The following is a 422,677-nucleotide window of genomic DNA, read 5'->3' on the forward strand; positions in this document are numbered from 1 at the left end:
TTTAAGTAATTGGCTCTTGCAATTCTAGGGTCTGGCAAATCCAAAATCTGCAGGGCAGGTCAGCAGGTTGGAGACCCAGGCAAGAGTTAATATTGCAGTCTTGAGTCTAAAGGCTGTCTGGAGATAGAATTCCTTCCTCCTCGGGAGGCCTCATTCTTTCCTCTTAAGTCCTTAGACTGGCTGGATGAGGCTTGCCCACATTATTGAGGGTGATCTGCTTTTATTCAAAGTCTACTGATGATTTAACATTGATCACATGTGAAAAATACTGTCGCAGCCAACATCTAGACAGGTGTTATACCAAACATCTGTGCACCACAGCTTAGCCAAACTGGTACATAGAATTAACCATCACAGGATCTAATACGAGTATTCTTTTCCAATTTGGATCTGACAGAGAGGGTGAATAAAGTTGGCAAAGAGAACTCAGATCTCCCACTCAGGCTGCAAAAGTCCCAGAGAGTAGGATTCCAGGCTACTTCCAATACTGAGGGACATCTGAACACCTAAATGCTCACTTGGGGACCAGTCAATCCAATTCTTAGGTTGGATTCCTCAGAAACAGATGCCAGTTTTCATCAAAGATTTTTGTTAGAAAGGTTCCCAGGAGAAACTGGCAGGGGTGGAGAGGGGGAAAGGGAGGAGCAGGAGGCCACACAAAGGGGCAGGACAGAGCAGAGTTCCACGAAAGGTGACCTTGGCTCAATCCCATAGATCTCAAGAGACAACTGAGACAACTGGCGGGGGGCACTGGAGTGTTTATACGCTTGCACACAGTAGCCACTTTAAAAATGCTGCCTCCAGGGAACTGGGGGGTGGGAGCGGGATGTGGATTCCCAGACACTCTGGCTCTCACTGAGCAGCTTGGGGAAATGCAAGAGAGTTTTGCAGGGCTTTGGGGGCAACAAGTAGACTTATGAGAATGTAAATTCACACTCCTCATGTGCTGTAGGATTTCCTAAGACATTAACACTAAATTGGTGTGGAGCAAATATACAAGATACCTGCCAGAAAAAAAAGAAACAACTCTGAAGGGACATTTCTACAATCTGACGTTTAGCGTTTTCTTGGAGAAAAATCCCCACTGAAGATAAGCCCTCAATCCAAAATTACTTGCATGTTCCAAACAATGTTGCAATGAACATATAATTTTGCAAACTTGTAGGGGTATTTCTAGAGGATAAACTATTACACATGAAAATGCTGGGTCAAGAGCATTCCTGTAAGAGAGAATCCTCCCAGACATGTGGATGGTTTGCTCTCTCATTTCATTCAAGTCTCTATAAAATGCTTCCTCCCAAACAAAACAATAAGAAAGCAATATAAGGAATAAACATAAAGCAAATACTTATAAAACTACTATCTAGACGGAGGCATGACTGCTGGGCTTGGCGCTGCCACAGCGCAGCCAGCTTGACCTTGAGTGCACAGTTCTGCATTTCCAGCTGCTCCACGGCAGAGAGGTTGTTGAGGCCCTGCAGTTGCTCCTTCTAGTTAGTGTGGAAGAACCTGTACTCTTACATGTGCACCACCGCCTGACTCAGGTCCAGCACATCGAATGCTGGGGACGAGCAGTAGGCCAGGCCCAGGCAGAGCTAGGAGGCCGAGAAGCATGCAGCTGAGGAGGCCACATTGCAGCAGGACAGTGACTGCGAGTGGAAGGTACTCACGCCGGAGGCCCCAGAGAGGCCCAAGTACAGGTGCAAGCTGTCTCTGAACACCTTGCAATAGGAGGAGGCAGCGCACAGGTAGTCCTCAGAGCTAAAGCTCATGATGCCTGGACCAGGGCCAGGAGAGCGCTGTGGCTGGGAGAAGAGAACTAACTCAAGAATGGTGTCTACATCAATCTGCGAGATCTCTCCCAGAGATCTCAATCTCAATGCTAAGACTCAGCTCCACTCAATGACCAGCAAGCTCCAGTGCTGGATACCCCATGCCAAACAACCAACAAGACAGGAACACAACTCCACCCATTAGCAGAGAGGCTGCCTAAAATCATAATAAGGTCACAGACACCCCAAAACACACCACCAGATGCAATCCAGCCCACCAGAAAGACAAGATCCAGTCTCATCCGCCAGAACACAGGCACCAGTCCCCTCTATCAGGAAGACTACACAACCCACTGAACCAACCTTAACCACTTGGGGGAGACATCAAAACCAATGGGAACTACAAATCAGTAGCCTGCAAAAATGAGACCCCAAACATAGTAAGTTAAGCAAAATGAAAAGACAGAGAAACACACAGCAGATGAAGGACTAAGGTAAAAACCCACCAGACCAAACAATTGAAGAGGAAATAGGCACTCTACCTGAAAAAGAATTCAGAGTGATGATAGTAAAGATGATCCAAAATCATGGAAATAGAATGGAGAAAATACAAGAAATGTTTAACAAGGATGTAGAAGAACTAAAGATGAAACAAACAATGATGATCAACACAATAAATGAAATTAAAAATTGTCTAGAAGAGATCAGTAGCAAAATAACTGAGGCAGAAGAATGGATAAGTGACCTGGAAGATAAAATAGTGGAAATAACTACTGCAGAGCAGAATAAAGAAAAAAGAATGAAAAGAACTGAGGACAGTCTCAGAGACCTCTGGGACAACATTAAACACAACAACATTTGAATTATAGGGGTCCCAGAAGAAGAAGAGAAAAAGAAAGGGACTGAGAAAATACTTGAAGAGATTATAGTTGAAAACTTCCCTAATATGGGAAAGGAAATAGTTAATCAAGTCAAGGAAGCACAGAAAATCCCACACAGGATAAATCCAAGGAGAAACATGCCAGGCCACATATTAAACAAACTATCAAAAATTAAATACAAAAAAAATGAAAAGCAGCAAGGGAAAAGCAACAAATAACATACAAGGGAATCCCATTAAGATTAACAGATGATCTTACCGCAGAAACTCTGTAAGCCAGATGGGAGTGGCAGGACATATTTAAAGTGAAGAGACGGAAAAACCTACAACCAAGATTACTCTACCCAGTAAGGATCTCATTCAGATTCACCGGAGAAATTAAAACCCTTACAGACAAGCAAAATCTAAGAGAACTCAGCACCACCAAACCAGTTTAAAACAAATAGTAAAGGAACTTCTCTAGGCAGGAAACACAAGAGAAGGAAAAGACCTACAATAACAAACACAGACCAATTAAGAAATGGTAATAGGAACATACATATCGATAATTACCTTAAATGTAAATGGATTAAATGCTCCAACCAAAACACAGACTGGCTGAATGGATACAAAAACAAGCCCTGTATATATGCTGTCTATAGGAGACCCACTTCAGACCTAGGGACACATACACACTGAAAATGAGGGGATGGAAAAAGATATTCCTTGTAAATGGAAATCCAAACAAAGCTGGAGTGGCAATTCTCATATCAGACAAAATAGACTTTAAATAAAGACTATACAAGAGACAAAGAAGGGCACTACATAATGATCAAGGGATCAATCCAAGAAGATAAAACAATTATAAATATTTATGGAGCCAACATAGGAGCACCTCAATTCATAAGGCAAATACTAACAGCCATAAAAGGGGAAATCGACAGTAACACATACATAGTAGGGGACTCTAACACCCCACTTTCACCAATGGACAGATCATCCAAAATGAAAATAATTAAGAAAACACAAGCTTTAAATGATACATTAAACAAGATGGACTTAATTGATATTTATAGGACATTCCATCCAAAATCAGCAGAATACACTTTCTTTTCAAGTGCTCATGGAACATTCTCTAGGATAGATCATACCTTGGGTTACAAATCTAGCCTAGGTAAATTTAGAAAATTGAAATCGTATCAAGTATCTTTTCTGACCACAACGCTATGAGACTAGATATCAATTACAGGAAAAAATCTGTAAAAAATACAAACACATGGAGGTTAAACAATACACTACTTAATAACCAAGAGATCACTGAAGAAATCAAAGAGGAAATCAAAAAATACCTAGAAGCAAATGACAATGAAAACATGACAACCCAAAACCTATGGGATGCAGTAAAATCACTTCTAAGAGGGAAGTTTATAGCAACACAATGCTACCTTAAGAAACAAGAAACAACTCAAATAAACAAACTAAACTTACATCTAAAGCAATTAGAGAAAGAAGAAGAAAAAATATCCCAAAGATAGCAGAAGGAAAGAAATCATAGAGATCAGATCAGAAATAAACGAAAAAGAAATGAAGGAAATAATAGCAAAGATCAATAAAACTAAAAGCTGATTCATTGAGAAGATAACAAAGTTGATAAACCATTAGCCAAACTTATCAAGATGAAAAGGGAGAAGACTCAAATCAGTAGAATTAGGAATGAAAAAGGAGAGGTAACAACTGACACTGCGGAAATACAAAGGATCATTAGAGATTACTACAAGAAACTCTATGCCAATAAAATGGACAACCTGGAAGAAATGGACAAATTCTTGGAAAAGCACAACCTGCCAAGACTCAACCAGGAAGAAATAGAAAATATGAACAGACCAATTATAAGCACTGAAATTGAAACTGTGATTAAAAATCTTCCAACAGGGCTTCCCTGGTGGCGCAGTGGTTGAGAGTCCACCTGCCGATACAGGGGACACGGGTTCGTGCCCCAGTCCGGGAAGATCCCACATGCTGCGGAGCGGCTGCGCCCATGAGCCACGGCCACTGAGCCTGCGCGTCCGGAGCCTGTTGCTCCGCAACGGGAGAGGCCACGACAGTGAGAGGCCCATGTACTGCAAAAAAAAACCCAAAAAATCTTCCAACAAAAAAAAGCCCAGGACCACATGGCTTCACAGGCGAATTCTATCAAACATTTAGAGAAGAGCTAACACCTGTCCTTCTGAAACTCTTCCAAAATATAGCAGAGGGAGGAACACTCCCAAACTCATTCTATGAGGCCACCATCATGACCCTGATGCCAAAAGCAGACAAAGAAATCACAAAGAAAGAAAACTACAGGCCAATATCACTGATGAACATAGATGCAAAAATCCTCAACAAAATACTAGAAAACAGAATCCAAAAGCACATTAAAAGGATCGTTCACCATGACCAAGTGGGGTTTATCCCAGGAATGCAAGGATTCTTCAATATATGCAAATCAATCAATCTGATACACCATATTAACAAACTGAAGAATAAAAACCATATGATCATCTCAATAGATGCAGAAAAAGCTTTTGACACAATTCAACACCCATTTATGACAACAATCCTTCAGAAAGTAGGCATAGAGGGACCTTAGCTAGACATAATAAAGGCCATATATGACAAACCCAAAGCCAACACCGTCCTCAATGGTGAAAAACTGAAACCGTTTCCACTAAGATCAGGAACAAGACAAGGTTGCCCACTGTCACCACTATTATTCAACATTGTTTTGGAAGTTTTAGCCACAGCAATCAGAGAAGAAAAATAAATAAATGGAATCCAAATTGGAAAAGAAGAAGTAAAGCTGTCACTCTTTGCAGATGACATGGTACTATACATAGAGAATCCTAATATGCTACCATAAAATTACAGAGCTAATCAATGAATTTGGTAAAGTAGCAGGATACAAAATTAATGCACAGACATCTCTTGCATTCCTAAACCCTAATGATGAAAAATCTGAAAGTGAAATTAAGGAAACACTCCCATTTACCATTGCAATAAAAAGAATAAAATGCCTAGGTATAAACCTACCTAAGGAGACAAAAGATCTGTATGCAGAAAACTATAAGACACTGATGAAAGAAATTAAAGATGATACATACACATGGAGAGGTATACCACGTTCTTGGATTGGAAGAATCAATATTGTGAAAATTACTATACTATCCAAAGCAATCTACAGATTCAATGCAATCCCTATCAAACTACTTTTGGCATTTTTCACAGAATTAGAACAAAAAATTGCACAATTTGTATGGAAACACAAAAGACCACAAATAGCCAATGCAATTTTGAGAAAGAAAAATGGAGCTGAAGGAACAGGCTCCCTGACTTCAGCCTATATTACACAGCTATGGTAATCAAGACAGTATGATACTGGCACAAGAACAGAAATATAGACCAATGGAACAGGTTAGAAAGCCCAGAGATCAACCCATGCACATATGGTCACCTTATCTTAGCTAAAGGAGGCAAGAATATACAATGGAGAGAAGACAGCCTATTCAACAATTGATGCTGGGAAAACTGGACAGCTACCTGTAAAAGAATGAAATTAGGACACTGCCTAACACCATACACAAAAATAAACTCAAAATGGATTAAAGACCTAAATGTGAAGACAGACACTATAAAACTCTTAGAGGAAAACATAGGCAGAACACTCTATAACATAAATCACAGCAAGATCCTTTTCGACCCACCTCCTAGAGAAATGGAAATAAAAATAATCAAATGGGACCTAATGAAACTTAAAAGCCTTTGCACAGCAAAGGAAAGCATAAACAGGATGAAAGGACAACACTCAGAATGGGAGATAATATTGCAAACGAAGAAACTGACAAAGGATTAGTCTCCAAAATTTACAAGCAGCTCATGTAGCTCAATATCAAAAAAAACAAACAACCCAATCCAAAAATAGGCAGAACACCTAAATAGACATTTCTCCAAAGAAGATATACAGATTGCCAACAAACACATGAAAGGATGGTCTACATCACTAATCATTAGAGAAATGCAAATCAAAACTACAATGAGGTATCACCTCACACCAGTATGAATGTCCATCATCAAAAACTCTACAAACAGTAAATGCTGGAGAGGGCGTGGAGAAAAGGGAACCCTCCTGCACTGTTGGTGGGAATGTAAATTGAGCCAGCCACTATGGAGAACAGTATGGAGGTTTCTTAAAAAACTAAACATAGAACTACCATACAACCCAGGAATCCCGCTACTGGGCATATACCCTGAGAAAACCATAATTCAAAAAGAGTCATGTACCACAGTTTTCATTCCCGAACTACTTACAATAGCCAAGACATGGAAGCAACCTAAGCGTCCATCTACAGATGAATGGATAAAGAAGATGTGGCACATATATACAGTGGAATATTACTCAGCCATAAAAAGAAACAAAATTGAGTTATTTGTAGTGAGGTGGTCTGTCATACAGAGTGAAGTAAGTCAGAAAGAGAAAAACAAATACCGTATTCTAACACATATATATGGAATCTAAAAAAAAAAAAGAAGAAAACGTTCTCAAGAAACTAGGGGCAGGACAGGAATAAAGACGCAGACATAGAGTATGGACTTCAGGAAACAGGGAGGGGGAAGGGTAAGCTGGCACAAAGTAAGAGAGTGGCATTGACCTATATACACTACCAAATGTAAAATAGATAGCTAGTGGGAAGCAGCCACATAGCATCAGCTCCATGCTTTGTGACCACCTAGGGGGGTGGTATAGGTAGGGTGGGAGGGAGATGCAAGAGGGAGGCAATATAGGGATATATGTATACATACAGCTGATTCACTTTGTTATACAGGAGAAACTAACACAACATTGTAAAGCAATTGTACTCCAATAAAGATGTTTAAAAAAAAGAAAGAATTGTGTCTACTTCTACACTGAATTTTTAAATAAATGTTTTAATTAGATGACAAAAAAAATACTATCTAGCTCAAGAAATTTAGAATTAATCATTGCCCCCGAAATACCACTCACATTCATATATTCCATATCCCTTCCTGGTTATGACACTGTTCTTTACCTTAGAAATAACCAAATATTTTTACTTTTATGGTAAACACTTCCTTGATTTCCTTTAGTTTCTAAACTTTACATAATTCTTAAATGATATAGTCTGATGTGTCTGGTTTTGATGGTTATGAAAAAAGAATTATAGTTCAGGGATTCTCTTGGGTTTTGCTCCTTTTATGTTTACAAGATTTATGTGTGTTGTTCCAAACATTTAAAGTCCGTTTACTTTTATTGTTGTATAGGATCCTATTGTACACAATATACTACAATTTTATTTGTTATACTATTAATAAACATTTGCATTGTTTCTAATTTGGGGCTATTACAGCATTCTTGTGAATGTCCCAGTGTACAAATGCATATAGATTTCCAAGTAAGAGCCCCAGGAATGAAATTGCCGAGCCATACAGTGTGCACATTTTCATCTTTATTAGATGATGCAGAGCTATTTTTCAAAGAAGAAGCACCAATTGACACTCCAGTAATGGAAGTGTTATTTGTCCTTGCAGTTTCACATCCTTGAGAACACTTGGTATTGTCAAACTTTAAATTTTTGTCCATCTGAGTAGTATGTAGTGGTATCTCAGAGTGGATTTGAGTTTTCATTTCCTGATTTACTCTGTATGGAATTGTAAGTTGGAAGTTATTTTCTTTCAGTACACTGAAGATGCCAATGACTTATGCTTTCCTTTATTGCTATTAAATCAGCAGTTAGTTAACTGTCATCCCTTGAAGATATTTCCTTTTTATATCCCTCTGGACTCTGAATATCTGAACCTTTGGTTGTCTGAGATTTTAATATAATGTATCAAGCTGTAGATTTCTTTTTGTTTTCCTACTTGGCATTGGTGGATCTCTTGAATCTATTGAATAATTTCTATCATGAATTCTGGAAAATTCTCACCTATTATCTTTGTTTACATTTCTTTCTGAAACTCCAAGTAAATGATTTGAGATCTCACTCTATACTCCATGACTTTCACCCTTTCTTCCGTAATTTCCATGTTTTGTCTCTCCATGTTATAAGGTCTCCAACTTCTCTTTCCATTCTTTAATTTCTGCTTTAGCTGTGTCTAATCTACTATTTATTTAACACCTTTATTGGAGTATAATTGCTTTACAAAGGTGTGTTAGTTTCTGCTTTATAACAAAGTGAATCAGTTATACATATACATATATTCCCATATCTCTTCCCTCTTGCGTCTCCCTCCCTCCCACCCCTCCAGGCAGTCACAAAGCACTGAGCTGATCTCCCTGTGCCATACAGCTGCTTCCCACCAGCTATCTATTTTATGTTTGGAAGTGTATATATGTCCATGTCACTCTCTCACTTTACCACAGCTTACCCTTCCCCCTCCCCATATCCGCAAGTCCATTCTCTGGTAGGTCTGTGTCTTTATTCCCGTCTTATCGCTAGGTGCTTCATGACACTTTTTTTCCTTAGATTCCATATGTATGTGTTGGCACATGCTATTTCTTTTTCTCTTGCTGACTTACTTCACTCTGTATGACAGACTCTAGGTCCATCAACCTCACTACAAATAACTCAATTTTTATTTTTATGGCTGAGTAATATTCCATTGTATATATGTGCCACATCTTCTTTATCCATTCATCCGATGATGGACACTTATGTTGCTTCCATATCCTGGCTATTGTAAATAGAGCTTCAATAAACATTTTGGTACATGACTCTTTTTGAATTATGGTTTTCTCAGGGTATATGCCCAGTAGTGGGATTGCTGGGTCGTATGGTAGTTCTATTTGTAGTTTTTTAAGGAACCTCCATACTGTTTGCCATAGTGGCTGTATCAATTTACATTCCCACAAGCAGAGCAAGAGTGTTCCGTTTTCTCCACACCCTCTCCAGCATTTATTGTTTCTAGATTTTTTGATGATGGCCATTCTGACCAGTGTGAGAGGATATCTCATTGTAGTTTTGAGTTGCATTTCTCTAATGATTAATGATGTTGAGCATTCTTTCATGTGTTTGTTGGCAATCTGTATATCTTCTTTGGAGAAATGTCTATTTAGGTCTTCTGCCCATTTTTGGACTGGGTTGTTTGTTTTTTGTTATTGAGCTGCATATGTTACTTGTAAATTTTGGAGATTAATCCTTTGTCAGTTGCTTCATTTGCAAATATTTTCTCCCATTCTGAGGGTTGTCTTTTGGTCTTCTTTATGTTTTCCCTTGCTATGTAAAAGATTTTAAGTTTCATTAGGTCCCATTTTTTAATTTTTATTTCCATTTCTCTAGGAGGTGGGTCAAAAAGGATCTTGCTGTGATTTATGTTATAGAGTGTTCTGCCTACGTTTTCCTCTAAGAATTTGATAGTTTCTGGCCTTACATTTGGGTCTTTAATCCATTTTGATCTTATTTTTGTGTATGGTGTTAGGGATTGTTCTAATCTCATACTTTTACATGTACCTGTCCAGTTTTCCCAGCACCATTTATTGAAGAGGCTGTCCTTTCTCCACTGTATATTCCTGCCTCCTTTATCAAAGATAAGGTTACCATGTGTGCATGGGTTTATCTCTGGGCTTTCTATCTTATTCCATTGATCTATATTTTTCTTTTTGTGCCAGTACAATATTGCCTTGATTACTGTAGCTTGGTAGTATAGTCTGAAGTCAGGGAGCCTGATTCCTCCAGCTCCATTTTTCATTCTCAAGATTGCTTTGGCTATTCAGGGTCTTTTTTGTTTCCATACAAATTGTGAAATTTTTTGTTCTACTTCTGTGAAAACTGCCAGTGGTAGTTTGATAGGGATTGCATTGAATCTGTAGATTGCTTTGGGTAGTAGAGTCATTTTCACAATGTTGATTCTTCCAATCAAAGAACATGGTATACTCTCCATCTCTTTGTATCATCTTTAATTTCTTTCATCATTGTCTTATAATTTTCTGCATACAGGTCTTTTGTCTCCTTAGTTACATTTATTCCTAGATATTTTATTCTGTTTATTGCAATGGTAAATGGGAGTGTTTTCTTAATTTCACTTTCAGATTCTTCATCATTAGTGTATAGGTATGCCAGAGATTTCTGTGCATTAATTTTGTATCCTGCTACTTTACCATATTCATTGATTAGTTCTCGTAGTTTTCTGGTAGCATCTTTAGGATTCTCTATTTATAGTATCATGTCATCTGCAAACAGTGACAGCTTTACTATTTCTTTACCAATTTGGATTCCTTTTATTTCTTTTTCTTCTCTGATTGCTGTGGCTAAAACTTCCAAAACTATGTTGAATAAGAGTGCGGACAGTGGACAACCTTCTCTTGCTCCTGATCTTAGTGGAAATGTTTTCAGTTTTTCACCATTGAAGATGATGTTGGCTGTAGGTTTGTCATATATGGCCTTTATTATTTTGAGGAAATAACCCTCTATGACTACTTTCTGCAGGTTTTTATCATAAATGGGTGTTGAATTTTGTCAAAAGCTTTCTCTGCATCTTTTGAGATGATCATATGGTTTTTCTCCTTCAGTTTTTTAATATGGTGTATCACGTTGATTGATTTGCATATATTGAAGAATCCTTGCATTCCTGGAATAAACCCAACTTGATCATGGTGTATGATCCTTTTAATGTGCTGTTGGATTCTGTTTGCTAGTATTTTGTTGAGGAGTTTTGCATCTATTTTCTTCAGTGATATTGGCCTGTAGTTTTCTTTCTTTGTGATATCTTTGTCTGCTTTTGGTATCAGGGTGATGGTGGCCTCGTAGAATGAGTTTGGGAGTGTTCCTCCCTCTGTTATATTTTGGAAGAGTTTGAGGACAGGTGTTAGCTCTTCTCTAAATGTTTGATAGAATTCGCCTGTGAAGCCATGTGGTCCTGGTCTTTTGTTTGTTGGAAGATTTTAAATCACAGTTTCAATTTCAGTGCTTGTGATTGGTCTCTTCTTATTTTTTATTTCTTCCTGGTTCAGTCTTGGCAGGTTGTGCATTTCCAAGAATTTGTCCATTTCTTCCAGGCTGTCCATTTTATTGGCATAGAGTTGTTTGTAGTAATCTCTCATGATCTTTTGTATTTCTGCAGTGTCAGTTGTTACTTCTCCTTTTTCATTTCTAATTCTATTGATTTGAGTCTTCTCCCTTTTTTTTCTTGATGAGTCTGGCTAATGGTTTGTCAATTTTGTTTATCTTCTCAAAGAACCAGCTTTTAGTTTTATTGATCTTTGCTATCATTTCCTTCATTTCTTTTTCATTGATTTCTGATCTGATCTTAATGATTTCTCTCCTTCTGCTAACTTTGGGGTCTTTTTCTTCTTCTTTCTCTAATTGCTTTAGGTGCAAACTCATTCATTGAGTTCTTAATCTCAGTGTATTGTAGTTTTCATTTTTATAAGTTCTATTTGGTTCCTTTACCAAAAGGCTATATGGTGTTTATAGTTTCTTTTTTTATTATTATTTTTTTTACATCTTTTTTGGAGTATAATTGCTTTACAATGGTGTGTTAGTTTCTGCTCTATAACAAAGTGAATCAGTTGTACATATACATATGTTCCCATATCTCTTCTTTCTTGCATCTCCCTCCTTCCCACCCTCCCTATCCCACCCCTCTATAGTTTCTTATTTCCTGCAAATATGTTCAAGGTTATTTACACATAGGAAGCATCATTATTTTATAGACTATGTCAGATAATTCCAGTATCTTAAGTCTTTTGGGGTATATGATATATATATATATGTCTAGTCTAGTGAACACTGGGTACTACCAAGCCTGCATCATCAGTAGCAGAACTCCATTGTGTTTTATATTCATATTTTATTTTTATTTGTGTTTTAAAATTTATTTTCTAACTTCTGTTCTAGAATGTTACATTCTGTGACTTACATTTTTAAGCCACTGTATCCTAAACATCTAGAATATTACTTTGCACATAATTTTTAAATTGTTAAATAAAAATATTAATTCTTTAAAAATACTATATAGGGCATCCTTGGTGGTGCAGTGGTTGAGAGTCCGCCTGCCAATGCAGGGGACACGGGTTCATGTCCTGGTCCGGGAAAATCCCACATGCCATGGAGCGGCTAGGCCCACGAGCCATGGCCACTGAGCCTGCAAGTCCAGAGCCTGTGCTCCACAACGGGAGAGGCCACAACAGTGAGAGGCCCGTGTACCGCAAAAAAAAAAAAAAAAAAATATATATATATATATATAAAATATAATATTTCTTCAGAACTGTTATGCCATGTTACTAACAATGTATTTTTAAAATCCTGTTTTTTCCTCACACTTTTACTAACACTGTATATTCTCAGTCTTGTAAATCTTTGCCTGTTTCACAAATAGTGACATTATTGTTTTAATTTTTATTTATTTAATAGTTAATGAGGTGGAATCCCTCTTATTAGCCATTTGTGGCAGGACTTCATGAAATTGGTAATTTCCCTTGCTCATTTTTCTTTTTTTATTTAAGTATAGTTGATTTACAGTATTGCGTTAGTTTCAGATGTGCAGCAAAGTGATTCATTTATACATTATATATATATTTTTTCAGATTATTTTCCATTATAGGTTATTACAAGATACTAAATATTGTTCCCTTTGTTATACAGTAAATTCTTGTTGCTTATCTATTTTATATACAGCAGTTTGTTAATCCCAGATCCCTAATTTATACCCCCTCCTTTTCCCTTTGGTAATCATAAGTTTGTTTTCTATGTCTATGAGTTTATTTCTGTTTTGTATATAGATTCATTTGTATCATATTTTCGATTCCACATATAAGTGATATCATATAATATTTATCTTTCTCTGACATACTTCAATTAGTATGATATTCTCTAGGTCCATCCATGTTGCTGCAAATGGCAATATTTCATTCTTTTTTATGGCTGGGTTAAGATTCCATTGTATATATACACCACATCTTCTTAAACCAATCATCTGTTGATGGGCATTTGGGTTGTTTCCATGTCTTAGCTATTGTAAATAGTGCTGCTATGAAAATTGGGGTGCATACATTGTTTCAAGTTAGAGTTTTTGTCTTTTCTGGATATATGCCTAGGAGTGGGATTGCTGGATCATACAGTAGCTCTTTTTAGTTTTTTAAGGAACCTCCATACTGTTCTCCAGACAATACTACAATTGGGAGGGTTATGCCTCCAGCTTTGTTCTTTTTCCTCAGGATTGCTTTGATAATTCTGGGTCTTTTCTGGTTCCATATATATTTTAGGATTATTTATTCTAGTTTTGTGGAAAATGTCATGGGTAATTTGATAGGGATTGCATTAAATTTGCAGATAACTTTTAACGATATTAATTCTTCCAGTCCAAGAGCATGGGATATATTTCCATTTCTTTGCATCATTTTCAATTTCCTTTATCAACACTTTATAGTTTTCAGTGTATCGTTCTTTCAGCTCCTTGGTTATGTTTATTCCTAGTTATTTTTTGACACCATTTTAAATGGGAATTTTTTAAAATTTCTATTTCTGACTTTTCATTGTTAATGTAAAGAAATGTAACAGATTTCTGTATATTAATCTTGTATCCTGCTACCTTGCTGAATTCATTTATTAGTTCTAATAGTTTTTGTGTGGAGTCTTTAGGGTTTTCTATATAGAGGATCATGTCACCTGCATATAATGACAATTTTACCTCTTCCCTTCTGATTTAGATAACTTTTCTTTTTCTTGTCTGATTGCTGTGACTAGGATACCCAGTATTACATTGAATAGAAGTGGTGAGAGTGGGCATCCTTGCTTGTCCCAGAATTTGGTGGGAGGGCTTTTAGCTTTTTACCATTGAGTATAATGTTGGCTGTGGGTTTGTCATAAATAGCCTTTATTATGTTGAGATATGTTCTCTCTATGCCCAGTTTGGTGAAGAGATTTTATCATGAATGGATGTTGAATTTTATCAAATGCTTTTTCTGCATCTATTGAGATGATCATGTGGTTTCTGTCTTTTCTTTTGTTGATGTGGTGTATCACATTGATTGATTTGCATCTGTTGAGCCATTCTTGCAATCCTGGAATGAATTCAACTTGATCATGATGTGGTGTATGATCCTTTTTATGTATTGTTGGATTTGGTTTACTAATATTTTACTGAGGATTTTGCATTTATATCCATCAAATATATTGGCCTGTAATGTTCTCTTTTTTGTAATGTCTTTGTCTGTATTTGATATCAGGGTGATAGTGGCTTCATAGAGTGACTTTGGGAGTGTTTCCTTCCTCTTCAATCTTTTGCAATAGTTTGGGAAGGATAGGTATAAGTTCTTTGTATGTTTGGTAGAATTCCCCAGTGAAGCCATCCAGTCCTGGACTTTTTTTGCAGGGAGTTGGGTTTTGTTTCGTTTTTTTGTCAGCAGTGCCACATTACTTGTGGGATGGGTTCTCAGTTCCCTGACCAGGGACTGAACCTGGGTCATAGTAGTGAAGATTCAGAATCCTAACTACTAGGCCACCAGTGAACTCCCTTGCAGGGAGTTTTATTATTATTATTATTACAGTTTCTATTTTACTTCTAGTGATAGGTCTATTCAAATGATCTTTTTCTTCTTGACTCAATTTTGGTGGGCTGTATGTTTCTTGAAACTTGTCCATTCATTCTAGATTGTCCAATTTGTTGGCATATAACTGTTCAGAGTATTTTCTTATGATTTTTAAAATTTCTGTGGTATCAGTTGTTATTTCTCTTCTTTCATTTCTTATTTTGTTTATTTGTCTTTTCTTCTTGGTGAACCTGGCTAGAGATTTGTTGATTTTGTTTATCCTTTCAAAAACCAGCTCTTGGTTTTATTGATCCTTTCTATTTTTTATCTCTATTTTATTTATTTTCTCTTTGATCTTTATTATTTCCTTCCTTCTGCTGACTTTGTTCTTCTTTTTCTAATTCTTTTAGGTGGTAGGTTAGGTTGTGTATTTGAGGATCTTTTCTTGCTTCTTGAGGAGGGCCTGTCTTGCTATGAACTTCCCTCTTAGAACCGCTTTTGCTGCATTCCATAGATTTTATAAGGTTGTGTTTTCTTTGTCATTTGTCTCTGAGTATTTTCTGCTTTCCTCTTTGATTTCACTGTTGACCCATTGGTTTTTAGTAGCATGTTATTTAGTCTCCATGTGATCTTTTATTTCCCGTTTTTCTTTCTGTGGTTGATTTCTAGTTTCATACTGTTATGGTCAGAAAAGATGCTTGAAATAATTTTTATCCTCTTAAATTTGCTGAGGATTGTATTGTGTCCTAATATGTGGTCTATCCTAGAGAATATTCCATGCATGCTTGAAAAGAACGTGTATTCTGGTTTTTTGGACATGGTGTCCTATAGATATCAAGTCCAACTGTTCTAATGTGTCATTTAGGATCTCTGTTACCTTATTGATTTTCTGTCTGGAATATCTGTCCATTGATGTCAGTGCAGTGTGAAAGTCTCCTACTATTATTGTATTCCTGTCAATTACTCCCTGTTTGTCTGTTAGTATTTTTTTTATATATTTAGGTGCTCCTACCTTGCTCATTTTTCTACTGGGTTATTTTTCCTTTTCTTAGTGATTTATGAATTAAAATATAGATAGATATCATGTATATTTTATATATTATAGATTGTGAATTTTATAAGAATTATAAATATTTCTTAATTTATTTCTCATTTGTCTTTTAATTTTGTTTATTATGGCTTTTGCTATATAGACGTTTTTGTGTTTTTATATAGGCAAATCTGTATGTCTTTTATGCTTTCTGGGTTTATTTCATAATTATCAGAAATGTCTTACTCTAATATTATGAAATTATTCTCCAATATTTTCTTCTTTGATTAATGTTTTATATTTTTAAAATTTTAATCCATTATAATTTATTTTTGTGTTGTATAAGGCAGGAATCTAATTTTGTTATCAAACATGCAATTGTTTCAAGACCACTTATTTAAATATATTTTTCTTCACTAAATAAAGCAATGCCATTTTCATATACTAAATTCACATAATTTCAACTTACAAAGGGCCTTCAATATATTACCACACATAATAGTCACCATATGAAACATGTGTTTCCATTCATTCATTAAGAAAATGTTTACTAAGCACACTTTACACATGCAGGGAAACACTTACATTTACCAGTTTATTGTAAAAGGATATGAAAAATGACAGAGATGAACATCCAGATGGAAGAGATTGTAGGGCAGTCTCATAGGAAGGGACATGGAGCTTCCACGCCCTCTCTGGGAACCCCACTCTCCAAGAACCTCTGTGTGTTCACCAACTCAGAAGCTCTCTGAACCCCATACTTTTGGGACTTTCGGTGGAGGGGGGAATAACTCTACTTCCAGCCCCCTTTCCCCTCTGGACAATGAAGGGTGGGGCTGAAAGTTCTAAGCTACTAATCATGGCTTGGTCTTTCTTGTGATCAGCCCCCATGCAAGAGACCACCAAGAGTCACATAATTAGAACAAAAGACATTCCTATCTGCCAAGAAATTCCAAGGGATTTAGGAACTCTGTGTCAAGAACTAGAGTCAAAGAACAAATATTAGAACAAAAGATGCTCCTAGTGCTCTTTCACTTAGGAAATTACAAGGGTTTTAGGAACTCTGTGCCAGAAATCAATCCATATATTCTATTCTTTGTGTTTATCACATAAAAACAAAGTTGAGAGGGTGCATCCAATTGAATGGTCCTAGGTAGGATGAAATTTTCTTAGAGAAATAAAAAGGGAAAATGTATTTTGTAAATCATTGTGGTCTCTCCTATGTAATCAGTTGTAAATGTACATTTAAATCATAAGCAAAATTCACACTTAAAATTGTACGATAATTATTACCAAAATCTTTAACTAGAAAAGACAATTTATACAAGTTTTACAAATGCAAATAGCGTGAATATTATATTGCTTCACTCAATAAAATGAAAATGATTATTTTAAACAATGGGGAAGGGGAAAAATGATCAGTGTTAAAGTGAAAAAAATGTTATACATTTCTGACTTAGATATGAATTAACAGGGCTTTTCCTACTGAAAAGCCCCAAGGAAACTTATAGGATCTAATAAATCTTGTCAATGGTTGAGGTGCATACATGGAAATACAAATTTGGACCCAACAGTGATTTTGCTGTTTATTCAACTAGAAAACTAAAATTGTATTTATTCCATCAGTACATTAGGTACCTTTGGCAAATGCACCTAATTTTTCACAGGCCATTCAACTAAAAATAAATTTATATCTTCCTGAGAGAAAATAAAACAAAATAGGAATATATTCATTTAAGAATATAGCTAGATAAACTAAAACAGAGATTGCTATATGTATACTTTACCAATGATGACATAGAAAAATCCATCAAAAGACATGCTGTAAAATCCCATGCCACTAGAGAAAGAGCACATTTCACTGTCACCATAACTCCCAGTGTCTGAAGGTTTTATCTCCATGACAATGAGAGCTAGAAATCAACCTGCTCTAAAGCATTGATTGCATGTGCTGATGCTACAGCTCTCCAAGGACAATTTTTCCAAAAAGTTGAAGAGTAACACAAAATAATTTATTAGACAATTTGCATTGTATTTGGGATTCCTCAGTAATGAAAAACTGCTCACCGAGCAAATGCTGGAGCCCAGAGTTTGGGTGATTGGTTTAGAAACTCCCAGACTCTTTGGAGGAAATATGTAGTATGTGAGTGTGCTGCAGCGCACAATTAACCCTGCAGGAGGCCCAGCAGACAGTTTCAAGATCTTGCATCCTGTTAGCACATAAAATGATGTCGATTAAAGCATAAAGGTGCATCATCTCAGTAAGACTGCAGATTTTTATGACCATTACGATAACACTGGCAACATTACTTCTGCTTTTTAATGATTTCACACCCATGAAATTCAAATAGAGTAGGGTTTTTACGTTAGAGCACCCTATTCATGAAAAGGGCCCCTGCTGCTTCATTGTCTTTTTTCTAGTTTATTAAAAATTTATTTAACAGGGCAGTACAAATGGAGAAATTATTCATGAGATCCAGGAATATTTAATGCTCACTCTTTCAGTGTCTTCCTTTATGCCCAGAGGAACAATTCTCACAAATGTGGTCCAGCAACACTGGGAGCCCCTGACACCCTTTCAAGGGATTCCAAAGCTAACTTCATAACAATACCAAGACGTTATTTTCCTTTTTCACACTCATCCACTCAGGTGTACACAGTGGAGTTTTCCAGACACTGCGTGACATGTAATATCACGATAGTCTAAATGCAAAGCATATATGAGAATCCAGCTGCCTCCTATTAAGCCAGTTACTTTTTTAAAATTATGAAAATGTAAACCAATGTTGCCCTTCTCAATAATTCTTTTTGGAAATTATAGTTAATTTTCATAATATGTGACAACATGGATAAACCTTGAGGACATTATGCTAGGTGAAATAAGCCAGTCACAGAAGGATGAATACCATATGACTCCACTTATTTGAGGTTTCTAAAATACTCAAATTCATAGAATCAGAGAAAGAAATGGTGATTGCCAAAGGCTGGGGACAGGAGGATATGGGGAGCTACTAATAAATGCGTCCAGAGTTTTAGTTCAGCAAGATGAATAAGTTCTAGAGATCTGTTGTATGACACTATCTATGATCTACATTAGTATACTGTACACTGAAAACTGTGTTAAGACGCTAGATCTCCTGTTAATTGTTCTTCCCATAATAAAATAAAATTTAAATAATTAAGATAAAAATAGAATAAACACTAATAAACAAACAAATCAATAACTAAAAGCAATTAAGGAGTGTAGGTCCTACCAAATATTTAAACATATCATGACACTACAATCATAACAGATTTTTAGTGAGGGAATCAAGCCCCATATTAATGTAAATATACAAGCAGGAATTTGGTGTACAAAACTGGTGTATATTTCAATTATATGTGGAGAAATAATCACTTATCAAGCAAAAATAATTTTAAGAATAAATACACTATTTTTGTTAACATGGTTTATTATTGCTATTTTTAAATGGCTATTGTTTAAATTCTCATAGGTATAACCACATAAACAAAAGCTCTTTGGTGTTCCGAATAATTTTTAAGAGTGTAAATATGTCTTGAGATCAAAAACTTTGAAAACTGCTAGCCTAGGATTTATTAAAATATCTGGCTCTGGGCTGCGTCTGTTATTTTGTTCATCATCACTGAGAACAAATTCCCAAAACAGGTGGTGGGAAGAAACTAGGCTTCTGCGTCAGGTAAAACTAATGTCAAATTCTGGTTTTGGTATTACTGGCTGACTTCATGCGAATCATTTAACCTCTCTGAACCATAGTCACTTCATCTAAAACAGAGGTGATATTATCAAACTATTTCCCACAAGAAATTTGCCAATTACAAAGAAAAAAAAAGGTACGTTTACAGGAGACACCACCTTCTTCAAGGAAGACGCCACCTCATCCAAGTGATCAAGGGTGACACATCAACATCACATACTCTACCCGACGTGATACACTGAGGACATGTCACTTCTATGTTAGTTTTGTCCAGAATGTGCAACCTCAATCTAACTGAGAAAACGTCAGACAAACCCACAGTAAGAGATATGCTACAAAGTAAGTGACCATTACTTATCAAAAGTACCAAGGTCAGGAAAGAGGCTGATAAACTGAGGGCTGTCACAGATTGAGGGAGTTGAAGGAGACACAACAATAAATACTTTTGGGGAGGAAGGGACTGGCAAAACTGGAATAAGATTAATATTTAGTTAACAGTATTGTTACTTTTCCGGGTTTTTATTACTGTACTTTGGCTAAGTAAGATGTTACCTTTAGGGGAGCTGAGTGAAGGGGATACAGAAACTCACGGTACTATTTTTTGCAAGTTTTCTGTATGTCTAAAATTATTTCAGAATAAACAGTTAAAAAGTAAAGTAATCAAACGGAAGCAATCATGTCTTCCATATAACACTGTATGGGTTTAGAGGTAACCAGTGTAAAATGTTTTCCACCGCACCTTGCCTACAAATGGAGGTTTTTATTTTCATTCTTCTTTTTTGTTCAGTAGTGATATGCTTTATTTTTTTCCCCTGTGACAATTCATCTTTATTTTTTGTTTTTAGCATTTGTTGCAAAGCTGGTCTGGTGGTACTGAATTCTCTTAGCTTTTGCTTGTCTGTAAAGCTTTTGATTTCTCTGTCAACTCTGAATGAGAGCCTTGCTGGGTTGAGTATTCTTGGTTGTAGGTTCTTCCCTTTCATCACTTTTAATATAACATGCCACTCCCTTCTAGCCTGCAGAGTTTCTGCTGAAAAATCAGCTGATAGCCTTATGGGAGTTCCCTTATATGTTATTTGTTGTTTTTCCCTTGCTGCTTTTAATATTTTTTCTTTGCCTTTATATATTTTTTAATTTATTTATTTTTGTTTTTTTGGCTGTGCTGGGTCTTCATTGCCATGCACAGGCTTTTGCTACCTGCGGCAAGTGGGGGCTACTCTTTGTTGTGGTGCGCGGGCTTCTCATTTCAGTGGCTTCTCTCGTTGTGGAGCATGGGCTCTAGGCATGCGGGCTTCAATAGTTGTGGCTCACAGGCTGTAGAGCACAGGCTCAGTAGTTGTGGCTCATGGGCTTATTTGCTCTGCAGCACAGGTATCTTCCCAGACCAGGGCTTGAACCCATGTCCCCTGCATTGGCAGGTGGATTCTTAACCACTGTGCCACCAGGGAAACCCTGTCTTTAATTTTTGTCAATTTGATTACTATGTGTCTTGGCATGATCTTCTTTGGGTTTATCCTGCCTGGGACTCTCTGCACTTCCTGGATATGGGTGACTGTTTCCTTTCCCATGTTAGGGAAGTTTTCAGCTATTACCTCTTCACATATTTTCTCAGGTCCTTTCTCTCTCTCTTCTCCTTCTGGGACCCCTATAATGCAATGTTGTCCCAGATATCTCTTAGATTGTCTTTATTTCTTTTCATTCTTTTTTCTTTATTCTGTTCCGTGGCAGTGATTTCCACTATTCTCTCTTCCAGGTCAATTATTTGTTCATATGCCTCAGTCATTCTGATACAGCTTCCTTCTAGTGTATTTTTCATTTCAGTTATTGTATTGTTCATCTCTGTTTGTTTGTTCTTTAGTTCTTCTAGGTCTTTGTTAAACATTTCTTGTGTCTTTTCAATCCTTGCCTCTATACTTTTGCTGAGATCTTCGGGATCATCTTCACAGTCATTATTCTAAATTCTTTTTCCAGTAGGTTGCCTATCTCCACATTACTTAGTTGTTCTTCTGGGGTTTTACCTTGTTCCTTCATCTGAGACATATTCCTCTGCCATATCATTTTGTCTAACTTTCTGTGATTGTGGTTTCCATTCTGCAGGCTGCAGGACTGTAGTTCTTCTTGCTTCTGCTGTCTGACTTCTAGTGGATGAGGCTAAGAGGCTTGTGCAAGTTTCCTGATGGGAGGGACTAGTTCCTGCCCACTGGTGGGTAAAGCTGAGTCTTGTCCCTCTGATGGGCAGGGCTGTGCTCAGGAAGACTTTTACCAGCTTGTCTGCTAATGGGTGGGGCTGTGTTCCAGCCTTGTTGGTTTTCTGGCCTGAGGCATCCCAGCACTGTAGCCTACAGGTTATAGGGTGGGGCTAATGGCAGCCTCTGGGAGGGCTCACGCCAATGAGTACTCCCCATACCTGCTGCTGCCAGTGTCTGTTCCTGCCATGAGCCACAGCTGCCTCCTTGCCTCTGCAGGAGACCCTCAAATACTAACAGGTAGGTCTGACCCAGTCTCTTATGAGGTCACTGCTTTTATCCCCTGGGTCCTGGTGTGCATGGAACCTTGTGTGTGCCCTAGAAGAATGGAGCTTCTGCTTCTCCCAGCTTTCAAAGCCAGATTCTCTGGGGGCTCCTCCTCCCATTGCCATACCCCCAGGCTGGGAAGGTTGACGTGGGGCTCAGGACTTTCACTCCTGAAAAGTGTTGGAACTTTTGTGGCATAATTATTTTCCAGTTTGTGGGTTACCCCACAAACTGGAAGGATTTGATTTTATCACGATTGCGACCCTCCTACTGTCTTGTGGCCTCTTCTTGCCTTTGGATGTAGGGTATCCTTTTTGGTAGGTTCCAGTGTTTGTTCGTCGAGGCTGTTCAGCAGTTGGTTGTGATTTTGGTGTCTACCTAAGAAGGGGTGAGCTCAAGTCCTTCTACTCTGCCATCTTGAGCTAATCCCCTTTACTTTTAAAATTTTTATTTTATATTGAGTATAGTTAATTTACAATGTTGTGTTAGTTTCAGGTGTACAGCAAAGTGATTTAGTTATACATATGCACATATCAATTATTTTTCAGATTCTTTTCCCATATAGGTTATTACAGAGTATTGAGTAGAGTTCTCTGTGCTCTACAGTAGGTCCTTGTTGATTATCTATTTTATATATAGTAGTGTGTATACGTTAATCCCAACCTCCTAATTTACCCCTCCCCCCCCCACCCTTCCACTTTGGTAAGCAGAAGTTTGTTTTCTAAGTCTGTGAGTCTGTTTCTGTTTTGTAAATAAGTTCATTTGTATCATTTTTTTAGATTCCACATATAAGTGATATCAAATGGTATTTATCTTTCTCTTTCTGACTTACTTTACTTAGTATGATAATCTCTAGGTCCATCCATGTTGCTGCAAATGGCATCATTTCATTCTTTTTCATGGCTGAGTAATGTTCCATCATATATATGTACCACATCTTCTTTATCCATTCATCTGTTGATAGATATTTAGGTTGCTTCCATATCTTGGCTATTGTGAATAATGAGTGCTGCAATGAACATTGGGGTACACATATCTCTTCAAAGTATGGTTTTCTCTGGATATATGCCCAGGAGTGGGACTGCTGGATCATATGGTAGCTCTACTTTTAGTTTTTTAAGGAACTTCCACACTGTTCTCCATAGTGGCTGCACCAATTTACATTCCCACCAACAGTGTAGGAGGGTTCCCTTTTCTCCACAACATTTATTGTTCATAGACTTTTTGATGGTGGCCATTCTGACTGGAGTGAGGTGATGCCTCATTGTAGTTTTGATTTGCATTTCTCTAATAATTAGCAATGTTGAGCATTTTTTCACGTGATCTTTGGCCATCTGGATGTCTTCTTTGGAGAAATGTCTATTTAGGTCTTCTGCCCATTTTTTGATTGTTTTTCTGATATTGAGCTGCATGAGCTTTTTGTGTATTTATTTTCATTCTTCTGCTCAAAACCTTTCAGTGGACTTCTATCCTTTTGTGAGAAAAGTTTCTATTTCTTAGACTAACATACTCAAGATTCGACATAGCCTGACTCCAAATTATATTTATAATTTTAACTAGTTTTTTATTGTGGTAAACTAACATAAAGTTTACATTTGGTAAACTTTATTGTATGAAGTACATTCACGCTGTTGTGCAAACCATCACCACCATCTACCTCCAGAGCTTTTTAATCTTCCCAAACTGAAACTCTCTATGCTTTAAACAATAACTCCCTATCCCCCTCTACCCCAGCCCTTGGCAACCACCATCTACTTTCTGTCTCTATGAATCTGACTGCTCTAGGTCACTCATATAAGTGGAATCATGCAATTTTTGTCCTTTTGTGTCTGGCTCATTTACTTAGCATGTCTAACCCTGTATGACCGTGTATCCCATAATCTGACTTCATCCCCCTCTGCCCCACTCCTCACAACCTCCCTCCAGCCCACTGGCCCTGCTGCTCCTTGAAGACGCCTGGCAGACTCTTGCCTTGGACTTTGCACTTGATGCCTCCTCTACCAGAAACACTCATGCCCAAGACGCCGAATGGCCCACTCACCCACTTTCTTCAAGTCTTTATTCAAAACTCAACATTGTGGCCCATCTAAAATGTCAACCCCTCCCTGAAGCTTCCTTTCCCCCTTCTTGCATCATTTGTCCTCTTGAGTACTCATCACTTTCCCACGTGCTATCTGTTTTACATATTTATCTTATTTACTGTCCATGCCGCACACACCCCATTGCATATAGGGTTCCACAAATGCCAGAATATAATGGTACCTATGAAGGTACAAAGATAATGGCAATGGGAAATTCCTAAAAGGAGGAATTCCAGAATTCCTAAAAGAAAGCCCAGAAAGAAGGGAGGAAAAGTAGTTTTGAAGTTATTTTTTCAGGATAGATAAGGCAACAGCTTTTGAAGCTCAGGGAAGCAAACTGCCACTTAAGAAAATAAAGTCTATATAATAAATCTTTCAGGGGAAAAGAAGCACTACTGGCTAGTTTTTTGATCACTGTAAAAAACAAAATCTCAGTCACATAGGAACTGAAATAAAATGGATATTGTTTAGGCCACACAAGCACCTTGGAGACAGTAACTCACAAAGCACACTTCTACATTCCAGGCTATGTATCGATAATAAACAGACCATCACTCAGCAACACATAAGAAACACACCTACCGTGGTGGCATCCCAGGCCAGCTCTCTGCTGGCCGCACCATCAAGCCTCTATCTGCCTATCGAGGCCTCATGAACTCAGGTTTTGGTGACTTGCTCCACAGATGTCACTAATGACTCTTAACGATTTCACCTGACCCTTCATCTCTAATTAAATCCTATTTCTTCTTTAGTCTTGTGTAATCTGCTGTTGGAACACTCCTGATTCATTGATATGACCCACTGGTTGGGAGGGAATTATTAGATAAAGTCTGAAAGACATCCGGGGCCTTCGCTTGCCATACATTTCATCTGAGGCAAGATAACAGTCTCTCAGACCTGGGCCCTGATGTGATCTGGAGATGATACCATCACCAAACACCTGTAATAACATTGTCTCCTTAGTGGAAAGCTGTCACAACACAGAGGAGAAACCTCTGGAGTGAAAGAGTTATGGGCTTGGGGCTGGATCCCAGTTCAAGTTCAAAACTTCTTCTATCTTTACCTCTTTGCATTTCAGTGTCCTCAGCTATAAAAAAGGGTCATTAATAGGTGTTGTCAGTATTTGAGAATTTCAGCAAACTGATCCTTCCTCCCTAGTAAGAACTAGAAAATGGGCAATAGAGAATTTTTTGTGAGTTTGATTTTTAGAGAACTGAAATATAAGATCAACATTTAATAACTGTAGTGATCACTGAACCAGGCTTCTCACCAGAATTACCTGTGGAACTTTAAAAACAATATAGGTGCACAGCTTTCATCCTCGGGCAGTGCTGTCCAATGGGACTTTCTGTAATGACGAAACAGTCTAGAAATGTGCGGTCCAGCACAGGAGCCACTAACCTCATGGGACTCTTAAAGCACCACCCCCCCTCCGTTTTATTGAGATATAAAAGACATATAATATTATATTAGTTTAAGCAGTTGAAGTGTGACTAATGTGATTGAGGAGCAGATTTTAAATTTTTATTTACTTCTAATTATCAAAATTTAAATAACCACATGGGCTAGTGGTTATCAAACTGGACAGCATAGTTTTAGACAAATTCTTCTGAGTGTGCACTCCTCAAACCAGCAACAGCCGTGTCACCAGGGAACTTGTTAGAAATGCAGACTCTTGGGCCCTGTCCCAGACCTGCTGAATCAGAAGCTCGGGGGTGGGGTCCCACCTTGGTGTGCTGGTGAGGGTTTAATGAAAGAGAAGCACTGATTAGTAGCATTTGCCAATGCTCCTGGTGTAAATATTCAGCATAGCAGATTTCAGGCGATCACTGGACACGAGATTGGCTGGAGAGGTACCCATGAGCTCTGAGAGCCCACGCAGGCTAGCTCCTGCATGCCACCAAGCTAGCAATCTGCATTTTAGCAAGCTCTCCAGGTGGTTCTGATGTTCGGTTGAGAACCACTGATGTAAACCAGAGCCTAAGAAGACAGAGACCATGGCGTTTGTGTTTTACATTTTTCATGAGGGATTTCAGTGAGCAGCCTGTTTGGAAAGCCTGACTCAGAATACATACGAGCAAGGGCACTTGACTTAAGGAGCCAGGTGGCCTCCTCAGCCTCCTGTGCGTGAGGCAGCCTGACACAGACTACTAAGACCTGCTCCCTCCTGAGCGTGGAGAAGCCTGAGCCTCGGCCCCTCAGATGGAGGGTCACAGCCAGCCTGCCTTCCCTTCCCTTCAAGTGGCCATTCCAAACCCCCCACCTTCTGATATGATGAGCGACATCACAGGCATAGCCCACTCTAGGGGCAGACCCAAGGTGTAAGCAACCCTGGCCTCTAACCACAGCTTCTGCTTTACTCTCCCACTTAAAAAGAGGATTGAGAATTGAGAATCATATTATTACTAGGATAATCTAGAATTATTACTTTAAGAAAATATCTTACAAATTTCAGAAAATATCTGAAGATAACTTATAGTTGTTTACATATCTGAAGATACCTTATAGTTGTTTGGACATAAAATAGTCCAAAAACACTGTTTTGAACAAGCTACTATGTCACGTCTAGGACATACATGCCCTTCTTTAAAATAAATATGGCCTGCCTATCTCACCAGATTTGTGGTAAGAATTAAATGATTTAACTATGCACATAAAATCATATCTGGAATATTCTAATTCCATGTGCAGCCAGCCCTAGGGAGGCAAAATCATACATTCATTAGAAATGAGCACAGGCTCTTCCCTAGTTTAGCAATCTATGATATGGAAAAGCAGACTGCTGAAATTCCTTTATATTCTAACTAAAAGAGAAAATAATAGAAAGAATTCAGAGCAACTTGTCTAAAACCAGGAGGTCACTCATACATACAACCTCCGCGGTAGAGTACAGAACAAATCCCTGTGATTCAGAAAAGCTCCCTCATTTCATTACAAACCCAGAGCAGAGAGTTCCATTAAAATAACTGCATGTGGGCTTCCCCGGTGGCGCAGTGGTTGAGAGTCCGCCTGCCGATGCAGGGGACACAGGTTCGTGCCCCGGTACGGAAGTATCCCACATGCCGCAGAGCGGCTGGGCCCGTGAGCCATGGCTGCTGAGCCTGCACGACTGGAGCCTGTGCTCTGCAACGGGAGAGGCCACAACAGTGAGAGGCCCGCGTACCACAAAAAAGTAAAATTAAATTAAAAAATAACTGCATGCGTTACTTGAATATTTCATTGTAAAAGTCATATAGTTATGCCTACCAAGCTCTTTATTTTGATCTACTGAGTTTGGCCTAAATCCCAAATGAGACTACAGTGGAAAAAAGAATGTATATTCTTGTCCTTATTATGCTCCTTAGCACAAAATATTTTTACATTTATAATGTTTTTAGAGAAAATAGCTAGAAATTTTAGCTGCCAGTTTACAGGCTCAAGATGGCTGGCAAAGGAGCATCTTTTAAAGCAGTAACTTTGTCCTAGGTTCTCTTTCCTGGTATAACAACGGCACTCCTGACCCGTGAACAGGAGAACACACATATCTGTAGAGACTCAGCTTTGGCTCTGAGGGCTGCCTATGGTCTTGACAAAGAAGCTAATTTTTCTTGGTGCTAAACTAACTGGTCCAGATGGACATAATTAAGGCCATAATTTGACAGGGGGAACTGGGCCTGAGTCATTTTACATTTCCCATATGCAAAAACTAGAGCAAAAAAAGTATTGTATTCCAAATCATACTTAATTCATAGAGTGAAGGTGCTTATAAACTATAATCAGAAGTTCTCCTGGGTGGTTAAAAACTGAATTATCTCATCACCAATTGCAAAGGTTTTATGTGGAACTTGAGAAAATACTGCAACTTGCTTTGACGTGGTATGTTTTCAGTAAGAGATTGTTGTGCGCTTTCTATGTTTCATGTACTATGCTAAGTTCTTTATGTATCATCTAATTTATTCCTCACTTAACCCCCAAAGATTGGGTATTACTGTTACTCCCATTATATGGATGAGAAAACTGAGGCTTGGAAATATAAATTTTTTGCCCAAGTTCATACAGCTGGTAAATGACACAAGCGGGGAAAAGATAAAGTCTGGCTCCAAACCTCTTTCAATACACTCATGGCTTCCAGTCCAGTGGAGTTTTGTGAAATATCTGTGGTTATTCCAGAAGTTTCAGTCACTCTTACTTTGAACATATTGGAGGTAAGGTTACTTGAAGTTAGAGAAAAGTATTGAATTATAGGCTGTTTATCCAAATACTATTTTTTGTCATCTCAAGCATATGGATGACTCAGATGAACTACTGCTGTGGCATCTACGGGGAGTGTCTCTCAGTTCTCCTCCCACAAACTTGCTGCTTAGCTGCAGCACATGCAGTGGGCTGCCAGACTCCACCTGCAGCATCTTGGGGTCCTGCTGAGTGCTGGAGCTAGTGGCGATGGTAAGGCACAACATTTCTGCCCAACACAAGATTCCTCTATGGGAAATCTTTGATCTAGAAGCTCCCCATCTGGCTGATGGAGGCTGTCTCAGAACTTTAATGAAGTCTGAAGCTCTTTCTACCCCTCTCCCTCCTTCCTGCTCACCTTTCCCAGGTGTCAGACCTGCATCACAGACTCTCTCTGCCTACTCCTGATCCCCTTCCATTTTTCTTCCGGCAGACGTTACCCTCAATACACCTCTTGTACTTCTACCTCAGTCTTGGGGTCTGTTTCCCAGAGGACCCAACCCACCAACCATGAAAAGTATTTTCGTATGGGGGCCCGACCAAACCTGCTATTAAAAAAGAAAGAGTAATCCACCAACAAATGTCTACTCACACTGTCACACATAAAGTTTGCCATGGATTCCATGGGGAGACTAAGCGGATGCAAACAAGAGATGTGTGCCCCTGTGACACAGACTATGCTTCCCAAATACCCGTCATTCCCGTTAATGGGAATACACTCAGCAAATATGTTAAGGAGTCTGGGAGGATTACCTTATGGTGATGTGACCACTTTTATTAAACTAAATACTGATCTATTATTATTGCAGAAGAAGAAAACATATTTTTGGCACTTTGGTGGCTTCCGTGAGAGATTATTTAAATGTAGGAGTATCTATAAAGAAAGAGGAAAAGGCTAGGCTACTTAAAAAGCAGACATGGAGGATTTCTATTCCCAGGTCTCCAAAACGCCTCCTTTATTTTTCATCTTTCCAGTATCCATCTGGGAAAATTAGACTGCAATCTCCCTTAAGAAGAAGGAGACAAAAATTATAGGTGAACACCAATGCACACAAATTAGCCTCTTCTGGTAACTTGTTATTCTACTGTTTGCCCAATTGAATTAATCTGTGCAAGAAATGTATGCTGTTTATGACAAAAAGCATTAGTGTTCTTATAGGATTTTCCCCCTAGATTTAGTCATTCATTCAACAAATATTTACCAAGCATCATCTCAGAGCCAGTCAGCATGTCTGCAAGTGAGAATAAAAAGATAAATCATATAGCACAGGGAACTATATTCAATATCTTGTAACAAACTACAATGGAAATGAATCTGAAAAAGAGTATATATGTATACATACACACACACACACTCACACACACTTGTAACTGCATCACTTTGCTGTATACCTGAAACATTGTAAATCAACTACAGTTTTTTTAAAAGTCATGGAAATACAAAAAAAACTGAAAGATGAACCAGGAGCCATGGTCCACACGCTCACTGAACTTACAGCCTAGCCCAGTGCTCTTCAAACTTTAATGTGCAGACAAATTACTGGGATTTTGCATCTTCTGATCCAGCAAGTCTAGGATGTGGTCTAAGATTCTGCATTTCTTACAGGTCCTCAGGACGGCAGTGATATGAGTGCAGAGACCATGGTTTAAGTAGCAAGGGACCGGCTTACTAGCTCTCAGCTGCGGGGCTGTGACACACTCCTGTATGTGAATGCCTTTCAGGGGTATCATCAAATGTGAATCAATAAATATTGTCAATACAATAGAAAACATATATTCTCACCAGGATACCTACTGGGTGGAATTTTGAGCTGAGATCAACAAAATGTAGGTGTATGATTTACGGAATAAAAAGTAGGAGGCAAGGTAGGGAATGACATCAGGATGGTGCCAAAGAACACTGGCATTCCCAGGAGCAGGTGCGAACATGGCCTATGAACACGACGGCACAGCCAGGGCACTGGCCCATGTTCTTCATCAACAGCACAAAGCTCAATTTAAAGCATTTAACTTTTTTCCCCAAACCTGCTTTTTCTTAACCAGTAGTCACTTTCTAGCCCTCTCAAGTACACCACTAAAATTTCTCATCCAGGACACCATAAACACACAAAGGTTAGCCTTGTCCAAAATGTGTAATCTCACAAATAAAAGGAGACCAAATGTATAATTAGAGGCCACATGTCATAAGCAACTGCTTGTGCAAACTGTCAAATTATATCTTAAAATGGGGTTGTGGGAAGGTGGAAGGTAGAGGGAAAGAGGGGAGTTAATTTAATTCTAAGCTGTTTGAAGCCAGGAAAACAGGCCACATGGAGTTAAGCTGGGGAGAGGAGCTGGGTTTGCCCATTTTTCCTAGATTCGAAAATTAATCTGAGATATAAAAAGAGTAAAGTCACTTTGATCTCTACAACCCCAAACGTCCAGGTGCCAAATGTAGTGAAAGATAGCAGGCATCTTAAACTCATCTACAACTCTGTACTTAGCCGGCTCATCTTTAATAGTAAGAGGAAACTCCCATTAATAATTTAAAGGAGCCATGCCAGAAAAAGTAACCCAAACAAGTCCAGAGTTAGCAGGAAAGGATGGTCAAGGTCAGCTGTGAAGTGGGGTGTGTAGGGTCACACTACACATTCATGATTTGTATGACATGCATTCTGACACTTGGATGCCAATGCACAGAACGGCAAGGGGAATTTACAAAGACCCCATCCTGCAACCTCAGAAATGAAACGAGTCCAGCTGAGGAGCTCTAAATGCTGACAACATCACAAACATTCTGAAGACAAACATGGAAAAATGGGTTTTTTAAGAGTAAGTCAAATTCATATTACTGCTCACACACAGACATACTACTTTGAAACATGACAATCATTTTAGATATTTTTGTAGGTTTCCTATTTTTCTATTTTGAAATTTCTTTTTTAGAAGCAAGAGAAAAAGAGAAGTCAATGGAAAATGCTGCTAGTCATGAGTGACAAAAGGAATTAGATACTGCTGTAGTTCCTTGCCAGAAAGGTTTTGTTATTGTTTTTTTTTTTTTCTGGATATATGTTATTTCACTTGAAAAAAATGAAAGTTTGACAAGCGAATCTAGAGCTGATAGTGAGGAGGCCCTCACTGCCACAAAACAGAACAGAAAGCCCCTTTACAAAGATCGGAGAGGACAAATTTAAATGCCTATTACAAATAGCTAAATTAAAGTCTGGCCTTAACACCAAAGCAGAATATTTCAATCACTTAAACAAAAACTTGGCATATGAGTCAAAGACACTCATGTGACTGGAAGTAGGCACTGTCCAGTATTGCTGTGTTCGTTTCCTATGGCCTCTTAGCTTCCCTTGGGCATTATGACAATACTCTCCAGGGTGATGTGCAGGAGCCCTGAGCACAACTGTGTTAATTGCATGCATGGAAAACAATTTCAATGACTAAAGGAAAACCACACCATGGTATGTCCAAAATGCTGTCTGAAGCACATATTATAGGAGGTTTTAGCCTATTATATTTTGTGTCTATCTTACCTTAAAGCCATGATGGATGCTTATTTAATTTTCTGCTTAATTGATTCATTCTAAACCTGAACCATGATAGGGCAGGGCAAAAAGAAACAAAAACAGATGCTCTATGCTCTACCAGCAGAACCCTTAGGTTAATAACTACTGTCTAATTTATGTTTAGCTAAGGGGTGGATCATGGAATCCACATACAGCTTTCCCAGGTGAGAACATTATTTTGAGAATGTTATTTTGAGAGGTCCATGTTGTGGGGACTGATTTTCCTCTTATTTCTATTATGCCTGCTTAGGACACAACAGTGAAGTAGCTGATTGGGCAGGTGTTATTCTGCATCCACTTCAATTTTTCAATTGGTGTATAATCATTCAAATTTCAACCAGAGGTACCTACCCAGCTTATCATGCAGAAGAAGCACTCTGAATTATTAAATATGCCTCAGGGTGGGGAATCAGCACATCTTCATTCGATATTAGCTTCATTCTAATTATCCTCTAGAGCTCAGAAAATTAGGGAGTGACTGCAAGGGCCTATTCCTGGGAGTAAATGTGAGAGTCAGTAGGAAACACAAATGTAACTCAGTGGAATACATGACAAATATGAAACAAACCACCATCAATTTATATTCATCAATCAAGTCTCTAAGATGGTTAGAGCTCTGGAAGTGATGGGACATCTGGAAACATGGACATGGCCTCCAGAACGTGGTCGTCTTTTCCAAGGGCTGACAAGGCAAGCAGACCCAGCAGCGTCTCTGTCTTGGGTGGGTTTGGAGTCTGGGCGTTATGTTTTGTTCTGTTATCTCAGGCTGCTTTTGTGGGTCCTAGGTCTTCTTAGACCTATTGGTATGGGTCCCCAACCACACCAACATAAGCCCTCCAACCAAAAAGACTGAGAGAGTAGCCAAGGGATTCCAGCCCCTCATCTTCTCACTTCCTGAGAGAAGACCCCAAACTCTATTAACACTCCTTGTGGAAGACAATGCTGCTCGGTTGACATTAGAAGAAAACCCCATCATCATTTTCTGGACTAAGGACTCTGTGTCCCAGATAACATCTAGAGATCCTCCTGATTGCCTTCTAGCTCCACAACTTCAGGCCAGTCTCTCTCAGCCATTCATTAGCTAAAATGTAGGCTAATAGGCATTACTCATGCTTCCTTTTTCCTTTTTTTTTCTGGATATTTTATCAATATATTTTTTTAATTCATCAACCTTACTGAGGTATAATTTATGGAAAATAAAATGTACTCATTTAAAGTATAGAGTTCAATAAGTTTTGACAAATATATACATCTGGGTAACCAGCACCACAAGAGGCTCCTTGTGCACTTTTGGAGTCGATTTCCAACACCACAATCCCCAGGCAACCATTGGCCTCATTTCTATCACTAGAGATAAGTGCTGCTAGTTCTAGAACTTCATAGAAATACATAGATAAACACATATCCACATATATAAAAATATTCCCATGCATCCTCTCTTGTACAATATTTATATGTAAACATATCCCATAGGAATTCTTTTGTTTGTGGCTTCTGTCTCTCAGCACAGTGTTTTGATATTTACCCACACTTGTGTGTATTGATAGTTTGCTTCTTTTCATTGCTCAGTATTACACTGTATGGATAAACTACAAGTTTGTTTATCCGCTCACCTGTTGATTGACACGACTTGTTTATACTTTTTGGTACTATAAATACAACTGCTAAGAACATTTGTGTCCAGATCTTCTTGTAGACATGTTTTCTTTTCTCTTGGTGACTATCTAGAAGTGGAATTGCAGTAAGTAAACATTTTCTTTTTTTAAATTAAAACAATAAAAATATATCATTGTCTGACAGAGTTAAATCACCTTAACATTTAAAGGGAAGAGATGGCACCATAAGTCATAGGCCAGACTACAACTAAAAAAGGGCATGTGGGCTTCCTACGAGCAAGCAAATTACGACCCCCTTGAGGTCTAAGCTTTCTCTGAGCACAGTGAGGGGCTCAGGACTTGCTCAAGGAGTGGCTTAAAAGGAAATTAAGTGACAGCTGGCCAGGATCTGGGTGGGCAGCCAAGACCGACACCAGTGCAGCCTCTGCATTATGAGAGCCATGCTCTAGGTGGGTCTGGGGCCTCTGAGTCCCAGGCTATTATTCCAGCTTTGCAAGAAATGCTATTCTGAAACTCAGCTGTGAGCTGCTAAAAATAAGGCTAGAGTGTAATGAAGCTCCTGGCAAAAATTAATGTGCAAGTAACCATCAACATTACATATAAGGAGTTAAATAGGAATAATTTCTTTAACATTCCAGTCATGCTTTCTCATTTGATTATAATGGTTATCCATGACTTCAGCTAGATTAAATCAGCTGTTGTCAACTAAATGCATATCACATGTAGATGTAAATAATGCCTCACCCTGTCTTGTTTCTCTGCAACTAACTCCTCAATCCCAGAGGGAATTTCCCAATTCAGCATCTAAAACTGATTAAACATTTGCTGCAGGAGCTTAAAAAAAATGATTGTGTAATTTTATTTTACATATACAAGCTAGATAAAAATAAATTACAACCTCCTCTGGGTGCTGAAAGTTTGGAGTCAAATCTTGTATAAGGCAAAGAAAATGGGGGTAATAATTAACCACTTCAGAGTTCATCAACAAATTAAAGTTTCCTGTCTCAAAGTTTCATGATTAAGCTATGAGGTCACTAACCATCTTGCAATTACCCACCATCTAACCAATCATCAACCCAAAGGCTACATTTCATAGTTCTTCATAGTCTCCCTTTTCAATTTAATATTTAAGAAAGAATAGAAATTAGAAAATATGAATTTACAGAGAGGAAAAAATAAGGGAAATGTTTAAAGTATTTTACAAGGCATTTGGCCCACCTAAAACTACTATGTGTTTTTGGCTCTCACAGCTTATAATGGGCGTCTAAGTAGTTTCCTTACAGTGTGAACAAGGTGGGCAAAGGAGTGGATTGGCCCACTTCCAGTTTGGCTGGTAACTCAACACACGGTCTGTCATACCAAAACCTCCTGACAGAAGACAAAGGGCAAGGTAAGGAGGATGCCAGCCTGAGAATCCCGGCAGCTCTGTGGTCAGAGATAGCTTAGGAGTAACTTGCACTAGAAAGCAGGAACTTTGGAGTCCTTGAGCAAATTACCTACTGTCTTTGGCTTCTCGTCTGTGAAATAAGTACCCTTTCCTATCTGAAATCTGGAGGCTGGGCCCAGGCCTCTTGATCCTAGGCCACCCACTAAATGCCCTGTTCTGGGGCTTCCTCTTTCTAGATGGCGATGGCCCTCCAGCAGTGCACAGGCCGTCCATATCGGTGCTACTCAAAGGCCTGCCTAGCCCTTGGTTTTATAGCCTTGGAAAGAAAGGCCCAGGGGACAGTTCTACATTTCCAAATTTTACCTTTGGAAAATAACAAATAATGTATTAAAGAAATACCTGGGGACTTCCCTGGTGGTCCAGTGGTTGGGAGTCCACCTTCCAATGCAGGGGATGCAGGTTCTATCCCTAGTCAGGGAACTAGGATCCCACATGCCATGGGGAAACTGGGTCCACGTACCACAACTACTGAGCCTGTGTGTTCTAGAGCCCAAGCACCACAACTAGAGAGAAGCCTGCACCCTGCAATGAAGAGCCCGCGTGCCTCAACGAAAAGATTCTGCATGCCACAACTAAGATCCTACGTGCTGCAACTAAGACCCAATGCATACAAATAAATAAATAAATAAAAGAAATACCTGAAAAGAATCTAAATGCAAATCCATCTGATACACATATTTGTCTGCCAGTAACACCCGTTACCAGATGGCTTCCAAAACACCATTTCAAAAGTTGGCAAATGGCAACCTGAAGAGCATCAGGTCCTAGTCTCCTCACAGCTGAAGAAGGCAGCACGAGCTCTAACAGCTCCATCAGGAAGACATCGAAAGCAAATTTGGACTGAGATGACCAGCCAAATCCAAGTTTCACTACCTCCATTCTTTGGAAAGAGAACTCAGCTGCTGCCAAAGAGAGTTCCAGCCACGAGGATGCACCTCAAGACATTCACCCACAAGGAGAGTGAGGCTACCACACCCCTCCGTCATCCCCACCCCAGGCCCACCGCAGCAGGGACATGCAGCCTCTGACAGCTGAGTCTCCTGAAGCACTTTCTGACGTCCTGGCTGCCTCTGACTGCCTCACAGACTAGGGCTCATCCAGCGAACCTCTCTCTTCACTTGGAATGAGACTCGAATTGCGGTCTGACAGTTCTCTCAGCCTTTCCTAGCTCCTTTCCTAACTCCTTTTATGCAGACATTTCCCCTAATAATATCCTTGCACTTCTAGTCCCGTCTTGGCATCTGCTTCTCAGAGGTCGAGACAACATGTCATTCATCCACACATTCATTCACTCAGAGAATGTTCACTGAGTGCCTATGATGTTCCTGACACTTGTCAGCGTCCCTACAGGACTTCAAGGTCTCACGTTCCCAGCCCTGCCCCTCAGAGTCATGAACTGCTTCCCTCTCTTTGGTTTTTACCATGTGCTGGGCATGGAGCTGAGAGCACGTCACAGGCCTTAGCTAACTTGCTTTATTCTTGTTTCATGGTAAAGGAAACTGAGACCTAGACAGATTGTTGCCAGGGTCTTCCCTGATAGGGCCAGCTTTTTTATTCTAAAACTCATGTTTGATACCATTAGGCTATGACGTATCTCCCCAGTTTGGCTGACAGCTCTGAGCACTTTTTTTCTGGTTCATGAGGGCCAGGGAAATAATTTACTTCAGAGCATTCACAGTCTTACACATGTTAGTAGTGATGCTGTTTAACTCATGTAGAAGCGGAGGTCCCTCATCCAGTGTGAGTTTCCAGCTCATCTTCGCTATGACAAAGAAGACAAGAAAGGATGGACAAAGCCCTCGGCTTCTCTGCTTTTCACCACCACAGCCCAGCTCTGGCAAACTGATGGAAGGTGGCCACATACACCCAAGGCTTCTCCCAGAGGCCGGCCAGGCTCGCTGGAGGGTCAGCCTCACCAACGCACATGTCATCCAAGAGCAGCCTTCTGCAGGCTAATGCAAACTTATACCGTGATCTCCAAGGTCAGCTACGGTGTCCTCTACACTTGACCCAAGTGTGCCAAGGTCCAGGGAAGGAATGGGCTGAGACTCAGGCAGGTTCTCTGAAGCTGAGTCATCAAATTCCTTGCAGAAGGTAATGAACAATTCATGAGAAGCTGATCAGAGGAAACAGCATTACCACAAATGAAACAATATTCTTGTTTAGAAGATGACTTAGAAACAAAAGCCCACCTAATCCTTTCCCTTAAACATGATAACATTTTCAAATCTCAAGAAGGCAGCTTGGAATGAGAGGAACAGCTCTGAATTAACTCGGCAGGTGACCTTGGGTAAATCATATAACCTCCCTTGGCCTGAGTGTCAGGGTCATGGTGAGGGTGAGGCGGGCAGGATGTCCAGCCCTACTCAGCTTCCTCATCTCAAGACTAGAGGTGCTGGCTTCAATAATGTCTTTTAAAGCTCTCCTCCAGCTTTAAAAGCTCTGTGATTCTATGAATTTCAATTTCCTGAAAGAAAGACATCTAAGAGGTGACATGAAAGAGTTTCCACTTCAAAAAAATAAAAGTTAAACTTCTCAAATGTTTCAATAGGCATGTCAACTAATCACTCTGTGTGTGTGTGTGCATGTGCGTGTGCGTGTGTGTGTGTGTGTGTGTGTGTGTGTGTGTGTGTGTGTGTGTACTTGCCACCCAGAGCTAATGCTGAATTGACCTGTTTTCCTGGGTAAATGGCTTTCATGGAGAACTATTCCAAGAGCATCTTCATATCAAAAGGAGAAAGTTCAAACTAATCTTAAATGAATAAGTAAAACATAGCTGTGCTACACCGTGATGTGGCCTCTGTGGAAATACAGTCATAAAATATTTTTAAGAAGTCCATTTTTTGTACTGTATAATAATTGTTGCAGGAGGTGAAACTGGCTCCAAATTTCAAAGGGTCACTGATAGTGCAAAAAGCAGAGACTGCACGAAATGTGCCTCTGTGTGCACTTCAGAAATTATTTGACAACAAGTATTTAGACTCTCAGTTGACTTTGATTTTCTGAGATTCTCTTTGAAGAGAACAGAATTGTTATAATTGCTTCTCTTAGAAGGAGCAAGACTTGATCTGCTCTTTGATCCCCAGGACTGTTTCACATTTGGAGGCCTGATCTGCTACACAATTTTCACAGAAACCATCACACCTGCATACACCCCAGGATAAAAGAAAGACTGGGCTTAGTGTGTGCATCGTGGTATCTAGTTGTTTTAAGCTACCATCCTTTAAAGAAATGGTGCCAACATGATTCCACAGTCAACTACGCTTCAAGATTTCAAAGCCCAAATTCAGTGGAGCAGAAAATGCCTTCCAGTGTAAAAGGCCCCATCAGTCAGGTTCTGAAAAACAAAGCAAGCCACTCTCCTAAACGCCTCAAAGAATTGTTAAAACATTTAAGAGGTGACACAGCCAGCCTGTCTCTCCCCTAACTGTGTTTCTATCTCCTACAACTGCTTTTGAAATATAATGAGGTTTGCTTCAGCCAGACAGACAGAAGGAAGAGGACTAAAGAACAGAGCCCCAGCGAGAGGAGGAAGAAATTCAACCACAAATGTGCATCTGGGCAGACGGGAATGTGTGCCTCTTCCTTCTTTCCTTCTTAATCATGTTTTTCTTTAGCCTCTTGCATCCAATTAATCCATCTTATTTCTCACATTGTATTTCATCCTTTTCAGCTCACTGATGCCTTTCCATGAGATGTCTAGACCCTTCAGTCCATCTGCAAAGTATCAGCTCCCCCTCCTTGGTTCTCTGAATATATTACGCCTGCCTCACTCTTGTGCCTGTGAATGTGATCAGACTGGTCTCCTCTCTGCCTGGCCTCTTCTCTCCAACCTCCTCCAGGGGTAACAAGAAAGCCTTCCCTCAGGTTGCCCCTCCTTTTCTTCAATTCCCATTAAATGCTCTTTTTTCCTAAAGAGATTATAGGAAGGTCCGCTCATCATGGCTTTTCCAGATCCTCCTTCATCTGAAGCTGCTTTCAAGAATCCCAATTTCTGTCCATTACTAATCAGTGTGCGGTTCTGGCCCAGCAGCATAGGAATCACCAGGGAGTTTGTTAGAAATGCAGCATCCCAGGACCCACCCCAGACCAGCCAAATCAGAATCTACATTTCAACAAGACCAAGAGGTGATTCAGGTACATTTTGAAGTTTGAGAAGCATTGCTAGAAAACATAAGAATTTGGAGAAGGGCTAGTAGACTGAGGTCAAAGACGGTTCTCCTGAAGAGGCAGTGACATTTGAAAGAGAGAAAGTGGGATGCTACTGATGGGTCAGAGGGAAATGGCTGATGTAACTGCACAAAGGAGGGCGAGAGACCTGTGGTGCTGAACAACGCGGCGCACTGGGCAGAATCAGCCCAGGGAGGGTCTTCTCTTCAAGAGCCAGGGGCTGTCTGGAGCACTTCCTGCCTACATCAATATGCAACTTAGGAAACTTGCTTCTGGAAAGCTCAGAACCAAAGATGTTGGTGATACTGAATCTTACACGACCAAAGAATGAACCACCATCTCTGGTCAAGACAGCGGCAGGCACCTCCCTCCTGCCTTTGCTCCTTGCTGATGGACGGGGGTGGAATTGGGAGAAAATAGGCAGACACTGTGGAGGTTATGAGTTTGGACTTCATAAAATCTCTGTGAAATCTTCACTTTCCTCATTTGAACTGGGCCAAGATCTGGACTCCCATGTTCTGTAGGATAATATAGAGCTAATAAAACCTTAAGTGACTTTAGGATCCCCCAAGGGCCCTAATTTATAGAAGGAACAAGACCTCATACAGTGTTGTTGCTTCACGCTAATAGTAATCATATTGGAAATGAAAAAGAACACAGAAATGATTACTTTTAAGGCCAATGAAGAAAAGCAAAGAAGTTAAGTAAGTTATCAGACATTAAAATGTAAGATCGTACTTGAAACTACATTTTTATTTGCCATATGCTAACTTTACGAATAAAGTTATTTAGGCTTTATAAAACAAAATATTATCATGTCTGTACTTCTCAATTTCCAATCTCTGGGGGTAAAATCCCTTAGAAGCAGGGGACCCTGAGCATTCCAGAAAAATGTCCTGGTTTTTATCAGCTGATTAAACAAGTATTTTACATATATTAACAAATGCAGAATTCTTATCATCATGCCAGACTCTTGTTGGGGATGTGTGGGAATCTGCAGTCTCAATCCTGAGGGGAAGATGACCTACCTCCACAAGTCATCACTTCAGGGCCTTGAAAGTATCTGGGGAGCTGAAGGAGGGTGCTCAGTGTTTGCAGGGGGCTTGGTGGTGTCAAGACCCTTCCCTGAGTAGGGGTCTGACACTGCTGCCCCTCAGCTGGCAACTTCTCCACCCTAAGGTTCTGTGAGCAGGAACCATCCCACCCCTACACCTCTGAGGCCAGCCTCCCTGGGAGTAAGAGATGGTGGAGAACAGGGGTTGGGATGGAGCAGCGTCAGCACCCACATACTGTCTGCTAAAGGGCCTGATGGACAGAGACTCCTAAGGTCAATGTAGGCTGGGCCCCCATCTGCTCCAACTTTGGGTTTTCAGAACTCTAAAGCACTCCCAACCACTAAGTAATTGAGAAAAGTGGATCACCAATCAGAGGGAGGCAGAAAACAACGTTCGCACGCTCTGCCTTGTCTGCGAGTGAGCTCTGCCCAGGGCTCCGGCACACCCCAGGGTGCAGAGCCCCGTGATTACTGAGCTACAGTAGAATGAGCATCCCCAGACCTCAGGGATCATCCCCACAGCCTCAGGGGCTTGGTTCTTCCTGCTAAAGGAAAGAATCTCCCTCAGATACAGGGATGACCAATGAACAAATAACCAGAATTTGAGACAATAAAGTTTTCCATAAAAAGGACTCCTTCCCAAATTGTTTTTACCAAAGAGCTAGGAGGTTGGTGTTGATGTCTATTATCCAAATACAACCCTGAAGAAAGACTACCTTAAGTATCAAAGTCCACACCAAGGTCACTGAAGATATTTTTAACCATTAGGGGATGGTATTCAGAGGCTTGGGATGCAGAGGACATGAATTTGGGGTGCATTTCATGTGAGTTTGCAACCCTATTATTGGATATGTATGATAATTCTCCAAAGTTTGAAAGGGGTTATTAACACAACGCACGATGATATGGATGGGAGACAGAAAATAAAGAGGGAAAGAACGAAAAGACAGAAAAAGAACAGTGGACTAAAGAAGTAAAGCAACAATAGCACGGCTGAAATTCAAAATTAGATAGACACACATTTGTTCTGAAAAGTCATACTTTTAACTCTTCAGTTTTTCATTCAATGCAGATTAAGTCATCCTTACACAGCAGGCACTTGGTACAGCTGCTTTGAATTAGTGCCATCACTAATTGTTGGCCTACGTTCTAAAACAAATCCCAGTCCAGCCTGGAATTGGGCAGAGTTGGTCTGGATGCTTTTTTTCCCTACCTTATCCCTTTTACTACCCAACTGGCCCCATGAATCTGAAGAATCTGAGGCAAGAACAGGTCTTTTGTAAAATTTAAAACAGAAGCGCACTCACGTGGAGCACATCCACAGTCAGCTGCTGCAAGTTCCGAGATCTCAGTTCTTGCATTTGTTTGTTGTTTTCTTCATATTTTTCTTCCAAAAGCTTTCTGCATAAAGTGAACATAGAAAAAGAGCTGCAATTTGCTAAAACCACATCTACCTTACACAAGTGTGATCCCTGTTTCAAAAGGCAGACTGGGGTGTAGGGCAGCCAGGCCTGTGGTCTCTCCCTCATCACGTGAGTGCGGTGCAGCCCCACTCGATTTTCCTTTAAAGCACGCAGGATGCTGGCTCTTTGTTCACCCTCAAGAACCCAGAACTCAGGGGAAGAGGGTGGTGCCATTCCTGTGTGCTCTCGGCCTGTGCTGACAAAGGACAGGAGTGTGTCTCTTATGCTCAGGAGAGAGCCCAACACATATGAATAACTGGGTAACAAACCCATAGATGTGGAAAACAGACCTGCATTTCAAAGAATTTATGGAAAAGAATATGAGAGCCACTGTGAAGGGGAATTTTTCTCAGACATTTTCTGTTTCCTCTACAATAGAAGAGTTGAATTTAATAGACCTGCTATTAAACTGAAGGAAAGATTTGAGTTCTTGTGATTACTTGTATGCTAATTTATACTTAGATTTCTTGAAAAATCACTGAATATCCCTGTAGTCAAATTTTCTTGTCTATAACGTGGGTACATTATAACCCTCATGACAATGGAGTCATTTTCTACCTAAAACACATGACCTTTCTCAAATCCTAGAAATGATAATCAAAACCACTCCAATGCAATTCATTCATAAAATCAAGAACAAACTTATTTAAAAATCATTGCCTTTAATAACAAAAATATTAAATGCCATGAGGTAGATCTATGACTTTTTTGCATATTAAAAATAGTTTTAATTTGAAAAATAAATTGTAATGTGCAAGTTGTTAAATTGCCTTTTTAATCTGTTCCTGTCAGAGATTTAATTTTCCTTTCACCCTCAACCAATGACATGAACCATGGTACCCTGGAAATATCGCCATTCCTGAGGTGTTAGAAATAGATCTGGGACTGTGAGTTGATGCAACAGTCCAAACAACTTCCTTGACTATATTTCTTCAGCAAAATCCACACTTAGTGGTGTACTGGTTTGCACATATCTTCCAACTGAACACTGAATGATATCACATTGGACAGATTTGAGTTTCAGGTCTTTTTTTGTCCCTCTAATTCTTTGTTGGGGCTTCTAAGCCACCAAAAAATTGGCAGAGGAAGAAAGAAGAAGAAAAATTAGGCAATTGGGTCACATACCAGCTGAAAAATCAGTCTTTGAGAAATTGGGAGTTTTGGGCTCTTTGGAACCCCCTTTTCATGTGTAAACTCTAAACACTTGTGATCTCTCACACCAGCAGCATGCCCAGAGCAGACTGTGAAGGGCTTTACCTGACAAAACAGAGTTGTTTCCAGGCTCCTTCTTAAAGCCAGCAATTTCCTGCAGGTACACAGCAGCCAGGGCTCTGAGCAGAGGGGTTTAGCAGACACCTGGGGAGTGTGGACAGAATAGTGAGGCCACCTTATCACCCCCTCACGGTGCTGTGTACAGAAGGTGTCAACAACAAAGAGGCTTCGTCTGGAGGCTGACCTTATATTTTCATTCCTAATAACCTCCCTGATATTCAATCCTTCTTTTCACACAAGACTGAAAGCCTGCTATTAATAGTGCCTGGCATCCAATAACCATCTATGGCTCAATAACCATCTTTTGAGGGAATGAGTGAATGAATAAACTGATAAATATGTGCATTTTCTTGTTGTGGTTTTTGCTTTTCTTCAGCAAGTTCCTCTAGAGCCCTGGGAAGCAGCCCAGGGCCCAGGGCACTAAGGGAAGGTCACTTACTTTAGCTTCCTGGCCTCCTCATCAGCTGCCTGGACCTTCCTCAGCCGCATCCTCTCTCGGTGTCATTTTCTGTACCTCAGACAGTGCCCGCAGGGTCTGCAGGTGGATTTTTTCTGCCTATAGATAATAAATATTCCCATGTGCAACCCATCCCAAACATGCTCAGAAAATTTAACAAGTATTTTACAGAAGTATCATTACACTACTGAGAAGGGAAAAGCATCTCAAGACATGCCAAGTGAAAACTAATAAACTCTGGGTGGGTAATTAGCCAAGAAGGACTGTGGTTAATTGGCAATATTTTTTAAACTAGATTTTTGTTTAAAAGCAAATTATGTACTTTGCAAATTTCTGCTCATTTCATTGCCTATGACTGCTTTTCATAGTGCAAGACAAATTAGGATCTTGGCCATTAAGGAGTAAATAGACTGGCAGACTAATTCAACCATGTGGATAAGACACAATTTTGGAATTAGGCAGGGTTTGAATCCCATCTCTACCACTCATTAGCTCTGTAGCCTTGGGCAAGTTACTGAATTTTTCTGAACCCCAGTTTTCTCATCCATAAAGAATGGGCTATCCTGAGTATTATATGAGATAATGTATGTACAGTGCCTGACATATAAAAGTATCCCAAAATGGTAGTATTATAATAGCTAAAAGTTATTGAATATGCCTTATCTTCTAGGCTTCATACGGTAGGTATTTTTATGGCAGCATGGCATAGTGATTAATTGCACAGTTAAGAACATTCTCTAGGTTCAAATCCTAGCTCCCAGGCTACATGCTGTATGCCTTTGGGCAAGTTACTTGACCTCTCTATGATTGTTTAAATAATAGTACCTACTTTGTAGGGTTGTTGTGAGTTTAAATGAGTTAATTCATGCAAAGAGCTTATAACAGAGCAAAGCATATGGTCATTACCCCTGAAAATGTTAGCCAATATTATTCGAGAGCCTCTTTCTTCAGTTAAAGAAATGTGCTTACATTAACCATGTATTGAAAGGTCTGCAACCACATTCTCAATGGCATTTGCTTCTGTGCCTGGCTTGGTTAGGGCCCAATAGCGGAATGCCTTTTGCACTCAACTCCCTCCTTAAGAAACACTATGAGGCGGGGACAGGGAGGGAGGATAAAAATCCCCAAGCACAAGTAAAACAATTTTGTGATAAAAATCAACTTATATGTAATCCACTGATAAATATTATAAACATGTATGTGGTAGATATGGGTGTATGTTTACACTTGTGTGAATACCTAAAGGAATAGACTTAACTAGTCACCAAAATGGGGATCATCTCAGTGTGGCAAGATTTCAGTTGCTTTTTAACTATTTCTTTCATCTTTGGTATTGTCTGAATATTTTACATTAAAAATAGTATTGTTTCTTTAAGCAGAAATAAAGCTATTTTCATCTTTATATTTAGTGTACATAGGAGGGGACAATATGAAAAGTCTGGGGTATATTCATATACTTAGATTGAATAATTGTCAAAATACATATATTTGTTAAAAAACATTCAAGTTTTAAAATGTGTAAGATAACCCCACTTACATTAAAATATATGTACACAGGAAAAAAAAAAAAAAAGAAACACTATGAGGGCTTCCCTGGTGGCGCAGTGGTTGAGAGTCCTCCTGCCGATGCAGGGGACACGGGTTCATGCCCCGGTCCTGGAAGACCCCACATGCCGCGGCGCAGCTGGGCCCGTGAGCCATGGCCACTGAGCCTGTACATCCGGATCCTGCGCTCCTCAACAGAAGAGGCCACAACAGTGAGAGGCCTGCGTACCACAAAAAAAAAGAAAGAAAGAAAAAAAAAGAAAAAAAGAAAGAAAGAAACACTATGAGGAAACTGTAATGACCTCTGTAGGCAGTTCTCATCCCTCTGGAATATAGTTCAGACCAGAGCCTCCAGGGGCCATGCAGTTTTCAGGAATACACATGCTTTATTTTGTAAAACCAGATAGAGCCCCTCAAAACAGTCATAGATCTTGAAAATAACAGTGACTATTTGAAATCAATATCTCACAATGTGAAAGATCACCTGAAGAACTGGATTCAAGCACACTATAATTGTAAGCACAGTCAGGCAAACTGTTTCAAAACTGCAGTGCAAAATGATAGCTAAAGTTAGTCCAGTATTTTAAAAATAAGATACCTACTACTCTCACATATCTTGTTAATAAAATAAAATGAGAAGTTCCAGGCATTCCTGAAAAAAATAGGTAGTAACCCAAGAAAACTAGGTTTTAGGGGCATGCCTAAAGATGTATCTCCTGAGTTGCAGGGTATTTTAACTGTAGATCATGCATTAAACAAAGACTGAATACCTTTGATGGACCAGTTCCCTCAGTTTGAATGTGGGGATGGAAAACAAACACGGCACAGTTGAGAAACCACTGGACTGGGGGTTAGAGAAGCATATTTGTGTAATTTGGCCTTGAAGATCAAGCTGATGAGGGCTACCATTCTCACTTCACTGCCTTGCACAGCTCTGGGAGGGACTGTCATTCTCATTGGAACAAAATTAAATAACATTTCTTCAGCAAAATTATAGATTTGGTCTTATCAGTGGTGCCCCCTGGAGTTGTGCAGTACACAGCCTGCACAGCTGTACATGGCTGTTCTGACATAACCTAGTATTCTGGGCTCTTGTAAGTTATGGCATAGAAATTTTGAATAGGTAGGAGAGACAAATGAGATCAGGAAAAAATTATGGCTTTTTGTGAAACACATTCTCTAATTCTTATGTATATCTCAAGAAAGTAAATTTTGGCTTATTTTCAATTGTCCCAGGACTCTACAGTGTCAGCTTTTCAATAGATACTCTGCCAGTTCCTGTTAAACAACCAACGTGTGAAAGCCATTTATGCTTAATCTGAATGTTCATTAGCATAAATATCACTAAACGTTTGAGAGATGAATTTCTCTATATACTTACAATGCAACTGCAGAGCTACCCTGCAGATCTGTAAGCTGTGCAGAGGTTTAAACTTTTATGATTTCAATTTACTACCGCCTGGGGCAAAGGACTTTGGCACGTCAAGTTACTGAAGCTCCTTAATTTCTTGGCAAGACTTAAGTGAATTCTAGGATACTCCATGCTGTCAGCTTAGCACTAATATTTTTTAAGACAAATGTATTTAACATTTACACTCAGTGGGCTTTTTAAAAACAAAACAATTACTTACACAGCATTAATTATATAAGCTGCCTCCTTCTGACGATTCAAATTCTTGTCTTCAGGGTCATTTTCGAATATTGGCACATCAGGTGCTGAAAAAAAGAACAGCCGTAACATACCTTAAAGACTCTTCAGGGATGAAGAGGCATAAAATGACCAGTAGCCTTTTCTGATGTGTAGTACTACTGACCCGTGTCTGAGGCTTGAAATCAAACCCACTGGTAACTATTTTTCCTTCTGTAACAGGTCTAAAACATTACACAGCAGCTCCTGTGGGGTCAGGCTCCTGTCCATCTTTCCAACTTCATATTTCTCTGCCTGCTCTCTTGCTCCCGGTCACCCAGCCACAGGCAGGCCTTCCCTCAGCTCCAAGAACACACAGTTCTCTCCCACCTCAGGGACTGTAGTGGACGATGTCTCTGCTCCCAGTGAAACCGAACAGGACCCTGTGAGGCTCCTGGGCACGAAAGCCTTTCTGTGTCCCCTATTTGTAGGGAATAGGCTTCAGCCTCCATGACTTTCCCTGAGTTCCAAAGGGCAGGTTCAAACAGTTGCTAATCAATGAAGGGAGGGAATGCAGAGAGAAGGGAGGAGCAGTTAAGAAACAATAGTGCAGCCTTGGGACAGGGTCCTGGTTCTGCCTCAAGGGATACACATAACAATACCTTTGAGTTCTTCTACAGAACTAAAACCCCCAACAAATGGAAGCTGTTAACTACTTGATGAAGTGTTCTTCATTCTAGAGAGAAAGTCAGAGTTTGATAACCTGGAGAACCACAGAAGCTCATCAGGAGACCACCTGAGGCCAGATTAAAGGAGTGCAGGCCCTGCACACACTCTGATCCTTAACAGCAACCCTGCCCTTGAACCACTGCTATAAAACTCCTCACCAAATCCCCCTGAGTTGGAACACACAGCTTTGAGGGCATGTGTCTTCTGTGTCCCCCTTTACCTGACAAAGCAATAAGCTATTCTTTTCTACTTCACCCAAAACTTTGTCTCCAAGATTTGATTCATCACTGGTGCACAGAGGCTGAGTTTCGGCATCACCAAGTCCAGGACTAGGGTGAGACAAGCAAGGCACTCACCTCAGGTACAAATTTAAGGGGCATAAAAAACTCAGTAACCAAGATAAATAATATTTTAATGCAGTATTATAAAAAAATCAACATTAATGACAAAAAGGCTTGGAGAATACAATAGCAAAAGTTTAAAAAGCGACAAGACCCGGTCCTGAACTTGCACCATTCTACCTCAGTTTCTAACCGAGCTGAACTTAGGTCTGCTCGTCAGCAGAGCCAATTTAATGATACCAGGTTGTGGTGAAGGAAAGTACAGCGTTTATTACAGGGAACCAAGCAAGGAGAATGGGTAGCTAATGTTCAAAAGACCAGAACTCCCTGATAACTTTCAGGGAAGGGTCTTTAAAAGCAACATTTGGGGTGAGGGTTGCAGCTCATGGACTTTCTTCAGATTGGTTGGTGCTGAGGTAACAAGGTGGTGTTTTGGGAAGCTTAATTATCAATCTCTGGTTCCAACCAGTCTGGGGTCTACATGCTGGTTGTCATCATATAGTCACCACCTGGGTAGGGGTCCTAGTTTCTGCAGAACAACTCAAACATATGAATTAGGTTATTATATATATCCCTTGGGGAGGAACTAGCATTCTGTTTTATCACTGAACTGTTGTTTAGGCTATTATTACTTTTCTTGCTTGATTGCTTTTCTTTTGTTTCTACATTCCCTCAATTCTCTAATTAGTAACTACCTGAGTCTGTTTCTTGGAACTCAGGAAAGTCTTAGGAGACTAAAGCCTTTTTCTACAAACAGTGGACACTGTTTCAAGAAACAGTGGACATGGAGGGACTTTTATACCTGAGACGGCCCTGCAGGGTCCTGCTTGGTTTTAGCTCCACTTTCATCCTAGCCCCATTGGATCCTGTCCTTGAACGTTTGATATTTTGTTACTATGGACTTCTTTTTAGCATTACTTTTGATTTTTTTAAAAAACACTACATTGCAACATTATTTATCTGGATTACTGAGTTTTTGCTGTCCTCTTTAATTTTGCACCAGGGAAAATGCCTCATTTGTCTCACCCTAGTCCCAGGGGATCTATTGGATGCCTTTTGACTTTTTTGTTTGTTTTTTTGCTCACACACCCTTCATTGTGGTTTTGATCCCAACAACCAGCCTCTTTTCAGAAGTCTGCCCTCAGGCAAGTAGAGAGCTATACTCTGGGAGAGCTGAAAGCACCAGGGAGCTCCCACCACTTCCTCCTCTTGTCCTGCTTATCCCACATCTTTAGTGCTTCCCCCTCCAGGGGACATCACCTAAGTCAGAGTTTTGTACGAGCCACTCCCTGTGACCACAACACTCTCCCTCAGGCTCTTTGTAGGGCACGCTGCTTCTCACCATCTCACTGATGTCACAATGTCACCTGCTCCTTCTCTGACCACCAAAGCCCTTCCCTTCCCTTATTTCACAGCATGCTATATTTCTTCCTAGTTCTTCTGGTAGTTTACAATTATTTTATTTACTTGCTTACATTTTCTTTGTTACTGGGTCCTCTTACTAGCAGCCAAGCTTCAAAAAGACAGGAGCCATATCTGTTCCTATCATTTTGGCACCCCCAATGTCAGTACAGTGCCAGAGCTCAACTAATGACTGCACATCAAGTCAGCATCCCTCTTTCCTGTGCCTGAGAACTGGACACTGATGAAAAGGTGTGCCCATTTGTGAAGGTGAATGACTGCTCTGTGGGTCCACTTAAAACTATTCATAAAAATTAAAGGAAATCTGCCCAAGGGATTTGTATTGTAAAAGCCTACAAAGTCTAAAAACAAGGAAACAAACAAACAAATAAACATCCTGAGAGGACACCATTTGCTTTTTGCTTACCATTAAAGGCAGATTCTCTGCATCGAAATTTTTAATCTACAGGAAAACAAAATAAACTTAGCTAATCAATAAAAAGTATTAGTAGGATACAAAATAAGGAATGGAATAATAAAGGCCCAATGAAACCCCCAGATTTAGTATCATTAGTAGTACATTCTTGCACTAGCAGGGATACACGTACAAAGTGTAGAGGTAAGATTTGTAAGCCAAGAGCTCTAAGGGTGGATGCTGCAGTTAGGCAAAAAATCACAATCCAAACTTCTCACATCTGGGGCACCAGGGAGCTGGAGTTCACACACCTTCCTTGACCGAGATTGCCTACTAATAATTTCCCCCAGCTTTTAAAAAAAACCTTGTTTCTCCTTTCTGACTGATTATTACTGCATCTTATTCCTACATCACATCTACAAGTCCTAGAAGGTATATAAATGCTAATATGTGCTTCCAGGTATCCCTTTCATTTTAAATACCTGTAGTTGTTCAGCAATGTAAGGAATTTTTAAAATTTCTATAGCAAATGGTCTCAATGAAGGACTCTTATTCAACATGCTGTAATGTTTAAAAAGAAAATTATTGTTCAAATGAACTAAAATATAAGTACAATTTAAAATTGCTTCTGCAGCAATACATTTCTTTCCATACCTTTCCATGATGGCATTCAGCTGTCTTGGGTATCTCTCAGGGAGAGAAGGAATGTCGCCTTCAACAATTTTTAAAACGATGGATAAGAAATTGGAGCCAGTGAATGCATGATTCATACAGCACATCTCATACAAAATGCACGCCAGAGACCTGAAGACACAAAGAATTTGAATGAAGAATAAATGTCCTCTTTTAAATTTGATCATCATACAAAACCTCAGATGTGTTAGGGCATTGGTTGTGAGGCACTAACATACACTTTGTTTTCTATTTAAATACATGTTTACTAAAAAAAAAGGAAAAAGTGAAAAAAGAAAGCACAAAATGTAAGTCTGAATGAACACTTTTTGTCAGAGGAGAGCAAACAATCCAACAGGAATATGCCTACACATAGTAGGGACTCAATAAATATTTGATGAAGGTAGTAAGAAGTTTTTGAATCAACCTCTTTGAAGGAAAAGTAAAATGCAGGTAAATATTGTCTTCCTAAGGCAGTTCAATTAATGTTATATATGCAAAATAAGTTAAATTTATTAGCCTAGCCTTCCCTCTAATGTGTATCCAAGCATTCTGAAAAGGAAGCTGGCATCTTTATTAGTTTTCTAAATAGAATCCATTTGCAAGTAGGGTGGGAGACTGGCTGCCTGCAGCACTCATTAATGTGTATAATTCTCCCTTCAGGAGTATGAAACAATATTAAAGTTCTAGATCAGTCCAACACTAATTTGTGTTAACTATGCAAATCAGGCATCTCTAAACTAGCAGAAAAATCTTTTAAATAATCTACATCATTAAGAAAACCAAGGAGAAATTTCTGCCTGAACTGAGTGTTAAGAAAGAACTTTTCTCCTGAATAATGGGTTATTTTTATCTTCTAGCTATTCTGAATTATGTAACTAGCCAGGTCTCCCTTTTCTTATTATTTGCTTGAAAGATCAGAAATAAATTTGCCGTTGACCTTGTGTAAGCTGTGTTTTATGTAACTTCAAACACTGTCTTGCTTTCTCATGAAAGGCAAGATATATATCAATACATACATACATGAATACCATCATTTTAACCATTTTGTGGGTGTTCAAGAAAATTCTGGATATATACACTGAAAACGTTTCTGTTCCAGTAAATAATAATAACACTAAAAATTTCAAACGGATTGGTACCTTACATATTACAAACCACTTTCATATATATCTCAACAGAGCATCATAACTTCCCAGTGTAATGGAGCCAATATTATATTTTTCCCATTTTATACATGATGAAACTGGCTCAGAGAAGTTAAGTGACTTGGCCAAGGTCACACAAGTGGCCCTGATTGACTCTTGAGTTATGTATTTTTCTTTCCAAATCCGAGACTATTTCCATTATAGAATGCTAGAAAGAGGCAGACATTAGGAGAAATCTCACGATATTGACTAGAACACCAAGATCAATGTCAACCTTATAAATTATGAAAATTATTTGAAGCTCAATAAATTTTCATCCATCCGTAAGACTATTAAATGGTATTTGGTATAGTAGCACATATTTAGATTTCTATACCCAGAAAAACAATTTCCTTCAAATAAAGGTGAAATAAAGACATTTTTAGACCAAGAAAAACTGAGAGAATTCATGCCAGCAGGAAAGCACTAAAATCCTAAAAAGGAATTCTTCCAAAAGAAGAAAGATGATCCCAGACAGAAACAAGGAATGAAAGAAGGAATGAAGAGCACTGGAAAAAGTAATTTTCTGAATATGTTTAAATCAACATTAACTCTATAAAACTTAACTATCTTATGGGATTTAAAATTATGTGGAATAACATTTCATGACAAAAATAATGCAAAAGACAGAAGAGGGTAAATGGAGTTAAAGTATCATAAGGTCCTAATATTACTGGGAAAGTGGTAAAAGCAGTAATTTTTACTAGACTGTAATAAGTCAAGAATGCATGTTATAACTGCTAGGATTACCACCAAAAAAATAGTACAATAATGTATAAATGAAAAGAATAAAGCTAACAAGTTACTAGAGGGAAAAAATATCAAATAACAAAATTCAAATTAAAAAAAAGCAAGAGGGACTTCCCTGGGGGCGAGTGGTTAAGAATCCAACTGCCAATGCAGGGGACATGGATTCAAGCCCTAGTCCAGGAAGATTCTAATGCCTGTGCACCACAACTACTGAGCCTGTGCTCTAGAGCCTGTGAGCCACAACTACTGAGCCTGTGTACCACAGCTACTGAAGTCCATGTGCCTAGAGCCTGTGCTCTACAACAAGTGAAACCACCGTAATGAGAAGCCTGCGCACCACAACAAAGAGTAGCCCCCGCTCGCCACAACTAGAGAAGGCCCGCGAGCAGCGATGAAGACCCAACACAGCCAAAAATAAATAAATAAATTTATTTTAAAAATAAAAAAAATTTAAAAAGCAAGAAAGGGCAGAAAAAGGAACATAAAACAAGTGGTATGTGAAGACTAAAAAAGAAGACAAACTGTCATTAAGCATTTCAACATGATTGTATACATTAAAAAGGTCAAAAGACACTACAAGCTATTAGAATTCACAATTGAATTTAGCAAGTTGTTGGATACAAAGGTCGTTTCTATAAGCCTGCAGTAAACACATTTTAAAAACAAAATTAAAAATGTCATTAACATCACAAAATGTCAAATATGTAGGAATAAATCAAACGTAAGATGTGCAAGACCCTACACTGTAACCTCAGTACATTGCCGAGAGAAACTAAAGAAGATCTAAAAAAAAGAAAAAAAAATAGGGAGGGATAGATCCAAACTCTTGGATTGGAAGGTTCAGTTTATGAAGATGTCCATTTTTCCAAGAATGACCTAGTGCAATATTGATTCAAATCCTAGCACACTTTTTTGTGGGAGTTGACAAGCTGATTCTAAAGTTTACATGGAAATGCAAAGAGACAAGGGTAGCCAAGGCAACTGAAGAAGAACAAATTTGGAGGTCTTGTATTACCAAACAGCAAGATTTATTATGAAGTTTCACTTCTTATGAAAGTATGATATTGGCGAGGAAGAAAAAATAGACCAGTGGAACAAAATAGAGGGCTCAAAAACAGATCTGCATGTATTCAATCACTTGACTAATGCAAAGATGAACTGCACTGTGGTAGAGGAAAAGATGATCTTTTTAATAAATTATGCTAGGCCAATTGAATAACCATATGGAAAATATTGTATATTGACTCCTGTCTCACATCATACACATGCACAAAAATCAATTATAGGTGGATCTAACTGAAAGATAAAATCATAAAATTTTTAAGAGAAAACAGGTACATGTCTTCCTGATCTTGGCATAAGCAAAGATTTTTTAAATAAAATGCAAAAAGCACTAACAATAAAGTTAGGGACTGATAAGATGGACTTCATTAAAATTATAAACTTCTGTTCACAAAAAAACACCATTTGGAAAGTAAAAATGAAGATACAGAGTGGGAAAAGATATTTGCAATTCAAATATCCATCTAAGACTGGTATCCAAAAAATTCCATAAATCAAACAATCAATCTTCTACAAATCAATAAGAAAAAGGAGAGAATCCAAGAGAAAAATGGCCAAAAAATTTGAAGAGACACTAAATGGCCCCAAGTCATGAGATGTTTAACATTTTTAGTCATTAGAGAAATGGAAATTAAAACCACAGTGCACAGTCATCAGAATGGCTAAAATGAAAAAGGCAATTATCAAGTCAGTACCTGTTAGGTTTTGAAAAAGTTTTCTTGAAAAGAAGAAAGGGTAGAGCTATACACTAATATGATCATCAGATTGAACCAAATACTTTTACCTGTGTGGGTATGTGTAAAATATTTGTGTGCTGTGAACTGCCCCAATATACTTCTTATTTCCCCAGAGAAGAGTCTAATTCTAACTTCAAGAAGTTTTCTTATACTGACACAATATAGAGCTACAAAGGACTATCAAGATTTGCTAATTCCAAATTCTCACTGTTTTGATGAGAAACCAAAGTTCAGAGAGAGGGAAGGACTTTGCCTGGAAAGGTGCCATGTTAGATCAGCTTGTTTGATACTGGTACTAGTTCTCATTCAATAGTTCTTAAAAATGTTTTCTAAAAAATTTATATTGACTACCCCCTGCTATATAATCTATTGTATAGGTAATAGTTTGAACACTGAAAAAAAAATATATTAAATTCATAGGTCCAAGAGGTAGAGGCTATCCAGGCACCCACACATACTCTTCTGAGCCTTGTGGGCTCTTAGTCTTCTTCAGGACTTGAGCTGAAGCAGAACAAAGCCAGACAATCTCTCCTGGCTCTGACAGGTCTGAACAGTTAGATGGGAGCAATGATCCCTGACCCAGGACACTTTGAGCTGTCTTGGGAGCAGACTTTTATATTGTTTCCACCCATAATACAAATGGCAACAATAACAACGATAATAATAATGAAAATGACAGATGAAATTTTAATGATGGTGTTTATTATAAGCCAGGCACCCTGTTCTATGTTCCTTACATACTCAAACTAATTTAATCATCCTCACAACAGTCCTAATGAAGTATGAACTATTATTATCATTGCCATTTTCCAGATGAGAAAACCCTAAAACTGGGTAAATTGTTCAAGGTTCCATACTGAGTGGGTGGTAGGGCTAGTACCGCAACACAGGCTGTCTGGCTCTAGAGACAGAAACTCTATGCTATCCTGCCTCTCAGTGCTGTACCAATCAGAGCATTTCAGGTCCTTAAGGATGTCCTTCAATAGGAAATCTTGGCTAGCCCTGAGAGAAGCCTTTCAGGCAGAGGTTGACTTCCCTGATTTCAGGTCCCATCTGGAACCATAATCCACCATCAAAGATCCCTGGGGCTTTAGACAAGCCATGCAGTGTATCAGACCCTGGCAAATATAGAAAACACAGACAACTAGATGTTCTGGGGCAGAAGGAAAGGAAGGCAGGAAAGTTTGGCCTTTGCTTTTCTGTTGCTTGGCAGGGAAAGAGGGTTAGTGGTCTATTAAGCACAGTGAGTTGATCACAAAGTCAAACCCTAGTTTTATGGAGACATAATTCTACCTGAGTCATACTTGATGAATGTATTGAGGATTATAAAAAGATGTGGAATTATCTGGCTAGACAGACTACAGAACAATTAGATCTAGAGAACAACTCAGTAATCAATTTTGATGCAAAACTATTCTTTTTTGGAAATCCTCTCAGCTACACTGAAGGCACGCTGCTTTCCATTTACCTATTTTATTTTGATCTACTGATATTTGCTGGGCTGGAGCACATGGAAAAGATTTCATTTATTACCCAGTAACTTGTGGAAAGGGACCTGCTATGGTCCCAGTGCACATGCCTGGCATGGGAGCCAGTAACTGAAATATGAGACAATCTGGTTGTAGAAACTACCATGACACTTGGAGCAAAAGATTTTTTGATGATCCTGTACCAGTTTTACAATCTATTTTCTATGTATACTTTTTATTCTAATAACTATATGTCTGTGTATCTGTATGTCTATGTTTTAATTTTCTCCAGTTTCTAACCAGGCATTTCTACATGGGAATAATTACATTATCTCAAGCTCATCACTTCTATCCTTTTTGAAGACTTTTCTCTTATTTGACTCCCAGGTCTTAAATATGGCAATGCAAGAGCAGGGAAGGGTGGGGGGCCGGGAGACTAATTGAAAAAAACAAGAGGTATATTTAACTTAGAAGTCTGTAATTTGCATTCCTTTCTTTTTCCAAAATAGAGCCAACTGTGAAGAAGTAAGCAAATAAATCCCTGAGGGGGGTGAATGTGGCAGTGAAAGGGAAAGCTGGGATCAGGTGAGAGTGAAGCAAATTATTCCTGAATTCCATGAACTTGCCATCTGTCCAAGTTCAACAGAACTGCCCAGTGGATTTCTGAAGCACAGATTGATAATAAATTGCAAATTTAACTCTGACTTTGTCTTGTCTCAAGGTAATTAAATTTACCCTTTGAAACCTGCCCTGACTCTGCAAAGAGAAACCTACCACACAGTGGTGCATGACTCTGGTTAGGGAAATTTTATTGATCTTCTAGATAATATTTTTACTTGATGTAATCCTAACATATCCATCTAGAAAAGAGTATACATAATTCATGCAGGCGAATAAATAGAGTAATAGAAATTTAATACAAGAGTAGCAGGTTTTGCTTTAGTGTGTGTTACCCTAAATAAAAGTCTTTACCGTGGTATTGTTGAATATCAACAAAAACTCAGTCTAGATATGATAAACAACACTGAGCTGCTTGAACAAATTTTAAGAAGCATATTATGTTAATAACTAATGTTTATTAAGGCCCATCACATCCCAGAACCTCTATTAGTTCTTCCCAAGCTTTCATATGCATACAACAAATCTACCAAGGAATTTGTTAGAATGCTGATTTTGAGTATTTGGGGGGAAATGGTGGTTACACTGGAGCATAGTTTCTGTATCTTCCTTGAATCCCCATGTAAAACAGAACAGCTAGATAGAAAAACTATAATCCAGGGCCAACATTTTCAACAAAGTTAGGTGACAATGTGTCTCCTTGAAACTCAAGGTACAAGTACATGGAAATAAACCACAATTACCACATGACCTGCACAATATCAGCATCTGTGTGAGAAGAAGCAGAGAGAGTCAATGGAGTGATTGAAGGACCCAACAGTAGAAGACCCTCAAAACAGTCAACAGGTACTCACTGAAAAGCACAGGGGGCCAATCTAAGAACAGCAGCTAAAACTCATAGGAGTTCTGCCCAATCCAAAAGCAGGGTGAATGCAAGAAAACCTTACGGTAAGGCCTGAAGGGGCTGGAGCAGAATAGCTCAGGACTATCCAGTAGAACTTTCTGCAATGATGGAAATGTTCTGAATTTCTGACTACAATAACCACTAGCCACATGTGGCTATTGACCACTTAAAACATGGCTAATGTGTCTGAGGAATGGAATTTTTAAAAAAATATTTAAAAGGAAAAGTGAATGCAGGTGCGCTCACCCCTTTTTACAAGAACACTGGAATCACAACTAACTGCTGAACAACCATTGAAAACGCTGGAACCTACCGTAAAAGACACCCAACATCCAAAGACAAAGAAACAGCCACAACAAGATGGTAGGAGGGGCACAATCGCAATAAAATCAAATCCCATACCCGCCGGGTGGGTTACCCACAAACTGGAAAACAATTATGCCCCAGCTCTCCCACTGGCGTGAAAGTTCTGAGCCCTATGTCAGGCTTCCCAGCCTGTGGGCCCGGCAATGGGAGGAGAAGTTCCAGAGAATCTGGCTTTGAAGGCCCGTGGGATTTGACTGCGGCACTTCCACAGGACTGGGGGAAACAGAAACTCCACTCTTGGAGGGCACACACAAGGTCTTGTATGCACCAGGACCAAGGGAAAAAACAGTGACCCCATAAGAGACTTGGCCTACCTGCTCAGCAGACCTACCTGCTAGTATTAGATGGTCTTCTGCAGAGGCAAGGGGTGGCTGTAGCTCACAGCAGGGACAAATACATTGGCAGCAGCAGTTCTGGGAAGTATTCATTGGTGTGAGCCCTCCTGGAGGCTGCCATTAGCCCCAAAAAACAGCCTGTAGTCTCCAGTGCTGGGACACCTCAGGCCAAACAAGAAACAGGGAGGGAACACAGCCCCACCCATAAACAGACAGGGGATTAAAGTTTTATTGCGCACAGCCCTGCCCACCAGGGACAAGACCCAGCTCTACCCACCACCAGTCCCTCCCATCAGGAAGCTTGCATAAGCCTCTTGGATAGCCTCATCCACCAGAGGGCAGACAGCAGAAGCAAGAAGAACTACAATCCTGTAGCCTGTGGAACAGAAACCACAATCACAGAAAGTTAGAAAGAATCAAATGGCAGAAGAATATGTCCCAGATGAAGGAACAAGCTAAAACCCCAGAAAAACAACTAAGTGAAGTGGAGATAGGCAACCTTCCAGAAAAAGAATTCAGAATAATGATAGTGAAGATGATCCAGGATCTTGGAAAAAGAATGGAAGCAAGGATTGAGAAGGTGTAAGGAATGTTTAACAAAGACCTAGAAAACTACAGAACAAACAAACAGAGATGAACAATACAATAACTGAAATTAAAAATACACTAGAAGGAATCAATAGTAGAATAACTGAAGCAGAGTAATGAATAAGGGACCTGGAAGACAGAATGGTGGAAATCACTGCCATGGAACAGAATAAAGAAAAAAGAATGAAAAGAAATGAAGACAGTCTAAGAGATTTCTGGGACAACATTAAATGCACCAACATTTGCGTTATAGGCATCCCAGAAGGAGAAGAGAGAGAGAATGGACCTGAGAAAATATGTGAAGAGATAATAGCTGAAAACTTCCCTAACATGGGAAAGGAAACAGTCAATCAAGTCCAGGAGTGCAGAGAGTCCCAGGCAGCATAAACCCAAGGAGGAACACACCGAGACACATAGTAATCAAATTGACAAAAATCAAAGACAAGGAAAAAATATTAAAAGCAACAAGAGAAAAATGGCAAGTAACATACAAGGGAACTCCCATAAGGTTATCAGCTGATTTCTCAGCAGAAATTCTGCAGGCCAGAAGGGAGTGGCATGTTATACTTAAAGTGATGAAAGGGAAGTCTCTACCCAGCAAGGCTCTCATTCAGATTTGACAGAAAAACCAAAAGCTTTACAGACAAACAAAAGCTAAGAGAATTCAGCACCACCAAACAATGTCTAATGTCTAAAGGAAGTTCTCTAGGCAGGGAAAGAGACCAGCAACTTAAAACAACCTTGCACATATATAGACTGTTATATCGAAACCTCATGGGAACAGCAAACCCAAAAACTACAATAGATACAGACACAAAAAAGAAAAAGCAACCCGAAAACCATACTAAAGATGCTCTTCAAACCACAAGAGAAGAGAACAAAAGAGAAAGGGAAGAAAAAAGACTTACAAAACCAAACCCAAAACAATTAAAAAAATGGCAATAGGAACATACATATCAATAATTACCTTAAATGTATATGGATTAAATACTCCAACCAAAAGACATAGACTGGCTGAATGGATACAAAAACAAGACCCATATATATGATACCTACAAGAGACCAACGTCAGACCTAGAGACACACACAGACTGAAAGTGAGGGGATGGAGGAAGATATTCCATGCAAATAGAAATCAAAGGAAAGCTGGAGTAGCACTACTCATATCAGACAAAATAGACTTTAAAATAAAGCCTGTTACAAGAGACAAGGAAGGACACTACATAATGAGCAAGGGATCAATCCAAGAAGAAGATATAACAATTGTAAATATATATGTACCCGACATAGGAACACCTCAATATATAAGACAAATACTAACAGCCACAAAGGGAGAAATCAACAGTAACACAGTAATAGTAGGGGACTTTAACAGCACACTTTCATCAATGGACAGATCATCCAGAGAGAAAATCAATAAGGAAACACAGAACTTAAATGACACATTAGATCAGATGAACTTAATTGATATTTATACAGCAATCCATCCAAAAGCAGCAGAATACACATTCTTCTCATTTGCACATGGAACAATCTCCAGTATTGACCACATGCTGGGCCAAAAAGCAAGCCTCAGTAAATTTAAGAAAATTGAAATCATATCAAGCATCTTTTCTGACCACAATGCCATGAGATTAGAAACAAACTACAAGGAAAAAAACTGTAAAAAAAAAAAGAAAACACAAACACGTGGAGGCTAAACAATATGCTACTAAACAACCAATGGATCATTGAAGAAACCAAAGAGGAAATCAAAAAATACCTAGAGACAAATGAAAATGAAAGCACAATGATTCAAAACCTGTGGGATGCAGCAAAAGCAGTTCTAAGAGGGAAGTTTATAGAAATACAATATTACCTCAGGAAATAAGAAAATGTCAAATAAACTACCTAACTTTACACCTAAAACAACTAGAGAAAGAAGAACAAACAAAACCAAAAGTTAGCAGAAGGAAAGAAATCATAAAGGTCAGAGCAGAAATAAGTGAAAAAGAGGCAAAACAATAGCAAAGATCAATGAAACTAAAAGCTGGTTCTCTGAAGAGATAAACAAAGTTGATAAACCTTTAGCCAGACACATCAAGAAAAATGGGAGAGAGCTTAAATCAGCAAAATTAGAAATGAAAAAGGAGGTGTTACAACTGACACCATAGAAATACAAAGGATCATAAGAGACTACTAAAAGCAACTGTATGCCAATAAAAGGGACAACCTGGAAGAATGGACAAATTCTTACAAAGGTACAATCTCCCAAGACTGAACTAGGAAGAAATAGAAAATATGAACAGATCAATCACAAGCACTGAAACTGTGATTAAAAAACTCCCAACAAACAAAAGGCCAGGACCTGATGGCTTCATAGGCAAATTCTATCAAACATTTAGAGAAGAGTAAACATCTATCCTTCTGAAACTGTTCCAAAAAATTGCAGAGGAAGGAAAACTCCCAAACTCATTCTGTGAGGCCACCAACACATTTGGTATTCTATGAGGATACCAAAACCAGACAAAGATACTACAAAAAAAGAAAATTAGAGACCAATATCACTGATGAATAGAGATGAAAAAATCCTCAGCAAAATACTAGCAATCCAAATCAACAATATATTAAAAGGATCATATACCATGATCAAGTGGGATTTATCCCAGAGATGCAAGGATTTTTTGATACCTGCAAATCAATCACTGTGATACACCACACCAACAAACTGAAAAATAAAAACCATATGACCATCTCAATAGATGCAGAAAAAGCTTTTGACAAAATTCACACCCATTTATGATAAAAATTCTCCAGAAAGTAGGTATAAAGGAAACCTACCTCAACATAATAAAGGCCATATATGACAAACCTACAGCTAACATCATACTCAATGGTGAAAAGCTGAAAGAATTTCCTCTAAGATCAGGAACAAACAAAGATGTCCAGTCTCACCACTTTTATTCAACATAGTTTTGGAAGTCCTAGCTATGGCAAACAGAGAAGAAAAAGAAATAAAAGGAATGCAAATTGGAAAAGAAGAAGTAAAACTGTCACTGTTTGCAGATGACATGATACTACACATAGAAAATCCTAAAGACACTACCAGAAAACTACTAGAACTCATCAATGAATTTGGTCAAGTTGCAGGTTACAAAATTAATACACAGAAGTCTGTTGCATTTCTATACACTAACAATGAAAGATCAGAAAGAGAAATTCAAGAAACAATCCCATTTACCATCACATCAAAAAGAATAAAATACCTAAGAATAAACCTACCTAAGGAGACAAAATCCTGTAATCCAAAAACTATAAGACGCTGATGAAAGAAATTGAAGACAACACAAACAGATGGAAAGATATACCATGTTCTTGGACTGGAAGAATCAATATTGTCAAAATGACTATACTACCCAAGGAAACCTACAGATTCAATGCAATACTTATCAAATTACGAATGGTATTTTTCACAGAACAAAATATCTTAAAATTTGTGTAGAGGGGCTTCCCTGGTGGCGCAGTGGTTGAGAGTCTTCCTGCCGATGCAGGGGACATGGGTTCATGCCCCGGTCCGGGAAGATCCCACATGCCATGGAGCAGCTGGGCCTGTGAGCCATGGCCGCTGAGCCTGCGCATCCTGAGCCTGTGCTCTGCAACAGGAGAGGCCACAACAGTGAGAGGCCCGCGTACCACAAAAAAATAAATAAATAAAATAAAATTTGTATAGGGACACAACAGACCCCGAGTAGCCAAAACAATCCTGAGAAATAAAAATGGAGCTGAAGGAATCAGGCTCCCTGGCTTCAGACTGTACTACCAAGCTACAGTCATCAAAATAGTATGGTACTGGCCCAAAAATAGAAATACAGATCAGTGGAACAGGATAGAAAGCTCAGAAATAAACCCATGTTCCTATGGTCAACTAATTTACGACAAAGGAGGCAAGAGTAAACAATGGTGGAAAGACAGTCTCTTCAATAAATGGTGCTGGGAAAACTGGACAGGTATGTGTAAAAAAATGAAATTAGAAGATTCGTTAGCACCATACACAAAAATAAGTTCAAAATGGATTAAAGACCTAAATGTCAGACCAGATACTATAAAACTCTTAGAGGAAAACATAGGCAGAACACTCTGACATAAATTGCAGCAATATCTTTTTTGACCCACCTCCCAGAGTAATGGAAATAAAAACAAAAATAAACAAATGGGACCTAATTATACTTAAAAGTTTTGCACAGCAAAGGAAACCATAAACAAAATGAAAAGAAGAGAAAATATTTGCAAATGATGTGGCCAACAAGGGATTAGTCTCCAAAATTTACAAACAGCTCATGTGGCTTAATATCCTCAAATCAAACAACCCAATCAAAATATGGGCAGAAGACCTGAATAGATATTTCTCTAAAGAAGACATACAGATGACCAAGAGGCAAATGAAAAGATGTTCAACATCACTAATTATTAGAAAAATGTAAATCAAAACTACAGTGAGATATCACCTCACACCAGTCAAAATGGCTATCATCAAAAAATCCACAAACAGTAAATGCTGGAGAGGGTGTGGAGAGAAGAGAACCCTCCTACACTGTTGGTGGGAATATAAATTTGTACAGCCACTATGGAGAACAGTATGGGGGTCCCTTAAAAAACTAAAAATAGAGCTACCATATGATCCTGCAATCCCACTCCTGGGCATATATCCAGAGAAAAACATGGTTCGAAAGGATACATGCACCCCAATGTTCATTGCAGCACTGCTTACAATAGTCAGGACATGGAAGCAACCTAAATGTCCATCTACAGAGGAATGGATAAAGAAGATGTGGTACATACATACAATGGAATATTACTCAGCCATTAAAAAGAGTGAAATAATGCCTTTTGCAGCAACATAGATGGACCTAGAGACTGTCATACTGAGTGAAGTAAGTCAGACAGAGAAATATTGTATGTTACTGCTCATATGTGGAATCTTAAAAAAAGATACAAATGAACTTATTTACAAAACAGAAACAGACTCACAGACTTACAGAATGAACTCATGTTTCCCAGGGGAGAAGTTGGGGGGAGAGATAGTTAAAGAGTTTGGCATTGATTTGTACACACTGCTATATTTAAAATGGATAACCAACAAGAACCTACCGTATAGCACAGGGAACTCTGCTGAATATTATGTAACAAGCTAAATAGGAAAATAATTTGAAAAAGAGTAGATACATGTATATGTATAACTGAATCACTTTGCTGTATACCTGAAACTAACACAACATTGTTAATTGGCTATACTCCAATTTAAAATAAAAAGTTTAAAAAAATCCAAACTGAAAAAAAAAAAGTAAATGCAATCCTTCTGCTATATCATCCCAACATTCTATCATGTTTTGGGGGAGAGTCATAAAATTTTAGAAACAAAGTTTGGGTGAATTTCAGATCCTGCTCATATCAGCTCTTTCTAATTACTTTCTTCCCCAATTGAGCTTTACAACGTCTGAAGGAAGGTCAGCTCTTCTCCCTTCCCCATGGTGGTCCCATGCCCTCCACACCCTAAGCATCTGGCCACAGAAGAACTGAGGACAAGACCAACAGCAGGGGGAGAGAGAAGGCAAGGAAGATCACAAGGGGGCAGAGGGTAAATAAAAGGGAAAGATTTTTTGCGTCTTTAGCTATCCTTGGGGACATGGTCATAGACTCCATACAAACCATAAAGTCTGGGAAATAAACATGGACAGTGTTCAAAGCTGGGTCGAGAAGCGGGTTGGCAACAATGATGAAAGCATCTTTCCACCACCAACTGTTACTAACTCAGCCCCCCACTGAACAGAGGCTGGATGTGGCAACAGCATGCGTTGCTCATGTGGCATAAGAGACTTCACACTTTGGAATCTAAAAAGAAAGGTACAAATGAACTTATTTACAAAGAAACAGAGTTTCAGATATAGAAAACAAATTTATGGTTACCAGAGGGTAAGTGGGGGGAGGGATAAATTGGGAGATTGGGATTGACATATACACACTACTATATATAAAATAGATAATAAGAACCTGCTGTATAGCACAGGGAACTCTACTTAATACTCTGTAATGGCCTATATGGAAAAAATAATCTAAAAAAGAGCATATATATATATATATATATATATATATATATATATATATATATAGCTGATTCACTTTGCTGTACACTTGAAACTAACACAACATTGTAAATCAACTATAGTCCAATAAAATTTTTTTTTAAAGATACTTTACACTTTGAGTGAACAGCTTTCATCATCTTTGATAGTCTCCGGAGGCTCTTTTAAGATGGACAGAGCCTCAGAAGTAGCAGAATACCCCAAATTAACAGAAGGCCTGCCTTTCTCCCATTTTTCTCCACCAGACTTCTCCCCATTCCCGTCTGTTTTCTGTCGCAGAGTTTGGTATCACTATAAGACAATCTTTCCTGGTAGATTGCCTACTCTTTGCAAATACCCCTTCCCCTTCCTTCTCCTGGTGGGTGGGCTTCATTCCTTGTTGATATTGGGGTTGGCCACATGACCTCCCCAGTCTCTGGTGTGAGATATGAAGGGGAAGCTTCACATGCAGGTGCAGATATAGCACAGCCCCTGCTCTCTGTCTTAGCACTAGGCAGGCTCATTCCAGACCAGGACACAGCCTGAGTCCTGGACCTGGGGCACTGGAGCAGGAGCAGAGCAGACTTGCAACGTGGAACAGAGGCTCAGGTAACCTGCAGTCCTCATGTAATGTGAAAATGAAATACATTTTATAAGTACCTGAGATTTTTGGAGCTCTTTGTTATTTCAGCAAAGCTGACTTATATACCATCCCCTTGTTTAACAGCTATCAGCAGCTTCTCATCCCACAGAAGGTAAAGTCCAAGCTCCTTTGCATGGCTCCATGGGTCATTCACCACGTGAACACTGACTGCCTCCTTAGCCTCGTGTATTTATTGCCACACCTGCTCTGCCACACACACACACACACACACACACAAACACACACATACACACACACACACACACACATACACACACACACTTCGTCCTCAGCTAGTTGGAGGACACTGAGCATTACTACACTTCCATGTCATTACAGTGCTCCCAGGGGCTTTCAGGAGTCAGAGAAGGCCCAGGTCACTTGCAACTACTTTCAAATTCTCAGTATATTTTCTAAAATGAAAAAATACCAAAACAGAGTTTCAAAAATTATGATATATTATGAAAATTTTACATTTACTAGATTAACACCTTTAACATATATAAACTCATTTGGATATAACTGCAAACACATACATTTGAGGCCCATTATGAGGGAGAAGGCTGAGGGGAAATGGCTCTTTGGGCCAGCCTTTTTCCCTGCACAGTCCACCCCTCCCCCCACAGTGAGCATCCCCTACCTTCAGTCATGGGCACTGGATCTTTCTTCCTGAAAGGCGTTTTGTCAAACTTTTCTCCATCCTTCCCCATCCTAAGCAGCATTATCCACACTCTGAGACTGTAGCTGATGCTCTGCACCCTCACCCTAGCAGTGAATCACTCACTCCTGTACACTCTGTGTACAGAGCCATGTACACACTCCTTGTATTGCACTATAACAACATATGGCAATTTGTTTATGTCTGCCAATATTTTGAGGACAAAGACCAGAACTTACACGTCTTTTTTTTTTTAATTGGAGTATAATTTCTTTACAATGTTGTGTTAGTTTCTGCTGTACAGTGAAGTGAAGCAGCTATATGTATACATATATCCCCTCCCTCTTGGACCTCCCCCACCCCATCCCACCCATCTAGGTCATCACAGAGCACCGAGGTGAGATCCCTGGTGCTCTACAGCAGGTTTCCACTAGCTATCTATTTTACACATGGTAGTGTATATATGTCAAACCTAATCCCCCAATTCGTCCCACCCTCCCCTTCCCCCCCAGGTTCACATGTCCATTCTCTATGTTTGTGAAGAACTTACACGTCTTGATGTTTCTTTCTTTCTGTGAACAACCCACAGGCAAGAGGTAAACTGGCTTTCTGGGTGAAAAGGTACACCCTGATTTGTAGCATTTATTGATTTCTGTGGGGTTGAGAAGAGATGTGGATAGCAGAGCCTTGCGAGCTGGTCTGAGCTGGCTGCCACATGCTGCTGAGTTATGTGAGTGATGGAGAGATGGTGCTGGAGTCAGAAGGTGGTCCAGGGCTGGGATGAGCGGGAGAAGGGAAGCCAGGAGGAGTGGAGGGAGAGTCTGAGGCACATGGAAAAGCTGCTGGTCCAGTCTCTCAACTGAGGCCCAGGTTTTTGGGATCCATCCATCAAATGCACCTGCAAGGAGACTACCAGACTGCTTTCCTGGCACAAGCAGTGTGGCCTCCTTTCCAGCCATTTCTTGAACTTCTTAAGACAAAGAAAATGAACAGTGCCAGCTTGTCATAATGGAGATCCAGACTACAGGCTGTGTCTCAACTCTGCTTATTGTCCTCCTGACAAAGCCCTGTTCTACTCACCGCTATAAATAATGAAGCACCTCAAAACTTAGTGCCTTAAAACAACAATAGTCAATAATTTTGCTCATGAATCTATTCTCTCAGAAATTGACAAGGAGGCCTTGAATCTTCTCCCCATGGCATTTGCTGGGCAACCTCAGCTGAAGCTGGAAGATCCGTTTCCAAGTCACTCACATGATTGGCTGATTGGTGCTGGCCCTTATGCAGAAGCTCAGCCAGGGCTAAAGCCCAGAGGTCTCGATTCCTTCCACACTGTACACCCAGTGTGCTACACAGACTTCCTCACAACACCATAGTTGAATTCCAAGAGCAAGGATCTCAAGGGAATCAGACAGAAGCATTGTCAACCTTTTATGACCTAGACTCAGAAGGCACATAGTAATAATTTTGCCATAATCACAGTCTTACCCAGATTAAAGGGGTTTATTCACTAGGTGAATAAACAAACAAATAATAACAAGCCCCAGAGAGATGGGGGAGTGGGGAGAGTAAGTGTCCAGAGTTGCTCCAATATATAATCTAAAATGTCCAGTTTTCACCAATTATGAGACATGCAAAGAAACAGGAAAGAATGATCCATACGTGGGGAAAAACAGCAGGCAACATAAACTAATTGAGAGAGCTCAGATGTCAGATTTAACAGAAAAGGATTTCCAAGCAGTCATTTTAAATATGTTCAATGAACTAAAGGAAACTATTTAAAGAAGTGAAGTATGATAAAATGTCACATCAAATGGAGAATATCTGTAAACAGAGAGAAATTATTTTAAAAATCAAGTAGAAATTCTGGAGTTGAAAAGTACAATAACTAAAACAAAAAATTCCCCAGAGGGGTCAACAGTAGATTTTAACTAGCAGAAGAAAGAATCAGTGAACTTGAAGACAGACTGACAGATATTATGCAATCTGAAGAACAGAGAGAAAAATGAAGAAAAATGATCATTGCATCAGAGCATGTGGGAAACCAGAAAACACACCAGCATACACACAGTGGGAAGACCAGAAAGATAGGAAAGAGGGAAAAGAGGAGAAAAAAATACTCAAAAAAAGAAGGGCTGAAAGCCTCCCAAGTCTGATCAAGTTTGATGAAATATGTTAATTTACATGTCCCAGAATCTCAACTAACCCCAGGTAGGATAAATGTAAATCCACACCTAGATACATCAGGTAAAAATGCTGAAAGACAAAGAGAAAATCTTCAGAGAAAACATTAAGGTCTTGGTTGAATAAACTATTGTGTCCAGGAATAGAATACTATGCAAACATTTAGATGATATGTATATATATTTTGTTGCTACAGAGCAATGTTCTATTTTGCTAAATGTAAAAGAAACAGGTTATAAAATTATACACAGTGTGTTTTTTTTTTGGAGTAACAAATAAACTTAGATAGGTACATGAAGAATTTAGCACATTAAATGTCAATCATGGAGTAAGGGCTCCACAGAGGGTAGCTATTCCTGGTTCTTTTGCTGCTGTTGTATTATGCCTTTTAAAAATCCACCAGGCCAGACTAACATTATCTGTAGAGTTTGTATCAATCATTTCATGCTCATCATTGAAAAAATATATTAATACTCAAATTTACTGCCGCTGACTTAAGTGTTTCCCTACCTCAGCTTCTGCTGAGTGAAAATAATGATGCCAGTGCTCACTCCCCAAGAAGGTTCACTCCCCAGGAAGTTGAAGCTGTCCAACAGCTTGCTCTGAACCCACACAGGAAATGCCCAGAACATGGGCAGGTGAGAGCTTGCTTCACCGAGAGGCAGCTGATGGGGCTGCTGGCTGCCAGCTACTTGAGGTCCCACATTAGCTACAGAACCTGCTGTCAGGTTGGCCTGTTTCTCCCTTTTCCTAAATCCTTCACCAGAAAACAAGCTTGTTTTCCTCTCTACCCCTTACCCTGTCAACCCTGGGAATGCTCTTCTGTGAGGATACTTTCTTAGTCCTGGCAGACCAGGCAGGTGCTGGTTCCTCTTTGTTTTCTTCCACCTGAAGCTAAGCCTTGTCTAACATTTCCATCCAAGGTCACTACACCCTGACTCCAATGCTGGGTGTGAACTAGACTCCTCCAGTGTCCCCTACCCAGGCAATTACCATACCAGACCCCTGAACAAAACTTTGAGAGCATCCCATTATACTTTCCCCACCACCATTAACTCCACTTAAATCACCCAAAGAATGTATGGCCATCTGGTGACCTCTCACAACATGACAAATAAGGCCAACAATGAATAGTCTGTTTCCTTTCTGCTTACAGTACCATTATTCCAATAATATTGTCATTGTCCTTTATTTGTTTCTCCTACAAAAATAATAAGTTCTAACTATTCATAGTTTAAACCAATTTAAAGAACTAGTCTAGGAACCCAACTCATATATTATATTTTTCCTGTGGGGGGAAAAAGGTGTTCAGCAATAGCTTATACAAATCAGCCATGTTCAAAGTATTGTCCTCAGTGAACCTAATTATCCTAACTTTCCAAATAATTGTTTATAAACTTTTAGAACCTAACCCAGTTTTAAGAAAGGGACTTCCTGTACTTGATTGCTGTAAATAAATGAATCCCAAAAGTTTTAAGCAGGTTGAAGAAGGAGGACAAAGTTACATATGGGCGAGCATTAACAGATGAAAATATAGTTAGTATTATAACAATTCTTCTTCTTTAAGCATTATAAATAAATATGTACAGCCATTAATGCTAAAGCAAAACACCTGTCAATTATTCATAAGTGTTTCCAATCCTAAGACAATATTCCACAGTAAACAGATGTTACACGCTGAGATTCAGTGGAAAAATTCTCAACCCCATTCAATCTAAATTTTCTAAGAGTGTCTCCGAAAGATGATGCACTACACTTATATATCTGCCACTATAATTTATATTTCCCTGTTATTCTTTCCACTTTAGGTTCAACAGTAGACATTTCATTACCAGATAAGCCCATTTTCATTTGGATACAACTAAGGTAATTACTAAATTCACAATAAGGTGGTTATTTGGGGTCATGATGATGATAAATCCTTGCCTAGAACTTTCTGAGTAGTTGGTAATCTCTGCAAGGAGAGCTGACCTAACGCTTGCAAAACACAACTGAAAGAAAAGACTCTATGCCCTCCTCTCTGTGGGCTCCTTTGCCTTTGTTTTCTAGGTGACGTCCATCCGATTTGGCAAGCAAATATAGACACCTGTCAAAAGGAGTCAGCTTTCTTGCTATACATAATTCCAGACTTAAATGATGAGCTTCATAAAATTAATTTACTCTTCATTCAAATGACATGATGTAACATCTTCCTGAGATACCATGTAAACTTAATCATGAAGAAATTTTATATTTAAATCTATTTTTAAATGTCCATAATAATAATAAAAATAAGTGTGAAGAGAGATTTAGGTATGTTACCTCAAATTCAATCCAAAGCCCAAGACTAGTTTTTCTCTAACTGGAGAAAGGTACACCAAAAAGAGCAAGAAGATTTTTACTGAGGGTCAGGAATCCTATCACTTTTGATTTTATACGCTAAGGGTTATTGAACAGCCATGGGCAAATAGTAGATGTTCAATGAAGCAAAGTTTAAAGAAACTCATTCATCTGAACATACCTTGAGGGTTTTGTCTGGTTTTTGTTTTTGTTTTTGGAGGGAATCAGGGAACGTCATGATTGAGAAAAGATGATAGGTGAATTGGAAAAGACCACCAGAGAAGAAACTAGTTAACAATGAAAAAAACCACTGAAGAACCTAGAAATGTATAATCCCAAGAGTGATTGAAGGCGCAGGATGGATAGGGATCTGCCCTAGCCAGACCTAATCGTGACAGTGTTCTCTCCCACTTGGGAGGAACCAGAGCAAGAACAGGAGTAATGACCTTGTTGAAAATCCCAAGGCATAACCCCTGCTGTGCTTATTTTTCCCTAACCAGAGAAAAAGTAATTTTCTACTTTATCTTCTTTAGAACAATGAAGCAGACACAATATTTCACACTGCTTATCTTTGAAAGCTCAGAACTACTTAAGTTGATTTGCATACAATAATTATTTACTTAATTAACAAGTTCTCAGCTAAATTGTCCTTTCAACCCTTAACAAGTTGAAAATTATATAAGATTCTCCTTCAAAGGAAAGGAAAATTTCCCCAATTAGGATCTATTGCTATCAACAGAATACAATTTTCCACATGGCTTTTTGCACTGAGATTTAAACTGATTCCCCAATGAGGAAGGAGAAATTCCTTTGGAAAAGAGCTCCAAGAAGCTGAGAAATCTCAAATGTATCTATCACCGAGAACCCAGAATTTTTTTAAATTTAAGTTGATCCTTAAAGCTAATATCTTTAGTAAAAATTCTTAAAAGCAACAAGAAGACAAAAAATAAAGGTAAGCTATATATTTCCCACAGAGGTAGAAGTTAACCTTAAAAAAAAATAAAGCACAGTGTTTAGAATTACAAATGCTTTATGTAATAGACTAGCAGAAACATATCAAAATTTAATGTTTATGATACATTAGGAACTTTCCTTCATGGTTCAAGAAGAAAAAATCCAAACCAAGCATTTAATCTATGAATAAAGAGAATTTTTGAAATCAATTTAATGGAATATATCAAGTTTCTAATCCAAAAGACCTTCTTTTACACTACTTACAGAATAACTAATATTTAAAAAGGATAAAGTGAGTGGATATAATAAGTAAATGAGCCTAAAAACAAAATGCACCGTCTCTCAGGGTAGCAAATGAATAAGGAGCCTGGACCAGCCCATGCCCACTTACCAGATATCCGACTTTGTGTCATAGCCTTTGTGTTTCAGAGCCTCTGGGCTCATATAATGGGGAGTTCCAGTTAAAGTGGTGGCTAGATCACAGGATCCCATTAAGAGTCAAGAAACTCCAAAATCCCCTTGAAATAATAATTAATTTTTATGAATACTTAAAATCACAAAAATCAGTACTGTACTAGAAATTAACAACTGTCGAATTTGACAATTTTAATATGCAATGATTCATACCATTTTAAAGGGAAAGAAAAGTCACACATTTTAAATTATACAATACTGGTGAATAGCTTTAAAAATAAAAGCCTTATAGGAGAAAGAAGACTTTGAAGACAGGAAAGTGAATTATGTAAGCTAAAACTTTATTTCCTGGAATTATGGAAAACCAGCAACTTGAAACAAAAAGCTATTTCAAGTCTGAATAACAACAAACAGAATGATTCTGGAAGCACTGAATATTATGACTTGCAATTTTATCTGAGGGGGGGAGAGTTTGTTCTTCATTTACAATAAAGAAATTTCAAACAAAAAACCTGAGACTTTTCAAGAACATGACTATAAAAATTTGAATCTATCAGCTTCAGTATACTTGTCTAATTAGTTGCATGCTTTTATGATTCCCCCTCTAAGAACACCTACATAAGATCAAACAATCCAGTAACTGTTGTGAGTGTAGGTACAGTTCTAAAGGAGAACTAACTACATCAACATTTCAATTATCTGTGATAACTGTTAATTGCTTGTGATAAAATAAGTAGGGGAGTGGGAAAACTGTAGTAATCAAACTAGTAAAACAAGTCTAATCATTTATTAATGGTTAGCGCATGGCATGGAATAGGAACTCGAAAGATATTTGTTGAATCTATCTAATATGTAGCAAATGTTTTATACCTCAGTTTATATCAGATAATCAGAAACAAAATAATTGGTTTTTTTGTTGTTGGGCACAACCAATCAAGAACAAAAATTTAGTAAGTTTGAATAAACCAATGATTATTCTAACACTTTTAGGTACTTTATACTCCAATTTGATATATTAATAACATCTAGAATATACTCTCTCATAGAATACATATTCTTAAAATCTTACCAATTTTAAGTAGATTATTTTTCAGAAATATATTCTTTGATTTCAAGTCTCGATGGAAGTACCCTCCTACAAAAGGAAAAAAAGGATATACAATTTCATGCAAATACAAAATTTTAAAATCCAAATATAAATAATATATATGAGTGAATGTGAAGTGATTCACACATAAATATACACTCCCAGAGATATATCTTTAAATGTTTAAAAGCTTCAAAGCCACAACATTTTCCAATTTCACTGAGAAAATCAGAGTTTTAAAACAAAGGTTTTAAAGACAGAGAAACATGTAGTTGAGAGAAGGGTGATGTACTTCCAGCTATTTCAATAGGCCAGATTTTATTGTTTTAGTAGCATGATCTACATTGTACTATATCCAGTAACCATACACCCAGTTCACAGAGGAGTTATCACAAAGCTTTATAATCTATTATATACTATATATAATCTATTACATGCATATATATTTTTATATTTATAATATAATATATATATTATAATCCAAATATTCACATTTTATATATATGTGGAAATAATGTTGATGATGATATTTAATAATAGATAACACTTAAGTTTTACTGTAACCCAGCAATGTAAATTATGTCAGTTAAGACTTTCATTTCTGAAATTATGAAAAATCAGACAACTTGAAAACCTTTGCCTAAAAAACACCCAGAAATGTTGAATAAAGTATGTAAGTCTCTTCACATATAACACAACTGAACCCCCAAGAAAATGAGGCAAATCCTTTGGGATTATACAAAAAGAAAACTGAAAATCAGAGGGAGCAATAGGTGCTGATGTCTCAGCAGCCCGAGGAACTCAGAACTCACAGCAGCCAAGACCTTGAGGCCATGTAATGTGGAGAGTTGGAACTAATATAAACACCTAAAGTCAGAATCTTATATGCAGTCCATATCTTAAGTGAAAATACGACCCAAGAAACATTCACTCACAAGTAAACAAAATGGAGAAAAAAAATCTCTCCCTTCATATTTTGCAACCATGTCTCTCTGCTCACTTACATTTGGAATTCAAATATGTGGTAGCTGTATGGCTTAAGACATCTCAAACAAAGAAATTAACATAAAAATTGGTTCTCAGCTGTTAATACCCTCTTGAGGCATCTGGCAGAAGCAAATGCAAACTGAATCAGCAGATAATATATAATAAAACTATACTTCAAAGCTAATCAAGACAGTATGATACTGGCCCAAAAACAGAAATATAGATCAATGGTACAGGATAGAAAGCCCAGAGATAAACCCACACACATATGGTCACCTAATTTATGACAAAGGAAGCAAGAACATACAGTGGAGAAAAGACAGCCTCTTCAATAAGTGGTGCTGGTAAAACTAGACAGCTACATGTAAAAGAATGAAATTAGAACACTACCTAACTCCATACACAAAAATAAACTCCAAATGGATTAAAGACCTAAATATAAGACCGAACACTATAAAACTCTGAGAGGAAAACACACTTTGACATAAACCACAGCAATATCTTTTTTGACCCACCTCCTAGAGTAATGGAAATAAAAACAAAAATAAACAAATGGGACCTAGCTAAACTTAAAAACTTTTGTAGAGCAAGGGAAACCATAAACAAGATGAAAAGACAACCCTCAGAATGGGAGAAAATATTTGCAAATGAAGCAATGGACAAAGGATTAATCTCCAAAATATACAAACAGCTCATGGAGCTCAATATCAAAAAAAACAAACAACCCAATTAAAAAATGGGCAGAAGACCTAAATAGACATTTTACCAAAGAAGACATACAGATGGCCAAGAGGCACATGAAAAGCTGCTCAACATCACTGATTATTAGAGAAATGCAAATCAAAACTACGAGGTATCACCTCACACTGGTCAGAATAGCCATCAACAAAATCTCTACAAACAGTAAATGCTGGAGAGGGTGTGGAGAAACAGGAACACTTTTGCACTGTTGGTGGGAATGTAAATTGATACAGCCACTATGGAGAACAGTATAGAGGTTCCTTAAAAAACTAAAAATAGAACTACCATATGACCCAGAAATCCCACTACTGGGCATATACCCTGAGAAAACCATAATTCAAAAAGAGACATGTACCTCAATGTTCATTGCAGCACTATTTACAATAGCCAGGACATGGAAACAACTTAATATCCAACAATAGGTGAATGGATAAAGAGGATGTGGATGTGGAATTCAAATATGCAGTAGCTGTATGGATGTGGAATTACTCAGCCATAAAAAGGAACGAAATTGGGTCATTTGTAGAGATGTGGATGGACCTAGAGTCTGTCATACAGAGTGAAGTAAGCCAGAAAGAGAAAAATAAATATCATATATATGTGGAATCTAGAAAATGATATAGAGGAACCTATTTGTAGGACAGGAATAGAGACGTAGACGTAGAGAATGAACATGTGGACAAAGGGGGAAAGGGGAGGGTGGGATGAATTGGGAGATTAGGTTTGACATAAATACACTACCATGTATTTAGTGTATTTATGTCAAATAGTTAGGGGGAACCTACTGTAGAGCACAGGGAGCTCAGCTCAGTGTTCTGTGGCACCCTAGATGGGTGGCATGGGGGGTGAGGGGTGGGAGGGAGGTCCAAGAGGGAGAGGATATAGGTATACATATAGCTGATTCACTTCGTTGTGCAGCAGAAACTAACACAACATTGTAAAGCAATTTTACTCCAATAAAATAAATAAATAAACCCCTGAGAATTTCAAATAACTTAATAGGATATAAACTATAAAATAAGTATATTTCAAATGATTAAAATAATAAAGAATAGAAAACACGAGATAGAAACAGAATATTATCAAAAAAAAAAAAAGATGATGCTGATTTGAGAAACAACCAAATAGAATATCTCAGGGGAAAATGTGACCATTGAAATAAAAAACTCAAGATTAAGACCTCAGCTTCCAACTATGATGAAGTAAGCTTATATCACACTAAATCGCCCACCTTCCACAGTTGTATCGAGACTACTACAAAATTTAAACAACGTAAAATTTGGGTAAATTTTTTTAACAGCTCTTTGAAGATATCAGAGATCAGTCAAGGTGAACAAAGGCAGGCAGCACTTGAGGGGCCAAAACCTAAAAGAAAAGAGATGCACTGAGATGAGCAAGCACTTCCCACTGTGTTTTCGTCTCGGGCATTTGGCAGAAGCAGAGTGTCGTGGCCCAGAGCTTGCAGCAGTTTCACTGGGGATGGAAAACAAAATCTGTAGTTCAGAGATCCAAAAGGCAACCAGGACTCAAGGGGCAAATTTTCCAGAGAAAAGGGAACAGAAGTAAGTCTGACATTCTGAATAGATTTTATCCTGAGGCATTTGCTTAATCCTAAGCTGTTCTGGGGCAAGACATTCAGGAGAAAGCAGCTGCTAAGAGGTAAAAAACTAAGCAGAGTTTTCAGTAGATTCACAAAGCTGAGGAGGGGTCTTGGTAAATAACTAAAGCCTTCAGCTGAAAACCCTGAACACTGGAAATAAAGGCAAACTGGAAATAGACCAGCCCTCACAAACCTAGCCTTAAACTATCTCAGTCCTAAATGGATCAAGGTGATCTGCATCTACTACCAGCCAGCAAAAAAAATCAAATCCTCTCCAGAGGAAGATAATATCATCCAACATCTCTACACTATTTTACATATATTGTCCAACATTCACTCAAAAACTACAGGCATGCCAAGAGACAAGACCAAATGACCAAAAACAAAACAAACAAAAACAAACAAATAAAAAAGAAACAAATCCTTATGTGATCCACCTACTGGAATTATTGGACAAGGATTTTAAAGTAACTATGATATGTTCAAGGAAATAAATGACACAATGAGAAAACTAGATTCTATAAACAATTTTTTAAAAGAACTGAATGGAAATTCTAGAATTGAAACAAATATAATTAAAATTAAGAATTCATTAGATATGTTTGAAAGCAGATAAGATGCAGCAGAAACAAAGATTTAGAAATTGGAATAATGGTTAGTGAAAATTATTCAGTCCAAGTAATGAAAAATAATATTGATACTTAGACTAGGCAAGTAGAAGATGAGTTATAGATATAATACATTAACAGTCCCCACATATATAAATATGTAAATAAGTAAATCACCACTAGGTATTTTAAGAACAAGGCAAACAGTATGTTAGAAAGCAGTTATGGGAAGTAATTGGCTGGTGCTGTGGTAATAGAACAATAAAATGTATGCAACAGACCAGATATCAAGCTACCTGGTAAATTTTTTAAGTATAATTTGACTTTGTGGCTACAGTAAGCAAAAATGGTTCCAGAAAGAAAGTCCTTTCATGTGCTTTGTTAATATTTTTTCCTTTGAAGTATTTAGAAATCAAGTCCAAGAAATAACAAGGTGACTAGCAAACAGTTGACATAAAATCTTTCTTCTAAAAAATTCAAGTAGCTCTCCACCTATTTCCCCATAATTTCTATTTTCATGATGCCCAAGAGAGTTAAGTGCCCTGATTAAGAATGGATGACAGTGGTGGTCAAACCCATGGTCGAGTTCCTGCCTCCAACTCCCCATCAGGCCATTGTCCAAACCCTCACCCTCCAGGACCACAGCAGAGTGAGGTCTGTGGAGGCAGCCACAGCAAGTGTTTCTCAGGCCCCGAGCCAGAGTAGGACTGTGGAGACAGTATGGACAGTTTAACCTTCATTTCCCCTTAAGCCCTTATCTGAATAGTTTCTGAAACCTCAGCTCCCTCCCCACAGGTCTGTATTTGTCCAGCAGGGTCTCAGTGTGGCCTGCAGACTCTTCCTGCTGAAGGTGCTGGCATGAGCAATGGCTCCGTGGTGATGCACAGCCCAGGCAGCTCCTGTTGCTGGTCTCTGCTATGTGGCCTTCGTCCTAGACTCTGAGGCGGCTCCTGCCTGGCTTCCTCATTGGTGTCCTGGGACCCCAGGACCATGATAAGCCCTCTGTGCTATAAGCCAGGAGTGATGCCAGGTCCTTCTCAAATGTAGCTACACAGTAGGAGTTTCCGACACCTGGTACTGGAGTGGGGTCTCCTTGAAAAAGTGACCTCAGGACATCCCAAGAAGTGGGAGCCAGGAGAAAGCAAGAATCTCCCACAACACCACAGACAGAACTTCTCTCTGCTTTTCCATCTCCAGACCTGGGGGAGCACACCTCCATCCCCTGTCACATTTAGTAGGTCCTTTCCCTGGGAGCCTCACTATGTTAAAAATGAATTCCTCATACCACCTTTTGGGAAATGTTTAGCCATTCTAGCACAATACCTCACCAAGTGGCTGGGGAAAGGTGTGGGTTGCTAGGTGACAAGGCACTCATCTTAGGGAAAGGGCCCCAGCCCTGTTCTCTCCTCCACTGTGAAAGCACCAAGAACACCAGCAAATGAGATCCCTGCAGAGAAGCTGCTCTGTGCTTCATTGTAAAAAATCTAGAACCCCTTCAACAGAAGTGAGTTGGGGGTGTGTGTTTGTTTTGTATTGTGTTTTCTGTGTTAGCACTGGGGGCAAAAAAGGAGGAGACTTTTTGCCCCCAGAGCCTTCTTTTCTCTGCCCCTAAGAAGTTCCCTCATGCCCAGTTCTGCTGTGGCATCCAGAGACATTTCAAAGATTAGCTAATTAATTGGACCAAAAAGAAGAAAGGCTCTAAGTCACTCAAATACTGGCCCAGTTTATGGAGGCTTGGGGGACTTGGTGATGAGCCTCTGGACACAAACAGCTTTAACAAACTTAGCTCTGTCTACTTGCCAGAGGTTCAGGCCCAGGGGGGAGGAAGGAGTCTTAGAGCTACATTCTCGAGACAGCTTTCAGTGAACTGTGAAAATTCTCAGCTTTTAACAACATTATTTATAAGTGTGTATGCCATATGCCATAGTTTTAGAATATTACAAATGTATAAATAAACCAAATTAAAATAAGTACAGGAAAGCTCCAAAGGAGTAAACAAAATCTTCATTTCTTCTGTAACTTCATTCTGCTTAGTTTTTCCAAGGTCTTCTTTATCTCCTCTGCTGCTGCACTGTATTAGTCAGGGTTCTCCAGAGAAACAGAACCAAATAGAAGATACAGATATGGATATAGATACAAATGGAGATTTATTATAAGGAACTGGCTCAAGAAATTATGGAGGCTGAGAAGTCCCAAGATCTGCTGTATGCAAGCTGAAGACCCAGGAAAACTGGTGGTATAATTCAGTCCTAGTCTGAAGGCCTGAGACCAGGTGAGTCAATGATCTAGGTCCTTCAGTCCAAGGGCAGAAGAAGATGGGATGAGACATCCCAGCTCCCCAGTGAGGCAGGAAAAAGGGGGCAAATTCCTCCTTCCTCTGTCTTTTGTTTTTTTCAGACCTTCAAGGGATGGATGTGTCCAACCACACTGGAGGGGGCAATCTACAGAGTCTACCGATCCAAATTCTAATCCTGTTACGGAGTCCAAGCTCACTCTGCTCACTGCCAACAGGCCAATAAATCAGGAGACGAGGTATTGAGGTAAGGAATAGTGACTTTATTCGGAAAGCCAGCAGACTGAGAAGATGGCAGACTAGGGTCCTCCCAGAACACTATCTTATCGGGGTCTGGATGCCAATTTCTTTTATAGAATTAGAGGGGGAAGTAAAGTAAAAAGGCAGAATAGAGAGGGAGAGTAAAAAGGGCCAACAGCCTTGCAAAACATCTCCTGGAATGGCCAGCCTCAGGGAGGGGATGTGTAATTTCTTCTTTCTTGCAGCCATTCACACGTGGGTAGGGTTCCTGAGGCAGGCCATTATGTGTGATTACAGTAACAAAAGCAACAAAAAGCAAAGGCTGAAGTCAAAGAAACAGATCCAACATGGAGTCAAAATTGGCTCTTCCCTGTTACAATCCCATCTGTAAACACCCTCACAGACACACCCAGAAGCAATATTTAATCTGGGCAACTCATGGCCCACTCAAATTGACCCATAAAATTAACCACCACATGCACTAAAAAAATTTTCAAGGAAATTTGCAACAGAAGAGCCAAATCCATCTTCTTCTTTATTCCAAAGTAATTTCCTAACTCATTTGTAAGCAGTCTATGTAATTTTCAAAATGCATTTGAATATATACTCTAGACCAGCGGTCCCCAACCTTTTTGGCACCAGGGACCGGTTTCGTGGAAGACAATATTTCCACGGATGAGAGGGGTAATGGTTCTGGCAGTAATGCGAGCAATGGGGAGCGCTGGGGAGCAGCAGATGAAGATTTGCTTGCTCGCCCGCTACTCACCTCCTGCTGTGTGGCCTGGTTCCTAACAGTCCACAGACAAGTACAGGTCCATGGCCCAGGGATTGGGGACCCCTGCTCTAGAGCATAAGAGGAAAAGGCTGGAATAATCCTTCATAGACAGATCTATTTTATTGGTTATAGTTTGACAGATTTAAGTAGAAAGCTGAGGGAAGCACTGTGGTAGGCTGTATTCTTGTTCCCAAATATTTGCACCTCTTGTGCCTGGCAGCAGGTGTCTGCCTTGGGAGGAAGAGGCACCTCCACTGGGCTTGGTCACGTGACTTGCTTGGGTCAATGGCATGCAAACAGACCAGGCAACTGTCATGTCTGAGCAGAATCTTTAAGAACCATTGAGTGTTTCCCCTAACTCTCTTGCTTTTCCCTCTTCCAGGAGAAAGCATGTCCCAGACAAGAGCTGCTCCTTTAGAGTAGGCAGTGGGATGGGAAGACTCGCAGCTGATCCGCAGCCAAAGCAAGAAATGACCATCCTAAGTCACCGAGGTTGGGGTTTTGTGTTAACACAGCATGAGGAAGGAGTTTTAGTGCTACAGTCTCAAGGTAGTTTTGAGTGAACTGTGAATACTCTTAGCTTTATACATTATTATTTATGTGTCCATGCCATATGCTAAAAGAACAACTCATGGACCACTCAGATTGACATAAAATTAACCATCACATGCACAATGACGATTCTTTCTGTTTCCCCAAGATCTAGGCCCTCACTTCTAATGTTTTCTTCTCCTTCTCCTTGCCCTTCCCCTTCCTCTGCTTTCCCTCCCTCTGTCTCCTCCTCCTCCATCTCCTTCTTTTCCTCCTTCTGTATCTCTTTCTCTCCATATTCCACTCAGCATATTCGTAATTAAACACAGCACTACTGCTTCAAACCTGTCTTTCCAACTTCTTGCTCACCCTCAGGTGATGAACAGGTTCATCTTTGACCTTCTCCTAGCACATCTCACAATCTGCTTAATGTCAAGTTTGGTCATTTCAGCTTGTCGAGTTCACTCTCACCCTTCCATGCTGCCCAGTGCTGTCACCTTGGCTCAGGTCTTACAACCTCAGGCATGGATTTTATAAAGTTTCCAGGTTGATAACCCAAGTCCCCCTCTCTCCCCTCTATAATTTATCATCTAATCCTCCCAAAGGTCTGGTCACACTACAGCTCCATTCAGAAGACTTCTGTGGTATCAATGTCTATGCTACAAAACAAAGCCCTCTACAATCTCATCTACTTTGATCATATCTGCAATCTGATCTACCTTGACTCACAGCTCCATTCATGTACTCCAAGAGCCTTTCTGATGGGACCACTCATCACTTACCCTAAAAGTACCATGTTTTCCCAGCTCTGTGACTTTGCTCACTCTGTTCCCTAAGCCTGGAAAGTTCTGACCCATCTTCTACCATATTCAAAATGTACCATGGTTCAAATATCACTCCTTCCAAGAAGCCTTCATTGATTCTCCCAAGTAAAAGCATTATTCCCTCTTCTGAGCTCCTATAGCAGGGATCCCCAATCCCCGGGCCACGGACCAGTACCAGCCCGTGACCTGTTAGGAACTGGGCTGCACAGCAGGAGGTGAGCGGCAGGCAAGCGAGCGAAGATTCATCTGCACTCCCCATCACTCACATTACAGCCTGAACCATCCCCACACACCCCCACACACCCCTGATCCGTGGAAAAACTGTCTTCCACAAAACCGGTCCCTGATACCAAAAAGGTTGGGGACTGCTGTCCTATAGCACTTTTCTTGGCACTCTTATCACGTGTTTTAAATTAAGAGTATAATTTACATTAAAGTATATGAATCTTAGGCTTGATGAACTTTTACATACACATCACACTTGTAATCCTCCACCCAGATCAAGATGTAGAACATTTCCAGCATCCCAGGAGGCTTCTTTGTTCCCCTTCCAGTTGAAATTCCCTTCCAAACGTAACCTCTATTCTGATTCACCCCGACATTGGTTTTGCCTGTTTTTGAACGTCATACAAACGGAGCCATATAGTACCCACTCTTTTGTATCTGTTTTCTCTCACCCAACATCACATCTCTGAGATTCATCAGATTGTGCATATCAATCATGTGGGTTTTTTTTTTTTTTTTTTTGGTACGCGGGCCTCTCACTGCTGTGGCCTCTCCCGTTGCGGAGCACAGGCTCCGGACACGCAGGCTCAGCGGCCATGGCTCACGGGCCCAGCCGCTCCGCGGCATGTGGGATCTTCCCGGACCGGGGCACGAACCCGCGTCCCCTGCATCGGCAGGCGGACTCTCAACCACTGCGCCACCAGGGAAGCCCAATCATGTGTTCTTTTTTATTGCGGAGTACCCCATTGTATGACTATACCATAATTTATTTAACAATTGTACTGTAAATGGACATTTTTCTGTGTTTTGGCTATTACAAATAAGGCTTCTATGGTTATTTTTGTACATGTCTTTTGTTGGATACAGGTACTCATATTTCACCTCACAAATAGAATTACTGGGTCATAAGGTATTTAAATGTTTGGCTTTGGAGGTATCAATACTACCAAACATTTTTCCCAAGTGGTTATACTAATTCACACCCTAACAGCAATGTAAGAGAATTCCAATAGCTCCACCTCCTTGCCAATACTCCTTATTGTCAGAGATTTTTAACCCTTTCTGGTGGCTAGGTCCTCATTCTATATTGAATTACAACCACAAATGATAACACTTACCCAGGGCTTGACAGTTTGCAAATTTTCTAAGTGTGTAATATCTTAAAGCATATTCCCCACAGCTCTATAAAGTAAGCAAGGAGAGTCCCATTATGATCCCTATTTTATAAGATGAGGAAACAAAGGCTCAGAAAGGTTAAGCAGATCGCCCAAGGCCATAAGTCACACGCAGTAGAGACCATGAACTCTGTATATCCATCATGCTATACGGTTTACAGTTATTGGGGGACATGTTTTATCTCTGCTAGTTTACTAACAGCTCTTCGAGGTTAGGCTTTATTTTAACTTAACGCTATTTAATAAATGAATGAATGAACTTAAATATAAAATTGAAATTTCTCCATCTATAGAGAAAAACTTCACAATAATTGATTACAATAACATAATGAGAGACTTCCCTGGTGACGCAGTGGTGAAGAACCTGCCTGCCAATGCAGGGGACACAGGTTCAAGTCCTGGTCCAGGAAGATCCCACATGCCATGGAGCAACTAAGCCCGTGTACCACAACTACTGAACCTGCACTCTAGAGCCCGTGAGCCACAACTACTGAGCCCATGTGCCACAACTACTGAAGCACACCTGCCACAACTACTGAAGCCTGTGTGCCTAGAGCCTGTGCTCCACAATGAGAAGCCACTGCAATGAGAAGCCCCCACACCGCAACGAAGAGGAGCCCCCGCTCGCCACAAACTAGACAAAGACCACAGGCAGCAAGGAAGACCCAACGCAGCCAAAATTAAATAAATACATTTATTTAAAAAATAATAATAGGCGCTTCCCTGGTGGCGCAGTGGTTGAGAGTCCACCTGCTGATGCAGGGGACGTGGGTTCGTTCCCCGGTCCGGGAGGATGCCACATGTCACGGAGCGGCTGGGCCCGTGGGCCATGGCCGCTGAGACTGCGCGTCCGGAGCCTGTGCTCCGCGGCGGGAGGGGCCGCAGCGGTGGGAGGCCCGCGTGCCGCAAAAAAAATAAAAATAATAAATAATAAAAATAAAAAAAATAATAATATAATGAAAGAAGCATCATCATTTGTTATCTGAATCACAAAGGGTGGTATTTCAGATCCACAGATCCACAAATACCGAAACATTTAGCCCTATTTAATGACTTTCTTAGAATGCTGAAGGATTCAAAACAAATTTAAATCCTCTCTTTGAAGGATTTTTTTTAAACACTTTTTTCTTCTTTTTTAAATTCACCCAATTACTTTGCACACAGCACAGTGGAGCTCAGCTTTTTCCCCTCCTGTCAGTGGTTACTGAGGAAACTCTGTTTTCAGTGCTTTAACTATTGTCCGGCTGTGTTTATCTTTGGCACCAAGCAAGAACAAAATCCTTCTAAAGGGCCTTAACTTTTATTACATTACCTAAATTCTACCTAAAAATTGTCTTTATTATACTACATTACATATTTATATGTACTTGCATAAACTAGGAATAATTCTCCTTATGCTTAGAGTTTTATATAACTATAGAACCCTAACATGTATACAAATTAAAAACACAAAGCCAATAAAATTCAAATTAGTGAAGTTAATTTAGTATCAAGTGGTGATGTTTTGGTGCTTACATTGTGCATATGGTGCTGGTGCTGGAGTATCGATTCTTTTCAGTTTGTCAAGCCCTGACTCTTGTGTCCTAGAGATGGCCTATCTCTCCTCTTCTCTATTTAACTACAGCAGGTCTCCGGAATACAGCACCTGCTGATTGCTGCGGGGCCCACACACATCATTTAAGCATTAGCAGTCTCTGTCCTACTACTCACTGCTGTTCAGTTAAGGAATAACACTTGGTGTCAAAAACTAATCCAGATCACAAATGACAGACACCTAAAATTGCCTGGCAGTGTCTCATACAAGACTCTTTCTCATTATGCTGATATTAATGTATGTAAACTACCACAGAAATGAAGACATAAAATATTAAATCCTCTTAGAGAACTGCTATACCTTATCCCTTTTACCTTAAAACACTGAAAAATTAGAGACAATTCAAAAAGCTTTCCTCTGAAGAAAAGGATGGGTTAAATGCGACTGTGTTTGGTCTTTGGAGGATGCCAACAACACAGGCCCACAAAGAGAAGAAGTACTTGCTCCATCCATAAGGAGCATCAGATCCAAATATTAAGCTACTCAGACTATTCCTGACAGAGTCGTCATCATTAGATGCAAAGGAAAAGCATTCATCGGCAATAAAACAATCAAAGAAAAATAACTTCTAATTGAACAACATCAGTTAAACTGACTAACTCATGTGTAATGCATTTTTATTTCCCTTCAGTGCAATGTACAAATATTTGCCTAGCATTTTCTCTCCTTCTACACAGGGCATGATGAGTCAAAAGTGGCATATTAAACAACTCGCATCCTCACTCAAACTCAATATCTGGCTGGATTTTCTGGGCCAAGGCGATCAAAGTTTAAGGAATGAATTGAATATTCGACTCCTTGTCAAAAAGAACTGCATTCCCTTCTCATTCTCCAAACCTGCCTTTATAGCTTCTCTTTTTAATCCTAGAGTTTATCAAAATTCTGTTGGATCATACAATTTGTAGTGTCATAATGTTTCTAGAAGTTGCACAGAACATTTTTTGACATCAGATTATTATAGCATCCTGTGAAGTAGACATTGAAAAGTTCTTCAGATGAAAGATGAGCTGTAAATGTATGTATTTTTCCAAACCCAGATTTCCTTTTCTACCCAAGAGGACTCTCACACAAAAAAAGAAAAAAAAATTTAATAAAAAAACAAGATCTCTTTTCAATATCCCATTTACATTCTCAGAATATGATAAAAGAACTTCAGTGGCAAAAAGATAATTATCTACACGTTGCCATCCCCTTCCTGAATAGCTTGAGATAAGAAGTGACAGAAAGAAAACCAAGAAAGCAGGAAGGAGGCAGAAAAAGAAGGAAGGAAGGAAGGAAGGAAGGTAAAAAGGAAAGGGGGAAGAAGGTAGAGAGGGAGGGAGGAAGGAAGGTTGGAAGGAAGGAAGGCCAGAAGGGAGGGAGGAAGGAAGGAAGAGGGAGGGAAGAAAGAAATGAAAAAAAAAAAAAAGAAGAAAAGCTTGCCTTAAAGAAATATCAATGAAGCTGACAGCTTCAACCCAATGTTTTCTACTTTAGGAAGGTCATACATAAGTACAGTCACCCCTGTGAAAATGGCCTTTGTGACATAATTGTCTGCCTCAATAATACTGAAATTTGGATAAATTTGTCTGTACATTCAAATAACATTTCTTTCAGGAATTTGTCTCCAAACCTCGATGCTGCTTTTCATTTCCTACGGTCATTTTAAAACTATATTAGTTAAAGAAATACAAATTCCTACCGCATTTGTATCAGCTTCGGTATTGTTTTCCTTGTGAGTGAGCAGAATTACGTTCCCTGTGAATCGTCTTGCCATAGACGGGCACACTCCCTGGGTGACATTCATTGTTAGTCTGACTATCACCTCCTTATGCTCCCCCCTCAAGTAGTGAGTAGAGGTTGCTTATCTGTTTCCTGAATTGATGTTAAGTGTGTGCACATTTCCTGTGACTAAAGAAATATATACTTAGACTACTGGGGGAAAAAAAGGAACAGGGCCTTCAATACTAGGCCTCAAAGTGAAATGTCAAAAGAGGGTACACAAACACCCCCTTCTCAGGTAGAACCATAAGAAGAAATGTACTAGTTCTTAGCGTTAAGCAAGGGACATGTTCTATTGACAAGAGGACAGAATGCCAAAAGATCAAATTAATTGGAGAGCTGGGTCTTATCCTCCTCAAGTTACTCCCCCTGCAGTTTTCATTCTGCATGTTTATCTGCAAGAAAAACTATTTGTTTTGTATTTACTTTGTTCTTTAATAAACACTCTGTAGATTTTCGTAGGATTTAATTAAGGTAGTCAAGTCACTCACAAATTAAGACACAACAAATTTCATATAAAAGCAACAATTTTTTGTGAAGCAGTCTGATTTTAATTCAGCAATATGAAAAGCATTTATTTCTTTTGCCAACCCATCATAAAAGTAAAAAACGTTTTGGATGAAATGACACACCTTGGTTTAAGAAGTTCTTATTACAATATCTGTAGGCTCATTCTGTTTCCTTGACTTTGAGAAATATTTAATGATGACTTTTATTGCTAAGGCAACTCTAATGAAAATGGTATTGACTTTAATTTGAACCAATATTAATATTGCCCTAAATCTATACTGCTGACAGAAAATGCTTTCCTTTACTAATATCACCCCTCGAAAATTTCAATAAAAGCCTTGATGTTAACTTCTAAGGTTTCAAAAATCTGTAACCCAAAATGTGCCATTTGATGGATTAATGGTCTTGCTTCCTGCCATCCAAGTTAGCCAACATCAGATTGACTTTGAAACACCAAGACCTTGAAGAAATGAAGAGCAACTCAAATACAGTGTCTGAACTCCATCTTTAATTGACATTAAAATGTTTTAAAACCTAAAAGTATTTGATTTTAAAAATTAATCCGTGTTTTTTAAGTCATCAATAGAAGCACGTACATCCAGTTTAAAAGACACAGGAGAGGTGGAGGGGAAGAAGGTGGAAGAATAAGACGTGGAGATCACCTTCCTCACCACAGATACACCAGAAACACATCTACACGTGGAACAACTCCTACAGAACACCTACTGAACGCTGGCAGAAGACCTCATACCTCCCAAAAGGCAAGAAACTCCCCCACGTACCTGGGTAGGGCAAAAGAAAAAAGAATAAACAGAGACAAAAGGATAGGGACGGGACCTGCACCCATGGCAGGGAGCTGTGAAGGAGGAAAGGTTTCCACATACTAGAAAAATCCTTCGCGGGTGGAGACCGCGGATGGCCGAGAGGCGGAGCTTCGGAGCCACGGAGAAGAGGGCATCCACAGGGGTGCGGAGGGAAAAGCAAAGAGATTTCCGCAAAGAGGATCGGTGCTGACCGGCACTCACCAGCCCGAGAGGCTTGTCTGCTCACCCGCCGGGTTGGGGGGGTCTGGGAGCTGAGGCTTGGGCTTCGGTCAGAGCACAGGGAGAGGACTGGCAGCGTGAACACAGCCTGAAGGGGTTAGTGCACCACGGCTAGCTGGGAGGGAGTCCGGGGGAAAGTCTGGACCTGCTGAAGAGGAAAGGGACGTTTTCCTTCCCTCTTTGTTTCCTGGTGTGCGAGGAGAGGGGATTAAGAGCGCCGCTTAAAGGAGCTCCAGAGATGGGCGCGAGCCGCGGCTAACAGCGCGGACCCCAGAGACGGGCATGAGACGCTAACGCTGCTGCTGCCACCACCAAGAAGCCTGTGTGTGAGCACAGGTCACTATCCACAGCCCCCTTCTGGGGAGCCTGTGCAGCCCGCCACTGCCAGGGTTCCGGGATCCAGGGACAACTTCCCCCAGAGAACGCACAGCACACCTCAGGCTGGTGCAACGTCACGCCGGCCTCTGCCGTCACAGACAGGCCCCACACTCCGTGCCCCTCCCTCCCCCACGGCCTGAGTGAGCCAGAGCCCCCGAATCAGTGGCCCCTTTAACCCCGTCCTGTCTGAGCAAAGAACAGACGCCCTCTGGCGACCTACACGCAGAGGCGGGGACAAATCCAAAGCTGAGCCCCTGGGAACTGTGAGAACAAAGAAGAGAAAGGAAAATTTCTCCCAGCAGCCTCAGAAGCAGCGGATTAAAGCTCCACAATCAACTTTATGTACCCTGCATCTGTGGAATACATGAATAGACAACGAATCATCCTAAATTGAGGAGGTGGAATTTGAGAACAAGATTTATGATTTTTTCCCCTTTCCTCTTTTTGTGAGTGTGTATGTGTATGCTTCTGTGTGAGATTTTGTCTGCATAGCTTTGCTTCCACCATTTGTCCTAGGGTTCTATCTGTCCGTTTTTTGCTTGTTTGTTTGTTTAATTTTTTCTTAATAATTATTTTTTAAATAACTTTATTTTATTTTACTTTATCTTCTTTCTTTCTTTCTTTCTTTCTTTCTTTCTTTCTTTCTTTCTTTCTTTCCTTCCTTCCTTCCTTCCTTCCTTCCTTCCTTCCCTCCTTCCTTCCTTCCTTCCTTCCCTCCTTTAGACAATGAAACATCCCAAATTGAGGAGGTGGACTTTGAGAGCAAGATTTATGATTTTTCCCCCTTTTTCTCTTTTTGTGAGTGTGCATGTGTATGCTTCTGTGTGAGATTCTGTCTGTATAGCTTTGCTTCCACCATTTGTCCTAGGGTTCTATCTGTCCGTTTTTTGCTTGTTTGTTTGTTTTTGGTTTAATTTTTTTCTTAATAATTATTTTTTATTTTAATCACCTTATTTTATTTACTTTATCTTCTTTCTTTCTTTCTTTTTATCCTTCCTTCCCTCCTTTCCTTCCTTCCTCCCTCCCTCCCTGCTTCCTTTCTTTCTTTCTTTCCTTCTTTCTTTCTTTGTACTTCTACTAATTCTTTCTTTCTACTTTTTCTCCCTTTTATTCTGAGCCGTGTGGATGAAAGGCTCCTGGTGCTGCAGCCATGAGTCAGTGCTGTGCCTCTGAGGTGGGAGAGCCAAGTTCAGGACACTGATCCACAAGAGACCTCCCAGTTCCACATAATATCAAATGGCGAAAATCTGCCAGAGATCTCCATCTCAACACCAGCACCCAGCTTCACTCAACGACCAGCAAGCTACAGTGCTGGACATCCTATGCCAAACAACTAGCAAGAAAGGAACACAACCCCACCCATTAGCAGAGAGGCTGCCTAAAATCATAATAAGTCCACAGACACCCCAAAACACACCACCAGACGTGGACCTGCCCACTAGAAAGACAAGATCCAGCCTCATCCACCAGAACACAGACACTACACAACCCACTGAACCAACCTTAGCCACTGGGGACAGACACCAAAAACAACGGGAACTATGAACCTGCAGCCTGCAAAAAGGAACCCCAAACACAGGAAGATAAGCAAAATGAGAAGACAGAAAAACACACAGCAGATGAAGGAGCAAGATAAAAACCCACCAGACCTAACAAATGAAGAGGAAATAGGCAATCTACCTGAAAAAAAATTCAGAATAATGATAGTAAAGATGATCCAAAATCTTGGAAATAGAATAGACAAAATGCAAGAAATATTTAACAGGGACCTAGAAGAACTAAAGATGAAACAAACACGATGAACAACACAATAAATGAAATGAAAAATACTCTAGATGGGATCAATAGCAGAATAACTGAGGCAGAAAAACGGATAAGTGACCTGGAAGATAAAAGAGTGGAAATAACTACTGCAGATTAGAATAAGGAAAAAACAATGAAAAGAACTGAGGACAGTCTCAGAGACTTCTGGGACAACATTAAATGCACCAACATTCGAATTATAGGTGTTCCAGAAAAAGAAGAGAAAAGAGGGGGACTGAGAAAATATTTGAAGAGATTATAGTTGAAAACTTCCCTAATATGGGAAAGGAAATAGTTAATCAAGTCCAGGAAGCACAAAGAGTCCCATACAAGATAAATCCAAGCAGAAATACGCCAAGACACATATTAATCAAACTGTCAAAAATTAAATACAAAGAAAACACATTAAAAGCAGCAAGGGAAAAACAACAAATAACACACAAGGGAATCCCCATAAGGTTAACAGCTGATCTTTCAGCAGAAACTCTGCGAGCCAGAAGGGACTGGTAGGACATATTTAAAGTGATGAAGGAGAAAAACCTGCAACCAAGACTACTCTACCCAGCAAGGATCTCATTCAGATTTGATGGAGAAATTAAAACCTTTACAGACAAGCAGAAGTTGAGAAGGTTCAGCACCACCAAGCCAGCTTTACAACAAATGCTAAAGGAACTTCTCTAGGCAAGAAACACAAGAGAAGGAAAAGACCTACAATAATGTACCCCAAAAAATTAAGAAAATGGGAATAGGAAAAAACATATGGATAATTACCTTAAATGTAAATGGACTAAATGCTCCCACCAAAAGACACAGATTGGCTGAATGCATACAAAAACAAGACCCGTATATATGCTGTCTACAAGAGACCCACTTCAGACCTAGAGACACATACAGACTGAAAGTAAGGGGATGAAACAAGATACTCCATGCAAATGGAAACCAAAAGAAAGCTGGAGTAACAATTTTCACATCAGACATAATCGACATTAAAATGAAGAGACAAAATAGAAGAGACAAAAAAGGAAATTACATAATGATCAAGGGATCGATCCAAGAAAAAGATATAACAATTGTAAATATTTATGCACCCAACATAGGAGCACCTCAATACATAAGGCAAATACTAAAAGCCATAAAAGGGGAAATCGATAGTAACATGTTCATAGTAGGGAACTTTAACACCCCACTTTCACCAATGGACAGATCATCCAAAATGAAAATAATTAAGAAAACACAAGCTTTAAATGATACATTAAACAAGATGGGCTTAATTGATATATATAGGACATTCCATCCCAAAACAACAGAATACACATTTTTCTCAAGTGCTCATGGAACATTCTCCAGGATAGATCATATCTTGGGTCACAAATCAAGCCTAGGTAAATTTAAGAAAATTGAAATTGTATCAAGTATCTTTTCTGACCACAACGCTATGAGACTAGATATCACTTACAGAAAAAAATACGAACACATGGAGGCTAAACAATACACTACTTAATAACGAAGAGATCACTGAAGAAATCAAAGAGGAAATAAAAAAATACCTAGGAACAAATGACAATGGAGACATGACAACCCAAAACCTATGAGATGCAGCAAAAGCAGTTCTAAGAGGGAAGTTTATAGCAATACAATCCTATCTTAAGAAACAGGAAACATCTCGAATAAACAACCTAACCTTGCACCTAAAGCAATTAGAGAAATAAGAACAAAAAAACCCCCAAAGTTAGCAGAAGGAAAGAAATCATAAACATCAGATCAGAAATAAATGAAAAAGAAATGAAGGAAACGATAGCAAAGATCAATAAAACTAAAAGCTGGTTCTTTGAGAAGGTAAACAAAATTGATAAACCATTACCCACACACATCAAGAAGAAAAGGGAGAAGACTCAAATCAATAGAATTAGAAATGAAAAAGGATAAGTAACAACTGACACTGCAGAGATAAAAAAGATCACGAGAGATTACTACAAGCAACTCTATGCCAATAAAATGGACAACCTGGAAGAAATGGACAAATTCTTAGAAAGGCACAACCTGCCAAGACTGAATCAGGAAGAAATAGAAAACATGAACAGGCCAATCACAAGCACTGAAATTGAAACTGCGATTAAAAATATTCCAACAAACAAAAGCCCAGGACCAGATGGCTTCACAGGAGAATTCTATCAAACATTTAGAGAAGAGCTAACACCCATCCTTCTCAAACTCCTCCAACATATAGCAGAGGGAGTAACACTCCCAAACTCATTCTACGAGGCCACCATCACCTTGATATCAAAACCAGACAATATGTCACAAAGAAAGAAAACTGCAGGCCAATATCACTGATGAACATAGATGCAAAATCCTCAACAAAATACTAGCAAACAGAATCCAACAGCACATTAAAAGGATCATACAGCATGATCAAGTGGGGTTTACCTCAGGAATGCAAGGATTCTTCAATATATGCAAATCAATCAATGTGATACACCATGTTAACAAATTGAGGGATAAAAACCATGTGATCATCTCAATAGATGCAGAGAAAGCTTTCAACAAAAGTCAACACCATTTATGATAAAAATCCTGCAGAAAGTAGGCATAGAGGGAACTTTCCTCAACATAATAAAGGCCATATATTACAAACCCACAGCCAACAACATCCTCAATGGTGAAAAACTGAAATCATTTCCACTAAGATCAGGAAAACGACAAGGTTGCCCACTCTCACCACTCTTATTCAACATAGTTTTGGAAGTTATAGCCACAGCAATCAGAGAAGAAAAGGAAATAAAAGGAATCCAAATCAGAAAGAAGAAGTAAAGCTGTCACTGTTTGCAGATGACATGATACTATACATAGAGAATCCTAAACATGCTACCAGTAAACTACTAAAGCTAATCAATGAATTTGGTAAAGTAGCAGGATACAAAATGAATGCACAGAAATCTCTGGCATTCCTACATACTAATGATGAAAAATCTGAAAGTGAATTCAAGAAAACACTCCCATTTACAATTGCAATAAAAAGAATAAAATATCTAGGAATAAACCTCCCTAAGGAGACAAAAGACCTGTATGCAGAAAATTATAAGACACTGATGAAAGAAATTAAAGATGATACAAATAGATGGAGAGATACACCATGTTCTTGGCTTGGAAGAATCAACATTCTGAAAATGACTCTACTACCCAAAGCCATCTACAGATTCAATGCAATCCCTATCAAACTACCACTGGCATTTTTCACAGAACTAGAACAAAAATTTCACGGTTTGTATGGAAACACAAAAGACCCCGAATAGCCAAAGCAATCTTGAGAACGAAAAATGGAGCTGGAGGAATCAGGCTCCCTGACTTCAGACTATACTACAAAGCTACAATAATCAAGACAGTATGGTACTGGCACAAAAACAGAAAGATTGATCATGGAACAGGATAGAAATCCCAGAGATAAACCCACACACATATGGTCACCTTATCTTTGATAAAGGAGGCAGGAATGTACAGTGGAGAAAAGATGGCCTCTTTAATAAGTGGTGCTGGGAAAACTGGACAGGTACATGTAAAAGTATGAGGTTAGATCACTCCCTAACACCATACACAAAAATAAGCTCAAAATGGATTAAAGACCTAAATGTAAGGCCAGAAACTATCAAACTCTTAGAGAAAAACATAGGCAGAACACTCTATGACGTAAATCACAGCAAGATCCTATTTGACCCAACTCCTAGAAAAATGGAAATAAAAACAAAAATAAACAAATGGGACTTAATGAAACTTCAAAGCTTTTACACAGCAAAGGAAACCATAAACAAGACCAAAAGACAACCCTCAGAATGGGAGAAAATATTTGCAAATGAAGCAACTGACAAAGGATTAATCTCCAAAATTTATAAGCAGCTCATGCAGCTCAATAACAAAAAAACAAACAACCCAATCCAAAATGGGCAGAAGACCTAAATAGACATTTCTCCAAAGAAGATATACCGATTGCCAACAAACACATGAAAGAATGCTCAACATCACTAATCATTAGAGAAAAGGAAATCAAAACTACAATGAGATATCATCTCACACCGGTCAGAATGGCCATCATCAAAAAATCTAGAAACAATAAATGCTGAAGAGGGTATGGAGAAAAGAGAACACTCTTGCACTGCTGGTGGGAATGTGAATTGGTACAGCCACTATGGAGAACAGTATGGAGGTTCCTTTAAAAACTACAAATAGAACAACCATATGATCCAGCAATCTCGCTACTGGGCATATACCCTGAGAAAAACATAATTCAAAAAGAGTCATGTACCAAAATGTTCATTGCAGCTCTATTTACAATAGCCAGGACATGGAAGCAACCTAAGTGGCCATCATCGGATGAATGGATAAAGAAGATGTGGCACATATATACAACGGAATATTCCTCAGCCATAAAAAGAAACGAAATTGAGCTATTTGTAATGAGGTGGATAGACCTAGAGTCTGTCATACATAGTGAAGTAAGTCAGAAAGAGATAGACTAATGCCGTATGCTAACACATATATATGGAATTTAAGAAAAAAAAATGTCTTGAAGAACCTAAGCATAAGACAGGAATAAAGACACAGACCTACTAGAGAATGGACTTGAGGATATGGGGATGGGGAAGGGTAACTGTGACAAAGCGAGAGAGTGGCATGGACAGATATACACTACCAAACGTAAGGTAGATAGCTAGTAGGAAGCAGCTGCATAGCACAGGGAGATCAGCTCATTGCTTTGTGACCGCCCGGAGGGGTGGGTTAGGGAGCGTGGGAGGGAGGGAGATGCAAGAGGGAAGAGATATGGGAACATATGTATATGTATAACTGATTCATTTTGTTATAAAGCAGAAACTAACACACCATTGTAAAGGAATTATACTCCAATAAAGAAAAAAAAAAAAAAGAAGTTAGATGAAAAAAGCATCCCTATGAGTCCATCTTATAATGTTAGATCTAACATTCCATGAGGAAAGCATAGGGGACATTCCATTTTATTACATATTTTTTAACAAAAATTAAACTACAGTAGAGTCTATCTTAAAAATCAGACTCCACTTGGGCTTCCCTGGTGGCGCAGTGGTTGAGAGTCTGCCTGCCAATGCAGGGGACACGGTTTCGTGCCCCGTCTGGGAGGATCCCACATGCCGCGGAGCAGCTGGGCCCGTGAGCCATGGCCGCTGAGCCTGCGCGTCCGGAGCCTGTGCTCCGCAACGGGAGAGGCCACAGAAGTGAGAGGCCGGCATACCGCAAAAAAAAGAAAAGAAAAGAAAAGAAAAGAAAAAAAACAGACTCCACTTAACCCACTTGCTGTGTTACTCATTACTGTACGTTCTGTCTGTGAACTGTACTCACTGTTGCCACAAAGGATACAACTGGCACTACTGGCAAACTTTGAATATGGAAACTTTATTAGAAAATAGCATTGTATCAATGTTAAATTTTCTTAATTTGAAAATTGAATCATAGTTATGAAGAGAATGTTCTTGTTCTTAGGAATAGCCACTGAAGTATTTCGGGGTAAGATGCATGATTATATAACTTTTAAATACTTAGGCGGGGAAAGAGGTGGGGAGAGAATAAAACAAATGAAGTGAAATGTTAACATCCCCCTTGAGTTAAGTCGAGTATACTTTCTGGCCCTCTGTTCCTTCTACTAGGAGAGGGAGACTGGGCTGAACTCTTTCAATATTATTCACACTGTGAGCCATGAAATTCAATGAGGAGTGGAGCCTGGCATCAGAAAATGTTAACCAGTGAATCTGAATGAAGTGTTTGCAAGAGTTCTTTGTATTTAAAATAAATAAATAAATAAATAAATAAAATAAAAGACAGAGGAGAGCCTTCTCAGAGCCTGAATACAGTGAGACTGCAATGTTCAGAGGATACACAAAGGGCAAAACAATCTCAGGATTTCAGGGCTGGAAGGAGCTTGAAAAAATTGTTCTCCCTACTTCTTCATTTTAAAATGAAAGCGCTTCCCCTGATTAATTCTCTGGGCTGACACCTTCAGATACAGTTCCCTCACACTCTTCATCTCCTTTAACTAAGGTTCTGAGACATCCTTCCAGTGGACCTCAAAATTTTGCATGTATCAGGCACATTCAAGTTGCTTGTTTAAAATGCATATTCCTGGGCTGTATCAACAGAGACTCTGATTCAGTAAATTAGGAGAGGACCAAGGAATCTGTATTTTTTAAATAAATAAATAAATTTATTTATTTATTTTCTTTTTTGGCTGCATTGGGTCTTCGTTACTGCGTGCGGGTGTTCTCTAGTTTCCGCGAGCGGGGGCTACTCTTCCTTGCGGTGCGTGGGCTTCTCATTGCAGCGGCTTCTCTTGTTGCAGAGCACAGGCTCTAGGCGTGCGGGCTTCAGTAGTTGTGGCACGCAGGCTCAGTAGTTGTGGCACACGGGCTTAGTTGCTCCACAGCATGTGAGATCTTCCTGGACCAGGGCTCGAACCCATGTCCCCTGAATTGGCAGGCGGATTCTTAACCACTGTGCCACCAGGGAAGCCCGGAATTTGTATTTTTTAACAAGCATCGTAAGTGACTCTGGGACAGGCCATAGACTGCACCTGAAAAAAGTGCTGCTAGATAATAACACAAATGGGCCAAATATTTACTATCTCACCTATTAATGGGAACATTTTGTCCAATAGCTTGAAAAATTCCAAAGGCAAAAGATGTATTTGAGAAAGTCCGGGTTGAATAAAAATTATTTTATAATATATTTTTAAATTTGTAAATGGAGTTCATAAAAAGTGGGGGAAATGTCAAACCACGTTATGCTCTTAAAAGCAAAATAAGAAGATCCAGTTTTTAAATAGTTACTAAAGAATGCCATGTAGTATTGTGACATTTATGTCTTGAAAATATAACTGAGCACACTTGGGTTTAGTTGCTAATTTTCTTTCAAATTCTTTTAGAGTAAGTTTTCTTCCTCCTGAGGTAAATGTACATAAATAAGAATAAAGAGGTAGAATTTATTTTTTTTTAAGAAGTGACATGAAATAATGCTTTCACCTATAAATCACTGGACTGTTTTTTTAAAATAAACTATTTGGAGTGTTTTATTCTGATTCTATTTTTGATCACATATTTATAGAAAGTCATATATCATAGCTAAAGCCACACTCCAAATGCCAGAAGTTCTACTGGGCTTATGAATTGCTTGATATTAGTGCATTCATACATTTCTCTTAAATGCAACTAGTTTTGTTTTTCAATTTTTACATCAACAACTTTAAATAAAAATCAGTGGCCTTATTTTTAAACTTTTTTTTGTGAAAAGCTTAAAATATTTCATAGTTTAAAGAAAGAAAGTAAATGGAACAAGTCAAATGATTTTACTTATGGTACTTACAAAGATCATGAACAGATAAGTTTAGGTGTATAAAAACACAAGATACATACTATTTACCATCTTCTTTAGCTGAATAAAGTCTAGACCCATAGAACTGGCACAGTGAATTCAGGGAGGCCTACATAGCCAGGCAGGAGCTGCCCAGGAAAACCAGATAGCTCTGATGCGATGCACCTCTCTGAAGATATCTCTAGTTCCCTTAATCAGCAGCAATCCCAGCAATGCAGACCACTGAAGACAGCCCTGATGTGTGGACACCTGGAGCTCACACTGGGAAGGATAATGCTATAGACAATGTTTGTGTCCCCAAAAATGCATATGTTGAAATCCTAACCCCACAGTGTGATGGTATTAAGAGGTGAGGCCTTTGGGAGGTGAATAGATCATGAGGGTAGAGCCCTCATGAATAGGATTAGTGCCTTTATGAAAGAGACCCCAGAGATTTCCCTCCCAGCTTCTGCCATGTGAGGACACAGCAAGAAGACGGCCATCTACAAACCAGGAATTGGGTTCTCACCAGACACTGAATCTGCCAGAACCTTGATCTTAGACTTCCTAGCCTCCAGAACCGTGAGAAATAAATGTATGTTGTTTATAAGGCACACAGTCTACGGTATTTTGTTATAGCAGCCTGAACGGACTAAGACCGAAGGTCACTAATCAATGCCACAAAGATCAATATACCAGGAGTGTCTCTCATTCGTGGCCTCAGACAGAGCTTCAGCAGTGGCTTTGAAGGACAACAAAGGGTTTGTCTCTAACAGTAGACCCAAGACATCCAGCATGAAGTTGTAAGGACCCTCTGAGAACCAATAAGCCTGGTGGTGCATGTCATTGCCAAATTCACTTGCAAGAGACTACAGAGACTCACTAGAATTTCAACATTATAAAACTCAACCCACTTACTTGGTTTATTTAAACAATTTGCATAAATGAGAAACATAAGAGGAGATTTAAAATGTTCTTTTTATATTACAAACAGATCCTTAGAAAGTATTTGCTTGAATGTTGCTATTGGACCCATTAGTGTTTAAAATTTTCCATGTTTCCTCCTTCTGGCATGAATCCTCACACTAAAGGCTGCAAGCCAAAAACTCAGAGGTAAAAATTAGCTCGCCTTCTAGAAAACAACCTGGGGGGAGAGTGAGGTCACACTGAAATAATGAACTATATAAAGACAGCTTCCATTGTTGACAGTGTATTAGGAGGAAAGGTCTGATAGTCCCTTTTTTAACTTTATTTTAACTCATAAAGTTAACAAATTAACTTTATTATTTCAAATACCTATAAAAGCCTAATAATATACTAAGTGTTGTTTACTCTATCTTAAAATTAGGACAGGGGTCAGAAAAATGAAATAACTTGTTCAAGGAAATGGACCAAGATTTGAACAGAAGTCAGTGTGATGCCAGAGTCCACACACTTTCTACTGTTTCAAACCCTATCTAGTTTACTATTGATAGAAAATAAAATAATTAATTATATTATCATTACATTAAGACATATGTGTGTGTACAAATTGATATACATGTGGTTTTGTGTCTATGTATATGTATGTATTATATAGAGATAGATAAAGATACAGAACATAAGCGAGAATAAGCCAAGGGAAGGTGCGGGTTTCCCATAAAACAGGATGATCTGGTGGACATGTGCACTGTGAGATGTTTACCACAGTCAAGCTGATTGACACATCCAATATCTCACATGATTTCTGTGTGCGTGTGTGTGCATGCGCATGCACGTGTGTGTTGAGAGCACTTGAGATCTACTCTCTTGACAAATGTGAAGTGTCTAAGTGCAGTATTGTGAACCATGGTCACCATGTTGTACATCAGATTCCCCAGAACCTGTTCATCTTGTAAACGAAAGTGTTAGCTTTATATTTTGCATAATTCACACAGACAGGCTTGATTAATGTAGCTGTGTTAAAATCTATGTTTAGTTTAGTGCCACCATCTGAAACATGTTTGGTTAACGTTGATATGAACAATAAAACAATTAATCTCTATTGATTCATGTCCAGGTAGAAGTAGATAATTTCATGCTTGGGAAGGTAGGCACCATGAACTATTTGGTTGACTCTATTAAGTATATATATATATTTATTTATTTATTTATTTATTTGCGCTACGCGGGCCTCTCACTGTTGTGGCCTCTGCCGTTGTGGAGCACAGGCTCCGGACGCGCAGGCTCAGTGGCCATGGCTCACGGGCCCAGCCGCTCCGCGGCATGCGGGATCTTCCTGGACCGGGGCACGAACCTGTGTCCCCTGCATCGGCAGGCGGACTCTGAACCACTGCGCCACCAGGGAAGCCCTGACTCTGTTAAATATTAAGGGAGGAATAGGAGCAATCCAAGTAAAAGAAAAACAGGAGCAGCTTTCCCTATACCCCTGTGATCCTGGTCCTGGTCCTGGATGAAATCCAACATTCCAGCCATGTGATTGCTAGAAAATCACCTCTCTGGGTTCCCATTTCCTCATCTACAAAATATAGTTTATAGATAAGAATCCACTTCTTCAAAAAGGATGGGGGCATGTTTAGAGGACACAGGAGCCAATCTGAAGGAGCCCCACTAGCCGAAGCTGGACCAATTTGAGAAAGAAAATTAATAATGACAGCATTGGGCTATAACCCATAGAATAAAATAAATATCCCTGAGTCCATACTGATATAAATAATTGAATAAAGACATCAATGGAGGAGAAGGAACAGTGGAATAGCTCTTTCTAACAGGACAGCCCTAATTAATAAATGTAGAAAGAATGAGGGAAATACATAATCACCATTAGGCAAATATCACAGTAAAAACTGCTCAAGGCAACTACCACTGAAAAAATGCTAAAATCAGGGCATGAAAGTTTGAGGAGAAACAGGATAGAAGGTTGCTCAGGGAGCCCAGAGAATGAGGCAGGTAATTTTCATGAATAACAGCACCCAGCTGGTGGCCTGAGCAGAAAACCACACCCACCAGCAGAGCCAGTCAGACTCCCCTGTTCTCAGCTGAGCCTCATCTTTGCTCAGTGCTCCATAAACACTGACATGGTTTTCTTCTATGACTATATTTTTCTGTTTCCACCCTGGCCATTCTCCCTTTTTTTGCAGTTCTCCACCCTGGCTGCCCATTAGAATCACCTGGAGAGCTTTCAAAAATCCTGATGCCTGGGTCATTCCCCAGGCCAATTAAATCAGACTTTCTGAAGGAGGGCCTCAGCCCTCATTAGTTCTGAAAGCTTTTCAGGTGATTCCAGTGTGCAGCCAAGGTTAAGCACTACAACTATATTGATACAATTTTTATTTAGCTATGTTAATATCACAGTGCAGGAAACAGACAAGTCCAACCTTCCCTGCTTTCTGACAAAGTGCTTTCAACATATATGACAGATAGAAGGATCCAAAATTTTACCACCGGCTTTTGACAGAAATAAGGTGAGAGGCAGCTGGAAGCAAGTGGTAAAGAATTCGTCAAAAGGAAAGAAATTTCCTGAGTACTAATTTTTTGTGGCTCATTACATGGGTTCATGATGCGATACAAAAATGAATCAGAAAAAGATCAATCCCACATGCTGAGAGTCTGATCTGAGACGGATGATACTACGTATAATGTGCTGTGTGTCACCAAGCTGAAATGCGATGAGAGTCGGGGATCGGGTGAGGAGGATTTCCAGCCAGGAGATTATAGGAATCTTTGTAGAGTGGGTGACATTTCAGCGGGCCTCGGAGGATGGGTGGGAACTGAAAACATGGGGCCAGGAGGAAGGACATTCTGAAAGGGCACAGATGAAGAGGTGGGAAACTGTGGAGGAGGGACAGGGGACAGCAAGTTGCCCCATTTCCCTGGCTGGAGGAGAATGGAAGGCACCAATACCTGAAACATTCTGTCACTTTGGTAGCTTGGGTACTATTCCCCATCAAAGATTTGGTTAGATCTTGACAAGAAGTTGTGAGAATGGGGTAATTTGCTTTTTACACTCATAATCTGATGTGATGTGTCCAAAGGGTTGGGTGGTGGACATAGCAGCCTCGTGAATGCATTTATATGTGTGTATTTCAATCTTGCAAGTCTCCAAATTAAATTACAGAAGAGGAAACTTGGGGATCAAAAAACCCAGCTATTTCAATGGTGATAACATTTTTCTGTGAGGTGCAAGTCTGGCCATCTGCCATTTCCAATATTATTATTTTACCTCAGTAAGAAGAGGATAATGCCAGGTTTGTGTGAGCTAAGCTCATGAAGATGAGAAATATCTCGGTTAGCAAGGAAAACTAGCGACCCACACACGTCATTCCTCGGGGAAGCGCGTCCTGACAGCTCAGCAGGTGGAACAGGGAAGCCCAGCAGCTGCTCCCCGGCCAGCGGCCGTCACCATGGCAACGCCCCGGGGTGGGAGGAGCAGCTCAGCCCTTGGAAACCGCCAGCATTTAAAAAGTAATGCAGATGATCCTGGATTGGATCCTAAGCGAGAAAAAGACATTCTTATAGAAATGTCCTTTGTAAAGACATAACTGGGACAAATGGGCTCAATTGGAGTGTGAACTGTGGATTAGATGTGTGGTTCTCAAACTGCAGTGTGCTTCAGCCTCACCTGGTGGGCTTGTCAAAACACAGATAGCCAGATCCCACCCCCAGAATTTCTAATTCGCTGTGGCTGTGGTGGAAGCTAACAATCTGTATCTCTAAGTAAAGATCCCAAATGATGCTGATGCTGCTGGTCTGGGATCACACACTGACAACCACTGGATTACATACCAGCATTGCATCGATGTTAATTTCCTGATTTTGATCTTCGTACTGTAGTTATGTTAAGGAAATGTCCTTGGCCTTAGAAAACACTCATAGGAGGATTTAGGACAAAGGGGCATCATGTCTGCAACTTACTCTCAAGTGGTTCAGGAAAAAATAGATAGACAGATGATAGATAGGTAGGTGATAGATAGATAGATAGAAAGGGTAGAATAATAAAGCAAATGTGAAAAAATAACAATTGGTAAATCTGAGCGAAGTGTATATGGGAGTTCACTGTGTTCTGTAACTTTTCTAGTAGATTAAAATTACATGAAAATTAATAATTAAAACTTAATATAAGGAGAGAAAATTATAGCTTATCATCTAGCTCTGTTCAATATGGTAGCCACCAGCTACACATGGTTATTTACATTTAAAGTAATTAAAATTAAATAAAGTTTAACATCCAGCTCCTCAATCATACTAGCCATATTTCATCAGGTACTAAAGGGTTGTATGTGACCAGCAACTACCATATTGGACAGTACAAATATAGAGTATTACCATCATCACACAAAGTTCCACTGGACAGTCCGCACTACAGTGAAAAATATTTTAAGATCATGAGAGTCTCTTTGGAAAATTCAGTGTGCCGAGAGCAGCAGCAGAGGTAGCAGTAATAGGCATAAGCAATAGGAGTCAGTTGCTTCCCACATAAGATAGTTTATTAACTGAATGGGGCAAAAAGAAGAAAATGATTAAATTATAGCTGATGGATCATAGTGTAGCTATATTTGTAAATCCCTGGGTTTTGCATAGATCAGTGACATATTTGCCAGAGCAGCTGTTCTTACCCATGCTCTGCGCACCTCATCATTTTACTGATTTTCTTAAAAATCTGTTGGATAAAGGAGAAGTAAACACCCAAATGTCCTGATTCTTTTTCTTTTCTTCCCCTGCTTCTCCTTCAAGCAGAGGAGGGGCAAGACTGGTTGGGGAAACTCCCAGCAAGGCTGTGCCAGGGAGACCGTCCCGAAGGGGAACAGCCAAGACCTGGATGATATCAAATTTTCAGATATTCTAACTTTGCTACTGGTTTCATTTTGGATGACACAGCAGCTACTATATAAAGTACAGCGAGGCTGGGTTTTGTTGCTATCTTTACTCCTTCCGATTTGCTTCTCCTCCTTCCTCTTCTTTTCCGCACCTCAGACACCCAGCACCCTCTGACCCAAACAGGCCTGCCTCCCCCTCTAAAGAGCATCTTCTTTCTTCCCAGCGTCATTTCTCTTGGGCCCCAGCAACACCCAGGTGATGAACTGAATACATTCTAAAGTATGAATAGAACCAGGTTCTCCCAAGGTACATTTGGCTAACACTAGCTCTCAGAATGTTCTGGAAGATACTGTCTGAGCAAGGGCATGTTTGGGTATTCTCTTTCTGACCCAACCCCTGTAACTCCCCTCTCCCTAGCCTCTCAGGAGTGACCACCCAGACCCACATATGCTGCACCTTGTCAGCCCCAAGCCCCCTCCACCTGGCACCTTTCTCAGCAGCTTCATGTTCACTTGGGCTCAGTAAAATGCACAGCTATTATCACTTGGGGAGAACATGGAATGGCAGGGAAAACTGCAAATACCTGAAGCCATAAATCATAAATCAGTTAATATGAAGGATTTTCATGGGTAAAATGAGCCATATTCCCATTTCCAAGTTTCCATTGGGGAAAATGAACCACAGAGCTAGAACCCAGGACTCAGGAGGTGTCCCTCTGCTCTATCCAGGCCTCTGTTACGGCATTTAAATGTCCATCTAATAATCGAACCGTTGTCGGAGGCTTGGAGAATGCACCCACACACACACGCACACACACACACACACACCAAAAATAAATATGCTGGATTGTTTTTCTGCAGCAGTTCCTCCCTAAAATACATTGACTCTGAGTTTTCCAAGAAAGAGAAACCCTTCATCAGAAACAAGTTTGTCAATTACATAGACATGATCACTCTTAGCAGCAAGACACAACATCCCAGGTATTTATAGTTCACCTTGTGGTTGGCTAGTTAAACTTCTGAGATGTCTCTTTACAGCTTTTTACTATGAAATATATATATATTTTTTAATTTATTTATTTTATTTATCTTTGGCTGCATTGGGTCTTCATTGCTGCACGCGGGCTTTCTCTAGTTGCGGCGAATGGGGGCTACACTTGGTTGCAGTGCGCAGGCTTCTCATTACAGTGGCTTCTCTTGTTGTGGAGCACAGGCTCTAGGCACACGGGCTTCAGTAGTTGTGGCACACGGGCTCAGTAGTTGTGGCGCACGGGCTTAGTTGCTCCGGGGCATGTGGGATCTTCACGGACCAGGGCTCGAATCCATGTCCCCTGCTTTGGCAGGCGGATTCTTAACCACTGCGCCACCAGGGAAGCCCTATGAAATATATTTTTATTAAGATTTCAAAAAGTGAAGGAGAGTCTCACCTCACAGTACTCTGTGAAAATGCAGAAATCATCTTGCTCCGCAAAGCTTGCATGGAACTTGACGATGGCTAGATGGTCCAGCTTGGAAAGGAGCTGGGCCTCCAAAGTGGCCTGAAGAGTCTCATCTGGATTGAGTTCTCCAGTAGAGATTTCCTTCAGGACCTTTCTGCAGCCAAAAAAAGAAAAAAAATTTTAATACATTTAGAACTCAAAAACATGTTTAATAGATGTGAACAGCGGTGCAGGGCCATCTAATTAATGCCCAGGCTGTGACCTACTCAGAGTTCTGCTATCACTGGTGACTCCTGGGCACCCTGGGTCTGCCTCTGTCCTGGCAGTGCCCTCCACACCTGCGGCCCTAGTTTGGTCACACAGGGCAGAGACAGGGCTAATCTTGAGTGGCGTGGCTGAAGCGGCTCTTCCTCAGCCTCTAAGTGTCTCTGTTTCTGTCTTTTTCTGTCTCTTTGTGTGTTTTCTGTCTCTACTTATCTGTTTTCCTGTTTCTGTCTGCTTTTCTATTTCTCTCACTATTCCTATCTTGGTATCTCTCTGTCTCTCTCTCTCTCTCTCTCTATATATATATATATATGTGTGTGTGTGTGTGTGTGTGTGTGTGTGTGTGTGTGTGAATATAATATAATTATAAAATCTGTCTCTCTGCATCTGTCTTATTCTTTTTGACTCTCTTTTCCTCTCTGACTCTCTCTTTGCCTCCGCATGTGTGTATAAATATACATGCTTCTCTCTGTCTCTCAGCTCTAAAATTTTCCAAATCTATCAACTTAATATCAGCAGAATCAATATCTACCTATTTTCTTTTTAAAATTATCCTTGGCATATCATACTTTATTGCTACCAGTATTTAGGAAAAGAAAAAAATCTAAAAACATTGACAGAGGTATTCAAACATGTATAAATGGAACAAGAGCTCATTACATCTCCAAATTATTAACTTAAAAATTGTGGTAACTAATGAGGAGTGGACCAAAACATTATCTCTTCCCATCTACAGAAAGAAACAGACTGATGACCAAACCAATTACAGTGCCACAGTGTAAACAGATTGCCTGGAGAAGCACTTTAGAGCACCAATTATGTATGCAGACAGATTCCACTGATTATAAGTGAGCCTTAGCTGTTCATTAAGCTCTGCAGGACCTGTACTAGAAGACATTTTGCAGTAATGTTATTTAAGAGTAACTATCTATGCATATTAATGAAAATGTATTTATAGTAGAAGCTCTCTTAATTAAAGGCCCTTTAACCAAATCCTAGATTAACCAGAGCTCTGCAGTCCTTTCTAACAGATGCCAATGGCCACCTTTTTGTTGGGGACGCGGTGGCCAGCAGGTGCTCTCTGGACCACCTTCCAGTTAAGCTGTTTACCCAAGTCGTAGCGTCTATTCCCAAACCTGTTTATGCCACTCGTGCCCAGTATTGTAAATCTGTGACTTAAATATGACAAACTGATGAAGGATGGGTGAGTGTTGTCTCTGCTAGAAAAACTAAGTCAAATGCTTACCACAAAGCTTAATAATGACAAGTTGCAAAAAAAAAAAAATGCTGTTAAAGAAGTAATTGATAAGACAGTTCTAAAACGTTGGTTTAAAAATGTAAAAATCTAGAATTCTGAACTGAGATTGCTAAATTCTCATTCTACTTTAAAGAAGGTAAACTTGGAAAACTTAATCAACTTAACATGGGTAAGTTTATGCAAAAAAGATGAAGCGACCTCTCATCAGAGGACATCAGATGTTGGCTGCACAACAAAAATGAGAGAAAATGTACAACAATATGTTTTAAGTTGATATAAACGTTTTAGTTATGTCATTTCATTTTAAAATTGTTCCCTTATGTAACTAAGGACCAGCCCCAATAACACTGGACAGGGGCCATCACATTGGTTTTGTTAGGTCTTGAACGCCCTACCAGGCCCCTACTTGATAATGGAGTGGATTCTGGAGAAATTCTTGCTTGGTAACATGTTCTATAGAGAGACTGTTCTAGCAAGAATTTGGTTCAAAATGACCTCATGTTATTAAGAGTGGCATCTCAAACTGTTTGGTATAATAAAGGAACTTGAAATGACAGACGCGGTTGTTTTCCTGTAACTTCTAAAAATGATAAAGCCGTAAGCCAAATGACATATTCATGGTACTTTTCCAGTATTTACTGCGCCCCAGCCAACTGCAGTTGTAAAAGTCACAGTGGTTAATTTATATAGCACGGCAATATAAAGCCTCACTCAAACTTGCAATATTCTCTTGCTGTGAAGGAACAAATGCTATCGGAAGTTTTAAGATACTTATTTTTTCTTGCAAACATCAACTATTGTGCAACAGGGCATGGGATTTTACATATAGTTACCTGAGCCCCATCTGGCAGCCTGATGATAAGGCATAAAATCTCATTTGCCCACAGCTTAGCAGATGAAGGTAGGGCTATCAAGACAGGTGATATCTAATATAATCACCTCTGGCAGATGCGGAGATATTCCACCTCCCTTACCTAGAACTGCTAGAGGAAACTCTCATTGCGTGTCACATAATGTGAGAGCCTTATCAGCCAAGCAGAGTGCAGAAACTGACCAAGTCAAGGAAGCTTGGCCCTGGCTCAGTGACACTCAGCCTGTCACCCTCTCCTAAGTAACAGGACAGATATTTATTTTCTCAGAACTTCAGCTGTTCAGGAGAAACTTTTTAGCAGCTGCAAAACAGGCACCCCTTCAGACTCACTCATTTTGCAAACTTTCTGTTCTCTTCCCTAAGTGGCACATTTCTTTCTAGAATCAGTAGTGAACTGACAAACTTTGGAGAGTGACTGCAAATTTGGGATAACTATAGCTAATTTCATTCCCTTCAAATTTGGCCCACCTTCCATACAAATGGGGCAGATGATATCTTTGAGAAGTTCAGGGTTATTTCCCCCAAATTTCCCTATAGTCTTTCACATATTTCAAATTGAACAAGCAGCATAGCCTGCCTCAGGAAAAAGATGACATCACAAACTACAGAGAATATGAGTAAAATCCCTGGCTTTTGATTTTCCAAAGGAGAAACCAAGGCCAAAGAGAAAAGATCTGAAGGAGCACCTGACCAGTGGCATGAGTGTCCTCCCTGTCCGACGTGAGAGAGACCCTCGGGACCAGATGGAGGGGAGACAAGAACATTAGGCACTGCTGAGCCCTTGAAAATAGTTCATGTTCCCCAGGCCGTGTCCTGGGGGACAGAACTCCCAGATGGGGAGAAGAGCCCCAGAGCAGAAGCCCTGCTATATTTCCAAAGCAGGAACCTCACATTTCCTTGTGTCCAGCAAGGGGTAGGAGTGAAAGAAAGGTCTTCAAGGGGCAAGTAAACCAAGGGGCCTAAGAGTTCTGGAATCTCAGTGAGGAGTGCTGTGTGTGCAGTGGTGTAGTGGGCTCTGAGAATTCGTCACCCCTGCCCTTGGGTCTCCTGAGGAAGACAGATAGTAAGCAGATCAGTGTGCATAAATGTGTGTATGTGACTATGTTTGTATTTTCTAAAACTTCAAATCGAGCTGGGTGCTACACAGTTAGGGTAAGTGATGTCTGAGGCCCTCCCGATTTAAGCTGCCGTGACTCTCTAATTTGATCAGCAGCTACTGTACCCACTGAGGGCAAATCCACAGGAAACAGATTTTAACTGCAGCTTAAATAAGACAGTAATATTTTTTGTTTTTTAAAAAATTCAATATTCACCTGTTCAACAGATTATTAAATCTGCTCAGGACTTTCAAGGTAAGAGTTTTCATCCATCTAGAAAGGCTGCAATTATTTTAACTAATCCTTTCTTAAATGGTCAGTTCTCATTATTTTTCTAATTTACAAGGAAATATAGTGTTGTTACAGAAAAATTTGAAAACAAAACATAGTCCACAATCCACTACAGAGATCATCAGCAGTAACAATTTTGTGTACTTCCTTCACATCTTTTTGCTACACAATTTTTTAACACTAGAGGCCAGTTTAGACAATTTGCCTGCTATTTTCATGAGACAGTATCATAGCAGAAATCTATCATTTGTGGCTGCCCAGTGTCTTTAGACAGCCTCCCTACATTGTAGTAGACCCCTGGGCTGTGGGTCCTGCCTTCCCTAGATAAAAACAAACAGACAGACAACAACAATTCCTCATCTCCCACCTGCCTTGAGTTGGGGTGCCAGTGTGGGACCTAGGTTCTGCCAGTCAGCTGGACCAAGCCGGGACCTTGCCTTGGGTGTGAGCTGTGTGGTGGGACAGGGCAGGCACAGGACCTCCCTTCACTCATACAGGTGTCCTAAGAAAGAGCGTTGGTCTGGGGGCAGTGGCAGTGGGCCAATTCCAGGCTGACATTCCTGGAAATTTAGCCTCCCCTGCCCTGCAGCCTCCCGCAGCTGTGAGAGCCATCTGTGTTCAGTATCAATCCCCTTCTGCCTCAACCGTGCAGAGGGCGGCTACTCATATCTGCGTCTAGAGCCCTGACCCACGCGATTATGCGTCACAGAGCACTGTGAGGTGTTCCCATGAAGCACTCACTTTGGGATAATGAAAACTGAACCTCTGAAAATTTGACTCATTTAGGTTAATTTTTATTCATTTATTTGAGTCTTAAAACTTAGGATCTTCTGAGGGATTTAGGGCCTTTTATGGGTAGAAGTATCATGAGAGTGGAAAAACACCCTTTTAAAAGTAACTTAACCCCCTTTAATATGACATATAACTTTAAAGCGTAAAGGGACATGAAAAAATGGCAGTGATATTTGTTCCAAAAAGTGGCACATTAATAAAAGATGGGAAAGCCGGGAACTAAAGGTACCTAAAGGAGTAGCTGAAAAAACATTGTAGGTGTTAGTGGAGAGTATACAACAGATGGGATTTTATTTTATTTCAGTTGTTTTTCCTTCTTTCAGCAATTCAGAAACATTTTTAAGGTCTGTGGCCAGAGAAAAGGATAATATTATTTTATGGATCATCATATGCCATAATCTATGAGCTGCCTTTGTTTCTAACAATTAAATCCCTGATCCCAGCTTGTTTCAGGGTAAAAACTCTGATTCATCTGATCTTTTCCTCTCCACCCCTGATCATAGGCATGTTGCAGTTTTTGGACACAAACGGAGCTCAGATGACATCACCATACAGTGCAGGGACAGCAAGACTCAGGTGCCCATGGCAGACACCAGCAACTAAGGACCAAAATCCTTCCGCTGAGCCTGACTTCAGACTCCACACAAGGTGCCAGGCAGCCACTGCCAAATACCTTCACATCGAAAGTTCCACATTTCTGTTATTTCACCATCTACTGACTGCCCTGGGTATGCCAAACACAGTATCATGTTCTGGGGATAGAAAGATGAAAAAGATAAAACTCCTGCCCTCCAAGAAAGCTCAGTCTCATGGGGAAGGCCAACAAGTACAAAAATAGTTGAACAACTTCACGATAAATGCAATAATAGAGCTGGGGATGGGGTGAGGACCCCTAACTCTCCTTTGAGAAGAGAAAAAACGTAAAATCTATAGACTAGAGCCCCAGGACATTCACTTTTGCACACAGAAACTACTTTGTAGTAAGCTGAATTGCCTTCTCCCCAGGTGGATTCCAAGCAGCAAAAGAAATGAATTTATCATTCTTTACAATTTGCCCTGTATAAACCAATAGCCAGTAGAGGGACAGCTATATTTGCATTACCTGAATAGGCTACGAAAGTTAATAAGCAGGTGACTTTTCAAAAAAAGAAAACTGCTTGAGAATTCCAATATCTATATATCCTTCTTTAGAGTAAATCATGCAGACACACACACAACCACAGTATACATTATGGAACGAAGAATGAAAATGTTACAGGGAGGGGTATTTCTTAAAATACCTAAAAACCTGGCAGGTTCACAAAACACTCCTTCCTTCCTTCCACCCCCTGCATCCCCCCCTGCCCTCCGCCATTTATCTATCCCAATTTTTAATCAGAAAAAAAGCATTTGCGCTATATATAACTACATTTTAAAAGATAATGTATCGAGCCATGCTCTGCTCTACAGGACTCTCTTAGTTTGGGGTCCCCAGGAAGCAAACCCTGAGACAGGATTTGAGGCAGGTGATCAATTTGGGCAGTAAGAAGAGGGGTAGGAAAGTGAGGTGAAGGGAGGGGAGCCATTCAAGGGCCTGTTATCAAGCCAGTTACCCCTGTGGGCAACTGGGGCTTAACTGTGGAGGAACCCTAGGGGCAGGCATAGAACACACCTCTGGGCTCCTCTGCCCGAGGGGCGGGGACCAACTCCCTCATCCACTGACTCAGGCTGCTCCTGGGAGTATCAACTCCCCCACTCTCCGCCTCACTGGAGCACAGAGGCCCTGACAGCCAGGGAGGCCTCAGGCAGAACTGCCCCTGCTGCAGGTGGAGGCTGGGTCCACGTACAGGAAATGCTAATTGGCCAGGGGACATGGGTGGGGCCCCAACACCATCTGTCACAGGGATGAAAATAAAGGCAACTTTTCTCCACTTTAAATTCTGCTCTATTTTACCTTTACTCCTGAAGATAGCTAGGATATAGTGATTCTGAGACACAGTGTCTGTAACACTGAATAATGAAACTGCAAATCAGTTATAACCTATAGATAAATTCTATCTCCTATGCTTCTCGAGACTTCGTTTACAAACACATTAGCAGCATATGGGAGTATTATGTACAAATAATAAGCAAAAATAACTAGTAATACAGGTAAAAAACAAAGAACAAAGAACAGTAGAAGTATTTCAGACATTATTGTTTGGCAAATATGTTATTCCTGGCTCCTGTTTAGATTATATTTTCATTTGTGGTAACAAGTTCCATGCAGTGTTTCAATGCTGGTAACATAACAAATTAGGCAGGTTGCCTTTTATTTTTAAGGAACAGAAAAGAGTAAACAGAAATTTCAGGAGCAGGAGTTTTGAAGATAAATATTGCCTGAATAAAAAGTATCTAATAATCATGTGAATTCAATGACTCTTCCCATCTGTATAAACTTAAAAAACAGAAATGGCTTGAACACACGTCTCAAGGCTGGAAACGGTGCTGGTGCTCAGTGGAGGTTCTCCGCAGGGTATCTCTGGTGTCAGTGCAAGAACAGAACTGGCTTCAGGATGGACCCCAACCAGCCCTTTCCCAGGGGGGCTCCCTGGAGGTGACAGAGAAGACACAAAGTGTCTAACTGCTCTGCTGTGCAAAGCTCTCCTCCCAGGGCTTGACAGAGACTCCACAGCCGAGCCCAGGAATCCATGAGTGAGTGTGAATTGGTCGGCGGGGGCGGTAACAGAGGGCAGACTGGGTATCTGTGCCTTCATGGCCAGGCAGCCATCTCCTCCCTGTGTCTAAGTCACAGCCTCTACCAAAGCTTCTGGGACTGTCTCATGAGAGCTCACTGAGAACAAACTGCACTCTCCTCTCCTTTCAGCCAAAAAAATGAGTGGGTTCCCTTCACGGTGAGCTCCCTTCCTGGAGCTCCTTTCCACAGCCTTGGAAAGTTCTCTTTACCACCAGAGATGTAACGGAGCCAACTCTAGCTCCCCTGAGAACCAGTGAGGGCTCTTCCCCCACCCTCCTTCTCCCACACACCTCCAGACAAGTGGTCAGGCAGTTCTGTCTTTCTTATTTATACAGACGAGCACAGTCATTAAATATTGTGGCTTAATTATTTTAAGAGAGGGTGGCTGTCTCCCCCTCTCCCCAGCCCCTGGGGTGAATCATAACTGATCTAAGCCCACCATGTAATCCTAGTCTCCTTGCCAGTGATCAGTCTAGACACGTGGTGTAATTCTGGCCTGGGAGATGTGGGGAGGGCTTGTGATGGTTTTCTAGGAAAGATGCTCCTCACTGATAAAAAAAGGGAAGCATAGGAGGAGAGTCCCCTTCCTCCAACTCTGCAACGCTATCACTCGCCTGTGACTCCTTTGACCTCGGCAGCCAGCTGGCGTCCTGAAGGAACTGTCCTGAGACGACAGGCTGGGTGAAAGGAAGGCACCAAGGCCCCTTACGACTTCATCACGGGGTCTGCTCTCCCTCTGGACTTTTTGTTAGGGAGATGAATCTTTCTTATTGTTTAAGCCATCTTGGTGGCCAAAGATATCCTGATACCAATACTTTGCTACAGGAAGAAAGAGGAGGTTTTTAAAGAAGAGATTAGAAGCAGAGGTGGAGGATGTGGTGAACACTCCACACATTTGTACGTGCTTCAGGCTGTGAAAACCCAAAGGAAGGGAGTTAGGTTTAGCTGTGCAGTACATAAAGATTAGAACAGAGATAAGCCCCTTGAGAACAGGGGCTATGTCTTATTTCCTTAGAAAGTGCTAAGTCTCCTATTTTAAACTGGAAAAGATAAATTGGTTCTTTTCTACTTGGACATTGATACGAATCTTCAAAAAATTATAACAAAGTAAACTACAATGAACTATACAAAAATGGATGTATAGTGAGAAAAAACTATTTGAATAAAGGACTAGAAATTATCTGTTGTTAGTGAATCTGGAAACTAAGATAACATGGGATTTCTTTAAATAATTTGAAAACAATTTTATTCGTTGATTCAAAATTCTCATGTGTCAAAAATTTTAGCAGTTATCAAAAAGTATCAAGATTCAGAAAGATTAAAATTCCACCACTGTTCCCTTCCTTCGCTTGGGTAGAGATATTGGAGTTGTGATAGCAAACAGGAGGTTTCTAAAATGAGGGACAATGAGGAAAAGATGGAAGTAAAGGGCACAGATAATACAGCAATCAAAAATAAGATAAAATATACAAATAAAAAAATACTTCCCACCCCTTCTCTCTCCTCCAGTCAGTAACTCTTCTTGCCTGCTCACTTGATACCAGCCCCCGTATGCCAGCTGTTGTACTGTACTACTGTACTTTTCAAGGTACTGTACTGTAAGATTAAAAATGTTTTCTTTAAAAAATATATATACTGAGATGAAAATGACCAAGAAAAAAAGAACTTCTAAAAGATTTGTTCTCTCTCCTCTCCTGCTCCCCCCCAATTAAGAAAACATACTTTAATAAATAATAATAAATATACATTTTTCTATAATTCTCTGGAGATAGAAAAAATTGCTAATATAAGGAATTACTTTGTTTTACATAGTCTGAAGCTTCAAACTTAAGAAATTAAAGATGAGGTCATTAGGTATTAGAGGCACAAGGTTGATCATTATAATTTTTAGAAGGTAAAACAAAGTTCCAAGAACTGGAGGTGATGTTTATTCACATGCGGCCTTGTAAGAAGCCTCCATCCAAGAGTAGTCTCTCTTGACCTCTCAGGGATAGGCTAGGGGCCCCTCCTCCAGGCTCCCATTGCCCCCTGTGATGTCTATTCACATAGAAGGTCCTGTACTGGCCTGTAGCCACCCAGAGCCAGCTCACAGTCCATTCACTGTGGGATTCCCAGCACCTGGCAGTATGTCTGAATGGAACCAAGCTTGCACACTCATCACTGTTCAAAATTCAGTTCATTCACTACCTTCACCATAGGAACTCTGACAATTATGTCTTTTCATAGTTATTTCTTTGTCTCCATCCCCAGACTGAGAGCAATTACATTTTGTTCCTTTCTGTATCCTCGGTGTCTAGCACAAGTCTTAGCACACAGTGGATGCACCATCAACGTTTATTGACTATTACATGATCAAAATTAACACCCCACCAAGCACTGTGGTACAGGTGGTGAGAGACACAATCCCTATGTGTGATTCTTCCCCTTATGGAAGCACATCAGCCTACATGCTGGGCATCCATCAGAAAATGAAAGTTTATAAAAATTGCTTCCTAACATCCTTGCTGGAATTGCCCTTATCTGGAAGTGACTTATCCATGGGAGCTGACAGTAACACTTGCATAGATAGAGAAAAATGGCAAAAAGATATTTCATCCTGGAAAATGGTTCTGCTCAGAGGTTTCTTAACATCTCAGAGATGATAACTCCCACTGGATGATCTGGTCCATAAGAAGCACAAAGCTGCCCAGTTTCTGATCCTGTCCCCTCGCTCGACCTCTTCCCCAATATTGGGATGGATTTTATGTATTTATAGAATTTTAAAGCTAAACAAGACCCTCAAGAGTAGATCCATCAAAGCAGCCCAACCTATTAAGGTCCTGAGGATTGAGTAATTTTTTTTGGCTGTCATTTTTTAAAAAAATTTATTGGAGTATAGCTGATTTACAATTTTGTGCTAGTTTCAGTTGTACAGTAAAGTGAATCAGTTGTACATATACATCTATCCACTCTTTTGTAGATTCTTTTCCCATACAGGTCATTACAGAGTATTGAACAGAGTTCCCTATGCTAGACAGTAGGTCCTTATTAGCTACCTAATTTATATATAGTAGTGTGTACATGTTAATCTCAATCTCCCAATTTATCCCTCCCCACTTACCCCCTGTAACCATAAGTTTGTATTCTACATCTGTAACTCTATTTCTGTTTTGTAGATAAGTTCACTTGTACCATTTTTTTTAGATTCCACATATAAGCGATATCATATGGTATTTGTCTTTCTCTGACTTACTTCACTCAGTATGACAATCTCTAGGTCCATCCATGTTGCTGCAAATGGCATTATTTCATTCTCTTTTATGGCTGAGTAATATTCCACTGTATATATGCATCACATCTTCTTATCCATTCCTCTGTCGATGGACATTTGGATTGCTTCCATGTCTTGGCTATTGTAAATACTGCTGCAATGAACACTGGGGTGCATGTTTCGAATTATGGTTTTCTCCGGATATATGCCCAGGAGTGGGATTGCCAGATCTATGGTAGTTCTATATTTAGATTTTAAGAAACCTCCATACTGTTCTCCATAATGATTGAACCAATTTACATTCTCACCAACAGTGTAGGAGGGTTCCCTTTTCTCCACACCCTTTCCAGAATTTATTGTTTGTAGATTTTTTTTTGATGATGGCCATTCTGACCGGTGTGAGGTGATACCTCATTGTAGTTTTGATTTGCATTTCTCTAATAATTAGTGATGTTGAGCATCTTTTCATGTGATTTTTGGCCATCTGTATGTCTTCTTTGGTGAAATGTCTATTTAGATCTTCCATCCATTTTTTGATTGGGTTGTTTGTTTTTTTGATATTGAGATAGCTGCATGAGCTGTTTGAATATTTTTGAGATTAATCCCGAGTTGGTCGCTTTGTTTGCAAATATTTCCTCTCATTCTGTGGGGTGTCTTTTCACTTTGTTTATGGTTCCCTTTGCTGTGCAAAAGCTTTTAAGTTTAATTAGACCCCATTTGTTTATTTTTGTTTTTATTTTCATTACTCTAGGAGGTGGATCGAAAAATATATTGCTGCGATTTATGTCAGAGATGTCCTGCCTGTTTTCTTCTAAGAGTTTTATAGACTGACTAATGTATCCAAGGTCATAGAGAAGTTAACAGCAGAGCCGCCATTCACCTCTTGAAGGAGGAAACAGACCACAACTCCAAAGAAGAGAATTCCGTCTCAAAGTTTAACAGTTTCCCCTCTTTCATTTGTGTATAGGATCTGCAGTGTCTAGCAGCTAAGACAGCCCAAAACTTTCTCATTTTTCAAACCATTTTTCAAAGAACAAAAACACCTGTCACCTGCTCTACTCATCCCCTCCTTAGCATCAAAGAAGAGAAAACGAAATGACTAGAATAATGGTCTTGCTCCTGATGAGGCACTGGTGAAGCTATGTCTGTTTTTATTAATTATCATTTGAGTGTTATGGAAAATATTACCGATAATCAAGAGTTTGTGCCAGTTACAGAGCCCCAGATTTGGAGGTTTGGAATGAGACCACACAGAAGGGGAAGACAATGTTTCCCAAGACTTACCTTTCCTAGCATTAGATTACATTTCTGAGGTTGTCCTGGGTACCACAACCCTGCAGGTGTGACTGTGTGTGTGTGAGGGCCAGTTTTCAAAAAGCTGAATTGTGCAAAACTCACTTGATTCAAAATTGTTCAACAATGCAGTAACATGCCTTGAGAACAAAAATATTGATAACATAAGATTCAATGCAATCAATCACTCATTCACTCTATCACACTTTGAAAGGTACTGAGCTTAAAGCAAACCAAGGTCCTGTTTGTGTCATCAAGGAAGTTAAGGAGCATGACAATGTCAGTAAGGATGTGAAAGAATAATTTACCATAGATAATAGGTTAGCTCTTGTTATGACTGTTCTATGCTTCAAATTTACAATTACTGTTAGATTAATATTCAAAATGCAAAATTCTGATACATAATTCATGTCATGTTTTTATTTTGAACATTACAGAAAAAACCTAGAATTGCGGATTGCAATGAGATAATCAGATGTGACGCAAAGTCTACCATGAAATCAAGACAGGAACAAATTGAGTTTTAAGAAGCAACAAAAATTGGTTAGCTCCATTTCCCTGACTAGGTAAAGCCAACAAAGGATAAACCCTGTGTAAAGTAAAATTAAATTAAGATCCAGGCAAGAAGAAAGTTGGTGCTCCAAAAATAAAACAAAAAAACAATCTAGGGTTTCAGTGAAATAGTCTCCCGATCTTATCTGTAGCAGGTGTTGGTTGGCCTCAAATTAACATGAAGACAGCCAAAATGGAAAAAGGTTTGTATTTCCAGATTTCAGTCTCTATTTCATCATCACAGTAATTATAACATAGGGATTTGAGCTACAACTCTCTCTTTAACTATAGCACAAAGCAGTTGTTACTGTATTTAACTTTGAGATAGAAAGGGAGGGAATCAAAGCTCTGGATTAGCATACTCCCATTAGAGGGTTTAAGCAACTGATTCTGGGTCTTATATTTTTGCTGACTTGTGCTGAGGCTGAAAAAAATCTGTTTTTATGACCATAAAGCCAGGGCTTAACCTACTGACAGAGCTCAAATTAGAATTCTACCAGTAGGAAGGATCCAGTTTCCCTGAATGACAGCTTACGGGTTTAGTCAATGATTTGTCACACACGAAAAAGTCACAGGGGGCTGTGTAAGGGGAGGAAGGGATGGGGGACACGGGGCTGGCCTGCCTCTGATCACACAAGGCTTCACTTCCTAGAGTCAGGAGGCTGAGGGGAGCCTGGCTAAGCCAAGTGCTCTGCAAACGTCACGGCTGCTGCTTCTCCCAGCGGTGACTGTGCCGGGCTGTCCCACTTGCCCAAGGAGTCCGCAGGAGCTCGGCAGGGAGGCCAGCTCCTCAGGAAACCATGCTGAGCAAAGGACACTGCAAAAGAGTCTTGAGCGCAGTTTTCCACCAGCACTGTTTCAGGAGAGTCTGGAACTTATTTGAGGATAAAGCAAAGTGTTCTCATGTTCATATAATGAAAGGAAAAAGAACTGTTAGACTCATAAAGTATGATATCTGAGGAAGCCTCAAAGGAGGACACAGCATCTGAGAGCAGTCCTTCTCAAATTGCACTGTGCACACAAATCACAGGCATCTATCCCAATACAGTCCAGGGTGGGCCCAAGACACATCTCTAACTAGGTCCCAGGCAGCACCCTGAGCGGCTTAGTCCAGGGAGCACACTTTGAATAGCGAGCTTGGGAGTGGGGAGGGGTCAGAGGGCTGCTGGCGCTGCGAAAGCTGAAGGGCCCCAGCGCTCTCGAGAGGCTGGGGGTTTGGAGGGGGCTTTGAAGAGCAGCCCAAGCGAGAGGGCCTGTGTGCCCCTCCCATTACAGGAAACATGAGAGCTCCTCTGGCAGCAAAGGTTTGGGACCCGCTGCTGGCCCAGCCCCTCATTTTCCAGATAAGTCCACTAGAAGCCAGAGAGGCTGTGAGACTTGACCACATGCCCTCCTGAGACCATTCTGCAGCCAACACCCACAGGACCCAGAAACTCCAGTCAGGGTTAAAACACCATGAGGAAAATCACCCTTACACTTTTGGCTCACGTCCTAAAACCTGTGGTTTGTGTGGGTTACCTCTTGTTCTGTTCCCAGAAGTGATAAAGTACAGCTGCCCACTGACCCTCTGAACATGTCCTGCTACATAGTTTACTACTTGAATGGATTTGTACTCAGCCTCATTCCACAGAGGATTTGACATAACTTATATAATAAAATAGAAAACTGAGACCAGCAAGGGTAGGTGGAAATAAGAATGAGGAAAAGAAGAACACAGATGTACTGGCCAAAACTTGTTGCTATGGTTGAGCTTCAAATTCAATTCCCAACTTCTTGGAATGTATGATGATGATTATTACTATTACTATTGTTGCTGTCATTGGTGGTTATGTCGTAGACGTAAGTCTTTCCTATTACAAGGGGGGATCTCAATCTCTGGATCCTTTGTGACATAAAGCAGTTTTCACTTTAGTCACATAGCAGTGGAGGTGTCCCCAAGGAGACATCAGTAATTCTTTTAAATAGAGCTCATTCAGAAACAGAATTTCAACTTACAACAACACTTTGATGTTGAACTTATGAGGAAACCTTCTCAACTCTTACTTCAATTCTAGTCTCTAAACTCGGGACCTGTGTACAGAGCACCTGAGCTGTGCAAGACACTCTCCTTGTCCAAGGCACAGCCTCTGTCCATGCAGGCTTTGCAATCCAGAGGGAGCGCAGAGACAAAGCATAACAAGCTATCAGAAAGTGTCATGTACCTTAAAGGGATGAAATGAATATCCTAAAAACAGAACCAAAACCAAGATATGAGCCAATCCTGAGAAAACATCCAGCCACTAAAACAGTGACACTGGTGTTAACTGTGACAGCAGCAGGTGCCATATGAGGAGCAGTTACTTGGCACCACAGCCACTGTGCTAAGAGATTGTTACAATCCTCATTTTTGAAATGAAGAGACTGAGATACAGACAGGCTAAGACCCTCTCTTAAAGGCACATAGTTGATTGAGTGACCACACCTGGTAATAATGAAACTGAGAGCCCCCACTTCTGAACTCTGGGCCCCTCACCACCCTGGGATCCTGCCTTCTGAGTTTATGGAGTCAGACCCAGGTGAGCTGCATGCCAAGAAAACAACTTAAAGATACATTCTCTGCACCAAGGTTGATAATCTGAATAATCAGGAAAAAAGGGAGAGGCGCTCTCCTGCCTCCCCCTACCAAAAAAGTACTGTTCTGATTTTCAAGAAAAGTGTCTTTCACAAATTGTAGAGCAGTAAGCCTGACACCAATCTCTGGCCAAGTCGAAGAACTGACAAACAGACTGCTTGTAAGCATTTAGAACATGAAGCAGTGTTCAACAGAGGCTTATGTGGGCTTACAGAGAACAAGCCATACTAAATTAACCTAATTCCTTTCTGTGAGAGGGTTATTTGATTGGAAGATCAGAGAGAAGCAATTAGTCTTGGGATATCATGATTCCTGCCCATGTGATGAAGTCATGTTAACAGCTGTAAATGAGAAGAGTCTTGTGACATCCTTTAACATGGGAGAGATGCAGACTCCCTGTGGACCCATGGCCAGCTGAACAAGCAACCCGAACATCGTGGAGTCTTGGGTCTCAGGCCGTTTTGCAGGTACGCCCTCTTGTAATGCCCTCGGTTCCATCCCTAACGGTATCTTCACCAACCTTTTACTAATGACTAAGATGAAGATTCCCAAAAGACATATTTACCAAGTTCGCAGAAGACGCAAAGCCAGGCAGCAGCATCAATAAACACAGGCTGAGTCAGTTTTCCAAAATGATGAAAGAAGCTGAAATATGACCTGGAAACCACCCAGGTTGGACTTGCAAGGCTAAACCTGAAGTTCTCCAGTCATAGTGGGAAAATCAAAACCGCAAATCAAAGATGAGTGAAATGTGGCTGAAGAGTAGACTATCTCATCTATAAACATTCTGATGGTAGTGTGTGGGGAGGAGAGTAGTTGCCCCCCAAAGTTCAATACGAGACCATAATATGATGTGACCGCTAAAAGAGGTCCTGAGACTCTAAGATCATTTTGAAATGTATGAAAGGTTTTAGCATCAATATACTTGGTTCCATCCAGCCCCTTGTGTTCAGGCCTGGGAACCTCATTTCAAGGGGTATATTGTCACCAAAGAATGACAATTACAATGTTCAGGGTTCTTAAATCAGGTTACCCAAGGAATAGAGGAATGAGAGGGAACAGAGCTAATATATTTTGAGCAGTAACTTATGAGAATGTGCTAGGGATATTTCCTGTGTCATTCGCTTAATACTTATAACCATACAGAGTAGTTATTACTTTCCCCATTTTACAGATGAGAAAACTGAGAGTTTAGGTTACTGTCCAAATTATGTGGAGAGACTGAGATATGAATGGAGGGGAATCTGACTTTAAGGCCAAGGCTCTTTCCACTTCAGGACTAATGTAACCTCCAAGCAGCAGTTGAAATATTGATAATATTGAGAAATTAGAGTAAGATAACTATATCATACAGTCCCTGTATATGCCAGGGTTCCATGCTATTTCCTTTGCCTGGGACACCCTCTCTTTACCATTTTTCTGGCAGATTCATATTCGTCCTGTAAGACTTGGCTCCTACGCGCCCTTCTGCAATGTCTTCTCCACCCTATAAAAATAGGGTAAGTGCACCGGCGTCTAGCAGGCCCTGCAAGGGGTTGAAAGTGCCTATTTACAACCTGGTTGGCCTGCTTGGTCTGTAAGCTCTTTAAAGGCAAGAGCCGTGTCCAATTTGGTTTTTATTTTTCCTTCCTAATAGCTTAATTGAGATATAAGTCAGGTACCATAAAATCTATTCTTTTGAAGTGTACAGTTCACTGGTTTTTAGTATACTCTCAGAGGTTTGAAACTATCACTGTGTAGTTTCAGAACACTTTCATCATCCCTCTTATGGACTGAATTATGCGCCCCCCCCCCCACCAAAATTCACAGGTTGAAGTCCCAACTCCCAATATCTCAGAAGTTCTTTAAAGAGATGATCAAGCTAAAATGAGGCCATTAGGGTGGGGCCCTAATCCAATATGACTAATGTCCTTATAGGAGAGAGAAAGAGACACCAGGGGCGGTAGCACGCAGAGGAAAGTCCACATGAAGACGATGAGGAAGCTGCCATCTACAAGCCAAGGAGGGAGGTCTAAGAAGAAACCAATCCCACTAGCACCTCAACCTTGGACTTACAGCCTCTAGAACTGTGAGAGATACATTTCTATTGTTTAAGCCACCCAGTCTGTGATATACTGTTACAGCAGCCCTCGAAAACTAATTCAATCCCCAAAGAAACCCTTCACCCATTAGCAGTCGCTCCCATCCCCATGCCCCATGGTTCCTGGCCACCACTGATCTGTGATTTCTGTCTATATGGATTTGCCTATTCTGGACATTTCATATACATGGAATCATACGACATGTGGTATTTTGCGACTGGCTTCTTTCACTAATAGTTTCAAGGTTCATCCATGTTGTTTTGGTACTTCATTCCTTTTTATGGCTGAGTAGTTTTCCATTCTATGGATAGACCACATTTTGTTTACCCATTTGTCAGTTGATGGACACTTAGATTACTTCCACTTTTTGGCTATTATGAATAATGCTGCTATAAACATTCATGTACTAGTTTTGCTGTGGAGATATGTTTTTCTTTTGGAAAACATATTCTAGGAGTAGAATTGCTGGGTCATGTGGTAATTCTATGTCTAACATTTTGAGGAGTGGGCAGATTGGTTTGCAAAGTGGTTGCACCATTTTACATTCCCGTCAGCTGTGTATGAGGTTTACAATTTCTCCACACCCTCATGGACACTTTTATTCTAGCCATCCTAGTGGATATGAAGTTATCTCTCATTGTGGTTTTGATTTGCATATCTTTGATGGATAATGATGTCGAGTATTTTTTCATATGCTTTATTGGCCATTTGTGGATCTTCTTTGGAAAAATGTATATTCCTATTTGTCTTTACTCCAGCCCCTGGTCCAAACTGGGCATACAGTGGGGGCTTAATAAATAGAAGTCACAAACCACTTATAGCAGAATCACCCAGGGCTCCTAGGTCCCAACTGAGACCTATTGGGTCAAACTTTCTGGCCTCAGAATCCACATGTAAACAATGTCCTGGGGAGGTTTCCACCACACACTGAAGTTTGATAACTACTATCTTAACTGAACTAAAGATTCTTTAAACATCTGAAGAGCTGTGATGTATTCAGAGGTAAACATGAGATCTATGCTGTTCTAGATTGCAGGCGTGGGGCTGGTGGACAACAGTCACAGGCAGGAGGACGTCACTTCATTACGTGACATCGACTGAGCTTGGCATTTGGCTGGTCTATTTGCTATGAAAGTTGCAGAAGGGAGTCGCAGTTGGCTGAGATGTAGAACAGTGTGTGGTCCTTGTAGGGAAAGTACCAGGTAGATTCCATTAATTTTAAAATATTCTGCCTTATGATAACATATCCTGGTATGTGCTATATCTAAAATGGACTGAGTCTCTACTAAAGAAGAATCTGTATGTTTTTCCTCCTTCTGGATGTTTTTTCTATGTCTTGCTTTTCTCTGATTCCCCCAGGCCCACACAAGCTATCTCACTCTAGAGACCATAATACATGTGTACTTATCTTCCTGTTGTCTGCCAGGTTTCTCGGTTCCAAGCAACAAAATAAGACTTGGCTGAGTGAAACCCAGAAGGAATTTATTACAAACTTAGTGGGTGGGTCACAGAGTCACCAGGAATTTCAGGAGGACCAGAACAGGGACAACCTCCCTGCTGACATCACCAGCCCTGGGAACTCCATCTTGCTGCCACTGCCACCAACAGAGTGGCCTTCCTGGGCCCCTGATTCTTGATGTCATCGGTGCCTAGTCCCAAGTCCAGGGCATCAGGTTGTAGAGCACACAATATTCAATCGATGGATGACTGAGTTGATAATGCGTGAATTTAATGGGCACTGGCAACACTGGCTGCCATGGGGCATGTAAAAAAACCTCAAGAGCCCAATTCATGTCTTCTAGGAGCTTAGATTTTAGGTGAAGAGCTCCAGTGTACAAAAATTGTTGCTAGGAAATTACAAGGTTCTCCATAACTACGGAGCACAATTTAAGGTGACAGTATATATGTGAAACAGTGTAACTGCAGTGCTGTGGGGTAATCTGTACATCGCTGTATAACCAAGGAATAGATGGTACCTGGCAGCTCACCATCAGTCTTGGGGCACTCTAGTCACCAAAAAGGACATTTTATAACCTTGTGATCTGAACCAGAAAACCTTCCAGGTTAAAGGCTAAAATGCCTTTGCACACTCTCTCCTAGGAGTGTGGGGAGGGGAGGTGGACTGGTCATGTTGAAGAATAATGACTAATACAGTTCAGACAGAGAGAGAGGGTCCAGTTGACAGAATGCCTTGAATATGAGGCTTAATTTAAATTTTGTCTGACAGGAGAGATTCAAGAGCTGTAAGATCTTTAGCAAGAGAGTGACAATATAAAAACAGCATTTTGAAAAAATGGTTATCCTTGAGCTTGAGGAAAGAGTAGAGTCGCCCACCAGCCAGGAAGCTACCACAGATGTAAAATTATAAAGGCTTATAGTAAGGTGACAGTGGAGAATAAAGGTAAATTTTGAAGATTCACCAGCCAGGTGACTGGCCATGTGGTGGGCAGAGAAGGCAGTCACATGTGATGCTATTTACCAGTCTTCAGAATTGGGAGTGGTAACTACCAGAAATAAAAGGATGCTTTCCATTTCATTTGCTAAATTTCAGACATTGCCTAGATATTCAAAGGGAGATTTCCTTTAGACCCTAGAAATATGAAACTGCATAACAGGTGAAGGAGCAAAGCTAGAGGTGTAGGCTTTAGGGCCATTTGCTCTCAGGTAACAGGGAAAACAAGGAAAGTAAATGGAGCGAATGTGAAACACCACCTACGCTTAATCTATCATCCTTCACCCCAGAGAACACTGTACCAGATAAACTTCAGCTTAGTTAATCATCAGAAGGCTAGATAAATTGCCTCAATGAGGAAAGCAATGAAAGCCAGTTAACAAGGCTAAGACAAAGAATATTTTCTCTCATTTGAAAATGGCCTCCCAGGTCTTTATGTCTAAGATTTCATGTGAGGTTATAAAGATACGTTCAAACAAGATGATTTCACCCTTGCTAATTATCTATAGACCCCTGGAACCAAAATAGTAACTATTGTGAAGCTATTAAACTATGCCACGGGGTCTGTCATAAGGGGGAGACTCTATTTGCTGCTCCTCCCACATGGCAATCTCCATGCTATCCTGTGCTCAAGGCTGGCTTCCTGGGCATAGGGTCTGTGCAGGCACACAAGGCGCGAAGATCGGAAGGGCCCTACACTTGGCTTAATGCTCTTTTATCACAGGCTTGAAATTCTTAATAATTTCTTAACAAGGGGCTCTGCATTTTCATTTTGTACTGGGCGCCACAAAGTTTGTAGCCAGTCCCACCTATAATATTCAAACATAAAAGCTATTTATAATTGACTCATGCTAAACTAACCAATCTCATTCTTGGTCACTGGATCAATTTTGCTTTTACACATTTGATAAAGTGAGGCAGGGCTCAAATCTGTCAATTCCCTACGTGTCCATCGCTGCTGTGAATGTTCTTAACATGGAAGGGCTGTGAGACCATGGTCACAGATAAGGAAGTCAGGAAGCCATAGGAATATCTACGGGAACTGAAACATCTTTATCTGCCGATGCAAATCAGGTACTCGGAGCAACACTACCACCAGTGGGCTCACATAAAAATTGACTTTCTAAAGTCTGTAGAAAAGGCCAATCAAACAGGAACCAACTATGTGCACACTTTGATACAAGCGCTATTAAACACATATAACTCATACCATGTGGATAGATCTTAAGTTGGTTCAGGTCCTAAAGGGACTATATGGAAGGGTTAAATGCACATTGACAGAGCTCCCATGAATGACGAGACTCTGATGGGATTTTTATTACACGTCAAGATCAGGTTTTATTTCTTGTGGGTTGCACTTCTAAAAGTCTAACTTATGTCAGGGAAATATGACTATTAAGTTAGAATAGTTTTACCCTAACTCTAAGAATATAGGTAAAAAGCAAAATTAATGTATATAATAAAATTTCCTCTTGTATATGAATCTCCAGCTTCAGAAAAAGTACCTTGAAATAAAATTGAAGCAATTCATAGTAGTTTCAATGAGGTAAAATCTATTTTCATGAGGACCAAGAATAATAATGCTTCTCCTTAAAATAATCTGAAAATGTATTTTTAGTATTAAGGGTTCTCCTGAACAAGAGATCAGTAATACCTTGTAGTTTACCTAGAATTTTTTTTAAAAAACTTTTTATTTGAAGCATCCTCATTGAACTACTGAAAATTCAAATGAAATGATATTGTTGAAGTACTTTGTTTTTTTTCAAAGGAAAAAGTAACACTATAATTAATGGGAAACAATATAGAAAGACAAATTTCTGTGATTTTCGGGATCAACTTTGATCAATTTTATATTCATAGAAAGTTATGACAAAAGAAAATCAAATACTTCATCCGTTATCGATTACAGAGTTTGTTTTCAAAATGTAATGGTTAAATCCTCAGTTACAATATTCTCGGCTCTCTAGCACACCCTAGAGATATGCCCATCACCTCTCCTCAGTGACCTCAGCTGTAGTAAGGGAACTGTGATGGAGGCTTTGGGATATTAGGAGATGAGTCCATGTGTTTCATTTATATAGAATAAAACAACAAGCAATATCCACACATTATATCAGCAGCTTTCAACCCTCAGCCTGAAGTGGAGATTCGTCAGTGTCTAAAAAGCCCTGACCCACAGTTGGTTTGGCTTTCCCTGAGACTGGGGACAGAGGACAGAAGGAGGTGCCCACCTGTGGAAGGCATCAGCTCTGACGCCCTTGGCTATCCTTTTTCAAGTCAGAGATGGGGGCCCACGTCTGGAAGCACAGCAGCGAGGCCAGCACCATGGACAGCACCCTGGCCAGCTTTCCCACTGCGAGGGGCTTTGCTCCAAGGAAGCATCAAATGCTGCATGCTTTTCTCACTGCAGGGCACAGCCCATCTTCCGGGAGGGAGGCACCCATATCTCGGGATGACACTTAAAAATAAAAAACAGTAGTCACTGAGCATTAGACCCATGTGCTCCCCAAGAGAAACCATTAATGCAAGTGTCTGGAGACTTTCAGGCCCCACATGGAGGACTTGCTGAGGGCCTCCATCACTGTCCCCGATCATGGGAAAACCCACGGCATACTGGCTGTTGCTGGAGGCACTGCATGAAGCTGAATGCCCCTCTGAAAACACCCACCTCTTAACATACCCCCTCCCTACCCAAGGATGGGGCGGTGGGATATCTCCTTCGAGATCTCTCCCAACCCAACACCACAGCACCATTCATCCATGTGAAATCTCTTCAGCAGAGAAGGAAACACAACAAGGCAGAGACGGTGCAAACCAGCCAGAGATTCCATAGACATCTCCACTGAACCTCAAGACAGTGGAATGAGGTTAAAGCCCTTCAGAGGAAAACTCAAGGGCTATTTCCCCCACCCACAGACATCTTTCTTCCCCTGTAACATGGCTCCAACCTCCAGAAAAAGGAACTGAATAACACGGTCTCTCTGTGCTATTGCCCAGACTTAGAAAAACAAACATATGCAAAAATGTTGTATCCCTCTGCTACTGGGAAAACAAGAGCTTTGGTGACAGGTTTTGCTCCAAAATTCCTTCTGATGGTCTTTTATGTTGACTTTTTTTTTGTCAGAGTCACTATTGATTACCATTCTAATACCAAACATAATATGAACCATGGACGAGCACACCCAGCACTCCCATTCTCTTTCCCCATTTTATTCTTTCTATAGCACTTAATCACATTCTCGTGCATTATATAACTTGATTATCCACTGCCTCTCTCTCCTTAGCTCCACCAGAATGTACCCCCCTGAGAACAGACTTTGCTGTGTTCACTGCTGTATCCCAGGCCTAGAAGAGCACCTGACACAGTGAGCAACCCACCCACTCACACTGCGGGTTACTTAAGGTACACACCGCTTCCTAACTGCACTGAATGAATGACTCTGTGGCATCAAGCATTTGGCTGATGTAAACTGGATCACTGTACTTTTTCCTGTGGGACTCGGCGAGATACATCCTCGAATCAAGAGAGCGACCCCCCCTCCTCACCCGGGAACAGCAAGGCTTCACTGCCTTCCTGTCCCCGGGAGGGACACAGTCCAGGCAGTTAAAGAAGACATGAGCCCTGCTCTGCTACATCTGGAAAAAGAGGCAAAGCCTTGAAGCGAGGAGGATGGAGGGACAGGGTGGAAAGGCTGCCCAACTGCGCCTCTGAAGGGTCATCAGACTGGTCCCATGTATCAGCAGACACCCGTCAACCTAAGCTATATCCTTTCCCTAGGCCATCTCAGCAATTCCACACCCAACAGGTGGTCCAGGTGCCCTTCCCTGGAAGAGCCTCTCCTCCCTGCAGCTCCTCTGGGTTTATCATTTGCATCAACGCTTCTCATCAAAATGACCAAAATGGCCTTCTGCTCACGACTGGAGATTCCTCAAGGGCTTTGAATGTTGACTCTTGACCAGAGCTCCAAGACAGATTGTACCCTCTGTCACAGAGACACACTGACAGCTCTGAAAGATGTCCTCACCCAACTTTAAATGTATTTCCCATTTCTGGGCCACTCCAGCTATAACACACTAGGAATTAGAATTTATAGTAATTCTATAATTATCTTGTGAGTATAGTCACATTGCATTGCACTTTTGCATGTTAAATTTTTTGTGTTTAAATTTCAATTTAAAACATATCCCATTTTTGTTGCCCTGTTTTACAAAGTCTCATATTTATTAGACCTCAAAAGAATGAAATGGCCCAGATCTCTCTCAACCTCTAAGAGACCCTGATCCCTCTCACCCCATGGCCCTTCTAATAGAGCTATTTGCACTCAAATCCTATTTTCAGCCCAATACCAGTTCCTGGAATACCAGTACAGCTTTTTATATTTACAGTGGCCATAGCGGCTTCATCTCCTTGATAGCCACCAGCTGGATGCTTGTTGAATGAAGCTGCTCTTGGCCATTCTCAAGGACAGTAGAGGGTGACATTTAGTTAAATTTATGGCTTTTTCTTTCGATATAGAGCATGCATACATCTTCGTGTACACCGCTAGGAAATGTCCACCTAATACATAGATGGCAAGAAAAAACAAACCTATTTCATGCCAGTTAAAACAGTCTGTGAAGATAAAAAGATTTTTCCAAATTTATTTCTCAGCTGACTTGTGCTTTTCCTATGAAGAAATTAAAAATGCGTTAGTGACCTATTCTCTGCCTTTTATTCATTTAACCAGTGAAATCAAAATATTGGTAGACTGTAACCAAATGAAGATGACTTTATGGACCTGAGTTAATCCTGCAGGTAGAGACGCTGCCCCCTCGGGAGTTGGTCTGCATGTCACTTTAGCACCACCTGCTGGTCATGATGGTCAGTGTTAAAACAGTGACTTTCATTCCAATTCCTCTTACTGAATCTCTTGTAAATTTAAATACCACGTATGCTTGTGACCAATAATTTCAACATGGTGGCACGGTGTCCAACATGGGTAGTAACTCCTAAGTCGGGCTCCTCAGAACACTAGTGCTAATCAGAGGGGCCTGGGGAAGGGAGTTCAGTGGCTGAACACACTTGGGAAAAGCTCCTGAAGGGTCACAATTTAGCCAGCAGATTTCAGGCTCTGAAGAGTTCCTCAGCAAACAAACTGGTTTAATTTTGTGGAGCCAAGTGTTTTCCAAACTCATTTAATCATGGAACTCCTTTTTACACAGAATATCTATTAACATTTTCAGGTACTCTAGGGCTTAAGGTCAGAGGGCACTGAGGCTGTCCCAAAATATCACAGCTGTAAATGTTTCATTGTATCAACTGCCTGCCTACCCACAAACTAGACAATTTTACAATATGATTTTTGCTTATAAATAACTTGCCAACAGATTTACACCCTTTACCTCCAAGACACACAGGATGGCAAAGTGACATTGTCATCACTATCACTTCACAGCCAGGTTATTTCAAAAAGTGAAAAATCATCCCACCACGAGGCCTCAATAACAAGTTTCCAGCAGCGCTTCTCAAACTTTTCCAGCAAAACACCCCTAGTAGCAAAGAAGGAAAAACTCATACCCTGGAATAGGACTTCCAAAAGCAGAACATGTCTCTGAAATCTCAAGCTTTATTTTAAAAATTCATGCAAGAAATAGTGACATGTTTGTGAAAGGACAAATGTTCAGGGTTATACACTGCAGCAGTATTTTTAATAACAAAAGATTAAAAACAACCCAAATATATATCAACAGGAAAGTAGCAGACGTACAATAGAATGTACTATATAGTTGTTAAAACAAAGAATGGGAACATTCTCTTCATACTGACATGGAAAGCTCTCCCAGATATTTTGGCATATGAAAAAAACATGAAACAAAAGTGTGTAATATGCTAGTTTTTATCAGAAGGAGACAAAAATAATCTATATTCCAGAGTCGCTTATAGATGCACAGAGCAACTCTGGAAGGATCCACGGGAAACAAACTGCTTACGTCTTGGGGAAGAGAATGGGAATTCAGAAAAAGGGGGACAAGGATGAGAGAGACTTTTAACAGTACAGCTTTTTATATTTACTGAGCCATATAAATATGTAACCTATTAAAATTATAGTAAAAATTCAAAAATTATGCAATTTTTAAATTTTACTCCATGACATTCACACTTGTCCTAAATTTTTTTAATTACTCATATATTTTCACAATAGTAAAACTAAATCCATATTTAAACTCCTGCTTGATTGGTTATCTGGGACACCATATGTATGGTCCAGTGTGAAAGGTATGGGTTCAGGCCATTTAAATCTTGCATAAATATTTAGACTTCATTTCATTTGGAGAACCAACATCAACACAAAAAAATCTGGAAATGCTACTAAAAAATGCTTGCTCAACAGTTTGGGATTTTTATCTACAGGCTGGGGTTTTTAACCAGGGAAAGGTTAACCCCAGCATCTTAGAACTCTTATGCTCAAAATCAGTACTAACCTACCTAAATAAGAAAGTGACACCACACTGAGATGGTGCCCAGAGTGTGAAGCTCACAGGCTTCTGCCCATTCTTCAATGACAGTGAGTCCAGGGGCAGCCAAACCCCAAAGGCAAACCTCTGCTTTACAGCCAAAGTAACTGGAATTTCAAACTCTCCAACTATTTTCAACACATTTTTAAAAGCTTGGTAATTATTTTTTAAATTAATCAGTCTGGCTTAAGTCAAACAATTTCCTATTATATTTCCTTAATAGAAAAAATAATTAGGCTTCTGTTGGTTACACTTTCACAACACTTTTTTAAAATTTATTTATTTTTAATTAATTTATTTTTGGCTGCATTGGGTCTTTGTTGCTGCGTGGGTTTTCTCTAGTTGCAGCGAGCAGGGGCTGCTCTTCCTTGCGGTGTGCGGGCTTCTCATTGTGGTGGCTTCTCTTGTTGCGGAGCACGGGCTCTAGGTGCACAGGCTTCAGTAGATGTGGCACACGGGCTTCAGTAGTTTTGGCTCGCGGGCTCTACAGTGCAGGCTCAGTAGTTGCGACACACAGGCTTAGTTGCTCCGCGGCATGTGGGATCTTCCCGGACCAGGGCTCGAACCGGTGTCCCCTGCACTGGCAGGCAGATTCTTAACCACTGCACCACCAGGGAAGTCCCACAACACTTTTATTAAAATGCTTTTTATATACCATATGTGAAAAACATATGGCATTTCTTTATATGAAAGATATGGGCTAAAAAATAAATAAAACACAACTCAGATATAACTCTGATGCAACAAGCAAACGTAGCATGACTAATGTCAATAAAATGTACTATAGGTACCTAGTGCATTTTATCCCAGAAAAGATATTCTAAGGACAAGTTTTGCATCCTTGTTTACCTCCTAGGAGTGGTTTAATAAACCAAAAGTGCTATAAATGTCTCCTAAATTATCTCAAACTGAAATTTTATTTCTAGGTGTAAATAAGGCCAGAATTAAAAAGACAAACAGCGTGAAGAGATGAAGCAGTGCAGCACAACCAGCAGGGAGTCATCTGCTACTGCTTTCATCCACCCTGGTTCCATTTCAGAAGGCTGTTCTCTGTGGGATCCCTTCAGAGAAACAAACAGGCAGTGGGGACCATGAGGACTTAAAACTCTACTGCAATCTCCTGATGATCTGTTGGATATTCATGAGGTGCAGAATGATTCCACCTTTAGGTTTTATTTCAGCTGTAATAATGAGTTATGAATAATTGATCTCTAGGTAATAAATTATTCAGGTAGGCACACAGTTTCCAAGGAATCCTGGAGAGAGTCTAGCTAATGGCATAAGATGGGTCAGAGGCAGCTGCCGAGGGGACATCCCACAATCACCCCACACAGCAGAGGCAGGGTAGTCAGGGCCTCCCAGCGGGGACTTTTCAATAAGTGGGCCATATTAATGCCTTTTGAATTAGTATAAAGTGGAAGTCCCCACAGGGCACTCCACTGTCTCTCCAATGTATGAAACACTGAGCCCTGATGGCTTCATTCATCAGACCAGGATATTTGTTATCAGCTGAGTACAACCTCTGCTGCTGAAACTAGTGCTGAAAAACTGTGTATGTGTGTGAACACACACACACATACATATATATACACTTGTGTGTTTATGTGTATATATACACATATACATAGTTTTTGTGTTGATGTACATATATACAAAGACATACATACACACAGGAAGTTTTTATGATTGTGCAGGGCTAGCAAAATAATGCTAAAATAAACTTTACCTGGAGGAAATTATCTACTGTTCTTGGTCCTCAAAACCTGTTGAATATACCTTACCCCTTCTGAGCTCAAAACTCAACCTCTTTAAAGATAGTAAGGCTTACTTCAGGTTTGTGTCAAGTCCCATCCTTATCAAATATCCAAATGCTTTACTTCCTAAGTAATGTTAAACTGCCTTGCAAATAACATCTGTCATTGGACCTTCTTATAATTTTCATTTCTAAAACAATTCTAAAAATAACAGAAATTATTAAGTTAGAGCTCAATAATCATTGTACTGAAATATCTTTCAAAGAGCACATGAAATAAAAGCAGCTGATCAACAAACTGCAAATCTAATTACTGTAAAAACTGCATTGGCTGATCTTGCCCCCAAACCCACAATATCTGTACTTGTGTGAGGCCCATGAGATGCAAGACGTAGGGAGACAAGGGAGAGAAGAAATGAAGGGCTGCCAATCTTCCTCAAATCTCTCCTGAGGGAAGGCAGATGTAGCTACATTAGGTTTTTAGAGGTTTCTCCAAACTCAAACTAATAGAGAAGTGGAAACATCAATCAAACTTTAATTAAAATGCTGAGTGCCAACTGCATATAGGAAGTTGAGCAAACTAACACCTGAACACATTCTAATCAAAGTTGCAATATTCCAAATTTTCTACTCTTAGAAATTTGGAAACCTAAATATATGAATTTAACCTTCCTTCCTCACTTGCTCAATAAAGGTCATGAAAAAACAAAGCCTATGATTTTTCTCTGATCTGAAAACAAGAAGATTGATTGGTCTGAACCCAAAGATTAAAAAGCAACATTAAGCTTAAGCTACCAAATTTCCTATTGATTATCACGAGCAGCTACAAAATCAACCAGTTTAACAACCTTAGAGGTTTCATACATCACGGTCCAAGGTTCATATTCCCTAAACACATTTATTAAGGTGTAATTGGCACTGATACACTGCACATATTTAAGGTATATAATCTGATAAATTTTGACATACGGATATGTCCAGGAAACCATCTCCACAATCATGACAATGAGCATGCACATCAGCTCCAAAAGTTTCCTCATGCCCAGGGTTTGCTTTTTCAATAACTAAAATTTGGGGTGGATTTTTCACATGATTACTAAATAGTAGCACTGCTATCCTATTAAGTATGTTCTACAACATGTCAAAGGTTTCATAACTGTTCATTCATACTTACAATTATCAGGTAACAGGGGCTATGAAAGCAGCTGAGAAATAAAATGTGATTGTATCCCTGTTAAACTATGGAACAGAAATTCAATTTCACAGTATTTTAAAGCAATGAGGTCACATAATATTAACTGCTTATTTTTAATACTACATGAAATTATACAATGCAATATAAATTGTATTATTTATACAATTTATACAATTGTAGTGTAGTACACAAGCTACTTTTAGAAATCTTTGGTATTAACTATATCTATTGATATTTCCCATATAAATTTACAAATCACTAGTTCTAGAAATGAAGCTTAGGAATAACTGACCAAGAAGCTAATAGTAACATAAGCGTTATTGTTTTTCTCCCTTGTTGACTTTTAAGTCACCTACGTCATGCTAAGTTCACTATTTAGATATGGATGTCATGGCAACCAAACTTTTTTTTTTTTTTCTTTTTTTGCGGTACACGGTCCTCTCACTGCTGTGGCCTCTCCCGCTGCGGAGTACAGGCTCTGGACGCACAGGCTCAACGGCCATGGCTCACGGGCCTAGCCGCTCCATGGCATGTGGGATCTTCCTGGAATGGGGCACGAACCCATGTCCCCTGCATCGGCAGGCGGACTCTCAACCACCACTCCACCAGGGAAGCCCAACCAAACTTTTTCCCCAGGAAAATCTGCTCAAAAGTAACAAAGTAAGCCAGAAACTAATTTTAACCTGAGAGTTTTCTGCCTTCTCATTTCTTTGACGATTAACTTATAGATGAATCTCATTTTCCAAGTTATTTAAAGGTGGATGGTATCACAACTCAAATTTTCGCCTCAAAATATTAGAAAGGTGGGTACTAGCCAAAACTGCCCATACCTCCTCCCAGGTCAATGCATGTGTCAAAAAAGGAAGTGGACCAGTTCAGAAGGGAAAGGACTGGGAAAAGAAGATGCCCCTCAGATGGTCCTGCAGGAACAAGTGACAGTACAGGGAACTGCCCACTGTGTGGCAGGGCCAGCACTGGTTGGCTTGTCCCGCCAAAAGCTGTTGGAGGAAAGGATCTCCCAAGAAGGCCACTTGAATAGAACCAAGAACAAGAAGGGCTAGTTACAAATTATACTCAACGGTGTCATGCTTGCTTTAGCATCAGGAAACTAAAGTTAGCCCGGAAAATATTGGATTTGGTCATCGAGGTTCCTGTGGAATCTATCAAAAATCACCTCAGTCTTTGCTATAACACATCTTGCCAGAAAAAAAGTCCTTTGTTAGAGGATAAAAACTTGAACTGTCCTATGCCCATAAAGTTTTGTTCTTGCATTTTGTACATTCATCCTTAAAGTATTTTGTTTTATTTATTGAATAAATGAGACAAAAATCACATTTAAAGTAATAGGCTTACACAAATCTTTTGTTTTTAAAACTTGGGGTAGTCAACAATGACAATGTTGAAGGACCAGCATATCCAATTACATTTAAAAATTATTATTTACTAAAATCACTTAGATATTCCTCCCCCCATCTCATACACTTATGAAGAATAACATTCCTTATTTCCTGGGGGTATTATTCAGTGTTAGCAAAACCATTAGCTTCCCTACTCACAAATCCACCAAAACAATACATTGGAAGAATAGAGTGGGATAAGGAAAGAATTTAAACAACCAGTCTGAAAATCTAATAAATATACTATAGTAATTTATCTACACTCTTTTCTTGTCAACAGTTGTATTTTAAATAAATCACTTTTGTTTTCTTTCAAACAATAGTAATGTAAGAAAAAAGCATTTTAAAAAAGGATTTTTGTGTGCTGTTGTCTTCCTTCTAAATGCTTCTTGGTGATTCAGTCTTCAAGCAGGCTTGTTTGGCCCCCTGCCCAAGACAAAATGAAATGGAGGGTTTCCCTGCATCCTACTCATCCTAAAATATTTTATTTATTAGTCATCTCTCATCCGTAAATATTAAAAACTAGATAAAAAGCTCATTGATTCTTTTATGCTAATACATGCAGCAAAGCAGCCTCAGGAAGATGTAAATCATTTACCCCAGAACGTCAACCTCATTACCATGATTGAGGTAAGTCAGTGTGCAACCTGCCTTCTCTTCTCTCCTTTTCCCTTCCAGCTCCCAACCCTTACATGTTGCAAAACTGCCAGAAGCTCAGAGGCTTGAGTTACTGCAGACCAAGAACTGGCAAAGCCCAAAGTGAAGTCTAAGTTCAAACTTACCCTGTCCAGATTTACCTAGGTGGAACCTACACACAATATCCTCCAGAACATGAACTACTTTAAAAGAGATTTTAAGATGCACTCATAAGCTCTATTAAAAGACTGAAGATTTTAAGGGGGAAAAAGACATGATCACTACAATTAAAAAAATGAAGAAAACTGTATTTTCTGGTAGGGAAAAATAGAAAGAAATCATTAGTTTCCTCCAAATTGTCTTCATAACTCTCCACTGCATAAACCACTGAATCCTATTAAATTAACTCAGCCCACTCAATAACCCAATTCTACCATCACAGATGCCCACTGGGGAGAACTCCTGTTAATACTATAGAAATAACAGCTTTAATAAGAGTGCAGAGAACAGGCTCAAAGCTGGACTCATTAAATCTACTGTTTTATTTAGAATGACTCAAAACTGAAAGTAAGGATATGTTAAAATAATTAAGTAAATCAGACAGAAAATCCATAAATAGGTGTTAGTAGGTGCATTGGTGTTAGCAGGTGCAAAATATAAACAGTAGCTTTACTGAAGGCTATCTGCTATTAAATAGCAGAAATTACTGTCACATTCTGAGTCACTGAAAGCTGTTTCAAATATTATAAAAATCTATGCATTCTAGTTAAGAACTATTACTCATTTTTAATTATTTTTGACACTGGCAGGCTACTATAATCAATTTATTAATTCTCTAAGAGGAAATAATGTCCTTTTTTGTAAACAGTGAAAACCTATACACAGAAAGGGAGGCTTTTTAGTTTATTCCTTATAATATGAAAACTGACTTCTCCATTTCTCAATGTGTCAGAAATAAACTTGAAAATGGAGGAAGTCCTTTTTCTCTAATTACAACTGAGCATCTGAGCAAATGTGCCCATAATCCATAACTGGCTCAAATATTCTTCAACTGAATGCACAGAATGCCCATCACTTCTCAGTGATCGAAGCTCAGTTACTCATTAGTTTTCCAGACTTAAACCATTGACAGAAAGGATATGATGAAACAATCATTACATCAAATCTCTGAGGATGCAAAAAGGCACAATAGTATTTTACTTCTACTTCAAAGAGAGTACCAGAATCTACCTAGCCAACAAGAAGGAGCTAAATGATATTAAAGCCATATGGTGGACTATTATGCAGGCATATTATATGATGCTTTTAAGAATATTCGATAAGATGGGAAAATACTTATATTTTAGTGTTTCAAAAAAAAGATGCAAAATTATATATACACTGAATGGAAATGTTCTCCCATCCTTTTGCCTAGTTCAGTGGTCCTCAAACTGCAGTTCTCAGGCCAACAGCAACAGCTGTTAGAAATGCAAATTCTCAGACCCCACCGAGACTTGCTAAACCAGGAAGTTTGGGAGTAGAGCCCAGCAATCTGTGTTTTAACCTGCCTTCCAGTTCTGATGCCCAATAACGCGTGAAAACCACTGGCTAGTTCTTAATCATTCTTGAGGTCTCAGCTGAAACGGCATGTTCTCAGGGAGGCCTTGCCTCACCAAAGCTCATCCTGCCATCTTAGGTCTGTTGTACCTATAGCAACCAAGACTTTTCTTTCACAATACTTAATGGCAGTTTGTAATTATTTACTTTTATGATCATACAATACGTGATTTTCTCTCCCACTAAAGCAGATACTCTCAAGCCTAGCTATACATTCAAATCACCTGGAAGCTCTCAAAAATCCAGATGCCTGGGGTGTGGCCCAGTTAAAACAACGTATTGGGGTGTGACTCAAAGGTGTATTTTTAATATTGTTATTTTACTGTTCAGCCACAATTGAGAACCACCCAAATCAAGCTCCTTAGAGAGCAAGTGACCAGAAAATGGGGACCAGATTCGTTGAATGAATATGTGAAGTTTCTTCTACTTTTATTATGTGGATTTTTTTCAAGCTTGCACATGGTATAAAATTCCAAATGTACAAAAAGTGTTCAATGAAAAGCAAGTCTCCTTCACTCCTCATCTTCAATCTCTGAGGCAACCACCATGACCAATGCCATATGTTTCCTTGAAGATTAAATAAATGTCTGTCAGTGCTTACAGAAAAGACCAGAAGTTGGGTGGCAGGATTACAGATCATTTTCCTGCTTTATGCACACCTGCACTTTTTGTAAAACATGCGCACATTACCTCCAATATTGGAAAAGGAGGTAGCCTAGGGTTACCTGTATGTACGTGCCTCTGGAGCTGTTCAGCAGACACACACTGGCGCTGAGGGTCCCCAGGAAAACAGTCACTTGGAACGATATTCTCTGCTATGAAGAAGAGACCCTTTATCTGGCTAATCAAATAACTGTCTAAATTGTTCCACCTATTTTTAGTTATATTTTCACTTCTGATTAGATATTCAGCTTCTCCAGACTCACACCAGAAAACAGTAGAAAGGTACATGAAAGGAGATACTCACTCATTCTAGGCCCAGAATTAAGAAGTGGCATCATGATTTATAGATTCATCTTAACTGAATTTGGTTAATATAAGCCCCTCACCAAGACTGACCATCTCGAAGTATATTAAGATGAAAAGCTGAGGAATGGATCCTAATGTGGTGGCTTAACCATGGTTCTGTCCTTCAAAAGCCCTGACTCCCACCGCCCCACCCCTGTTGGTGGCTACTGCTCAACACAACACTTTGGAAATGGGCCGTAGGCCTGAGGTGTCCTCAGAAGGGACTGGGCTAAGGAGAGCCATTTCACTTTACAATAAAGGACCCAGACTGTTGTGGGGTTTTTTATTACCTCTTTATAACTTTTCACCTCCTTCACTCTTAAGGTCTAAGGCCACTCCTCTCTTGCTGTCAGTGTGATTAATTCTATCAGCAGCCCCCAAACCCCTCTCCTCCATATTGTCTCCATGGCTGGGTGGGAAATCTGCTTGTTAGGACTTTTGAAAATCCACTCTAATACAGGCCCAAGAGCTCTCCTGGGACGCAGGGTCCTAGGTCTCAGTGTGTGGGCTTGAGGACACTTCTCTAAGGAATTGATAGCCTTTCCTATTTAAGATCCTCATGCTGGGAAGAAATGTCCTGTGGAGAGAGAAAGCATTTCCATGTTAACCATGTTGACTATATGTAGGCAAAGACCAAAGTGTAGGTGCACAGTTAAGGGGGGAAATATTTAGATATTACATGGACAGAACCAAGGGGGGAAAGAATGAAAGCTCTTACATAATGTACAGATACCAGTAAGATAACGACTGTATGTAGCTAAAAGAGAGCTGGGCAGTGGCCATTCCAACACCTCTAAGAGCAACCTGCCACACAGATGCTAAAGCACTGCACTGGCTGCTGGTTGTTTTATGTATGTTAATTCTGCCTCTCTTCTAGACTGGAAGTTCCTAAGGGCCAAGCCTTGTATCCTATTGCTTCAGTTTCCTCTCTGGTACTCAGTCCAAAGCAAAGGTTTATTACATAAATTGTATTAAATACTTGAGTTGACAAACTAAAAGACTAGAGCAGAAAATCAACTTCACATAATAATGTCACTGTATCTTAAGTGTGATGAAATATTTTTAAAACCAGCATCCTATGCTGATAAGATTCATGTTGAAGTTCACCAACTATGGCCATGATTAATTGTGTATTTTAATCACGTACAAATAATCATATAATTCAGGGTAAGCCTATTTCCTTAACATCTCTTTTCTATTAAATTACACACAGTATCTAAGGGCCAAAGTAACTTACTAGCTTATCAAAATCTTGTAGGTTTGCTTAATAAAAAATTGACAGCTTACATATATATGGAATCTAAAAAAACCCAAAAAATGGTCATGAAGAACCTAGGGGCAAGACAGGAATAAAGACGCAGACCTACTAGAGAATGGACTTGAGGACACAGGGAGGGGGTAGGGTAAGCTGGGTCAAAGAGAGAGTGATAGTGTATATATGGACATGTGTACACTACCAAATGTAAAACAGATAGCTAGTGGGAAGCAGTCGCATAGCACAGGGAGATCAGCTCAGTGCTTTGTGACCACCTAGAAGGGTGGGATAGGGAGGGTGGGAGGGAGGGAGATGCAACAGGGAAGAGATATGGGGATATATGTATATGTATAACTGATACACTTTGTTATAAAGTAGAAACTAACACACCACTGTAAAGCAATTATATGCCAATAAAAATGTTTAAAAAAAACCTGACAGCTTAACAAAAATATAAAATTATGAGCTAGAATTAAAATAATCTTTAGGAATATGAGTTAACATTATCACACCTTCAACATCCATTAGTCCAGAGTTTCCATAATTATGAAAGAAAATATTCCCAAATACTGTTTTATGAATTTCATGACACAGAATATAATAAAGTAAAAACCTCTATCTCATTCACTAATCATTTTAAGCTTAATTTTATTCTACTGTGATAACTAAAAAAAGAATACCAGATATATATATATTTTTTTAATTAATTAATTTATTTATTTATTTATGGCTGTGTTGGGTCTTCATTTCTGTGCGAGGGCTTTCTCTAGTTGCGGCGAGCGGGGGCCACTCTTCATCGCGGTGCGCAGGCCTCTCATTATCGCGGCCTCCGTTGTTGTGGAGCACAGGCTCCAGACGCGCAGGCTCAGCAGTTGTGGCTCACGGGCCCAGTTGCTTCACGGCATGTGGGATCTTCCCAGACCAGGGCTCGAACCTGTGTCCCCTGCATTGGCAAGCAGATTCTCAACCACTGTGCCACCAGGGAAGCCCCAGATATTTTTATGCCAAAAAAAAAAAACCCCTCTCGAAACATACATTAATCAAGTGTAATGCCTGTGGCCTTCTTTTTTTAATTCCATAGCGAATGCAGAAAGTCAATAAAAATGCAAAGGAATATGGTATTTACATTGTAATTAAAATTCACAACATCATAGTATATGAAAAATGTCGATGGTAGAGTGGTGCCCTCAAGTGGCACAGTGATAAATTGCACTGTCTAACGGGAAAGTTCTTTGATTAATTAAATCTAAAGTGCATATCGCCTGGACCTAGAGTTCACAGAGGCTGGTAACAAGTGTCCTACAGACCAGCTGGGGCTCACGGTCTACCTAAGTCCCTCCTTTAACAAGGGTACCACGGGGTAGTCTGGCATGTAAAGGTACCATACACTTTCCTTATTATCTCAGAAGGTTAGGGGTGTGTCTGCAAAACGTGAAGAGAATCAGATCTACTCTGATCTGTTAAGGGAACAGCATTCATAACATTACAGAAATCTTTTTAGAAGGTATTTTCTATCCAGCCCTTAAAGAATTTCCTATGTTTATGGTCTAGTATGTAAAGCAGAATTTAAAACCTTATCTAACCAAATTGCTTGAAGAAAGGGTGGTACTTGTTGATGTGCTTTGATCACAAACCAAAGGTTCACCTGTCAACACTCTCAGGAAAGGATCCTAAAAATATGAGTTTAGTTTCCTGCCTCTGTATATGCATTAAACACAACAATCGCTGATGAGCTGCTGCCTTACACAGCTAAAAGGTCAACATTCTGAGGACCAGTTTCCTTCCGACAGCCATTGAGATATGAAAGAAGAGATATGAAAGAAGAGATGGCAACAGAAGCGTTACAATCTCAAGAAAGATCCTAGAAGAAGGTTTTAAAATCACATACCTGACACCACATTGCTTTGCTTGGGAGACTTACCTCTCTTAAAAGTGTAATGTAAAAAGAAAAGCTTCCATTTAGTAGAGAGTTCCAGTTGCAGTTATTGGGTGGTGTCTAAGAAAACTGAAGCTCAGATTAGGAACCTGCATAACCTTAATCTCAGTTAAGAACAAGACTGGCTTTACTTCCTGACCTGTTCACTTCAAAGCCTGTGGTCTTAACCCGTGACACTGTACTGCCTTCCTTTGAGCATTCTAAGATTTTGTGAGCAGCCATATCCATGATTCTTCATGATTTCAGCAGTTCTAAAAGTCAAACGTCTACAAAAGTAGGCAGGTAGTGGAAAGGTGTAAGAAACGGTAAGGAGTGGCGGGAACGTGGTGAATCGGAGCAGAGTCCAGGGTCTGCCTAAAGAGGGCCGCTGCCTGCAGCTCCAGTCCACACTGGCTACACAGGTGGCAGTGTTAGCAAATATTTTGATTTTTTTCAAGAGAAGATGAAAAGCTCAATTTTATGAAAGCGACCCATTTTTAAATACTGGCAACTAATTTAGATTTAAAAAGAAACAACTCTGCAAGCCAAACAAAAGACATCTGAAAGTTGAATGTGACCAGTACGTAATATGTTGTAGAGATTCTGATGATGAATGATTCCTGTCCAAGAGATTTTAGACTAGACCTTTGGTATCAAATGATTTGTCAATTATCCTCACTATTGAATTTACTCTACACACCTAGGCTTCGTCTGCCATCTTCAGCTCAAGTCATACATCCTAAGATGAGTTCAGGTACAGTGAAGGTCACTAACAAATCACTTCCCATTCAACAGGCCCCAGCCCCCTCATCTCTCTCATTCTCCTCCCGCCTCCCTACACACACACACACACACACACACACACACACACACACACACACACACACACACACACACTCATCACCTCAAGTCTGAAACTTTCAAGTTTGGTCTTCGACATCTTATGTCACATCCCTTTAATCAACTTTTTTTTCCTATTCTCTTAAATTCTTCACATTCCTCATTAGTTGAAGAAACCAAAATTGGATACATTCTTTACATTATGATTTTTATAACTCTTGGGTCAGATTTAGGTCTTACTCTTAATGTTTCCATAAAGGGTCTCTAGTAATTTTCATAAATTTATCATCCTGTTCTAAACAGCTGGAAGAGTATACCTCTAGGATTTAAGGTAAAAATTTATTTTTTGGTAGAAGTCATAAAGCATGTTCAGGACACCAGAAAAGTGCCCAGCATTATTCCCATTCTTCACATAGGAATTTATCAAAAATTATGAAGTCTAGATAACTACTTTTTAAAATTCTGGACACAGAGACCATTTAAAAGGCTGATTTTTAAATAAAATAGTAGCATCAGTAACATTTGCTTTTATAGTTCCTATGACATATTAAGAAATAGAAAAGTTTATCACACTGATTTTAAGTCCACAGTCCTATGGGCAAAAGCTGGAACAATTTAGAGTAGCCTCAAAACCTCTGAATGAAAGAGTAGATTATGGGATGGAAATCTGTTCTTCTCAAGGGCTGATTTCTTGTATCACTCTTCCTTCTCCCTTCTCTTCCTCCTGTGTTTGACGTACAAGTTTCTTATCCTAACTTCAGTTCCAACTAACTTTTCACTGCAGCACATTCAAACAACTTTAAGCTAAAAATGAAGATTCATCCTTATTTGTAAGAGATGTACTGTCCAACAACATTAGAGTTTTTCTCTACCATGGAAGTTTATAGGGTTTGATTAAAATCAAAGGAAAGGAAGTAACAAGAGGGTCATCAATATAAGATAATTTTAGATGGGAGCCCCTGTGTGGTTTAAATGTCTAATTTGAGGGCTGTATGACTACAGACTTTGAAAACCTCCTCCATGGGAAAAAGCAATGCAAAGTCAATACCGTATTTCCTTCAGTACACTCTATTCACCTCAAATGTGAATTACCATCGATTTGTATTTCCTAACATTTCTAAAAATGCAGTCATTATAAAACAATTCTTATTTTCTCATTCAAGTCCCAATCAAGTTAAGTGGAAGCAAGGCTGTAATTGAGACTTTGGTATGCATAAAAATCTTACTTTCACATAATTTACCCCATTTCCCTACTCTAGGTCACTTGGGTACTTCACTCACCTTCTGAAATGCCTTTAAAAATCTCATCTGAAGACATCATTCAAGGAGATTTTCTATCTCTTACTAAATTCTTACTTTAATGCAAAAAGCAAAGTAAACAGTACTCCGTGTTTTTAATCAGCTAAGAGCTGCACACACACAGCAGCCAACTCAAGATTTGCATTAAGTATTTTTTACTTACAATTCCTCTCCTTGTTTGGCTTTCTTGTCTGACACTAGATAGACAGTTCCAAAAGTTCCACTGCCAAGTTTCTGTTGAAGCGTGTATCTTCTTGCGATCAAAGGCTTTGGACATGTGGAAACAGCTATTGATCCACTCACACACTTAGCAGCCTCTCGGAATTTCAGCATTGATCCAAACAAGAGAGAACTGTTTGTTTGCTTATCGAAACTCAACATGCAAGTCTCCTAGGAGATGGTCAAATGCATCCGAGTAGTGTCGGTCAATGCCTTAAAGAGGAAAAATCCAGTGGTGAGGTCTAATGCGTGCTGAATTATTCCTAACAAAAAGTGTAAGTTTCTGACACTGATACCTGTACCTTGATTAGTGGACTGAACAACCCAATATTGGTTAACCTTAATTGAGAAAATGTTAAAAGGTAGAGATACTGCAGATTCCAATAGAAGGCAGTCTTTCACAAAAACAGAGACTTCCCTCAGGCATCTAAATTTGGCAAAACTGAGTAACAGTCAAATTTCCCCAAGTTCTGAGATGTATATATGTTTTCCAATCAATAATCTGTTTAAGACTTTATACTCCCTACCTACTTTTTAAAAAACATCCAAGTACAAGAACTTTATAATTTCCTAAAATCTACATATCTGCATCAAGCTTTATGTATTCTTTCTTCCCACCTTATGTCTATTTTGATTAATAAATGGTGAGTTAGGATTAAACCAGAAATTAGCATGTTGCTGGTTTCTTTCGATTTTTTTTTCTGTGGACTTTAAACCATGATATTTGAATTTATTAGATGTGAAGAGGGATATGGATTCGAAATGAATTTTTTCCCATCCTAAGCAAATTCTGATCCAATGTCTGAAGTTTTTTTATTATGCACACTGTGTATAGAGTAATCTCCCTGGATTGGAAACAAGAAGTGTCACAAATGCAGTTCAAATCTAAAATTGTATTTTAATGTTAGCTGAACATAAATTTGTTATAGGTAAATCTGTAATTCCTCAAAAAGCTATAAATGTACAGCGGAATTATGAAAGGCAGGACTGTTTCATATGAGTATGTGTATGGTAAAATCACTTTTATTTCATCAAAATGTAAAATGTTTTGTTAGTAATTATGAAAAGTGGGTTTTATTTTAAATCTATAAGAAAAACATGATTTTAATAACTAATGAGAACAGACTGTGTAGTACAGGGAACTCTATTCAATGCTCTGTGGTGGCCTAAATGGGAAGGAAGAGGGGATATATGTACACGTGTGGCTGATTCACTTTGCTGTACAGCAGAAACTAACACAACATTGTAAAGCAACTATACTGCAATGAAAAAAACAAGGAAAGAAAACATGATTTTAAATTGAAGACTGTGCTCTGGAGTCAGGTCAGTCCATATTCAACAATTCCAAAGCTGTAAGACAAAAACCTATTGTGCATAATGACAAAACAAGATGCTATCTGTGTACTTTGGGGTACATGGCCAGTGGACTTCATCATGGTGGTGGCCAATTACAAATATCCTTGGAACAGAACATAAACAAGGAAATGTCTATTTACAGCATTTCCCTTCTTGAAATAATGTATTAATCAGTTAAGTTTCACCTAATGCCAGTGAGAAGGAAAACTAGTAATCAGAGAAGGAAGGAAAGGAAGGAGGGAGGGAAAAACCAAATCACCTAAGTGGCTATGTGATCACGACAATACTAAAACATCAGCATTGGGTTGGAACTTCAGAGCTGGGGCCCATACCTCAAAATGCCTGAATTATGTGGGATTATCAATATTACAGAAATTAGTGAAATCTACTGCTGAAAAAACAACTGGAGAGCAGGGCTCCCAATGTGTCTTTGTGTGCTTCCTCCGATCACATAAAAGTGATGCTTTCTGGCCAAATTAAGCTGTTAAAAAAAATGTATGGACTCATGGCCTTTTCAACTGTAAAGGACACTTTCAGTAATCCTTCTTACTGGAGATAAAGGTCCCTGTCTAGGGAAAGTCAGAATAGTTCTGAGAAGTCCAATTTTCCAGGGGCTCTCATTTGTAAATGAGCGTTTAAGCCCAGCAGTGTCTAAGCAATGTGGCAAGGCTACAGAGTACCTCGGGATTAGGCTCCCTCTGGCCCAGCCTCCCAGTAGCAGCCCGGCCGCCCCCTCCCCAGACCACTCAGTCTCCTCTGTGCGACCACAGAGCCACCCGAGAACTGGTAAGCGTCCACTCGCCCCCACCTCACGGAGGTTGTAAAGGAACCTGAGCGCAAGGAACACGCCTTCTTTATCTCTGGGTCCTCGGTGCCTGGCACACAGTAGGTTTTCAGTAAACTCTGTTAAGGCAGATAAGCGTCCAGCAGACCAGCTTGCTGCCCAAGGGGGGCGGGGGGGGGGGTATGTGGTGGGAAAGGGAGAGACGGTTCACAAAGCTGCACGTTGACCCTTAGTGGGGGAACTGTGGGGCTGGGGGCACAGACAGGGAAGGGCAATGTTTACCAGTCTCCTCCTAGGTAACAACAAGAGGAAGCAGATCTGACACCGGATTCTGCTAAAGTAGGAATCTAACCTTAAAGGTAAACCTTAACCCTAAGGTTAAAAGAATAATTCCTTGCCTCAAGTATTTTAAATTTACATTTTCGCAAAGCGGGTTAACACAAACGGAGGAGGCACAAGCCACACATCCTCCCGGGACCGGAGCAGGTCCGGGAGGTAAGAGCCGAGGGAAGTGAGGAGGCGTGGGCTCGGAGGCCCGGAGAGGCGGCCCTGAAACCATGACCTTCCCGGCGCCAGGAGCCCGCGAGCCCCGAGGAGCCTCCGCGTACCTTTTCGGGTGAAGGCCGAGGGGTGGTAGCGCCGCGCGCGCCCAAGGGCCAGCCAGTAACCCGGATGCCGGAAGAGGCGCCTCACATTCTTGCAGCGGGGCCAGCGAAACTCGGGACCTAGGTTGCCAGGGAGACGGCGCGGGGCGTGCCGGGAAGTCGAGCGCGGCCGCTGGGCGCCGTTGCCAGGGAGACGGCGCGGGGCACGCCGGGAAGTCGGGGAGGTGGCCCTTAGCGGGTCACGAATGCGGAAGTGTACGCTGACCAAGGTGGGCGGGGAAAAGGAGGCCGGCCCAGCAGGCCTCGCTGCCCTAACCTAAGAGCAGCCATTCGGAGCGTGCTTTCCAGCCTTCCTGGGCGACCTTGCGGCAGGCCCGGGGGCACCTCACCTCTCCGCGAAGTCGGCGCCGCTAGCTTCCTGGAATCGGGCTCCCCGTGACGTCATACGCGGAAACTTCCGGCTCCGCTCGGGAGGTCGGGATCACGTGCCGGGAGCTCCTGGTCTCCCCCGGCTCCTGCTGGCTTGTGGTGGAGAGGCTGGTCTTCTGGGAGGACGGAGCAGGTGGGCGCTGCTGCTGCGGGCCCGGGGGGCGCGGTTTGAAGGCCTGTATTTGAGGACTTGGAGCAAACGTTTTGCGCGCCTTCCTCCTGTCTAGCGCGCATTTGTTGAACATCTTCTGTAACTAGCTTTGGCTGAGTTGACGCAGTCTCTGCTCACATTTGCTGTACAAGACAGACTTGAGAGAAGTAGGTACCCTACAGGGTAAGGTACTGAGACAGGGCCAAGCCTGGGGTGAAGTGAGTTGGGCACTAAATGCAAGGGGAAGCCCAAAAACTCTGATCAAGATAAATAAATTTTAACACAATATCTTTAAAAAAAACTCAAAACTAATGCAAAAAATATACATGCTTGACAAAACCTCACGATTTTAAATAAAGACAGGATCAGTAACTGTGCCATGCTGAGCCATATTGGAGCCTGAGGCCAAAGGAGAAACCAGTAATACTTATCCTGTGACTTAGCCAGTTGGGGAAGGATATCTTCAGTTCCTGGGACGTATATGCCAAGACAGATGAGAAGAACCTCTGGTTAGCGTGAAACTGGAGAGTTAAGTTCCTCCAGGCTTGAAACTCGGAGCTGTGCTAATTAAGACGGGCCCATAAGCCAAGGCCTCAAAGAAATTCCCAGACTCTGATAATCAAAATAGAAAAACTGGATCCATATCATTGACCCTACACACTTTAGTTAACTGAAGCCTAATGCTTTCTGATCTATTAATTATGTTATTGAGGTTATCATTTTTATAGCTTAGGATCTTTTACGCTGACCCCACAAAACAAATATTCTGTGTTGTAGGATGGTGACTGTCTCAGTATCAAAGTCCGCAGAAGTTCTGTACGTCAGCAGCCTCCGTCCCTGTCCAAAGAGCAGACTCCGTGAAGCCATTGAGTTTGTGCCTTGTAACATAAGGGGAAAGCGAGAGAGAATGAAAAAGCACTCAGCTAGGTGGTATTGCCTGAGAATCTAGGTAAGGACTAAGATGTTGACACCTAATGTGTTCTATTTAAAGAGCTCTTCACAACATTTGCTGTTGATTTGATGGTGCTAGAAACAGTAGCTTGGTCCCCCATAAGCAACATCAATTAAAAGTGTGTTCTCTTGTTTTAAACAGGCAATTCTTCAGACAGTCATGGGTATCCGAGGACTAATGAGTTTTGTGGAAGATCATATTAATGAGTTCTTCACGGATTTGAAGTTGCGAGACACAAAAATTATCATCGACGGCTATGCCCTCTTCCACCGGCTTTGCTTCAGTTCAAACTTGGAGCTCCGGTATGGAGGGGACTATGATTCTTTTACAGATGTTGTAGAAAAATTCTTTGAATCACTTTTTGCTTGTAAAATCTGCCCATATGTTGTTTTAGATGGAGGATGTGACATTTCAGATAAAAAGCTTAACACTTTAAAGGATCGAGCTAGGGAGAAGATCCAGATGGCCCATTCCCTTTCTGTTGGCGGGGGTGGGTATGTGTGTCCCTTACTCATTCGGGAAGTATTCATACAGGTTCTGATCAAGCTGCGGGTACGTTTTGTCCAGTGCTTTTCGGAAGCAGATCGGGACATTATGACCCTTGCTAATCACTGGAATTGCCCCGTGTTATCGTCTGATAGTGACTTTTGCATTTTTGACCTGAAAAGTGGGTTTTGCCCATTGAATAGCTTTCAGTGGAGAAACATGAACACTATCAAGGGCACACAAGACTGCTATATCCCTGCCAAGTGCTTTTCCCTTGATGCACTCTGCTGTCACTTCGGCAATATGAACAAAGTTCTGCTGCCTCTCTTCGCGGTGCTGTGTGGAAATGACCACGTTAATCTGCCCGTCGTGGAGACGTTCTTAAGTAAAGTATGTTTTCCTCTTGGGGCTCCCAGTTCTAAGGGGAGGAGACACCACCGGGTGCTGGGACTTCTGAATTGGTTGTCTCGTTTTGCTGACCCTACCGAAGCGTTAGACAACGTTCTGAAACATCTCCCCAGAAAGAGTCGAGGAACCGTGAAGAAGCTTCTCTGTGGCTCCATGGGGGAGTACCTGCAGTCCCAGGAGAGGCTGCAGGACTTCTTCCAGCATGGTGCTTACGCCTGCCCAGACACCTGGAATCCGGGTTTACCGCCTTGGGTGCTCGCGGCCTTGGCCAGAGGCCAGCTGTCCCCTTTCATCAGCGATGCTCTGGTGCTGAGACGGACCATTCTCCACACACAGGTAGAAAACATGCAGCGACCAAACGCCCACAGAATCTCTCTGCCCATCCGGCAAGTCATCTATGGGCTCCTTGTGAATACTCCTCCACATCCGGGAAATGTGGCCTGGGATGCGCTGCCTCCTCAGCCGCCAGCTTTCAGCGAAGTGGAAAGAATTAATAAAAATATCAAAACATCAATTGTTGGTGCAGTAGAACTGCCCAAGGATCATTCTGACTTAAGCAAATTGACTGAGGTAAGTATTTGTAATACCACTGCAATTTCTGTAAAGCATTTTACAGGTTACAAAGTGCTTTCATGTGTATTATCTCTCTTAACATAACAAACTGAGGTTGGTTGCTATATTGCCCCTATTTCATAGCTGAGAAAACTAAGACTCAGCTAAATCCTTAGCCAGGGAATTATCCGTGCTACGACTCAAACCTACATCTTTTAGCTCCAAATCTGCCATTTCCACTGTACTTCAGTAGCATGTGTTAATCTTTGTGGTTATTACTACTACTCTTGTTGTTAACTAGCTATCAGTAGAATGGGGTTAGTGACTAAAAATAAAGGAAAGGGAAAAAAATTCTGAGCTACAGAAAAAAGAAAGCTTGCCTTTAGGCCTTGATCAAAGGTACAACTAACATCTCAGACTGCATTGGATTGCAATTAACAGGATTAATACTGATGCTTAGGCCTAATTTTTCATTTTTATTGATGAGGACTTTTTTTTAGACTTGAGATTTATGACATCATGTTGATTTGCTTAGTTTGATACTGAAAACTTGACTCTTAGCCTAACTCAGTGTTGATTAAACCTGAGTAACAGACCAACCCCCTTTTCAAGGTAAAAGAAATTCTCATGGATCCCAGTGTTTATTTAGTTTTTTTAATAATATTACATAAATATATTAAAAATTACAAATAGATGTGAAGCTGCTTATGCAAACACAATTAAATTTACAAATTAAATGCAGATAAACTCACAATTCCAATTGCAATGGTTATTGGGGGGTTTTTTGTTTTTGTTTTTAAATTTATTTATTTTTGGCTACGTTGCATCTTTGTTGCTGCACACAGGCTTTCTCTAGTTGCAGCGAGCGGGGGCTACTCTTTACTGCAGTGCATGGGCTTCTCATTGCAGTGGCTTCTCTTGTTGCACAGCATGGGCTTTAGGCGCGCGGGCTTCAGTAGTTGTGCTGCGCCCGCTCAGTAGTTGTGGCACACGGACTCAGTAGTTGTGGCTCAAGGGCTCTAGAGTGCAGGCTCAGTAGTTGTGGCGCACGGGCTTAGTTGCTCTGTGTCATGTGGGATCTTCCTGGACCAGGGATTGAACCCATGTCCCCTGCATTGGCAGGCAGATTCTTAACCACTGTGCCACCAGGGAAGTCCCGGGGGGGTTTTGGATCCAACTCAATATTCAGACTCAGGAGACTCTCTCAGGCCACTCAGGGTGCCAGTCTCCTCCGGGATATAGGGCCGCATAACAGCATCCGTGAAGCTTTGAATCAGGAGCAGGAGTCCTCCCAACAGTCTACACCATTGATTCTCCTGGGGGTGATTTTGCCACCCAGGAGACACTTGGCAGTGTCTGGAGACACTTTTGATTGGCAATACTTGGGGAGGGGTGGCTGTTGCTACTGGCATATAGTCAGGAGAAGCCAAGTATGTTGCTAAACATCTTACAGTTGACAGGACAGCGCCCCCAGCCAAGAGTTATGCAGCCCAGAATGCCCACACAGGTGACCAGGAACTAGCCCTTTTAGCCTCCCCATTGGTGACAGCTCAGGCAGGAGGAACAAGATTCACATCATTGGGTCCAGGAGCCTCCTTGGCAATGGGGAATGACTGCTATTAGGAACAGGTTTCTTTCTGGGGTGATGAAATGTTCTGGAATTAGAGATGGTTGCACAGGCTTATAAAGAAACTAAAACTACTTTAAAAGGGTGAATTTTATGACATGGAAATTATATCTCAATTAAAGAAGGAAAAAGTCCCACTGGACTCCTTCCCCACGGGATCTAATCTTTCTTGTAACAATTCCATAGACATAGCTTCTGAGGTCCCTGCAAGGGACATGCCTGATTACAAGTCACTGTACTCAGGGAAGCCCCAAGATGGGGCGTCCCCATCTGGTTTGTACAGTTCATTTATTGTGTAAGTCTAGATACAGTTTTACAAGAGTCATTCTTATCATGCTAAGTAGCACAGCTGACTAACTTTATCATGTTTCCAGGTTTAAAGAACTGGAGAGTTGAGCATAGGTCATATTCCAAACAAGGAATTTATTAAAACTTTACCCACACCAGAAAAATTGAAATTAGCAACAGTGTGGCTGTTAGCACAACTGACGCTGTCCCGAGCCCTTACCGCTCTTCCTATCCTTTCACTGACCCTACCCAGGACTGTACTGTGCCATCAGTCACTCCTCTGCATCAAGGGCTTTGTGGTTAATAGAGACTGTTTAATAATCATTAGGACCAGGTGGCCTCTATGCTCTGTTAGTCCCCAAACAATGAAAACCTTTTCTGACGTACTCACTGCGCTCCTGAGACCGGCTAGCTACTCATTCATGAATCTTGACTTAGGAATGCACGCCCTGTTTCCAAACACCCCCCCACCAAAGGTTAACTATAAATTGTCCCAGTGGACCCGCAGCCGTGCGCAGCGCAGTTGCACATGCTTCCGATTAATCGTTGTCCACCAGATCCCGATCCCACCCTGACTACGTTACCCGCTGATAAACTGATCCAGTGACTACGTGGAGCCGCCTGCCTCGTTTTTCAGTCTCAGGATGCCCTCTCAGTTTGGTGGGCACTTCTCATTGCCTCCACCCTCCAACAGCAACATTCTGAAGGAGGTTTTGCTGAAATTACATTTCTCCTCACAACATAAATGGTGCTATGTTGGAGGGCTTTTTTTTTTTTTTTTACTTTTTTTATGGCTTTATTGAGAAGTGTCTTTAATGTGCATACTCTGATGAGTTTTGACGTACATTTACATCCATGAATCCATCCTACAGTTAAGATAATGACTATCCATCAGCCCTAAACATTTCATTTGCCTCTCTGCCCTTCATCCTTCCCTCAGTGTGTACACATAGCAAAGTGCACAGATAATTTACACCTTGATGAGTTCGAACCAGCTCAGCAGTTCCATGTAAAGGGCACCCAGATGAAGATTCATTATCAGCACCCCTGCTTTCCCCAGTGTGGTTACAGTCACTCCCTCCCTTACCCCTTGTACTCACTGTTCTGATCTCTAACAACCTTGAATACTTTGTTTTTACACTTTATAAATCGTCTCGCTTCTTTTATTCAACATGGTGTTCATGAGATTCATTCATATCACTGTGCATAGTTGTAGATCTTTCATTTCTCATTGTTGGTGTATTTTTACCTTGTGGGACTGTACCACAATTGATTGTTGATTTTATAGCTGATGGGCATTTGTGCAGTTTGCAGTTTGGGCTATTATGAATAGTGCTATGAACATCCGAGTGCACAGCATTTAGTAAAAATACGGTCACATTTCTGTTGCACATATAACTAGGAGTGAAGTTGCTGGGACATAAGACACAAGTATGTTCAGCTTAGAAGACACATTGCCAAGTGCACAGTGGTTTTTACCAATAAATATTCCAACCAGCAGTTTATGAGAGTTCTTCTTACTTTATACCCTTGCCCTTACTTGGAATCTTCTATCCTTTTAAAAAATTTTAGCTGTTCTGTTTTTTTATTATTTAAACAGATTTTTGTTAGCTGTATTCTTTTTTTTGAATTTTATTTTATTTTATTTATTTTTTTATATGGCAGGTTCTTATTAGTTATCCATTTTATACATATTAGTGTATATATGTCAATCCCAATTGCCCAATACATACACCACCACCACCCCCCGACCACTTTCCCCACTTGGTGTCCATACGTTCTCTACATCTGTGTCTTAATTTCTGCCCTGCAAACCAGTTCATCTGTACCATTTTCCTAGGTTCCACATATATGCGTTAATATACGATATTTGTTTTTCTCTTTCTGACTTACTTCACTCTGTATGACAGTCTCTAGATTCATCCACATCTCTACAGATGACCCAATTTCGTTTGGTTTTATGGCTGAGTAATATTCCATAGTATATATATACCACATCTTTATCCATTCATCTGTTGATGGGCATTTAGGTTGCTTCCATGACCTGGCTATTGTAAATACTGCTAAAGTGAACAGTGGGGTGCATGTGTCTTTTTGAATTATGGTTTTCTCTGGATATATGCCCAGTAGTGGGATTCCTGGGTCATATGGTAATTCTATTTTTACTTTTTTAAGGAACCTCCATACTGTTCTCCATAGTGACAGTATCAATTTACATCCCACCAACAGTGCAACGGAGTTCCCTTTTCTCCACACCCTCTCCAGCATTTGTTGTTTGTAGATTTTCCTGTGATGCCCATTCTAACTGGTGTGAGGTGATACCTCATTGTAGTTTTTTTTTTTGTTTTTTTTTCGTTTTTGTTTTTTATTAACATCTTTATTGGAGTATAATTGCTTTACAATGGTGTGTTAGTTTCTGCTTTATAACAAAGTGAATCAGTTATACATATACATATGTTCCCATATCTCTTCCCACTTGCGTCTCCCTCCCTCCGACCCTCCCTATCCCACCCCTCCAGGCGGTCACAAAGCACGGAGCTGATCTCCGTGTGCTATGCGGCTGCTTCCCACTAGCTATCTACCGTACGTTTGGTAGTGTACATATGTCCATGCCTCTCTCTCGCTTTGTCACAGCTTACCATTCCCCCTCCCCATATCCTCAAGTCCATTCTCTAGTAGGTCTGTGTCTTTATTCCTGTTTTACCCTTAGGTTCTTCGTGACATTTTTTTCCCCTTAAATTCCATATATATGTGTTAGCATACGGTATTAGTCTCTCTCTTTCTGACTTACTTCACTCTGTATGACAGACTCTAGGTCTATCCACCTCATTACAAATAGCTCAATTTTGTTTCTTTTTATGGCTGAGTAATATTCCGTTGTATATATGTACTACATGTTCTTTATCCATTCATCCAATGATGGACACTTAGGTTGTTTCCATCTCCGGGCTATTGTAAATAGAGCTGCAATGAACATTTTGGTACATGACTCTTTGAATTATGGTTTTCTCAGGGTATATGCCCAGTAGTGAGATTGCTGGGTCATATGGTAGTTCTATTTGTAGTTTTTTAAGGAACCTCCATACTGTTCTCCACAGTGGCTGTATCAATTTACATTCCCACCAACAGTGCAAGAGGGTTTGCTTTTCTCCACACCCTCTCCAGCATTTATTGTTTCCAGATTTTTTGATGATGGCCATTCTGACCGGTGTGAGATGATATCTCATTGTAGTTTTGATTTGCATTTCTCTAATGATTAGTGATGTTGAGCATTCTTTCATATGTTTTTTGGCAGTCTGTAAATCTTCTTTGGAGAAATGTCTATTTAGGTCTTTTGTTTTTTTGTTATTAAGCTGCATGAGCTGCTTACAAATTTTGGAGATTAATCCTTTGTCAGTTGCTTCATTTGCAAATATTTTCTCCCATTCTGAAGGTTGTCTTTTCGTCTTGTTTATGCTTTCCTTTGCTGTGCAAGAGCTTTGACGTTTCATTGGGTCCCATTTGTTTATTTTTGTTTTTATTTCCATTTCTCTAGGAGGTGGGTCAAAAAGGACCTTGCTGTGATTTATGCCATAGAGCGTCCTGCCTATGTTTTCCTCTAAGAGTTTGATAGTTTCTTGCCTTACATTTAGGTCTTTAATCCATTTTGAGCTTATTTTTGTGTATGGTGTTAGGGAGTGATCTAATCTCACTTTTCCATGTAGCTGTCCAATTTTCCCAGCACCACTTATTGAAGAGGCTGTCCTTTCTCCACTGTACATTGCTGCCTCCTTTATCAAAGATAAGGTGACCATATGTGCGTGGGTTTATCTCTGGGCTTTCTATCCTGTTCCATTGATTTATATTTCTGTTTTTGTGCCAGTACCATACTGTCTTGATTACTGTAGCTTTGTAGTATAGTCTGAAGTCAAGAAGCCTGATTTCTCCAGCTCTGTTTTTCGTTCTCAAGATTGCTTTGGCTATTCAGGGTCTTTTGTGTTTCCATACAAATTGTAAAATTTTTTGTTCTACTTCTGTGAAAAATGCCAGTGGTAGTTTGATAGGGATTGCATTGAATCTGTAGATTGCTTTGGGTAGTAGAGTCATTTTCACAATGTTGATTCTTCCAATCCAAGAACATGGTATATCTCTCCATCTATTTGTATCATCTTTAATTTCTTTCATCAGTGTCTTATAATTTTCTGCATACAGGTCTTTTGTCTCCTTAGGTAGGTTTATTCCTAGATATTTTATTCTTTTTGTTGCAGTTGTAAATGGGAGTGTTTTCTTGATTTCACTTTCAGATTTTTCATCATTAGTGTTTAGGAATGCCAGAGATGTCTGTGCATTAATTTTGTATCCTGCTACTTTACCAAATTCATTGATTAGCTCTAGTAGTTTTCTGGTAGCGTCTTTAGGATTCTCTATGTATAGTATCATGTCATCTGCAAACAGTGACAGCTTTACTTCTTCTTTTCCGATTTGGATTCCTTTTATTTCCTTTTCTTCTCTGATTGCTGTGACTAAAACTTCCAAAACTATGTTGAATAAGAGTGGTGAGAGTGGGCAACCTTGTCTTGTTCCTGATCTTAGTGGAAATGCTTTCAGTTTTTCACCATTGAGGACGATGTTGGCTGTGGGTTTGTGATATATGGCTTTTATTATGTTGAGGAAAGTTCCCTCTATGCCTACTTTCTGCAGGGTTTTTTATCATAAATGGGTGTTGAATTTTGTCAAAAGCTTTCTCTGCATCTATTGAGATGATCATATAGTTTTTCTCCTTCAATTTGTTAATATGGTGTATCACGTTCATTGATTTGCATATATTGAAGAATCCTTGCATTCCTGGAATAAACCCCACTTGATCATGGTGTATGATCCGTTTAATGTGCTGTTGGATTCTGTTTGCTAGTATTTTGTTGAGGATTTTTGCATCTATGTTCATCAGTGATATTAGCCTGTAGTGTTCTTTGTGACATCTTTGTCTGGTTTTGGTATCAGGGTGATGGTGGCCTCGTAGAATGAGTTTGGGAGTGTTCTTCCCTCTGCTATATTTTGGAAGAGTTTGAGAAGGATAGGTGTTAGTTCTTCTCTAAATGTTTGATAGAATTCGCCTGTGAAGCCATCTGGTCCTGGGCTTTTGTTTGTTGGAAGATTTTTAATCACAGTTTCAATTTCAGTGCTTGTGATTGGTCTGTTCATATTTTCCATTTCTTCCTGATACATTCTTGGCAGGTTGTGCCTTTCTAAGAATTTGTCCATTTCTTCCAGGTTGTCCATTTTATTGGCATAGAGTTGCTTGTAGTAATCTCTCATGATCTTTTGTATTTCTGCAGTGTCAGTTGTTACTTCTCCTTTTGCATTTCTAATTCTGTTGATTTGAGTCTTCTCCCTTTTTTTCTTGATGAGTCTGACTAATGGTTTATCAATTTTGTTTATCTTCTCAAAGAACCAGCTTTTAGTTTTATTGATCTTTGCTATCATTTCCTTCATTTCTTTTTCATTTATTTCTGATCTGATTTTTATGATTTCTTTCCTTCTGCTAACTTTGGGGTTTTTTTGTTCTTCTTTCTCTTATTGATTTAGGTGCAAGGTTAGGTTGTTTATTCGAGATGTTTCCTGTTTCTTAAGATAGGATTGTATTGCTATAAACTTCCCTCTTAGAACTGCTTTTGGTGCATCCCATAGTTTTTGGGTCGTCGTGTCTCCATTGTCATTTGTTTCTGGGTAATTTTTACTTCCTCTTTGATTTCTTCAGTGATCACTTCGTTATTAAGTAGTGTATTGTTTAGCCTCCATGTGTTTGTATTTTTTCCTGTAATTGATATCTAGTCTCACAGCGTTGTGGTCGGAAAAGATACTTGATACAATTTCAATTTTATTAAATTTACCAAGGCTTGATTTGTGACCCAACATATGATCTATCCTGGAGAATGTTCCATGAACACTAGAGAAAAATGTGTATTCTGTTTTTATTGCATGGAATGTCCTATATATATCAATTAAGTCCATCTTGTTTAATGTATCATTTAAAGCTTGGGTTTCCTTATTTATTTTCATTTTGGATGATCTGTCCATTGGTGAAAGTGGGGTGTTAAAGTCCCCTACTATGAATGTGTTACTGTCGATTTCCCCTTTTATGGCTGTTAGTATTTGCCTTATGTATTGAGGTGCTCCTATGTTGGGTGCATAAATATTTACAATTGTTATATCTTCTTCTTGGATCGATCCCTTGATCATTATGTAGTGTCCTTCTCTGTCTCTTCTAGTACTCTTTATTTTAAAGTCTATTTTGTCTGATATGAGAATTGCTACTCCAGCTTTCTTTTGGTTTCCATTTGCATGAAATATCTTTTTCAACCCCTTACTTTCAGTCTGTATGTGTCTCTAGGTCTGAAGTGGGTCTCTTGTAGAAAGCAAATATATGGGTCTTGTTTTTGTATCCATTCAGCCAATCTGTGTCTTTTGGTGGGAGCACTTAGTCCATTTACATTTAAGGTAATTATCAATATGTATGTTCCTATTTCCATTTTCTTACTTGTTTTGGGTTCGTTATTGTAGGTCTTTTCCTTCTCTTGTGTTTCTTGCCTAGAGAAGTTCCTTTAGCAGTTGTTGTAGAGCTGGTTTGGTGGTGCTGAACTCTCTCAGCTTTTGCTTGTCTGTAATGGTTTTAATTTCTCCATCAAATCTGAATGAGATCCTTGCTGGGTAGAGTAATCTTGGTTGCAGGTTTTTCTCTTTCATCACTTTCAATATGTCCTGCCACTCCCTTCTGGCTTGCAGAGTTTCTGCTGAAAGATCAGCTGTTAACCTTATGGGGATTCCCTTGTGTGTTATTTGTTGTTTTTCCCTTGCTGCTTTTAATGTTTTCTTTGTATTTAATTTTTGACAGTTTGATTAATATGTGTCTTGGCGTATTTCTCCTTGGATTTATCCTGTATGGGACTCTCTGTGCTTCCTGGACTTGATTAACTATTTCTTTTCCCATATTAGGGAAGTTTTCAACTATAATCTCTTGAAATATTTTCTCAGTCCCTTTCTTTTTCTCTTCTTCTTCTGGGACCCCTATAATGCGAATGTTGGTGCATTTAATGTTCTCCCAGGGGTCTCTGAGACTGTCCTCAGTTCTTTTTATTCTTTTTTCTTTATTCTGCTCTGCAGTAGTTATTTCCACTATTTTATCTTCCAGGGCACTTATCCGTTCTTCTGTTTCAGTAATTCTGCTATTGATCCCATCTAGAGTATTTTTCATTTCATTTTGTGTTGTTCATCGTGTTTGTTTTATCTTTAGTTTTTCTAGGTCCTTGTTAAATGTTTCTTGCATTTTGTCTATTCTATTTCCAAGATTTTGGATCATCTTTACTATCATTATTCTGCCTTCTTTTTCAGGTAGACTGCCTATTTCCTCTTCATTTGTTAGGTCTGGTGGGTTTTTGTCTTGCTCCTTCATCTGCGGTTTGTTTTTCTGTCTTCTCATTTTGCTTATCTTACTGTGTTTCGGGTCTCCTTTTTGCAGGCTGCAGGTTCGTAGTTCCCGTTGTTTTTGGTGTCTGTCCCCAGTGGCTAAGGTTGGTTCAGTGGGTTGTGTAGGCTTCCTAGTGGAGGGGACTAGTGCCTGTGTTCTGGTGGATGAGGCTGGATCTTGTCTTTCTGGTTGGCAGGTCTACGTCTGGTGGTGTGTTTTGGGGTGTCGACTTATTATGATTTGGGGAAGCCTCTCTGCTAATGGGTGTGGTTGTGTTCCTGTCTTGCTAGTTGTTTGGCATAGGATGTCCAGCACTGTAGCTTGCTGGTCGTTGAGTGAAGCTGGGTGCTGGTGTTGAGATGGAGATCTCTGGGAGATTTTCGCCGTTTGATATTATGTGCAGTTGGGAGGTCTGTTTTGGACCAGTGTCCTGAAGTTGGCTCTCCCACCTCAGAGGCCCAGCCCTAACTCCTGACTGCAGCACCAAGAGGCTTTCATCCACACGGCTCAGAAGAAAAGGGAGAAAGGTAGAATGAAAGAAGTAGTAGTAGAAGAAGAAGGAGGAGGAGGAGGAGGGGGAGGAGGGGAGGAGGAAGAAGAAGAAGAAAGAAAGGGAGGGAGGGAGGGAAGGAGGAAGGAGGGAAGGAAGAAAAAAAAGAAAGAAGATAAAGTAAAATAAAATAAAGTAAGATAAGATATAATAAAGTTATTAAAATAAAAAAGTAATTATTAAGAGGAAACAAAAAAATGGATGGATAGAACCCTGGGACAAATGGGGGAAGCAAAGCTATACAGACAAAATCTCACACAGAAGCATACACATACACACTCACAAAAAGAGGAAAAGGGAAAAAAATCATAAATCCTGCTCTCAAAGTCTACCTCCTCAATTTGGGATGATTTGTTGTCTAAAGGAGGGAAGGAAGGAAAGAAAGAACAAAGATAAAGTAAAATAAAGTGATTAAATTAAAAAGTAATTATTAAGAAAAAAGTTAAAAAAAAAAACAAAACAATGGATGGATAGAACCCTCAGACAAATGGTGGAAGCAAAGCTATACAGAGAATATCTCACACAGAAGGATACACATACACACTCACAAAAAGAGAAGGGGAAAAAATAATCTTGCTCTCAAAGTCCACCTCCTTAATTTGGGATGATTCGTTGTCTATTCATGTATTCCACAGATGCAGGGTACATGAAGTTGATTGTGGAGCTTTAATCCGCTGCTTCTGAGGCTGCTGGGAGAGATTTCCCTTTCTCTTCTTTGTTCTCACAGCTCCCAGGGGCTCAGCTTTGGATTTGGCCCCGCCTGTGTGTGTAGGTCCCCGGAGGGCGTCTGTTCTTTGCTCAGACAGGACGGGGTTAAAGGAGCCGCTGATTTCGGGGGGCTCTGGTTCACGCAGGCCGGGTGTAGGGAGGGTCACGGAGTGCAGGGCGAGCCTGCGGCGGCAGAGGCCAGCATAATGTTGCACCAGCCTGAGGCGCGCCTTGTGTTCTCCTGCAGGAGTTGTCCCTGGATCACAGGACCCTGGCAGTGGCGGGCTGCACAGGCTCCCTGGAAGCGGGGTGTGGATAGTGACCTGTGCTTGCACACAGGCTTCTTGATGGCGGCAGCAGCAGCCTTAACGTCTCATGTCTGTCTCTGGGATCCGCACTTTTAGCCATGGCTCGCGCCCATTTCTGGATCTCCTTTAAGCTGCGTTCTTAATCCCCTCTCCTCGCGCACCTGGAAACAAAGAGGGAAGAAAAAGTCTCTTGCCTCTTCAGCAGGTCCAGACTTTTCCCCGGACTCCCTCCTGGCCAGTTGTGGCACACTAACTCCCTGCAGGCTGTGTTCACGCCGCCAACCCCAGTTCTCTCCCTGCCGACCGAAGCCCGAGCCTCAGCTCCCAGTCCCGCCCGCTCCGGCGGGGGAGCACACAAGCCTCTCGGGCTGGTGAGTGCCAGTCGGCACCGATCCTCTATGTGGGAATCTCTCCGCTTTGCCCTCCGCACCCCTGTTACTGTGCTCTGCGGCTCCGAAGCTACCCCGCTCTGCCACCCACAGTCTCCGCCCGTGAAGGGGCTTCCTAGTGTGTGGAAACCTTTCCTCCTTCACAGCTCTCTCCCACTGGTGCAGGTCCCATCCCTATCCTTTTGTCTCTGTTTATTCTTTTTTCTTTTGCCCTACCCAGGTACGTGGGGGGTTTCTTGCCTTTTGGGAGGTCTGAGGTCTTCTGCCAGCGTTCAGTAGGTGTTCTGTAGGAGTTGTTCCACGTGTAGATGTATTTCTGGTGTATCTGTGGGGAGGAAGGTGATCTCCTCGTCTTACTCTTCCGCCATCTTCCCGGAAGTCCCTTCTCATTGTAGTTTTGATTTGCATTTCTCTAATACTTAGTGATGTTGAGCAGCTTTTCATGTGCTTCTTGGTCATCTGTATGTCTTCTTTGGAGAAATGTCTATTTAGGTCTTCTGCCCATTTTTGGATTGGGTTGTTTGTTTTTTTAATATTGAGCTGCATGAGCTGTTTATACATTTTGGAGATTAACCCTTTGTCTTTTGATTCGTTTGCAAATATTTTCTTCCATTCTGAGGTGAGTGTTGTCTTTTCATCTTGTTTATGGTTTCCTTTGCTGTGCAAAAACTTTTTAAGTTTCATTAAGTCCCATTTGTTTATTTTTGTTTTTATTTCCATTACTCTAGGAGGTGGATCAAAAAAGATCTTGCTGTGATTTATGTCAAAGAGTTTTCTTCCTATGTTTTCCTCTGAGAGTTTTATAATGTTCGGTCTTACATTTAGGTCTCTAATCCATTTTGAGTTTATTTTTGTGTATGGTGTTAGAAGAGTTCTAATTTTATTCTTTTCCATGTAACTTTCCAGTTTTCCCAGCACCACTTATTGAAGAGACTGTCTTCTCTCCATTGTATATCCTTGCCTCCTTTGTCATAGATTAGTTGACCATAGGTGTGTGGGTTTATCTCTGGGCTTTCTATCCTGTTCCATTGATCTGTATTTCTGTTTCTGTTTCAGTACCATATTGTCTTGATAACTGTAGCTTTGTAGTATAGTCTGAAGTCAGGGAGTCTGATTCCTCCAGCTCCTTTTTTTTCGCTCAAGACTGCTTTGACTATTCAGGGTCTTTTATGTCTCCATACAACTTTTAAGATTTTTTGTTCTAGTTCTGTAAAAAATGCCATTAGTAATTTGATAGGGATTGCATTGAATCTGTAGATTGCTTTGGGTAGTAGAGTCATTTTCACAATATTGATTCTTCCAATCTAAGAACATGGTATATCTCTCCATCTGTTTGTATCATCTTTAATTTCTTTCATTAGTGTCTTATAGTCTTCTGCATACAGGTCTTTTATTTCCCTAGGTAGGTTTATTCTTAGGTATTTTATTCTTTTTGTTGCAGTCGTAAATGGAGTGTTTCCTTAATTTCTCTCTCAGGTTTTTCGTCATTAGTGTTTAGGAATGCAAGAGATGTCTGTGCATTAATTTTGTGTCCTGCAACTTTACCAAATTCATTGAGTAGCTGTAGTAGTTTTTTGGTGGCATCTTTAGGATTCTCTATGTATAGTATCATGTCATCTGCAAACAGTGACAGTTTTACTTCTTCTTTTCCAATTTATATTCCTTTTATTTCTTTTTCTTTTCTTACTGCCGTGGCTAGGACTTCCAAAACTATGTTGAATAATAGTGGCGAGAGTGGACATCCTTGTCTTGTTCCTGATCTTAGACAAAATGCTTTCTGGTTTTCACCATTGAGAATGATGTTTGCTGTGGGTTTGTCATATATGGCCTTTATTGTGTTGAGGTAGGTTCCCTCTATGCCCACTCTCTGGAGAGTTTTTATCATAAATGGGTGTTGAATTTTGTTGAATGATTTTTCTGCATCTACTGAGATGATCATATGGTTTTTCTTTTTCTATTTGTTAATACGGTGTATCACATTGATTGATTAGCATATATTGAAGAATCCTTGCATCCCTGGGATAAATCCCACTTGATCATGGTGTATGATTCTTTTAATGTGTTGTTGGTTTCTGTTTCCTAGTATTTTCTTGAGGATTTTTGAATCTATATTCATCAGTGATACTGGTCTGTAATTTTCTTTTTTTGCGGTATCTTTGTCTGGTTTTGGTATCAGTGTGATGGTGGCCTCATAGAATGAGTTTGGGAGTGTTCCTTCCTCTGCAAATTTTTGGAAGAGTTTGAGAAGGATGGGTGTTATCTCTTCTCTAAATGTTTGATAGAATTCACCTGTGAAGCCATCTGGTCCTGGCCTTCTGTTTGTTGGAAGATTTTTAATCACAGTTTCAATTTCATTACTTGTGATTGGTCTATTCATATTTTCTGTTTCTTCCTGGTTCAGTCTTGGAAGGTTATACCTTCCTAAAAATTTGTCCATTTCTTCCAGGTTGTCCATTTTATTGGCATAGAGTTGCTTGTAGTAGTCTCTTAGGATGTTTTGTAGTTCTGTCATGTCTGTTGTAACTTCTCCTTTTTCTTTTCTAATTTTATTGATTTGAGTCATCTCCCTCTTGATGAGTCTGGTTAATGGTTTATCAATTTTATGTATCTTCTCAAAGAACCAGCTTTTAGTTTTATTGATCTTTGCTATTGTTTTCTTTGTTTCTGTTTCATTTATTTCTGCCCTGATCTTTATGATTTCTTTGCTTCTGCTAACTTTGTGTTTTGTTTGTTCTTCTTTCTCTAGTTCCTTTAGGTGTAAGGTTAGATTGTCTATTTGAGATTTTTTTGTTTCTTGAGGTAGGCTTGTATAGCTATAAACTTCCCTCTTAGAACTGCTTTTGCCGTATACTATAGGTTTTGGATCGTTGTGTTTTCATTGTCACTTTTCTCTAGGTATATTTTGATTTCCTCTTTGATTTTTTCAGTGTTCTCTTGGTTATTTAGTTGGTTATTGTTTAGCCTCCATGTGTTTGTGTTTTTTATGTTTTTTTCCCAGTAATTGATTTCTAATCTCATACCGTTGTGGTCAGAAAAGATGCTTGATATGATTTCAATTTTCTTAAATTTACTGAGGCTTGATTTGTGACCCAAGATGTGATCTATCCTGGAGAATGTTCCGTGTGCACTTGAGAAGAAAGTGTAATCTGCTGTTTTTGGATGGAATGTCCTATAAATATCAATTAAATCTATCTGGTCTATTGTGTCATTTAAAGTTTGTGTTTCCTTATTAATCTTCTGTTTGGATGGTCTGGCCATTGGTGTAAGAGAGGTGTTAAAGTCCCCCACTATTATTGTGTTACTGTCTATTTCCTATTTTATAGCTGTTAGCAGTTGCCTTATGTATTGAGGTGCTCCTGTGTTGGGTGCGTATATATTTATAATTGTTGTATTTTCTTCTTGGATTGATCCCTTGATCATTATGTAGTGTCCTTCCTTGTCTTTTGTAACATTCTTTATTTTAAAGTCTATTTTATCTGATATGAGTATTGCTCCTCTAGCTTTCTTTTGATTTCTATTTGCATGGAGTATCTTTTTCCATCCCCTCACTTTCAGTCTATATGTGTCCCTAGGTCTGAAGTGGGTCTTGCTTTTGTATCCATTCAACGAGCCTGTGTCTTTTGGTTGGAGCATTTAATCCATTCACGTTGAAGGTAATTATCAATATGTATGTTCCTATGACCATTTTCTTAATTGTTTTGGGTTTGTTTTTGTAGGTCCTTTTCTTCTCTTGTGCTTCCCCCTTAGAGAAGTTCCTTTAGCATTTGTTGTAGAGCTGGTTTGGTGGTGCTGATTTCTCTTAGCTTTTGCTTGTTTGTAAAGCTTTTGATTTCTCCATCGAATCTGAATGAGATCCTTGCCGGGTAAAGTAATCTTGGTTGTAGGTTCTTCCCTTTCATCACTTTAAGTGTATCATACCACTCCCTACTGGCTTGTAGAGTTTCTGCCAAGAAATCAGCTGTTAACCTTATGGGAGTTCCCTTGTATGTTATTTTTCCCTTGCTGCTTTCAATAATTTTTCTTTAATTTTTGCCAGTTTGATTACTATGTGTCTTGGTGTGTATCTTCTTGGGTTTATCCTGTATGGGACTCTCTGCACTTCCTGGACTTGGGTGGCTATTTCCTTTCCCATGTTAGGGAAGTTTTCTAGTATAATCTCTTCAAATATTTTCTCAGGTCCTTTCTCTCTCTCCTCCTCCTCTGGGACCCCTATAATATGAATGTTGTTGCGTTTAATGTTGTCCCAGAGGTCTCTTGGGCTGTCTTCATTTCTTTTCATTCTTCTTTCTTTATTCTGTTCTGCAGCAGTGAATTCCACCATTCTGTCTTCTAGGTCACTTATCTGTTCTTCTGCCTCAGTTATTCTGTTATTGATTCCTTCTAGGGTGTTTTTCATTTCACTTATTGTATTGTTCATCTCTGTTTGTTTGTTCTTTAATTCTTCTAGGTCTTTGTTAAACATTTCTTGCATCTTCTCAATCTTTGCCTCCATTCTTTTTCCGAGGTCCTGGATCATCTTCACTATCATTATTCTGAATTCTTTTTCTGAAAGGTTACCTATCTCCACTTCATTTAGTTGTTTTTCTGGGGTTTTATCTTGTTCCTTCATCTGGTACATAGCCCTCTGCCTTTTCATCTTGTCTATCTTTCTGTGAATGTGGTTTTTGTTCCACAGGCTGCAGGGTTGTAGTTCTTGCTTCTGCTGTCTGCCCTCTGGTGGATTAGGCTATATGTGAGGCTTGTGCAAGTTTCCTGATGGGAGGGCCTGGTTGGTGGTGAGTAGAGCTGGCTGTTGCTCAGGTGGGAAGAGCTCAGTAAAACTTTAATCTGCTTGTCTGCTGATGGGTAGGGCTGGGTTCCCTCCCTGTTGGTTGTTTGGCTAGAGGTGACCCAACACTGGAGCCTACCTAGGCGCTTTGGTGGGGCTAATGACAGACTCTGGGAGGGCTCACGCCAAGGAGTACTTCCCAGAACTTCTGCTGCCAGTGTCCTTGTCCTCACGATGAGACACAGCCACCCCCCACCTCTGCAGGAGACCATCCAACACTAGCAGGTAGGTCTGGTTCAGTCTCCTATGGGGTCACTGCTCCTTCCCCTGGGTACCGATGCGCATACTACTTTGTGTGTGCCCTCCAAGAGTAGAGTCTCTGTTTCTCCCAGTCCTGTTGAAGTCCTGCAATCAAATCCCGCTAGCCTTCAAAGTCTGATTCTCTAGGAATTCCTTCTCCCGTTGCCGGACTCCCAGGTTGGGAAGCCTGACGTGGGGCTCAGAACCTTCACTCCAGTGGGTGGACTTCTGTGGTATAAGAGTTCTCCAGTCTGTGAGTCACCCACCCAGCAGTTATGGGATTTGATTTTATTGTGATTTCGCCCCTCCTACCGTCTCATTGTGGCCTCTCCTTTGTCTTTGGATGTGGGGTATCTTTTTTGGTGAGTTCCAGTGTCTTCCTGTCGATGATTGTTCAGCAGTTAGTTGTGATTCTGGTGCTCTCACAAGAGGGAGTGAGAACACGTCCTACTCCACCCAATTTTAGCTGTTCTTATGGTTGCCATCATTTTAGCCAATTTGGTGGGTGTTAGTTTGCATTTCTCTGATGAATTATTTGAACACCTTTGCATGTGTTCACTGGCCATTTGCATATTCTGTTAAGTTTCTATTCAAAGCCTTTTGCCCATTTTCGTGTGTTTTGGTTTATTTCTATATACAGGTCCTTTGTCAGATAACATTGTGGGAGCATACTGTGGGTTGTCTTTTCACTCAAGTATGTTTTGCTGAACAAAAGTTCTTAATACACTCTAATCTAAAATTTTATTTATGCCTTTCACTTTTGTGACCTACTTAAGAAATTATTGCCTGCTCCAAGGTCATGAAAAATATTTTTGCCTTTTACACTTAGATCTGAAATCTATCTAGAATTGATTTGTTTGTGTGTGTGGTGTGACATAGGGGTCAGGACACTTTTCCCCCACATGAAAATCCAATTGAGTCAATGAGTACAGCAGGTGGATTATACTCCTGGCTCAGTGGAGGTGACAAGTGTTCTCATCACATACTTGTATTCAAAGTGGGGTGAGATTTTAGTTCAGTGTCTGTGCGGTGACATCATTTGGCTTTCCCTTGGCACCCTCAGTTCTGCATTTTAGCTCAATGTTGTTAGCTCTAATTAGCCCATGATATTTCTAAAGGGAATCAGGTGCAAATATTATTCCAAAGGTGTGCAGGTACAAGTACGGAGACTTTGTGATAATATCTTCATTTTTTATGCTTAACGTGATGTGACAGTAATACTTCATCTGCTCTGTGCCAGCTCTTGTAATAGAAAATGTATACAATCTCTCATTTATTTCCCACAGTAACCAGGTAGGGTAGAGTTTCCATTTTGGCTGTGTCACTTGCAGTGGACAGAGCACCATTCAAGTTAACTCGTGAGAGGCTAACCGTAAGGAGAGATGGAAGGGATCATTCTTGGGGAGTAAGTCAGTGCCAAGCCCAGCCTCTCTCCGGGTGCCTCTGCCTCTGAGGCAGCTTCCTCTGCAGACTTGTCACATGGGATGGACCCTAACTAGATTTAAGGGCTGTGAGAAGAGTAGTCCCCCTTGGGGAAGGGAACAAGGACTAGTGGGTTCCATGAAACATCTGTGTAACTCATTCTAGTGTCCATTTTACAGATGATCAGACCTGACTGTAGAAAAGCTCAGAAACTCGCTCAAGGCTGCAGAGTTAGTGAGGGCAGAACCTCTCTGAAGTCAAAGCCCAGACTCTGCTTGGTTCATAGAAGTTGTAACTTGGATAGAGAATTCAATAATTTAAGCATCATATGTCAGAAAAGAATTCATGTATTTTCTTAGCTTTGCATGATAGGTCTTTCTATTAGTTTAGATTATGAGGAATATATTTAAATTTAAGTAGTTAATGCTACTTCCCATAGGGGTGATTGACTGTACTGTAAACCACTTTGCATATTTCTATTTTTTAAATTTTTATCACAGTATCAAATTATTAAAACCAGTACCTATAAATCATTATATTAAAGTTGTCATACATTGATGATGAACCTATTTTGTCAGTTACAACGTGTTTTACTTCAAGTTAACATCTCTGTTTTCAGCTATCAACACACTTACTTACTGACTAGGTGTTAGGTGCCAAGAAATGTGCCAGACTGTCTCATCCTTCCAGAAAATTAAGAAGGAAATCTTTTCTGGGTGTGTGCAGACACCAGTAATACAAACTATTTTTTTTCCTCTTAGAGTTTGATTGTGAAGTCGCCCAGAGATGCTCTTTTAATAGTCCTAATTTCCTTATCTGTAAAAGTGTGTGACCTGCAAGGTCCCTTATGGTTCTTAAATCTTAAGATTCATAGTAAATCAACTATACTTCAGTTTTTTAAAAAAATGGCATAAAAATCAACAAAAAAAAAGAAGGAAAAAAGATTCATTAAGGCAAAATTATGTCAACCAGAAGCCTGAAGCCCTCATAGCTGTTTACTTCCTTTTATTTGAAGCCTGGAGTGAAAGTTGGTGTGGTATGTTATTACAAGGACAATGCAGACAGCCCTTAAATATTCCTATTTGCTGGAATATACCTGCCACTAGAAGCGGCCACCTTGGGACAATCCCCGTGTGGGAGAAAACAGACAATAAGACATTCAGCTGGGTTGGTACATGAGGCAGGAGCCAGACAAGCAGAAGGCCGCATGGGATGCTGCAGAGGGTGCATGTGGTTAAAGTCTGCCTTCCGGAGGTGATTGGTGATGGTGTCACAGAGGACGGGGGCTTGAACAGTCACTGGCAGGTGAGGGTAGGGTTGAGTATAGATCTTTGTTTCTTAAAGCAGAAGAGTTAAAATGCAGCTTCCTGGGCTCCCCTCATTTACTGAATCAGTTTAAGGGGTGGGGCCTGAGGATTGTTTTAACAAGCTTCCCAGGTGATATGCACACTGCAGATGCCCAACAGCCTGCATGGGGGATGGACTGACGGGAGCAAGGGCTGTGCAGTGGGAAGAGACAGCACGTCCAGCCAGTCACCACATTTATTACGCCCCTTATGAAGGTTCTAATTTTGAGTGTGGCTGATTTTTTTCCATAGGAAGATAAAAAACCGACCTAGAGAATGAAGAAGAAAGACATTCTCCAAAGTAACTTACAGAACGTTTGGTGTATATTTTCAGCTCTCCTTGGCTAGACGGCAGATACTTCTGTTAGAAACGCTGAAAGTGAAACAGAGCATCCTGGACCCAATCCCTGCTGCGTTGAAGTTGCCCATCGCCGTCAGCTGCTACTGGGTGCAGCACACGGAGGCCAAGGCAAAGCTGCATCATCTGCAGGCCTTACTGCTGGGGATGCTGATGGGACCCTTGCATGCCATGATCAACAGCCCTGGTAGGTATCTGGAAGTCCCAAGAGTATGTTTTTGCATGTTACTTGCATGTAATCAAACGTTTAAACAAACAAACAAAAATTCTCGGATTATTTACTTCCATCAGTTGTATCAGAACTTAGAAGTGGGGCACCACAATGTCACTCATTCCTTGTAGATCTTTCTGAGTGCTCCGTGTACCAGGTCAGTGCTGGAGGGCTTGACCTCAAGGGCACAGCAGTGAAGGTGCGCTGATGCTGCCTCACCCACCTGTTCTGTGGCACCTGACGCTCAGTCTGTAAAGCATGACCGTGATGTACATTTTGTGCTCCGTGTTCCTTGTCCTTCTCTTCAGTGCAGCAGCAGCATCTCCCCTGGAGACTTAAGTAAAATTGCCCATTGGTGAAACTTAAGAATACCTACAATTACTGTAAACATTCATGCTTGTGCTGTTTTGTGTTGTTTATTTTTTTACTTTCTTTTTTCCCCACTGTAAGTTTCAATTAGTATATGAGTTGTGATGGTAGAACTGGTAACTTCTCTTTCTATTAGAGAAATACACTTTGAGGCAGTTTCATCTTTATTTAAACATCAGGTGAAATAAATGATGCATTGGAGCACTTCAATCCTGTAATGGGATTATTATCTTTACAAAATTATGAATGCTTTATCCAAACATGTATAATAGTTGTCACACTCTAGAACAGTACTAATGTGATAGCTACTAGCCACAGGTGGCTATTTAAAATTTAAAATTCAGCTTCTCAATGCACTTGCCACATTCTAAGTGCCCAGCAGCCACAGGTGGCTAGAGGCTGCTGTACTGGACAGCACAGATGTAGAACATTCCCATCACTGCAGAAAGTTCTGGACAGCACTACTCTGGCATTTACTGTTTAAAATAAGTTCATGAAAGGATGAGCCAGCACAGACTCCAGGACACCCCAAAGTGGGAGAGCAGCTGTCAGAAGGGACTGTTGCACAGCAAGTTAAGTTCTGGCCCACTGCTGGTTAGCATACAAGTTTAGGGTGTTTCCTCTCATTGAACATAAATATAGTTTAAGAAAATTCTCAGAGCACCAGTCTATTAAGTTTTTACCTGAGTCCAACAGAAGGGGCATGTCAAGGGTCTGTTTCTTTTCTTTTAGGAATGTGGACCCCACACCCAGGCAGGCTCAGTGCCTTGCTGCTCGCTCATTGGTAAAAGGTGGGCCTCCTTTTCCTTCCTTCCAGGTTGGTCCGGAAGGCAGGCTGCACGTGGAGCCGGGAACAGGCAGGTTTCCTGGGGTGGCTGCTGCTTGTCCTCCACCACTGAGGAAGTGGCTGATTTGCCCCATTCTCTATGAGTCGTACTCTCATTCTCTTCCCATAAAACAGAAGTTAAAGCGTGTTTTGAACACACGGCTGTTTCTTTAAGGAAATGTAGTGAAAGAGAACAGTAAAGAGAAGGGGATTTTTCATAGAGACACATTTAGGGTTTGGAGAGTTCAGATGCAGATGTGTTTAAAGTCAGGTAGTAGATTAGAGGAAGAGATACTATTTTAAGGAAAAAGATAAAGAATTTGGGGTTGAATAAAGTTAGGTTGTCATTAAAAGGGCATCTCAGTATAAATATTTCAGTTTATACATTGAAGGGCTTTTACATTGACATGAAAATAGTAAAGAGCCAAAAAAGAAAAGCATTTTGGTTATTCACTTTTTTCTTTATGGAATTTGAAGTTTTATATATGGATAAAATTACAAGGTGATACAGTGTTTTTGGAAATACTGCCCTTGGGTCGTGTCTTTATCTAGATGAGGAAGCTCCGCAGGGTGGTGGTGCTGAGATGCTGTATAAAGAGCTGCAGAGAGTGAAGGCACAGCCGGGCCTGAGGCTGGACTTAGACACAGCTCATGTCTTCTGTCAGTGGCAGTGCTGTCTGCAGATGGGGCTGTATCTCAACCAGCTGCTGTCCACGCCTCTCCCAGAGCCAGACCTTACTCGGTAAGCACCCAGGAAACTAGTGCAGGTGGCTGCATGTAAAAGTAAATACTTCAGTTTTCATTTAACGCAAAGAAGTTTTTTTAAAAACAATCAAACTTAGTATATAACTGGTCTTGGATCACTGTTAGAGCTGAAGAGCTGTAATATTAAATTTTTAAAATATTAAATTACTTCCATATTTCCAAAGAAAGTTTCCATGATTTTTTAAAGTTTTCCAAATTTAAAAAAATCGGTTCATTAAAATAAAAATAAGAGGCAGTTGTTGGTAGAGTATAGCTCTTTCCCTCATTTCTTTCAGATCTTTATTCAAATATCACGTTATAAAGTCTTTTTCTGATCATCCTACTGAAATATTATTCAAGGGAGTGAGTGAGGAAGATAAAAGGGAGATGGTTAGAAAATGGAGTTGAGATTACATATGTGCTTTGTCTCTCCACTTGAAGATAAGCTCTGGGTGTGTGCTGGGACTTGCCTGTTTTGTTTACTGTTGTAGCCCCAGTGCCTAGCATTAAATACTCAAATACTTGTTGAATTAATGAGTGCTATACGGAGACCTATCATATATGCTGGTTTGACTTGAAATATTTCAAGTTGAAAGCTTCCTAGCAGTACATAGTGTTGTTAATGTTACTGAACTCAAGTCTGTGTGTCTGACGCACAGTGAGGCCAAACAGTACCAAAACATTGGAGTTTGGAGCAGAGAAAGGTTTATTGCAGGGCCCTGGAAGGAGATAGGTGGCTCATGCCTTAAAAATCCCAACTCCCTGAGAGCTTTCAGCAAAGCCCTTTTATAGGAAGGGTGAGGGAGGCACATGGTTAGTTGTTGCAGACTTCCTGGTGTCAGATCCTTTGTTCTTGAGGTCAGGTCACCATGTTCCTATAAACCTCTAACAAAACAAATGTTATCCTCTTTTCTAAAGAGAAAGGGAAAGGGAGGCATTTAATTCTGTCTCCATGCCTCCTTGTGGCTTTTAACACTTAACAAATCCCAGAAGCGAAGGGACATCATTACCCTTCATTTTACCTGTTCAAAGTCCCAAGGACCGACTTTCGCCCTCCTAGGTCCAGGCCCTGGCTAAGTGGAGGGGGTCCCTGCGGGGGCTGGTTACCCTGCCCCGGAGCGTTCGTTTGTCTGGCACCCAGTCTGGGTCCTCATGCCAGTGCCCAGGCCAAACGGGAGAGGCAGATCTCAGCTGGCGGCGCCCTCAGGGCCTGGCCCCCCAGACCTTGCCCAGCCAGCATCACTGAGGGAGCCAGGTGCCCAGGACCCCGCCGGCCCTCAAACTGGACCCCAGTTCCCCCTGCTCACCCACCGGCCCCAAGGCCAGCGGACCTAGTAGCCAGGGAGAAGGCTGTGATCCGCCTCTCATCGCATTCGCTGTCCCAGCATGGCTGCGAGTTGACTGCTGCTGGAGGGGGACCGCTGTCCCGGCTGCCAGTCCTGGCTAAGGGCTGCGTGCCCACCCCGCCCCCTGTACTGAGCGTGGCGCCCCCCACACACACACGTCTGCCCGCCGGGCCTGCCAGCTGGACACTCAGCAGCACGAGGGCCTCAGCTGCCCCGAGGCCCCCCGCCGGCTACTTGGGAGCCGCCTCCACACGCAAGTTCCCAGGAACGAGCCGCAGCCACAGGGCGACGTGGTGTTCGCGGGCTGAACCGGTGCTGAACCGGTGCTGCAACCTGGGGTGGCCACGCAAACCTGCTGGCCCGGCCCACTGAGCATGCCCGGCCCCTATTACATTCCCACACCCTAGACCTCTCTACCAAATAAGATTCATTGGTGTTTGACCTATGGATTCCTTATTCCTTTCCTTTACTAATTTTGTTCATCCTTGACTGGATCCTCTCTAGTGACCACGGATCCCTATAAAACAAGACAGCGGAAACAGTTCCCTCAATAATGATTTCAGCAGGAGAGTTGTTCCTGCATCTCAGCATCACCAAGGCTCTTTAAATGATGATTTTACACTGAGTAAATGATGGTTCTCCATCAGTTGCTAAGGTACCAGTCAGTCAACCCTGGCAGTAAGTTAATATGTTAAATCTGTGGCTTCCAGTTCATTCCAGCTTATATTTGTGGAGTTGGTTTTTAATCCAAGTGAATGAATGACCTCGCAAATGATACGATTAAATGTTCTCATATTTCAACAGACTGCCTGTTTGTCCTATCAGAGGCATTTTTAACTCCTTGTCTTTGAAGTGTTAAGAGGCCTGCTCAACTTTGGGCTAGTTGGAGAACCAGCAAGCATCCATCATTTACTTTGTTGATAAAAAGTTCTAAGTATCATTAGCCAAGAAGTAGTCTCTGTAACAATTCAGTTCCTTCTTTCAAGAAACAGATTATTCTTGAGTAACTTTAATAATGATTTTATAGAAGCAGCGCTCACAGTGTTTGATGGGTCTGTTGAAGCCACATTAGTGAGTTGTCTCAGTGCAGGAACCTCTGCTGTAATGACACCCTCTTCTCTCCCCTGAGCAGACTGTACAGCGGGAGCCTGGTGCACGGGCTCTGCCAACAACTGCTGACGTCAGCCTCAGTGGAGAGCCTCCTGCACGTGTGTCCTGAGGCCCAGCAACTCTATGAGCATATGTTCAGTGCCACTAGGTCATGTGCCCCTGCTGAACTAGTCCTACCAAAGGGTAAATCAAAAAAAAGAAGGCAAAAGAAACGACGTACCCCCTGGTCAGAGAACAGAGTGGGGACCACCTTGAACGCTAGGAGTTGGCATGAGGGAGGCAATCGGTTTGAGCTGTTGATGGTGGGGACCTTGGAGGAGCACATGGAGGCCGCAGAGCTTGAATAAACTCAGTTGCAACCAGGTTGGGATTCTTACCGAAAATTTGTATTACCTCCCTTGAAGTGACTGACTTTTTTTTAGAATTAAATCTGTTAAGGATAAACACTGCAGTATTTTGAATTCCAAAGTACTTTGTATTCTGCTTTTAATAAATATGTGGTTTAAGTAAACTTTTTATTTTTTCAACACGTGAAAGAAAACATGTTTGCACTTGCCATGTTCCACTTTAGTAAGTTAATAATAGTCTATAACCTTCAAATTGTGGCAACTCAGCCAAGCTATGTTTTCAGAAAGAACAGAAGTCCTACATTATTTACTTCCTATAAGCTGAAGCTGGGTTATCATCATTTAACACAACTTTTTTACAACTATCTCCTCTTCATCCTTTACTATGAAAGGTCTGGGCCCCAGAAGATAGACGTGAGGAAGCCAGACAGAAAAGGAGACCTTTAAGTACTTTGTCAAAGAGCCCATGGCAGGGCTGATGAGCATTTTAGATGTGCTTCAGTTTTTATTTTACTTATTTTTAATTTCTTTTATTTATTTATTTTTTTAGTTTATTCATTTTGGGCTGTGTTGGGTCTTCATTGCTGCGCGCGGGCGCTCTCTAGTTGCAGTGAGCAGGGGCTACTCTTCGTTGTGGTACGCGGGCTTCTTATCGTGGTGACTTCTCTTGTTGTGGAGCACTGGCTTTAGGTGCATGGGCTTCAGTAGTTGTGGCTCACGGGCTCCAGAGCACAGGCTCGGTAGTTGTGGCGCACAGGCGTAGTTGCTCCGTGGAATGTGGGATCTTCCCAGACCAGGGCTCGAACCCGTGTCCCCTGCATTGGCAGATGGATTCTTAACCACTGCACCACCAGGGAAGCCCTATGTGCTCCAGTTTTTAGAAAAGAAATTGAAGCTGTAATGGTCCCAACAAAAGAAGAAACAGCATCCAATTAATGGGATGTGCAATTAATTTGATGTCATAACCAGCATTTTTAAATGGAATATATCAGATATGCATTTCATAGCTTAGATGGTTGTGCAAAGTGTTATTTCTTACTGTGGACTGCAGTCAAGACTTTGAAAGGCACTGCTCTGGAACACACTGAGGCTACTAACATTACAAACACCTGTTACAGAACTGTGAGGGCACGGCCAGTTCCAAATAAAGAACTTGAAAATAGAAAAGCAAGTGGAATGAATATATTTGGGCAACATATGAAGATCTGAAAGTACACTCCAACCTTCATTTTTTTATGTATTCATACAAATTGTGTTCCTCCTTTCTTCTCTCTCACTGATACATTCCATCAGCGCTAAATGTGGTTTTCAGCTATTTTTTGAGCAGGCCTGTGTTCAGTAATTAACATCTGGTAAGCAACTCTCTGCACTTTCCTAGAGGTACCATACCATACTAAGCCCAAACCTCCCAAGGGCTAACTGGCTTTAGCCATTTACAAAAGGCAAAAACAAAATCTCACAGGCTCCTAAAGTTTTCAAGCCTAAAAGACTGGCTTCTGTTTCATATAAGAGTTTTTGAAATAAGAAAATTTTTGTTTAAGAGTGCATGGGGCTTCACAGTAAGGTTGTTTTCGTCTCTAAAGAGATCGTTATTCCCAAAAGAATCAAGAAAAGAGCAGTCATATGCATCGATTTTTGAGAAGACACGTATTTTTCCAGCAAATAACGGATCTAATGGGGACTATAAGCATGTAAGATCTTTGTATCAAAATTGTCTTCATTGATTCCTGGAGCTGGGGGCCAATCTGGAAATTATACCAGTATGAGTATCCTATTTCCTGGCTCATCCACACTGCTTTATAAAATCACCAACCTTGGGCTTCCCTGGTGGCGCAGTGGTTCAGAGTCCACCTGCCGATGCAGGGGACACGGGTTCGAGCCCTGGTCTGGGAAGATCCCACATGCCGCGGAGCAGCTAGGCCCGTGAGTCACAACTATTAAGCCTGCGCATCTGGAGCTTGCGCTCCGCAACAAGAGAGGCCGCGACAGTGACAGGCCTGCGCACCGCGATGAAGAGTGGTCCCGGCTCGCCGCAACTACAAAAAGCCCTCTCACAGAAATGAAGACCCAACACACCCAAAAATAAATAAATAAATTTATCTTTTTTAAAAGAATATACTTATTAAAAAGAAATCACCAGCCTTGCATGAAACACTATTCCTTCCCAGTTCCACTTTGCCAAGTGACTGGTTTGATAGGCACCAAACTGAAGAGTGTAGGGCTATAGAATTTAAAGTCAATTGAATTATATCATTCACCTTTTTCTTTCATTAACAGGAATTTTTCAAGCCAAGGGGCCTTCATTCAGTAGTCATAAGAAAACAGGTTCCTTTCTCTAACTGTTGGAATCGGGCAGGGCCATTCACTTGAAACTACCCAGCTTTGCAGTAAAGGAGTTAAAATCAAATGTCCATTAACTCTTACTCTCTGAGAATTCAGTAAAGTTACCTACCCCAGTATATATCTTCTCCTGTATATATTAAGCGAGAGGTTGCAAGCACTCCACAAATCTGAGGGGGTTTACCAAAGAAACAGGACACAGTACCCAACCCCCAAAAGTCATGCTTGTGTAAGCTGTTTGAGGAGGTAGAACAACGAAATAATGAGAGAACATTTTATGATGCAATCCGTCAGGCGCAAATGGCAAACTGCAGACTGAAGGCTATATAATCAGGAGACAGCAGTCCCAAGGACGACGAGGCTAAATCAGAGGATTCTCGGACATGGCTTTTGAGCTTGGCTTTAAGAGAAAGGGATGTGATTGGGATGAGGTACAGGAGGCAGAGCACGTGTGTAGAACGTCCCAACTTTGAAAACCTGTTTCATTTTCTAATCAAGTCTTTAAACCTTGTTCTTTCTGATTCAGTTCTAGCTAATGAAATCTCACCTGAGTCTTTGGGGATGTTAAGTCTTCAATTAGCAATTTAAGTAACAAAAAGAACTCTGGACACCGAAGATCAATAAATTTTAGGAATAAAGTTGGAGAGAGAAGAACACTATAATGTAATCTTCTGTGTTAGGCTGTGATTAAACTTTTATTTGTACAAGTCCTTTTTGAGATACCTGGACCTGGAAAGTTGAATATGTATATCCTATAAATATAAATTCTAAAGGCCTTTCATAATAATTATGACAAAAAAGAATTCAAATTAATTTCAGTATTTGCATTTGGATTTCTAATTCAAATTAATTACAGTTTTAGAAGATAAAGACCTTTATAGCTAGAAAGATCTTACAATTATCTTTTCCTCCTTTGTGCATAAAATAAATGAATCAGTGACTATGCCTCAGTTACCCTGTCTGTAAAATAGGGATCAGAATAATTCAAGCTGTTGTCTAAGGATAAAATGACATGTATTTTAAGTTACTCAGAACAGTCGCTGGCACTAAAAACATGCCATAAATGACAGTCGTTGTTACATCCACACATGAGCCCAAGAGCAAAGTAAGGGATCTGGGAGAAGTGAGGGTGCTGGGCAGAAACATAAGGCACCATGAGACCAGTGGCTGCCAGAGCTCATGGCAGAATTTTGCAGAGGCAAAGCAGGTGAACACTATTAAATATGGCTGAGATGAGAAGGGCAAGAATGAGAACTTTAAAGCAGCTTTAGCAGAGTTGCCAGGCTGAAGCCACACTGAAAAGCGGAGAAGTGTGAACAGGCAGCCAAGCTCAACCTCAGGAAACAATAAAGACCAGAAGGAACTAGCCCTGTGTGAGCACTTTGCCCCTCTTGTCCTTTTTTCTTGTTATCAAGGAATTTTCTGTAGTGTTTTTAAACCCAATTTGAAAGAGTTTGGGATATGTTTAGAGACAGGAGAAAATTAAGAGCAGGTATTAACCTCTTCCTGCAGCTGCACGGGTTATATCCTGGCCCTACCCCATAACCCTAAGGAAACCAAACACGGTCTCCCCAGTAGTGAGGTTTCCAGAGTTCACTGGGCACTGCTCTCCAGCACATGCTCTCTGGCTGGTTGGCACACCATGAACCCAACCAGCATCCAGCAAGCAGTCACTCCAAAGACCAGGAGAAATAATTCCACTTCTGTAAGAGGACAAACTTTCACTCCAGAGATAGTGACCTTGTATTCTTAGGGCAGTGTTTGTGGGGTACTCGGTATTTATCTCATAATGTCTTTCATTGGTGCATTTCAGTCAAGGCAGCTAGAAATGCTTCTGTATTTGTTATCACTTTGAAATGAAATACTATTTCTTTTGGACAGATGTATTAAAAAGATGCCTCTCCACTTGAAGCAACAGCTTTCTGAACCATACAGGATACGTTGCTTTGGCATTTCTTTCCAGGTCTAAATAATGCTAAAATCAAAGCCCGTGGGCTTCCCTGGTGGCGCATGGTTGAGTCTGCCTGCCGATGCAGGGGACGCAGATTCGTGCCCCGGTCCGGGAAGATCCCACATGCTGCGGAGCAGCTGGGCCTGTAAGCCATGGTGGCTGAGCCTGCGCGTCCGGAGCTTATGCTCTGCAACGAGAGAGGCCACAACAGTAGAGGCCCGCGTACCGCAAAAAAAAAAAAAAATTGAAGCCCATCCAGCTGTAAAAATTCTAAGATGAGAACTTCATGCTGAGGAAGAACGTTTTAAACTTCAAAGGCATGGACTTCCCTCGGGAAGCATACCAGTCTGTTATAATGGGAGAAAGAAATGAAGAGGTAATACATGGAAAAGTGTTCCAGCTAGTTTCACTGGATTCAGTGTTCAGGGAGAGAAATTTCACATGAACATGTTGCAGTACACATGCAATCACCTTTTTTTTTTTTTGGCCTTGCTGTGCAGCTTGCGGGATCTTAGTTCCCCAACCAGGGACTGAACCCAGGTCACAACAGTAAAAGTGCTGAGTCCTAACCACTGGACTGCCAGGGAATTCCCCCACATGCAATCACTTTTAGTCCTAACTAGTAATAGGTAACATTTTAGATATTTGGTTAATAAAGCTAAATCTTTGGTTAAAACAGCTAAATCATACATATTTTAAGAAATTTTCTCATTATCACTTTAGGAGATACTTGGAGATTTCTGTGTACAATGTAACCCACTGTCATGAGGATCAAGGAATACCTAGGAATATTTTTGCAAAAAACAAAATGAAACAATCAGAGTATTTCAATACTGGATTTTTGATACTTTATGAGACTGAATCATTTGACTCTGTGAAAACATTGGGTTGGCCCCGAACTTTTTGGCCAACCCAGTACCATCGCATGAGCTAGCATACAAGATTAGGAAAACTTTCCAGGTGTGTTGATACATATAATTAGCGCTTCTTGGAGGATTAACTGAAGTGCTGGTTCTTCTTGAAAAACGGCCATGTGTGTATCCAGCCATCATTCCCCCCATATCTTCCTCTGTCTGGTTCATGTGTCTTCCTCGTAATGGGGGAATAAATCAAAGGATGTTGACAGGAAATACAAGTCTACTCTTCAGTCTCAATGCTTGCTGTCATGGATACACAGTAATGAGCTCTACTTCATAATGGAGGATGTGGATTAATCTACCTATTAAGGTGAACTTGCTCTGACGTGGAAGCCTTTGAGTAAATACATATTAACATTACTCTAAAAAAAATAGGGTTTATAAACATACCAATGAGAAACACTACAAATTATTGCTAAAATTGCTAAAAACAGCATTTTATGCTTTCATTAAAAGACTGGAAAGAACCCTGTTTTCAGATTTCCTATTCAGTTGTCATTCATTTGTGTAGGATGGGGTGTAGCGGGGAAATGAGGGAACCAGGGGGTTCTGTTGGGGATATGTTAAACACAGCTTTTAGGTGCTTAAGTGTTGAGAAATTAGCTGCTAGGCAGCTGGATATATGTCTGGAGCCTAGATTAGTCTTTGGGTATTGAGATTATGAAATGTTTTCCTCTCCTATTCCTCTGTTTACAAATATCTCCAATGAGTATGTTGTACTGTTATAACCAGAAATGTTTGTATAGTTGAAGACTCTAGGAAGGATGGCATCAAGAGAGCAATCTTCTGAGGTTCCCTTGTCTTGCCCCCCAAAACTAAGGAAAACGAGGTAGAAATGGTGGGCAGGGGGCCTTTGGTATTGAAATCTGGGAATGGTGACATCCACAAATCCAAGTTCCCAATCACAAAGCACTGTAGCCCTTCAAGCTCCCAGATTTATGCAAGTTGTGTCTGTTTTTGTTTTAAACAAAGAAACTGACCCTATTATGTATAATAACCATAATTCATTCTGTAAAGCTATTTTGATAGGTTGGACAGCCAAGGAGAATTCACTAAGAAATACTGTCATAACTTTACCTTAGAAATATAAAGACTGTGCAAATATGTTTTGGTTTAGAAGGTTCTGTTCTTCCCTAAGACTGGACTGATAGTAAGCCTGCACAAACGATGACACCCGTTTCTGTGTGTTAGGAAAAAGCAACTGATGAGAGGGAAGCCCCCACTTCTCCTGTCTATCCAAGGGGGTGGGAGGGGCAGGTGGATCAGAGAAGAGCAGACTCTGCAGTAGAAACTTAGGCGAGTTGTGTGTGTGTGTGTTGAGGAGCACAACTCAGATGGGACAACAGATCAGAACACCCCACCCACTGTAGGAAGAGGGAGCCTTGGTGATGAGGTGGGACAGACAACAGCTGGCATGTCCTTCCTGTTGATGACGTTCTGAGAACAGACTGAGTCTTTGACAGCCAATCTGGTATCAGTGGCATCCATCCCAGAGAGACTGGACGGTAGAGAAAATCGATGCCACTTCCTTTCTGGTCCACTGAATGCAATGCATAGGCCTATTTTGCTCTTTGTGAATATCTATGAGTAGGCAACTTTTTTCTGTAAAACCCCAGCATGAATACAGTGGTAACAATATGGAAGTGCATGTGCGTACCTGTGTTCCAATAGAACTTGTGGGCAGTAGTCTGTCATCCTCAAAACTAAATCAACAGGCCCACGTGGGTAAGTTAGGAAGGTATTAAAATAAGCTGTTTCCCTAACTTGTAACACCTCCAACTAATTCATGGGCTATCTAGACCTGTTCCATGAAGAAAGATGCTTATAAATTCTAATGCAATCTTATTATGCAACTATATGGATGAATATGAGAAAGGACCATGAAGACATACTCATTTATTAACTCCCTAAAATCGATCTAACATGCTTAAATATAAAGTTTTTCATGTTTTTCCTATCAAGTATACATTTTTCTGCCATCTGTTTGGGGCCTGCTATATACTGCTCAAAGACAGTATTTTGTGAGACTCACAAGTTGTTTCATATTGGCTTTTAAGATGCAGACCTGATGAAAAAACAGTAAATGGTAAAAGCATTATGGTATTTTATTTATGACCATAGATGACACCAAATTGTCACTTCTAACTATACTTATCACAGGAAAAGCCTTAATAGAAAATTGCTTTTAATACAGTTGAGTGAATTGGTATTAAAAAAAAAACAAAACACCTGTATCAAAGGCATATTTTTGAGTTCAAAAACTGGAAACACTCAGAAAACAAAAATGGACCTCTATGGTCATGCAGAACAGTGTGCCCAATTTCTGGCACTGTGTGCTCTTAATACTGTGAGAGTTGGTTTCTACCCTTACCTAAGTAGAGCAGTGCAATTACTGCTGAAGAAATACTGATGTGACCTGGACTGATGCATGAAGGCAGTTCAGCCAGGCCGACAACCATGGGGCCACTGCAGACATGGGGCCTTTGCCAGGGTGTCTGTCAATCTGGCTAGACTTGAACACAAAGGGAGTGGAACGGCAGAGCCGGGTAGGCCCCGTGATCTGCACAGGAAACACTGCCTACCTGGAGCAGAGCAGACTGAGGAAGGCCCCACACTCACATGTACACGGGAATGCTGGCAGGTCTAGATAGAGAAGAACTTGCAAAGGATCAAAACTAAAGCCTCAAAATACTTTTCCTACCCAAATTTCACCACCTCAACTTATTCTGAATGAAAAGATTATAGCAAATTTCCTGTCCAGATGTATCACTTACATGGCTTGGACTTAAAATTTTAATGCTTTCTAAGAAATAAAGTCCCACAATTTTATGCCCAAACTTACGGCTGCATTTCTTCTTAACAGTATTTACAAGAAACTGCACCACACACACACACAGACACATGCACCTTTGGAGCTACCTGGAAAGGCCATCCTGGTTGGCTCTTCAGCTGGACTTTGAAGAACAGGTAAAAACTCTGATTCTTAAATTGAAACAGAGGAAAAAGTATTTCAAGTTGAAGGAATACTGTCCAAAAACACCAGTAAGTGGATTGTGTTGGAACATCATGTGTGAGATATGAGGCTAGAAAGATCCAAGGAAGAATTATGAGTAAAATGGAAACAAAAAAGAAAAACAACATTGTTTTCTACTTGCCTACCATAAATTCTTAATAACTATACTAAAGAAATTACTTTAAAAAAATCTTACTCTGTCAAAGCTGAGTTTACATTCATTTATTGGTTTACTTTTATCAAAAATAAAAAAAATCGATGCTTGTAACAAGAAATTATTAATATTTTCTTACTACCTCATAATGAGTCAGCCATGGCTTTAATTCATTCTGTGCTAGAAACCTCATCCAACATATCCACTGGGAAAGGACATCACAAACTTCACACTTCAAATTGACCTGTGTCCCACTAAAAGCTGCTTGGCTCTGGTAATTCTCCCAACAGCTCTAGTAGCCAAGCCAGAAAGCCAGAAGCTGTAGTATCTTCCTCTCCTCCCATCGGGTCATGTCAATGCTCTCTCTTAGAAGGCAGAAATCCCATGTTTTTCTCTCCATACTAACTGCCACAACTCAGTCCCTCTACCTCTTAAGCTTCTACAATTCTCTAATCAGTCTCTCTGTTTTGTCTTTACAGTCCACCCTCTGAGCTTCCATCAGCATGTTACAAGACAAAAATCCAAACTCTTATCACAGTCTTGAAATCCTACAGCAGGCTACAAGCTAAATGTCTTTACCTTCACCACTAGGCTCCTCCTGCCTATCTGTCCAGCCCTCACATTATATATACTCTCCTTGCCCTAGCCCCAGACTCCTGTGGTTTTCACCTGTTCCTTCCAGACCCCACCAACACCTCTGCAGAGGCTATGCCATTTGGTTACAATATCCTGCTGTTCTCGGCTGGAGATTCTCAACTTAAGGCTTGATTCGGATGCCACTAGTTCTAGGAAATTTGACAACCTCCTCCTATGAAGTTATTTCTCTCCTTTGGCTACTGCAGCACTTGGGGCAGCACTTACCACTGTACCACATATATTTCACTTTGGTTTCCAGAGTTAAGACTGAGAACTTCCCAAATCTAAACCTACCAAAATATTTGCAGACTATTATACCTACATTAATATCAAGGATTGGTTAACCACTATCCATTATTAACAATAACTAACTCTGAAAACCAAACCCCCAAACCCAACAAAAGTTAAGTCATACCAAGTGCTAACTGATCTCAAGGAAGCTTAATTATCAGGATAATCTGTCTGTCTAGTCACATACCAGTTAGGATTAACATACGTGTTATAGTATGCAAATCAGCTACTGTTTGGATTGCAGCTTACTCTAAAAAGGCATTTCAAAGATTTCCAAATGCCAATCTTAAGGGAAACTTCTAGTAAAATGTGTGCTGGACTCATTTTACTGTACGTGTATTTTTAAAATAAATGTGCAGACCACTACTAACTTTCAACAGACAGCCTGTTAACAGTTACATCCTCAGCTAACACACAGTCCATGAGCTCTTGAAGGGCAGGGATGCCACCACCTTTCTATTCCTAGTACATTCTAGGTACTAAAGAAAAGTTTACTGAAATGATAATTAATTCATCCATTTAAATTGAGTGAGTCAAACGTAGAAGTAAAATGCATGAATTGCCAAGTGACAGAGGCAGAAAGCAAGGTAAAGTTAATTAAGGTTCTTAGATCTTATATTTATTGTTTGCCACCAATTCATTTCACTGAGAAGCTGTTATACGGCCAGTGCTCACTTTACTTAGGTACTATATGAAAGAGATCAAAACTTGAAATGACTTCACAAAGATTACCAATGTAAAAGATGTACCTTGCATGGGTATGAAAGGTAAAAAATGTGTTTTATCCTTGTGGGTGTGGTTACAGCTATTTAATGAAGTCTGTGTCCTGAGGGGGTAGGATTTTTAGGTTGCCTGGTTTCAGGCTGTTCCATTTCTGGGTCATGAAATGCCCAGCAAAAATCTGAGAGAACATGCTAAGCCTTGTTCCTCTGCTGCCAGTATGAATCATTTGAGGATTATCTACCTAGTTGGTGAATTAAAGCTCCTTTTCTTCCCTGATATTTAATCACTTTGAAGTCAAAAAACTTCATGAGGTAGTCTAACAGGGAAAAATCACATAAGTTAGTATTGTTAGGGACTCTAGCAAGCCCCAGGGCCAGGAAATGGGGAAAAATTTTAAATTTAGATACCAGTGCATTTGATTTATCCATGCTAATTCTGATAATATGCTATGTAAACTACACACACAGACCCTAATTTGTCGTTTTACTATGGGAAATCTGTTATACAGATGTAGTATATCTGAACCGTACATTTCACTTCTTTTTAAATCACAGATTCAATGTACTGTGAGCTGCCTAATTTCTGTATCTTCAATATCCATATGATTTTAATGTGAACAGTCCCAACTGGAAGAACATTAACTTATGAAAATAAATCATTCTGGGGGAAGGTTTAAAATCTGAACAATACGATAGGCACATTTATTTCATATGAGTCATACTCTGAACCTAAAATGCAAAGCAAAAGATTGACGTGCACTTCATATTTCAAGTCCTTGTAACAGAGAAGAAAACTCATTACAAAACTTAGATATGATACATCACCATCATTAAAGATAAAGTTGATTAGACAATGGTTTCCATGTACATTTGACTATCTAGCCTTAAAGAGTAAAGCAGAATAAACTGCAGATATCTCAGGTCCTTATATTAAACTGTTTCAGTAACAAGACTTAAAGAATACGTATCTTTCCTATCGTTAACAACAGTACTTCAGTGCTAACAGTGCAGTTTAATATTGGTGGTAAAAACTAGAGAGCGATTTATCCTGACAGTTTAAAAAATTAATTATAAAATGCAAAATTCAATAACTTCAGGAAGAATTAAACATGGAAGAATTTGAGACCTGTTTCTGTTTCAGAGAGAAATATTCAACAGGAAAATGTATTTCTAATTTTGAATTTCTGGCCCAAATTTGCCACACACTCAAAACAAATTACCTATACCTCATCCAGCTATTACAAAAACTGATGGCATTCCAAGAGCAACTCTATCTATTTCTCTAGCACGCCCAGTGAAGCAGAACAAGGCAGAGGACAATGGTGGAAGCAGGAGAGGGGCAGCCTCCAGGCTGTGCTGCAACCTAAGCCCAAAAGCTGCAGATACACAAAGAGTAAAGGTCAGCACAGAATCTTCCACTTAAACTCTGCTTCATAAACCATCTGTTTAGGTTTGGGGCTTTTTTATTCTTTAAGATTACCACTCTATACTTCATAAGAAAGATTTTTTTAAGTACACATAAAAAGATATTAAAAAGTAATAAAATTCAGATATTCAGGTGAGGTACTTAGATTTATATTTAGGAGATGACTTTGTCAAGGTGCTGCTTGACAAAGTATGTATTGATATTTAACTCTAAAAGAAGGCATAACACATTAACATCACCTGCTATAAATATCAGCCCAACCAGTCTTAAATTTTTTTGACTCCATGACTACGTGTTAATTACAGACATGGCTACCCTACCTAGAATGCCACTCCACAGCCCTGTATTAACTGTGCTAGACCAAAGACTCATACCAAAAACCAAAAGAAGAAGAAAAAGAAAAGGCAACCATTTACACTTACTAAGAAAAGCAAACATTTACTTCAAATTGCAGTATAAGCTTTTCAATCACAAAAAGAAAGAAAAGAACAGTGATCTGACAGTGGTCACATCCTGTGCAAAAAAACTTGAGATAACAAAAATGGTAATACAAGGTAGCTGAGCTGCTTACACTGCAGGAAAAGGAAATACAGTAGCTGAAATATGGCACTCCTGTGAATCAACTTCTAAACCAAACAGAATGCCTTTGAAATGATTAAATTTATTTGTGTATTAGTAAGAAAGCCCCACCACCATAAATAGTACAATATTTAAAAATTAAAAAAAATCATATTTATCTAGGATAGATTGTGTATTTGAACTGTTTAGACCTCTTTAAGTGCAGAAGGTGGTTCAGGTTTTGCCTGTTTTTTAAATTAAATAACTGCCCATACACTTTACGAAGTTCCACTCAATCGCAAAAGCCAATTTAAATCAAGGAATATGTTATCAAAGTTGCATAATTTCATTTGGGACTGTCAGCAGGTTAAAGTCTCAAATCAAGTCTTCAACACTCATTTTTAGTCAATAAAAAGTTCAAAAGTTCTCAAATCTTCATTATCCTCTTGAACTTGCCCTTCTAAATGATCCTCAGACTGCAATTCCTAGTTTGCAAATAAAAGAATGCAATATGCATCATACTTCAAGAAAAGACGACGATGTCGAGCTAACAGGCTTCTGGATCTTCTCCCTGCTCCTTTCAACCTTCTTGATAATTTCTGACACTATGCACACTGACGAGGTGAGACCCAGAAGAAAGAGCAAATCTGCAAGAGAAAGTAAGTTGGGTTTTACAATTCTTTAAACTTACAGTTGCAGAGCTTAATGACTTATGTTTTTCTAGCATTTTACCACAGCCTTTAAAATACATTATTTCTCAACCATTCCACAAAGTAGCCACAATCGGCCTCAGTTTAAAAATAAGGGAAGTAAGGCTCAAAGGTACTAAATGACTTATCTAAGTCACACAGCTAGGACAGGCAGCAGCCAGAGAACTAGAACTCAAGTCCTCTGACTGCTTCCCCTGAACCATAACCGAGAACCACAACCTTTAACAACAGCAACACTAGAGGAGTTTTCTATTTAATAGATCACACAGCCTTTTTTAAAGGCTCTTCAAGCAGTGGTGACTAATTTGATTTTTTAAATGTCTATCTGAAGATTACTTAGAAATCTGCATCTTATTCCACTTGAAAGTCACTGTTTAAAGACCATATCTTTACAATGGTATCCACACTATCTCGTTCTTATTTACTGCTTCAAACAACTGCACCGGTCTCCTTAAAACTCCATTTTTTTTTAAAGAGGAAGGCATATGAATATGAAATTAAAATCTTGAAATTAAACTAGTTCAACTCTAAGGTAAACTTTAACTTACAGCAAAAAAATACAGTGATTCATCCAAATTACCTTTAAAAACCCAAGAATTAGAACTAGCATTATCATAAAATGCGTCCGTTCTCACACTTACATAGGAAGATTAACTTTTAAATATACTATATGGTGATGCATTTAATGCACAGTCTGTGAAATAATAATGACTGTCTTCACATCAGCTTAATAAAACTCTCTGCTATTAGTGCTGTTATTTCATAAAATAAGAATGTGCAAATTAGCAAGTAAGAATAGGAAAATATTAGTTTAACAATCAAAATGGTAATTTTAAAGAAGAGCCATTTGGTTTTCAGTGAGCTTAAGTCTAATTTCTTCTTCATACAAGATTAAAAAGTTATAAACTACAATTACTCTGTAACACGTTTTGATTTGCTATCTTTCAGAATCACCAAATACGATTTTGACAAGTGACAACCTATAAAAAATTAACAAGAAAAAAATTACAAAAGAAGTTTAAAACCTAGAGTTGGGAGAGTGACTCCCCTAAACATTTCCAAATGAGAAAACAGAGCACATACATTTTTCAAAGCAAGCCACTTATTTCACTTTTTAGAAGAAAATTTTTCTTAGAACAAATGCATTAGCAAATACAGCTCATTTATAATATATAAATTATAAAGATAACATTTCCTTTACCCAGTATACTTAGGCTCTCAGTCTGAAAAACTTTCTGAAGTGGAGGAAAGTAAATAACTAGTAACTGTCCCATGATGGATCCAAGAACTGCGTAGCAAAACATTTTATTACTGCAGAGTCCAATCTCAAACACAGATTTGGTCTGTTGGCAGAGCAGAGAGTTCAGTTATTACTCCTTGGTCACAGAAACAACTTCTTTATTATTACACTCACCTCCAATTTTTAGTAACCTGGACTGAATTCTACAGTAGTAGTACCATGAAATCTCTAAATTTTAACTCTTATTTTGGAATAATATAAATGGAATAGGGTAAATTTTAAAGCAGCTTCTCTTCATCAAGGGCTTTAAGAGTGATGCTATTAAAAACATAAAGACCACAGAAACTTCTTTTAGTCCTCCAAAGCATAAGAAACTTTATTTGTATATGATAATTTTGCTAAATCATTTCTATCACTCATTAAGGTACATAATCTAAAAACCTTTCTCGAAGAATGGACTTAGTTACATGTGTAGTGAAAAAGTAAAAATGCCTTTCATAAAACAAAAACCAAATACTAAAGCTTCTTCAAAAATTAGTCTAAATTAATGGCAATTCACTGTACTTGGAAAGTTCTAGCATGGTGAATGGTAACAGATATAGTTAAGGATTTATATGGTGCTCTTAAATTGAAATGAACAGTCAGGCCTCAAATGTAGCTAGTTTCTAAGAACAACATGCTCTGAAAAAGTACCATTAGGTTCTAGCCCATTATTTTCTAACAAAGCACTTCAATCAAGAGAAGGCAATCCAGGGCTTCCCTGGTGGCACAGTGGTTAAGAATCCGCCTGCCAACACAGGGGACACGGGTTCAAGCCCTGGTCTAGGAGGTTCCCACATGCCGCGGAGCAACTAGGCCCGTGTGCCACAACTACTGAGCCTGCGCTCTAGAGCCCACAAGCCACAACTACTGAGCCTGCATGCCTAGAGCCTGTGCTCCGCAACGGGAGAAGCCACCGCGGTGAGGAGCCTGCGCACCACAATGGAGAGTAGCCCTCGCTTGCCGCAACTAGGGAAAGCCCACGCGCAGCAACGGGGACCCAACTCAGCCAAGGATAAATAAATAAATAAATTTTCAAAAAAAGAGAGAGAGAAGGCAATCCACCTTAAGATAAAGCATGGGAAGAAAAGAAAATTTTAAATGTCGTAAGCTTTGACACACTGATAGAAATAATGAGAAAAAGTTAATATGCACAAAGCTGTTCCTAGACTTCTAACAACACTTGCTTCTATAATGAGGCTAATACCATCTTAGCACAAGCCATGAGCTTTGTCCTATCCTCAGATAATGTTAACTTGAACCTATCATATAGCTACAGATAATAAGAAAATGAAAAGAAAAATCAGGTGATGACACCTGTGATTTACTTTGATCTCCTAGCCAAAGTTAAGGCTTATCTCCCCAAATGCCCCATCCCTCTTAGGACACATTCTGGAGGCCCATGTTTGTAGGAAGGCTATATCCGGAGCTATAACCATGGCTACAAAAGCAAGCAAAGCTAAAAACCCTGCCCACTTACAATTAGAGAGTACCCTAACTCAATTGAATTAGTCAGCTAAGATCACCTAAGCATACCTGGGATCTGGAACTTAGTGCATTGAACATGTCAAAAAACACAAAGCATGTGAAGGTCATTGTTGTATCCCGAGGTGTTATCACATTGTCTCGCAGCTGTCGAGAGGAAAAAAGATTTTCAGCAGGCTGAATTTAATGAACAAATACTACATGCTTTTAAAGGGTTAATATTTTCTTCCTCTCAGAATGAAATAGCTTTAGTTTAAGATATAAAACATATAAGCAACCTAAATTTCCCATACGCCATTAAATAAGTCACCTAATGAATAGCTGTAGTCTACATAAAGTAAAAAGTCTTTTCCCAAACCATAAACTGGATACTAAAAGAACTTTTTTGATGACATGAAAGTAGCTATATCAAAGACTCATATTTTCTACCTTCTTCCCAAGTTTTCATGTTAATTTTTATTGTATCTGATACTTCTCTGCAGATTTAAATAACTCTAATATATAAATCAGGAATTCTATTAACCCATAAATACTGAAATCAAACTATGTTTAAATGTTTTTATTCTATTTTTCAAAGAGCTCTCGTAACTTCCAGCCTTCTGCTTAATACACAAAAATAACCGAGTCCTACTGTGCAGAATGAATATTAATAAAGCAGCTTATCCAGTGAGTATACCTCCCGCCAGAAGACAAACAAAGTCCCACAAACAATGATTATTGAGGAAACAAGTATTTTAAGTATCAGGTTTTTGGTCAAAATGCTGTCCTTCCAGTTGCGTGGAGGTTTACGAATGACATCTTTATCCACTGGTTCTACTCCAAGGCTTCAAAACAAACAGAAAAGTGAATTAAAGTTTTAAGTAAGATTTGGATTTATTACTTTCACAACTTCATTGACCTCAATTATCCCGGAAACTAAATGTCTTCTTTTGGAAACAAAATGTTGAATCATGAAGAAAACCTTGGCTATGATCACTTGAAAATAACCAAAGATTTTATCACTCTTTCCTTTTTTGTTTATTTGGCACAGTTTGGGAGGGGACTGATAATCAAATTCAAAAAATTGCCCAAATTTTATTTACATATAGCTTTACTTATTCCAAATATGGCCTGAAATATATGACCTACCAACTGGACTTTGAACCATCTTTCATGCAAGGAAGTTTCAACTAGGATAATTTGTTGTAACGGTCACTGACATGTATCACTCTGTGTTAGGAAAGCAACATCTAGGGCCCCATTATTATAAAAGAAGATACTTAGATGCTTAGGTCCTTCAATACTTTCCCAAAGTCTCTAAGACTGGCAACAGAACTTTGGTAATAGCACTAAAGCCAGAGATTTCTCCATTACAACCTATTCTAAGAAACAAAAAGCTTACTTCGAGGACAGGGACTGCAACTGTTCCCTCCTGGGTTCTCAACTTAAGGCTGGGCATCTAACAGCCTAAAAGCTCAGATCATAATGCATGAATGAGCACTCCAAGAGAATAAATGATATGCTCACATCACACAATTTACAACAAACACGATGCTGCAGAGATTTCCAACGCTATCCATGACGAAGTCTTAGAGCTTAATTATCAGGATAGCATGCCATCTTTGTCTTTCAAATTTACATGAGAAAACTCTCACCTCTGAGCTGGAGGTCCGTCCATAATAATATTGATCCACAAAATCTGCATGGCATTGAGAGGATTGGGAAAGTTCATTAATGTAGCCAGTGAGATTAAAGTTAATGCTGCTATACTCCTATCGAAAGAAAGAGTCATTTTAAAAAATGTGTCAGCATAGTATAATTCTTGCTAATTTTATGAAATCACTTTCTTAGCATTTAAAACTCTCATGTTACTACTGTTCTTTTAAAGGAAGCCCATATTTCCAAGTAACCTACTGCTTCATTACTGTGAACATTTTGAAGCTAAGAGTTAACCCTTATGATCCACAGCATTTTAATAAAGGACCTTCAAATAGAGGAAGATTTTTTTAAATTGAGTTCAGATAACAGTTTCAATGATATTTTCATAACTGTTTTTGGACTACAGAAAGGCCCTTCTACTTTTGGAAAACTATACCAAGAAGAAACATTAAAATTTGACGCCCTTTTCTTAGTTATTTCAGGAGCTATTAAATAAGCCACAAAGGTTTATATATTTTGATGATGATACAGACAAATAATTATCACACTTAGAACCTCTTTATCATGCCATTTTTAGATTTAGAACAGGATTCAATTTTCACACTGGAAAACTTTTACATATGGACAACCCTCAGAAATAGAGCCCAGAAGCTTGTAGGCATTCTGCTTGAATTCTACTTTGCAAATAATTTATCTGTAAGACCCATAAGTTTGTCACAACTTCTTACAAACTTACGTGCTCAGCTGGAATCTAACAAAATTTTTAATGTTATTATAAATTCCTTTACCCTCCTCAATTGCAGACCTGAAAGTTAAAAATAAAATTAGGTGAGAAAATATTATCACAGAAAAATAAGGATATATCAATACTGTGGAACTAATTTTGGAAACAAATTTCCAACTGATAAAACACACACATCAATAAGAAAATCTATTATTTTCTTCACATAATTAAAACTAGAAAAAAAAAAAGGAAACACTACTGTGGCAAGGAATTGAAGTCTGGCCTGCTACACTCTACCCGAACTAATTTCATAACACAGTAATTTTTATTCTTAAAAAGACATTTCAACATTAAAATCACATCTTGTGTTTCTACACGAGAGACAATAATACACATTTATAATACTAAAATAATGATCTTCTTTACCCCTCCAAGTTTATTTTACTTCAAGATACAAGAGGCATGCATGGTAAGGGGTTAATTTAATGTAGGTCAGAAATTAAATGGCAATGAGACATATAAAACTTATAGAACTTAAGCCATCTGTTGCTCCTACACACAATTAGGTGTATGTTGTACCAGAATTACAAAAAGAATATGGTTTACAAAGATCCATGTAAATTCTCTCATTCATTTTGCTCAACCTAGGAAAATATGTGTTTTATAAACATATTGCCCTATCTTCCAAGATTTTTATACAATTCTAAGAATGGAAATTAAATATCTTATATCTTTTTAAGAGCCTAGCAATTCTGGGTCCTGAGGGCCCACATGCTCCACTTGAGGCCACAATGGGTTAATGAGGCACACAGGGCATCACTGAACTAAGACTTAGATCATTCAAGAGATGATTATCAAGTGACCTCCACCTGAACACTGTGAAACAACCAGCAGGTATTGCAGAATCTTAAGGCAATTAGAAACTGTGGATGAAACAAATCTATTCAAATGATAAATTGCATCATTAGTAACATGAACAATTCCTGACAGAAGGAAACAGATATGGATGGGATCTTTATTTATAATACTTACTGTAAGGCCAGGCACATGCTTATTCCTGTGAGCCTGAATTTAACTAGAATAAAGGCCACATGAAGGTTCACTGCTGTATCACAACACTAGTGGCCAGGAAATGTGACACTTGGCTGGTACTCAGTAATATTTCTTAAATGAATAGCCCTGCCATTTATTATGTCCATTCCATACAAATAATTTTCCCCCAAACTACACACTAGTACACAAAATAAGATTAATTAATCTAGTAAAAAAGTTTAGTTTATCCAATGTCTAAAACTGCTAAAGTCTTTTCTATGAATGGGGTGCAAGAAAGGATGGGAGGAGACTCTCTGATGTGCATTCATTGAAGGAAAACTTACATGATGGTTTGGAAATCATCATCCACCAGGATCATGTCTGCTGCCTCTTTGCAAACATCTGTGCCAGTCTGACCCATTGCAACTCCAATGTCTGCAGCCTTCAGAGCGACTGCATCATTTACTCCATCTCCTGTCATGGCCACAACCGACCCGTTCTTCTGCAGAGACTGGGGGCGAGAGGGGAGAAGCAGGAGGGAGGAGTTCTGATTAAAATGTTGCTTCCACACAGATAAGGGGATAAACAAATCCTCTCTCTTTTTCTTTCCCACATAATTAAAGACTGGAAATAAAAAGACAATCACTTTTTCAATAAAACTTCAATAAATATATGGAGGTCTTAAGATAAAGCTTAGAAAAAGCTGCCATTAATATTTCCATGTGTGAAAATTCTATGGATTCTATGTGTAGAGCCTGATGAAGAGTCAATTACACAGTTGTTCACAGGGCAACTTTGTCTCCCAGGGGACATCTGGCAATGTCTGGAGACATTTCTGATTGTCATGACTTCAGGGACGCTACTGGCATCTAAAGGATAGGAGCCGGGGATGCTGCTAAACTTACAACACACAGGACAGCCCCTCACAATGAAGAATTATCCAGCCCACAGTGTCAAAGTGCCAAGGCCGAGAAACCGTGACCTCAGTACTAGAGCACTACTGTGATTAATAAGTCCATGAACTGATGGTACCATGTCAGCTGCTTTGTATATATTTGACTAATATAAACAATCATAGCCCTTTAAACATTGTTCACACTCTCAAAACATTTTTTTCTTGCTGCGTTTATTCAGTTTCTAAGTAATTATTCCTATTCACACTGGGATGATTTGGCTATAGCCTCCTGTCAGAACATATTTCTACATTATTCAAATGTTTAAAGAAGGTTGTATTTGCAGATATTTCCTTAAAGTTTTCCTCTACATCTTCCTTTGCAAACTAAATTCTCTATTAATGTTTCCATCTCAGGCTTTAAAAAACCACCTGTTTTGCTTCACAATACTTCTGACTTTAATGCTCTATCAATATTCCCAGTAGTAAAGCAAACATAATGAAACACAAGCAGTAGCATTTTGGATACAGAGATAAAACAGTGTGATTCTTAGACACCCACCTTAATAATTTTCATCTTGTGCCTTGGACTAGCTCTGTAAAATACCGCAACCTGTTAAAACACGGGATACACTAAAAATCTTCAACATTAAGAAATATCAGAATAACCTATGCACTTATAACTAAGAATATTTTTTAAATTATCAATTTAAACTGTCTGTATTTTGCCACAGAGATCAAACTTAAGAATATGCCATACATTTGTTAGGACACTCATTTGACAGGGTCATTTCAAATTTTTAGGTACTATAAGAAATGCACAATCTAAACAATTTACCCAGTTTATCCCATTATGTTTAAGCTCTGAAGAGAAAACAGCCTTATTCTTGAAACGTTCAGAGACAAAGGAAAAACTCTCCTGCATCGGCTTCCTCGACACTTCCACAACTAAAATGGCCTTTTCCCTTTGTCCTGTCTTCAGGAGATTTAAAGAACAGCTGCTTCTCAACATCCCTCGAGCCTTTTTTTGTTGTTAAGCACTATGAAGTCTCTACTCATGCTCTTCTACTCAGCTTAATTCATTAGGCGCTCTCTCTTCCACTGTGTCTCCACCTGCTTATACCATCTTCTCTCTCCAAAGAATATATTTAATCCCTTTTCCTGATCCCATCTTCTGGTCTCCTGAAACCCTCCCAGTGCCCCAGTCATCGACAAATCCCCTGGCCCTCCAGTCTTACCCACACTGCTGTTCCCACAGTCCTCTCCAATAGCACCACCAGGAGAGCACAGAGGGGGCAGGTGCCCTCCATTCCTTTCTTCAGTCACAGATCCTCGGTTCTGAACGTCACAGAAGACTGTACTTCACTACCTGTGGCCAGTCACTGCTCCCGAGGCCACCCTCCATGTTCCACAGGAATTTGTAACCACTGCCTCCCATCAGTCTTTCCAACACCCCCGAGCCAGGTGACCTTAATACCCACGTAACCCACCGTTCTCTTTCCTACTCTCCTAGAGGATAGGTCCACACTAGTTTTCTCTCCTCATGCTTCCAATTTATCCCCTTCCCCAGCCTCACTCTCAGCTGACAACCTTGTTTCCTACTTCAAAGAAAACAGTCAGGAGAGAACTTCCACAACTCCCACCATCCAATAGCTGTATCCAGACAGTATCCCTCCTTCTCTCCTTTTACTAAAAATGAACAACATGAATATGTTTCTAGTGCAGGTCAAATATCCCACCTTCTTACCAATCAGAAATTCTCCCTCCCTTGTATCAAAAATTTTCCCTTGCTGCTGCACCTTTACCATCATTGTACAAACATGTTGTTATTCCTTCCATTTAAAGAAAAACAAAACCAAAAACTTCCCTTCCTATCTCAGCTGCTACCCTCCTTTCCCCTTCTCTTTATAAGCGAAACTCCTCTAGGGAGTGCCTGTACTGCTGTCTCCCATTTCTCTCTTCCACTCTCTCCTGAATCCCTCCTGATTAGGCTGCTAACCCCACCCCTGCCCTGAAACCTCTCATCAAGAACACCAAAGACTCTGCATTGCTGACACCAGTGCCACTTCTCCCGTGACTTAACCCCGCACACAGCCAACCGCTCCCTCCTCCTGAGGCGCCCTCTTCTCCTGGCCTCAGGACCACCCTACACTCTCCTGCTCCCCCTCCTGCCTCTCCAGCTGCTCCTCTTGTGCAGGGTCCCCCAGGCCTCCCTGAAGTCTACACTCTGGAGTGTTCTAGAACTCAGTTCTTGGGCTCTTTATAATATAAGAGGTCTCTCCCTAGGGGATCTCACCCCACCTTAGAAATCTGGCTTTTATTTATATGCCTTTTTGTCTCTTCTGAAATCCAGACTGATAAAACTAATCCACCTACCTACTCCATATTTGCTCTTGGGCATCCCATCTCAGACTTAAACATGCCAAACAGAACCCCTGTTACTTCCTCAAACACATGCTCCCTTACATCCTCTGCCAATGGCAAGTGCACTCTTGCAATGGCTCAGGCTCTAAATTTGGGGAGTCACCCTCATTCCTCCTCTTCTCCCACATGCCACACACAGTTTGGCCCCATCCTCAAATATATCCACACTTAACCTCCTTACTCAAACATCGAAACCCACTGCCAACACACTGGGTTAAAAACGCAAGTCAAACCACACTGTCCTCTGCTGAAAACCCTCCAGAAACCTCCCATCCCTCTCAGGACAAGCAAACGGTGCCCAAGTCTTTTACTGTCCACCAAGCCCCACATGAAGTGCATGCTCCCCAGTTAGTCTTCTCTCCCAACCCTGCACTACATTGGCCGCCTCATAGTTCCTGAAACATGCCAAGCGCACTTCCCTTGAGGCCTCTGCCCTTGTGTTCCCTCGGATATTACACAGCCTGCCCCTTTCAACACACAGGACCTTCTCAACGATGCCTTTCCTAGGCATGCTGTCTAAAGATCTCTCTTCCCTGCTTTTGTCAGTGCTCTCCCCTCCTGCTCCCATACTACAGTGATTGTATTGTGTGCTTATCTTAAACCAGTATATTCCCCCCTTTTTAGCTGGAGAAAGACATAAAGATGAAAAGATTATTAACAGAGGAATTTTCAGTTACCCCCAAGTTTAGTCCCAGCTCTGTGATAAAATGATACAGTTCAATTTTTAGACACTTCTGTGTTTTTTTTTAATACCTAATTTCTTCAAGACATAATTTTGTGTCACTAAATTTCAATATTTTTACTCAACCAAAAAGAATGACCTGCTAATCCTGGTGCTTTAAGGAGAATTTTTACTCTGCGCAGTGCTATACTCCACGAGTTTTATCTTAGACTATAAGCTCCATGAGGCAGAGGTTTTGGCCCAGTACCTCCAGTGCTCTATAAACACATGTAAGATGAATGAATAAATGACTGAATCTTAGGACCATCATAAAGACTATTCCCAGGTTCTCTCCCAATTTTAATAAAGGTCTAAAACAAAAGAGGATTATTTTCTTAGGCAAAAAAATTCAGTTTAACTGTACTATCACATTACTGATTACCCTTAGTTCCTCTAGGTACCATGAATCACATAACTCATATGTGGAAAGTATTCTTCCTTTAAAAAGGTTCAAAATCCATTTGGAAACTCTTTACCATGTCTTTAAAAAGTACTAAACATACAGATGGTCAAAAGGCACATGAAAAGATGCTCAACATTGCTAATTATCAGAGAAATGCAAATCAAAACTACAATGAGGCATCACCTCACACCAGTCAGGATGGCCATCATTAGGAAGTCTACAAATAATAAACGCCAGAGAGGGTGTGGAGAGAAAGGAACCCTCCTACACTGTTGGGGGGAATGTAAATTGGTGTAGCCACTATGGAGAACAGTATGGAGATTCCTTAAAAAACTAAAAACAGAGCTACCATATGATCCTGTAATCCCACTCCTGGGCATATATCCAGAGAAAACTGTAATTCGAAAAGATACATGTACCCTAATGTTCACTGCAGCACTATTCTTAATAGCCAAGGCATGGAAGCAATCTAAATGTCCAGACAAATGAATGGATAAAGAAGATGTGGTATATATATATATAATGGAACATTATCAACCATAAGAAAGAATGAAATCATGCCATTTGCAGCCACATGGATGGAACCAGAGATTTTCGTACTAAGTGAAGTCAGGCAGAGGAAGACAAATATCACATGATATTGCTTATATGTGGAATCTAAACAACAAACAAAAAAAACCATCAAAGTGATACAAATGAACTTATATACAAAAGAACTTATATACAAAACAGAAATAGACCCACTGACATAAAAACCAAACTTATGGTTACCAAAGGGGAAAGACGGGGAGGGTAAATTGGGAGTTTGGGATTAACAAATACACACTACTATATATAAAACAGATAAGCAACAAGGACCTACTATATACTGATAACACAGGTAACTATACTCAATATTTTGTAATAACCTATAAGGGACAGTAATCTGAAAAAAAAAAGATACATAGGAACTTCCCTGGTGGTCCAGTGGTTAAGAATCCACCTTCCAACGCAGGGGACGCAGGTTTGATCCCTGGTCAGGGAACTAAGATCCCACATGCCGCGGGGCAACTAAGCCTACATGCTGCAACTACAGAGCCCACGCGCTCTGGAGCCCATGTGCTACAACTAGAGAGAAGCCTGCACACTGCAACAAAGAGCTCACGTGCCTCAACGAAAGATCCCATGGGCTGCAACTAAGACCTGACACAGCCAAAAATAAATTAATTAATTAAAGTGTTTACTTAAAAAAAAAAAGATATATATGTATGTATAAATGAATCACTTTGCTATACACCTGAAACAAGCACAACATTGTAAATCAACTACACTTCAATTAAAAAAATTTTTTTAATAAAATAAAAAGGCCTGAGCTGCATACATATTTTAAATGTACTGGTTACCTTCTAAGTGAAAATTCTACATTACTGCAGAAATTAATCATGTAGCACACAGCACTGAGCATCTAGCAAAGACTGTGGATTTTACAGAATTTTTTTTTTTTTTTTTTGTGGTACGCGGGCCTCTCATTGTTGTGGCCCCTCCCGTTGCGGAGCACAGGCTCTGGACGTGCAGGCTCAGCAGCCATGGCTCACGGGCCCAGCCACTGTGAGGCATGTGGGATCTTCCCGGACCAGGACACGAACCCGTGGCCCCTGCATTGGCAGGCGGACTCTCAACCACTGCGCCACCAGGGAAGCCCGATTTTACAGAAGTTTTAAATAAAAGGCTAATTACTAATTACAAATGCTCAGGTTGTACAGAGTAAAATTTTGCCTTTGTTCCACTACAAATCATTCAAACCACTGCAAATCACTCCTTTACAGCCAATGCAGCTTATCACTGACAATGGCAATAAGGATAACAAACCAATTGTTGGGCTGAAAACGTACTTCTTTTGTATAGTAACAAATTACTTTGGCATGCATCCAGTATACCTATTACTTGATATAGATTTCAGCATTTCAAAGCTTTGACGGCAACTCAAAAATAAAAGCAGTTTCTTTGAGACTAAGCAGATCTCAATTCAAAGCTGAAGAATCATGTGGAATATAATATTGCACAGAGTAAAAATTCTTAGAGCATCAGGACTAGCAGGTCAATCTTTCTGGTTGAGAAAAAATATTGAAATTTAGTGACACAAAATTATGACCTGAAGAAATAAGGTATTAAAAACACACACACACACACACAGAGAAGTGACTAAAAACTGAACTATATCATTTTATCACAGAGCTAGGATTAAACTTGGGGGTAACTGAAATTCCTCTATTAATGATCTTCTCACTTTTATGTCTGTTTCTCTACCTAAAAGGGGGGGAATATACTGACTTAAGATAAGCACACAATATAATCACTGTAGTATGGGAGCAGGAGGGGAGAAGACAGAATGAGGACAACAGGATGGTAAAAGGACAATGGGAAAGAAGTAGAACTGTGTCAGCAAAGAGAGTTCAGGGAATATTACGGAGGGAAAGGGAGAAAGGCTGTGTATTTTCAGAAGGAACCTGCAAGAGGATTTTTCTCTTCTCATGGGTCCATCTTTTCAGTGTCATATTTGTGGTCAGCACTCACAGTTCTTTTGATCAACATTAACAGAAAGTAAGTTATGAAGAGAAGAAAGTAGGTAAATATGAAAAGGAGAGGCTAATAGAAAAAAATTATTCCTGGCATTAAAATAACCTCCCAAAGGTCCCCAAATCTTCCAGAACAGATTAAAAGATGCCTGATGCATTGAAATAAGTATTGATGACATACCAAAAATTAAACAGCACACGAACTGGGATTTTATTATAGGGACTTGGTTAATAGGTTTGGTAAAAACAAAAATGGAGGCAGTGCTATAAAAAACAAACAAGAAGGGCTTCCCTGGTGGCACAGTGGTTGAGAGTCTGCCTGCCGATGCAGGGGACGTGGGTTCGTGCCCTGGTCCGGGAAGATCCCGCATGCCGCGGAGCGCCTGGGCCCGTGAGCTGTGGCCGCTGAGCCTACGCACACGGAGCCTGTGCTCCACAATGGGAGAGGCCACAACAGTGAGAGGCCCACGTACCGCAAAAAAAAAAAAAAAAAAAAATGAAAAAAACAAACAAGAAAAGAGAATATCCATTTTTATCAACAGGAAATGTAGAACACACTCAAGAAATCATAAACAAAAAACACTGAGAATTCCCAGATGGCCTTTATAAATAATTAAGCAAAATTCAGTTTCCATACTACTTTCTAACTGGCTCTAGGTCAAAAGGACAGAGAAATGTTAAGGGATTTGGAATGTGTGACAGAATTATGGAAACAGGAAAGCCAAAAAACGTTTTAATGAGGAACAGAATTCATTAATATGATTTTTAATACATGGGGAAAACCTCAGTGAGCTGGCAATTTAGAAGAAAAGTTTTGTTTTGTTCTAACACTAATAAAAGAAAAACTTTTCAAAATGATCTGAAGTAAAAGCATAAGACCAAGGTTTAAGAGTTACATGAACACAAGATAAAAATGGGAAAAAAGACAAAGTAGGGGTTGGGGGGGACTAAAAGGACCTAAAGGAAAGAAAAGACTTGGGTTTTCAAAAGACATGATAAACCTGAAAAAAGTCCTGGTATTTATGGAATTCCTCCACAGAGCAGGATGACTCCAAGCAATTCAATGAGCTTTTCTCTTTGAATAGCATCAGAGCATCTGCCATAATTGATGCACAAAAACTTATTTGAAAATGACCAATGATGTAATTTGTCCAGGCTGATGATGCAATTTGTAACTTACTTCTTCCTTCCCTAACTGCCTTTACATTGGTTTTCAGAGTTCATTAGCATTTTTATCAGAGAGCCAGAGAGAGTGAACTGAAGAAAGCAAATAAAATGAAATTTCAAATCTGTCCTATGTCACTACTTGTTAGCATCTCTGGGAAAAGGTTTGGAAGAAAAGGCTGAACAAAGATTAATGGGAAAATGTTTTATTAACTGCAGATTTCACATATACTTACTAAACGTACATTTTGTCTCAATACCCCCAGGGAACTTAATACAGGATTTATTCTTTCAGAAATAAATGTCAGGAAGAAACTAACAGGATAGGACACATACACACACATACATACACAGAGTCCTGTTCAAACATGGAAACACCTACCCCACTAAATCTAAAACAAATCAGATACCCACACTGCTCCCAGATGCTCTGAAAAGGCATTTCAATGAAAAAGGACAGTCTTTTCAACAAAAGGTACTGGAACAACTGAACACCCATACATAAAATAAATGAACCTTAACCCACTTCTCACACATAGACAAAAATAATTCAAAATGGATCACAGATGTTAGTGTGAAACCTAAAAGTATGAGACTTCTATTAAAAAAAAAAAAACAGGAAAAAAATCTTTGGAACTTGGGTTAGGCAAAGAGTCCTTAGATAACATATCAAAAGCATGATCCATAAAAGAAAAAAATTATAAACTGGACTTCACCAAAATTTAAAACTTCTGTTCTTTAAAAGACAATGTTAATAGAATAAAAAAATAAAACCAGACTGGGAAAAAATATTTTCCAATCAAATATCTGATAAAGGACTTTTATCCATAATATATAAGTAACTTTCAAAATTCAAAAATAAAACATTTTTTTAAAAATAGGCAGGGTAGACTGTTCACTAAAGAAAATATATGAATGGCAAATAAGCACATGAAAAGGATACACAAAATCATTAGTTCTGAGGGAAATGCAAATTAAAACCACAATAAGATACCATGATACACCTATTAGAATGAGAGTGGGGAAACTGACAATGCCATGTGCTGGTGAGGATATTAGCAATTAGACCTTTCAAACATTGCTGGTGGGAATGCAAAACAATAAAACCACCCTGTAAAACAATTTGGCACTTTCTTACAAAGTTAAACATACATAACCATATGAGACTCAGCAATTACTCTTAGGTATTTATCTAAGAGAAATGAATATTTATTTTCATATAAAAACTATATACAAATATTTAGAGTAGTTGTAATCATAATCAGCAATAACTGAAAATAGTCCAAATGCCTTTAAACTAGTGCTTAGGTAACACAAACCCAATACAGTGGAATACTACTCAGCAATTAAAAATGCATTATGCTAAGTCAAAAAAGCAGATTCAAAGCCCTCATACTATATGCCTCCATTTTTAGAGCATTCTGGAAAAGGCAAAACTATAGGGACAGAAAACAAATCGATGGTTGCCAAGCAGTGGAAAAAGAGGGAGGAGCTGACCACAACAAGAGGATCTGGGGTGGGAGGAACCTGTACCCGATTGTGTGATGGTTATAAGGACCACACACATTTGTCAAAACTTACGGCTGTACATTAGAAAGGAAGAAGTTTACTGTTTGCAAATGATACCTCAATTTTTTTAAAAGCATTATACATGCATTCTATTAAAATAGAACACAAGGGTAAGAAGTATGAAGTGATGATCTCTCTCCACTCTGTACTTTATAAATACAAAACACCACTGTTAATTTCCACAGTACCTTCCTCAGAGGAAACTTGGCTCTTGCTAAAGTACTGATATTCCTAACAATCACATCATAAATACTCTCAATGATAAGACTGATTTCATCTCATGATTTGGACCAAAGAATCTGGTGGTCATGTCCCAACTGTTTTCAAATGTTTCAAACAGGAGAAGTTGTCTAACACCTAGAATAAGGCCTTTCAGTCTGAAAGGCTCTGGTTTAGGCCTACCTTTGGCACCATCTGTGAAAGCTGCTGGACATCCATTGCATCTATTTCTTCTCCTGAGACTGACTGGGAGGTTTTGGAATATAATCCCAGACGACTAGCTGAAGTGAAATGGGAAAGAAAACATAATTAACCAAATTGGTTTTGCTTGATAGGCTAGTCAACATAATGCTCACTTAATATGATTTATCAAACTCACTTTCCCTTTAAGTATAAAATGTCTTTATATGAAGGGATCACAAGACAGACTACAGTAAGACAAACAGAACTGAATTAGTAAAAACTGTGGGGTTTTCTGTTTGACTACTTTATTTTTCTTTAAATTTAAGAATAAAGAGTTTTCACAATTTAACCCACCACACCTAAGAACTGAAACAAGGCCAAGCAGGTTCTGCTTGGGAGCTCAATTTTAATGAAGATCAGAGTGCATTTTAAATAAAGTAAACAAAGCCAGGCAAAATGGTGGCTCATCTGTGGTATCATGTAGTTGTTATGTAAATGAAAATAAATGTTGAGAAGTTTCTCTAGGAACAATCTTCCCAACAATATTATGTTTCCAGTGACATATTTTTCTTAGATCACATAAAGTGTGAAATTCCTGTCTCAGTCTCTTTCCATATTAATAAGATAAGAATTAATGAACTTTAGCAAATTTAAAATTTATCAGTATGAATTACAGTTTACAGGTTCTGGGAGATTAACTTCCATGTCCATTTTATTTCCTTATACTTGTTAAGTAATCTTAAGCTGCATTCAAACAACATAGGCATATATGTATTAGACAACAGAAAAACAGACACAAGTTATTTTCTTTCAAATTAGGTACAAAGTCTGCTTTTAAAAAATTATACTCAAGTTGAAAGAAAAAACTAAATTTCATATTTTCTTTCACATTCATGATCTAGCGCTTTTATCCGTCAGCATAGTGGACTATGAGGTTAAAAATAATCAACTATTATTTTGTAAATAAAATAATGTGATTTCACAATGCTTTAGTTATTTTCAACTAATAGTATTGTTTTTTTAACTAAAATAAAATTTGGTCCACAATTTTATAGAGTATGAGCAAACAAAAGCATCAATTTTAACTGTATAACTCAGTATTATGTAAACACACTTCATGTCAAATGATTCACAAAACTATGCACTGCAGTAATTTAAGAAAAACTATGGAAAACAAAGGAAGCAGCCTAGTTATACCGATTGCAATTGCAGTCTCCTGTGAGTCCCCAGTAATCATTTTTATTGACACTCCCGAGGCAATGAGTGTTGTAACAGCTTCTTTCACACCAGTTCTAGGAGGATCAATGATTCCCACCAGGCCAAGGAACGTCAGTTGCCCCAATTCAGGACCAGAAGCCAAAGCAAGAACTTGGGAAATAATAATAAAATCCGAAAAAGAAAATGTGAATCACAAAACCATTAGAATTTACTTTACAAAAGCTGGAGACCATAACACTTCTCAGATAAATGACTTAAGACGACAATGTCATTGTGGTAATTACAAAAACTCTAAAAATCAAAATTATTACATGCAAAGATATTCTAGTTTAATGGTTCTCAATATGGTGTTGCTTTAACTTATTAAAAATTAAAAAGAATAAGACTAAAGAACTGTTAAGCAGAGAAGGCAAGTGAGGAGCAAATAAGAAATGTTTTCACATAGCAAACATGCAGCTCCTTTCAGCAGAAACTACTGACTCTTAAGAAAAATACAATTAATTATTTGTAAAACTACAGGTTTGTTGAGCTTTTTTTTAAAAAAAAATTTTTGTAATAGATTTGTTTTATTTATTTATTGGCTGCGTTGGGTCTTCCGTGGCTGTGCACGGGCTTTCTCTAGTTGCCGAGGGCTTCTCACTGCGGTGGCTTCTCTTGTTGTGGAACACACAGGCTCCACGCGCACGGGCTTCAGTAGTTGTGGCGCACAACTGCTCCGCGGCATGTGGGATCTTCCCAGACCAGGGCTCGAACCTGTGTCCCCTGCATTGGCAGGCAGATTCTTAACCACTGTCCCACCAGGGAAGCCCCAGTTTGTTGAGCTTTAAAGTCAATTTTAAACAGTCACCTTTGAAGGTGGCTTCTCCTAATGTATCTTCATCTTTCCATCTTATAGGCCTCCAGAACAATTCAATAGCTTGAAGAGAAGGCTATATTAATTATATACAACATGTAATAATTTTGTACACAACAAACCCTGGGAGGTAAAGTTAATTTGTAAAGTGATTGTAAAACCACTAATACCAACAATAGTTTCTATTCTTTCACTCTTTCTGTAACATTAATAGGATTTTCTTATTTGTTACTTTGGTTCTCTTAAAACTATATAAATAATACCACCATACCATCATTTATAGTTAGTTTCCTGTCGTCCTCGGAAACTTAAGATATAGCACAAAGTACCGTTCATTTCCAAATACCATTTAGCTTTTTCTCAGAATTCTGGAACCTCTGGTAGCTACCTTATGAGCCAGAGGGATGTGTCTCCATCTGGAATATTATAAGATTGAACAACTTACCAAAGAAAACACACCAAAAAAAGCACACAAACTAAACATATGTATCTTACAGGGAAACTGAAAAGTCCCAGAGAGATCACGGGAAGTATCCATTCTTATTCAAGCAGAAGGTATGAAGGATGAGATACATTTGGAAAACCATGGTTAGAGGCAAATGACTTCTATTTTTCCAGTGTACGAGTCATACCTAACTATTTACGTAGATGTGAGCCCCAAACGCTTTCACTCTGGAGAGAATGAGCCACTTGACAGTCCCTAGTGTTGGAACAGAGGCAGATGGCAACAGAAGGGGGGCACTGAGTATCAATCTGTGTGTCAGCAAATCTTAAGAAAGGGACACCAGCTCCTGGCACTCTCAGTGAAGGGGTGGTATTAGCCCAGAGGTCAGTATCCTGTATTTATTTGTTTGCTTCTTTAGCACAAATGAAGATCTATTGTTACTGTTTGGGACAAAGATATGTAGACCTTTTCTGTGTGGAGGGTCCCCAACTTCCTCCTTTATATTTAAAACATAAAAACGAAACGTACTCCAATTTTTAAATTAACGACATGTATTTTAAGAAACTTAAGTTTTATAAAGTATAAAATAAGTTCATATCAAGTTAAACTTAAAATCTTTATTCATTTATTCTTTATTCTTCATTACGGTAACTTCAGCGGGAGGAGGAAAATGGAGCATAAGCAGAGAAGAGGAAAAGATGTGAAGCAAGGGACAAATGCCCAGAATGTTTCCCAAAGCCCTGTGAAACAAAGACGTTCTCCTCCACCAAGTCTTGTCTATTTCACAATGTTACCACAACAAACCACACATACACAAAGCTCCACAATCTTTCAGATGAAGAGAATTAGTCAAAAAAAAGTGTGAAACGTCTGTTACAAAAATTGAGGAAAACAGGGAGCACATACCAGACCTTTAAGACTCTCTAAATGCAACCCAACTTTGAAACCCTTTTGCTGTGAGCTGCTAAGAATAACAAAACACTGCCCTCAAATGAAGCCACAAGAATACCTTTCTAAACCTATCTTATTATAAGAGCAGAAGTCTTGTAAATTATACTTGTTTCCTGCTCCCAGGAACTGTGGTGCTTGACTTCCATTTTGTAAATAACAATAAAATTAAGGAAGCCAACTCTTCCAATTTCCTTGAGAAAGACTAGATAAGTGCATGGGTGTGCATATGTGTATGTGTGTGTGTATTCCCCACAAGCCAGAAGGTAAAAACCAGGTACGGCCCCAAGCCCTGCTCTTCAACCCTACATACACACGATGTCCCTAGAAGAAGCGGCTGATGTGTGTGTGCACAGCAGACCCCCTTTCCCTGTCACTGTCCAGTCAGCAGCATTTCACAAAGCAGAGTCTGGGCACCTCTTTCCTCTCTGGTGATCGGCAAGGGAAGGAGTCAGCATATGAGGAACAAGTAAGTAACCACCTCAGTTTAAAGAATTAGAGGCTTAAGTCTTTTAATATTTAGGAAAGTATTTTAGATTAACAAACAAGAGCCAGTGATAACATAAGGAAGGAGTAACACCACCTTACTTCTATCTATCACTGTTCTCACAAGATAAACTTGTCTAAAATAAAATTTCTATCACCTGCTCAGAGACCACTGCAGGTCTGTAAGAACCAGAGATTTCATATTTTGCTACGTTCCCAACTTTTTATGTTTTGGGAACATAGAAACAATTAGGCAACTAAAACCTAACACTTCAGAAATGGCAGGCTTCTACGAACCCTGGAATAGAGCTGTGCAGCTCAGAAGTGAAGCACGAATTCATCTGCAATTAAAAGAAGGCATTACCTCTTCACCTAGGGGATGGTGCTGAAATGGCCTTACCTCTGAGCCCTGCAGAGCCCATCTGGGCCTTCTCCTGTTGGTACAGATCTCTCTGCTGCTGGGTGAGTGTCAAGGTCTGCCCTTTGCTGTGATATGTAGTACAATACTTAATCACCTGTTCATAAGCACCCTTCATAAAACAAATCTCTGGTCTGTCCTAAGAAGAAAAAACACAGCAAATAAATTCAAGTTAATTTCAATTTGTATATATCTGCCATTGGAATCAAAAACAAGCGGCATGCATTCCCATAATCCCCAGGGAAGTTACTCAAGCCTAAGGCTTTGAACAGCACTTGAACTCTGAAGATTAAAAGCTCACATGGGAGTTTTCTGAAACCTCTTTAGAACACAGCATCTACTCCACACCCTCAGCGCCACAGTGAAGGCAAGGCTACACTCAGCTCCACACTAGGCACTCTCAGCTCATGATGTAACAGGAAAGGGAAAAAGATCTAACGTCAGCCCACAAGCAATGGTTTAGGCTTTCTACTACTGCTATTATATGTATACACGTGACCCCATTTAATTCTCACAACCACCTTGTAATTATGGGTATTATCAGACATTTTATTTTTTACCCTAGCAAAGTAATAAACAAAAACTTACAATGAAAACCCACAGTCCCCTACCCAAAACCTCCTCACCTCCAGTCCTACTCCACAGAGGCAAACCAATTTTATTTCTTTATAAATTTATTTATTTATTTATTTTTAGTTTATTTTTTGGCTCGGTTGGGTCTTCATTGCTGCGCATGGGCTTTCTCTAGTTGCCGCGAGCGGGGGCTACTCTTCGTTGCGGCGCGCCTGCTTCTCATTGCAGTGGCTTCTCTTGTTGCGGAGCACGGGCTCTAGGCGCGCAGGCTTCAGTAGTTGTGGCACGCAGGCTCAGTAGTTGTGGCACATGGGCTTAGCTGCTCCACGACATGTGGGATCTTCCCGGACCGGGGCTTGAACCCGTGTCCCCTGCATTGTCAGGCAGATTCTTAACCACTGCGTCACCAGGGAAGCCCTTAATTATGTTTTTATTGCTACTTGTTCACTAAACAATTTTATACTCTGCCTACTGTGACAGGTGATCGTCTGGCCACCCCCACTATCTATTCCTTCTCCTCACTGTTATAATACATGCAGAGCAAAACTCACCAGTATTCTGCTCACTTTCTAATTCCTCACTGCTGAGCCAAGTGGCCACCAGAGCAGTTCACAAACGTCCCAGCTCTCCTTGGAGGCACACGGTAGAAATGTATTTCCCTGCACCTCTTACCACTCTGAAGTCAGATGTGATTTGCTTTGGCCAATAAACATGAGCAGTACTCGTGTCACTTCCAAATGGTAATTTAGGAACCAGTGCATAACGTGGTCCTCCTCTGCCTTGGTACGACAGTGTGAGCTCACATTGAGAGGAGCGTCCATCTCTGTGGTCCCCAAGTGAGCAGTAACCAGATGTTACGGGGAAACAGGGAGCAGAAAGGTACGATGTTGTTTCCATGACCTACAGAAGCCCAATATATTTCTTCCTGTTCAAGTTTTATCTTTCATAAAGTTAATAACTGTCTTTTTTTATTTGCTTAGTTTTCTTTACACCTATTACTCATTATTCCCAAGCTCCTCCATGTCATATAAAGCCCTTCTCAATGTATTTTTCACATAATCCAGTAAGTAGGTGAGCCATTACTCCTATATTATGACTGAGAACTCTCTCCTCGGGCTGTGCTCTCCCTTCCTTTTCCAGTGTGAGCTGGCTCATTTCCAGGCTTGCTGCATAACTGGCATCCAGGAGCTTCTCTTCACCCCTCTGCTGGTTAGAACTCATGAGGTTTTAAGTCTCCTTGTTCCTTGATTTATACTCTTACCTTGGAATAACACATCCATCAGTATCTAAGAAAAGCTGTGTGGGCTATACACTTTGAGGCTTGTTTGGAAACATTTTTATTTTACCCCCACATATGTAAGCTCAGCTGGGAAGAGATCGCCTCTCAGTTGAAGGCTTTCCTCCATCATCTTCCAGCCTCCAGTGTGCAGTGCTGCATTTGGAAAGTCCTAAACTTTGGTGTAGGACCTCCTCCCCCTTGCCCTTCCTCCCACCCCACAATCTCTGGAAGCTTTTAGAATGCTAAGTGCCCTCAAATTACTTGATCGTGGGCCTTGGTGTGTTTATTCTCTCACCCCCACCCCTCTGTAACATACACATTGTGCCGAGCAGCTGGTGGGCAATTTTATTCTAGAAGCTGAAGTTCTTCCTCTAGAAGTTTTCCTGATGTTATTTGCTAAAATCTTCCCATTTTCTGTCACCACTATTAGGTGGATATTGGATCTCCTACATCAATTCTCTGATTTTTACACCTTACCTTTTATATTGTCCACCTCTTTGACTTTTCTACTTTCTGATAGATTTCTTGACTTTATTTGAAAAACATTCTATTTAAAGTACCTTGTCATTTTTTATGGTCTTTGGCAATTTTCTTCAGCATCCAGCACTATCTTTGTTTCTGAGACCCTTTTCTCTGTTGGCTTGGTCTGTGTCTTTCATACTGAAGGCTTTCCCCAAGTATCTCGCAATCCCTGTCTGTCCATTTACATTCAAGACCAAAGCAAATAAAGGTCTAGAAACTCCATGGGCACTGCAGGGTTTATCAACTGGTAGCCCTCACAGTAGAGTGACAAGACAAAGACCAGGAGCAGGTAAACTCTACCAATGAACAAAGAGCTTATTTAGGACTACTCCATACTGTAGGGATCTCCCCAGGACCAGTCAGCTTCTCTAAAACTCTTCGATCTTCTGACTTGGAGAATGAGGATATGGGGATACCTACCTGCAAGCATTCTGAGAAAGTGGAGTTAGGACCTAGGACAACGGCTTGCCCTTAATCACCCTGTGTTTAGTCTTAAACCTTAATTCTGCCTTCCACTCTTGTCCCCAAGATGACATTTCTGGTCTGGCCTCAAGAAACAGAAAAGTAAGTGGGGGAGTTCTATTGGTTCCTTATTAGAATTTTAACCTGCTCTCCTCTTTTTAGCCACATGCTTTAGGCCCCACCTTCAAAGATACCTGTCCCCCTAAGTCTTTCCCATACTTCCTCTTTTTTAGTTCATCTTTTATTCGTTGGTTGTCATTTTGGTAGGTTCCAGGGAGAGAGCAGAGATAAACGCAGACTGTCGTGTTCAAATGAAAGTCCTCTAAAGACAAACTATTTGAGCCTGGGGCTGTTGTTTGTTTGTTTGTTTGTTTCTGGCTACACTGGGTCTTCATTGCTGCCCGTGGGCTTTCTCTAGTTGCGGTGAGCAGGGGCTACTCTTCTTTGCAGTGTGCGGCTTCTCGTTGTGGTGGCTTCCCGTTGCAGAGCAGGGCTCTAGGCACGCGGGCTTCAGCAGTTGCAGCACGCAGGCTCAGCAGTTGTGGCACACAGGCTTAGCTGTTCCGCAGCATGTCGGATCTTCCCAGACAAGGGCTCAAACCCCTGTCCCCTGCATTAGCAGGCGGATTCTTAACCACTGTACCACCAGGGAAGTCCCGTGGGGCTGTTTTTAAACTGGTACATTTTTCATATCTGTGCCAGGCTGACCTCTTCTAGATCCTGAGTCAGGTCAGCGGGTTTGGGTTTTGTTAGTTAAATCTGTTGATTTTGTTTTCTAAGAGAAACTCTTCAAGTCAGCAAATGGAAAGAATAATCACGCCCTTTCTATACTTATATCCCGCCACTCCCTACCCCTACCCCCAACTGAAAAGAGTCAATGTACAACTTTGGTGAGGTTAGATTCAAAATTGCTGAAGTCAAATCTTCGAACTTTACATGAGCCACATTATCTTGAAGTAGCGTGTGATCATATATAAAATGTAAAGAAATACACCTTGCAAATAAACTCGTATACATATTCTTGCTATGTAACTATATAGACAAGGGACATCAGCTAAAAATTACCTAACTCTGATGCAATTTTTGAAAGCTTTACATTACAAGGTTTAAAGTAACAGGCATTTTATTTTTATAGTTGTGTTTCCAACTGTATCCCTTCCCTGAAGTTTATAAAAGTTCCTTTAAAGACTAAACAGAAATCGTTTTTCCCCTCATCATCAGAGTTCCTGGCACAAGTTCAATGTTGAGCAATTCAAAACCAATGTTTCCTACTTATTATGGGCAAGGGAGAATCCTCTCACTACTTCCCATCTACAGAGATGTAACTGGTTTCTAATGTTTGCTCACAGGTAAAAACACATAACCGTTTATTAATTCCTAATAAAGAAAATGTAAAACAGCTATATATTTTTAAGGCCAAAGTAAGTGTAAACATCAAGCTGGTAATAGCAACTATGAGTGATATGATTATACACTGTAGATAACTATTGTACATAACTCTTACTGCACTGTGTAAAAATTTCTAAAGCACCCAGAGATAAGGTAGTAGCTTGAAATATCAGTGCATTTCGTTTTGTCAGTTTGTAAGCTGGATCAACTAACATGAATTATACACATTTGGTAACCATGTTTCCACAAAATAATGTAGTTTTTGTTCAGCCTGAAGACAAGACATTCTTCAGTGGAAAAACACAGACAGCAGAAACCTGTCATCAAGAACAAAAAAGATGTCGAAAGACTTATGTCACAATCTCCAGGAGACTGAGACCAGGCTCCAGCTCATTTGAGCTGTTTGCTCATGCAGCAAAACTGACATGTCTATGCATAAATTCAAAGAGAACATGAAAACAACCAGGGATGAGTGTACTATGAATCACACACACTTCAGAGCTGGTCTGTGTTATGCTCAATGACTGCTTAAATCTAAAGGTGGATAATAAATGAAAAACAGTAATCTAGTTAAACAACACAGAGTAAGTTTTCTATAAATGGAAGGATACCTGCTGTGTTCGGTGCACACACTTAACAGCCATCCACTTCTGCTCAGAGCTAAAAGGGTATTCAGCTTTTCTGATATAATCCTGTTGAAGTCCATCAAGACCCATCTATATGGCACAAAAGGAAAGTTAATTCTCACCAACAAGTGACTACTTTCTCCTTTAACAAAGAAACAAGGGTCACAACTTTGTAGGGAGGCTGGCTAGAGATACCTGGATTATTTTTCAAACAGCTGTGTTCCATCTATACCTACCATATTTCTCTGAACAGCAGCACACATGTTCAACATGAAAGTCTAGGTGTTTGATAAAGTCTAGGGCATGCTATTGAACTACATACAGAGCAAAACTTCAACACTGACTATATTAAAATCTCAACTGGCTCAAACTCTGGAAAGGAAGCAGGATAACAAATAAAGGTGCCCAGCCAATACATACTTTATAATCAACAGAAGCTTCAGATTCAACTCCTCGCTTCCCTGGGATTCGAATTTACCCTGCCGGCTGCGGCCATGCTACTCCCTTTCGCCCCACCCCTTGACACGCCAACTACTACCAATGCCATGTAGCTCTTCTCCTTCCTTACCCTTTGCATTTCCCACCAAATATTCAAAAATATTCTTTAAACTATTCAAAAACCTGGCTTATTGCTTTTTACTGTCTACTGAAACATGTTCAGACTCTCCTTCCTAGCTTTCAAAAATCCTCCAGTAACCCACTACACAGCCTACTTAACCACCCTCGGAGCCACTCAAACTGTTCATTTCATCTGGGTTAACCAAATTCATAAGCCACAATCCAGTCCATGCTTTTTTATTTCTCTGTGCTTTTATTCTTGCTCTTTCCCTAGCTTATCCCCCCACCCCCATCTAAATCCTTCCTCCCCTTCAAAGTCCAGGTCCCAAGTCCAAATGTGCACTCTTCTTACATACGGCTCGACTCCCTACCTAAATTGTGAGGTCCCCACCAATAAAGAGGCGGTTTCACACACTTTGTTTCTCAAAGACAGAAAGTTAAATATAACACAATAAATACTTGTTAAGTTATTTAACTTCTGAATATCTTTTAAAAAGCTATACTATGCTGTTTTAGTTACAAGGAGAACAAATGATAAAGGAATGAGACTTTCTGTTAAGGAAACAGAAATGATGTATATATTATAGAAATACCAATTTTACTTTATCAAGTTAAATGTTACAACAACCTACATTTCTATATTGAATCTCAATTCAAGCAACCTCATTTAGAGGCATCCTGTTTCATATAAGTCTCAAAGTTTCCTAAGACTGCTCTTAAAAGTAGTTTTATTTTTGTTATGGGAATGCCAGGTTGGACTTTTAGGTTTCTCATTTAATCAACTGTAGGACTTAGAAGAGGAGATCAATTGGGACAGATAAAAGGGTCACTGAGGGCAGCACCCCTTCTCCCCAACACAAACGCTAACTCTACACTCACTGTAAGAAACTGATAATGAGGAAGGGGAAGGAAAGGAAATGGAAGACTGGAAAAAGTAAAGCTGACTTCTCATGCTGGCCTTAATACCTTCATGTGGAAATGCTAAAGAATGCTGCCTCTTACGCATTTGAAAATTGGCATTTATCAGCAATTACACACATTTATACAGCTTTTCACACTACACTCTGAATATTATGGAAGACAAGAATATTACTTCATAAGAACAAAACTGTCACTGGTCATTAGTTTGTATGCTGCATGTAGGAGATATAAAGTTATAGTGAAAAACCTCTATGCTCTGTATTTCCAGGAAGAATAAAATTGGTTCCCAAAAGGCAATAAAAACTATGAAATAATGTGAATCTTCTTCACTCTACACCTAAAAGCCAGTAATACTGAAATTTATGGCTTCACATTCTCTTGTGGGGGTGATATTTTCACATGTCAAAGAAGAGAGACCAGGCACATACCTTCATTGCAAGAGCAATTAAGGCTCCTTCTGTTGGTTTCCCCATTAGAGTGTTGTTTCTAATTACAGCATCATTGCACACACAGCCCGCCTAAGAGAAATACACATAAACTATGAACCCATCACTGCATCCTAAGTCATTATGAAGAGAGCCACTTTCTTAGAGAATGCAATATTTACCTCGACAATTCTGCTAACAGATGGGTTATAGAATCCATGAACAACATCACCATCAACAATCACTTCCCCAAATGGATTGTAGCCAACTCCAGTAACCTAAGGAATGTAGAGTCAATAATACCAGCAGACAGTGACAATACTTACGAAAACCAAAAGCTATGAGTTGCGTTCATTTCATTTTATACATCATGACACTGTTAGTGTGTACACCTAGAAAAGCATTTAAATTTGTCTGAAACAACATTAATAAAAGAATATAGATAGTAATTTTCACCACAATGGTAAACCTACAGTTAATTATACTAATAATTAACTACTAATTATGCTAATTAATCATTATAATGCATAGTATATTATAAATAGAAACACGTAATTGTTAATATAATTAATATAACCTTATATTTCCTCTACTTACAATATACTATAGAAAGGATAAATAAACCATGAAAATCTCTATATATAAAGAGTGAGCTTAAATTTATATAACATTACATTTATGTAACACTACAATTTGCAAAGAATTCAAATCTATTACCACATCTAACATTCATGACAAACCTGTGACCTAGACAAAAGTAGAATTCTTTTTGCAAATATGCAGGCTCATAGACAAGTGATTTACCCTAGCACTTACAAACTACTTTAACGTAGTATATATTACATGCAAATTTTTAAAATCAGAGACAAGTCAGATACTTATCCTATACAGCTAGAACAAACCAAGCCAAAGAAAAGTTAAATATCACAGTAAAAATAGGACAGTTTAGAGGAATTAACAAACAGTTAATGTTTGACATATAAAATTATGGGCTTAAAACAAAAGAGAAACCTATATCTTACCTTTCATACCTGGACCATATAATATAAGCACATGTAACCCCAATGACCCTTCTGAGTCATCCAGAAAAGGCACATTCAACATAGCACTGGGTATCCTTAACCAAATCTAACACCGTAAATATCAATAGTCTCATTTTAAGACCTAGTAAAATGGAATTAAATAGACTTAAGTACAACTTCTGTCAATTTGTGAAATGCTTTCTTTGCTCAGACAATTGGCTATAAATACATTTTAAAATACTGTTCCCATCATCAATAGTGTTAATGAAAGTTCCAGCCAGAAATCCCACAAGGTCCAATACCAATCCAGAGATTGGAACATGTGCACATACACTGACATGCACTTCAGGGGCTGCCAGTGTATAATTTTTAAAGTAGATTAATTCATCCATTCATTTATTCTTTCAGAAAGTATTTACTAGTATGAGGCAGACCCTGTGCTGGGCAACAGAGATCCTGCTCTATTATATTGGGTTGGCCGAAAGGTTCAGTTTTTTCCCTAAGATGGCTCTAGGAGCACTTAGTTGTCTTTAACTTCATTCAATACAATTTTGTTAGATTGTATGTGACAGCTGTTATACCAGTGTGCATTTAAAATAAGGCTTATTAAAATTGGTGAATTTTTGTGTAGCCATTTTAATACTGAAGATTGAAGGAAAAAAGCAACATTTTCAGTATATCATGCCTTATTATTTCAAGAAAGGTAAAAACGCAACCGAAATGCAAAAAAAAATTTGTGCAGTGTATGGAGAAGGTGCTGTGACTGATCGAATGTGTCAAAAGTGGTTTGCAAAATTTCGTGCTGGAGATTTTTCGCTGGACGATGCTCCACGGTCGGGTAGACCAGTTGAAGTTGATAGTGATCAAATCGAGACATTAATTGAGAACAATCAACATTATACCATGCAGGAGATAGCCGACATACTCAAAACATCCAAGTCAACCGTTGAAAATCATTTGCACCAGCTTGGTTATGTTGATTGCTTTGATGTTTGGGTTCCACACAGGTTAAGCGAAAAAAATCTTCTTGACCGTATTTTCACAGGTGATTCTCTACTTACAATGAAAATGTTTCGTTTTTAAAACAAATTGTGACAGGCAACAAAAAGTGGATACTGTACAACAGGGTGGAATGGAAGAGATTGTGGGGCAAGTGAAATGAACCACCACCAACCACACCAAAGGCCGCTTCATCCAAAGAAAGTGATGTTGTATATATGGTGGGATTGGAAGGGAGTCCTCTACCATGAGCTCCTTCCGGAAAACCAAACGATTAATTCCAACAAGTACTGCTCCCAATTAGACCAACTGAAAGCAGCACTTGACGAAAAGTGTCCAGAATTAGTCAACAGAAAACGCATAATCTTCCATCAGGATAATGCAAGACCTCATGTTTCTTTGATGACCAGGCAAAAACTGTTACAGCTTGGCTGGGAAGTTCTGATTCATCTGCCATATTCACCAGACATTGCACCTTCGGATTTCCATTTATTAAGGTCTTTACAAAATTATATTAATGGAAAAAATCTCAATTCCCTGGAAGACTGTAAAAGGCACATGGGACAGTTCTTTGCTCAAAAAGATAAAAAGTTTTGGGAAGATGGAATTATGAAGTTGCCTGAAAAATGGCAGAAGGTAGTGGAGCAAAAGGGTGAATACGTTGTTCAATAAAGTTCTTGGTGAAAATGAAAAATGTGTCTTTTATTTTTACTTAATAACCAAAGGCACTTTTTGGCCAACCCAATACTTACATGGGAAGAGGGACAGAGGATTTCACCTGAACTAAGAGGTATGGAACTATGAAAAGGTGTAACACAGGGTGAGTTCTGGGGGGTCAGCAAAGCTTTTCTGGAAATGAGGTGCAAAGGTTGAAGAGGCATTAGACTGTCCTAAGTACTGACAACAGCAGCAAAGGTCCTTCAGTAGGAGGAATTTTGTCACACTGAAAGAACCATAAAGTCAATGTATTTGGTGTATGGCGAGCAAAGGAGAGATACAGGCTGAGGAAGGAAACAAGCGACAGAACACGTAGGGCTGTGAGCAGCCCCATTTCAGGACCCTGGTCACAATGCGAAGCCACTGAAACATCTTCATTTAGGCATCCAGAGTCTGGTAATAGATGGATGTAGGGGAGACAGACGGAGAGGTGTCGAGGGGGATCAATGTTTCTGGACTGCACAACTGGAGCGGGATCAAGACTTGGGAGAATCACACGGCACAGAAAATGTTCAGCTGCTAACTTGCAGCCCTTCTAAAGACACTAGAATGGTTAGGAACGCTAAACACCAAAACTTCTGAAAGGGAAATCTGCTGTTAAAAAAAAAAAAGTCTATAGAGTACCTCAGCACGCAGGCCATCCGAAGTAAATATGTGGGTAACAGTCATTTCATTCTTCGTCAGGGTCCCAGTTTTATCTGAACAAATCACATTACAGCAGCCTAAAGAATAAATCACTATAAGTCACCAAGAGTCAGGGAAAAATGCAAGTTCACATTAAAAACAAATCAAAGACTCTGGAAGCCTGCCCTGCTTCTATGAAATTTTGTACAAATCAAGCTCATGGATAATTTTAGGTTGTTTTCTCTCCTGTGCTTACTTCATCATGAGGTATGAACAGTTTTAATTAGATACTGATAAATGCTGACTTTTTCTTTATTTCCAGTTGAATTTCTACAAAGCTACTTGATAATTGCTTTATGTAGTGACTTTTCATGTAGTGAAAAGTAGTGACATTTTCTAGAAAGTTTCAAGGTTACCTTAATATAAACCCATATAATATAAACCCATATAATTTTTTCAGCCATTATTTTAAGGAATTTTTGCCTTCTCAATATTCAAATGCGAACTAGAAGTTAAATTCAACATTTCTGAATTCCTAAATAAAAAGATGTTTCATAACATACATAAAGTTACCACAATTTTCATATCACACATAAAATTGTTACAGCAATATAATTACTGTATGCTTACTGTTCTTAATAAATTCAACTCAAGAATGACATTTTAGGATCTATAATTATCAATTATCTTCCTTGAGATGTCAAAAGAAAACATTTCTCTGTCACTCTATGGTTTCATTTGTTACTTTTTTTTTTTTACATGATTTAAGCATTAGAACAGTCCATGATGCAGAAAGATTTAAAGCTCCCCGACCCAAGTAATATGAATTTTTAATGACCTTTTTTGGTTGTTAAAACCATACTCAACATTGCGACAAGCCAGACACCACCATGTAAACCTCTAAGACAGGGGTCCCCAACCCCTAGGCCACAGACCAGTACCGGCCCAGGGCCTGTTAAGAACGGGGCCGCACAGCAGGAGGTGAGCAGTGGGTGAATGAGCGAAGCTTCATCTGCTGCTCTTCATCACTTCCCATCGCTTGCGTTACCGCCTGAACCACCACCAACCTCCCCCCGTCTGTGGAAAAACTGTCTTTCGTGAAACTGGTCCCTGGTGCCAAAAAGGCTGGGGACTGCTCTAAGACAAAAACTGTGAAACCCAAAGACCCCTGTTGATGTAAACTATCATGTCAATGAATAAGCATGCTCTAACCAGAGACTTACCCAGAGTTTCAACAATAGGTAGTTTTTTCACAATGGCCCTTTTCTTCACCATTCTCATAACACCAAGGGCTAGAGTCACTGTGACCACAATGGGAAGACCTTCAGGAATTGCTGCTACAGCCAAACTGTAACCAGTAAAGATATAGCATTGAAGTATAAATTCAGTAGTACCCATAGCAATAATTTCAATTGGCTGTTACTTAAAGCAGAGGTTAAAAATGTAAAATTGTTGTTGTCAAACCCAAAAAAGGTCTCAAAATGAGGGAAAACTGATTAACATTTATTGGACACCTACTAGCTACCAGGTTAAGCACAGTGGTTAAAGAATATAGGTTCTGACATCAGACTGCCTAGATTTGTACCCCCAGCTTCAATTTTCACCTGTGTGACCTCAAGCTATTATGCCTCCACCTCTGTAGTTTAGTTTCTCATCTATAAATATAGATAATAACAGGTGTTCAGACAAAAACTTGTACATGAATGTTCATAGCAGCATTATTCACAATAGCCAAAAGATGGAAAGAGCCCAAATTTTCATCAACTGATGAATGGGAAACTGTGGTGTGCCCATACAAGGGAGTACTATTCAGCCATAAAAAAGAATGAAGTACTGATTCATGCTACGAATGGAAAAACCTTGAAAACATCATGCTAACTGAAAGCAGCAGGACACATGTTGCATGATTTCACTTATATGAGATATCAAGAATAAGCAGATCCAAAGAGACAAAAAGCAGTTTAGTGGTCACCAGCTGGTAGGGAGAGGGAAGAATGGGGAATGACTGAAAATGGGCCCAGGGTTTTCTTTTGGGGGTGATGAGAAAGTTCTGACACTAGATGGTGGTGATGGTGGTAACATTATGAATGTATTTAACTTCACTGAACTGTATACTTTAAAATGGAAAATTTTATGGTATGTGCATTTTATCACAACAAAAAAATTAATTACTTCACTATTTCCCTTCGTAATACTAAAAAAGAAAAACCACCTCAAATTAAATCTCTACTTTTGTCCCATTCCATATCTCCTGATTCTGCTACAGATAAGGACAGGTGCATGCCTATCCTTCATTCTAACAATGCTCCCTGAACTCCCTCTACTGCCCAGTTTCTACAATATAATCTAGATCCAATGGACCTTTACATTTAAATCATTTTACAAATGATTTACAGAGGAATAAAATGGATTGTGAAAAACTTCAATAGAAATTTTCATTTGAATTTTAACCCCAAACTATATTCCTGGATTTGAAAGTATATATATCTGAATGGACAACGCCCTTTGAATGCAACTGCTCAACTGTCATGAATAAACGTGCAACATATTCACCTTTTAAAACAGTGATTTCAAATTCAAAAACCATTTCTAACAAGTTTTAGCTTTATCAATTCTGGTTCTTCTTTTTGCATTTGTCTCTTCAAAATGCAACACTTCTGGAAATGTTAATGGTCCATAATTTTTAGGACAGTCATCTTCTCAGTAATACAATACTGCATGACAAATTCCTTGCTGTAGAATGACTAACTATAAGAGAATGCCTGTCCTTCCCCTTTCATCCTTAAAAATAAACAGTTCAGGGAATTCCCTGGCAGTCCACTGGTTAGGACTCAGCGCTTTCACTGCCAAAGGCCAGGGTTCAATCCCTGGTCAGGGAACTAAGATCCCACAAGCCATACAGCACAGGCAAAAAAATAAAAATAAAAACCCAGTTCACTCATTAAAATTCAGGAGTTTGAGAAAATCTAGAGTACCATCATCTAAGCATTCAGTGTTGAGATTACACTTATATGATTCAATTTCACCTTCATCATTAGAGCCTACAGTGGTTGTCTCTTTGCAGTCATCTTCTGGTTTGTCTAATAATTATGAAAATTCTTCTGTCAATTCTTCTTTGCCATTATGGTAAAAAAAATTAAAAATTCTGAATTTCTCGATTTTGTTTAATGAATGCAAAAAAATAAAAAAAAAAAAAAACTACCAAGATTTTGTCTCCAGACTTTTCTTATACCTTTTAAAATGATAATGTAATGCTTTGGGCAACATAATAAGAAAATTAAAGGATAACAGAATAATAATGATTTATTTATTATTAGAGTAGCCTTATAAGCTACTTATCCTTCTGCTTTCTCATTGTTTTACTCATTTTTAGCACAGTTGGAAATAATTGTTAAAATACTTGCTAGGGGAATAAAACAGCCAAGATGTTTCAACACGCAGGAAAAATAAGTTCACTAAAGATCCCACATGTATTTTAGCACATATAAATGTACAGTAGACCCATATGGTTATTGCAAAATAGAATGAGTTTTATTTCATTTAAAAATTCCTAAATGTTTGGTCCTTTGGAAGATCCTGAGGTAGGAATAAAAGTCATGAGGTATTAATCTTCACAAATAGTCAGAACTGCTCCAAAAAAAAATACTCAAAAACGTGAGTCCAATAGATAATAATATGCCAATGGTTAATAAAATTCATGCCCCATTTTAAATTCATTTCATATTTAACCCAAGGCTCCTTTACACATATTTAAGCCAAGAGTTTCAAGTTGTATTTTTGCTCCTCCAAGGAAAAACTATAGTCCTTCACTGTATCACAAATATCTTTTAACTTCTTATTCATCCTACTTATTCCTTGTACTCCACTTGACTTTTTTTTTAATCCATTGGTTTTTATTCTGAAACTTGAACTATTACTTGCTAGGCCTATTACAGAGCTGTCATCCAGGATTTCTTTTCGTTATAGGACTAGGTGAGTTCCACTTTTTCTTACACCCTACACAACATCATCTTCCTTTCTTTCACCCTTGTTTTGCTGGAATTCATACAAGAATAGGTAAGGGATAAATTTTTTGATTACTTGCTTATCCATTTGTAATTACCTAAATTGATACTTTGGCTAGACCTAGATTTATAGATTTAAAATCATTTCCCCCCATACTTTAATTGTACTGCCCCACTGTCTTCTAATTTAATCCAATGTTGCTGTGGATGAAGGTTTAATAAAATCCTTTTTCCCTTCTGTATTTGGTTAAATAAATCTCTAGCTCTGCTCCCTTAGTGACGACAGTATAGCAACTATGTTGCTAGGCAACACTGCCTATGATAAAAGGATCTCCTGACCGATAAATTATCCATGGACTGGGAGAATTATAATTATCTTACAGGAAGCTACAGCTTTGGGTTTCCTGAGTGTGGTGACTCTCATAACTGGGCACGTTTCTTGCAGGCATCCTGGAAAGTGTACGTTTCCAGAGATGCTGGCTCCTGTGGATTATGAGGTATTTTAACCCAGGACAGCTCCTGCCCTTACATGGTCACCTCATCTGCTTGTACCTAAGCTGAACTGCTACAGGGACTGCTGTAGCAACTCTCTCAGAAGAGGACGTTGCCCTGTGGTGCTCAGGACACAGGTACCGAGTATGACCTATGACAGTCTCGTGAGTTGAAAATCTTAGTAGAGCCTAAAAAGACCCTGTGGTGGAAACTGTAGTTGCTAATGAGAAGTATGATACCAGTCTAATTTTCCTTCCTGTACAGATGACCTGACCTGTTTTCTTTAGTCTCACAATGATGTATCTGGGTTGGAGTTTTTTTTGTCCTGCTTGGCATTTGGAGAATCCTTTCAATCTATAAAGATTCATGTCTCGCTTCATTTCTTATATAATTTCTTCTTACCTCTTTTTAAATCTTCTATTACTTAGATATGGCATTTACTGAATTATTCTTTGTCACTTTTATCTCATTCTCTGTTTTAGACTTTTTACTCTATTTTTGGGGAGACCACTTCGACTTTATATCATAGCCTTTAAACTGAATCTTTAATTTCAGCAATCATAACCTTAATATCTTAAAAAAATATATTTTGGTTCTGTGATCCTTTTCTACAGCAATCTGTCTATCATGAATGCAGTTTCTTCACAAATCTCTGAAAATATGAAGGCTTTCTGTTTATTTTTAATTTTTCGTCAATTCTTGCATATTTGGTTTTCCTCTGAGATGGATTATTCAATTTCTATATTGTGATCTTTCTCTCTCATGCTCCTAGTTTTCAGTTTGGCAATCCTTAATTGTCTATATAAGTATAAAAAAGCAATATTGGATTGATAATACCAGACATGTAGTGTGGGGTTTCTCCACTGCATATACACAGGTTTTCATTTTCCTGGAGCTCATTTCAACATATGAATTCTGAACTATTTAAGTAGAGTTAATATACTCTTATGTGCTCGTATAATACCTCCATAATGGAACATAAGCTATGACTAACAAAGAAATAAGAGAGGCAAAAGAGACTTCAAATTATAAACAAACTATCAGAACTTACCTTACACTAATAGTAAACATTTCCAGGATATCTTTTCCTAGTAACCAGCCAACCAACATGATGATACCTGTAACAGAATCAAACAGCTATTTTTCCCTTTTATATAAAATCACCTGGGCATAGAAGGGATAGAACAGAAAGCTGAGGGCAGCAAAAGTCCCTTGATATAAAAAGGAAAGTTTATCAGATCACAATTATAAGATTTTACAAGAATCCATTAAGCAGGTGAGATTAAATTAAGCTTAAGGTTAAAACTGTGTATGCATGCACACACCTACAGTTTTACCTTTTGTTGCCACTGCTGCCACCCATCCCTTAAAGTAATAATATCTGAGAGTTCCCAATATAAGAGGGGGAAAAAAAGAAGGCAGCATATACATATAGGTTTTCTCTTAACTATGAGGTTCGCAAAAATAAACCCTGGAACTTTACTTCTCATAACTCAATATCCAGACACTGCACATTAAGTTTGTACTACAAACCAAGGAGTACTTAGGACTTGGCTCAACGAATGATATAAGACATTACAAGACAGTCAAAACTGCAATTAACATTTAAAAATTACGACCTTTACAGTGTTTAAAAGTTAAAAACGAATTAACATAAACCAAACAGCTGATTCTTTACTCTCTTCTTTAATCTTTATCTTTGAAAAGAAGGGGGTGCGCAAGGGATGTACCACTGGTTTTGTGAGGAAAAACACTGTATCAGAGTTTTAATAAAATAACTTCAAGACTGTATTCTAGATCAATATGGATATTGAAAACAAGGTTTTCTTCATCTTTCTGCAACTACAAAATAATGATCCAGATCCCATCCCAAATACTATCCTGATAAAAGAAATCTGTCCAGTGAATTATACCAGAGTCCAGCAAACTATACAGTCTATGGCCCTCTTACGTGTTTTTGTAAATAGTTTGTTGGAACACAGCCACATCCATTGTTTCTAAATTGTCTGTGGTTGCTTTTGTGCTGATGGCAAAGTTGAGTATTTCCAACACAGAACGTACGAACCAAAGGCTGAAACATTTACTATCTGGTGCTTTACCAAAAAGTCTGCTGACCCTTGATTTTGATCTTGATCCTTCTCCTATTCCATATACTATCCTAACAAGAAAAATTATGTCCAATGCATTTAAAACCAGGTAACCATAAAGTTGAAAAATTTTTATCACTAAATTTGACGTGGTTTAATGATACAATGTTAATATAAACTGGAAAGATTTAATTGGTTAAACTGCCCTTCAATTTACCAAATTCACTACAAATTCTAAAAAATAAACAGCAATAACCAAATGAAGGGAGCTATGAGAACATACACACCATTTAAACAAAAAGAATGAAATACCTTCCCAGCTTCTACTTTATGTTTATGATAATGAGAAATGGATCAAGAGGATTAATATTTAAGAAGTTATTTCACTGAAACTGTACAGCAGAAATGTTGCCTTAAAATTGCATTGTTATCTTAAAAGCTAGCAAGAAAAATTAAAACATATGGAAGAATTAAACTGAGAAGGACTCTCTCACAGAGTTCATCCATGCATCTTTCCGCATGTGCTCTGCTTTTCCAAAAAACATTTTACTTTTCTCTTTAAAAAAAAAAGAAAGAAAGAAACAGAGAAAAGACTCCAAAATTGATGTGTTTAATGTTATGATAAAGATGTTGTGTCAACTCAGTGAATTAAGAATGGACTATGGAATTGATGGTACTAGGATAATTAACTTTTGAGTAACAAAGTAATAACTCTACCTTAAGTCTTATACTAAAATAAATTCTAAATAAAATAGAAAAATTAAGTGTCAAAAGTAAAAACTAAAGTAGTATAGTGATGTTTAAATAACTATAAACAAAAAAACATTCTCCCATATGGGGTTGGGGGAGCCTTTATGAATAGAACACAGACAGAAACTTAACTGCACTAATCATCAACAGGAGGGTGATAAGAATCTCAGGCAAGAGATTGTTTCATTACACATATCTCTCCCCTCCCTACCAAGTTTATTATACAGCCCTCAAAAGCAATTTAAAAATCAGGAGAAAAAAATACTTGTAACTTAAACAACAAAAGGATTAATATCCTAATTATACAAAGAGCTGTGACCAATCTAAGACTTATACCACAAAAGAAGAGGGACAAAAGAAATAAACCAGCAGGTCATAAAATAAAAAGGACTAACATACATATGACAAAGTGTTCTGTTTCTTGAATAATGAATTTTGAAATAAAATAATGAGAAGACTTTTCTTCACCTATTAAGTTAGTGACAAAAAAGCTGGCAAGGGTGCTGGAAGAGAGACTTTTATCTTGTTGATGGAGGATATTATTTGGCAATATGAAACAAAAGCCTTTAAAAACATACCAAAAATTTTTAAATCACACAGATACTCTTTGACCCAATAATTTCACTTTCAGGAATTTATCCTAAGGAAATGAGAGGTGTTTATAATAAGATACCTGCACTGAAGAATCACTTACACAATTTTTTAAAACTTTAAAAACCTACACAAATGTCTAAAAGAGCACTGGGTTTTTATATATGTATACACACACATATTCACACAATGGAATACTATACAACCTTTAAATTTGTTTTAGAAGAGTAGTCATAACACAATACTATCATATTTTATTGAAGACTAGAAAGACAAATACTAAAATGTTTATAGAATTGCTCTTTGATTACAGGAATTACAGAGTTCTATTTTATCTTTGTAGCAAAGGACAACAGCTGGGGATTAGTTTTATAGTTTAAAAAAAGTAATAGTAGCTGAATAAATGAATGAATGAATGGAATTTTTCTATGTATGGATCTAACTCCCCCTTCCCACTCAAAAAATAAACCTAAGTAAATATAGGAGATATACATACTCACTGTTCTCTTACCTATTATACCAAAGGAGTAAAAGGAAAGTTGTTTTCCTAAGAGGTCCATGCTCTTCTGCAGAGGGGTTTTTGGTGCCTTGACAAATTGGAGAAGAGTGTCACCACAATTACCCAATTACTAAATTTAGTGAGCTTTACTAGGTGCCAGGGACTCTAAGTGTTTGACACACACATGCTCGTGCTTAACACACCCATGACATACACAACTCTCCCTTGAGGTAAGTTTTAGCTCCTTCACTGAGAAAACTGTGAGGCCTAGACTGTTAAAAACCCGTTTATTTGAAAAGGTCCGTGCTCTCTATGCCTCTTTGAGGAAAAATCTATTCTCCCTAGCAGTTTCCCCAGGACTTCATTATCATCAGCTGCCCCTCATTTTTCTACTTTTTCTCCTTACAAAGATGCTTGTAACCCAAGTCTTTTTACCCTGTTGGCTCCCTGATCTCTGGCGATCCCTTCACCCCCAAGCTTGGGACGGTTTTACACACTGCATCACATATGGGAGTCTTAGCAGGCTACCTGAGAAATCCAGATAATTTGAGAAGAAAACGATATTTGTAGAATGCAACTTATTTTTTAAATATAAGAAGATATTTTAAATGAGAGAACTAATCTTCAATATCCTTCAACAAGGGTATCTTCCAAGTTATTTCACTTTGCAATCTTTTTTTCTCCAGATACTTGGAATTATGTAAAGTTGGGAATTTTGGTAGAAGACATGTTCTAAAGTACAAATATACTATTTAGTAATCTTTAAATTTAATATGATAAAGCTAATTTCTAAAAATAATAAGCCTTATAAATAACTGGCTAAACCTTCTTCTCCTATGAACAATGAATAAACATCAGAATATTTCAAATATTAAAGTGTTAATTCAAACCCTTCCAATTACAGGCTTTCCACTTATGATTTTAAGCACAGACAACTGAGTAATCTTCTGAATAAAATATTACTTCCAAAATTAACAAAATAATCCTCCAATATTCTCTTTTCCTCTACTTACAATGGAAAATATTTCGGATTTGAAACTCAAACATCATTAACAAACTAAGTTTGTTACTTACTTCCTCTGCCTGCATCATTTTAAAAACCTCTCCAAATTCAGAATTTTCTCCTGTTCCAATGACAATACCCTAAAGGGAAAAACAAGAAAACATATTTACATTCAGATGGAATCAACCTCTCAACCAAAGAACAAAACCCCTTCATTCCCTTTCTCCAAAGCCACCCACAGTCAAGATGTCTGACATACGTATCCAAGGTTCCCTCAGCAAATTTACTTTTGATGTTACTACAGATCCTTGAAAACAAACATCTCATTAAACTTATTACTGACTCAATTCTGTGGCCCATTTTTTTGTCTATGTTAATATTTCTGAAATTTGAACCTTTCTTATACTCAGTAGAGACATTTAATGTAGTTTCCCTCTCAAATGCTACTGAATGATGCCTTTTACATTTGTGTAATATTAAAATCCAGGAAATAAAATATTTGAAATCAATCAGTAGGAGAGTGATATGTAGTCTGAATATTATAGCCAGTATCATATCAACTAAATTGAAATTTTATTTAACCAATGGTGAACATATCCACAAGCCAAAAAAAAAGAAAAGAACAGGTACTGAGGACTATGCTTTTACAGGATCCATTACCTGGTAAATGGCAGAACTATGGATGTATTATAACTCAGGGACACGGCTTCTCCTTAGCCTCACAAATATCTGCCAAGGATTAGGTTCAATTCTGCCATTTCTTCGCCATATATTTTTAAAAGCTCCACATAAAACTAGCCAAAAAAGAACTGAGGAAATGGTTGAAAACAAAGGAACTGCTATCTTGAAAACGAGAAAGAAAATTTACCTTTGCTTTGCCACATCTGACCAGTGTTCCCATGAAGGCAATGTTACTTCTTGATGCAAGATCTCCATTAGTGGCAGCCGGCTGAGGAGCTGTCACCTTAGAACAAGGTGTTGTCTCTCCTGTCAAGCTGGACTCATCAATGGAAAGATCCACAGCCTTGGGGAACATAAAGCACTCCAGTAAGTTCAAGTTTGAAGACTCTCTCTGCTAAACTTAACATCTAAGGAGTCTGTAACCATCACTCCTTCCACAAATATCCTCCCTTCTATAAATTAACCAAATCTTTTATCACATCCATTACTTTAAGACAGTAGACTGGAATAGGTACAACCATATTTAAAAACGAAGCTAGGGGGGGCTTCCCTGGTGGCGCAGTGGTTGAGAGTCCGCTTGCCGATGCAGGGGACACGGGTTCGTGCCCCGGTCTGGGAAGATCCCACATGCCGCAGAGCAGCAAGGCCCATGAGCCATGGCCACTGAGCCTGCTGCTCCGCAACGGGAGAGGCCAGAGCAGTGAGAGGCCCGCGTACCGCAAAAAAAAAAAAGAAAGAAAAAGAAGCTAGGGACTTCGCTGGTGGTGCAGTGGTTAAGAATCTGTCTGACAATGCAAGGGACATGGGTTCAAGCCCTGGTCCGGGAAGATCTCATATGCCACGGAGCAACTAGGCCAGTGTGCCACAACTACTGAGGCTGTGCTCTAGAGCCCGTGAGCCACAACTACTGAAGCCCATGTGCCTAGAGCCTGTGCTCCGCAACAAGAGAAGCCACCTCAATGAGAAGCCTGTGCACCGCAAGAAGAGTAACCCCTCCCCCTCGCAGCAACTAGAGAAGGCCCGCACACAGCAACGAAGACCCGATGCAGCCAAAAAAAAAAAGAAGCTAAATCAACAAAATCTACTACAAAGTGGACAGAACCATGAGACAAAATTAGCCTAAACCTCCAAATACAACTAGGGAAAAGGAGACACTAGCTGAGACAATCTTTATTTAGAGAAAACTCGACTCTCATGAGTTTTCTAAAATTATTTCCTAACTTTGCCATATCCTGAAGTCCTGAAAATGGGTTTGACAGATTTAAACCAACTATAACAGAAGAGAAATACGACTGAAAGATATAAAAGGTACTGAGAAATAAATAATTTCATCATTTTGGGTTTAATTTTCATGAAATTGTTCTTGCTATACATCCCTACATTTATTCTAAATTTATGTCAGCAAGAATCAAAAATGTATATAAATGTTTCCATGCAGATCATGAATATCATATCACCATCCAACTCTGCAATGGGTTCAATACTGAAGGCTGCACTCCTAACACAATTAAGAATTCACCTACCCAAGCATGAAAAAAAAAAATCATCATTTTATATGTGGAAAATACTGCAGATGTGACCTGGCTCTGTTTCTAAGTATGGCCCACAGAACAACAGTTCCAAGGATGTTAATAGGCATTGTGTATAGTGTTATAGATGGATGATCATTGATAAACCGACACACACATATATACACATACATACAAGGGAGGAGTACTCTGGTCAAGGAAGTTTTAGAAACACTGTGTTAAGCTGTTTAAGCTCCCCCTACCATAGTGCTTCTCAAAACTTAACAATGCACCAGCGTGAGGCACCTCAACAGGATTACAGATACAGCAGGGGTTGTGGAAGTGTGGTCTTAGCAGAACCAGCATCACCTCTAACACCTCAGAGCTTGTTAAGAAATTCACTGCCCTACCGCAAACAAGGAGGTGGGGAGAGTGAACCTAACAGACTGCAATTTACAAGCCCTCCAAGTAATTCTGATGTTGCACTCAGGTTTCAGAATCAACAGAAGAGTGTTTTCCAAACATCTTTGATCCATTTTATTCCAGAAGCTCTAGTTCAAGGATCATTAGGAGGCTCTTTGGGAAACTAGAAACTAGTTCATGATTTTACTCATTTTATAGGTTCATTCACTCACCTAAGCAACATTTACTGACTACCTTAACTATGTACCAGGCACTGGGTTAGATCCTAGAAAGAAAACAAGATAAGAAAATGAACCCAGAGCAGTTTAATGTGCAGTTTCACTGCTATTATAAACTGAGCTGTTGTTCTGAATTGGGCCTCCTGATTGACAATTCCTACTATGTACCAAGTACTCTAAATTTAAATCCTGTTTTTTCTTTTTTGTGGGGTGGGGAAGGGGAATAAATCTCATCTATTTAAATGGTTATTTTGTTATGACCATAAATACCTTAAAAAATCTCACAGAAAATAATTATTAAAAATTGAGTTCATGAATTCTTTCTCCCCATCTACATAATAAAACTTTTGATTTGATCAATGTCATTGATTCATTCACTTAAAAAGTATTTATTAATACTTATAATATGCCAGGTTCTGTACTATATCATACAGAGTGAGAACCAGCAGTAAACAAAGTTTACTGCTGCCCTCAACTTTTATTCTAATGGGAAATTGATTTGAAAAAATAAACAAGAGTGGATAATATAATGCTTGATAGTGAGGAAAAAAACATGGTAAGAATGGAGAGTGACATTTAGATAGAAAGAGAACATCTCTCAAAAGCAGATGACCCTTTTGCAGAGCCCTGACTGGCGTGAGGGCCCCACGGTTGGGCCATAATCAGGGAGGAAGGATTCTAGGCAAAAGGAGCACAAAGTACAAAGCCTGTAGGGGCAGGAACATGCTAGGTGCGTTCCTGTGCTAGGCAGGCATATGACACTGCAAATATAATCAAGTTTATAACATTAGATCATAAAGTTTAAGAATGTTCAGGATAAAAATAAATTATATCATACAACTCCAGAGAGACCAAACTGTGTTAGCATTTCCTGAAAGTTTAATACCATGTAAATGTGATAGATTTTAGTATCAAAATAGGGTTATAAAAAGTATTCCTTAAAACACAGATCTGACAGTCTTTAGAAGTCTTTAGAAGGCTTCCCATTTTATATAATTATGTATGCAAAGATAAGCCAGGTAAATTTGCGTTCATTACTTCACCACAACTACAGATTCAAAAAAAGAACACCTGCCATGTTCAAAAGCAATGAATTTTTTTTATTAAAAGAACACAGTTATTTGACTCTTCTTCCCAAATTAATCTTAGGTCTATATAATTTTTCACACTAACACATTTATTACCAAGTATGAAAAAAGTTAGATCTTTCTTCAAAGATGATGCTAATACTAAAAGCAGTCAGTTGACACTTCCTTGCTCACTATCTGCTAGGCACCATGCTACACACCTATACTAAGTTATCTACTAACAGCTACTTAGCTACTAGCAACTCCAATGAGGCAAGCACTAGTAGTATTATCCCTATTTTACAGACATACTGAAGGATTAAGTGCCTCATCCAACATCACACAGCTTATAAACTATGGAGACGAAACCCAAACGTTAACAAATTAACTCCTATTCTTCTAAATTACAAAAGTCAACAAATAGTTTATTTTGTTTAGCAAGTTCCTCTTTAATGCTTGTTACAAAAATCAGAACTGCTTGTAATTTTCTAAGCTCTTAGTAAGAAAAACCTGCTAATATTTAAAAACAAATACTTGTATACAAGCTATAGAACTCCTTTCTCTGTGAGAAAGTTGAAATTTATGTTTTCCCACTGAAGAATTTTTACTTCAAATGTAAATCTTAAACAAGGATAAATACTAACATTAGGTGGTTGTCAAGGAATACAAATATAATCTGACTTTTTAAAAAGAGGGGGGAAGCATGGCTTTTATTGACTCTGTCAGGGACCCAGCTCTTCACTGTCAGCCTCAGCAGGGCAACAACCATTTAAGAGTAAGAATTTTTGTTCAAATCAGGTTTTTCTACAGAAAACAGGCATGTAATTTTTTGTACAACAACAATCAGCCCTGTGTTAGTATACAAACTAATGTGGAAGGAAAGGGAGCTTTGTTTGGGTCCTTATCTTTTTTTCCTATATAATTATAAATCTGTTAAAATTAACAACACATTATTAATGAAATTTGTCTAAATCATACATTGTTGCATAGCTCTCAACTGTCCCTTGAACAAGACTATTTTCTAAGTGACAAGTTAGTTTCTCCTAATGGCGACTGCAAGTTTTCGCAGGAAGCAGTTTTGAGAGAGTAAGGGGAAGGAAGTCATTTCTAGGAAGGGTGGTACCTTAATAAAGTAGGCAAGCCTAATTATTACACTTTAACAAGTCACAATTTAATTCACCTGAGAAGAAAGACATTAGAGTCATTTATCCATTGCATTCATGAGAGAAAGGTTAGGATAAAATTAAGTCAAAGAATCAGCCAGCTCCATGCCTTCCATCCAAGTTTAAACATAAAACCTTCAGAAAAGCTGTTAATAAGGAAACTGATTATGTTTCTCTTCATTCTTCCTCAGGCACAATGGTGGAGGTGTAAATAATACACAACACAATTCAAAAAGCAGAATGTAAATAAGAATCAAGATGCATACATAATCCCACAATCTGAATATTTAACACCTACAGAATTTAAATGGTTGAAAATAACTCACAGGATTATTCCTATAAAACATTAGGCAGAAATAAGGTAAATGTCAAAGTCACAAAGGTTTCCTGGAAAGCAAAAAGTGACTGCTTAAAAAAATTACAGTTAATATGGTACAATTGGTAACTACAAATAAGTTCATAAACTAAAGAACATCTTAGTATCCTGTATGCTGCTAGGTTAATCACCTCTAGTCCAGAATTAAAAGCAAATCAGAAATGGATTTCTTTCCCCAGAAATGAATCTTCCAAAATATTCATCTGCAACTGCCTGATCATGATAAAATTTCTTACTTATGCTCTCAAAAATTAAGATTCCTCTTACTGTTTATTCAAATGAAGGAAAATATAATTAAAAATTCTTCATGAGCTCTAGCTTATTAATCAAAGGCCAACTGACCAAGTGTTACATGAAATCAATTTTATCCCATGGTAAATGCTTGCAAACTTGACTTAAGAGTATGGATTCAGGGACTTCCCTGGTGGTGCAGGGGTTAAGAATCTGCCTGCCAATGCAGGGGACACAGATTCGATCCCTGGTCCAAGAAGATCCCACATGCCGCGGAGCAACTAAGCCCATGTGCCACAACTACTGAGCCTGCACTCTAGAGCTACCCCCGAGCCACAACTACTGAGCCCGTGTGCCACAACTACTGAAGCCCGCACGCCTAGAGCCCATGCTCCACAAGAGAAGCCATTGCAATGAGAAGCCCGTGCACCGCAACGAAGAGTAGCCCCCCGCCCACCGCAACTAGAGAAAGCCCACGTGCAGCAACACAAAGTGTACATTCAGTGCTTCTTACTTAAAAAAAAAAAAAAGTACAGATTGAACTTGATCAAGTTGTCAATAATTTAAAGGCAAATATTTAAATTTGGTTAACAATGATTTATAGGGTATTTCAGTAAGACTATTAAAAGGAACAAAATTTCAAAAGGGGACCTATTTTTGCAACAGTCCTTTCCTACTAATGTAAAATGATACTCTTAAAACAAAGACACTAAGTCTCACTTCTAACCCACCCATATTGTCTTTTTAAATTCTAGTGACTGAGGAAAAAAAGAGTTCTTTCTCATCAGCATTTTAAAATGAATAGCATTGCTCAGCTCACAATAGTTTTTAACCACTGAACTATAAAAATCAGACAACAAAACACTAAGCAGAGCTCCACTTATACAATCTTAGAGAACCAGCACTCCTATTGCTCTAAGTATGGAATGGTTTTCTCAGCTGTATGATACTATTAAAGAAAAATACATCTTTTCCAAAGTTAAACACAAGTGATTATATCAAATAGCTTTTAGTGAATATGAATGTTTCCACATCCCACAAATACAACATACACCTTTTCCAACATTCTAGTCAATTTCTTTCAACAGCTAATTTAAAATCTCTACTTCCTAAGATGTTTGTAAATTGCTTTTTTACAAGTATGTATATGTTTAATAATTCAGAAATTTAAAAGTGAAGTTTCAGTGATAAATCACAATAAGGAGGGAGCAACATACTGTAAATCAATTTATCAAATTTATCTGCCAAAAAAATACACTGAAGTCAATATAAAAACTTACAACTCAGGAGTAACATCACAGAAAATAGTGGAGCACGGCACTCAAACAACTGGTCCCTCCACTGAAAACTCATAAGCTGGCAAAAACTAACAGAATAAACTCTGGAATAAAAAAGCAAACAGAGAAATGCTTGAGAAGAAAAAGGCATTTTTATTTGCCTGTCTGCTACGCCCCATTCCCAAGAGAAGCAGCAATAGCTGTGGGGATGGAAGCTTCTGTTCCTGGACCCTGCTCCTAAAATACTATAGTTGTGTGTTTTGACCTGTCTGGCAGTTCTCTGAAGGACTGGTGCAGAGGCTGACCTTTAATTCACATCCTGACTCCAGCTAGAGTAGCTTTCCAGGTATCTGCCAAAAGATTAAAGACATATACTAGCAGGCAAAGCACAGAACAGGGCAAGCAGCAGACACAACCAAAAGACTGAAAAGGAAGAGACTAAGGTGGAAGTTCTTTGAAGAAATAATGGCTTGGAAGGGCTACCACATATACCAGGGAAGACAAAGTGTAAAATGCATACCAATTTAAGCATTGTAAGAGTCCTAGAAGAAAAAAAACTAGAAATGGGCAGAAAGAATATCTGAAGAAATATTGGATGAAAACTTCCCAAATTTAATGAAAGACAGGAATCTATACATCAAAGAAGACAAATACACTCCAAACAGGATAAACTCATAAACGTCTACACTGAGAGATATTATAACCAAACTGCTGAAAGACAAAGACAGAATCTTGAAAACAGCAAGAGCAAAGCAACTTATCATGTACAAGGGATTCTCAATAAGATTAGCATCCCATTTCTTATCAGAAACCATGGCAGCTAGAAGCAGTAGAATAACATATTTAAAGTGCTTAAAAAAAAATCAAAGAGAATTCTATATCCAGCAAAACTATCTTTCAAAAATGAAAAATTAAGACATTCCCATTTAAACAAAAATTGGGTTTGAAAAAAAAAGTGGCAACTGTACCCTGTGTGTAGATCTTGAAGACAGTTTCAAAGAATGATATGGGCTAATAACACTAACACATGAGCCACAAAAGAAAGTATCAACAGAATTAATCATTCAGTACTCCAAGTGAAGGAAAATCTTGGTACATTTCAGGCAATATTTTGTGTTTAGTTAAAAACTTGTAGCTAAGAGGTAAAATATTTTCAACAGCCAAAAGAAATCCTCTTTTCCTCTGACTCTTACATTGTTTTCTCTTACAAAGAATTCTTTGTTCAAATTTTGATATAGACTTTACCTGGAACATTATGGAAAATATGTTATGTTTCCAAAAAGGCAAAATGTACTGTTATGTAGGTATGTATAGTCTATAAGATTGCTTCATCTAAAGTCACTGTCTGACCAATCCCTTGGCTGCCCCCAATTAACTAGCCAGAGGTCTCTCTTCTGAACTACTACTAAAAAATTAAAATAAAAATCCTAAGGGAAAAAACTGGAGAACATGCCCATAGCTCAATTCCTCTAAGTTTTACTATCCCAGCTCCACAAATAATTCTAAGGTTCCTATGCTGGTAAGCTTACTGCCACCAACACATATTCGCTCATTCCTTGGCCATGGAAAACTGACTCAGGCAAGAAAACCAAATACAGAAATCCTTAAGTTATCAATATTAATCTTTTTAAAAAGGGTTTTACAAAAGATAGGCTCAGCCTGCTATGGACTGAATTCTGTCCCCCCAAAATTCATGCTGAAGCCCTAAACTCCAATGTAATGTGATGATAACTGGAGATAGGATCTTGGGAGGTAATCAGAGTTAAAGAAGGTAATGTGGATGAGGCCCACATAATGGGATCAGTGGCTTTGTAAGAGGAAGAGGGATCACTCTCTCTACCATATGAAGACATAGCAAAAAGACTGCAAGACAAAAGAGCGCCCTCACCAACAACCCAATTCTGCCAGACCCTGACTGTGGACTTCCCAGCACCCAGAACCATAAGATATAAACATCTATTGTTTAAGCCACCCAGTCTATTGTACTTTATTACAGCAGCCTGAATTGACTTAAGACACAGCCAGAAAATACCAGATAAAAGTTATATAGCAGTGAGTCACTGAACTTGCTGACAAGATGCTACTACAGGCCCACGCAAGAATTACAGCCAAAGTCTGAACCACTGAAATTATGACAGGAACCCTAGAGTTGCAGCAATGACAATGCTGAAGTGACAACCTTGGCCACACGCCATGTCCACACGAAAAGAACTATACTGCAAAAGTCCTACGCTTACTTTTTCCAAAGTGAAATCCATGTGCTTTATCTGTGAAAAATTAATAATAGCCCAAGGATAACTGAGGAGTCTTCTGTTTCCTTTATACTCTAACAAAGAGTTTGTTTCATGTAGGAACATCAAATAACCAGCTAGCCTTACATAATCATTCACCACAACCAAATTCAGCAAACAACACTCCAATAAGCCAATTTAATTACAAAAAGTTAGTAACCTGTATCCAAAAGAGAATTTCACCTTATCAGCTTTCTTATGTCTTCGGTCAGTACATTTAAATCTAGAAGCGGCAGGAAAGGCTCAATTCTTTTAGGAATGTTGTCTCAATCTACTATCAAAGTAGTTGCAAAAACATGCCTCTGGTACCAGGTAGGGGAGAGAAGTGACAGAAGAAATTAAAGATGTTCAACTATATATGTAAAGTGGATTAACTGGAACAAAATCAACCTAAGCACAGCACTGCCAAATAAAACGTGCTGATGAAGTGTCTGAAAAGTTAACAAGTAGGGGGAAAACAATCAAAACTAATCAATTACTCCACAAAGCATACACTTCTAATTTTTACATCATCAAGCTTTAAAATGTCAAAAATCCCTCTTATTAAACTCACAGTAAGTCTTCGATATATATTTGCTGAATGGATAAAATATGTACTAATCCATATTCTGACAAGTATTTTTCTATATGAGAAATTAATTTCAATTATCTGAGATAATTCTCAATTAACCCTTGTTTAAATGAAACCCTTAAATACTTTACTAAGTCAAATGGTGTTTTAAAGCTTCTGTGTCGTTATACTGCTCAAATTGTTCAAACAATGGGAAAATCATCTTCTAACTATCCCACTGAGGAGGTCTGCTTCTGAATTAGAAGAGAAGCACTCCATAATAAATGGTGACAAAAACTTCATGGATTCAAGTTAGGGTTCTTTGGGGGAGGGGAAGATGATTTATATCAAGTGACAGGCCTACTACATCTCTAAGGAAGAATAATTCAAGGTCTTATCATTAACCAAATATTAGGGATAGGAGGAAGGGACAAGAAGTGAGTAAAAAAGATACAAAAAGACCTACTAAGGGGAGAAAGAAGGTAATAAAGTAAAATTAACATTCCCAATACTTGCTGTATTGTGTTATTTGCACTCAACAATTAAAGCAATCTGATATCTTTCTAAGGATAAATTTTAAGTATTTGGAAGAAAGACCTTTCTTTATTTCAAGATTAAATGAAGCTTGTACTTATAACTCCAAATGTTCTTCAGGCTTTCCGTAACCTCCACATGAGAATGCTCATGTTTTGGGACACACTAGGTATTCAAAGAATGACAGCTCTGTACATGTCAATTCCAATAACAGATGAGACTGGCATTCTCATGGGCTATGAGGGCTTCTTATACTAGGTGCCTTACTCCATCCCTTCAACATATTCTACACACGGTGGCAGGATTAAACGTAACATCATTGCCAGCTAGGTATGACCTTCAAAGCTAAATCCCAACCAATAAAATCTGCAGTGGAGCTTCATATCCAAGGCCCCCTGATTCTACCATATGTTTTCTATCTTTAACATACTGCAGCTCTAATCACATACCAGAACACTCACAGGGATCTACATACAGCTGCTGCTGCATCTTTGTTCAGTACTACCCTTCGTTTATGACCACCAGAGCAATGTTGTCTGAGGCATGCTCATTTCACTCAAATCAGAAGTAACCTCTCCCTTCTCTAAATTTTCTACTCCATCCTTTGTAGTTCTCGTTCACTTACGCAGTTCTATCTTATCTTATGGTGATTTGTGTATACCAACAGTCTGCTCTCTGAGGGCAAGAGCTCTATCACACCATCTTTGTGTCTCCCACAATGCCTAACACTCATTTCCATAAAGATCTGCTGATTTACTACATGGATACCTCAAAAGACTCTATGGGAAAAACAGATATATTTTAAGGGAAAAAAAAATGTTTAGATATGTCACTGTTTTAAATTGCATTTGCTTTTTATATCACTTTGATAATCTCAGTGTTTTAAGTGAATATTTAATCCATTTACAATTAAAATAAGCACTAATACAGTGAGTGGGGTTCTATAGCTCTTCCTACTATTTGTTCTCTATTTGACCCATCTATTTATTCTATGTTCCTATTTCTGTTCCTTTCTTATTGTTTGCCTTCTTTTAGATTAGAAAAGTTGTTTCCTTTCTTTATTAAATTACTTATACATCTGTTACTATTCTTTAATTTTTTTATTTTTATTGAACTATAGTTGATTTACAATGTTGTGTTAATTTCTGCTGTACAACAAAGCAATTCAGTTATACATATATATACATTATTTTTCCATATTGTTTTCCATTATAGTTTATTACAGGATACTGAATATAGTTCTCTGTGCTATACAGGACCCTGTTGTTTATCCATTCTATATATAATAGTTTGTGTCTTCTAACCCCAAACTCCCAGTCCATCCCTCCCCTACCCCCCACCCCCACCTTGGCAACCACAAGCCTTTTCCCTATGTCTGTGAGTCTGTTTCTGTTTTGTAGATAAGTTCATTTGTGTCCTATTTTAGATCCCACATATAAGTGATATCATATGATACTTGTCTTTTTCTTTCTGACTTACTCACTTAGCAGGATAATCTCTAGGTCCATTGCTGCAAATGGCATTATTTCATTCTCCTTATGGCTGAGTAATATTCCATTGTATATATGTACCACATCTTCTTTAGCCATTCCTCTGTCAGTGGACATTTAGGTTGTTTCTATGTCTTGGCTATTGTAAATAGTGCTACTATGAACATAGAGGTGCATGTAACTTTTTGAATTAAGAGTTTTGTCTGGATATATTCTCTAGCCCCTTCTACCATGTGAGGACATAGCAAGAAGGCACCAGCTATGAACCAGAAAAAGGGTCCTCCCCAGGATGCGACCATGCTGGTGCCTTGATCCTGGACTTCCAGCCACCGGGACTGTGAGAAATACATTTATGTGTTATTTTGTTACAGCTGCTCAAACAGACTAAGACATCAAACTCACCTCAAACAAGCGCAAGTCAGCAGGAACTCTGTCCCCAACAGAAAGGCAAACTGTATCACCTGGAACCAAGTCTCGTGCAAGTGTATGTTCCAATTTTCCTTCACGCACACTGTAACATGAAACAGAAACAACCACAGAGGAAGAAAGCAAGCCAGGCCACTTATTTGAAGAAATTCCTTCCAGTAGGCTTGCTTGAGGGAAAATATATTGCATTATCACCACTTCTAAGGAGATAAGTCAAATACAGAAACCAAGAAAAGAATTACTCTTGTGCTCTTGATAATTAAGATGCTCAGATGAATTAAAAAAAAAACAAACAAAGCACTGGAAAAGCTATCCAGTTGCTCAAATGTAAAATGCGAAAACTGTAGCAACCTTCTCAATCACCAGGGTCTGATTATACACCACTGCACCCACAACAGTGCTTGGCACATAGTCACACACAGAAAGTATCTGTTGAATAAATCCATGTCTCAAGAATCTCAAAATTAGAAGTAACAAAAGTTTTAATAGTACAACTTGCTATACTGAATAGGGCATGAATTTTTCATGTCAGATTAATGGTTTCTACCTTATGTTTAAACAAATATTGGGTCACAATGTACACTGTAATAGTCACATTTAATTTCTACTTTTAAGAGTAGAAATCCATATCAGAAACAAGGATCATACCAATGGCATTCTGGTGGCATAAGTTTATTCAGTTCTTCAAGAGATTTTTCTGAACGATATTCCTATTAAAAAAAAATTAAGAAAAAATATTTATAAAGAAATGCAAATATGTACATTCTTAAGAACATATACTATGTTAGACTTAACTAAATATTGACCCCAATCATTATTTTAACATTTCTCCCAATTTTTATCTTTTTCTGTACTTGCATTTATATTCCTACCCATAAAAGCTTGTCCTTTATGTTAAATATATAGTAACCAATTTTTGATAATTAAGTATTCTCAATTTTTTATATATATGTATTTTTTGGGGGGGGTGCTTGCACACCACGCAGTATGTGGGATCTTAGTTCCCCAACCAGGGATCGAACCCACGTCCCCTGCATTGCAAGTGCGAGTCTTAACCACTGGGCCACCAGGGAAGTCCCTCAATTTTCTATTTCAATATTCAGTGTGCAAACCTAAGGTCAAGTTACTTATAAGAAAGTGAAGAAAACCGATTAGTGTGTCCAAAAAGTAGTTTTCAGTCATTAAAAGTTAAGATCATTGAGCCTCATAATTAAGATAACTTTACTTTTAGTGTTTAATGACCAAGGAAGTCAAAGACAATTAACTGCAAACAACACTGGTGTTGAGGATTCAAGCCCAAGGCAAGGTTTGTGAAACAAATCTTCGTGGGAAGAACGAAAGTTAAACAAGGAGAGAGATGTGGCTGCCCTACCCTTTCCCATGACTGAATTACCTAGAAAGGGGAAATTCTCAGGGGCCCTAACTGTGAGGCTCCAGCCTTCCTCCAACCATACAATCACAGCTGAGAGTCAGAGACAACCTTCACCTCAGTAATGTGGGCTGTCTTGCTTCACACAACATCACTGCTATTTTTGTCTCATGTCTGCACTAAGTACACCAATCTTTTGATATAAGGTTAAAAAGGGAGAAGAGGGCTTCCCTGGTGGCACAGTGGTTGAGGGTCCGCCTGCCGATGCAGGGGACACAGGTTCGTGCCCTGGTCCGGGAAGATCCCACATGCCGCGGAGCGGCTGGGTCCGTGAGCCGTGGCCGCTGAGCCTGCGCTCCACAACAGGAGAGGCCACAATAGTGAGAGGCCCGCGTACCTCAAAAAAAAAAAAAAAAAAAAAAGGGAGAAGAAGGGGTAGGGAGAGTAGTGGGAGTGAAAGTCGGGGGGTGTTTTGAAATGACTGCAGTGCTAGCACTAATCAAAACTGCACACCTATCACAAACGTTTTCAAATAGAAAACACAAAGCTGTATATGAATAACTTAGAACTAAATCTGTCTTTACTACTTAAGCAAGAGGAACAAATGTGAGAGTAAGGTAAATCTGTAAATATAAAAATCACAAGACACCCAGGGTAATATACAGCATAAGGAACATTACAATAATTCTGTATGGGGACAGACGGTTACTAGGCTTATGGTGATCATTTCATAATGCATGCAAATATCAAATCACTGTATACTGCACCTGAAACAATACTGCATCTCAACTATACTTCAATTTTAAAAAAAAATTACAAAGACACCCCTCCCCCCAATCATACCAAGGATATTAAGGAATTTGGAAGTTTTAACCAAAAATTCCATAAAAGGCTAGAAAACACTCACTACTCCTAGATCCTAATAAATGACATAGAAGCTGCCCAATCTTTACCTCCCTCTTCAGACTTCTTAGCCTTTACTCACTACAACTACAAAGATACCTCTATATCAAAATGATCCTTCAACACAAACTTGACAGCCATCTCAAATGAACACCTAAAAGTTAAATTTTAAATTTATTGTAAGGTGGCATCAATATATGACTATACGAAACAATTAGCTATTTTTATGACTGCAAGGGTGTACAATGAGGATGGGAAATTGAGATTAGAAAGGAGGGAAGGCAGATGTAAATAATAAAAAGCATTCTCCTCCTAAAACACAGGTAAAAACACATATAAATAATGAACCTATCAAATGAACCTATCATAAAGATATTTGGCAGATGGTTTCAGCCACTACATTTAAGGTGTGTAACACACTATCTTTGTGTAAAAGTCCACACTGAGTACGTTAAAATAGAAATTTTGTGGGATTTTTTCTGAGAGTAGGGGCTATTACCAAGCTACTAATGTCTTCCATACAAAGTGATAATACTGTAAGAATACTTCTGAAGCAAGCCACTCCATACATTATTAAAGCATTATTAGCATTATTAAAGATGCAAAAGGGTTCCAGTTACTGGTCCAGTGCGGCGTACCACCCACATGACCAAATGAATAGCTGTGTCCAATGAGGCTCAGCCTGGAATAACCTCTACTAAACTAACCCGCCACCTGGCCTAAGGCAACTTTTATCTGTTCTAAGCAAAAGTATTCCCTAGATACAGGATTCCTGATGGTGTACTAATGCAACTCACAAACTTGCTGCAGACAACCTGATTAAAACCGGCTTTTCTACACTGGGTGACTATAAAACAAATTACTAAATTAGAGATTACCACAGGAAAACTGGATGATGACAGGAAATACCCAAGGAATAAATCATAGATGTGGAAATAACCACAGCCACTTAAAATATAGTCTTAAGATTCAAATTAACATGAATTTCAAATGCCATATTAATTTTTCCCTAAACTAGAATAATTCTTCTAGTCTTATTAACCATGCTTTAAAACTTTTAGCTAATCAAATGACACCTGCCAACACTGTTCTAAAACCTAAAGAAGTTATCAGATATTTAAATAAACATAAAACTAAGCCCATGTTTTTATTTATATCTATACTGGTCAACAGAAATCCAGACATTATCTCCACATTATTCACATTAATTTTTTAAAGGGGGTTCCTTTTCATATATCTTCTTTACTGTTCCAATGTCTATGCTGAACAGGGAGTTCAATCCAGATCAGAACATCCCTTCCATTGAGGAATGAGGAATTTGAACTCTGGCCCAATTTGTTAACTGGAAAAAATTTAAAAGCCTACTGCTGGATTTTATTTCTATTACTGTACTTTTTGCTTCCATCTGCTTCAGTTATCTTTAACATCATCAAAAAAAAACTAGATTTCTTCATGCCACTGCCTAAACCAAAGCAGTCATGTTGGTTCCACAAACTTCCTTGCAGAGTTACTGTTTTTGAAATTATTTCAAAAACAAAGAATAAATTGTTCTGACCAACATACCCATTAACTATACATTTTAACTAACATAAGCCACCTTGATTTTTTAAGCAATTAACTAAAATACCATTTTTATGTCATCAAAATAGGCTACTTACTCACCTGAACAAAGGCGACCGTAACGACGATAAGTATTGCCTAAACAAAACAAACAACCTTTTTAAATAAGACATTGTAATAACTGTTAATCATATCTTATTTTTCTGACTCTATCTGCAGCCCCAAGACACCAGACACTAAGCACAAAACATTCAGGGAAGGAATCACAACTCCGCCTTGAGGCCTGTGGGGAAAAACGGACAGGTGACAGGGACCTGCCTCCCCAGGAAGGCTTCTCAAACTCTTTGATCTCAGGATCCCTTTATGCTCTTACAAACAGAGGACCAGCTTTTGTTTATGTGACTTCCAGCTATTGATATTTACCATATTAAATACGTTTTCAATCACTCAGTTTTAATTTCTACTTATTATCTAAAAAAAAGTAAGCCCATTACATGTTAACATACAACATTTTTTATGAAAAATATCCCCCCCAAAAATTGTGGGAAAAGTGGCAGTGTTTTCAATTTTTCTATCTTTAATGTCTGCTTTAATACAAAGCCAGATTCTCGTATCTGCTTCTGCATTCAATCTATTGATATGTTGATTAGGCTGAAGTATATGAACAAAATTCAGCCTCATTCAGATATTGTTGAAAAAGGGAGGAGTATTTTAAAAGCCTTTTCAGATGATTATGGATATTATTCTTAGCTACACCAAAATTAGACAACTGTTACTTCAAAAGTAATTTGCAATATAGAACCTAAAACTATATCAATGAACTTTTCATAATCTGTTATATTAAAATCTACTGATCTCTTTTGTATGTTTCATGGCTCTTTTGTCACCGAACATTTTGTATCATCATGCACTGGTCATTTAGAAAAGATTGATTCACTTGGTTATTCAAATCTTTCAAGTGTTGACACATTTCATAATAGTTAAAAAAAAAATCACATTCACTAAAATCACTACTGATCTTATTAGAATAAGGTCTTAAATACTGGGAAGCTGTCCAGCATAAAATAATGCATAAAATTTTTGCAAAATTCTAATTATCACTGAAAGCTTGAATTTTACCATTGGCAACAAATTCTGTCAGTTGTTTTTCTTGTAGTGATAGGCTCATGCCACTCACTTTCAAAAAAAGTATGCCAGTTATCCAAGTCTTAATAACCATAGTTTGTCTATCAGTCATTCTTTCAAGTAAAAGGCTAGTTCAGCTCAGCACACAGCCTTTCCTTGAAACAACCATCATACTTCAATGCGTACTTCCCATTTCATCACACAGAACATTCAAAAGGTATATATTTAAGGATCAAGACTTAATAAAATTAATTTTTACTGTTTTATCAAAAACACTGCTAAGAGAAACAAACAGTGAAAGAAAACAATGACTACTAGTTTGTTGCCATTATTTTGATTCAAGCCGAAGCTCTAACAGTTTTACCCGCCATCACTTTTGCTCCACTGATGCAAATGTCTATAGCAAAAAGACAATGTTTTTAGTTTTATGAAAGTAGTTTTGACCTCATATGCTCCCTTAAAAGAATCTCAGAGACTCCTGGGAGTCCACAAGCAAGAGCTGGTGAATCACAGCTCTACGTTCATTTCTACTGTGTTCTTAAGCCTAACATACTTGCTTTAATCAATGCTTATACTTACTATAAATTTTTATACTACAATGAAACAGAAGGGCAAGAAAAAAAAAAAAGATGAAAGCCAGAATAACCTAACTGGAAAGAATAAAATACAGAGTACACTGTTAAATAATACTTTTAATTTTTTAAATGTCAGGCTTCAGTTCACGATTACTCAAACGTATTCTCAATTGGAAAGTAAAATAAATATTTAACTGGAAAATTATTATAAAATATTTCATATCTGTGAAATTATTGGATTGTTAAATAATTCTAGGGTGCCAATCACAGACCCTTGAACATTACATGAGATCACTGCAACTAAAACCAGAATTTGGATTTTAACAAAAAAACCTGAAGAAGCATTAAGGCATGTCTCAATTCATTTTCTAAAATAAAAGCCAATCCTAATTTATATGATTAACAATTTTTAAAAATATATATTTTTTCTTACCACAGTGATACTGACAGCATCATCAAACTGATGCATTAAAACACTGATGACTGCAGAAGCCAGAAGCAGCATAATAAGGGGATTTTTAAACTGAAAGTGAAAAAAAAACAGCAATTCAACAGTTTTGTATGAAAGACAGTTGTGCACCAGCACAGCAAAAGCCTAAAAAAAACAACTATCAGGGCATTATTACTTAAAACTAAGAATTTACCAATTCCTTATAGTACACATGTATTTTTAGTATACTATAAGCTGTTCTGAATTTCTACCCGGGCTAGAATAAATGGAAAATAACTTTGAAGCTAAAGGTTTACATTAAGCACTGGGTAGAACACCTAAATTATAAATTCCAAACATTCCTCAGCATTCCTATACTATAAGTAAATGGGTGTAGATTACAATTCTGTGGTTGACCCACCCACCACAGGAATAACCACCCCCCACCAGGGGAGGGGCGGGGCAGCTAAGAGCAGACAGTAAGATCCTCACCACAGAAGAAGCTGAAGATTTCCCCAACACTGGTTTTCCTGACATCTAGCTAGCAGAAACAAAAGTATCTAAAGAAACAAACCACAGCACCAACTCAATCAGGCAGCTCTTAAATGACCAAGCACCAGAGCCACCCCAAATTCTTCTAGTTGGACATCCTAGTTAAACGTCAGAGCTCTGCTGCCAGAGTGCCTTCCTCTGATGAAACGGTGCCAATCGCCGTCAAAGTTGCAAAGTAACTTTGCGAAGAATCCATCCCAGCAGAGAGCCTCAGCCCCTAGATATCATAACTGTGAAGTTAGACGCCACCACCTCCCACTCCCTTTATGGCTCCATTCCTTGGCACAGCTGTTGCAACCCTGCTTCACATCAGAATCACGTGAAGAGTTTCCAACAAATGCCCAGGTTCACACCAGAGCAATCAAATCAGAATCTCTGGGCACAGGGCCCAGGCTTCAGCATTTTTAAAGCACTCCCCAAGTGATCTAATGCACAGAGGATTGAAAATCACTGCTCCAGCAAAATAAAAGTACAACTGCAATGTGGTTCAGGGTTGACAAACTACACACAAACTGAGCCAGAGTACCTGGGTCTGAATCCAGCTCCAATTTTGTGTGACCTTAATTTTTTAAGCCCTGGGGGTGCTTCCCTACCTTGTACCAAAAACTGTGGTAAGCATTAACCAAGAATGTATATTAAATCACTGTGTAAACTACAAACCCCTCAAACATTAGCTGCTATCACCACACTTTGAGAGCAAGGCCCATGATCATTTTATTTCACCCTAAACCAGCTGTGCCGTGGTACTAAGGAAACCACCTGATAGATGGCAGGCTCCAAATGTTTGCAGAACAACAAATTCAGTGTTCTCTGTAGAGGAGTGAGGAGTGGTCCAGTGCTTTATGATTAACAACTGATATTTACTGTTAATTACTGCTTGCACTTAACTACATTACAGGCACTATTTCATTTCATTCTCACAGCAATCTCATGATGCAGGTACTCTAGCTTTGAAACAGGATCAAGAAAGCAAAACATTAAAAATCATATTGCCTAATGATAAGTCAAATCACTGTAATTTATAAATCCAGAGTAAACTTCTGAAGTTTTACGTAATGTGGAAATGTGGTAAATGTGAGAATACAAATATACATATAAAAAATATTCCAATAATAACAAGACAGATACAAGGTTCTTCTCTAAAAATTCAGCTTTTCTACTTTAGACAAATTCATTTAAATAAGTTAAAAATGATAAATTTTGGTTCATTAACAAGCAAGGCCCTTTAGAAAAGTTAAACGATGATATTTTTAAAAAAGAACCTGTAGCTTAGAAGGCATTAGAAAGTTTCTTCACTAAAAAGAATTTATTTGGGGCTTCCCTGGTGGCACAGTGGTTTAGAGAGTCCGCCTGCTGATGCAGGGGACACGGGTTCGTGCCCCGGTCCGGGAAGATCCCACATGCCGCGGAGTGGCTGGGCCCGTGAGCCATGGCCGCTGAGCCTGCGCGTCCAGAGCCTGTGCTCGGCAACGGGAAGAGGCCACAACAGTGATAGGCCCGCGTACCCCCCCCCCAAAAAAAAGAATTTATTTGTATGGCAAACTAAGCTTACTACTTGAAAACTGGCCATAGGAGGTTTTTTTTTTTTTTTTTGGTACGCAGGCCTCTCACTGTTGTGGCCTCTTCCCGTTGCGGAGCACAGGCTCCAGACGCACAGGCTCAGCGGCCATGGCTCTGGGGCCCAGCCACTCTGCGGCATGTGGGATCTTCCCGGACCAGGGCACGAACCCGTGTCCCCTGCATCGGCAGGCGGACTCTAAACCACTGCGCCACCAGGGAAGCCCCATAGGAGTTTTTTAGCTTTTCACTAATATACTTGTCATAAAGATAAGAAAAATCCTACAGTAAATCTTTCTGAAAAGATTAGGACATTAATAAAATATAATTAAAAATAGCTATAATCTACTGATAGCTTACTATCTCCTAAGATTATTATCCCCATTTTATAGATAAGGCTCAGAGGATAATAAAGAGCACAGAGCTAGTAAGAAATAAAGGTGGAACTTGTACCCAGGCAGTCAAATGACCTAACTTTTACTAATTTTCTAAGCTAGCCATATTACTTTTAAAAAAGTTAGCATTTCTATAATAAAAAATATTTAAGACACCTGCAAAGGAAACTACTGTTAATAGTATCACCTCCATGTAATATGTCCTTAAAGATTTGTACACTAAAATCATAGAAATTCCAATGTAACAATAAACTCTAACAAATGAAAAAATTTAGGTAAAAAACATTTTAAAAAATTATTTCCTTTCTCCATAAATAACTTCACAAAAGTAAACAACTACATTTACAAAAATACATGTAAGTTACACAGCAGGAGAAAATAAAAATACCTCACCTGAGAAATATACTTCTTCCATAGTGGCTCATCTTCACTGATATCAAACTCATTCCAGCCATGGAAAGCTCTTCGATGACTTACTTCACATTTGTTTAGACCATTCTGAAGATCAGCCTATGAGATTTTACCCATAAAAGTCACTGAGAATATTAGCAGAGAAAAAAAAAAGAAAACACAAAAAAAGTACATACGTATGATCACACTTACAGGAACTTCTATGACAGTCAAAACTAATCTATGGGAACAGAAAGCATATCAGTGGTTGCCTGGGGCCAGAGCAGTAGGAGGGATTAGCTGCAAAAAACATGTGGAAGCTTTTCGGAGTGATAAAAATTTTCTACATCTTAATTGTGGTGGTGGTTACATCTGTCAAAATGCAAACTGTACATTTAATATGAGTACACTGTATTTTATATAAATTATACCTCAATAAAAAAATTTTAATGTAAGCAACAAGATAGAGTTTAACAAACAAAAAAATTATGATTCTCTTTGGAGAAACAGAAATAACACAAACCAGTCAGGATGTACAGAAAACAAAATACCAGTACATTTTAACTAGTTTTCTTCATTTTCACTGTTGTCTTGTTGTTTTCTAAAATTAGTTTCTCCAAAAGATCATGCATGTTTCTTGTTCTCTGAGCCTATCAAAATTCTGAGATTGGTGTTACCTTTTGTTCTTGGACTGTATATTTATTCCAAGCAGAAAATCTGTGGTTCCTAAATTACTCAAAATAATGAAGTTAACATTAACTGGTTCTTGGGACATTTTATGCCCTATGAACACCACCTACATTCTTCAGTCACTGCCTCTCGTGATTTATTATTTTAACTATCATTAAAGAATAAATTATTTGCATCTCTAAAATAATTAAGTTTCTCTGGCCAAAAGCTTTATAACAGAGTTCACTAATAGTCTTGTGACACAAATATATTTAGAGTAAGTGGTTTTAAAACAGAGTATAAATACAACTCGCCTCCCAAAAAAAACCTCAAGAAAAGGATAACCGATGTTTTTAATGCCATTGTTAAAATATGTAAATTCTGAAGGAAGAATTTTAAATATTCTTTTCCTCATGTTTCATTAGATTGTGATTTTTAAAACTAGGAAGAGATTAAATTACATAAGCAAAGTTTATTTGCAGTTCTGAACTTGCACTTAGCTTTTACATTAGAAAACACATAAAAAAAGATAAACTCCTAACTCTACTTATGTTAATAATTAAATTATTTTCCTAATCCAACTAATCCTCACAAAGCACAAATAGTCCCTAGCAATACTAATGATCTAGAGTTGCACTGTCCAATCAGGTAACCACTAGCCTCATGCACCTATTTAAATTTCAATGAATAAAAACTAAATTAAATTAATTTCAGTTCCTCCCCTAAACTATCTGTACTTTAAATCCTCAACTGTCATGTTTAACTAGTGGCTACTGCACTGGACAGTGCAGAACAGAATATTTCTGTCATCACAGAAAATTCTACCAGATAGCACTTATCTATAGGGTCTAAGTGACTCATTCTACTATCCACTCCCTTCCTCCCCACCAAGCACTTACTTGGAGAATGCTTGCAACTTCACTGACTGGTAATTCACTTGCTTTTTTTGATGTCAATACAGGAATCATTGTCTCATTTTCAGCATTAGGAATTTTTTGAAAACGTGCAACCTAGGAAATAAAACCAAAGGAAAAATATTTGAATATACTAAACAATTCTAATGCGGTCTAGAATAAATGAAAATTCAAACGTTCCCAGAAACCTTTTTTCACAGTTAGAAAACAAATAGTTTCAGACTAATAATGAGTATCCAGTCCTATTAAGATAATTTTATAGTATGTGCTATTCCAGAAAGCACATTTCAAAAATTAAGTCACCAGTGCTAGCTAGAACACAAAATAATTTTCACATTAAAAAAAAATGCTATTTCTACACCAGTGTAATGAGTAAAAAGTAAAACAGATGTCCTGTCTAGCAGATCCCAATGATTACATGGAGTCATAATCCTCTAAACTCATTATGTTTAACACAAGGGACAAGGAACAGCTAAGCTTGCTCCATTTTAACTACTCCTGTTGACCAGCTCATTTCTTAACTATCCAGAAAGGACACCAGGCTACTCTACCGAAGCACCATGACAGAACATCAGAATTACAAACCCATTCTCAAACGAGGGGAAACAGAAAGCAGAGAAACCAGACAAGCAGAGGACACACAGGTGAGTGAAGGGGTTGTGAAGAAGCAGAGTGAGTCACAGAGATGATAGTAACCATGGCACCTACTTGATGCAGCTTCATAAGCAAATGTCTACAGAAAAGTGTTTAACACATTTCTAGAAATAAATCCCCAATCCAGACTTGAATCTTTATAGACAAGAAGTTTTGAAAAAGTATGAGAAAGGGAGAAAAAGCTCCACGCTGAAACTTTAGAGAAGAAAACATTTCAGCTGCCACACATGCACTGATTTAAACAATACTGAAAGTGAAGTGATCATCTTATTGCCAAGATACAAATCTTTAAGCTTTCAGGTGAAATGTTTTCAACCTTGGATAATCAACATATTTAGGATAAAATATTTCCCTAAAAATTGTTTTTGAGACAGCACTTCTTTAAGACAACAAATAAGGTCAAAAAAATAATAATTTAAGTTTCTATTATTATTAAAGTATTATTATAGAGACCTGTATCCATTTAAAAAAAAAAAAACTTTGTACTTACTCCAAAAAAAACAGTAAATAGCCATGGAAAAAAAAAAAAGTGTTTCCCAATGCATCCAAGTTCTGGAACAATCATATACACATTTTCTAATCTCATCTATTACAAAGGCATTGTTAAATATTTAAGTATTTTAAAGAAAAGAGCATAAAGTATTTTTCTTTTAATGAGAAGATACTAGTGACCAAAAATTCTGAGGAAATTGGAAACAGATTACCTTTCTTGACATGGTTATTTTATCTTCTGAAATCATTAAGAAGGATCAAATATGTTTACACTGCCTGCAGTGACAATGAGATTAAGAAAATCTTTTATTTCTAAGATTCACGTACATTAATTTCTTCATATATAATATGAGGATAGTGCCTAAAGTTGTTTGAGGATTACATCCATTAATACATAATTTGACCCACTAGTAATAAACACTGAAATAGCTATTTTCTCCCAAAACTATTTAATATTTATACGCACGTACTCAATAATATAATGAGCTCAATAAATTATTAAGGCTAGTAATTCTTCTATTAGACATACTTCTATTAAACATATCATTAATATATTGGAAACTGCCACCTCCGGTTCAAGAGCCTTACTAATAAAAGTCTTTTTTAAAAGTTACCCTTTGGTAGTTGGTATATAAATAGAGTCTATGTTGGAACACACTTTACATAAAATCCCTCAGGAGCATTACATGGGCCCAAAAGAGCTCAAAAATCTCAACAGAAGGAAGTGAGACTATATTTCATTTAATAAAGGATAAGATAACTCTCTACATATATGAAGGGCAAGAGGGCAACCCCAAACCCAAAGGGTGAGTTTACAGCAGACCAACTTCAGGACTTAGAATGAAGAGTGCCAGATGCTGTGGGTGGTGGCAGAGGCTGGATGGCCAGCCATGATAAGGACCGGTTTCCACAACAGAGGGAGGCCACAGCCCAGTAAATTCTTGGCCAAAAGCAGTGATGTTAACTGTATTTATGCTTACTAGCCTCTATATCAACTTAAAATTATGAAATCATTAAATTTTAATCCTATTTTCTTTTTAAGCAAATGTTACAGAAATTTACCAACTCAGATGGGTCATTAGTTATATAAATCATAAGAATATTTTAATTTGTTCATTCATTTACTCTTTTAACAAACACCTGCCATTTCTTGAGAATCTGACTCTGTGCTAGGCCCTTAGAATTTAACAGAGAGCAAAATAAGGAGTGCAACTGGAGGGAAACAGAAGACAGGTATTAACAAAGAATAGCAAAAATGAATGGAAACTGATATGATCACTACTATGAAGGAGTCCACGGCTAAGGGCGCTTGCAATCAGAGACTACAATCAGGACAGGAAAGGTCTGATGAGGAAGTGATGCTTATGGAAGTGAGAGGCAAGAAGCTGCCTGAGGGAGGGGATGGAAGAACAGAAGGAACTGAACGTGTGAGGAAGGGGGAGCACGGCGAGAGTGAAGCACTAAAGATGGCCAACATTCATCCACTCACTCACTCAGTCCTTTGACACATAATCGATGCTTATTATTCTTGGTACTGGGGACACAAAAGTGACCAAACAGGTAAGAACTCTATCCTCATGGAGCTACATACCAATAGGAAGCAAAAGACCATAAATAATACATGATAAATGTTCTAGAAAATAATTAAGAAAAGAAGGATAAGCAAAGGAGGAGTTACTTCATTTTATATGGTGGGGGCTGGTGGGCACCACAAGGAAGACCTCTCCAGTAAGGTGACATTTGGGCAGAGACCTGAAAGAAGCAAGGGAACCAGCTATTAGACATCTAGGTAGAAATGTCCAGGAGGAAGGTGGGTACATGTGCACCTAGGAGAGGTCCAGGCTGAAGCAAGCACATGTCATCATGAGCATATAAATGGTATTAAATCTGAGGATAAACATACACACCAGCACAGAAGAAAGGGAAGAGGTCTGCAGGTTGACCCTAGGGCATCCTCCCAACAGACAGAAATCCAAGATGAGCAGTGACCAAGAGAAAAGACCAAGAAGGAGCAACCAGTGAGGTAAAAGGAGAACCAAGACAGAAGCAAGAATTTCAAGGACAGTGTAATGGGCTGGGCCAAATGTTACTGAAAAATTAAGATAAGAACTGAGAACTGACCACAGGACTTGGTGACAAGGAGATAAATAAATGAGCTCAGTGTAGTATAGTGGGACCCAAAAATCAGGAGTGGGTTCAGCAGAAACAGCAGGAGAGAAGTTAAGAGACAGCCAAGTATAAGTAATTCCCATTCTGATGCAAAAGAGGAGCAGGGAAATGGGATCATAGACAGAATGAAATGTAGGGTCAAGAGTTGGGTTTTTTTTTTTAAGATAGAAGAAATAACATCATGTTTGTATGTTGATTAGAATGATAACTAACAACACAGAAGAGAGACAGGACAACTGATAAAGCGATGTTCTGGACTAAATGAGAGGGGTGGAATCTGGCCAATTTCGAATAGGGCTGGCCTTAGATAACAGTTCATTCAGTTACAGATGGGAAGGCAGAGTAACACAAGTAGGATGCAGGCACGTTGGTAGCTATGGTGGAGGGAGCATATTGAAACACTCCTCTGAGAAATATCTGGATTGAAGAAATCAAGACAACATACAAAGCAAAAACAGGCTAAAGAAGTGGGTGGGGATCCTACAGGGTCCTATGGGCCATACTGTAGAATTTCTATATTGATCTTAAGAGCAAAAGGAAGACCCTGAACTGTGGTATGAAAAATAATAATAATAAATAAAGGCCACAAGTTGGAAAATAAAAGGAGTGGAGAGTAAAAGTGGTGAGAATATGACCAGTCTGGAACCTATTACATAAGTCTAAACAACAGCCTAATGTAGCTTGGACAGAGTGATGAGGTGCAGAAATAGTAGAAGTAGAGGTAAAAATGACAGGACATGATGATGAACTAGATTTCTAGCTTGTCTTATATGCTAAATAGTAACACTATTCACCCTGGTAAAGAATACTTGGAGACTCTTTTCAACAAATGGTGCTGGGACAACTGGATAACCACACAAAAAGATTAAAGCTATACCCCTCCCTCACACCATATAATTTATATATATTAATTCAAAATGGATCAAAAACCTAAATGTAAGAGCTGAAACTATAAAACTCTTAGAAGACATGGGCTTAAATCTTTTTGACCATGGCATCCTAGACATAATGCCAAAAGTACAGGAAACAAAAGAAAAAGATTGCACATCATCAAAATTTTAAAATTTTGTGCTGCAAAGGACACCATGAAGAAAGTTAAAAAGATAACCCACGGAATGGGAAAAAAATATCTGCAAGTCATTTATCTGATAAGGGGCTTATATCTACAATATATAAACTCCTACAATTCAACAAGAAAAAAGGACCAATAACCCAATTAAAAATGAGTAAAAGATTTGAACATACATTCCTACAAAGAAGATATACAAATGAGCAATAAGCACAAGAGAAGCTCCTCAACATCATTAGTCATGAGGCAAATACATATTAAAACCACAATGAGATAATACCTCACACCCACTAGGATAGCTAAACTTAAAAAGACTGCCAATAAGACGTGTTGGAGAGAATGCAGAGAAACTGGAACGCTCATATGCTGTTGGTGAACTGTTAAAAGGTGCAACCACTATTGGCAGCTATTACGTATTATTGTGCTATTATGCAAACATTTCAGCTTAAAAACAATCTTTGAGTGATTTAGTAATGCTTCAATTTTGAGACTTATAAAGTACAAGTAAGTTCACAGAAGTTGAAGGTAACCATCTTAACCACCTGAAATAAACCATTTTAAGAGATAATATGTCTTCCACATGTTATTTAGAAGTTCACTGTCTACAGATTCAGGTTTCAGGGAAAACTTCCCTGAGCTAAGCCATGAAGAACGGACAGCAGAGAATAGCTAAGATATGCCAAGGAAGTATTCCAAACAAGAGATGAACACTACTAAAAGTCACAGCAATAGAAATTTAATTTGTATGTAAGTAAGCCAATCTGGCTAAAATGAAAGAACTGTTTTATTATGTACCTCTACCTCTACTAAATGAGTCAGATCTACTCAGACAGTAAGACAAGCTATAAGTCTTTAATTGGATGCATTTAAAAACTGCAGAAACTTTCAGATCTTTAGGATGTTATAATTCAGTCAAATATGGGCCCTATATACATAGGCCCCATAACAGACCTACTGAACGTATATTTCCATTTTACCAGGATTCCCAGGTGTTTCACTCATATTTTTGAGTCTAAGCACCGTTATCCATCAGTTTCCAATTCTCATACAAATCAGAATTATATGGGGGTTGCTACAGACTTGAACTGTGTTCCTCTCTATTCATAAGTTGAAATCCTAACCCCCCAATGTAATGGTATTCAGACATGGGGCCTAAGGGAGGTAATTAGGTTATAAGGGTGGAACCCTCATGATAGGACCAGGGCCCTTAAAACAAACACCAGAGAGAGCCTGCATGTGCATGAGCGGGGCAGGCAGGCAGGCTCTCCCCCCACCCCCACCCTGCCCCGCTCCCACCATGTGAGGACATAACAAAAAGATGACCAGCTGCAAGCCAGGAGAGGACCCTCACCAGCACCCTGATCTTCGACTCCCCAGGCTCCAGAACAATGAGCAATAAATGTCTGTTGTTTAAGCCACCCAGTCTATGATAGCAGTCAGAGCAGACTAAGACAGGGGTCTTCTGTTTCTGTTTTAATCCAAGTGTCCAGGCCCCATCCTATACAGTGTGAATTATTAGGTCTAGGGTGAAGCCAAGACATTTATTTTTAAAAGCTCCCCAGGGCAGGTCTAATGTGCAGCCAATGTTGATAATCACTGGCCTAGAGAATGGGGCTGAAAGGCACAGTTAGATTAAATATGAACATCATAATATTTTATTTTTAAAAGGTAAATACCTTCTAAAATGAGCTACCACCAGAAGTTTATACACTCTCCCTGGGGAAAAATTAATTTTACAAATTCTGTTACTTCATTCAGCACATGAGCAGAAATCTGATTTTTAAAAGAAAGTCAGCAAAGGTAGCCCAAATTACCCAAAAGAAGTCAAGCCATGGGGGAAAACTGAAAATACTTCATCCCTGCAAAGTTGGGGAGTTATTAAACAGAGTTATTAAAAGTTTTCAGGTCAACTCTTTGGCAGTAAGTTTTCCAAGTTTCACTTGCAAGTAATCAGAAAGACCTCTAATGCCCAAGAAAACCAAGTCTGCCAGGCAGTGAACTTGAACGAACCAGGCACCTCTCCACAGTTTAGTAACTATAGCATGGGAAAGCAGGGCTATCCTGGGAACTCTAAAGGCCAAACCATACAATGCTATTATAAAAATGTGAAGAAGGCATACACAGGCAGAAGAAAACAACAGTGACAAAGCAGTTCCAACAACACTGAGGACAGCAGTTCCAAGAACTGCAGGTTCACAGTGATTTACAGAAATCAAGTAGACCTGCTCAATTGCTTGTTGATTAAAGCTAAAAGTGAATGACACTAAACAATCTCACCTAGATGTGGTTGTAATTACTAACACAGAGAAGCTTACGTGCATAAAACACACTCCAGGTAGAAGGGAGAATTCGCACTTTTGGTACGAGCAAGTCATAATTGTAAGAAAGGCCCATGACACTATCATTAGAAATACTAGTGAATTTTGGTCCCAAAGGTATTGACCAAATGACTCCTAGTTTCTTTAACTGACCTTCTGGTTGAGAACAAGGCAGCCAGTATTTTTCTGTAACCCTGTATAAGTGTTTATATCCACACCACACCACACTCAGCAGGCGGGGGGCGGGGGTGGGAGGGGGATAACAGTAGAGTACAGCAGGTATCAAACCAAACATCCCCTTCAGAATGGGAAGACAGGACAAGGTCCCATGCCCACTCCAACTTCAAACAATAGTTTTGTTTTTATGTATTCTATGTTTTAGCTTTGGGGGAAAAATAGTATTTAAACAAAGAGTTTTACAGCTTTAAAGGGGGGGGTGTTGGGGGAGGGGGTGAAACACTCTAGTATAGTGATTTTTCAAACTTACTAGTTTCAGGTCAACTCTTGACAATAAAAATTTTCCAAGGTTCACTTGCAAGTAAACAGAAAGACACTAGTAATCAGAGAGATTACTAGTGAACCTCAGAATCACCTGGAGGGCTTGTTAAAACACAGGTGACTGGGCCCCAGCCTGAGTTTCTGAATCAGCTGGTCTTGGGTAGGTCCAGAAATTACATTTCTAACAAGTTCTCAGGGAATGTTGATGATGCTGGTCCAGGGACCACTGCTCTGGTCAAGGTCAGACTTGACTAGATCCCAATTTATAATCCCAATTCTATGTCTTGCCATCTCTGTGTCCCAGAACAAGTTACTAACTTCTCTGTGTCTTTTTTTCTCAGTAGGAAATTGAAATATTACCTATTTTCATTTCAACAAGAGCTAAAAGAAACACCATTTATAGAAGTGTGTAGCATGGTGCCTAGCATGTGGTTCCCTTCCCCTAAGGTTAACACTAGTGATATAACATTTATGCATCTGTCTCGCCCCCACTCTAGATCTTCACATGAGTATGACATGGTTTTTGTCATCTTGGTACCCTCTGCGAAGCTCTTAACAATATCCAGCATCAGAAGTACTATTTGAAAAAAAGAAAATACTGTGATTTTTCTTAATGGACAATTACACAGCAATAGAATAGTATTATCCTGAGACATACCTATGCCTCTTAAACGATGTTTCACTGAAAATACAAAAAGGTGACAGGACTGATCAGAAAGAGTGTATGTAATCATCCACAAATTTAGACTACTATCTTCTACAAGGACTAGGCAAGTCCATGTATTTCACCTTTGAAAGTGTTGAGATCAAGGTTTCCAATTGCCAGACACTGTATTTTATTGGCAAATGTAGCAGCCATGAAAGCAGGAAAAGTCAGCCTGTCCCTGATGAAGCTCTCCAAGGATCAGACTGCTGGCATGGAGCAGAGCAGAAGCTGGCAAGTATCCCCTTGTGGGCAAGTCTTATTAATAAGTGAGGTGTTTATCAAGAATACAGGTTCTAGAAGTATTCTTGGCAAAATAATTAAAGCTGCACCGTGACCAGTGGTAACTAGGTCTAGAACAATGGTTCTCAACCCCAACTGTATGTTAAAATCACCTGGGGAGCTTTTAAAAATTTCTACAACAGCCAGAACTCCAGACCAATTAAATAAGAATCCACAGGAATGGTCCCAAGGATGGGTGGGTACCAGGTATAGTTCTTTTTTAAAAAACTCCCGAAGTGATAACATACAGTCAGTGCTCTTATTAACCCATCCATCAATTTACAAGAAATACAGGAGATAAAGAAGCACATTAAATAACCTCAAAAGAATGTACTCAGCAAATTCCAGGCTGTGGGAAATTCTACGGAACAAACAACCTGATTTTGTAAACAAACTACAAGGAAAAGAAAAGAAGGAACATTTTTAGACTAAGAGATATTTAAGAGATATTTACGGCCCAATTACGGCGTGTGGGCTGTATTTCAATCTTGATTCGAATAAATAAACTTGGGGGAAAAAATCAATCTGAGATCACAGTTGCATTTAACTGTTTTATCTCTTTCCTTAAATCTGGAACAGTTCCTCACTCGTTTTGTCTTTCATGACCTTGACACTTTGGAAAAGTACAAGCAGGGAGTACTATAGTGATATCCTACAAACTACAACTTGGGTTTGATTTTTCTAAATGGATGCAAGTGATGCATTTTGGGGGAAAGGGAAACACCACAGAAGTAATGTTGTATCCTCCTCAAAACATCATTATCAAGAGGCATATGATGTTTATGAGAAATTGAATACTGTCTGCCATATCAGTAAACAAAGGATTTCACAGTCATCATTGATTGCAGCCACCAACCTACGGTGAGCTGGTGAGCCCTGAGGAAACTCCGGAAATGGAAGCACAGGATACTGGCCCCAGACAGCTGAGGTACGTATCAAAGGAATGATTTCAGTGTGCCCAGACTCTTACATTTTCCCATACAAAGAAAGGCGCTAAATTCCTTAATTTGGGATATCTGGTTTTCTTTACTTAATAATAATCTTTTGATGTTCAGAATACCTGCCCTTTGTTGCAAAACTCCTATATATCCTGGATCCCCCCTCTGCCTCCTCGGAGCAGTTCTCTAAGGGTTACTTGAGATGCTGCCTCCCGGGCTTGAAGTCCTAAAAATTCCCACTGAATAAAACATAACTCTCAACTTTTAGGTTGTGAATAATTTTTAGTTGACATTTATTATAGATTTGTCTCCCCAGAATTCATATGTTGAAGCCCTAACCCCGACGATGTGACTATATTTGAGACAGGGCCTTTAAGGAGGTAATTAAGGTTAAATAAAGTGGTAAGAGTGGGGCCCTAATCCAAGAGGACTGGTGTCTTTGTAAGAAAAGGAAGACCAGAAGCAGGCACACACAGAGGAAGGGCCACACGAGGTGAGAAGGCAGCTGCCTGCCGCCAGGAGGCCTCACCAGAAACTAAGCCTGCCAACACCTTGATTTTAGACCTCCAGTCTCCAGAACTGTGAGAAAATGAATTTCTGTTAAGCCACCTAGTCTGTGGTATTTTTGAGTACTTCCTAACCATCTGGCACCAAAAGATATTCAAGCTTATCTCTGCATCTTCCTTGCCCCTACATTAGAATCAGCCCCTTCTCCAGGGAGCCTTAGTTCCTTTCATTGACAAACATTATTCGGAAGTGTCATGGCTTTAAGGCCTTCACCACAGGCTGAGTTAAGGAATATATACATATATGCACAAACACATATCTATATCTATTTTTATATTTATCTGTAAATATTTTAAAAACCATGAGTCCATACTGAAGCTGCCAATGCCAATCTAACTCTACAGAAGTTCATTACAGCATTTTCCCTTTACTTATCTGGAACACTTTTCTCTTACAGTGAAAAACCTGACTTTCATTATCACCATTATATATATTTATTTGCTCTAATCTAGAATACACAGAGTAGTTTTGGAGTTCTAACCATATCACTGTAAAAAAAAATCTAACTCGAGTACAGTATTTGTGTACAGTTCTGTCTTTAGTCTCAAGTTTGTTTATAGTTCTTTTGTCAACAGCCTTATATAGTCAAAACCCTGTATTCCTAAATTACTTAGGTTAGTTCTTCCCATGCCCACCCTTCAGTGTGGTTATGTTATTCATTTGAAATATAGTTAGGTTCATTTGTTTCTGTTTGTATTATTCCATTTGGGATTTGGGGCATATTTTTTCCCATCCTCTCCCCCATCCTTGTTAATCGTGTTTATTCGAGTATATAAAACATTAATTTAGTTCTAACAGTTAAAACTACTCAAAATAGGTAAAATCAGAGAAGTGTCAAGCCCTCTCCATCCTTTCAATCTCTCTGTACCCCACCCTCTTTATATAACCAATCTTGTTTCTAGTTTAACTTTCCTATGTTTCCTTCTGTTCAAATGAGCATATGTGTGTTTATTTTCTGATTTCCTCTTCTTTTGCTTAGAGTAACATAACCTATATAGATATTCTCTTTTTCACTTAACAGTATATCCTGGAGATCAATTTATCAGTCAGAGTTCAGTTCAGGTATCTTCCTCATTCTTCCTATAGCTGCATACCACTGTTTTATACACACACACACACACACACACACACACACACACACACACACACACTCTCTCTCTCTCTCTCTCTCTCTCTCTCTCTCTCTCTCTCTCTCTCTCTCCATACACCATAGTTTATTCAGCCACTCTCCTACAAAGGAGATTGCACACAATGACCCATAAATAACCCTGCATATGGAATTTCATATCTGGAGTTGTACCTTCAGGGAAAATTCCTACAGTTGAAACTGATAGCTCAAAAGGCAAATGCATATGTACGGCTTTGTTGCATATTGCCAAATTCTCAAAAAAAGTTGTACCAGTTTGCCTTATCAGGAATGTATAATATGTGTCTGTTTCCTCATACCCCTGCCAACAGGATGGACAGTTATACTTTAATTTTTGTCAATCTGACAGCTAAAACATGGTATCTCAGTGCACTTAAATTTGCATTTCTCTAATTATGAATTTAAAAATATTTCATATGTTAGGGGCCATTTTCATATGCTGGGGCGGGTGATTATCCTTAATGTATTTTGATCATTTTTCTATCAGGTTACTGTAGTAGATTCTCTCAAATTTTATATATATATATTCTCTCAAATTTTAAGAGTTATTTATATATTAGAGATCTCAGCCCTTTATCTTGATATATTGCAGATATTTTCTTCTAATCTATCAGCTGTCTTCACTATATGTTTTTTGCCATGCAAAAAAAAATTTCATTTTAATGTAATAAAATTTATGAATCCTGTCTCTTACTTTCTTTGTATTTTGAGTCATTCTTGAAGACTCAATATTAAGAACATATTTTAAGAGCTAAAATGCCCAGTTCCATGAACTATCTGGTACTCAATAACTAAGGGTATAATGACTAAATATTACACGAGGTAGAACTTAGAAAGTAACTGCCAAACTTAACAATACAGAATCTTTAAAGAAAAAAAAAAACAAACAGTATGTCTTGGTCATAATCACAAAATTCAATGATCTACCTCACACAATATACAAATATTAGATCAAAATGGAGCAGCTACCTAAATGTAAGTACTAAAAGCCATAAAACTCTCAGGAAAAAAAAGAGGATCAATCTTCATGACCTTGGATTCTTGACAATGGACTCTTAAATAAGACACCAAAAGCACAAGTAACAAAAAAAGAAAAAATAGATAAACTGGACTTCATCAAATTTTAAAACTTTTGTGTATCAAGACATTATCAAAAAAATGAAAAGACAACCTATAGAATAGGGGAAGTTATTATAGATTATTTATCAATAAGGGTTTAATATCCAGAATATATAAAGAACTCCTAAAACTAAACAACAAAAATACAAAAAACCCCATTAGAAAATGGTCAAAGGACCTGAATAGACATTTCTCCATTTGTGTATGTATAAATGGCCAATAAGCACATGAAAAGATGTTCAACATCATTAGTCATAATGGAATGCAAATCAAAATCATAATGACATACTACTTCATATATACTATGATGGCCAGAATTTTTTCCTTAATTAAAAAAAAAAAGGAAAATGAGAAGTGCTGGTGAGGATGCAGAGAAACTGAAACTCTTGTTTATTGCTGATGGGACTGGAAAATGGTGCAGTTACTGTGCAAAACAGTTTGATGGTTCCTCAAAAAGCTAAACATAGAAAAATCATATGACCCAGCATTTCTACTCTCAGGTATAAACCCAATATATAATTAAAAACAGAGCCTCAGATATTTGTAGACCAATGTCTAACGCAATATTATTCACAACAGCCAAAAGGTGGAAACAACCCAAGTATCCATCCACAGATAAACAGATAAACAAAATGAGGTATATACATACAATGGATTACTATTCAGCCACAAAAAGAAATGAACTTCTGATACATATACAACATGGATAAACCTTGAAAACATGCTAAGTGAAATAAGCCAGAAACAAAAGTACAAATACTGTATGAGTCCACTTACGTGAAATATCTAGAATAGGCAAATTCATAGAGGCAGGAAGTAGATTAGTGGTAACCAGGTAACAGCGGTAAAGAACAGGATCACTGACCCTTTTCAAGTTTACCTATATTAGCCATATTACCTCCAACTTAAAAAAAACCTCCAAAATGTACACTTCTTTGAACAAAAGTGCTTCTTAAAAGTGCTTTATAACACATATTTGTAGCTTTTTTCCTACAACAATGCCGTTAAAAAAAAAAAATCAAATCAATCTTACAGATTCTCCTGCCAACTTTCATCCATCTGATCCCAAGTTTTAGTAGACTTTTTTTTAAGTGTCCAAGTAAAATAAGTGTTTCATTTTAATTTTCAGCACACAGAACTTTTTTTTTCTTTAGTATCTTTAGTATTTGGCATAATCATAATACAAATAAACAACAATGAATATGTTGTACTATTCTATATAACAAAGTTATCCTGTTGTAGGAGAGAGACTATAGAAATAATTCACTGTTTATAAGTTCAAACTGGGTTCAATATACACAGAAATATTTTTCTGGCCCTGTCCATTTAATAATCAAAAATTTTTGCCTTCAAAACTATGTGGTATAAAAGCAACTATACTCCAATAAAAATTAATTTAAAAAAATTAAAAGGAACGTGAATTCAAGAAAGAAAACCAACTATGTGGTATATATAGATTTTAGATAGCAAAAGGGAAGTGAGAAGACTCAAGCTTTTGTCTTGCTACTGAGAACTAATTCACCTTAGAGCCATATACTCTCCTGTTTCCATCTCAGTTATCTAATTCTCAGACCCTTCTCAAAAAAGAAGCAAAAAGGAAAAAACAAAAAACAGGATAAAGGATTCAAAGCTCTTTCAGAAGGTGTAGGTAGATACACTCCCCTTTCCACTGCTTTTTCACCACTTAGGTAGGCTATTTAGTTCTCTTAAGATTTAACATTGGATCATTATTTTAAAAAATATTTTTCATATTCATAATAAAAATTTCAGCAGTAAAATAATGCATGCACGCCTTATAAATATGCAGTTGTTTCCCACGCCATAAAAGTTCTGTTGTTTTTTAACATCTTTATTGGAGCATAATTGGTTTACAGTGTTGTCTTAGTTTCTGCTGTATAACAAAGTGAATCAGCTATATGCATATGTATATCCCCATATCCCCTCCATCTTGCGTCTCCCTCCCACCCTCCTTATCCCACCCTTCTAGGTGGTCGCAAAGCACTGAGCTGCTCTCCCTGTCAGCACACAGAACTCTTTAAGCAAGATTCAGAAATAGACTCTGGCATTCATTCCCAGCTGTTGTCTGTTAAATACTGTTGTAAACCATCTGTAATCCAACAGAGACTAAAGTCTTACATAAAATGAACCAATCCAAAAAAAGAGCTCACATTTTTAATATGCTGTCTCAAAGAAAAAAAAAAAAAAGCCCTCTTACCTAGTTAGGTTTTTTTGGTTTTGTAAAATCCACTACTCAATACTTTGCTTCTGCTAACCACGACAGTAGCTGCTTCCAAGGACACAATTAGGGGAATGAATTCCTAATCAGTACACGCTAACAAAAGCCATGTTTTGAAAAACCAATCCCCAACATGAACGAGAAGAGCAGGCAAGAAAACACCACTTTTGTATATGGATAATAAAAAGATAAAGAAAACCGGGGGATCAAGTTACACAGAAAAGCTAAGACATCATAGATTCAGTCTCCCACTTCATTATCCAGACAACTTGATTTCTTTCTTTGTTTTTACATCTTTATTTACAGTGGTGTGCTAGTTTCTGCTTCATAACAAAGTGAATCAGTCACACACACACATATGTTCCCATATCCCTTCCCCCTCGCGTCTCCCTCCCTCCCACCCTCCCTATCCCACCCCTCTAGGTGGTCACAAAGCACCGAGCTGATCTCCCCGTGCTACACGGCTGCTTCCCACTAGCTATCTATTTTACGTTTGGTAGCAGACAACTTGATTTCTGCACTGGTATCAGCTATTTCTTTTCCAAGCCAAAAGAAACTGGTACTGCAGTAATGTACAGTAGTTTTGAAAAGCAAAATAATAATAATAATACAAGCTAAGTTTTGACTAACTCCATTAAACAATCACATTCTAAGCCCAACCCCCAAGGAAATCATAGTTCCTACCTCACTTTAAACACTCACAACCCATGAGTATCTCTAAAAGGAATGTTACCCAATAGGAGACCATAAGAATCCTATTAGCACAATTTAGTTTGCTTTACATGTCCTAATAATGCTGCCTAACAGAGGATACAAGAATGGTGTATCCTCTATTATTAGTAACATATATAACTGATACATTTAGTGACAACTGAATTTGGACTGACTCAGAAAGCCTCAGAGATGGCTAAATAAAAAGTCCAAACCCACATGTCTGTAAGTGGCCCACCTAGGCCAAGAAGTCTACCACTTAGTCCCCCTGCCTAAAATGCCTGCAGCATATCTCTACAAGGTCCAGCCTGCATGCTTGACACCCCACTAAGCTTCAGACCCCATTCATTCCATGAGACTTTTTGTGACAACTCCTTATAACACTGAACTAAATTACTCACTCCCTAGTATCCTACAGCTCTTCCAAATGTCTTTATCCCTCCACTACAATGTAAATTCAATGGCTTCAAGAACTGCAGGCCACACAAACCAGTGTTGGCCATGCCTGGCACATACCTGGTTCTCAGTAACTGTTAAAAGGATAAATGAAAAATTAACAGACTTCTTTCCTAACCATTTCAACTAACACTATGCCCCTAAACAAAAACTGGACACTCCTGTAATTAAGAATTAATTAATCCCTTTAAGTTCATACTTAAACTTTCTCTTTCCTGATCTATACTGGGGGGAAACCCTCTTGTCATCCAAAGTAACTAATGAGTCAAAGAAAGATTAAGTGATCTAACTGCTTTCACTAAAATGTCAATGCTCTATTTGCTCCGTATTATAAATAGCTGCAGAATATTCAGATGGTTTTTACATTTGTTTATGAAAAACTGGGCTTCCTTCTATTGAAATTCATGTTCCCATGCTAAAAATATGCCCTGGAGAAGAAAGGTGAAAAATAAAAGAAGAATCAAAATACTCTTAAGTTCCTCAGCATCTCCTTGCATAAACCTTTTATAACTTCATCAGTAACTCACATGTATGTTTTTAATTCCTTGCTTCAATTTTCAATTCTTTTATTAAGGTATAATCAAAGACACTCCAAAATGATACCACTGAATCCAAAGTGGCAGAAAGTAACTTCAAAAAGTAATTTGAATGAATTTTTAGTTGTAAACCTAATGGCTTTAGCCCTAAATTAAAAAGGACAAAAATGTCCAGTTACGAGACTTTCGCAATGCACTTGCAAGTTAGAAGATGAATTATTTGTCCTTAAAAGATCCACAAGAAATATGGTGTTTTTATTACTTTGAAGCTTCGAGTTTAAAAAAAGCCTAAAATTCCTTATTCAGTATAATAGTTTATAAATGTTATCACAGTAGTAGTTGGAAGAGATATAACAGAAAAAGAACTAGTAGTAGTAAGGGTAAGGCGATACAAAACATTGAAAGAAACCAAAAGGTAATCCTGGAGCTCAAAAGTACAACAATTGAAATTAAAAATTCATTAAGGGGACTCAAAAGCTGATTTGAACTGGCAGAAGGAACCAGCAAACTTGAAGATATGACAATGGAAATTTAGAATTTGAGGAACAGAAAGAAAAAAGATCTAAGTGAACAGAGCATTAAGGACCTGTAGGACACCAATAAGAAGGAAAAGACAGAGAGAAAGAGCAGAGAAAATATCTGAAGATATAATGGTCAAAAACTTCCCAAATTTGATGAAACACGTCAATATAAACATCCAAGAAGCTCAACAACCTCCAAGTAGAATAAACTCAAAGGGACACATACCAAGACACATTATAATCAAAAGATAAGACAAAGAATCTTGAAAGCAGCAAGACAGAAGTGATTCATTACATACAAGGGATCATTAATAATATAAACAGATTTCTCATCACAAACTATGGAGACCAGAAGAAGGCAGACTGATGTATTTAAAGTGTTAAAGAAAAAAACTAAACTAAGAATCCTGTATCTGGAAAAACTGTCCTTCAAAGTGAGGAAGAAATTAAGACACTCCTAGATAAACCAAAGTTGAGGGAGTTCATTACTTGCCCTATAAGAAATGCTAAAGAGAGTCCTGCAGATTGAAATAAAACAACACTTGACAGTAACTTGAAGTCATATGAAGAAATAAAGATTTCAGTAAAGGTAAATACACAGAAAATTATAAAACCTAGTATTGTTGAAACTTTGGTTTGTAACTCCACATTTTGTTTTCTACATGATTTAAGACACTAACGTATTTTTTCATTAGGTTTTTGGACACACGATGTATAAAAATGTAATTTGGGTACATCAACAACTGAAAGGAGTGAGGGTGGAGATGTAGAGGAGCAGAGTTTGTATGTTATTGAAATTACACTGGTATAAATCCAAATTACGGTGTTGTAACTTTACAATTATGCAACACGATAACCACAAAGAAAATAGCTAAAAAATATATACAAAAGTCAGTAAGATAGGAATTTCAATGTTTCACTACAAAAAAATCAACTAATCACAGGCAGTAGTGCAGGAAATAAGGGACAGAAAAGCTATATGGCATACAGAAAACAAATAGGAAAATAACAGAAGTCCCTCATCAGTCTGCCTTAAAAAGGAAGGAAGTTCTGAACTATGTTACAATACAGACAAACTGAGAATGTTATGTTAAGTGGGGTAAGCCAGTCACAATAAATGACTCCACTTATATGATGTACCTAAAATAAACAAATTCATAGTGACAAAAAGTAGAGGTTACCAGGGGCTGGAAGGAGGGGGCAATAGGGAGTTACTCTTTAAAGGGTACAGAGTTTCAGGCTGGGGTGATGAAAAAGTTTTGTAAATAGTGGTGATGGCTGCACAACATTGTGAATGTACTTAATGCCACTGAACTGCACATTTAAAATGGTTAAAATAGCAAATTTTGTTATTACTTACCTTACAATTCAAAAGAAATAATGTAATAATACCAAAAACCATTGACTTGTACATTTTCTTTTTATACATTTATTTATTTTATTTATTTATTTTTGGCTGTGTTGGGTCTTCATTGCTGCGCACGGGCTTTCTCTAGTTGCCGCGAGTGGGGGCTACTCTTCATTGCAGTGCGCGGGCTTCTCATGGTGGTGGCTTCTCTTGTCGCGGAGCACAGGCTCTAGGCACACGGGCTCCAGTAGTTGCAACACGTGGACTCAGTAGTTATGGGTCACGGGCTCCAGAGCACAGGCTCAGTAGTTGTAGAGCACGGGACTTAGTTGCTCTGCTGCATGTGGGAGCTTCCCAAACCAAGGATCGAACCCGTGTCTCCTGCATTGGCAGGCGGATTCTCAACCACTGTGCCACCAGGGAAGCCCGACTTGTATATTTTAAGTGGGTGAATTTGTATCTGAATTTACAGCTCAATAAAGCTGTTTTTAAAAAAATCTAGGACTTCCCTGGTGGCGCAGTGGTTAAGAATCACCCTGCCAATGCAGGGACAGGGGCTCGATCCCTGGTCTGGGAAGATCCCACATGCCACGGAGCAACTAGGCCCATGGGCCACAACTACTGAAGCCCGTGTGCCTAGAGCCCATGCTCCGCAAGAGAAGCCACCACAATGAGAAGCCCGAGAACAGAAATGAAGAGTAGCCCCCCGCTCGCCACAACTAGAGAATGCCCACAGGCAGCAACGAAGACCCAACGCAGCCAAAACTTTAAAAAAATAAAATAAAGTAAAAAGTGAATTAAAAAAATTAAAAATCTAAGAACAAAGCTTCTTTATAACTGAAAACAACCTTGGTGCAAAAAAGCTTCTCATCCTCCCCCTCCCAATACACACCCAAAAAATCTTGAACAGATACAGAGATAATTTTTTTTTAATTGTGGAAAAGAGAAAAAAATGAAAAGCAGTGTGTATCTGAGAATTTCTCACAAGGGTAGAATACTAAGATTGTACAGTCTCCTGATGCCAAAAACATGATTTAAATTCTGTCACGTGCCAAAAACAGAAAACACATGGGCTAAACCTGGCTAGGTTCCAGCTAGGTGGGCCAAAAGTATTAATAACTCAGTGCCACTAGGTGTGCCACTAGGCTCTATCTGTTTAATAGTCTATCAACAACTCAAATATCTAAATAACATGCCTATCCAAGACGACATCAACTCAAAAGCCAGAGAGGGGCAGCCACCTTGCCTCATAACTCAAACAAGCTTATCAGGCTAAACCAATGGGTATAGACCATATACCACTATCTTCACATTTACAAAAGCATACATATACTTTATTAGAGATAAATGTAAAAACTAAAACTCAAAAACCAACTACTACAGCACCAGATGCTAAGGCTCCATACTGCTGAAAAGGTAAATAACATCTTAAACTGCATTATGAGAAGTACAACTTTTAAGCCAAGGGAGTAACAGCCCCAGAGTACTATCCGATCCAACCACACCCTGAAGATTCTATATTCAGTATAGAGCAACATTAGGGTCTGCCCCAAAGTGTGGCACACTATGATGACATACTATGGAAATGAGGTCTTAAGAAAACTGGTGGAATAAGTTAGGAATATTTGGCCTAGAGAAGAGAATTATGAAGGGCAGTGCATGACCATTAATTAAACTTCACTAAAAGTTTCTAAATAAATAAAGGATATGACAGGCACCTTCAAATATTTTAAGGCTGTTAAATGAAATACAACATTCTGCTGAAATTAAGGAAAGAACTAGTGTCAACAGACAAAAGTGTAGAGTTTCCAATCACCAAAAACTTTCTAGGAGAGAATACTGGTGATTTTTATATGGGGTGGGAAGTTGGTCCCCCGAACTCTAAAATTCGACAATTTGGAAAAGTGCAGGGAGATACCACTGCCTCCTATCGCCTGTGGTACTAAGGTTTCCGACAATGAACCGAGGTTACTACCTCGGTTAAGGAAGATACTGTGAAATAGCTACCTTCCACACTGAACTTTAAGTTCCAGAACATGGACCCAAAGAACAGTGGCACAATCAAGCTCCAACGCAGACCAACACTTACATATTCCTCATTTGACAAAATAAAAACTAGCACAATCGCAAATCCTATTTTTCTCCCATACTTAGAATATTTGGGAATGATACAGCAGGTTCTAAATGCTATTAAATATTTGTATCCAAGAGCTAATTCTAATCCATTTTCAGTAAAGCAATACAAATGACACACCAAAAAAAAATCCATTTACCTCTGCAGACCAACAGGGATCATACACAAAATAATCAACTTGAGAGAAAAAGACAAATCTTTTACTCCTAAACTAGTAAAAGTTCTTAATTATATTACTAAGTCATTTTTAATGATTTTTTTAAAAAAATAAAAACCCGCTCATTCTTTTTTAGAGTCAAGTAATAAGAAAGGGTTTAAAATAACAAGTGCATCTCCCCAGTCCTACTGCCCAGAAGTAACCTCTGTTAACTCTGTGTATACTGCCAGACATTTCTATGCCAATATGTTACAAGTTTTGTTTTGTTTTGCTTTCATTACAAATGGAATCACATAACCACAACTTGCTTTTTTCACTCAGTACATCTTGGACCTCTTTCTATTCCACCACACATACTGATCTGCCCCAATTTTGTTTAATGGCTCACAAAGCATTTCATTATACAGTACAGCTCCAGTTTAACTAGTCCTCCTGATGACAGACATTTGGGTTATTCCCATTTTTGCTACTATAAATGCTATTATATTTATGTTATAAATATACTATATCTTTATACAAATCTCTTTATATGCTTATTCAAGTACAGATACAAGATACATTCCTGAATGTGGAATTGTTGGGTGTTATTTTTTGTTCTGACAGCTATCACTAAGATGCTCTTCAAAGGAATTGTGTCAAATGAACTCCCAATATCTGTCAGGAGCTTCTATTTTCCCTGCAATACAGCCAAGATTAAGCATAACCACATTTTTTCATCTTTGCCAGTCTGATGAATGGAAAATGTTATTTTAATTTTCATTTCTTCATTACTGAAGTTGGTGACCTATTCGTATCTTTTGGCCTCTGCAACCTTTTTCAATGAAACATTTGTTCATGTCCTTTGGCCATTTGTCCCTACAAGTTACTGGCTATTTCTTATAGATATAAAAAGCATTCTGTATGAAGTAGATTTTTGTCATTTGTTTCAAGTGTTTTTAATCATTGGTTTACAGTTTAGCTACTTACTTTTTTTTCTTTCTTTTTAAAATTTTATATGATCAATGTTTTGCATTATGGTTTTGGGGTTTCATCTCATGCTTAGTTTTTATAAAAAGCCTTTCTCATTCCAGCTTTACTTTTTTTTTAACCAGAAGTTAGCTAACTGTCCCTCCACCATTTGTTGAATGATTGATACAGCTCACCCCAACCCTGCCCGCTAACCACTAAGTAAGTTATTCTCTGGAGAAAAGGGCAAAGAAGGGAGGAATAAAATATTACTAACTCAAACTTTTAAAGCCATTTTGTACAGTTACCTAGAATAAAATGATACCCAAATGTTCAAGAAGATCTTATGTTTGTACCTATGTAAGAACATTACATCCTTAAAGGGCAAGTCAGCTCAATGCCTATGAAAATTCCAACTGCCTTTTTTATAGAAATGGACAAGCCAACTGATGTGGAAATACAAGGGGCTCAGAATAGACAAAACAATCTTTAAAAAAGAACAAAGTTGGCAGACTCATAATCCCTACATTCAAAACTTACTACAAAAGCTACACTAATCCAAACAGTGTGGTACAGGCACAAAACAGACACAGGTCAATGCAACAGGATTGAGAGTCTAGAAATAGATCCATACATTCATGGTCAATTGATTTTTTTTTTCTAAAGGAATTTTGCCTTTTTTATTTTTTTTTTAATTTTATTTATTTATTTATTTATGGCTGTGTTGCCTCTTCATTTCTGTGCCAGGGCTTTCTCTAGTTGCGACAGGCGGGGGCCATTCTTCATCGCGGTGCGCCGACCTCTCACTATCGCGGCCTCTCTTGTTGCAGAGCACAGGCTCCAGACGCGCAGGCTCAGTAATTGTGGCTCACGGGGCTAGTTGCTCCGTGGCATGTGGGATCCTCCCAGACCAGGGCTCGAACCTGTGTCCCCTGCATTGGCAGGCAGATTCTCAACCACTGCGCCACCAGGGAAGCCCTCAATTGATTTTTAACAAGGGTGCCAAGACAATTCAATGGAGAAAAAAACACTCTTCTTAGTGCAGGGATAATTGGATATTCCATGCAAAAGAATGAAGTAGGACCCTCACCTAACACCAAATATGAAAATTAACTCAAAATGAATCAAGTGAAAGCTATAAACTATAAAATTCCTAGAAGAAAACACAGATCTTTATCACCTTGAAGCAGGCAGTGGTTTCTTAGCTATAACATCTAAAGGACAAACAGCAAAAGAAAAAAATAGATAAATTGGACTTCATCAAAATTTTAAAAGTTTGTGCTGCAAGACACGAAAGAAAGTGAAAAGACAATCTAAAATGAGAGAAATAGCTCAACTGGAGATTGGAGATAAGGGTGGCAGGGGCAGCAGTCTAGAGAAGCTTTCCGCATCACCCGGACCTACTGGAAAACCAGGAACTCTTCCTACTCTCAGGAAGTCCTTTCCTAAAGCCCTCCCTTTACCTCCTCCCCCACCCTTTCTCCCACAATTCCCCCTGCAGCCATTCTGGCTACAACTCTCGGTACAATAAGGCTGAAGCCAGAGGGGGAGTCATGCAAAGGCTGTCCTAGACACATAGAATTCCTACGTGGGATGTAGAGCCAGGGAATGTGAATTTACCAAAAAACTCTCCGGTGATTCTCATTTGCGTGCTCTAGTGGAGGAAATTGTACCACACCCTAAAAAGATTGGCAGGAACTTGAAAGTCAATTAAATATTTAGTTAAATGAAAATAATTGTTGTAAGTATGGTTACTAAATTGAATGCAAAAATCCAAAGCCAAATCTTGAGAAAGAACATTTATATAATAAATATAGCATAATAATTGAGTTTTATGACCCCAGATTACATTAGTAAAGACAGGAATTTGTGAGATGTAAAAGCGAAAACAAACAAAAATAAAACCCATAAAATGAGAGAAATATTTGCAAATCCTATGTCTGATAAGGGTCTTATAAGTGCTGCAGTAAACACCTCTGCACAAACCTGTTTGTATGCCTGTGCAAGTCCAGGTATAGTACATACTGTTACGCAGGATCCAGAATACAAAGAGAATCTTTACAACTCAACAATAAAAAACCAAATAACAAAATCAAAGGGGCAAAGGATTTAAATAAACATTTCCCCAAAGATATGCAAATAGCAAAAAAAGCACATGAAAGGATGCTTGATACCATTAGTCATTAGGGAAATACAAATCAAAACCACAATATGATACCATTTCATACCCCACGCAATGGCAAATTTTTTAAAAAAGAAAGAAAATAACAAGTGTTGGAGAGGATGTGGAGAAATTAATCAGAGCACTCAACACACTGCTGGTGGGAATGAAAAAATGATACAACCTCTGTAGGGGTTCCTCGATAAATTAAACATAGAATTACCATATAAGCCAGCACTTCCACTCCCAAGTATACACCCAAAAGAACTGAAAACATATTCACACAAAAACCTGTACACGAATGTTCACAGCATTATTATTCATATTAGCCAAAAAAGTAGAAACAACCCAAATGTCCATCAACTGATAAATGTATAAACAAAATGTGGCATATCCATACAATAGAGTATTATTTAACCAAAAAAAAAAAAAAGAAATGATATATGCTATAACATGGCTGAATATTGGAAACATGCTAAAATGAAAAGAGTCAGACACAAAAGGTCACATATTGTATGAATCCATTTACATGAAATATTCAGAATAGGCAAATCCAGAAACAAAAAGTGGATTAGTAGCTGCCAGGGTTGGGGAAAGGAGAGAACAGGAAGTGATTGCTAATGGGTAAGGGGTTTCTTTCGGGGGTAACAGCAATGTTCTGCAATTAGATGAATACATAACCTTGTGAATATACTAAAAAACAATGAACTGTGTACTTTAAAATGCAGATTTTACAGTACATGAATTATATCTTAGAAAAGAAAAACAGTAAAGGACAGGATCCACAAAATAATTTAAGTCATGATTTACCCCAGCAATAAAAGAATTAGTATTCAGTCTGTAGGTGACTTTGGGTCTAAAACTATGCATCCAGAATAAAGAAGATTAATTGGGGGACTGATTTCAAGCACTTATAGTCATGGGACCATACATAGAACAACCTTCCAAGTGCAGATGTAGAAATGAGAGCTGTAACTAAGGAACCAGATGAGCAAGCCCAAAAGAATGATCTCCAGAGTACAGTTCCTTTCAAGTAAACTACTATGAGCCAAAGCACACTACAGCTCTACCTAACTTTAATCAGATCCAGCCCTTTTATGAAGGTATATTCATTACAGATATGGAGGAGGGATATGATCACCATTTACTTCAAAAGATTTAAAAAATTAAAAATCAAACAGGATGTGGAAAGAAACTAAAAGAGAATACAAACAGTTAATAAACATAATTTTATTACAAATGAGTAACAACCTTACAGAAGTAGGTCGGGAAGAAAAGAACTAGCCTAAGTAACTTTGGAAAACAGATTTAGACTGTACTGTAAAGCTGAAGACAAATACTGTACTCTAGTTTAAAAACGTGTTTCTCAGTCATCAGCAACATGGCAGAGTGAAAAGCTCCCTTTGTCTCTCCCTTTCAATCTACAACCAGTAAAACAGCCACAAAGCAACAAAAAGTGCCTCTGCCCAACACACCAGGACGCCGGAGAATTCCACACATTAGTACACATAAAGGTGAGTGGACTGGAACACACAGGGGAGGTGCTGCCTGCAGTGCCCACCCTACCACCTCAGCAGCTGAGCCCTCAGCCCCAGAGAAGCCAGTAATAGCAGGGGAGGCAGTACACACAATGCGATTCCAGCCTCCCGGCCTCAACAGTCCCCAGATTAACTGGGCAGCAGCAGCTGTGGGGCCTGAGATGACACCCCTCCAGCCACTGAAGCACCCATATCTCCACGCCCCACACCCTACCTGCAGTAGCTGAGCTCTCACACCTTACAACACCCGACACAGCAGAGGCATCTGTGCAACCTCAACTCCCCCCACCCACTTCCTTTCCCCTCCCACAGCAGCAGAGCCTGCAACTCAGGGGATCCCGGACGCAAACGACGAGCCCACCATTGGGGCGCACCACCAGGTAGCGACACCATAACACCAGTGACACTAGCAGAAGCAAGGTACCAACAACTCTGGAGGCACAAGAGGAAATAATGACAGCACTGAAGCCACACCTCCGACAGAGGTGGTGGAGGATGGAAAGTGCTCAGAATCCAGCAGAAAGGCGGTCACCACTTCAAATGCACTGGCAGAGGAACAACTCATCAAGCACCGTGAATAACCACAGTAACACTGTACCACAAAAAAGAAAAGGACAATTCTCTAGAAACCAAAATTAAAGTCACAGAATATTGCAATCTGGTAGAGAATTCCAAACAGCTGTCATGAAGAAACTCAATGAGCTACAGGAAAACGGAAAGCACTTCAATGAGCTCAGGAATAAAATTAATGAACAGAAGGAACACTTTACCAAAGAGACTGAAACTCTAAAAAGGAACCAAACAGATATTCTGGAGCCGAAGAACTCAATAAACAAGGTGAAGAATGAATTATAAAGCACTGGAAAAAGAGCAGACCATATAGAAGAGAGAATTTCTGTCTCAAAAACAGAAATCTAGAAATGATACAACTAGAAGAGGAAAGAAATAAGATACTTTAAAAATGAGGAAATTCTACAAGAGCTATCAGACTCTTTTAGGAAGGGCAACATTAGGGTAATAGGTATCCCAGGAGAAGAGAAGGAGAAGAAAACAGAGTTTATTTAAAGAAATAATAACTGAGAAATTCCCAAACCTGGGCAAAGGAACCAGATATACAAGCCCATGAAGCTAAGAGAACACCTAATTACCTCAATGCAAAAAGACCTTCTCCAAGACATATTATATTAAAATTGTCAAAAATCAATGACAAAGAAAGAATTTTAAAGGTAACCTAGAAAGGAACCCCACTCAGGCTACCAGCAGATTTCTCAGCAGAAACTCTACAGGCAGGAGGGAATGGAATGACATTCTCAAAACACTGAAAGATAAAAACTGTCACTCAAGAGTACTCTAGCCAGCAAATTTATCACTCACATATGAAGGACAAATACTTTCCCAGACAAACAAAAGCTGAGGGAGTTAATCAACACTAGACCTGCCATCTACCAGAAACAAAAAGGCAGAAGTACATAGAACTTCCAGTAAGGTGACAGACTCAGAAAATTGCAACTCTTTATCAGAACAGGTTCTTAAACACTTTATTATAGCAAAAAGGTTAAAGGGAGAAAAAAAAGTAGAAAAAATAACTATAGCAACTTCAATTTGGTAACAAACTCAACATAAAAAGGGTAAATTAATTTGAGACAACAAAAACACATAAAAAAATGATGAAAACTGTATAGGTAATTACTTCATCTTACTAGAAAAAAAATTTTTTTAATGTGTTTCTCACAGGGGAAAAGGTTAGCAATTCTGAAACTACTTTTGTGTGTGTGCACAAAGATTGAACAAATAAGTAAATACACTGTGGATGAGAACAGATTTCTTACCTCTGGAGAAGGAAGTAAAAGGAAAGGGAAAAAGCTGGGGGGGTGGGGACTGGAATGAACCCTGAGGTATGGGATTGGAACTGGCAGCATCAGTATGAACTCATGGTTTTTAATCTACATGTAGATGGATAGATAACGAAATAAAAATATATTTTATGTAAATTACAAATGTGTATTACTATACATGTATTTGCTAGCTCTGTCTACTGAGAAGACTTAGAAACAGTAACACCCCAACAGTACTGAGCACGCCTGGCACCCAAATCTTGGTTTCTAGATACCACTCTCCAATAAAATGAATCTGCCTCCTTTGGAAAAATGGTTGATTCCATGGCTGGCGCAAACAGGAAAAACATGAGACGCATGGGGAACACACTGTGGTACCAGAAAGTGAATTAGTACCCACAAAATGATGGGTACGCTGTAAAAAGGACACAGCAGGCAAATTTGAATGTGTTCTCAATAACCAAAGCTGGAACAATTTGAGCATCAAAACACTGGATTTTAACCCACATGGTAAAATAAATATCCACAGATCCATGTAAATAAATAGTTGGACCATTGGTAAATGGAGGAAAAAGGACAATTCTTCCTTAACAGTAGAACTGCAATTAATAAACATAGAAGTAATGAGGGTGTAGGAGTTCTAACAGGTCTCCCCAAGATGTGCCACTTTGGCATGTGGATTATTTTGAGCTAAAGGCAATAGAGGGACTTCCCTGGTGGTGCAGTGGTTAGGAATCCACCTGCCACTGCAGGTGACACGGGTTTGACCCCTGGTCCAGGAAGATCCCACATGCCGCAGAGCAACTAAGCCACTAACTGTGCACCACAACCACTGAGCCTGCGCTCTAGAGCCCGCGAGCCATAGCTACTGAAGCCCGCGTGCCACAACTACTGAAGTCCACGCGCCCTAGAGCCCGTGCTCTGCGACAAGAGAAGCCACCAAGATGGGAAGCCCTCACAACACAACGAAGAGTAGCCCCACTCGCCGCAACTAGAGAAAGCGCACGCACAGCAACAAGGACCCAACGCAACCAAAGATAAATAAATAAATTTATTTATTTATATTTTTTAAAAAAGTATGATGAGATGCAGGATGTTTGCAGTTTCAAAGTACCTCCTCACAAGAGGAAGATATTAATTACAAATGAATTATTACAAGTGAAAAATTACATTTATTATTAAACATACAACTACTGTTTTTTAAAGCCTTCAGCTAGCACCAATTATTTTACCAGTAATATCAGAATTTAAAAGACTGTGGTCCTCCTCTGTTAAAGGAATCACTGTCCTTGAAATCTACGGACTAGCCAGTAATTCAACCATACAAACAAACGATAGATTCCTTAATTCCTTCTCCTACTACCTCCTATGCCAATGGCATTCATTTCAGGCAGCAGTTTATTGATGGACTTAATTTTACAGGCTATGGCAAACCAACCCCTTATGAAATCAAAAACATGACGGTGGCCTTCTTCACACCCTGTACTTACCTGACCTAGAGGGCTACAGGTACAACAGGGAGCTGTGCAAGCCTTTCCAGCAATTTGTGGTCAGATACAACTTAATGGCATCAAAAGCTACCAACTTTGAATCCTATAGATTTAAGTTGAATGAGAATTTCTTTGCTGCCACAAAATCAGCTTTACTTTATTAATCTCATGTGATATATGGGAAAATTAATGCATAGGGAGACAGAACTGATTTTTTTCCTAAAGGAAAGACTCCTCAAAGTACCAGCAAAGGACTCCTCAAAAATGAGAATGCCACACAACTATGTACATGTAAATAAACATTAAACACAGTGAGGCTATGATTAGAATGCATTTTCAAGGGAATGGTCTCTTGTATTAGAATTGAAAATACATGTGTCCTGTCCCTAACATGAGTGGAACAGACAGTGGTAATGTCCACACTTTACAAAAGAGAATAAAAAGGTACTTGACAAGCAAAAGAAAGCCACCTATCTGAAGGAAAGTGCCGACTTCTGAGAGGAGCCTACCTGAAATTCTGTAAATGGATAAAAAGGTAAAGGACATCACAGACATATGAGGTCTGGCATTTTCCAAAGCAAGTAACTCAGAACACTTCAGTCTTAATTTCAAAGAACAGTAATACTGCTTTCAAATAGTAAAAGTTCTGAAAGCAAGTAAAATAATGAATTTAACCTACATGATTAGGTAAAAACTTTTAATCCAGATTTTAACATTTTTGCCTACTGATAGAAACAAATCATGAAATACTCAAACCCCAAGCCAAAGTAGAGTCAAAAATATAAATTGATGAAACCATGAGAAAAGCATTAAGATAATAAATGCAACTATAGTTTTGCTAGGCATCCCACTCGTCTCAGAAAAATATGTGAAGCCTTGAAATTAGAAGTTGTTTAAAAGACCAATGACAAAAATAACTTCCTTAAATCTATTCATCAACCAAGGTAAAGGAAATTAGTATTTCCTGAGCAGCTTTTTCATGCCAGGCACTTACACATCTTGCCCTATTTGATCCCAAAAAGCCTGAAGTAGAGTCATTATTATCTATTTATAAGTGAGGAAATCAGCGCTTAGAGGAGCTAACTTCCTTGCCTTTGGCTAGAACAATGTTTCTCAATCTCAGCACCACTGACATTTGGCCACGTAATTCTTTGTTTTGGTGAGGACAGGGGACTGTCTTGTCAATCACAGGATGTTTACCAGAATCACTGGCCCCTACCCACTGGATGGCAGAAGCATCCTCCCACAGTTGTGATTAACAAAAACCTCTCTAGACATTGGAAATGTCCCACGGAGGGCAAAACTGTCCCCAGCTGAGAACCCCTGAGTTACAGTGAAGAAGGCAGTATTTTCATTCAACAGACAAGGGCTACGTGCCAGACCCTGTTCAAACTGAATTAGGGACAACTGAGGGTCTTTGCCCTCGAGAGCTTGCTTTGAACCCTGGTCTTCTAGCCCAAGTGGTGTTCGATTTTAAAACAAACCTCTCTCCACACACAGACAGTGTGACCTCCCACACCCTCCCTCTGGCCAGTGCCCACGTGAGCTCACTCCTTCAGCCAGTCAGCAGCACCTCCACTCACCCACCTGCACTGGCTCAACAGTTTGTAGTCACTTCTGACTCAACCCTCCCCTTCATTCCCTGTTATCAAGATACTGCCCAAGCTCTGCTTGTTTTGCCTAGGAGTAAAATGTCTCTCTCATCCATCCCTATCCTCCATTCCCATCATTCTAATGTAGACACAAGGCCAACTCCCTGCCTTTTTTCTACTACCAGTAGAAATCAGAAGAAATTCACCTCTCTTGGTCCCTCAAATGAATTAAGGGTATACATCAAGATATCATAACTGAACTACCAACCTCTAGGGTAGGGGGCTGGCAGATATCAAAGAGTAGTCGGCAAAGACCACATCCTCCTTTTCTGGAGTGGGAAAGGAAACTGAAATTTCCCATCCCATCACAGACACTTTCACTCAGATGTTAACTTGCAGTAAAGAGCAGCCCTGACAAGCATTAAGAAAAGGACACAGGAGAGATCAGTTCACGTGCCATTAAAAAGTGGCTCGCATGCTATTTCTGGCACTTGTGCCATGCACCACTTTTGCCTGCTCAAGGGAACGGAGAACTGACACTCAAGAAGGAAGTAAGGTAAGATTCCCAAAGAAAGCATGAACCAACTAGCATTTCTGCCCCTCCCAATGTTTAAACCCAGAGGTAGGTACAGCAAACATTCCACTAGGGAAATTCTAAAACAGATAGTCAAACAAAGTCTAGTGAAATAACTGCATACAAACATATATATTTATATATATATACAACACATTCATAACATAATACACAGCACAAAAACGTTAATTTATTTATACTGTAAATGAAAGGCTTTAAGATGAGAAAAAAATCCAGGATCTGTTTTAAAACTTATCTCTCAGGACTTCCCTGGTGGTCCAGAGGTTAAGACTCCACACTCCCAATGCAGGGGGTCCGGGTTCAATCCCTGGTCAGGGAATTAGATCCCGCATGCTGCAACTAAAATCCCACACACCACAACTAAAGATCCCGCACACAGCAATGAAGATCACACGTGCAGCAACTAAGTCCCAGCGCAGCCAAATAAATAAATAAATATTTTTTTTAAAAAATAAAGTTGATCTCTCTCCTAGGCAGAGAACAGAACTTCATTATATTAATGGTTCTTAGGAGTGCTTTGTCCTTTTTGACTTTAAGACATCACAATCAAAATAACTTTAAATCCAGTATCTGAAATTCACAACCTAATCAAAAGTCTTAATTTATACTTCACAGTTTCAAAAAAATAATGATCAAGAAAAGTATTATGGGTAACATCCTAAATACTTCTGCCTTATTATTTCTGAGTTTTCCTGTAAAGAACTGAAATCAAACACCAGTACAGGGTAGCAAATATATTCAGTATCAGGGTCCTATTGCTATTCCAACTTTATCAGGTTATTCATTTTATGTAACTAAATAAATAAATGAAAATAATTTCTACAAGGATCCTTCAACGTCTCAGAGTTTTCTGAAAGAATAAAGAATGTGTTGTGCTAAATTTCTGTTATTTTCTCTTGGGAGACACAAGTTTAGGTCAGTAACTTGATGAAATGATCAAAAGTCAAGCCAAAAGACCTCCCTTTACCAAGAAATTATCATTAACAGGAATATTAAAGACATAATTCCAATTCACACATTCTCTAACATCTGATGCAGGAAGAAAGAGATTGAAGTTGAATTAGATGCCCAGTTACAACCATCTTAAAATGATGTTTCTGACCCCTGCTATTACTGTCTTTCTCTGTCCATAACCTATGATAGCCTTGTAACATTTCATTCAATTTTTTTCTAAATGTATCCAATAAGCTTAGTCTAAACTAATCTAACTGAACACAATTTGAGTAACTCAGCCCTCCTTATCCACAGGTTCTTGTGGCAGATTCAACCAACTGCAGATCAAAAACACTAAAAAAAATTCCAGAAAGTTTCAAAAAGCAAAACTTGAATTTGTTGCATGCTAGCAACTATTTACATTGGTTTTTACAACTATTCATATAGCATTTAGATTGTATTAGGTATTATAAGTAATCTAGAAATGATTTAAAGTGTAAGGGAGGATGTGCACAGGCCATACGTAAATTACTACACCATTCTGTATAAGGGACTTGAGCATCCTCAGATTTTGATATCCGTGGGGTTCCTGGAACCAATCCCCTGATACTAAGGAATGACTGTAATTCTAAGATGTATACCTTTGTCAATATTAACTTAAAACCTTGAAGACGGAAGACATATTAACCAATGCATATAAATACCAGCCATATAAAGGAAATTGCATTGACGGCCTGACATTTTTTTTTTCTGAGAAATCCTTTCCTGTATGAAATGATGGCATTAACCTAGAGTTCATCCAACCAGTTTTTACTTTACCGCCTTTTATTAACACTTGTCCATATGAAAACTGTAAAAATAATCTTGTCACAACTGATGCCTGAAATCACTATAAAAAGAACCTGCTATTTAACAAAGTAAACATGGGAGGAACTTTTGAACATACAAAGAGATCTTTAAGATGTTACATGTAACAATGGTGTAATTTAAAATTTTCCCAGCTAACTTTACCATCAAGCTAAGGTGTTCTTTCCAGCTTTAAAACAAAAATTGACCTTGTTAATAAACAGATTACGGTTAACCAAGATCTCAAAAGAAAATCAGCCTTGAGCTCCAAGGGGAATGTTCCCTAGGAGACTATTCTGATTGATACTGCTTCAGTTAACAGAGTTGAGTTCTAATGACATTAAATGAATAATAAAAACATTAAGACAAATCACGTATTTAGGACTCAACTGTCAGGAGACTACTACTTACAAATATTCTCTGCAGCATCCTTCCTCTGGGTTAAATTACTACAGTTTATCAAATGCTATCATATAATCTTTTAGTTTCAACTCTTTTCTAGAAATACTGATTAAGAATATTATTTTATCAACAAAACTGCAAACATTATAAATTATATTTTCCACACCTAAAAATATAAAATATTTTTATAACCTGGTTTCTTATTTTTAGTTAAAGAAATACAATTAATATGGTTTCTCATCCCTTTTTCCTTACAGTTCCTCCAACTATCCTAACACAATCTTTTCTTAACATATTTCTAGTGACTAACAATTTGAACTTGAGTAATAAACTATTTTAAAAAGTAAAGTGTAGGGGCTTCCCTGGTGGCGCAATGGTTGAGAGTCCGCCTGCCGATGCAGGGGACACAGGTTCGTGCCCTGGTCCGGGAAGATCCCACATGCCCCAGAGCGGCTGGGCCCGTGAGCCATGGCTGCTGAGCCTGCGTGTCCGGAGCCTGTGCTCCGCAACGGGAGAGGCCACAACAGTGAGAGGCCCGCGTACCGCAAAATAAATAAATAAATAAATAAATAAATAAATAAATAAAAAGTAAAGTGTAAAGAAACGTACTATCATTTTCAAATGCTATCCAAAATGATCAGGGGAATTTATTCTAGATGGATTAGCCATGCCTCTAACCTTAAATTAAGCATGTCCTAAAATCTTGAAGATCATTATATTTCTATATTTAAGGCTATGTTAAATAGTTTCATGTGCATTAAATTTATAGTGTTTTTTCTATGAAACAGACCAAATTTATTCCAAAGAAAAAAGTCCATTACTGGGAAGGAGAAATTATTTGCAAATTTCTCCAGCTAGAAATATCTTTTCTAATAAGCCATCCCTTTAAACATACAAATGATTAATTTTTAAAACATCAGATGAAGAGCCATTTACTTGTGCATCTCCAATTCCTAAATGGTATCTGTTTAGATCTGTGATAAACATGCAAAAAGGAGTTCCAAAGGATGTGGATAAAATCCTAACCCATGAATGGAAGTCTAGAACCAGTCCCTGAAATTCCAGGAAACTAATACTTCAGATACTTCTAGTGACTGACTCTAAGTATTCATGATGCATCCTGGAGGCTAAGGCTAAAAACTGATCAAGGTTTGCCAAGAAAGTTTAAATGGGCCATGGGAGAAAGGTCCAGAAGAACTGAAACTGTAGTACCAAAAGAAATTAAGCACCGTGGCTGAAAGGAGCCACATGGATGAAGTTGCAGACACGGCACACTCCCTAAGGACCTCCAGGCTCCCGCTCCCAGGGCCACTAACAATTCCATCCTATGCACACCTAGAGGTAGGCGGAACTTACCTACACACCAACTGAAGGAGTCTCTGTTTCTGGGGAACAGCAGCAATCACTCAGTCACTCAGCAGGCTAACTGTGTATCAACCATCCTTCTCAGGCACTTTATTACATACCAGGCTTCATTCTTTCCTCACACCCACCCTCCAAAAGAGGTCATTATCCCATTTCCAGATGGGAAAACTCAGCAGCTAAAAAAGCTGAGAAACACAGTAACTCATGAGATATTTACGAGAGGAAAAAGATTACCTATTCGGATTCAAATCCAAGCCTATCTCTTTCTACACTGTCCTCTGGTTTGTTGGTAGAGCCCCAACATCTCTGCGGGCTTAAAGCCTTACACTATAGAAAATTCTGCACTTAAATCCACCCACTCCCTAACAATGAAAACTTCACACACAGCATTTTGGCCACTACTGTACCCCCTTTCAACATTCAATGTCATGGGCTTCCCTGGTGGCGCAGTGGTTAAGAATCTGCCTCCCAATGCAGGAGACACGGCTTCAAGCCCTGGTCCGGGAAGATCCCACACGCCACGGAGCAACTAAGCCCGTGCACCACAACTACTGAGCCTACGCTCTAGAGCCCAGGAGCCTCAGCTACTGAAGCCCGTGCACCAAGAGCCCGCGCTCCGCAACAAGAGAAGCCACCGCAACGAAGAGAAGCCACTGCAACGAAGAGGAGCCCCCGCTCACTGCAACTAGAGAAAAGCCCGCGCGCAGCAACAAAGACCCAATGCAGCCCTAAATAAATAAATAAATAAATAAATAAATAAATAATTTTATTAACCAAAAAATCATTCAATGTCATAACAACATTAATGGCAGGTGGCATATTAGTATGCAAACACTGGGCTAGGCTATTTACAATTAACATTTATTGAGCATTACTATATATGCCAGATACTATTCTAAATGCTAACTAACAACCTAAATGCTACTAATAAGGTAGGTTCTATCAATATCTTTATTTCACAGATAAAGAAATTGAAGGACAAAATGCTTGCTAATGTGCGCAAGTCCAAATGATGGTAGGTGGGGATCCAGCATTCAAATGAAGTTGCCTGGTTCCACAGTGCATGCTCTTAAATGCTAGCCATCCTCTCTTCCAAGAGAATTTACAGAGTTTCTCATTTAACCCTCCTAACTATGTAAGCCAAGTATTACCAATCCCGATTTATAGATGAGGAAACAGAGGCTTAGAAAGGTTAATTTGCTTAAAATCACACAACTTTTGGTGGTTAAGGTATAATTCCAGTCTGTTTTTGTTTCACACCCCTAAGATGTTACTATATCTCATATAAAAGAGAATACTAACTGTAAAAAGGAAAGCGACAGTAATCTATGTATTTCAAAATGGCCAATTGGTTTTGAAAATTTCTAGGCTATATACAAGTTCTTAAAAATGTTTAAGAAAAGAAAAAGAGGTGTTATGGTAATGAGAAACTGACCAAAATGGCCTCGATCATTAATAGGCCGAAAACCTCCACTAGTTTTTAAGAATTGTATAATCTTTTACTATGAGGCCAAATCATTATTTGGCCATAGAGTACAGAGACTCAGACACAAGCGTGCACCATGCTCCCATCTCACAACCACTCCCTACCACCTGAACAGACAATGAGAGCCAGCTTTATTAGTCATGCTCCTTTTCCTAAGAGATCAAGAAACAGAAAAGCAACATCTAACAATCCACTGACTTTAGGCTACATTCTTAAATCTGGTAACATTCTAAAAGCAGAAGCTCAAGTTTAACATGTTATTTAAGATTCAACTACCAAGAAACAGGTATATGAATGCATTTAATATTCTTTGTCTCTTGTACAGAAAGGATCTGCCTTCCTTCAATCTATAAACTAAAAGACAAAATGGAAAAAACCTCAGAAAACTGATTTTCCATACCACCAGACAAAAATTATTGCTTTCGAATGCTGTTTCTAAAGATCCAGTTAGACAGTAAAAGTCCGCTGCAGTTATATACATGAGTATTTCAGAAAATGTCTTCCACAAATTATCCATCGAGAATAAAATTAAGCAAGATAATCATGCCTTTCATCATATTTCCCTCATATCCCAGATGTCTCAGATAGCAAAATAGATTATTGCATATAAGAAAAGTCTATTTTAAAATAACTAGTCCTACTTAGATCAAGCTTACATTTTCAACAACAGAAAAACAAATTAGAAAGCAGCCAGCAAGCCCAACTGCAGCTCCTTTGTACCAGATATAGATTTTAAAAACCAAAGATACATGAAAACAAAATGTAATTTGTAAATATCTTTCATAGCAACTTACAGCCCCATTCAAAAAAAAAAAAAAAGGAATAAATGAAAAAAGATTATCACACAGAAGTCAGTCCAAAGAATAAGTGTGCTTGTTTCAGGAGAGGAAAACATTGATTCAGAGTTGTTCAGTGCTTTTAGAAAATAATCAGTGTATGAAAAGCATTAAATATTTTATAAGGCCAAAGGAATCAAGTAACATGTGAATGATAATCCAGTGCATTTGCAGCATACAGTGGACAAACAGGTTCCACTGTCAACCTCCCAAAGCATGTTTTGAAATGAGGAGGAACTTTAAGAAATCACCTCATAATATTTCGTTAAAATCAGAATTGAGTTTTGTGAACTGAAAAGCAACGAATTTTTCCCCAAAGCTGCATTTAATAAAAAATCGTTTTCTTTCTTATAAATGAATCCAGTTACACCAAATCAAGGCTTGATATGCAAATACACAGGGATGCAATGCAGAGCCTTCCCTCCCCATTTCCACTTCCCCTGGAGTGATTCCTCTCTCAGAGACTATGGAAACATGCAGATGCCATCTGAAATGAAAACTTCCTTTCCATCCCCTAAGCTAAAGAAGCAGGTTCCTCGGAAAAGCAGAATCAAGCTCAGTCACCCTACAGAACCTTAATTTCCGAAACGCCCTATGTTACCAAAATAAAAGCCAGATATCCTAGGAAAGCAATTCCTTGGACACTTCACAATCAAAGGAAAAAATAAAATCAGAGAATTAAAAAGGTGGCGAAAGACAGACAACTTAAAAGCCAACCACCACACCCTCAACTCCGCGCTGCAACCCGCCTGCCGGGGGCCTTTACCTTCATCTTCCATCGAAACTGCACTTGGGTTGATGGCTACAAAGTCTTTAGTGTCAGCCACGGCCACACTGGGAAGAGAGAGGAGAGGAGGACAAGAAGAGAGGCCCCCGGAATCCCAGGCCGTCACCCCCGCTCCCGGCCACGCGACCCGCGGCTGCGCCCACCACCCCTAACAGCAGCATCTGCAAGAGAAACCGGAGAAGCGGCGCTGACGGGTGCGGGAAGGGACGGCCGCCCGCCGCCCCCCAGGCCCCGCGCCCGCCCCCTGGCTGCCCGCATCCCCCCACTCACGCCGGCGGGGCGGGGCAGCGCCCCGGAGACGCCCCCAGCCGGGTACCCCGGACGCCCCCAGGACCTGGAAGTTTCTAGAAACGGGGGACAAGAGGTAATCCGGGCGCCCCGCAAAGCCCCAGACCCCTTTTCTGGACTGCGGGGGACTCACCCGCGCTCTCGCGGGAGCGGCTCGCCAAGCGGCGGCGCCGAACGGGCGCCTCTCCCGGCGTGGGGGCGGCAACCGGGAAGGCGGGCGGGGCGGGATGGGCAGCAGGTGAGGGGACTGGCCTCAGGCGGCCCGGCGGCTCGGTGCGGCAGTGCTAGTCTGCTCCCGCCTCCGCCTCCTGGGCTCCGCCCTCCCCACCGCCCGCCGCCCCGGCGCGCCCCGCACCCCGGGCCCGCCCCGCACTCCCGGGGCCAGGCGGACCGAGCTTTGTCGCCACCACTTCCGCCGCGAGGGGCGCGCGCGCAGGCGCACTTGCACGCCCGGGCACGGACGGCGGAAATGAGCGGAGCCCGACCGCCCGCCCCGAGGGGCTTCGGCTGGGGGCGCCAGTCCCGGCCCCACCTGCCCTGCGGCGGCCCCTTGGCCACCCCGGAGACGTGCCCGGCGTTTCTACGCTCCCGCCGGGCGCAAACGGGGGAGAGCTGCCAGCTTCCCCGCGCCGGCCGCGCGTCCTCAGGAAGCAGCCGCTAGCCTGGACCGAACGGGCAGGCTCAGCCATGTTCTGGGCCCACGAGGTGTCTGAGCGACCCGACGATGCAGCGGGAAGCCGCTCCCGCTGGGCGGCCGTCACAATCTGGGCAGGTGACGCGGGGACCCCGCTGCCTCACTTGCAAGCCAGTCACGGTTGCTCGGCGCTGACCGCGGGGCGGGGCCCCGCGGGGCCACTTCCCAAAGTTCCATCCCGGTGGGGGTTTGCCTCAGCGCCCGCGTGCAAGGAGAGCCAAGAGCTCTCCAAGAGCAAGGAGAGCTCAGGGGAGGGCTTTGCATCCGTTCAAGTGTGCAACCAGAGGGGCTGGAACAATTAAAAGCCTCGCGTCCCCAGATGGAAGCTGAAGAACGGGCATTACCTTCAGCCGCAGGTTCTCTTTTGCCTCTTGAATTTTTCACTTGCTCAGCACCTAACCCAGACCCCCAACAGGTCACTTTTGATAGACCACTGAGTTTAATAATCCTTGTCAAGCCAGATACAGCAGACGTTGAACCTAAGTCGTCGCGCTCCCAGATCCACTAGAGGGCAGGTCTACACCTGCTGAGTTCCAGCGCATCCTGCAAAGAACTCAGGGGACAGGATAACAAACGGACCGGGTTACCTGTTCTGTTTGGCCCAGGTTAAGTGGAACTAGTCTAGGATCAAAAATCCTGGGCAGGTTTCTTGATTGAAGAAACATTGAGATTTTATTCGGCAAGGTCACTTTTAAATTTCAGAAGTGAAACCATAAAAATCAAGATGAAACATTTCGAGTCTCGGAGTTACTATGTATATGACCACCTTTGGCTTGCATGCCTAATGATTTTTGTCCACTTAGTGGTGATACACATAAGGCTATGATTCGTGCAACAGTGAATGTGCTATCTCTTGCCCAGTGCTGTAATCAATTTGTAATGATTATTACTATACTTACTGGACCTTGACACCACCACAGCATCACATTAAAAACACAAGCAAGCCTCTAAAGTAGGAAATGTATAGACATAGACGTTATTTGTTATTAACATATGATCTTACAAAATAGAGGATAATTTTCTATTGGATTGCTTTAATGAGCTCAAACATTTTATCTTCGGCAACTTTTCAGAATTATCTGTTGTGAACTGCAGTACTCCTGCACTGACACTGAATTCCTAATTACCCACCCCCCAAGATTTATCACTCCATTGCTTACATCTAAAGTAACTTACACTGGAATTTTACTCTTTGGTTGCCTAAATTCTGAAAGCCATTATTCCTATTGCCAAGTCAAAAAAGAAACTGGATAACACCAGCTTTGTTCAGAAGAATTGTTACTTACTTCATGCATCATCTCACAAATTCCAAGGCACTGGAACAGCAAAATCCCGTAAAGTATAGCTTTCAACCACTTAGCTGATCCCTAAGCTTCATCAACATATCTCTGCAGAGTGGTCTGTTCTATGCCTGTACCAAGCTAGGCAATATCAGTAGCACCAACTTTGACTGCCTGTGTATATGAAAGGCAGCATTTATTAACAATATTCAAGCCAGAGCAGTGAGGGCCACAAGCTTCAGAAATCTTCCTTCTTCCAGCATTTCCTTCTCTGACCAGCTGACCCACCATGAGACTTTTGTGTAGCAATCTCCACTTCCTCATCTCGGGGAAGGAGGACTAAAATATAGGTACACTGCATTACATACACATACAAACATATGTGTGTACACACATTCACATATATACATACATATATATTATGAGAATATATATAGATCTGGGCATAACAACTACCCTTTCTCCCTCAAAAGATCGTTGTGAGGATCTGATAAAATGAAGACAGGTGGTGAATTATAAGCTCTATAAAAGTTTAAGATTATCATACAGAGAAATAAGCAAAAGTATGGACTGTTATGAGGTAGAATGAGATTGATGGCAACGAAATGTATTATGTTCAAGTTTCCTCTCAATTCTTTAGAAATCAATGCTCTAAAAATCTTTACTCCCATTTTGTTCTGAATATTTAACCTGCAAAATTAAATAGATCTGATGCAAATAGTGGACACATGTGAGCAATAGAGGGGAAATTTGTCAGGCATCTCTGCTTAGGGAAATATTACAAATAGGGAAGATTGAGGAAGGACAGACGTGATGTTCTAATTTTATTTATACTGTGCCTTATTACACAAAGGTTGTGAGGCATCCTGTTTTAATATCAAATTTGATAGCTGGCATTTTTAGAAACCTGGATGATAATGATATATGTGGCCTTTAGGATTTAAAAATTGACTTAGAAAAGGTTATTTTAAATCTTTCCTCAATGTCTTAAAGACTCCTTTAACATTGTTTTAAGTACCAAAGGTTAATAATTAAGGAATTTTACATAGCTGCTAGAAAAAAAAAAGTTGTCATATTTTAAGTGGAATATTCTTTAAAAAGTCATATTTTAAGTGGAATATTCTAAGAGCATATAAAGACAATTCTTCATTTTGTAAGTCAACCTACTCCAACAGAACAACAGAAGTATTTTTCTTCTTATAAGATAAGGGACCTGCTACGGGTCAAGTCTGGGGAAATACAGTCTTATTGCAAGAAGTGTCCTATGAAATGAGTGTCATAACAACCACCTGCCAGAACTGCTATACATCTTGTTGGTTCTATGTCTTAGCAGTATTGGAAGAGTAAAAACTGGAAGCAAGAATAAAAATAAAATGGGCTCAAAAATGAGCAGAAAAAACCAGGAAATGTAAAGTATATTCTTTTTATTTTTAAAGAAGTTGATTCCAAGTATGACTCAGTTTCCCCATTCAAGGGTTCTGAGCATGCAGTGATATTTAGGATCTTTGGTATGTAGTACTACCAATCTTCTGGGTTGAAGATGAGGGCAGGTCAGGAGTGCAGGTGAGTGAGGGTAAGAAAGGGAAGGATGAAAAGTGAGTGTGAGTTCATGTCCAAGAGCCAACTCTGCACTTCATTATTTCCATGGAAAATAGACATAGAATATTCCATATTACATATACCCCAAGATTTGAGATAAAAATGAACCCATTTAGGGCTTCCCTGGTGGCGTAGTGGTTGAGAGTCCACCTGCCGATGCAGGGTACGCGGGTTCGTGCCCGGTCCGGGAGGATCCCGCATGCTGTGGAGCGGCTGGGACCGTGAGCCATGGCCACTGAGCCTGCGCATCCGGACCCTGTGCTCCGCAACGGGAGAGGCCACAACAGTGAGAGGCCCACATACCGCAAAAAAAAAAAAAAAAAATTAACCCATTTAAAAGCTATTCTGTCCAGTTTCCAAATTGGCATAATTCATCTCTGGTCCCAAAATATTTTGTCTATAGTAAATATATAAGACCTATTGAATAAATGTGTAATCTAGAAAATGATCATCATAAAAAAAATCTGTTGTTGAATGAATAAACATAATCCCAACTTTACTTTGCTTCTTGCTTTCTATGATCAAACTAAAACATGAGCTGCTACTTTCCTTTAAAGCAAAGAAAAATTAAGGGATTTTCAAAGGTTTAAAAATGAACTCACATCTCCAAAGGGTTAGCTAGGACAACTTGATCTGAACGGGAATAAGTACTAGTCATTGCAAGAAGTGTTAAATATTGAGCACTGCCCAGAACAGATGCAATTTCAGACTTGGATTTTGAACTCAGGTAACCATTTGAAATTAAAAGATAACAATGTTGAGGTGGCTGCTTCTATGCAAGTAGGAAATTTCAGCTGAGCTTGTACTTTGGATTTTTATAGCATGCATATCAATGTCTGACAAAGTCAAAAAACTGTAATTCCCAGCACAGTCTTGAGTTATTTCCTTAGGGACCACGGCATCTACTCTTTTTTTTTTTTACATCTCTTTTTTTTTTTACAGTTTTTTTTTAACATCTTTATTGGGGTATAATTGCTTTACAATGGTGTGTTAGTTTCTGCTTTATAACAAAGTGAATCAGTCATACATAAACATATGTTCCCATATGTCTTCCCTCTTGCGTCTCCCTCCCTCCCACGGCATCTACTCTTAATTCTTAGACAAGACGACTTAGGTCTTAATGTTAAGACCTCATAATGGCTTTAGATAGTAGGGAGGACATAACAACTATTATACCTTTTTTATATTCCATAATTTAAATCAACAAAATTGTCAGTTGCTGCATCAGTTTAATCAGTAAACAGCTACAAAAGAACTAAAAAGATAACATTTTCAGTTATATTCTTATAGCAAAGACACTTTAATGATTTCTTGCATTACTAAGCATTCTGTCATGCTACTAGGGCTGGGGCAGCTGTGGGCAGGAAATGGTCAATAAGGACCTGTGAAGCTGTAAGTCATCATCACTATCCCCCTGGCTTTAGCAACGACTCTCCATCTTCTGAAGGGCACATGCGCTATTCTTGAGAAGGTACAGCAAACCCTGTAAGCTTTGATTTTGAAAATATACGTCATCAAATGATCTACATCAGTAGTTCTCAAACTATGATCCCTGCCACCTTAGTACTTTTTAGAAATGCAGATTTGGGGCTCCACCTCAGACCTACTGAATTAGCAACTCTGCGGGTAGGGCCCTGCATTCTGTAGTTTCGTACCTCAGGTGCTAAACTTTAAGTGCTGATTTACAAGAAACATAAAACTTTCATATAAAAATATTTTGATTGTGCTTATAGTCCTCAATTCTGAAGAATGATTGAGAGCGTATATCAGAATTTTAAACCTCCTCCAGCGTTCTTAAATCATAAAGGGCTTTGAACTTTGAGTAATCACCTGTTGGCTTAAGACCAGTTATTTTAAAAGACCCAGGGAAAGGGCATTAAGACCATAAAGAGATCATACTTCTCCCCTCTTAAGTGGCTCAGAGCATCACATCCACATAGCCATGCTGGAAGAGAAGAGAACAGAAGTGCAGTGCAGTGGCAGTGGAGCTATGGTTATGTTCCCAGCTAGGAAGTCAGCCTTTGTTTTCCTATATCAGCTCAGGACCTTTGGAACAATGCTTCTTTGACCAGGTGTATCAGGCTTTAGCAGCACCAGTTAGATGAAAGAAGAGGGGAAAAAAGCTTCATAAATAAAAACTGCCATTCTCTTGAAACAGTGTATTCCTCAGAGAAAGTTTCATCCCTCAAAAACAAAACAAGCTGTGTAACATTTCAGAGGGCATAAAAAAAAATTTTAAGTGCGTTATACAAAAATTGTATGTTGGGGGCTTCCCTGGTGGCGCAGTGGTTGAGAGTCTGCCTGCCGATGCAGGGGACACGGGTTCGTGCCCCAGTCCGGGAAGATCCCACATGCCGCGGAGCGGCTAGGAGCGGCTAGGAGCGGCTAGGCCAGTGAGCCATGGCCACTGAGCGTGCGCGTCCGGAGCCTGTGCTCCGCAATGGGAGAGGCCGCAACAGTGAGAGGCCCATGTACCGCAAAAAAAAAAAAAAAATTATATGTCGGGCAGCGGGTAGTATTTCAACATTAGGGAAATAGGATTTTACACTAATCAATCACTTTAAACAATTTGATTATGCACTCATTATATAAGACCAAAATACTTCTATAATATGCTTTACTTATTTTGAGATGTACATATAGGCCATAGTCCAGTTTAGTGGTAAATATTATAGTAGGGTAAATGGTACAGGACACAATTATAAGGACAGTTACTCATAGAACAAAGGAAGAAGAGTAAGATGAATCAAGAGTTTCCACTAAAAGGAAAATGTACACAAGAAATCTGGATATTCAAATACATTACCAGTGAGAATAATTCAGTAAAGAAATCCAACATAAAGGTGATTTTATCCAGAGACAAGTTATAGTAACTTATGTTATAATTGCTAATAACAGATGAGTTTACAAAAGCTTGATTACATCTCAATGAAATCTTAAAGTCTTTAGTGCTGCTATAATTTTTCTACTGTGTAGTCTTTAACAGCATTAACATGCTCTTTCTCTCTGTGTGTTAACTGGCCTGCTTGGAAGGATAGTAAATGGTGTATTTAATATTAATTAGACCAATATAGGAGTTTTGAGATCTATTGTATTTGCAAATAATCCCATTACAAATAATGTCTTTTGTAAATATAAATGGGAATGGGGGTGGGGGACCTCTGAGGGTTTTTTTTTTTTTTTTTTTTTTTTTGCGGTACGCTGGCCTCTCACTGTTGTGGCCTCTGCTGTTGCGGAGCACAGGCTCCGGACGCGCAGGCTTAGCAGCCATGGCTCATGGGCCCAGCCGCTCCGCAGCATATGGGATCTTCCCGGACCAGGGCACGAACCTGTGTCCCCTGCATCGGCAGGCAGACTCTCAACCACTGCGCCACCAGGGAAGCCCGGGCCTTTGAGTTTTAGCAGTACCAGAACATCTTCGTCTCCATGGTACTATTTACTATAGAACAAAATACACTGAAAGAATATCCTCTGCTTCATTCAGTGGGTTTGGGAGCTCAAGCTGCTCAGAACAGAATCTCATTCATTACTTTGGAAGCCGCTCTATGGCATGGACTCTTGCATATTGTAGCAAAACACCTTTTTGTTTGTTTTTTGTTTGTTTGTTATACCATTCTTCCAGAGCTGGATTTTCTTGGAAACCAAGGAAAATTAAGTTTCAGGGCCCCTCACTTGCAGATGCCCCTTTTAAGGTCCTAAAAGGGACTCTAGCAATGGTCTCATCGTTTGGTAACATTTGCAAAAGATATTTTAACTTGATTGATTATAGAGTACTCTTTTTGCTGACTTTTCCCCCTTCACACTTCTCCTATCATGTAGCACTGGAACAGCCAAGAGCAAAATTCTGGATCTGGCTTAAAGGAAGTTGAGATGGGGATATATTTAGATTTTATTTGTATTTAGTGATATACAAAGGTGATTTGTAGTCATGTCTGTGTATGGTTAGGTCAATGCTAGCTGTCCTGGTAGAGAAAGGACATCCAGGAATATTCCCACTACCTACTGTACTAAATCACAAGGCCTAAAATCTTTATATAAATGTGTCCAGTGGTGCCCAGCACCTGAAGTGTATGGCTGGTAAAGGAGAAACAGCTAGAAGCTAGTCTATAGACTAGACTTCTAGACTAGCTTCTAGACTAGCTTCTAGACTAGCTTCTAGACTCTAATAAAAACCAAGTATAAATTTACTATTCTAGGAGTATCTGAATTATCTTTCAATTATCGCTTTAGAAAATATTAGAAAGTCATTTTCACATAAAGTGATGATTAAAGACTCTGAAGTCCAAAAATGTAGGAAGAAGACACCTTAGTATGCATCCTTGAATTAGTAAAAATGCTTATTTTTTTTTAGATTTTGTGATATTTATTGTATTTGTCACCCAAATTTGTAATTTGTTGTGATTTCATTCTAAGTCTTCACTTTGTATCCAATTTAATATTTATAATTTTGTATTCTTTTTCTTAAAAGAAGTTTCCCCAAATTGAATAACCTTCAAACCTTTCAAAAACGTGGATCTCAAAAAAAAAAAAAACGTGGATCTCTACCTAAAAGGATTTAAGGTGTCTTTCCTGCACAGTAGTTATGGTGGTTTTATTTTTAAAACCCCCTTTCCTTAATTAATGAGAGAACACACCAAGGAAAAAGGGAGGAAAAGAAGGGAAGAGGCAAGGGAAAGAAGGGGAGAAAGGGACCCTACCTATGGGAGGTATCTCAGTATGAGGCAATGAATCAGGCTGTAGAGCCAGACAGGCAAACCTAGAGCTAAAATCTTACTGCCATCACGTATAAGCTATGTACCAAGTTACCTTACATCTTGAAACCTCAGTTTTCTCATCCATGAAGTGGAGATAATACCACCAATTTTGTAAGGTTATTATGAAGATTAAATGACAATGTATATAAAGGACATTGCCAAGTGCCTGGCACATACAAGACATTTAGTAAAAATTTTAAATTCCTTATTCTTGAATATATAATCCAAGTTGTATTACTTGAAATAACCTTACTAATATGCTGCCTTTAGGATGAATAGGAAAGAGATAATTCCAGCATCTTTCCTGCTCTCTTCACAGCAAATTATGAGCAGCACAACATATGTGGGAAGTTCATTCCTTTTTCTGTTAAGACGTGAAACTATTTGTACGAGGTGAGAAAATATGTCATCTTCCATTCTGAACAAAAGTTAGCAAATAAAATATTACAGACAAACTGTGTAAGAAATAGGATAGGATAGCAAATTTAGAAATATGCATGAAAAGCTACGCCGTGGTTCACAAAAAAAGGTTTTACATTTGAGTTAAGGTAGTTAATTATTTCAAAGACAAAGGTTTTGATGTTCATCCAATTCATCCTGTGTTTCAAAGACATCTGAGCACAGTAGATTAGGAAAGTTTAGAAGCAGATAACAAGATTAGAGGTAGCTCAGAAGTTAACTCAGGGTCCAGGTGTCTCCCAGGCGTGTCTAACAGTTCACAGCTGTGACAATATGGACAAGAAGCGGGGGATACCTTCAAAAGGGACCGTAATAAGCAACTAGTTGTCAGCACTAAATGCAGGAAAAAAGAAAGTAAAAGAGGTTTTTTATATTAAGGAAAAAAAAAGTGATTAAGATGCCACTTAAATAACCTGAAATTTCTCCGTGTACCTGTTCATCAATGACTGCATAAGTATACTAAGTTATTTACCTTTATACTGGAGAGGGTTATAAAACCTATAAAACTATGGGTACAAGTAGTTCAGTTGTGGATCAGGTGCAGAAAAGCTAGTCATTGGTGCATAAGCTTTTCACCTGAGGTGTTTTCTGGATGTAGCCATATTTCCCTTCCTTGATGGAGGATTACATGCTACCTGAATCTCCAAAGACATTTGATTCTGTCTTCTTTGGCCTTAGATTCTAGAGCAACATGCTCAGATTGTGGAGTATTTACCACTAACTGAATAAAACAAGTGAACTCTAGCTGCTGCGTCTGTGCCCGCTCTTTTCCCTAAGGTGTCTGAATCGTCCATCTTTCTATTGCTCACTGCACCAGAATCTTGGGGCTGAAAGGGGTCTTGTGAGTCATCCAGTCTTCTCTTTCAAAATGCAGAAACTGTCATTACAACATCCCCTGAGGAGGGTCACATACCCCGCCCTCTGCAAAAGGTGGCCCATCTCTTTACCTCTCCTTTTTAGAAAGTCCATCCTTATTATTGTATCACAACCTCCCCCTGCAGTTCAGCCCATTAGTTATGGTTATTTCCTCTGGAACCTCCCAAATACACCTCCATTTTTCTCTACAAATTAGCCCTGTGTGTCTTGTGAAACACTCAAAAAACAAATGCATACACAAAAAAATCACCCCTTAAATTTCTTCCTCACAGAGCCTAACATTCAGGATTCCTTCAAACACCTCTGTCTCAGAATAGCATTCATTACCCCCTAGTCCCCTCACCACTGCCACCTACAGCACCCGGCCCCTGAGAGCTAACTCCACAAACTTGTTCTCAGTGCCTTCCATCCAACAGGTACTTTGCTTATCCTCCAGGACATTCTGGGAATCAAATAGTCCCACAAATAGGTGCACAATTGCTACTGGGATAAGTACAGCAACAGAGAGGCATAAGGTGCCTCCAAAGTACTACTGAGAGACAGGACCAAGGTGGGAAAGTCAGAAAAGGCTGCCCTCAGGGACCTCATACTGAATTAAGATCAGAAGGAAGAGTAGGTATTAATGAGGGAAGGATAGTGAGGGGTCAGTGGGACAAAGGCCCTGACCAGGATGCGGCAGGGAAGCAGGGAGAGGAGAAGGGTACTGTATTTGGAGTGCAGAGAACAGAGGGAGGCCAGGCAAGTGTGCAGCAGGAGAGCACATCGGGCTGGACTGCACACTGCACAGCGCTCTGTGATGAGGAACTCTGTATTTATCCTAAAAACAAGTAGAAGCCAGTGAAAGATCAGAAGCATGGGTCTGGGGAGCTTCATGGTCAGGTTTGTCTCTAGAAGACCCCCGCCCACCCCACACTACCCCACCACCAGCTGCAGTGTGAAGAACCCATTAGACAGGACAGCAGTGGCTGGAGAGAGACCAACGAGAAGGCTATCACAGTACTTCGGACAAGAACGGAGATGGCCTATTGGGCTAGGGTGGCAAGAGGGAGAAGTAGACTGAATGATTGGAGGCATATTTGGGGATAAAATGGAAAGGATTTGCTGATAAATTAGATATTGACCGAGGGAGCAGAAAGTGCCAAAGACGACTTGAGCTCTCTGCCCGAGTAACAGGATGGACGGTGGTGCATTTTCTCAGATAGAGAAGAGGTTTGGGAGAGGGGATGAGTATGAAGAGTGGGTGCCATGAAAGCCATTCATCTTCACGAAAGCCACCAGTTACAATCCTTGGACATTTACAGGCTATGGAGTGCTGCAGACTAAATGTTTGTGTCCCCCAAGTTCTTATGTTGAAATCCTGACCCCTGGTGTGATGGTATTAGGAGAGGGGCCTTTGGTAGGTGACAGGTCATGAGGACAGAGCCCTCATGAATGGCATTAGTGACCTTGCAAATGAGAAGCCGGAGAGCTCCCTCCTCCCCTTCTGCCACGTGAGGACACAGCCTAGAAGTCAGCATCTGAAACTGGGAAGTGGGTCTCACCAGGCATCAAATTTGCCGGCACCTTGATCTTGGGCTTTCAGCCTCCAGAACTGTGAGAAATAAATTTCTGTTGTTTATAAGCCACCCAGTCTATGATTTTTTGTTACAGCATCCCGAACAGACTCAGTCATGAAGAAAACTGTTGGAGACTTTTTTGGTGAATAAACAGCTTTTTTTTTTTTTTTAATTTCTCCCTTCAGATAGAGGAGACTGTTGCATTTACCATGATAAAATAGTTCAACTTTTGTATCATATTTAATAGTCCAAATATTAAGCTTCAGCTTTGTGTTACCACAGCAATTTAACTGTCAATGTTACCTATATATAATCATGCAAATTCCTCCACAGAAATGGGGTAGAATCTCTGCCCTCTCTTAAATTATACAAGGATCATCATTTTCCTTCTGCTTCTAAAGAAATAAAGCTTTTTGTCTACCCAAGCACATGGGGCAAATGACTCTAGTTTTCCCCTGAGATGTCATTTGAGCATTTCATGACTTTTTTTAGAGGCTTTTAAAAATGGATAACTTTGGTATACTCTCAAGATATAAACAACACACTTACTTTAAGGAGCTAAAAACTCAACATTTCTTAAACCAAGCTGTAGTAAAATTTCTATCATTTTACCTAGAGAGGAAAGCCTGCATCAGCAACCCAACACCCTCTGCAGTATTCCAAATCTCAACATAGATTTTTGGGTGTGTGTAAGGGAAGTCCTTAACTTTTATATTGTTATTCAGAGCAGGTATAAGAGCCAAAATGAAGAATTAAGTTTCTAAGGTTCAAATTAAATCCAAATACGTATTTAACAACCCAGCACTGAGGTTAGCATTCACTAAGAAACAAAGCAAGAAATAAAACTTCAGTGATCCTGTTTGAACTGGAAAACTCTTCTTAAGCCATTGAAGGGAAACTTCAGAACAGCCTCCAAAACAAAATCTGGTTCTAATCCTTAATTAAAGTATAGCTACTAAACATAACCCCTGATCCCCAAAGACCACTCTCCTCATTTTAAACTATCAGGACAGGTCTTGAGCCAGAAATACCTACTATGACTGCAGTGCATGGTTTTTGCCTCATATTATAAACACTTGAGTACAGCTCTTTCTACTAATTAATAAGACTGTAAGCATCACAGAGGGGTTACACTACACCTGATCCATTTTTACATCTTCATCACCTATAAAAATACTCCACACACAATATATACGAAAAAACTTGCTTAATCATCAAAGGAATTTCACAAAACAAGATGACAAAGCAGAGCTGTGTTAGGGCAGTATTCAGTCCTGGCTAGGTCAACATTTGTGTCCATATACAAGGACATCAATGGTAACATGATTGCATTTTCAGATAAGAATATGGAGAGATAGTAAAAAAAATTATGTGTATTAATTTTGTTGGAAGATGACCTTATACTAGTTCAAAGGTCTAATTCCAAAAATATATCTTTATATATAGCTATTGTACGTGCCCTCTGGCCCCCAAGACCACTCTCCTTCTGAGCAGATTTACCGTTAAATAGGCAAGACATGCCAGGTCAGGTCCTAGATCTTATTTCTTGTTCAGAAAGAAGTTTTCTATTCAAGAGAGAGCAAGGCACCAGATCATCCCAAGTTCTTGTCTATTAATTAGTCATCTTGTACTTTCTGATCCCTCATCTGTGGGACACATGGCAGAGGGGATTTAAGTTGATGAAGCCATAGCAGGGCAGTATAAGCTCTGTTGCTGTCACTAGATTGTTAAGAGATCAAGCATGGTAAAATGGGTCCAGTTTAAAGCCAGGCAGATGGGAGTTCAAATTTGCCTTCAGTACTTTCTGGCTGGGTGGCCTTGGGCAAGGCCTCTTACAGTCTCAAAGTCTGCCTTCCCATACCTTTGTAATGAGGATCCATCCCATGGGAATGTAAGGATTAGAGACAGCCAGTGCAAGTCCTAAAACTATAGGCATTACTAACCTCCTTTCTAACTTTCCAACAAGCTTCCCAAGGTTAGCCATGATTGACTCTGACCTCATTTCTCTAATTCTCATTTCTCTAATGCTGCAGAGCTGTTAACTGGTTTCAGAAAGGAATTGAATATGTTATTTTTCTTATTTTGTCCATTAGTTTATATAGCAAGTTAAGATATCAGCACAATGCTCATAGCTGTTCCAGATCATCCCAAATGGTTGTCAACTGGGGAGGGGACCACCCATTCAGTCCAAGTCAGAGGATCCTGTTAAACTCTAATAGTCTTTGGTATGAATTTTGTAACGCTTAAAAAATAAACTTGGGCTTCCCTGGTGGCGCAGTGGTTGAGAGTTCACCTGCCGATGCAGGGGACACGGGTTCGTGCCCCGGTCCGGTAAGATCCCACATGCCGCACAGCGGCAGGGCCCGTGAGCCATGGCCGCTGAGCCTGCGCGTCCGGAGCCTGTGCTCCGCAACGGGAAAGGCCACAACTGTGAGAGGCCTGCGTACCACAAAAAAAATAAAAATAAAAATAAACTGTACAAGCAATGTAGCCACATCTCTGAAAATTTATAATACTGAGAAAAGGGGGAAAAATCACTTAATCCACATTCCACAGTTCCAGCCCCATCATTTTAGCCTCTTCCCCCTCCCTGTTACTCCCTCCCCTCCCCCCATCATGAGGCCTGAAGGAGTCTGTGCCAGCATGGCCAATCCAGAACAAGCACCTGGGTCTCTGGCTTTCCACCTCAAAAGCAAGCACGCGCTAAGACTTGGAAACCGGGAGATCTCCTTGTAATCTCGACACCTTGCCTAAATAAGAGATAATCTGGACCAGCCTAGCTCCCTTAGTGAGCACAGTCTGAATTTCCATCACTTGTAAAATCATTAAAGCACTAAGAGCAGTTTCCCTTCAAACAGTAATAATAATTCTCATTTTCCAAATTATGCATCAACTTTTTGGGAAACCTGTCATTAGAGGATTTTCTGTCTGCCGACCTTTGCTTGCGCATCTTGGAAGTGTTTTATTAAGTAGGGCATCTTGTTCAAATACAGGACACTGCTACTGTCTCCCATGCGGTTTTGCAGTTCTAGTTACAAGCATGATACACACGCAATTTATGACTCTTTGGGTCTTTCGATGTGGCTACACATTTGTCCTTTACCACTGCCATCCTTTTTCCTAAGTGAACCACCAGATTTAAGTGAATCAGATACTGCTACTTCTTACAATTTGGTACAATTCAGAAAAGCAGTTTTTAGAAATGCTTTTTTCATAGATTGTAAGGGATAGAATGATATAAATCTCAAAACAATAAAATGAATGCATGGTTTTTAAAAAGAAGTGATCAAACATTTTAGCAGGTTTTTTAATATTTAAACTCCCATTTGCTAGTCTACTACTAGAAATTCTAACTTTTGATTGGCTAAAAAGACTAAAATCAGCAGTGCTCCATCCCCTAATTTCCACGAAAAAAGTGACTAATTACTTCTGAAAGATCTTCCCAGCTCATTAGTGATCTGTTTAAGGCTATCATACTTACAGTCTACACAATGTTTTTCTGTTTGGCAAATCCTGGTGATATTAACATAGCCATAAATATATACAAAAAGACAAGTGTATTTCTAGGGCCTGCTATTATTCTTTGTCGAGATATTAATAGTTTAAAAATTTGTATTTGATGCCTGAGAAAATTTTCAAGGAATCCACACAATTTAACTCTGATAGTTTAGTCCAGCTATTCAGAGGAAAGGAAAGCAAGAGGTTGTTGTTTTGATTTTTTTTTTGTTTTTTTTTTTTAACTGAACTTGAGCTTAATCTCAGGATCCAAATGTTCCAAGTTCAAATAAATCCCCCACATGCCGGCTTGCTCCTTTGCCAAATCTGAACAGCTGAAAGCAAGTGCCGACTTGTGCCTACAAACAGGTAAACTAGCAGAAAATAAATCACCAAGAGACATAAAGGCAACACCCAGAATCCAACCCCCATTAACCTTAAAGGTAATGTAAACAAAATGGTACCTGTTCTTCGTCTTTTTGGTTTCTCAGCATCGATAAATATTTTCTAATTGCGTGGAGGGGATATTTTTTGAAATAAGAGAATCTTGACTGAGGCAACAGATTATCCATGGTGAGGAAAGCACGAAGAGCCTTATTTGCCCCTCCCTGTCAGAAACCACATGAAATCTAGAAGCTGCACAATTCCTCAGATGCCTAGAGATTTGCTTGTAGCTTGACCACTTTGCTGCAAACAAAGCAGACCTTCTCCGCGCTGCTTCCTCTTTTGGGTAGAGTTCTTGGTGAAAGCAGACAGCCGCGTCCCAACGCCGTCCTAAAAGCATCCAGAAATGCAATGCCCAGAGGGCAGCAGGAGCCAGGAGGAATCCAGGGGCTGGTCTGCCGAATGCAAATTGCTTAGTGGTAGTGGTGCGACTGTCCTATTTCTAGCAACAGCATTCTGTTGCAAGCTATGTTAATATTAGGTAGCTGGTGACTTTCCACACCCACAGACTCTCATGAGGTTTAATCTTAATTCTTCTGACAGCTTTTCTAGCTCTTAAAGAGGACATGACATGTGTTTCTTTCCTGTTTCCTTTCAGAATTCTCATCAGCATGAGCACACACAGACAACCCTCAGCAGCATCTCAGCTCTAAAGTGTTGAATCATTCAGCCTTGAGAAGCATTGTTTCAGGGGATTTCTAAAAAAAATTAACAAATTACTTCACTCTTCATTGTTACCAAGGAGTTCAATGTCAGCACTTAAAACGGTAGGTTTACACGGTCATGCATTATGCAACATGCCCAGTAACCAGATACTTTACGTCAATTGAACAATAGCTGCAAACAGATTCTGTTCTGAGTTAAAAGGCTTCTCTCCAAGAATCCTTATTGCAAAGTCACAGGCTGAATCCAGGAATATTAAATTTCCCCAGGCTTTATTCTGAGTTTAAGGAAGAAAAAATGTTATACATGTACTTTCTAACTGTTATAAAAAGGATTCATGCTTTAAAAAACAGAACATGATAAGAGGTCTGTGGTCTTAGAGGACATGAAATCATAAAATTTGAAAGTTCAATATTTTCTTAATACTCCATAGAAGTCACAGGGTTTCTGAACAAAGTCCCCAAGTAGGCTTTGCTATTTTATTACCCTTTTTAACTTTGCAGTAGATGGTTTATTTGATGAAACATTTGGCCACTTCTGTGAGGGGCTGTCATGTAGAGTCCAGGTGTACATCAGCCAAAAATCATGAGGCCCAGAGATTTGCTTTCAAGTGGAAAAAGAGAGCTGGTCTTTTCCCCTTCAGAGGTAGCACTGCAGACTTGGGTGTAGCGGACAAGCAGAGCTTGGGGAACCAATGTTGCAGCCTGCGCCATCCCCCTGGACAGCTTCCCTGACACCCTGGCTGGGCCACTTGCCTTCAGGGAACACACTTGATCAGCTAGCATGGGCTGTGCTGTGAGTAGCCCAGGCCATCTGTCAGGCTGGCCTCAGCCCACTTGCAAGGTGATCTTCCAGTCTCATCAGGGCCAGGCTGGAAATTCCGAGAAGTCCTCTGCATAATGCTGCTGGGGCCGGCTTCTCAGAGGAGGCCCTGCCCTCCTGCCCCCTCTCCAGGCACACAGCCACATGCTGACTGACAGGCTCTGGCAGCCCTGCTCCTCCGTAGGCTGAGGACAGCCAGCTCTAATGAGGGTCCCAGAGAAGCACTGTGCTTTCAAGCCACCAGAATGCTAAGGGCACGTGTTGTGCCCTCCCTGCCAGCTCTGGCCTGGGAAGAGGGGTGGCCCTCAGGGCATTGGGAACAGGCAGAGATCCATTTATACACACGCTCCAGGAAGCCACAAACTGCCCTTTTGATTCCCTTTTTAAAAATATCTAAAACTTCAGAGCCGCCTCTTATCATGGGCAGAGCCACACCCTCACAGCACAGCTGGTGATCAAAGCCTCTTCCCAGTGGAGCAGCACAAAGCAGACCTCATTTCAAGTCGTTGTTTCACAGTCACCTTTTCCTGGGTTGAGGAGAGTGATGAAAAGAGATGACGAGGGAGGAAAAAAAACCTAAACCCAAAACTCTATCCTGACTAGCATAAAAAGCATAAAAAAAAAAATTGGTGAAACAAATGCAGCTAAAATTCCCTTAGGGATTTAGTTGGTAATAAATACAAATCGTGTCTAATATTTGCTGGGCCTTTGCGCCAGGCGCTGTGCTAGATTCCTTACATGTATTATCTCATGTAATCCTATAGCACCCTCTGGGGCAACTGAGGCTCAGAGAGGGTAAACAACTTGCCAAGGTCACACAGCTACAAAGCAGAGAAGGGATTCCAACCAAACAGCCCTACCCCAGAGTCTCGGTTCTGGATCAGTACAATGCACAGCCTCTCAGCCATCATCCAGAAATGGATTCCTGAGGACCCCTCTATGGATTAACCTGAAGAAGGAAAGGTGTGGATATGGCCTGTTAAAAGAAAATACAAATGTTGATGATGGGAATTTACAGACCAAGATGATTAGGTTAGAGGCCAGGTGCACCTTCACAAAAAATCATGCAACTTCCTCTCCTGGATTCTCTATAAATAAGGCTAATACTCATTATTTACCTCTTAAAGATTCCTTTATGAAATGATTCTAGTGATCTTGAAGAGTTTGTATCCGTAGACATAGGTTTTCTGCTTCCCAAATTTGGAAAACTGCTGTAATCTCAGTTTCTGTTTGACATAGGTTGCAGTGGTCCATTTATCTCAATATTGAACACAAATATGATATGGGATTTTATACACTCGGTTTCTCAGGCGAGTGTCATCATCCCTTTGTTTTCACAGTGTGGCCACCTCTGCACCTCCACCTGGAGGGGCGCTGTGTTGATTGCCACTGTGACTCAGCTGCCTTGGCAAAAGGCAGTCGGCCAGAGTACTGGTATCTGCAGTGTGTGTCTGCAAGGACAAGAAGAGCTCAGTGTAGCTGCCTCAGGCAATAAGAGTTTTATCCTGCCCCCTGCAAAGTACACAGTAAAGAGCAGAATGATGACCTGTTATTTGTACAGCTCCCTCCCACCCCTTGTCCTCTATTCAATAGAAAAATAACCAGCAGAAACCACAAACCCAGGAAAGCCACTGATGGAGGCTGCAGTCCCACTGGGAAAGAATATTCATGTGTTCCCTTTGATTTCTAAGAATTACCTGCTTTTTCACAAGTAGCTTAAAATACGGGGAATCTCAATCTCTTCACTTGAAGAGCAATATAAAGAGGCAAAACCAAAGCCAGAAAAAATAGTTACAAGGGGGTGAAGAGAGAGATTTTACAGTTTACTCCTTTGCAAATGTTGGAGAAGATGGGATGAAAATGTGGGTTTGTGAAGCCACCTAGCACCATGCGTTGCACACAGTAGGTATTTCATTAATGCATGCCAATGTATATTTATTAAAGGGGAAAGGCAAAGAGGAAAGAATGGGACCTAAGTATCAAATTTAGGATGAGAAAAAGGAAAGGAAAACAGAAAACTTGTCTCTAGGGTACCTTTAAGTTGGCCGAGTTTCTAAATTGCATCAGGACAAAAACTAAAACCCCATTAATCCCCTTCTCTTTTTCTTTCCCATCAGAGCTGAGAGTTTCCTTCAAGAAAATGGTTCCATTCTCTGAGAATTAATCCAGTCCAGATATCAAGTGAAGGGCAGGCAATTAAGATGATGGAGAAGCAGCTAGCCCAGGAAACAGAAACCATTTTTCATTATGAATCTCACTGAGAAATCACTCTCTTCCCACTAGGTCTGTGGAAACTGGTCCAGCCTCCTGATCCCCCAAGGACAGTTTTAAATGAAATCAGGAGAGGAGAGGGAGACATTTACCGCTGATCATGCAGCACCAACATTCTGCTTTTTTGTGCCACTAAAGCACTTGTGCTATTTCCTATGACATTTTCTCAGTGCCCCCACCATGTAGGGGGTAATTATCTTTGCATATGGTGCATTTTTACTTTCCCAGAATGCATGTCCAACCCCCCCACCCATGTTCCTATTATAACCACCGTTCAACCATCATTGATTTTTCTAGCTGCTCTATGAGCTACACAACTTTTATGCCTTCTGCTTCCCAGTTTCAAGGATTGATTTCTCAGATTTAACAATAACTGAGAATTCCCTGGTGGTCCAGTGGTTAGGACTCAGCGCTTTCACCGCCGTGGCCCAGGTTTAATCCCTGGTCGAAGGAACTAAGATCCTGCACGCCACGCGCTCAGCCAAAAAACAAACAAAAAAACCCACCGATAACAGTACACATGGGACACTTGTCCTCTGCATCGTTTAGGACAAACTTGAACATGCCTCAGAATCACCTGGAGGGCATGTGAAAGGCCAGATTGCTGGCGCCTCCCTCAGAGTTTCTGAGACAGGAGGTATGGGGTAAGGAGCAAGAGTTTGCATCTGTAACAACTTCCCTGGTGAAGCTGATACTGCTGGTCTGGGGACCTCACCTTGAGAACCATTGGTTTGGGTGCTGTCAGGTAGGCATAGCTGCAGAGGGATTCTCAGGTGGTTTCAAGGACAAATACCCTGTTTGCTGAAGCACTTTGAGAGCTCCCATCAGATCCACATCTTAAAATGCACTCCCCTGGTGCTGGTGGTTTTCCCTGGACCCATCTCTTTCCTTGTAGCCACTCTTCCACAAGGGAGACCCTGCTCATGGCAAGTTCCAAATGGGCCTCCCACCAAGTTCTGTCTCCTCAGTCGTATCTTGACTTGATGTCGAGTTTCTCTTAAACTCTCTCTCAGCTCTTCTTACCAAGTTACGGGGGGCACTAACAGTATTCTCAGCTCAGAGATCAACTCTCTCTAAGCCCAGGGCCAGAAACCACAGCCAGCTCTACCCAACACTCCCTCCTTCCCTCTTCTGCCTCTGACACCTTGTTTCCTTACAGCTGGGGAAGGAGGAATCTCACTTGGATCAGGAGCCCATCCCACCAAGAACCTCCCAAATCTCAGTCTTCCTCAAACCCTCCCCAACTCTGTCTTCAGTGCAACTCTGTTTGGGGATGGATCCTCCCCTAACCCTGTCTCCTCTCATTCAGTCTTGAGTTTTCTCTCAGGATTTAACTGAAAACCATTCTTTTGTCAGAAACATAACACATCCCCAGCAAGCTTACTGTTCCTGGTGGGTTTGGGGCCGGGTCTCTGGAGCCGTGTCACCTTCTCCTCAGGACATGGTTTCCTTCTAGCCTCCCCTTGGCCACCATTCTTTGCTCCTTCTGAGAGGATGAGTACGAACCCAGGAGAAGAAGAAAGAGGAGAGCAGGGATGGGTCAACCCTGAGGAATTTTCAAATTGGTGGTTTTATACACAATTATAAGTTTATAATTGTGTATAAAACTAATAATGTGGTTTTAGAAATAAGGAAAATATACACTTTCCTTAAGTAAAATAGTTCTGCTAAGTAGGAGGCTGGAGGGATGGGTGGGTGGGGCAGGATAATGTGTTCCCCTCTAATGCCTGGTGGTTGGAAAATTAAGGATGTAACTGAAAGCAGATGTATGATTGAGGTAGGCCTCCTTTGGCAGGTGATGGCCCTTGGGATAAAGAAGGAGTCTAACCCCGCTTTCCCATTTCTCTGACTCCATTGCCTGGGAAAAAAACTAAGGGGCCAGAGAGCATGGTATCTCAGATGGTACTCAAATTTGTCTTGGGTTCTGGTGGGAAGGCCCAGGCCTGAGGTGTTTATTTGGGTAACTCACCCAATTTGGTCAGGGGGTCTGCAGGAGGTGGCAGCCTATGTTTTCTAAAAGAAAGATAATGTGCATGCAATTTGGGGTAGAGAAATTGCTTGTCAGTGAGGCATATAAAGTCCTGTTCTTCCACACTATTATCCTTGATTTTTTAAAATAACAATACAAAAGGCAATTACCCTCCACGCTGGAAATGATATGTGTCTTTCCTCAGTTGGATCACCAAAGAGCATTAATATTGGTGTAACCCAGACTCTACATAGGGTATAATGGGTGATTATGACCAGAATGTAAATTTGTCTTTACTGCTAAAACCTTAGGTAACAAAGTCAGAGGTATATGGGATTATTTATTTATTTATTTATTTTTGTGAGACTTGTTAAGTGTTTTTTAAAAATTTGCCAATCCTTTGGTCTACAGACCAGCACTGTTGGCATCACCCGGTCCTGTAAGCTTGTTAGGAATGCAGAATCTCAAGATCCACCCTAGATCTCCTGAATCAGAATCTGAATTTTGACAAGATCTCCAGGTGACTCATATGCATATGAAAATCTGAGACCACCACCTAGGAATAAACACAGAACTCCTACACACGTCCATTGCACCCCACACATAACTCGATTCCACCACTTAACTCTCCAAGATGTCTGTTTCTTGTCTGTAGCCTCTTGTCTGGGAACTTCTTCACTGACCTCCTTCAGGCCAATGACTGTAACTTGTCCAATGTTACATCACAGGGGCTCAATAGGGTTTTGTTTAAAGATGAATGACTGATTGTACATGTATGTAGCATTTGGGTATGAGCTGCCTTGAGTTTTACCAGGTCCTGTTGGCCTCTGAATCCAGATTGGTTATGTTAAGAGTAACAGCCCGCTGGCTCATGTCTTCATCTGTTCACGTAGGTCTTCCTGTTGCTGCAAACTGCCACCCGACTATTTCTGGGAGCTTTCGGATGTGTCTCTCATATAGTTTCAAGCAAATCCTGGCCAGCTGCCAGGTAGCATTCACTGTTCCCTGTTTCTGTTCTGGTGCCCCAACCTGTTCACATATCACTGCTGTTGTCACCTGGTATGTCCCCTGTGTACCCACAGTGAGGTCTTGAGGCTCTTGATGTCCAAAGCATCTTCCAGTCTCCTCATTTAACTCACTGCTCTCTGTCCCTGCACACTGCTGGTAAGGAGCTGTCCTTCCAGGGGTGCTCCTATTCATACATTCTTGGAAGGCTCTTCAACTGCAGCTCCCAGGCAGGACCCCCTTTCAATCCTCCTCATGCTTCTGTCTTCAGCACAGCTTAGAGCCCTTACTGTGGGTTCCTCACCTCACCAGCCACCCTTCTGGGCAGAATCCCCTTTACAATGACTCCAGGCCAATATTCCAACCTCAGGTTCCACACCTGGGTCCTGGAATTAAATACCCATGACCTGCCACCAAAGGAGAACCAAGTTATTTGGTAGATATAGTCTTCAGCTTGATGCCATGGACCACCTCCCTTTTTCTCAGGGGCAAGTCACATCAATATCTCCAAGTGCTTCCATGAAAGTTTGAAGTGAGGGCCACACTGCCCCTTTCTCCCATGCTGAGGTGTAGACCCATTAGCACTATAAGGGTCTCTGCAAATTAATACATCTCACAGAATAATTTCTCTGCTTTTCCACTTGCTTGACTTTTTCTCAATTGACAAAGACTTGAGTCCTTGACCAAACTTGAGTCAGCTCCTTTGAGTTTTCACTTTAACTATGTCCCAACCTTGCCTGCTTAGTCCAGTTTTGGCAGAAGTCCTGCTGGGTCAGTTTACATTAAATCTTTCATCTTTGATATCTTATCACCATGGCGAGAATCCTGTTGAGTTGGTCTAGTAAGAATCCCCTAGCCTTGATCTTTCCTCTTAGTAATTGTCCATCCATCGACCCCCAGCCCTGCTCCTTGGCTGTTGTTGGGCTGCACGGCACAGGTCTGCAAGCCTTGTAATTGCCCAGCCTCCAGACTGAAGAAACAGCTCAGAGACAGTGACAGAGACATCAACAGTTTATTGGATAGGAGATCTTACAGGTTTGAAACTAAAGGTCCTGTAGTGACGTCCCACCATCTATGGCATATGGGAGGCGAGACATGACAGCAATCTTTGCTCCTGTGGGAGAAGGAGGCTACCATTTATAGGGGCAATTGATGTCAGGTTGACTCATCAGTTACCAGGGAAACAAGAGGCTGGGGCAGGGGGCAAGCATGTAGGCAGTTACTGATTAATAAGCCCTATAATTAAGAGCATTGGATAGTCATGTAAGTGAAGCAGGGACTTGTCGAGCAGGGCATGTACAGAGAGCAAGAGAACAGCCATCTTGAGTGGCCTTACCATACAGGGATCTATCTCCACTTGTCCTTGGTATTTTCGGAGTTCAGCACAATCTCTCTCCCCCACTGCCAGACCTCCCTTGAAGTAGTCCCTCTTGAATAAAGTCTCCTTTACCATCTTTAACAAGTGTCATGAATAATTTTTTCTTTAACACAATATGGGTAAGAGGCTCAAGAGGGTTGTAAAACATGTTTAGGTTAAAGCCTTTGAACCTTTTTATATGATTCTAGTACAGTGTTTCTCAGTCTTTCTTGTGCATATAAATCACCTGGTAGGTCTGGCGTGGACACAAGATTCCAGACTTCTGACAAGTTCCAGGGCAATGCTGATGTTCCATGCACTCCACTCTGATTAGCAAGAGTCCAGCACCTCTTTTGGAATGCAAAATCAACAGTATCACAGAGCCTCCGTGGAAACTTCAATTTTAATGTCTTGTCTCATGAGTGTCCCCCATATAGTTCATCACAATTTGCTATTTTTCTATTCACTTGTTTCTTTTATTGTCTCCTTCCCTGGAATGTAAGCTCCATGAGGATAGGAAACACACCCATATATCACTCATCATTTTATTCCTAACACCCAGAGCAAACAGCAACAAAATTGGAAGCCAGAGCACAGGAGAACAAGTGGCACCTGACTCAGCAGAATAGAGGAGCTGAAGCCTAAGGCAGCAACACAGAAAGCTGAGAAGAAATCCAACGTGTCCTGCAGAATTCTGCAGAGGCTCAGGAATTGGCAGAGCAAATAACTCTGGAAGTGGGGGTGGACACAGGAAGGTCAGTTGAAAAGCTTTAAGAAGCATTTGGACCAGATCCCTCCCGATTCCATTAAGGAAGGGACTGAAATTTCCTTGCAGAAGATTGGTGATTATCTTCTCTCTTGTTCATTTGGTCTTTTGGGTTTGTGCCCCTCCTCCTTTATTTTAAAATATATTGACTCTTATTTGAGAGGACACAGAAGCGAAGATGAATCCTCCCCGTGTGCAGCTGCCTCCTTTTTCATTCTTTAGGTCTCAGCTTAAATAACACCTCCTTGGAGAGCGTTTCCATAGAATATCTAAAATAGGTTCTGTCTAGAATAGGTTCCCCCTGACTTTTTTTCTCGCTAGCTGAGTCCTTTTCTGTTGTAACTGGTTCATTGAACACAGGGAACTCATAGGGTGACATAAAAAGAAACATTATTTTAGACGCTTACTGTCCCTTTAAATGTGGTGTGTGTGTGTGTGTGTGTGTGTGTGTGTGTGTGTGTGTGTGTGTGTGTTGCTCAAAGGAACTGGAAAATCCTACAGTAACTTTAATTCATGAGCACAGTTTCAATTTGATACTGCCTAGTCTCAGAAAAAAGTTTTTAACCTGATTTACCTGTAAGTCTTCTCCCTTCGCTCCAGCTGAGACCTGCTAAGCTCTGACCACTTGCGATAGGAGAACAAGGAGTGATATTCCTGTTCTCTTTCCCAGACTAGCATTTCTCCTCATCCCCTAGCTTGCTAACTGAGATTTCTGGATCTGCCAGTGCAAAGGCAGCGGGTAGGAAAAGAAGTAATAAGGTTGGAAAGATCTCTCTTGCCTGGTGCTGCTGTGAGATGTCCTCATTCTCTCTGGGCGAGGCAGTTGTTTAGAACTTTATCTTCCCCTGATGGTTCTCCATTCATTAAAGCCTTTAGCATCTGGCTCAAGTTATCCTCTCCACCTCAGGCCTGCCACCATCCTGTAATGCATGTCAAACCTGTCAGTATTTTGGCTTTTGGGTTTTCTAACTTGCTTAATAAGACTTCCCTAGCCCTGAAGTTGTAAAAGTATTTCTATATATTTTCTAATGTGTTTTGTTTTTTTTACATTTAGATACTTAATACCATTTAAATTTTATTTTGTACATTTGTCCCTTGGCATCCATGGGGGATTGGCTCCAGGATCCCCCCCAGATACCAAAATTTCTAGATGCCCAAGTCCCTTATATACAATGGTGTAGTATAGTCAGCCCTCTGTGTCCGCGCACTGCGCACCTGCGTATTCAACCAAATTTGGATTGAAAACATTTGGGGAAAAAAATTCTGGAAAGTTTGAAAAAGCAAAAATTGAATTTGACATGCACTGGCAACTATCTGCATAACATTTATATTGTATTAGGAATTATAAGTAATCTAGAGATGATTTAAAGTATATGGGAGGATATACGTAGGGTATATGCAAATACTATGCCATATTATATAAAGGACTTGAGCATCTGCAGATTTTGGTATCTGCAGGGTCCTGGAAAAAATCCCCTGTGGATCCTAAGGGACAACTATATTCAGTTCTAATTTATACCTGCGTATTAGTTTGCTAGGTCTGCCATAACAAAGTACCACAGACAGAGTGTCTTAACAGAAAAGTATTTTCTCACACCTCTGGAGGCTAGAAGTTTGGGATCAAGATGTCAGCAGGGTTGTTTTTTTCTGAACCCTTTTTCTTTGGCTTGTAGATGGCTATCTTCACCCTGTCTTCACAGGGATTTCACTCTATACATGATCTGTGTCTAAATGTCCTCTTTTATAAAGATCCCAGTCTTTATTGGATTAGTACATGTGCTAATGATCTCGTTGTAACCTAATTACCACTTCAAAGCACTTATCTCCAAATACAGCCACATTCTGAGGGACAGGGGATTAGGACTCTAACATATGAATTTGGGCAGATCTGAGGGTGAGGCAGGGGGACACAATTCAGTCCATAAATTGGATCTGTTTTCAGATGCTCTATTTGTCCATTTCTGTGTTATCACAGGTACAGATTTATAGAGTACTTAGAACACAATCTACTATTTAGTAATTAATTTTTCTTAATAGTTTAGTTGTTACATCCTTCATAAAACTTCCCCCAATCTCTTCTTTCTCCTACTAGAAAAAAAATCTCCCATTGTATTTTATTTGAACCTCTATTATAACAATGTTCCCTTTTAAAGAGGTGTGTCAACTTCTAGCTTCAAACTAGATTGCAAGCTCCTAGAGGTCAAATAATTAAATTTAAAATTATTACTTATTCATATTTGACATTATTAACAGCAGATTGTTAATGACTTACTATGCTATAAACACTGTGTTGTGAGTTTTGCTTGCACCATCTCATAAGTACCCTGAAGTAGGAATAAGTCTCAAAGAAGTAAAATTACTTGCCTGAGGGAACATAGCATGTAAATAACCAATTGACAATTTCAACACAGTTCTATTTCATTCCAAATCCCAAACTCTTAACCACTGCACAGTATTGCCTTCCTGGGTATTTTGTATCCTCCTCCATCTCCAAGCTGAATGCCTGGCGCACAGTAGGTCCTAATATATGTGCTTATAAAATGAACTAAGATGAAAAGCACACCAATCCATGTTTATGTTGTCATCCTTTCGTTTAAAGTCCTGTGACTAGTGAGCTATTCTAGGTCTGTATTACTGTGGTTAAAGTAACAGATATGTGGCTAGGGTCCTCTCTATCCCCATGACACATGGAGCCTGTACTTCCAAATAATGACAGTCACCTTTTCCTGTCTGTGCACTCCTGGTCTTTAACATAACTCTTGACTCAAACCAAGCTCCATTACAGCTGTTTATTTAATGCTACCATTTCTCAGCACATCAAGCCAATGCCATAAAAAGTTCTTTTAAAGATAAAAAATAAAACAACTTTTGTGAAAGAGATTAGCACATAGTCAACCAACAATAATTTTACATTATCACTGGAGAATTTATACACTGGTTTACCTGTGAGCAGTATACTATATAACAATGTATATGATGTGGTGTGTATCTTAGTCAGCTTGGGCTGCCATAACAAAATACCACAGACTGGGTAGTTTAAACAACAGAAATTAAGTTACTCACACATCTGCAGGCTGGGAAATCCAAGATCAAGGTGACAGCAAATCTGGTTTCTGGTAAAAACTCTTCCTGTCTTGTAAACAGCTACCTTCTCACTATGTCCTCACATGGTCTTTCCTCCGTGGGTGCACACAAAGATGGAAAGACATTGAGAGCACTCTGGTGTCTCTTCTTAAAAGGACACTAATCCTGTTGGATTTGGGCCCCACCTTTTTGACCTTGTCAAAACTTATTTACTTCCTTAGAGACCACATCTTGAGATTAGGCCTTCAACGTATGAATTTTGTGGGGACACAGACATTGTCTATAACAATGGGTCAAGTTGCCTCAGGATGGAAACAGGTGCTGGAAGATCTTAGCACATTGTTGAGTTCAGGAAGTACGACCAGAACAATGCCTGTTTCTACCTAAACTGTTTCATCTTCCTACATGTAAGGACCCACATCTCTATAAAGTTCTGAACAATACTGCCTACTCAGAGTTTATTTATAATGCTTGAGTTTCCTGGATGAAAGTTCTCTGTATTACTTAATGGGGTAAAAAATTTAATCAAAATGAATAAAGTCTCCATTGCTCTCTATCTTCAGCATTAAAATATTGATATAATTCTCATCCTCATTCACAGTTGTTTTATTTAAAAAAAAATTTTTTTTGAGTTATTTCCTTGAATTATCCCGAATGATTGAGACAGGCTGGGACCTGGGAGCCTCTGCTGCAGGGCTTTCACCTGGACAAAGCTCTCCTCAAGTAACAGAATATCAATACAAAGAAACTATAAGGGACTAAAAATAGCTGTGTGCATGCACAGTTGGGGGAAATTATGGACAACAAGATACAAAAAGACCAAAAGCCCAACAAAAACAGGGTGTTGGGAGCAAAAGCAGGGTACTGCAATGCACCCTGAACACAGCACCACCAAGGGGGTGGGCAGACCATGTAAGCCACCCTTCCGGCCCAACCCATGGACCCACACCTACACTCACCCCATATAAGGGACCAACTCACATCCTCTCAGGGAGCAAGAAAGGGCACCTGTTACTTGTTTTTGCTCCCTAGTGCTTTCCCTGTCTGTGCACTCCTGGTCTTTAACATAACTCTTGGCTTGAATTTCTTAAAGCCTTGCTCGAATTTCTTGTCTGGCCTCTTATCAATTTCTATTGATTAAGGAAGCCAAGAGCCCTGGTCAGTAACATACTTTGTGGCGACCATGAAGGGACATTGTCCCCTTCCTGGGAGAGGACCTGGGCACCTCCAGGGTCACCGAATGTAGCTTCCCTGTAGGTGATAAGCGGCCGTCTGAACCTCTTGTTTCAGCATCACCATGTTTGGTAGTTCTGCCTTCCTGGCCCCTGGGGGCCTCAGTACCCTCATTCAGGCAACGTTTTCCCCCTCCCATTTGTCCTTTTTTCCTCACCACTTTCCCTTTCCCCTTTGTCCATTTCCCTCTCCTGAAATCTCTCTACTTCTCTGTCCTCTCCTCTCTCTGTCCTCTCCTTCCGAGAGAGTGGATGTGGGGCAGCTACAGTATCACTTCTCTCAGCTTGTGAGACCTGCTCCCTCTGGCCAGCAATGGCTCACCTTGACGGGTGACAAAGAGGTGGGAGAGGCTCGCTTCATACCGTGCAGATCTTGGTCCAGCGCCCTCCCTAATGGGCGATTTCTGAGAGTGATAGAGGTTCAAACCTCATATCGTGTAGTGGCTGGAAGTTCAATTATCCAATATTCTCACCTTTATCTTCCTGCCGCCAAGAGAAGTCCCACTGGGAACGGGCTACAGCAGTAGATTTCTATATATTGGTGTATGAGTGGGTAAGAGTCCCACCTGTAGGTTGGGGGCCCACAGACGATGTACAACTGGCTTGTTTCCAGGCTTGACCACCCGGGGGGGCGGTTGACAGGGTGCTCCCTCTTTCACTGGCCTTTCTGGAAGCACACGGGTTGGTGCCTGAATAGACACCCTCAGGGGGACAGGTCGAAATGACAATCTCTTTCTGTCTCTTTCTCTTTTTCAGTCTTTTCTGTCCATCCTCCCTTTACCTCTCCCTTGGTCCTCACCGCTACACTCCCATCCCCTTCATCCTGAAGACTACTTGTTTGTGTCTTTAAGTTTCTGTTATTGGTACATGTTGAGTCTTAGTGAAATTAAAAGGATCTTTGTTTTATGTAGCTTTGTTTGTCCAACTGCTCCTGCAAGCCTCTGCTGAAATTGTGGGCACGGTGGAGCAGTAACACAGCCCATGTTACCTGAGACTCCAGCCTTGGGTTACTTAGTATGAGTTTAAAGAACAGAAAAAAAAAAAAAGGAGCTTGCATTTCTCTCCCCTGCCTTTAAAGTGTAACTGTTCTGTGGGGCTCTCAGGAACTATCTGATCCACCTGTAGTCCCCCAGACTGAGGGGAAAAAAAAAAGGCCTTTTTAAACTTAGGCAGGAGAACTATGAAATCTCTGGTTCTGTCTGTCTTTATGTAAAAATTAACTTGTAAATGAGCTGTATTTAATTGGCTTAAAGGAAATTGAGAACTTATATACATTCTCAGAGATATAAAAGAAACTCACCAGGGTACATTTCAGATTAATATAAACATGGGAAACGCCCAGAGAATCCCCCAAGATTCTCCTCTGGGCTGCATTCTTAATAACTGGAAACAGTTTAAATCAGACAGTTTAAAAAGAAATAAGTTGATTTTTCTTTTGCAACGCAGCCTGGTCCCAGTATGCCTTGGGTGACCAGGAGAAATGGCCACAGAATGGATCCCTTAACTTTAACAGCATTTTACAACTAGATCTATTTTGTAAGCAGTCCCAAAACTGGGGAGAGGACCCATATGTGCAGGCCTATATGAAATTTTTATCAAGACTTCAGTCTGAGGGATTCCTGTCACGTGTGTAGACTTTATTCCTGTGCTACCTCCAAAAGATTCGGAGCCAGACCTTCTCACAGACCCCCTCTTTCAACCGCCAACTAGTCATCGGCACACCGAGCCTCCTCCTCAGGCCCCCGTTTCTTCCCCTTCACCACCTTCTTCAGCTCCCAGACCCCCACCTTACCCTGTCAAATCAGAAACCCCCAAATCAGAGCCCCAGTGTTTTCCCCAATGGGGCTCCAATGAAGTTCAAAGTTAGCCCCCACTTTTGCCCCACAAGGCCTTTACCTGCTCCAGGAAGTAGCTGATGGGAGCAGAGGGATCACTAGAGTGCATGTACCCTTCTCAATGGGAGACTTAGGAATCTAAGGAGAGGTTTGGCAGGTTCTCAGAGAACCCTGACAAGGTTAAGGACAAATTTATCAGGCTGGGGTTGACATTTCTCTCACCTGGCAGGACATAATGGTTATTCTGACCCACTGTTGCACCCTGGATGAAAAAGGGCGTATACTGAGAAAGGGAACAGAAAGGGAACACGCAGATGGCCTGTTGGCCACCAATCCGCACTGATCTCGGAGAGATAGCAGTGAGCAGTCCTAAAGAGAGATCTTAGTTCCCTGACCAGGAATTGGACCTGGGTAGCCTGGATGAAAACCAGGAATCCTAACCGCTAGTCCACCAGGGGCTAGAGGTTAGAAGCAAAGTGCCCCTAACTCTTTCCCCCGTTTGAAAGCAAGAATGTTTCAAGGAGGCAAAAACTGTAAAAACAGGTACAAAGTTTATTATTAGAGACACAGCACAGTGTATGGGAGAGCACACAGAGAAACTATTTATTTAAGACAGAAGGAAGGCAGAAATACCCAGAGAAAAAGGGTATGGGCGTCCTCTCTAGTGAGTAGGTCAGAAACTAGGCAGATATACATACCCAGAGAGAAGTGGAAGTGCGGGCGTCCTGAATGAGGAGAGCAGTAAGGAGGCGATTTAAATCACTAACATAGGACAGTCCTTCCGGGTCTTTGTTTACATTTGGCCAATTATCTCGTTTCTTTTTTCACACCTGACTGGTCCTAGGACCCTCCCCAACAAGCATGTGCAACTTTTTGCTAAGATGGATTCCACCACAGAGGCCTATGGGTGCATGTCCACACTTATTATGGGGTGGGGCCCCCTCCCTTTTTGACCCCCAAGGAGCCTTCCTGCGCATGTGCAGACAGGGGAGTTTTCCTTGACCTCAGGAGTGGCCACCTTATCTCTTTACTTCAGCAGAGTTCAGCTTCTGCCACTAGCTTTGTCCTTGGAGTGTTTAGGTGAGAACAAACCTTCAGTGTTACTCCACTTGACAAACGCCAGCTGTCCAGCCCAGGGGCCCATCTATCTTCTACCTCAGCACCACCAAATTTACCAAGTGGGTGGGGACACAATCCCAGAAAATGACCCACATTGGGACTATGAAGATTGCACAGGCCAGGCTAGGATGAGACATTATATTACTTGTCTATCATAGGGAATGAAAGGTGTGTGTTGAAGCCTGAAAATTATGATAAGGTCAGAGAGGTTATGCAGGAAAAAGGTGAAAACCCGGCCATCTTCCTGAAATGGGTGCAGAGGCATTCAGGAGGTACACCAATACTACAGACCCTGAGCTTGCAGAAGGGAGGACATTAGTAGCCATGCATTTTACCACCCAAGCTACTCCTGATATCAGGAGAAAATTAAAAAAGCTTGAGGCTGGGCCCCAAACCCTGCTGTCGACCTTGGTAGAGGAGGCCTTCAAAGTCTGTAACAACCGAGACTTAATAGAGGAGGCCAATACCTTTTGGCTGCTCTGATTCACCCACCACCTCAAGGGGACCCTGGAGGGTTGAGAAGGCTGGACAGAAAGTCAAAAAGCTGCCTGGGCCCGAACCAGTGTGCCTTTTGTCAGAAAGGGGGGCACTGGAAGGGGGGAATGTCCTGAGTGCCCTCCTGTGGGATGCCCAAGGGGCGTTGTGGCAGTTGTGGCTGGCAGGCTCTAGAGCACAGGCTCAGTGACTGTGACGCACGGGCTTAGTTGCTCTGCGGCATGTGGGATCTTCCCGGACCAGGGCTCAAACCTGTGTCCCCTGCATTGGCAGGTGGATCCTTAACCACTGTGCCACCAGGGAAGTCCCAGGAACTGAGTCTTGAGAAGGGAACTCTGCTACAATATGTTGATGATTTATTGATAAGTAGTGAGACCAAAAAATTCAGATGAAAATACTGTTAGGGTCCTAAATTTTCTGGTAAAAAGGGGGTATAAAGTTTTCCCAACCAAGGCTCAGATCTCACAGCAATGGGTTCAATATTCAGGATTTGTTTTGACCCCAGGGGCAAAAGCCCTGGCCATAGATCAAAAAACAGCAATTAGTGCATTACCATCTCCAACCACAAAGAGGGATGGCTGGGTTCTGTTGTATCTGGATTCCAAATTATGGCCTTATAGCAAAACCCCTATATGAGGCTCTAAAGGGAGAGGAAAGGGAACCCCTTCAATGCAATAAGGACCACTAGCAGGCCTTTGAGACTCTAATGACTGAGTTGAGTGGAGCACCAGCGTGGGGGCATCCATGTTTGGACAAGCCTTTTACCCTGTACATTCACGAGAGGTCAGGCATAGCACTAGGAGTCCTGATCCAAAAGCTGGGACCAGATCAGACACCAGTGGCTTACTTTTTTTTTTTCCCTGCGGTACGCGGGTCTCTCACTGTTGTGGCCTCTCCTGTTGCGGAGCACAGGCTCCAGACGCGCAGGCTCAGCGGCCATGGCTCACGGGCCCAGCCTCCGCGGCGTGTGGGATCTTCCCGGACCAGGGCACGAACCCGCGTACCCTGCATCGACAGGCGGACTCTCAACCACTGCGCCACCAGGGAAGCCCCAGTGGCTTACTTTTGAAAACAACTGGACTCAGTGGCTCTGGGATGGCCAAGTTGCCTGCAGGCAGTAGCAGCCACAGCCTTGTTGGTTAATGAGGCTTCCAAGCTCACCCTGGGACAACACTTAGATGTGTCGACCCCTCCTCAGGTACAATCTGTGCTGGAAGTCAAAGGACATATTGGTTGACTGGAGGAAGGTTAACAAGATATCAGGTCCTTCTCATGGACACCCTTGCTATTACCTTAAATGTGTGCCAAACCCTGAACCCAGCAACTCTGCTTCCGGTGGTCGAGAGTGGAGACTTATTACATCAGTGTACAGAGACCATAGAACAAACTTACTCCAGCAGGCCTGATCTTCTTGATGAGCCTCTTGACAGCCCTGAGGTCGAATGGTTTACCGATGGGAGCAGTTTTGTAGAAATGGGAACCCAAAAGGCGGGGTATGCCATAGTTTGTCTAGATGACATCATAGAAGCCAAGACCCTGCCACCCCAGACATCAGCCCAGAAGGCTGAACTAATCGCATTAATGAGAGCTTCGTAATTAGGGAAGGATAAGAAATTAAATATTTTCACAGACTCTAAATATGGATTACACATGCTACATGCTTATGCTGCCATTTGGAAAGAAAGAGGAATCTGCTAGAAATTCCCCCATAAAACAAAGATTTGATTCTGGCTCTTTTAGAAGCAGTGCAGCTCCCTAGCTGGGTAGCTGTAATCCACTGTAGGGCCATCAGAGGGAGGGATGTTTTGTGAGCCAAGGGAATAGCAAAGCTGATCAAATTGCAAAATAGGCAGCTCGATTGCAGGAACCTGAACAAGTTATGGCTCTAGTGATTGCCCCCCCTGGACTCCCTAGCCTCCTCCAGTATTCCCCACAGGAACAAGAAAATGCTGAGAAATGGGGCTATGAGCAAGGAAACACAGGTTGGTATTAAAGGGAGGATAAGGTTCTAATCCCTGAGGCCCAACAATGGAAACTCACTAAGAGCTTACATGATGCCACCCACTACGGGAGCGATACACTATGGGACTTGACGCAAAAGGCTTTTTCAGGGAAGGGGCTTTAAAGAACAGTAAAACAAATAATGCTTGCCTGCGATTTATGTGCCTGTAATAACCCACAGGCCCATCCAATCCCCCCCTTCGTTATTCAGGCCAGAGGGACATTCCCCGGGGAAGACTGGCAGTTAGATTTCATCCAAATGCCTCCACGATCGGGATATAAATACCTTCTTGTGTTCGTTGATACTTTCACGGGATGGGTTGAAGCCTTCCTCACACAATCTGAAAAGGATAATGAAGTCTGTAAGTCCCTTTTAAAAGAAATAGTTCCTCGGTTTGTTCTTCCAAAGTCCCTCCAGAGCGATAATGGGCCCTCTTTTATAGCCAAAATCACATAGAGGCTCACAAGGGCCCTAGGGCTAGACCACAAGCTACACATATCTTGGCACCCCCAGTCTTCAAAGAAGGTGGAGAAAATGAACCATCCTTTAAAGAAAACCTTAGCAAAACTCTGCCAAGAAACTCACGAACCCTGGACCAACTTGCTTTCTATTGTACTCCTCGGGTCTGTGTACCCCAAGGAGTGGTCTGAGATTCATTTGTAACGACCTATAGGAGGCTTTTTCTTACTACTGACATTCTACTGGATGAGGAAGTGAACCAGGCTCTGAGATATGTTATTAATCTAGGACAAGTTCAGAAGGCAATCCAGGGCTAGGCCCACAAGACACTGCCAGCTCCCAGTAAAAATACAGACAACGGAGCAGTTCCCTTCGTAAATAAACCCCGGGGGCCAAGTTCTTCTTAAAACCTGGAAAGAGGGGTTTCCTGAAGACCAACTATTGCCAAAATGAAAGGGCCCCTATAGAGTGATTTTAGGCACCCCCACTGCTGTCAAACTGCAAGGGGTATCTAGTTGGATACATTTGTCCAGACTAAAGCTTTTACCTCCAGAAACCCCGCAGGTCACAACAGAAGGACAATACACCTGTGAGCCAGTGGAAGATCTGAGATACCTATTCAGAAGACAGGCCCCATCGACAGATAAGTAAAATGATGCAGTGGGTTGGACTCCTGTGTGCCGTTCTTGCCATTGTATGCTTGCCTGCATTCTGTGTGCTCAGCCACGCCCACCAGGGAAGGAGCTCCTTTGTCTGTGCTGGGTTTAAGGGAAACATTCCACCACAGAAATGCTCCTCCTATTGACTCTGTCCACATTATTGGTCCCTGTAACTAGGGGACAATGGGGAAAAAATACAATTATCAACATTTCCAGAATTATATCCAAAGGGAAACATTTAAAAGAATGCTGGATATGCCATCAACACCTCCAGCTGGCTACTGGTTCTTGCATTTCCCCTGAACCTGCCAGGTCCAATGGTAATAATTGCCACTCTCTCGACTACTGCTAGTCACACTTGCACCTTCCAGGGGGCTCATCCAATGCTTTAATCTGACTCCCCCATACAACTTAACCCAAGGCATGGGGTATGCTATGTTAAACTACACTAATGGCACTTGTCTCACATGCCCCGAGAACCCCCTGAGGCATAATTACACCAGATATCCTGCCCCTTATATAGGGATAAACTATATCTACAACCTTACCCACTGAAGCCCTGTTTCAAATTATGGCCCCATATCCTTAAAAAACACAGAAGCGGAATGTGAGCGGTGGGGAGGAAACATCCCATTCACCTGGTCAACCCAATTCAAGCCACCTGTGGGATTCCAGGCAAACAGTGATCTGGCCTATGGAGCACGATTGTCTGATGGGGTCAGCAGGATCATACACAAGCATCTTGTTAAACATGTTGTAAAGCTTTACATGTTTAATTATCAACATGGTGGTCTGCTGTCCCCTAATTGTTTAAGTACTAACAACAGTTATGTCCTTCAAGGACTGTCTGCTCTTAACAACAGTGAGACAGACATCTGAAGGGTTTGTTTTCCTCCACAGACACCCAAACCATCATATGTTACAGAATTATGGTCAGGCCCTGTTCTACTTCCAACCAAGCTATGACCTATAAATGCATTGATAATGTCCACTTCATAGAAGTGTGTACTCTAGGGACTATAGGAATAAGAGGCATTTTCATCTATAACAGCACCACTCAGGCTCACCACCAAACCCAGAGAGCACTAGGAATGATCTTAGCAGGGGCAGGGCTGGCCGCTCTACAGGGAGGCTTTACCTATCATGAAGCAACACTGAGAAATCTCACCAGACAGCTTGGTTTATGATGGAACAGACGGAAAAAGGCTTAATGGTACTTAAGACCTCCCTTGTTTCTTTGGCTAATGTAGTTCTTGACAATCATCTAGCTCTTAAGTACTTTCTGGCAGAATGAGGTGGAGTTTATGCAATAACTAATACTTCCTGCTGCACCTGGATCAATGCAACAGGACAGGTAGAGGTTAATATTAAGGAAATATACACCCAGGTAGAATTTTGGCAACAATTTTGGCAGGGGCAATATTGCCTCTACTTTCTGGTCAACAGTTAAGGAAGCCCTCCCAAAGTTAACGTGGTTCCTTTCCTTTCTAGGCCCTTTGGTGGCTATTGTCGTTTTCCTTCTTTTTGGCCCTTGTTTGTTTAACCTTTTGTTTAAGTTTGTGTCTTCTAGGCTCCAACAGTTTCAGGTAAGACTCATGATGGCTCAAGGAATTCAACCCATTCCAGAGAAGGTGGCCCAGGTCCCTACAGGTCCTTGAACACCCAGTGAGGGACTTCTACACCTCTAGGATAGGCTCTAGGATAGGTCTGTGGCCCCAGTCCAGCAGGAAGAAGTTTCAGAAGAGACCTTCAGCCCCTTTCCCCTTAAGAATAAGGGTGTAGAGTCCCTCAGGGGTAAAAAAGACAGGCTGGGACCCAGGAGCCTCTGCTGCAGGGCTTGCACCTGGACAAACATCTCCTCGAGTGACAGAATATCTATACAAAGAAACCAAAAAGGACTAAAAATAACTGCGTTCATGTGCAGTTGGGGCAAATTATGCACAACAAGATACAAAAAGACCAAAAGCCCAACAAAAACAGAGTGTTGGGAGCAAAAGCAGGGCACTGAACATGCCCCCTGCACACAGCACCACCAAGGGGGTGGGCAGACCACCTAAGCCACCCCTCTGGCCTGACCCCTGGACCCACCCCTACCCTTACTCCACATAAAGGACCAACTCACATCCCCTCAGGGAGAGAGAAAGGGCACCTGTTAATTGTTTTCACTCCCTCATGCTGCAGCAGGGGCCTCAGTAAAGCCTTGCCTGAATTTCTTTTCTGGCCTCTTATCAATTTCTATTGATTAAGGAGGCCAAGAACCCTAGTCGATAACACAATCTCATTCCTTCCTTAATATTAGTTTTCAGACACTTACATGTAACTCTATCTCCCCAGAGGCCTTTGTTTATAGTTATAAAATTTTTATTGCTACAGAATTCCTTTCAGCTTTTTATGATTTCTTTTGCTTTGAGGTCCCGTCTGGATCTGACATCCTACGATTCTGAGATGCTCCATGATGAAAGCAATGTTTTAAACTCTAGTCTTGTCAAGCGCAAAAAGAATGTAAGGATGAAGCAACGAAGAGAGCAACAGAAGTGCTGTTATTGTTACTGTTCTGCAGAATTGTAAAAGTAGCTCAAAATGACAGCACTGTTGAGTCCCCTTCCTTCACATAGCTGTAAATTCATAAACAAGTTGTTTTCCAAGAGCATGTCAAGGTTTTCTCCTTCCCAAGAATTTTCCCCCAAGTGTCTTTGATGGCTTCGTACCATGCATATCTTATCATGTTACCATGCATATCTTATCATGTAAAAACTGCCTCCCTGCCCCCTTAAGAGCAGGTGCTCAACTCTCTACTTCCATCTGCCTTGTTTCTTACACTTCTGTCCTTGTTAGGAGCTTCCCTCCTTTGTTTTCCAAAGAGGCAAATTTGTTACAGGTGCCTTCACTCTGCAGGTTAACATTGCCAGAGCTGCTAAGTCCCCTGCAGCCTGTGGCTGTGTTTCTTGCTATGGGTACAAGCAAATGCAATGCTGAGACTGCCAATTGAATTTCAATATGCATCAGACTGACTATAATATCTGAATGAGGAATTTCATTTTGCTAATTTTAAACATGTAAGAGCTAAATAACACACTTAAAATTTTTTACTGGGCAACACCTTTTCAGTAATTGTCCTAGCTTGGGTGCTCTCTCCCTTTCTATCCCCAAATGCACAAAGTTCACCTTGTCCCTAGAAGAGAAGTGGTCACTATGATAGAAGTCACATTCTGCCTTCTTTTCTGAAAGTTTTACCAAACCAAACCTGGGTCCGCTTACCCATGTGCAGTAAAGCCCAATCTACTGACACAAGGTTGTGGTGAAGGAAAGTGGAGCATTTATTGCAGGGCACCAATCAAGGAGTCCAGGTAGCTAGTGCTTAAAAGGCCCTAACACCCCAAAGGCTTTCAAGGGAAGGTTTTTAAAGACACGGTGAGGGAGGTGCATTGTGGGACATGTGATCAGCTCATGGACATTTTTCTGATTGGTTGGTGGTGAGGTAATTGGTAGTCAACAACATCAACCTTCTGGTTCCAATTAGTGTAAGATCTATGTGCTTGTGGGCAGCATACAGTTAACTTTTTCCACCTGCTGGGGTTTCAGTAACTGCAAAACAGCTCAGAGGACATGGCTCAGAATATTATCTATAGCCCTTGAGGAGGAACTAGAGGTCCTTGACTTTATTATTATTTTGTCTTGCTTGACTGTTTTCCTTTCTTTCTGCATTTTCTCACTTCTCTGATTACATTTACTCTTTGGAAGTTGGGGAAAGCCTAGGAAGCTAAAGTTTTTCTACACACAAGAGGCAGGCGGAGGACATGGGGGTGGGGGTCTGTCCCAGGAAGGCCCCATAGGGTCCTGCTTGGTTACAAAATCACAACCAACTCCATAAGATCACCAGGCAAAATTTAACACAACCATTTCTTGGGACAACAATTCCCACATGCTCCATAGCATGTGGAATCTTCCTGGACCAGGGCACAAACCCATGTCCCTTGCATCGGCAAGCGGACTCTCATCCACTGTACCACCAGGGAAGCCCTGGGACAACAATTCTTGATCAGAGCCACAGGAAGAGAACAATAAGATGCCCCCTTCTGCCCAGGCAGAGTGTGCCAGTTATTATGTAATTGTCTCTCAACTTCAAACACATCATTCTATACTCTACTTGGTGATGCTGGGTTTCTACAAATCATTCTACCCCTTTGCCAACTATTCCACTAGTAGGCTCTGCCAATGGAGGGTGACAGCAAGGTTGAAGGAATAAAAATGGACTTGTTCCTTTCTGTTCCAGTTTTGTTTCCTGTTCTTGAGAATCACACCAATGATGCTCCTTCACCCTGACAGCAGCACTCTGGCAGCAAGCATTTATTTCTATCATTTCTATAGTGGAGGTTGAATCCAGCTTGCAGATTTCCAGCACTCTCAGAATCAGCATCATTTTCCCTCTCAGAGGTATCAGCACAGCCAGATATGTCCTCCCCTCAGAGGTTTGAGTCCCAGCCTCTTTCCTAACTTGATACTAAGAATGTTTGGTGGGCCCAGACTTCTTGCATTTGCATGCATGGGATTGAAATTCAGGTCATTTTGTTGGAATGTTAAGGATAAGGACATCACAAGAAGGCTGGGGGACTTGGGGACATTCAGTTTACATGTTAATGACTCACAAAACTGTATCTATATGCCAGACATCTTTCCTGCATTTAAACAGAGGGCCTATATGTGCCTCAAACTCAGAATGTCTACAATTAAATCATTGTCTTCCCCCTTAACTCAGTGAATGTTGACACCATCTACCACTTCCCAGAAAGAATCACTTTTTACCTTCACAGACAGTCTCCAAGTAATGTCAATTTTACTTCCTAAATGTCTCCTAATCTCCATCTCTAATTCACAGCCCTAGTTCAGGTCCACTGATCTCACTGCATTACTGTAAAACCCTCCTATTGTCTCTTTGCTTTCAACTCTTTCCGTTCTAATCTGTCTAGAGTGTACACGGCTTTTAAAAGATCTAAAAAGATAATAAAAACTTATCATTTCCAGGACATAATCCCAGATCTGTCCAGGGACTCTGAAAGACTCTCTTATGACTCCAAGTCATTTAAATTTTTTTTCTTTTTATCACTGGCTCTGAGCAATGTGATCATTTGTCTTGTGTTTTTTACTTCATGTTTCTTGTGCCTGTTGTTCATTGAGCTTGGATCTGTGGGTTTATAGTTTTCATAGTTTGAAAATTTCGGGGCCATCATTTCCTCCAATATTTCTTCTGTGCCCACATGCGGGGACTCCAATAACAGGTATATTGGGCTGCTTGAAATTGTCCCACAGCACACTGATTCACCCTTTTTGCATTCTCTTTTCTCCTCGAGTTTCACTTTGTACACCTTCTAGTGCTATGTTTTGAATTCACTAGTCTTTTCTTTTGTCATATCTAATCAATCTTTAATTCCAGTGTATTTTTCATCTCAGTCATTATTGTTTTCCTCTCTAGAAGTTCTACTTTTATTATATTTTTATATTTTCCATGTCTCTACTTAACATTTTGAGCATGTATAATACAGTTATAACAACTGTTTAAATGTCTTCATCTTCTAAATCTAAGGTCTATGTCAATTCTGAGTTAGTTTCACTTAATTGATTATTCTCCTCATTATGGATTATGTTTTCCTACTTCTTTGCCTGTTAATCTTTGGTTGGATGCCAGACATTGTAAAATTTACCTTGTTGGATGCTTAATATTTTTGTATTCCCAGTTCTCATTCTTTTGACTACCCAGCATCTGTACCTTCTATTGAGGCAGAGCTTGTATCCCATCATAGAAACTGAAAATGCCAGACCCATTTTTTTCCAGCATCCTTGCAGTGAGGATGAAAGCCCATGACCTAGCCATGACCATGACCAATATCAATACTTGTTCTACACTTTAAATAAGAAACAGGTGCAGGGAAGAAGCAGAGATCACAGTGAGTTCATTCTAGGGACAGGAAGCAGCAGCAGCAGTAAGAGCAGCTACATCCATTCTCTAGAGGCAACATTCCTAGTGGCCATAGTAACAATGGCCTAGCAGATGGCCATCTGGTACCCAGCAGGGTAGCAGTGAGATTTTCACTAGACCTGTTCTGTAGTGAGATTTTGGGCTTTTTTCCAGCTGTGTAGTCTGCCAGCCTGGTTGTCCAGTTTTTCTAGAGATGCTGCATGCCATCCAATATTCGTTAACATTTTTTATTATTGTGTGGACAAAGAATGTCTTTTTTGCAACATGTCTGATTTTCTTTAATTAACAGTAATCTTTTGATGTTCTGACTACCTGGGATTTTTTTGCAAAAACCCCTATATATCCTGGCTCCTCCCTTACCTCTTCGGACAAGTCCCTCAGAGCGATCTGAGAGGCTGCTTCCTGGGATTAAGTCCTCAGCAAATCTGCAAAATAAAACATAATTCTCAACTTTTAGGTTATGCATTTTTTTTTCAGTCGACAATTGAAATATATGTATGTGTGTGTGTGGTGTGTATAGTTATATTTATGTTTATATATATATATATATATATATATCTCACATAATTGATGATTTTTCACAAACTGAATTTTCATGAACCAAACACATGTTTATAACCAATGCTCAAATCAAGAAACAGAATATTATCAACATCCTAGAAGCTTCCTTATTTCCCCTCCAGTCATTACCCTCTGCCATCCAAGGATAACCATAATCATGACTCCTAACATCAGAGATTAGTTGTGCCTGTTTTTTTAACTTTATACAAATTGAATCATACAACATATTCTTTTGTGTATGTCTACCATTATATTTATGAGATTCATTCTTATGGTTTTATGTAGTTGTGGCTTGTTTATTCTTGTTGGAATAGTAAAGCATTCCATTTTATAAGTATACTTTATAAATGCATTTATACATTTGTGTTGAGGGTCCTGTGAACTAAAAATGCCACCGGCCGTCTCAGTAAACAAGGGATGTTACAGCCGTCAGCCACTACAGCCACCCCTGACAGTGAGCCCTGAGGGAATAGCTGAGGTGCATATCGAAGGAATGATTTCGATGAGCCCAGACTCTTGCATCCTTCCATACACAGAAAAGCGCTAAATTTGGTGTTCTCACTACCTGGTCTTTGTTGCAAAAACTCTGTATATCCTGGCTCCCACCTTGCCTTTTCTGAGCAGTCCCTCAGAATGATCTGAGATGCTGTGTCCCGGGCTTAAGTCCTCAGTTTTGTCCACCGAATAAAATATAAGTCTTAACTTTTAGGTTGTGCATTTTTTTTCAGTCTCCAAGACCACACTCATGTTCAACGATTTGCTAGAGAGACTCACAGAACTCAGAAAAGTAACTGTTATATTCCAGTTAAGGTTTGTTACAGTTAAAGGATACAGATTGAAATCAGCAAAAGGAAAAGGTACATAGGGCTGAGTCCAGAGAAAAACAGGCACAAGGTTCTAGGTGTCCTCTTCCAGTGCAGTCGCATGGGTAGAACTTAATTTTTCCAGCAAGTATGGGTGACAACAGGTGCAAAGTGTTGCCAATCAGGGAAGCTCTTTCAAGCCTTGATGTCCAGGTTTTGGGGGTTTCTTTGGAGATCAGTCACTACAGGAATGCAGTGCCCACATGACAGACCTCAGCTACTCAGTCTCACCCTCATTATACATCATGACCTAAAGGCTCAGGCATACAGAAACAGGCATTCACATGAGTCACATTATTAGCTTAACCTAACTGGCATAGCCCATGGCTTTAGGCATACAAAGACACACTTTTCAGGAAGGATATTGCATGGGCTCAGAGAGCTGCTCCCAGGATCCAAGCCAAGGGCCCGTTCTGAAGATTCTGGGAATGTAGAGGGTTCAAGTAGTCCAGGCTTGCAGAATTAACCCATTCTGCATACTATTATACTGTTGATGGGTATTTAAGCAGTTTACATTTTTTATTAATATGAATAGTGTTGCTATAAACATTCTGGTACATATTTTTGGTGAAGATTTGGGTGCATTTATATTGGGTGGTTCCTCAGTAGTGGAAATAATAGGTCATAGGATATGTATTCAGTTTTCATAGACACTGCCAAATCGTATTCCAAAGTTACTATACAAATTTAAACTCCCACCATCAGTGTATGAAAGTTTTCAATGTCTTTCTTTTTTGTGGGGGCTGGCCTGCTGCATGGCTTGCTGGATCTTAGTTCCCCAACCAGGGATTGAACCATGCCCCCTGCATTGGGAGCGTGGTGTCTTAACCACTGGATCACCAGGGATGTCCCTGGTTATCTATTTTATATATAGTGGTGTGTATATGTTAATCCCAAATTCCTAATTTATCTCCCCCACCTCTTTCTCCTTTGGTAACAAATTTGTTTTCTATGTCTGTGAGTCTATTTCTGTTCTGTAAATAAGTTCATTTGTATCATTTTTTTAGATTCCTCATATAAGCAATATCATATGATATTTGCCTTTGTCTGACTGACTTCACTTAGTATGATAATCTCTATGTCCCAATATTCTCTCTATTCTTTTTTTAAAGATTTTTTTTTGACGTGGACCATTTTTAAAGTCTTTATTGAATTTGTTACAACATTGCTTATGTTTTTTTTAATGTTTTTTGGCCCTGAGGAATATGGGATCTTAGCTCCCTGACCAGGGATTGAACCCGCACCCCCTGCATTGGAAGGTGAAGTCTTAACCACTGCACCCCCAGGAAAGTCCCTCGATATTCTCTTAATGAATCTGTTTTCTGTTTAAATTAGCCAGAGTCAGTTTCTGTTGTTTACAAATGAGACTTCCTAGTTGATATAATCCCATCTTACATTTTTTTGCATTTGTGTCCAGCTTGGTCTTCTGCATTTCTTTTCGTTTTGACAGATGTTTGCTGAGTATCTATACTGTGTGCTAGGAACATAGACCCTGATCTTTGCCTGTGTAAGTCAGTTTGGCTGGACTCCAGGTCCTCTGACTGCAGCTTTGTCCTCAGGACTCCTGGTAATTCCACACTTCCTTTTATCCCCTATTGTCTGTGCATTCTTTTTCTTGAACCCCTATAGTTCTGGTCCTAGTCCTTCCTGATTGGCATAGAACCAAACTCCCCAAGCCTCAGCTCCAACAGAGGGCTTCCTAGTATTAAGAGGAAGGGTCTCTCCCTCAGGTCTTTAAGTTGCATAGACCAGTGTTGGGGTTCAACTGTGTCCTCTCCCCAAAAAAGATATGTTGGAGTCCTAACCTCCAGTTCCTCAGAATGTGACCGTATTTGGAGATAGGGCCTTTATAGAGGTAACTGAGTTAAAATGTCACCATTAAGGGGCAGCCCTAATCCAATATAATGAGTGTTCTTATAAAAGGGGAAATCTGGAAGCAAAGATACAACTGGAGAGATGACAATGCAAAGAGACACAGGGAGAAGATGGCCATATATAAGCCAGGGAGAGAGTCCTGGAAGAGACTCTTCCCTCACAGCCCTTAGGAGGAATCAACTCTGCTGACGCCTTGATTTTGGACTTCCAGCCTCCAGAACTGTGAGACAATAAATTTCTGTTTAAGCCACTCCATTCTTGTTACTTTGTTATGGCAACTCTAGCAAACTAACAACCTGGTAGGATGGATCAGCTTTTCTTAATCGTTTTCAGATCACGTGGTGTACAGTAGCGGATCAGAGCATAGTGGCCACCCTTTTGGAAACACTGCTATAGAAACTGAGGTTGGGGACAGAAGAATTTTGGAAGAACAATCCCAAATCTAACTCCAGATTATCTGGCCATTCATGAGAACTTGAACAAGGCCTGGCTAAATCATGGAGATCTACGCACATTGTTCTTTCTGTTTTCACAAATTGATAAGCATGATTCACTTCTCGACAGCCTTCTGTGGGAACACATGGACTGCTTCACTTAGTGGCTATTAACATCTGTTCCACAGTCTGGGGGGCACAGTTTGGGCATGTTTTTCTCCCAGGTCCTTTTCTTGGGAACTTTTCCAAAACCAGAAGATTAATAAAATTTTGATAGGTGCAGGTAGAGCATGTCTTGAAAACTCCCTGAAACATCCTCATCGCCTTTAATCTGGCAGGTTACCTTCAAAGAACTTCAAGCTGAATCCTTGTGAGGGATGGATTTTGCTTGTAAAATATTGTGAAGTTTCAGAACTCCTATTTCTCTTGATGGTCAAACTGTTGATTAAAGAGGGAAAAGCAAGGAGAAAGAAAATGACATAAACAGAAAATACTTTGGGAATATTAAGTGGATTCAGAGACGATGATTTACTGCCCTTCCAGCTAAACTTGGCAATAAAGAATATAGTAAATGTGCCTCATGAGAAACTTCTTTTCTATTTTAAGTCCTTCCTTTAGCTATTTTCACCCTTCAATCTCCACCCTCTTTTTTTTGGTCTTTAGGTCTGGATTTGAATATATTTCAGCAAAGCTGAATAAATGACCCACTTGGTTGAGCCCCAGGGGTCAAATTCTGAATACTGCCTGGAGGTGAACATGGTGACACACCCTCAAGAACTTGTTCTGGTGACATTAAAGAGCATCTTGGTTTGCTGGAGATCAAGATCCTCTTCCACATCTCTGGTTCACTTCCTCTTGCTTCCAGGGACTAGTGACACTGCTCTGTCCACAGAGGTTACTTTGTTTCTTCCTCTTTTAAAATTGAAATGAAGTTCACATAACTTAAAACATACATTTTAAAGCATATGTTTCAGTGGGTTTTAGCATGTTCGCAATGTTGTGCAACCATCAGAACTATCTAATTCCCAAACATTCCATCACCCTAAAAGAAACCTTGTACCCATCATCTGTCACCTCCTGATTCCTCCATCCCCTCCAGGCCTTGACAACCACTAATCTACTTTCTGCCTCTGTGGATTTGCCTATTCTGGACATCATATGTAAATGGAATCATACAATAAATGGACACTGTGACTGGCTTCTTTCACTTAGAATGTTTTCAAGGTTCATCCATGTTGTAGCATGTATCAGGATTCCATTCCTTTATATGCCTGAATATTATTGCATGGTATGAATAGACCACAATTTATTTATCCATTCATCAGTTGATGGACATTTGGGTTACTTCCATTTTTTGGCTTTTATGAATAATACTGCTATGAATATTCATGTACAAGTTTTTGTTTGGATATCTTTTCAGTTCTCTTGGATATATACCCAAGAGTAGAATTGCTGGATCATATGGTAACGTTATGTTTAACTTTTTAAGGAAATGCCGAATGTTTCCCAGAGCTTTTTTCCAAGAGTAGGATGGTAAGACTGATGTCAGACACACTGTTGTCCAGGGGCAGCTGAACTATCAGAGAGAAATGCCCACCTTAAAGTTGAAGATGCAAGAGTGGTGCCCAGAGGAGATGCCAAAGTTGGATATTTCCACTTGGGCATAATCCAAATGCAGTGATTGTTAATGTTGCTGGGAGATGAGGTCTCTGAGAGTGATAACAGGTGGAAAGAAGGGAATACAAGAGACATATCATAGGCCAAACACTGTCTAGGATTGTGCCTTAGATGTGCTACCAATTTAATCACCACAACACAATTAAGTGGTTGCTATCATTAGCTCCATTTTGTAGATGGGGAAACTGAGGCTCACCAAGTTTAAGCATATGAACTGGTTTCCATAGCTTGTATAGAGCAGGGCCAGGACTTAATGCTGGCAAAGCCCATAGATACAACCTGAAAAAAAAAATTAAGGGATTAGAGGTAGATTTTTAAAAAGAGAGTACCATTAAGTGTATCAGGATGTGGTGAGTAACATACAGTGTTCTAGAATAAAAGAGAGGTTTTTTGTTTATTCTTTGTTTTAGGAGAAGGTTTTCAAATATGCCAGCTGTTACAAAGAGGTCAATTAAATGCAAAACATATGTGTATAATAATATCCAGTTGTCTCATTTCTGACCCATTCTATTCCATTGGATGTTTCCTATTCAGACTTTAACTAATACAGCCTGGGCTACAAAGTGATGAAAGGGAAGAACCTACAACAAGATTACTCTATCTGGCAAGGATCTCATTCAGATTGGATGGAGAAATCAAAAGCTTTACAAACAAGAAAAAGCTAAGAGAATTTAGCAACACCAAACCAGCTTTACAACAATTGCTAAAGGAACTTCTCTAAGTGGGAAACACAAGAGAAGAAAAGGACCTACAAAAACAAACCCAGGCTTCCCTGGTGGTACAGTGGTTGAGAGTTGGCCTGCTGATGCAGGGGACATGGGTTCGTGCCCCAGTCCAGGAAGATCCCACATGCCGCGGAGTGGCTAGGCCCGTGAGCTATGGCTGCTGAGCCTGCACATCCAGAGCCTGTGCTCTGCAACGGGATACACCACAACAGTGAGATGCCCGCGTACCGCAAAAAAACAAAGCAAAACAAAAAAAACAAACCCAAAACAATTAAGAAAATGGTAATAGGAACATACATATCGATAATTACCTTCAACATGAATGGATTAAACGCCCCAACCAAAAGACACAGGCTTGTTGAATGGATACAAAAACAGGACCCATATATATGCTGGTTACAAGAGACCCAATTCAGACCTAGGGACACATATAAACTGAAAGTGAGGGGATGGAAAAAGATATTCCATGCAAATGGAAATCAAAAGAAAGCTTGAGCAGCAATACTCATATCAGATAAAGTAGAGTTTAAAATAAAGAATGTTACAAGAGACAAGGAAGGACACTACATAATAATGAAGGGATCAATCCAAGAAGAAGATACAACAATTATAAATATATATGCACCCAATACAGGAGCACCTCAATACATAAGGCAACTGCTAACAGTTATAAAACAGGAAATAGACAGTAACACAATAATATTGGGGGAATTTAACACCTCACCTACACCAATGGCCAGATCATCCAAACAGAAAATTAATAAGGAAACACAAGCTTTAAATGACACAATAGACCAGATAGATTTACTTACTATTTATAGGACATTCCATCCAAAACCAGCAGATTACACTCTTCTCAAGTGCACATGGAACATTCTCCAGGATAGATCACATCTTGGGTCACAAAAAAAGCCTCAGTAAATTTAAGAAAATTTAAATCATATCAAGCATCTTTTCTGACCACAATGTTATGAGATTAGAAATGAATTACAGGGAAAAAACGTAAAAAACACAAACTCATGGAGGCTAAACAATATGTTACTAAATAGCCAAGACATCACTGAAGAAGTCAAAGAGGAAATCAAAAAATACCTAGAGAAAAATAACAATGAAAACACAACGATCCAAAGCTATGGGATGCAGCAAAAACAGTTCTAAGTTTAAGTTTATAGAGGGAAGTTTAAGAGGGAAGTTTATAGCTATACAAGCCTGCCTCAAGAAAGAAGAAAAATCTCACATAAACAATCTAACCTTTCACCTAAAGGAAACTAGAGAAAGAAGAACAAACAAAACCCAAAGTCAGCAGAAGGAAAGAAATCATGAAGATCAGAGTAGAAACAAAGAAAATAAGAGCAAAGATCAATAAAACTAAAAGCTGGTTCTTTGAGAAGATAAACAAATTTGATAAACCATTAGCCAGATTCATCAAGAAAAAGAGGGAGAGGACTCAAATCAATAAATTTAGAAGTGAAAAAGAAGTTACAACAGACACCACAGAAATACAAAGCATCCTAAGAGACTACTGCAAGCAACTCTATGCCAATAAAATGGACAACTTGGAAGAAATGGACAAATTCTTAGAAAGGTATAACCTTCCAAGACTGAACCAGGAAGAAATAGAAAATATAAACAGACCAATCACAAGTAATGAAATTGAAACTGTGATTAAAAATATTCCAACAAATGAAAGTCCAGGAACAGATGGATTCACAGGTGAATTCTATGAAACATTTAGAGAAGAGCTAACACCTATCCTTCTCAAACTCTTCCAAAAAATTGTGGCGGAAGGAACATTCTTGAACTCATTCTATGAGGCCACCATCACCCTAATACCCAAACCAGACAAAGATAATACAAAAAAAGAAAATTATAGACCAATGTCACTGATGAATATAGATACAAAAATCCTCAATGAAATACTAGCAAACAGAATCCAACAACACATTAAAAGGATCATACACCATGATCAAGTGGGCTTTATCCCAGGGATGCAAGGATTCTTCAATATACACAAATCAATCAATGTGATGCACCATTTTAACAAATTGAAGAAAAAAACCATATGATCATCTCAATATATGCAGAAAAAGATTTTGACAAAATTCAACACCCATTTATCATAAAAACTCTCTGGAAAGTGGACATAGAGGGAACCTACCTCAACATAATAAAGGCCATATACGAAAAACCCAAAGCAAACATCATTCTCAATGGTGAAAAACTGAAAGCATTTCCTCTAAGATCAGGAACAAGACAAGAATGTCCACTCTCACTACTATTATTCAACATAGTTTTGGAAGTCCTAGCCATGGCAATCAGAGAAGAAAAAGAATTAAAAGGAATACAAATTGGAAAAGAAGAAGTAAAACTGTCACTGTTTGCAGATGACATGATATTACACATAGAGAATTCTAAAAATGTCAGAAAACTACTAGAGCTAATCAATGAATTTGGTAAAGTTGCAGGATGTAAAATTAATGCACAGACATCTCTTGCATTCCTATACATTAATGATGAAAAATCTGAAAGAGAAATTTAAAAAACACTCCCATTTACCATTGAAAATAAAGAATAAAATACCTAGGAATAAACCTACCTAAGGAGACAAAAGACCTGTATGCAGAAAACTATAAGACACTGATGAAAGAAATTAGAGATGATACAAACAGATGGAGAGATATACCATGTTCTTGGATTGGAAGAATCAATATTGTGAAAATGACTAAAATACCCAAGGCAATCTACAGATTCAATGCAATCCCTATCAAATTACCAAAGGCATTTTTTACGGAAATAGAACAAAAAAATCTTAAAATCTGTATGGAGACACAAAAGACCCTGAATAGCCAAAGCAGTCTTGAGGGAAAAAAGTGGAGCTGGAGGAATCAGACTCCCTGACTTCAGACTATATTATAAAGTTACAGTAATCAAGACAACATGGTACTAACACAAAAACAGAAACATAGATCAATGGAACAAGATAGAAAGTCCAGAGATAAACCCACGCACCTATGTCAACTAATCTATGACAAAGGAGGCAAGGATATACAATGGAGAAAAGACAGTCTCTTCAATAAGTGGTGCTGGGAAAACTGGACAGCTACATGTAAAAGAATGAAATTAGAACACTCCCTAACACCATACACAAAGATAAATTCAATGGATTTGAGACTTAAATATAAGACCAGACACTATAAAACTCTTAGAGGAAAACATAGGAAGAACACTCCTTGACATAAATCATAGCAAGATCCTTTTTGATCCACCTCCTAGAATAATGGAAATAAAAACAAAAATTAAAAAATGAGACCTAATGAAACTTAAAAGCTTTTGCACAGCAAAGTAAACCATAAACAAGACGAAAAGACAACCCTCAGAATGGGAGAAAATATCTGCAAATGAATCAACGGAGAAAGGATTAATCTCCTAAATATATAAACAGCTCATGCAGCTCAATATTAAAGAAACAAACAACCCAATCTAAAAATGGGCAGAAGACCTAAATAGACATTTCTCCAAAGAAGACATACAGATGTATCATGAAAAGCTGCTGAACACTACTAATTATTAGGGAAATGCAAATCAAAACTACAATGAGGTATCACCTCACACCAGTTAGAATGGGCATCATCAGAAAATCTACAAAGAGCAAATGCTCGAGATGGTGTGGAGAAAAGGGAACACTCTTGCACTGTTGGTGGGAATGTAAATTGATACAGCCACTATGGAGAACACTATGGAAGTTCCTTAAAAAACTAAATATAGAATTACCTTATGATCCAGCACTCCCACTATTGGGCGTACACCCAGAGAAAACCATAATTCAAAAAGATACATGCACCCCAATATTCATTTCAGCACTATTTACAATAGCCAGGTCACGGAAGCAACCTGAATGCCCATCGACAGACGAACAGATAAAGAAGATGTGGTACATATATGCAATGGAATATTACTCAGCCATAAAAAGGAACGAAACTAAGTCATTTGTTGAGACATGGATGGATCTAGAGACTGTCGTACAGAGTGAAGTGAGTCAGAAAGAGAAAAACAAATATCGCATATTAACACATGTATGTGGAACCTAGAAAAATGGTACGGATGAACTGGTTTGCAGGGCACAAGTTGAGACACAGATGTAGAGAACAAACATATGGACACCAAGGTGGGAAAGCTGTGGGGGGGTGAGGACGGTGTTATGATGAATTGTGCGATTGCGATTGACATGTAGACACTAATATGCATAAAATTGATGACTAATAAGAACCTGCTGTATAAAAAAATAAATTAAATTTAAATTTAAAAATTAAAAAAGGTTAAATACAAAGTAAAAACGTTAAAGGCTGCAGGGAGAAACAACAATTAACATACAAGGGAATCCCCATAAGGTTAACAGCTGATCTTTCAGCAGAAACTCTGCAAACCAGAAGGGAATGGCAGGACATATTTAAAGTGATGAAAGGGAAAAACCTTAAACTAAGATTACCCAGCAAGGATCTCACTCAGATTCGACAGAGAAATTAAAAGCTTTACAGACAAGCAAAAGCTAAAAGAATTCAGCACCACCAAACCAGCTCTACAACAAATGCTAAAGGAACTTCTCTAGACAGGAAACACAAAAGAAGGAAAAGACCTACAATAACAAACCCAGAACAATTAAGAAAACGGTAATAGGAACATACACATCGATAATTACCTTCAACGTGAATGGATTAAGTGCTCCAACCAAAAGACATAAATTGGATGAATGGATACAAAAACAAGACCCATATATATGCTCTCTACAAGAGACCCACTTTAGACCTAGGAACAAACATAGACTGAAAGTGAGGACATGGAAAAAGATATCCCATGCAAATGGAAATCAAAAGAAAGCTGGAGTAGAAATTCTTATATCAGACAAAATAGACTTTAAAATAAAGACTATTACAAAAGACAAAGAAGGACACAACATAATGATCAAGGGATCAATCCAAGAAGAATATATAACAATTGTAAATATTTATGCACCCAACATAGGAGCACAAAAATACATAAGGCAAATGCTAACAGCCATAAAAGGGGAAATCGACAGTACCATAATCATAGTAGGGGACTTTAACACCCCACTTTCACCAATGGATAGATCATCCAAAATCAAAATAAATAAGGAAACACAAGCTTTAAATGATACATTAAACAAGGTGGACTTAATTGATATTTATAGGACAATCCATCCAAAAACAAGAGAATACACTTTCTGCTCAAGTGCTCATGGAACATTCTCCAGGAGGGATTATATCTTGGGTCACAAATCAGCCTTGGTAAATTTAAGAAAATTGAAATCTTGTGAAGTATCTTTTCTGACAATGATGCTATGAGACTAGATATCAATTAAAGGAAAAAGCCTGTAAAAAAATACAAACACTTGGAGGCTAAACAATACACTATGTAATAACGAAGAGATCACTGAAGAAATCAAAGAGGAAATCAAAAAATACCTAGAAACAAATGACAATGAAAACATGACGACCCAAAACCTATAGGATGCAGCAAAAGCAGTTCTAAGAGGAAGTTTGTAGCAATACAATCCCACCTCAAGAAACAAGAAACATCTCAAATAAACAACATAACCTTACACCTAAAGCAATCAGAGAAAGAAGAACCCAAAATCCCCAAAGTTAACAGAGGGAAAGAAATCATAAAGAACAGATCAGAAATAAATGAAAAACAAATGAAGGAAAGGATCACAAAGATCAATAAAACTAAAAACTTTTTTTCTCATCAAGAAAAAAAGGGAGAAGACTCAAATCAATAGAAATGGAAATGAAAAAGGAGAAGTGACAACTAACACTGCAGAAATACAAAGGATCATGAGAGTTTACTACAAGCAACTATATGCCAATAAAATGGACAACCTGGAAGAAATGGACAAATTCTTAGAAAAGCACAATCTTCCAGGACCGAACCAGGAAGAAATAGAAAATATAAACAGACCAATCACAAGCACTGAAATTGAGACTGTGATTAAAAATCTTCCAACAAACAAAAGTCCAGGAGCAGACGGCTTCACAGGTGAATTCCATCAAACATTTAGAGAAGAGCTAACACCTATCCTTCTCAAACTCTTCCAAAATACAACTGAGGGAGGAACACTCCCAAACTCATTCTACGAGACCACCATCACCATGATACCAAAACCAGACAAAGATGTCACAAAGAACGAAAACTACAGGCTGATATCACTGATGAACATAAATGCAAACATCCTCAACCAAATACCAGCATACAGAATCCAACAGCACATTAAAAGGATCATACACTATGATCAAGTGGGGTTTATCCCAGGAATGCAAGGAATCTTCAGTATATGCAAATCAAGCAATGTGATACACCATATTAACAAATTGAAGGAAAAAAACCATATGATCATCTCAATAGATGCAGAAAAAGCTTTCGACAAAATTCAACACCCATATATGATAAAAACCCTTCAGAAAGTAGGCATAGAGTGAACTTAGCTAAACATAATAAAGGACATATATGACAAACCCACAGCCAACATCATTCTCAATGGTGAAATACTAAAACAATTTCCACTAAGATCAGGAACAAGACAATGTTGCCCACTCTCACCACTATTATTCAACATAGTTTTGGAAGTTTTAGCAATCAGCAGAAAAAGAAATAAATGGAATTCAAATTGAAAAAGAAGGAGTAAAGCTGTCACTGTTTGCAGATGACTTGATACTATACATAGAGAATCCTAAAGACACTACAAGAAAACTACTAGAGCTAATCAATGAATTTGGTAGAGTAGCAGGATACAAAATTAATGCACAGAAATCTCTTGAATTTCCATACACTATTCATGAAAAATCTGAAATAGAAATTAAGGAAACACTCCCATTTACCATTGCAACAAAAAGAATAAAATACCTAGGAATAAACCTATCTAAGGAGACAAAAGACCTGTATGCAGAAAACTATAAGACACTGATGAAAGAAATTAAAGATGATACAAAGAGATGGAGAGATATACCATGTTCTTGGATTGGAAGAATCAACATTGTGAAAATGAGTATACCACCCAAAGCAATCTACAGATTCAATGCAATCCCTATCAAACTACAAATGGCAGTTTTCACAGAGCTAGAGCAAAACATTTCACAATTTGTATGGAAACACAAAAGACCCTGAATAGCTAAAGCAATCTTGAGAAAGAAAAACAAAGCTGGAGGAAACAGGCTCCTGGTCTTCAGAGTATACTACAAATCTACAGGAATCAAGACAGTATGGTACTGGCACAAAAACAGAAATATAGATCAATGGAACAAGATAGAAAGCCCATAGATAAACCCACGCACATATGGTCACTTTATCTTTGATAAAGGAAGCAAGAATATACAGTGGAGAAAAGACAGCCTCTTCAATAAGTGGTGCTGGAAAGAATGAAATTAGAACACTCCTTAACACCATACAGAAAAATAAACTCAAAATGGATTAAAGACCTAAATGTAAGACCAGACACTATCAAACTCTTAGAGGAAAACATAGGCAGAACACTCTATGACATAAATCACAGCAAGATCCTTTTTGGCCCACCTCCTAGAGAAATGGAAATAAAAAAACAAAAATAAACAAATGGGACCTAATAAAACCTAAAAGCTTTTGCACAGCAGAGGAAACCATAAACAAGATGAAAAGACAACCCTCCTAATGGGCGAAAATATTTGCAAATGAAGCAACTGTCTAAGGATTAATCTCCAAAATTTACAAGCAGCTCAGGTAGCTCAAGATCAAAAAAACAAACAACCCAATCCAAAAATGAGCAGAAGACCTAAATAGACATTTGTCAACAGAAGATATACAGATTGCCAAGAAACACAAAAAAGAATGTTCAACATCACTAATCATTAGAGAAATGCAAATCAAAACTACAATGAGGTATCACTTCACACCAGTCAGAATGGCCATCATGAAAAAATCTACAAACAATAAATGCTAGAGAGGATGAGGAGAAAAGGGAACCCTCTTGCACTGTTCGTGGAAATGTAAATTGATACAGCCACTATGGAGAACAGTATGGAGGTTCCTTAAAAAACTAAAAATAGAACTACCATATGACCCAGCATTCCCACTGCTGAGCATATACCCTGAGAAAACCATAATTCAAAGAGAGTCATGTACCACAATGTTCATTGCAGCTCTATTTATGATAGCCAGGATATGGAATTAACCTAAGTGTCCATCAATAGATGAATGGATAAAGAAGATGTGGCACATATATACAATGGAATATTACTCAGCCATAAAAAAAAACGAAATTGAGTTATTTGTAGTGAGGTGGATGGACCTAGAGTCTGTCATACAGAGTGAAGTAAGTCAGACAGAGAAAAATAAATACCATATGCTAACACATATATATGGAATCTAAAAAAAAAAAAAATGAAGACCCTCTGGGCAGGACAGGAATAAAGATGCAGATGTAGAGAAAGGACTTGAGGACATGGGGATGGGGAACTGTTAGCTGGGAAGAAGTGAGTGACTAGCATTGACTTATATATACTACCAAATGTAAAATAGATAGCTAGTGGGAAGCAGCCGCATAGCACAGGGAGATCAGCTCAGTGCTTTATGACCACCTAGTGTGGTGACATAGGGAGGGTAGGAGGGAGATGCAAGAGACGGGAGATATGGGGATATATGTATACGTATAGCTGATTCACTTTGTTATAAAGCAGAAGGTAACACACCATTGTAAAGCAATTATACTCCAGTAAAGATAAAAAATACAAAGTTAAAAAAACAAACAAAACCATATTTTACGGGCAATGAAGCGGTACTTTACCCTTTCCTCAGTGTTTTTTACCTTCAGCTTTTTTTTTATTCTTCAGATGGTGATGCGTGGACCTGAGATTAAAGTACTATTATTTCAGAGCACTGAAGCAAAACCATGTAATGATGACTTCAGAAATCTGCAGTTTCAGCCAGCAATCTCTTTTTCATTAGCAATCTCAGTATTGTTGGGGCTAGAATCTTTCCCTACTTCAGATTGTTGGTTTGCTTGACACTTGAGAATGTTTTCAAGGTTAAGACAAGGTTGGAGCTGGATCCATGTAAAGCCAGTCATGAAGCCCTTCTATGGAAAATTTCCATGAAAAGATCAGAAACAAATGTTTTTTGAAGAAAATTGCAGTAAAAATAAAGTGAAGTTGATGCCATAGTAAGTCTATATTACTCACAAGCCAATGGATGAATTGATTCTAGTAATTGTTTGATTGTTTTGCTTTCTGCTCAGATAAAAACAGCTTCTTTAATATTTTATTGAAGCATAGTTGATTTACAATGTTGTTAATTTCTGCTGCACAGCAAAGTGATTCAGTTATACATATATAGTCACTCTTTTTTAAAATATTCTTTTCCTTTTTGGTTTATCACAGCATATTGAATATAGTTCCCTGTGCTATACAGTAGGACCTTGTTGTTTATCCATTCTATATATAATAGTTTGCGTTTGCTAACCCCAAACTCCCAATCCTTCTTCCCTCCACCCATCCTCCCCCTTGCCAACCACAAGTCTGTTCTCTATGTCTGTGAGTCTAAAATAGCTTAGTTTTTGTAGAAAGGATTCTGCTGCATAAACATTTTCAAGTGCAGGGATGAAGGAAGCCTCTTTGGTCCTTCTCTGAGGTGACCTAGTATCTGCTGAGATGCACTCCAGAGGATGGCTTGGTTGCTGCTGCTACTGAAATTGCAGGTATTGGTGCCTAAGAAAGTGGATCCTTTCCAAGTTGAACTGCGTGAATACAGACCACAAAAGTATGAGAGAGCATTGGAGAAGGACAGTCATTGCTGCTTAGGGTCCATGGCAATCAGATAACCCTACTTAACTCCTGAGAAGAATATACATCCTTTCAGAAGATCTCAATATTTAGTAGGTGAGAATTTACTGTGCAGAAAGACTCTAAGATGGCCCTCCACGATTTAGGTCTCCTGGAGTTCACAACCTTGTATAATCCTCTCCCCCTGAGTGAAAATGAGACCTGGGATTTGCTTCTAACCAATATGGTAAAAGTAATGAGATGTCACACTCATGATTATGTTATGTTGGATAAGCCTCTGTCTTTCAAGCAGATTTGCTCTAGAGATGCTCCTTCCTGGCTTGATGAAGTAAATGGCCATGTTGGAAAACCCACATGGTAAAGATCTGCAGGTAACAGCCTCTAGGAGTTGAGGGCGTCCTCCAGTCAACAGCCAGCAAGAAACCGGGACTGTCTTCCTTTACAACAACAAGTAAATTAATTCTGGCAACATCTGATCGGAAGTGGATTCTTCCCCACTTGAGCTTCCAGATGAGATCACACCCTCACCCAACACCTTGAGTGCAGCCTTGTGAGATCCTGAGCAGAGGACCCAGTTAAGCTGTGCCTGGACTCCTGACCTACAGAAATTATGAGATAAGAAATGTGTGCTTTTTTAAGTCATTGGGTTTGTGGCAATTAGTCATGCAACAACAGAAAATTAATACATTCACATATTTTACCTACTGATCCATAAGCTTAATTGTAAGTTTAATAAGCAATTCTATTCTTAGATAACAGCACTTAATGAGACCCATTACTTCTTTGAGTAAGCACCATAGCATTTCAGAATAAATAAGTAGATTCTGGTTTTTTTTTTTCCCTATAATTTGTTAGTGGCCATGAAAAGGCTAAAGTAATGGGACATTGCTCTGTTCTAAATATGAAAGGGATGTTTGTATCAAACTGAACTAAAGGGGGATGCTGTAGGAAAAGAGTACAAGTTCATTGATGTCTTCCCATTTGTGGCCATTTCCTAACGTTAATTGCACCTATGTTGATTACTGCTTGTTGGTTATTCAAATTTATTCTTTTTATTTGGTTATCTATAGGTGGATTCCAGCTGTTACCCAAAGGGGATTTCGGGAGGAAAAATAGGTCTAGAACCAAGTTTAGGTGAACAATGGCAAAAGTTGTTAATGTCCTGTCATCCTGCAGAAAACAGAGACCATGAATTTGGGCAGCAGAGATAATCTGGTTAATACAGGAATTCTCAGAGGCACCAGTGTTCACTCTTCATCTCTTCTGCAGTCATCTTTTTCTTCAGGGTTATCTGTCTTCCTTGTCACTGGTTCTTTTTGGTCTGTGATCTATTTAATCTCTTCTCTAAGGTTTCATTAGAGTTTTGACATTACCATTTGATATTTTGAACATTTTGACATCTCTTCAACCTTTTAAACATTTGATTAAGTAAATAATTCTTCAGAATTATACAAGCACATACAATTCTTTGAGTAATCATTGAGTAACTGCACATTCAGATTAGAACATTCTTATAAACATTGCATTAAGTTCAAAAAAGAAGACATATTTTGACGTATAACTCACAGAAAGTTCAAAACTAATTTTTAAAAGATTAAGTAGAGAAATGTGCAGGAACCAATTTATTTCACATCTGTCACCTGCCAGTGCCTACAGTTATTAATGACCTAGTGTGAGTTTCATTGCATTTGCATGCCTGTGCATGTACTGACCAGAATGTGAAACCACTCCAGCTAAACTTTGGGAGAAATCATGCCTGGCATTTCAGACAGAGAAGTCACCAGCCTAGGGAGAGAATCAACCACGATTTTTAGTCTTTTAAAAAGATATTTACTGGGGGAGTTCCCTGGTGGTCAAGTGGTTAGGATTTGGCACTTTCATTTCCATGGCCCAGGTTCAGTCCCTGGTCAGGGAACTGAGATCCCACAAGCCACGAGGCATGGCCAAAAAAAAAAAAAAAAAAAATCTACTGCCTGCCACCATAGGTGAGCTGATATGACCTAGGCCACCTAGACCACATCCCTTACCATGAGCACTTCTTGGCATTCAAGAAGACTCAAGATGGATATCTGCTCTCCTCTCCATTAGAAGGGCTAATGAGGCCTCAGCTATGACACTCAGGAAAGGGAATCATGGTACTGTATTATTAATGGGAAAATCAATCTGCAATCAGCCCCCCATGTGTCAGCTTCTGGGACCACTGTGAGAACTCCCTGCAGCCCTTGCATCTAGTCCAGAATCTTCTTTATAGTTCATGACAATGACACTGTTCAGCTCTAACTTCACAAATACATAGCCAGAATTCCCTGTATTAACCAGATTGTCTCTGCTGCCCAAATTTATGTACTTTACCTTCTTCAGGAGAATGGAACACCAAGAATTTTGAGGATCCCTCACCCAAACTTGATTCCAAGATTTTTTCCTTCCTAAATCCTCTTTAGGTGAGAGCTGGAGTCCAGCTATTGTTTTGGTGCATTTCATCTCCACAACCAGCCAGTTCCTTATCCCTTCTCCACTTCTATTCTTAGCCCTCCTTCAGCCCCAAGGATCTTTCTCTCCTCTGGATGGTCACCTTTGCCCTTCCATGATGACTGCCTAGCTGGCTCCCTTCATCAGAGGGAAATTTGACCACAGAGCACATAGTGGCTAATGCTCCATCCTCCTACCTGTACAGAGTCAGGTGACAGCCAAATCCTTTCCTTTTCCTACAAAGACGGAAATGATATTAGAGTTCAGCACTCGGGCTATTATTTAATAAAGAGTTCAGTGCTTCAACACAATTGTCCGATCTTTACCAGCACAATTCAATTTTCAGGATGCAGTGGAGACAGAGAAAATATGTTCAAGTCATCTTCCTCCTTGTACGGGAACATCCGACAAGAGCCTCCTTCTCCCAATTCCCAGAAGAGAACAGCAGCCCCAAAAGCTACTGCATGCCATCAGACATCAAGATCAGTCCCTTCAGTTTTGAGACTTGATGGCTTTGTACTTTTTCAGTCACAGAGAGCTGACCTGGCTTTGCTTCTTCTGACAGCTTTCTGCAGCACCCTGCAGAATAGCTTTGGCTTTGATTACCCAGTGATTTACATCCCTTCTCATTTGCTTCTCCTATGTTGTTTTCCCAGGGTTTAGGGCCCTTCCCTCTTACCCTTTTGCCTCAAAGCAATTTGCCTTATCATCTTCCAGAAGTCCAAGACCCATCCTTTTTATGTCCTTCTGATTCTCCTGAATAATGATTGTCTGTTTTCTTTCTCTTTCTTCCTTCTAAATTTTCTTTCTCCCTCCTGCCCTCCCTCCCTTCCTTCTTTCCTTCTTTCCTTCCTTCCTAGCATCAGTGTTTTCATCATAGGGTCAGATATTTTATAAACACAAGTAGTCTAATTTTAATAATGATTCTTTAATAGAGAAAGAAAATAGCATTTTCTTATTCTCTGATTTGTCTGGTTAGACATCTGTAATTGTTTTTGTGGTACAGAGCTTTATGGTGAGAGTCACCTCAACATTCCTGATATATTTGCAAAATAGTATGTCAACATTCAGATACAGAGACAAAGATTGAGCACATACAGTTTATTTGCAATATTGGGAGACGTGGGCAGAAGAGTGTGTGTGTTTGTGTGTGTGTGTGTGTGTGTGTGTGTGTGTGTGTGTGTGTGTGTAGTAATATAAGGAAGGGAAGGCATTCTGTAAGGGGTACACTATTAAGGCAGCTACCACACCGTGCAACTAAAGTTCAAACCTTTGAAGAAGTTTTGGGAAATGGTGTAAAACACATACTTCATTATGATCCTATTCAAGGCGCAAGGGAGCTGAGGTATTCACACATACAAACCCTATAAATTATTGGTTAAGGGATGGCCCTGGTGAGTTACAAATTACCCAGGCACTTTGAGTTGCCCTTACATGCAGGCAGAATGGGTTCCAGCAGCCTAAGGACAGCCTTCTGACAAAGTTGTACGTTCTGGCTATTGGAAATCAGTCTGACATGCGTAGAAGTGAGGGCATTATTTTATCTGCCACAGGGGACCAAAGGCAAGAGCTCGGAGGGCTTAGTTTATCCCATCGCCTACCTGATGAGCAACCACTTTGAAAGTCACAGTGGTGGTAGCCCATGTTGTGATCCAAATGTTCTCCACAAACTAGTGGCTGAGGTTAGTGGGTGATCTACTGATCATCATTTGCCATTCTTCTGGGTGTCCAGCCCCTCAAATCTTTCCTATTTGGAGAAATATATGTCATCAAGGGACTTGGTAAAATGCTCTCACTCCAGAGGCCAAAAGGTCTGAATAAAGTTTTCTTTCCTTACCTCCTTGTAGTGGGTATAGGCAGGTGATCTGGCCTCAGGCCAGATTCCTGCCTGGGATTTTTCTCTTAGTCAGTTCCGGTTGCCATAGCAAAGAACCAGAGACTGGGTGGCTTATAAACAATAGATTTTTTTTTTTTTTTTTTTTTTTTTTTTGCGGTATGCGGGTCTCTCACTGTTGTGGCCTCTCCCGATGCGGAGCACAGGGTCCGGACGCGCAGGCTCAGCAGCCATGGCTCACGGGCCCAGCCGCGGCATGTGGGATCTTCCCGGACCGGGGCACAAACCCGTGTCCCCTGCATCGGCAGGCGGACTCTCAACCACTGCGCCACCAGGGAATCCCTAAACAATAGATTTTTATTTCTCATAGTTCTGGAGGCTGAAACTCCAAGATCAGGGTGCCAGTGTGGCTGAGTTTTGGTTAGAACTCTCTTCTCAGTGTTAGACTGCTGCCTTCTTGTATACTCCTGCGGTGGAAAATGGGTGGGAGAGCTCTTGGGGTCCCTTTTATGAGGGTGCTAATCCTGTTTATTAGGGTTCCACCCTCGGGATCTAATCACCCCAAAGTCCTCACTTCCTCTACTATCAAATTGGGGCCTAGGATTTCCACATGTGAATTTTGGGGGGATATATACATTCAGTCCATTACAGACTTCCTGGTAATGCAGGAGCAGAGGAGTCAGTGTGCAGACATACCCTGCATCCCTACCCCTGCTCCAGCCTGACTCCCCTGGTTTGTACATGTTTCTCCAGCAAACTCCTTTCCTTTCACTTAACAAGTGCTGGTTCCTACTGTCTGCAAGTGAGAACAATTGATCTTTACAGAATTATCAAAGCTTGAATGAAGGCAATGCCGTACTTTGTTCAGAGCACTCTTCTAGGACCTAGAAAGGAGGCTGAGAGGAACAAAAGCAGCAGGTGACAAGCATTCAGCCTTCAACAAACTCACAATCCAGTTGGACAGATAAGAAGTAAACTGGTGTGAAAATCCCTGAAATAAACACACTTACTTTATCTCTTTTACTCAATTATCTTTTATATCCTTGGGATCATTTATCCTCAGTATCCCTGTATGGGAGGTACTATTCCATAGGTTTTGCAGGGGAAGGAGCTGAGGCATGGAGGAATTAAGTCATATTCCCAGAATGACAAAATGGAGACAAGTGCCACCGTGTCTACTCTGTCATGTGTCCTTGCCTTTAGAGTTCTGTTCAGGAATACCTTGCTGCACATGGGCAAAGGGCCGGAGCAGGGGTTGGCAACCTATGGCTCAAGTCCAGCCAGCCAATTCTTTTTGTAAATAACATTTAATTGGAACACAGCCACACCCATTTGCTTATGTATTGTCTATGGCTGCTTTTGAGCTGTGACCACAGAGTTGAGTATTGCAACACAGACCATATTGTCGGCAAGCCTAAAATATTTACTACCTGGCCTTTTATAGAGAAAGCTTGCAAATCCCTATAGGGATTTGGCCATATAAACAAGGCATAGCTTGTTTAAGGCATAGCTTGTTTAAGGCATAGCTATAAACAATTTAGTTTCACTGAATCAAGCTTCTGAGAGTCTTCTACCTGGTGTCACTTGGCCTGCACTGTCCCAGAGACATTAATGATTACACGGTTAACTGAAAGCTAAGTGCAAAGCAATAGCCATTTTAATGATAATAATAATAACAACAGCTGTTATTGATGAGGAATCTCTATATTTATGTGATGAATGCTTTACTAACATAGTTTTACTAGTCTGATTCCAAGTTCAGAATGGTTAAGTCAACTTGTGCAGTGGCAGAGCTGGATTTATCCTGCATGTCGTCTCTAGAGGCTGGGCTCTTAACCACCACACTTTACAGCCTTCACATCCATCATGAAGAAGAAATCAGGAAAAAGATGAATTTTCTAAGACTCTGTGGAGACAGGCAGGTAACCAAGGACGCCCTCAAGAAGTTGGTGCTAATGAGACAGTAGACATCAAGTTACCCAGAGCAGGAGAGTGTGTTCGTGATGGGCACTTCCACCTCTCAGGGTGTCAAGATTCCACTTGTAATTACCAGTGTTGCTTTCTATTTTCTCCATGAAACATGTTGACAAGCCACTCAGGATAGCTTTACTGTAGACACCTCACAAAAGGGAAATAGAAGCCAAAGCTGCTAGTCCCATATCCACGAACATTTGATTTTCAAGAGTTTCTGAATTTCTATACTTTGAATGACCAACCTCCCAAGTCTTTACAACTTCATTAGTAAGATTGAGAGTATACCTGCTCTTTGCACAGGAGCACAGCAAAGGAGTGAGTCGTGAGCCCTCTTAAAAGAGGGTTTAAAATAGGCCTGCCTTGTCTTGGAATGCTGTTTACAGAGTTCCCGACTTTTTTGGGAGATTCCAGCTGGTTTATGAAGTGATGCCAAGGTCCTACCTGATCCCCTTGACTTTAGCCCTGACCTGTTCCCTCTAGGTATGTTACTCACGTTCTACCAGGAAGCTCAGCCTTACCTACCCCATGTGTCAGACAATCAAAGATGCAAGCAGACTGAAAGCCCCCACTGCAACCCAAATATGCTGGAGCTTGGTGTTGGTTGCCCTCAGATTTTGGCATCCCAGCACTGAATACACAACTGCAATGTTAGTTTTGGAGTCTAACTGTGGCCACCAGCCTGGGCACTCTCCAGGGCAGGGAGACCCTCCCCTTCCTCTCGGTACTGCCTCTCGGTACTGCCTGTGCCTAGCACACTCCTGGGCACACAGTAGGTGGTCAGAAAAAGATTTAAGAGACCATGGCATCAGCCTTAGAGGGAGCTGAATCTGAAGGACAGCTGGCTGCATTTCCCTTCACTCAGGCATGGTTTTCCCTGGGCACCTGTGGACTAGGCCCCAGGATGGACTTTAGCTCTTGACACCCAGCCTGGTGCTCTGGGCCTCATTATTCTGCCCTGGTCTGGCCACAGCTCACATAACTGCCTGCTACCAGATTTTTCAACTGTACCCATTTGGAATTCTGACTCAGGGTTTCACCCACCCATTAGGACTCAACCCTTTCTTCTCTGATCTTCAGTGCTGACCATTGGCTGTTGGATATATTGGCCCCATGCTTTGCCCTTTGCCCCACTTCTTCGGTTGGCCTGGGAGTACGGCCATTTCCTCTAATGCCTGTCCAGCCATGTGGTATGTCTAGTAGGGCCATGTACCCAGACAAATAACTAGATTATTAATAATACAATAAAACAACTGCATGTTGTTTCAAAAGCCATTATTTCACTTGATGATTAAACCTACCTATAAGTGGGTATTATCATCCCTATTATACAGATGAGGAAACTGAGATTCAGGGGGAAAAAGCTTACTCTTAGACCGTTAACTTTCTGTTGCTGCATAAAAAATTTCCACAAACAACATTCATTAATTACCTCAAAGTTCCCATGGGAGGTGTCTGAGCACAGATGGGTTAGGTCTTCTACTCAGGGTCTCACAAGGCTGTGTCAGGGTGTCAGATGGGCTACATTCTTGTCTGGATGCTTGGCTGGGGAAGAGTCCACCGCCAAGCTCAATCTCTTTGTTGGCAAAATTCATTCCTTTGCAGCTGTGTGACTGAGGGCCCCAGCTTCTTCCTGGCCATCAGCTGAAGGTCACGCTCACTCAAGGCTTCACTCAAGGACACCGCAGTTCCCTGCTACATAGGCAGCTCATATGGCTATTTGTTTTTTCAAGGTCAGAAGGAGAATCTAACACTCCAGTCTACTAAGATACAGTCTTATATAAGGTGACATCACATCACCTTTTCTATATAATGTACCATAATTGCAGTGTTGACATCTCATCACTTTGACCATATTTAATTTGTTAGAAGTAAGTCATAGATTGTACCTGCCCTCAAGGGGAGAGGACTATACAGGGTGTGACCCTAAGGTGGGCCTGACACAGTCACAGAGCTGCTAAGTGGCAGATGGGGGACCAGAGCCCTGCCACACTACCTCCCTGCAGGCCCAGGCTCCTTCCTTTTCCAGCTGCCTCTGTTGCCACAAGGAATTGTTCTGTCTCATGAGTCTCAAGTTGTACAGATTGGAGACACCTTTGACCTTGCCCTCAAGGTCATACTCACAGGTTTTTTTGTTGTTGTTGTTTGTTTATTTGTTTGTTTTGCCGTACGCGGGCCTTTCACTGTTGTGACCTCTCCCATTGTGGAGCACAGGCTCCGGACGCGCAGGCCCAGTGGCCATGGCTCACGGGCCCAGCCGCTCCACCGCATGTGGGATCTTCCCAGACTGGGACACAAACCCATGTCCCCTGCATCGGCAGGTGGACTCTCAACCACTGCGCCACCAGGGAAGCCCCCATACTCACAGTTTTTTATGATCAAGTCCTTTCAGTTTTCCAGTACAAAACATCTTGAAGAGGGTGTAAAACATGCCTGCTTGTTTTGGAATGCTGTTTACACAGTATTCAGTCTTGTTGGGAGATTCCAGATGGTTTATGACAGTAAAACAACCAACAGAACACTTGGAGCAGACCTGGGCAGATATACCATATAAACTCAATACTGTGTTACATGGGGCTGAATTCTATTTCTCTTGAGGACAGCTTCTATACATGCAAACAAAGACTTAAATATCCAAAGTAGAAGAAAAAGATGTAATGCTATTTTTCAATTTAAATCAATTCAGAAATACTTAAGTCTGGATGAAAATTAAATTCATTTCTCAACGAAATGCAAAGGAGATAGATTAGAGCTGTAGCATCCATGAAGAAAATTGTCAACACATTAGAGACTTTTCTGTCACAGTGTCACATTGTCCTTTATTTCTTAGGAGACAGACCCTGTCACCAATCCCACAAGACAACCTTATCATAGAGACTGCCATGTATCTGTGGACATGCCTGATTTCTTGGCCCTCCTTTGTTTTAATTTTCCAAATAATGATACAGTGGAGACCTGACATGGTGAGCGGACACCACAGAGTTTTGTCTACAGTTTATTAGTTTGTGATGAAAAACAACTCTGCAAAAACATAAAGTGTGTTCTCCTCCTGAGTCTGAGGTAGATTCTAAGTTCATTCAAACCCATTTTTAAAAAGCTCAGCAAAGCAATAGCAACACAAGCTGGTCGTGTTAGAGAATCGGGGTTGCTTTAGTAGGCAAACTGGTTTTTTATCATGGTAAGTTAGGCTTCCCAAATACAGTTTTTTAATATGCCAGCACGTTGTTGGGTGCTTCCATCAGTCACAGCAGAAGAATGTCACCATGAAGACAGAGCATGGGGAAAGCAAGGAATTTAGCTTACCTGAATTTAACAAGTGCTATAGAAGCAGATATAAGCTGTGCATGCAAAGCTCTATTCTTAAAACCACATTGTGCATGCAAGAGAAGACAAGATATTTATGTTTTGCCACACAAACGTAAAAATAAAAAATATATTCCATTGACAAAAATGTATTACTTTTTGAATTGCTTTTGAACTGGGGAAAATATTTAAGCAGGTTAAACCAAGGAAATAAATAACAAAAGAATGCACAGTATTTTACACAAGTAGAAGCTGGATTGAGTTCCATAAAGAAGGAGGATTAGCGACCTGGTCTGGAGGAAGTTGCTGTTACAGTGACCTCAGGTCACAGTGGGAAAATTTAGCTGTTATTTTGGAAAGTGGTTCCTGATTCCTATAGGGTTCTTTGTTTTCTGAGCTCACTGGAGTTAGGGCAGGGCTTGATTGCTCCGAGAGAGCGAGAGCGAGGAGAGAGAGAGAGAGAGAGAATCCAGATGTGGGGAAAATTAGACGTGTAACTGAGCAATGGGCTCTTGTGCCTGAGACAAGAGGGAAGGGGGCAGAGCGCAACCTTTAAAAGAATGGCATAGCCACTGAGGATACACAGAAACTGCTGAGAACCGATTAGGCCCAAGATGCAGAAGACTCAACTTCCAGGAGACCTTGAGCCTCATTATATGCTCATCGTAATACATACATGCCCACAGGTGCCATGACAGTTCTGAGGCTGACATAAAGGGCCAAAAAGTAGACAGTGGCCCAATTCCTGGAAACTGACCCCCCTCCAAAATAGTTAGAATAATCCTCCTACTCGTTAGCCTATAAAATTACCTAGACCATAAAAGCTAACCACGCCATACTTCTGAGGTGGCCTCCACCCTGTCTGTGGAATGTGTTTCTCCCAGGGCCTCTCTCCTTCTGAGACGGACCGCATCCTGTCTATGAAGTGTGTATCTTTCTCAATAAACCTGCTTTCCCACTTAGTTCTCGGGGCAGAACTCCCTTGCCTGCCCGCTTCTATCCTCCACAAGCGTCCTATATTAATGAATTTACTTCTTGCTTATCATTTTGCCTCTTGCTGAATTCCTTCTGCGCCGAGACATAAACTGAGCTTCATTAGGTCCTGAGACCTGAGACCAGGTGTGTGTGCAGTTTCAGCTGGGAGATTGTGGGTTCAAGCCCCATCTGAGGTGCGACTGGGTTCAAGTCCCAGTCTGAGGTGTGTAGTTTCATGCTTACAGCACAGAAAATCAAACTCTTGAGAGCAGGTGTTTGCAGCCAAGTAAGGGTTTATTGCAGGGTCTCAAGCAAGGGAATGGGAGACAAGCCTCAGCTCCACTCTCACTTAGTCTTTGAGTTCCAGGTTTTTTAAAGGGGAAGAACAAAGAAGCTAGGATTAATCATCATCTTGTGACATTTCTTAATCTTAGTTTTGAGGGTCAGGATGTCTCCGTTTAGGGTTCTCTGGCCAGGTGGTGCATGGGTCTGGGGTCTGTTAGCTCATCTTGCACTGGAGTAACAACCTGAATTTGTACTAAGTGATATCGACAACAGCACTTTTACTCATCTGACTCTGATTGATTAGTGTTCAGTCAGCACAAGATTAGGTCAGAGGGAACAAGAAAAGGAATAAAGTGTTTTTTTAAATTAATTAATTTATTTTTGGCTGCGCTGGTCTTTGGCTGCGTGCAGGCTTCTCATTGCGGTGGCTTCTCTTGCAGAGCACGGGCTCTAGGCGCGCGGGCTTCAGTAGTTGTGGCTCGCGGGCTCTAGAGCGCAGGCTCTGTAGTTGTGGCACACGGGCTTAGTTGCTTCGCGGCATGTGGAATCTTCCTGAATCAGGGCTCGAACCCATGTCCCCTGCATTGGCAGGCGGACTCTTAACCACTGAGCCACCAGGGAAATCCCAAGGAATAAAGTTTTGGATAGAAACATTAATCATAAACTCAGTAAGGGAACTTGGTTTCACACACACACTACGGCTGGGCACCAGGTGAGGTGAAATCATCCTTTATTCTCATCCCACCCCTTCCCCAGCCCAACACCAGGGAAAAGTTGTGGAAGAAAGCAGGAAAGAAGGTGAGGAAAGAAGGTAATCCCTGAGGATACCTTCTTATCTAGTAGGAAGCTAAATTGAAGCAGTGAAATAATGTAAGCATCTCGTGTAAATGTAGAGGAAGGAGGTCCCAGAGTTTCTTCAGCATCTCAGTGTGAGTTGGTACTCTGGAATTCTCTTGGCTTTCCCCTCCAGCTGCAAGTAGGCAGCTGCTGCTCCAGGCATCGTATCCTCCTGGAGTGGAGGTGGGGGGAAGGGACACACAGAAACAGTAACAGGTGAGTCTCACATGATCATGAGAAGCTAAAACACAGAACAGAATTGGAAATGGAATATCCTTTTGCAAATGGAGGGAGTATGGGTGAGATTTAAAGAGGATGAGGGAAAGGGAGGAGAGGAAGGGGGAGTAATGTACAAATTCTGCTGAAACGCTCTGATCTGTCTTTGATAGAGCATTGTTTAGCGGAAGCAAAAGAGAAACCAATCACATGCAATTTCCTTCCAATTCAAAACTTTGAATTTATAGAAACTTGGACATGGGCCAGCCTGGGCAGAATGAGTTGACAGGATTGCAGTTAAGGCATGTCATCAGAGCAAGGAATACAAGCCACACAATGGCTCAATTCAAACAGCTGTAAAAACTGAAAAGGAGTTCACTCCCATTATCTAGGCTTTCAGTAGAACCAAAAATTCCAATTCACAAAGGCTCACAGTTTAATTCCACTCTGTGGTACTTGCCAGTTTCTCTTCCCATGACATTTATTTTCTTCTTCTTGTTAGAGCAATGCTATATTTTTCGGCCTTGTTTTTTTCATTCTAATTTTAAGCCTCAGCTTTTTTCTGTCTAGTTCAGTAGTGATGCTGGCTCACTTTTCATGGAAACAAATTGTTTCCATATAAGTACAAAGTTGTTAGACCAAGCCCCAGGAACATTGTTTATTATCAGGAAGAGAAGTCTAGCATGCAGCTGTGGCCTGCATGCTTTTAAAATTTTCCACATATTTATATATAAGAACTGATAAGCACAGGTGACAATAGATGAGCTTTCAAAGGGGTAGAATAAGGTGATGACTAAGAAATAAGAGCACAGATGCCAGACCCAGACTGCTTGGGTTTAACTCCCAGCTTTACCACTTATTCCTTATGTGACATTGGAAACTATGAAATTACAATGTCTCAGTTTCCTCATCAGGAACATAGGCATGCTGCTATTAGATACCTCATAGAGTTATTGTGAGGATTAAATGAGTCAATGTCTCCAGAATCCAACTACTTACTATCTCCATAACTACCTACCAGTGGTGTCTGAGTCACCATCATCTTGTTGGGGAGGAAGAAATTTTCCTCTATCCCTCTAGGTTCTTCTGGCTGCTCTATGAATTAAATTGACATGAGATAGATTAACAGGAGAAAATCAAGCAAAAGTTTAATAACATGTATACAAGGGAGAGACCCAAGAAAACTTTGTAGCTTGCCAATATGGCCAAAGCCCTCACCTTAAATACCATCCTCAGCTAAATGTAAAAGAGGATGTTGAGGAGTTAGGAGAGGTTACCAGGAAAAGTACAGTAGACAAGGGTAAATTCGTTATTCAGATTTAAGTCAGTGCCTTCTCTATTGTTAAGAGTTTCTAGAGACTTGGTGATCCTACTCTTCCTGGTACAGCAAGGGAGACACCCTTACAAATGGAGGTTTCCCTTACAAATGTGAATGTTTCTCCCGAAAGGGTAACTCCTACTTGGTTTTCAGAGTTTTCCCCATTTCTGCTGTTTCTTAGAAAATAACCAGCTTAAAATAATAAACATGCCAAAGACACATATTTTGGGTTGGTAAATTCTGCTCCCCTACAATCTCTTTATGGATTACAGTCTCCAAACTAGACTCTCTGTCTCAACTTTTGACCTGCCATGCCATGGTCTATTTCCCAACATAGCATGTGATCTGAAACTGGGTTCTCCTCTTGATGGGTGTTGAGACATACCCAAGCCAAAGATGGGGAGAGGGAATATTTTATTACTTACAGCAAGTAAGGAGAATTCCAGGGATCTTTCCCAAAGCAGTGTCTCCCCAAACAGCAAACTTGGGGAAGTTTTAAGCTAAGGGTACATGCATATTCATGAAGGGGTGGGTGGTATGCATATTCATGAAGGGGCTTGGGCAGTTGACAGAGTCCAAGTTTTAGCTGATTGAAATCATGGTCAGAAAAAAGAGAAAGAGAAGCAAGCATGGCTTTCTTGACATAAGAAAAGCCATTTTCGGCCTAAGTTATTTTGGAATCTGGCCACTATGCTTGCCCTTGACCAGGTCTCAGTAATAATAATCTTAAGGGAACAAAAGAACAAAGAAACAATTGTTATCAAGCAAGAGAAGTAACAAGAGCAAAGATAACAAATCAGTTGTAAGGCTCCCTGTTCTGTTTCAATGGTAAAGAGCAGTCTGAAGCACTTTCTAGAGCCGTTTGCAGAAGTTAAACCCTCTTCCAGCAGCTCAACCACCAGATCTACTGGAACCTAAGGGATGATGATGTTGATGTTTTCTGAGCCTCATGGCTTCAATCAATTAAAGCTTGGACTCCGTCAACCTTTGCCCCAATTCTATGCTGAATTCTCCTCTGCTCAAGCCCCTTCATGAATATGCATGTACCTCTAGCTTAAAACTTCCCCAAGTTTGCTGCTTTGGGAAAGATCCCTGGTGGTCTCCTAACTTGCTGCAAATAATAAATCCTTTCTCCTGCTCTTTGGCCTGGTTGTGTCTTTTGACTTGACATCCACCAGGGGCAAACCCAGGTTTCGGGTAACAAATGTTCTTCCTTCAGATATCTGCACTGTTCACTCTATCACCCCTCTCCTTTTCTTAAACAGCTTTATTGAGATATAATTTACATATGTAGTTGGGGAATATCTCCTGTCATGTCAGTAAACAAAGGATGCTGCGGCCATCAGGCCATCAGCCACTGCCACCAAATCCAACTGTGCACCCTGAGGAGATTCAGGATGGAAAAGAACAAGATACTGGCCCTAGATAGTTAAGGGGCATGTCAGAGGAATGATTTCAATGAGCCCAGACTCTTGCATCTTCCCATATATAGAAAAGTGCTGAATTCCGTAACTTGAGATGTCTGGTTTCTTTAACAGTAATCCTTTGATGTTCCAACTCCTTGGTCTTTGTTGCAAAAGCTCCTGTGTATCCTCCCTCCTCCCTTACCTCTAGGGAGCAGTCCCTAAGAGCAATCTGAGAGGCTGTCTTCTGGGCTTAAGTCCTCAGTATGTCTGTCAAATAAAACATAATTCTCAGCTTTTAGGTTGTACATTGTTTTATTCCAATGACAGTTCTGGACACCATGAAGGGACCTAGAGCAGACTTCTCTCCTTTGCCTAAACGCTATGAGGATCCAAAGCCTGGTACCAACAGAGGCCTCTTGTGCCCTTCTGCCTCCTCCAAAAGTCCAGATGAATTTGAGTGAGTCTTTCTTGGTTCTTGGATCTCCCGTTACTGGCTGCTGATTCTAAGTTTTATTTGGTGGTGTTAAACTTCTCTCTGGAGGAGTAAGTTATCCTTGAAACTTAGTTTCAAGAAGAGGTACCTGGGCTATCCTCAGGTGAAAGACACTGGGAAGATTTTGCTCAATTTTGATACACAGCGAGTTATCCTCAGTTAATTGGGAATTAAAGGAACTCTCAGAGACCTTCAAATGGCGGAGGAGTGAGACGTGGAGATCACCTTCCTCCTCACAAGTACATCAGAAATACATCTACATGTGGAACAGCTCCTGCAGAACACCTACTGAACGCTGGCAGAAGACCTCAGACTTTCCAAAGGCAAGAAACTCCCCCACGTAACTGGGTGGGGCAAAAGAAAAAAGAATAAACAAAGACAAAAGGATAGGGACAGGACCTACACCAGTGGGAGGGAGCTGTGAAGGAGGAAAGGTTTCCACACACTAGGAAGCCCCTTCACTGGCGGAGACGGAGTGGCGGAGGGGGAAGCTTCAGGGCCACGGAGGAGAGCACAGCAACAGGGGTGCGGAGGGCAAAGAGGAGAGGTTCCCGCAAAGAGGATCGGTGCCGACTGGCACTCACCAGCCCAAGAGGCTTGTGTGCTCACTCGCTGGGGGTGGGGGTGGGGGGCTAGGACCTGAGGCTCTGGCTTCGGAGGTCAGACCCCAGGGTGAGGACTGGTGTTGGCTGCATGAACACAGTCTGAAGGGGGCTAGTGCGTCACAGCTACCCCGGAGGGAGTCTGGGAAAAAGTGTGGAACTGCCTAACAGGCAACAGACCATTATTTCCATGTGTGCGAGGAGAGGGGATTCAGAGCACTGCCTAAATGAGCTCCAGAGATGGGAGCAAGCCACGGCTATCAGCGTGGACACCAGAGACGGGCATGAAACACTAGGGCTGCTGCTGCAGCCACCAAGAAGCCTGTGTGCAAGTACGGGTCACTATCCACACCTCCCCTCCCAGGAACCTGTGCAGCCCGCCAATGCCAGGGTCCAGTGATCCAGGGACTACTTCTCCAGGAGAACATATGGCACGCCTCAGGCTGGTGCAACATCACGCCGGCCTTTGCCGCCACAGGCTCGCCTCTCTCTCCCCGCAGGCTGAGTGAGCCAGAGCCCCCCAGTCAGCTGCTACTTTGACCCTGTCCTGTCTGGGTGGGGTACAGATACCCTCAGGGAACCTACACACAGAGGCGGGGCCAAATCCAAAGCTGAACCCCAGGAGCTGTGTGGACAAAGAAGGGAAAGGGGAATCTCTCCCAGCAGCCTCAGGAGCAGCAGATTAAATCTCCACAATCAACTTGACGTACCCTGCATCTGTGGAATACCTGAATAGACAACAAATCATCCCAAAAATGAGGTGGTAGACTTTGGGAGTAACTGTAGACTTGGGGTTTGCTTTCTGCATCTATTTTTGTGTGTGTGTATGTGTGTAGTACGTGGGCCTCTCACTGTTGTGGCCTCTCCTGTTGTGGAGCACAGGATCCGGATGCGCAGGGCCAGTGGCCATGGCTCATGGGCCCAGCCGCTCTGCGGCATGTGGGATCTTCACAGACTGGGGCACGAACCCGTGTACCCTGCAACAGCAGGCGGACTCTCAACCACTGCACCACCAGGGAAGCCCTAAGAGCTAATCTTTCAGCAGAAACTCTGCAAGCCAGAAGGGAGTGGCAGGACATATTTAAAGTGAAGAAAGGGAAAAACCTACAACTAAGATTACTCTACCCAGCAAGGATCTCATTCAGATTCGATGGAGAATTTAAAACCTTTACAGACAAGCAAAAGCTAAGAGAATTCAGCACCACCAAACCAGCTCTACAACAAATGCTAAAGGAACTTCTTTAGGCAGGAAACACAAGAGAAGGAAAAGACCTACAAAAACAAACCCAAAACAATTAATAAAATGGTAATAGGAACATACATAATGATAATTACCTTAAATATAAATGGATTAAATGCTCCAACAAAAAGACATAGACTGGCTGAATGAATACAAAAATAAAACCCATATATATGTTGTCTACAAGAGACCCACTTCAGACCTAGGGACCCATACAGACTGAAAGTGAGGGCATGGAAAAAGATATCCCATGCAAATGGAAATCAAAAGAAAGCTGGAGTAGCAACTCTAATATGAGACAAAATAGACTTTAAAATAAAGACTATTACAAGAGACAAAGAAGGACACTACATAATGATCAAGGGATCAATCCAAAAAGAAGATATAACAATTGTAAATATTTATGCACCCAACATAGGAGCACCTCAATACATAAGGCAAATGCTAACAGCTGTAAAAGGGGAAATCGACAGTAACACAATCAAAGTAGGGGACTTTAACGCCCTACTTTCACCAATGGACAGATCATCAAAAATGAAAATAAATAAGGAAACACAAGTTTTAAGTGATACATTAAACAAGACGGACTTAATTGATATTTATAGGACATTCCATCCAAAAACAAGAGAATACACTTTCTTCTCAAGTGCTCATGGAACATTCCCCAGGATAGATAATACCTTGGTCACTAATGAAGCCTTGGTAGATTTAAGAAAATTGAAATCATATCAAGTATCTTTTCCAACCACAACGCTATGAGACTACATATCAATTACAGGAAAAAATCTGTAAAAAATATAAACACATGGAGGCTAAGCAATACAATACTTAAAAACCAAGAGATCACTGAAGAAATCAAAAAATACCCAGAAACAAATGACAATAAAACATGACAACCCAAAACCTGTGGGATACAGCAAAAGAAGTTCTAAGAGGAAGTTTAGAGCAATACAATCCCACCTCAGGAAACAAGAAACATCTCAAATAAACAACCTAACCTTACACCTAAAGCAATTAGAGAAAGAAGAACCCCAAAACTGCAAAGTTAGCAGAAGGAAAGAAAACATAAAGAAGAGGTCACAAGTAAATGAAAAAGAAATGAAGGAAATGATCACAAAGATCAATAAAACCAAAAGCTGGCTTTTTGAGAAGATAAACAATATTGATAAAACATTAGCCACACTCATCAAGAAAAAAAGAGAAGACTCAAATCAAAAGAATTAGAAAAGAAAAAGGAGAAGTAAAGATTAACACTGCAAAAATACAAAGGATCATGAGAGATTACTACAAACAACTATATGCCAATAAAATGGACAACCTGGAAGAAATGGACAAATTCTTAGTAAAGCACAACCTTCCAAAACTGAGCCAGGAACAAACAGAAAATATAAACAGACCAGTCACAAGCACTGAAATTGAGACTGTGATTAAAAATCTTCCAACAAACAAAAGTCCAGGATCAGATGGCTTACAGGAGAATTCTATCAAACATTTAGAGAAGAGCTAACATCTATCCTTCTCAAACCTTTCCAAAATACAGCAGAGGGAGGAACACTCCCAAACTCATTCTACGAGACCACCATCACCCTGATACCAAAACCAGACAATATGTCACAAAGAAAAAAAACCAAAGGCCAATATCACTGATGAACGTAGATGCAAAATCCTCAACAAAATACTAGCAAACAGAATCCAACAGCACATTAAAAGGATCATACACCATGATCAAGTGGGCTTTATCCTGGGAAGGCAAGGATTCTTCAGTATATGCAAATCAATGAGTTACCACAGTAACAAATTGAAGGAGAAAAACCATATGATAATGTCAATAGATGCAGAAAAAGCTTTTGACAAAATTCAACACCGATTTATGAAAAAAACCCTGCAGAAAGTAGGCATAGAGGGAAATTACCTCAACATAATAAAGGCCATATATGACAAACCCATAGTCAACATTGTTCTCAATGGTCAAAAACTGAAACCATTTCCACTAAGATCAGGAACAAGACAAAGTTGTCCACTCTCACCATTATTATTCAACAAAGTTTTGGAAGTTTTAGCCACAGCAACCAGAGAAGAAAACGAAATAAAAGGAATACAAATCAGAAAAGAAGTAAAGCTGTCACTGTTTGCAGATGACATGATACTATAAATAGAGAATCCTAAAGATGCTACCAAAAAACTACTAGAGCTAATCAACGAATTTGGTAAAGTAGCAGGATACAGAATTAATGCACAGAAATTTCTTTCATTCCTATACATTAATGATGAAAAATCTGAAAGAGAAGTTAAAGAAACACTCCCGTTTACCATTGCAACAAAAAGAGTAAAATACCGAGGAATAAACCTACCTAAGGACACAAAAGACCTGTATGCAGAAAACTATAAGACACTGATGAAAGAAATTAAAGATGATACAAACAGATGGAGAGATATAACATCTTCTTGGATTGGGAAAATCAACATTGTGAGAATGACTGTCCTACCCAAAGCAATCTACAGATTCAATGCAATCCTTATCAAACTACCAATGGCAGTTTTCACAGAACTAGAACAAAACATTCCACAGTTTGTATGGAAACCCAAAAGACCCTGAATGGCCAAAGCAATCTTGAGAAAGAAAAACAGAGCTGGAGGAATCAGGTTCCTTGACTTCAGAGTATACTACAAAGCTACAGTAATCAAGACAGTGTGGGCCTTCCCTGGTGGCTCAGTGGTTGAGAGTCTGCCTGCCGATGCAGGCGACACGGGTTTGTGCCCTGGTCCGGGAAGATCCCACATGCCGCGGAGCGGCTGGGCCCGTGAGCCATGGCCACTGAGCCTGCGCATCTGGAGCCTGTGCTCCACAATGGGAGAGGCCACAACAGTGAGAGGCCCGCATACCGCAAAAAAAAAAAAAAAAAGACAGTATGGTACTGGCACAAAAACAGAAATATAGATCAATGGAACAGGATAGGAAGCCCAGAGATAAACCCATGCACATCTGATCACCTTATGTTTGATAAAGGAGGCAAGAGTATACAATGGAGAAAAGACAGGCTTTTCAGTAAGTGGTTCTTGGAAAACTGGACAGCTACATGTAAAAGAATGAAATTAGAACACTCTCTAACACCATACACAAAAATAAACTCAAAATGGATTAAAGACCTAAATGTAAGGCCAGACATTATAAAACTCTTAGAGGAAAACAGGCAGAACATGCTATGACAGAAATCACAGCAAGATCCTTTTTGTTCCATCTCCTAGAGAAATGGAAATAAAAGCAGAAATAAACAAATGGTACCTAATGAAACTTAAAAGCTTTTGCACAGCAAAGGAAACCATAAACAAGATGAAAAGACAACCCTTAGAGTGGGAGAAAATATTTGCAAATGAAGCAACTGACAAAAGATTAACCTCCAAAATGTACAAGCAGCTCATGCAACTCAATTTCAAAAAACAAACAACCCAATCCAAAAATGAGCAGAAGACCTAAATAGACATTTCTCCAAAGACGATATACAGATTGTCAACAAACACATGAAAGAATGCTCAACGTCACTTCTCATTAGATAAATGTAAATCAAAACTACAATGAGGTATCATCTCACACCAGTCAGAATGGTTATCACCAAAAAATCTGCAAACGATAAATGCTTGAGAGGGTGTGGAGAAACGGAACCCTATTGCACTGTTGGTGGAAATGTAAGTTGATACAGCCATTATGGAGAACAGTATGGAGGTCCCTTAAAAAACTAAAAATATAACTACCATACGACCCAGAAGTCCCACTACTGGGCATATACCCTTAGAAAACCATAATCCAAAGAGTCATGTACCACAGTGTTCATTGCAGCTCTATTTACAATAGCCAGGACATGGAAGCAACCTATGTGTCCATCAACAGATGAATGGATAAAGATGTGGCACATGTATACAATGGAATGTTACTCAACCATAAAAAGAAAGTGAGTTTTTTGTAGTGAGGTGGATAGACCTTGAGTCTGTCATATAGAGTGAAGTAAGTTAGAAAGAGAAAAGCAAATACTATATGCTATCACATATATATGGAATCTTAAAAATAAAAATAGCTATGAAGAACCTAGGGGCAGGACAGGAATAAATAAGCAGATGTAGAGAAAGGACTTGAGGACACAGGGAGGGGGAATGGTAAGCTGGGGCGAAGTGAGAAACTAGCACTGAATTATATATACTACCAAATGTAAAATAGATAGCTAGTGGGAAGCAGCCTCATAGCACAGGGAGATCAGCTCAGTGCTTTGTGACCACCTAGAGGGGTGGGATAGGAAGGGTGGGCGGGATTGCAAGAGGGAGGAGATATGGGGATATACCTGACTGTGTCAATATTCAAGGGCTTTTTGCCATCTTAACTTTCATCGTGTTAACCTATACAATGGAGGCCTTTACTTTCTTAGACTATTTTTGGAAGTAAACTTTCTGGATCTTGTTTATGTGGCATCCTTTGCACTCTTTTGTGGAGTTGCCTCTTACATCTTATTGGTTTGAGTCACTGTTATCTCATTAATGGACAGATAATGGATCCTTTAAATTGGAGAAACTTCTAAATTGGTACATTTTTAGAGAGCTCAGTATAAACAGCTGTTTTATTTGTACCTACCAAGAAATTATATATATATATATATATACATGATGGTGAACCTAAGAACGCCTATAGTCTAAAACAAGCAAACTATATTTAAAAGGCTGAAAGAAATACCTGAACAACAATTACTTTGGTCAACAGTTAGGCCAATTATTCAAGTTAAAAGATTGACAAAAGGATCTGAGTTCCTTGGCTCAACCCCTCACTAGGGACCCCAGAGCCTTTTATACAATATAGATTAAATGGTTGGGTGATAAAAAGTAAGGAAAGCTTCTAGAACTCCTTATAAGACCAAGACGTGTTGATTGGGTCTTAATGAAAACTAGAGTTAAAGGTATAAAAGTTGATAGAATTGAGATGAAAGTTTATAAAAATTGGTATATTTAAATGGGCTTTATATAAGAAGGTTACATCTCTTTTGCTTAGTTATATTGTGGGATAGACATGTTTTACTGGGGAATGCTTCACCTGCTTGGTGTTATAAGACAGGTCATATGAATCTGCCCCTCAGGAAATACTAACTAAACATGCTAAAGGAAGCCAGTAGGGTTACCTGAACCTGTACAATATACAGTAACACTGAGAGCTAATATTCAGAGGCTAATACAAATATTAATAGAGATTCTGCTCTGGGTCTAACCTGTGCACTCAGTTTGAGGGCCTTTGGTGAATGTCTCATACAAGGCTTTGAAGGCATGATAAATTAAACCCTAAAGTTCTAGAACATGGAACTCTTCATTTTCAGTTTAATTGGAAATATTCTCACCAATATAAAAAACAAATTAAAGAAAGTATAGTTGGGCAAATCAATCTTTTAATGTCATTTAGGCAGCAGACCAGTTCTTTGGGGAATTAAATGCAACTGTCTTTGTCTTGCAAATCTCAACAAATCAGAAATGTAAATACAGCCCATTGTAACTAAGTCAAAGCCTAACTGGCTTAATCAGGTAAAACCTGAAACCTAGAGGAAAAAAATAGGGAGGGGGAGAGCTTTTTAAAACTCAAACCCCTGAAAAGGCTCCCTCACCCACACTCTAATTCATAGTCTCCTTAAGGGTTTATCAAGGACAAATACAAATCTTAAAAGTCTTTTCCACAAATAGCAAAGCCTTAGTCATCTGAGAAAAACAATTTTAACTTACTCCAACTGTTTTTTATAAACTAGTAAGTTTATACTGTAATAACTGATTCATAACAAAGTTTTTAAAGTGAAGCTATGAAATCTCTAGTTTTGTCTGTTTGTATGTCTGTGTATACATTATACATATGAGATGTCTCTACCTCCAGCACATATTATCAAAATTAAATTTATAGAAGAGCTCTATTTAATTGATTTAAAAGTAAACACTTACAAAAGAAATATTTCTAAATATGAAAGAAACTGGCCAGAATGAATTTCAGGTTCACATGATCTAGGAAGTAGTCAACATTAAATTAATATCTGGTATTAAAGCTAGCTGGTTTTTTTGTGTTTTTTTGTTTTTTCTTGCGGTACGTGGGCCTCTCACTGTTGTTGCCTCTCCCGTTGCGCAGCAACAAGCTCCAGACGCGCAGGCCCAGCGGCCATGGCTTACGGGCCCAGCCGCCCCGCAGGATGTGGGATCTTCCTGGACCGGGGCACGAACCCGTGTCCCCTGCATCAACAGGCGGACTCCCAACCACTGCGTCACCAGGGAAGCCCAAGCTTCTTGGTTTGATCAATGCAGATATGTCTTACTTTCATTGTCCCTAAGTTTACTAAAAGTCAATAAGGACATGTTATTTCTGTTACAGAGTTTGTCAATAAGAAAAAAAATTTACTTGGTATGGTAATATTTTCCATAAGGTATAAAATAAAGGTAAATGAGATAAGAGATTTTAGGTGAATTCTTTAGGAATAATTATGTCTTGGGCACCTATCTAAAATAGTTTCTCCAGATTTTGGGTAACTTGAGTTTTGCTAAGTTAAGTTAAATGATGGGAATTCATTGACTATCCAGGTCATTTCAAATAAAAGAAAATACTGGAACATTAATTGCTAAACGGGTCTAAATTTCCCTAGTTTTGTCTCTTTACAAGAGGGAAACCAAAGATGTTCGGGTTTATTAGACACATGTCTTGTACCACATTAAGGAAAGAAATTATGGTATGAGAAGTTTTATGTTTCCAGAGGTTATGGGATAGTCAAATCAGGAAATGCTGATATGACAAACAGTTCACAATTACTTACTGCTTGTCAGTTTTCGCTAGAGATTAAGGTTTTTAAGGGTTAAAATTGTAATATATAATTAAAGCTACTAAAGTTAATAAGGTAAACATTTCAGTATGCAAGAAAAGTAGAATGTGTGTTTTCAGCAAAGGAAGGTATGAGGAATGGACATACATTTTGTTAAGGGGAAGGAATAATTTTGTCTTAGAGCTGATTGTTTCTGGATGGAAAAATAAGGACCAAACTAATATGAATACAGAAAGTCATGGAAGGTTTGTAAAAAGGGAGCACTTTAAAGGAGTTTTGTACCTGGTCAGGCTGGGATTAGATTTAATTAGGTAAATGGATTTTGTTATTAAAAGTAGGCTGGTGCAAGACTGGATTTGGTTCCTCTCTCTCTGAAGAGGATAAAGTTTTCTTGGAATACTGCTTTGGTAACAGATTGTGTGAGTTTCTTTGCCTTTAAGTAATCTGTATTTGTTTTTTGAACTGTTTTGTCACTTTGGTTAAGTGAATAATTATTGTTTCACAGTGACCTATGATTCTATTTGACCAAGTTTTTTGAACTTTTTTGACAGATTGACAAATTTCCGAAATATCAAATTCTAACTAAAGTTCTTTTGACCTCCAGCTAACTCTGGGATGCTTCAAAGGAACCCTGAGACATCTCAGAGAGGAACATTAAACTAATTAGGCTTATTTGGTATGTTATATTCCTTGAGGAGCATTGTCAAGTGATTGAAGATAAACCTTCTTAGGTTATGTTGTATCAGTAAATGTCACTAATATAGATATTCCAAAATTTATACAGAATTCCTAAAAATCTGATATGTCCTAGTATAATGTCATAATTCTAGTTATCATCTTAAAATGTTGTATGTCACAGAAATATGCAAGTTTCTTGTCAATTGTATTTTAATCAGATCTTTATGCCATTTTAAGTCTTTCATTTTTTATAGACAATCACTGTTTTACTCTGGTGCTTTTACAAAATGAATATCTTTAAGAAGATTCATAAAAAAGCTTTTTTTGACAAATATAAATTTCTGATAACTTTTAGATTACATCACTGAACTGGGTAAGAAATTACAAAACTCTAATGGAAAACCTGACAACTTCATCCAGATAAACAGGAATTAATTACATGGGACTGAATGAACTGATAAATATGATATATAATTGTTTGACTTTTTTTCTGAAATATACTGGCTTTTAAACTTTGTTTTCCAAAAAACCTTTCCTCTAACACTAACTATGACCTACAAGTTGATAAAGTATACCTTTGTAAACAAAGATGAAACATTTATCTTTTTCTCTCTACCTGATCCTTCCAGAATTTGGCTTCTCCAGCTGGCTCCACGTGCTCCCCTGTGGATGTGATGGTTTATTGCAACCAGATTACAACTAGTTATACTAATCATTGTTTTAATTTGTTCTCTTTGTTTTCAAATTGTTTATGCTTTGTGTCTCTCTCTGCTATACTATGACCTTATTAATGTTACTAGCTATATTACTTATCCTGTCTATTTTATAAGATTGTCTCTTGCATTACCCAATGGGGCCAGGTCTCCAACAAAATTAATGATGGCTAAAATTCTTGAGGCAGTTTATCATATATATAACTCTACATAGAATAATTTTAATAGGGCAACTCTGGATATGGGAAGAAGCAACAAGGGAAAACATTTCCTAGACCATAATAAAATAGTAAGACAGGACCTGATCCAAAAATTAGCACTTTGAGTGGCCTATTAACAGAATTTTCACCTGATCTAGGAATGAAACTTCCTAGCACAGTGAGACAAAATTGATCATAAAATGCTTCCCAAACATTGGTCAAATTTACAACCAAGAGGAGGAAATGTGGACTAAGAATGTCACCTGCCATATCAGTAAACAAAAGATGTTGTGGTCATCAAGCCATCAGCCACCATAACGGGCGCCTCGTGGTACACCCTGAGGAGATTCAGGATTTAGAAAAGCAGGATACTGGCCCTAGATAGTTAAGGTGCATATCAAAGGAATGATTTCATTGAGCCCAGACTCTTGCATCTTCCCATACATAGAAAAGTGCTAAATTCATTAATTTGAGATATCTGATTTTCTTTAATTAACAGTAATCTTTTGATGTTCCGATTACCTGTTTTTTGTTTGTTTGTTTTCTTTTGCAAAAACTCCTATATATCCTGGCTTCTCCCTTCCCTCTTCAGAACAGTCCCTGCAAGCTAGCTGAGGGGTTGTTTCCTGGGCTTAAATCCTCAGTGTCTGCCAAATAAAACATAATTCTCAGCTTTTAGGTTGTGCACTTTTTTCAGTTGACACATACCATAAAATTTACCTGTTTTAAATACACACTTCAGTGGTTTATAGTATTTTTGTGTGTGTGTGTGTGTGGTACACGGGCCTCTCACTGTTGTGGCCTCTCCCGTTGCAGAGCACAGGCTCCGGACGCACAGGCTCAGCCGTGGCTCACGGGCCCAGCCGTTCCGCGGCATGTGGGATCTTCACAGACCGGGACACGAACCCGTGTCCCCTGCATCGGCAGACGGACTCTCAACCACTGCGCCACAAGGGAAGCCCGGTTTATAGTATATTTACAGAGTTGTGCAACCATCACCCTGTTGGCGCCCTGGGTCAGCTGCCCCAAAATGTGTCTCAATGGTACATGGATTATTTTAAATAAAGTACTTAAGAAATGGCCAATGCAGGAGGGACACTCTGACCCTTCTTTCTGTCTTCCTGAAAGCGGAAATATATCTCTCATGTGAAAAGTGCCCTCCTGTTACTGAACCAGGTCTGTTTGCCTGACGCACAACAAACCAAACACTGAGACACCGAGGTGCAGCTGAGAAAGGGTTTGTTCTCGAGGCAGCCAAGGGAGGAGATGGGAGAACAAGTCTCAGGTCTGCCTCCCTGAGGGCAAGGGCACTGGGATAGTTATAGGATGAGCACGGGGAAAGGTGATTGGAGATAGGGAAAAAGGTGAGGTAACCAGTGTTCTGTGCCGGTATGTCTGGTTTACATGCTTCTGCGTATTCAATAATGGAGGCCCTTAGTATGATCTGAGGGTGGAGTTCAAAAGGCCATTGTTCAGACACCTGTGCAGGCCCAGTTTTTGGGTCGCTGGTCCCAACCAGCCTTACCTGGCTTGCACTGGACAAGAGCTGAATCCAAGTTCCTATAAAACAGCTGGGCTAGGTGAAGCTGGGAAGGTGTCCAATTAAAGAGAAGAAAAAAAGGAAAAAAGAAAAAAATAACTACAGCAAGCTTAATCAGTAAGGCAGTTTACAAGTAGAGGGGTTTTAACAACTGGTTCCCCTCTCTGTTGCTCTGAAAGACAAGCTAAAGAATTCCCGTTAGGGCTTCCCTGGTGGCGCAGTGGTTGAGAGTCCGCCTGCTGATGCAGGGGACGTGGGTTCGTGCCTCGGTCCGGGAGGATCCCACATGCTGCGGAGCGGCTGGGCCCGTGAGCCATGGCCGCTGAGCCTGCACGTCCGGAGCCTGTGCTCCGCAACTGGAGAGGCTACAATAGTGAGAGGCCCGCGTACTGCAAAAAAAAAAAAAAAAAAAAAAAAAAAGAATTCCCGTTAGTCATCAGCTTCTGTTCACTCTATGGGGCATGGTTTCACTCCTTACATCTGGAGGTAGAAGGACATATTTATCACCAGAGGTAGGGAATGCAGCTGGAGAGGCCTGTATAAACAAACCTTATGACTTCTTTAATTTACTACCCTAAGCCCAAACTATGTTTAGATTCTTCACTGGATGGATACCCAAAACTGAAGTTTCATTGTCCTGTCAATTCCTTACAAATGTATTGTTTCTTTGTCTAAAAAGTATAAAGGTTGCCTGCTTTGGCCACTTCTCAGGTCCCTTTTCTATGAGACCTCCATGCATGGGATTAAAATTTGTTTCTTTTTCTCCTGTTAGTCTGTCTTGTATAAATTTTATTATTAGGCCAGCCACAAGAACTCAGAGGGGTAGAAGGGGGAAATTTCCCCTCCCTAACAACTTTGATCCATTTAAAAATATTTTCATCATCTCAAAAGGCACGCTGTACACTTTAGCTATCATTCTTCTATTACCCCATCTGTCCCAGCCCCATACAATGTTTAATCTACTTTCTGCATATATGTGTGTGTATATATATATATATATATATATTTGCCTATTCTGGACATATCATTTAAATAGAATCATACAAAAATGTGGCTTTTGTGATTGGTTTCTTTCACTTAGCATGTTTTCAAGGTTCATTTATGTTGTAGTGTGTATCAGTACTTCATTCTTTTTCATTGCTGAATAATATTTCATTGTATGGATATACCACATTTTATTTATTCATTAATCGGTTCATCGATATTTGACTGTTATGGCTAATGCTGTTATGAACTTTGTGCATAGGTTTATGTGTGCACATACATTTTCAATTGTCTAGGGTATATAACCAGGAAAGGAATTGTTGGGTCATATGATAGTTCTGTATTTAACCTTTTGACGAACTGCCCAGTAATTACCCAGAATGGATGCACCATTTTACATTCCCAGCAGCAAAGTATGAAGGTTCCAATTTCTCTACATTGTTTTCCACGCTTATTATTGTCTGACTTTTTGATTCTAGTCATACCAGTGGGTGTGAAGTAGTATCTCATTGTGGTTTTGAATTGCATTTCCCTAATAACCCATGATGTTAGGCATCTTTTCATGTGCTTGTTAGTCATTTGTGTTCCTTCTTGGGAGGAATGTCTATTCAAATTGTTCACCCATTCTTAATTTTGTGATTTATCTTCTTGTTATTGAATTGTAAGAGTTCTTTACATATCCTGGATACAAGTCTCTTATCAGATATATGGTTATCAGATACATATGATTTGCAAATATTTTCTTCTAATCCATGCATTGTATTTATTGTTTACTGTGTCCCTTTGCTAAAACATAAGCTCTACAAGACCAGACATCTTTTCCTGTCTTGTCCAATGATGTATCCCAAGTGCCTAGATACACGTAGCCGTTGTTTAATAAATATTTGTTGATGAATATATTAATCTATTCTTCAAATAGTAACTGCTATATAAGTTGTTGTTGTTTTTCCTGCATGGAGAATGCAATTCAAAACATGGTGCTAAAATCATCCTATGAGTCAGATCCATAGACCCTTGCTAAACAGGCTCCTAAGCTCCTTAAGTGTTTTTTCCTTCACCTTTAGGAGCTTTTGTTTCATCATTTATAAAGTAAGGAAAATAATATCTCAGTATTTACTCCACAGGTGATATGATCGTGCAGTGAAATAATATATGTAATGTGTGATTCAAACTAGATAGAAGTTTATTTCTTACATAATAGTCTGAACGATCAGGTCTTTCTGCTCCATGAGGAGACCCAGGCATCACATTCCTTCCATCGTTCTTCTTCCACCTCCTAGAGTATTGTTCCTTATATCAGTTTGCTATTGATGCATAAAAAGCTACCCCAAACTTTATGGCTTAAAACAGTAATTTTTTTTGCTCATGGTTCTTAGGATTGGGAATTTGGTTTGTGCTCAGGTGGGTGGTTCTTCTACTGGTCTCACCGGGGATCACTCATGCAGATATAGTCATCTGGTGGTCTGATTGTGGCTGGATACTCTAAAATTGCCTACTCCCTTGTCAACTGTGGTCTCTCATTGCCAAGGAGGTTAACCCAGGCATCTGTACATGGTAGTCACAGGGTTCCAAGAAAAAAAAAAACAACTAGAAGTTGAATAGCACCTTAAGACCTAGGCTCAGAACACTGTTATTGTCACTTGCAGCTCACTGTATTTGCCAAAGAAGATTAAAGGGGTGGAGAAAGAGACTTCTCTTTTGACAGGAGCAGCAGCAAAGTCACATTGCAAAGGGGCATCCATATACAGATGGGATAAATTTGTAGCTACTGCAATCTATCACACTCCCTCCTCTGTACAATTGGAGTTACCTCTTGAGTGTCACATTTTCATTTCAATTCACCCTAGATCGAATGAATCAGGAGCCCTGGAGTGGGGCCCTGCAATATGCATTTTAACAAGCTGCACAGGTGATTCTGATGCACCCCAAAGTTTGAGAAGCATGCTCTGTTAAATATGGCAGTGCTGGGCCCAAATAACTCCTTGAGGGCCAAGGTACCCATCCTCAACCTGCAGGGAATCTTGGCTGCTGACATAGTTGTGTTCATCACTGGGAATTGCCCTCAATTTCAGGGACATGCCTTGCTCAAAGTTACAGTCCCTACCAGCACGTGGTCCATGGCCAATAACTGGCTGAAGCAGGGATGCAAAAGTCCAACCTCTCGTCTCAAATTGGGACAACTCTAAAGAGCTTTCTCAACTCCAGAGCTCTCCATGGATCAGCTAAAACCTCAGTGGTGACCACATTGCAAGTCAGCTTCTTTGCCCAATTTTACAGGCATGCCTCGGAGATATTGTGGGTTTGGTTCCAAACCACTGCAATAAAGCATATATTGCAGTAAAGCAGTCACATGAATTTTTTGGTTTCCCAGTGCATACAAAAGTTATGCTTGAGGTGGGATAGGGAGGGTGGGAAGGAGACGCAAGAGGGAGGAGATATGGGGATATATGTATATGCATAGCTTTACACTTTGTTGTAAAGCAGAAACTAACACAACACTGTAAAGCAATTATACTCCAATAAAGATGTTACCATAGTCTATTAAGTGTGAAATAGCATTATGTCTTAAAAAATTACATACCTTAATTAAAAATACTTTATTACTAAAAGGTGCCAACCATTTTCTGAGCCTTCAGCTACTCATAGTAACATCAAAGATCACAGATCACCATAACAACTATAATAATAATGAAAAAGTTTGAAATATTGTGAGAATTACCAAAACGTAACACAGAGACTTGAAGTGAGTAAATGCTGTTGGAAAATGGCACCGATAGACTTGCTCGATGCAAGGTTGCCATAGACCTTCAATTTGTGGAAAGCATAATATCTGCAAAATGCAATAAAATGAGGTCTGCCTGTACTTTCCTTACTCCCTTACAAGTGTAGCTCTTGAGAACACCTCTATTATGTCTTTTACACACAACTCCCATCTCACAACCTATTTCCTGGGAATGAATACAAGACATGTTTGAAATAACATATGCACAAAGATTTATAATAGCAGAAGTTCAGAAACAACTCAAATGTGAACAGTAGAGGACTGGTGAAATAAACCATGCAGCCTCTGAAGAGAATTACAGCTGACATGGAAAGAGCGCTGAAACTAATAATAATAGTGATAAAAGGTAATAAGTATATAGCACTTACTATGTACCAGGCACTGTTCTAAGGTCTTTATGTGTAGGTGCTCTTCCTGTACCCAGGTGAAGAGTAAAGAATAGATCAAGGAAGAATCTTCCAGGTAAAGGAGATTGCATATTTGAAGGTCCAGGGGCAAGACAGGACTTGGAATATTTTTTAAATTCATATTATGCACACACACACACACACATACACAATATACAGTAAACTAGCAGTATATAATGTAAGTGGAAGAAAGATCAGAGATGAGGCTAGAGACTTAAGATGGAACCGGTAGGAGGATGTAACGTGATTGGGGCCCTGGGACCAGTTAGGAGGTTGTTATTCTGGTCCCAGCAAGAGTGCCTTGGGTAGGATAGTGTTAATAGACTTAGGGAACAGATTCATGAGATCAAGTTAACCCAATCTGGTAACTTGAACCGGATGTGGGAGGAGAGGCAGATTCGGGTTTGTGTATGTAAGTAGTGAGCGTGCTTTCAGGAATTGGGTTTGAATATATTAAGTTAGGGAAATCCCTAGTAGACATCCAAGTGAAGCTGTCAAGTAAGCAGTTGGATATGTAAATTTTGGATTCAATCTGAACTAGGGATTGAGTTGGCATTGTGTCCGTGTTATTTACAGGCAGAGATTAGATGAGTTTAGGAAATTAGTGTTGATGGAGAAGGCTTCCCTTCTGATTACCCTGAGGACTGACAGACCAGTCATTTTATATATATGTATATGTGTGTATATATAGATATAGATATAAATCTATATCTATCTATCTATATATATAAATCAATATCTATGAATAAGTGAAACTCTGTGAAACACTTATCTTTAAGGGGGAGATGGAAGGGAAGGAGCATAACAAAGGTGATTGTATAGCAATGTGGAGATAACGAGAAAAGAGTGCTTTAGAAATTCAGACCAATTCAGAGAATCGGAAGCTGGGCCCTGGGGCTTGGCACTTGAGGTTATTAGTGATCTCAACAAGAGCAATGCAGGGTAGTAGAGACCAGACTGTGATGGACTGAAAAATGAAGGTGGAGAGCAAAGGAAACAAGGGAGGAAGGGAAGGAGAGAGGAAAGGAGGGAGGAAGGAAGAAGGAAGAAGGAAGGGAAGGAGAGAGGAAAGGAGGGAGGAAGGAAGAAAGAAGAAGGAAGGGAAGGAGGAAGGAGGAAGGGAGGGAGGGAGGGAGGGAGGATGGAAGGGAGGGAGGGAAGGAGGGAAGATGAGTATGGTGTGTTTGGAAAGAGGTCATTTAGAAAGAAATATATAATATTGAATGACAAATTTCCCATCTAAAATGTCTATTAAGAACATAGCTGTATGACTTTAAACAAGACACTTAACCTCTACTTCATCTAGTAGTTGAGTATTAAATACTTTAATACACTATTAAATGCTTATAATAGTATCTAGTGCATACTAAGCATTTGAAAATGAAAATTCTTGAAATAAAATAGAAGCTATCATTATTATTCTTAGCATTATGTAACTATCACAAATGTCCCACTCTCGTAAGACAGGAAGTGAGGCTATACTCGAAATAGATTTAAAAAAAAATCTCATTAGTACCAAAAAAAACATAGACAAATAATGATTAGAGAAGAGCCACAGGGGTGAGAATTTATGTCCTTATTACTTGTTATTTGTCATCCTAATTACCATCAATATTGTCTAACAGGTAGCCTGATCTCTTAGGGAATTGGGGTGACTGAGTTTCTGACTGGAAGTGAAATAAATGTTCACTCCTGAGAGGTGTTATTTCTTTCCACTCCAAAGAACCAGCTGGTGCTATGAAAACAGTTAATTGGATTTAAGCTTCTAAAAGAGCTCATTTTCTTTTCATATGGGAACATTTTATTCACAAAAATCTTATTTTAGCGACTATTCATCTAGTCAATTCTTTAAGAAGAGTTTGGCACTCCAATTATTGTAGCCATTTTCTCCAGAATGAATGCAAATGATTGAATGATTTTCCTTGTTGGGAGAGAGGGGAAATGCTTTCAAGAAAGTGAATACAGATTTTTTTTTTTTCTGAGCAGAAATAAATGTTACTGGCTCTGTGTACTGTAGACCTTACACAGAAAAACCATACTTATAAGACCTCTATCTATATTGTGCTGTCCAGTACAATAGTCACAGTAGAATATGGCTAGTGCAACAAAGGAACTGAATTTTTAATTTTATTTAATATTTATTAATTTAAATTTAAACATGAATACTCAATTATGCTATTGGAAAACTCTTAAGTAAATTTTGAACAACTGGAGTATCTAAATTTACTTTTTTTAACTGTAAATTTTATGTAATATAAATACAGATCAAGAATTTTTTATGGAGGCTTCCCTGGTAGTGCAGTGGTTAAGAATCCGTCTGCCAATGCAGGGGACACAGGTTCGAGCCCTGGTCCGGGAAGATCCCACATGCCGCGGAGCAACTAGGCCCGTGTGCCATAACTACTGAGCCTGTGTGTCTGGAGCCTGTGCTCCGCAACAAGAGAGGCTGCGACAGTGAGAGGCCCACGCACCGCAATGAAGAGTGGCCCCTGCTCGCTGCAACTAGAGAAAGCCCTCGCACAGAAACAAAGACCCAACACAGCCAAAACTAAATAAATTAAAATAAATAAATTTTTTTTAAAAAAGAATTTTTTATGAAATTAGCATCTGAATTAAGATGTACTGTAAGTGTAAGATACACAATGGATTTTGAAGACTTGTTATGAAGAAAAGAATGTATGATACCTTATTAATAATATTTCATATTCATTACATGTTGAAATGATAATCGTTTGAATATATGGGGTTAAATAAAATATATTATTAAAATTAATTTCACCTAATTAATTATTTGGCTTTTTAAAGATGGCTATTGGAAATATTTTAATTATACTTGTGGCTTACATTATGTTTTTATATATACATTCCAAGCTTCATTGAAATCTATCAAAACTACTAGGTAAAAAGATAAAAAAACAGGATGACTATCATTTTATTTCAAGATAGTGAACTTTAAATTAAAGCTATTGTGCTAATTTTGAAGACATTTTTGGTAGTGACTACCTGAATCAGGCACATTTGAAATAAATTATAGTGGAATATTTGGGAATTAGTCCTAAGAAAATATCAAAATACAGAGAAAGTTTTATGTTAGCTGAAATTCATGGACCAGAAAAATATGTTAGAGTGAGTGGAAAACTTTAAAAATTTCTTTTAGTGAATGAAAATGTTCCCAGTAAATCACAATATTTGAATTGAATTAGTTGGGTATCTCCATGTAATATAGGGTAAAGCTTCTTTTTCTTCTAAAACTGTACCATGGCCAAATGTTTTTCTCAGGGTTTCTCAGGTCTCAGGGTCTTACTGACTCTATATTCTGCTGGTGGTTTTAGAAAAAAAGAGATCAGAAAGGCTTTGGAAATGTAATGAGAGCTTTGATTGTTAGAAGAAAGACCAGGTTAAGACTGTCAGAAACATTTGCAAATGTGTGAATGCATTCCACCCAAAGAGAGAAGAAAAAAAGTGTCACCAAGAGGATAATTTTGTGCTAATGTCAGGTGACAGCACCTTGGGGTTTCCCTCTCTTTTCGAGACCAGATTTTTCATTTTTCTTGTTCCAGTTCATTCTGACAATGGTGTGCAGCCTAATTACTTTTTTGGGCATGGCTTTAATTGAGGCCCTTTGTCTCTTAAACTCAACCTTACATAATTGTTTGCACTTTTTTTTCCTTTTAACCCCTTCCAATACTGCTTTATTTAGTGAATCTCTATTGACTTTGAAAGCAAAAGGTATTCATTTTCCTGTATTTTGAAATCTACGTAACCTTGTCTAAAATCAGTTAATCAGCAAGACTTGAGGTGGTGTTATAAAAATTTTATTAACATATGCAAATCATTTCTATATTGTAATGCATTTGACCCATATCACTTCATAAACTTAGCTATAGAGCAGAATTAAGTGATCTGAGGGTCACAGTCTGAATACTGAAGAAGGATAGTTTGTCTTAATATGTTAACCTTGGAATAATTTTCAAGTGACAGGCTTACAAGTGCTGGTGCTGACATTTATACTTACTTTATATTTAAATAATGTGCAGAATAATTTTTATTCACCAATTATACTCAGCATTGCTCAAGCTTAGACCATCAGTGTTTTAGAGGCTGTTTGGCTTAATGGAAGGAAAGTAGGCCTTGGAATCACAGAATACTGGGTTCTAATTCAGTCCCTGCTATGCCATGCTTTAGGGCAAGTAACTTAACCTCTTTGAACTTCAGTTTCCTAAACTTTAAAATATAAGTAATATCACATATCTCATTGCGTTGCTGTGAGTATTAAATTAGCTAAAGAATGAAAACTACATATACCTTACTGGCACATAATAGGTTCTCAATTAATGGTAGCGATAGCAAGCATTGGGTTACCCAATGAGCTTGTTCCTCTACTTTAACAAGACATTCTGAAACACTTAAGAACATCCAGAGAAGAGAAATAAAAGTCCTGAAGTAGATAAATAGGTAATTCTCAAGCAGGTTTAAGAAATGAGAGGAACTCAAATTTTTTGAAATGAATGTGTGACAACTGCTTGCGTTATCTCATAGCCCTCTTCAGATACATGAGCGGTGTTAGGAGGGGAAAAAAGGAGTTCACGTCTTTCCAGATACATTTTCCAGAAAAATAAATTAGCTTAAATAGCAACAAGTGATTTAGGGTCAACAAAATGACTACCATTTTAACTGTGAAATGTTAGAACCAATTCTTTTTTTTTTTTCTTTTTAATTGAAGTATAGTTGATTTACAACATTGTGTTAGTTTCAGGTGTACAGCAAAGTGATTCAGTTTTATATATATATATATATATATATATAAAATATATATGTTATTTTTCAGATTCTTTTCCATTATAGTTTATCACAACATATTGAATATAGTTCCCTGTGCTATATAGTAGATCCTTGTTGTGTTAGAACCAATTCTAAGAGAGATTTCAGAATTTCCTGGGTGGATATGAGCAGTTGCCTACACAATGTCCATTTCCCTTCCCCCCTTCTTAGCAGTGTCCAGATTCTCTTTTGCTTATCTAACCCTCATTCATGCAGCCTGAAAATTTTGGGGAGGGAAGCTCCCTCTTTCCTTAGTTCTAGGAGTGGATTTGCAATTGCCTTATGATAATGAACATATCCATCACCCAGGCAGTCCTGGGAGTTAACATGTCTAATCAGAGTGAAGTTTAGGACTCTTGCTTGAATTGCTGGGAAATAACCTCTTTCTTCAAGAATGGTCATTGTATACACTACAATATATAAAATATATATAATATATTTTAAATATATATGTGTGTGTATATATATATATATATTATATATATATATATAAAACTGAACCACTGTACTGTACATCTGAAACTAACACGACATGGTAAATCAACTATACTTCAATTAAAAACATTGTTTTTTGGGCTTCCCTGGTGGCGCAGTGGTTCAGAGTCCGCCTGCCGATGCAGGGGACGCGGGTTCGTGCCCCGGTAGGGGGAGATCCCACGTGCCGCGTGAGCGGCTGGGCCCGTGGGCCATGGCCGCTGGGCCTGCGCGTCCGGAGCGTGTGCTCCGCAGCGGGAGAGGCCACAGCAGTGAGAGGCCCGCGCACCGCAAACATTCTTTTTTTAAAAAGTTCATTGTGACGTTCATATGGGAAGCCTGGAACTGTGGCAACTATCTCAGTATTATGAGAGAAGCCAGCCTAAGAGACGAAGAGTGGAGAGAGGCCAGAAGAAATTAGGACCCTGATGACATTGCAGCACTGACCAGTCAAACCAACAGTAGCCCCCCGACCTTTGGACTTTGCAGGTAAACAAGCCCAAATACCCTCTATTGTTCAAGTGGTCTTCTCTTACTGCAACAAGATGTCCTAAAAGTTACATGGTGGCCATCCATTCTGAAGGTTTATCTCATTTTCAAGTGTTTTTCTTCACCTCCAAATGGGCTATAAGTAGCCTCAGGAGCAGCAGTTGTGAGTTATTTTGGATTTCCTATCACATCTAATATCCTGCCCTTTGTGCAGTAGATCCTCTGGAAATGTTTACTGAGGATTGCAGCTGACTGGCTTATCTTCAAATCATATTGTATCCTACAAATCTCAGCAGGAGCACAGATTGGTTTTTAGCTTATCTTCAAACCCCCTTCCCACGTTGGGCTCTCATGTCATTATCTTTCAGATGGAAAACGTTTCAGCAAATGAGTTTGCTACCTCTCATTTAGCTCTCTGCCCTTCCAGTGTTAGCCAGAACCTGGACTGGAAAAAAAATAAAAGGTTTTAGGGGAATTCTACTAAGACCATCACCGCAGTCACAGCTCATTTTAAGAATGTGCTAAATATCTATAGAAATAAAACTTGCAACTCCCAGAACTCTTAGAAAATTTATATTTGAATTCAACTTTATGCATGGCTGGCTATTGACATATTATGTCAGTAATAGAAAAACTGAACCATTAACTAATTCTCCTTCAAATAGCTTGTGATGTGAGCATTTGAAATATGTCTATGGTAGGAAAAATTATGTGTGGCGTATATGTGATTAGCATAGTTTATCACATGCCATGGGCTTCAAAAATCAGTGCTGGGTGAATGTAAGATCCTAATCCTGTGTGGTTCCTAATGTCCTGCTATTGCTGGATGTTTCAGTGTCCCTGTCACTACTGTGCTTCTTACCAGTCTTCTCTTAAAGCTAAAGCATGGGAAGGCTTTCTTTTTCTCCTTCCATGAAAGCTCATGACCAAAAGCTTTTGTAATTAATTTATGCACATATGTAATGATAATTTAGCTCACTCTTTTCATTTCTTTGAAGCTACTTTGACATAACAAAAGCTGTCTCCATTGTTTCCCAGTGAAAACAACAAACACCACTGAAATCACATTTCCATCCTTTCCCAAATGGGAGGCTTTTCTATTTCCAGGTGGGAGCTTGTAGGACTCGGGACAGGTTACAGAAAATGTCCTGGTTTGTGAGACTCATGGTATTAACAGAATTGAAGTTCTTTGTGTTTGCATAGAATAAATAAAGAGCCAGGGCTGACAAAATGCAGGCTCATGGCCGAGTTTCTGACCTTTTTAAGACTTGAAAGATGAGAATGTTTTCTCAAATAGTGAGGATTCAAGGCCACAAAGAAAAATGAAACTATCAAATCTGACTGATTTTTTATCACAATGTCCACAGTCCTTTTCTGAAGACACCCAACAGCCTTTGGTAAGATACTATATTAGTTCTGCTCTTAAGCGTTTTTCCTAGCTCCCGATTTGAAATAACTTGCCTGATTTTCTGGTCATGTAGCCCCTCCCCCCATACTACTTACAGCCTCCACCCTAACTAACACTTACATAATCTTTACCATACATGAACCACTCCAGCCTCTTCGCATGTATTAACTCAATCCTCCTAATAACCCTATGAAGTAGATACTATTATTAGCCCCAATTCACAGATGGGGAGACTGATGGATTTGTCCAAGAGCATACAGCTAGCAAGTGGCAGAACCAGGATTTGAGCCCAGGAAGACTAGCTCTGGGAGTTTATACTTTAAACCACCGTGTTCCATGGTCTCACAGCTGACCTCAGCATTGAGAATCATACTGACCAGCAAATAGGAACAATTCTAAAGCCAGATCAGCAACGTGTCAAAGCTGCAGTTTTGCCTTGGACCTCAGTTTCCATGATCAGGTCAGTATCTTGATCAGGTCAGTATCTCAATGTCACCACTTACTTTCCCAAGCTATGGTCTTTGTCGAATATAGCTAATCCTTTGGAACTGATGTCTGGGATAAAATCCCCAGGGCCTGATGTGGGAGCTGCCTGATCCTAGCTTGCTAAGCAGTCTTCACCTCCTTACCACCTTGCAGACTCTGCTGCTTACTTCTGCCTGTGTCCCATCACCAGGTCTCTCTGTACCTGACTTGGCCCAGTGGTTGCCCAGTTTGTTAGCATCTATCTTTCCCAGAGATGGAGGACAGCTCTCCAGAATTCTTTCATGCTTATGCTGGGAAATTCTTGATGTCTTGTCTGCCTAGTTGTAAGCAGATAGGGTAGAGGGTCCCCAGAGAAAGAGAACCAGGCACAGCTTTCTTGCCATAGGAAAAGCCAGTTTTGGCCTAAGCTATTTTGGGTCCTAAGCCTGGCCACAGTGCTTACCCTTGCACAGGTCTCAGTAATTAATGATCTTAAGGGAACAAAAGAACAAACAACTGTTACCAGGCAAGAGAAGTAACAGTAGCAAAGATAAAAAATCAGGTATAAAGGCTCCCAGTTCTGTTTCAATGGTAAAAATTAGTCTGAAGCTTAACCACCAGATCAACTGGAACCTAAGGGATGATGATGACATTTTCTGAGCCTCGTGACTTCAATCAACTAAAGCTTGGGCTCTGTCGACCTTTGCCCCAATTCTATGCTGAATTCTCCTCTGCTCATGCCCCTTCATGGATATGCATGCACCCTTAGCTTAAAACTTCCCCAATTTTGCTGTTTGGGGAGACACTGCTTTGGGAAGATCCCTGGTGTTCTCTTTACTTGCTGCAAGTAATAAATCCTTCTTTCTCCTGCTCTTTGGCTTGGCTGTGTCTTTTGGCTCAACACCCACCAAGAGGCAAATGCAGTTTTCAGGTAACATGATGAGTCTGTATTGATTATGGCCCTTTGTTATCCTCAAAAGTGACCCACCAGCCTTAGTTCTGACCTTTTTTCTTGCTGGGTCTTTACCCCCTCCACCAAACTTTCCTCTCTCTACCTTTCGACCTTTCTTTGGAATCACGTCATTTTCTATCTTCTCTCCATTTTGCTTATTTTCCCAACTCTTCATAATATCAACTAGTGTGGTTTCTCCTACAAACATCCTATTTTCTCATTGCATATTCTCTTCTGATTTTCTCTGTTTATCTCAATTTTCACATGCTTTTCTCCTATTAATAACTATCTGGTTTGGAATCACCAATTTTCTAAGATAATAGATCATTCACCAACTCTCTGTATGCTAGAAAAACATCCATATTTTAGAGTCATATTTGTCTAATTGGCAACTTTCAGAACTTAAGTTTCCTCATCTGTGAAATAGGATAATAATACAGAGATATAGTAGGAATCACATAAGATCATGCACTGGAAAGTACTTTGAAGACCGTATGACCCTAAACAAATGTTAGGCATTATTAGTACAAAAAACACTAGGGAGTCTTTAAAATATGGAAAGAGTAAGTGATTTCCACTCTGCAACATAAACCAGCCCAAGAATTAGCCACTGTGTTCCTGTTCTCTAATCTTTATAGCCAGTGTTGATATATAGAGCAGAAAGAAGCAAGTGCATTAGGAAAACTCAGAGCTTATAACAGCTGAGAGGATTATACACACAGGTCTCTGGAGTCTCTCAGCATCTTTGTCAAATTCCCCGGCACCCTTTCTAAGTCTCTGCTTTCTTCACTAGACTGGGAGTAAAACTTAAATTAAGCCAGAGATTGCAGACTGGTGGTTCACTGGCTAACTCTGGTTTTCTGATAGACTTTGTCTGACAGAAAAATAACCTTTTAAAAAAGATGCACTTGAATGCATTTAGATAATATCGTAGGGTGGGTTTTCCCAGAAGCAGTGTCTTAGCCAAGGATTTGGGTACATGAGTGCTTCCAACAGAAACTGATAAAGGGGTCAGGAAGCAGAATAAGGTAGTAGAAGAAGCCAAGGCAGGGTGTGATTTCAGGTGACACCCAGACTCAGCCTGATCCTGCAGGGAACACTAGAGCATAACTGATGTTTTCTCCACCTAGGGTTTATACTTCTTAGAGGTACAGGATGTGGGCTTTTCTACAACCCACCCCATTGACTGTGGATGACCAGGAAGAGGGGAGGCCATCATCTCTAGGCACTTCTCCTGTCCTTATCAGGGATTAACCCTAAGGCCCAAGAACAAACCTCTGAAGGTCACAGAGGTGAAACACTAGTAGCAAAGCATGTAGGAGTTGGGAGATGGGCACACAGAGCTGGTAAAAGTGATCTGAGTGTTCCTGTTAGAGTGCCAGCAAGGGTCCATTACAGATGGGCTACATGCTCTCCAGTTTGCCAAAGTCCAATACTTGCCCTTGGTAGCTGCAGCTCCAAGGTTTCTATAATGGAGGGTCTTGGGCACGACACTGTGGTTGGAAGTGGGGTGCTGGCGTCAGGGACCCTGACTTGAGGTTATGTTTACTTAACACTTTATACAAGATGAGAAAACATCAGTTTCTCATGTCTAAGGATGGAAAATGTAATGGAGATCATGAGAGTTGGTATTAACGTCTTCTTTTCCCAATACCCACCCTTGTCTTCACCACCATATTTGGCACTTCATTTATTTGGCCTGGCCCCTTTAGGCATTTCAGTTTGGTGACTATATAACTTGTGTGATGGAAGATTAATGGCATCGTGGAAAGTCAGATTTAAAAAGACTTAGAGTTTTGGGTCCCTCCCTTAACTTTACAGATTCTGAAAAGATGTTCCAACAAGTTGTGACTTTCATAAGTTCTCAGAGTTAGTCATGGGAGAGACCATGGTAGCACCCAAGTCTCCTCTCTCCATGGGGTTGCTTAGTCCGGAAGGTGGCTTCATCCAGTGCCTCTACACGTGGGTTAGTATGCTGACTCCACAGGGAGACTGAGGGGGATGAACTTATTAAACTGCAGAACGCAATGTAACCGTTTGGGTGGTTATGACCTTGAGAATTATCTTGTCCTGCTGAAACTGATGAGTTTTGAGGGGCTGCAACTACAGGTTATTACACAGAAAATGGAGGGCATTAAACCTAACTCTCTCTATGATGCCTTTCTAATATCTCCTAAATGTGTTTTATATCCTTAACTTTTCCCAAAAATTCATCTGTGAAGGCCTCGCTTGATTTTAGTCCACTGCAGCTGATGACTGAGGTAGCTTAGGAAATTGGCTTATACTTTACATTTTAAAAATGTAAGTGATTCCATCATTGCAACCTTCTGAACTATTCCAAACATTAGTTTGTTGAGGATACATCCCTAGAAACATGGAAATGCCAATTCAATGAGATAATGCCCAAACCAACATTTAGCACTTTGCTTGGCATAAAAAATGTAGCCAATAAAGTTTTTAAGCAACAGCAAAAATATGTAAAGGACCATGGAGTTCTGATTTAGGTTGGAGAGCTATCTTGAGATGCTGTTCATTTAGAAATTTTCCAAGATCTCCATGGGAAGTAGGAAGCTTGACTTGGCTGCTGACTGAGACAATTCTCAAGAGGAGATCCAGGGAGGTCTGGCTGACTGGTAGACATTCTTAAAACCTGAATCCAGGACAAAGCAGATGATGATGATCTAGAAGACAAGTCTGTGAGCTGAAATATGAGGGTCCAGTTTGACTGATTGGCTGAAGCTGGAGATTGGATGGGCACAGCAGGAACCTGGGAAGGCACAGCAGGGGAATAGAAAAAGAGAGGCAGAGAGGACATCAATTCCAGCACTTTTGTAGCATGGTCCTGTTCTGGGGAGAGGGCTAAAAGCAGCAGGCTCTGGCCCGAAGAACTGAGGATCACACACTTTGAAAGCCTGCAAGTGAAGTGCTACCTGCAAACCCCCAGGTTATTTTAGGCAGCTAACAATTAGCTTGGCACCAAAAGCTCTCTCATTTATCTATCTTCACTGTTGACATCTGATGGACATTTGATTCACATCAAACTCTTTGACAAATGATGCTGGGTATGATTTATTTAGCTCTTAAACAATACAAATGCAACAAACCCAGATGCATGATCTCCCTCCCTTCCCCTTTCAGAAGGCACTATCATTTCAGCTACAGGGACAAGCAGAAGATTCCACACTACGAGAGCTGCCCCCAGCATCCCAAGTCTTTCCTTCTGTTCTGTTAGCCACCCTCCTCCATCTGTGTGTGGTGCAGGTGTTTCTGAGTTTCAGACACATGATGGGCTGAACTGGCATGAGGATTGGGTGGTTTAAGCCTTCCTTTTCTTTTAATCTCCTACTTTTTTTTTTAACATCTTTTTTGGAGTATAATTGCTTTACAATGGTGTGTTAGTTGCTGCTGTATAACAAAGTGAATCAGCTATACGTATACATATATCCCCATACCTCCTCCCTCTTGCGCCTTCCTCCCCCACTCCCTATCCCACCCCTCTAGGTGGTCACAAAGCACTGAGCTGATCTCCCTGTGCTATGTGGCTGCTTCCTACTAGCTATTGATTTTACATTTGGTAGTATATATATGTACATGCCATTCTCTCACTCTGTCCCAGGTTACCCTTCCCCCTCCCCGTGTCCTCACGTCCATTCTCTAGTAGGTCTGGGTCTTTATTCCTGTCCTGCGCCTATGTTCTTCATGACCAATTTTTTTTTTTTTTTTTTAGATTCCATATATATGTGTTAGCATACGGTATTTGTTTTTCTCTTTCTGACTTAGTTCACTCTGTATGACAGACTCTAGGTCCATCCACCTCACTACAAATAACTCAATTTTGTTTCTTTTTATGGCTGAGTAATATTCCATTGTATATATGTGCCACATCTTCTTTATCCATTCATCTGTCGATGGACACTTAGGTTGCTTCCATATCTTGGCTATTGTAAATAGAGCTGCAATGAACATTGTGGTATGTGACTCTTTTTGAATTATGGTTTCTCAGGGTATGTGCCCAGTAGTGGGATTGCTGGGTCATATGGTAGTTCTGTTTCTGTTTTTTTTGAGGAACCTCCATACTGTTCTCCATAGTGGCTGTATCAGTTTACATTCCCACCAACAGTGCAGGAGGGTTCCCTTTTGTCCACACCCTCTCCAGCATTTATTGTTTGTAGATTTTTTGATGATGGCTAATTGCCTACTTTAAAAAAAATTTATTTCATTGAAGTATAGTTTACAATATGTTAATTTCTGCTGTACAGCAAAGTGATTACACACACACACACACACACACACACACACACACAAAACACATCCTTTTTCATATTCTTTTCCATTATGGTTTATCACAGGATATTGAACATAGCTCCCTGTGCTATACAGTAAGACCTTGTTGTTTATCCATTCTCTATGTAATAGTTTGAATCTGCTAATCCCAAACTCCCAATCTATCCCTCCCCTACCCCTCTTCCCCCTTGGCAACCACAAGTCTGTTCTCTATGTCTCTGAGTCTGTTTCTGTTTCATAGATAAATTCATTTGTGTCATATTTTAAATTCCGTATATGTCATATCATATGGTATTTGTCTTTCTCTTTCTGACTTACTTCACTTAGTATGATCATCTCTAGGTCCATCCATGTTGCCGCAGATGCAAGCCTTCTTTTTTTGCCCGTTAGATCATTCAATTGTCCGAAGACCATCAGACCAGGCCAAGCAGGTAGAGGCAAATTTCATTTACGAGAGGTACAACTTTATAGGGAAAGAAGGTGAAGAGTCAATTTCTTCCTCCTCTCGATGAAGGGGTGATGGGTAGGAATGCTTCCTTTTGGCAGCTCCCTGTGTGAGGTACAAGACAGACCACTTCCTTTTCGTTAACAGGCCTGTTATACCAAGTACAGATAGATATCCCAAACATAGGCATTCTCTTGGCAGACTGGGAAAACAGCCTTTTCTGAGGAAAGAAAGTTTTTTTCAATTAGCAAAAAATATTGTCCAGCCCTTGGAGTCAGTGGGCTCCATTAATTGTGTGTGGAAGTGCATTTGATTTCTGTTCTGCTCTGTTCCTATACCCACCAAAATAATAGAGGAGCTGTATTATTAGTCTTTAATGACTAATTTCCTTTTATGACATAGAACTCTGGATTAAATTCTTTTGGTTCAGCAGTGGGGAGCTATTTTAATTCTTCTTTGCATCTGCAACACCCTAAATGCAAAAAAAGTGTTCCATAAATGCTACTTATGATGTTAATTAGTAAGGGAGACTGACTTGGGTCTTTTTCAGTAATCATGCTTCTCATTTTACCAGTGCATCTCTTTCTGGAGAGCATTGGCTCTAGATTGAATTGCAAAATAGGTTGAGATGTCCCAAGCTGTCTTGGCTCTCTTCCCTTGCTGTCTCCCAACATCACTGGCAGAGGGGGCCTTTTCCCTCAGACTCTGGTGGTCTATTCCGCTCCAGTAAAACCTGCTCTTGGTATGTGTAGTAGAATTCATAAGAGCTTAAAGAGGTACCCTTCCCAAGCCTGTGGTTAGCACAGGGGATCCCAACTAAGATTCCCACAGAGCAGACAGGTGACTTAAATGAGGAGATAGAGGGCTTCCCTGGTGGCGCAGTGGTTGAGAGTCCGCCTGCCGATGCAGAGGACACGGGTTCGTGCCCCGGTCCAGGAAGATCCCACATGCCACGGAGCGGCTGGGCCCGTGAGCCATGGCCGCTGAACCTGAGCGTCCAGAGCCTGTGCTCCGCAACGGGAGAGGCCACAACAGTGAGAGGCCCGCATACCGCAAAAAACAAGCAAAAAAAAAAATGAGGAGATGGGGTGGATAGCTCCCCCTCAGCTCCAGTCAAATGTGACAGGAAGGGGATGCTGACCCAGCATTGCCAGGTCGTTTTGTTTTTCAAGAGAAGCTGAAAAGCTCAGTTTTATGTGAAATCTCCAAATTTTAAAAGTTATATATATATATATAAATTAAATTTTTTTTAATTTAGGTCAATTAGACTATACACACACAAACCCACTCCTAGCTATCAACCTAAGAGAAATGAGTGGACATATCCATTAAAAATCCTATACAAGAATGTTCAAAGCAGCTTTATTTGTAAAAAGCCAAACAGGAGAAACAAGCCAAATGCCCTTTGTTGAGTGCTGGCTCCTAAATTAGCACCAAAATCACCCACTGATGAGACAAAACTGAGTCAAGAGCTACCTTGATAACATCTTTGTACTGTCTCAGAGTGGGAAGGGTGAAGTCTAGATATTTATTGAAATTTTGGGGAGTGAGTCGTGGTTAGGACCTGGGAAGGGTAATGATAATAGCTTAGGACTGATGGACACAGACAGGCAAGACAAGGGTTTAAAGGGAGTAGGAGTGTAAATTATTGTTTGAAGAGTTTCTTTCAGGAAGTTCCCAGAATGAGTAAAAAAGTGGTTTGCAAACTTTATCTTCCTGAACAAGAGTTTCCTAAAGCAGTAAAATTATACTGATGAAGCTAGTGGAATAGTTAAGTCATGTTAACGTAGACGGTGATGTAGCTGAACGTAGATGGTTTGGGTTCTCACCTTCAACAAGACAATGGATAAATTGTGATATATTTATAAAATGAATACTACTCAGCAATAAAAAGTGAATAAATGATTACACACAATAATATGCATGAACTTTACAGGCATAATGATGAGTGAAATAAGGCAGATGCAGAAGAGAACATACTGTGTGGTATGTTCAAGAGCATACTAAAAGTTCAAGAATAGGCTAAGCTATAGAGATAGGTGCCAGAAACCTGGCCCCTGTGAGGGGAGGAGAAGGTGATAGTCATGGTATTGCCTCGAAATGTTTCTTATGGGGCATTGGAAATATTCTATGTCTGGGTGGTGATTACATGGAGATTCATTGAGCTCTATACCTAAGATTAGTATACTTTTTCATTTTTATATATATATATATATATATATATCTTAACCTCAATTTAAAAACATATGAACACATTCAAAGAAAAACCTATGTGGTATATACATTAAAATAGTTGTCCATGGAGGGGGTAGGAGAGGAATGGGAGTGAAGTATGGGGATAAAAGGAAATGATGGAAACAAAAAGGGGAACTTGCAAGAATCAAAGATGACAATGCATCATGAACTACAACAGTGTAATGATTCACTCAACTGTCTCCTCTTGAGATCCAAAATTACGTACATTTAAATGATACTTTTTAAGAAAAAGTAAAATCAACTCTGTACATGTGTCAAACACTTTGTCCATTTGTCCTCATTAATGAGGTACCCAGTAAGACATTACAAGCAGTTCAAGGGACAATTTAAACAGCAGAGGTTAAAGGGAATAAAGAACTCTGCAATGAATTTCCAAGTAGATGCAAAACAGATCTATCCACAAAATGGATCTATTTGTTCATCTATGTATAATTAATACATTTCACTGGATACAATTATTTTGCATTTCTCTGGGCAAGAATCATTTATATTATCAGTTTTCTATTAACAGAACTATTTAAAAAAAGAAACAAAGATAGTGAAAGGAAGAGTTAACCTGGATGGGTGAGCTACAGAGGATACTACCATTTAGTATTTTAAACTTTTTCTGAGTATATATACATATATATCCATAAAAATATACACACACACATAAATTTAACACTAGGAAGTCTGAATAAAACATATATACAGGTCTGTTTTAGCGCATGAACCTTGAGTTTTCAAGTGCTGATTTAGAATGTTAAAGGAACCTTAAAGATCATCTATTTTAAAAATGCCTCAAGCTACAGGAATGGCACTTTCTTGTAGATTCTTGGCCACCAGTCAGCAGGATGGATACATTTTAAGAGACAGCCTGTTCTTCCAAATGTCTAGAAATCACCCCATCTCAGCCACCTCTCTTCCTGCTGGTGTGGTTGGCCCTGATTCTGGAATCTGGTTTCATTGTGCAGTTAAAAAAAAAAAAATCTCATATGAGAGGTGTTTGTGCAGATTTCTGATAGAATATCAAGATGCTGTTTTCATGGTTGTCTATCTTGCTAGGTTTCTGTCTCAGGTCGCGGGAGAAGGTGCAGCCCAATTCTTGATCACAAGCCAGAAGGAAAGGCAGAGCGCACTCAATTTTACGAAAGGAACAAAGCTCATTTATAGCACAGCACTGCGCACGATGGAATTTCATGAGTCAGTCGAAAAGGATAATTAAACAGTGTAGGTCAAGGACTAGACACAACCATTCAACCTCCTGCAAATTCATTAGACAAAATATTGGGCTTAAAAGCTGCAATATTTAATCATTAGTGCATTTTTAAACTTGCTTTATTGCTGCTAAACAATGGTGAGAAAATAATAAAAGCCAAATCCTCAGCAATATTACTTTGTCAAAAAATTATCTTCAAAACATAGTAATGATGTTTCTTTTTTCTCATTGCGTGAATTCCCTAATCTTCTGCTTTGCTCCTGTGGTTTCTTCTCCCTGGGCTGCCTTCTCTCTTCTCAAAATCCTTCTTCCAGGAAGCCCTCTCTGGGGATTGTAGCATGCTAATTTTTCCCCCTGTCCTAAATCCTGAATCCTTTTAGCATTTTTTAATACATAATTTCTTCCAGTACTTTTAAAAAATATTGACTTTACTGAACTGTAATTCATGTATCATAAAATGCACCCATATTGAATGTAAGTTTGATGGGTTTTGACAAATGTATACAACGCTATAACCACCACAACAATCAAGATAGAGAATATTTCCATCACGTCACAAAGTTCCCTCATGGGCTTCCCTGGTGGCGCAGTGGTTGAGAGTCCGCCTGCAGATGCAGGGGACACAGGTTCGTGCCCCAGTCCGGGAAGCTCCCACATGCTGCGGAGCGGCTGGACCCGTGAGCCATGGGCACTGAGCCTGCGCGTCCGGAGCCTGGGCTCCGCAACGGGAGAGGCCACAACAGTGAGAGACCCACGTACCGCAAAAAAAAAAAAAAAGTTCCCTCATAATCTATTTGTTTTCCATCACTATAGATTAGTTTTTCCTGTTCCCAAGTTTCACATAAATGGAATCATGCAGTATATGCTCTGGTGTCGTTTATTTGGCTCAGCATAATGTTCTTGAGATTTATCTATGTTGTTGTGTGTGTCAGTATTTTCTTCCTTTTGATGACTGAGTCGTATTCCATTGTACAAATATACCACAATTAGTTGGTCCATTCACCTGTTGTTGGAGATTTGAGCTGTTACCATTTTTTTGCTATTGTAAATAAAGCTAATACGAACATTTCTGTGGATATATATTTTCATTTCTCTTTGTTATATACACACGTTCACAGATACATACATATGATTGTATGGTAAATGTATGTTTAATTTTATAAGAAAACTGCTGAAAAAATGTCGTTTTACCATTTTCAGCCCCACCAGCTTCGTACTAGATATTCTGTTCTTCCACACCCTCAACAACACTTGGTATTGTCAGATTTTTAATTTTTTGTTACTCTAGTGGCCATGTAGTGATATCTTATTGTGGTCTTAATTTGCATTTGCCTGAATGCTGATGATGGTGGGTGTGTTTTCATATGCATATACCTTCCTTTGTGAAGCTCTAGCACTGTTATGCTTTGCAGCTCAAGGCCTTATGTTCTATTTCTTAAACACTTCTAGCTGGTTCTTCCTCACTCTCATTACCTTGCAGTGCATTTGGTTTGAAGTTCTTTCCCCAGATTGTCACTCACTGGATCCTTCTCATCAGTGAGATCATGAATATCACTTCCTCAGAGAAGCTTTCAGTTACTCTTCAGCACCTTACCCTGTCTGGTTGCCTTCATAACACTTTTATAACTGTCTGAAATTATCTTATTTATGTATTGATATTTGCTTATCTTCTTACCATCTATCTCCACTGGAATACAGACTCCACAAGAGTGGGTCTTTTGTTTGTTTGGTTCATGGTCAATAAGGACAATTAAACAGTACAGATCAAGGGTTAGACACAACCATTCGACCTCCTGAAAACCATTAGTCAAAAGCCTAGGAAATATTATTTAAAAGCTGTATATTAAATTGTTGGTACATATTTAAAAGAGCTTTATTGCTGCTACTAGTAAAGTGCATGGAACACTGTAGTTTCTCAGTGGGTATTTGCTGAACAAACAGCGGTGTAGATTTCACAAAGTGTTCTCAAGGAGTCTCACCTCCATCATTCATTTATTCAATGCACATTTACTGAAAACTGTGGAAATATGCCAGGCATTGTGAAGCTATAAGAAGAATAGGGATTTCCCTGGTGATTCAGTGGTTAAGAATCTGCCTGCCAATGCAGGGGACACGTGTTTGAGCCCTGGTCTGGGAAGACCCCATATGTCACAGAGCAACTAAGCCCATGCATCACAACTACTGAGCCGGTGCTCTAGAGCCCAAAAGCCACAACTACTGAGCCCTCGCACTGCAACTACTGAAGCCCACATGCCTAGAGCCCATGCTCTGCAACAAGAGAAGCCACCACAGTGAGAAGCCTGCACACTGCAACGAAGAGTAGCCCCCGCTTGCTGCAACTAGAGAAAGCCCGCTTGCAGCAATGAAGACCCACTGCAGCCAAGAATAAATAAATAAATAAATAAATAAATAAATAAAAAGAGAATAATTATTCCTACTCATAAGTTGCTTATGATCTTTTTTTAATGCACTTTTATTGCAAAATTAATACATGTTAATGATAGAAAGTTAAACAGTACAGAAGAGAAAGTCACGGCTTCTCCAAGACCTAAACTTCTCAGTGATAATTATTATTAGTAGTTTCTTCTGTATCCTTCCAGAATTTAGACAATCATACACAAAAATGGCATCATAGAAAACATACACTTTTAAGTTGCTTATGGTCTTATGGTAGAGACTAGGATTGTCAGATTTAGTAAATAAAAATACAGGGAGCCCAGTTAAATTTGAATTTCAGATAAACAACAAATAAACATTTTTAGTGTGAGTGTGTCCCAACTATTGCATGGATATACTTCTACTAAACATTTATTTGCTTATCTAAAAGTCACATTTAATTGGACACCCTGTGTCTTATTTGTTACAACATGGTGCTGTATCTGCAGTCACAGAAGCCAAGGCACAGGTTGAGGGACCACAGAGGAGAGACAGACTGAGTCTATCAGGCAGAATCAGGAAAAGCTTACAAAACAGACATTTGCACTGGGACCCAATGTATGCATAGGAGTTTGACAGTTGGAATTGGAGAAAAATGGCAGGAAAGGAGATATACAAAGGACAGAGTTGTGGAAAGATTTGGGTGGGTTTGGAAAATCGGATGACCTTTAGTGTCATGGAGGCTTTAGTGCCCAAGAAGTCTGTGGGTATAAAATAGCTGGAGCAGGAAGAAGCAAGACCACAGGCAGGGTCAGACAATGAAGGATCCTGCACACAAGCTAACAAGAGGAGTTTTTACTCTATAGACCAACATTTGCCAGCTTCTTCCTACTTCTACCTTTAAAAAAGGAACTCTGGGGCTTCCCTGGTGGTGCAGTGGTTGAGAGTCCGCCTGCCGATTCAGGGGACACGGGGTCGTGCCCCGGTCTGGGAGGATCCCACATGCCACGGAGCGGCTGGGCCCATGAGCCATGGCCGCTGAGCCTGCGCGTCTGGAGCCTGTGCTCCGCAGGGGGAGGGGCCGCAACAGTGAGAAGCCCACATACCGCAAAAAAAAAAAAAAAAAAAAAAAAAAGGAACTCTGGAACCCCTTTCACAGAAATGTATAATATTGCAGATCCTTTTTGGAATCATTTTAAAAATCATTTTTATGGTATATTATAAGTGAGTGAATGAAAGCAAAAATATATAACTATTGCGTTATAAAGTTTATTTTAAATACACTCCTTAATATCAGTAATATACAAAGATAAGTGTTGACTATCTCCCAATTGAAAATAAATGCATGCTGTTTAGTTTACTTTTAACTCTGTAATAAGTGTGATTTATCAGCTAATAAATTAGAATATTGAGACAGGCTAGGACTTGGGACACTTTACTGCAGTGCTGCAATGCTGCACCTGGACAAACATCTCCTTGAGCAGCAAAATACAAAGAAACTATAAGGGACTAAAAATAACTGCATGCATGCCCAGTTGGGGCAAATTCTGGACAAAAGATACAAAAGACCAAAAAAGCCCAACTGCTACTTCTGAAGAGCTGGGAGCAAAAACAGGGTGTTGGGAAAAAAAGCAGGGCACTGTGCATGCCCCCTGCACTCAATACCACCAAAGGGGTGGGCAAACCACCTAAGCCACGCCTCCTGCCCGACCCCTGGACACACCCTTCCCCTCACCCCATATAAGGAACCAGCTCGCCCTGCTCCCCACTGCTGAAGCAGGGGCCCCAGTAAAGCCTTGCCTGAATTTCTTGTCTGGCCTCTGATCGATTCCTATTGTTTGGGGAAGGTCAAGAACCCTGGTTGGTATCAATATGACTTATTATACTGTGTTTGTCTTTGATGCCAAGTATACACTAAAATGTTGAAATGGAATTTAATTTTGTTCTATGGCATCAAAACGATTTGAAATTCTTTTCATGACCTGATGCTTGGAATTCTTGCATTTTTGCAGTTTAACTAAAATATCAACAGGTTTGTATTTACCATTTTATGTTTGCCTTTTTAAATGACATGATAAAAGGGCTTCTCTGGTGGCGCAGTGGTGAAGAATCCACCTGCCGATGCAGGGGACATGGGTTCGAGCCCTGGTCGGGAAGATACCACATGCCGTGGAGCAACTAAGCCCATGTGCCACAACTACTGAGCCTGCACTCTAGAGCCCAAGAGCCACAACTACTAAGCCTGAGCTCTAGAGCCCATGAGCCACAACTACTGAGCCCGCGTGCCACAACTACTGAGCCTGCGCACCTACAGCCTGTGCGCCTAGAGCCTGTGCTCCGCAACAAGAGAAGCCACTGCAATGAGAAGCCCACGCACCGCAACGAAGAGTAGCCCCCGCTCGCCGCAGCTAAAGAAAGCCCGTGCACAGCAACTAAGACCCAACACAGTCAAAAGTAAGTAAATTAAATAAATGACAAAAAAAGTAAATGACATAAGAGACAAGGTTTCAGACTTCTCTTGGTAAATAACACACATATGTGCTGTTTATATCTAGCAAATTAAAAGCCAAATGAATATAATTGCCATTATATTCCCTCTTTTTAATACTGTTTTTGTAATTCCTTGATGTGATGTCAAAGCTTTTGGTAAGAATTATACAATTTACAGATCTACTGAAGTTCCACTTGAGGCAAATTATTAGCAGTATTATTTATTCTCCCTCATCATCTTGTTATATTTCGATACTTATGTTCTATAGGCTTTCTGTCTTTAAGCGATGGTCCTTACAGCTTGATGAATTATTATAGGGCAAACATCCTTGAAACCACCATTCATGTCAGAAGACAGACTTTCTAACATATGTCCTATTCAATTTCAGCTCATCCTTATCCCAAGAGTAAGCACTACCTTGACTTTATGATATTTACTTCTTCATATTTTTAGATGGTTTTCTAGCCCAAGGGTGCTGAACTAAACTCATTAATTTAGTTTGGCCTGTTTTTTCTTTAAAGTTTGTCTTTGAGACTCCTAACTTACAGGTTTCCTCTTCACCTCTTTTTTTCCCCTTGTAATTATTTGTTATAGAAACATGCTGATATCTCCTGTAGTTTCCCACAGCTGGAATTTTCTGGTTATATTCCCCTTCTAACATGTTGCTTTGCCCTCTGTGTCCCTGTACATTGTTGTTGGATCTTGAGGCTTAGATTCTGATTTGATTGTTTTGGCAATACTGTTTCACAGGTAGTGTGATTTCATCAGGAAACACATATGTCTGATTGTCCCTTTTTTGTGCCCAGAGCAGCTATGGATGTCTAATGCCCAGATAATTTAATTCTTTAGGGCTTGCAAAATGACAATATTCCCATTCTCACTTTCTTTCCTCATTTATTTGTTGGAAATCATTTATAAAGAGAAACTTTGCCATATCTATTATTTATCTGGCAACATAGTTCACACAGGAAAGGCAGGATAAATAATTCTTTCCTTTTAATTACCAATTTTCAAATGAATAGCACTTCCAAGGTAACCAACTACCTGCGTGTGTGTGTGTGTGTGTGTGCGCGCACATGTGCAGTAATGAACTTATGGATTTAAATGTATTTGATGTGTTTAGACCTCTGCCAACTAAAGAATGTCCCTCACCATGTGGTTCTACAAGGATAAAGTCATTAGTCACTGCAGTCACTGACCTTTAACACACCCTGAAAGGAGTTTAAGGTGGAGATCAGGAAGGAGACACTCTGTGCTCTGGGAAAACTGGCAGAACAGGCCTTCAGATAGTGACATATTTTCAGGAGAAAATGTTATGAACCCAATTTCTTTCATCTTCCCATATTTAGAAAAGTACTAAAACCATTCACTAAGATATCTGTTCCTCGTGACTAGCAGAAACTTTCTATTGAGATGTGAGCTTGGTTGCACGTATCCACTTAGTCAAAATCAAAAATATGCTGACCTCCTTCCTTACCTCTTCTGAGTGGTCCTTCAGAGCTCTCTGAGAGGCTGTCTCCCAGGCTATAGTCCTCAGTATGTCCCCACATAAAACTGAAACTCATAGCTCTCACGTTGTGAGTTTTTATTTCCGTTGACACACCTCTTACAGATACTACCCTTACACATACGAAAATTGTCCCATCTTTGGGACAACTCTTCAAGTTGGCTCCCAAGTCCTCAAAAGATATATTTTTAAAGTCTTTTAACAACAAGAATCTGGATGTAAGAAAAATCCAAAAAGGAAATAAGAATTTTGCACCAGGGACTTCCCTGGTGGCGCAGTGGTTAAGAATCCAACTGCTGGGCTTCCCTAGTGGTGCAGTGGTTGAGAGTCCGCCTGCCAATGCAGGGGGCACAAGTTTGTGCCCTGGTCCGGGAAGATCCCTCGTGCCGCCGAGCGGCTGGGCCCGTGAGCCATGGCCACTGAGCCTGCGCGTCCGGAGCCTGTGCTCTGCAACGGGAGAGGCCACAACAGTGAGAGGCCTGCGTACCGCAGAAAAAAAAAAAAAAAATCCATCTGCCAATGCAGGGGACATGGGCTCGAGCCCTGGTCCGGGAGGATCCCATATGCTGCGGAGCAACTAAACCCATGCCCACAACTACTGAGCCTGCGCTCTAGAGCCCGCGAGCCACAACTCCTGAAGCCCATGTGCCACAACTACTGAAGCCTGTGCGCCTAGAGACCGTGCTCCACAACAAGAGAAGCCACCACAATGAGAAGCCCGTGCACCACAACGAAGAGTAGCCCCCGCTCTCTGCAACTAGAACAACAACAAAGACCCAACGCAGCCATAAATAAATAAATAATTTAAAAAAAAAAGAATTTTGCACCAAAACGATTTGGTTTTGGCTCAATTTTGTTTTATAATCTATGCCTCCCATATTTTTATTGGAAACTGAATATTATTTAGTATTGTCAGTTTCATGCCTGTGTGGGTGGCAACATTTATCAAAGACAAGTGACATTAGAATGTGAGTCACAGAAATTCTACCAGACTTTAAGAGAAATTAGAAGGCTGTTTGACAGATCCAAACTATCTTTCTTGCTGGGAAATGACCATGACTGGTCTTGAGGAGGAACTGCCCTCTGATCTAGGGGATGAACAGCCAGGTTTTGACAATAATTCACAGTCTCTGGAGCACTGGAGCTGTCTGGATCCATTTATGTCAAGACTCTTTGTCCTTAATTGCAACTTCTCTTACTAGACCATGGGCTGAACTGCTTTGAAAGTGCTTAGTATAGGGAAATGGTTTTTTACTGAAACATTTTAAACACACAGAGAAACAGAAAGGCTAACGTTACAAACAACTGAACGGTGGCTATCTAGACTTTACAAACTTTGTTATTTTGTTATATTTGCTTCAGACCATTTTAAAAAATTTATTTTATTGAAGTATAGTTGATTTATAATGTGTCAATTTCTGCTGTACAGCAAAGTGATTCATTTATACATATATGTACATTATTTTTCATATTCTTTTCCATTATGGTTTATAACAAGATATTGAATATAGTTCCCTGTGCTATATAGTAGGACCTCGTTGTTTATCCATTCTCTATATAAAAGTTCGCCTGTACTAATCCCAAACTCCCAATTCATCCCTCCCCCAACCCCTCTCCCTCTTGGCAACCACAAAATCTCTTCTCTATATCTGTGAGTCTGTTTCTGTTTTGTAAACAAGTTCATCTTGTCATATATTAGATTCCACATATAAGTGATATCATATGATATTTGACTTACTTCACTTCGTATGATAATCTCTAGGTACATCCATGTTTTTGCAAAAATGGCATTATTTCTTTCTTTTTCATGGCTGAGTAGTATTCCATTGTATATATGTACCACATCTTTATCCATTCATTTGTGGATGGACATTTAGGTTCTTTCCATGGCTTCAGACCATTTTTTAAAACAAAGGAAATATTAAACATATGGTCACCTTTGTTTTCTTCACTAATCCTAGTTCCCTCCCTCATTGTACAGGCAACCGCTATTCCAGTGTTGATGGACATCCTTCCTGTGCTTGTTGTTATGCTAATGTTTACATGTACATATCTGTGAAAAATACTTAAAACTGTGTGTGTTTCAAAGTTTAGATAAAAGTTATCATATTGTATGACATCTTGTCCACTAACTTGCTTTCCTCACTGAACATTTTGTTTTTGGAATCTATCTTTGTTGATATATCAAGTTTATTGATTTCACTGCTACATAGTATTCCATCATTTGAATATACATGAATTTATTTATTCATTCTGTTATTAGTGTACACTTATTTTTTTCTATTACAACACAATGCTTCAAATAACATCCTCGAGTATGCATGTGGTGGAGTTTCTCTAAGGATATATGTAGAAGCAGAATTTCTGGGACACAGAGTATCATAAATCTTTAACTTCAAATAAGTATTGCCAAATTACACTCTGATATCGTTATATATATATATATATTTTTTGTGTGTGTGGTACGCAGGCCTCTCACTGTTGTGGCCTCTCGCTCTGCAGAGCACAGGCTCCAGACGCGCAGGCTCAGCGGCCATGGCTCACGGGCCCAGCCGCTCCACGGCATGTGGGATCTTCCTGGACCGGGGCACGAACCCGTGTCCCCTGCATCGGCAGGCGGACTCTCAACCACTGCGCCACCTGGGAAGCCCTCTGATATCGTTATATTAATTTACATGCCCACAAGCAGGAGTTGAAAGTTCCCATTTCCCCATGTTAAAAATTTTTGCCAATCTGGTGGATATGAAATGATACCTCATTGGTGTTTTAATTTTTATTTGCCTGATTACTAATGAAGTTGAATATTTTTTCATTTATTGGCCATTTCTTCTTCTGTGGGTTGTAGGGCAGGGCACCCCAAATTGTTGGGGTGTGATGGCTGTAACAGGGATGTACTTACACACTGACAGTCCTCGTATCTTCTTCCCTGATTTACATATTTACCTTACCTTGAATCTATGTGTCTCCCCATTCTTCTGTACATTTCTTGTATCAGGTATCTGAGAAGATAATATAAGGCAAATGAACTGGAATAAAGAGGAAAAATAATAAGCTCGAGGTTAACAAATAAAAAGAAAGATAATAGAGACAGTGAAATCTACTTGGACATAAGAATTGTAAGGCTCTCTCACTCTCTATTTTGTCCATTGGCTTGAGTAGCCCACTAGTACAATATTTCACTAAAGAACTGACAAGGGAATCACAGAATTTAGATTTTAGGCTCCATAACTTTGCTTTCTGAGGTCTCCACTTCCTTCTTTATGGTCTTTGAAGGTGTATCTTCATTGTCTGTTATTTTGGGTAGACAAACAAGTTATTGTCTGAGGTGGGCTATGCAGTGGGTAAGATTGGGGCTCTGGAATCTGGTACTAGGTTCATTGCTGGTTCTCTCACTTACTAGCTTTGTCAGTTTGGAAAAGTTTCTTAACCATCCTAGATTTAGTTTCTTCAAGGTAACAATAGTACCTACTTCATAGGGTTGTAGTAATGATTCATGGAGATAATATATGTAAATACTAAGAACAGTGCCTAGGACACAGTAAGTTCTTAATGTCAGTTATGATTAATCATCTAAAGAAATAACACATAAATGAAAATATACTATATAAATTCAACATTCTTATCTTGAGTGAAGAACTCTGAAAGTTTATATGACTTTCCTAGAAGTACATGTATTATTTTCTGTGATTGATAGACATACCAGTAACTTCAGGGTGATTTAAGTGGAAATGATGCAGCTGATAATAGAATTTCAACCTGGTGTTGGGGAAAAGATGATGGTATTATGAAAACAGTCATTCATTTATTTATTCATCAAGCATTTATTGAAGACTTAATGATGTGCTGTGAATGCCCTGTATAAGACAATGGGGAAATTAAAAAGTTAAATGATACTTAGTATCTGCCATTAAGAAGTTGAGTAGGGGAAATAGCCACATAAGTAAATTAATTAATTCAACAAATTTTACAACAAGTGTACAGTGGGAGCACAAAGAGGAGGTTGCCAATTCTACATGAATGCACTAGGAAAGCTTCCACAGAGAAGCAAGAAATGAAGAAGGAGACCTCCTCAGCGCCTTTCAAATTCCAAGAGGTAGCTGCTGTTGCATGGAGCCAGGGGAGACCACCATGGTGAAGGGTGGTATTGGGAGGAGAGTCAAGCTAGGAGGGTGCTTGAACTATATTATCTACAGACTCATTGCCAGGCCAGAGATGCAAGGTAGTCATTGAGAGGAACCAAAATCATGGCCAGGAACGTGGAAGCATGGTCAAGTTCAAGACAGGGCCACACCCCCTCTGGAAAGGATCAGTGAAGTTGGAGGTCCAGCCCAGAGAAGCAAGAGGAGGTTTGTGGGCCAGAGCTAGCTGCAGATTCAGGCTTGTTCAATCCATAAGGCTCTTTAGCTTTGCGAAGCACCAGCCTTTGGGATGGTGTGAAGTTATTTCAAGAAGCTATGCCAAGTTGAACAGATGCCACCTAATTTGCCATCTCATGAGTTTGGTTTTCTGGCTATTTTTCCTCTTTATTCTAGTTCATGTGGGTACTATCATCCTCAGCACAATTTTTACTAACATGTCCTAAAACGCTAAAATCCTGCTTTAAAAAAGTCTCTTTTCCGTTGAGCCATATTCAGGTAGTAAAACACATGACTTACCTGTATTCTGTGACATGTGTCCTATGGAATTGTGTCTAGTGTGTTAGATATAAAATTACATCATCTAGTTAAGGCTAAATGAGGGAGTCCAAGAGAAGGGGAGCAAAATGTGATGATTCAATGTGGAGAGTGGCCCAAAAGAGAGAGTTGCTTGATGTCCCAGCTACTGAATTCATGGGCCAGATTTAAATGCTGCAAGCACATCCAGTACTGACATCTATCACCAAATGCATGCCAGAACTGCAGCCCACTTGGCAAATAACCCACATAGTGTGACTTACCTTCCTACTTACGCTATTAATTTGCTTTCCATGGATCAATTACGGTAAAGTGTGATGAGAATTCTAGCCAGATCAAAAATGACTTACCAGTCTCTACAGGAATGGTCAGCTTGCTGGCAGGGCAGTAGCACTTCTGTAACTTTGCCAAAGTTCCCAACTGGGGAGAGATAATTAAACCCAGGCATGAAGCTCAGAAGTCTTTGAAAGTTTACTGTAAGGTTACTTTCTGCTTCAGGATTTGAGGCTGAATTCAAAGGTCATCCTCTGAAAAGCCAGAAACCACCCAAATCAGCACATTTAAAATAATTCTACTAATAAAACCCCCAGATAGCTTCCTTATCATTAATTCAAAGAAGACCTGTCTCTCTTACAGTGAATTACTTTTGCCCCTGGACAAACATATCCTCTGTCACTCTGCCAAGTCCCTACCTACATGCTGGATCCACATTAACAGAAGAACATAGATGGTGTCAATTGCTGCCATAAGAGAGCTCAGCCTTCCTGGATATGAGGAAGTTAGATTCTTTGTGGTTTGGGCCTTTCCTGGAATCCAAAGTCAGACATAGTACAAAGCTATACTGAATCTAAGGTATTAAACTGAACAGAAAGAACCTTGCTCACATACTAAGCATAGTCTTAAAATTCTATATTTTCAACTTCCTACGCACAGTGGAAAAGCTTAGGAGAGTGAGCCCCTTCCAACTTGTTTAAATCTCTCTGACCTGACAGATGAAGGCCAGTGTGTTGTGCGTGGGGACAATGGAAGGACACGGTATGGTACTCAATGTAATTGAATGAGAATCCAAAACCAAAGACGAGGATCTAAGGAAATATGAGCAGGTATATGAGGGACATTATGGGCAAATCTTGGGATAGGCTGTGGGCACTCGTGTGCATTCCTTTGCTCTCTGTAGGGCAATCTGTAGGTAAGTCAGATCCACTTAAAGGCCTGGCATGGGATGTGTTTTCTTATGTGTGTTTTTGTTTTGTCTTGTTTTTGTTTTTGGGCACACTGCGTGGCTTGCAGGATCTTATTTCCCTGACCAGGGATTGAAACTGGGCCCTCTACAGTGAAAGCGCAGAGTCCTAACCACTGGGCCACCAGGGAATTCCCGGGTGTGTTTCCTTTGATTCCCTCCATGCATTTGGCTTTACATGGTCTGGTATATTCCATTTCAAAGGTGAAACCCAGAATTCCGTGATTATTCTGGCAGCCCCTCCCTTCCTAGTGAACCAAGCACTGGTTCAAGCTTTGATACTCTCGGGAGTCCACTGCATCTTTTCAGTCTTGGTTCAGTGGGTCTTGACTCTGGGGTATGAAGTGAGAGAGGGTTTTTGTGGCCAGCAGAGAAGAGTGGAATTTCAGTGGAGGCATGTGGAAGGGGGATTCTGGAATACACATAACGGGCAGACTATTTCTGTTATCCAGGAGTGTTCCCAGCAGAGGTCCTCTGGTCTTCGGCAGAGGTGGGGGTAGTAGCAGTGGGAGGAGAGTCAGATGAAAGCTACCACTTTGAGTTTCTCTATACCTCTCTGGCATGCAGGCCTTCGTGAACTGTAGGTATGGCATCTTGGCACAGACTGGCTCCTAATTATTGTGGAAGGCCACATTCTGGGTGGAGAATTGTATCCAAATGTCATGGTAACTCGATCAGCCTTTAACTCCAGGAGTTCTGCCTCAGCAGCTGTTCAGCAACTGAGCAACTTCAGCAACTTCAGTTCTGTTCAGCAACTCTGAACCCAAATGTTGTGCTCTATTAGGTAAATGGTCTATAGAGGGTGGGAAGTGGGAAGATGGATGAATGTTTTGATATCTTTGAGTGGTATCCTACAGAATAAAAATATAATGAGGATGCTAGAGTCAGAGATTGTGCGGTTGGCCTTGGAGGGGGATGATTTCCTTGCTGATCAAAGAGGCAGTAGCTGGAATATATGATGGAGGAAGACAATGGTGAGGAGGGGACATAGCCCTTCTTTTTGAGGATACAAGTAGGAAAGTCTTTGTATGGTGGTGGGGGCAGTCTTAAGTGAAGTTTGTTGCCAAAGTGTCCCCATTTAGATTTAGAACTGGGAAAGGATATATCAGATTCTTACATCACCTTGGCCTTTTCCTTTTATGATTTTATAAAAATTGAAGTATAGTTGATTTACAATGTTGTGTTAGTTTCAGGTGTACAGCAAAATGATTCAGAGAGATATATATATGTGTGTGTGTGTATGTGTATATATATATGCATATATATGTGTGTGTGTATATATATATATATACATATATATATATATATAATCTTTTCCATTGTTATAGGATACTGAATATAGTTCCCTGTGCTATGACCTTGTTGTTTATCCATTCCCTATATAATAGTTTGCATCTGCTAATCCCAAACTCCAAATCCATCCCTCCCCTCCCCGCCCCCCTTGGCAACCACCAGTCTATTCTCTATGTCTGTGAGTCTGTTTCTGTTTCATAGATAAGTTCATTTGTGTCCTATTTTAGACTCCACATGTAAGTGACATAGTATGATATTTGTCTTTCTCTTTCTGACTTACTTCACTCAGTATGATAATTGCTAGGTCCATCCATGTTGCTCCAAATGGCATTATTCCATTCTTTTTTTATGGCTGAGTAATATTCCATTGTATATATGTACCACAACTTTATCCATTCATCTGTCAACGGACATTTAGGTTGCTTCCATGTCTTGGCTATTATGAATAGTGCTGCTATGAACATAGGGGTGCATGTATCTTTTTGAATTATAATTTTGTTTGGATATATGACCTTGGCCTATTCCTAACTCCCAAAGTCTTTGTGATTATATTAAGGTTTTTTTTTTTTTTTTTTTGGGAAAGACGTATTCTTCCTTTATTCTTTTTTTTTTTTTTTAACATCTTTATTGGGGTATAATTGCTTTACAATGGTGTGTTAGTTTCTGCTTTATAACAAAGTGAATCAGTCATACATAAACATATGTTCCCATATGTCTTCCCTGTTGCGTCTCCCTCCCTCCCACCCTCCCTATCCCACCCCTCCAGGCTGTCACAAAGCACCGAGCCAATATCCCTGTGCCATGCGGCTGCTTCCCACTAGCTATCTACCTTACTACGTTTGTTAGTGTGTATATGCCCATGACTCTCTCTCGCCCTGTCACAGCTCACCCTTCCCCCTCCCCATAACCTCAAGTCCGTTCTCTAGGAGGTCTGCGTCTTTATTCCTGCTTTACCCCTAGGTTCTTCATGACATTTTTTTTTTCTTAAATTCCATATATATGTGTTAGCATACGGTATTTGTCTTTTTCTTTCTGACTTACTTCACTCTGTATGACAGACTCTAGGTCTATCCACCTCATTACAAATAGCTCAATTTCGTTTCTTTTTATGGCTGAGTAATATTCCATTGTATATATGTGCCACATCTTCTTTATCCATTCATCCGATGACAGGCACTTAGGTTGTTTCCATCTCCGGGCTATTGTAAATAGAGCTGCAATGAACATTTTGGTACATGACTCTTTTTGAATTTTGGTTTTCTCAGGGTATATGCCCAGTAGTGGGATTGCTGGGTCATATGGTAGTTCTATTTGTAGTTTTTTAAGGAACCTCCATACTGTTCTCCATAGTGGCTGTATCAATTTACATCCCCACCAACAGTGCAAGAGTGTTCCTTTTTCTCCACACCCTCTCTAGCATTTATTGTTTCTAGATTTTTTGATGATGACCATTCTGACTGGTGTGAGATGATATCTCATTGTAGTTTTGATTTGCATTTCTCTAATGATTAATGATGTTGAGCATTCTTTCATGTGTTTGTTGGCAATCTGTATGTCTTCTTTGGAGAAATGTCTATTTAGGTCTTCTGCTCATTTTTGGATTGGGTTGTTTGTTTCTTTGTTATTGAGCTGCATGAGCTGCTTGTAAATTTTGGAGATTAATCCTTTGTCAGTTTAGAACTTGTTTTATAGAAACAAAAAATTAGCCTTCATCAAGTGGTTCTTATTATCAGCCAGGTTTAGGAACCACTGCAATATCTTTTACATCTAGAATATTGAGCCAAATCCTATAATTCAGCAAATTATTGTTCTTACTAAACTGGTCAAGCTCATTGATACCCTGGAAGCCCAGCTCTGTGTAGGTCAGGGCCACCGAAAGGGCAGGGATCAGAGACTAAGTAAGTTGAAGCAGCTGTCATGTTTTATTTACACTGTTTATTTTTCTCCTTGATACTTATGGAGGCCCTTGTTTTCTGGAGTATACCCTGGTGCTGAGAACTTTCCTTGGAATCCATCACAGTACATTTGTGATGGGCAAGTATGTTGGAGGACAGTACCTCAGCTTTCTGGTCTAATGGTGTTTCTTAGTGGTCATCAGGAGCCTGATGTTCTAAGACTCCATCCTGGTTTGGATATGGAGGTGACTACCTGTCATCATTAGTTTCATAAGAATATATTGTAATTTAAACCTGAAGTTAGAATACAACTATGAAAAGGAACTCCCTAGCCAATTTCCCTCCTCTCTATTAACTAAACATGTGGGATCAAGTAAGTAGGGAGATTTAAAAAAAGTGTACAATGAGTTAGTCAAGGCAGAGGAAGTAATGGTGATGGTGGAGATGTTGGTGATGGTGCTGATGTTGGTGATGGGAGATGGTGGTCATCTTGGTGACACTGGTGATGGACATGATGTAGGAATGGTGGTTACAATCGAGGCAAATCTAGCTGTCTGAGATGACAGCTATTGCGTAGGGCTAGCCTGGGGTTAGCCTTTATTTGATCTTTTTCACATGATGACTGGTGGTGAGTCAGCTACTTTTAAAAGGCTAGGAACAGTGAACAATATATAAATCAAAGCTTTATAAATTAAATATTTCCAATTTGACTCACCATAATTTCTGAGGCATTAAATCTTTATTTCTGAATGACCGTTCACTGTCAGTGATGGAATATTTTAGCCTTAAGTTACTCTGCCCTATTTGCCTCTGTAACATATAGTTACTTTGTAAAGAAACTCCTAAATGATTATTGGAACTCATATTTGAAGAATCATTTTGTGATGAGTAATTGGCATAGGTACAATCTATTAAATATTTCCATTTTCCATCAGATAAAAAATTTTTACACTGAGAATTGTAAGAGAAATGTACTGTACCATCCCTGAGGCTACAGAGGTCATGAGGAATAATATTTAAAAGGCTTAGAAGACAAATTATCTATATATTACATTTTTTTCCCTTGGGATGTTGACAGATGATTCAGTTAGGAAATTTTTAAAAGTAGCAAAAATGTGGGACTTCCCCAGTGGTGCAGTGGTTAAGAATTCGCCTGCCAATGCAGGGGACACAGTTCAAGCCCTGGTCCGGGAAGATCCCACGGAGCAACTAAGATCCCGCAGAGCCGCGGAGCAACTAAGCCTGTGCACCATAACTACTGAGCCTGTGCTCTAGAGCCTATGAGCCACAACTACTGAGCCTGTGTGTCACAACTACTGAAGCCCACATGCCTAGAGCCTGTGCTCCGCAACAAGAGAAGCCACTGCAATGAGAAGCCAACGCACCACAACGAAGAGCAGCCCCTGCTTGCCGCAACTAGAGAAAGTCCACGCACAGCAACAAAGTCCCAACGCAGCCAAAAATAAAATAAATTAAAAATTAAAAAAAATTAGTATAAAAAAATAGCAAAAATGTGATAATGATATTCCATACATTAAAATGACTAAAATAACACTTTGTAGCGACATGAAAATTTTTTACTCTTAAGTTTAAAACTGCTGAAGATAGGATATTAGAAAAAACAGAATATTTATCTAAGAGCATAATTTCACTTAAAGTAAAAATATATTCCACCACAAACTCTCTAATATAAATTTCAATAAGATAAAGCAATTCAATAAACCTATAAAGAACTTAGTCCAATAACTAAAATTATTTTAATTGTCTTATACTCCTTTTTAGTATTTTTTGTCATTATTGTCATCAACCTGCATTTTTTGTTGAGCAATACTGTATGCTTGGCACCATGCTGGACATTTTACATATATGATCCCTTTGAATGCTCATAGCAGCCCTAGGTGGTATCTGTAATTGTCTCCATTTAACAGATGAGGAAACCGAGGCTCAAGTGTTTTTAAGCAACTCATCCAAAGACACAGGGCTTGTAAGTGAAGACAGGGATGATTCCGAATAAGATCAAGATTAAGCTCTTAACTACTATGCGATGCTTGTCCACAAAAGCATACATAATTCTTAGAGTATCTGAATTCTATATTTTTTTTTTCACTTAACATTATATCACAAACATTTGCCATTTTTGCTGCATTCTTAATCCAACCCCCTGGGCACATTAGCCGTGATCCTCCCCGGGGCTCACTGCCCTCTAGTGGAATTCTGTTCACAAAGCACTGTGGCCCACTCCCCAGCCCCTGGGATGAAGAGGGGTTTTCTATTGCATTACGGTCTATCGTTACTGTATTATCTTAGATATGGTGAAATGTTAAAAGGTCTTTTTCCTAGCTCCTTTAATGTAGAGAGAGATAATTATGTCCAATTTTCTGCGTTGGGGAGTTGGAAAATAAAGTGAACCCCAGAGAAGTTCTGAAATGCCCTCTAGGGAATGAGGTAAGAATTAGTTGTTATTGGTGTTGAAATCTCCATGACTGCTTTGTTCCCTGAAGTAACAGGATATTTCAAACATCTCCTTTCAAATTGCATGGAAAGGCTCGAGGATGTGTCAAACTGTGTTAACACCAGCCCTGGAAGACGAAGTAAGACTGTACTGGGATCCATAAAAAAAACCTTGTAAATATATTTAAAACACAGGAAATTCAAACAGATCAGGACTTGTTTTCCTCTGAGCTCATATTAATTCTTCAGTTTTCATATTTTTCTAAAGAATCTCTTTCACTTTGATATTGCTAAAAATCTTCATTGGATTAAAATGCATAATTTCATGGACTTGGTTTAATTAGGAAGGACTTAGGTTAATATTGTATTGTTTTGCAGACTCACAGACATAGATAACAGACTTGTGGTTGCCAAGGGGGAAGGTGGGTGGGGGAGGGAAGGACTGTGAGTTTGGGATTAATAGATGCAAACTATTACATATGGAATGGATAAACAACAAGGTTGTACTATATAGCACAGGGAACTATATTCAATATCTTGGGATAAACCATAATAGAAAAGAATATGAAAAAGAATATATATATATATATATATATATATAAATGAATCACTTTGCTGTACAGCAGAAATTAACACAACATTGTAAATCAACTATACTTTAATTTAAAAAATTGCATTGTTTTGGCGAAAGCGACAGGGATGGGTTTTTGTTTTTGTTTTTAGTGAATTAGGCCATTGTTTCTGCCATTGTTCATCCAAAAAAGAAGCCCTGAGCAAAATTGCTGATGCTATCACACAGGAAAGGCCTAACTGGTGAGTTGTAATTGCTTTGTGTGCCGCTGGTGGGACACACTGTGGAGAGGAGGGGGGAAACCTGCCAGTTTTATCTTTATTAGCAAGCTGGATCTTAAATATTAGATGTCTTTTTATGCTTAGTGAATGACCAATATGAAAAAGGAAAAGCAGCAAAGACAGGCTTACATGGCATGTATAGTGTTTAATAAAAGACAAAGAGTTATCCAAGTGTTCTTAAGGAAATTGTATCTCTTCATGCCCTCCCATTAAAATTGCTGATTTCTTCTGAGGTTAGATTTCAGGATAGGGAAGGGGATGGTCAAAAACCTAACAAAAAACAAACAATTTTTAAGACAAATAGTCCCCCAAGTAATACACAAGTAAATTACTCGCACAAAGGATAAAAAAGTCCATGACAAAAATGCTCAATGTAGAAATAAATGTGAAAGTCATGGAATATACATATAGTAAACTCATTTTGTTCACGGAGAGTTTTTCTTTTCCAGCTTTATTGAGATGTATTTGACATGCAACATTGTGTAAGTTTAAGTTATACATGTGTTATACCTGACATATAACATTGGGTAAGTTTAAGGTGTACAGCATGTTGATTTGCTATACATATATTGCAAAATGGCTACCTCCATAGTGCTAGCTAATTCCTCCATCACCTCACATAATTACCATTTCTTTATTTGTGGTGGGAACATTTAAGATCTATTTTCTTAGCAATTTTCAAGTATATAATACAGTATTATTAACTATAATCACCATGTTATACATTAGATACCCCAAACTTACTCATAACCAAAATTTTGTACCCTTGACTAACATTTCTCCATTTTCCCCACCTCCCAGCCCCTGGTAACTACCATTCTACTCTCTTTTTTAATGAATTTGGCTTTTTCTGATTCCACATATAAATGATATCATACAGTATTTGTCTTTCTCTGACTTATTTCACACAGCTCACGGTTCTCAAGGCCCATCTGTGTTGTCACAAATGGCAGGATTTCCTTCTTTTCATGGCTGAACAATATTCCATTGTATGTCTATACCACATCATCTTTATCCCTTGACGGAAGCTTGGGTTGTTTTTATATCTTGGCTACTGTGAATAATGTCGCAAAGAATTTGGGAGTGCAGATATATCTTCGAGATCCTGATTTCATTTCCTTTGGACATATACATATAAGTGGGATTGCTGGATCATATGGTAGTTCTATGTTTTGGTTTTTTTTTTTGAGGAACCTCCATACTGTTATCCATAAAGAACATATATATATTTTATACATATTTCATCCCACTTGCTCTTCTTATAATGTGACCTTGACATGCCTCCACTGAGAGGTGTATAGTCAAGGGAGGGGGTTTATGTCCCTTTCCCTTGAATCTGAGTGGACCTTTGTAATTGCCTCACCCAATGTAAGGTGGCAGATGTGACACTGTGTCACACTGAGGCTAGATTATAAAAGGCAACACAGCTTCCCCTTGGCTCTCTCTCTGGATACCCACCCTGGGAACCTATCTACCATGTTGTGAGGAAGCCCCGGTCACATGGAGAGGCTCTGTGTGGGGCTGCAGCTGACAACCGCAGCCAGGCCTCCACCACGGCCAGCACCAACCTCCAGACTTGTGAGTAAAAGAGCCTTAGGTGATTTCAACTCCCAGACTTTAAGTCTCCAGCTGAGGCCCCAGACAAGTAGAGCCATGACAAGGTGTCCTCATCTGAATTCCAGACCCACAGAAACCATGACAGATAGTCAATTCTTTTTATTTTAAACCACTATGTTTTGAGATAATTTCTTATATAGCAATAGATAACTAAAATGTGTAGGTCCATATATATATGAGGGTCTCAAGCAGGAGAAAGGAGTCTCAATCTTCCTGAATTTCATTAAATACAAAACAAAATAATCAAAACAACCATACCTATCCTATAACTACCAGATTCTTCCCTATACCACCATCTTTATCAGTAGTTCACAAAAACACCATGGTATTGATCTATTATGTGGCAAGCACTGTCAAACTGAATCAATTAACATTTCTGGGGAATTTTCATTCCTGCAGGCAAACCACATTCAGCTGCTAGAAACACATGAACTAAAGGCCATGGCTTTAGTTTTATTTTTCAAGCCACATGGGCATCCCTACCTGCTATAAACAAGAGACCTGTAAAGGTCAGACTATAATATAAAAGCCAGCTCCAGTATAATGGCAAACTCTGAACAGTGATGTCCTCTGGAATTAAGTGACTTTAAAAGTTCTAGAGTAAGATAAATTTGTTAACTTTTTACAGTAACTTATCAGTTAAGGGAGCTATTTGGTTAAAAGTAGCAGAAAATCCAACCAACAGTGGCTTAAACAAATGCTTATTTTGCTCCTGTAATGAGAAATTTGGAGATTGGGGCTGTTGACATTGGTTCAGAGGCTTGACCATTATCAGGGCCAGAATTTCTGTGATTCTCTTTTCTTTTTTCTCATGGTCTTAAACTGTGGTCACATTATGGCTATTGCAGCTCTGGACAATCTGTGATCAGGGCTGGAAGAAGGTCAAAGGGAAAAAGATAGTGCCAACAGATTTCTCCTTACATCTCAATGGGCAAAACACACCAAGGCCACTTCTAGTATAAAGAAGGCTGGAAAAAAAAGTATTCAGCTTTCACAGCCTCTATAGTAGAGGCAGCAAGGGAGAAGTTGGTTAGGACTAGATGTTGGATGAACATGCAGCGTCTGAAATTAATTCAAAAATGACACTTTACCTTTGTCAAATATTCCTGAAAACACTGACCAATAGAATGTATAGATATATCAGGCCTTCTTTTCACTCACAGACTCATCCATCTGATTATAACCTATATACATATACATTGCAGCTTCCAAAACTGCATGGATTTTTCATCGATCAATTAGTATACACCGTATAATCCTATTTTTGTGAAAAACAAACATGAACGAATAAGCATTCAAAATAATGTGGAAGAATAGACACACACTGAAATATTGACAGAATTATGCATCTTCTCCCTTTTATATTGTCTCACTTTTTTATAATAAAACATATTAACTATGAATAAGAAAAATGAGTAATACATGTAGAAAATTAGCATTTAAAATGTTAACTTTTATGAAAAAGAATATATATATGTATAACTGAATCACTACTTTGCAGTACATTTGAAACTAACACAACTTTGTAAATCAACTATATTTTCATTAAAAAAATAAAATAAAAAATAAAATAAAACGTTAACTTTAAAAAATATAAATCAATGAGAGATAATCTCTATTAACATTGGTATATATCCTTTCAAATGGATACACACACACACTCACACTTTTGAACATTTAAGATATGTCAAAATCCTAATATATATTAGTGTTATCTCATTTAATCCAAAATATTATGTGATAAAGTTACTGCAGAGAACCTTCATTTCTCATGTATTTATTATCGAATGCCCAAAGTTACAAAGCTGAACATGAAAACAATGGTCATAAAAAATAATCACTGATGAACAGACCCTCGATAAACCTACTGCCTAGCCAGATATTTTCCTCACTCAAAAAAACTAGCACATATTTTTGTCTAGCGTATCAATGTCTTTGTTTCTCATTTACTACTTTTGACTTACTAAGAATTTGATCTTAGGTAAGGTATTAATCTCTCTGTGCCTCCATTTTATCATCTGAAAAGTGAGGATGGAGTTAATCTACTTCAAGGAATGTGTGCACAGTTGAAATGGATTAATATCTGGCACAATTTAAGCCCTGTACAGGGGTAACTTTTAAGTTTATTATTACATGCTTAAGTATAAAGGTCAAATAGATATTGGATACAGGAGCTCTGGGGCTGGGTAAGGGTTTGAGAGAAAAAGAAATTATTATCAGCATACTGATGATGCTTGAAACCAAAGAACTTGAGAGAAGAAGTCTATTTCTTTTTTTTTTAAAACATCTTAATTGGAGTATAATTGCTTTACAATGGTGTGTTAGTTTCTGCTTTATAACAAAGTGAATCAGCTATAAATATACATATATCCCCATATCTCCTCCCTCTTGCGTTTCCCTCCCACCCTCCCTATCCCACCCCTCCTGGTGGTCACAAAGCACTGAGCTGATCTCCCTGTGCTGTGCGGCTGCTTCCCAATAGCTATCTATCTTACATTTGGTAGTATATATTAGTCCAGGCCACTCTCTCACTTCGCCCCAGCTTACCCTTCATCCTCCCTGTGTCCTCAAGTCCATTCTCTACATCTGCATCTTTATTCCTGTCCTGCCCCTAGGTTCTTCATAACTATTTTTTTTTTTAGATTCCATATATATGTGTTAGCACACGGTATTTATTTTTCTCTTTCTGACTTACTTCACTCTGTATGACAGACTCTAGGTCCATCCACCTCACTACAAATAACTCAATTTCTTTTCTTTTTATGGCTGAGTAATATTCCATTGTATATATGTGCCATATTTTCTTTATCCATTCATCTGTTGATGGACACTTAGGTTGCTTCCATGTCCTGGCTATTGTAAATAGAGCTGCAATGAACATTGTGGTACATGAAGAAGTCTATTTTTAATTTTTAAATTTTCCATTATGGTTTATTACAAAATATTGAGTATAGTTCCCGATGCTGTACAGTAGGACCTTGTTGTTTACCCATTCTGTATATAGTAGTTTGAGTCTGCTAATCCCAAACTCCCACTCCATACCTCATCCACCTACCCCCACCCTTGGCACCCTTGTTCTCTATATCTGTGAGTCTGCTTCTGTTTCATAGAGAAGTTCATTTGTGTCTTATTTTAGATTCCACATGTGATATCATACGGTATTTGTCTTTCTCTTTCTGACTTACTTCACTTAGTATGATGATCTCTAGGTCCATCCATGTTGTTGCAAATGGCAAGATTTCTTTTTTTAATGGCTGAGTAGTATTCCATTGTATATATACCACAACTTTTTTTTGCGGTACGCAGGCCGCTCACTGTTGTGGCCTCTCCTGTTGCTGAGCACAGGCTCCGGATGTGCAGCGGCCATGGCTCACGGGCCCAGCCACTCTGGGGTGTGTGGAATCTTCCCGGACTGGGGCATGAACCTGTGTCCCCTGCATCGGCAGGCAAACTCTCAACCACTGTCCCACCAGGGAAGCCCTATATGTACCACATCTTTATCCATTCATCTGTTGCTGGACATTTAGGTTGCTTCCATGTCTTGGCTATTGTAAATTGTGCTACTATGGATATAGGAGTGCATGTATCTTCTCAAATTATAGTTTTGTCTGAATATATGCCTAGGAGTGGGGTTGCTGGATCATATGGCAACTCTATTTTTAGTTTTTTGAGGAACATCCATACTGTTCTCTATAGTGGCCGCACCAATTTACATTCCCACCAACAGTGCAATAGGGTTCCCTTTTCTCCACACTCTCACCAGCATTTGTTATTTGTAGACATTTTGATGATGGCCATTCTGACTGGTGTGAGGTGGTACCTCATTGTAGTTTTGATTTGCATTTCAGGCGAGGGAGTTTAGATGGAGATCAAGTACCTAGAAAAACAGAAGATGCTATAAGCCTATTATTGAATAGGTCCCAAGTGGTAGGCACCATATTTACTGAATCATTTATCTAACTCTGTAGGAAATCTTTGCTTCTGATGCTTACTTAACATGTTAACCAATGTCTTTTCTATAAAGATTCAAAGGAAAAATCCCATCTTGAAGCTGGTCTAGGGAAAAGTTTTCTTTCCCTATTAATTAGTTTATTTCCCTTTCCTGGACAATGTGAGATGTGTAAACCACAAATTTAACTCTAGGGATTAGTTGCCACAATTTCAAAGCTCAATTGAAAATTCATCTGCAGTTCAATTCACTGATTCTAAGTGCTAGTTCTTTGTTCTTTTATTTATTTTTGGCTGCGTTGGGTCTTCATTGCTGTGAATGGGCTTTCTCTAGCTGCCGCGAGTGGGGGCCACACTTTGTTGTGGTGCTCAGGTTTCTCATTGTGGTGGCTTCTCTTGTTTTGGAGCATGGGCTCTAGGCATGCGGGCTTCAGTAGTTGTGACACGTAAGCTCAGTAGTTGTGGCTTGCGGGCTTTAGAGCACAGGCTCAGCAGCTGTGGCACACGAGCTTAGTTGATCTGCAGCATGTGGGATCTTCCTGGACCAGGGCTCGAACCCATGTCCCCTGCATTGGCAGGTGGATTCCTAACCACTATGCCACCAGAGAAACACTTCTTTGTTCTTTTAAATGAATATATATTGTTTCTGTTCTCATTGTCTGATTTAACTTTGTAGAGTCACTCCAGATCCTTTGTGGAAGAGAGTTGGTGGAGGAGCAGAAGTGGAAGAACAGTGCTGGAGTAGAGGGATGGCTCTGATGAGTGGATTCTGTGCGCCCGCCTCGCACTGGAGCTGGGTCCGCTCACTGTCCCTCCCCACCCCTTACACCAGACTTCTCTTGGTTCCTTGGTTCAAAATTCTCCCATCACCAGGCTTCACTTTTACTCTTTCCTCTGCTTACAACACTTTCCCCTACTCTTTACGTAGCCAACTGCTCATCTTCCAATTCCCAGATGAAGTGCCAACCCTTCAGGAATGTCTTCCCTGAATGCTACCCTCCCCCTGCTATATATCCTCAACAGACCCTTGTACATTTTCTTCATAGCACTTATTATCATTAAAATCATTTTATTTTTTTGACAACTCTCATCTTCTTTTTTTTTTTTTTTTTTTTTTTTTGCGGTACGCGGGCCTCTTACTGTTGTGGCCTCTACCGTTGCAGAGCAACAGGCTCCGGACGCGCAGGCTCAGCGGCCATGGCTCACGGGCGCAGCTGCTCCGCGGCATGTGGGATCTTCCCGGACGGGGGCACGAACCCGTGTCCCCTGCAACGGCAAGCGAACTCTCAACCACTGCGCCACCAGGGAAGCCCTCTCATCTTCTTTTAAAAACTTTCTTTCGCTCTTGCATTCACCATCTATTCAAGAACAAAGTTTCACCCAATTCCATATTCAAAGGAGTCCAGCTTTCTGGACTCTGTCTGCCAGTCCCTTAGTGCATGAAGGAATGCAGCTCTAGGTCAGACAGCTTAGGTGTTTTTAAATAAGACCCAGAAAGTGATAGCAAAATGAAATAATCAGTGGTTTGAAACATTTTGGTCACTTCTTTCTATCTGAAATATTCAGTCCATATTCAGATTTCCCCAACTTTGCACAAAATGCCTTTTATGGCTGTTTCTAACCCTGAATCAGGTTGAGGTTCACACATTGCATTTGAGTTTTATGTATGTTTAGAGTCTTTTAGTCTAGAAAAGTTTCTCCACATTTTTTTTGAAGAATCCAGGCTAATGTTCAATTTTCTAGGTTCATAAGATTGTTTCCTGATGATATGGCTTAAATTATTCCTCTATTTTATTTTTTTATGGTCTGGAAGTTAGGGCTAGAGCAAGGCTTGCCAATAAAAATATAGCCTGAACCAACATATGTAATTTAAAATTATCTGGTAGACACATTTAAAAAAGTAAAAAAAAAATTAAATTAATTTTAATAAGATATACAAGATATTTATTTAACCTATTATTTCTAAAATATGATTTCAATGTATAATAAATATTGAAAAGGTATCAATGAGACTTTAAAAAATTTTTTGGTATTAAGTTCTTTAAATGCTGTGTGTTTTCATCTCAATTTGGAGTAGTCACATTTCAAATGTGTCAGATGTGGCTAGTGTCTACCATATTGGACAGTGAGGTCTAGGGGCTTGATTAGATTCAGGTTAAAGATTCTTGGTAAGAATGCTTTATTGGGTGATACTGTGTACTGTTAGTCGTGTTACATTTGAACATGTAGATAAAGGGTTTACTGCCAGAGTTTTCCACTATAAAAGATTTATTTCTCCCCCTTTCTAATGTAGAAAGTAACCTGTAGGTATTCTTTGGGCACCATGAGTCTAGTCTATCTTGTTGCCACACAGCCTTTCACCCAATGATTTTAGAATCCATCGATGATCCTTGTGGGAACCAGTTGTTATACTGCAGGTTACAAATTGGTAATTTCCAATTCCTTTTACATCTATCATCCTGCAATCATCTACAAAAAAAAAAAGAAAAGATATACTATTAACTGCAGGGTGTTGTTTACATTAGGAATTCTCTTTACTCCTTTTCCTTAGGATGCAAGGCTTGCAGAGAGTCCACGTGGACACCTCCCGGGATTGGAAGTGAGCAAAAGCAGCCTGGGGGAGGGAGGAATGAGGAGAGGTCAGGACGATGATGAAGTGTGTGTTAAGGTAAGGCTAATGTCCGTAACAAATAAACATCAGCATTTCACTGGCTTAACTCATGGATGTTTGCTTTTGCTTATGTAAAGGTCTTATATGGGTGTTGGTGTTTAACAGGTGGTCTTTCTTCAGACAGTAATTCAGGGACACAGGCTTCTACCATTTTGTGGCTCTGGCATTACCTACGGCCTTGAAATCCCCTGCATCTAGGCTGAAGGGAAGGAAAGAGTGAAGTTCATTCCCCACTTAACTGCCTTGACCTAGAAGTGAAACACGTAATTTCCACTTGTACTTCATAGTGAGAGCTAGTCAAATGGCCCCACTTATATTCAAGGGGTAGAATGGGGTGGAAAGTATAGTTTCTATGGTACAGCTACTTTCCAGAAACATTTATTTTTTCTGTCACTGCCACAATGCAGTTGAGAGGCTGTTGGCCAGAGAATAGAGGAGTGTTTGCTGGCTGTTTCTTCTTTTTACTCTGCCAGTGGCAAGGAAATTTTATTTTTTAATTTACTCTGAAAAACACTAGGTGAGATTCTTTTTAAAAAATCTCCACTGGGCTTCCCTTGTGGCGCAGTGTTTGAGAGTCCGCCTGACAATGCAGGGGACATGGGTTCGAGCCCCGGTCCAGGAAGATCCCACATGCCCCGGAGCGGCTGGGCCTGTGAGCCAGGGGCGCTGAGCCTGCGCTTCCGGAGCCTGTGCTCCACAACGGGAGGGGCCACAACAGTGAGAGGCCCGCGTACTGCAAAAAAAAAAAAAAAAAAAAAAAAAGAACATAAAAAAAATCTCCACAGGTAGACATGATTGCTATTTATAAACAGAAGAAAAGAAAGGAAAGGAAAGAAAACCAAGAGGCGAGTACAGAAAGCATTAAAAAATATTTCATGAGTTATTTCACAAAATGTAGTGGTGGGGAAAAAATAGATGTGGAGAAAATTCAGTAGTACTCTAAACTGAGACAGATTTATCACATTTTTACACCATGACTTCTCTATTGGAGAGATGTTTAAAGCACTTACATGGTAATCAGAGTCTGAAATGTAAACGTAATCTTAAAATACTAACTGCTAAATAACTGCATGTGTGTGCTAATTCTTTTATTTATTTGTTTTTTTATTGAAGAATAGTTGATTTACAATGTTAGTTTCAGGTGTACAGCAAAGTGATTCAGACATATATATGTGTATATGTATACATATATATTATTTTCCATTATAGGTTATTACAAGATATTAAGTATAGTTCCCTATGCTATACAGTAGGTCCTTGTTGTTTATTTTATATATACTAGTGTGTATCTGTTAATCCCAAACTCTTAATTTATCCCTCCCCCCTTTCCCCTTTTGTAACCATAAGTTTGTTTTCTATGTCTTTGAGCCTGTTTCTGTTTTGTAAATAAGTTCATTTGTATCATTTTTTTAGATTCCACATATAAGTGATATCATATGATATTTGTCTTTCCCTGTCTGGCTTACTTCATTTAGTATAATATTCTCTAGGTCCATCCATCTTGCTGCAAATGGCATTATTTCATTTTTTTTAATGGCTGAGTAATATTTGTACTAATTCTCATATTTATTTTAGAACTTCCTCATCCTGGGACTCATGATTTTGTCTTTAATGGTAACATTTCTGACAAGGCCACATCTATTTATTCAACAAGTATCTACTGAATGCCTACCATGTGTCAGATACTGTCCTAGGTGTTGAAAATATCCTGGTGAATAAGAATTACAAAATCACTGTCCTCATGGAGTTTATGGTCTGGTGGGAAAACAGACATTAAGTACATAGTTACCCCCTAAAATGAAATGATTTCAATGATAAGTGCTATGAAGAAAAAGTTTAGGGTCCATGAGATTATTATATAATGGGCAGGGGGCGGTTTCAGGGAAGGCTTTCCTGAAGTGTTGGCACTTAATCTGGAACTTGAAAGATGAGCAGATTTTGTCAGGGTGGGCAGGGGTCAGATCATGCAGGGTCTTGTAGGCCAAACTAAGGATTTCTAACTTTAGTCTAAAAACAAGGGGGAGAATCTGGAAGGATGTAAGCATACATGTCTTATAACTGTAGCTGTATTCTAAAAACGATTACTGGAATAGTAGCCATGTTAGATGTTGAAACAATTTTGTAGTGATTAAAACAGTACTCCCAGATGAATTAAATGGCAACTCAATGGACAGAAGAGAGAGTTCATCAGAAGACTCACTATATATAGGAAATTTGTATATGGTAAATATGTCATTTCAAATAACTGGAGGAAAAATGGATTACTTGTTAACATGTTTTGATATTACAGTATCCCTCTAGAGGAAAAATAAAGTTGGATCCATACTTCAGAAATTTAAAAATATGAAAAGACCCAGAAGAAATCCTGGCAGGAGTATAAAAAATAATATTGTGGGTGCAGAATGCCTTTTCTGAGTAGTAGATTTCAAAATCCAGACATCATAAGAATAATGGTGGTTTGGCTTAGGCCCTGGAGAGATGGCAGTGGGTGGCTTCAAAGCATATTTTGGAGGTGGAATCAACAAGAGCAGGTGATGGGTGGGTGAAAGAGGGAAAGAGTAGAAAAATGTCAAGGATGATCTAAGGACTTCCAAATCTGTAGTTTGAGGAACCCAGTGGGTAGTAGTGCTGCCTACTGAAATGGGGAAGAATGGAGGAGAGGAAGTTGCTGGGATAATAAAAAAAAATTCAGCTCTGGATTAAAACATTTTGTGCTTTAAAGGACACCAATATAAAAGAAAAAGGCAGCATAGAGGAAAACTATTTGCAAATCTGATAAGGGGTTTGTATTCATAATATATAAAGAAATCTTAAAACTCAATAATAAAAAGACAACCAGATTAAAAAAAATGGGCAAAGGGTTTGAATAGACGTTACTCCAAAGAAGATATAAGAATGGCCAGTAAGCACGTGAAAAGATACTCAACATCATTAGTTATTAAGAAAATGCAAGTAAAACCCACATGAGATACTACTTTACACCTAATAGGATGGCCATAATAAAAAAGATAAATAATAACATGTGTCAGTGAAGATGTAGAGAAATTGAAACCCTTATACATTGCTGGTAGAAATGTAAAATGATGCAGCAACTTTGACAAATAGTTTGGCAGTTTGTCAATACGTTAAACATAGGGTTACCATGTGACTCCACACTTCTGTAACTGAAAGTGGGGTCTGGCTGCTCGCCACTCAAAAGCCAATATTGGTGGAAAGGAAAGTTTGCTTCATTTTGGATGCCAGCAACTGCGGGGGGGAGGGTGGACTTCTGTCCAAAGGCTGACTCCCGCCATGACAATCAGGGAGCAAGAGCTTTTATAGACAGAAGGAGGGGGGTACATGCAGAAACAGCATTGTCAGCTCTGACAGTCACCTTGAAACTGGTCATGTGGTGGTCTGACCAGCGTCATCTTCATTGCTTTAAGTACAATTAATCTTCAGTTCTAGGGTTGGTTTGTTCCCAGTTCCTTGAGGCCAGTTCTTGGAATTGTGGTAGCTTAAGTCATGGCTACAGTCTGATCATCATGTAGTTAACTTCTTCCACCTGGTGGGGGTCTCAGCATCTACAAGACAGCTCATAGGATATGGCTCAGAATATTATCTATAGTGCTTGAGGAGGAGCTAAAGGTCCTTGACTATGCTTAATGACTAAACTATTATTATTTAGTCTTGTTGAACTGTTTTCCTTTGTTTCTGCATTTTCTCACTTCTCTGATTAAACTTATTCTTTGGCTAAAGTTTTTGCACAGACAAAAGGCAGGCAGAGGACACGGCTGGGAAGGACCATAGGGTCCTGCTCCATTTCGCTTCCACTCCTAGGTGTTTACTCAAGAGAAGTGAAAACATATGATCACAAAAAGCCTTATGCACGAATGTCCATAGCAGCATTATTTGTAATAACCAAAAAAGTGGAAACAACCCAAATGTCTATCAACTAGTGAATGGTAAACAAAATGTGAAATATTTGTGCAATAGAATATTTGGCAATAAAAGGGAATGAAATACAAGCTACAACAGGGATAATCCTCAAAAACACATGAAGTGAAAGAAGTCAGTCATAAAGACCCACATGTTGTATACCATATACACAAAATGTCCAGAATAGGCAAGAAACAGGAAGTAGATTAGTGGTTGCCTAGGGCTGGGATAGGGAGAAACAATGGGCAGAATGGGGAGTGACTGCTAATAGTTACAGGGTTTCATTTTGGGGGTCAGGAGGAAGATGTTCTAAAGTTAGATTATAGGTATGATTGCACAATTCTGTAAAAAATATATATATAAATCCATTAATTTGTGTATTTCAAACAGGTGAACTTTATAGTATGTAAATAATATCTCTATAAATTTCTTAAAAAATTCAACTTGGGATATATTAACTTTC

General features: G+C 39.7%; 3 protein-coding genes across 7 annotated transcripts; 1 reads left to right on the forward strand and 2 right to left on the reverse strand.

The window, feature by feature from the left end:
- Nucleotides 1–1,517: 1,517 nt before the first annotated feature.
- On the reverse strand, nt 1,518–146,537 carry NEK11 (NIMA related kinase 11; the record flags this gene model as incomplete). The annotated part of the gene is given in 20 exon segments (XM_082839292.1): nt 1,518–1,595; nt 1,671–1,805; nt 36,023–36,222; nt 37,290–37,436; nt 39,140–39,227; nt 39,229–39,231; nt 41,852–41,945; nt 43,719–43,775; nt 43,777–43,835; nt 46,915–46,967; nt 46,970–46,997; nt 50,277–50,355; nt 50,449–50,598; nt 71,730–71,836; nt 71,840–71,856; nt 72,822–72,887; nt 102,597–102,630; nt 104,515–104,680; nt 143,607–143,875; nt 146,411–146,537. Coding segments are annotated over 19 exon segments (1,779 nt in total). The 5' UTR covers nt 143,825–143,875; nt 146,411–146,537.
- A 233-nt stretch (nt 146,538–146,770) lies between these two features.
- Nucleotides 146,771–173,993, forward strand: ASTE1 (asteroid homolog 1). Of its 3 annotated transcripts, XM_082840080.1 has the most exons (7): nt 146,771–146,969; nt 147,765–147,936; nt 148,081–148,815; nt 149,170–149,403; nt 168,870–169,080; nt 170,852–171,041; nt 173,522–173,993. In XM_082840080.1, exons 3-7 carry the CDS (start codon nt 148,099–148,101, stop codon nt 173,844–173,846), a joined length of 1,677 nt encoding a protein of 558 aa, XP_082696206.1. In that variant the 5' UTR covers nt 146,771–146,969; nt 147,765–147,936; nt 148,081–148,098; the 3' UTR covers nt 173,847–173,993. The 3 variants fall into 3 exon arrangements, with proteins under 3 accessions (XP_082696206.1, XP_082696204.1, XP_082696205.1); XM_082840078.1 differs by having other exon boundaries at nt 148,081–149,403; XM_082840079.1 differs by lacking the exon at nt 146,771–146,969 and adding an exon at nt 146,995–147,154 and having other exon boundaries at nt 148,081–149,403.
- Nucleotides 173,994–185,937: 11,944 nt separating this feature from the next.
- On the reverse strand, nt 185,938–287,652 carry ATP2C1 (ATPase secretory pathway Ca2+ transporting 1). Of its 3 annotated transcripts, XM_082840074.1 has the most exons (28): nt 286,725–286,985; nt 286,283–286,464; nt 249,423–249,533; nt 247,858–247,974; nt 244,964–245,053; nt 242,933–242,968; nt 239,647–239,708; nt 238,975–239,083; nt 227,632–227,787; nt 226,835–226,903; nt 225,773–225,848; nt 222,885–222,951; nt 218,561–218,685; nt 217,338–217,435; nt 214,158–214,253; nt 213,979–214,068; nt 212,057–212,161; nt 207,203–207,359; nt 204,050–204,220; nt 202,853–202,950; nt 194,177–194,227; nt 193,067–193,233; nt 191,703–191,771; nt 190,963–191,079; nt 190,005–190,152; nt 189,380–189,475; nt 187,766–187,907; nt 185,938–186,501 (listed from the first exon to the last, which is right to left on the reverse strand). In XM_082840074.1, the coding sequence occupies exons 2-28, from the start codon at nt 286,286–286,288 to the stop codon at nt 186,371–186,373; spliced, it is 2,760 nt and encodes a 919-aa protein (XP_082696200.1). In that variant the 5' UTR covers nt 286,289–286,464; nt 286,725–286,985; the 3' UTR covers nt 185,938–186,370. The 3 variants fall into 3 exon arrangements, with proteins under 3 accessions (XP_082696200.1, XP_082696202.1, XP_082696201.1); XM_082840076.1 differs by lacking the exons at nt 286,283–286,464; nt 286,725–286,985 and adding an exon at nt 287,630–287,652; XM_082840075.1 differs by lacking the exon at nt 286,283–286,464.
- Nucleotides 287,653–422,677: the final 135,025 nt, after the last annotated feature.

Source organism: Leucopleurus acutus (genome assembly GCF_964270905.1).
Source record: "Leucopleurus acutus genome assembly, chromosome: 5".
NCBI classification, from domain to species: domain Eukaryota; kingdom Metazoa; phylum Chordata; class Mammalia; order Artiodactyla; family Delphinidae; genus Leucopleurus; species Leucopleurus acutus.

What these genes read in the sequence shown, in the direction of transcription:
- ASTE1 (XM_082840078.1), top strand. Translation starts at nt 148,099, where the DNA reads ATGGGTATCCGAGGACTAATGAGTTTTGTGGAAGATCATATTAATGAG. An exon ending in TGCCATGATCAACAGCCCTG is followed by an intron (nt 169,081 to 170,851) that starts GTAGGTATCTGG and finishes GTCTTTATCTAG; the next exon opens with ATGAGGAAGCTCCGCAGGGT. An exon ending in CCAGAGCCAGACCTTACTCG is followed by an intron (nt 171,042 to 173,521) that starts GTAAGCACCCAG and finishes TCCCCTGAGCAG; the next exon opens with ACTGTACAGCGGGAGCCTGG.
- ATP2C1 (XM_082840074.1), bottom strand. An exon ending in GGAGACTGCAATTGCAATCG is followed by an intron (nt 202,951 to 204,049) that starts GTATAACTAGGC and finishes ATTTCACTTCAG; the next exon opens with CTAGTCGTCTGGGATTATAT. An exon ending in TGAGAGCCTAAGTATACTGG is followed by an intron (nt 186,502 to 187,765) that starts GTAAAGGAAATG and finishes TTTCTCTTGCAG; the next exon opens with ATTTGCTCTTTCTTCTGGGT.